The sequence below is a fragment of the Falco cherrug genome, chromosome 2, assembly GCF_023634085.1.
Source record: "Falco cherrug isolate bFalChe1 chromosome 2, bFalChe1.pri, whole genome shotgun sequence".
NCBI classification, from domain to species: Eukaryota; Metazoa; Chordata; class Aves; order Falconiformes; family Falconidae; genus Falco; species Falco cherrug.
Genome location: NC_073698.1, coordinates 16985812 through 17562527, shown reverse-complemented (window position 1 = coordinate 17562527; position 576716 = coordinate 16985812). Strand labels below are relative to the sequence as shown.

Here is a 576716-nt window from a genome sequence, read left to right as displayed (position 1 = left end):
TGTACTCAGGCAGCTCAGTTAGTTACATCATGCTGAGGTTATAACTGATTTCCCAGACAAAAACATTCACACTGAAGGAAAAACTAGCTAACCAGACTGAGATCAGAGATCTTTTCTTTTTTAAATCAGTGTGCAAGATGACTTTTAACACAGTACACTCACAAATGATAAAATAAAGCTTTGCATATGGTCCAGAGAAATACTATAAGAAATTTGAATAATGTACTTAATATGGTAATTATTTGAGTCCTTGCATGAGCAAGTAAAACAGAACTGTGATTTGATTTAATATGACTCTGAAAATGTCTCTTCAAGTCCATGGAAATAAACATAATATTACATAATTTGGATTTTTTCCTCCCATCTCAGTTATTTCTGCTAATAGTAGTCCCTTGCTCTGGCTGTTATTTCTTGTATAACATGCTTTATTGTAATTACTTTCAGAAAATCAATATAATCCTACAGTGCATAGATCCAGATAGACTGCTTGTCCTACGGTGGTGGTGAAAGGACAAATACTGCTTTTATTTCAGTTGTCTGTCTGGAGCTGTCAGAGTTTATTACGCTGCACATGAAACCAGTTATATTCAGAAATGCTTGCAGCAGTATGGGAAGCCAAGTGCAGTGCTCTTCAGCCAAAAAGAACTTTAATTATGTTATTGGCAATCTCCAATTCCCTGTCACAAAGTCCTGTGACTGGCAGCATGTGGCTGCTCAGCTCTGAGTTTCATAAACCTCAGATGGTCCCTCCACAGTGACAGCAGCCCGGCGGTGTGTCACATAAGAAGTAGACCTGTTGTCACACACCGGAGTCATTACAGGGCAGGTCATACAGGTTGTTACTAATACCATTTACTTGTTCCAATACACCTATAAATACTTCTTCTTCCCAGCTTTAGGACTGACTCTTACATATTTCTTTCTTCATTTTATTTTTCTTTCATTTCAGTTATTTGCCTTGGGAGTTGCTAAGCTGGATAATGAGTTATGACAAAGTGCTTAGCTTTATTTCTCACTTCTCTTTCTTGGGTGCCAGATGCATTTACAGTTTCTGACCCGTCCAGTTCTTTCAGGCTTGAAGACACCAAAGTGTTAGAGAGGTTGATTTGGTTTTTACATTTACATTACTAAGCACTCTATCATCAGAATACCAAAAAGACATCTTGTGCTAGATATACCAGACTCTAATAGATTCTTCCTCCAGACTCAGAACTTCTCCAGCTCTCTCACTAACACACAGAAACATTAAAAAATGCTCAATGCATTGGGAAAATGCTCTGAAATTTCACACTGCTTCTTCTCCAACAATAACATCACCATCTGAGGTGAGAGAGCCCAGTTTGGCATCAGAGCCACATATTTCTCTCATATTCACGCATTTATAGATTGCAGGCTGATCCCCCCTTCCATACTTTGAGTTGCCTCCTGCATTATAAACTTGTGCTCATCTGGCAGTATTTGTAAAAGGATGTTTCATAAAAACTTCATATATGGCACCTGGCTATTAGGAAGAACAAAAGACTTCTCATTAAGAACTTTTGACTATGTGTTCAAAACTGCAGGTGTCATGTTTTGGATTATGTGGGCACGTTAATCATTACAGGTTATGTTACACTTTGGTTTTGTAAGTATATTATCAAACTAAGCTGTATTTTGCTCTTATTCTATATTATTTCAACAGCATTATTTCCAAATGAGATATTCTTACAAGTGGTACATATGCAGTAAGTTGTCTATGGAAGAGTTTTAGGTCTCCATTTATAAAACCTTTAGTACACTGAAGCTGTAGGCAGTACAAATACTAAATATCTCCATTTTAAAGGACTTAAGAAAGACAGGCATGGCTGAAGTCTTTGAGAAGCCTACACAGTAAATTTTGGCTAGGCGACGCAAACATGCAAATGTGTCAAATTTAAATTTGTGTGTGTGTTGTATTGCATGTAAGGCTTACTTTGTTGCTGATTATGTCTACATACAAAGCAGTACACGGCTGAGTAATCATTCATTCATTCCAAGAATCATGCATGAAATTGGGCTTAAGCTAGAATCAAGAACCCAGCGCAAACTGAAAAGAGCAGAAATCCATCTGAAATAGCATTCTAGAAAAAAAATGGAAGGTGGAAGAAGGAGATAGAGTATAAGCTAGGCTAGATAGGATATCCTATGAGCAAAAGAAAAAGAGAGATGCTGCTGTTATGTGTAGAAAACTGTTCAGAAATCTATTACCAGGAGGTGCTGAGCTTCTGCTTAAATCAAGAAAGAATAATATTGCAGCCCATTGTTCAAATCTACTGCTGAAATCCCATCAACAGCAGGAACAATAATCTTGAATTCCAAGATAAGTGGGGGTTTAAAATTAGCTTGAGCATTGGAGACTGTAGTCTATAAGGAGAAAAGAACTATTTCCTGATGTCTGTGCTGGTGTTCAAGGGAGTAAGACATTTTGTCTGCCAGTAAAGAGCAGATTATTGGTAGAAAAAAGGAAGGATTAGTCTTTGCTTTAGGGTCAGGTTTATTTTATATTGGAATCAAGCAATATTCTTCTCTATCTCAGAAAAAGTTAGGAATCTCTCAGATACTCTGGAAAATCAAGACCTAATACATTTTAATCATATATAGCAGTTCAGTACCTCCAGGAAGTGTAATATAGATTAACTGTGAAACTGGGCTGAGTATTTGCTGCATGCTCCAGGTCAAAAGCAGCTTGTGTCAGTAGCATAACTGATCCGTGACACTAGAAGCGTGTGGTAGATCAGTATTGTCTTAATTACAGTTTCTTGAGGCAAATATATAGTAGTCAGAGAAGGACGTCATATTTAGCTTTAGCACAATTTATAAAAGCTTAACTAGTTCATTAATAAATTCATTGTCTGCAAATTGTTAAAAAAAACCCAAACACTTGGGGGTTTCCCATACTACTAATCTAACTAGGACATTCCTGGTAGATGCTGTGTAATGAGCTTTGGTCAGACCCATGAGTCACCATGCTGAAGTGTTAATATGGCAGAGGCCGGAGGGACCACGGCACTGGAGTTCACCATCGCTGTAGAGCATCCAGCAGCCACAACCAGGTGGAGGGCGCAGGGGTAAGTTCTGCTGGGCTGCAAAGCGCCGTCTCCCCTTCTCTTGGCTGCTGGGGTATATCTTGGTGGTAACCACTGTTCATCATCATACATCATGTTGAAGTAGTGAATGGGTTGCAATGGTTTCACAATGTGATTCTGAAACAGAAAACAATTCTTTTTGCACCACCTGAAGCATTTTCCTGACCACAAGTAACATCTCAATGTGGGGCAGACGGTGCTGCTCTGGCAAAGGTAGTGCCTGGAACAAGCCAGCTGCTGAAACAGCACCACCATGGCACAGGTGAGCGAGCCCATAAGGCTCCTGCCCAGGGCCTCTGAACAAGAGTGGCTGCAGAAATGTGGCAGATGTAGTGACCACAGGAAGGTGTCAGCACTGCCACCCAGGCCAAGGGCTAGCATGAGGGCAGACAGTTCAAAGCACTATGAGCAGCTACCTTCAGCCAAGCCTATGGGGTATTCACAATGTGAACGGTGTCATGTCGCCTTTTCTAAAACAGGTGACATCAAGGCTCTTCTGGCTTTGTAGCACCTGGCAACACTGTCTTATCAATACCCCCACCCCTGAGGACACCGCAATGTCCTTGCAGAACAAAGCCTGCAAGAGAACATTCTTGCTGAATCTTAGAAAATGATGAACTAGTTGCTAACGGGGACCTCCATTAAGGCCACACATGGTGTTCACCTGCTGATGGGTGGCTTCACTGAACATTGACGTACATTTACATGGCACAGGCAGGCTGCTCTGTGCAGCATGGGGAAGGAGGAGGTGGTCTGTAGTATGAGAAGGTAAAAGAGTGATCAGTGTCAAAAAAGATAAATCCCTTGTGGAATGTCAAAGCCAATGATGTAGGTATAACTTCATCCCAGAGAAGTGGTCGGCAGCAGGCTGTGGCAGTCCCCGCTCCTGTTCTCCTTGCCCTGTGGCTGCAGTGGGCTGTGGCTAGTGCTTGTTCCTCCATTAGGGGAGCTACAGCTGGATTTCTTTTTTATTCTTTATCTGGTTTAAGGGGGTCTTTACAAATTTTTTTTGAGGTGTGGAGCAGCCCCAAAAGAGAGAACTTATAATGCTTAAACCAGGAGAGTAGTAATATTAATTCACTTTAAATTTCATACTTCCATTAAGAGAGTTTTGATTGCCAAAGCTGCTGTGATTTCCTATGCATTTCTAAACACAATATAAAGGGTTCTGAGATTGGTTAGTGTTTCATCTCACTTTCCTTTTTAATGCCTTTTTTTGGGCATTATAGGGAAGATCATTATCCCAGAAGTAAGTCAGGATAGGCATGTGCTTGCATAAGACATGGATTTTTCTTTCAACCCCTGTTCTGCTGCTGTACTGGGCCTGGCTGAGCCCCACAGCAGCGCTCGTACTACTGTGCTTGTATCGGTAGCTGGGAAGGTGGTGGTAACACCCCGGTGTTTTGGCTCCTGCCGAGCAGTGCTCGCACGGCATCACGGCTGCCTCTCCAACATTGCCCCCCACCCCTCACCAGCAGGCTGGGGGTGAGCAACGTCTTGGGAGGGGACAGAGCCAGGACAGCTGACCCAAAGGGACCAAAGGGATATTCCACACCACATGGCATCTGCTCAGCAGTAAAAGGCAAGAGACAGAAGGAGGAGGACGGGGCATTTGCTGTTACAACCTTTCTCTTCTGGAGCAACCAGCAGGCGTACTGAAGCCCCGCTTCCCGGGAAGTGGCTGAACGTCGCCTGCTGATGGGAAGCAGAGAATAACATCTCTTGCTTTCCTTTGCTTTTGAGCATGGCCTTTGATTTTGCTTCATTAAACTGTCTTTATTTTGGCGCACGAGTTTTTTCCATCTTATTTTCTCCCTCTCCCTGTCCTGATGTGGAGGGGAGTGACAGAGCAGCTTGGTGGGCACCTGACACCCAGCCAAGGTCGCACACACAGAGACACACACATACACCCCCACACACACAGTTCTTCAGGCCTGAAGAATTCAAGATCAAGTTAGCAACTGGGAGAGGTAACGGGACAAACAAGGCCCTAGCACAGCCAGAGAGTGGGATGTGGCATTACCATGGGGAATTTCTCTTGCTGTAATTGTGGTAAAAGGACGAGGGGTGGAATGTGTGGAAATTGCCCACTTCCATTCGGTGTTTTGGTTATGTTAGTTTGATTTTTGTGTGGGAAATTCTTTTTTGTTGATGTGAGTGAAGTTTTTGAAGATTGTGTGATGAATGCAAATTTCAAAGATGATTTTTAAGTATGTAATTTACCGAGGTGAGAGGTCGAATGTATCAGGTTTGCCTGGCAAGGTGTTGGTAGCGGGGTGGGCACGGGGCGGCTTTGGTGAGAAGCTGCTGGAAGCTCCCCCATGCCCGATGGGGCCGGTGCCAGCCGGCTCCAGGACAGACCCACCGCTGGCCGAGGCCGAGCCCCCAGCGACGGCGGGAGCCCCCCGGCTCGTGTGCTGAAGAAGGGGGAGAAGCTGCAGCGCAAGAGCCGCCGCGGCGAGAGGGGAGCGGGACCGTGCGAGCGCAGCAGCCCCGCAGCCCCGGGCGGTGCAGGGGGGCCGGGGGGCTCCGGGCGCCGCAGCAGCGGCTCCCCCAGCCCGCGGGGCAGCCCCGGCGGGGCAGGCTGTGCCCCCAGCCCACGGAGCCCGCGGGGAGCAGCTCCCCCCCGCAGCCCGGGCAGGGGGTGCCCGCAGGGGGCCGGGACCCGCGGGGGCCGCGCCGGGGCCGGCTCCGGGCAGGGCCCGTGGCCCCGCGGGGAGGAGCCCGGGCCGGGGCCGGGCTGCGGGCAGGGCCGGCGGGGGGGGGAGGGAAAATGGGGAGCGAAGCCGAGCCCGGGAGGGAGGGAGGGGTGCGGGGAAGGCGTTTTTAAGGTTTGCGTTTATTTCTCATTACCCTAGTCTGACCTGACTGGCAACGAACTGAATTCATTTTCCCCCAAGCGGAGCCTGTTTTGCCGCTGACACCAACTGCTGAGCCATCTCTCCCCCCTTATCCCAACCCAGGGGCCCTCTGTTTTATTCTCCCTTCCCCAGCCCAGCTGGGCAGGGCAGCGATGGAGTGACTTTGGTGGGCACCGGGCATCCAGCCCGCATCAACCCACCACAGCTGCACACACGTGTGTCGCCAGGGAGGGCACTGTCCCCACGAACCTTTGGGCAGACCAGGCAAAGCTGCTCATACATGCCTGCCCAGAAGCCCAGCAGACACCTGAGCCCCACAGGCCCTGGAGATCTGTTTTGGCTTTGGAAGGACCTCAAGGGCATTGCAACACGTACCAAGAGGGCAGGTGAGCAATGCAGGAGGAGCAGCGGCAACACAATGGCTCATCGGCTCCCAGGCGTCACCTTGCTCTGCTGCTACTCCCGGGTACAAAAGCAGTCATATCAAATAACATATAAAATAACATGGTCATATAAAATAACACTGAGATGAAGCCAAACCTTTTTTTTCCTGAAAGCAACTTTTCACTGCACTGTTCCTTCTCTCTAATAAATGGCTAATGCTACAGCATTTATTTGATTAAAGAGGATTCCGGGAGCTTCTGCTCAGAGGTCACTGCAGAATACAATGGTGGATTTCATTACTGTTCACACATGAAAAGTGTGAGATATTCTTTACAACCTGCTTTGTTAATGAGTGCAGGCAGCTCAGCTCACTGCACATCTCACTGCCCACTGAGAACTTCTCTGCCTTGATCATCGTGGTACCCATGCTCATTTTCTTCCCATATGTAAATAATTAATGCCATGAAAATGCATTCCTTCTTTAATCTGTGTGCCACAATTTTCAATGTCACTCCGTGTGGTTAGGAACTTAATTCCTTAATTAGGCTCTGACGTAGTCAATTTTGAAAAATGTGGGATCTCACACAGAAATGAATGCGTGAGTGAAATGACTCACTGATTGCACTTTAGGTGTGCTTGTGAATTCCTCCTCCCTCCCATCACACCTCAGTAGATGTGTGGTGTAAATGGAGAAACAGACCTAGAAGCAAATGGTCTTAGAAGGAGAAATGTGGTGGAGAAATACAGTAAGAAGTAAACATTTGTGTAAAGGCTAGGAAAATAAAATAGTTGTGAAAAAAGAGGACAGAAGGATCCAATTAACCAAGGTTAAAGTATACAGAACTATTCAGAACTATTTTAATAGCATCTGCTGCAGAGGTTAGGAAAGTAAACAGGTGACAATGAGAAGTACAGGCAGTAAGTGAGGAAAAGCCTACTCCTCATCGAGACTATTCCATAGTCACATCACACTGAGGAAAAGTAATGGGGAGGATGACATAAAGACAGGGGAGGCTGCCCTTCTAGTGCAAGGAAACTGGTGTTTTAATCTTTTGAACGGATTCATTATATTTTAATACAGCTTCATTTGCCATTTCACACAGAAAAATGCTGTTTGTAATGTAACTCTTTTTTTTCTTTTTTTTCTTTTTTTTCTTTTTTTTCTTTTTTTCCTTTTCTGAGGATGGTCCTGATTGGGTTGGGCTGAATTTTCTTCAGATTTCTCTGCAGCAACTTCCACCAAATATATATATTATTATTTTTATTATTTCTGTGTTGAATTCTTGATTATTTCCTGAAAAATCAGACCAAGAGAATCCTTGAGGGTTTTTGTGGTTTCTTTTATGTGGCTCATGACTGCAGATTTTTTTGGTTGACACAACTGATGATCATTTCTGCTACAAAGAAAGTTTGCCATAGAAAATTCATTTTCGTCGTGGTGAAAACATAAAGATTCATTTCTTGGCATACTCAAAGACTGAAAAAAGAAGTCAGGATGCAGGGGAAGTACTTGGGTGGAGTGAAAAAATAAGATCCAGATGTGGCTTTGGCCAGTGAAAAATATAAGTGTAATATACCATAAGCCCCACAGATAATATGGCAATGAGAAGCAAAGCACCTCAGTATGTGAAAACAAGTGCAACAGAATTCCCATCACAACTGGCTACTTTCACAGTGATATTGCAAGTTAGTGGGTGCCGAAGAGGTAATTAATTTGTTCAAAGGTTTTGCATGTGATCTGGAGACTTTGATGCAGCACTTCATGAAATCTTGTCCAAAGAGCTGAATTGCATAATGGCAAAATACCTTAAGCAAAATAAGGTCCAGAATACAGACTCACTTGCTAAGATACAGTGAGAGGTTTCAGAAGTTTTGGTGCCTTGGGAGCAGACCCATTTTTTCCCCTCTGGCTTTGCCAGTAGACAAGCAGGGAAGTTATCTACTATGGGAACCCTATCTGGGCTGTTTGCAGTCCCTTACTCGGCCTGTTTACTGCCTGCTCATTGCCAGGAGGCAGAGAAACAGCCCTGGCTGGCTGGGTGGCTACAGCAACAGGTGATGTGAACACAGCCCAAAGACAGCACATGCTTTGACATCCTCATCAATTCTTCCACCAGGAGATTCCGTATCACTTAGTCTCATCGTCATAACTCTGTACAAAAATCCTTATCTAATAATTTTTCATTGAGACCATATTTCTCTTTCTTAGCAGAAAACACCTTACAGAAAGAAAAACAGGCTTGGTTTAAAGCCATTGACATGGAGTTCTGCAGATTCAATTTCATTTTTCTAGAAAACACCTGCATAAACATGGTAATCCAAAGCCTGTAGTCCAGCCAGATAATTTCTGCATTAGCTTAACTGCGAGATGACACTGGATATTTGGGGGGGAAAATAAAATAAAAAATATGCAGCCAATCTGTGATCTTGACACAGGGAACAGCACTCCGATCTGTCAGGTGTGAACTGGAATGTTTAATTGTCCTTTCCCTCAGGACCAGAGTAAACCCAGGCACAGCCTGAAGCCCTGGTAGAGAAATGATGTTTCAGGCTTTTTATTGCAAAAAACTAAAGTAATAAATAATGCAGTATTAAAACCCTGTACCAGGCTGTTACATTAGCAGGTTTAGTAACTTTCCCCAGATATTACCTTCTTGTAATTCATAAAATGACCGTGACTACATCAGCAGTGTGGGTGACTACTGTGTTGGTGAGATATAGCTATTGCAATGCACATTTGCCATCACCATGGGCTCACAGATAATAAACATAATTACCTCCATGGTACCAGCCACTGCTTTTCCTCGCATAAATTATTTTACAATAGCGTGACCTATCCTTATATGGTGTGCTGGGCTGCTATTGTATGCCGTGATCCTATTTCAGCATGGTATTACCTGCACTGTATCAAACCATGGAACTGTTGAACACAGCGCCCAGAAGATTTCAGTCATTTATTGAATTCCAGAGAAGGAAAATTCATCTCTTACCAGAACTTTGAGAGAATCCTTGGGGTTTGCTCTTGGTAAAGTTGTGTAATTTTTTTTCCCTATACCACACTGCCTAGGCATGCTTATAGAATCTGATTTACGCTTCTAGATTTACACGTATATCTGATTTACACTTCCACCTCCTCTCCTGGGATAGTCTAGACAGCTTTACAAGATTGATAGACAGGAGAGTATCTCAAAGGCTGCACTTTTCTGTCCAGAACTGCTTAGATGTTTAACACCCTTTGGCAATACCCCTGGATCTGGGGGAGTAAACTTGGTTCTTTGAGATGGCACAAGTCCTTGGAGAAACAGCACTGCATCAAACATACTCAGCTGGAAAATGAAGAGCATGATCTTGCACACGATGCATACTATCAGCAAGCTGTTAGGCAAATGCCAGTTTAGCTGATCTCCAGGGTCAGGGCTGCTTTTTGGAGCGTTCTTTCTTCCCTGCTTCCTAATATTACTCTCCTGCTTCAGACCCCTCCTTCCCTAGAAGCAATGGCAATATAGTTTTCCAGAGATGAGATGGACAGCTGCACTCTATATTCAGTCTGGGGCAAAGCCTGTTTCTAGCAACATAATCCTTATTTCTGATAAAGGGAAGGTAACAGCATGTCTGACTCTTTATATCTAGTAAATCTGGAGAGACTGCAGGGCTGCCTTGTTCATTCTCTGTGAGTGATTGATCCACCTGCTTTTGATCTCCAGTCTGAAAACCATCTATTTCCCATCAGCATTCCTGGGCGTACACCTGGTCTTACTTGCCAGTAGCATGAGACACGGCGAAACTTTCTCTTCCATGCCTGTATGCTGCCTGCCTGCCCAAAGAGCTGCTACCAGGCATCTTGGCAGGATCCTGTCGGGAAGGTTTGTACGTAACCTGTGCTGAGCCTGACTGGGCACCAACTCTGTACGATACACAGACTTGGCTAGCGAAAACAGACATCACACTTACCCTTTAAGGACTTCTAAGAGCCCTTTGCTTCAAACTGCCTGTTATTCATCACAGGACACGCTAACAACTTGTGCTTCTCTAGTGATTTAAATTCTTTGTAGTCTTCCTCTTATCTCTCATGGGGTTTTATACACATGATTTTTGCTTTGTGAGTCTTTTAACATTATTATTAAGAGTACAGGGCTTCTCAGCAGGTTGCAAAAAGCAAATCTCCACTGGCATAAACATCCCAGACCCCTTCAGTTCAGCCTGTGAAATGGCTGTCTGTGTGTTTCTTTGAGGGGGCTGTCTTTATTGTTTAAATTGATAAGCAAAATCCTAGTTCTTCAGAAATTATGCAGGTGTGAAATTATGCATGAGCTATAGAACAAAAGAAACAAGGCAAATAAAAGTGGAGGGGGAAGACATAGGGTTTACTATGCAGGGAAATAAATGGCGTTTTACATTGTTGTGAAAACGGAGATTTTTTTTTGGTTTTCCTTTGCATCAGCATAAGCAAATGCATACTCTCTGACCAGCAGCAATGAGCTCATGGTGGGGTTATACTTCTTCTGCATTTCATCATGATGAGAAAAATAAAAAATAAACCTGAAGAGAACCTGAGACATCAAAGCATTCTGAGGGAGACCCAACACCACTGTAATACTGAAATGTGAAATTTGTGCCATAACTACAGTAATTTAGTAGAATGTGTCTGACAAAAGACTCAGATATTGATCTCAGTCCTGTCTTTGAAGTTCTGGTTACCAAATATATCTACTATGGCAAGAGTTACAGGGTTTAACTTTTAAGTATGATATAAAAATGAAACTGGAGCTTGCCCTGTAGTTATAACTGTAATAACAGGGGTTTGCCCACATGTGCTTCCAATCTCTTGTTCCCTGGGGGGGTCGGGGAACTCCCCAGATGGTCTCTGCATAGATGAGACATGGGACTGGTTTGGTTCAATGGACTGATGTGTGACAAATTGCTCAGCTGAGCTCCTACTGGCTTCACTATGAAGTAGTGAAATTTGACCAATTTCCACAGCTGCTCTCGAGGGGAGGGGTTTGAACAGCCTTGCAGATTCCCCCTGGGTAACTCCTGCTGCACATAGACCAACTGAAGGGCATGGCTGCTTTCCCTCAGAATTCTGAGTAACATCCCAGGTGGTGACTCTGGCCATGCCAGAGATGCCCTGAGGCTGTTCCTGCAGCAGAACTGGCCAAACATAATAGGACACCTGTATGGTCAGTAGAAACTGTTTCTGCAGATGCAGGAATGGTCACATGAGAAAGTCCTTTGTACATACTTAAGATAGGGAAAGCTTTTACATAGCTGAAGAAAATCAGTAGCAATGGATCTTGCTTGTGTTGGTGTGGTCACATAGGACCATAGCCTAGCTGGATATAAACCGCCCCCCATGACTACAGTTTGGAGTGTCTCACCTGATCCAGCTGAAGGTGATGCTGCAATGATCCTTGCAGACATCACCAACCAGACAGCAGCTGATCATCCTGCCTGAGAGATTCAATTTCCCTTGTTAGTATTATCCTATGGAGAGATCTCAATAAATCAATTTATCTAAAAAAACATTCTCGGTCAGTGTCTGCACCGCTATGGCAAAAGCCTTCTCTTCACATGTAGAACACTAATAAAGTCTTCATGGTGGAGCCCTAAAAATGACTGGTATCTTTCAGAGATGCAATAATCATCTTAAAATAATTAATTTTAAAAGCCTTAGTAAACAGTAGCGGGCACTTTCCTTCCTCACAGGTTGTTAAGCAATCCTGTAGTTTTACAGCACAGACATAGTTCCCTAGTAAGTCTAACTATTAATGATACTTGCTCTATAATTTCTTCTCACATTAAACCACAGTATCTTCTCATACGGTTTGGGTGATATTCATACGGTACCATTTTTTCAGCTCTCAGGAAACTGCTACTACTTTAATGTTTATCACCTCTCCAGCTGAACAAAGGCTAGAGGCCTGACCATAATGGATGAGATGAGTTTGTATAAAATAGTACATTAGATATCAGTAGTTGTGCCACAGATATACATTGTTTTAGATAGCTTCTGTATTAGTAGCAATAAACATTGGCACACTGCACTGATGTCTAAGAATCTCACCAGCTGGAACTATGCTAAGGGAAGAGGTATTTAATTTAAAATTACACAATCATGTAAGTTTTAATTTGGAAGAAGAAGGACATAAAAAAGAAAGAACTGACATGCAATCAACTATGAAAAATTTCCTGTATGATACATTTGCACAGATCTAATGTACAGCCAGTCTTAACAGATGTGAGGAAGCTTTACAGGCTTTTCTGGGGAAAATGGGCTCACAAAAGCCCGTAATGCTGTGCTGCTGCTGCCTCCACCGAGCACGAGAACTGGAGGCACATCCCTGTGTTAGTCCAGGTTATTCACAGCTGCTGTAGAGAGTCTGTGAGGAATTTCAGTGAACTCTGATGTCTTCAGGGAAGAAGACATTAAAAGCTTTTTTCAGTTTTTCTCTGAAGTGATGACGTTGCTTTCATCTTGCTGCTGTTTCTCCCATGGCTTCTTGTAGCTTGGTGAGGAATAGAAGGTCAGTTACCAACTCAGCGTTATATTTATAGGGTCACCATTGCATTTCAGCTGCCTCAGAGGCCTTCTCAATCAAAAAGCTGGTTCCTGTAATATCATGTTAAGACAAAATATTATTATTTATCCAAACACCACGCACTACTTCTCCCCAGCTCCCTTCCTGACTCAGTCTGATGAGCTCAAACACTGTGGGTGATCAATGTCCTGTAAGCATGATTTTTAATTACATAGGTCATATCTAGAGCCTGAGGAGGATTGTTCCAGAAATGTAGAGCCTTCCTAGGGTGACTGGGCACCAAATACATGATTATTTTCAAATAGCTCATGGCAAATCTGTGAGCAAGTCTAAATCACTGGTGCTGATCTTTGGCATCGTAATAACCTAAAAGCTTTTAGCAGTGGGCACTGGTTTTGCTTCTTCAGCTGTATTTTGCTGACTTGTAGTGATTTTTCTGGAGATGAGAGAAAATGTGCATGTCTGGCATTTGGGACCCTGGGGGTTTGGCTTGCCCTCCTTATGCACACACACAGGCTTCCTGGCCATCACCCCCTGCCAGGCCTGCCCTGCCCTGTTGCCCTGGTACTGCACTCCACTCGGGGCCAAATCCTGCGCTTGATGCACTGCTCAGGCAAAGCCTGTGTGTGTGGCGGGTGCAGTAGCAGTGGGGTGCATGGAAGGGATGCCATGAGCACCCCGTGGTGCCCTCCACCTACCTACCCCCTTCCGCTGTTTGGGTGACATGCCAAACCCAACCACTCTATTTCCCTCAGTGCTGCAGCTTGACTCATCTATGCCGTCATTCCGTGCTCTGCGTAATGTGTTTAGTAAAAATAAATTCCATATACAAGTAGCAGATACAGCCCTTTCAGCCTATGCAACCCACAGCTGATGGTATAGATGCAGCTTGGTGCTACAGTCTGATGTGGGAAGGCATTCTGTGTGTTCCTCCTCATCTGAGCGAAATGTGCACAGGAACACAGATTTGGAAAAGCCACCCACAAAGGACGCGCTTATGGGCAGTCACTGACCAGATTAACCAGCAAAGCCAGAGCTGGAAGTGCACCACAGGTTTCTGACAGCTGAAACAACAGAAAAGGAAATATGAGTTTCCCTGGTTTGTGGCTTGGCAGTCATCCTTGCTGCCTTAAAATCTGTGTGGATATTAGAATATCGTGGCAATAAGGATGTTTGCTATCTAACATTGCTCCTCAGCTTGGCAGAGATACCCTGTGTTGTTACACAGATAAAAAAAAAAAGAAACCTCAGGGGCCAGCAGAGCAAGACCATGCCAGAATTAGATGGAAATGCAGAAGGAATATATGGGGTTTAGCTACAGTAATGGCTAACCGGGCCACAGCAAGGTGCCTCTTTTGGCTCAGGAACCTCTGCGCTGTCCTGTCTGATGTTGGCCACCCTTACAAGTTTTAGTTTGCACATGTGGAGTAAAAAGCCAACCCAGTGTTGCTTGGGAGTTGCAACTATGAGACAAATCCAAGTTTCTGTGTCAAATACACAACGGATATGAACCCAGATCTCTGCCACACCTTGGCCACCAGACTCTCTTGCTAGACTGCCTTTAGCCTCTGGATTTCTCTGCAAGTGGAGATTAAATTCCCTGCTCTTAATTCAGGGTCTTTCATGTTATATTAAGTGAATGTAGGTGGAGAGCTGTCCATTTGCTAATCAGCATGAACTGATTTGAGATGTGATAATGGCAATCTTGGATAGAGAGACCATGAGATAATAGAGCTGGGGAGAGGCCCCTAATAGCTAGAGGAAGTCAAAAGATCTCCTGTCTTCAAAAAAGGCCATTCAGGGAACTACAGACTGCACTGCCTTGTTTAGATCCCTGGGAAAATTATGGAGCAAGCCCTGTCAGAGCATATTTCTGTAAGCATAGAAGAGAAGGTGACTGAAAGTCACCTTCAGCACAGGTATCCAAAGCTAAATCAAGCATCGCCAACCTAATGGTTTTCCATAATAATATGACTGGATTTTTGGACAATGGGAGAGCAGTCACTTACTTTGACTTTTGCAAGTCACTTACTTTGACTTTAGGAAGACTTTTAAAACTGTTTTTTTGCAATATACTTGTATCCCAGTTTCGATGTTATGGTCTGGATGGGTGGACAAGCAGATGGGTAAATGGCTGGCTGGATGGTCAGGCTTAGATGAAGATAGTAGTTAATGGAACATCTCTGCCTGGGGACTGCTAACAAGTGGAGTGTAATAGGGCTTGTCTGATTTAACATCTTTATCAATAACCTGGAGGATTACAGAGTGAACTTTCATCAAGTTTTCTGATGTCACCAGACTGGGGGAGTACCAGTCAATTTGCATGAGGACAGGGCTTCTATCTAGAGGGATATGGACAGGCTGGAGGAATGGGCCAATGGGAACTTCATGAGATTCATTAAGGCCAAATGTCAGCCATTGCTCCAGAGAAGGAATAGTCCTCTGCAGTAACACAGGTTGGGACCTACAGCTTGGAGAGCAACTCTGCAGGAAAGGCTCTGGGGGTCCCAGTGGGCAGCAAATGGGACATGAGCTAGTAGCAAGACACAGAATCACAGAGTGGCTGTGGTTGGAAGGTACCTCTGGAGGTCACCTGGCCCAAACCCCTTGCAGAAGCAGAGCCACCTAGACCCAGTTGCCCACAACCATGTCCAGATGGCTTTTGACTATCTCCAAGGTGGGTGACCTTGATATATATTGATAAGATCCTCATGAACCTTCCCTTCTCTAGGCTAAACAGTCCCGGCTCTGTCAACCTTTCCTCATATGTCAGATGCTCTGGTCCCTTAATCGTCTTAGGGGCCCCTTCATTGGACTCTCTCCGGTATGTCCATGTCTCTCTTGTACTGAGAAGCCCAGTACTGGACACAGTACCCACAGTACTCCAGGTGTGTCCTCACCAGTGCTGAATAAAAGGGGAAGGATCACCTCCTTCCTGGCAATATTTTGTCTAATGCAGCTGAGGATAACATTTGCTTTATTTGGCTCAAGGGCCCATTTCTGGCTCATGTTCAACCTGGTGTCCACCAGAACCTGCAGTGCCTTTTCTGCAAAGCTGCTTTCCAGGTAGGTAGCCCCCAGTGTATACAGATGTCATGGCATTGCTCCTCTCCAAGTACAGGACTTCACACTTCTCCTTGTTGAACTTCACAAGGTTCCTGTCAGCCTATTTCTCCAGCCTGTTTAGGTCCCTCAGTGTATCAGCCAGAAGGTATGTGTGCCAGCTTTGTGTCACCAGAAAACTTGCAGAGGGTACATGCTGCCCCACTATCCAGATCATTACTGAAGGTGTTAAACAATACTGGACCCAGTGTTGACCCCTGGGGTAGACTGCTAGTTACTGGCCTCCAGCTCTCTGTGCCCAGGTGTTCATACAGTTTTCAGTCCACCTCACTGTCTGTTTATGCAGCCCATCAACTGCTTCTCTGTGAGGATCTTATGGGAGACTGTCAAAGGCCTTACTGAAGTCCAGGTAGACAATAGCCCCTGCTCTCCCCTTGTCTGCCAAGCCAGTTGTTCCATCATAAATGTTTATCCAGTTGGTCAAGGATGAATTCCCCTTGATGAAGCCATGCTGAGTTCTAGCAGCAAAGACAGCCAACAACAGCCTGGGCTGTGTGAACAGGGGCAGAACAGAGACTGAGGTGGGTGGTTATCCCCCTCTACTCAGTAGCTGTTGGGTGACATCTGGATTACTGAATCCAGTGTTGGGTCCCCCAGTACAAGACAGACTGAAAAACTGGAGGGACTTCAAGGGAGGCCATGAAGATGGTGGGGACTGGAGCACCTGGCCTGTAAGGAAAGTCTGGGGGAGCTGGGCTTTTTTATTCTGTAGCAGAGGTGGCTCCCTGTCTGTATGACGAGGTCATTGAGGAATTGGAACTGGACTCTTCACAGTGGTGCAGGGTGGAAGGCTGACAAAAAACAGGCATAAAGTGAAACAGGAGAGGGTCAGACTGGGTCTACGAAAACATTTCCTCCCCATGAGAACAGTCAGTCAGTGGCATGGACTGCCCAGACAGGCTGTGCAGTCTTCATCCTCAGAGGTTTTTAGGTTCCAGCTGGATGAAGCCCTGAGCAGCCTGGTCTGACCTCAGAGCTGACGCACTGTGAGCGGGAGATTGGACCAGAGACCCCTGAGGTTCCTCTCCGCCTGGATCATCCTATGATCCTGTGGTCCTCTAAGAACTGTGACTAGCCTCTGCATGGCTCTTGTCTGTCTCCAATGAACCCTTTTCTCAATCCTTCACTTACCAACTTTTTCTTCTTATATCTCCTTTACCGTAATCCAGTCTTGCACTGAGTTACATCTGCTTGACAGAGTTTTTGCTAAATTGGAGAGTGGTCAGGGGTGGGCTGAAATTTGCGTTTTATCAGTACAGAGAAGGACTCTGCTTTTTTCACTGTGAGGATATACATAGAAGTTTGTAGAGCTTGCTGTTGGTACCAATGCATTTACCTGTAGGAGGGGAATGACTCATCTCTGGATTTTGAAAATGGAAGTGATGACTGGATTGTTTTTTGGAGATAGGCTTTTACACCATCTGCAATGCTGTCATGTTTCTGTGAACAGACCCAAAATGCAATCGGAACAACACTGTAAAATGACTTATGTGAGAAATTCCATTGGTCATACTGTGGAAATCTTACTAATAGCAGTGAGAAATGCAGTTTATATGAAAAATAAAGAAGCCTGGTACTGAGAACCTTCTACTAAAGTTCCTAAAAGTTAGAGACTGGGTTTAGCCCTGAAAACTGAGACTTTATCTTCTTTCTGACGGTCTTCCTGCCATTGATTCATGTAACCATTAAAATTTCATTCAACCTTGCAGAATCCTTGACCTCAATTGCACCTCTATCAATGTATTTGTTCCACAGTCTAATTATCTGCTGTAGGGAATGGATTTTATCAGTTTTCATTCTGTCAGCTTTCAGTTCTGTTAGCATATCTCCTTTTTCTTTTTGCAAAAGAGAGGAAGTGGGACCTCCCATCTACCTTTTCTATCACATTCCTTTATTTAGCATAGTTATTTCTCACCTCCTCTTATTAAACTTCTTTCTAAAGGAAATTATTCCACTCTTTTCAATCTCCCTTTAAATGTTTTTCTGTGTTCTTAATAATTATGCCCTTCTCTCAAGCTCTCTATAATTCTGTGCAATTTTTCTCAAAAAATGGTGGCTGGTATTGTAGAGCTAGCAACATAATTGCATTACTTTTGCAGTATTCTTCCTTAGTCTACTTTTTTATGCAGTCTGACATATCATTTGCTTTTTTCCACCACTGTAATGCATTAAGTAAAGGCTCCAGTGACCCATCTGTAATGATATGCAGCTTCTTTTCCTTGGGTGATGAAGCCAACAGACTTCTAATTCGACTGTTGAAGGAAAGAACAGCAGTTTTGTGGGGGGTTTTTTTGTACTTAACAACTTTACATTTCACTTGTCCATATACTGTCTGTTCTGCATTCTTAAGTCCTGTCTCCTATTTTCATATTTTGAAAAGCCTGAATAACTTTATCAGATTTCAGATTTTGTGGACAGGTTCTGTAGGTAGAATTCTGCCAGTTCTTTTGTATCATTCTTGTTCTGTGATAAAGCTTTTATTTTATGCATAGTGAGACTTCAGTTTTGGTTTTCTTGTGCTGGGAATGTTATATTCCTCCTAAAGCAAGCAGACCTACCAACTTCCTTCAGTTCCTATTTTCCACAGATTCACCCACAAATAATACAACTCACAGATGGAGAGAGGAAGAAAGGAAAGGAGCTAAAGGGATTTCCAGCTCAGTCCCCAGCATTTTCAGGTTATCATGTAGAAGACATTAATTCAGGAGTTGCCTATAAAAGCGTCTGTTTTCCATTTCTTCTCCCATCCCTCCACACAGAAAACCACTAAAGACCGAATATAAGTCTTTAAAGCTTTATAAAGTTTGGAATTCTACCTGAAGTGTAAACCAAAATTCTGAAAAACATTCAGATAATGAACAGCACTATTCAAAGGCATTGCTAGCACACTGGGACATTAATAATTTCAAAGTACAACTTACAAAGTGATTTTTTTTATTTTTTATTTTTAAATTAATAGCTGGGGGTCACTAGAAAAAGAAACAAGAACTCACCTGCTAGTTGTGGAGGGTTCCTGCTCCATATGCCTAATAATATGGGAGCAGATTTACTGAGAAACTTCCTATTCTTCCTTCTCCCATGCTCATGGATCAAAATACCCATAGGACCAGAAATATATGACACTGTGGCAGTGTATTGTTTTGATAATGGAACCACCTCATTGCTGAAAGCAGGACAATGGCATTCATGCAGCCTTCCTCTCAGACTGGGAAGCAAGACCTGATAATAAACCATCACACTACCATGGCTATACCATTTCTCATATCTAAGTTTGCATGTATAGGGATAATGCCTAAAAGTTATTGTGCAGCACTATGCATCACTGCACATCACCACAAAACCTGAGTCCAGAAACTCCAGCCTGGGGGAGTCTGGGCTCCCTTTGAACCCATACAGTGTGTCCCAGTCCTACTGCAATAAGCACTGCAGTGTCTCTTCTGGCAGGCACAGTGTAGCTAGCTTTCAGAAAAAGACATATATTAATCATTCCTATGGTCCTCTGTACATAAGGAAGCTTGAAGTAGATGGGGACCCATAATATTGTCGTGAAAATGTAGGCAATGTCAGGTGCAAGTTAGGTCTGAGGATCTTGCACTTGGTGTGGAAAATTTCTCAAGCATCATGTTCAACTGTTTATACTTTCTAACTTGTTCATCCGTGGTACAGCTTAAGACCATCAATATGGCATTAAAAGAAGGAGGGAAAGAAAAAAGATCAAGTATTTTTAAGACAATTAATAGTTACAGTTGTGTGGATTTTGTATGTAGGACTGTGTAGTATTTTAAGATCATAAAACTCCAGTTGTATATTTAAAAAAAAATAATGATGGAATGGTTTTGAAATTACTCCTTGGGGTCTAATGGTGGAGCAGATATCCACCTGCATCCCATGGAGGACTTTCATGCTGGAACAGGTGAATGTGCTGGAAGAAGGCTCTCCAAGGGAAGCCTGTGCTGGAGCAGGCTCCTGGCAGAACCTGTGAACCTGTGGAGAAAGAAGCCCATGCCAGAGTAGGTTTGCTGGCAGAACTTGGGACTTATTATTAATTGACAATAAATTAAATTACTTTCCCCAGATGGAGTCTGTTTTGCCTAAGACAAGAATCAGTAAGGGATCTCCCTGTCTTTATTTCAGCGCACAAGCTTTTTTCATCGATTTTCTCTTCCTGTCCTGTTGGCTCTGTGTGTGTGTGTGTGTGTGTGTGTGTGTGTGCGCGCGTGTGCATGTGTGCGTGTCTGTGTGTGTGATAGAGCAGCTGGGTGGGGGTCTGGCAGTCAACCAAGGTCAAGCCCACCACAGAGCCCCTCTCTGTGACCTCAACAAACTCGACATCAAACCTCATATACTTACCAATAGAGAATATTTTTCACAATATACGTGGTCTCCACTTCACTCAGTGATTACATTCAAATGCAGAATCACCATGTATAACCTCTTCCATAAATAAAGGCATAATCTTCCATATATTGTATTTTGCATCGGACTGCCCAATGCGTGGTGTTACGCATCACAGGCCTTTGTGTAGAGACATTATAAAAAGTTCCTGGTCATGGATATACTGCAGGAGGTAAGAGGGCTTTATCTCTTGATATGAATAGTGTGTCATGTGCAGCTATGCAACCATTTCTATTTTAAAGTTGTGTCTGTTCCAAAAGTTGCCAACCCACAAAAATGGCAGAAGCAGAGGGACTAGATATCTGTGACTATCGGTCAGTCTGAAAGAAACCTAACTTTCAAGGCTCCTGGATGTGACTCTTTTAATGTAAAAATGACAGAAAGAATTTTCTTTAGCTGTTCAGGCAGATGAATTTCTGCTGGAATTGGCTGCTACTAGACTCACCTGATGACACTCAGTTTAGGATTTTTAACATCTTCCAGAAGTACCTATATATTTTTTTCTGTTCTTTTTTTTTCCCCTCGTGATCAGACCCTTTAGAAGCTTCAGACACTGAAGAGGTCAGGAAACTGGGAATGCTGATTGAGGAAGATCGGAAAGTGCCTCTGCTTAGCCCTCATTTATGTAGATTAGCTGACAGAGCTGAAAGCATACTTTCTATAACAAATACTAAAACCTGAGCATGGAGACTTGACCCTCTTATAAGGAGCAGAAGCTCCATCTCTGCTGCCCTAAAGTGGTATGAACCAGCTATTTGGGATGTAAATATTTCAGAGTCCTGACTTCCTGCATTGCCCTTTTTGTTCATACTCATGTCTTCAAAGCCCCTTGAAAGCGACAAAGCAGCCTGGCAGAATTCATTTTCCACCAAAAGAACCTGACATTAGATTACACCAGCTACAAAGAAGAGTGGCAAAGCAGGGGAAATCAAGTCACAGGGATGCATCTGAGAAAGAGGCAATGTGTGGTGTGAACTGTAGGCAGCTAGCAGAACAAAAAGGGCATCCTGATTGATAACAAAACCTGTAAGGCACGCAGAACCTGCGATTGCTGCTGAAGCAGCTATGTGATACTGGTACTGAAATAAGGTGATTAAAAAAAAAAAGCAATAAAAACAGCCGAGGCTGATGGCAGTAAACAGTGAACGGGAAAATCACTTTCCATGCTATAACCTGCTGAGGAAAAACTGAAAGCAAGGCCAGGAAAAGAAGGGAAGAGTTTAGATTAATTTCCTAGAACATATTTCTAAGTGCAATGTTAACAGTGAAGAAGACATAGGAACTGCCCTGCAATCGCTGTTTGTATTGAAAAAAATACTGTAGATTTTATTGGGTTGTCACTGAAAAATGACTTTTTTTTTTCTTTTTCATGCATTGCATAAATTAGATTCCAGCTTCTGAACCATGAAAAGCAAAAATCTGTTTAATATTGTATATGCTTTGAGAAGAACAATCCTCCTGCCATATTGTGTAGCAAGCGGGAAACTAGTCAGATGTATAATTACAACAGGGATGAAATCTTGAGATAACTAGGTTTTCCACATGTGACTGAATTTACCTCTTTGTTCACTCTATGTATACTTACCCTCTGGAGGAACTGTAATACAATAGAATAGTTCATTTTCCACTTAACACCACACATTTCATAGAGATCAGTTATAGAGACATCCCTCATCATCTCTTTCGTCACCCTCAGGAATGATTTATCTTTCTATATCAGAGCCCCAAAGTCACTCTGACTGTGCTGGAAAGTATTTGGGGATATTTAAAGTAGAGATGACTTTAGCTAACGCAGAATGTAGAAGCTCTACACAATTTTCCTATTTGGAGGAGAAATCTGGCTTTAGATGTGTACATACTAGGTTTCCAGCATGCCTACACTTATGACCATCTGTTGGGTGGCATTGTGCCCATTCTCAGACACATAATACAAGTTTCAAGGAGGAACAGGCACCAGCCAAAGTGGAGCTGACAACAATAGCCCTTGCATCAGAAGACAGCCCTTACAACAAGCTATGTCAGTTAGCACCAGACACCTCTGCAAGATGGTACCTCTGTGATCAATGAAGATTCTTTTCCATGGGTCAGAAGTAGGGGGTGACAGAGGTTGCTGGGGGCACTAGCGGGCACCTCCCTCCAGTGCCTTCTGGTGATGCCTCCTGAGCTAGTTTGTCTGTGGTGCCCCCTATGCCCGATTTTCTCTTGGCTGTCTTGTAAACAGCAGCGAAATCTGTGGAAACCTGTTTTGCTGAAAATAAGAAAGTTGAGGCCCACTTTGTTGTAACTTCTGAGTTCCTCCCAAGACTACCAAACAAGCAACTTATGGAAATGCTTGCAGCCTGGATAAGGTACTGTACATATGGAAAAGCAACCTGATTCCCTAAAACTTGGAAAGAAGAACTAATGAGTCATGCTTTAGGACTCTCTGGAGTTGGCTATCAGTGACAGAGCTGCCTCCTACGTACGTCACACACAGGAGACATGAGCTGCATACTTGGGGAGCTGCCTGACTGAAGGGTTTACTGGGAGGGAAGTGCCAGCTGACTGGACCCTGAGGTTCAGCAAAATTCTGCCAGTTACAGAATAAAATATATGGATTGTTTTGAAAATGGCAAATTCCATGTTGTGGGAAGGACATTGGAAGACAGAGGTCCAGCTGCATTAGCGGAGAAATCAGCTTTCCTTTAATAATTAAGCATTATTGATTTGTTTATTTAATTTTTGCTCTGAAAGGGTTACTTTGCCTTAAGCTGGGTGTTGGCATTGACCTTACCTAGACTGGAAAAGCTGTGGGGAAATAACTATTAAAATGTTTATGCTAAGAAGAGAAAACTTTTCCATGGCTGCATTTTTTATGACAAGGAGGCTATAGACTCAGTGAAAAAATGGAAATGACAACACTAAAAGGTGTCTTTCTGAAGATAAAGTGTGCCAATAGTTCAGTAACATGAAGCTCAGACACCTTCACCATTTGGGTTTAGATGTTGTCTTCTGAGTGCTTATCCCAGTGGTTTGAAACTTAAGGATCTGCTGAGTTGGGAGGACATTTCTGCTTTGACTCCCAGGATTTTCTAGTTCTATTTAGTATGAAAATTGTGTGAAATGTTTCCTGAATTATATGAGTTCTTCCATTCCTGAGAGGAACACGGAAGACAAACGTACAAAGCAAGACATGGTAAAATATCCTTTGAATTGAGTTTCCATGATAACATTTATGCTTTCAATGTAATTGTGCTTGATGGGCATTTTTTCTGAAGTATCTCTTCTGAATTTCAAAATAGGGTATCTTCAGATCCAGAAGTATCGGTGAGGAGATCCAAATATTTCTGCAATTCTCTTTGATTCTGACATGCTGCATGAACCCAGTAAAGAAACTACTTTCAGGGAGTAATTTCTTGACTATCATGTGGCAAACCATAGACTCCAACAGCCTGAATTTATTTCTGAGGAGAGGGACTTGTGCCGTCATACTGACTTTCAAACCTTTGGTATGCAAGCTAGACCTTGATCTCACTGTCCTTTTATTAAAAAAACAAAACAAAACCTAAATAAATAATGTGTTGCTTCACTCCAGAGTTGTTGCAAGGCTGAGTTTAAAAGGCTTATTCAAAGTATAAAGTATCATAGTTTTCTTTTACTGTCAGTGAAATATTGCTTCCAAGATGAGTGGCTGCCTTATCTCCTTCCCTCCCTCCCTCTCTCTTCTCTAGCTCAAAAAATGCTGGAAACAATCTTCTCAAACTTCCTAAGGTATCTGAACAAGAAATAAAACCGTATTCTGGGTAGTGAAAACAACTTGAAAAAAATTCAACTTGATAAAAGTTGGGAGGCCCTTCCCCTCAAATAACAATTCCTCTTTTAGTATTCAGTTTGGCATGTTTACAATTATGTCATAGCTGTGCTGTGCCATGTTCACTGCCATGTGGTATCCCATCATCTGACTTTGTTCACATACTTGGTGAGGTATCTCTCAGTGAGACTCAGAAGTCTGATGACCAGCATGTCTTGATGAAGCTGGGCCTGACTCAGATAACACCCAGCTTGTGATGGGCCAGGGAAAAGACTGACACTTAGACCCTCATGTTTTCGGACCAGTCATAAATACTTAGACCCCACCACACTTTTTTTTTTTTTTTTTTGACAAATTAATATTCTTGATTGCTCACACCTGAATAACATGCAGTGCTTATGGGAGCACTAACCCTTTACAGGGAGAAAGGAGGAAAAAAAAAACCCAAATACGAGCTGTTAGAACTAACAGTGCACTTACGAATTTATAATTGAAATTACGAAAGGCATCAGAAAAGGAATTTTCAATTATTTACTAATTGTTTCAGGTCGAAAAATGATTATAACAATTTATTGAAGTTTGCTTTAAAGCAGAGATTGCTTTAAAAAAGTAGCTTTTCTGAAGTGTTCTGTAGCTGGACTGGCATTGTGTGTGGCTTTTGTGTCTGGTTTGCATGTATGCTTTTGCTGAGCTCTAATCAAACTATGCTGTCAATCAAACCTCCGGCTAATCAGAAAAACTGTGCCAGTTACTGGCATCCTGTGGTATGGACAGCTCCATATCAGGTCCTGCTTAGGAGACACATGCAAAAATGGGTCAAGCTGAAGAATTAAAAAAAAAACCCTCAAGATCCACACAGAAGGAAGATTTTGCCCCACCAAGGCTGATAATAGCCTTAGATCTAGAAAAGTCTTTCTTTTTCACAGTTCATTTTCCCTTTCCCCTTCTTTTGCCAGAAGTCCTTACCATTAGTTGTGACCATAATGAATCGGAGCTGTCTTTTTGATTTGATTTTGAAATTCTCATATATATATATATATATATATATATATATAAATAATGAATTCCTCAATGTTCTCATTCACTTCTAGATTTAAGTGTAGGATTCAGATAAAGGTCCAGACATCAACAGGTATGTGACACAATGCCAGTCCAGCTGGGGCCCATTTTGGAAAATCCGTTAAAGCAACTTGGAATATTCCAGTTCTGCCACATAGGAGGGCCGCTCTCTCTCTAATTATAATGCAAAAACTCCTATCAACACTTTTAACTTCTAAGCTCCCATTATAATCAAGGGAGAGTTAATCAAGTCAGCCAACAAAGTGTAGAGAGCTATTTACCTGACCAAATGTAGTTGTTTGCTTTTAGGGGAGACAAATAGCTCCCCAAATTCCATATCTGTATTGGCCAGATCTCCGCTGGCTACCATCAAAGGTTAAATTTCTGGCTTTTGTGGATACCTAAATTTAGTTGTCTAAATCTTCAGATAAATTGTCTGAATTTGGTAACTGGCAATGTTTTTGACATTTATTTATGCAATAGGCATGCTGACAGAAAATAATCTAAAAATCACTTGTCGCTGCAGTATACACCATTTTTTCTAAGCCTAAATAAAGGGGCTTTTTGGTAACATTGGAGAGTCCCAGGCAGAGAATGGAAGCTGTTGTGTAGTGTTTGTAGGCATTACAGAAGAGTCCTAGGTTCAGATAGTTATCACCTACATAAACCAGTGCTGTAAGCAGATTCATCTATATGCAAAACTGAACAGCCAAGAAAAAAAAAGGGGGGGGGGGAGGGGAACAAAAATGTGTCTTTCATACTTGTAAAATTTTATTGATCCTTTGTACTTGTATTTTCTGAACAGTCTGCTGCCTGGTGACTCTTTAAAGGTAGCAAGATGTACATTTGTGGAAATGTCCCACTTTGTGCCTGTTCTTCCCCCAGAGTTCTTCTTCCATAAGTGAATAAACTGTGTCCTTACTTGCCCATTTCTTATTTTCGTCGTTTCTGCCTTCCAATTGTAGGGCATTTGGTCATTTCTTTTTCTGTTTTCTGTTTTCCTTTTTAACCTGATTCTTATTGGTCTGTTCCTTGGCCTCTTTTTTCCCCACCTACCCACAGCGCTCACTTTGCTTCTCCCAAAAGCAGAAGCATGTCCATTTGGATGCCAGTAGCTATTTCCTAAAGGTGAACTTTGCTTACAGATTTAACTTTCCCTCTCAGAACTGTGATGCATCTAAATTATCATCATTTTTTTTTTTAGAAAACTAGAAATTTCCACTGTGTTTTTAAAAACAATGCACGATCTGCAGAAAACCAGTACAGGCTTTTTCTAGGCTGCCATCTTGTATTTTCAGCTCGCTGTTGTAGCAGTTCTTTTTCATTGGATTGCAGTGTAATTGTTCCTCACTGGTTTGGTGAAATGTAAAAGTATAATCATCCTGCTGACATTTCCTTTTTGACTGTTTATTAAACAATAATGTGAAATGCTGGTAATATGATGCAACATGTCTATTACAGTTAGGGACCCTTAAATACATGACAACAAAAAGAATAAGAACATGAGCAACCTTGTAAAACTCTGAAGAACACTGTAATGTGTATTATTGCTCAAATGCCTGAAAAAGCACATTGTATTACACATCTGCAGAAACAACATTGTCAAATATGCTATTGGACTTACACTGAAATGCTGGAACATTTTCCTAGGTATTACCTGAGTACGTGATCAGATTTATGTATTTATTTTCGAAAGAGCTCTGTAAACCTCATCAGACATGACTGGATTGCTAAGTCCCTAGGAAATTACGACTCCCTGAGTTCATTTTTTTTGCTTAGTTGCACATGACTAGTGGGAAGAATGGCTGCAGCCCTGTGTCTTTCTCTTAGCAGGAGGAGTAAAGGTTGAGGAGGATGGTATTACACTGCCCCTCAGGTTAGACAAGTCTAGCTCCTCTTTAGCCAGCTTGAATGCAGTGTCTCCAAAGTCAAAGTAAACTGTAAATCTGAATGAAATGGACATTCAAAATTAAAAGAAACAAAAAATGAATATAGTTCAGGTAGCAAAATTGTCTTATTTGACATAAATGTACAGAATACTTTTCTGAAAGCAGAGATATACTCCCTGTTTTAAAGGGAAAATCTGTTTTTCTGAACTTTTGTTCATACAAGCAACCTTCTTCATTTAAGTATTCCCATTGGAATCAGTACAGCTTTTATCCTTTTATCAAAAGTGAGCAGGACTGATTTTAGGTTTGACAGCTGCAAGCAGAGCTGGCAGTCAAGAAAAGAGAAGGTGGAAACTTTATTGTAGTCTCAGTCTGGCAGTCGTCTCCAGAGTGTGATGAACTTAATATTTACACACACACCTGAGACAAGTGTTATGCTTCTCTGTATCTTTCTGGTCAAGATGTTATTGTATCCTTAGCTAACACATCCTTGGTTGAGACAGGCTTTAGATATCTTATGAAGCTTTTGATAGCCAAACTATTTGCAAGTCTGTAGGGCACATGTAGTCTGCTTGCTCTAAGTGTAGGAGGCTGAAGGGAGCTTGTTTCATTCTGCAAGATGTCATTTGTGAGTTAATTTTTTAGACCTCAAGCTAGAGGGAGGCCATAAAGCTCCTTGGACATGGTACTGTGATATCAGTTGAGATAAGAGTAAGAACTTGATATAAAGGAGCTATCAAGATTGTCCTCTCCAAAATGTATATGAACTGAAAGCAGCACCCTAACCTGCTACCTTGCTCCCTTTTTATGGCAATTTAAATACGTGCACATCAGTCATACTTTAAGGTAGAGGTTGCTCATCTGTATAGCATTTCTTTTCCTCTCCTATCCACATAGTAGCTCTGTCTGACTCTATGGCAGCAAACACGTTTGAATGCTGGAATAACACATAAGTACTTCCCATGCATCAACACTAGAAGAATGGACATGGACTGGGACAGATGATGCACTAACTTATGGGTCAGGCTTAGAGAGCAGAGTAACATGGGTGATGGTGTCGTGGAAACCCACTACAGACTGCCTGAACATGAAGAAGTAGATGGGGCCTCATGTTTACAGGGCTTGGTCTCATGGGGGGCTTTAAACACCCCATTATCTGTGAAGGAGAACACAGAAGGGCACAAGCAATCCAGGAAGTTGCTGGACAGCACTGATGACAACTTCCTGAAACAGGTGTTCACGGAGCCGACGAGAGGAGATGGGCCTCATGCTTCCAAATATGGCAGGATGGTCAGGAATGTGAAGGCTGGAGTCAGCCTTGGCTGCAGTGACCATGAGTGGCGGAGTTCAGGATTCTGAGAGGAAGAAACAAAGCAAATAGCAGGATCACAGCCCTGGGCTTCAGAAGAGAAGAGTTTGGCCTGTTTGGGGATCTGTTTGGAAGTATCCCATGGGATACGACCCTGAGGAGAAGACAGCCCTGAACAGCTGGTTGATTTTCAAAGAATGCTTTTGTCAGGGTCAAATTTAGTCCATCCCAATGTGTACAAAGTCAAGCAAAGATAGCAGTGGGTCTGCACGCATGAACAGGGATCTCTTGACAAAACCCAAACACAAAAAAGAAAGCATACAAGTTGTGGAAGCAGGAAGAGGTGACTCAGAAGATGCCTCGGGGGGGGTGGTGGTGGTAGGGTGGTGACTTTATCAAAGAGTGCACAGACAAGGTTAGGAAAGACCAAGCCCACCTGGAGTTGAAACTATAACTGGCATGAAGGTCAACAAGAAAAATTTCTCCCAGTACCTCAGAAGCAAAAGGAAGATGAGGGAAAATGTGAGCCTGCTGCTGAATGGGGCAGAAGACCTGATGCCAAAGGATGTGAAAAATGCCAAACCACTCAATGTATTGTTTGGTTGGGTCATTACTGGTAAGATTTGTCTTTAGGAATCCCAGACCCCTGAAACCAACGGGGAAGTCTGAAGCAAGAGATCAGGTTAGGGAAGATTTAAACAAAACTGGACATATGCAAGACACTGAGACCTGATGGAATACAACCAAAAGTTCTGTGGGAGCTGGCTGATGTCATTGTGATGCTGTTCTGTGTTGTCTTTGAAAGACTGGGGACATCAGGGAGGTTTTTGGGGATGGGCAGAAAGCAAATGCCACTGCTACCTTCAAGAGAGGCAAGAAGGACAATCCAGGGAAATACAGACTGGTCAGCCTCACCCCAGTCCTGGCATAATCCTGGAAACTCTTTCCAAACATATGAAAGACATGAAGGTGATTGGGACTAGTCAGCATGGAGGTACAGGAGAAATCAGGCTTTAGCAACATGACCACCTCCTATGGTGAAATGACTAGTTTGGGGGATGAGCAGAAAGAAGTGGATGCTGTTTGTCTTGACACTAGCAAGGCTTTTGACTGTTTGCAATAACATCCTCACAGACAAACTGATTGTCATATGTATGGGATAAACAGATTCTGACCTTTAATGAATGGAGTTTGGTTTATGTGCTTCTTACTAGATGTGTTTCCAGTTATTGGTTCTCAGGCTGGGAAAAGATGTAGCACATCTGACGAAAAGCAAAGGGATTACACGAGAGTTCCATGTGTCAGCACTTGCCAAGAAAGGGTTCTGATCCCAAACCAGATTGCTTTCCTTGCATTAAATTTGCAGATGTGAGGGTCTAGAGTAGTCTGGATTTGCCAGCTCTTTTGAAAATGGATTCATTTGAGAAAATGCTTAGTTACAGATTTCAGAGCCTAAATGTAGGCACCCATCTTTTTAGTCTTGGCCATGGATTAGACTTCTACTTATGCTTAATTCTCCTTTCTCTCTTACAGCATTTTAAAGCATATGGATGAAGTTATTCTACGTCTTGCTAAATGTATCATCCAAGAAACTCTGACACTTAAATGTTAATCAGATGGTAGTCTTCTATTTGGCAAGTAGGACTATGACATTGTGAAACTCTTGGTTTCTTAGATGCTGCTAAGTATATGCAAAGTATCGTGATTTGATGGGAATTTCAATTTGCCATAACCATGCATTGTGTGAGAAAATATAAACAGATGGGTCACCTTGTGATAACTAGGATTAAAATAACAAATGGAGGAGTTATTCTACTTTTATAGCACGATAACTGAGAGCAGAAACTGACTATTAGGGCATTTGTTGTCAGGCTGAAGCCTGGCCAATTGCATTTCAGTTCCTGACTGTCTGAGGTACTATATGGATCAATATGTGGAGTTACTGAAAGTCACTTCTCATAGATTATGTCTTAGATCCATTCACACCTGCTCCCTCTGCAGTATCCCCAGGTTCCCTGTGGTCCCATGATACCATCTAATTTATCACATGCCACATATCTTTCTTGCTTCCCTTACCCCCATATCTTTCCCTTGCTACTGTGTTCCCTGTCTGTTTGGGGTTTTCAAGGCAAGAAACAATCATGTCCTGTAGCTAGGTTGGAATTTCAGGTGTGCTGACTGGCCATTTGGTACTCATGGCAGGTTGGTCAGTTGTCTATTACCTCTCAAAACGCTACGAACAATTAATTCTGCTCTCCTTTTCCTCATTATCAAACATCTGTTGATTTTCACAGAACTTGTTGCTGCTGGGTTCTCATGTGATGACTCTCCCAGTTTAATTGTAATTTAAATTAGCAAACATGTTTAGAGGTTACAAGTGGAACGGGATAAGATATTATATTCTCACAGCACAAGATGGTTTCCATGAGTGGAGAGGATAAGTAAAGAACAGCAAAGCAAAGAACAAAACAGAGGAGCTGCTTACTTTGAATCCTAGCTACTGGAAATTGTTCTTTTCAACTGACGGGCCTAGAGAAAAAGTAGTATTTTGTTTGGCTCTTTATTCTTTTCCATTTTTGACCTTGTGTGGTGCTATGAAAGAAAAATGACCATTGGTAGGATTTATGTCATCTAAATTAGATGTTTAAACTCATCTGTCTATGCCACTCCATAACCAGTGGAAAGAAGGATATTTGAAAGAAGGTTAATTTTATTCTGTTTTAGGTCAAATGAACCTTACATGGATGTTTGACTGTCACAGAATAAAATTAGCTAACAAGAGTCCCATCAAGTAAAACTGTAGACAATTCATCCTGATTTTTTCATTTAAACATAAGAAAAAGCTTTTTTACTCTAAGGATGATGAAACAGTAGAACAGGTTTTCCAGGGAGGTTGTGGAGTTTCCATTCTTGGACACATTCAAAATGCAACTGGACATAGCCCTGAGCAACCTGCTCTAAGTGACCCTGCTTTGAGCAGGGTGACTGGACTAGATCATCTCCAGAGGGGCTTTTCCATTTCAGCCATTCTGGGATCCTATGATTCTGATTTCTTTTGCTGCAAAATGTGTGTCTAAGAAAAGGGGTGATACTGACTGATGTACCTGCACCTTGCAGTGCTTCCTTCAAACCCATTATCTATTCTGCTGGGCTCAGTGCTCATGCAGTGAAAAATCTATACAATTTTTATGCATGAACTAACATACAAAGTTGATTGTCTTGAAAAGATGATGTTTACTGATGATTTCCTAAGTGTTCTGACAACTAACAAGAATGTGTAGTGGAGCACACAACAACCTTGCAGTAGATTTTTAAATAACTTCTTAAAGCTGAAGTGCTCAATGTTTTCTTTGCCTCACCTTCCCCAAGGCCTCCTGTGAAGGAGTTCAGGGAGGGGGATAATGACCAGCAGCAGATGGAGATTGAGTCAGGGACTCAATAGGCTATATCCAAGGGTGCTGAGAGAGCTAGTAAAGTCCTTGCAAAACTGCTCTTTATCATCTCTGAGAGATCATGGCTATGGCAGAAGGTTCCCCAGTGACCAAAGGAAGGCAGACATTGCACTCATATTCAGAATAGGCCAACAGATCAACCTCAGGAACTACAGGCTGGTCTGCCTTACTTCAGGCCATGGGGAAATTATAGAGTCCTCCTGGAGCATACTGCTGGGCATGCAGAGGTAACTGGGAAAAGTCAGCATGGATTTAAAAAGGATATATCATGCCTAACCAGTCTGATTGCTTTCTACAATAAAATGACTGTGATCAGTAGATTGCTATGAAAACACAGGACCACAGCCTACTCTGCCAGTGGTAATAAAAATGAGGTTCTGATTATCTGTTTGGACAAATGTCAGCTCAAATAAGGATGAGGCTGCTGAAGAGCTTGTTATCTATTAGAAGACACTTTTTGGGGCACATCCATATTTCATTATGGAATCTATATCTTCACATAACTATGACCTGAGGCAATCTGGTAAAGATATACCATGTTTGGGGTTTTTTTCTTTTTCTTTTTGGAAAATAGGAACTGTTTGAGTTCTTTTGTGCTTGATTTTAAGTATGATGATATTGCTTGAATATCAGCATTTTTATTGCAAGTAATAGAAAGCACTGAACCCTGAGGTGACTATCAGTCAATGCTAGGAACAACAGATGAGGTGCAAATTGCCATAATCTTGTCATGGTTTAACCTGGCAGGCAGCTTAACACCACACCACCGCTCACTCGCTCCCTGCCCCCAGTGGGATGGAGAAGAGAATTGGGAAGAAAAAGTAAAATTCATGGGTTGAGTTAAAGACAGTTTAATAGGACAGAAAAGGAGGGAGTAATAATACTAAACAGTGATAAAAGAATTAGAATGTACAAAGCAAGTGAAGCACAATACAATTGCTCACCAGCTACTGGCCAATGCCCAGCCAGTCCCCGAGCAGTGACCCTGGCCCACTTTCCTCCCAGTTCATGTACTGGGTGTGATGTCATACAGTATCCCGTTGGCCAGCTTGGGTCAGCTGTCCTGGCTGTGTCTCCTGCTAGCTTCTTGTGCCCCCCAGGCTGCTCACTGGTGGGGTGATGTGAGAGGCTCAAAAGTCCTTGACTTAGTGTAAACACCACTTAGCAACAGCTAAAACATCAGTGTGTTAGCAACATTGTTCTCATCCTAAATCTGAAACACAGCACTGCACCAGCCAGTAGGAAGAAAACTAACTCTATCCCAGCTGAAACCAGAAGAAATCTAAACCCAGCAGATCTTCTTTTCCTATCTGCTCCTGATGTTCCCACAAAGACTGGGCTCTCACCCTTCTAGGTCAGTCTTGGAAACAGAGACAAAACTTCTCTACTAACCCTCTCTCCTCTTCCTCCTCATATAGGTAAGCACACCTAACCACCTAAATCCAGATAAATTATCTACATTTTCCATTCTCTATTCAAGTGTTGTGGTTGAGATGTACATATGCATTAAACACTTACAAGATCTATTCCTTCAGGGAAACAGACAGAATGGGATAACATTATTCTTTTTTTTTCATAAGCAGATTGGATTGACTTGCATGTAATGTAGCTTGAAGCCTTTCTCTAAGTCTCAAATGAGAGTACTGAATTAAGCCTCTGATCTTTGCTCATCACATTAAGTCCGTGTGTTCATCAAAACTGGGCTGACTAATTTGTCCTTAATTCAATTTTATTTCCCTCCTAGATCTTTCTACAAGATCCATTACTCCATTCTCATTTTAATATTATTTCTAGTTGAACTGGATATAAAAGAAATTATTCTGAAATTAAAACCTCTCCAGCAAAATTCTTTCCCAGTGTAACTCTTTCATTGGCAATGGATTCATTTGCTAAGAGTTTTAAAACTTTCCCATTTATTCATGTATTCATTTTATATCTACCTATATAGGTACATAGATATCCATGTATCTAAAATGCCATGAAAATAATAACAAAAAACAGATCAATGGAAAAAAAAAAGAACCAAGGATTTAACAGCTGAAGTAGAGAACAATGCAATTACCTGAAATGCCAAATTAATAAAAACTGAGAGACCCACCATAAAGTCCCGTCATGATTGCCTCATCTGTAGCCCCGTAGCCTAGTGCTACACTAGGTTACTGCCATTACTAGTAACAGGCCACAGGATTTGCACTGAGCTGGCAAGGGTTTGCCTAAATTTTGCTTGACCTGCCTAGACCTTTGTTTTCGTTTAATCACAACAGATTTTTTTTTAATGATCAACTAGTCGTGTCTAACTTGTTTTACTGTTGCTTATCTGTATATGGTGCAACTATAATTTTTATATAGATAGTAGTAGCAAGTAGGAATTCTGTGTAGAATGAAATATTTATGATTGTGACTTAATAATGTGGTGTGGAGAAATTCCAGTCCGTCAGATATCAAAGAGCAGGAAAAATGGGTTTGCAGGATGCAGTGCAGAGGACTGCAAGCATGAGATTTATTGTAAGAGATGGGCTACAGATGGTCTACGGGCTTTACACTAGAGTGTCCACGCTCTGGTGCAATGGGGTCTCTCACCAATGGTTATTTAAAGAAATGCAGGTGTGGAACCGGAAAAAACTGAGCAGGGGTAACAAAGAACAAATACCAAACATATGTAAAATGCACCATATGCAGTAAATTCACTTGTAACATGGCAGTGTAAGCCAACGAAGTGAAAGAATGTGTACAGGTGAGCTAACAGTCATACAAAAATGGCTGCAAGTGGATCCTAGAGCAAAGAAAGAGAAACCATCACCACTCCTCCTCATGAAGGACTCCAGATGCTGACAACTTGCTGAATCTTCTCCACCTCCACCAGACTGAAGCCTATGAGTCAGAGGGGCAGTGGTAGCATGACCATAGCACCAGGAGAAGGTGTGCCATATACACACATGGAAGTATGTGGGTAACAGCTGCAACTGTATTATTACTGTTACTGACATTTGTTTTTTGTATAATAATATTCCCTTTTTTAAAAAATTTCTAAAAGTTATACTTTTTGTCGGAACTTGTAGCCTATCTCTTCACTAGTTTATATTAAGACAGAGCAGCTCATCTAAACTCTCATCTGCAAAAATAGGAGACTAGATTCAGTGATCCCCAAAGTCTAATCTAGTTCGTTGTTCTGCTTTGTTTAATTTAATATACTGTTATGAAAGAAGCTTCTAGATGATGATTCATATCACTCAAAACCTTTTGTGTAGCAAGTGAGCTTTAGTCAAACTCATTTGACAAAATCTCAGTATGGTGGTGCCGTAGGCTCTGAGGCAAACCACAGGAAACACAAAAGGTGGCCTCCCTCAACCTTAATATCTGCATTTAAGCTGCAACAGTTTAATTATTGCTTTAACACTGTTTTTAACCATTTCCACTCCAGGAAATGTGTATAACTTTAAATAAGCTAGTTTGAATTAGGAACTCCAGTGCTACCACTGCACTGCCTTTGGGAACATGATCCAGATGGACCTTAGTCCACCTCTTAGCATGCTCCCAAACACAGACCCATGAATCTTTGGTACCTGCACCACCAATCACTCCCTTACCACATATATAAAGATCAAACTGTCTACAAATACCAAGGTAGCCCTGTGGCATGCACCTTTAGGGGCATGTGAGAAAGCACCCTAGGTTGTCTTGTTTGGCTGACAGCCATGTGATAATGCAGTGGAGGTGGGTGGCGTATTTAGCGGACAGACTAAACACAGTTTTCCCCAGCAAGCTCCAGGAGAGTACTTGCTTCTGTCCACACCAATGGGTAGTGCAGACCCAAGGTCTCTCTTCTCATGTTTCTGAGAGAATATCTGGATGCCTGGGAAAATTTCTGTCCCCAGTGCAGCTGAATAGCATCTCTGGACTTCACTGTGGGCTGTACTGACAGTGTCTGTGGGCCCAAGTCACCGATTTTTCCTATAGCTGGACATGAACTGTTCAGGCCATGACATCTGGTGTGGGTTGTCAGGAATAGCCTTCACCTTCAGCAAAGCTTCTTTGCTTTGATTTCAGGAAAGAGGATTAGAAGTCTTGGGGGACACTTCTGTATACACCTGCCCATTCCTATTTCTTTGTTGCTTATGTCAGTTTCACAGCAAAAACGACCTTGGGAAAAATGTTTGCATCTTTGCTTGGATGAAGTCAACTTTATACTTTTAAGCTGCAGAAATTAAAATCATTTTGTGTGAGAGTGGGATAGAAGGAGGAATGAAAGCCAGTATGTTTCTGATGAATGAAGATAAATCAGAACTAAACCCCTGTGAAATAATTCAGAAGCTGCATCTAGCTTTTCTTTAGGTCTGCAGACATAATCTGTGCCATTGAAACATGAGACTTGGCAATGTGAAGAAGCATGATTTTCTAGAGGGAACGAACTACTGTAGAACATATGTACTCTTTGTTGCAGCTGATTTATGCAAATCTTCCCACCTGATGTCCAACACTTACCTATTTATTCATCTGTCTGACATTATCACCTGCCAGCACCCTAGATGGCAGGACTGTCAGTGTGGCTTTTTCCTCTGGTGTGCACTACAGTAGCTCTTGTTTGTCTAGTACAGTAGTCCTTGTTTAACATTCCTGGCTACCACTAAACACAGAAATAATCATGTATTATTTATAATAGGAATTAGGAATCTTGAATAGTAGTAGCACTGAATTTTGGCCAGCCACTGAACTAAACACTTTGTGCCCTGACAAGTCACGGTGTGGTGGTACAGATATTCAAGTGGGAAAAAAAAAGGCACAGAAGCTGTGAACATATTAGACCGGTATATAAACAATAAAGGCTAAGGCTGTTTTTTTTTTCACTGCTGTTGAATGCTGGTTTAGATAGGGTTATGTTTTTCATAGGACAAATTCATCACATGAATCATTCTTGCCTCCTGGATCATGCTGTAATAAGTGTGCCAGGCAGGTCTGCTGTAAGAAATGAGTTACTGTTTCCTTATGCTGCTCAGTATGACCAGGGCTGAGGAATCAGTGTGTGATACCTAGGAGATGGTACGTGAGATCTAGGAAGTGGGTACCGCATGACCTATGTTTCTGTGAGGGTGCAGCCCTAGGGTTCTGCTCAGAGGCATGCCTCTCTGCCTGTCGCATGCCAGGGAAAATTTCCTCCTATCATTTATGGATGCTGATATTATTTCACACATTCATTGGGTAGCAAGGTCAGACTTCCAGAAGAAGTCTTTGTTTAACAGCTTGCAAGCTCTTGGCTTTGCATGCTCTTTTACTCCCATCTTAAATCCGACTTTTCCAATCCTTGGCCTGCCTGGTGACTTGCTAAAAACATGCTTTCTTCTGCCTGGTGCAGGTGCTTCCAAAAAGATCCAGTTCTTCAGCTAGAATAAGCATGTAGCTTATTAAAAGAGCTTGAGATTACTCTTAAATTCTCCTTTTCCTTTTCCTTGCACTTCTCCTGGAAAGAAACTGAAGGGACTCTGGAAGTTAACCCATCATCTCCAGTTACCAAAATTCAGACAGAAATTTCAAGAGATGGAACTCTAAAGCAGTGAACATTTACTGTATTTTGAAACAGAAATCTCCTTGCTGGCCAGGAGAGAAGAAAACATAAAAAAGAAGAACAGAAGAAAAAGACTTCCTGTTCACAATTATTTTGGGGTGAGCTGGAGCTAAAATCAAGGGTCAAACAATAGGTGTCTAATCCCAGGGTAGAGCCCCATGATTCACACCGCAAATTAGACTTTCAACTCACCCAGAAACAATTACCATTTATATGCTGGTCGTAGGTAGTTTTTTTCTTCTCTCTCTTCAGTTCTTCCCTTGACACTGCAAAGTCCCTCATATAGACATCTGGCAGCTAAACTGTATTATAAAGCTACACTGAACCAATATGATAGGTGGCAGATGGTTTCCTTAGCAACTTCAAAGCAAATTTTAGAGCAATTTCTCCCCACTCTGGTACATTTCAGTATAACATGTAGCACCTGCTGCTGGAAAACTTTATTTGTAGCCACTGGAACTGACTAGGCATGGTTAGAAGAGAAAATAGAGGTGACCCAAACTGACTTCAGCCAACAAGCTCTTGCATGGAGATGCCCCAGACAGAACGTCAAGCTCCTCTATCTCCAGTTCTCTGATGTTCTCTGGTGAAGCAGGGACAACAAACCTCTCAGTTGTGCCTGCAGTAGATGTTTCTGACCAGCATTTTGTATTTGGTCATCTACTTTCTGAAAGTCAAAAGGAATTTAAAGGCAGTATTAATTACATTAAAGTACATTAAAGTACACTTACCTAATAGCATTTCAGTAAAGATGTGAAGTCAAGTGAGATAATAAAACCTTTACCTGCAACATTTACAAGTAAAATGACTCATTTGGACTTCAAGGAGCTTTTAATGAAGCTTGGGATTCCAAAATTGCCCATACAGCCTGGATATAAAACCATAGAATCATAGTATCACAGAATTGTGGAATCATTTAGATTGGAAAAAATCTCTAAGGTCATCAAGTCCAGCCATTAACTCAGGATGGCCGAGTCCATCACTAAACCATGTCCCTAAGCACCGCATCTGTGCACAACTTGAGACTGTTTCCTCTTGTCCTGTCATCTATTATCTGGGAGAAGAGACTGACCCACATTTGCCTACAACCTCCTTTTCAGGGAGTTGTAGAAAGCAATAAGGTCCTGTCCGTCCCCCCCCCAAGTCTCCTCTACTCCAGACAAAGCAACCCCAGTTCCCTCAGCTGCTCCTCACAAGAGCTGTTCTCTAGACCCTTCACCAGCTTCGTTGCCCTAAAATGTGCTGTCTTCTTTGTTTGTTTGTAGGAAAAATATGGAAGCATAGCCACTACATGAGTTTCATATTAATGTGCTTGCAGGCATATTAACAAACCCGCCTTCTCAGACATGAATACAATAGCAGAAAATGGCGCTTGTCATGATGCTTGATAAGGTCAAAAAATGCTGTATACATAAAAGGCATGAGTTATGTTTGTCAATATAAATGAGATCAACATGAAAATTGTCCTATTGAAATTCCCTGCACAGTGTTGCATTTAGCATTAATAAAATGAGTTCTGAAGCCAGGAAATCCTTAGAAAAGACACTTGTAAAGCACTAACAATTTGCCTTCTCAAAAGTGTGCAGCTAAATGTGATCATGGACATCCATTTTAGTTTAAAATTTCAATTAACAATAATTAATTATGTATAATGTAATTTATGTAACAAATATAATAATATTCAAACAAGATTTATTCCTTCCATTTTTACTTGATTAAGAAGTGTAAACCTGTGTAGTGTCAAGCTCTCCTATTTACAGTAAAGAAAGAAATAGTCTGTATGATCTAAAATAGCAATAGATAAAGTTCTGCCCTGTGCATAAAGTAACCTTGTCATGAGCTCTCACTACTGAAAAAATATTTATAACTTCTGTAAAATACTAATTCAGATTTTTTTTGTGGTCTTCCTCAGGATTTTACTGTGTCTGTTAATCAGAATTTGACAGAATTGCATTGGAGAAAACATCCAGTGCTGCCAGGGCTGGGGTACTGAGCTGAGCTAAACACATGCTGTGAGGTCCTAAAGATAGGATTATATGTTTTCCTTTCAAAGCACAAACAAACATCACTGGAAACCCTGGGTGCCATATGCTGACAGCTGGGTATCTGAGTGATATATCCAAACACGCACACATGTGACTCTGAAACTTTAATTAATCTGCTCCAGAGAATGCTCTCACTTGGAAAATTCAGAGAACAAAAGGCAAAGCTGTAGTGCAGGTTTGAACTTGATGATTCAGTCTAATGTGACATCCAGAGCTCCCTCTGCTTTTTTTGCCCTCAATTTTTTATTATTCTACACAGCGAGAAAGATATGTGCAAATAGCTCTCACAGTCTTGGTTAGCCTGATGCTACTGAGGAAGTGGGATAAAAATGCAGAGGGAACCTACCTATACCAGCTAGTCCTTTTTTGATATATTTGGGAGAAAAATTAATTTTATTATTCTCTTTTGTATAGGAAAATGCTATATCAGAATGCAGACAGAAGCCAGCATGTATTTTTTCAAGAACATATAGGATGTTATTATTGAATACAGAGGGGTCAGCCGCAGAGGCTCAGGAGGGAATATTTAATAAGGAGTTTACTGGGTAGTTAAAAGTTTGTCCTTGAAACAGAATATGAAGAAAAGCTGGATGGGAAAAAGGTCCAACTTGATATTGACCAACTATTTCTTTATTGATAATCAAATGATTGCACAGGGGACATATAATTCTCTGGCTACGTATTGTGGTCTTTATTGAAGGATTTATATGCTGGTCTTCTCTGGGATAACGGACCCCTAACCTTACTTTTCTTGATTCCTTTTCTTCAGTCCTGCCATTTTGCTTCTCTAACATGCAATTTCTATCAAAACACATCTGACACTCACTCGGACTGATTTACAGCAATATAATTTACACCACTTCTGAATGTTGACCTTACAGTCAACAATATAACAACCATTATTTTTGTTGCCATCAAAGACTGAAACAAGAATGTCCAGAGAAGAGTACGAAACGAACCTCTGCAGAGGAAACGATAATTCACTGGGCTGGGTCTGCAGCAGGTCAGTCATCTCTGTGGAAGAGTCACACCTCCCACAGTGACACTGAGATTTCATCGGGCTAGGAAATTGCGTTGTGCTATGGAAATCCTCAAGGACTTTATTATTTATTTAAGGGGGAGTTCCATGTTCTCACTGACATCCCAGCAGCACCAGTAACATTAGCAGTATCTGAATCCCTTCAGTAGGCTGACGTGGAGCTGCTGCTGGCATTTAACAACTTGCCATATACCTACATGTGAAACGTGGTTAATCGCTACCGAAAGCACATTCACACTTGGGTACCCCATCAAGCTAACTGTAGTGAAATGTTAATATGCTGGTGTCAGTGGGAAATGTTTTCATGTCCTTAGAGACTGTGTCTTTTTAGACAGTGTGTCTAAAGGCTGTGTGTGTCCTACAGTGCTGGTGCCTCCAATCATGCAAACGGGGACATATCTAAGCCTCATAGTGACATGAATGCTGGATGTCCTCAAAGCACACAGTCACAGCTGGAAGCTGAAAAATACTCCAGGTCCTCTCAGATTCAAGTTAGCCATTGGAGAGGCATGCCTGAAGGCACCAGCACTGTAGGACACAGGAGCTGCCTTCAGGAGCAAGCTTGTCCCCTTGGTTTTAAACTTTTCTTCCCCTCCCTGTCAACAGGAGTGGTCCTTCAAGCTTTTTAAGGTTCTGGAAGTTGTCAAAAGATGAGCTGAGTCTGAGAAGTAGTGCAGCATAATGGGAACCATTTGGAGAAGAAAAGAGATGTAAGGACCAAAAATCTTCACTGTCAGTGTCTTTCCGAGGCTGTTTATCCTGGATGAACCAGCTGTGGTCTGGCCCTGTGAGTTCAGGGCCCTGCAGTGGCCAGAACACTGAGGTGGGCTCCTCTTCCAGTTTAGCTTCAGCTGGAAGAAGCCATTCGTGTGCTGTGAGATCACTTCACAGTACAAACCAAAGTGAGAGCAAAAGATTATTTGCTTCCAGACCACACTCTTGATCCAAACTGCAGTGCTGCTGTAGACGTATTCAAAGTTAGATGGTATTTTGGAGCCTCTCTCTTGAAGTCTCCTACTTGGGGTAACCTAAAGGAGATTGATTTTCAACAGGTGTATTAACATCCTGACATGATCAGACCACTTTAAGGCATTTCTGGTGAGATGGTTAAATGTGGATTGTATCATCAGTCACTTATGACAGCCATGGCAGCAAGCTAAGAGAAGTACAGATATAGGTGAGAAACAGCCATTCGTCTTTTGCTCTTCTTTTCCAGGGAAGTGTCACTCACCAGCAAGAGTCTGTGCAACATTCTAGACAGAGTAGTATTATTCAAGACAGCAAAGAGTGTCTTTTCAATTTTATAAGCCAATGCAAACTTGAGACATAAAGGAGTCTTGAGAATTAACTCAAAAGCTACAATAAGTCAGATGAAAGAAAGCTGAATATTAATAATATGCCTGGGGATGAAGTAAACACCAGAAAAAAAGCTGGAACTGCCTGTAGTAAGGAAGAAATAATAAAATGGTCAGTCCCTGAAGGGAAGTATTTCCTAGATAAAATAAAGTATTGCACATTTCAGCTGGTTGGTAGGCTGCCTCTGATCTGGGGACCATCAGAAGTCCTTAAGAGGAACATCCCTTTTATTCTTATGATTACTGAGGTGCCATAACTACTGCCACTTCTGGGGATATCTCTGTTGTGCTTTTGAATGCCTGGGTCAGAAGAGGTGGTGATTTGGTGATGAAAAAGTAAAGGAATCAGGTACAGGCAGAAGAAACACAGAAAAAAGAAATTCCTTTATTCTGCTTTATTGATCTTTTTGCTGTTGTGGTGGGTTTATTCTGGCTGGGTGTCAGGTGCCCACCAAGCTGCTCTGTCACTCCCTTCCACGTCAGGACAGGAAGAGGGAGAAAATAAGATGGAAAAAACTCGTCCGCCAAGATAAAGACAGTTTAATGAAGCAAAATCAAAGGCCATGCTCAAAAGCAAAGGAAAGCAAGAGATGTTATTCTCTGCTTCCCATCAGCAGGTGACGTTCAGCCACTTCCCGGGAAGCGGGGCTTCAGTACGCCTGCTGGTTGCTCCAGAAGAGAAAGGTTGTAACAGCAAATGCCCCGTCCTCCTCCTTCTGTCTCTTGCCTTTTACTGCTGAGCAGATGCCATGTGGTGTGGAATATCCCTTTGGTCCCTTTGGGTCAGCTGTCTTGGCTCTGTCCCCTCCCAAGACGTTGCTCACCCCCAGCCTGCTGGTGAGGGGTGGGGGGCAATGTTGGAGAGGCAGCCGTGATGCCGTGCGAGCACTGCTCGGCAGGAGCCAAAACACCGGGGTGTTACCACCACCTTCCCAGCTACCGACACGGAGGACAGCGCTGTGAGGGCTGCTGTGGGGCTCAGCCAGGCCCAGTACAGCTGTATACAGGTACAGCAAGATTGATACAAGTCTAGCTTTTCCGAGATTAACATTTATTTGTTTGCTTGTTTGTTTCCAGTCCTTTCATCCACACTCTGGTTTTGCCTGTTGTTCATGTAAAATTACCATTTCAGATGGACTCTTACTCCCTATGGTGTTTTTTTTTACACGTAAGAGTTTAATAAATTCTGTTGACCTGATGCAATCCTCGCTGTGTACTGCATTTTCATATGAGGCTTCCTGATACTGCTTCTGTTGAAGCTGAGCCATCCCAGCTGTGGGAAAAATCAAATCGAACGTATTTAATCCATTGCAGTCGTCTGACGTAGGCAATGCTATTTCTTGAACATCCATAGTCACAGGCCTGAAATACACTCTGATTCTTCTGCTAGCTTTAGCTACTGACCACGTAATGGAAGCAACAGACAAACCTGATAAGGTTTTCAATAAACTACCTCTTACGTATGGGGAATACAATGCATGTCAGCAAGCACAGAGTTACAGAAAATAAGTTTTATTGAGCAAACTGTTTACCTATTTTTTTGGTGCAGTTTTAGGTGTAGTCAGTAAAAACTGAACAAATCTGGTAAACTTAGTGAGTTTGAATTGACATAATGCAAGTTTTTAAAAAAACCCTTAGTATCAAGAACCAGGTATTAAATGTTCAGAAATGGTAATGAGAAGGTTCCAAAAGATGGATGTTTACAAAAAACGATTGTTTTTTAATTTAACAGAGTTTTTTTCTAGTGAAGGCGTGCAAGGCTAAAGATAAAGTCTCATGACAGTCAGCACTTTTACCAGCCATTAGGAAGTAAATATGTATGAAGCATAAAACCTCAGAGGGCAAAAAGTGCTAAGGGCCCAGGTCAGCATGGATTTACAAAAGGAAAATCATGCCTGACCAACCTCATAGTCTTCTGTGATGGGATGACTGGCTTATTGAAAGGGGGAGCAGTAGATGTTGTTTGTCTTTACTTTAGCAAGGCTTTTGACACTCATGCAACATCTTCATAGACAAACTAATGAAGTACACACTAGATCAGTGAACAGTGAGGTGGACTGAAAAACTGGCTGAACTGCCATGTTCACAGGGTTGTGATCAGCAGCACTAAATCCAGCAGGAGGCCAGTCAGTAGATGCTTAGAGGTCAACACTGTGGACACTGCTATACAATGTCTTTATTAATAACCTGTATCTAGTCCTTGGATGCTAAACAATACATTTATATCAATATTGTCACCATATACTCTATAGGATGCTTCCACAGAGAAAGTAAAATGTCTGCGTCTTTCTCTTTAAGAATGCAAGAATACAAAATCAGATCCCACACATAGACCTTTTTTTCATATCTAAAAAAAGGCTCATTTTGATAGCCAGTCTTAAATTACATTAAAGATAAGGATGGAAAACTCTTAGATCTTTTTGGGATGGAGATAAGTCAGAATGACTTCTAGAAGAGAAGCTAGTCCAAGTGACTACTCTGCCAATTTATTTTGCCAGAAGTCTGGAGCAGACCACCAAAATTTGTTAAAGCTCATACTTTATTTGAACACAGAAAAGAGAAAGATCAAATGCCCTGAAAGACTCTTAAGGAAATTGAATAGTCATGGTGTAATAGAGTGCAGCCACAGATTGAACTCTGTCTACAGAGATAGACAAAAATAGAAATAGGTGCCAAACTGCCAAGATTGGTGACTAACAGCATGACAACAGGCAAAATTAAACCTTGGCAATGTACACACAGTTGGACTGTGTAAACTGAAAAGTTCATGCACGTTACAAGGTTCTGGATGAACTGATTAGTTGTAGCTATATGTGTATAGTTATATACATATACATGCATAGACAGACTTCTGTGTTTTAGCTTCCTGTCCATTACAGTACTCCGTAGTTTTCCTGATGCTGTTGCGCTACCCAGTCTAGTTCTGAATGATGTTACTGTCTTGTTTCTGTTTCTCATTCCTATAAAGTTCTTCAGCCTTCTAGAAGGAAGAAGTTTCAGACCCACCTATAATTACTCCTACTCTGAATGCCAAGGCATGAGGAGAATATGACAGATATCCAAAGATGAATGTACATATTTGTCTACCTTTTCTACAGGTTTATTAAATAAGAAATAGTGTGTACTTTTCTTTCACATGTCTACACTTCTATTAACTGTAAATATGAAACCTTTTATGAACTTGGCTTTGTCTTTCATAGGATTTTTTTAGTCAATTAACATGAAAACAAAATGCACTGGATATTATCTGTCTTCCTTGATACAACTCTTATGAACACACTGGAGCTACATGAGGAATATTTTTTTCCTCTTCTATCTTCTTTGAAATACATGTAAACACTCTATTCTATTCTATAAATGTCAGCACAAAACTAACTCTCTGTGGTATTTGCAAGTGTGGCAACAACCACAACATGTACTGGGCAGGGAAACCTCATATTTGTCCAATACTTCAAGTAGTCATTGAATTCAATGTTGCTGTGTGGCAAGAAAAGGAACATCTTGGGGTAAATGAGGGTGGTGGGTAGGAATTGAGAGATGAAGCCTCAGTGTCTACATACTAGGAGAAGCCTAGAGTCAAAGGCCACCTTCTTATCTGCCTGAGGGCATGTATGGACGTAGAGTCACTATGCACTAGAGAAAGAGTTGAGACTAAAAGACTCTGTTACATGATGAAGCAACCAACTGAAGTTTCTAACAGACTGTGCTTCCCCTGGACATCCATATCCATGTTTTAAAGGTGCTTAGATGCAGTTTTTAAGGAACAGGAATGATTGTTGTGTCTGTGCAGAACTCAGTTTCACCTGTTTACTGTGGAAGACACTAAAAAAGAACTTGTTTAATTTGAACTTTGGCAACCTGCGCATGGCACAGTCTGGCTGCAAAAAACAGAGGAGAGGAAAAGCCTCGATGTCAGACTCCTCAGAGTGTGACAGTTTGCCCTCTTTACTTGCCCAAGAAGCATCTTGCTTTAGAATCCAGAACTGGGTATCCTGTGGATCTCTGAATCCCCATGAAAAACGCCACGTGTGGTGAATGATCTTTCCATGGCTCTTCACTTTGTTGGTTAGAATGGGCTCTGCAGTGAGGGGACAGCCTGGTCCATGTGTGCCACAACACACTGTGAAATCAAAAGGATGTTTGGGCAACATACTACAACAAACTTCAGGTGTTATTTTCATAAAGAGACTCCCCAAAATGTAACGGACCTAGCCATCATCTGATGTGGTATGAGGTACCACGACGTGGGGATATGCTAGCATGTGTAGCATGTTTCCTACAGCAGTCAGCCTTAATGTCCCAGCAGAGCTCACTACCCTGCTGAGGCTGGGTTTGCACTCCAGAACTTTCTGCTCTGGAATCTGATTTTTCCCCTTTCTCTCCCAGGATGGTTTTCTCTGACAGAGGATCTGGTCATTCCTTTACATTTAATTTGCTTATTCACATACATTTCCTTTAATTTCTTGCTTTTTCGTCTTCCAGAGTTCCTGTCTTCAGGTAATTTTGATCTAATTAAACTCAGTCATGCCCATAGTAAAAGAGTTATTTTTTCAGGCTGATCCTTTCTGATTCCACTTCAGGTCTTACAGGGATTGTACCCACTCACACACCATTAAACAAAAGGCACCATGTTTTCAAATAAGTTAGCTCTAGCAAACAAAAAACCCTCCATACACTAACTTAAAACATGTTAACGTTAATGAAAGTACAGTAATTGGAAATTTCTGGGGTATATGCTGTACTACACTTTTTTATTCACCTTAGTGACATCTCATCAGCTCAAAATGCACGAACAGCAAGAAGATAAAAAAAAAGAGTCAGGTGTTTGCTAGAACTATTTGGGGTTTATTTGTGGTAGTAGTTTTTGGTACTAAGAACAGGAAGTATAAATTGGTAGCAGTTGCAAAGCTAACTGCACTAAGCAATGTAATTGAATGATGTAATAGTAATAACACTGAATGATGCCAGAGCTATTTGCTGTTGTAGAACAGACACAAATTTAAAGGCAAGATATAAAAAGCATTCTAAGTACTGAACATGCATAGAGGAGTAAATAACCAAACATAATACAGCAGGTGTCTGAAAACTTAATACGCATAAAACAGAGCAAGTAAAATAGAATGTGAGAAGTATTCAAGGATTGATTAATCCTCATGTTGCGATTTTCCAGAGGAGGTGAGTGAAGGGAGCAGAGAGAGAATGCTCTGTGCTTGGGTACAGCTGAGGGATCCCCTTTTTCACAGTAATAGAGGAAAGCCATAACCGGGTGGTGCTACACCAATGAAGCTACAGTCTCTGCACAAAGAATTTAGGTTCGTTAAAAAAAGATGAAATGAAACAACTGTTATGTAATTATGTCTGACAAACCAAAAATGTTACCTTTTATCTTCCATCTACTGTTAAGGCTTTGCTATTTTTCTTCCCAAATATTTGCCATTAAGTGCATTTTTGTGGCCATCTTTAACTCTCCTGATAAGGAGAATATCCATATCCACATCCATATTCATCCCTTATATAAGTATTTGACACATACAATTCCTTTGGCTTAGTTAGAATTACCCTTTCGAAATCTGGGAGGGTCACAGGGATTAGATTCATTTAATGGAAGAGATGGAGCCTTACATTTTAGATACTGCTAATAGAATAATTCATCAAAAATCCCAAACCAACTCAAGCTGTTGGGTTTTTTTTGTGTGTGTGATGACACATTATTCACAAAATTCAACTTATGGAAGACTTTTTTTATATTTTGTAAAATGCTTCATTGTGACTACTTACTACCTGCTGATTGTGATTTGCCCTTTGAATTGCATAAAATTTCTGCTTACAGTTGGTGACTGGCATTTTTTAAAGATTAGACTAATGCATGAAAATTAGTGAATAACTTCCACTCTTCTCAGTGTAAATAATTGACCATGCTAAGTTCATGAAATGTTTAATAATCATGTAAGCATGATTATAAATGAATTGGTGGTCACCTGACCACTTAGAAAAAATAATGGTTATCGCACCAAACTATGCACAGAACTCAGTATGCTCTATTAAGAGAATATTAGAACAATGGTGTTTACATGGCCTGATTATCTCCAAAACCAGAAAATAGAAATCTGCATCTCCAAACTTGTGTTTTCCATGTCCGTGTTTCTTTCATAAATGTCCAGTCAAATGGGTGCCCTTTAAATTTCAGTGTCACATTTTGACAAGAAAATGCAACTGTTTTTTGCAAGCAAATGGTGTAAATGTTCTATAGTTTTGCCCAGTGTTAGAAATGCTTTGTCAAAATACTTCTTCAATCAAATCTAAAGCTTTATTTTAAGCTAACACTGAAATATTTAGGCAAAGTAGGCTGCTGTTCTAAGCAACACAATTTCTGGTTTGCAGAGCTGTGCAAAGAATGAGTATTACTCATTATCCCTGATTTATTCATTGCAGTCAGTTATTAACCAGTTCTACTGGATTTCCTAGCAGGATACCATTCTATTTTAAAGGCATATATGTGTTATAGCAACACTTAATTTATTGGTCTTTTACAATGTAAAAGCCCTATTCGTTGTTAGTTAACAAAGCTGTTACCATGCTATGCTGTCATTTTATTTGCTTTCATGAAATGCCTTGTGAGTGGCATCTTCAATGCAATGATATCATTAACCTTATTAATGGATCAGGCCAACCTATAACTTGGAGTAGTGTTCTCAAATTTTAAGAGATGTCTTTCTTATTTCTTCTGTGAACAAAGATGACTACAGAACCAGTGCTGTTTGTGATTTTGCATATAAAATTGCTCTGCTGAAAATTCCATGAATAGCTGGCATTCGGAGGTATAAAACACTTTTTCTGGTGTTTTGAGGAATTAAACCTATATCTGAGCTTTAACAAAATTTCTTGATTTCCTACCACGTTTCTCTTAATAAGCTACAGGTAAAAGCAACTTGTAGCGAATAACTTAAGAAAATATGGTTCTCACTTAATCTCATGTAAAATATCTTTGGGATTTCCAAGGGCCAGAAAAACAGATTAAAAATTCTTTTACAGATCATATGAGATAGTGCTTATTAAAGCATGGATTAATTACTTCTCTGTTGATAAATTACTTCTGACACATGTAATTAAAGCAGAAGATTCAATCATTAACTTCAATCAGTGTGAAAGTACACTCAAAAAGAGCAAATTTTAATGCACAAAGGGTAATAGCTTAATGGTACACTGCAATTTTTATATTTTAAATTACCTTTTACTGGAAAATATTTCTTTAAAAGAAGTCTTTGTAGCTAACTGTTTTTTTATCCTTCTAAATCCATAAATCACTAGAACAACATGAAAGGAAAATAAAAGCTTGCAAGATAGATTAAGAATATGCTTTGGAGGGAGAACTGTTTGACATTATAATCATGGTATGGTACATACATGTAGCACACATCTATTATGTCCATAGATGCAAACAGGCTGTGTCTGACATTGCTAGTTATTGTACAAATGTGAAGAAAAAAGCAGTCACTGACTCAAAGCAAGGTTTGTGACATCAGTAACTGCATCCCTGTGTGACTGCATCACACTGCAAGGAGAAAAAAGCTATACTTATCTCAGAGAGAGGCTGGTTCCCCTTAGCCTGGTTAAATGCCTCACTAATGTAAAAATGCAGTGATTTTCAGTGAAACGATTGCCTTGGAGTATCTCACACACTGATTAATGCAGTGAAGTGGCTTCTACTTTGAAGTGCCTGGTAGGAACCAATTCTTATGTCCCTTCCAACCCAAATTGCAATAGTGGTACTGCATTTCTCTAAGTTATTAGTTATCATCTAGATACTGTGCCATTGACTATTACCAGACTTACTATTATTCAACACAGTAGTCCAGAAGATTTTCAATCTGCCCAAGAGCCTGTTTGTCCAGTGCACACTTATTTAGCTTCTAGATTATATTCAAAGGATACTGTATTTTATTATATGAAGTTCTAAAGGATGGAAAGTCCACAGCATTCCTGGGAAACCTGTGACACTGTTTGTCTACCTCCATTGCAAAGATATTTTTTCCCCCTTGTACCTAACTGGAATTTCTCTTGTCACAACCTGTTTCTGTTACCTCCCCTACTTCACACTGAGTAGTCTTCTCTGTACCTTCCCATCAGGCAGCTGAAGACAGTAATAAGATCTCTCCAGAGCCTTAAGGCTGGTCAAATCCACTTCTTTCAGCCTCTCCTCATATATCATGTTCTTCAGTGCCTTGATCAACTTGATGGCTTCTGCTGGACTCTTTTCAGTACGTCTGTGTCTTTCTTGTGCACATTACCCCAGACGTGGTCTCACAGTCACCAAACGGAGAGGAATAATCACTCAGTCGTAACCCTAACCCATTGCTGCCCTACTGTAGGCTGTGCCACTCCTTCTCAAAAAGTACTGACGCATATAGGGTCTGAGAACAGGTTTTGGCTGTGAAGACTTACACAAAACGTGTGAGATATCTCAGCCATCTCCATATCATCCTTTATTAAGTCATTTTTGTAGTCTATCCTTTTTTTTTTCAATTCTTATATTTTTTTTTAAATTTAATTTTATTTTTGTTTCACAAAGAAGTTCTTCTGCCAATTTTTCTGGCTTGCTTCTGCTCTTTCAGTAAGGTAGTATTTATTTATTTGTTTTAAATTAGCCAGGTCCTCCAGGCACCATTTCTCTGATGACAGCTTCCCAAGGGATTCTATCTAGGAAAGACTTAAAAAAAGCAAGGTCTGTTTTAAGGAAGTCAGAGCCCTACCTCTGCTGCTTACCTTCACAGCTTCCCTCCACACCCTGAACTCAGTCACATGGTCACTGCAGCCCAAATTGCTGTCTGGGACCACACTGCTCAACAGTTACCGCTTGCTTATGGGCAGTGGTCAGGCAGAGCGGTCATTACTCTTGACTGTCCCCATCTGCATAATGAAAAGCACGACAACATCCTGGGTTGCTTGCACAACGCTGCATTGCCCTCACTGTAGATGTCTGTATTGCTGAAATCCACCCTAAGGTCCAGAGTCTGCACCTGGGAAACTTCTCTGAGTACTTTGTGGAAAAGCTTCATCCACTTCATCCTCTACATCAGGCACTCTCTCACAGACCCCCAGCAGATTGTCCCCAGTATTCCTTTGCCTTCTGTTCTGGACCCTCAGGCTCTCAGCAGGGAAAGGAGGACACAAATTTGTCTCCTTTGTTGATGTCTTAGAGAAAGGGAGATAAATCTGAAGGACCAGTGGTCAGACCTGGTGGATGTTTATTCTGTGAGAGTTTTGATGTTTTTGAGAAGTGATTTCCTATTAAATTAGAAATAGTATGTATAAAGCAGGCTTAAAAGAAAGGTGAGGGCAGATTTTTTTAGTAGGGCCTGTTGCTATAGGAGAAGGGGTAATAGTTTAAAGCTAAAAGGGAGTGGATTCAGGCTAGATATAAGGAAGACCTTTTCTACAATGAAACACTGGAACAGGTTGCCTAGAGAGGTGGTAGATGCCCCATCCCTGGAAGTGTTCAAGGCCAGGCTGTACAGGGCTCTGAACAACCTGGTCTAGTTGAAGATGTCCCTACTCATTGCAACGGGGGTTGGACTAGATGGACTAAGTTACCTTTAAAGGTCTATTCTAATCCAAACCATTCTATGATTCTATGATTCTGTGCTAAAGTGCGGAAACATTCTGACTGTAATGGTGTTTTGAAGTTTAAGCCTGATTATTCCTAAAAGTGTCTAGAGTAGGATAACACTTTAGGAAAGCAAAAGCTGGAGCCTGAGCACTAAGGGCAGGAGAATCCATCTGGCAAGCCAGTGGGAAAGCTGTTTAAAGTTCTCCTGTGGGCTGAGAGCAGAAGAAATTGAATTAATTGCCAGTGCTACCACCATTCTTGCTGAGTAACTGGAACATCAGGGTGGGGAACAGCTGGCAGGGAGGCCAGGTCAGCCAGGAACCTCCAGTGCAAGTGTCTGGTGGAAGGAGGTCAGACCAGAGGGTCCTTGAGTGGCTTCCTTGAGTCCTTGATGCTCCTTAAGGGTTAACAATCCCAGTGGGTGAATTACATGCTACTGCAGGAGGAAAAAAGCAATTGCTCAAGTTGTAATATCCGTTGTCCATACAATAAGTGCAGTTTATGATAGATGTCTAACTTTTAAAAGCCAAAATGAGGTGAAATGAATGCCACCTCTAAAGGTGAAGTACTTGCCAAAGATCATAAAGAAAACAGGAAATAAAAAGCAGCACATTAATTTAACATAGCCTATAATATAGAGGGTGATTGGGATACAGAGCTAAGTACAGCTCTGGCTTTATTTATGGAAATGAAGTTGCAACCACTTACAGTAGAATTGATTATAGCTCCCACTGTCTAAATTAAACAACCCCCAGGTCTCACATACCTAATGTATCCAAAGTTCAGATTCACTCAGCCTTCCCTGACATTTGAAATAGCAATTTGAGGCTTCAGCTCTTTCTGTCCTTCTTCAGTCACAATTGCTAAATTCTAATTACATTTTTTACTGAAGCAGCAGGCCAGTGACTCTATTAAGCCTGAAGGATTTTTCCTTTTTTTCTTTTTTCAAGGAGAGAGTAAAGAGATCTCAAAAAAGCTTAAAACTTCTGATTAAAGATATCAGAAAGAGTGTCCTGCTTTAATCTGCATCAGCCTGTTACTGGTACCATAATCACCAGACATTTTATTCAGTTAGACTTTTTCTATGTACCTGTTGCCGCTCAAACTGTTTGGAAGAGGTGCATATAGTTATAATTATTTTCTTGAGAGAAAGTAAAAATACTCTTAATATTCTTATAAATAGTGTTTCTTAGGGCAAATAGCAAGCACCTCATGGGATGTGTGAGAAAATTGTACCATACAAATTCCATTTTGTTTTGAGACTTCCTAGCTAAGTGATTGACACAAAATAGTTTCCTCATTACATTTTTTGGCATTTTGGTAGAATGCTGTGGAGTAAGACACATGGATAGAGGAACCAACAATTAGAAGAAATTACTTTCAAAAAACTACCTTCATGCTTAATAGTTCATTACTTCACCACCTATTCGTGAAGAATAATGGAATGATGGTGTTGGGTCAAACAAAAGGTCCTCTCAGCCTTGCTCTTTATCTCAAACAATGGAGAGTCATAGGATGACAGGAACACAGGATATCTCAGGCTGTGACAGACCTCAGAAGGCCTCTGGTCCAACCTCCTGCTCACACAAGGGTCAGCTCTGAGGTCAGACCAGGCTGCTCAGGGCTTCTTCCAGTCAGGTCTTGAAAACTCCAAGGATGAAGAGTGCAAAAGAGTATGTCTCTGCCTGACTGTTTTCTTGGGGGAAAAGTTTCTCCTTATGCTGAGGGTGAACCTCTCCGGCTTCAGCTAATGCTCATTGTCCCTGGTCCTCCCACCCTGCACAGCTGTGATAAGCCCAGCTACACATCCTTGATGACCTCCACATAGGCACTGGTGGCTGCTGTTAGGTGTCCCCCCGCAATCTCTTTCTGCTCCAAGCTATGCAAGTCCAGCTACCCCAGCCTCTCCTCAGAGGAAAACTGCTCCAGCCTCCACCATCTTGGTGTCTTAATAGGAAAATAAAAAGGAGAAAGACCTGAAGAAAAAAATACCTTTTTTTTTTTTTTTTTTTTTTTGTCAGCTTGCCTATCCAATTTCTCACCCATCCAGTTACCCACTCAGCCTAACTGTGATATCCAGACATGGATACTAAGTACATTGTGGGAGACAGTATCGAAAAATCTTCTAAAGTCAAGGTGAATGGCATCCTCTGCTCTCTCCTGGTTCACAAATCCCGCTGTGTTATTGTAGAAGACAATCAGGTTGGTCAGGCTTGGTTTATCCTGGCAAACCCATGCTGACTGTTCCCAGTTCCTCTCCTCTTTGTTCTCAGAAATGTGCTCCAAGCAGACAGTGATTTGTGCTCATGGAAAAATGCTGAGCTGGGGAATACAAGAAGTCATACCTAAGCTTGTATGGACTGCTAGTTTCAGGTTAGAGGCTTCCCGAATATTTGTATATTTCTGTATATTTGTATTAATTAACTCTAAAGTATGTTTTCTCCCAATAATGTCTCTAGTAACTTTTTCCAACCTAATTGAACAAGTAGCATCTCCAACAACTTATGGCAGTGTCACTTTAATTTCATGCTCTGTGAAGACACAGATGCCTCATCTTTGGGGTTGACAGACTTCTGATCATCGGTCTTCTTTTTATATTCAATGGAGAGAAGTAGTTTCCTAAGTAGGAAGAACAGGCAGGGGTCTTTTTTGAGCAGACTTATTTTAAACTGCTTGTTTGGAAAATAAATAAAAATCTCATTTTTGACATGGAGAAAACTTGTATAGAATGAAAAAGCAGTTCCTTCCCCTGCCCAATGACTCTTGTCTGGACTTACCAACATACTGAGGAATCATAATAATTTTTATTTCCATTTAGCTTTTTTTCAGAGTAGAAACTTTTCATTATAATTATTTCACGTGTACATGCAGTTTGCCCAGGGAGAGGTCAGGGTGCTGGAAGTGCAGGCTGAATGTTTGACTAAGCACAATAACCAGTTACTGAGTGGGTTCCATGAGATCCCCAGACCACACTGGTAGATAATGTCTCTTCTCATGGTAACTCAGATGCATCTGCTTTGTTGTAGGATTTCTTTACGAGGACTTTACAAACACTAAGGGCAATGTGCTGTGTTCAGCTCCTGCTATTCAAGATGAGATCCATAATTTGGTCATAGCCATTTAAGACACAGTTACTAGTATAATCTGGACTAGGGCTAATATTGAATTTCACTTGAGACAACAGCAGCTTTAGTCACATACCCTCAAACAGTGCTTCAGAGTGTACACCATAGCCAATTTCTGTGTGTAGATTACAATAACTGCTTGAATAGCCATTAATTTATACACAGCTGTCAACTTCATTTTTGCCACTGTAGGAAGGTCTGACATACCGAAAACTGAGTCATTTTTAATACCATAAGGGCTGGATGAGCACTTTAATGTGTTCACTTTTTATACCTAGCTTTGATTTCATCTAGGCCCAGTGCTTTGGAATTTCCATGGGTTTTAACAGCATTGCTGCTTCACTGTTGACCCTGGTCACTTCCATAAACATTTCTGGGAATGATCAAGCTCCTGTAGCTGTTCAGTAACCATGGCTGAGACTTTATCTGTGATTAAACATACCCTCTTTTGAATTAGAGCCCCAAAAAGCTGTCTGTGAAGGCAGGAGGCGTCTAATATTTGTACTTCATGGAAAAAGATGATGTATTGCTGTCAAAAAAAAAAGTATTTATTTATAAATATATATTTATCTATATTTATTAAATATTAATCAATGAAATTAATTAATTGATATATTAAATATATATTTATATAGGCATTTAATGACAACATCTATTTGGGCAGGTGTGTGTCTATATGTCTGCAATATGGCTGGATTTCATACATGTAAGTGGATAGTTGAAGCAGTACTGCATTCTTTTAAAAGAATAATCCTTCTTCATATAGGAGGGTATGTGCATATGAATAAGTATCTTTAAAATATTTAAATAGAAAATATCCAGCTGCTTTTCTTTAGAAAAATCGGCAGCTAATCTTGAAACATCTGATCTGAAATATCTGGACGGGGTGTACTTGCAAACGCAAGGTTTTTATTTCCAGTTATAGAGAGTAGCCAGTAGTAACAGGATTTAAGGAAAATACTGCAGTTTGAGTAGACATTACAGATACATTTTTAAGGTAGCAACTAGAAACTACAATTACTGTGTAATAGAAGAGAAAAGATAGGATACTTGAGGGAAACTGCCTGAATGTAAACCAGCTTACCTCTCTGAGAAAATCATTCAACTGAGAAGAAAAAATTAATGACCCTGGTGGCTGATATACCAAATAAGTGACACCTGAAAGAGGTCATTGCCTGTAACTCAGTACCCTTCAAAATACTTTTGTACCTAAGTGCTCCTTTTTCTTGTGAATTTTAAAGTATCATTAACCTACAGGAGACTGGAAAAATGTTTGTGATAGCTTGTTATGTTTAAATAGAACTTGGAAAAAATTACAATATCACAATACAGTTAATGTAGTAACTTTAAAATATTAACTGCAGAGTAGTAGAAGAACATTGCATTATAATTCACTTCGGGCAGTAAGTTGAATGAAGTTTCTACCCTGCTTTGAGTGAAGGGAATAATAAAATTGCAGTTGACTTCCTTGGGGACAGGATTGGGTCCTGTCAGGCTAAGGATGATAAATCAAAATAATACATCAGCAGCAGATGGTTGCAACAGATGATCAAATAAGCATTACATATTTTTTTTATGAAATTTTTTTTTTTAAACGTGCAACTTGTCAAGAAATTAAATCTGACTCAGATGAATTCCAAAACGTGTTATATTTTCATTACAGTATGTAGAGGGCAATTTTACTTGCCAAATTAATCTCTATAGCAATAAAATCATACAACAGTAACAGAATATATATACTTATTTAAATTCAGGGAAAAAAAATGTTTCTGTGTGTAAGAAGAATGCAACAGAAATCAGGAAAGAAAGGTCAAAGAGACAGTAGGAAGAGTTATTAAAAAAAAGTAGCCACTCTCCCCATAGGACTCTTTATTCACACTACAAAGGCATTTAGGTACCTATTCCCTGTGAAACTGGGGGAGTTCGGCTTCTAAAAATTATGAAGCACCTACATACCTCTGTGGATATATCTTCCAAACACAGCTGAGTAGGGTGTTACATATAAAACATAGCACTGAAATGTAATTGATGTTTTGACTGATCTTGTCAACACACATTACAGACTGTAACAATTGCATGCATCCCTATGGCTACTACACATGCGGCTGGGATTTCCCAGCTAGATAGAAGTGTGAAGCACTCTGAGTGCACCGGCAGGGAGCTCGGTCTCTCCTGGAGGCATACAACAACTGCTCATTCAGCAGAAAAATAATCCGTGCATCTACCAGACAGCCAACAGCTCCAGCCAGGTGTTCCCCAGTGATTCTGGATGGGCTGCAGGTACTCACCCACCCTGGGGAAGGTGTTGACGGTCTTCACTTCTTTCTGAACAAGCCTAATACTGTTTTATTACTACCTAATAGTGTTTTATTACTACCTAATAGTGTTTTATTACTAGACCCTTGTAGTAGTGTGCCATAATGACTACTTAGGCTTGCATAGGAGCGCTGTGATTAGACTATTTGAATAAAGCAACGAGGCACTGCCTGCCCCCTGCCTTAGGCATGGCTTCTACCCACACACGAGTGCTGTACAGCCAGCTAGGGTGGCTTCACCGAGTGCATCTCAGTGACTTTCAAAGCAAATATACACTGTGGACATCCCTGCTGCCCGCCTCAGATTTTTGAAATATTAGTGTCCCCCGGCCTGTTCTAGGGGAAAATGAGTTTGCTCAGACCAAACCGTGCAAGGACAGTGCTAAAGATTTACATGGTCATATAACACGCTTGAGCCCAAGGCCAGACTCTCTTTAGTCTGTTTATACAGACAGCCAAAAATGCTATAAATCTGTTCAAATATATCAGTAAAGGAAGGAACTGCAGTCATGGACACAAGTTAATCTAGGAAATTACATTAGGTGGGAAAGATCTTCTTTTCCAAAGTGTTAAATTAATTTAACACCAGGACTCCAAGAACAAAATGGCTTACCAGCTTTATAATGTCTTCCCTAGATAAAGCAAACCAGATATCAAAAGTTTATTATTGGAGCAGATTTATGCACATAAATTCGGTGTCTGAAGACTGTCTATTCAGTGTAATCATGGCTGAAAGAAGACATTAACCAAATTTAGTGCAAGAATGAGCTGTGCCTTTTAAAAGGCAGTATAATAAATTACTGGGACAATGCATCAGCCACTATGCATTGTTTTTCATTACTAGAAGACTTGAAAGCAATACAGGACAACTTTCTAAAAACAAGGACTCAGCCAAAGACTCCAAGCTGAATACATGGGTTACTGGATAAAATTCTGAGTCACATAAAAGATCCGAGAATTCAATGATGGCCACCTCAACAAGGAGGGGCAGGTCCACCTGGGTGCATACTTCAGGATCTGTTTCTCTCTAGAATGTCCCAGGTGAACAGACAACCGGTGATGAAATGTCTGCCCATGGGTGGGTGCTTCATTTCAGGTTCTTGATGTACAGCATCTATTCTTCTATGATTTTTGGATATTTTGGTTTTCAGAACTACTCCAGCTGAGCTATATAATGTCTGAAATCCTGGAAAATGTACTGGAACTTCTGCAAAATGTACTGGAGACAACAGCAGTAATGTGGTCTGAGGATTAAAGACGCCATAGATTTCCCTGCCTCCGAGTGCTAAGCAGTTGTCATGTCTTAGTTTGGTAGCAGCTGGATTGCAACAGTTGCTAATCTAGGGATTGCTGTTCAACCAGATGTTTGCAATGTCCTTTGGGACCATCAGGGTGAAAAATGAAGTATAATCATCAGCTATTATAAATAGCAATGGACTCAGAGTCTCACAGAGTCTGCACAGTATGTGCAGCATTCACAGAAATTTGGCTTTGCATTTGCTATGAGAAAAGCAGAACAAGTCTGACAGTAGTCCAGCTCCCTCACAGCTCTTGTAACAGCCCAGGTGCCCCGGAAGGTATGGGAATCTTTCCAGTTGCTTCACAGACAGTTGGATAGAATTCAGATAGAGCAGAAGAGGACTCTATCATTTTTTTCTGCTTAGTGTCATCCCAGGAAAGGTATGTGCCAGGAGGGGATAAATCAGCTGAATAGTTTTCCATACCAATTTCAAGTAAACAGAGTTTACATGGTTACAGAGAAACTATGAGTTTACAACTTACGGCATTCCAGGAAAGAATGGTAGGTTAAAAAAGCAAATTAAAGGAAATATTCCTGTAGCACATATGGAGACTGATTTAGTTTAAAAGGCCTGTGCACTTTGGATGGAAAAACAAAAGTTTAAACTCCATCATCAGCATTAGCCAGTCACAACACGAACACTTTAATGTTGACGGGTGCTCCTGTGGGAGCTGTTATGACTCCTATGTTCCCTTGATAAATTCTGTTCTCTGAGATGTTCCCAGGGCTTGTGTACATTCTGCTTGTGGCTGCACTGATAGCAAAGTCACATTCCACAACTTTAAAAACTCAGGAAATACATTGAGTTGTTTCATGAGATTTGTCTGGGTTTGCATTGGAGAGCCAAGGAAGAGGACATGACACAACCTTTAACATAAAGCCTTCTGCTTGTGAGAACATCTTTTCATTTGTATGTTCAAAAAATACACAGCTCCTTCCAGGAAGCACTTCGTGTACAACCAATACCACCATCATGACCAGCTTTCTTTGGCTATACATGGGAAAGTGATATCTGGATGACAGTATGCTGTAACTGTCGCTACTGTGTTTTAAAATAGATACTAGGTGCATAAAACTCACCTCAGTGAAATACAGATACCTTATTCTAATAGGACAGTCTACAAACACAGCCCCTAGCCTGCTTAGATGCCTAAGATATCACTGTTGCCTGTTTTCTCTAAAATTCTTGCACGCAGAGTCCTGTTCCCCTGCTTGCTCAGAGACTTTGCTCTATTAGATTGATCTGAAAAAGTTGGTCCTTATTTTTCCCCTTCACCAGTCTGGAATTCACAAACTAAGCAACCCTCACCCATGTTTTCTGAGGGTCCTGATCTTTTACACTTAAATCATACCTAACACACAAATCGATGAACAGCACTGACCTTATTCACCCATCAGTTGAAGAATTACAGTGCCTGAAGAGCCAGTAGGGAGTTCATGGCTTCACTGATGAAGCAATAATGCCATGCCACTGGGAGGGAGCAGTGCTGGGATTATATCTATTTGCAGTGCTATGGCACTAGATACCCGGAAGTATCTGAGTATCTAGGCACAGCACCCTACCCCACCGCAGCTCAGTTATACCAGTGTTGTAATTTTGTGTCCACACACTTGACTCTAGTTCCTCCTTTCTGTTTCCTTGGCTCTGTGTGTCCATGACTGAGCATGTGTGGAGGGCCCCTTTCTGACCTGCTTTACCCTCCTCAGGACTCTCCTGCTCCCATCGCCCTCCCCCATGTACCCAACAGTTCTGATCTCCCTTCCCTCACTTTACTGCAGGCTGTTATCCATAACCCCCGACAAGCTGAAAGCCCTCCTCACCAGTTGGGCCAGATCGTTAGCAAGGGTGCTTTTGCCTCTTTCAGGTGGATCACACCTCTCCTCAGCAGTTTGTGGTTTTCAAAGAAGGTCTTGTGGTCATGAAACGCAAAGTGGTTCCTGTGACACCAGCCAGTTCATATCTAGCTGGATGTTCTGGATCCTGCCCATTTTTTCCCTTCACCAGCAGGATCAAAGGGATACAACCTGGGCCCCTGAGTCTTTCACCCGCACCCTTGGTGCAGCAGCCTCTTGTCAGTCTCAATACGTTCAGGGTCTCCCTTGGAAGTGCCACTGATGTCCACATGAATGCCCACCAAGGGGTGGCTGGATGAATTGTCAGTCTCTTCACAACATCCCAGATGTGGACACCCAAACAAGAAACAAGCGTCCTATGATAGCATATCTGGATGGTAGGTGATTGTTTCTGTCCTCCATAAAGGGGAATCTCCAACCTCTCTCACCTATCGTTTCTTCTTAGTGCAGATGCTTGGTTCAAGTTTGATCAAATCTGAAGCCTCTTACAGTGGAGCTTGTTTCCCCTGTCACCTCCCAGGGCACTGAACCTCTCCTGCCAGTCTGCAGATGGAGTAGGAGCCTTTCTCTGTTGCCAAGTCTCATGTCTCCAGCCTCCTCCATCTCTGCCATCCACCGCTCAAACCAGTACAGCCTCGGGCTGTCCCTCCTTTGATGCAATGCAGGTTCAGCCTCTCACCTCTGAAGGATCTCTGTGCAGATCCCATTAATCCTCCCAGATGTGGCTAAGCCTGCTCACCTCCTCTGGCAACTCCTTCAGCTGGCAAGTCAGCTCGTCAGCCAGCACATGCTTCTGGTAGGTAGGACACCATTAGTCCCAGCCCCAGAAGCACCAGACACTCCCTGTATCCTGAATCTTGGGTGGCCGTATCCTCCCCTGGACTTCCCACTCAGGTGATGCCCCTGGTGCTCGAGGGATAGCTTATCCACTTTGTGATGTGGACCATGTCCTTTGGCATGTCCACTGTTGTTCAGCAGCCACTTGCTCTCATAAGCAGTTTTTGGGACACTTCTGCATCCTGTTCTGTACAAGCTGTTGCATCTATTAGCTAGGCAACCATGTTCCTGAAGAGGTGTGTCCTCACAAAGTTCAACAAAGGGAAATGCACCTGGGGAGGAATAATCCCAAGCACCAGAGCAGGCTGGCGCACTTACTTATCTGATGCTATCAAAGGAATATTTGCTGTTAAAAACAAACAAGCAAACTAAAAAAAAATTATAAATATCTAAAGAAATAAAACGCAGTCGCAAGGCTGTTCATCACAGTAGATAGGATGGTCTGAAAAAAAGCCCCAAATGTCACATCAACAATCCTGATGATATGAAGCCCCCAAAAGACATTCTCATGATAGTTACTGTGCCACAGATAACAGAGTCAGAAACTTGAATTACATCCAGAAATGAATGGGAGGAGGTGGGAGAGTGTCTAAATCAAAGATTAAGATAAGGGTTAGTTTTCTCCCATGAGCTCATTAAATTGGATCTTTTGGCTGCAGTTGTATGACAGCAATTTGACAACTGGGAAAGGAACAGTTTTAGTATATTTACCCTCAGTATCGCCTTTAGCCTGTTAGATTCCTGGAAAAAGTAATATCAGGTCCTAGTTTTCTAACATATTTGATCCCCTAGTTTAACCTCTCTTAAATATTTTCCATTTATTTCATTATCATGATTAATGAGCACTTCCCCACCCCCACCCCACCCCACCCCCACCCCGGTGGTTTCAGATAGCTGTAAACACTGCTGAATGAGCTTGTCCCCTGGGAACGCTCTGCAAGGCTTCTCTGAAACAGTCTACCAACTCTGATACAAAGGCTTTGTTTATAACCTGCCCTGCAAGACTCAGTTCCCAAACGGCTTTTACTCCCTGTCAGCTTCAAATGGACACCTAGCAGTTAAAGCATAACTCCAAGGAGTCACAATTAATTCTGAGTGTCCCTGTATTATTCTTACCAAAACTGTATTTCATCCTAATAAGGTCTAGAAAAAAATACAAAATTTACACATATTGCAGGAATAAAAAGGATAATGGCAAATACAGTTACAAATCACTGTGGAATTTGGCCCTTGGTACCTATTACTGACCTTTCACACGTGATAGAAGTTGTCACTATGTTCCCATCACCAAGTAGTTGTTAGCCGAACAAATATGATAGCAGTTTTGTTTGGTGCTGCTTATTGACTAATGCTGAGTATTCCAGCTCTTTTCTCTCTGTATCTATCAATTAATTTCTTCATTAATTTGCCTATAGATTCTTGTATTTCCTTTCTTGTCACCTTTTGAAGAAACCGGTCACTCTCTTTGACCTTAAACCCTCTAGGACCTCATCCGCGCTTCTCTTGTTCTCTGCCAACAGATCACCTCCAATTACAGCACTGACTGCAGTTTTTCAAAGGTCACAGTAAGAAGTCACATTCAGGTGTAAGCAAAACTGGCTGGCCAGCTAACCAAACAGGGGATAATACCTTCCCAAACATACTTTACAAATGTCATGAGGCAACCTATTAAATTAATCATATTTAAAAATCTATGATGCTTATATTTCTTTGTGGAACATATTTTGTACGGTGTCAGGCACAGACAGTCCTTGATCCCCCATTAGATCCTGCCTGCCTACCACAATGAAAGGACCATGTCTTTTATGATGATGATGATTCAATCTCATAGTAATGGAAAAAGAGCACAGTTCTTGCTGAGAAGTACTTGGAATCTGGTCCATCCCTTCTTAATAGTTTTATTTTAGATTAAGATAGTAATGTTAGGTGTGACACAAGCCTGATTTCACCTCTCCTTTTATTCTAGTTGTATATACCTGATGACTTCAAAGACTAGCAGCAAATGTTTATGAGAATCCATCTTCAGGAAGACAGTGACAAATTAGCAACACCATTTTATTTGACTTCACAGGCAGGAATGTCTCAGGTGCTAGAATTAGCATCAAATCTAGACAGCTCTAGACTCCATAGGCTCCTCCAAACAGAGGCAAAATCCCAAATTAGTGTAGCTTGGAGACAGCTGGCAACAAACACTGAGCTGCTGTGTTATCTTGTACACACAACTTTACCAGAAGTAAAATTAATTTAGAGCACCAGCAGAATGTAGTAAGTATGCTGACCTTGGCGTAAGAAGAGCATTTCAAGGTCTGTTCACAGCTAGCAATAGCAGAACCACAAATCAGTCATGCTGGGATTCAGCTCATTTAACTCAGTGCCTGCAATGGAGATGCTGGCATGGCACGCGTGACAACACTATAAGCTTTTTGTACAGCTGAGAGAGAAGAACTTGCGTTTCTAGGACACAGGTTAACTCCTGCTTCTTTTCAGATATCTACTTAAAGAAGAGATAAATTAAGCTCTGTCTTTCCCTGACCATGCTTACCGGTTCTCTGGCAGGTGACACTGGCAACTGGGCAACATATATTGGCAGCTAGGAGCTTTCTTCTAGAAGAGAGCTAGATATCTCCTCTGAAGGAGGCAACTCCAGTAAGAGCTTGGGTCCAACTGTCATTTGAAATTATTTTTGCAAAATAGTGGAGGTTTGGCAGGCGAGGCCCTAAACCACATATAAGAACTCAGGAAGCTAAAAGTGATTTCTGCTGTTTAGGTGAAAGATGAAACATACAACTTTTATTATCAGATTATCTTCAAAGGACAAAACTGCAATGCATTCCCTTTGTAACTGAAGAAGTCCTAGTTTCCTTCAGTGTAATCATGGTAAAACTTTCAGGACTGTTCTGATGACAGTTTCAGGGCAACAAGAGCTAAGAAGGGTGTTCAAATGTAACAAAATCATAGATGTCACCTTATCTTTGAGCCACATTCACTGAAATCATAGATTAATTTTTCCATTGACCATCAAAAGCTATCAAATCTGCAAGAAAAAATATCCACACTATATTCAGTGTAAATATCTGCAGATACTGGGAGACAGGTAAAGTTTCTAATGTCCTTTTCAAAAACTGTATTTTTATTTATCTACAGAAGTGCTTGAAGCCTTTAGAGGAAAGAAAACCTTGTATTTATCTCCTTACATATTTAATAAAATAGTCCACTACCTTATAGTCATAGCTCATGTTTTCTTTTCTTACCCCCTTCCATCTCCTACCAGTCATTACTCCCTCTCCTTTCCATAAATGTAAAAAAGACTTTTCTGGTAGGGTAGCAGTAGTTAAGCCGTACTGTTGATAGCAGGTCAGTGCCCAAACCCATGTTCTAACACTATTCACTTTATTGGTGCAGCTACAACACTACTGTCATGGTTTCTGGAGAGAAACAAGCAACTCAAGAGAACAATTAATCATATGCAGATTAATTTGCTCAGCTATCCTCCTGTAGTTACCTATTTTTTTCCTTAGAGCAGCGTTTTTTGACTAAGGTGGCTAACTTACAGGTGTTGAAGTTGAAGCAGATGAAAAGCAGGCTCACTCTCCAGCTGTCCAGCTTGAACACAACTGTTGGTACTAGACAAGCAAATGCAGCGGGAGTTATACCATAGATAATAAACTGCAAATAGTCTTACATTAGGGATCTAATTTATAAAAGGCAATCTGGAAAATAATTTTCAGTGAACTTTGATTCTCCCAGTTATCACAAGATATGTTAGTTTTCTTTCTAAGCATGCTGCAGAATGTCACTTGAAATTAAGACCAGTGAGTAGTACGGTTGTGGTCAGCACTCAAGACATTCTTTACTGGACACTGTCTGTTTAATTTCTGCATGGTCTTTTGTTCATTCATTCTCCAGGCTGGAAGACATTGCAATGAGCTGGAGCTTCTGTCTGGAATAATAAGTGAATACATATTGTGTTACAAACTTCCAACAGGGCTTCTCTTATATATGCTATCCCTGCACACCAACTAGGAGAGATGCTAAGATCAGGAAATTATCTTCATGGCTAAATTATTTCACTGCCTATCTCATACACCAAGCCAAGATAAAACCAGTAAGAGCAGCAGACTCCAAAAATTTCCACATAACTTTCATAAGGCTAACAGTGATCAAATTGAGGAGCAAAGTATGTCTTGCTTTAAAAATTTTCATTGCTCCAGACTGAGAGTAAAATTTTAGAGAAACGTAGGGATGTCTGTCAAACCCACAAAGCATACAAGGGGTAGCTGCTTTCAACCTGTGCTAGCAAACACATAGTGCTAGTAAGTCCATAGTAAATAATGACAAGTAACAGAATAGCAATCAATATACAAATGAAAAGAATAGAGAATGTGATGGGGATTTTTTTTTACAATGGGTTGAATGCCAGAACAATATGGAAAAATCCAAGAACAAATACCACTTTCACTGACTATGACACGTGGGCAAATGTGATTCTAAAGCATGCCTGATACAAATGTCATTTGTTGCCATTGTGTTGAGAGAAGTTACTTCCTTACAAAGCCTTTCATGGGTTGTTTGATGTATAGATGGGTACATAAATATTCATTTAATAAATTGGCTAATTATGACAATAACTGGTGACCCTAACAAAGCTACCCATCTCTTTAGTCTGCCTTTCAGGCAAGCAGCTCTAGAGTGCAGCAGCAGGAGTGTAGTTACACATAAAGGAAACAGACTGGAGTAACTAGGCAGAGGCATGGCTAAAGAGCTTTTAAAATTAATTGGATGAGTAGGAGAGAGGAAATGTCATAAAGATCATCTCAGAGAGAGTGTATAGCAGAGTGGGCTGCAGGAACGAACAGCTCTTGCAAGTTCAGATAAGAGTTGGAAAGATGTTTCTCCCTCACCAGTTGACTGGAGGTTAACTCTGAGAGTGACGGTGTTACTTTCAAAACACCATCAAAACATATTATCTCATTTTCCTCTGTCTTCCTGCCTATATGAAGCTATGTGCTCTTCATCTTTCAGAAATGAACAAAATCCATGATTCTTGTTCAATAACCTAACTCAAGCTCTTCATGGGCACAAGAACCAGCAGACCCCCTCACCAGCCAAGAAACAGTCAGTCACTATGGGTATAATTAGTTTTGCTTTGCCCTGTTAAGTCCAGTGAACTTCCAAAAAAGTTAAAGTCTGGTTCAGAAGGAAATAAGCCCAGACTCTGGCTCCTCAGCTTTCTGAGAGCGCCTTGTCAAGAAGCAGAACCTCCTCTTCCTAGTCTTCCAGTAGGATCATGTCCCACTTAGGGGAATCTCCCTGTGGAGATTCCTGTCATTTACTGTAAATTATGGAGGGAATCATGGACTCATTCCTTGGAGATTCTGAAACCTGACAGAGCACGGGCCTGAGCAACCTGCAGCAGGTGACCGTGCTTGAGCAGAGGGTTGGGCTAGATGGTCTCCAGAGGTCCCTTCCTACCTCTGCTGCTCTAATGCTGTGAATCTCAAAAAAGCTTCTTGGGCCAGATGGCTGTGTTTTAGGTGACAGAAGTTAGATGAGTCCAAGCCTTTGAGGTTATGCTAGATCCTGACAAAGAATATGCCATATAGAGGGAAGTCCTGAATTAAGTTATTAACACTGAGCTGGTCACTCACCACCAGGAGTTGAGCTGTGCTTCATTCTGTTGAGGTCTCAGAAGGAAAACAGGAGAACAGTTGCAAATAGTTGCTTTCTTTCTAATGTCTTCTTTTTTCCCCAACTTCTAGGACTGCTGAAAGGAAGAACTGGGATCCCGCTGCCTGTCGGGGAAGAGAGCTGATCTGGCACGTGTAATGATAACCAGAAACACCTGGGCACATCTGGGTTGAAGGCAGTGTTGTAGGCAGCCATGGTCAATGGCACCAAAACATAGTTATTTCCCCAATTTGTCAGAGCTGTCTTTAATGATGGTGACATAGTGCCTGTTTTAGAAAGAAGGGTATGAAATATTCATTGGTTTTGGCTAAAAAAAAACCCAAAAGTAATTTCTATGGTTCAACAATTTTTTTCAGAGGCTTTAAAGTGGCAAGATTCTGCCCTGAATGTCAATGACAGTGTGCAGCGAGGCATGGAGGGCTGTAGTGCACAGCCTGCACTCAGGTGGTCACACAGCACCATCCTGCAATGCAATGCCATGAAAATGCAGGTCACTGAGGCAGTGAGCAGGGGCTACCGAGGGGCAGCACTGCTGCTCCACATGCTGCTAATATGGAAACACAAACCACTGAATTCCTTCTTGCCAGGAAATGCTCAACAGAAGTCTATAGGGTTGCACAACAGAACTCACTATGACCTCCTACAGAAAAGAAAGGCAATGGGACTGGGAAGGGAAAAAAAACAATATAAGAACTGGGGTAATGATTCAACATCTTACTGATATTACTGTTTCATGAAGAAATGAGGGAGCTTGTGGAACAATGCTGCTGAAGTTTGGGCTTGTCAACAGCAACGCAATTCAGTAAATAATTTTTATGAGACCAAACTGTGAGAGCAATTACTGTTGCAGTTTCTACTATTATTAAATCTCATGAGATTTTTAGCTGCAATTTGACTTGGAAGCAGAATCAGAGGTGGAAACTCCTTTGCTTTCATTCAAAATTACATGCCATTTTGATTTTGCACTAAGTCTTAGGAAATTCTGTGGTGCAATGCTTGCTGTGTTCCTGTTTTTAAATGGTTACAGTTGGCAGTACTTCTCAGAACTTTAATACCTGATATAAAAGAAAGAAACTAATGTGGAAAGAATTTTATTTGTTTATTTTAAGCTTAATTTTATCTTTTTAATCTTTCACTGCAGGCCCCATGAACGACTTTTATGGCTTTTTTTTTAGGGCATTAGATGTGTTAGAACTGATGTTTGTACCAGAAGATCCATACATTCATGCTTGACTTTGAGCATTTGGACAGTAACCACAAAAGAACACTCCCATATTAAGTCCATGATCAGCACCTCATATGAAAAGATAGTATCTGAATATCTGAACGCAGAGTCAAATGTGACAGCATGGCAGATGCCATACTTCCAGTTGTACTGCTTGATAATGTGCAAATCTAGCCCCATACTATATGTATTACATGGTAATGGATGATTTTAAATACTAGGAGAAAAATGTCACTGTGTCACTTTGAGGGTAATTGCTAGGAAGCAAGACTGACTTCCTCGAAATGTGGAGTCAGAGCTGTTTGATGAAAGGATGAAGAATTTGGTTTTATCTCCAGTAGAGAGAAGCTGGATGTTTGCTCTTCATTTTCTGTGTGCCCTTTTTTCTCCAAAGGAATAACAACAACAAAAACCTCTCTTCTGTCTGCAGAATTTGAAAGGATAAGAAGACTCTTCGGTAGCTTACATATACCTATGAGTTTCTCATTTCTCCTAGCACTACCCTCTGGGGTAAAACAAAGCTGTTTTCAGAAAAGTAGCTATTTCTCATTTCTGTTTCAAAGGCAGCATTTCTACTAAATCCTGGAACAGAACCTGTACAAAGATGAAATATAGAATTATTTTCAAAGGTGGTGTAAATTTTGATACAGCATTCATAGCTTCAGTACAGCAAAGCTGGCACAGAAGTGTTCAGAGACTGAATGAAAATCTTGGGGAAAAGCTGAAGCTCAATGATGCAATCTCCCAGTTTGATAAACCCAAAGAGTAAAAATATAATACAACATTTGATTCACCTTCTGGCTACACTCATTTTAAACTTGCATCTGTACCTTGAAAGGCTAAGGTTTGTTTTTTACCAGAGAAGAGAAGAGGAAGCTGAAACTGTCATGCACCATGAGGATACTTGCAGCTGCTGTTTGCTTGAAAATGCAACCAGTTCTGCAATCGAAATAAACCCAAAAAACTTCACAGGTCATTTTATAGTTGGCTTTCAGGAAAGAACTCAAGGCCAAAGGTTTTGTCATCTTTTTGGACAAAGTTTATAAGGCCTGACATAAATACAATTCATGTATTCAGAAAGTCCTTGAGTGTTGCCAGCTTTGACAAACCGTGCCGTTATTGTTGTCCTGTCAGAGCTTATCTATAAAGAGTCCAGGAGCTCCAAAATTCACTAGTTTTTCTATCCCATCAAGAAACTTTGGTTACTTCTTCCATGTTTATGCATGCTTGAGATGCTGAATCAAGGCTACCCAGGAGGCAGGCACAATTCCAGCTCCCACCTCTGCCTGCCACGGGCTTCCAGGCATAAGGGCAGCGAAGAGGCAGTAACCAACACTTGCCACAGGAGAGGAGGAGGTGTTGCAGATGCAATGATCCACTTCATTCATAAGTGGAATGTATAGAGAGAAGTAGCAATAGATTTACTGGTATAAACCAGAGATTGAACAAAGTTTGATAGTACATGTGACTGGTTTAACAGGATTTGATGTTAAGGTACACTTGATTGTTTACCGTGTGGAGGACAGGGTTAAACAAAACTGTCAGGGAGACACTCCTGTTGAGTCATGAGGTTCAGAAAGGACCCCCTTGTGTTCTAAACTCCTTCTCAGAGAGGAGTCTAGGTGCAGCTAGATCCAGAATTAGTCTTAGACTTGGTCAATGGTTTATATCTAAAGGATTATATATGAACAATCAATTCTTTATACCACTTAGCTAAGATTTCAAGGTTTAGCACGCTATTATTCATTTACTCAGAATCTGTTTTGGCAAGGAATCTCTCAGCCTCCAGGAGCAACCTTGAGAGGTGTCCCTGCTCAAGGGGAGACCCTGACGTGCAGCCCGCTGCTGTGCAGGAGAGCTCAGTGGGCTCTGGGCTGTCCACTGTTTATGGAGTGAGATGATTGACTCGTAGTCATATTTGCACACTGACTACAGAAGTTAGTTTCTTTCACACTTAGCTTGAGTCAGACCTTGACCAGCAAGTAGACAAATTGTTCAAAGTAACCCTTGGCTATCATGTCATTAACTGTCTCTCCTGGATTCACTTTGAGTGGGATACATCCATCACCACTGCCACAGATGGTTATCACTTGAGCATTGTTGTGGAAACAAAGGCCAGGATGGGGGATAGTATGGGGTGTGTGTGTGTGTGTGTGTGTGTGCAGAGCACACCACCACAGGAGGGAGCAAAATTAGCCAAGCACCTTAGGGCAACTCTTCTATGTATTTTCTTCTCTTATCCTAAGATCATTAAGTCAGTCTGCTCCCAACTGCAGAGAAAGAGAACAGAAAATATGCTGCAGCTGTTGCCCTAGAACGGATTTTGTTTTCCATTAATGAAGTCTTCCGTGGGCTGAACGTGACCATTATAACGTAGCTGAAAGCTAGCAATATGGTGTATAGTATGGTGTGGTATAGTATGGTGTGGATGGGAAAAACATTGAAAGCACAGCAAACAAATACAACAGCAAAATAGATCACACACATAGACATATATGAAATTTATGGGGACCAGTCTGATGAGTAAGGAGCTCACAGACTTGAGCTCTTCCCATGCTTTGTTGGACAGAAAGACAACTTCAGTTCTCACCCACACTAGCCTGAAGAGCTGGAGTGTTGCAGAGACGAGACTGTGTACCATGTTCTGTAAAAAGGACTAGCAAAGGACGTGCTTCCCTCTTTCCCAAAGCATCTTGGAAGGAAGTCTGTTTCCTGGAACACTACCATGGGCATCAATTATCCCAGTTCAAAAATTTATTATGAAAATATGACTGAGGTTTAAGGGAATACTCTAGGTTTTGCTCATTGAAAGAAGACTTTGTAAGCCAGGGATGGCTTCAAATATGGCAATGTTTAATGACCAGCTAGGGTGAGCAATATAGGAACCCCTATGTCCATTTATTCCTGCCAGTGCCCCCAAGTTTCTACAGAGTTGTTCTTGTTTAGCCTTGTGGAGACTAGATGACATGACAGTCTGGGGGTGAAGCTGTAGTAGTTACTTTATTATCATATTTCATCTGCTGATTTAGACAAAGCAAGATTTTTGGCAGGAAAGACTTTCATTTAAAATCTTCATTAAAAGCTTATAGAAACATGCAATGGGAAAAAAGTTGATATTATCTAAACTTTTTATTAAATAGTGTAAACAGAATAGATGTACTCTATGGTGTTTATACCAGAGCACAAGCGTATGTAAAAAGGGGCATTATTAACAATAGGAAATCCTACTAAAGCCCTCAAGGAAGTGGAACTCTGTTTCTCCCCTGAGTGGACCATGGACACAGTGCCATCCCCACTTGTACTACTGAAACTCAACATATCTTAAAGGCAGGTTGTGCAGAGTACCGAAACATAAGGGGTTTGAGGGCTCTCAACACCTTACCCATGAAGGGTACCCATCGCTGCTGGGTCTTTGGAAGCAATTTCAGCCAAGTCTTCCATGGCAAAGAGCTGATGTAGCTTTGCTACACAAGACAACAGTATCTGGGGAAAAGTGAGACAGGGCTGTGTGAAGAACTTCCCCTTCTCATGCTGCTGGTGTGGCACCTTGCAAGAGTTATGAGAAAACCATTCACATTTGGGGCTCATCTTTGTGTCTTAGGAAAAAGACCGTTCTCTTCTGGATTTTGCTGCTCCTTATTAACACACTGGTTGGTAGTGTCAGTAAGTCATGATTCATCAGAGACTGAGCTATTTACAGTGATGGAAACTGAATTATCCAAATCATGAGAGTGGACTTACCCCACCACAAGGGAGAAGGAGATAACCACATCCTTGATTTTCTAACTCTGGATACTGTGGTTCTTCCTTCGACATAGTATGCTTAACAAAGCACAAACAGGTGGCTGCAGAGAGTATTTTCATATGGGCAGAGCAATGGTAGAGTAACTCTATGGCAGATAAATAGAAAGACAGCAAGAGACTTCAGCTGTTTTATACTTACAGAATGTTTTCTGATAAAAGAAAGGATGACAAATTATAACACATCCTTAAACTTAACTTTTTCACAGGGTTTGTTTTGTTTGTTGTTTTTTTTTTTCCCACACAGTTTGTATGCACAATGCAACTAGATCCTGAATTTTTTAAGCTTCCTGCTCCAGCTGTCCTGAATGAAGCTCATTATCATTAAGCAAAGAGAATAAAAAAGATGGAAAGATGGAGGTAGAAATCGCAATGTCCTTTATATATAAAAAATATAAAAATATATATACATGTCTTCATACATCACTAAATTGTGTGATGTTTCAATATACAGTGAAACAATAGGCTGACATTCCTGTTCAGTCATTATCATGGAGTTTTGAGAAGTATTTAAAGAAATCCAAAGCAATCAGTGCACCTGTCTATCTCCCCCATGCAACACAGAATAATAGGGAATAAATAGGGATAAGACTACTTATACTGTGCTGGTGAGAGACAGCAAACATTTCTTTGTCCTGTGTGGAAAATCAAGGAAACATTCCTTTGACTTGGAGTTGAGTTCCTGAGAAAATTTCCAGAAAGAAAAAGGTATCTTCAAAGGGTTGCACGAGGCAAGATCCTTTAATGGGGGCATGGTTGCCCTTCTGGAGACCAGCATTTCTGCTGTGAGTTATTAGACAAGTTATTTACAGACTTTGCCTGCCAGCATCTGAAATTGTTACTTGCCACTACAGATTCATTTGATGTAAAAACTGTAAATAGTATCTATAGATACACTTAGCAGAGCATCAGCAGTATGACCACTTCTGGTTTTGGGTCTTCTACTGCCAAGGGAGGAAATATCTTCCACCTGAAAATGGTAAGACACAGTGACAACAATACCGCTGAGTCTGTGACAGATTTCTCTTGAAGTCTCTTCCTGGGGACTTGTACTTCTCTGCTCATCCCCAGAACCTGTGAACTGCTTTTAGAGTGCAGCAGCTGCCTGCTCTCTTGAGTCTCTAAAAAGACTCCATTGAACAACCACTCTGCTACAGCCATGAAAAGAGTTTATTCTGATGACTAAAAAAAAAAGTGTTTGGAAGTTGTCGCTAGCAGAAAAGCTTTGAGTGAGTATGTAGTGTAGAGAAAACATTTCTCAGTAGAGAGAAAACTTATTCTTGAAAAGGAAGGGTTTATTGCAAGGTGGGCTCTAGGGACATTTCCTCTTTTTTTTCCTCAAAACTTGCTCACTCTAGTCCTTCTGCAGAAGCTTCATTCTATGAATGAAACCCCCACATCTCCCTTTTCCCACCCTCCTTCCCCTTTATCTGGGACTCAATTTGCTGAAGTGCAGTAGGGGGTGCAGAATACTGGTTGCAGTATCTTCTCCCAGCTGATGTGGAAAGATAACAGCAGAAGAGTCTGTAATTTGCACATAACATGGCTGGAAAAGCGTTAGAAAGAGTTGGATTCACCCAGCTCTACTGTGTTGGACCCTGCATTAAGCATCAGGTTGACAAAAAGGACAAGAGCGTGCGTGGTCCAGGTTAGCAGGACAACAACTAGGCAGTTGGGAGTGCAAGCAGAGCCCTGTGTCTGAATCTGTGAGCAAAGCTGGGCTGGGGACAGCAGCTGACTGTGGCTTCAGCCTTGTTAGACCCCTGCTATGGGGGCACAGTCTGATGGGGGACATCTGCCTTGGATTTGCTCTTCTGGACTCTCGCTGTTGTGGAGTTAGCCAGCTGCATCCGATATCCTGTCTGAGGAGGGTCAGAGTAACCACATAAAAATATTTTCATTTGTTTCATCTAATAGGCAACTTAATGGTGTTTTGTCATGAGTCTGGGGCAATGTGTGTGGGTCTAGGCAGATATAATCCATGTTTTGTTCTGCCTGTGAGACAAACCTTAGAAATTTGAGGAATTAATTCCCTTTTGAGCTGAAGCATAATTGGATAACAGAGCCTGTGTTTAAGATAATCACTGCAGACCTGCTGCCCTTGGAATTTCTGCACAATCCCTTACACAGCCTTCCTTCTTGGCAGCTTCTGAGAGCTCAGTCTTCGATTCCTGATCCTTCCCATCCTCTGCACAGGGAGGCCAACAGTGCTCAGCCTTGGCAGTGGATGTTTGTAGTGGAGTCCTTCAAAGCCGAAGAAACGCTTTATATTTGTCTCATAGTTTGGAAGGTTAACAGATGGGCTGAAAGATCTGATCCACAGTTTTAAAAAATAATGGTCGTTAAATCTTGGAATGTGGAGTTTGGTATAACCGCCATGGACAATGGGCATTGATTAGTGTAGCGGATGCTGGCAAGTTCACATGTGACTGGGGAAGCAGAGGAGGAGTGAGATCAGGCAAAATACACTGGAACCAGAAGATGGGGTCCTTACTGAGCCAAGGTAGCCAAGGGGAGAGCTTTGAGAAGATGCATGGTGCCAAAGGAGCTCCACCACTGCTGTCTCCAGCTGCCTCCATGGGTGTGTGCTGATCCCTTGAGCTGCTCTCTGCCCACCAGGAGAAAGGGAGGATGGGGGGAATGGTGGCATTTAAAACAGTTCAAATCTCAAACTAACTCTTTACCTCTCTGTCCTGACCTCTTTTGTCTGTGTTAGAGTGAGAACTCATCCCTAAATAAAATAAAGGAGAAAGAACACTTACCAGCCCACAATTGATTGATCACCTGGGATCAATCAAAACTACATTCCACATGAAATTGCATCTAGTGTTTACATTTAGTGGTTAGTGCAAGCAACAGGTTAAATACAGAAAAAAAAAAATCAGAAAAACACACTGCAAAACAAAACACATTTACCAAAATGCAAGAACAGAAACTGGGCAGTAAACCAGTAGAGCAGTAAACATTTTTTAGATCATGAGGAGACACCAACGTTCCTCATTTCTTATAAAGTTCCTTTTATCACCAAACTTTTTTCTTTTTTAAAAAATATATTAAAGACTCCACATCTCCATGGACTAGCCCCTGACCTCACAGTCTCATTGGCTGGATTTTAGGAACAAACACACCAAACAGATTTGCCATACTGGTTGGAGTGGAAGTGGCTTGCATGATAGTGTAATATTACATGACTTAGTGTAAAAACTTAATGAGCATTAGCAGGGATGTTCACATTTTCCTGACCTGTAAGATCAAGCAGCCTGGAATAGCAATTTTTGTTCAGGGATGCTACTTCAATGCCTGTAACACTTTACATCACCTTCTTGCTACATTTTCCAGTGCACAGAGTTTTGCAGCTCTACAGTTACTGGAATTGAAATTTTGAAGGAAGCTTCTGCCTGGTGTTGAAGTTTGCCTGAAATCACCAGAAACATGTTTTTTGAGAAGGAGATGCGGGGGGAAATGCTCTGTCAGCCTTTGCTACAACAACTCAGGCAAGCTTTGCTTTGAAACTGCCTCTCAACTCTGTGCTTTGAAGCAGGGGTGCGTTATTCAGCTGAGTGTGTTGCCAGTGTCTACCCATATTTAGCCACACTTTTCAGCTTTCAAAACCTTCAATATGCATCTGCTCCATTGATGCTACCTAGAGTTGGTTGCTAAAATCTTCAGAAATTTTGTATAAATGGATATATTGCAGCAGAGAGCTTAGCAATATCTATAGAGGAGGTGGTGTTAGGGAAGAAAACTGGTCACAGTTTTGTGGTGTTGGGGAGACTTAAATTGAAATTGCCTAAGCAAAGAAATGGGCACCTGGGAATTGAAGGAAGAAGTGAGATAGATGAACAAGAAGAGAAAAACTGGTAACTGTATTTTGGTTTAGAAACTTAAGAGCTGACAAGGGGATATTAAAGGTGGATGCACAAAGGCACAAGAAAACCATGCTGCTGGAAGGAGGAACTGGTTGGACAGAGGGTCTGTGACAATTTGAGTAATGGGACTGAAAGCCAGAAATGCTGGGGGAGGGTGAGTTCCAAGGGGAGACTGACAAGGATGAAGCTAAATGACAGGACAAATACTTGGGGCTGGATTAAAGACTGAGGAAATTTGTTCTTAGTTGCTGACAGCTGCTTCCTTGTCTTTTGGGAGAGCTTTAGGAAAAGTTTATGACTGCTGGGTCTCTACAGATTGACATGTCCAGTGCCCAGTTTAGCTTTTGCTTGTGTGTGACAATGCTCCTATGTCCTGCAGCATCTCAGCAAACACATATGAGGAAGCACGTGCAGCCTTTTGGCTGAATGTATGGTTACCCAGAGAGAATCTGGCTAATGTGGGGTTTCTACAGAGGCAGCATTAGGCCGTTTAATGCAGTTATCCTTTCAGCCTGGGAGGAAGGGAAACTGCTAGAAAGGTGAGTTACTAACAGCTCCCTCAACAGCACAACAAAGCAGTGATATTCAGGGCTTCTGGCAGTCTTTCTAACCCTGCAACAGACCAAGTATTTCCAAGAAGTTTCCAAATTACTGCATATGCTGCTAAATGTTTCAGGGAAATAGCTGAGTTACAGAAAAGACATAGTCTGAGGGCTTGGGGTGGGGAGCGAGGATAGGAGGTGTCTTTCATCTATTTGTAACCAAAGAGAACACAGATCAACCACAATATGCTTTGCCTTTCTGTATAACTTAGGTAAGTCCTAGAGCTGCATCTTTCACTCACAGGCATCTTTTTCTCTTCATAATGTACAAAGCATTCTTGTCCCTGCATCGTGCCCTTGGAAAGCAGAATTTCTCTCCTCTATAGTAAAACGCTAAATCCACTAGAGGGGGCATCTATCCTACCCTATTTTTGCCACACTGAAATTCCCTCGGGTTTCCTTTGGCTTTTGAGACTCCTTCCCCCACCCCACGAGTACCCCACTCCACAGCTGGGTAAGGTCCTAATAGAGCCCTTTCACTGAAATATTACTCTAACCTTATGCTTCTGTGGGAACAAATTTTTACAAAATCCAATACCTATATGTTGTTTATCAAATTTATTTTTGACCTCTGTGGGAAAAGCCATTTTTCATCCAGACACTTCCCTTCCCCTTCAACAACTCTAATATTGCAGAGCAATGATCTGATCTTCCTACAGTGTTCTTGTTAACATGCATTGACCGTATTGGTCTTTCAATAACTGAAGTTATAAAAAAAACCCTAAATTATAACTTAGCAAATTAAAGAATTGAGTTACAGAATAGAGAAATAGATTAGCACGTACCACAGCAATGAGTGTATCTTAAGGACTGAAAGACACTCATACAGAAGCGATCCAATAAACCTTGAGGTGATGGCACCCAGACACGAGACTGGCAGTATCTGTCCTACTGTCACAGGCCACAGCAAGCTTTTTTCTCTCTCCAAGTGCTGTGCGGCATATTAAGAGTAGAAGCTTTGTATGTGGCTTCCCACATCAGTGCAAGAGGCTGCTGCATCTCAGTGTGAAGGAAATGTGACGAATGACTGTGTAGAGCTTGCAACATGCTTTTGTTTAGAAAGCAATGTGTTAACATAAAGTAGTATTACTTTTTCCTATCTCATCATAAAATATGCACAAAATGAAAGAGGTTGAAAAAAACCCCAAACCCCAACAATGCTCAGCTCTCCCCACATCCCTCATGTTAATTTAGAAACTGAGGAAGAAATACAGCTTGCTTACAGAGCTCTAGTGGTACCCATGGTCTGAGGTTTACTACATCCACTGTGGCCAGAGAAAGATTGATCTATGCAGTATAGATCTGATGATTATTTGTCAAATCTGATTTCCATAATGGAGGTACCAGGGCTAACATTTTCCTGGCAGATAATAATCTGATAGATCATATTTTCCGGTTAGTCTGGCTCATTTTTCCTCTTCTCAGTTCTGCTGCTCTGTTGTGTCTCAGGTGAGACTTCACCATAATTCAAGAAAACTTTGTTCCAGCTTTTCACCTGAAAATATTATGGAAATTTATCTTTAGTACAACATTTTTCCCTATAAACCCAACTTTGGAAGAAAATTAATTAACAGGTCAGTTTCTTTTTGTGTCCAAAGGCCAGCAGATTCTGGGCAGCAGATGTCCTAGTCAAGGTGCTTCCACCAAGAATACCAGATGTCCAGAGTTTCTAGGGAAAACACTTCAGTATACATCAGCAAGTTTTATCTGAGAAAGTAAATGAGAGGTTACACCTTTTGTGGTTTGCATCCAACCCATCTGGGGCTTTCAAGTGCTAGATTTATTTGAATAACAGTGTAAGCTGCCATACATTGAGTGCTTTTTAAAGCACGGCTCCCCTGGCAGCAAAGCCCATCCTGCTAGTGGTCTCTGGTGAAGCAGAGGGAGTGCTGGGCAGCTTTAGGTGAAGGTTCCAGGTATCTGAGCAACTGTATCTCTGTTAGTGATTTCTGTGATGAGAAAAGCCAAAATGATTCAGAAATAGCCAAAGAGCTCCTGTGGGCAGCTGAACTTCAACCCTCATTACAGAAGAAACGATGAGAGGAAAAGTTTAGCTTGTGCTAATGTACCAGCAACAAACTCCACGTTGCACCTGAAAACTTTCTTCTTTCCTGTACTGCTCACAGGTGAGAAGACACTGTCCACAATGGTGTGAGGAGCCAACAGGAGTAGTAACTGTTCCCTTACTACTGACCATCAGGTCTCATTATGATCCCAGTAGCATTATCCCTCCCTGACACAGATGAGAGCCTTTCAGAGGTAGACACCCAGGCTTCTCCTCTGTCCATTCCTAAAACACACTAGGAAAATATCTAGAATGGAGACATTTTTTTAGCCTTTTACATCATATTGCTTACTCAAATTCAGTAGGTGCCTGCACTGAGACCATGCTGAAAGTAGAACAGCCAAAGGGAAGCTAAAAGCCTGGCTTTTAAAACACATTGCTATATGCTGAATTTTTTTAAGAAATAAGAAAGTACCTGCCAGACATTGCTATATGCTGAATTTTTTTAAGAAATATGAAAGTACCTGCCAGACATTCTGTAGCACACAATGCTTTAAAACAAAATGTATTCAAAATTAGCTTTCAAAAGCAGCCAAAGAGGCCCAGAATGTAATAGAATGGCATGCAAAATGTGCTTAAAAGCAAATTACATGTGATAAATTGAATATACAAAATGAAATGAGATTCCATGATAAAATGGCAGCAATCATATTACAAGCAAAGAGGGCATGCCAAATTGGAGGTGATAAATGCTGAACTGAGTGTACAACACTGAAACACTGACATCACTCAGCAGGTGACAAGAATGGTATAAGTTAAGGAGAAGGACAGAGAGGAAACAAATAGACTGTTATTGATATGAAGGCACAAGTTTAACATAAAGGCCTATCAGGTGTACCATGTTTATAAAACATAATGATACTCTTGAAAAAAGTTCTGGTCTGAAAGCTGTTTATCTACCTCACACTTCCAAAAGAGTTTTGCCTTTAAATGTTTTGAGACGCAAAGTTTCCGAGAATACATGCAAATGAAGCCTGAACCTGATAAACCGAGACTACGATTTACCACAAGAATTGGATCTAGCTGCATGCACTGAAGAACATTGATCAGCATGGTGGCAAGATATCACCTTATTCACTTGATTCTGATCTGAGGGCTTTTTGTAGATGTTTTTCTAACTTTACCAAGCATATATGGGAGTTCACCTGAGAAAGAGGAATTGTATTAACAGCTACAGAAAATGCAGAAGCAAAAAATCCTCTTGTGACTGCTTTGAGAAATGGCAATCTTGTAGTCATGAAAGCAGCATTTTTATTTCTACAAAAACGAGATGAAGAAAGTTTGACACCTACTGCTAGTATGGCAAGCAGTGCAGCCTGTGACATACTTGCATGCATTCTCTTCACGTTCACAAAATGGATATTTTCTTGTTCACAAAAAATTTCCAAATTTCTCCCCCTCCGAACGGCGCTACAGGCTGCAGTGCACAGAGACCCATGGGCATGGCCTTTGCAGACAGATCTGTGATGACTTTCCCTGCGGTCCATGAAGGCCAGCTCCAGCTGAGTCTGACTGGGCTGCAGCTAGGAAATCCCCAAACCTCTGGGGTTTAAGATTTTGCTCCTCAACGAGGAGCAAAAAAGATACAGAACTGGAAGATAAAACTTGTCAAAATCAACTCTTTAGAAAATTATTTTCAACTGTCAAACACATTCATTGAAATTTTTTATTTTTTTAAAGTGCTTTGAAACTGACAGAATAAGGGGACGTGATGTGACTGTAGGGCAGGTCGTCCTTGCAGTAAAAAGATGGTTTATCACAGGGGTCACAGGTGCTGTGACAATCAGTGGAGCCTACCCCATTGTTTTTTTTTCAAATCTCAGACCGTAATGTTTTGAATCCTCTGCTGAGAAGGTTGTTAGCATGGTAATCTAGGACTTAATCAACTTTACTTCTACTTAGATATCAATCTTCTCAGTGCCTGTCTCCTTTTTATAACAACTGTCACTGCAGCTTTCGGTGACAACACAGATCAATCTGCAAATACAAGCAGCAGCAGTTACTAACCCAGCTGCCCGTGTTTGCAAAGCCGCAAGAGGGCCAGCAGAATGAGCGCATCGCCATGCACGAGGCCAGGCTGATCTGCAGCGGACAGGAGAGGTGTAATCAGTGTTACCTTCTCATTGTAATGCCTAATAAAAATAGATAAAGCATTTGGAGTACCGTTGAAGCAAAACACTAGTTAAAATGAACCTGATAATAAAAGGCTCAGTGGGTTTTCTTTAATCAAGTGCCAGCCTCAAGCAATCAAAAAGAATTTCCCAAAAGCTTGCTTAATAAAGGAATAAAAAGAAACATTTACTTTGCATGGCTCATTCTCCCCATCTTCTGTGGTTAACTGTATTTGAGACCCACAGTGATAAAAAGAAACATTTACCTCACATGGCTTGTTCCCCCATCTTCTGCGGTTAACTGTGTTTGTGTTTGGGACCCACAGTGATGCTTTCCAGTCCCTACAGAGTACAAGTGCCCAATGCAGCCTTCCCTTTGTCGGCACAAGATGCTTACACACTATAACTGCTTGGGCTGCAAGGGTGGGCACCACCTCAGTTTCTCAGATGTCCAGGAGAAGCTTAAGAGACCTCCTAGTTAAGCATGAAGAGGGAGATAAAGAAAACCTTGTCTCTCTCAGTTCTGTCAAGAATGTTACCTATGGAGGGCGGTGGACACTAATTGCAAATGCAAGGCGATGTATAGTTTGGCATATATAATGTGAATGATGTGCATTTGAAGGACATATGGTTATGAGAGACCTAGGGTATAAAAATGGACAAAAACTGTTTAAGCACTGTCTTTATTTTCAAGATCCATTTAGCTGTCTCTCGGGTCACAAAATTTGGACAATGTAAACGATTGCACAATGTAAACAAGGTCTTTTTCTAGTTATTTTGCCATGCTCAACCATTCTGTGTTTGAAATCACATCCTTTCCGTGCTGCCCTTTTCCCGGTGCCACGTGACCAGGAGTGGTTAGTGGGTCCTGCCTGTAAATGGGAGGTGGAACAGACCATCAACCCAGCCATGGTGAATTATCAGTTTGGTTTGCTTTTCCCCCTCAGATGCAACATTTTATACTCATATAGCCTCCTTCTTAAAAAAAAAAAAAAAAAAAATCCTTTTCTCTTTTTCTTTCTCTGTATCTTACTTTGCCAATTGTCAGTCATAAATTGATGCAATCCATCTAGGTTTTCCTTGAAGATTATTAGAACAGATTGAAGAGATGGAGGGAGGAAGAAAGGAAGGTACACATGTTTATACATTCCAGTCTTGTGGCAAAGTAAAATATTTATCAGTTTGCTAATCAAGGTGGAAAACTGAATGTGTTCTGCAGAGCAAAGCAATCCTTTGAGAAGCTACTTAATGAGATGAAGGTTAGCTGATGACACAGTCTCTGGTTTAAAGTCCCAAACCACCTGCATGGAGGAAGAGATACAAAGCAGTTAAACATGTTTTCCCTTTTTTCCTCTGATTTTGGGTTTTTTTGGGTTTTGGTGGGGTTTTTTTTGTTTGTTTGTTTGTTTTTTTAAAGAACTGCAGAGGGGAGAAGGTAAGAATAAGGTCCAAATATAGTAGAAAAGTAAGATTCACACTTACAATAAAGAAAGGAACTGTTTTCATTTAATACACTGTAGAAAACATTGTACACAATTTAGAATGGTAAGCTTCAAATCAGTTTGCTGTAGATGTTTAGTAATCTAATAAATTATATTTAATAGCCTTACAGTATGAAACCATATAACTACATAATATCCAGTATTATTCAGCTAGATCAAATTTAAGTAGTAGGGCTAAATACAGTCAACATTTTCTCCAATGGAATTAATTGAATAAATGTGAGTATGACAAATATGGATACAACTCACTGCCCTAAACTGCCTTCTAGACTCAATCAAGGACAGAAACGGCCTGTGCATATGTGCTACTGACTTGAATACTTATAGTTCAGAGCAAAATTTAGAAGCTTTAAATTTTCTTAGGCTAAAAGGATACAGGAGCCTAGGCTGCACAAGCTTCATAGGCATATTTTCTTTCCTTAGTGAATGATTGGATTTTGAAGCCAGAAAGTATTCAAGATTGAAGTAATGAAATCCACTATCTTTATAAAGTACGTAAATGACAATCTTCCACGTAACACTCTTAGATTTCACTTTTATTTAAACAAGCCCCTTCCAGAGGAATTTTGACATCCACTTCTAGAGTTCATAGATGCCATAGGCCAAGAAGGACTCTTTCCCAACATCTCACAGTGTCTGCCTGTTGAGGTTTGCACAGACCACCAGTATCTACCTCATACTGGAAGATCATTAAGTGGCCCTTAAAAGTTGTGTGAAATTATCATGCACAATGTATGTAGAAAGTATTTTATGCTTTTAAACTTGTGCCTGCAACCTTTGTGATTGGGAGATGGCGACTGGACTTCCCAGTTATTTATTGTGTTGTGCCCTTTGAAAATGAATGGAGCTGATGGTCCCTTGTGTATCTTGCATTGAATAATCCTACTATCTTTTGTAGTAAATACTTTAAACTCACAAAGTGAATGCTGATTTTCATTGTGATTACAGAATATGTACTGCTAGTGTATGACCTCGACCAATCTGTGTTTCCCACTGTCCTGGTTATCTTCAGTCCCCGTGTTCATAAAGTATGTACTTTCTTTGTTAAGAAGGAGCAGGCATCTTAGCTCAGTATGTTTAACACTCCCTAACAAAGCTAACAGAACAGGAAATCTGAAACATGCAAATACCTTCTCCCCTTTTTTCTGATTAGGATGTATCAGAAGGGGTGGATGCTGCACACAGAGCAAGAGATTCTATTTTAACAAACTCCTTTTTGTTTTTTAGTTCATTCTAAGTTGTTTGTTTATTAGAAATAATTCCTATGAATTATCCACATTCAGAGCCAGTAACTGCTACTTCATTATCATTCTATCAGTGCTGAACAAAGAATGACTTGATGGAAAACAGAATCCTTCATACAATTTATCAGCCTGAATAGCAATCCCAGATAATTAGAATCATAGACTGCCACAGCATGCAGATGGTTCTCTGAAGACAGCTATCTAGAATCAGTCCAATCAATAGACTTTTATCTTGGCAAGGGTGTTATTCAAAGCCATACAGAAAGGCCACCATGCTTCCATTCCTTACGAGCTTCTCTTTCCTTCAATGACTGTTGAGAGGTCTTTTTACTTTAACCTTATCATTTTTCCTGTACACAGCATAAATGGTGTTCAGGCAAGTAGGCTCAGATTCTATTATATCATATGTCAAATGAACAGAGACAAAGAAGACAAAACCCACAGACTAATTGACAGGACTCAAAATTCCCATTGATTTTGACACAATGAGGAGGCTAAGTTCATAATTAAAAAAAAAAAAAACCCAACCCACAGGAAAAGCAGAATTAAGGTTTCCATGGCAACCTTAACTTTGACTTTTTCCATTACTTAAAAGATGGTCTTTCATTCTTTTGCTCAGGCAATTCTTGTCTGACATTTGATTTTTCCTCCCACTTTAGTGTACAGCTACAGTCCTCTACTTGCAGTTTAATCATTTTAATGAGTCAAATAAAGCTGGCTTTACAAAATCAGGCTGAAGGAAAGGTCAATGTTTTCACTTTCCACAGAGCAATGAAAGTAACCTTTTTAATATGTTGACCGTGTCATTAATATTTATTATTATTAATAATTAAAATAATAATAATGAAATCTAGATTATTTCCTCTATTCTGTGAAGGGGCTGAAATGTCGCCAAGACTGTTGCATAGCCTCCAGAAATCCAAACCAAGACCAAAACCACCGTTTCATCCAACTTTGCACAAAGCCTTTCTGGCAGCTTGTCCTGCACTGAGACAATTGGTGATGCTACTCCATTTCCAGAAGGCTCTTAATAGCAGTGATGGTCTGTATATCACATCTTGTCAGACCAGAGAGATAGGGAAGGTCTATCAGTAGGTGTTGTTTGCCGTGAAGTAAGGACTTCTCTGAGAACAGAAGCAGCTGCTTGGTGGTGGTGAGGAGGGAGATGTGAACAAAACAGCGAAAGGGGACTCCTCTCATCCCCTTGTGACAGCCCTTGCATCTCTTCATCACTGCTAAGTTCAGACCTTTCCTCTCTGTACCTCCTCCTGACCAAAGTTATTGCAGCCTTCTGTCTGGCTGCAAGGGACAAGCTTGCCAAATTTAATTGCTCAGCATAAAGGAAAAGTTATGTTCCCTGTGAGCCACATCCAGTCCTGTTGCAATACAGCTGACTTCAGACAAGCTTCTTTCTAGGACTGCAGCTAAAACAAGAAAGATGCAATAAAAAACAGAAAAAGTAATAAAATTTTGTGTCTTATTGCAACATTAGGGGAAAATCCTCTGAGCTTTGTACAAATGTCCCACTGTGTATATGAAACAGGCAGTGCTCTCTAGCCCTGTTCTTGAGAATGTTGGTTGTTGGTTGTTTTGGGGTTTTTTTACTCTAATAAAGATTTAGATCAAACATGCATATATATTGGCATAATTTGGGGTTGCCATGACAATGCTACTAAACCAGAAATACATGTAGTGTGAAAGCAGTGCCATTAGAACCAGCACTGAGATTCAAAAGGAAATACTTGAGACAGTTTTAAGTCAACACAGTGCAAGTGTATTATTTGTATGCATTTGTGAGGATCTTATTTTTATGAGGGAACCTTAAGCAGAAAGGGCATTACTGAGGGCTCACTGAAGACTGTCGGAGATTCACCGTTGCTTTTAGTGATTGTTTTTAAAGATGTATACATTCATTTTGCTTTGTATCTATGCCTGGCAAAACACATAAAACAAATTTATTCCTTCCAGCATTTGCACTTCCAAGATTTTCTTAGTTTCAGGATTTGGTCAATGAATATCTGGGTGGGTGTGGGTGAAGGGGGGCTTTCTCATAGCTAGTCTGTAAGTTCCCATCTTGCAAACAGTTGGTGTACCTTCACCTATACACCAGTGTGCCTGTAAAGGAAGATACATGGGGAAGAAGAGAGGGACAAAGACTAAATGATTTACTGACTCCTCCATGCTGCCTTTGAAAGGACAATGAGACACAGATGCAGGGTGGGTGTGGGGAAATTGTGGCAGACCATGCACAAAATGTCACTGGGCAGGAGAGAAGGAGGTATAGCTAATATGCACAAAGGCAGCAGGTCTTATGTAAGAGAATTTATTTTCAAATAATGCCATGATTTGGCAGGTAGGGGAGACTGCCTCATAATGCTTGAATATTTTGAATGAACAGTAATAAAAGCTGACCTTGATAATACAGCTTCATGATAGAGGATTGTTTTGTTTGTTACAGCAAGTCAGTCTCTAGCACCTATTTCTGCTGAGATGTCTGTCTGAGCAGCAATGGTGCTTCAAAAGTCGGAGTCTTAAAACCCTTCCACTCTTTTAAAAGGAAATATTTCCTTCTGACAAAAGCATGCCATTTGATAGCTTTAACAAAGCTAAGGAACAACTCTTTGTCCTAGCCTTTAATTTTGACTACTTTTTTTTGGAAAAAATAATTATATTTCTTTTTCTGTTTCTGTCAGTAAAAAGAAAATTCAGAGTATTTGTATTCCTTGGTTACAGACTTACATCTGGGATTATGAGTGAATTTCACTTAAATATTACCCTAACTCTAGATTTTCTGGATTCAGAATGCCAATTTCTATAATAGATATGTTATTTAAATGGCAGTTTTCAGTCAAAGGTTACTGCTATGTCCTCAAATAAGACTCAATGCCTTTGTCCTTCATTATGTCATTCTGTGTCCTTTTTTATGTTCTACCTGTGGGTGTACAGATACAGGAGATGTTACAGATCACACAATGCCAGTCAGGTCTGGTCCAACCAAGTAAAGCTGCTCTTCTTTCTCTACAGGTCCATATGAAGTAGTAAATGGTTCTGGAATCCACTTTCTTCATAGCTGGGTTCAGACTCCCACTCTGTGGAGCAGCAGAATACAACAAGCGAGGTGGAGGGGCTGTGATCTGCCTTTGTGTCATGACTGACTGCCAAACCAAGGAGGGTTGGGGACCGATTCCAAGGCTCTGTCTCCCTCTGTGGCAGGTTTATCTTGAGTGAGTGAGACACAGAAGAGTCAGAAAGTAAGTCAACAAGCCATGGGGACAGTGGGGGCTTCATAGCTCACACCCTGGTTATGTGACCTCAGGAAGCAAATTCTTCATTTTCATAGACAAAAGAAAAGCCTGAAAATCACAAGACCAATTATTAGATCCTGTAAGGAAAACAAAGAGGACCCTAAATTTGCTATTTATTAATATGATGCAGTTTCTGTAGCAATTGCACTATTTTTAATGTTTGACTAATTTTTGAGAGGTGTGGAGTAGTTGGTTAACACAAACTTCTGCAGAAGGTTTCAAACAGGATAAAACAGAACTGATGAGAAGAGGAGAGGAAAGGAAAGGAAAGGATAGACGAGGAGAAGGATAGGTGAGGAGAGGTGAGGGGAGGCAAGGAGAGGATAGGCGAGGAGAGGCGAGGAGAGGCGAGGAGAGGTGAGGCGAGGCGAGGAGAGGTGAGGCGAGGCGAGGCGAGGCGAGGCGAGGCGAGGCGAGGAGAGGAGAGGAGAGGAGAGGAGAGGAGAGGAGAGGAGAGGAGAGGAGAGGAGAGGCGAGGAGAGGCGAGGAGAGGCGAGGCGAGGCGAGGCGAGGCGAGGCGAGGCGAGGAGAGGAGAGGAGAGGAGAGGAGAGGAGAAGAGAGGAGAGGAGAGGAGAGGAGAGGAGAGGAGAGGAGAGGAGAGGAGAGGAGAGGAGAGGAGAGGCGAGGCGAGGAGAGGCGAGGCGAGGCGAGGCGAGGAGAGGAGAGGAGAGGCGAGGAGAGGCGAGGCGAGGCGAGGCGAGGCGAGGCGAGGAGAGGCGAGGAGAGGCGAGGCGAGGCGAGGAGAGGAGAGGAGAGGAGAGGAGAGGAGAGGAGAGGAGAGGAGAGGAGAGGAGAGGAGAGGAGAGGAGAGGAGAGGAGAGGAGAGGAGAGGAGAGGCGAGGAGAGGCGAGGAGAGGCGAGGCGAGGCGAGGAGAGGAGAGGAGAGGCGAGGCGAGGTGAGGAGAGGAGAGGAGAGGCGAAGAGAAGAGAAGAGAAGAGAAGAGAAGAGAACAGAAGAGAAGAGAAGAGAAGAGAAGAGAACAGAAGAGAAGAGAAGAGAAGAGAAGAGAAGAGAAGAGAAGAGAAGAGAAGAGAAGAGAAGAGAAGAGAAGAGAAGAGAAGAGAAGAGAAGAGAAGAGAAGAGAAGAGAGAAGATTTCAGTCAAAAGAGACCTGCAACAATCATCTAGTTCAACTGCCTGATCAGTTTGGGGGTGATGAAAAGTTAAAGCATTAAGGCATTAAGGGCATTGTCTGAATGCCTCTTAAACACAGAGAGACATTCACCAACCACTTCTCTAGGAAGCCTGCTCCAGTGTTTGACCACCCTCTTGGTAAAGAAATGCTTCCTAATGTCCAGTCTGAACCTCCCCTGGTGCAGCTTTGAACCATTCCCATGTGTCCTGTCACTGGACGCGGGGGAGAAGAGCTCAGCGCCTCCCTCTCTCCTTCCCCTCCTCAGGAAGCTGTACAGAGCAATGAGGTCGCCCCCTCAGCCCCCTTTTCTCCAAACTAGACAAGCCCAAAGTCCTTAGCTGCTCCTCACAGAACATTCCTTCCAGCCCTCTCACCAGCTTTGTTACCCTCCTCCGGATGCATTAAAGCACCCCTAACATCATTCTTAAGTTGTGGGGCCCAGCACTGCACACAGTACTTAAGGTGAGGCCACATGAACGCTGAATCCAGTGGGATAGTCACCACGTTTGACCAGCTGGCCATACTGTGTTTGATGCACCCCGGGGTGCCCTCTTGGCTGCCAGAGCACACTGGCAACCAGCACCCCCAGATTCCTTTCTGCAGGGCTGCTCTCCAGCCACTACTCTCCCAGTTTGTACTTATGCCTGGTGTTACTCCATCCTAGGTGCAGGATGCAGCATTTTGACTTTTTAAATTCCAATGCTAACACAGGAGGTACTAAACACCAAGGTTTCTCCAAACATTTTCTATCACACTGAGCACTCAAAGCCCTTAAGCAGTCACAGGAAAGTAGAGATAGCCTTTGCCTTTGAATTCAGGTCACATTTTTACATATATGTATATGTGTGTGTGCACATGATTTTTATTTACATGTATTTTAATGTCTATCTTACATCATACACATATTTATAATGCATAATAAATAAAATCATAAAATGTCAAATGTCAGCAGCTGCCTTAAAAGGCATAGATGAAGCTAAATAAGAAACACTGTGTTGACAGAAAGGAGAGGGCAAAATAACATATTCTGTTATTATGAGTGCATTATCATGTACAGGTGATTCTAATACATCAAATAGCAGAGTTAGCGTAGCAGGTTGGTGTGTCCAGATCAATCACTCAATAAAAGAGGTTTCCTGACAATAATAGGATTTTTTTTTAATTTAGGAATTTATTTTAATGGATATGATGTGTCTAAATGGTGGCACAGCATTTTGAAAATTGAGGGCTTATTATAACTGGTGCACTTTGCAGACTGATGATTTTGCCAAACACAGTGTCTTTTTCAAGTGGCAAAAGAAACTTGGGGTGGGGTGAAACATTAACAGGCAGACGGACACAGAGCCTGTTACCACAGTACACTTCTGAGTAAAGAGTGAAAAAGAAGGAAATTAAAAAGCTTTCAGACACATCGCTATGAAATGTAGGAAACCAAGATATAAAATTGCTTTTTCTTACACAGTACATTGCCATTTAGGGGTGACAAGAGATGCGAGAAGTGCTTGGGACTTCCATGTTTCTCAAATTATTTGGGGAGAAAAATGGAGTTATAGAAAAGAAATTACACTTCAGTGGAAGTTCAGCAAACAAACTGACTACTAAGGCCCTAGAATTAGACTCCTAAAACAGGACAACAAATCGCTCTTCTTATAAATAGCAATTAGAATATAACTGCCCTGCTTTCATAGATCAGTTCCAATCACAGAGGACCTCACTACTACACAATTTATATAATTTATTCAAAAGTGAAACTACTGGAACTGTTACAGAAATTTTCACAGCCTATTCTTACTGCATTTGTCTCTACAATAAGATGTAACTAAGAAAAAGAAACCAATCCAGAAACAAAAAACCTTACAGAATTGAGAGTACATACCAGTAGCTTCAGGTAAAAGGCAGACATCAAGAAAAAAGGAATTTTACCAAAAAATAATTGATTTTTAATGACAAATTTAACATATTAAAGTGTACGTTTTCATAATTGAGCAACTGAAGGAATTTAAGTACATAATCTAAAGACATAACAAGAAGAACAAATTGTAAAGAACTGTAGTATCTGTCTTTAAAAAGTAGTTCAGTGTAATTTAGTATCACAAGCACTAAAGTCTGAAACAAAATTTAATTATGTAGCTATTTCAAACATCACTGAGATCTGAATTAAGGGTAAATTAGAGAAAGCTTAATAGTTGCAAGCACTGCTTCCACCACACTGCTTGACAGCCTTTTGGATGCTGCTTCCAGTACCACACCTTTTGCTGTGCTCTTGCTCTTCTCTTAAAAAATTAGTGCAACTGGGCCTGTTATACTGTAAATGAAATGGAATGGTTTATCTGTGCTCCTCAACTCGAGACCAGAAGTGGTTGTTCTAAACACCTTACCTAGTTTCTTTTATATGTAATCCACGTATGTATATTTTCCCCAGAAGCAAATTAAAGAATTGTGTGTTCTTTTCAAGATATCTAATCTAATTTTAAAGACTCCAGTGCAACGGAAAACATATCTCTTCACTATGTAATCTCTCCAATAGGAAATTAACTTTATTGTTAGAAAATTACATCTGATTTCAAGGTTGAATGTGTATGATTTCAACTTTAAGATGCTGGTTCTTGTTTTTCCTTTGCATGTAAGGGAAAAGAGAAAAAGCTGAAACAACTGTCAGTTACATTTTCCTTAATACTGGTAGTTCTACTACAATAAAATAATTTCTTGCCCTTCCCATCATTAACTGGCACAATATATGGAAATTTTAACACTGCAGCTGTATCTTTAGAATCTGAAGTACTCGCTCACTTTGTGATCTATCCCATCCTTTTTGGATAGGGGACTCCAGAACCAAGGGCAGCACTGCAGGAGTGATTTTCCCTGTGTAATGAATAGGCCTGCACAGCTATTAGCATGAGATGGACCTGTTCCCTTTCTTGACCTGAGTGGAAAATGACTCCCTGCAGTTTGGAGCCATTTCTGCTGTCTTCACTTTTTGACATTTGATCTGCATTACAGAGAGCAACTGAAGAAGCTTAGTTATCAAGCAGGAAAAAGAAAGAGGGACTGAGCCCTATCTCAAAATACCTTAATGGGCAAAAGGGGACAAAGGGTTGTGAGGGTTTTGGTCTAGTCCATATAACTTTGATGAGATTAAATAGCTAGGCGCTGTAGCTAATGCACTTAGAGTGGAAATGATATATACATCTTTAACAGGGAGGATTACCAACCACTGCGACCACTACCTAGAGGTCCAGTGGATTCTCTAGTGGATATCAATTACTTGAAGTAATTTAGAAAAGGAATGACTCAATCTTTCTCATGAATTACCTACCTGAATTAACAGGTAAAATGTTAGGTGCTGCTTTATAGAAAGGCCCCGAAATCACAGTACTCCTTTCTGACCTCCAAAACCACAAATCAGCGGGAAAAGATGACTGATAAACTCTACACACCAGCAGGTAAGCATCAATTTACTGATGAATTAGCAATTAATAACATGGAGCTTATCTGCTGCTTAGATGGTGAGAAATCACAAAGTAAAAATGAACTAACAATATACATGCAACTATTACTCATGAAGTCGCTCTATATGCACAAAAACTGCTGTCTGTAACAAGCAGACAGCCTAAATTCAGATTTAAAAATTCTGTATTGGAAAGATGTGAGGCTGAGAGATTTCTGTTATCATTAAGGGATCACAGATCACAGTCTAGCAGTTGCTGTTCATCATGAGAGACCAAATGAAAATGAACTTCACAAATCAAGTGAGAAAGGTTCATGGGACCAAGGGAAAATATCAAGTGGCTTTATCCGCATGACCTGTCCTGTGTGGCTCCCCACTGAATCCATCGCATGCAGTGACTGACAACTTCAGAACCTGCAGCTACTGAGGCATGAAGGCTTGCACAGCTTTTGAGCATGAAGAGAAGTTCTGCTGAAGCATCCCGCTTAATGGCACCGAGCATCTCCCACAAGGGGTGAAGTCACTCCCCAAAGCCTCTTTGGCTATAGCTGGTGGGTTTTAGCTCTGGATTTCACTACAGCTTGGAGACCACAAAGCTGCACAATGTCCTGGCTGTAAACCTGGAGGAATGAGTTAGGGAAAAATGGGTTTTATTCAGTATCTTTCCTCTCACTAAGTGAAGAAGTAAGTGTAAACCTGCTTTGTGGAAGTTCACACTAATAGTGTAAAGTAGTCACATTAACATCACAAGCAAAAGAAGGTGCAAATTTAATGAGATGTAGTGGGTTAGAATTTCTTGCCCTTAGAGTAAGGAGAAATGTTTGGAATTTATCTCAACATTTTTTTTAAGAGTCTAAAACCAGAATCTTAAAAAAAGAAAAAAAGTATTTTAAAAACTATCTCATGATTTTAGTGTTTATTTTTACTTTTTCTTTCTGGGGACTGAGATTTTCAGCTGCTTAGGGTTGGGATTTTTTCCATCAAAATTGATGAAAACACAAGTAGGCTTCACCTCTTTCTGAAAAATCACCAGGTGCTTGATGAAACCTCTAGGCATGAAATATGGCAGCTCAGTATGTGGCTAGAACTGATTTATTTTTCCTTTTAAAATAGCATAAACTTGATTTCAGTATGAATAAAAGCCAGTTAAAGTTGCATTTCAATTGAGCAAAGCAAAGAGCAAGTGAGAATGAAATGATTCTTATCCCACTAATGAGGGCATCTGGAAGACAAACCAGAAACAGAAGTACACTTTGTACACAGAGTTAAGTCTAGCAAACCTACTGCGAACTTGAGGAGGAAGCAGCAGAAATCTGAAAGCTACGTATGAAGCGTGCAGATGGCAAGTATGGCAATGCCCTGCAGAGTTTCCTCTGTGGCTGTGGGTTTGGAATTCTCAAGTACTGAAGGTGAGGGTATTTCTGAATTGCTCTCCCACACATCTTTCAGCTTTCCTGAGTCCAGGAAGATAAGAGATGAGTCCTGCTTGCCCAGGTACTATGTACACAGGCCACCATCTCCAATGAGATGGTCCCAGTAGTTTTCTGCTCCTCATGTTGTCTGTTATCCTCCAGCATGGAGGACATCACTAACAACAGTGAAAATACGGCTCAGTTTCTTGGTGGTGGGCCACTGCAACTCTCTAGCTGAGGTTGCTAAGTGAGGGGGAAATTCCCACGTGACACACAGATATCTCCTGAGGGTTCATTGGAGGTGGCATGTAAGTGTCCTCGCAAGCCACTCTGGGAAAGAAAGTGGGCAAGGACACCCTTGCAGAAGGCCAAACAGCAATTCCTGCACTGTAAGTGTGCTGAAGATCAACACTGGGTTGGCCACATCAAACAGGAGCATGTGCTGCAGACAAGAACTATGACTGAGTAGGATCAGCTCTCACATGCTGCTGCAAGGGTGTCCAAGTTCTTGTCCTATCTGTCAGTTCTTTTTCATGCTTTTTGATGTCTTATTCTTTCTTTATGTTATAGATTAGGACCTTCCTTTTTGATTATTTTCCTCCCCTCCTGTCTTCTTTATACACCCCAAGTGCTATGCAGGAGCAATCCCTTAGTCCAATGAAGTCTTTGCCACATCAGCCTTTCCTTCTCAGTTCCTGTGGTTTTGAATGTTACACTACCTGTTTCCTCTTCTATTGCATTGGTTTTTTTCAGTTTTAAAACACTTTCAAGCATAGAACCAGAATCATAAAATGGTTTGTGTTCGAAGGCACCTTAAAGACCATCTGGTCCCAACCCCCCTGCCACGGGCAGACACACCTCCCACTAGACCAGGTTGCTCACAGCCCCATCCAGCCTGGCCTTGAGCACTGCCAGGGATGGGGCAGCCACAGCTGCTCTGGGAAACTTCTTCCAGCGTCTCATTACCCTCACACTAAAAGTTTTCTTCCCAGTATCTAACCTAAATCTACTCTCTTTCACTTTAAAACCCTTACCCCTCATCCTATTACCACACTCCCTGATAAAGGGTCCCTCCCCATCTGTCCCATAGGCCTGTTTAGGTACTGGCAGGCTGCTACAAGGTCGCCCCAGGGGCTTCTCTTCTCCAGGCCATACTAACAGTCTACTAAAGTGCATACAAGTCACATTATTAGAGAGACAGTTTTCTTCTTAGTTCCTGGGCTGACAGCTATCACACCAAGTTATTTGGGAGCCCACATACCATAGAATATCCACCAAAGCATGAACGGCTTTGAAATTTTCCTCATTCAGACCTATATACAGTGATGTATAGGTATACATATACATACTGGCATATGCAGTAGTGATACAGAGGAAACTGAATTTACTTTGAGTTTTTATTATTTTTAGTAATGGAACACTGGAAAATGTAAAGAACAGGAATTTTGGTCAGGAATTTAAAATACGAGAATCTAAATTGAAATCCATAACTCCTAATTTAGACCAAATGAGCATTTTCATCTTTCCTCACACTCTGGAGAAGTTTTTTTGTAAACACTAAGAAAAATGTCTCATTATCCTCCTCCAAGTCTCTCCTTAAAACCTTTCTTTCCCTAATGCCAGAATCAGATCTTAAAATGGTAAAACTGTTGCAGCAATGATTTTACTGCCACTCATGTTGACTGATGTTGTGTCACTGATTCCTTGTACTCTCCATCTGCCTCTTTCAGTGTGTCTCTTGCCTTGGATGGTAAAGTCTTGGAAAACAGAACTTTATTTTTATTCTTTGAATAACAGTCTGTGTCTCCTATCATGCCCATTCTAGGAAGAAGAAGAAGAAAAGAAGAAGAAAATGTAAAGACATTAAGACATTCATATTAGGTCAAACCAAAGATCCATCTAAGCAAGTGTTATGTTCCAACAACAGCTAGCAGCAGAGGAATAGAGCAGAACATAAAAGCAGAGCTCATGTTGGCATCCAGATTTGAGTAATCTGAAGCTTTGGGACTTCCTAAGCCAGAGGTCTTATTTCTGTTTGTAATAACCCTGGATTATGACATTTCCCAAACTAAACTTGCAGTGTTCACATTATCCTGTGAAAATGAGTCCTTAATTAGGCCTTCTGTGAGAAAGTACTTCTTTTGTTCATGTTATACCCCCTGTTGAACAATTTCCTTCATCGCCTGCTTGGAAAAAACTTTTTGAAACCTTTTTGAAAGACAATATCAGTGGTAATATCGTCAAAGCAAAGTGCTGAGTCTACAGTGTAAGCTACTGGCCCAGACCACTATACTAACTGGAACTTCGTAATTTTGCTGGAAATCTATGGAAGTACATGGCCCAATGAGGTAAGATGTAGTATGAGTTCCTCAAAAAATGCTAAGAAAACTTTTTTTTTCTCTTTTTTAACATGGCAATGATTTATTTTTTTTAAAAAAGGAGGGTTTAATTCTTGTGATTAAGAAAAATTAACTACTAAGAATTTGGGAGCTTTGCAGGGATTAAAACTCAAAGATGAAACAACGAAAGACAAAAGATGAAATACAGTTTGCAGTTTAGGAGTGGGGTTTTTTGAGATACCTAAATGACCTGGGATTCACATAAAAGACAAATGTTGTGGTGATTGCACATCTTAAAACAAGAGAGATTTTAAGACTGTCTTACGGTGACATTGCTGAACAGTATATTTAAGTTTACATTCACCAATGACTGTCACAAACCAATAACTTTCATCAACCATGATAATCAGGCAAATGTCAAAGTTCCTTTCAAAGCTGCTTTATGGTATAACCGATGAAGTTTTCAGTGCAGATTACAGGATCTTAAGAGTGTCACCGCTCACTAGTCACTGTTAATGGCTATTTCAGCAGCTACAGGAGAGAGCCTTTTGTTATCAGAGTACACCTCCACGCTGTTATCTAAACCCATGAAAAATCTGTAAAGGAAACCTATTTTAGTATTTCCAAAATATGCCCAAAAGAACTTCAGTTTCTCTTAGTCAAAACCATCATTTCAAAACATAAAAATAAAAGATCAGTTTGTATTGATCTTTCTCACACACATGTGTTAAGAAAGTTAATAATTTCCTTGGAAAAGTTGCTTGTCTTTCATGGCTTGTGAGCTGTTAGGTGAAGCTCATGAGGGTGTTCTTGACTTCTGTTCTTAAGGAAAAGGTATCCATCATTCATTTTTCTGAGCTCACCTCACAGGAACTGGAACAGGGGATGTGAGGTAGTGTTTGAGGAGCCATAACTCAATATTTCCACTGTTGTGCAGCTTATCTCACAGCAGCAAAAGTCAGGCAGTGCCTGTGCCACTCACCTCAGCCCCATCACCCTCATGCATGTATGGGCACTGGTAGCCTCTCACATGTGGGCATATACCCAGCCTAGCATGCCTGGGAAGACAGAGAATTAAAAAAAGTCTTAGATAATATCATTATTTGCTGAACTTTGGAGCTCTCAAAGAATTCTAGTTGCTCAGAAGTTTGGGGAAAAGACCTTCAAGGCCAAGATAAAATATGTCTGGAGGTTTAAATGGTGTTAAAATGTTCCATATCTGAGTATGTGTTGGAATGACTTCATCAGAAGTATTGGCCAGTGTTTTAAGCATGTAACATCTGCCTTGCCCTGCACTCCTGTTTCTGTTACTGAGAGCAGGCACTTTAGCAGAGACACATTATGCTCTCAAATATTGTCCTAAGAAGTGTCTGGGGCCTTGTGTTCCTTTGCTTGATGAACACTTTTCCTGGTAGTGAGAATACCTAAAGCCATATTCTTCCAAAAAAAACCCCAGAACTAAAGCCAAAACCATTGGCCTGCCCTTAGGAATACTAGAACAATTTGGAGGCAGCAAAACTTAAGATTTGCTTAAATCTTGAGTAGCAGAAATTTATAACTGTAACATGTGATTTTATGTGACTCTTCTGCCCAGAACAGTAGATGCCTCAGATAAATCAACATTATCACAGAATAATAGACTCATAGAATAGTTTGGGTTGGAAGGGACCTTTAAAGGTCATCTAGTGCAACCCCCCCTTGCAATGAGGGTACCCAAAAGCACAGCAACACTTTCTCTATGAATTTGGGGGTCTAACAGCAATTGCTCTACCAAAAGTTGCGCCATGAGAACTGAAACTATAGTCAGCTTCTGTCCCAATTAATGTTTAATAATCTACACAGTATGAAACAGTTACAGCTAAAGTGCAAGTGAGAAAGCACAGCTGAGGGGATGTTTATTTGCTCTTGGTAGACATATATGATTTAGTTCTACCAATGCTCAGAGACAGCACACGCTGAGAAAACTCTGAACCAAAGGTTTTCTACCTGTCCTGCATCTTACCTCCTCAGAACCAATAACAATGTCCAAAGAGAAAGAACCGGGTGGGGGGAATTCGAAAAATAAGAATTAAAGTTTGATGCATTGCATTGGGCAAAATATCTGTGTAGAAGAAACAAAAGACTGTAGAAGAGTAAAGACAAATTTGCAGAAGGCTGTTGAGGAATCAAAGGCTAAATACATACGCTGGGTTTAAAAATTGTGGGAAACATGGTTTGATGAAGTTGCTTAGGAAAGTATGTTGAAATGTACCCAGATGCAATAGAAAGAACATGTGGAATTAAAATGCAAACTAACTTTCAGGAAAACAACACTAGACTGCAGGATGATTTCCAAAAATCCCCCTGGGAGTCTAAGTTTTATGTCAAAGTTGAACAAATAATAATATTTTTGTTGTTATCTGAATCAAAGTGGAACAAATCTAATTTCAGCTCTGTTGAAACAACAACAGGAATTCTGTTTTCTCACTACATTTTCTCTTTATTTTGAGAAAAGTTTACCTTTTCCCATCAATTAAGTTTAGGTGAACATCTGAATGAAATATAACTTACTTGGAAAACGTCAAGATGAAAAAATACATAAAAATATTAAAATTTAAAAAGAAGTCTTAAAATTACAAATTTTAGAGTGAAGCAACTGAAAAATATGTAAAATCCCTTTTGGTGCACACTGTGGTGGTGTGCTCCTCCCACCTCCTTTTCTGCTTAAGCACTAGCCACCAGTGGTGGTTGTGATGGCTGCATCTGGCTTAAGCTGGACTTTGGGGAGACAGATAACACTATAGCTAAGGGCCATAAATATTGCTCAACAGTTGAGGGCTAGTTGAGCATGCACCAACTGTAATATGGCTGGCATGCAAATTTGAATACGAGTCAATCATCTCACTCCATAAATAGTGGACAGCCCAGAGCCCACTGAGCTCTCCTGCACAGCAGCGGGCTGCACGTCAGGGTCTCCCCTTGAGCAGGGACACCTCTCAAGGTTGCTCCTGGAGGCTGAGAGATTCCTTGCCAAAATAGATTCTGAGTAAATGAATAATAGCGTGCTAAACCTTGAAAACTTAGCTAAGTGGTATAAAGAATTGATTGTTCATATATAATCCTTTAGATATAAACCATTGACCAAGTCTAAGACTAATTCTGGATCAAGCCATGACTCCTCTCTGAGAAGGAGTTTAGAACTCAGGTGGGTCCTTTCTGAACCTCATGACTCAACAAGAGGGTGTCCTGGACAACTTTGTCTGACTTCATCCTCTATGCAGTAAATAATCAAGTGCACCTTGCCATCAAATCTTGTTAAACCACTGTCGCATTTATTATCAAAATTTGTCAAATCACTATTTTATATTAATAAACATATTGCTACTTCTCTCTTATGAGTGAAATGCAGCACCCCATTTCGTGACACATGCAAATGAGATTTTGTATTTATACTTTTTATTTACCCAGTTACTGAAGACTACTTGAACCCTTAACTTTAATCAGATTGTCTTTAGACATCTAGGCAAAGCACTAGAAAATGCTCTACCAGAGGCAATCCTCAGAGACAAGAAAATTGAAAGATGGCTCTTTTCCACCTCAGTTCGTGAGGTGAATAGTGAGAGAATAGTGCCTTCTCTTTTGTAAGCTGCAAATACAGTATTTCAGCACTGGGGTTGGCAGAACGCCCCTGACCTGATCCTCACCCACTGCCGTGTCCCTTTGCTCACGTCTGTACTTCAGTGCTGTCCTAGAGTCCTCTCAGTATTTAGCCCCAGTCTCTGCCCAGAGGTGCTGCGTGGTGATTTCTGCCCTCAGAACAGGCACAATCATTCCAGCCAGAAGCTCTCATTTAGTACTTCTTTCCTCTGCTTTCTTCAAAGGTATCACATCATGTTCACTTATATTAACCAATTCTATGACCAAAATGTCATACCTGAATGTCTCATTTCAGATACCTGAATCCATGTCTTAGGAGATGTGACCTTGATTTACTGGCACATCTGTCTGAGCTGGTTACTCCATACAATGGGTGGTTTTGGTGCCCACACCCTGCCTGAGTATCAGTGCTGGTCACACATGCCTAGAAGTGGCTCCTGATGGACATCATGCAGCTCATTTCATCTTTTGAGACAAGCAACACTTGGTGCTATTGCTTCTTTCAGATGTCTTCATTTGCTGTTATTATTGTGTTGTGAAGTTATTTTGACTGGAAAAATTATTAGTGAAGAGTTGTTTATGCACAAAAGTTCTTTCGGAGTGGACTAGCCTGCTTAGCTACCCTGTTACGCTAGTTTTATGGTGATATGAGACAATTTTGTTTGGGGTTTTTTTCAGCAAAGATGGAACAAACTAAGCCTGTGCAAGGCAGTGGTGATATGTAAATTGCTTGGCATGAAAGCAGATGCAGAGCACTCATGGGTGGCCAGAGCAGCTGGACCCCCTGGCCAACTTCAACACAACTTTTCTGAAGAACCGAGGGCAGACCCACATCACAGTGGCTGATGAGTCCTCCCTACCAGGGAACCAGAGGTGGGAGGGGAAAACAGGCACTTCTGTGTGGTCCTACTGCAGCACAGAAAGGGTGTAATTATTATCAGTGAACACCAGACGTGCTGGGGAAAGCACACTTTTCTTACAGTTTATGGAAGAGCTGTCTTACAAGAGAGCTTGAGAAAGCCCAGCGTCATTCAGGCAAGTAAGAACCCTAAAGCACCTTTTATCATCATGTAAGAGAAGTCCAAGAGCTGTCTCAAAGATAAAGAGGAAGACTATTTGGCTGTAATTCTGGATTTCAGACAATCTAGCCAAAATATGAGTCACAGAAATCCAATATGCCAGTCAAAGATATTCCCAATACATTTATGAGTAAATATATCACTCAGGAATTAAAAGATTCTCTTCTCCTTGTTGTTGGGTTTGGGTAGGTTCAGCCTTGGACAAATAGCCATTTTTATAAATATTAACTAGTCATCTAGCCAGTAAAATAAACTTTGCTGGGCGCTGTCTCAGGCTGGTGTGCAATCATTCATATCGGATAATTTTAAGACACCTCTTGGCACTAGGGCCCACCTGCCCTACAACCTAGGACAGATACAGAAATATCACTGGTCAGAGACTTCTCCCTACTGACTTTAGGATGGAGCCACCCCATCCTGGGAGAAGAGGGGAGAAGGGTAAGCATGGGGATGTAACTCATGTTCTGAGGATGGGAGACAGCCTTTTCTGTCTGGTAATCTAAACAGCTCCTGAGCCCATGACATCCACATGATCAAAATGTTATAGTTCATCTTAGTCTAAGTGCCTTCTGTTGAATGTAAATCACTACCAGGTACATCAATTACTTTAAGAATAAGTCGCTACATAAAAATGATTTGTTATTTTTGGTGAGGCTGTGAAGCCAAATGAAAGGTTATAATTTCTTAGAGTCAAAGAAATAAGAAGGCTCATGCTCTGCATGAAAGTACCTGGTGAAAATGTATGAATATCTACATTCCTAGAAAAATCGTTTGGCAAAATTATGAAATTCTTAACACAAGCTCCTTTTATTTGTTCATGGCCTTGAAATTTTATAGGCAGAGTTATAAATACATAATAATTTTCCTGAGTACTGAGATTTTCCATTTGGGAATATGACTGAAATGCAAGATGTTCACAGTCACAATTACTATTGTATATTCATAAGAAGGGCCTAGAGTAGTGACAGCATTTGCATACAAAAATCCAAGACATCTGTGTTTTCCTTAAGTACATAATTGATTGGGTGTCTCTATTCTGCATTCAAATGTATTTTAATCTTGGCTGACCATTTCTACCACAAATTATTCCCTATGCAATTTGTTATTTCTGACCAAATTTTGAAAACAAAACTATTGACTTTGTCCTGTGTGTTAATAACAGATATAATACAGTTTAGATGTGATCAAACATTTAAACTAACATTAGAAGGGAAACAAGCAAAAATTCTGGCCCAAAATCTGCATAGTATGTCACAAAAGTGAGATACACATAAGACCATGGGGAGCATAATGGGCTAAGAAGACAATAGATTAAAGGTATTATTCATATTTTTAGGGTAGGAATTGTCTTTTTTAACTGATATTCCATGGTCTTTTACAACAGACTTGGTTCTTTTCTTTCCAGTCAATTAGGGATGGGACACACAATGTATTAGCTCCCTAGTTGGGATTTCTCAATGATAGCTGACACTAGTATGCTCTGAAGCCTAGAGGACCAATGGCATTGTAAAAAGACATAGAATCATAAAATGGTTTGGGTTGGAAGGGACCTTCAAGATCATCTAGTTCCAATCCCCCTGCCACGGGCAGGGACACCTTCCACCAGACCAGGTTGCTCACAGCCCCATCCAGCCTGGCCTTGAGCACTGCCAGGGATGGGGCAGCCACAGCTGCTCTGGGCAGCCTGTGCCAGTGCCTCACCGCCCTCACAGTAAAGAATTTCTTCCTAATTTCCCATCTAAATCTAACCTCTTTCGGCTTAAAGCCATCCCCCCTTGTTGTACCACTACATGCCCTTGTAAAAAGTCCTTCTCCACCTTTCTTGTAGGCCCCTTTAGGTACTGGGAAGCTGCTACAAGGTCTCCCCGGAGCCTTCTCTTCTCCAGGCTGAACCACCCCAACTCTTTCAGCCTGTCTTCATAGGAGAGGTGCTCTAACCCTCTCATCATCTTTGTGGCCCTTCTCTGGATTCACTCCAACAGGTCCATGTCCTTCTTATGTCTGGGGCCCCAGACCTGAATGCAGTATTCCAGGTGTGGTCTCATGAGAACTGATCAGAGGGGGAGAAGCACTTCCCTTGGACCTGCTGGTCACGCATCTTTTGATGCAGCCCAAAATTCGACTTGCTTTCTCAGCTGCAAGTGCACATTGTTGGGCCTTGCTGAGCTTCTTTTTCACCAGCATCCCCAAGTCTTCTCCTCAGGGCTGCTCTCAGTCCATCCTCTGCCCAGCCTGTATTGACACTGGAGGTTGCCCTGACCAATACTGGGGTTTTTCCCAACCTTTTCATGTAACATTGAAAGAGTAAGAATGTCTCAGGCTATCTCCTGTCAGTGAGTCGCTTGGTGTCCTACAACCTGCTGTCTGCCTGGACCTTCCTTAACCTTGACCCCGAACGGCTGAATTCCTGGTATGAGTGCCACAGTGTTACAAAAGACCATAGGGTGTCATGTAAATGCCAGTACCAATCCCTTCTTGTCTCTAAAAGCCGTCTAACATCCTCAGTCCTCTAGCTTCCCACAGCATGAGACTGTTCAGCCATAACCTAACACAATATATTCAAAAACCTAGGGGATCGTTCCCCATTGCAGAGGAAAATATAAAGTATAAAACCCCTCTTTCTATCAACAGGGGGCAATTAATATTCAGTAAGCTACTACCTGTCAAGACTGCTACACTCTTCAGCCCTGCCATGCCCAGCAAAGCTTGCAAACAGAACAGTAAATTTCTCCTGTAGATGGGAAGAGGGACTGGATTTATTTCTTTACTAGGTTTTCCAGGGCCTTTTATGGCAGGGCTACATTCTCTTGATTCTGGAAATTTACTATAGGCTGAGGTTAGGGTTACCAATCCAGATTCTGGGATATTTGCTGTCCCCCAGTAATGTTAGATGTTATTTTTGTAAAGTTTTGCCTTTATTCCTTTGCAAGCTGTGTGTCATTCCTCAAAGACTGAGAAGGGGTTAAAGCCAAAGAAATGGATAATTAATGTAAGTGAAAATCCAGCAATTGTTCAGATAAGACTGTTGGAGGCTAAAGCAACAACATTGAAAGGACTTTATTATTAGCTTGCTTATTTTATTCATATCAAAGAATTCTTAGAATTAAAAAGACATGATTTTTCACGATCTGATGCAAACTTCCTGTGTCAACAATACACATACTTTATATTTTATGTCTCAGAGCTGTAAAGCTAATTTGAACACTTCAGGCTACAGATTGGTGCTTTGTTATGTTTGTAAACATTTTGCTTATATTCAGTAAAACGCATTAATTTCTAAATCTGCAGATTTATCAAGGGCAAGAGCCATCCAGCAGTATCTAATAGATATATACCCTACTGGATAATCTTCTTTACTTGGCATCTTCTTGCTAAAAACATAATGAAGTGATTTATCATGAAGTTCCATTTCTTCGGGTGAAGAGAAATATTTTTATGTAAGTCTGTCACTGAAACTGATGAAATAGTCTATTGGAATGAACACAATTTTGCAAACATAGATGAAACACTGAATTAGAGGCAATTACCATACAGCTAATCTGAATAGACAGCACTTCTACACAACAAATTCAGAGCAAATAACTTTTGTTCAGTTTGTGACTAATGTATTCTTTTCACTGTCAATCTAGCATGCTAAGGCAAACTTTTGAAAAATTAGTATTACCGCACATTGTTTGAATAATCCAAATTCATTCCGCAAAAAATAAGCCAAAGTTAGGTTGACAAAGAAGTGCCAACATGTCTTAGGTGATTTTAAGGCTGTGTTTACACATGGCCCCATCCATACCGTCTCTAGACCTAGCTATCTGGTGGTACTCAGGGCAGACGCCCAGGTACCTGGTGAGAGTCAGCTTGGGGCAAGACACACAGTTACTCGGTTTGCTCATGGGCAGGACCACACTAAGCATTAACTCAAGTTTGAAAATAAGTTAGTTGCAAGGTAACACTTTCCCATGTGAACTGATGAACTCAGAGCTCTGCTAATTTATTGCCCCCCAAACAACATGCCATTTCACACCTGTAGGCATACTCCAGATGCCAAAATGCAGAATTCCCTAGGAAAATGCCCTACTTTTTTATAGCAATCTCCAAAAGGAAAATTGCCAGGGTATTGTATGTGTTTCTAATTATAAGCTTGTCATTTATAAATAAGTGTTTTCAACACAAAAAATTAACTCCTTTCACCTTCATTTCCAGCTGTAGGAAGTCACTGTAGTTCAGCAGACAGGCCACTGTATAGGATTTGAAGAAATTTATTCCATCTTCTACAAACCTGGTGGGTGATTAAGGAAAGGCATTCTTCCTGCATGCACCTCAGTTTATTCTTCCACAAATGGAAATAAAGACACTCTTCTTTTCCTTATAGAATCTTTTAAAATCTTCAAATAAAATGTTCTAGAAGAGAGCCTGTTACGCCTGAACAGATTGTTCTGCATTATTTTCTATCAATATTGCACATGTTTGCAAGAGAGAACTGGAAGGAAGCTCCTAAATCAGTGAGTCCAGTTCCCTACTTGGCTTGTGTCATCATTGTATCATCTTTTCCAGAAGACAATTGAGCTCCATTTGAAACTAGTACAATGTTTTCTATTTAATGTCTCATTAACCACATGTAATAAAGATAAGGAAACTTTTTTATTTTTATCATTTTGAACCTAAATGCTTTCTTGCTTTTTATATATCTGTTTGTGGGTTTGATTTGGGGTTTGTTTGTTTGTGATTTTTTGGGGTGTGTCCCATCCCCCCATCCCCCCCCTACTGTGCTTTGGTTTAAATATCTCTTTATTAAATGTGTTTATCCCTTAGCATGTTTAATGAATGAGCCTCTCACAGTTCCTCTTGATGAAGCTTTCCTACCCCAGAGGACAGATACCCTGTGGGGTGTCACGTCTTCCTTTGGCACTGCCAAGGGGTGACCACAGGGGTGCACAGAACACAAGAGGGGGCCTCATAAAAGCCACAAAAAGCATTAATACTTCTCACAAAAGCTGTTAATACTTCTTTACCTCCACTGAGCTTCAGTATGCCATGCAGACAAAACAAACTAGTAACCTCTGCTGGAAATAACCTCTCCCAGCTTATCTTGGGAACTCTTTTACTTTTTTCATGCCTACTTCTCTGTGGTAACTCAGAAGATACATGTGCTCACATAACACTCTTCTTCTGCCTCATTCACGTCCAGCTGATGAATTCCTTACTACTCCAGAAAGTCTTCTCATGAGTCCTTATGCACATGATCTTTCATTTTATAGACCATGAAATTAAATCCTGTTTCCATCGCTGCAGTCCACAGCATCATGCTGTTCTTCCTAACCTGCCTGTTTATTGACAAAGTCTTCAAGCTATCAGGAAGTTTTACCGTCACGTACTTGCTTTTGAGTTAAGATCATGAACAAAAATATTAATAAATAAATCTTAGGAGCAATTTTTTATTATTTTCATTGTTACTTTTCTCTGGTGACTTACCCTCTGGAGAATATCGCTTTCATTCTCTCTTTTAGCAATTCCCTACCTGCCTTATCTTAGTTACACTTACACATCATTCATGTTACAATTAGCTCTCTTGTTCTTCAGCTTCACTATGATTTTCTCAATATAAAATGCCTACTATATCTAATTTAAGAAATAATTCTATTTTTCAAAGAAAAGTCAGAATTGCCTGACAAAACTTTGACAAAAACATGTTACATTTTAGTTTTGTCTTTTGTAAGTTTTTCCTTCAAAATTTGTTTCAAAGCTGTAGGTCTAATCCATTCTTCAAACTTAAAACCTGACTGGGTCTTCCAAATTTTAAGTGTCCAATGAATTAGTTCTAAAAATGCCTAAATTCACTACATGCAAGAGAGAAAAGCAGGCATTTTAGAAGTTCTTCAGAGGAAGAGCTGTCTGCATTACTATGGTGATAAAACACAGGCCCTCTGAAAGTCTTCAAATACCATTTTAAATGGTAATAAAAGCTTTTATGTAATTTTATATTATTAACTTCTTTTTCTTGTTTTCATCATTCTAAAATCTGTATTGGTGTTATTTTTTCCATCATTTTCCCCTATGTGAAAGTGAAATACTCAGTGATCCTTATGTGTCCATTCTAACTCAAGATATTCCATGTTTCTATGAAATTTGTCTCAACTAATCTTCATTGACCAAACTGACCATCTTCATTACATGTGTCTAGTATAAGGCAGTGGTCCCAAATTCTGTTAGAGTGAAAAGAGAGACCAAAGCTTCTCAGAAGTAATCTGTCCTAAAGCATTGTTCAAGATAGGTGAGATGAATTGAATCTGGCTATAACATATTTCTGTCCATCTACTACACAGGAAACTGGACAATTATCTTGAAATGAGGTGCTTAAAGTTTTAAGTGGCTGAAGTTTTAAATGGTTTAAATGGTTGGAAATAGGCAAGATTAATTACACCCTGAAAGCTCTTTTCCTCTTTTTATATAAGCTAGCATTTTATCAAATCAACTTATTTTTCTGTTTTTATTTATTACCACAGCTGTCTCTTAAGTCCTTTTGTATTAGATCTCTGTCCTTCCTATTGTTATATCATTATTTATTACTATACAAGTAGATGTTATTTACCACTACTGTTAGATTACCGTTGATAATAATAAAATAGGAGTAACCCTAATATTAACACATATATTAACCTATCCATGTTCATATTGGCTCTTTCCTTGATCTCTACTTTGACTAACTCATTTTTTTTTTGAATAAAGCTGTATTATTTGTGTACAAGTAGGTTTGAGTGGTTTAGTACACTGCAGCTGTACTCCAGGGCTGTATCTACACTTTCTGTTAGAATTACAAAAAAGGTTTTGCAATCAGCAAGGTAAAGGTATTTGTAAAGTACAAATATTCTAAAACATTGTAAAAGGTATTGTACATATTAAAAAATCATGATTGAGGCTCAGAAAAATCAACCAGTTTCTATTTAAATTGAAAAGATTAATAAATACATGTTTTGGAATCTATTTGCCTTGGGTTTTTTAAGTCTTTGGCAACTGCAATCCAATGACTTTTTCTCCACAGCCTTATGGAAAGCGTGAAATATTCATAAAGGCCAAAAACAGAGAGAAAGAGAGAGAGAAAGGCAGTGGAGATGCTGCAAATACCATGGCTATCAAAGATAAAGCTTTACATCTCTTGTCTCATATCAAAACACTGAGTGATAGCAACAGTGTTTGAGCATATTGTTACTACTTAATTTCCCCTAGCTTTTTTTGTGTCATAATGTTCCAAATATTCCTCTACACATTCTGTGAGTTCTAAAATCCCCTCTAATCTTATTACAGAATCACAGAATCACAGAATGGTCAGGGTTGGAAGGGACCTCTGAAGATCATCCAGTTCAACCCCTAGAACAGGTTGCACAGCATTGCATCCAGGTGGGCTTTGAATGTCTCCAGAAGAGGAGATTGCACAGCCTCTCTGGACAGGCTGTTCCAGGGCTCCATCACCCTCAAGGTAAAGCAGTTCTTCCTCATATTCAGAAGGAACTTCTTGCATTGCAGTTTGTGCCCGTTTCCCCTTGTCCTGCCACCGGGCAACACTGAAAAGAGCCTGGCTCCATCCTCTTGACACTTGCCCTGAAGATGCACCCCAAGATCCTACTGGCCTTCTTGGCCACACGGGCACACTGCTGGCTCATGGGCAACTTGCTGTCCACCAGAACTCCCAGGTCCTTCTCCACAGAGCTGCCCCTCACCTGTCCTGGTGCCTTGGGTTGTCCCTCCCCCAGGTGCAGGTCCCTACACTTGCCTTTGTTGAACTTCATGAGATTCCTCTCCACCCAGCTCTCTAGACTCTGCAGGTCTCTCATTTTGATGGGTTTATGGCATACTACATTTCAGAGCACCTTAGTCCAGCTGCTAGATTTTTCTCTACAAATAGTCCTGTTTTCAGTTATATTCTGAAGTACAGGGTTTGTGTTGTTCTTGAGGTCTACTTGTCTGCTAGTGAGTTTTACACACTGATGCCCCCTCTGAAAACCTCATTGAGGTTCAGGGCTTCATGCAATTTTCATACATGCCTCAATCTGTTAAACCTTTTCAGACTGCTGGAAGCATGAATATATCCAGGCTGGGTAATGAAGGAAGCCTTACTAAATACCCTTTAAATGTCTGCCTTAATAAGTGATTGCTAAGAAAAGAAATCTTCAAGAATAAGAAAAATTCGTTTGAAAAATGAGATATAATCATGGGTTCTCTATGAATGTAAGAAAAATATAGTCTGACAGCTAGGATCATCTGTTCAGACACACAGGGATGGATCAGCCTGACAGTCTCCCTACATTTTGAAGAGGTCTCTCATTAGAAATGTTAGTTATTGTTCTTATCTATTGGTGCTACACAGCACTAGGAGCCTTCTGCTGAGACATCAGTACCATTGGTGCTGGTAAGAGGTACATGGTAAACATGTGCATGTAGCCAGAGTGCTGCTAGCCTCAACACATTTCCAGCCTCAATTTTCAGAGGAGAGAAAATAATTCGTTTATCCTGGTGTGGGCTGAGAGTGGAGGCACCCAAAGGTGAAACAACTTGCTCTGTGTTTTGGCAAGGGTATCTGCAGTGGAGCTCAGCTTGGAGCCACTGCTTAGGAGGTGCTGATATGCCAGGAGGACAGTCCCTCTTTCAAACTGTATCATGAGCCCGAAGTTTAACATTTTTTTTCTCTCTTCAGATTTTTCAGTCTTGCACAGGAATGCATGTGGGTTAGCCGTTGGAGAGTTAAATCTGAGTATCAGAGGAAAGACAAATGCTGTAAGCAAAGTATGATGCTTCACGGAGGAGTAATGCTAAGGCAGCTGCAAGGCTTCTGACAGCCAAGCCAGTTTCAGTATTCTTTCATAATGTTGTAGTTGTGGTGTGCTGTAGTTATGTTGTTGGATTCCCAAAGACTCTTCAATAAGAGATAAATTCCGTGACTTTTCTTTATTTTTTTAACTGAATATTAGAGGTATGTGATGTGTGCAGCACCTGTGCCTGGAACAGGCATCTAACAGTTTCAGCTGATGGAAAAACCTGTCTTTCTTACTGGCATTTCAATTATATTTGTCTCATCTTTTAGCCTGTTGTTACAGACTTCTGGAGAAAAGGAATGCTTCCCAAAGAAAGACAAATGATTTGGTAGGTTACCAAATTAGTTAATTTCAGATGCTTTTGTTCAAGTGACAGCTCAAATGGACAGCAGGCTAAATGACTCAGAAGCGTGAGAAAAATTTGAGTACAATTTGTTATCTTGACACCCATTATATAATCTTTGGTTTGTGCTGTACTTCAGAAAATGCCTCATTAAATACATTTCCAAAGATTTCTTTTTTTTTCTTTTTTTTTTTTACTTAAATATATTTTTCAGTAATTCCTTTTTCAACTTGTGAAGATTCATTTTTTTAACAGACATCTGAGGACAGTGCGCAGGATTTTTATGTATATCTTCATCATATGCTGCATACATAGCAGAGGCACCTGTTCCATAACTGCTGTTTTAATAGTTTTTGCCAACTTTTGGCCCCTACCTTTTTTTATATTCAGGCTCTCCTGGCAGGTTCGTATGCATTGGATTCTCTCACATCTTTGTGTTTTGATTCAGGTTATCCCAAGTTTGGTGACTGGCATAATTTTTAGTTTCCCTTTTCTCTCTCTGTCAACATCAGATTTTGGGAACCTCTTGGGGCTGGCAAGGCTGAGCAGCAGCATGCTATTTCCCCATGCCTCTTCAGGCTGCAGAGGGTGCAGGCAGAAAAAAAACCCCATCAGCGCTGCCTATGAATGACAGGCCCAGATGTCAGACTCTGAATTACTTTTATCTGTGCTGTTTGAACTGAATCAGATTGGGCTTCAACTTTATCCACAATTAAACAAGAGGCGGTGCTTAATAAGAGCGCAAGAAGAGAGCACAGTGATGGCCTAGCATAAAAAGATATAGAGCAAGACATTACAAATCTTGACAATAGGCACAGAGATCAAAAAGTTAAATACCCTAATGGTCTATACCTTTGACAAGATCAACGCCTCCTCTATGCTTTGTCTAAATGTTTCCTTTTCAGTGTAATTTATTTCACCATTGTTAAAAAGTTCATGTGAAAGAAAAGTAGAGCATATGCAACAATACAATTGGTACTTGGCCATTAGTCAGGTAAGCCTGGTTTTGCTTATCTTACATAAGAATGGCTACAGTGGGTCAAACCATCCACTTTCCAGTAGTGGGCAAAAATATTTTTCTGATGATTCTCCAAGTCTATTACTATTTGCAGCTCAGGCATTTTCTGAGCTGGGAGTAGTTTCTGTGAAATTAGCAACTCTTGGTGTGATTTTCTTCTGTGAACTTTTCCAGTCTCTCCTTGTAGCCATGTAAACTTCTGCCATCCATAACTCATGCTGAAGAGTTCTGCCTCTGAACTGCAACACCACCTGCAAGGAAAGTCTCTTGATTTTTTTGAGCCTAATTTCTGGCAGCCTCATTTGATGTACCTACTGCCATAATAAGGTGTCCTAGGAAGCAACGGTGCGGAAAACTCTAGTAATGGAATGCAGCACTTTGTAGGAAGCTATAAGTGTTTCATAAAAAGTCAGGTACCAAGTGAGAGCAAGTGAGCTCCATCTCTTCACAAAAACTGTCTGAAGAACATGAAAGTGCCACTGTGCTAGTGAGGTGAACGAGGTTTCTCTTCTGTGATCACAGCTGACATAGTTAAATGTAACATCTCTTCTTCCCTTTCTGCCAAATTCAGTACGCTTCTGGTATCATAGTTTGGGAAACCAGATACTGCAAGGATTTTTACATTTATTAATGCATTTAATACATTATTTTACATTTATTAATGTACATTTATTAAAATAAAGATTTTAATACCTGTAATAACGCTGCAGCTATGACATAACCAGAAAAGATGGATTCTAATTATTTAATAGTAAAGTTCACAGTGTTGCCTCTACAAGGAGTATTACATGTGGAGTTACCTAGGGAAAAGAACAGGAAAAGGGGTTGAGAACAGTGGATCTGTAGTTGTCTCACTGCTGCTCCATGCTCCATAGGTAACCCCTCCCTTTGTAAGCCCCTCTGCAGCCTCCCTCCATCGAGGGACTCATCCAGATGGATCACCAGGCTGAACCACCTGGTCATCAGTGTGATAAAGTTTTGGGTCAACAGGAGATGGCAAAGCAGCACCGCTAAGGACTGAGCTCAGGAGTTGAAGGGGCCAACCCTTCCCCTCATGCCCCATCAGCAAAGGCTCTGGCGTACCTTGCTGGGCAGTGACTGTGCCCAAGCTCCTTAACTCTCAGCTATCTTCTGTGTCTGTTAGCCAATAAATAATCGCTTCATACTTTTAGGTGTGCATATCCTTCTTGCATTATCCTTACGAAGAGCTAAAGATGCCCAACGTGACTCGGAAGAAAGGTAGTGATACCCATTATGTGTCAGGTAGTTTCATCTCAAGCTTCTCTTGTTTTACTAAAACTTGAGGAATTTTCATCACTTAGGTTACTTGCAAATGTTATAAAAAACCCCTGCAGTCTGATCCAATGAGAGAAGTCAGAATGTGAGGTAAAGGTGTAGGTTACGCAGCTTTTCCCCTTGACCACCAAGTATCTGAATATTTAGTCTATTTGCATTCTGCTTGTCCTTATATTTCTTACAATGTATCTTCCACAAGTAAATATAAGCTTTCTCAGGGTAAACATGGATGTTGCTGCTGGGTTTAGATCTAAGCCAACACAGTGTTTTTCCTCCCATGCAAAAGATTTCTCTGCAAAGATAAGCTGCTTCTTTGACTTTCGAAATCCACAAGACAACCTCCAAGGCAACCATTTTATCTGCAGCTCAAAGAGTCACAATAGAACTGACAAATAATATATGGACTTATCCTGTATTAGACCTTTGGTTTTAGTCTGTTAATCTCAAATATTATTTATAATGAATTCTTACCTTATATTCTTCTGTATGCACAATTCAAAAATGCAAAAAAAAAATAATTGAAAAACTAAGATAGGGGAAACTTTGTCATACTCTTGCTTTTCTTTAGAACAGAGCTTTTTTATAGAACTACAGGTAACTACACTTTCAAGGTAATTTAGCCCTGGTAGGCTGGGTAGCAGGGCAGTCTTTTCAGGGTTATATCCCCTCTTCGGCATCGCAGAACTGCAATGGTGTGAACACACCATGATGAGGTTCAGCACGTGCAGTCTGCAAAAAGCTCTGGTCAGGGCATCTTGCAATTCATATGATAGTAATTGTTGTTCCAACAAACAGTATGAAAGGTTTAACGTTTAAATATAGCCTTGATGGACAAAAAAAACAGAAGCTCTAGGTATCAGGCTTTGACAAGATGTTTATACCAGCAAAATGTAGCAGCAAATCTCAAACTCATTTCTCCAAACACCTCCTTAAAAGAGCATCTGCCCAAACTCTTGAGTCTCTTCTTGTTCATTAATTTTGTGCAATGTCTTTTTACAAACTCAGTTTTTAGCATTCGTTTCAATGCACTGCAATGTATGAAGCACTGATGAAAACTCCAGTAGTCATGCTTGCTTACTGTGTTGGTAAGAAACTGGTTTCTCTTTCCTCCCTTGTTTTTAAAATTTGCACTACCTGTTGCGGGGAGATGACCAACATGAATGAAAACCTAATGGTGAGCAAACAAAAGTAAGGATTTCAGGTTTAATGTACTGCGTCATCAGAAGATTGAGAGCAGGAATACAGATCCCTTTGGTGATTCTTAGGCAAATCATGAGTCTAGTCCTGCAGCCTTACATGATTTGTTATGCATAGTTGCAGATAACTGGATTTTTTCTAAAGGCTAAGAACAATACTACTGTGTTAACAACACATTAAAGTAGCTCATTCCTTATTGGGTACTATTAAATTGCAGTGGTGTTTCAGTTCCCTTATTACTGTAGTACCACATTTTCTGGAAGAGTTCTTTAAAGGTGGTGATAAAAGAGAAGGAAAGGAAAGTTAAAAGGTAAACCAAAATTTTCTCTAGTAATTCAGTCAGGTTTGTTACCAGATAGTGGTATTGGAGGGTGAAGCGCTTCCTAGTAGTGGCCACTTATGAACTGCATGGCACTTAAAAATAAATGCTGAGAAATTCAAAGGTGACTAAGGATTTTGGACAGTCAAATTTCTAAAAAATTACTGGGATTTACATGGAGGGTGTTTCAAAAACCTCCACCATAGAGTTTATTTTCCACATGGCTCCTCAGATGGTTTGTGATCAGAAACAGAAGGAAATTGTAAAGAGAAGATCTGAGGGAGGCATTACTAATAATGTCTTGTGAAGATGCTGGAAAACAGTAATTGAAGTTCTAACCACTAAAAGGACAGATTGCTTAGTGTGACACCCTGTAGAAGAGAGACCTGCTCTGAATTCTCTCCTGTGAAGCACAGCTTCGCGACAGACCATTGCGTCGGTGGTAGAGACTGCACCAGCAGCCACCCTCTGGGAAACAGTATCTTATTTATAGCTGAATTTATCTATTTCAGTTTCCAGTCAACAGATCTTGTCCTGCTTCATTCACTGGATTCAAGAGTTCTTGTCACAAGCCAAGAAAAAATGGAAACAATTACCTTCTCTTCCCAAAGCTTTCTGAAGCCACTCAGCAAAGTGCTGCTCCTCTGACTTTGACCCCTCTGGGATGGATCCTGCTGCCCTTCTCCCCGTCCCAGTCATTTATCATTCCTCCTGTCCATTACCATGGTCTCCACAGTAGGTCTGGTGTAGGTGCTGGTCCTCTTCTTTCGCAAAGCTAGCTACCTAGACACCTAAGGCAAAAAAACGCAATTTAGGACAACAGCTTCAAACACAGAGTTTATACAAATATAAATACGAAAAGTATACATTTTTGTTCAGTTAATCCTCAGTTTCAAGGCTATTTCCCCTACCCTAATGCAGGCTGGTTCCTCACTGCCATCATGAGGGCTTTGGTAGGAAATTTTCATCAGCCCATCCAAACCAGCCAAGGCAAACAGGGGACAGCAGTTCATTCAGGTGTTTTTTCTGACTAGCTCTTTGCATTACCTCTAAGTTAGTTTATTTCATGCAGAAAACTTCTTTAACTCCTCCATGGAGAAAAGATCCAATCTGTCCATAGAGACACATGTAACCCTTATTTGGCATATAGAACAGCTTCAGAGTTACATTTAATATTTATCTACTTGATATTATGGAACCAGTTATTCCCTGGGGTTTGGGATGCATGCCCATTACCAATGTTTTTACCCATGTGTTTCCATTCCCATTCTCTTTGTTTCTTCTCACTGGTATGAAATGAATCAGAAAAGGATACTCTTTGCCTCAGAGAAGAGTATTTCATGCAGTGTAACAGAAAAGTAAGAACTACCATTGTCCCAAAAGGAAGGCATGGATGAATCCAAATGTATAGTGGGAATGAGGCGGAGCAAAAGAAACTGGCCTGGACAGTAATGCAGACATGCTTAACAGGATGCTCTGGGCAAACACCAGATTCAAAATGTGTGTTTGTACCTCTCTAGGAAAGTCCAAAATCATTGCCATGTAAAGGGATTAAATCACACCCAGATCTCGAAGCCAATACTGCTTTGTAGCACCAGCTAGCTCTCCAGGAAAGTGAGGAACTCACTAATTTTACCCCGATGTCTGAGTTACCCACAAAGCCAATGCATGTGTTTGCTTAAAAGCATCCAGAACCAGGGTGACAAAATCCCCCCTTATATAAATTACCTAGCCAGGACAGAGAATTTAGACACATTAACTTCATAGCGCTGTACTTATTTCAGAACTTTGTCACACTACCTTCGTCACAAAAACTTGATGCTAAATGCCCTGGGCTCCTCTTCTGCTGCACCATGGTGACGGTACAGAGCACAGAAGGCAGAATGACTGCACCTGTAAGTGAGCCTACCCAGCTAGGAAGGAGCAAGACTGAAGGATTTTGCTCCCAAGTCTGAGACTTTCTCTTTGCTAGTAATGCACAAACATTTCCCAGAAAACAAGATCTCAGATCTTAGACTGTTTTTATCTTGGATGAGTACCTTCATTTGGAGATGACATTTGCCACTGACTTTGCTCTGGAGGGCTTCCTTAGCTCTGTACCAGCAGTGAGAAGCTGGCTTTCCCACAGGGGCAGCAGAGGCAGACAGCTGTTTAGTTAATTGGTCTAAATTGCCTTCTGAAGATTTCCAGAGATGTCTGCAGTGATTATACGGGACATCGAGCCTTTCTCCAGGCTCTCACATTTAGATACTGCAATTCTTAATTCCATGCTTCTGATTTAGTCTGGATCTGACTCTTTCTGGAACACCACTGAAAAACTTATTATCAAAAGCAAAGCCAATTCAGAAAGTAATGGCTGAATCTTCTTGGGAAAAATACCAAAATACCAACAAACAAAACAAAACCCCAAACCCAAAACAAACACAAAAATGTTGTATTTCTTTGTTGATCTAAGTACCAGGGATAAACTCAGCCTGATGTCTCCTGGAGACATCCTCCATTGTGGGGTCCCACAAATGACATCGTGGTCCTGTCTGAGAAACTCACCCTGTGCTTTCTTAGTTGTCCCGTCCTGTCCTGGAGGGATGTGTGGAGACAGCCTCAGAGATGACTCAGTTCCATCTTGCAATCAGTAATAAAGTACTAAGGGACAGAACAATGCATTTATGAAAGTTTCATTATGAAAGTTCAAGTTACCTTGTTCTGTTGCCATTGCCTTCACTGGTCCAGAAGGAGAATTTCTGCATTTTGTTCTCTTTGTCTAGGATAGTCCTAATTCAGAGCAACATCCAGCTGTGTTTGAGTACTCCACTGAACAGGTTTGAATGCAAAAGCATTACTAAGCGGAGTCTTCTATTGGGACCTTTTTGGCATTAAGTTAAATTGAAAATATGCACAATGGAGCTCTAATTTTCATCAAAAATAGAAAAGTGTATTTTCCTTTTTCACTTTTCTTCTTCAAAGTGCTTTCAAAATATTAATTAGTTAATCCCACAGTGATTCTAGCATTAAAACTTTTACTAAAATAATGATAAAAACTTTCTGTAAATGTTAATGTGCCACTGAACATTGAAAATGTAGAGACTGTACTGGAAAAGGGATGTATTCTGTCAAAAAAAAAGCTCTGTCTGAAGCATAAAGGGTAAAGAATGAAAGATTGTCATAACAATATTATTCAAAGATACTTAAAGGTCAGACATAAATTTAAAAAACTTTCTCATTCTGAGGAGAAAAGTGTTCCCCCTTTGAAGTGTTGTTACCAAGCCCTTTTTAGGAGTTTCTATGATGTAGCCCTTCCATTTTATCTCATTGTGTTGAATATCATCAAACCCTAAACATGAGTGTTCATTGTATTGACTCAGTGTTAGTGAAATCCTTCTGTAGCAGGAAAAAAACAAACAAACCAAAATAACCACTTCCTCATTTTCAGATCAAGTTTAGTGTAATCAAAACACTAATATGCTCAGAGTGAACTACTACAAGTTATTTTAATCTTTATTCTTCAAAGGGGGTACAGCCTAGAGAAGCACTGAGAATCTAGCTGAAGGCAGTACAGGTACACAGCAGGACCCTTTTTGTTTTCACAAAACTGGTCTGTCAGTGACTCCAGGAGTACAATACCAATGGGCATTTGCCAGTTGCTGGGTATTTAGGGTCAGAAAGGGATTTAGCACATCCTAGGTGGTGATGAACATATGTCACCAGCTTTTGTTCTCACCTGGAGGTATTGGTGCTCAGCAGAACCTCATTCCGTACCACAGATGCCTTCTCCTTAGCAGATGAAACCCAGACATGATGATTAATGAAAAATATTAAATGAGTAACAGAAGAAACTACCAAATCAACAGCAAATCATAAAAACTATGTATGTGAAAACAAGGACTCTTCTCCAAACAAGCTGAGTACCCTGGGGAAGCAGGAGATGCTTCAGAATCATAGAATCATTTAGGTTGGAAAGGACTTTTAAGATCATCAAATCCAATTGTTAACCCAAGACTGCCAAGTCCACCACTAAACCACATCCCTAAGCATCACATCTACAGGTCTATTAAATTCCTCCAGGGATGGTGACTCAACCACTTCCCTGGGCAGCCTGTTCCAATGCTTGACAACACTTTTGGTGAAGAAACTTTTCCTAATATCCAGTCTAAGTTTGTTAAGGACTTAGTTTATGGAAAGTACTTAACACCTGGTGCCTTGGGCCTGCATCAGTCCCTGCAAAGATTTCAGAGCATTAAGTAGTAGTAAAAAAAAATTGAATGGAAGGCAGATCATTACAACAAGCAGTTAGTGAGCTTGCTCTGACATCCTCTGGTGTAAATCAGGAGTAATCCAACTAGGCTCCTGATTTCATCCTGTACTATTCCCAGTGGAATTATAAACAGAGTGATACTATAAACAGTGTAAAACCACACTGAGGCCCTGAACCAGACTGTCTCTGTACAACGGGTGCCAAGGTGACTCCTTGATGCTTGATTTTTCCTTCCTTCTTACATAGCCACTACCTGAACATACTCAAGTAAAAGCCAGTCAAAAAATTCTGCCATGCGCATCTGCAGAAACAGAAGCTGAGTGCTAGATTGAACTCCTTCAAGGAAGGATCAAATACCTGAAAAATCCCAGTGTGTGCTTGGGTGTCCCTTCCACCTCTCTCCAGTGCTTTCCCAGCAGCGATATGTGTCTGCACCTAATTTCTTTTGCAGGATTGTACATGTCCTGGGGCAACACCCTTCCCTCGTGACAAGGATTAATTGGGCTCTCCAGCTGAATGAAACTGTGAAACCAATGACTTGGCCTTGGTGTAAAGCAACTAGCATTGGTGAGCTGCTACTTTTACTTGCCATAAACCTTTCACACTAAAGAGAAGAAATCTTTAAAAAAGAGGATGGCTGAGATCACTGAGGTTTACAGCTCTTCACAGAGAATTTTGTAGTGAGGGCCCTCCCTGTCTGAGGAATACTTCCCAGCTACTGCCTTCCCTCCCTGACAAGCTGGCTGCCTAAGACCTTGCAGTTCTCTGCAGGACTAAATCCTGCCTGAAAGGCTGCCATTTCAATATTCACTTTTTGTTCAGCATACTTAACGACCATTATGATTATTTACAACTTACATGCTAAATTCTCAAAGACCTTGTGCTGCCTTGAGACCATCAGCTTTAGTGAAAGTAGGAACAGGTGATAAGGTCAAAGATTCAGTTCTCTACTGAAGCTTTTAAGCTCTGCAAAGAGATTTGCAGACTGACTTTACCTTTCCCATCCAGTAAAGGGCATTTACACCAAGTTCAGGCACATTCTTTCAGTCTTCAAAGATGATGCTGTCTTTGGGGCTATTGAGTGTTGAGGAGTAGAGGCAGTGATTGCTGAGGATTGTTTTGCCCTAGTGGGTCCACGCTCCTGCTGTAGCTCAGGAGTCTGGGCACAACTGAGAGACGTTAACTCTTACAAATTACCCAAGTTGTTCCAGAAAGAGAACTGCCCCCGCAGTCCCAGATACAGGAAGGAGAGACCATTTTCCCTGACTAACGCCAGACTCAGTCCCATCACCTGGACAAACTGGATCCTCAACTGACAAATTCACCCTGTGGAAGGCTCTGAGTGTTTTTCAACTGACTTAAGAGAACTGAATGAAAGCTGGTGTATGGTCTCAATCCCTTAAGGGTGACTATATTGCTTTCCTAAAATGATAAGCTAGGCAGCCTTCAGTATCAAGGTAATTTAGGAGAAAAAAATTACTTTCCCTGCCACAAGTTAAGAAGCATATCCAGGGTACGGGGTACATTTCTTACATAGGTCAGAAATTATCTCTTTCTGTTGTTGACCTAACTTACTGAGGAAAATTTTACAGCTGGCAAACAATGGAAAATATTTTATCAGGGATAAAAGAGATCTTCTTTTAATAATCTTATTGAAATTCTGCTATGGCAAATTCCTGAAGACATGAGGACAATGCAGCAAAGCTCACTCCAGAAGACAGACTGACAGACCAACACATGAGTTAGGTCAGAGGGCAGAGCAAATGGTGCAGTGCTCTCCCTCACAGAGCTGTATGAATTATTTGTTGTGATTCCTTTTGCTGAATTTAGATGTTTTTTCTCTTTGCTGAATGGTTCTGAACAGATGGTATCTTTAACTTTTTTTCAGGTTTGTTTATTTCTATTTATTCAATGAATGTACTGGATTCACTGGAGCTGTGAAATATTGCTACAAGATTGAAATACATGCCGTGTGATCAGTCATCCAGATCATGTGGGTTTGTTATTTCGCCTTAAAAAACAGAAACTCACGCAATGAAAACTCATGTTACAGGAAAAAAATAAAAAGAATATATATTTTTTTAAATCCTGTATTTTCATTATCTTTGGAGAACTGGAAGTTAATGCTAATACAAAAAAAAAGATATGAGTCCTAGGGGAGAAGGGTCATTCTACAGATGAGCTCCTTTACAGTAATTTTTCTTGTGGGAAAGAGGCAGGGGCACAACTGTGCCAGCCAGAGGTGAGGAAAAGGGTCTAGCTGTGGTGTACAGGCCAGGAGAAGGGTGCTGAGGCTCATCAAGCCCTTGGACTATAGCCACCACTGCTCCTCCAAGTGGGCACGAACAATATGGCCAGGAAGAGCTGAAGTGTGTCTGGAGTGACTAGATGGCTCTGGGGGCAACGGTCAAGACCATGGGGTTCCAGGTGGTTTTCTCCTTGGTCCTGCCCATAAGGGGGAAGGGCTTGGGGAGAAAGTGATAGATCCTGCAGGTCCACAGGCAGTTGCACAGCTGACATTGTTAATAGGGATTGTTTTGTTAACAGGGCTTTTAAAATCACAGGACACTCTTTGAAGATGTAGAGTAAGCGGGGAGGGATGGGACCCACCTGACCTGCTGGCCTTCTATAATAAAATTACTTGGTTTCTGGGTGAAAGGAGAGTAGTGTCTCCCACAATATCCTTGTAGCCTTGTGAGGAGATTATGGTATGGAAGGGTGGGCAAGTAGATGGGTAAAAACCTGTTTTGACAGTTGGAGAGCAGTGGTTAATGGGTTACATTGGATCTGGAGGCCAAAAATAAGGGGAATAACAGAGAGATCTGTTCTAGTAACTGCCCTGTTTAATACCCCTATCAATGACCTAAAGGAGGAGACAAACTGCTCCCCTCAGCAAGTCTGCAAGTAGCATGGAACCTGGGGTGCAGCTGGGATCCAGTACCATGCTGCAGGGTATGCTCTCCCTACACAAGCTCTGCTGATGAACTATTACTTTGCCCATTCTGCTGTGTTGCATGTTTGCATCTGTGTAGTTATAGACAGACAATGTTTCTAGAAGACTTCTCTTGTTTCCTCCATTTTACATTTTCAGGAACAAAAGGACATTAAGATGATTTAAGTTTTTAAAACTTTATTTCTGTTAGCTAACTTTCCTCCTTCTCCTCCTCCTCTTAGTAGCTTTGAGTATTGCTCGTGTGGAAGATGAAAACGACAACTCTTGCCATATCTGGAAACTGAAGAGAGAAATGATGAACTGTCATTTCCAAAAAGCTTTTGCTTTTTTCTTCATGCCCTGAAGGAAGAACTGCCTCCTCCTGAAACCAGCAGAACTGCTTTTGCTAGAAGGTTTCCTATATAGCCCTTTGACCCCCCCTAGGACTCAACTGGGCTTCTTTTGCAATGAGGTCATTTTTTGTTCTTTGGGGTTGGGGGCAGGGGGTTGAGGGGTGTTGTTTTGGGGCTTTTTTCCTTGCTTAATCCGTCATCTCTTTTTTGCTTTCTTTCCTTCTCATTGCTTGTTTTGATGATTTATGCATGCTGAGATGTAAGATGCTTCTGGGAATGCCTGTTGCTATTCAGATGCCTGGAGGAAAAACCTTTTGTAGAGAGTTGCTGAAGTTACTGCTAAAATAATTTTAATATTATGTTCTTCTTCCTTCCAACTTTAATCATCTCTGATCCACTTGGAGGCATTATCCTGATCAAGAAGGCTTGTCTACTGCTTGGGCTATGTTTCATTGAATATGCACTCTAATTTTTTTTCTTTTAAGAGTTTCAGGGACTCAAGATATGTGGGAAGAGCAATTGCTCATGAAAATTGAGGCAAAAAAAGTTTTTGAGAACCTCAGCCTTCTCCATGTCAACTATTACCGGATCTCCTGCCTTATTTATCAGGAGGGGTACATTTCTGTCTTCCTTTTCTGACTAATGTACCTGAAGAAGCCCTCATTATTCTTCATTTCCCTTGCCAAATATGGCTCCAGCTGTGCCTTTTTTTTCCTGATCATGCCTTTCTTTTTTGCAGCCCTTGCAAAGAAAGCCACCATGACAGCCTTTGCCTGTTTCTCAAAGCAAGGACCCATTGCCTTTCTGTTTGCACAAACACTCCAGGCAGTTACAGAGAGATAGGGAGGAAGGAGAAGAGGGAGCTCTGCTGTGAAAAGATGGCCAGGGAGCTGGGCTGTAAATCAGATACTTCAGGGAGCTTGCATCAACCACACAGCTTGTGGAACTCATCAGGGGCCCCCTTGACAAAGATGTTAAATTGTTGGGTGGCTCAAAGTCAGAAGAGCCATGCAAAAGTTCTTGGAGGCCCACACGATGCTACAAGAAGATACAGCACAGAGCAGCCTCATTTTCTGCCACACATGTATGTCCTGATGCAGAGAGAAGTGTGATGCAGAGCTGGAGGTAGTGCCATGTTTGCTTTAGAAATTCCCTCAGCCATTGCCAAAATGCTTACAGTGTTCCACACATGGAGGAAGGAGAGCTCTTTGTGTTATTGCTTGGGGAAGATGCCCTTAAATCTCATTATACTCAGCCTCTGCAGTGCAGAATACCATGTTATTAGCTGGTTCCCAGAGAGGATGCTCCTGGGAAAATGACAAACATTGAATTAGAAGTCCAAATGGCAGCAGCTGTGGACAGTATAGTGGGACAATATGGTCAGACAGTACGAAGGACAGCCAGCCCTTCACAGCCTTGCAGGGGCCTGCAAGCCTCTGCAACAAGGTTCTAAGCAGCATTATCTGACAGTGTGCAGCTGGCAGAATAGCTTGCACTGTGCTGCTCATAGGACCCAGGAGGAAAGCAAGGGGACTATTTAAGCAAAACAAAGCAATCACCCCATGGCCATGTTGGACAAGTGTATGCATTGCAGCTGACTGTGGCAGGTCAGAGCAGTCTCTGAAGCTGTGCTAGAAAATTAGAGCAGACATCCAAATTTACCTCATTTACCGAATTTACATGAGGTCATGTTTACAACTCGGCACTCTGTGCTGAGCTCTTTGTTAATGGGTAATCTGCCTTTGATGACTACTTGGATTTAACTCCTTGTTAAAACCGCAGTTTTAGCATTCAGACTTCCAAAAAAGTAATTCAGGGCTGTGGACCTTAATATGTCCTTCCATATTAATCTTGCAATGTTTGGTTTTCTTAAGATTGCATGGATGTGGGACCATGTTTATCCCATGTGCTTTTCTGTGGCTTGGTCTGTAACCACTCTTAGGTGGGTACAAGTGCCATGGGGTTCCCTTTGCCTGTTGGTGCCAAGGGACTGTGTGTGTATACTTCAGCCTCTTACCAGATGGCTTGGCGCAGAGCCAGTCGGGGACTTTGTGGTTTTCTCTGATTGTGTCAGCTATCTGTGTTAGGGACACCAGAAACAAGGGAAGTGTTTATTCCCATGCAATAAAAGGCAGTGCACTTTAACACGTTCCGGAGGAGGGAATCAGGCACAAATTCATTCAATTATCTGACCAAACTTCTGAAACTACCCAGAGACTGACTTGATAGTGTGGGGTTTTTTTCCCCATCATGAGATTTTTGTGAGCATGGATTACCTTATTGGTGTGCTCAATGGAGTCAAAACATAACAGTCACAGTCATGAGATCTGACCATTTTGTGTGACATGCTGCTATTGCTGCTGTTATGCTACTGCAGGAGTGAGAATTGATTTTTTAATTTAAAGGTTGTCTCTTGGTGCTACAAGTCATCACAGGCTCTCCCTGAAGCATGATTTGTAAGCAACTATCTCTTCTGTGCAAGAAAAATTCTTAGAGCCTAGAGGGTGTTTTGTTCTCTGAAAGGAAACATACTGATTCTTCCTGCAAAATTTCTTCATACCACTTCTGATCTAGAGTTTATCTTAAATAAGAAATCATTCCCTATCATGGAAAAGCCTGATCAAATTTAATTCTAAGAGCAGAAAATCAACAGTAGTTATAACTGCAGTGTCTAGGCCAAAGCAATAATTGTTTTAATGATAAACAAACTCAAGTGGTTGAATTAAGCAGCTGTATCTATCTAATTCTCTTTGATCTTCAAATTGGTTCTGTTGCTGCTTTTCTATTACAGTACACAAATACATTAGTGGACTCTTTAATCTGGCAGTTAAAAGCATAATAAGGTAAAATGTCTTGAAGTTGAAGTAAATAAACTTCAAACTGGAGTGCAGTGAACATTTTTAATAGTGAATGTTGTACCTTTTGATCAGATTATCACTCATAAACTATATAAAATTATTAAACTATAGAGAGAAAATGATCCAATTTAATTTTTAAAATGTAGACCAGGAAACGCCAACAGGCAACTGTACAGAGTCAAATGGGAAGGGAATGGAAGGGAAGGGATGGGACTTTTTTGGCTTTTGTAATGACTAGAAGGAGTTACCAACATGGAGTCCTTAGGGGTGGACATACAATTAAGTCCTGATGTCATTAGGATCCATCCAAGGCAGAAGGTATGTTAGTAACCCACGGGTGACGGTCATACAGGTAATGATGGAGGCACAATTGTCCATTGCTGAGGCTTCTTCAGAAGTTTTGCAAGAATGAACAGTTACAAATAAGAAATTGCAAAATTCTGCCTTCTAGGGAGCCCATTCAGCAAACACATTCCCCTTGTAAAGTCCATCAGCAGCTCCCTGTGTGCTTATTCATGCTGAGAGCTGCCATTGCTCCTAACAGTAGTCTGCTTTCTGTCTCCTTTATTCCCAGCTCTTTATCCATTTCTGCAAGACACAGTGGCCACACCTGTGAAAACTGATTGCAAGCGGATTGCAAAACAGCCAGTTTATAATCTGTTCAGCTGGTCCTGCTGAAGGGTCTTCATATTGGATTGTAGGGCTACTGAATCTTTTTCTTGCTCCTGATGAGGAACATACTTCTCACAACCTGACTCCAGGCTATCTGCACTGTCTCTTACACCACAGGGATTATTTCAAAGACTGCAAAACTACAAGCATATTGGAAAGATTTGTACGCAATGGCAGATGAACAATAGCCTGGATCTTCCCTAACCGTTAATGAGTTGCATCCCTGTGATGAATACATATGCTAAACACCAGCAACTGTTAAGACAGAAATATTTTCATGTGGTAAACAGAGTTTAACACCACACACCAATCAGCTCTCTATGGCAAATGACATGAGATGAACAGAGTTCTGTACCTGAGTTGCAGATTGCAGAAGTATGTGAGCCTGTGTGACCCAGGATATGCCAGCTAGTCAATACAAAAGTCCAATACAAGCATTAATTTTAGTATGTGTTGCTGAAATGTCAGATTTGAGCTAGCTTCACACCCAAGATGACTGGATGCAGCTCACATTTTGGAATGATATTTAAGTACTTGCACTGACCACAAGTAGAAAGTTGCTGACAGTCATTTTGTTGGACTCATTAGAAGATACTGTTTTCTGCATTACTCAAACATCCTTGTCATGTCAGAATTCAAAGTAGGCCATGTTAGCAGACTAAGGCATCTGTTGTCTGTATTGATGATCTATGAGTAAAAAGGCAGTGGCTAATCAAAGTGCAGGGGGTTAATGGGAATGGCAGGACAGATGCTGGTGAATTGCCATCTTTTTACAGCTCTTTGGTGTGTATCACCAAAAATATCTTGTTCTGAATAGACAGCTCTGCAGCATTGTTGTTGTAAAATCCTGCGCACTTCAACAAAAGGATTCAGTGAGACAAATCAGATCTGTGGGTGTCTCTATGGGTGCTGCAACGTTGAGATATAAAGCTTTTGCTAAACAATCCAAGTAATCAACAAAAATTGATTTGAAAAATCAACAAAAAAAATATTTGTTTATAGTTGCTATTTCTTCACTGAAACCCAGCTGGACTGGTTATAAAATTTATCTACACCTCTGTCACATCTGCTGGAGGATGACTTGCTCCAATATTCAAAGCCTACCAACAGAGGGGTAATCAGAAAATAATTTGACCCACTGCATATGCTTGACAAATAGTAAGCACAGACTGGCAAGGATCTTTGAAAGTTTCCAGGTCTCCAAAAGTTTGCAAGTGCTGTTAAACTGGGTCTTCAAATGGGTTATCTGAACTGGGTCATGCCATCATGTCCAACTGGGGAATAAGCCAGGCCAACAAGAGTAGTGATATATGTTCCTTAGCTGCTCCCAGAAGCAGCTGAGAACCAGAAGACCAGCCACCTCAGAAGTGTGTGTGGCTATGGTGGATCCTCTTGCATTCCTCCTCAGAAACCTGCACACTTGATTCCCTCTCTGAAATGCCCGTACACCAACACACCCAGCATGGGGAATAAACAGGAAGAATTAGAGATCTGTGTGCAGTCACAGGGCTGTGATCTCTTGGCAGTTAGAGAGACATGGTGGGACAGCTCACATGACTGCAATGCTGTCATGGATGCCTGTGTTCTTTTTAGGAAAGACAGGCCAGCAAGGTGAGGTGGTGGAATTGCTCTTTCTGTGAGGGAGCTCTTTATGTGTATCGAGCTCTGCCTAAGGGTGGATGCAGAATGAGTCCAGAGCTTATGGCTAAAGATTAAGGGACGGGTCAACATGGGTGACTGGTGATGCAAGTTGAGGTGGACTGAAAAAACACTATGTCTGCATGGCTAGGTTTGGACAAAATGACAAAATGGCCTTTATTGTTTATACAAATCATTTATGTATCTTAGACAGCACATGTGTCAGACCCTGGTAGGTTTTTGTGTTCTTCTTCTTGCTTGTTGTTTGCTGTTGCTGTAGGTGCCCATATGCTGCGGTTCTAAGTTCCGGTTCTCCACGACCTGTTTACATAACTGACAATTTGTGGCGGTCTTAAAGGTACATGATTAAGTTTTTGAAGTCAACTAACTTGTCTGCAGACCCGCTGCAGACCCCAACAGGTGACACTGTTGCAGGTGTTTACTACAGCCCTCCTGATCAGGAAGAGAAAGTCAATGAGGCCTTCTACAGATAACTGGAGGTAGCCTGACAATCACAGGCCCCAGTTTTCATGGGGGACTTCAACCACCCTAATATCTGCTGGAACAACAGCATGGAAAGCTCACGCAGTCCAGGAGGTCCCTGCAGAGCACTGATGATAACTTTTTAGTGCAGGTGGTGGAGGGGCCAATGAGGTGAAGTGCACTGCTGGACCTTGTACTCACAAACAAAGAAGGACGAGTTGGGGATATGAAGGTTGGGGGCAGCCTTGTCTGCAGTGACCATGAGATGGTGGAATTCAGGATCCTGTGTGGAGGAAGCAGGGCGGTAAGCAGGATTGCAACCCTGGACTTCAGGAGAGCTAACTTTGGCCTCTTCAAGGACCTACTTGGAGGAATCCCATGGGTCAGGGTTCTAGAAGACATGGGGGGTCCAAGAGAGCTGGTTAATATCCAGGCACTGCTTCCTTCAAGCTCAAAAGTGGTGCATCCCTATGAGTAAGAAATCCAGCAAAAGGGGCAGGAGGCCTGCTGGATGAGCAAGGAGATTCTGGCAAAATTCAAAAAGAAAGAAATTTACAGGGTGTGGAAAAAGGGACAAGCCACTTGGAAGTAATATAGGGATATTTTCAGAATATGCAGGGATGCAACAAGGAAGGCTCCGGTCCATTTGGAATTAAGTCTGGTGAGGGATGACAAGGACAATATGAAGAGCTTCTTCGAGTATATCAGCAGGAAAAGGATGATTAGGGAAAATGTGGACCCATTGCTGAATGAGGTGGCCTTCCTGGTGATGAAGGACACAGAGAAGGCAGAGTTACTGAATGCCTTCTTTACTTCAGTCTTTACTGCCAAGGCCAGCCCTCAGGTTTCCCAGATCCTGGAGGCAAGACAGAGAGTCTGGAGGAAGGAAAATTTCCCTTGGTTGAGGAGGATCAGGTTAGAGATCACTTAAGCAAAGCTGACACCCACAGATCCGTGGTCTGCAATGGGATGCACCCCCAAGGGCTGAGGGAGCTGGCAGATCTTGTTACCAATCCACTCTCCATCATCTTTGAAAGGTCATGGAGGACATGAGAGGTGACTGGAGAAAAGCCAATGTCACTCCAGTCTTCAAGGAGGGCAAGTAAGAGGAGCCAGGAAACTACGGGCTGGTCAGCCTCACCTCCATCTCTGGAAAGGTGAGGGAACAGCTCATCCTGGAGGTCATCTCAAAGTATGTGGAGGAAAAGAAGATCATCAGGAACAGTCAATATGGATTCACCAAGGGGAAATCATGCCTGACCAATCTGATAGCATTCTGTGATGGAATGACTGCCTGGGTACACAAGAGGACGGCAGTGGATGTTGTCTACCTTGACCTCAGCAAGGATTTTGACACTGCCTCCCATAACATCCTTATACATAAGCCCAGGACATGTGGTTTAGATGAGTAGACAGTGAGATGGATATCTTCAGGGCAAGCATCAAGAGGATGGGGCCAGGCTCTTTTCAGTGGTGCCCAGTGATAGGACAAGGGGCAATGGGCACAAACTGCAACGCAAGAAGTTCCACCTGAATATGAGGAAAAAGTATTTACTTTGAGAGTGACAGAGCCCTGGTACAGGCTGCCCAGGGAGGTTGTGCAGTTTCCTCCTCTGGAAACATTCAAAACCTGCCTGGATGTAATTCTGTGCAACCTGTTCTAGGTGACCCTGCTTTAGCAGGGGGGTTGGACTAGATGATCTCTAGAGGTCCCTTCCAACTCAAACCATTCTTGATTCTGTGAAAGGTGAGCAGTGTCACAGCCCTGACTGCACTGGGACACTCTGCAACTCCTTCCCCACTCCTGTGGGTTTGGACGCCTCTGTTCAAAGCCTGCCTTGATACAGTGAGGCTGTGTAACCTCCAGTTAGACTTGCAGAAGAAGAGCTGTAAGGCTTCAAGGCCTCACCTCTTTACTCAGGACCTGTATTAAGGAATTCGCTCCTTGTCTGAGCTTTTTTACAGGGATGCCTGCACCCAGTGTTGTACCACACTTCTCCTTACCTCAGCTTGATGACTTGACTCGCTGGCTTGGCTATTGTCCTGCCTTACCACTACGAATTTGTCACTGGGCTGTGGCTGACCCTGATTATGGACATGGGACTTGCTCTGGTCTTCTTATTTGGGTGCCATGGGACTCTGCACCTTACCAGTGAGGTGACTTCACTGCTGCCCTAGCTGTCACCCTCAGCTTCCAACTCATGTCCCATGGAGCAGCCCAGTTCTGCTGCTTTCTGACAAGCAGACTATCCAAACAATTTCAAAGTCTGCAGACAATTTTTGATTTCAAGTACATAAAGCATGCAGAAATTAGCATTTCTATTGTTCTTGCATTTTCTGTTCTAAAACTGGAAAATGAGCATTGCTGCATATGGTGCAGGTAACCTTTTTTACTTCCAGAACTGTATCAGTTTGATTTGCATTGAATCCAGTTCCATCTGAATTGGATCTGATAGGCAGACACACATTTTCCTCATGCCTGTCCTATATACCAAAACTGCTGAGGTTTGAAATCGATATTGAATTACTGTGCAGTTGTGACAATATGGCTAGCAGCTCATTTCCTAGCTTTTTTATGTGTTGGCTGCACATGAAGTCTTTTTTAAGCTAACCCCTCTCTGTTGGAATTTAAGTTTACTATTTTGGGACCTGTCAATTTAAGACATACCCAAATTATAACTGTCCAAACTTTTTCTGGCACTTAAATGACGTCATGACACCTAAGGCTGCTGGTGTGTGGGAATGTATTCCTCAAGGGAATGGCAATTCCAAGCAGTTTTGACAAATGCGAACTAATAATTGAAATCCAGCTGTTGAAGAATATAATTCTTCACAGAGTCACAGAATCATAGAATTGTTTAGTTTGGAAAAGACCTTTGAGATCTTTGAGTCCAATTGTTGACCCAGCACTGCCCAGTCCTCCACTAAATCCTGTCCCTAAGCACCACATCTACAGGACTTTTAAATGCCTCCAGGGATGGTGACTCAACCACCTCCCTGGGCAGCCTGTCTCAATGCTTGACAGTCCATTCAGTGAAATATTTTTTTTCCTAATATCCAATCTAAACCTCCCCTGGTGCAACTTGAGGCCATTTTCTCTTGTCCTATTGCTTGTTATCTGGGAGAAAAGACTGACCCGCCCCTTGCCACAACCTCTTTTCAGGTAATTGTAGAAAGCGATAAGGTCTCCCCTGGGCCTCTTCTCCACGCTGAACACCCCCAGTTCCCTCAGCCGGTCCTCATCAGACTTGTGCCCCAGCCCCTTCCCCAGCCCCGCTGCCCTTCCCTGGACACGCTCCAGCCCCTCGACGTCCCTCCTGCAGCGAGGGGCCCGACACCGAACCCAGGGTTCGAGGTGCGGCCTCACCAGTGCCCGGTACAGGGGGCGGTCACTGCCCTGGCCCTGCTGGCCACACTGTTTCTGACACCAGCCAGGACGCTGCTGGCCCCTTGGCCACCTGGGCACACTGGGGGCTCATGCCCAGCCGGCTGTCAGCCAGCACCCCCAGGCCCTTTCCCACCGGGCAGTTCCCAGCCCCCTGCCCCAGCCTGTAGCGCTGCCTGGGGCTGGTGTGACCCACGGGCAGGACCAGTCACATCTCCTTGTTGAACCTCATACAACTGGCTTTGGCACATCGATCCAGCCTGTCCAGACCCCTTTGCAGTCCTGCCCTGAGGCAGATCAACACTCCCGCTCTCCCCCCCAGCTTGGTGCTGTCTGCAAACTTACTGAGTGTGCACTAGATCGTCTCATCCAGATCATCGATAAAGATATTAAACAGAAGTGGCCCCGGTACTAAGCCCTGGGGAACACCACGTGTGACTGGCCATCAGCTACATGTAACTTCATTCACCACAACTTCTTGGGCTCAGCCATCCAGCCAGTTTTTTACCCAGCGTAGAGTACACCCACCCAAGTCATGAACAGCCAGTTTCTGCAGGAGAATGCTGGAGAAAACTTACTTACCATTTCCAAAACTTACTGTTTACCGTGTTAGATATTTCAAGAGTTTCTTGTGGTACTTTTCTGAACTGGAGCTGGTACGAATGTCTACTGCCACTTTGTGGATGTGTTTAATCTGTCTTGGATAGAACAGGTTAGTAGACCTCTTGATTTAAAAATCATAAACAAGCCAAATCATTTTCTGTTATTACTGATTTTACATGCACATAGTAAGTGGGTAACTATAATGCAAATATCAGTTGCAAATATTTTTGGATCACAGGTAGGAAATAGCTATTGCCCCAAGTGTATTTTTTCTGAGTAATGTGATTTCAGAAGTACAGGTTAAATATTTAATGAGTAAAAATGAATAATAAATATCTTTGTCAAACCACAGAATGGATGTCTTTATATAAAGGTTTGAAAGAAACCTGAACTGCTAGAACAAAAAGATGGTAGGCTGCTTTTCCAAGCCAACAGCAAAATGATATTTGAAAGCAGAAAAAAAAATATATATATTTGACTGACAGAATATGATAAACAAGGTCACCAAAACTGCTTGCAGCATATAAGCATGCCAGTTAGAGACTCACAGGGATCACAGCAAAGCCCAACACTACTGAATGCTTTTAATCCATAATCTCAAAGTAGGTATTAATATCTACTAGAGACAGCATGCAGATGAGGAATAGTGAAGCTTGATGTGGGCAATGAAATCATACAGATCAAGGAAAAGATGAGGTAAGAACAACAATGGTGATTAAGAAAGCAGCTGGAAAGGTGGTGGCTTTTCTGTCACTTGATGTCCTCAGCTGAAGATTTCATTAATCTTCAAATTAAGGCTTTGATATCTTTTGGGAATATATGCTATAGCCAAACAAGTCATGCTTTACGCAAACATAAGTTAGCTTGCTGAAGATGAAGGTAAGTGGATAAAATTAAAGAAAACACCCTGAGATTTATAAGAGGTTGGATCTCTTCTGCATTTTAACTTTACTGAAAACTGTCAGAATGACTTGAAAATTCTGAATTTAATGTGCTAGTGATACTTCCAAGTTTTTCATTTTTTTCTGATACAAATAGCTTAAAATATCAAGGCACCTTATAACCCAGATTTTCAAGTGACATTTGGCTACTTCAGCCCTTCATACAATAACAGGAAAATCTAGATAGAGGGGATAAGACAGACTTCTGAGTTCCAGAATCTGGGTGCACACCATAGTTCCACCACTATGTGTGATTCATAATCTGCTATTCCCCCTGCCCCCCAACCCAGGTCCTTATTTCCCCAGAAAAGAAACCTTTGGGTTTCTGAGTAATGTGAGAGGCAGCATGCTTCACAGGTTCCCAGTCTGTGAAGGGGACCAGAGTATTGCATGTACCACAACCCTCACTGGTGCGTAAATCTAAAAAGTGATTACAGTTGACAAAGTACTTCGAAAATTCATTTCACTGTGTACTGAATCTCATGCTTATTCTTTTACTGAGTAATAATGACACAACAAGCTCTTCCAGTGATATCACTACTTTCTCTGACAGTTCATCTTGTCATAAAACAATTTTTTGTATTCTATACTGTAACATAGGTCTGGAGAACACAGTGAATCCAGCTCAAGTCTGTGTTGGCAATTGCCTTGCCCTTTGCCACTTTGAAGGACTGAAAGGGTTAAGGTCCCAAACCCAAGGAAGATGTTGTGAGCACCTTAGATATTTAGTTCAACAAAAGGTTCACTGTAAGATAAGGGATGGGTGTAAGACCGTGGGACCGGGATAATGTCATGGTAGACAACTCAATCTTGAGGAGACAGATAAGAAAGTGACATGAGAACGACAACAATAGCCTCGAAGGATATGGTCTACTGATCCCAGAACTGACTTCGCAAGGAAGTAATGGTCAATCAACAGGTACAGTGAAGAAGACTACAAGCCTTCATCTGAAGACCCAATGACCACCCAAAGATCATCAGGGAAGATGACTGTACATACAGACCAGAAATTTGCGTATGTTAATGAGTTCCAGAAAAATATCATGTATATGTAAATGAGTTCTTGGAAATCTTGTGAATATGTATAACTTTATGGTGTATACAGTCTCTAAAAGTTTGCCAGATTGTGGGAGCACTTATGGAGGAGATATCCCTGGTGCTACCCCAGTGCTGCAGTAATGAATACCTTACTTAATAGCAGTCTGCTGTTACTGAGTTTTATTCTATTGGACTCCTTACCCAGCCACACCTAGCTTCCCACTTCAGCAAGGTTAGAAAGCAAGGGGGTTTGGATGCTGCCAGTCTTTGGCTCAGGACGTTTGTTGACTAACTTGCAAGATCACAATTTGAACTGAGCAGTAGTAGAGATCAATGGATCAGTGATGGAAGCAGTGAACAACATTGCCTTCAATTTTACATTGCATGTAGTATTTAAATGAAGAAATGATTTATCCTTTTAAAAATAGAGTTGTGAGCTCTTTCTCTTGCCTTTGTTTCTTTTAAATTGGAAAGTGCAAGGCTGGAGTAGAAATGGAGCAATTCTTGAATACGGGAAACCTGTTTTCCATATGATTGAAGGGCTGAAGATAACAGCATGGTTTGGACACTTGGACAGATGAACTTGCCAATTCATGTATTCTGATTCGACTGAACCATGAATAAATTACATATCAGGCTTAAAACCTGATGATTGGCATATAGTGATAATCAAAAGAGTACTAGGAAGATTTGTTGTGTATGTTTTTGATATCAAATGATTAATAAAATTGAATGTATTTTTAGTAGTTTAACTTTAAAACAATTAGAATAAATGAGCTGTTAATGGTTAATTCAGGTTACAAGCATCTTTGTATGTTCTGCTGGGCACTTTGTTAAGCACTGGCATATCCTTTTGCTTAGACAAGAAACTTCAAAAAGGAAGAACCCCCACAAGATGGATGAGCTGACTGGAAGCTCATAAGAAATGAGCTCAACAAAACTAGGGGAAAGGTAATTAGGGCAGAAGGAGACTGCAGCCACCAACCAATGACTCATTGACCACCAACTCAAGAAATTCAAAAAGAAGTGGAGACTAAACATGCAGACTAATTAACACAAGAAGGGAGTTACAATTGCTTAATAAATAGAAAACTGAGTACTAAGAAATTACAGAGTTATGTAACTTGTAACCAGTCAAGGGTGATGTCTTTACTTGCTGGAATATATAAATAGTGTGAAGTTTTGACAGCTGGGGACGTAAGCATTTGTGTGTTGCCACCTAGCTCCCTACGTTATGCAAACTAGAATAGAGGAAATACAGGAATAGAAATACCTCAACTCATGTGTGAATTGGCACTTCGACCAGGTAAGGAACCTGCCTTACATACAGACTTGTAAATGCTATGCCACTGTGGTCCAGACACCTCTGCCCAAGGGCAATGATTTGTGCTCAATAGTTCTTTCACCAGTGGCTTTCCAGTTTGGAAGCACACCGTGATTTTCCTATATTCATGTTAAGCTTTATTTCAGGCTCACTTTAAACCATCACTTTTCCTGGCTTATCTCTTCCGTACCAATCCATACTGTAAAACACACAGTGGCACAAAACACGCTACCAGGAGGATTCCCATTTGAGGCAAAGCTGCACCTAGCGACAGCCTCTGTGTAACTTGGAGCAGGGTAGAGACTGGGACACTCATCAGAGAAGGATTACAACTTTAACCCTATGTTCTCCAAGGATAATTGCTTCAGATTGCCATTTCGGATAATCTTCATAATCCACTGACTTAATTTAAATGCTTCAGACATGATTGTACCTGGTTATATGATGAAAATAAGTATGGTTTTGCTGGGATTTTGATACAAACCCAAGAAAACCAGACACTCAAACCACATTTTATTTGGAAAATGGATGGTGATCTGTCAAACTTTGAAAAAGTCCTTTCTAAATATGCCCTACTGGTGTTGTCAGATTTGATTTTTTCCTGTAAGGAAAACAGATTGCTTGCTTCCTTACGGGAAATTACTGTACCAATGTACTCAGAACATCATTTAATGCTGGTATAACCTAGTCAGCTGCACTGTATTATCTAAATCTTAATTTCTGCATACATTCATTAAGTGACTGGACTGCTGTAGTTTTGGAGTATCCGCCCACCTTACGTTTACTTACTGTATTACAGAGGCTGCCCCTTTAATTTTCATATGTGTTTCTCTGGAGTTGGTAGTGTGCTGATTAATTTATAGTTAATATTCTAAAAGTGCAGTTTGCATTGCTCAGCAGAATGGTCTTGCACTGCTCCCATGAGCAGCTGACATTTTCAGTGAAAAATATCCTTCTGCACATGCAAGCACTGTTTCCCAGAGTACTCAGCACTGACAGTACTGATGTGTAAAGATGTTTTACTAAAAGAGGGTTTCTATTTGATACACTGGAGTTAAAGCAGAAATGTACAGAAGAAAATTTGAAGCCCATTGTGCTGGAAATGGACTCTAGATGATTACAATGGTTCCTCCTTAAAATTAAGGGCAAATTTGTGAAAATCCCAGTTAAATACTACTTTTAAATGATCAATGATTGTGTTTCATATCTGATTTATTTACACATACAACTCGTGAGACAATAAATTGGAAGCCAGAAAGTACTATTAAAAGAATTATTTTCAAAAGTGGTAAAACAAAGTGTCATTGCTGAAATGTTCTATTTGCAACTTACAAAACAAAAAGGTTTTTTTCAAAGCAAAACAAAAATTTGTTTCAGAGCTGAGTTATGTCAAAATCAACTAAACGCTTCATCCTCACTGAAGTGGCACTTTCCAACAGAGACTGTTTAACAAAAAAATCCTTGACAGCCTCTGACCTTGAGGCAGAGCTGGAAGCAACCTGCACAGCAATGCTGGCCCCACCTGGGCAGCAGCAGCCAGATGCTTGTGGCTGGGGTACATCAGGGAGGCAATTACCTTCACTCCTTGCTGCAACATGTTTGCAGAGGCTCTGCTGAGCTTAGTATCAGCTGTACCTTTAATGAAACACTCTTTCCTTTATTTTTGTGGTCTGCTTTCCTAACTGGCTGCTCCCAGAGTCCCTTAACGTATAATTGTGTTCAGGGAACAGAGGCAACCAGCTCTTTCTGAGGCTATTTTCCATGATAAACAAAATAACAGCATGTAGAAACTGCTAATAAACGGCACGTCCCTCAGGAGGGAAAGTATTACCTCAGTATTATCCCATTCTCTGCTTATTCAAAGAATCTCAAGGTCAAACAAACCAAGGCCTCCCTCGAGGTGATTTTAATGCCAGCCTGTCTGTGCACACCAAACTGCTGGCCCAAAGGTTATACATTACAGGCTTTGACTGTCAATGTTCTTATATTGCTGGTTTTCCTGTCTATTTACCGTTTTCCTGCACTGCATCACTTTCACATCTGGCTTTTAAAAAGTCTTTTCTCCTCCTGTTACCCAAAATTTTCAAAATAGTAGCTACTGTCTGTAGGTGAAGAAGCAGGCTATATTTAAATACTTATATAGACCATGCATAAAAAATGCTGGGTTGAAGGAACTGTCCCAGGAGGCTAAAGCACTTGAGCACTCAAGAATTAGGAAAAGCGGCCTCTAAACTGGAGAGACATGGATTCCATGGATAGACTACTTGGTGGATAAGAAATTCGCTGGATCATCACACTCAGACAATTGCTGTCAACAGCTCGTTATTCAAGTAGAGACCGGTGATGAGTGACGTTCCTCAGGGGTCAGTATTGGGATCAGTGTTGATTAATGTCTTTACTGGGGACACGGACAGTGGGATTGAGTGCAGTCTCAGCAAGTTTGCTGACGACACCAAGCTGTGTGGTGCAGTGGACACATTGGATGGAAGGGATGCCATTCCAGATGGACCTTGACAGGCTTGAGAGATGGGTCCAACTGAAATTGACTGAACTACTGAAGTTCAACAAGGTCAAGTGCAAGGTCTTCTGTAGAAGAATGAAGCTGGGTTAATTATCATTGATAATATACAGCTGTGGGCTGGCTTCAGGGGCGGCGGGTTGGCCGATGTAGATAGGGTGCAGCTGTGGCTGGTTCTGTTAAGGGGTTGAGAGCCAATAAAGGGAGAGCAGCCCAGGAAGAGAGAGGAAGAAGCAAGAGGAGAAACAACACATGCCCTGGATGAGGTGAGGACAAGGCAGCAGAGGGACTTGTATGAAAAGTATGCTGGTATGACATGGTAAAAGACCTTGTTGCAGCTTGATAGTTTGGAGAGTGCTGTAACAGTCTTCCACGTTTTTGAACTGTGATGGAGGCCATATTGGTCTGCAGTGGGGGGGGTGTGAAAATCATGTCTTTGGCCTGAATTCTTATCTTCACTCTACTCTAGGCAAGGTGTTCATCCTCAGATCCATCTCCAGTTGCACAATTCCATAAGGGAGCCCTATGGCAAGGCTGCAAAAATTCTGCACTTTCTTATTTCAGTAACATCAGAATTCTGGCACCAACCTTGAGGTGCTTAGAGGAATCCTCCTTTTACTTCTTTTCTTCTCCCAGCAACCTCCCTTTAAGGGCCCAGCAGGTAGCCAGAGGGTGCAGGCACACCTCCCTCCTCCACCCTTAGCAGCCTGGTGGTTCTTACATGAAGGGAGAATGCAAGTGAAAGAAAATCCCAGTCCCTTCAGTCCAAACTCTTCTCTCCCTTCCTGTGAACAGAGATGGCTTTAAAACCTCTGAATATGTCTTTCCTAATGCAAATACATTCACAAGCCCTTTTGAATGTAATAGACGAAGAATTAAATGTGAAGTTTGGAATGGAATGGCCAGCCTGAAGTGGCTTTTGTCAGAGTATTGCAGAGCAGCCTGGATGACAGATTTATTTCAAGACCATGTTTCAGTTGAAGTTTTGTTTCCCCAATTCCTCATTAAAAGCATGCTGGTTTGATTTCTTAGAAACTTTTTTCTTGCTTACCAGTTTCTGTAGCAGTGTATGATCTTTTTTGGTGAAGAAAATTGCAGCATGGAGCATTTGGCTGTGGTAGATTATCAGAAATGTTCAGTCAGAGTTTAAAACAAGAAAAAGAAGAATAAATTACAAGTCCCATGAGATACAGTAACTTCACTCACTTCAGATTTCAGTTTTATATAAGGTTGGCAGAAGGATAAGTTAAAACTGCACAGATCATAGAATCATAGAATGGTTTGGGTTGGAAGGGATCTTCAAGATCATCTAGTTCCAACCCCTTGCCATGGGCAGGGACACCTCCCACCAGACCAGGTTGCTCACAGCCCCATCCAGCCTGGCCTTGAGCACTGCCAGGGATGGGGCAGCCACAGCTGCTCCGGGAAACTTGTTCCAGTGACCTCATAGTGAAGAATTTCTTCCTAATAGCTAATGCAAATCTATTTCTTAAATCGATTTCTTAAAACAAATTTTGAGATGTTTAAGTTAGATCTGCTAAAGCAGATTACTCGGAATTCAAGGCTTTATCCCTTCTTCTAATTTTGCATTAAAATGAGCTATTTCTATAATTATATTTTGTAATGACACTTCAAATACTGCTTGATTAATGCTCACAGCAGCCTTGAGAGTAAATGGAGGATAAATTGAAACAATAGGATATAAAGAACAATAGATTTAAAAACCTTTAATACATAAAGTAACTATTTGCTCACATTCTAACCCTCAAAAAATACTAATTGAGTAAAGTGATGGGACCACGCTTCACATGCTATCCAATAAAGCGGACTGAAAAGCTGATTCTGTGGATGCTGATCTCCTCAGGACTCAAGCAGACAATTAGGCACTTCACAAAGGATCATGCAGCTGGGTGACTGGGGCTAGTGTGACCTTAGCACAAACCGGAGATGTTCCAAAAAGGAGATGCTCCATGAATGGTCCCCACATCTGCAACTGGTTTTAAAACTTTGAGCTGCACACTGTTGCTGGAAGGAATTGCTTATCTGTAGGTAGTTGTTGGAAGTTTGCATTGTCACTTTAACCAAATGGATTTGGCTAGTTGTGAGGGGGATGTGTATATAAATCCCATACGGGGATTTATATATAGCTGAACTGTAGGCAATTCACAAAAAAGCCATGATAACACACATAGATTATGGTCTGTGACCTTCACTATATCTGTGGATATTTACCATTATTCTAAGGTATGGAATCACTTCCTCAGTGCCTTAGGAGAAAATAAGGTTTAGATTATTTCCTAATGGCAGCAGTGTCAGAAAAGATCCTCTAGCTGGATGTGTCAGACACGGTGTGTTTGATAAAAGGCCGTATTTTTCAGTAGCATATGAGAAGAAAACAACTTATGCTAATCCTTGGTCCAGGCTTAGAGATTTTGGGATTTGCTGCAGATGCTACCCATTAGAAATTATATATTTTGCTGTTAAAAAGGAGAATCAAAATGAAAGGATACAAAGGCTTTAGTTTGCTCCCTCTGTGACAAAACCTCAAGAGTCAATGATGATTTTATTCTCTAATTTTTCCAGAATCGCTTTTTCTCATTGCTGGATATCAAGAGGGATACTCTGAAATGGTAGTCTTCCAAAAAGAGAGAGTTAAGAAACCTCACCTCCAGTAACGACGCTTGCCTGTGCATTAACAGCATCCTGCCGTCCCAGCCACTGCCCACTCGCAGCTGATCAGAGAAAGCAGGCTCGCTTGAGGCAAATGGCCTCCCCCTGCTCTGTCTGGTGCTCACAGCCTCGGTGGCAGCTGGCGTCAAGACAGTCATGTGTAACCAGAAAGAGCAAAGTTTGTCTGAAGCACTGAGCTTCCTTTCATGTGTCCCTAGCGGAGCTTGTCCCCCCAGACCCCCACCACTGGTGGAGACAAGCAGATGATGTCAAACTAGGGACAGCCTTAAGAAAGGGCTGCCATCCAGAGGGACTGGGTCATGCTGGAGGAATGAGTCACAAGATTCCACAAGAAGAAATGCTTAGTCCTGCCCCTAGGAAGGAAAGACCTCCTGCAGCAACCCAGGCTGGAGACTGACTACCAGGGAGCTTCTCTGTGGCAAAGGACCTGGGGCTGCCACTGGGCAGAGAGCAGGACATGGGACAGCAGCGAGTTCTGGTTGCAAAGATGGCCAACAGCCACCTGGCTGTATGGACAGGGGCACAGCTGAACATGATGAGGATGAGGGATGTGAAGGGAAACAAGAAGGACTTCTAAAGCTGCATCATCAGTGAAAGGAAGGTGAGAGGAAGTGTGGGCCACATGCTGAGAATATGGAAAAGCCTGAGGTACTCAATGACTTCTTTGCCTCAGACTTTACTGGTACCATTTGCCATCAGGAATCCCAAACCCCTGAGAGCCATGGGAAAGTCTGGAGCAAGGACAGCTTACCCTCAGCAGAGGAGAATCCAATTAGGGAACACTCAAACAAACTAGACATACACAAGTTCATGGCACCTGATGGGGTGCACTCACATGGGTTGAGGGAGCTGGTCAATGCCATTCAAGGCCACTCTCAATTATCTCAGAGGGGCTGTAGTGACTGGGAAAGGTTTATGAGGACTAGAGGAAAGCAAATGTCATTCTTACCTTCAAGAAGGGCAAGAAGGAGGACTTAGGAGACTACAGAGTGGTCAACCTCACCTTAATCTCTGGGAAGGTGATGGAGCAAATCCTTCTGAAAACCACTTCCAGACACATGAAGGACAAGATGGTGACAGGGAGTAGTCAGCATGGATTTATGAAAGGGAAAGCCTGCCTGACCAACCTGATAGCCTTCTGCAATGAAAAGGCAGGCTTAGTGGATGGGGAGAGCAGTGGATGTTGCTTATCTGAATTTCAGCATGGCTTTCAACACCCTCTCACATAAAATCCTTATAGAGAAACAGATGAAGTTGTACTCAATAAATGGACCATGAGGTGGATTGTTGAAACTGGCTGACAGATTTGTGGTCAGCAGCACAAAGTCCATCTGGAGGCTAGTCACCAGTGGTGTGCCACAGGGGTCCATACAGGGGCAAACAGTTTAATATCTTCATTAATGACCCAGGTGATGAGACACTGCCCTTATTAAGTTCACAGATGATAAAAAACCAGGAAGAGCTGGCTGACACACCAGACAGGTGTGCTGCTATTCAAAGGGAATATGTTGCTATTCAGACAGGTTGAAGAAATTTGCCAACAAGAACCTCATGGAGTTCGGCAAAGGGAAATGTTAAAAAGAAAACAGAGTTATCTTTTTCTACATTTCTACATAGTCTTTTTCTACATTTCCACTTCTGGCAAGCCCTCATGCTTCCACATTTGTGGCTAGATTAGATGGCTGAACAATATAGATCCAGGATTGCTTCTGCAGGTCTCCTGCACTTCATAGACATCTGATTTAATCACAAAACCCCCTCATGTTTCACATTCATTCATGACCAGGCAGTAATGCCTATATACTGGAATATTTTTTTCAAACTGACAAAAAGGGTGTTTACCTGTTATATCATCCTATAGGTGATTAACTGATAGCAAAAAAATATATGCCACTATTTACCTCAGATAAACTGAATTTGTCTCCTTAACACCAAAGAATATGTCATTCTATGCCATGCTACTAGTTAGTAACAAATGCTACTAAGAGAATGATGTGTTTGCTTAACAGCAGAGTCCTGCTGGCCTCCTTTTGAGGTTCATTTTCTTCTATTTTTCACAAATCCATTCATGTTGCACAAAAAGAAAAGTGTGCGATCAAGTTCGGTTTGCTGCCAAGTGATAAGCTGGAATTCACAGAACTGCTGCAAGAGCAGCTCTTCAACATCCCAAAGAACACACACATCCAACCTCCCATGAAAGCAGAAGGGAGTTTTCCCATCATAACCTGAGAACGACTGTGTGCATTCACATTGTGTTAACAGTACAGGGCATTGGGACAGCCAAAGCCCAAGGGCAGCAAAGCCCTGTGATTTGACTGCCAGTGTTGTCAGCAGTACCATAAAGGATGCTGGAGCGCAACACCTAGCCTGTGCAGAGGGCACAGCTCACACTGCTTCCTGGTCATCTTTCCTCTGTGAGCATCCTGAGAGAGCAGGCAAAGGAGCAGCCAAAACAAAACACGAAAAGGTGAGAGAAGTCACTGTTAGAGGCAGTGAATGTCAGAAATAAACCCTCTCCCCATTCTTACCTCTCTGTAACAGTATTGGGGTACTCTGGAGAGGGGAAGGGGTAAAATGAGATCTGTCTCGGGATTAATTGACAGAGAAAGTGACGGGGAACTTAATGAAGTGATAAAAAATAATTCATAATCTGGGTCTGTGAGCATGGTGTTGCCATCAAAATAATCTGCTTGTGGTGCTGGTTGAAACAACAAAAAGAAGCTTATCAGTGATGCTTGACTGCAACACCATCCTGCCTAAATAGGCAGCTTCATGGGGAAAATTCCAGTCCTTGTCCCTGCTTTCCTATACAATGATACAGAGCTTATTCAGTTTCTTATACTTAGCATTTCACTTCTGCAACTCCTTTCCCAAGCAGTGATTGGGGCTTCTCTCAGCAGCCAAGGGATGAGATGCTCGGTACCACGGATTAGGAGCATGGGCACCAGTGCTGCATGTAGAGCCGCCAACACACAAAGGGTTCACCTTTCCTTATTTTTCCCCTTGGAAACTTCATAGTAAGCCCATGCATTTGTTGTGCTAGTGCTCCTACCAGTCACTGCTAATGCTTCAGAAAAAAACATCATTTCCATCCTTCTGCCCTTCTCCACTTTCTGTCCTTGGTTTGTTGCTTGGATTGTGAGGTGGTCTTTTTCTCCTACATGTGCATGGCATTTAATTGCTTGATACTGATTAGCAGCTTTTTCATGAAATGTTGCAAGAACTTTGTAACCTGGCTGCTGCACTTGGATCACTTGTTCATTTTCATCTTGTCACTGAGCTCAAGCAACAGCAAGACTACATCCTCTGGCTCGTCTCTTAGGCACCATCTCCCTGCTGACAACTGTTCTCCAGATGGCAAAATTCAGACTCAAGTGCACAGCTTTTCATACTGGGGATTTCATATTGTGGATATGTCATTGCATTTCTTTTCTGCGGTTTCAAAATGGTACACAGAGCTAACTAGCAGCCTGCCTGATTTCAGATCTGGCAGAAAGTGCTGCAGAAATTCTGTGCCGATTCAAGTGGCAAAGCCATTCATTTGTCATACTGCAAATTGGAGAACTAGTTTATAACTTGGCAAATTCCATTGGTTTACATCTTAGATACTATTTTCCATAGGATTTCACACCTGATTTTAATATTTTTTTAACCTCCCTTATTGTAACATCTCATACCTTTTGAAGTGACCTTTGCTTGCTCAGTAGAGGGAGAGCAATTCTTTCTGAGCAACATGTAAATCTCTGACTGTCTTGATCCTTCTTTTTGGCTTCTATTTCTGGCATTCTCAAATGTTAATTATTTTTTCAGAGCTTTTTAGAAGTTGTCAATAATGTTCAAGAAATGGAAAATTCAGACTGCCTACAATAGCTGTTATGTTTTTGATGGTGCAGGCTGTAGCTAACAGCTTCCAAGTAACCATTGAGATACAATTTTTTCACAAGCGCTACCTTAACAGCTTCCATTAACCTCTATAATTTCATCCACAGATGCCGAATTGGAGTGGTTTACTAAAAAAATTCCTCCAGTTTTATCAGAAATAAATAATCAACCCTTATCTACTATGTACATTCATAGATTTTTTTATTCCAATAGTTTTAGCTTTATAAGGATTGAATGGTGAAAAGCAATGAACTTCCGAGATCTCTTTGTAGCTTGGGTCTGGGAAATCGAAGTAATTACACATGATGGTTTAAAAGTGAATGGAAAGCAGCTAAGTATGATTTTTATGAAACAGTATCTCCATAGCAACACTTGGTAATTGGGTTTAATAGTGACTTAAAACAGTTTTAGCTATTTAGGCATGTAGTTTTCCAGGCAATGTTAGCAATTATTAGGCTTCCTATTCCCCTTCTGGGACAAATCACGTTACTGTTCTGCTTCCCTCTGATTTTTAAACTGATTTCTGAAATACTCTCAGGTTATAAAAATAAAGAAGAAAAATACTAGAAAATTTCTCTGCAGAAGATGGAAGACTCCTTGGTTGCAGACACCTTAAAACAGCAGAGCAGGAGGTATTCCAGCCTCCTGCATGGTGTCTGCACTGGGGATAAACTGGGAAATAAATGCCTGCTCCATATACCAGCACTAGTGCTGCATCCATGTTTAGCTGGATGTGAGTTGGCATTCTCATTGAAGCCAGTGCACTTTTTCCAAAGCAATTGTCATTGACATCGACAGAATTACTCACATTCTTGAAGTAATTCTCTCCACAGTACAGCACTGTGGAAAGCAAAAGAGACAGGTCACCTCTTAAAATACCAATGACAATATAGTAATCTTACATCCATTGTTCAAACCGTTTCTGGGTTTTTTTGATAATGGGTAATACGTGACAGTTTCTAATGCACTGCAAGCCACTTAAGAACTTCTACTTAAAATTAATTTTGAAATAAACATTTTCTCAATTCATTGCTCTTAAGGCTTTTACACGTTCAAAATGCTGTGCAAGCTTTTAATCATTAATTGCTCAGAAGAGAAGACACCACCTTGTTTAGGTAAGTGACCTTTTTTTTTTTTTTTTTTCCCAGGAGGCTGGATGAACACTGCTGAAGCAAACAATGTCAACGTTCAACTTTTGTTCAGAGTAAACCCAAAAAGCAGCCAAGTGTCTCCAAGAAATGAGAGGAGCCTTTGCCCAAAACACACGTTACATGTTGATGTGGTTGGAGACTGAGCTGCATGCAAATAGCATGGTAAACTGGGATAATTACAGTGGCTCCAAGACGGATCAACAGCTGAGTGCGAAGGGAAAGCGTGTGATCTTGGGGGAGTGGGTGGGGAGGTGGGGAATGGGAAATACTCAGAGGAAACTCCCAGATATTTCTTGCCCCCTGTAGAAAGAAGGACTCGGTGCATCTCTTTGGAAAGCTAATGGAGTTGTATGAAAGAAAACCTTGCATACTCATTCAGCTCCGAATACCAATAACTCAGGCCAAATAATTAACCTTCTGCCACTGTATTTATGGGGAAAGCAGACAGCAAGTTACAGCCACTGTTATCATGCTGGACACCAAAGATTATAGCATTTTAAACCAAACCCAGCACTTACGCCCTGCCTCCCAGTGCTGAGTACCAACAGACTCCATTTCATGATGTCTCCTGCCCCAAAGACTTCCATGTGCATTCAGCCCTGCTGAACATAAGGGCATGTCACTCACAGTGCAAACACATGGCTAAAGCCTTCCTCCTCTCTGGGATTTGTACCCCAGCACCAAGAAAAGCCAGATCCACTGCCAGAAAAGTACCTTCTAGTTCTGCTGTACAACTAGCATCAGTGAAAGCACAGGCTTAACCCTTCGGGTGTCATTGCAGCTGGAAAGCAGAGGCACAGCAGTGGCCAGCTGCTCCTGGGCTCAGCGGGGAACACGGCCTCGCCTCCCCGCGAGGGGCATCCCCCGCTCTGGAGTTCAGGACCAGTTTGTGCCACCTGCGTGGAGAGCACAGCACCCACCCCAGCCCACATCAGCTGCACGGCTTCAACGCAAGCCCTGGTCTCCACAAGTATTCCTTTTGTAACACACAAAGACATAAGCGATGCGGTGAGAGGCAGGGGTATCTCACCGTTGCTTTGTCCTGAAATAAACTCTGGGCTTTAAAAATAGGCCTATTTTGCCATAGGGGAGCCCGCACAAGATAAACTGAAGAAGGATGAAGATTACCAGCTGAAGAGACACGCGTGCTCCCAGGGAGCTGGGGAAGGGTGCTGTGCCCTAGAGAAGTGGGAGCCACTTCTGAGATCTGGTCCTTCTGCGGTATGAGATGATCTCAGCCTGCCCTTACCCCGTGTGACCCGTCCTCTACTCCACCACCTCCCCCTTGCTCTGTACCAGTGCTGGCACTGGAGCAGTGATGGGTAGGCCAGTTAAGGGAACCGGGCTAGATGAAAACTGAATCCTCAAAAGTCCACAGACTTCTTCTCTAGAGGACACCTGCTCAACAGATGCTTTCTGTTTAACTTCATCTTATGTTGTCAAGCAATACCTTTTAGGGGTAGCATCTCATTGTACTTCTGTTCTTTTGAGTTATTACAATTATAACCTTCTGCTTACTGGATTGTGTTACTGAAAGAAGGACAGTAGCAGAAGTGTCTGAATGATGAATATGCCAAAGAAGGCCTTTCTTTTAAAGCAAAGAGAAACAAACTGGATGAACATATATTAATACATCTTTATTTATTTTTTCACAATATATCAAAGTATTGGGCCCGTTCTAGATACCTAATACAGACAACATTTACTAAAAACTTCAGCATTTTTTAAAAAACATTTTTCATCAAAAAAAGTTCTTATCTGTTTCTTGCACTGATCAAAGTTTTATTTTAGAAAGTCGTATTTTATCAGAAAGTTTATGAAAGCTTTTTCCCTGACCAGCTATGTGAAACAAAATGACAAACATACATATAAACAGTAATGTTCTCATTTGCATTTAGATAAACATTATAAACACAGCTTAAGTAGTAGCGGTCCTCAGGATTCTTAAATGGCTTCTAGTAGTAAAAGTGATGCTTGACTTAGCTTATTGTCTATGCATCATTAGATTTGCAATAGACAACCTGTACTTCTACATTCAAATCAAGGCCAGCCTTGAAAATGACAGGCAGGGTGCGGGTTTTTAATAGGAACATTATTTCAAGAATATTGGGCCAAACTATAAGCTGGCTTCCATCTGCAAAGTTCTTTTCACTTCAGTAGAATTAAACTGATTTGGCCTGCTAATGGCCTACCCCATAGCATTTATTTACTTGGGGGAAAAAAAACCCAAAAATCAATCAGGTTTACAGCAAGGGGGAACAGCCCTAAAGCACAAAGCAGCATGTCTGCACCACAGAACTGTGAATTTTAAATGGTATCTGACAGCAAGGAGACAATGAAAATATAAAACATTTAAACTGATGCCCTGACAGCTTTTTAGCAGTTATTATGTAACTAAAAATATCAAGATTTTTTTAAAGAGTGAATTAAGTAGCATCAGCAATTAGTCAGCTTATAGCCACAGCACAGAAATCTATAACCGCAAAGTCAGTGGTTTAACAAGCTCAAGGTAACAGCTCCACTCAGGAGCGTCGCTCTGTGGGTTAATGGAAATAGGCTCGAAGATTTTGACACAATTATGCTTGTACAAAAGATCTGCCTTGAATGTAAATTCAAATCATAGATTTAAGTACAGCACGCAATAGACCTACACAGAACTCCCAACACTGTGTGGATACGACTCTTGCTCTTCCTAGGCTTACCTCCAGAGCATATGCAAATCAGAATCCAGGATAGATCCCAGTTCTCCCAGTGCCAGCCTCTGAGCCTAATGGACCTTAGTGGCAGAGAGAGGTCTGCCCATCCAGCTGTCTTTGCTGATCCAGGGTAGATCAGTCATCATTTACATCCATAGAATTTGCAAGCTCTCTGGCAATAGCACCACAAATGTGTTCTCTCGCAAGAATTTAAACAATAACTACATTATATAAATAATTTAAGGGTAAATTTATATTGGCATTTAGGATAATTTTAAAGGCTGTCCAGCCCAGGGTGAGCTATATGAACAGTTCTTCCTATTCCTTTTTTCATATCCTGTAGGTTGTTTCAAATTAAAGAGTAAAATATGTGATAATGAAGTACTGAAAGTTAGATAATTGGTCTGCTCAGACTTAAAGGACACAATTTTTATAACAAAAAGATCATGGATAAAAAATAAATTTAAAAGTAATCAGAAGCCTAGTATATAGAATAAGATAAATTGGGAAGAGAAGAGAAATTGGGAAAGGCTTTTCTCCAGAAAACATTCTTAAATGCTATTTGAACTTCTCTTAGCTTTTTTATGATTATATATGACATGAGGGAAAGGATAAGCCTGTGTGAGTCCAAAGCAAAAATTAGAGCAGAAACCTAGGCTCAGTTTGAAAATTGGTTCTCCTTTTTGCAGCTGAGACAAGTCACAGAGAGGGTGAAAAAAGACGCTTATGAATGAGCTCTGGTTTCTGATTCTTTGCTGGAACTTTCCTGTGCCTGGAATCAAAGAGCAGAAAGACTCATTTGCTCCTGTATAACACTGCAGCTCACACGCTTAGGTCTGACTCTTTCCTGGCCCACCTGTCAATCAGACGCTGTTGTGCAAAAGGCTACAGGACACCTTTAGGCACCAATTACAAAAGACTCTCCTGCTTATTTCACATCGCTCTGCCTGCTCTGTCAAATTCTCTCCTTTACTGCATTCACCTAGCAGTAAGAAAGTAACAACTAACCTGGCTGCTGATCCTTTAAATGTAGGACAGTCAGGCATTTGCAGAAATGGTCCAGCATCAATTGCCAACACAAGCTTTTGATCCCATGCGCCTATCAAGGTTTCCAGATGCTCCTGCCTGGCTGGCTTAGCTCGGTGGTCACCCAAACCCCAGCTGTGTTTAGGCATAGGTAGGTGAGCCAGCTATCATTGCTAACAGACAAGCAGGGGTAGACATGGCTTTTATGTGATTCCATCTGAATGACCTTCCCCATTCCAGTGAGAGCTGGGGGGGCCATGCTGCTGCATATCCAGCTCAGCGTTCTCCCAGTCACTGCCCATGTCCCACCCCTGAAACAGAAGGGAGAACGTGTGAAGGTAGGGAAGTGTCTTTATATTAGACATATAGCAGAATAAAGGGAGGAAAGCAGAGGGTAATCGTACTCCCTTCATCTCATCTTCCCCAGATGGCAATGATGTATTTTCTAGCAGAACCAGTGCATTCTAATTATTTTGTTTTCATCCTATTTGTGGTAAAATTCAATTTTGCCTCCATCACTGGACAGGCCTTGAGCTATTGCATGGAGTCTGCGGTCTGTTTCTCACTAGTTACTGCTGCATAAACATGGCCTCTGCATAACACACTGGCCAGCTTTTACTCGAGCTCAGTAAAGGCAGAGCTTATTACATCTTCTTCCCTAGTCAAACATAACATTAAGAATTAAAAAAAAAAAAAAACCCATGAAATTAACACAATACAGAATTGCAAAACCATCGTGCTGTTAACAAAAACAGTTAATGAGATTCAGGGGGTGCCCAGCGTGCCCTGGGATGTTCTGTCTTGCCTCTGCTGCTCCTATTTGTCAAATGGTTGCAGGCATAAGAGATCTAGGGTCTCTGCCTGTTGGGCTTTGTCACCTACGACACTGGAATTGCAGCTGATACATTGCCCTGTCATCCATCCTGCAGGGATGAGAAGATACTACTGCTTCTTTCAGAGTTTATGTCCATTTGGGCCCAAAACGTCTGCTATTAAGAATATTATTTGAAGTATATAACCCTCACTGCTCAATGTAAAGGTAATCCAGGCACCTGCTTCTGGGCTGTAGATTCCCTTCACAGGCTCATCCATCCAGCTTTTGGACATGGCAGCTCTGAGGAGTGTAGCTCCTGAGATCTTTTTGAAGCTGCCCCAAGATGTTTGAGACCCATTTAAATGGCTGGCAATAAACCAACTCATAGGTACTCTTCTAGATTGCTTCACGCCCCTTCCCACAATCATAACATTTTTCATTACTGAAGACTTCCATGCAGATCTTGCACATTCAGCGGAAGAGAGCAGCAAACTGGTTATATGTCAAAAGACTGTGGCTTTTGACATTAGAAATAATCTTTTAAATTCTGCTTTGATTACAGTTTTGTTCACTGTCCAATGCAAGTCAGTTGCCAAAAGGTTGATACCCACATACACAGTCCTCTATCACAGATGACATAATGAGTGATTTGAATTCAACAATTCTGTTGGATAAAGATGGAAGAGAAGAAAAGGCTTAGTTCATATTTATTAGAAAAAATACTCTCATGGGGAAATAACAGAAAACTTATTCTTTACTGCAGAAAATAATAAAATCATAAGCATTTTACTTTTTACACATAATTAAGCTATTCACTGTTTTTGTTCCTGTGGTTTACAACATAAATCATTGATAAGCAATTACAATATAAAATAATCTTTTGAAAGCACTAAGCTAACATAAAACTCTTCATTTGTCACATCAAATGAGCATTTTTCCAAGTACTACAGCTTAGTATTGTGCCCTCTAGCTATCTACTACATTTTGGTACCTCTGAGAATAATTTCTATCCTGAAAAACTTCAAAATACCGTAAGAATAAAAATTACACTTTATGCACCCCTTCGTGAAACTCTCTCATCAAAAGCTCCAGTTGTAATCAGGCTGTTCACACATGCCTTAGAAACAGCTCTCTGACTTACCACACTGTTAAGAGTACCTCTTTTTTTAAGTCTTTTGGTGGGGTTATCTGGTGTTTGCCGTCTTTTGGATAGTATAAACCGTCTTAATGAGGAGGCATAACTGTCTTGTGTGATTTCACCATTTTCATCAAACAGGTAATTTGAACATTTTTGTTTTAATTGATTCAGTGCAAGACCAGCTTCAATGTTATCTGCTGACAGATGTTACAATTATGAAGTTTATGAAACCCAGGAACTTCCTTATTTGCTCACAGCTAATTCTAAGAACTGGACACAGGGGGACCTGTCTAGAAGGTCCAAAGAAGAGGCAGAGCCATGATGCACCACAGAGGGCTCACGGTGACTGCGTAGTTGACTCCTTGGCTCTACCTAGGCTGCTAGAGGTAAAGAAAGCAGTAGGCTAGCATCTAAATCCATGCAGGCACAGCCCATAGCTAAAAGCAGTTCTGCTGGCAGTAAGTACGGGTGGATGCACTCTGGAACCTTCACAGCAGATAATGCTGATTTCAGCTTGAACATTAAGCTACTAAAGCTCCCAAATCCATCAATGTCTTTCCAAAACCTACAGACCCAACTGGAGTAACATTTTGTCAGTATTTTTCGTCTCTGTAAAATCTTGAATCGAGGGCTTTGAGGCACTAAGCAAGGCAAACCACAACAGGACAACAGAAATGTATCACACCGTTTTACAAGTGAGAAAGCAAATATTAATGACTTACTGAAGGTCTCATGTAAAGGGGGAAACAATCCCAGTGAGACCCAGTGACTCAAAACCAAACACCTTTCTTGTCTCATTATGATTTCAGGTCCTGCCTCACAAAGGTATGGTAAAGATCTTTAATGGAACAAAGCAGCAACGTAGCCCTACGGTGACTATGCTGTTCAAAAACAGTGGACATCATCTCTGCAAGAACCTGGATGAGTGTAGTCCTGCCTGAAAATAGTGTCACAGGTAGCTTAAGCCAGTCTAACTGGATGTGCCTTCCCCACTTCTGTAGCTAGCACATGGCATTGCAAGATCTAAGGACTATATAGCAGAAAAGGAGGGAGCAATCTCGAAAGTAAAATGTGGACTTATTGTATCAGGAAAAATAGAAGGGGCTTTAGATTGGAGAAGAGGAAAGTGTATCAGGAGAAAAAAAAAGGTACTGAGAAAGACAAAAGGGAAATTATAAAATTGGGGGGAAAAAATATCCAGAGAGTCACATTGCTGGTGTTCAATTATTCTTGTGCAAAATTGGAGTCCATTGCACAGTGCGGCTTTGCAGACAAGGAAAGGACAATCTCCACTGCAAGAGGGATGCAGACTCAGTTTCCCATAGAGGGAAATCAAACTGGAAGGGGTAAAAGAACGTGAACGGATGAGGAGAGTGCAGGAAGAGTGTGCTATGATTATATGGTATCTGTGAACTGGCTTGGGATGTAGTCAGCATCACAAAAGAGCCCTTGGCCTGCAGAAGACAAAAATATTCTGGCCAAGCAGTTGTAAGTTAAGCAGGAAAGAATGGTAAGCAGAGGCCATATACCCAAAGCACAACTGAATTATCTTTTAATTCATACATACACTCACGTTTAATTAAATTATGATATTGCCAAGCCTTTGGCATACTGCCTGCTGAATAAACATTACTGGCATAGATACTCCATAATTCTATTACAGATTTATTAATTCAAATGGAGGAGCAGGCAGGCATGAAAATAGCTAGAAATTTCAACTGAAAACCACCTATAGGTTAGACAGAGAAACACAACATGCCAACATGGAAGAGTCTGACAGCGACGTCTCTGCTCACAGGAGCCATCCAAGGTCTATGCCCATCTCCTTAGTCTATTAGCAGTCAAACAGCCAAGTCTGTCTTGTATCAGCACAATGACTCGTGATCATCCCCTATGTACAAGAACTACATCCTCTGAGTTCGAAGGAGCTGTTGTTGGATTATTAGGTTTGTCATTGGTGGGATTCAATTATTCCTGTATTATTTGTGTGAGACTAATGCAAAGAGGCTCCAGCTGAGACCAGGCCTCCATTTTATGAGGTACTGGGAGACAGTTTCTTTCTCAAAAGGGGCTTGCGGTTTCAGCTGACAATATGCAGACCGAGGGGAAACAGAGGCATTGAGAAGTCATTTTATTATGGTTGCACGAAATACAGCCAACAGACAGAGATTAATTCTAAATGACACGGTTCTATTAGTGGGTATCCAGTTAAAACATAATCACATGCCCCTTCTTGATTAAAGTAGAAGCAAGGCCATTTTAGACCTATAACAAAGAAACAAGCAAACAAAAAGTAATATATAAAATTACAAGAAAATGTATGATAGAGATCATGTTAGCTTTGGAAGCTGGAGGAATGGAAAAAAATATTTTACCACCAGAACTGGAACACTCCTTAGTTCTTACCTCCCAGCTGTGCTGTTGTCCTCTCCCATTTCTAATTGAAAATGCATGTTTTGATTTCCATTACGGTAAAAAAATAAAAAGTGGAGTTCTATTTTAGAATCTATAGAACAATGGCTTTCACCACAAAAATCATACTATAAACTGCTCTACATAGAACTGGGTTTTCGCTGCTCTTGTGCTTACCTCAAGAAGTAAAGCTGCTTCTTCAAAAGCCTTGTTTGATGCCAGCTCAGGTGCTAGACTGGTTTGCCATCTTTGGCCTGCCTCACTCCTCTTACGAATTTTCCCTGCCTGATCAGAGCTCTCAGAAACCCTCCTGAAGCCCAGGAGGGAAGAAGCCCTGTGTACTGTAATGGACAAACATCTGACACAGTGTCCTGTGGTTGAAATTAGATTCCTTAGAGTGGAGAATCATATTGATCAGGTCTACAAAAGCTAACAGCTGTCCACCCTCGGCTCCTCAGGATGGAAGAGTTCACAGGAGTTTAGATTCAGATTTTTGTTAAAACTTGTGCTCTTGATCATTCTTTTACCAATAGTGTTCTCTTATAGACAACAAGAGTGAATTTGTTTAAGTTGTACAGGACCTGCACTGCAAAGTAGTGGCGAAGATGAGGCAGCATTTCTGATATTGTGCCTTATACTAAGACCATGAAATCACCTCTTCAAAGGAGGACGCGGTAGTTATTTGGCTGTGATACGCCCACCAGATTTTCTAATTAACAGGTGTTTTCTTACCTGCCAACCCACAGTATCGTCTTTTTCAGAAGTATTTGTTTTCTGAAACAGTTGCATCTAGACTCTTCTTTTGAAGACCTGTTAGAAACTCAAATATATTTCAAGCATGTACTGTAAAGACACTACAGATTTTCCTCTGTCACACTGCATGTTGAACTAGAAAAGCCCTTAAGACCTATGGGCTAAAGCAAAATAAATACAATGCAGTCTTGTTTCTCAGGTTTCTGTTGTTAACCTCCCTCAAAGATAAAGTACCAATCATTAAATGACACAGGAAAAAATAGATACTTAACTATATTAACTCCTTTTCATATTTCTTTAATTCATGTATTTCCTATAAAAGCTTCTAAGAGGTAAAAAAAAAAAATTATAATTATGTCATAATCAGTTCCTCCTCCTATTTGTTCAAGGCACTATTTTTATTTCCCCACTGCCATGTCTTAAATTGTCTCTTGCATCAGCTAAATGTATTTGTACCATTTGTATTAGTTGCTCTTGAAGCTTTCTTCTTACACTTTCTGGCTGCTAAATTAATAAAGATGGGGTTGGCTTCTAGTTCTTTTAAAGCTGATTATGTGTATATCATACATATATATGTATAATGTATATGTGTGTGTGCTACATATGTGTAGCAACTTGTTGATGTTATCAGTCAGTGATGAACAGTTAGAACGAATGAGTTAAAACACACTGTGTGGCTGAAACATATATTTCCATTAACACTCTAAATTTTGATGCAACTGCATTTTTATTTACCTTTTAAAAGCCTATTTATACAAACTCAACAACTCAATCAACGCTGCATTCAAACTGCTGTCACACCAAAAAAACAACCGAAAAACATAATCATTCTATCACATAGTTCAGAAGTCCCCAAATTGACTTTTATAAATAAATCAGGTATATTTTAAAATTCCTGGCACATACAAGGTTTCTTCACTATCTCAGCAGCCCTTTACTCTGGGACAAATTATTGTCTTCATCTGACATTACTTTCTTCCCTCTTTTGACTGAAGACTCATCTCAGAAGATAAACTTATTTTCTGATTATTTAAAGGTATTTACATGACCAATATTACATAGGCCTATGTCCAGCATATCTGCCTTTACCCAAGCCGGCTGAAACCAACGTGCTGACACTGTAAAGAGCAGTTTGCTATTCTCTCTTTTTATCCTGAACGGTGACTGAAAGGTAACAATGATTTCTGCCAAGTAGGAGCTGTCTGACTGCCCCAGTTTAAATGCTAATAAATACCCTACTGCACTTTAGGGAAAACATTCTGCATTAACAAGGCCAATCATCTAAAGATCCTAACAAGCAATTAGGCAGAAACAATGATATCAGAAAGATCAGTCTTTTTGTAATGTGCTGTTTTCACCCACATGAGAATTTTAATTACGGTATAAGCAAGTACACAACTGAAGTACAACCTTTACCCACACACAGTTTTACTGTTCCAAATTAATCCAATACATTTTCCCAATGTTGGACAGGTAGCTAATTAATTGTAGATCACGTAACTGTCACAAGACTAACAAAACGCTTTTACGTAGGTAGGAGGATATTACTCTATTCAGTAGACAGTGTTTGAACTTAATACAGGCAGGAAAATTCCATTTCTCTTACAAAGAGACCACTGACCTCATTGAATAAACAGTTGGCTGTACCTTTCACAAAAGCTCTCAGCCAGGATAAGGAGCACATTGTACCATCAGCTGATACATGGGCTGAATCCACTCACCTGATGGCAGCAGAAAAACTAGGCTGCTGAAGCTGAGAAAATACAGGATACCACTTTCAAAGGAAAATATTTTCAAGGCAGTCTTTTCAGATTTTTGCCTGTGTGCTATTTCAAATGCAAACTCAATGTAATTTTAATAGGCAGTCATCCAAATATATCAAACAACACTCTGATGAAAAAAAAACAAATGCGTTTTTGTAATTAATATAGGTACTTATACAAACTGCAGAAGAAAACACAAGCCTATCCTTAACTGAAAGATAAGATACTGTAATACAGTGTGTGTATATATATCTGTAAGTCTACATGTTTAAATAGAAGATATATTCATTAAACTATTATATAATTAATGCATTACATATACAGCATACAATATGTATCATACAATGATACACAAAATCTGTAATCATGTTTCTAAAGATCATTTCTATTTTTGTTAGTCTTTTTGCACTTGCCTTCTGCACTGGTTATTAGGATTGCCATCTGTGGTGCTTTAAAGCCAAAACCAGCAGTACATTGATATTATGGCAAAAATTGTGAACACTGGTGAGAACTGGCCTTAGTAAATTGATGGGCCAGAAGCATTAGCTTCAACACGGTAAAAAAAAAATCAGAACTAATTATCAGTCATGCAATTGAGAGTTCAATATTCAGTGACATCAAGTAGTGACATCATTCAACTGAGTTAATGCAAGAAATAATGAGGCAGCTTGAGAGCCATTGCAACAGGAGCACATAACTCTCCTCCTCTGATCAAAACAGGGTCACACCGAACAACTGAGTAACCACTGGCTGCTCAGGCAGCAGCAGGCAGGTGAAGCGCCGCGCTGTCAAGCTCTTACTTCTGCTGATGTATTTTTATAAAAACATGTCAGGCACACCATCCGTCTTCAGCATTTGCCACCCCTCAGAACTGCTGTCTCCATGGAAAGGGCTACAAACATGGCCTGTCTGTGCAGCAAACAGCTTCCCTAGGCACAGAGGATCCTGGACACACAGGGCATGACCAAGCGGAATGGATGAGTGGCTCACCTGTACGTGAGCTCAGGGGCAGCCCAGGCACCCGCTTTCTGCCTCTAGGCAGAGATTCCCATGGATAAAATGGATGTGACTGGCTACTCGAGTGAACTTCAGCCTACCCCAAGATTAAAGGAATCTTGGGGTCAGTACTGGCTCCAGTCCTGTTCAACTTGCTCATCAGTGACCTGGATGAAGGGACAGAGTGTGCCCCCAGCAAGGTTGCTGATGATGCAGAACTGGGAGGAGTGGCTGATGCACCAGAAGGCTGCGCTGCCATTCAGAGAGACCTGGACAGGCTGGAGAGCTGGGCAGGGAGGGACCTCATGGAGTTCAACAAAGGCAAGTGTAGGGTCCTGCACCTCGGGGGGAACAACCCCATGTACCAGTACAGGCTGGGGCTGACCTGCTGGAGGGCAGCTCTGTGGAGAGGACCATGGGAGCAAGATGCCCATGAGCCAGCAGTGTGCCCTGGTGGCCAAGGTGGCCAATGGGACCCTGGGGTGCATCAGGAGAAGCATGGCCAGCAGGTGGAGGGAGGTGATCCTCCCCTCTGCTCTGCCCTGGTGAGGCCCCATCTGGAGTGCTGTGCCCAGTGCTGGGCTCCCCAGTTCAAGAGAGACACGGAACTACTGGAGAGGGCCCAGCTGAGGGCTGCAAAGCTGATGAGGGGACTGGAGCATCTCCCTTATGGGGAAAGGCTGAGAGAGCTGGGCCTGGTTAGCCTGGGGAAGAGAAGACCGAGAGGGATCTTATCAGTGTCTACAAATATCTTAAGGGCGGGTGTCAGAGGATGGGACCAGGCTCTTCTCAGTGGTGCCCAGTGACAGGACAAGGGGCAACGGGCACAAACTGCAGCACAGGCAGTTCCACCTGAATATGAGAAAGTTCTTTACCTTAAGGGTGACAGAGCCCTGGCACAGGCTGCCCAGAGAGGCTGTGGAGTCTTCTCTGGAGATATTCAAAACCTGCCTGGACGCAGCTCTCTGCAAGCTGCTGGAGAACTTTCTTTAGCAGGGGGCTGGACTAGATGACCTCCAGAGGTCACTTCCAACCCTGACCATTCTTGATTCTTGGATTCTGTGTAATTTGTTTTTAAAAAAAACTCTCAAATTTTTCAGTTCAAACACCAATCCAAGGTTGGAATACTAAAATACCGTGACAAGAGAAACTCGCTAGATAAATGGAAAATATTAACAGCAACTTTGAAAGTGTGTAATGGATACTACTATTTAAACCTGAGGGGGAGAAATGGAAACTGAAATAAAAGGATTGAAATAATTTCAGGTGCTCTGAGACCTTAGAGCAAAGCAGAACTAAGAACTTCTCTTCGTGAGCTAAAAGCTAGCATTAAGACACTTTCAACTAGTCTTTTACATTTATTTCCCCTTATTATTTCCAGTACAACATTAAGATCGTAACACAATTCCTTTACTCATCTTTTCCGTTAATTTACTAGGGAAATAATGTACCACTTTTTGGTAATAATATCAAAACATTTCTTGTCAGCTCAGGGACAACCACCTGCCAGCAGGAATCTTCAGCAAGCTGGGACTAGCCCACTAAAAGCTGTTGCAGCAAAAGGTACCTCAGGCAGGTGCTAGAGGTCTGGCTGAACCAAAGGCACAGCACAAGGCACACCAACACATGCAGAAACAGGATGGAACAGATGCGTCAGCTTACACAGGTGCTTTGCAAAAAAGGCAAGTTTGCCAACAGCACCCAAGTCCTCAAAACCTAACATAGTCAAAATCTCAGTGCCTCTGTGAAATACCTGACTATACTTAAGTGCCTGAATAACTCAATGGGGTAATAACAAAATCCAAAGTGAGACATTTATATATAGTGAGACATTTATATATCTACAACATAGCTATCAAAACCAAAAAATGTGAACATGGAAAAAAACCCCAACCTCTTTAGAACTTTGCCATTCATAAGAACATCAGCATTTACCAAAGCTCCATCAGTCCTTCCAAGTTCTGATATTACATGCAGGTCTGACATTGCATCTTGCTTGTGCTGGGAACCCTGGGGTTAGCTTCCTGCCTTAAACCTACTCAGGATGTTCACTAGGCACCCCTAAAAACCTAGGACATTATCTGACCAGCAGTCTGGCAAACCTTTTAAATACACTTAACACAGCATTTCTAAGGTTGGAACTTAAAAAAAAAAAAATTATCAAAAATGCTTGCCTTCGGTAGGACTTATACCTAGATGGTGCACTTGACTGGAACACATCTGCAAACAAATTACTTTAAACTATTCAGAGTATTACAATTTTGATTAAAAGGCAGAAACTCCAGAATCCTCCTCAGCATAAGGAGAACATATCCCTTTTTCAGAAACAAATTTGATCAGCAGGTTATAGACTGACACAGGCAGGGCCAGTAATATTCCTAGCAGCCAAGAAACAAGAAATGAAAGTGAAATCAGCACTTGATTAAGACCTTTCCAACAGAATAAAAAGTCTGGGGTTTTGTACTTAGTTGCTATGGCTGCTCATGGGTTTGGCAATATCCACTGGATAAAACCTTTAATCATTAGAAACTCCCACCTAATTCAGTTTGAAGAATTAGACTTCATTAGTTATATGCAGAGCGAGATGGACTTGACATCTAGATCCACCATGCCCCAAATCATTCCTTCTCTTATTGGGCTGATCACCACTAAAAACATAGAAAGGCAGCTTCAAAATGTATTAAATTACTCAGTTAGTAGTGATGCAAAACTATTTCCTAACAGATTATGCACATCATTGCAGATATACATTTCTATTTGCGGTATGAAGAATACATCTTTGCAAGGCAGCTACGAGGCAGCTTCTCTAATGCTTTGCTATGACAGTGCCTCTTCACTGCTTTTAAAGCAGAAATAAAGGTGTCTAGGCACCTCTAGATATTGGAGGATCAAAGATGCATTCCAACTGAAATACCCACTTTCTTTCTGTTACATCACTTATAAATCCAAAAAAAAATGTCAAGGGTTTTAAAGAAAACCCTTGTGCAAGCAAAAACATTTCTTCTGTGTCAATAAGCTCCTACTACAACATGAAGAACATTTATGTTCCGCAACATAGTTACAAAAAAAATCCTTCAAAAATTTCTTTACATAGGTAAGTAACACTATGCAACACTGCAGTCTTGTATTTGGAAATATGTATCTTCCTACAGCATTAAACCTCACACTATTGCAATTTAGACCAAATGATGACACGTGTACTCTAACACAGAATACACTAACATTATGTAATAGTTATGTCAAGAAACTACCTTGCGTGTTATTAAGTTAAAACTGCAAGAAGAAACCAGGGAGTGTCTTTCACAACTAATCTTATATGAATGCCGGAGACTGGACAGCTGGTCCTTTGTTTCATGATTCATCTAAAGGATGTCACTAAGAGTATACAGGCTTGTGTTCCCATAAATTGTTTCAAAGATAAAGGAATGTTAGGCAAGTGTTTCAACAATCCCACCTATGTCTGGAACTAAGTAACCATGACATAAAAAAATAACTGAGAAAGAACCATAAATAGACAACACAGAATCAGAACACAAATACAAAATAACCTGATTTTTATTTCGATAAAGAAATTAAACTCAATCTTAGTAGAAATAGAGTCATACACAATATCTGGCCATAAAAACCTGTATGTACAGCGCAAGAAAATAACATATTGCAAAAAGTTACTTTTTCCAAAAACTTTTAAAATGTTGGCTCACTTGAGAGGAATTCATAATTTATTTTCATGCTTACGTTTTCTATACAGTGTAGAGCTATCCAAAATACCCGTATTCTGGAGAAACATGAAGTGCAAATTAGCAGGTACAGCCACCTGCAAAATTAGGCAGTGGTTAAGAGAGAAGTCTGAATCACTGTTTTAGACTTGGTTGTATCAATTCTGCCCAAGAACCACTTACCTTCTTTGTAGAATGTAGTACTATAATCTTGTAAAGCTCCAACAAAGAGACAGTCCATGCTCACTTGAATAGCTATTTTTTCCTTCCATTCTTGATTTTCTTTGGAGCTTGTGGCTTTATTGCAATGTCTTCGGTAAAAACTATTGTTTAAAAGTGAGCTGTTGCTTGGATGTTTCCAAGAACATACAAATTACAGCTACGATTTCTTCTCTAAGATCAGTACATTTTATTAACATCAGTGCATTTAATCCCATAATATAGACAATAAACATCTTGCATAGGTTTACAGACTTTGTGAAAGGCTAAGAATAAATTCATATGATCCACTTTCTAAAGGCACAGATTTTCACATCAAATGGCACCAGTCTCTGGTCACACAGCTGCAAACTGTCTTGAACACAGTTCCTAATCCACTCGAACAATTTTAGTTTCATGCAAAATAAAAAAAGGTTTAAGCATATGTCCAAACTAAAACATGTTTATTCATTTTTTACAATCTTTTCACTGAAGACCAAAACTTTTAAAAACTTTTTTTCTATTTTTAGGTCAGAGATTGTTAATAGCTACTCCTCAGAAACATTGGGTTGATTCGTAGTCTAGGGCAGCAGATCTGATCTAAGACCTGAATCTGTACTTTGAGAAACAGGGAGGATGGTCAAACCTGTTCCATAGGGAAAAAGACTGGGAAAGGGTCATGTGGGGCAGAGCTTGTGTTTTTGCAGCTTCTTACCCTCTAGGATCCAGGTACATGGTATGGCCATGTCTAGGGCATTATATAGAAACAAAACAGATAAAGGAATGGAGTTCTGGAAAAGATACCTGAAGGCTAGAGGGCTTCTAGACACAACTGGGAAATTTCTTGCAGATAGAAAAGTGACAGGAGACCAGCAAAGGTCAGTTCATCTGCACTGGCCTGGGCCAACAACTTCAACTACTAAGGGAAGCTGGAGCTGTGCCAGACCAGTATTTCTGAAAACGGTAGAGACCCTATAGAGACTAAGACTGTATTTTGAGGAAACGCAAGGAAGCCAGTGTTATGGCCATGTGTGGCTACAGGACTCAGTTTTTTATATAAAGGGAAGTGTGATGGTGAAATAAAAAAATCTTAGTACATTAATTTATCTGAACAAGCTAGGAACATTTATTTCAGCACGTGCCTCTGATGACTTTATGAACGTGAATGATCCTTCTTAAAGAGTCAGAGGATCCTGCTGGCCCTTTAGCAGCATGCTTTTAGCTGATAATTTCATAACTATACAGCTGCTCTTTCCCACAGCAGTAAAAGCAAGTGTAAAATTTCTGTCCATTTGCAATGACACTAAACAACCTGACTCAAGTGGCTCTTCACAAGGTATTACCATCACCTAACCTTATTGCTACTCAAGGTTAAAAAAAAAAAAAAAAAAAAAAAAAAGAGATTAATCCTACTCTTCAAATAGCTTAGTGTACATCAAAGCCATGGAAAAATTATAATGTGAGGAACTGCAATCTTCTAGATATTTGTCTGCCCATTAAAAACCAGAATTTTATTTCATGGAAAGCTAAAAACAAGCTGGTTTTGGTTTTGTAATCTTTCCAATTACATATAGTCCAGAAATTTACCATATTCCTGGCAAGCAAATCAAGTGTAATTTTCTAATTTAACAAAATTGGTTTGTCCTCTACTTATATGCAAGCACAATATTAAAAATAATTTAATACTTTTAAAACTCTTCCCAATGAGATAAAAATTCTGGTTTGGGGCACTGTCACCATGCAGAAATAACTCATCTCTAGTATGAAATGAATTCCTTTACCCTGCAAAATCTAGATCCGAAAATTCTCTATTCATCTCACCCCATATTTGCAGTTCATTTCATTGTTTCAGCAAAAAAGTTGGCAATTTAAACTGGCTAGTACAGCTGCAATTGATGGGGTCCTCAGTGACTGGTGAGGACTGGCATGTACTGGATCAGTTAACAGCCAGCCAGCCATGGAACTCAGCACTCTCCAGCCCCCTGTACTCCGAATAGGCCTCCTTATTCTGCAGACTTCCAAAAACTGTGGCAGAACAAGTCCTTTATTTCAGCTTGGCGACAGTTCTATTTATCTCAGTTCTTAGGCAACCTTCATGTGCTTGCCCATCTGGGATTATAGTCCACTTCAGCTAGAACAGAGTAAGACTGAGTCAACTGAATCAATTAAAAATATCCTATCCCAGTAAGTGACGCTGTTACATATCCACTGAATAGCCTTTTCTGGCCGCCATGGAGTGGCAATGACTTATCGCAAGTTGTAATTCACTTTTTAAAACCAGTCTGGAATACTTGCCTTACAATTTGTATATAAATTATTCTATATTTCTGTTAACTTCAGATTTGAAGCTACTGAACATTTAATTTAACGCCTGTGGAATCTGGAGAAAAGTCACTACTTCACTGATTTGCAGTTTTGGAGAAAAAAGAAAAACACAGATCTCCTCCAGAAATTTAAATTCACTGTAAGACAGTAAAATATTCTGTCTTCAGATGTTATGAGACTATTTGGAAAAAAGTTCATAGTTTTGGGGGTTTTTTTCCCCTGCCTCCACCCTAACTTAGTGTTTAGGACAGTACAGATGTAAATGCAAGTCTAGAAAAATTGAACTGCTGTTTGGCTCATATCTACTGCTGAGGAAACAAATACAAAAAGAATTGTTATAAATCAAACTGTAAGTTACATACAGGAAGCTTTAATTCACAATGATTCTAAGGGAAAGGACACGACACACAAGTTAATTCCCTGCCTTAAACTGGTTTTGTGCAGATGTAGTTCCAAGCCTACTAAGACTCAGACCTCTTCAGCCTGCTATTATGCAAAGTGTTGTACAAACACTTGCACCATACAGTAACAGCAAAAGAATTTGTACCAATTATTCTGGCTTTATTCATCCGAGAATAAATTATTTTTTGTAAGAGAAAAGGCAGCGTCATCATTTAAGCTTCAGCATAAACGAAGTATGGAAACATTTTTATACATTAAACATTTGTTGACTAGTCAACAACATTATTGTAGCTCTGCTCCCTGTTCCTAGCATGGGTAATTACCGAAGTGTAAAAAAACACAGGCATGAGAAGCAAAAAAAACATGTGGCCAGCTTAGACTTCTCAGTCAGAATTTCTTCAGCAAACAAACACGCATCTTTGTTAAGATATTGATAAAGAATGCCAATTTTAAAAAGGTGAAAACAGTAATGGTAACATTGTATTAAATATATTCTATCATTATAGAGTAACAGTATAAAAATTTTGACAGTTTTCTTTTTCTTATAAGCATTCATAACTTGAATGTGAATTCTGTTTCACTGGAGTCTCTTGCTTAGAACAAAAATTATCCCAATATGCAGAATCCTCAGGTGTGACTGGAATGCCAGATGCAACTAAATCTTCAAAAGTCAATAATGTAAACTGTGGTTCGTTAGGCTCCATGCAACATACCTAAGGAAAAAATACGTATTCGTATTACAGGAATCAATAAATCTCAATTTTTCTCCCTGCGATATTCCTTGTCCAGTTTAAACTACACATTGCTTACAGAAGAAAAAAGAAAATATTCCAGTTGAGACCAATGTCACTGTCCCTAGTTTATGCTATACAGTGACTAATAGAAGCATGTAACAGGTCACATGGAAAAAGCAGTTTTTCATTGAAGCTTAGTTCACAAAACTGAAAGAACAGGGGACACAGAATGCTGCAAATACCACAGAATGAATGTTTAAGTCCAGAAAAAAGCAAGAAAAATCCCACCAACAAATAAAATGTAGTTAATTCTCCAGCAGACATGACTACTTGAGATGATAGCGTAAGGATTTATTCCACTAGAGGTGTGCCTATTCATATTCTTTTTAATACCAGCAACCACGGGGTTGTGCATGCTTCTCTCAAACTCATGCTATTTAAGGACAGAAGTGGTCACAATCAATCCACAATTCCCCATGTTAAATCCAGATTAAGTGCAGACTAAGATATTACAGATGAGAGTGTCACGGTCTCTGTGTTCCACCACTTCAAGAAAAATCACATGGCAAAGGAAAAAGGTTAAATTTTTTGAGCACATTACTGTGCAGCCTGTTGTATGCTGTCTGAAAGTGTAATTCTTTCCAGACACCAGAGCAAACAGTACAGCTGCATGAATCAAACATGAATACAGCTGATCCTTCTAAATTCAGCATTTGCTCAAGCAACATATTCTCAACGTTTAATATTTCATAGAATTCAACAGGACTACTCTGCAATAGGGTTATTCTGTACATCACACAAACTGACACATTTTTGATGCAGACTAAGGTACTGTTAACTTCTTGCGGAGCGAACACTGGTATCTGGCAATTACAGGATGGCTGAAACTGGAAAAAGAGCTCTGCAGGTCATGTGGTCTAACTTCCCTGCTCAAGCAAGGCCACCTAGAGTTAGTTGCCCAGGCCCGCGTTCAGATGGCTTTTGAATATCACCGAGAATGGAGACTCCACAATCTCCTTGGGCAATCTCAGTCACCTTTGCAGTGAAAAAAAAAAAAAAAAAAAGTTTTCTGATGTTCAGAGGGAACAACCTGTGTGTCAGCTTGTGCCCGCTGTCTCTGGTCCTGCAACTGGGCACCAATGAAAAGAGCCTGGCTCTGTCAAATTTGCACCCTCCCTTCAGGTATTTATATACTTTACTAAGATCCCCTAAAGCCTTCTCTTTTCCAGGCTGAACAATCCCAGCTCTCTCAGCTTTTCCTCATAGGAGAGATGTTCCAGTCTCTTAACTTCATTTGTGGTACTTCGCTGGACTCTCCAGTATGTCCGTGTTTCTCTTGTACTGACCAGCCCAGAACTGAACACAGCACCCTAGATGTGGCATCACCAGTGCTGAGCAGAAGGGAAGGATCATCTCCCTTGACCTGTTGCCAATATTTTGTCTAATGCAGCCCAGGATACCATACCCTTCTATGCTGCAAGAGCCCATTGCTGGTTCACATTCAGTCTGGTGTCCACCAGGATCCCCAATGCCTTTTCTGCAAAGCTGCTTTCCAGCTGGCTGGCCGCCAGCATGTCCTGGTGCCTGGGGTTGCTCCTCTGCAGGTGCAGGACTTTGCACTTACTGTTGAACTCCATGAGGTTCCTGTCAGTCCATTTCTCCAGCCTGTTGAGGTCTCTTTGGATGGCATCACAACCCCCTGGCATATCAGCCACTCCTCCCAGTTTGTGTCACCAGCAAACCTGCTGAGGGTATACTGCCCCATCATCCAGATCATTTATGAAGATGCTAAACAGGACAGGATCTAGTTTTGAACCCTGGGGTACATTGCTAATTACTGGCCTCCACTGACACTTCATGCCGCTCATCACCACCCTCTGTGCCCAACCATTTCGCCAGTTTTCAGTTCACCTCACTGTCTGCTTATCCAGCCCATACATCAACATTTTCTCTAGGAGGATCTTATGAGAGCACACATCAGAGATAAAAGATACTGAAGCCTAGGTAGAGAATAGCCACTGCTCTCCCCTCATCTACCAGGCCAGTCATTTCACTGTAGAAGTTTACCAATTTGGTCAAGCATGACTTTCTCTTGGTGAAGCTATGCTCACTGCTCCTAACGATTTCTTTGTCCTTGATGTGCCTGGAAACGGTTTCCAGAGTTAGCTGCTCTGCCACCTTTCTGGAGATTGAGGTGAGACTGACAGGCCTGTAATTCCCTGGGTCCTCCTTCTTGAAGATGAAGTGACACTTCCTTTTCTCCAGCCTTTGGGCACCTCTCCCAGTTGCCATGATGAACCTAAGATTATTGAGAGAGGCCGTGCAATGACAGCTGACAGCAGCATCCCGTAACAGCTCATGGAATTATGTACGTCCTGTTTGCTTACATATTCCCTGACTTGATCCTCTTCCAAGGGTACATCTTCCTTGCTCCTTCCCCTCTCATCCCTGGAACCTGAGATTCCTGAAGGCTGGTCTTGCTAAGAAAGACTGAGGGAAAAGGCTGAGGTACCAGATGCCGCCTTCACATGTTCTATGCACTTGAGGCCTCCATCTTATAGAGCAAAAGGCCTGCATCTTCCCTAGTCTTCACTTTAGCCTCTATGCACTTACGGAAGCCCTTCTTGGTTCCTTGGACATCCATGGCTTTAGCTTTCCTAATTTTGACCCTGGAAGCTCAGACAACGTTTCTGTATTCCTCCCAGGTTACTAGTTCTCATTTCCATTCTCTTTATGCTTCCTTTTCATGTTTCAATTTGGCTAGAAGCCCTGTCTTTATACACACAGGCCTCCTGGCCTTTTTGCCTGACTTCATACACACTGGAATGGAACTCTCTTGAGCTTGGATGAGGTGATCCTCAAATATCAAGCAGCTTTCTTGGGCCCCACTTCCCTGCAAGGCCTTATCCCTTAGGACTCTTCCAAGCAGATCTTTGAGGTCAAAGTCTGCTGTCCTCAAGTCCAGGGTTCTAAGCCCTCCTCCCTGCCCCCAGGACCCTGAACTCCATCATTTCACATTCACCGTAGCAAAGGCCGCCTTTGACCTTCACAACCCCAACAAGCCCCTTCTTGCTGGTGAGGAGGAGGTCCAGCAAAACACCTCTCCTAGGTGCTTCCTCTGTCACTTAAAGGAGGAAGCTGTTGTCAGTGGACTCCAGGAACCTCCTGGGTTGCTTATGTCCTGCTGTGTCTCTCCACAGATTTTGGGGTGGTAAGTGCCCCATGAGGAGCAGGGCCTACAAACAGGATGCTGCTCCTATCTGTCTGTAGAAGGCCTCACATCCACTTGTACTTCCTGGTCAGGTAGCCTAGAGCAGACACCCACCATAATCACCCTGACTTGCCCTCTCCTTAACCCTAATCCATAAACTCATCTGGTTCCTCATCTATCCCCAGGCAGAGCTCCATGCACTCCAGCTGCTCTCTCATGTGAAAAGCAAATCCCCCTCCCTCATCTTCCCTGCCTGTCCTTCCTAAAGAGCCCCTTGATCACAACACTCCAGCCATGGGAGCCATCCCACCATGTCTCCATGATCCTAACAAGTTCATAGCCCTGCAACTGCACACAGATCTCTAACTCATCGTGTTTATTCCTCATACTGCATGCACTAATCTACAGGCTCTTTAGAGAGGCATCCCAGCATACTGAGTTCCTGGAGAAGGTTTGGGGGATGTGTCCGTAACTGTGCCTTGTAGGTGTTCACTTATATGCAAATGGAGGTGACACAGTCTAAGGCTTCCTGTCACATCTATGAAGGTTGGTCAGTGAACAGGTAAAACAGCAAAAATGTCTATTCTCTGCTTCCATGTTTGAGCTGTAAACGACTGTTAGGAATAAATGCAGAGACAACTAAACGGTTTGTGTTTGTTGTAACAGCATAGAAAGTCTCAAAGTTGTCCAACGCAGACTGAAAGCAAAAGTTAATTGAGCAGCCTGTCACTTTATATCCTCACACAAGTGACATGGTGTTGAGACATGCCTGTTCATCTGGCATTTTGGAGATGAGGTAAAGCTGCAGGAACTGTGCCTAGAGCCCTGCAAGTGACAGCGCAGATGTACACCAAATATGAACCAAGCCTCGGAACTAAGTAGACTGTTAACAGATCTAGTTTGAACTTCAGCACATGCTTGTCTGAAGGGAAATGCGTTCTGATTGAATTATCAGAAGTCCTGTGAAATTTAGCAAGTGATACATGAAAAGGTATTTTATATCCTACATATGAATTATGAAGAACTATAAACTCAGCCATCCTTCATTGAGACTTACATCAGATAACTGTCTAGACCTAGGTTAAAAGTGGAGAAAAATATTCAAGCATATAGGAGTCACTAGCAGACATTTTGTTAAGATTCTTGACACTAGAGAATTTAAGTTATAGTATGTTAAAGTAACAATTGGTCTTTCCTATGAATTGTAGGTATTTGCCGTCAAGTTGGGAAGAAAGCTCACTGGAAGTACATGTTTTGCAAACAGGACATAATGAATTACTACTCTGATAGCAGAGAAGGAACAGAAACAAGCACTGACATCCTGAAACAAGTGCATTATGTCTACACACAATTTCTTTTTTTTAAGCTAAGATGAAGAATGCCTTTTCCTCTCAACACAGCCAGTAATACATATAATCCTTTCACACAGTTCTGCTAGAAAGAGAGAAAGCCACTTTCATTTCCTCCATATTCCTGTTAGGAGTCTTGAAAAGACACAATGCAACAATACAGAAATTTCCACTTCGTATTGGGGAGTCACAGAATACTCACTTGTCCTATTTAAAATGACCTTTTTTCAGTGAATTGAGATAATGAAATTCAGGTCATCACAATTTAGTCAGTGGACAAGTATGCCTTTGAGACCTTCTTGATACAACGACTTTTCATCGGAACTCTTGATATCATGTCTATTCTTTCTATGATAATTTTAAGATGTGTGACAGTGATGGTGAAGGTCAATACTTAAAAATTGTGGATTTTTGTAGACTACTTAGTTGTCTTTAGAAATAATGAACACCTTTTCACCTCAGATTGACATTTATCAGTATTCCTGTAGGAAGGATGACATGCAGCCCCACTGGGAACTTAAGCATGTCCTGTCAAACAGAATGCATGTATTTTCTTAGAGAATATTTGAGCACTGATATACCACAGTAAATCCTCAAAGGAAGTTTAGACTTTTTTTAACCAATGCTAGTTAAAAGGTCTGCCACTCTATGTTATCCATAAACACAGACTCAGACTTTATGACCATGATAGGTGAAAGTAGTCATGCACATATCCTTTAATCCATTCATATATAATTTTTTTTTCTAGTTCCTGGCAGAATCTTTGTATCTAAATAACAGAAAACCACTAACCCATTTTATTGTGAGCAACTACAACACCACAGAAAAAAATGGGAATCTGTCACGTTTTGCTGACTGTCTGGCTATTTTGGCTACAACTTGCCTGTCTGCCTCAAATTTGACTTTTGTTGCTATTTTCATGACCAAGGTCTTTATTAAATTACACAGAAAATCCTGAAAAGCTTTTAAGTGGCTTTGTCATTTCTCTCAATAGAGAGACCACATAGAATGAAGACTAACACTGCTGTTCTTCCCATCTGTTGGTTGTTGTTGCTCGTCTCGAGGGTCATCTTGTCCTAATAGTGTTTGAGGGATGGATCTGCTCTGAGATACATGCACTGACAGTCCCCTATTAAAATCAACTTGGTGAGGTGCCGTACTAGTTTAGCAGTCCAGATTGGTTCACTGCCTCCACTTCCCTCGGTGAAAACTATCTTTCCCACGTGAATACTAGCAGGCTGTGACAAAAATCACTTACTCTTCCCTTGAATGCACACACTGAATGCTGTAACACATACATTCCAGATTTGACATTATTTGTTGCTGTCTTCTGAAACCATTTATCCTTCCCAGACTTTTCCTGAAAGAGCTACAACAGAACTAGAACTAGAGGTAACAGTTCAGTAAGAACCTGGTTAATAATGTGCCTAAGACAAGCTTCCTCCTTGGCCCTATATCTGAGGGAACACACTTTTAGCTACAGCATCAGGCTTAAGTTTAAATTCAAGTAATTAGTTACCAAGAACTGAAAATGTTTAATAATTTCTTACATCAGAATGCTTCTGTCCAAATCCCTCCTGTTTCCCGAGAGCCACTGCAATATGATGATAGTCATCTAACCGTGTTTCCTAGTAAAGATGAAAAAATGGCAACATAAATGTATTTTCTTTACTCTGTTTCCAGGCTATGTAAATGTTTAGAATACGGTTCAGAACAATAGCAGAACATCATTTAAAATACTTTAATGACATTCAAAAAGCAATAGTCCTTTCTAGCGGTTCTGTTGGAAAGCTCAAAGATGTAGATACATTAAAAAGTTAGCAGGGCTGAACTAGTTACTATAGGTTACCATCATCTTACCCATCTGTAGATACTTACATTCAAGTTTCTGACCTTAGCATTTCTTTACCAGACACTTCTAAGTCATAAGCCATATAAACCAACTTAACTATCTGTTTTCCGATAAGATAAACTATAAACTTCCAGGAGGTATTCTGAAAAACTATGTAACTTACACCAAATAACCTTAATCACTCTTGGCTTCAGACAGCATGTAAGATCCCAACTTTAAATATCTGACACAGCAGCCTGAGTACTGCTTTGTGTAAACAGGAACCAATTTTCCTATAAAAATGTTGTAAGGCATAAAATTGTATTACTAAATATATTTAATAGCTTTGTTCAAAAGTGTTTTTCTCTAGAAAGGCTAAGAATTCATCCCAAACAATTCACTTCAGAAAAAAAAACACTTTAATATCCTTTTTCTGAATGTTTATTCTATAGTCAAGTCATAATCCTGTTGGCTTTAAGATAAAAATATGCGCGTGTGGGGTGGTGGGTGGGTGTTTTCCTTGCTTCTTTATCCAAACGTTTTCACATAATTTATGCACAAACTTTCTAAAAAGGAAATCAAGAATAACAAGAATATGACCGACAAAAATGAACAATTTAGATATCATCATTAATCTGAAACTCAGCTAGTAGTCTGGAGATTCTTCTGGGAGGTATGATTGAGCCTCCATTTTCCACTTTCTTAGGACATACTCTAACTGCACTATATTATCATATAAAGAAAGCATCATAATGCCCTCCTGTTTCCTCTCAAAGGTTGTTGGTTGCCTAGTTCTAGGGTGGGAGTGTTTTCTGTTTGTCTAAATGAAAAAAATTACTACATCCAGTTTTTAACCATTTCATTCCCCCCCTTCATTCATTTTTTGCATGTACAAGAGGTTAAAGACTGATCAGAATAGAGGACACAGTACAGCACATTAGGCAGTGTCTATATCTGTAGTCAGAAGTCTGCAAACAACTGTGTTAAAGCTTTACGCTAAATGCACAGAAATTGTTTTTTGTCAAGCAAACTTATGTATTACTTCTTGTTTGTGCAACTAAAAACATATTATAAATCCTTTTACATATTGTTAATAAAATAATTTCTTGTCAGCTCAAAGCTGCATTTAACAAGCAGTGACTCTAGGTAACATGGACCATTCCCCTACAGACACCCTGCCCAATGGACAGTGAATTCAGAAGGTTCCACCTCATTTACTTCACATATCCTATGTGGTCACAAAAGAGTTTTCAGCATCTTACAATAAAATGTAACAAATTATACCTTTCATCTTATCTTTGCTGCTCCAGAGAAATGTAAATCCAAACCAAATACAGAAGGGAAGGATGTTCTTCCTGGCCCCTACTAGCGGCCAACAAAAATCTTAAGCTATGGAGTTAATGAAACATACTGAAGCCATAAAAACCAGCACATCAGCTTGTTTCTCTCTTCACCTGGAGGTATTGCTTACAAAATAAATCCAGCTTCTTAAATGGAAATAGATGACTAAACAAAAAGAGAAGGAGGACAATCGTACAGAATTGCTCTGAGGTGAAGAGTTTGTTAAGATTCCTCTCTATAAACCAGAAAACATATAGATCAAAATTTGTTTTTCTCTGCACAGAACCACACTGTTACTAGAGCTGTTCAAGCTACAGGCACATTGAGACTTAAAATTACCTCATTTCAAAGGCTCAGCAGAATGATGTGCCTGGGATTCAAATCATTCTGGATTCACTCAACAACAGACAGCTTACGAAGAAACTGTACCTTCCCAGTGAGCAGAAAGGATTGCTGTGTGAATCCAGTTGGAATTGCTAGTCTTAGAAGTTTTCATTCCTATTTATTCCTGAAAATACCACTGGATTAACTTCTCTTACTGAGAACACTCCCTTGAATTTGCATACCAATAATTAGCAAATATGTTTCAAATTGACCCATGTAATCACAGTTTGAAATTCATATTCTGGAAGTCATTTATTTACATATAGACAAACCAAGCAAATATTTGCTGTGAATAAATGCAAACAATTACTGGTGTGGCACCATTGATGCCAGGTGATTCTTAATCCCTGAATGAGGTTTAGGATAAATGAGGTGCTTCCTTTACAAACTGGCTGTATCCAAATTTGAGAGAGGGACCAAAACAAGTAATGTCTTTTGTCTCATTTAAGATTCCTCTTTAATATAGAACCCAGTAAATGCTATTCAGCCATCCTTGCTGATTAACTGTAGAAAACTGGGACCAATAAGGAAAGAGCCATGAATACACTTAACATTTTGCAAATCAGTAATTAGGATTTTTTTTTTCCACATATCAGATCTGCTACAGACAAATTATTATAAACTTATGTATATCTCTTTAAATTATAAGACTCGTCATAGTTGTAATCAACTTCTTTCATTTTTATTAAAATGAACTAGTACTTCATTGTTGTCATTAACCTGGCAGGCAGCTAAACACCTCGTTGCTGGCAGGGCAGTACGAGAAGCTGAAGAGTCCTTGACTTAGTGTAAACACTGCTTAGCAACAACTAAAACATAAATGTGTTATTAACATTATTCTCATCCAAATCACAGCACCATACCAGCTACTAGGAATAAAATTAACTCTACCCCAGCTGAAACCAGGACAATTCTGTAAGTTTATTTTCTTCAAAGGAAGTAAATGGAGCATACAGAATTACCGATAATGATGATTGTCATCACCATCATCAGAATAACGACGCCATTCTAAATTAATACCCTGACACAAATACTGTATCACTCTTCACTGGGCTAGTAAAGTTTTATTTATTAGTAAAGAAAGTCACCTTTTTAAAATGAGGAAAGCATGCACTGCCTATGTGAATGAAGGATATTTAACACAGCAGACATGTTGTAAAATTAAAGTTATGTTTTTAAATTAAGTTTTACTGTATTTTTTCTCCTATTTGTTCCGAAATAGTTGGGAAGCAATCCAAGTAGCAATCTCTAGAGTACTATATGAAAACATCAAGATCAAACAAGAAGCTATTTCTGAGCTACTGCCTTCTATCCATTCTCAAAAATACACAAGGAGTGGAGGGGGAAGACAATTCAAACAAATCTAAACACTTGGTGAAGGGACGACAGGCAACTACAAAATAAAGTAGTTCATTTGGTATTTACAATAAAATAACAGATATATTTTTTTAATGTTCACAGAGAATTCTATCTCCAATATGAAGGGGCTTTGCTCTTGTTTTGAACAGTTACAGGGTGTCTGAACAGTGTCAGCTTTGATTTGCTCTGATTCACTAGTGCTTCTCTTGACCTTTGAGTCATGACAGTTATAAGGTGGTAAATCTTCTAGTCTTCATGCTTTTAATTTGTATTTTTCGTATTACATGGTACTTTCTGAAGGAGATTTCAGAATATTTTGTGTAATTTAAATGGGTAAAACCCCCTTTATCTCTCTCTTCTGTTTTTAGTAAGTTAAATTCTGTTTAAAACTGAAATTAGACAATCTAAAATATGTGGTAACTGAATTTTAATCAGCCTTCCTTTCTTTGATCATCTCCTATCATAGAGGTAGATCTGAAAAGTAAAAGTGAGGTAGTTCTGTTTTTTATTTGCTAGAAAAAGTTAATTCAAGCAAACTCAGCACAACAAGGAATGAAAGAAAAATACTAGTACTATATAGTCTTATAGGTGATTCTTAATGACTTCTCTTGGGTGATTCTTCCAGATTTTTCAAAATTAGTGTTTTCAGTTAACAAGTTGTTTCAAGAATGTGGCTTAAGGGCAAATAATGAAACAAAACTCAGACTTTTGTAAGTAAGAAAATGGGCACAAAATTAAAAGAAACTTGGAAAAAGACTAAAAAGTAAAGTGATGCTTAATTTTAGGCTAGGGACTGGTAACTGAGAAACTAATTTTTTTCCAATTTCATTTTAATAAACATTGCTATTTGAATGAAATTATATCCCAAGCAAGCTTGTATTTAAATGAAACTTGGTTGCAAATCCTTTCTTTAAAATACTATGATCTGCCTCATTACAAGGCTGTGCTCTTGGGAAGAAGTAGGGCAAGCATAGAAGAGGAGTTGTTCCTCAGACAAAAATTAAATTAAGCTTTCAGCAGTAATTACTAAGTAATAAGGAAAAATAAAATAATTACAAAGCATTTGAGCAATACAGGGAGCGACCTACATCATCTTCAGGCTATTTTAATCAATCAACCACTGGCATGTCATCAAAGACCAAACTTAGGAGTTCCAGAAGTCAATCGAAAGCGGTAGACGCCTCCTTGAGAATGGTACACTGGTAGCATTAATACAGAAACCATTCTGTTACAAGATGCGTCACAGTCTTTCCTGAGATTTTCTTCTGCCAGTCTGTAATTCCAATTAGCGAGTTCCATGACATACTCAGTTCCCAGAGAATATGGCAATATCGATAAGATGGCTGATTTAGTATTGATAGATTTTTAAAACAACACAAACTCAAACGTGGCTAGAAATGGTGAAAGGAATGAACTGTGAAGAGGTCAACTTATGCTACAAGTTAAATGTTACTGGTACACTCATTCTTTTTTTACTACATGCACACCATACATGTAGTTTGTATAATACACAAAAGAAGCATACGGCAGAAATTTATCATTTAGACTGTAACAGTTGTTTCCCAACAACGTATTTTCAAAATGTAAACATGTATTGGAAACTGAATACTCCTATTGAAAACTACACTTGATATTTTGTGAAATCGTGAAGTATGTATTCTTTGAACTGCTAGTCAGATATATACCAGCTGCACAAACTTATGGCAGACAAATAGGGTGTAAATTGTTCACAGACAATGTTAGAGTCAATGTCTTTTGCATATCTTCCTTTGTTTTAAGTGGTTGAATGAAAGTGCCTTTGGGGTGTAGAAAAATGGTATTGTGATTTAATTTATTTTTATTGTTTTTAAAGCTTGGCTTCTCAGGGTGATTAAATAATTTGAGATCATTGTATCAAATCATAGAATCATTTAGGTTGGAGAAGAATCATAAAATCATTGAGTCCAACTGTTAACCTATCATTACCAATCACTAAACCATGTTCCTATCAGTTCTTTATATACCCTTTAAACTACATTAGATGCTGTTGATCATTTCCTACCACAACTAATAGGCTAGTTATTTCAGAGACAAGTCTCAGACACTTTCAAGAAGGAAAACCAAACAATACCCCAAAACCTAATAGCCGGATAGAAAACTGAGCCCCAACTAATGTTCCAGTTAAGCAAAGGCAAGTTTTTTTGCATCTCTTGATTCCCACAGATAGCAGCCAGTCAGAACACTGTTAACTCCAGCCCCACAAAAGCACATTTCTCCCAGCTTGCATGGACAAGAAGTAAGAAACCCGAAAGGAGCTGAAGGCACCTCCTCCATTTCAAACATTTAATGCAGGGGTCCTCAAACTTTTTAAACAGGGGGTCAGCGCGCGGATGAAGTGGCAGGCAGTCATCTGTGGCTGCTTGGTTCCCCCCCCCAACCCCCAGTGGGGGAGGGGGGGGGGGTTGTATAAATACCGGGGGCCGGATTGAGGACCCTGGGGGGCCATATCCAGCCCGCGGGCCGTAGTTTGAGGACCCCTGATTTAATGTAAACACTAACTGATGGGGTTATTTAATCACTAGTCCCATTCTAGACCAACTGATGAAGAACTTTAAAATTCTTAGACACTGTTCAGAAGTTAGGTCTGAATATGCTTCAGTGAACTTCCTGCACGCCCTAGGATGACTTTCATAAAATGCAAGAAATATACTCAAGGAACATAAAAAACAAAAAGCCATTGTAATGCATATATCTCTGGGGTGTTTTTGCAATCATCAAAAATACTTAAAAATGCTGTGGATTTATATCCTAAGTTTGATTGATATATATATATATATGTGTGATATATATGTTTGAGATATATATATATACATACATATTATATGTTTGATCAATGTGGTTATAGAGAATAAAGATGTGAAGCTGCAATTAAAAAAAATAAAATGTGCAATGCAACCATAGGTATGTGAGACTGTTTATCATTACCAAAAAATTAAATTTGAGTATTTCTGACCTCAAACGTCCACTCTTCTTCTTTATCACCATCCAGAAGCATTTTTGTCTCTTTATACACCTTTCCTATTTCCAGTTGCAATGGGGACACATTAAATTCAATTCTTTGCAAGTTAAAGCCAACTCCAACTCCAATAGCCTTTAAGAAGCTTTCCTTTAAGGCCTAAAACATAGAATAAATTAATTTTATTCATACTGGGTGTTTTCAAACTGTTCTATAAACATTACTTCTGAGCAGATACAGTAGACCAAATAAATTTAAGACTTAGACTACTATAAATGTGAGAGTAAACTGATGCAGTTACCAAGAAAGAAAGTTATCAGTGTTGTTAATACCTAGCCTAACTTGCTGTATTATAATGAACATGCAACCAGAATTACCAGGTGGCATATACAGATATGAACCCTTTACTTTGTTCTGGACACGTGTTTAAAACTACTCATAAATCCTTCCAGAAATGTCAACTGTACTATGGTTTTCAAGGTTATTCTGACATTAAAATAATCACTAAAATATAAAACCCATCAAAATCTTACCTCCAAACACACACATGTAACTATAAAAAATATACAATTTTACCACAATGGAAAAAATAATAAAATATATCAAAAGAGAACATTCAGGTTATAGCACTGCAGCCTTTAAATAGGAAAAAGTATTACCCAGTGCCGATGAAACATATCCAACTGCATCCATTCATTACTCATAGACTTGATTACACCCCACTCTGTTTCAGTAAACTGTCGCTTCATGATGCGAAAGAAATTTGGAATTGAGCTACTACCTATAAATTAGAAAGAAATATTACAGAACAAAGTAGCAATAATAAGTAAATTAATTACCTCATGTTACTGCTCTGGAAAAAACTCATAGGAAAAAAAATTATGAAGTAACTGTGCTCTACAATCTGAATGTATGTAGCCTTAAAGCAGTGACACTGATAATTGTTCAGGAGATAGTATTAAACTATTCCTACAGCAGAATTACTGCATTAAAAATGTAAAATGAAAATCATAAACATATTATATATTTTCAGCATTCTCTAAAAAGCAAAGTATTTAACCAGTGCTAATTTTGTATTAAAAACTTTAGATTCAGCTACAGAAGTAGCATATACAGTTTTTGCCATCTGACAGCGTGATCTAGTAACATTGTACAAACCAGCATGCTTTGTCAGAATTCATCAAGCTATTCTGCCTTCTGCCCTTGGATGCTGGGACACAAAAGAAATACTTTTTTAAGCACATGTTGAATTACAATCTCCCAAATTTACTGCATGCATATTAAGTCTTCTGAATGTATTCTGCAAGAAAAATGGGGGTAGGGAGATGCCCATAACGACAGTAAGAAAGATATCAATGAAAACAAAAACAAAACCCCTACAAACCTGCAGATCCTTAGATTAAATTTAAGCCTCCTCTAAAAACAAGCGTATCTGTGTAGCACTGCAGCAGCTCTTCAGGGACTGTATCACTTTTCCCCCCCATTCCAAATTTACTTTGCAGAAAAAACTACAGACTGTGTAGTTATATTGATTAATGGCATTTCTATAAAACACTGGAAGCTATGGAACTCATTACATGCTTGGCTAATCATCCACAGCCTGTATCATTAATCAGCATACCACGCAATCTGTCCAATAGGGCTTACAGCTGGCTAAACAGACAATGGCAGAAAGCAATCTATTTTCTTTAGTAGGGATAATAAAAATCTGGATAGAGACAATGCCATGTATTGAGACAATTTTTTTCATAGGTTATGCAATGTTTTTATTAAAAAGAAAATATTAGTCTTATTTAATTCAAAACATAGTCTCCCCTCCCAATACCACACTAGTTTTAAGAACCTATCACTAAATAAGTGCTTAACAAAGATGCAGATTCTAATCTGAGCTCTGCCACTGATTCTGTGAGTAACTACTGGCAAGGAACTAAATTTCTCTACACTAATGTTCCCTATCTGAAACAAGGGATAAATATATAAAGTGGTTGTCTTCTACAGATATTTAAGCACTATATAAAAACAGGTATTGGCAGCAATAATTGATCTAAACAAATTAACGTCACACTAAAGCACCATTCAGGTTTTCTGACAACTTCCAAATCATATTGAAAAGTGTAATCTGACGTACACATCACACAAGACAAGGCAGTGACATTTCAGAGCAGCCCTCAATTTCATTTATAAACTGAAGAGAAGAAAACATCTTAAAACAGAGATTTTTTTGGCAGTTGCAGTAGTCAGCTAATGGAGTGATCCACACTCCGAAGACAGAACTAACTTTCCTCTCTAGAGAAAATGATGATACTGAAAAAGAAAAGCAACCACAATGTCAAGTATGTTTTGATGGACTACCAAGGTAAATGAAATGTTTAGGAAATACAACTTCCCTGAAAAAATGAAAATTAACAAAAAATTATGTTCAACTTGAAGAAAGGTTATTGTCTTTCGTCTGAGTTTATATGGTCTACTTTATGATCAAGTAACTGTGTTGACACCTGCTCAAACAATCCACTTATTTTTTTCCTTTCTCTTCTTCTGTCAGGTATTTAGGACAATAGCAGTAAGGCACCAGCCTCTTCAGGTGACTCAAACTACAAAACATTCAAGAATTTCCTAGCATACCTTTCCTCCTCCATTACTTTCAGGAAGTTCTCTTCCTTTCAATAATCCAGCGCTGTTGACACTACCAAAGAAGACTATCCAAGATAATCCACACTACCTTCAGCACCTAGAGGCATATAATGCCTCCTGCATTGCCAGTCCTTCTGCCATCCAAATCTTATCACGCATGGTAAATACACTTGATACTTGAACTGTTTAGTACTCCAGGTGCATATCAAAACCATATGCTACTGCCTTTTCACTCCATACTTACCCCTTGTTGAAGAAACCTAGAACAACTGTTCAGCTACCCTCATTGATGCTTATGTTCAAATTTACACAGTACTTTTCCCTCCACTCCAGCTGTCCGTCACATCCCTCCTCTGAAAAGTTCAGGTACTGCTTTCTCCTTCAGTACCCTCCGCTCCCGTTTCCTTCTTAATACAGCACAGTTGCTTTGCTCTGAGGAATGGATCAGATTAGAGGAGCCAGGACTATTCATCTCCACAGATTACTAGCAGTACCACAGTCTGCCTAGTCCATTTCCCCATATTTGTTTCAGTGTCAGAGAAAGATAGATTCACAGAATCATGGAAAAATTTAGGTTGGAAAGGACCTCTAGGGACCACCTGGTCCAACCTTCTGTTGAAAACAGAGCCTTATGTTAGGTTATCCAAGGTTCTGTCAAGCACAGTCTTTCAACCCTTCTCCAGGCAATTTATTCCAGCGTTTTACTGTTCTCATGTTGAAGAATTGGTCCATTGAGACAGAATTCCCCTGAAGCAACCTGAGCCTGTTGCCTTTTCCCCTGTTCCTGTGCACCCTCATAAAGACAACTACCTACACATCTTCTCTACAGCTACACTTGAAAAACAGATTCTCTGATGGAACAAAATGCTATTATCGTAATGCACACATATAATACTGACTGTCTTTATGTTGTCAGCAATAAATGATAAGGCCAGACACTCACTGAAACTTACGTAATTGTACTGCTGTTTCTTATTTAACTTACAGCAATAAAGAAAAAAGATTCCTTTAAGATATCATAGAATCGTTTAGGTTAAAAAAGACCTTTAAGATCAGCAAGTCCAACCGCCAACTGAGCACTGCCAAGTCCACCACCAAACCATATCCCAGTAGTTCATAGGAAAGGCACAGTTTATTTGCTGTAGTCCATTCCACAGAACACTATCTCTTCAAGACATAAAACTAGTTTATTTTCCATGGTTCAGAAACCAAAGTCCAGATGTATGGCCAGCAACAGCTGCTGATAACAGAAATGAACCAGTGATACACACAGGAAACAGAAAAGCTTCCTAAACACATGGCGGTCCTAGATTTTGGGGAGGTCAGCATTGTTTGTTTGGGTTGGCTTGCCTGAAATAATGCACGATCTCCCAGCATAATGAAAATTGATCATCCTGATAAGGCAAGATTTCTTTTTACCACCTCCACAGACTCTTCATTCCTACTAATTAAGCATCTGGAACATGGGCTGCCAAATAAATGCTAAACTATAAGATGCCCAAACAGATTTCAGGAGACTTATCTACTGACTTAAAAAGCTCTTCTGATAAAGCTCCCTCCCTACAGCAGCAGAGGTTTGTCACAAATTCTGCAGAGGTTCATTTTATAATGGGGAATATTATTTTATTAAAACCAAATGATCATGGAACACTTTACAAACATGAATTAAATTACTAAGCACGCCTGCACTAAAGATAAACTTCATTACTCCTTTACCCCACATTTTACAGAGAAAACTACAGCACAGAGCAGTTCAGTGATTTGCTAAAAGTTACAAACTAAAGACGGCTAAGAATGGCAATGGCTATGGTAGGGTTCCTAGTGTGATTTTTTTGGTGGATTTGAGTTTTTTTAGTTTAGTTTTGGGGGTGCGCTTTTTTTTATTTATTTATTTATTGTTAAGTCCACAGTGCAGTTGCACCCAGCAAGAAGCTACACATGACTCTGGCTCTGCTGGGACAGGTTGCTGCTGTGACTGCCCACCAATAAGCGGGCAGAACAAGACAAAAGATAGCATCTGCTAAAAAAGCACATCTTACCTTCAGGAAGCAAGATACATCTTCACTTCTGAGACCTTCACAATGTCAGGGCAGTTTTTTCTTGCAGTCTAAATCAAGACTGAAGCTTGTTTTGCCTTTCAGAGTCAGAGCATGGCAACTCTTCAGCTTTTTCTCCCTGAAGAGGTTATATTCTAACTCAGCCATGACATCCCTAAAAACACATTCTTTTTGTAATATTTTGGTCTCTCAGGAATTGTTTCATTAGTTCATAGAAAAGTCACAACTGATTTCCTTTAGTCTATTTCACAGACCATTACCTCTTCAAAATATAAATACATTTCTCTCTGTGTGTCTATGGGGAAGCAATAACAAGGACAAGCATAAAGACTTGAAGACACAAATCTGTCACAGCAAGTGGTGCTATTTTCAGTTTTCTGACCTCATATTCTGCAACCTGTTTGCCTACAACCCCTACCAGGGTGTGCAAAAGCCTTCATTAAACTGAGCTTCTTTCCTTTGTGAAAGTGACGAACAGGGACACGGAAAGGCAGGGACAGAGCTTGTATAGCATCTTGATCCAATTTAAGACATTTCTAGCAGAAATCCCTGTAAATCAGCAAGCAGTGCTCCATCAAATGTGACCAAATCAAACTCCGTCAAATATGCCTATGCAGGTTGCAGAGAATTGCACATTTGATTTGTCTGAGCTTCTAAACATCCATACACTAACAAGCTCCAGAGCAGACACAGCTGGGTTCACACAGTACTGAGTCCTTGCTCATATTATCCAGTACTCCTTTCCCAGTGTTCAGGGTTATTACAAAAAAAACGAACAACTTAAACACTGAGCCAAAAAAAATCAGCTGGAGATACAACTACGTAGATAAAATTATGTGAAAAAATTCAATTTAAATGCTCAAAACTGCATTTCAAATACTCACAGAATTACAGCATAGCATCACAGAACATCTTGAGTTGGAAGGGACACATAAGGATCATCCAGTTCAACTCTGCTCCTCCCAGGACTACCTAACACTAAACTAAACATCAGTGCACTCCCTGTCATCCTCAGGCTCAGGTGCTTTGGGCTATACCTGCCGGTTCCTTTCTGTAAGTCATATTTACAGCTTCCGAAGAATTGCAATTTAGATTCTGATTCCAATTAATCCAATATACATACAGAAAACTGGTCCATCTCAGTGGCAATGTGAGATTTCTGCAACACACGATATGTACGCTTCAGAAAAAGTATTTATGTATGTAAATCACAAATCAGTGACCATCAAAATTGCACAATATTTATCGGATTGGGCAAGCATCTGACCAGGTCTGCATTCATCCTTGAAATGGAATTAACACAATTCCATGATTTTAGGAATACATAGGATAGGTAAGATATGTTTTCATAACAGATTTCAAAAGTAAGTGTGGCTGGAAGCAGAGAAGCTTGGAAGGTTGGAAGCGTGTTCCACAGATGGTTTATGATTAATGGGAAAAAGATACATATGCCCATCAACTGCTAAAACTCTTTGAACGAACAGTCACTTACCATTATCTGGTTTTCTTTAAAAGAAGAAAAATTGTGATGGAAGCAGACCTATTAAAACACTGGACAAAAGGTTTCAAAAAATAAAATATGAGAAAAATGCTGAAATGCTGATTTAGATTCTATAGGGAACTGAGCATATCAGCAGACAGAAAAGCTGAGCCAATGGTATGAAAGTTATTAACACGACAAGGGGGTGGGAGGGTAGGGATGAGATTTATGAATTAAATACGAAACCAAACTTACCTTGGTCAAGGGGATTAATGAAAATAAACTCCACTACAACTGAAAGTTATCTTGCTTTGAAATTTATAATATTGAGTACTGTAAGTATTCTATCAAGATTCTAATAGTATCTCTTTTCACAATTATCCTCTAATAATACCTTAAAGATAAGATTTTTATTTAGTATGGAAGCCTAATCATAAAAGTATTATTAAAGACAGTTTTTCTTTCCAGAAGAGCATGTATCTGTTCAGTCATCAACCAAATAATTTCACTATAAATCTTAGGAAAATCTAAGCTACAGATTTTGAATATGGTAATTCCTGGCAATGTAAACTTTCAACTCTTTCCAGTGCTTTGACAGGTACTTCTTACCTGCCTATGCCACTTGAATTCCTAACTTACAGTTAATATACTATTCAAAATTTACATAGTTTCTTTTAAAGAGAAACTGTGAGACAAACTTTAACTCTTTTTAATAATGAGAATTATGTTGCCCTTTCCTCTCTCATTTGAATATACATTTTCACCTGTATGTTTTTATAGTTCCCTCCTTTTCTCACCTTTACAGAAACTGTTGTGTATTCTTTCTTTTTGCACTTGCTCATAAAAGCTAAAATTCTGAAGGCATTTCTGTTGTCTACAGTAAACTCCACATTTGAAAAATTTTTGTTACAAAGCGTGACATCCTCTAAATATTGAAAGCAGTTTTTGTTTTTACATTGTATCATCTTGCTGAAAAGTAAGAGTCAACTAGAAAACTCTAATAAATTTACCTAAAACATACTACAGCTTCTTTTCATAATATACAATTAACTGACAACAGTTTGTCACAGTATCTGATTGTCTAACAAATACAAACCTGGATGTCCATTTGCATTAGAAAAAATTAACTGGATGGTTTAGCCATTCAAAGGCCCAACTTTAGAAGTCTTCTTTCCCTAGAATATATATAGAGCTCTACCTCCTTCCCATAACACTCACTAACTTGCTCCTTAAGGAACAGTAACCAACAGAAAGCAGGCATGCAGCAAATATCTGATCAGTTTCTCAAGATAAGCTAAAGGTTTTATCCTTGAGACCAAAATATATTTTCATCGATTTTTTTAAAATCTACAGACATAGAAACCTCACACCCCTATCACATCATAATACAGATTTGAAACCAGAATAGTTCACAGAAAAAATTAAATGTGAAATTAACACAGCTGTGAAGGCAATTGATTTCTTACCTATATACAGCTATTACTCCCAGCTAATGAACTTGACACATCAAATCTGACTAATCTTTCAAAATTGTCTTCTATGCATTTATTTAAAAAAAAACAGTAACTCATCCCAAAGTTAAGTTTCTTCATTAAATTAAAAATACACAATAACCTGAAAATTTCAGGAGGGGTAAGGAGAAAAAAAAATAGTGAGTGATACTGGAAAAGAATCCAATATTAAACCTACAAAGTAATCATGCTATATACAGATAAGTGTGCATGTGCGTGTGTGTATATGTGTGTGCATTCTGGATTTTTTGCACAAACTATTTACATTGAAATATATAATGCCATCTTTTCCACTACAACAACTAGGTATCTTAAAAAAAATAAGACTTGGACAAAAAACCTCCTTTGCATTCTTCCCCGCAAAACTTCGGACCAGATATACAAGATTGATTTTAAAAAGATGTAGGAGCGAAGAATAAAAAACCCACTTATTAAATTCCCTAGTCCTAATGGAGAAAATGCTTCAGAAATAGCAGAGAAATACAGTGTATTTTTCTCCATTTTTCTACCTGATTAAAAAAAAGCCAAACAAGCTGCATTTGTAGGAAGATAAAAGACAATCAGAATTAAGAACAATGTAAATAATGATGCCGTTAACAGTGAAGACTACTATCCATAGGGCTAATACAGAAATCTTCATACTGGCATTTTGTTTACATGGTTACAAACATCAGGTCAATCATAGATCAGCTTTGTACAACGTACATTTAACAAGTGTAGTTAACTGTCCCATTGTACCTGAAATTACTATAACCATGATATGCCTTCTCAAAAGTAGTCAGAAGAGGAGATGACTGACCTTCTCCACTTTAGTTTGTACCAGAGTTTTACAGTCTTCAAATTGTTTTGGTCAGATACAAACTAAATAGCTTATATTATGGTCTATATCCAAAATTATGGAAATTGAAAGCTAAAATCTACTACTGCCAGCTCACTGATCAACTTAATCCCCTGGAAAAAAAAAACCAAAAAACAAACAACAAAACAAAACAAATCAGCAAAAAAACCCAACCCCCAGAACGCTAATCCCAGAGTCCTGACCAAAGAAACAGGTCAGTGATCAAGAACTAATATATAATCAATAGATATCAATTTATTTTCAGATGGCAAACAGGCAAAGTGACAATATGAAATGTACTACCTAGCAAAATGAGCAACTGAAGTATGAACAGATCAATCTACTTAATAATGTGAAACACAGGCAAGCTATAAATCCTGCAAACTAACAAACCATGTAGGAATATGTTTTGAGTCCTGGACACTTGGTGTGACAATCCTTTTGGTGTAGGACACAAGCCATATTTGATCATGTTTTACCCACTAAAGGAAACCAAAGTAAACTGATAGAGAAAAAACATTTCTTCTGCAACAGATGCCCTAATTGTTTATTGTTTATTAACACCTAATTGTTTATTAATATCAACTAACCCTTGTATAGGTGTTTGGAAACTGACAATGACTAACTTTGAAGAACCAGACAGAAAATTAACAAAGCATGTTTTTTTAAATCTGTAAGCTCACACAGCTTTAGTGCGAATTAGAGATTAGATCTGCATTCTGTGACCTCTGCTTCCTGTCAGCATCCCGCGATTCTCCCAATAATATATATGTTAAACATCCATTCTCATCATGTAACTATTGATGATAGGTTTTATCTTGGCATATCTCAGAGAAGCAGCATTAACTTTAAAATGTCCAAAAATTTGAGGTTGCCTCCTTTAAATTACTTAACGTTTCCTATACTGTAAAAATGGAAAAGTCATAAAGAGACTGACATAATTGGATAATGTTTGATATTTTCTCTGCAGTTAAGATCATTAAGTCTTTGAAATATTAGAGAAGCTGCTGAAGTTTCAATAGCATTATTGTGATTTGGTCTAACAGCAGCAATAAATACTTAAGCAAACTGCTGATAGCAAATGTTAAACAAAAGAAAGTAAAGAATCACAATGGATTAGATAGCTCTACCTTCAAAACTGCAAATTTTGTTTTGCTGAAGAAACAGCAATTTTGACACAGGTATGGCTTGGATTAAAAGAAAGAAAAAAAAAACCAAAAGTCACAAACTTAATTGAATACATCTGATCTATTTACAGACAGGTAGTGTATGGTCTACCACAGATACATGCTTTTTGTCATTTGTTCTGAAAATATATAAAAAATGCCAGATGCCCTCAAATTTTGTTCAGACTTCAGCACACTTTTACATGTTCTTCCTATGCCAAACATTCAACTGTAATATATACTAGCCATTGAAAAGCTTACTGACAATCACGCCTGGGTGCAACCACATGGTTTTAGTTTGCTTCTGAGTAGAGAAAATGAAAGTATTTAAAATACATAGGGTCTTAGTGATTACCATGAATCAGGAACCCCAAACTCTTTTAAGGAAATGTACTTACTTAAAACTAAATAGTAACAGCAAAAAATATAATGAATAAATTAAGAAACTCTTTCTTAGCTTGTGTATGTCAATGGTAATACCTCCTACTTAAGCTCTTTCCAAGAGGTTGTGTGACCACAGCTAGAGGAGCTCTAGGTTGCCACAGTATTTCAGCAGAAAGGTCAATTAGCCCATGAAAATGCAGCATTGTAATCAGCTTTCCATTAGAGAACATATCAAACTTAAAGCAATCATTCCATTTTGTCAGAACAGCAGGAAATCTACTTCCTTTCAACACTCATGAGATTACGATGCATCATACTAAAAATAAACAAACACCCCCAAATTCTAAATAAACATAAAACCAGACTTTATTTTATAAAGCCATTATGATTGTGAGTTGTGAGGACACAACTATAGACGTAAAAAAAGGCCAAACATGCTCAGATTTCTTTAAGGGTAACAGACATTTAGGAACTTTAATATGTTTTACTGGAGCTAATCTTCTTATATTACTCTTTAAAAAGACAACAAAAGTCTCAAGATGTTGCTAGTGCAATAGCACCCACATAAGATATAGTTATATTTAAAAAAGCATATATATGTAGATACATACATATACATGCTGGTATGCATGCATATATATATGTGAGTGTATGTATATATGGTGCTACTGTGAGATGCATAGACAAAATTCCAGCACAAGGGGGATGACACCCAGTTCTATCTTTGCATTGAATCAGACATACTGCAAACAACATTATCCACATGGTATCACTAATAGTTGCTACTGAACCATAAAAGTATTAATAGTAGCAAGAAAGGGTATATACTTCAGTGAAAATGTGACTAGAGGGAGAGTATTCCCATCTCTAAGAAACTAGAACTTCTGGAGAACCTGGGAGTGCATTAGGATCTGCTTGGTACTTGATAAATAAATGTACTATTAGATGAAGGGGAGGTGGGGGCACAGATGGAAGCCAATTCTCAGTGTCTAAGTCATCTTCATCTTCCACATTGAATTTGACTACATGATTCACATTTTGTAACACCTCCTTGATTTGATAAATGCAATTCCCCCTCCCCACCCCCAGAAGCTCTGCAACCTTAGCACAAACTGAATCTTTCTCTGACAGACCCTAACGAGAGATGTCTTTTCTAAATTCCACATTTGCTGTGGAACTGGTCCTGAATACTGAGACACACACACTCTGCGACTACGTCCTTCCACATCATGATAGCCTACCGCAGTAATGAGGCCACTGACTGTTAACAGTTCCTTGTGATGACATAAGTCAGAACACTGCACAGAAGCCTGTCTCAGAACATGAATCTCATAGCCAGATGCAGTAAAAATGTCCCTTATTTTCACACTTAAAACATGCCCACTTTCATGTATACACTGTCCTTCCCTCTTTTTCCTCCTTCAAAATGAAGTCCAAAAAACCCCGCGAGATGACAGAAGTAGTACTAGTGTTTGAAATCTGGGACTCAATCTCTCCTATGTAATAGTGAAAGTAACCATGTAAGAACATGCTTTAAAAAAGAAAACAAAACACCATTGCAACACCATTTTTTTGGCTTGCCAGCACCTGAAAAGTCTGTTTGGCCCACTTGACATGTTTTGTTTGGTCTTCCCACAGAGAAGAGACAGCATCAATTAGTCATGCAGCATGTTGTCCCTTTGCATCCTTGCCCCCATCAACACACAAATCAACATCTGCATAGCTCCAGACCAGCCTCTGCAGGAGCTGTCTTTTATCCAGCCAGCAGGCTACACAAGAAGGGATGCAAGAGGAAGATGAATGTATTGCAATGTGGCAAAACCAGAGAATGGCCCACAACTGAAAAGCCGATGAACTTCAACAGTCCATTCATCTCTATCAGTTTTATCTATTCTTGTAGATACTATCTTCAAGTGCTTGCTATGTTTTTATTAAATTGTTTTTTGCTAGGAAAAAGACCTACATATTTAATATAAACCAAACAACTCTGAACAGGCAGAAAAACTATACAAGGCAAGTAACAATTTTTTAATGCACTACAAGACTGGATTTTCCATCAAAATGCAACACAGCACATAGCACAGCCATGAATACCTAGAATTTACAGCACCAACCCGATATAAGGCAAGAAAACAGTTATTCATAGAAGTAGCAAAAATCTCCTGGTGCTAAACTTTCCTGAAAACCTGACCAGACAACAGCAACCTGTCACCTGTAGTGAGAAAACACAAAAATACTTGCCTCATTAAAAATTAGAATTTCTATTAGAAATATGTCAGGGAAATCCAGCTGAGGCTATTTTTTTACAGTTACTGAGGGGAGATGCTAAGTATTTAAGATAAGTTTCTACCATTTCATAAGTCAGTCTTAAAGTCTGCAAATCCAAATCTAAAGCATTGTCTCCCAACCTTGAAACTAATAAGAGCTCGAGACTGTAATTCTTGCACAGACAACTTCCAAATAAGCTTGACAGCAGAAAATACAGACAGCTTCTATTTTCCAGCTCTTGCAACAAAGATATGTATCTCTAGAATTGAAGGTATTTGAAATGGGCAGTGGTCGCAAGAAACCTTCAAAAAGCAAATTCTTCGTATCTACAAAGTAATTTCTTAACATCATTCTGCTAGACTTCCTTAATTTGGAAAACCAAAGCTAACTGTCATTAGTGCAGGCTAAGTACTTTCAGTTCTGTTAAAAAAATAAAAAATTCAATTCTCTTTAGCTTCTAATTTTGAATGTATAACTTAATTTCCCCAAAGACTAATTTAGGAATAAATTGTGATTGTTTTAAATTCAGCGTGCAGAAGGATATTTCAGTGGGGAAAAACAAACAAACAAACAAAAGCAGAAAAGCATTCTTACAGTTTGTCTTTGTTCTACATCTTATTTTTACTAAGAGCTCCTGGTTTAAGTATTTTGCTTCCTTAACTGTTAATTTATCCCTCATTTTAAACATACATATTGTCCACAAGTTCATTTTTACTGTTTTATATTTTGCTAATGGTTTCTATTTTAATCCAAACGGGTTTATGTTTTCCTATTAAAAAACAATCGTAACTGATTAAGATTCTTTCTTTCCAAAAAGCCTATTACCCCTCCAAGAGGAGATTCAATCACAATATCAAATTTTCCTTTTACAGTTTATTAAGCATTGGTGCTCAATCAATTACCAGAACGCACAAGTGTTTTTACAAACATGATGTAATTCCAGGTTAAAACAATGTTAGATGTGTAACTAAATACAGCACAATAATTAAACTACTATATAACACATATTCTTTAAGGGTATGTTTAAGATGGCTGTTTCCATTTTCTTCCCATTTTCAAATAGAACAAGAACAAGGAAATTCCTCCCTGCTTACTCAGTGTAAGGGCATATGACCACTATGATTCGTTAGTTCAACAAGGATATTAGCTGTTTTAACACTACTTTACATCTAAAAATGATGCAGTGTCATATTTATAAACTCTGACTTCCTTAATAAATTAGAAGTAACATTTAATTTAAATCCTTCATTAATTTCTTCATCCCAAACATTGCACCTACATATCTATAGCTGTACCATTAGCTAGTAATTTGGCAATTACCTCTTGTAGTAAAAGATTAGATGCTGATTGCTGCTATGAGATTTACTGAAATACAGCAATAAAAACAAAAGCAGTTAAAACTTTGGTTAGGGCACTGCAAGGACAGGAGCACTCCCAGGAACAATCTGGTTTGGTACTTCTTTCTAGATCAAGAAATTCTTACTGCAAAAGGTGAAAAGCAGCATTAAAAAAGCATTACAAGTTCAAAATCTTGAGCATGGCTGCTAGATAAAAGACATGCCAAATATCTTAACTATGCTGTAGGTGTGCCTAACTCTCAATTTAGTTTGAGACTAGCAAAAGAAACGGCACAAAGTTTATAACTGGCTGAAGAGAAAGAGCTTTCCTCCACTAGCTAGACTTATGTTTAGCACGTAGCTTCTTTGAGTGGAACTTTGAAACCCTGGTTCATGTGTGACATATCTCTGATTTGAAGGTCTTTATCACCTCTTGTATTATCTCACCTGAATGATGGAATAATGAGAATAAAAAGAGAAAAATTAGTTAAGTTCTGTTTGTATTTCTTTGCCGCAAAGAAACACATTTTCAAACAACCAGGTATTTGCACATAACTGCCTACCTTCTTTAAAAAGCATTTCAGGAAGTATTTTTAGATCAAATTAATTTTCCATAAAATTCACATGCAGAAAATTTACCCTTTTGTGTCTTTTAATAAGCAAACCTACCATAAACCTGAAAGATTAATGAGAAAAGCAAATTTATTGCATGTCAAATATTTAATTCTGGAATTACGCTGAGATTGGAGCGGTCCGGATCAAAATAACTATAATGCAATAGGTAAGAAAGATTGCAAGCTGATTATGAAAGACCAGGAACAAACTGTTAATTTATTTACCTTTGTAATTCCATCGAAGCTAAAAAATTGCACTACTGAAAATTCACTTGCACAGCAGGAAAGCTCTTGAATCTAAGATCTAAACCTTTTTCAAATGCTTGAAGTAATCTTTATTAAGCAATACTTATTTCCTAGGTCTCTGAAAATGTTCTGCTTTACAGAGTTTAAGTGACTGGTAAATCCAGCATCCCACACACCACTTAAACCACATTGACACTTGTTGCAAAATTTCTTGTGCATAAGTTCAAAATCAAACACATCATCACAAGCTGAGTTTTTCTGCAGGAGTTAGTAGTACTTGCCAATGTCCACAGTTACTTCCATAAAAAAAAATTACAGTACAGTGTGCATTTTCCCAAATTATTCAAGAGTTCATCTTAAACTGATTTAAAAGGAAGAAAAAACCACAAACCATTGATCTCTGTAATTCTTCCAAAATAAGTAAATTAAAAGCCTGGTTTAAATGTGCAATACCCTGCTGGAAAACCCTTTTTGGTCTGTGGGGTTTTTTTTTGTTTTATTTTATTGTGGCAGCAACACACAATACCTAAAGAAGAAATCTTCCTTTTCTACCTTCACTACATTATTTTATTCAATATCTGAATACAGGAAAAAAGGTGATAAACTGTTGCATACCTGGGGAACTTTTGTAGAACTGTCTCTACTTGCATTGCTAAGACTAGCTTCTTGTGTGGCCTGCCTTCACCTTTGAAGAAGACTATGTCTTGCAGTAGTTTTTTCAGGTTTTAATAATGCAGCAAAAGTAATATGGAAAGAGGCAGCTTCTTATGGCTCATGAGTAAAATGAAAATAGCACTGATGTGACATGAAATGGCTATTGTACCAGGTCTTGCTGTTACATTCTAGCACCCAATTTAATAGCATATTTCCCAAAACTTTCAGCTGCATGATACTCTCTTGTGTATTTGCTCTGCATATTTTGTTCAGTAGCTGGACAATAAAGGGAATATAAGAACTAGAATACTGGAGACCTCAATCAAGATTCTGTTGGATAACATCACAAGATGAAGCACTTTGTATTTAAACAAGCATTTAAAATAAATAAATATATAAAACCAAAACAAATCTACTGTAATGTATTTTGTACATAGGGAACTATTTGTCCTTGCAGTTATTCCAGAAAAAGAGATTTATAGCGGATTGACTCTCAGAAATACAATGTACTTAGCAACTGCAGAGCAAGAGCACCGCTCAGTGGTACTACCAGGTAAAACAATATCGGTGGTAAACTCAAAAGCTATGTATTGATAGCACAGCATTAAAGAGAGCTCCAGGAAATTCTACCAAGACAAAAAACTTTCTTAGAAAAATTTTAGGTGAAAAGACGCTAGCTTTAGTTCATACTACAGAAACTATATCTTAAAATTCTATCTTTAATATTGCTTATTTGTTGGCTCACTTTCCCACGTGCAATTGGTAAATTTTCATTACTATCATGTTTCTTTTCCAAAAATACAAATTATAATTCCAAAAAGGAAGACATATGGCCATAAACAAAACCTCTGTAAAATTTTGAACCTAGTATTTTTTTATTTAATTCACAAATATTTATGTAAAGTTACATAATGCAGAAAACAACTGCACAACCAGGTGTTGACATACTTTTATGATAGTTATTTCTTATGCATAATGACAGGTTCCCTTCTCTCCTTATCAAAAGATAAAAACATGCATGCAAGCTGTTGACAGCTAAATTACTTCAGGACAGAGACTACGTTAGCTGCGGAACTTGAGATATTAGAAAAGAAAGCTGGAAATTTTGCAATGATGCATTTTGTACTCCTCTATATACACTGTAAAGCTTGCCACCATAAACTCGGATTGTGGAGACGGTGACTTGCCCTAATACCCCTCTTCACTTTTAATAGATACCTAGATCTCTGATGGAAGAGGGAGAGGTGGATGAAGTAGCCATGGTTCAAGACAGATAAAGGACCTATGTTCAGGAATCCCAGCAGGCTGCATCTGTCACTAGCTTGTTTCAGATTGGGCATCTGGATACATAGTTTTTCAGTATCACTGTTACAAAAGCACCAATTTAATTCCATCATTTAGCCCTCGGAATCACGAACACCTCCAGAACAGCCATCATTTTTCTCTCTACAGGTAAAACCATTGAAGCCTGCTTGTATCAGAGCTCAAAGCGTTACTTACTCTCACCAGCTCATATTCACAGATAAAATCCACACTGCTGCTGAGTGCAGTTCCCCAGGGGGATGTGGCAGCATTTCCTTTATCATAAGAGGTCATGACTGCTACTGTCCACAGTTCTATGACATGTTGGCAGGAGCCTCTAGTGCCACCAAAGAAGTTAAGAACTGAATGTTGTCTCTAAACAGTCATTTTAATTAACTAAAAACCCAGTCCGATTTCATCGCTTTTCCTACATTTCTCCTGAGATTCAACTCTTTCCCCAACACCAAATTCTCCTTTGAACTTCAGCTTCATATTGTTGTTTGGAAACCCTAGGAGAGGCAATCAAAAAGCTGCATGACAGAAGCAGAATAGGAACCAAAACATCATTAATAGGATGAACTCAAGACATTTTTTCCCCTAAATTTAGTCAACTTTAGCAGGCATAACTAAGAACAAGTGGCAACATATACTGATGACCTAACTTTGATTCTACAGCTCTTATGACAGCAGTGACTAGAGACCCTGAATGAAGAATACATTCAGACACAAGGTAAAAGAACCTTCATTTCTTCTGACACTGCCTGTAGAATGAGCAATAAATCAACGGACATTGAGTTATCCACCATTTAAGCAATTGCACATGAAGGAAATAAGAAAGGAATAGTGAATAAGTAAGTAAAAAATACAAGAGAAAGGAAGCAGTAGAGGTGAGGTTTTGGGATTTTTTTAAAATAAAGTCAGCTAATATTGAAGTTGAAAGATTTTTTTCTATTAACTGGAAAAGAACCAAGAATGCATTCCCTTACAAAGTTCAATGTATTGTATTCCAAAATAGAGAAGTAATATAAATACACATTTCTAAACCTAAATGTAAACATAAGTCTCCACAATTGTCTCCTGCTTTCAGAAAGAGAGCTTAACACATTGCATAAGCCTTGTCAGCTGGATATCAGCAATGCGTCTTTAAAATGCCAGCTATATTTCCAGCTGCATAAAATGCCAGCAGAGCGGAAGACATCATTACCTCCATATATAACATGTATAAATTACTTCCCATTTTTAATTTCCCGAGAAAAGCTTAAAATAAAAACATTTGAATCTTTTGATTTTCACTATCTACCTGCTCAACCAGGTAAAGCTTTTAAAAATGAATAGTTAGCAGTAAGGCCTGTGGCAAGCCCAGCCAAAGTATTCCAAGGGTAATGGGCCTGGGTGTTACATTTTTTTCATAGCAGCCTGTACAGCACTGTGGTTTAGATCTATGCCTGAAACAGCATTGATAGCACACCAGTATCAGAAGTGTTTGCACAGCATCAAGGTCTTCTCTGTCCCTCTGTCACCCCCAGGCAAATAGGCTGAGGGTGTGCAAGACATTGGGAGGAGACACAGCTGGGACACCACTTTGTTTTGTTTTGCCTGGTAGAGCTATGATAAAAGCACCAGCCTCGAGCTTTATCTGGTATTTGGGCCCTGCATTACTGCAATCTCTTCAGGAGTGCACCTGTTCCAGCACAGCCTTACCCACAGGCCAGCTTCTGCCACAAAATCTACAACTGCTCTGGTGTGGGTACACCCCTCCATGGTGTGGCCTCACATGCTGACCACCATTTGTAGAGGGAGAGTCTAGAGCAGATGGATGGGAGTCACAAGGAAGACCTTCACTTTCGATTGCAGTAATACTTTTCTGCATCTTAGCTAAACGTGCCAATCCAAAAATGTACGCTTATAATAATCATTAAAAAGGTGTAAAGCAATCGGAGAGGAAGTTATCTAGTCAAGGTTTATTTGAATCTTTACCTTACACAAATTATTTTGCAGCATAAAATACTGGGCAAATTGAAGACTGCCAAGAGATTTGTAAGAACATAGCTATCTGGTTAAACATTCTCAAAAAACTAAAATCCCCATAAATTGCAAATCGTGGTATGTTTCTCCTTTAACCCAGTCACACATCAATGAATATTTGTAAATTAAATTATCTCCATAAAACCGTATTTAAATATGCACTTTGCTATAATTCTATTTTATAATTTCAGTTCTGATAGTTCACTAATATAGTCAGGTTAGTGCAACAATTCATACAAATAAATAGGCCAACAACTGCCAGTTCGCTGCAGTACTGGGCCTGGTGTTGACACATATAATGTCCATGCTTATGGGACAAGGGAGCAACAGTCATAGTCTATACATGGGGATGGAACCCACTGTCCCTACTTTGAAAGTTGTCCCTACTACCACCTAACAGACAGCAAACCTGTTAGTTAAGGTATTTGCAGATACCAATATCATAGCAGGATTCGTGACCTTGTTTTTCCAGGGTTCTGCTTTTCTGAACTGGAAATATATCCTTCACTGGCGTAACAGAAAAGCCAAAATAAACAATAAGGACTGCATTTAACTATAAAAAAGCAAATACACAATACATTCATACACCCTCTTCTAATTACACTAAATTTCTAGGACACAGATTGGTTCTTTGGGAAACATTAAAACATTCAGCACTTAAACACTATAGAATCTGCTTTGGTCACCATAATGCATTACCTGGTAAATTAGTCTTCATAATATCAATGCCAACTTGAAGCTCAGGCTCAGCTGCAAGAACTGCATAATCTCCTTGATGAGAGACATTGAAGTTGTAATTTGAATAGATACTGAATTCGTTATTTGCCAGGAAAGGTTTTCCTTTTGAAGTCCTTTGCAAGTGTATTTCATTCCAAGGTATGCACAACTTTTCCGCAATTAATTTCCGTATCAGCAGGCGACCAGCCTATGAAATAAAATGGAAGTGATTCGTACAGAGCTATTAGGCTGTGTGCAAAATATCTGTGGTTGCTAGAAAACCACTTGTCTAAAAAAAAAGTCACTTCATTATTGCTGACACAAAATAAGACTGTATTTTAGCCAAATTATTTATATTTCTCCCTTTTATAAAAGCCTGTGTCAAGTAAATGTAATTAAGAGTTCACCAGACACAAGTATAGAATACATTTGTCATCACTATCAGCACAGAGACAACACAAGACCCAACAAAAAGCAGTCCCACACTGGAAAAATCACATAAAATAGGTCCTTCTTTTCCTTACTTACTTAGGATACTTTACTGCACAGATGAGTACTTTTTATACCACACTGAACAGTAAAGCTGTCTGAACAGCGTTCCTTTCAGAACACTCATTCAGCTATTTCAGTGCTAAATGAAATACTAAACAGTTAAAAACGATGAGGAACTCCTTATAGCCTAATTAGCAGAAGTCGGTATTATCACAATTATATGCTATTTAAAACCTAAATTATGTAAAACAGCTTTATTTGCTTACATGTTAGCTACTGTGTTCGCGTACAGTCTCCTACAGTACATTGATTTTGCCTCTTATAAAAATGGTTGAGTTTTGTAACTTAACATCGTCAGACCTGTGAATTCTTTCAGAATAACCACTAATAGCTGACTGCAAACATCCCTTCCTCCTCCTAAGCGAAGCAGAGCTGGCAATTAACACTTTGTAGTGCGTTTACTTCCCTGAAATGCCCTTGCAGGGCATGCTTCCCTACAAGAAATCAGAAATTTGAGCCATACTGAATCTGCGGAGACAACCACGTCCCCACGGGAAAAGGCCGGTGCCGGTACCACGAGCGGAGCCAGAGGCGGCTCCTCAGCCCAGCGACCCCCGCCCGTGCCCCGAGGGCCCGCCGGCAGCCTCCCCCACGGCGGGGCAGGGACACCCACGGCGGGGCCCGCACTCGCCCGCAGCGGCGGAGGAGAGAGGCGGCTGCGGGCAGCTCGGTCCCACGGAGTGCCGCCCGCGGACTAACGCCGCCAGCCCTGAGGGAGGGGCCCCGCCCCCCGCCGGGCCCGCCCCCCCGCCAGCATGTACCAAAGCGGCTTTGGCATCGCGGGCAAAGACAAACTGGCCGATGCGGTCCTTCTCCTCGGGCTGCACCAGCTGCGCCGCCAGCAGCCACTCCTGGCGGCAGGGGCGCCAGGCGCCGCAGGGGAAGGCCCAGCGCACGCTCCCCATAGCGACGCGACGCGACGCGACCGCGCACCCCAGCGCCGTCCAACGGCAGCGAGGCCCTCGCCCCGCCCCCTCCGCCGCGACAGAGCGGCACACCCCGCGCATGCGCCTTTCGGTGGGAGGGAGGGACCTGCGGTCGAGGCGAGGTAGCCAATCCGATATCAGGGTGCCCTGTGAGTGACAGGGGAATGCGCCAGGTTCCGACGTATCGGGGGAAAGGCGGTGCCTGCGGCTAAGCTATACCCGTGGTGTCGTCACAGAGCCTAGAGAGGAACCCGCTCGGGAGGATGGGTGGGCTTTCATCTGGATTGACGGCCGGGGGAACCATTCCGAGTGCAAGAAGGGGGAGAATGACACCGGAAGAGACCAATCTGCTGGCGACGCTGCTGCGGAGGGTGGGCCAGACTGGTCGGTGAGCTGCTGGTGTTGGCTGCAGGTGGGTGCGCGCTGTTCGGAGGGAGCGCTAACGGGGGGAACTAGCTCTTCGCCGGCTGCGGAGAAGCGGCGGCGCTGGAGACTGCCACATCCCGTAGCCGGGCCCCGCGGTCGCGCTGTGAGAGGAGGGGAAGCCCGTTGCACCATCCTGCCTGTCCCGTCAGAATTAGTCCCTTAGAATGAACGGCGGCGCCGCAGGGCGCATGCGCGGGCGGCCCGGGCATGCTCAGCAGCGGCGGGAGGCCGCCACCTTCCTTCCGGCGGGCAGGGCGGGGGCGACGCTGCCGGGCTGCAGGGGCGGGCCGGGGCTGGGTGTACGCTGACGCGGTCGGGGGTGGCACTTAACCGCGGCCATGACAAAAACAACGTGTTTTCCTTGTAGCTTCTGGCTGCCCCCGGCATTGTGCGAGACAAGGCCGCGTTTGTGCCCTCGGGGATAGTGTCCGTTGGCGGGTCTCCGTGGTACCGGTATCGGTTAACAGCAGATCGTTCCCCCCGGTGCCTCTGTGCCCATCGTTATCTTTAGCGCATCCGTGGTCCTGAGGAACCGTCCCGGGTAGACCTGGCACACGCCGGGCGCTGCGGCGGCGGCGGCGGCCTGTGCACTCCCTGGCCGTGCTGCCCGGTGCTGCCTGGCACTGCGGGGACGGTTGTGCACACACGGCTGCCAAGTGCGGCATCGCCCCGGCAGGAGTCTGGCTTCTAGAGAGTATGGCCCAACAAAAGCCTTTTATATTCTGTGCCTTTGTTCTGCTAAGAACTGTAGTGGTTAACAGAACTGGGTTCCCCTGTGCCCTCGATTACAGGCCAAGGTAATCGTATTCTTTACCCTTTGGTTTTGAGGTTGTGCCATGGCCAAAAATTTAGGGTCTGGTTGAAAATCTACAACCCTCCTTTCTGTTGCTTGCCTTTAGAAATACTTATGCTTTAACAGTTATTGACCATGTACACATGATGCAAAAATACTGAAATTCACATTATTTCAGGGATTTCATAGAATCTCTCATTGTTTTGGTTTTTTTTTTTTTTGGTGATTTAGCATTCCCAGCCCCCTATTAATGTGAAAAAGTGCTGATTCTACACAGGCCATCAGAACTGTGCTGTCTTTCTGCCTAGAGTAAGTCTCAGCTACAACTGGGTATAGGTAGGTCTAGGTCTTTGCAAAATATTTTAAACATGGAAGTAATGTTTTGGGGGAAAATGTTTCAGCAAGGAATCAATAGTATAATTCACTTATTTTTAAATATGATTCCCATTTCTCTTTATGACTTGGTCAAGCGAAGGATGTCCTATGTACTCCCTTATTTATTATCCAAAGACAAAGTTAACTGACAGGAGAATACAGCAGTCAACCCCCCCTGCCCCCAGGAAAATGCTGCTCAGCAATATCGAATTGTAGCTGGGGCTTATGTTTCAAGCATTGTATTCCGCACACTTTGAAGAGGAATCTGTGGCCATATCTATATTTAGTTACTGATACATGATAATACTAATGGATGTGAATCTTACCTAGTTGCAAAAAAACCTTCAGGTTTGATTAATAGGCTTGACTTGGTCATGCTTTCTACTTAGAGAGACTTAGATGTAGCATTTTTTTTACTAGCGGATTTATTGACTATTTTTTTTATAAAAAATATAAAAAATATAAAAATAAGCATCTGTGCAGACTGACATTCAAGATACACTGTATAATGTGTGATATGAATAAATTCAGTAGAAAACCACATTTTTATTACAAGTAAAATATGGAATGATAATAATCTATACTGAATTATTCTATAAGTATACTCAATATTGCATGTATGCTTTGAAAAAAAACACGTATTTTGATCACATACAGAAATGATGGGCTTCGGAACCCAGTAAAAGCAGTTCTTTCTTCTTCCAGAATTTGCAGTTATTATTTTTGCCAGATTTAGAAATACAGCATGGCATTTTCATTCCCAATTTTTTTCTGAAAATGAAAATTACAGTTCTTGAACTTTTTTGCTAAAAAAATAATTTCCAAAGGAACTCGATGATTTAGAGAAATTTAGCTTTAGGATAAATTCCAGTCAGTTTAAGTTCTTCTAAGTCATTTTTTTTTTTTTATCTTAATAGATTCATATGTTTGTCAGAGGATTTGCAATTAAAGATAACTGCTTGCAGAGAGGGAATCTTCCACTTTTGGAATGCCTCCAGGAATTGGTGCAAGTTCACTGCTTCCTGCTAGTACCATGCTGGGTTTTTTTCTGTGCCCTTTTTTTTCTTTTTCAATCACTTCTAAAGAACCGAAAGCTTCAAAGCCTTTGTGTCACCTTTCCTTCTCAGAATACTGTCTCAACATACATTATTGATAAATGCCACTTTTGTGGATTAAATGTCTTAGAATGTCACATGCATCTTTTTTAATGGTCTAAAAATGATTAACTGAATATTAATTTTCTTTGAAGTTCAGTTATTTGTGAAAAGCCGTGAGACTCAGTTGCATTGCTATTTCCAGACAGGAACCTGGAGTTCTGTTACTGTCTGTTTTGAGTATTAGACACTCAATGACAATCAAAACAATAATACAATATAAAAGTACAGAACTTTGAACTTAGTACTTTTGATTTAATTACATTTCAGTCCACTCTTGTCTTTTTAGTCCACAATTAGAAATGTCACCAAATCCTTTAGATACCTGTTCCACTCATATTCATCTTGCTGAATATTAAATTAGGTGTTCAGTGGGGAATGGTGTCTTTAAAAATTGTTAACAAATTACTAATTTCTCCACATTTGAATAGATAAGGAGTGAAAACAGAAGATCATCTAGAGATGGGTATATAGTAGACTTAATAATATAATACTTACTTTTAATAATAGATTTTAAAATGCTCTCCTTCACCTTTTCAAAACTTACATTAACTATACAGTTGAATTTTGTAGGGGAAAAAATCTAAAACTTTTCTAGAGAAATATATACAATTTCTTTATCTTTGTTGGTCTTAATTCTTTCTAGGTGCATAAAGTATGCTGTAAAATATCAGCATTTTAAGATTTCTCTTTTTAAAATCCTGCTGTCTAGTAAGACATATTCTCCATGTTGGGAGAAGGCTAAGTGTCCAAGGTAATGTTCTCTTGAAGAACAATTTATTTCTCATATCTCCTAAGAAATACTAAAAAATAATGGTTTGTTTGTTTGTTTGTTTGTTTTAATTGGTGAGAGAGTGCTGTAGCACAGCTATATGCTGCTTTGAGATAAAGTAGATAAATTGTTTTAAAATTGTTTGTAAATAGTGAAGTACCAAGTACAGGTTTAGACTTTTTGCCAGCTGTGTTGATAGAGGAGGGAACATCTGCACACAGAATGTTAGTTGTACTGTCTGAATGGGTTGTAATGTAAGGGTGATGTCTGTTGTGCTGGGAACAGTCTCAGGCTTCAGTCCCATTACAAAGGTTTGGTCATGTTTATTGGCAGGCAAGCCCTAACATGCCTTTCCTGACAAAGTGGTAACTTACGTACACAAAATACTTCGGTATGTGCAATACTTTCACAAAACTACATCCCCTAGGCTATTACAAAGTCACCTACATTTGTATCTATCTATATTTTTATCTTAATATTATGAAGTGATCAACATACTTTGGTGTAAGCTTTCTCCAGCGGCATTTTGTACCCTATGTCCTCATCTGTGTATTTGTGCTCCATTCTTAATACACAATCCCTTACACTCCTTTGTTTTATAGGTTCTCCTCTGTTAGTCACTTAGAATTAATTGCACATCTTATACCATTCTGAACTTAATTAGCACATTTAAACTTCTGTAACCATTTTATCTGTCAGTCACGACATCTATGACTATTTTGTCTGTTGGTTTAGTGAAATCTTTTCAGCAAGTGTGTTTATGAATATATGCACTTTATAGGAGTATGTTTTGATGGATGCTTTGGTGAGAACTACAGTAGACCCTGCGCAAACAAAAGTTCATCTCTGCTCAAAGCTCACTCAGCAGTTCTGTTTGCTCTGCTGTTTCAAATCTGGCGGAATGGATAGGAACACCTTTTCTAGGAGGCATATTGCAGTAATTATGATTTTAGTGTATGCCTGTTGAGATATTCTGAAAATGGTTGTCCTGGATGGTTTTGGACTCCTATATAAGTTTAACAGTATGCTGCATTTACGGTCTTATAGTGTAGTATCTAGGATTCAACAAATATCCAGGTTATGAAATTTGTACTGAAAGGGGGAGTTGGGCTTTCTGAAGGATAAGGGTAAGTATAAACAAATAAATTACACATTTCAGCTTCTTCCACATACAGAATAATTATGTCTAAGCAGGACTAAGAAAATCTTTATAAATATGTTAAGCCTTAAAACTATCTTTGTAAAGGGAAAATTAGCATTGGTGAAGTAAAAGAATTCCTCTAGAAATTCAGTGAGCGTTTTTGGCAGCTGTTTGCCTGGTATACAAGTATTAAGGTCAGTTAAACATTTTCTTGCAGCTTTTTACCAGTAGATTACAAACTACTAATAGGAATGTGCGTCTATCCCATATTTTGACTATGGGTTTATCAGCCTTCTCAGTGTGGTTACCTGGCATCTGGATCAACAAGCTCATTATGTTCCGGGCTGCTCTACCACTTAGCGTCTTGGGGAAAAGCCAGTGTTAAAGTAGAGGGGTCTTGTGAACAGCAGAACTAATGACGTCTGGGTCCTTATTAGTGGGCTTTGTGACAGACCGTAAGAATGCTTTTACCCTCAGAGCTCCCAGGTGGTCACTTAGTTCATACACTGTAATCACCCAAATTAGCTTATCATCCCCATCCTCCTCCTGTTCAACTGCTAGCTGCTTTGCGGCTGTCCGTAGGCTGACCATTTCTTGGCACTTAACTATCAGATGTGCAGAATGCCTTGCCCCTCAACTGGAGATCTGTACAGATAGGTTTTAGAGGTACGTGTATCTCCCCAGACATGTATTATGTCGGGTTGACCTTAATAACTTTGAAGTGTGTATCCAATTTCACTGTAATGGCCAACCGGGCACTTGTTTGGTGTGACTTTCAAGCAGAAAAACAGGGCAAATGTATTAACTTTAAGGGGGTTTTGTTTAGAGGTTTGCGGGGTTTTTGTGTAAGATGTGTAAACGTTCAGTACGCAAGCAGTGAAGTTGAGTCAAATGGTAGGGTAGCTTGAATTCGGTCACACCAGAGAACACACTTGATGTCACTGCAGGCAATAACCAGTAACGGTACAGCAGTACTCGGGGTCTGATCCATGATGTTACAGGAGACACTGGAAAGCTAATTGTGTGACAAGTGCCCAGTGGGTCAGATGATGGAAAAGGGCTTGAGTATATAGCCTTTGCCTGCCATGAGGTGCTGTATGGCACATAGCTGTATGTTAAGAAACAAAAGTAGGAGATCCCAACTCTAATGAACCATCTACTAGAGTTTGGTTCTTGGTAGTCCACATGAAGACAGACTTTGTAACTGGAATCCTATGGAAGTAAGTGGAACAAATATAAGGAGGCTTGTGGCCCAGCTTTCCTGAAGTCCAGACCTACACAACATATGTCTGCATCCTCCGTTTTTTACCCTTTTGTCAGTAACTTGATCAAATATTTATAACTATTGATTAATTCATATGGCTTTGTAGAAGAATGCATGAAATAATTATAATTGCTTGTTGGCCTTGTTTAACATACCAAGTTTTAGCTGATGGTTAAGATATTTTTGAGGGCTAAAATTATTAACAGATCCAGTAAACTGGTAAATAAGTACCAAAATTATCAAATAAACCAGGAATTGGCTACAAGGGAGATGAGAATTGAATTTTTTTTAACATTTGTTTTTTTAATGGAGGGGAGGGTGAATTAGGCTGAGCTATAGCACAGTATTCATTAGTATTGTCCTTAATGAGGGACAAAAACATTAGAGGTACGCTGCTGAAATTTGCTTTTAATAAAAAATGAGACACTGCTGTTACAGATTAAGATTAGGATGCACTGGGTGACCTACAAATTGGACTAGTGAGACACTGATGAGATCTTAATCGTAATGCTGTACAACAAATCTGATATCAGTGAAAGAAATACGAGATCAGACTGGAGTGGATGAAGAGAAAACTGCAAGAAATAATAAGGAAAACAAAAATTCGGTATTCTAAATGGACCTTCAAAAGTTTGACAGTTCATTCTAACAAAAGTTGAGAGGATATCAACATTCTTTAGAATTACAAGAATAAATATACAAAGGAAAATTAAACGACAGTTTTGACAAAAGAACGAATATATGTAAGCATTAGTAAATTGACTGTGTATTTAAAACAAGGTTTGCAGTCTTGGCACCAGTGTACTTGGGTAGTCTTTCTGTGGAAATAGTGATGTAAAAGAAAACTTTTTGAAACATGGATTGCTTTTATGAAAGTGATTATATGATGTCTTTGCCTAAAATAGTAAAGGTGGACTTGATGACATTAGATATTTCTGTGTTCATTATACAAAGATGAATATTCTTGAAATGGGTAATTTTACCTACAGAAAGCAAGTTGTAGGTTGGAGCTTGCTATAGAAGTGACATCTAAAAGTGGAAAGACATCTACTATCTATTATCAATTCCAGAATTTTGTGAAAAGGTTTACATTTCCTTTAGAAGTAGTGTTACTTTACATGATGCCAAATAAACCTTGAAATTCGTGAAAAGCCTACTTTTTTTAAAGTTTCATTCAAATGTGGGAAACCAGTTTTATTGAAATAACTGCTTTAGAAGATTCAGTCTTGAGGAACAGGCTCTTAAGTTCCCAAGAAAAAGGTATTCTAGAGAATTTTGACATACAAAAAAGCTTTATAATTTTTGGAAGTTGGGGTTTATGAGGCCATACTTTTATCAGAATAAATGGTGGTCTTGTTCTTCTGTATTTTCCTAGTTCCTCAGGCTTAGAATGGAAAGAGTGAATACGTGAGATTGTCTGGCCATGGGAAGGAGAAGATGCCTGCTCCAAGGGTGCCAGTGCTGGCAGCAAGATCAATGGATCTCTTCTATTCCAGGAGACATGGAGGTCTATTTGTGGTTGGAGCTACCTGACTAGATAAAGTATAGATCAGTCTGCTATGAAAGTAACTCCTATGAAGAAGACTGCCTGATGGCTTAGTTTGCTCTGAATGTATCACGTTATCAGATAAGCCTTTTCATGAAAGTAAAACCCAAAAGCAATATTCTTCTGGTTTCCGGGTTTGGCTTGGAATTTTTTATCCCCTTCTTTGTCAATTCAGGTGGGCCATTATCTGTTGCTAATTTTAAATGGAATTCTTGAAGCAAAGTCCTGCAATAGAGAAACCTTGGAATGTTTCCTAAAGCTTTAAAATAGCCAGGCTTGATTCAAATTTGCAGTGAGGGCAGTTTATGTATCTGTAGCAGTATAAAAAGCTCTTTAAATAGGTGTAAATAAAATATACACAGGTTTACAGTTTCATTTTGTTGGCAAAGTGGAATAAAATACTTTTATTGTAAAAAATAGTGAAGACCTATTTATGATACAAACAATGCACTTCAGTATAGAGATTTTCACGAGAAAAACTGGGCTGCTGCAAGGGAGCTTGCACTGTCTGAAGTTTAAGTCAGTTCTGAAGCCAGTTAGTTTATGCCATTGTAAATGAAGTTCACAGTATGTAGCATAAAGCTGTTAGCAAACATACAGCTTCCTGGCAAGACTAGAGGTACAAGATAAAATCAGTATCAATAGACTAAACATGCCAAGTTGCACTGTCACCAGGCTAAATGGCCCTATTTGGTCTCTAAATGGCCCTATTTGGTCTCTAAATGGCCCTATTTGGTAAGCCCTAGCAGTCCTCGGATTAGGCCAGGCTGTCGGTGTTTGTCTGTATTCTGTTATTTTAGTCCGGAGCGCTTAATGGGAATCCACTGAGAAGGTAGTCTAGTTGCCTGTATCTCCCTTTCACTGTAAGCTGTAGAAAGTGCTTTGAGTTTGGGGGTTTGTAGTATACAGATGAGCCTTCTGGAATCTAAAAATGAGTGACGAAGTTTTCCTTATCCATCATCACTTTACATGAAATTATGAGAGTTTGGGGTTTTTTGAGGGTAAGCCTAGGACTAGTCTTTCTTTAAATGACCTTTAATAATTTTAACACACTCCCTGGTGTGCTTCCTGTGGACTTTATTGAAAATTCCTACAGGTGGGTACTATTTGTAGAGTTGTTATTTGATATATGTCAGCTATTTTACTTTTCAAAGTATGCTGTGTGTGTGTATTTTGCAAAGTAGAAGTATTATCAAATTAAATTCAGCATAAAAGTCACTTACAACACAAATTTATAACTGTGCATAGGATTTACAAACCAAAATCAATGCCGGGATTTTTTTTGTTTGTTTTACGGTGTATTGATTTTTTATTTATTTATTTATTTTAATACTAAGGCAGCAGAATCAATTACTTATTTTTCCATTTCAGTTTCAGGAATAGATTGAAGAAACCATGGCCAATCAACGGGATTACATTAGCAGACCTATTTGCAATGGAATTTCTGTTCCTGAAAATAAAATCAATTCCTTAGTGGCTGAAGGTCATGGACAACAAATTCTAAAAGTACTACAGAAGTTCAGAGAACAAAATATATTTTTTGACTTTAAAATTCTTGTGAAAGATGAAATAATTCCTTGTCATCGTTGTGTACTGGCAGCGTGCAGTGATTTTTTCAGGTAAACCTATTTTTGACATGAGTTTGCAGAAAATGAATTGTAAGTTCTCCGGGAGGGAGGGAAGGAGTTTATTACAAAAATTAAAAAATAAATCATCACAATTGAACATATGCCTGCAGAGTTTTAAGCAAAGCATTCAAACATCATAATAAGGTAGCAAAAAAAAAAAGAATCAAAACATAACTAGAGTGTTACATGCCTAACTATACCCCAAATACATCTGTATTTCCAAAGTGACGTGGTGACTATGAATTTGAGATTCAGACAGCAGTCTATACTCTGCAATACAAATGTCAAACAGTAAGTGCATGGTTCTGCTGTTAGGTAGAAGTGACACAAGTTGTGTACCTTGTAAGACTTGCCTGTTGCCCATATCGATACTTGAAGGTCTGCAATGGTATTGTTTGACTTTGTATGCAATGGTCTATGTACTTTAACACATTTCTATTGTGAAACAAAACAGGCTGATTACAAATATATCTTGCATTGAGCAATTGTGGATAAATTGTACATGGTTTTGGAACACAGCTGGATTTTGTTTAATATGAGCAGTCAGTATAGTAGAGTCTTCAGAGGTATTTAAACAGTTATATTTTTTCTAAACTACATATTTCAGCCCTTCAGAATGAAATGGATCTATGAGCTTCTTTCTGGTGCTTAAAACTATGTATTCTTAAGGGCCAGACCGATCATTCACATAGAGGATATTAATTTATGAAGAACCTTGCTAACCTTTTTTAGTTCCATGCAGAAAGTCTGTTTCTAAACACACTTTTCACTAAAACACAAAGCTAAGATGCTCTAACAATAAAAGAAAGGGCTCCTGGAAAGGAGTTAATGACCTTGATTCAGTTGCCCATACATAGGTGACAAGTGTTATTTTCAAATGGCCTGGAGCACGCCATGGTCTGTGGGCGTCTGCCATATATAATGGAGAATATAGGCTATACATGCTCTTAGGACTACTGAAAAAAGAAGAAATGCAGAGGAAATAAGTTATTTCTCCACTGTAGGCGCAGATTTGTTTTTTCTCTGACACGCACACACAACTACTTGCATTTCAAGTGTTCACTGCGTGACAGGACAGAGATGCTCTGGTAGAAAGGAATATTGGGATGAAATAGCTTCCAGTGGTTATTTTTAGAACTGAAGTTAAGCACATGGTAACATATGTGTCCTTTTCACTACCTACAGGCTCTTCAGGTTAAAAATTTGCCAGGAGAGACCTCTCCCTGTGTGTACCAGTTGACAACAGCAGCCATCAAATTCCTAAGTTGTCCTGGAATGCAAGGTCCATTTACTAACTTCAGGAAATAAAAAGTACCCAGATCCACTAGATAAATTTTAAAATGAAACACCTTTTGTCTTCCTTGGCGTATGGACTTCTCTTAGTTTGGGTTTCATTGTGTAAACCAAAGATTCAGCAACATTTAGCTTCCTACTTTTTAGCTTTCAAAATCAAAGCCTTTGCCTAGATTGTTCTCCCTCTACTAGAATTGTTCAGTTGCTATTTTACTCTGTAATTAGAGATTTGTATTGTATCTGTTGGGTTAAGGAGCAAAGGATTCTAAGAATCGTAATTTATTTTGCAAAAAGGTATTTGGAACATGATTGTCTTATTGTAATTTTATGGTTTTGTTCAGGGGTCAGACAAGTTCCTGATTTACCTGACATTCACTTCCCAAAGAGTATGTTATACACAGTGATTTTTTTTTTCTCCTTTGGCTTCATAAAAGTATGGGATTTTAAAAATCACATACTATACAGATACTAATTGTATAACTGAAGTATGATATAATACTCTTGAACTATATATGATATATTAATGATCCAGATTATATACTTATTATTTCATGATTTATGTAAATCTTTCTCCACTATCATCTTTTGTCAAATTCAGAAGCTGTTGCTATGACAGCTGGATGCTTAGGCTTTGGTAGGGTAGGGCAAGGGGTGTTGCAGCACTGTTCTGTTGCCAGCATTTACCACCTTGTAAAATTTTTATCTTGCCATGTAAGATTGAGTGAAATAGTTTAAATGTTATTACGTATTTAATGAAGTAGTAAAAGTAATACGTCTTTAATAAGTAAAAATAATACTACTTTAATAAAGTACTGAGTTGTAATAAAATTTGCACAAATGTGCTGATCAGTAGTTTGTTTCACAATTTCAACCATCATCTTTGTATTCAGTCACAATCTACTTTCTGCGTGAGTTTCATTCTGTCATGCAATCCTGTGTCAAAACCTCATTTTTTCTGACATCTGCCTGTACCCATACATCTGTCGGTCAACTCAAAAGCAAGAATTAAGTTTCCTCATGTTTTTTTCTCCTCTTTCACCCCTCACGTACTTTTATTACTGAGGAATGCACCCATTGTCCATCCTTCATTTGCTCAGCCTGCAGTTTGGAAGGCCTTATTTCACTTAATTTTCTGTATTCATGCATAGTGCTTTTTTACTATATATTTTGTAAATCAACCTTTCTTTCTCAAGCTGTTGAAACTGATGCTGGCCTGAAAAAAAATCATTTTCTCTCACATTGAGAGCTGCAGACTTCATTGCTCTCAGTGAAAAGCCATACAAAACACAGGTGCTGCTATATTTTATGAGTCATCACTGAATATATCCTTACCACCACTCCCTTTTTTCTTCAACCATATCAAGCAAATGCACACTTTCTTATGAGAATCTCCACATTTTAGACCTATACAGCCTGCCCACCTTATTACATGCCTCTGATTGTCTCCTCCTTCTCAGATCAGTATTCTCTGCTGTTTGCTAGATCTTTAATTTGTGTGTGTATCTTCTGTATTTTATTCACAGAGCCATGTTTGAAGTTAATATGAAAGAACGAGATGATGGCAATGTTACTATTAGTAATCTATCACCCAAGGCAGTGAAAGCTTTTCTTGATTACGCTTACACAGGAAAAACAGAGATAACAAATGAAAATGTGGAAATGCTTTTCCAACTGTCGTCATTTCTTCAAGTTTCACTCCTTTCCAAAGCTTGCAGTGACTTTCTAGTAAAAAGTATTGATCTTGTGAATTGCTTACAGTTGCTTTCTTTATCAGAAAGTTACGGTTCCGTCCGCTTATTTGATCACGCACTAGATTTTGTACAGCACCACTTCTCCTTGCTGCTCAGATCAAGTGATTTTTTGGAAATGAATTTTGAGATACTACAAAAATGTCTTGAGGCTGATGAACTAAATGTCCCTGAGGAAGAATCAGTGTTGAAAGCTGTCCTTCAATGGACCAAACACAACTTAGAAACACGACAGAAATATCTGCCTAATTTGATTAAAAAAGTGAGACTACACCAGTTACCTGAAAAGACTTTGCAGGACTTTTTACATTCTGAAGAACACTTACTTAAGAGTGCCGATTGCTCGGTAATAATCAATGATGCAGTCAAAAGCGTGCAAAACTTTAGTGGACTATTTCCAGACGCACGTCCTTCAACAACAGAAAAATATATATTTGTTCATAAAACTGATGAAGATGGAGAAAACAGGCATACATTCTGCTACAACATCAAAACAGATAAATGGAAAGAACTACCACATACACACATGATTGATCTTCCAGGGTCAAGTTTATCTAGCTATGGAGAAAAAATATTCATAACTGGAGGATGCAAAGGGAATTGTTATAGGACTGTCAGGCTTCATATTGCTGAACCATTTCATGATGCCACTGACCAAACCTGGTGCTACTGTCCAGTCAGTAATGAATTCTCCATAGTGTCAGCTATGAAAAAACCAAGGACAATGCACACATCTGTTGTAACCTTAAATCAGCTGTTTGTAATAGGTGGGAAGACCAGAGGAGCTCAAGAAACCCGAAGTCTTTTGGATGTAGAATCCTATAATCCTCTTTCCAAAGACTGGAAGTCTGTAAGCCAATTACCAAGAGGTATCTACTATCCAGAAGCAAGTGCTTGTCAGAGTATAATTTATGTTCTTGGCTCAGAAGTAGAGATTACTGATGCCTTTAATCCATCTCTTGACTGTTTCTTCAAGTATAATGCTATGACTGATCAGTGGTCTGAGCTTGTAGCAGAGTTTGGGCAGTTTTTCCATGCAACTCTAATCAAAGCCGTTCCAGTGAACTGTACATTGTACATTTGTGACCTCTCCACCTACAAGGTCTACAGTTTTTGCCCAGAAACCTGTGTTTGGAAAGGGGAAGGATCTTTTGAATGTGCTGGCTTTAATGCAGGGGCAGTTGGGACAGAAGACAAAATTTATATATTAGGTGGTGATTATGCTCCAGAAGAAATCACAGATGAAGTTCAAGTCTACCATAGTAGCAGGTCCGAGTGGGAAGAAGTTTCACCAATGCCAAGAGCCTTAACTGAGTTTTACTGTCAGGTCATTCAGTTTAATAAATATAGGGACCCCTGGTCACCTGTACTGACAATTTGCTCTGGAGAATTTTGAAACTCCTGAGTCAAAAGAATCTATTTAAATGCACAAGTTTTAGAACAGATTTTTAAGTATTAATTTAGAGATGGAAGAATATGTACTGTTTTGTTTAAATCTTCAGTTTAAATTGTATGCTATAGAACTGCTTTTGGAAGAGTCCATTAAATTGTCATTCATGCTAGTCATTATATAGAAAGTATTACTTAATTTTATATGCAAGTCTTCTCTGTAATTATCTGAATAATTTACAAAATGATAGTACTTTTCAAAACAGCGTAGTCATGAGGAATTCATTGTGTAATATGTGCCATTATTTCTGTAATATTCACAGTTGTCCCGATAGACAAACCGCTGAGTGAGAAAACTGACTGTGATACTGTTTTCCCTATGTAACTGAAGTTTAAAAGGAATCTACATTAGTGTTGTTTTATTTAGGGGGTTTATATTCATAAACCTGTAATAGGAATTCATTGTCAGCTTTACCTTATTAGAACGACCTTAGCAAGGCAAAAGCCAAAGTGACCTTCACAGCATTAAAACCAGGTACCTAACTTGAAGAGTCTGATAATTCCTATCATCTTATCTTCAGCTCTTCAGTTTTACCAGTTTTTCTCCATCCTTGTGCCTTAGTAGTAGCTGTACTTTCTGTTTTCATCCCATTGACTGTGGCAAGATAAACATTGATAACATATTGCAGGCTGGGCAAGATTTCTACAAGATGGATGATTCATGTGGTATCTTTGCTTCAGTCATGCTGTTAACTCATGAAAAAACACTTCAGGATGTTTTTTTAACAGAAGTCTTCCATCTCTGAAGTTTCCAGTGCTACCTACAGCAAGCTGTAAAATAAATTTTAGTTGTTGCTTCGGTTAACTATGGGTAAAGGTCGTATCTTGTCATACATCAAATACAAAGTTACAAAAATAAATTCCCATATTTAAAACCAAAGTAAATAGTATTTCTGAGGTGAAAGAATTCCTTTAGCTTCTATAGTCGTTTAAATGAATTAAAACACTTGTACTTAGTGGCAATTCTAAGTGTTAAAATATTACATGGTAAATGCTACACAATATATTGCTTGATAAAGTTTCAGTAGTCAGCTATTATAACGCTAAAATTGTTACGGACTTTTAGTATTAATATTAGTCTAGCCATACATTGTGAGGTAAATTTGATCTCATGCATACCAAGTGGGACCTGTGTCTGACAGAAGGACACTGAAATTAGCTAGGTTTCATAAATTCATTTGTAATCTTCCACAGCCTGAGAATTTTCTCTATTTGAGTAAGATATTGGAAGCCTTTATGTTGCATATAAGTATCATTAAGTAGTAAGGTTGTCTTATGCCAGACAGAATGGTTCTAAACATCTAAGCACATCTTTTCCAAGGTTTAAATGTGAACAAAATTCAGCAAGGTGTCTAAAACATTTTTATTATGGCTTGAGATGACTGTGGTAAGTTCATTATCACATCACTACTGCATGTACTTTTTGCAAAACTCAAGCTCAGTATTAACACTTCAAGGTTAATATTGCCTAGCAACATACTTCTGTTTTAAACAATACACAATGCAAAGTTCCAAGTCTGTGATTGACTCTCTAATTTGTTATCAGATACCTTTACAAATTCAGATAACATTTATCATAAATATTTTCATAAGGGTGAAAATGAAAATTATGCACAAGTGGAGAACAATAGAGTGGAACCCTCCCACTCAATAGTTTATTTGTATTAAGATGCATGTCAGTTCTGTAGAGGTAAACAGCTTGTTGTTACAGTATTTCAGGCAACTTCCACATTTATGTTGCTCTTTTCATAGTGAGTCTCCAAATCATGACTGCACGTAGCTAGGTAACCTTTACAATCACCATGCTGAAATGCAAGCATATTTATATTGGAACACAACTACTTTTTCTTAGTGCAAAGCAAATGTATTGAACAGTTTAGGAGAGATGGAGAATACTATTCCTGCTCACTGAAACAGCAGGAGAAAAATAGACATATAGGAGAACAGTAGTTTTAGCATTAATAAAGCTACTCAAGGGAGCATAGAGACTTCATTAATAATTAATTATTGCAACTTGTCACTTCATCAGAATAGAAAGCCCAATTCTCCTTTGTTTGTGTTTTTGTGTCGTTCTTGTACCTGAGTAATATGAGTATGCAATTTATGCAATGAGAAAAGTAACATATTAATGCCCATAGTACCTGGGTATAAATAGCTATGCAAATTGGAAGAGACTAGAAAATTGCGAGGTTTTTTTAACTGCCACTCTCATGACCAGATTGCTGGGTCACATAAACAGCAAGTCAGTCAGTATTTCAGGTGATGCACTTCCCTTACAGCATATTTTTTTGGGCAGTCTTCCATCCAGCTACTTGCTATATGTATAAGCCTCTGGCATATGACATCAGATAGAGCAATGGTGTATGTGGTAAATTACTCAGTATATATAGCGAAAACTGAATGAAGCTTAATTTGGAAAACAGACACTGCTTTAATATTCTATGCTACATTTGCACAGGAATGAACATCAGTTCCCACTTTTGACAAATCATTCAAGGATTTCAGAGGGAGTTGAACTCTCTCACTCGGTGATCAGGAAATAATGTAGTAGTGTCAGTTACTTTATACCATTGCTTACAGAAAAGTTACTGTGAAATAGTACTAATTTGCTTCAGTTATGTAGGTAAGCCTGTATTACAACTCTCATGTAGGAAAAAAGGTCATTTGCCACAATGCCACATACAGAGTTAAATAGCAGAATTGAGTGCAGAAGCTGTGTTAGAAAGCCATGCTTAAAACAAGGCTTTATGATAGAATTAAGGGCCTATGTTACAAATCCTGTGATTAATTGCTAATGATGTAAGAAATCTCAGTGAAGTCAACTACACTGCTCAGAAGAATATGGATTACTTGCATGAGTAACTGCTGTAGGTCTGGATCAAATAGATTTCTCAGCCTACTTTACGCAGCTGTTATGCAATTTAAAAAAAGTCACAGAACTAGCGCAAAGCGAGTTTTTCTACATCTTTTTGAATTTTTCAAATTTCACAGTACTTTATGAAAAAGTACCTTCCTCTAAAAATAGTCGATGACTAGAGTAATGATTACCTGTGTTCTGACTGAAATATAGTAAGAAGTTTAAAACATACAAATTGCATGTAAAGTTATAATCTACTATTTGCACTTAAATGATGTAACCAAAATATTTCTCATAGTATCTATTCTATGTCACAGGACACATTATAAGCATGACCAGTATAATATACATGAAGATAAAATATATTGTATGTGGGATTTTAATATCCAGTAATGTTTATATTGGATAATCTTAATTTTTAAAGAATGCTATCAAAACATTATGGAACTTTGGTAATGTTATCATACTGGTTTAGTTGCTATAATAAATATCAATTATTCAGGTGTTTATATTGATTATGTTTGCACAGACCTGATGATTATTATTTATGTACTAATGAATTTATTTTCTATATTCTAAATACATTTGTAGTAAGTCAGTTTACTGCTGTTAAAAATTCATTATATTCATAAAATGGAGTAGATTTACTGATTCAGATTTATCTGGTATTACTCCACGAGGAAAGCTGTATACCTCCTCTGATCAGTAGTAGGTAGTAGGTAAGGTACAGGCTGTAGAATGTCTTGTCTGCGGTTTGTAATGCGAGTCTAATTTTAGATGTTTCTGTAGTGACCAACAGGAGGCAGCATAAGATCTATTTTAATTAAAACAGACTGAAACCAGGGATATATTTGTCAATATCTATAGCTGAACATTATGGTCAATTTACCTTTTTTCCCTTCTAACATCCAGTAAAGCATAGAGATCAGTAAAATTTTGCTGCTGCCTGGGCTCTGCTGATATTACATGTTTGCCAGGATGTTCATTCTTTTGTGAAATAAAAGCACTGAGCAACTGAATCCTTCTCAGGTCTGATTTTTTTCAGTGAGTTTCAAAATACAGAGAATCTACAATGTTTCTAATGAAGTTAACTACTATTTTTTTTCCTTTCTTTTTTCAGCTGGAGAACATTTTTGATGTTAGATTATAACCAAGAATGCAGTTAGCATGCATAAAACCTGCAGTGAGGTGTTTTTTTTTTAATTATCCTTGGATCTTGTATTTGTGTATCTCTTGTATATCAATTTGCTGCTCCCACACTAAATTGGATTTAGTCTGCTTAAAAGTTTTAAGTTTACCATTGTAAAGTACTCATTTAAATTGATGCCTTTTTTTATATTGGATCCATCTATCTCAGATTGGTATGTATGGGGTTTTTAACAGTTGAAGTATTGCAGTGGTTTGGTATTCATTTTGACTGAAACGGTCTTCCATACTACTTAGAAGTGGCTTTAAATAAAAGCACATATAAGCTACTTAGTCTGAAATTCATGTGCAAAGGGTGCAGAAATGGCATCAGTACAAAGAGAGGGAGCCCTGTGTTCTCTTATATTCTTCCAGAACTTAAAATTGTGATCTCCAAACCTCTCCATAGATAAAACAGTTACAGCAATAAAAAATAACCTTCCAGCACCCCAAGGTCTTTGCCCCACACCTAGCAAAAGGCATTTGTAGACATGTACAAGGCATCCAACAGTGTTCACTATGTTAAAAGCTTATATTGAACAATTAAGGGATTCATAGACCAAATTTGAGAGCTGCAGTGTAACCATATGCAGAAACAGAAGAAAATTGCATATGTATGTTCCACAGATCCAGGGAATTCACCATGGACTTGCACAGTTTGTATATAAAGTTGACCATATGGTAGGGCTTTTCTCACTGTCATCAACAGCAAGGAAGCAAAGACTGGATTTAATGAATAAAACACACATGAATTACACATAACTATTAAACATAAATTACGCATAAATTCAAGACAGTTCACATGAGCAAAGGAGGGCCAAGAATTTTTGTTGGAGGAAGCTGGTATATACCAAGGTTTTTCACCTGGGATAATAGCCTCAGTAATAGCGGAGTAACAGAAGGGGAAGAAAGTAGAGCTATTTAGAATTATGTGCACAGCTACCCTAGGAAATCATATGCTTCCTAGTTCAAATTATTCTAATGGACACTAATCATATTTAGTGGTTTTGTACTTCACAATAAAAGAAGGATACTCAATGAGGTATAATTAGCACTAATTATTTTTGCAGACTGGCAGAGATTCAAACTGTTGGTGACCTTCACTGTTGATCATTTTTTCACCTACTTGCACCTGAATTTAGTTTGAATTAGCTTGTAAGACATTTAGGGCACACTTGCATCTTATTTCCAAGCACTGTCAAAATACTGGTAATAATGTAAATTGAAGCCTAGTTGATACATAGGCCCTAGTAAGAAATATCCCTGTATAATATATTGCCAGCAATGTGGCATAGTCTTGGTCCCCTGCTCCTTACTATTTTCCTTTTAATTTTTTTATGATATTCTGTATATAAAGGGCAAATATGTCAGTAAAACTATTGTTACCTGTAAGCAAGCTGGTAAGTTTGTAACCATTCAACATTTAGTTTCTATTTGTTTTCAGGAAGTTCTCTGCCAGACTTGTTGACTGAAATTGGAAAATAACATTTTAAAGGAGATTTGTATGTTCATTGTCACAATTACGATCACTAGAAGCTGTATTAACAAAATAACCTGTCTGTCCAGTGAATACAGCGGTACAAATACTGAATATAGCCCAGAACCTGGGTTTGAAAGGATTGAGCAAGGAATTGTTAAAAAATACGAAAATAAAACATGTACACATCAGGTTAGGCGTAACAAAGGTAGCAAACTTCGGAAGGAATGATCTACCTGCAGGTAGCACCGTAAGCCCACACAAAGGTTACGGTACCAGGGGAATAGGCTGCAATACAAAGAGCAAGTGACAAGAGGCGTGACGTGCGGCCGAGCCAAGAGAGCCCACGCACAGGGAGCCCCACGTGTGTGCCTTGCGTGTGCGGCCCCTCACTAACGGCACGGTGACCCACGTAGGCAGCACGGTCCAAAAGATTGCCTGTTGTTGGGTTTCTTACCACGGCATCTCTACAAATGTTTTTTCGCTAATTTAATTACAAAACCCCGATACCCCTAAGCCACGCCGTTTAAGAAGAAACACAAATCGCTGTGCGTTAGCTCAGCCGCCGCAGGCCCACCGCCCGCGCTAGCTCCGGCGGCCGCCGCGGAAAAGCCCCCGGCGCACACCCGCGCCCCTCAGGCTGGGCGCCCGGCCGCTAGAAAGCCGAGCACCCCCCTCCCGCACACACCACCGCAGCCAAGCGCCAGCTCGGTGCCCCAACGGCCGAGCCGGGCCACCCCCTCAGGACTGGTAGGCGGGGCGGCAGCGCCAGGAGCACTTCATCTGGCTCCCCCGAGACACAGCGGGATCCCCGCCGCCGGAAGCTCATTGAGGGGAGAGGCGGGACTTTACATCCTCTAGCCAATCACCGGAAAGCGTCGGAAAGACAAGCAGCGACTATAGCCAATGCTCTCTGTGGGCTGTGCGCGGCGGCGGCCCTGCCGTGAGAGGAGCTGCCCCGCTCCAAGCGTATGTGGGGGATTCCGGCCCGCCTGGCGCATCAGGGCGGCCAGAGGGCGGGGCGGGGGAGAAGTGGCGGACGTGGACCGCCAATAGGCGTGAGGGAAGAGCTGACAGGCACGTGGCTCGCCCAATGGGAGGGCGGTGGCTGTTAAAAGGGCTGGCAACCCGGAGGGGCGAGTTGGGCGCAGGTGAGTAGTTCGCGCGGCTCCCCGGGGACCCGGGCAGGGCGGGGAGCGGGCCCGACCGGCCGCAGGGCGGGAGCAGCTGCAGCTGCTCCCCCCGTGGGGCCGCAGCCAGTGTGGGATGCGGGCAGCTGCTGGCCTCTTTGTAGGGGGAGAGCGGTGGGGCTCCGCCGCCGTCAGCCCCCGAGGGTGTTGAGGTGGTTGTCCGCCGTCGTCCTGCGGGGAGGCGCCCCGCCCCCCCATCCCCCCTCCCCGCCTCCCGGGAGGGGCGCAGGGCCCCGCCGGCAAGTAGCCCGCGGCCGACGGTAGCGGGCCCACCTGCTCCCCGGGGCTCGGCGCGGCGGGGGCCCCGGTACGTGGCCGCCCTCCCGGAGCAGGCCCGGCGGCGCTCGGTGCCGTGCTGGCCAAGGCAGCCGGCCGTGCTGTCCTTTGTTTGCTTCCTCGCCCTCCCCAAAGGGCTCCGTGCGCCTCCTGGCGGGGCCGGCCCGGCCCTGGGGGTGGGCCTGGCGGCACCCCCGCAGGACGCGGCTCCCTGCGCGGAGGTGAGGGTGCCACCTGCTCGTGGCCGTCGCTGTTTCAGGGTAAGGGGAGCATTCGACTGATGAATCTGTGGATTCAACAGCCGGGATCCCCAGCTGCGGTCCATCCTCGGTGCCTCCTCTTTGCATCGCTCGATGAGCCCTTCAGGTGTTGCCGGCCCCCCGTAGCGCTCCCCTGCCCCGGGCCGCGGCTCCGTGCGGGGCGGGGCCGCCCGCGGCAGCACCCGCCGCCTCCCGCGCTGGAGCCGCTCGTAGTACAAAAGCGTAAGTTGTTCCGAGGCGAGCTAGTCAGCCGTCATGAACAGGTACAAAGCTTTCCAGAAAGCCCTAGGCTTCAGTATCATGTGAAGATGCTCAGACTCTCAAATTCTGTTTAAAAAAAAAAAAAATGCATATAGCATGGCCTCCTGTTTTAAAGCTGTTCCGTTTTGTATTTTTCCCCCAATTGTAAGCTCTGGAAGTTAAAAAAAAAAACCGCCCCCAAAAAAGGCAAAGCATCAAGACTTCATACTTAAAAAAAAAATCGTGATTTTTCTAGAGGACAATTCAAATTTGATGCTTGCAACAATCCTTCATCCTGGGGAATTATTCAGAGGTGTTTGTTTTCTGGGGGTTTTTTGCTTGCTTGCCTATTTTGTGGGTGTTTTTTTTTTTTTTGGTTTGTGGGTTTTTGTTGGCCCAGCACGTGGTGTGAGCAAAGGAGATGTATGCATAGAGGCAGAATGTGAATGCCTCTGTCATTAAGTACATCAAAGTTGTTCAACGTATGTGTGCTCTGTATGTTTATGGAGTGTTCAGTTAAGGTTTGTGATACTTGTTTCGTTTCAACCCTGACCAATAGTTTGTGTTTCTTTAGCCCAGTGTTGAGGACCTTCTTGACTATAGGTTGCTTCTGGCCTGACAGGGTTGCATCAAACTATGTTTGGCAGCTCTGTGTTGCCTTTTGGAGAAGACCTTTGAAGTCTTTTTGTTACCATATGATCAGAATTGTTGCTTTTTTTCTCTAGCCAGCACTTTGCATTTCTACCCAAACTGTAAAAATACGCATTTTGCATTTACAGCTAGCACCACGCCATATGATGGGTGCGTGGCTGGTCACATAATGGGCTGTTTATGTCCTCTGTTATTTCCCAGGAACTTCTCTGTCACTTGACCAGACTGTAGCTATTTCCTGTCAGGTAACTGATGTCTCTGGTCATGTACCAGAAGTATTTTTGGTCATATAGTTGATGAAGGAATTTTTTTTCTTGCAGATGCCTTCTCTTACCTTCCTAGTGATGTAAGTGGCTCGATCTAACAAAATGGTTTTTTTTCCTTATCTCTACTCTTGCTTCCACATACTTTTTCTGAGTGAACTGAGTCCCATCTTCCCGGTTGGTGCACTCAGCAAGTAACACTTGCTGTGGAATGCTCTGCTGAAGACACTAAAATGTGTAGCGAGCTATGGTTCTGATTTCAGAAAAACTGTAGTGTTTGTCTACTGGGGTTTTTTTTCCAAATGTTGTATGCATTTCATGTTTTAGACTTCATATCAAAGCAAAACTTAAACATGCTCTATGTCATGTTTTTGTAAATTGTGCTTCTCAAAATGGTGATAGAGTTGGGGTTTTTTTTCCATCTAGAATGTGTACAAATCCTAGCTTATTACCAGTGTTGTCCCTTTTATACTTTGTGCATGGAATTGTTCATTTTTCTGCATTAAAGAGTAATAACCTGGCAACTATGTAGAAATGTCAGAAAAGAGGATATCCCAAACCTCAGCTTTAGTTGGATAATTATGCTTTTTAGTTAATACATCAGAAAGGTACCCAGTCTCACAGTGGAGTTTGATCAAACTTTAGGGGAGTCAATATACCGTTAAGACAATGCATTAACAGCCATTTGCATTAATAAGAAATGAATGGTCTTTAATGAGGCAATATGCTTTCAAAAATGAAAGAGTGAGAAAAGGTAAATGTCCTTACTAACTGGAAGTTAGTAATGAGTTTTAAAATGGGTGGTAGGCTTTGCTGCTGTTTTGCTGGGAAATTCAGGGGCTTGTATCAGACATCATCTGGTATAAAAATAGAAGTCTAAAGGAAAATTTTACGTGGTAAAGGAATTGGATGCCAGCAGTTCCCAAGTTAGTATTATAATTCTTAAAGGTTATTGTTTGCCTTATTGCATAAAATCCAAAAGTAAGATGAGGCACTTAACAAAGAATGGCTGAGGAGATCAGACAGGAGATGCACAAGACCTGCGCAAGGAGCAGTGAGACTGATCCACATGGTGACCTGACATCTGTGTGTTTTAACTCTTAATCTTCTCTGGAGCTAAGGTGAAAGCTTGGCTGTCGGTGTTGTCAGCATTCATGCAGAATTAGAAAGTCCCGTTGATGAAAAATTGATTTGAAAACCCAATATTTTTTTTTCTTGTGATTATGCCCACTTTACCCTGCTGTGCTAGTGCTGAGGAGTGTAGGTAAGGCCAGGGTAAATAGAGATACCATGTAAGTCTCTGAAATCCTCTCGTTCCCTGTTACTGGGGAATGACCAGAACCTTATTCATCCCAGCTGGGGCCAAGTAAAAGACTTAGCCAGTGTATGACTTGAGATGAAAATGGCAGCTGTTCAGCAGAAGTCTGATATTTAGATACCTTTAAGAGACAATTAAGTAGTACTTTGAAGTGTTTGACATCCAGCTGTCAAATACTTCAGAAAGTTTGACCCATTTTTCCATCGTTAGCAAAGTACTTTATATTCACTGAAGTACATGCTTAAAATCAAATGTGAAATTCTACTGATTTCATTAAAAAGAAGTATAACCCTGTAAACGAAGGTTCTGTGTCTTGGTGGTGACAAGTCAGAAATACCATAGTTCTTGTGAAACTTGTATATTAGAATTCCATGTAATTCTTTCTACCTGGAAGACCAACTCAAAATGGTTGCCTCCAAATCTTTCACACACACTCCCCATTCTGAAAACAGGGAAGTGCAAATGTGTGTGTTTCTAAAGCCAGCATGAAGGTAGGAGTAATTGGTCATTCCCCAGTAACCAGGAATCACAGCATCATCTATATATTTATCAGTCTTGAATAACTGCCTTATTAACGGTGAAGCTTCTGAAGGTGCTCTTAATTTGTTTGGTGTGCAGGTAATTTTTCTGAAATTTACCTGCTTGGTAACTTAAAAAGTTAAGAAAAACCCCAAAACTTATGCAAGATAAACTTTGATACATAGGTCAAGAAATTCAATCTCTGTAATAATATAAAAGCACTAATGTAATTTGCATTGGAAAAGCACAGCAAGTACCAAATAAATTTATTTACTGCCAGAGGAGTAAATATGATGCTGCTCCCTTGAAAGCCCAAGTACCTTTTTGTGGTAAACTTATAATAATGATGGTTGAGGGAGCTGCTAAAAGATAGATAAAGGGTCTCTAGAAAAATTTTATGTAAGTCTAGCAGACACAGTGCTGTGTTCTGGTACAAATCTCACTTTTGAAACTGCAGCTTTTTTTTTTTAAGTACTCGTCATCAAGTTAAGGGTCTACATTAGAATAGTACGTTATATTATTTCTTTTAACTAATTCCCTTTTCTCAAAAAATTAATATTTTATTTTCAGAAGGGCAGGAAGTTTCATGCACCAGTTTTAGTCTGAGGGGTCAGAAGTGCCAGGTAACTGCATGGTTGTGGTCCATGCTGGTACACAACACTTTATGTAGTTGGTTTCTTCTTGGGACTCCATTTTGCATATATGCTAGCTACTAAACATTGGAAGTGAATTGAATCACAGTGAGGGCAGTATGTTAATGAGGAAAAGCAGTAAACCAGTTTCCTAAATGCAGCATTTAAAACGATGTTTGATGCCAGCATGCTTATGTGTTGAGTGTGAAAGAATGTTGCTTGATGTGGAAGGCTTTTCAAGTGAACCACTTACTTACAGTCAATAGCGCATAGGAGATGCATATGATAGTTTAGACACCATTCTTCATTATCTCTCAAATGGAGAGTTTTTCTGTAATGTGTTCATGCTTATGTTTTAACCAAGTTTAGGAGAATAACACAGCAAAAAAGTACTCAGTAACTTAACAGTTCTGTATAGCTGGGGTGTGTGTGGAAGGGTGAGGGGTGGGGGTGGTATTTAAGGATTAAGTCCATTAGTCAGTAGCAATCGAATGTATCATCTGCAAGGCATTTGCTTCAGGTGGACAAAAAGTCTATACTAGATTAATAGTGAACAAACACAACAGCTTGAAACTGCAAGTACTGTATAGTGAATTATTGGCCTACTTGGTTTAAAGCTTTTTAAACCTACCTAAAGTGGCAGGTAACATCATGCAAAAGAAAGTTCAAAATAAATCCTAAGTTGGACCATTACCAAGCAGTCTGTGACCAAGAACCATTTTTTTCAGTCTCTGCTTTGAGTTTTAAGGTTCTTTTTGGTAATGGTGTCTAATAGATTCATCACTGCATTAAGTCTCCTGTTTCTCCCACTCAAAATTTCCACTTTGTGTACAGAGTTGTGCACAATCTGTCAGGTGTATTATGGGGTTTAGCTTTCTCTTCAGCATCAGGCACAGGACCAGCTATTGCCGAGGGTAGGGGACTGGATGAACCTTCAACCTCACCTAACATGAGGTGTTTTGCAGTGTGAGGATAAAGAGGGCTTTACCATGGGCATGTAGTGACTTACTCCTAAATCTATTTTTTGTTAAAACACGTCTAACACATGACACTTGTTTGAACTAGTGGTTGTTTTCAGACATGCAGCAGGATTGCTCCAGTTCTTTTTGTGATTGTCAGATCTTACAAAGCTTCAACTTTTCATATTAATCTACTTTTTTTTTTTCTTTTAATGGATGGAAACAGTGTCTCATTTAAAATGTCTCAGGAATTTCAGCCGCCTCAACATTTTATGGTTTTTGAAATAATGATATAACAATTTTAGCTTCTTTTGGAAATACTTTAACATTTAAACTGAGATGTGTATGTAAAACTTCAGCCTTAAGCAAATTCTGACTGGCAAAACTCTTTAAGAGTGGTTATTTATTATAATTAAATAATAATTTTTTATAATGGAGATATCAACTAAACCTTAGTGGTTTGTGACATTTTTGTGGATATATTAATGGATTTATAGCTCATATCAGATTAGAGAAGGTATTTATAGCTACTTTATATTGAGAGTTTAACAAAATGGTTTTCTTCTATTGAATGAACGATCAGTTCAAAATATGCATTCCTTACATGATGACTTAGGAGTTGAGTTCATTAAATGAAAATATACAGTGTATACCTTGGAGATTTATGTTGTTTGCTCTTTTTCTCTTAGGAAGCCTGACAAATAGGAAAATACTACAAAGTGAAGAGAAAATTCACTTCACAAGAACTGAGCTCTGCTTTCATTGGTTTTTAAATTTTGTTTGTATTAATAACTGATTAGTGTCAGACCATCTCTGTAGTCTACTGTAGTGAAATTGTTAGGTTAAAGCTGGAAAAAATGAAACAATTAAAAAGAAAAAGGAAAAGCAATTTTAGCGTTCAGGAAACTCAAACTCTCCTTAAGGAAATCAGAAAAAGGAGAGAAGTACTCTTTTCAAAACAACTTAATACAACAATTAATGAGATGAAACGGAAAGCTTGGGAGGAAATAGCAGAGTGTGTAAATGCTGTAGGTGAAGGAGAGCAAAGAACAGGGACAGAAGTGAAAAGGCGATACCTTGACTGGAGAGCACTCATGAAGAGAAAACGTCTGAATTCAAACATCAAAGTAGTGGGTGCTGGGTTTCACCTTCCTTCATCCAATTTAGATGACTCTCTCAATGAAGACATGGATGAGAAAATGGGATTTGCAATTGAATCTAGTTTTGAATGGCAAAATATCACTGACTTCAGAGAAGCCGGTGGATCTTTAACAGAAATCAAAGTAGAAGAGGAAGAGGAGGATCCGCAGAATTTTGAAGTGAGTGACTAACATACATTAGCTATATGCAATATGAGTGTTGTTTCATTTCAGCATAAGGCTTTTTGCTGTGTTCCTTCACAGCATGTTGCTGTTTTTTCTGAATGTGTGAATTAAAGAAACTGTAGAAACAAATATGTTTCAGAGAGATGGTATTCAAATCTAGCAACTTGCAATTGTGTGTAAGGTCTTGGCTGTTGATTATGAAATTGATATCCCTCAACTTTGAATATGTATTTGCACATATATTTTCCATTTGTGTGTGCCACAGATAATTATTTCAGTCAGTAGAATTAAAATATGCTGTTGAAGGAAGCTGGTTATTTTAGTTCTTAGGCTGTCTGGATGGTTGAATGGGGAAGAGAAATGTACCTCTTTAACAAATGAAAGTATATGTTACCTGCAGGTTCAGAAATAAATGGAATACATAAAGAGATAAGAATACTGCTTGCATTTCTTAAAATGAACCCATAGGAATGAAAATATTATTTGAGTAAGTCAGTCAACCATTCCTGTCTGTCAGAATTTTAGTGTGAATTTGACAAGCCGTTTTGGATCCTGTAGGCAGGTTGTTACTCTTGGTACTACGATGACTGTCCTGGGGTAGGCAGCCAGCTGGAGTGAAGTCAAATGTTTGGATAATTTTGTAGTACCTGTACAGATACATAGTTGGCATTTCAGAAAGGGGTGCTCAAAGAGTTTTGGTTTGTTGGGGGTTTTTTGTTTGTCTTTTTTCTTTTGGGGGTGGAGGGGCAACTCCTGTCTTAGCTCAATTGAGGTGTGTGCTGGGAAGAAATGAGCATAAGCTGTTAAATGGTAGTGAGACTACTGTCTGACAACTGCTGAAGAACAGTGTCTGCTCTGATGCTGGAGGACTGGGAGTGGCTCTCATTGTTCTAAGATTTTTCTGAACCCGTATCTTCCTCAGTTTGCCTTTCTTTTGCAGCATACTTAGTGGGAGGCAGTTATCCCTTGTGTACTATGAATTTGTAGCACATAAGGGCTATAACTCTGTGAGTTGTTAGTCTGCCAAAAGCAAGGGTCCTAACCACCTAGTCATCTGTGTCACAAATAGCTTTACAGCAGATGTGATTATACAAACATTGGTTAAACAAGTCCTGTTTACTGACCCACAATACAGTTTGAAGGGTTAGTGCATGTGAAAAATATTAAGGGCTTTTTAGAAATTGAATCCTCAAGTTAGTGAAGGCTGGGTTTGCTTGCATACCCCATAGCCTATGGATCCAGCTGCTCTTATAAGTAATTGGTTGCAACAAATTCCTAGTGGCTTACATAAATGTTACTCAGCTATATGAAAAGTAAGACAAACATACTTTTTTAGATCCAGTTTTCTATCAGTGGTTTTGAATGGTCTATAATATCTACTGTGCAGTATTTTCTGTATGTTCTTGCGTGTCCACTGACAAGCTGTTTTTCTGTTTTTCAGTACCAGGTATTAACTTCAGATAAGTGTATTTCTGTACCTGTTTAATGGTAGAAAACAGTCTTTTGATCTAACATGGTTATTTCACAGCATGTGAGGTAAACAGTTCTGAGTAGCTTTTAAGATTAAAAAACCAATATGTTCTTTTCAGTCAAACTGTGTGTAACAAATCTTTTTCTGGCGTAAAGACTGGAATGTAATTCTTGTCTATTGCATTCCTCTTTGCAGTTTCCCATTGAGGAAGAAGAAGAAATTTTGTCATCAGTTTTGCCAGATTCAAAAAAGGAAAATGACCTACCAGACTTCCCCCACATTGAAGAGTTTGGAAATCTAAGCTCTGCTCAAGCTAGGCTAGCCTATGAAGATTCTCACTTGCTTATAAATCTGGAGAAGCAGAAGGTGGAGCTGGAGAAGCAGCGACTAGATATTGAAGCCGAAAGGTTGCAAGTGGAGAAGGAGCGCCTGCAAATTGAAAAAGAACGGTTGCGGCATGTTGATTTGGAGCGCGAGAGACTTCAGATTGAGAAGGAGCGACTTCAGATTGAATGGGAGAAACTCAGGCTAGAGACTCTGCATGCTGAAAAACCTGCCCTGGAAAATGACCTCACCCAAACAGAAAAACCCATCATGCAGCCTCTGGATCTAGAAACTGAAAAATTAAAACTTGAAAAAGAACGTTTGCAGTTAGAGAAGGAGAGGCTGCAGTTCTTGAAGTTTGAGTCGGAGAAGCTGCAGATTGAGAAGGAACGCTTGCAAGTGGAGAAGGAACGCCTTCGAATTCAGAGAGAGGGTCACTTGCAGTGAACATCCTGACAGAAATGTCAACAGTAGTGTTTCGATGTTTGTAAAATAGAGGTAGTTCTTAATACTGAAACTGTCCTAGAGGCTTAACATTCTTCTGTTCTGAGTTGAATGTTGATGTTAAACTGAGAAAGAAAAAAAGAATGGTGCTCAGTATGTCAGTGTGCCTACATAAATGAGCTTATGTGTGAAATTGCTTTTCAGTGTATCAGAACTAAGTGTTATATCCTCTTGTCTTCAGTATTGTGTTGTATTAGTTTGGTGTCCTCTCAGACACACTGAGAAGAATCAAGGCTGAACCTTTTACTTTTTTCACTGTACTAACAGTAAGGAAATATCAGAATAAATCGACATATGTTGGAGGACATGGTGCTGATTATAACCCACACAATAAATAAATATAACTTAGAACACAATAATGAATCAATCGCATCATGACACTGTGTTAAACTTCCCCTTTCTGCTTTTTGCCACCCCCACAATTTGAAAAAAAAGAGTTCTAGAATTATCTAAAAGTTAAAGTACAAGTTAAATTCATTGCAGTTCTGTTTACTGTTGTTCCATGGCTTGAACTGAGTTGCAGTGCAGAAAATAGTATTCATCCTTTCATGTGTTCATACACTTCAACCCTACCTACTATAAGCTGGGCTGTTGGTTGCACCAGGTCATTAATATGGAATATAGCACCTGTCTTAGTATAGCATAGGGACTTAGTGGTTGATCAGGCCTGCTATCTGGATGGTCTGTGATGATCCCCTGAAGTAAATTGCTAGACCTGGTTTGTTCCTTGAAAGACAGTAGTTGGTGAGCACGGACTAAGGAGCCCTGAGCTTGAACGTAACACTCTTGATGTTAGTTCTGCTTGTCTAGTACTGAGGTTATGTCCGTGAGGCAGCCAGAAGAGGATTTCATGGCTGACCTCATACAGCATGTTTTAATTGGAGAAACAGAAATGGTCAGTGCTAAAGGCTCTCAGTATTTTGTATTCATTTAAAATAATTATTAAAAAAAAAAACCCAACACGCAGGGAGGCTTTCTATTATTTCTTAAATGTTTAAATCCCAACTGAGCCAGATTTTATGTTTTTCATCTTTCTGCCAGTTAACTTCTCTTGTGTTGACTCCATTTGGAACAAGACTGAGAATACTAAATCTGATTATATGTTGAGTGACTTATGTGGATCCTTGTGCAAGTAAATATATTTATACCATGACAGGATTACTTTTATTCTGCAAAGATGTTATTTTTTTATTACTGAAACAAGTGTGCTTCTACAGTGGAAATAAATTTGACTACTACAATCCAAAATTGTTCTTGAGACTCTGTTCACAGAGAAACAGGGCTACATATGCAGAGAAACCTGGATACTTGGCACTGCAGGACCCCAGAGCTGCCGCTACCTGTGTTCACTGGGTAGTGAATCAGAGAGATGAGGCACATCAGAGTAGGACTTCAGCCAACCAGCCCTTACTTGAAAAAGGGAGAAGGAAGGAGACACAAGCCAGCTGGATAGAAATGCCATTCATTTCTCAGTATGTGAGATTCACTTTCCTGAATGTGCTGGTTCGACTCTGGCTGGAGGTCAGGTGCCCACCAAAGCCGCTCCATCGCTCCCTCCTCAGCTGGGCTGGGAAGAGAACTACGAGGAGAGGCTCCTGGGTGGAGGTACGGGCAGGGAGAGATGGCTCTGCAGTGACCGTCACGGGCAGAACTGGCTCGGCTCGGGGAAATTAATTTATTACCAATCAAATCAGAGTAGGATAATAGGAAATAAAACCAAATCTTAAAACACCTTCTCCCCACCCCTTCCTCCTTACCGGGCGCAACTTCACTCCCGGTTCTCTGTTACTCCGGGGGACAGGGAACGGGGGCTGCGGTCGGTGTCGCCCCCGCCGTCCCGGCCGCTCCTGCCCCTCGGGGGAGGGTCCTCACCCCCTGCCCGGCCCCGGCGCGGGGTCCCCCCCACGGGAGGCGGGTCCCCCCCACGGGAGGCGGCTCCCCACGGGCTGCTCCAGCGGGAGCCCTTCCCAGGGGCTGCAGTTCCTCACCCCCGGCCCCAGCGCGGGCCCCGCCGCGGGGCGCAGCCCCTCAGGCCCGGCCGGCCCCGGCGCGGCCCCCGCGGGGTCCCCGGCCCTGCCCGCAGCCTGGCCCCGGCCCGGGCTCCTCCCCGCGGGGCCACGGGCCCTGCCCGGAGCCGGCCCCGGCCCGGGCTCCTCCCCGCGGGGCCACGGGCCCTGCCCGCAGCCCGGCCCCGGCCCGGGCTCCTCCCCGCGGGGCCACGGGCCCTGCCCGGAGCCGGCCCCGGCGCGGCCCCCGCGGGTCCCGGCCCCCTGCGGGCACCCCCTGCACGGGCTGCGGGGGGAGCTGCTCCCCCGCGGGCTCCGTGGGCTGAGGGGCACAGCCTGCCCCGCCGGGGGCTGCCCTGCCCTGCCCTTCCCCGCGGGCTGGCGGGGAGCCTCTGCTGCGGCGCCCGGAGCCCCCCCGGCCTCCTCCGGCCCGGCCCGGCCCGGCCCTGCCCCGGGGGCTGCGGGGCTGCTGCTCGCCCCTCCCGGCCCCCCTCGCTCCCGCCGCTGTTCCCCCCCGCGGGGGTTTTTCCCCTTCTCAGCCCCTTCTCCCCGCGGCGCTGCCCCCGCGGCTGCGGGGCTCGGCCTCGGCCAGCGGCGGGCCCGGCCTGGAGCCGGGGGGCAGCGGCTCTGCCGGCCGGGGGGAGCTGCCCGCAGCGGCGCGCAGCCCCCGCTGCCAACACCTGGCCACGCAGACCCGGTACACTGAAATAAAGGGGCACATTTTCAGCTCCCTGATACGTTTCAAACACATTTATATTAAAACCAGCTTTCTGTTGTTCGTAGAAATTACTTCTTTTTCCCCTGTCAAACATAAGAGAGGCAGAACTCGGGAAGTTTGTCGGGATTGCCTAGTGTGTAAAGCATTTACCCAGACAGCGGAATAACCTGGGTTTCATGATCACTGTATCCTGGGTGACCAGCTTCCTAGATAACTACCCTGACAGCCAAACAGGGTGAGTATGAGCAAGGGGCAGCACAGCAGCTGTGGCAGCCAGGGAGCCTTCCTGGGGGTGTCTGGAAGGACCCCTTGGCCGGGAAGGAGCAGCTGTGGAGCCTGGCTCCTGTTCCGGCAGGAGTTACGCTGCTGCTTCATACCCGCACTTCTGCCTTTGTATTTTACTCCCATGGAATGACTTAACCATGAGGATAATAGTCTGTATTTTACATGGGACATCTTGGGAATTTTGCCCCGAGAGCATTAAAGGTTTGGGGGAAAAATAAATAGATAAATCTGAACCATTTCTGACTTGTGAGTTGGTTTAGAAATTTGAACGCTTCTCCAAATGTGAACAGAGACGTATGTAAACAATTATTTCTTCTAACAACTGTTCAGCCTCCTAGGGAAATGATGCATCCTTTGTTTATACAAAACCTTTTGGAAAATACTGAATGATGAAATTAAGTTTCGTCATAAATCTTTGAAAATACAGTTTCAACATAAAATTTAGAGAAAATTACAGAGTTTAATACATCAGTTTTATAGCTTGCTTTTTTCATACCAAAATTGCAGTCATTTTGCAGTAATTTGAATTTAAATGTCATATCTTTAATATACTATCTGCATTCTCTTAAACTTTAATTGCTTGATTTACCAACCTGCGACCCTGACAGCAAAGACCTAAAGGCAAGATTTTGACCATGTCAATGTCACCGAAATCAGGACACAGGTGTAAATCAGTTCTTTCATTAGCAAGGGAGAGATTTTGGACTCCTGCTTAAAAGAAGGGTCTGTGATTGTAATGAGTGACGTTTCCAGACTGGGAAGAGTTTTAAGACAAGTGGGAAACCACATACATATGGAGGAAGAGGCAAGTATTTAGAGAAAGGAGAGGGGTGAAGATCACACATTTAGTAAGGGAGGAGGCGAGTGAAGCTGATGATAGGTAAAAGGGAGTACTGGAAATATCCCCAGTGGTCATCGCAAACTGCTTTATCAAGGTTGTGCCTGATGCCCTGATGTCTGATCTCATGGCTCTGTGGACCCCCATGGGAATGTATGGACAGGGAAGGTGAGGGGCGGAGCGCAGCCTGAGGTGAGCAGGCAGCTTCACAGCTGCTGTGAAAGGCAGCGGGCTCAGGCGCCCTGTGCATGCCGTGTGGTTCCCTGTGCTGCAGCAGGAACATGCACCATGACCTTCAGAAATGCCATTATGTCCACTACTCCTTGAAGGGTTTTCTACCCAGTAATTCTAGCCAGAAGGCCAAATATCAAAGGTAAATTAAAGGCTACTTCAGAGAGTTTCTCACTGTCTGTTATTAGTGATAGGTGCCACCAATTTGTGCCTAGCTAAGACATTAATGAAGAAAAGCAGAGTGCATCCAGGTGTTTTTGCAATGACGTTTGGAGGCAGACTGGCTAATGCTTAACTGTTCTAACAACAGCCAGGGAAGGTCATAGGGTAGGTAAATGTAAATGTGGTCCCCAAGAGCAGCCCAGGACAAACAGCAGCCACGCTCGAGAAAGCACGGTAGGATCCAGAGGCAACTTTATTTTGTTGATTAAGGGGGCCTGTGTTATTTCTAGGCCATTTAGAGCAACTCTCACTGTGCATAAAGAGATGCTGCAAGCAATGTATACACAAGGCATGAAACATTTATTTATTAAGACGAAGAGGTGGTTAGGATTTAATAAAGTCATAGACTAAGCATTAATATCCTCATCACCTCAAGGTATCTTTTCTAGCCAGGCAGGCATCAGCCAGGAGAGGAAGGGTTTATCATCTCTGGTTTTATCAGCTTTTTGGTGATGTTGAGTTGCCATCTTCTTTTTTTTTTTTTTTTTTTTTTTTTTTGTTTTGGTATTTCTTAATCTTTCCCTGTCAGTATATTCCCCCCCCCTCTTAAATCATTGAAGTGTCACTGACACCTATCGCAACAATCCCACCTCCATCTGTAGTTTTACCTTATTTTGCTTGACTCTTTTCTACAAACTTTCTAAGCTTTTTCTCACAATCATCATCATTTTCCCATCAGTATGAGCCAAAGTTAGGCAGCCAGGCTGTGTTGGACCCTGGATTAGAGATGTATCGGGGAGGCTACATGTTTACCTGCAGAGTTGATTTGACCCACCCTATCAATCTCCCTGATAACGGTCCAGGAGGTCTCACATAGTGGTGATACTAGTCAGAAAAACCTGGCATGGGTGAAGCAATTCTCCAGCACTGTTGTGCTTTATACCCAGCTATAAGTAGGTACCAAGCAGCTGCTGGCTCACTCTCCCCCTGCCCCTGCGGTGGCATGGGGAAGAGAATTGAAAAAAAGGAAAAATGTGTGTTGATATAAGAACAGTTTAATAATTGAAATCAAGTAGTAGTAGTAACACCACCCCCACCCCCCGCAACAATAACAATAATTGTAATGAAGGGGAGAGGGAGAGGAAGAAATAAAACCTCAGGGGAAAAATACCACCCCAAGCGATGCACAGTACAAGTGCTCACCACCCACTGACTAATACCCAGCGAGTCCCCAAGCAGCAATCAGCCCCTCCCGGCCAACTCCCCCCAGTTTATATACTGAGCATGACGTTCTGTGGTATGGAATATCCCTTTGGCTAGTTCAGGTCAGCTGCCCTGACTGTGCTCCCTCCCAGCTTCTTGTGCACCTGCTCCATGGCAGAGCACGGGGAACTGAAAGTCCTGGATTCACTGAGCGCTGCCTAGCAGCAACCAAAGCATCAGTGTCTTACCAACACTATTTTTTCATGCTAAATCCAAACCACAGCACTGTACCAGCTACTAAGAAGAAAATTAACTCTATCCCAGCCAAAACCAGGACAAGAACCACCTGTGGAGTTAGGAGCTCTGTGACTGGTTGATGGGTCCTGGATGTTGCTTCTCCAAGGCAACCACAAGACCAGGCAAAAAGAGGCAAAGCCAGTATCACTGTCCTTGAGCTGTTTCATGTGTTAGAAAAAAATCCTTAGTCACTGGCAGCTCTATGAAATATCTTGAAAGGGCTCAAGAGGGAGAGAAAACTCTGTCTTGGGTTCCTGTGAACTTTCCCAAACAGAGCATGGGGCTTTCAGTTACACCAGGCAATTTGCCAGTTGCCTGGTAGTAAAGTTTGCCCCAAACACTGCTGGTATGCCTGGTATTTGCATAATCCAGGACTGAGTTGTGTGTGTAAGCATAATCTTGAAATGGGCAATAATGTTAGGTGCTTTTTCAAAATGTAGCTGAATTATGTTCATATTTTGTTTCCCTTCCCCAGAAGGGAAGTTTCTAAAATCCCCCTTGCAAGTGGGAACAGAAGCTGATCATTCCTATTTCTTTGCCTTTTCATAGAACTTTTGATGCAGTTGCCACAAAAGAGCACCAGCAACATAACTGCCTCTCCGGCTCACACGCCCCCAGAAGCTCCTCTCATAAAAGCATGGAGTGTTCCAGAGAGATGGAGCTCGATCCAGGGCTGATATTTTACAAACACAAAAATACCCTCAAAAATCCTACTCCATGTCAATCAGGAGTCTTGAAAGAAGTGATAGGTGGGAGAAAAGGGGGGAGGAAAGACTGATTTTTCTCTATTGTTGATGAAATCAAATTTAAGCCAGAGGGTGTCAGAAAATGCCACCAAATGTAATGGTGTTCACTTTTTTCTTTTTCTCTTTTCGTCTTTTTTTTTTCCCCTCTTTCTCTTTGTAATTATTTTTCTCCTTTCCTTTTTCCCTTTTCCTTCTTTTTAGACTTGAATGTAATTACCTTGCATTCTGATGAATGGCAAAAGCTAGACTTAACATAGAAGATTGGTTAGGGCCCTGTGCAGGCTCCCATCTCACAGGCTGTCATACCTCCCTTGCTGAGTTAGGACACTGGCCCCCCATCTTCTTCTAAGAATTAGTAACCCCAAGCATGTACCCTGTTCATTCCATGGTCAAAGTGTTTTGAAACACGATCCAGATCAGCTCAAGCTCCCAGCGTTCCATTCAGGAGTAGAAGTGCTAAGCCAGGCAATTTGCCCCGTACCTCATTGCTCACATGTGTGGTCAGAGTCCAACTCAGCCTCACACGGGGGACCAATTGTTGCAGCACAAACAAACTAGTAGGCTGCAATAAGGCTTTTACCATTAGGTCAGATTCTACTGTCCACGCTGTTTCTCCTTCCCACAGAAGCCAGACCACATTGCTGCTCCTCCACCCAACCCCTCCCCCACCATCCTCAGGGCTATTTAACTACTTAGCAGGAACGGGCTACAGCTGCACATCATCCATGTCAATCAACCCACTGCCTTCGAGGCAAGGCCCCAGCTGCATATCATATCAATGCTAATCAACCCTCTGCCTTCATTCCTCTGCACTCAGAGGTCAGGGAAAGACTTTTTCCTTGCTCTACTCTCCTCCAGGCTGTCACCCTGCCTCCTTGCATGTTCCTGGTCTCTGCATCACCTTGTGTCTTGCACTTCTCTGCCTTCACCTAGCTCAGAAATTTTCAGGGAGCTTGTCACTTTGATGTTCATACATTCACATAGTGCTTATTTGCTTTCTATTCAATTTTGATATCTATCCATTCACACGCCTCTGACTTGGCTGTCTATTAAAATGGAGCATAAGAAGGCAAAAGGCCCTTGTCACTATCTGATCCCCACCGACTTTCCAGACAGAGCTGGTGGTGATATGTTCTCCCTTTTTTTCCTTCTGTGGAGAAGTAAAGATAAAGCCCTCTCTTTTCTCACCCAATTTAAGCAAGAAGAATGAAAGATATTAAAACATCACTCGCAAGGAATGGGCGAAAGAACTGGGGTTACCTAGTCAAGAAAAAGAGGGACTGAGGGGAGACATAACAGCTTTCAAATACCTGAAAACCTGCAGGAAATGCTGTGCTCTTTGTGCCTGCTGCCTATGAGACATGGAAGAATAAACCTAAATTGCAGCTGTGGCTGCCTGGACTAGTCATGAAGAAAAAGGCTGGTTAGGACATGAAGGACTGGTCTAGATGACTGAGGGAGCTGTATGGTCTCCATCGTTCAGCAATTTTAAAAATACATTTGGCAAACATGAAGAGTGATACAGGTACTGTCCTCAGCTGGTATTTTCCATGATGACATGGACAGAAGCAACAAAAGTATTCACTTCTTTTCCTGGTTATCTTTCTTATTTCTCTGCGCCATCGGGTTGCAGGCTGGCTTCCCTTGAATTTTTGTCTTGTGAAGAGATGCCAGCTGCACAGTGCAGACATGAGATGCTGCCTTTGCTTTTCTAACCTGCATTTATTTCCTAGGCTTAGCCAGCTCCAGCACGTTAGTCAAGTGCATCCCCATGGATGGGGAGGGCTGTTCCCAGGAGGCCATGTAGGACGCAGTGTGGCTGTTCAGCTCAGGGCTTGGGCATTTTGCACTGGGAGCCCTGTTTCTGCTCAGCATCATAGAATTACAGAACTATTTATGCTGGAAAAGACATTTAAGATCAAGTCCAACTGTTAACCTAGCACTATCAAGTCCAGTACTAAACCACGTCCCTAAGCACCACATCTATGCATTTTTTAAACACTTCCAGGGATGGTGATTCCACCATGTCCCTGGGCAGTCTGTTTCAATGCTTGATGACCCTTTCAGCGAAGGAATTTGTCTTAATATCCAATCTAAACCTCCCCTGGCACAACCTGAGGCCATTTCCTTTTGCCCTATCATTGGTTACTTTGGAGAAGAGACTTCACACCCACCTGCCCACACCCCCCTTTCAGGCAGCTGTAGCGAGCGATAAGGTCTCCCCTGAGCCGCCTCCTCTCCAGGCTAAACACCCCCAGCTCCCTCAGCTGCTCCTCACAGGACTTGTGCCCCAGCCCCTTCCCCAGCCCCGCTGCCCTTCCCTGGACACGCTCCAGCCCCTCGACGTCCCTCCTGCAGCGAGGGGCCCAACACTGAACCCAGGGTTCGAGGTGCGGCCTCACCAGTGCCCAGTACAGGGGGCGGTCACTGCCCTGGCCCTGCTGGCCACACTGTTTCTGACACCAGCCAGGACGCTGCTGGCCCCCTGGCCACCTGGGCACACGGGGGGCTCATGCCCAGCCGGCTGTCAGCCAGCACCCCCAGGCCCTTTCCCACCAGGCAGTTCCCAGCCCCCTGCCCCAGCCTGTAGCGCTGCCTGGGGCTGGTGTGACCCACGGGCAGGACCCAGCACATGTGTGGCACAAGGTGTCCTGCCAGGGTGGCAGTTCAGCTGTGTCCCAGTCAGCTTCTTGCCTCTGACAACATACAGTAGCTCTTTCACAGCTCAGCGTTTCTCTACCAGATTTGTACCATCTCCTGTGCTTCTGCACCCCATGAACTTCCAGACTGGAAAACCTACATCTCAGGTCATGAGCAGTCACACAGCCCAAAACAGGCAAAAAGATGATCAGTCCCAGGATGAGCTGTCAGTAACACAGCATGCTGTCAGTTTTTGCCTACAGTGTTCAAATAGCATCTCATGGTACAAGCTGTGGCACTAAATGTTGGGCTCTTTATGGCAATATTCCTGCCCAGAGGCTAAAGCCAATGGACTAGCAGACCCTCCGGTGGCATGACTACACCAAGGGAGGTGCTACTGCCACGGCTGCCCCAGCTGTGACTGCTCACCTGCAGAGCTCTTGCTGGCAGTAGTTGACAGAAGGGGCTTGGTGGGCACCGTACTTTGACAAGGACTGGAGCTGCTTGCTTTAAATGTGTATTTGTCTTCAGGAATCTCTCATTTGGCATTAGGGTGTCAGTTTGGGAAGAACAAGAACCAGTGGCCTTTGAGCAGTCCAAAGGGCTAACAGGCAAGTAGTTACATATGAGGCAAATAAACCTGAATTGGAGAGCTAGCAGTGAGAGCAGCAGTAGCTATGGCTGCTGACAAACTTGGGTTTCACCGGGACTCTAAATCCCTGCATCACTCGGGCATCATTGAAGTTTCTGGCTAACAGTAAGGTAAAATATAAGTGCCATATTTCTCCATATGTTAGCAGATTTGTTTTGCATCAGTGACTCAGAGTGTTCGTTGCTGCTATTATGACTACAGAAAGATGTTAACCCTTTTTTTTTTTAAAAATAAGTGCCTGACTTTTTTTGTTTCCACGTAATCAACTTATTTGAAGGTGCATGTTCCAGGCAAATAAGAGGAGGAGGGCAGGGAAGAATGCTTTCAGTACTGACCTAGGGCAAATTAAAGTACTTCATCATTTCCTCTCATTCTTTTTTCGGCTAATTTATGCCAAAACAATCATTTTTTCAAACCACTAGTTCTGACACCAGTGCTTTTGGCTCATTGTCACTGGGCGATCTTGCAGCGATGCTGTGATCTAGCCATTTGTCACCCATACAGCATGAAATGGGAGCTGGGGAGGGAGTGCTGGGGGATGTGACTGCAGCAGCTCTCGCCCTGGACTCATCGTTTTTCCCTCCTGGTCTCTTAAAGCAAAATCTCCTGGTGCTAGTCACAGTTACTATGGCAATGAATGCAACAGTTCTCAGCAATCAGAAAACATACTCAAAAAAAAAGAGGTCCACTGACACAAGACCCAAAGAAGCACTTTTCATGCACTGCCCATAATCCCTTTAAACTTTAGAGGACACTTCCATGCTCTTCTTTTACAGTTTATTAAGAATACCATTGTTATTTTCTGTTACAGTTTTACTGTTTTTAATTTCCCTACTTCACACTATCAGTAGTTTCATTCTATACATTAGCAGACCGTGGAATACCTTGCTGTCTTACTTCCATATTTTCTAATTGCAACACTCCATCATTAGTCAACTGGTTCATAATGTGGAAAGCAAAGTTGCTATTTCATTTCATGCTATATAATACAATGCTTCTGGTTCAGTAATTACATTGTGCCAGACTTGTGATCAATCCTGAGATAGCTCACTCTTGATGGATAGCCCCATCACAGAGTGTATAAGAGTTAAAGGAAGAAGCAAATTTTTAATTTTGCTCCTCTGTCAATTTAGCTATTTGAACACTGCTTTTCAGACCAATTTTTATCTCACTGAGATAGGAAGAGATTACAGAAATGAGAACTTAAAAGAGAGAACTGAAGTTTGAAAAATGTTTTCTAAAGTTTTGGTTTGCAATACAGGAAAGATATAAATTAGATGTTCTTCAACGGAAAGCTATTGTGTATTACTCTGTTAATGGAGTGCAAATCTTTTAGTCACCTGTTTAATGTACTGGAGAAAACCATTACCTGCTTCTCATAACTATTGCAAGGATCATATGAAATAAGCTGATGATCTTGCTACTACTGCTCGGTACTAGGCCTGTGAAACATTATTTCCAAATGTTTCCTGCTAGTCATAGGAGTGTTCGTGAGTCAAAGAGCTGAAGTGGTAGCCAACTTTCAAACAGTCACAGGATATAGGAAGTGCCTTTTCCTAGTAGGGGAAGAATTGCATGTCTTTATAGAATTGCATGGTATGAGTGCAAAACCTATAGGTGAAATATTCCTATTTCTGTAATAAAATTCTTTTGTCTTCATTGCTTTTTGACTTTTGCACAGGGCTACACCTCAGACTTTTCCATCTTACTTCCTATCTGCCATTCTTCTAGTGTATCATCCTTCCTTCAAGGACTATGAGTGAGATCCCACTGGTCAGAAGTAACAGTTAAAAATGCTTCAGAATCCCTGAGCTCAGGTACCCTGATGGGGATTTGGTCATCTCACCAAAGCAAGGTGAGGTGGCTGTGGCTGCAAAATATGTGAAGGTTATTTTGTATCCAAAACACTGGAAAAGGTCTGAGGTTCAGCATTCATAGAGCTGGGTAGAAGTTCAAGGGAGAGAGAACAAGAGGAGGACTAGGCTAGTAAGACTGGACTGCCACTCTGCTGTGACAAAGGATATTAAAAAAGCTGAAAGCACTTAACTATGATACTTAAATGTAGAGAGAGATGGAAATGGGGAAACTGGGCAGCAGATGAGAGCACCCTGGGTGGACAGAGGCTGGCTGCCTGGCCCTAGCACCTCTTCCTCCTCTTCCTCAAGAAGAAACAATACAGAATTGCTTTGGGTTTTCCATCAAAGCAGCTCCTCCCAGCATCCCCTACAGAGTGGGTGAGCAAAACCATCGTGCAAGGCCAGCTGTAACAATAAAGGAACAATGAAAGAAAAGCAACAGATCAGGAACTGGAGAACAGAGGTGGAATCAATGAATGAATCCCAGGGGCACAGGTGAAGGTTGAGAACGACAGTGGCTACAGTTTATAGCATCTTACCTGAGGGTTTTGGCAATCCAGGACCAATATACTTTTCTATTGGTTCAGGTATTCAGTTGACTTCTAAATGGACATATCACTACTATTGTATACATGTTATTATCACAGAGGTCTTTTAGTTGAAAGACTTCAGTTGTTTACAAGCACAGCAAAGTGCTCCACTCAAGAGGATTCAAGAGAAATGCTGTGGAGACAGATCAATTGATCATTTACTCCATTTTTGGTATGTATCTTTTTGTGCTATTGCAGCAAAACAGCAATTAAGAAAGTAAAAACACAGAAGAAAAAGTGGGAAAATTGAATATACAAAGGTGAAGAGCTGTTTATTTTCCCAGGCGTGGTTTCAGATATGCCAAACAAGAACAACATTTTAGCCCACTGGCACCTTGAGCGCTTACAGAGCTGAAGGCCATTTGGTGAACCCTACATGTGGAATATGCTGCAGGATTTCTGGAAAGGACCTGAGAGCCCAGGAGATGAAGGCAGGATCATGGCTGGCAGCAGCACGAGATCTGGGGAGGATGAAGGTCCTTAACCCTGGGACTCCAGGTCTCACTGTGTCTGAGTCCAAGCAGCCAGAGGAGGGGGAGGGAGAGGATCAGCCTCCCCCTGAGCTGTGACTGTCCACTCCCAAGTGCCCAAATCTTTAAAGAATTGCACAAAAGACAGAAGGGAAAAACCCCAGAGATAAGAGGTATTATACTTCCATGTTTGTTTTAGCAGAGAAAAAAAAAAATAATCTCAGAGCTGAGGGCAGGAGGCAAAACAGGACCAATTTAATGAAAGCATTACAAAAAATGTCTCTGTCTTTGTTGTTTGATTTTATGGGTGTTTCTGCTGCTTTTCAAGACCTGCACAGGGAGTGGGCAGGAGTACAGTTGCTTTTAGACATGTGCAGATCTCTCTGCAGATATCTCCCAGAGCACTGGCTCACTCTCCACTCTGGGGCTGGTGGCTGGTGCGCTAACGACTTTCTAAATCACTCAGAGCAGAATACAGCTAAAAGAACTAGCACTGTATTACAAATTGGGGCTGGAGAGATCTTTTAGCTCAGAAATATAAAGGAGAAACTGTGGGCTAATCCAGAGTGGTATCCGGGAAAGCTCTTACTCTTAAAAAGCAAGCTAAGGGTTATCACCAACCTCTGAGCTGTCTCAGACTGAATAAACAGTGTTTCTGTAGAGTCAAATATGTGTTGTCACATACTTCTCTAAGAACTGATTTGTCTTTGACCTTATATAATTAAGAAGTAGATAACCTAAATTTTTAGCCATAGATCATCTTGATAAAAAAATATTTTCTGGATTCTTTCAGAGGCAGAAGTGAATACAAATATTTGCCATACTTCATTTTTATCACAAAAGGACCCTTCCTGTAAATGAAAGTGCACATGCCAGCTCCTTCTCCTTCCTGGAGCCCACCAACTGCTCTTCCTTCAAATTGTTTTCTCATCTGCAGTATTTATAATATTTGCAATGTTTGTGCAAGAAGGAGACAAGGCTGTTTATTTAGGAGGCTGTACTCAGAAAGTTGTCAGTTTAGCTGGTCTGTTTGCTAGAAAACAAAATCCAGTCTATTAGAAGATGCCAGCTTTTATTCAGGATGAGCAAATCCATTCAGAAAATAAGTCCTTCGTGCCCTCTTCACACTGTCCCTTTTGATATATGGGCATTGTTAAGTCTGAGTAGTTCATATGCTTATTCTTTTTGTGGAAAAGAGTTATTTCCTGCAGAACAAAAGTCTTTGAGGGAAAGACAGCAATGGAGCTCTGTGAGCTTCAGTTCACAGCTTTGCATCTAAGAGATCAGAAAGAGGTTAGGGGGAAACACAAAAACAGTGCAAGTGGAACAGATTTTGGAAAGCCTCCTCCTGAATCCCCTCTGCCACTGCCAAAGGGAAGGGAGCAACCTCCAGACAGGCTTGATCTGCCATCGTCCCTTGGGGTCAGCGGGACCCCGTGTGATGGCAAGGGCACTGGTCTTTTCAAGCAGCACTGTGCTAACGTCCTCACCATTGCCTGCACCAGGGGAAGCTCAGAGTACTCAGCAGTGTCTCTACTGCTTTTCAGTTGATAGAGACATGAACATGAAACTGTGCGTGTGTGCACACATGCATGTGTGCACATGTGTGTGTATAACCCAAAGGAGGTTTAGGAGACTATAGGTTCTGATGGAGATGGACCCCATGGACCCCAGGATAAAAGCTGCCCCTGAGCCTGCAGGTGATGTGGATGAACACTTCTCCAGTGTGCTGATGTGCTCTTACCCAGGTGCCTACTACAAATCTGACATACATGATGTTTTTGGTTGGGTGATATTCATCAGTGGGAGGGAAGGAGGTGGTTGTTTCCCTCACTTACTCTTGTCCAGTGTGGTACAAGCAGTCTGGCTCCTGTGGCAGGGGGGTTCCTGTTTGCTGCACAAGCTCCCCGCCACTGCTGTGCTTCTGTAGCTGGAGCTAGAGAAGCAGAAAAGGATGGAGAGTAAAAGCAGTTAGAGAATTTGGAGATACTCTGAAGAAGAGACCAAATTAACACCACTAGCAAATCCTAAGGATATTTAAAGCATGTATCCGTATCTAGTGACCAGGAGGACATCATGGGTCACTGATTCAACATCTCCTAAGGAAAAAAGTGAACAGAAAAAAAACCCCAACCCTCTGAGGCTGAGAAAAGGAAGGAAGAAGCAAGATCCATTGCTAAGAAGTGTTTGTACTGGTTATTCAAACTAATTGGATGAGACTGAACTAAATAGATTTTAGGCTGTATTGTTTCTCCGAACGTAACGGTGAACTTTTGTGGTGAGACTCTCAGAAAATTGCAGGTGCATCTAAGGAAAAGGAAATCATACAGCTGGGAGGGCGAGACGGAGCTGCTCAGGTTAGTTGCACATCACATTTCTCTGACATATTATTTCTTGTCAAAGGCCTGGGATACAGGACTGTCTGGGGATGAGCATCTGAGATAAGTGAGCAGGTCCAGAACTTTAACAGATACAGTTTATGTGGCACAACTTCTAACATCATTTTTAGAGTTAATTCTAATTTGATAGTTAAAAATTGATACCAGAAAGCAAATTTCAGTACAACAGATACAAATGGGGAGCTTTGATACTATATTTTCAGTGAACTAATGCCTTCCCATGAAGCTTGTTTTCTGACAGTCTTTGGTTTTTTTGTAATGTAAATTCCACACTGATCTTTTTAGTCCTGCTTTTTCATTGGAAATATTTGTTCTAGTCTTATCCCTGCTTCTTTGTCATTGTTATAAAAAGTTAAATCAACCTGGAGTTCAAACTGAGGTTTTAAATTATTTTTTACATCAGTGTAGTGAGACAAGGAGTAAAACGGAAGCATCCTCTTCAAATTTCCCAAATTTCATGTAAAATGGCTGCCTGGATAATTTCTGCCCAATACACAGGGTTTTTTTATACTGGAAAGGAAGGGAAATAATAGCGACTGAGCACAAGGAGGAGAAATGGTAGGAACATTCTTTAAACACGTATTAAAGGAAAGCATAACAAGGGATTTGTGAGAACTCAACCCAGATGCCTCCAAAGTCTGGATTTTTAGATTTAGCATTGTTGGCTTGTTCCTTACTGAAATCTGACCTCCAGTGGCACTACCGTGAACCTCTGCAACCCTGTGAGATACTGTTTCATAGGCGATGGGAATCTTCAGGAGTAAACAGGTTTGCAAGAGCTGAGCATATTTATGTGAGCAGCAGAAATAATAGCTCAAATAAATTCTCAGCACGCTCCCCTTGCAGTGGCCTCCTATACATCTGCACCCAAGTTTGACAACATCTCCAAGCTGACTCCACAGGGTTACAAATGGACAGACAACCCCATCACAAAAATACTGGGCAGTTCATCTCCAGAAGCGCAACAGAGGATGCAAAGACTGAAATTCAGAGAATGATAACGGAGATGTGATTTTCTCTGTAAATAAGGCTAATGCCAAGGCTCACTGGTGTGACATTGGGGGATGAGGGGGGGTGGGGGTGCGGGGTGTGGTAGCCAGTGCTGCTATTGCCTGTGCAATATTTTTCCCAGGGTTACACAAGAAATTTCAGTTTCAAAGGGAGTCTGTCTGGTAAATTTTAGCAGCTGTCATGTATTCTGAAAAAAAATTTGCCACCAACCCCTAGGTACCATGCTACTGATGCATACAAAGTACGGCAGCCAAAAAAACCTTTTGGGCTTGGTTTGGGTTTTTTTGTGTGTGTGTGTGTATGTATGTGTGGGTATATAGGAAATCATCCAAAAGAAATCAAATTAAGAAATGCATCACCAATTATCAAATATACATAAATTAATCTTTTCTTCCTGAAATACCAATTCAGAGGACATATTCACCTACTCATCACATTTCCCACTGAAATTAACAGAGTGAGGTTGTAGGCCCACAAGGAGTAGGCAGGGAAAAAGCCACCACATGTTCACTGCAGCATGTGATAATAGCTCACTGCCAAGCGTGGTTGAGCTCTCATCCCACCTTGTTCTCCCTCCAGCAGTCTGTGGCTGCCCTGGTTTTGGGCAGCAGTGTTTCTCCAGGATTAGCTCTGGGGATAAAATCTGCCCCAGGGGTCCCGGGTGGAAACTTGGCTTCATCCTTCTCTTCCCTGAGTGTCCATCCAAGGCTGATGGCCATGGAAGGGACTGGGAGTTGCCCTCACTGACTGCTTGCTACGGAAAGGGTAGCGGCAGGTGGGAGCATCCCTTTGCTTGGGTTACAGCTGGGACAGCAAACCTGCCATGTCCCCGAAGAGAGAAACAGGCACATCTACAGCAGAATAAAGGCAAGGCAGAGGAGTTTTCTGTCTTAACCTGCACACTTCTGAATGGATCTTGCAGGGCTGTGGTGAGGTTTCCCTCCTTCTTGCTAAAGTGGTCCTAGTTTGATGAAGCTCTCAGGAGTATGAAATATGACTGACTAAAGCAAGGACACATGTATCAAGAGTAACTCCAGGCTGCAAAAAACTGCAATGTATAATGAGATATTTAAATAATAAATTAATTTAATTTATCTGAGAGAACAGGTCATGATGGCACAGGTTGATTAATGTCCAGAAATACCTACATGGGAGATTTCCAAGAGTACAGTGCTATAGCAGATAAAGGCAAAACGATACAATCAAATTTCTGAATGCAGAAAATAGCTGCACTTAACCTTGAAAAAAGACAATTTTTACCCCTGAGGGCTTGCAACAAAACACCTAGGGTTCTAGATGTTGTTTCACTCAACATCTTTAAATCAGTTCTGAGTGGCATTTGAAAGCCCAGCATAAGCATGGGAATCACTGTGGTCCATGGCATATGTGCCCTTCAATGAGATGCTTGTAATTTACCCTTCTTGACTGTAGATCTGTGAGGCTCTGAAAAGAGCAAGGGATTACCCAAACTGTCTGCGCTAATAAATGGTTACAGTCTTGAGTTCCTCAGCAAGATAAACACCCCAGGTGGTAGGTGGGTATTGTGAGATGCGAATCAGCCTGCACCACACAAAGATAAGCTTGTGAAACCAAACGACCAGCCCACACCCCAGTGTGGGTGTACACATTACCATCACTGTTTTCGCTATCATCTTTATATGATATAAATTATATCCTATGCTGATAGATGCTCCTTTTAATCCTGCCATTGTTTTGTCTTTTTCCAAAATAAACACCAGAAACCAGCAACCCCTTGGGCTTTATGATTTAGTGGTGGACTTGGCAGTGTTAGGTTTGTGGCTGGACTTGATGATTTTAAAGGTCTTTTCCAACTTAAATGATTCTATGACTCTGTCATTCATTTGCAACTGTTTGCATTTATTCAGCTATAAATGTTCACTCCCACCAGAAAGGGTAATCATCCCAGCACTGCCTCAATCGGTATCTCCTTTTGTCTGCTGGGACTTTGCTATAGCTGCTTTCCCCATTCTTTTGGCTCTGTCTTCTTTTAAAAACCTTTTTTAGAGATGAAAATATCCCTCTTCCTATACATAGGGAACCGTGTGCCTACAGGCAGTAGAAGCTCAGGCAACTACATGTGGATCTTGCAAAATGGGGAGTCTCCTGGTGAAAGGGATTTAGGAAATACGTGGTCATGAAGGAGCAGAGGGGAACAAGGAGGCTATGGGGAAGCAGAGCATTATCAGCAGAAAGGGTTTAATATATGGCCTCATCTTTTTTAAGAGACATGAATGATCCTTGGTAAGGATGTCAGTTCCCCATTGGGATAGATGAGTCAGGATCTGTGGGTGTGCAGGTGACTAGAATTTCATTTATGATCAGCACCTGAAATCACACCCTTCACATCATCTCCCAGCACACACTGCTGCAACATGTGCCAAGCATGAGCCTCCTGGCTCAGCAACCTGTTCCTTCTGTCCTAGGAAACTTGTTGCTTCCCTCATCTTTCTGACCCTGCTGCCACATTGGCTGCAAAGGGTTTGACCATCAGAAAGTTGCACTCATCGAATGTGCTTTTAGAGAGGTCCTAAAGTCTCATATCAGACATTCATGCTTCCTTTTTCTCTTTAGTTCACTACGTAGGAGCCGCTTGGCCGCCAGACAACTGTTTCTATCTCTCTCTAGGTTGTCCAGTCTAGGAACAATACCATTTCGTGTTGCAGAGCCAGTGTCAGGAAGGAAATAGTCCTCCACTGCATAACATTTTCAGAATAATGTTTAACTTGCAGGAAGCTCAAGGCCATTGCAAGTTTCTGTACCAGCCCCGACTCAAAGCTGGGGCATTCAAATTCAGTGTTAGAGCAGGTTGGACAGAACCGTGTCCAGCAACTTTTAAATATCTCTGAGAATGGAAGCTCCACAGCCCCTCTGAGCAGCCTGTCTCCATGTTTGACCAACCTCTCTGTGAAAATTTTGTTTACAAATGTCCAACCTGAATTTCTGCTGTTGCAACTTTTGTCCACTGTGCCTTGTCCTTTCCCTGCCTGTATGTCCTCTTCAAGCCTTTGCGTGCAACCCTTGACTTGATGTTTGGATTTCTGCTTGTACCACTACTAACAGCTCAGTACAAAAGATCTGGCCTTTCCATGTCTCATTCCAAGGACTTCCTCCAAGTACTGTCCACTTTTGTGAATACTGCTGTAGTTCTTTCTTTGTTTCTGTTTCATTTGCGCATCTTTCTGTTTGACATTAATGGTAGGTGGAACTGTGGAGTTTGGCATTTTTTCATTATTTTTATTGTGGGCTGACACCAGTTGTCACATTGACTGAAATGTTGCTCAGTGGCATTTATTCATGTGCTGATGCCCTGTAAAAAAATTTCAATACCACAGTTGGAAAATGTACCAAACTTTTTCTTTCTGCTTCTTTCTTCTGACAAAGAACATAAGAAAGGATGTTCTAGAAAGGGACATCTTTTGTCTTAGCCTTATTTTACTGAATAATTTTTTTTCAAAGTTAATTTTAGCATTTATCCAAGAGGGCTGATTCAAAAACAGAAGAGGAAGTTTTCTGATGGATGACTTCATACCTCACCAGAAAAGAAAAGCATGTTCTCCTGCCTAGAAATTACTTCTGCTTTCCACCTACTGGGAAACCCTTTAAATACATCACCTTTACTGAACTGTGGTGTTTATCCCATATTACAAACTTAATGTATGAGTATAAATCTTATTTTCCTAATGGATATTAGAATAAATGGGCCTGAGGAAGTACTGTTGAAATATTTGTCTTCTTTCAGCTGTAGATTTAGTCAGAGGGAAGTTAGGATATTTGGCATTTTATACGGAGAAATTTTATATATACAAATCTTCATCTGTCTTTTTTCTTCAAAGCCAAGCTCATAAATGAAACAACTGTTCCCAAACCACCACTGCAATGTCACTCGCTTCCATGAAGTCATCACATCAGTTCTGTCACTGTAACAACCTAACATTGTCTGTTGCTAATGTTACAAAAACGTTGCATTGTCGTCATTTTGAAAATAACTCTGAAGTGATGACTTTAAATGCAGCCTTTTGGCAATACATTTTGCAGGAAATCACCATTTTAACAGGAGAACTTTTGAAAATGAATCAGCTGTATTAAATATTAATGGCACTGCATCGTGTAATTAGTCAAAAGGAAATAATACTTCTCGCTATTAGAACATGCTCTTTCCCTCCTTTTTCCCTTATTCTTTTCTATACAGTATGAACTGCTGAAAAGTTTTCTATGAAGCTAACATACTGGATAAATAGTATAGAAAAAATTGAATGCCATTTAAGATGGACAAGTGTGAAACTGTATACATAAGTAGGAGTAATCTACTACAGAAATGCAGAATGAAGTGAGTGGCTCGGCAGCTTTAGTGGAAAAAATCAGGAAGAAAATGCACCGACATCCTCATCCTCCTGCAAATACAATAAATGTCAGATTTAGGATTATTGTCTGCAATGCACATGAAGGAATCCTTGTGCTTTAATTGTGACCACTCATCAGGCCTGAGTTGGAGGCAACTTTAAATACGGGACTTTACGATGGATGCAGTTCAGTTGGGAGGAGCCCTGGCAACAACAGCATAACCAGTCTGATATTTAGAAGTTAGTCTGAGTTAGCTGTCTTTAGCTGTCTTGGAGGACTGGAGATACTATAGTGCCTCAAAAGAGTGGGCTGGGTGGTGACAAGTTCCTAACCTTCATCAGGGGTTTATCAAGGTGCCTCAGCAAAAAGAACAGTGGAAGAAACCCCAGTGGGTGGGAGAAAGCCCTGGGGTTTTGTGTAGGTGAGCAAAGGTGGAAAAACTCAGGGTAGGGAAGGAAATTCACGACCAAGAGCTGAGCTGAAATTTGATGGAGGCAGTTCTTGTAGGAAAATGACAGAGACCAGAGCAGCTGTGAGACTTGAAATAAGGAGAGCTGAGAGGGTGTGCGGGACAGCAGGAGAGCTGCGAGGAGGAAAGGCAGCCAGAGTGACCAGTAGAGCAGGTCCACAACTTGCTCATTCCAATTTTCATTTTCATCAGTCCCTTCCCTCCTCACTAGCTATAGCCTACAGATACATGGCAAGGCAGGACTCTAGTCTAGAATCTCACAGACAGGGAAAAGGGATGAGGTGGCCCAGCAGGGAGGGAGGAGGAGAAAGAATGGGGCCAGAAGCAGGAGCCAGAGCAAAGCACCAGAAAAAAGGGCTTTCTGCTCTGGTTTACTGATCCACAAGTGGCCAGATGAACACCGCACCAAGTGACTTGTGTGTCGCTTGTGAATTGTGACCATTACTGACACTTGTAAGAAGATGAGACAGTATGACTCTGGTTTGAGTGGGCTTCGCTTTCACTATGCTGATGGAAAAAACCCTTTGTTGCCTTTTGGGAATGTCAAATCTCCAGAGTCCTGCTTTCCAGTTGACCACAAATTGCTTGGGCTGTACTACCACACACAGTCCCAAAGAGCACCAGGGAATGACACGATGATAATAAGCTCATTTCCTTTTTGGGCCAGTACTCCTGTGATTTATCTGTAGAAACACGCCACAGAATATGCCAAAAGTAGAAGGAAAGGTTAATGGTTGTCAGTTTTTTTCCCCAGGTTAATTTCATGTCACAGTGACTCCTGGTTTTCAGTTCCTAACAGGGAATGTGATAATCAGGTGGTCAGGTCTGAAGGGATGGGAAAGTAGATGAGCATCACAACACTCTCCAAACTAGCCAGCTGCAACAAGGTCTTTTACCATCTCGTACCAACATACTCTTCATGCCAGTCCCTCTGCTGCCTTCTCCTAGCCTCAACTCCTCCAGGGCTCGAGCTTGCTCACTCACTTGTTCTCTGCTTCTTCCTCCTCTCTCTTCCTCAGCTGCTCTCCCTTCATTGGCTCTCAACCTCTTAACAGAACCAGCCACAGCTGCACCTTATCTACATCGGCCAACCCACCGCCCCTGAAGCCAGCCCATAGTTGTATATTATCAAAGTTAATTAACCCAGCTTCATTCTTCTACAAATGAGCATGACAGACCAAATCCCATCAGCTCTACATGCTAATGGCTCAGACATCTTACAGCTTTCTTTCAAGCTTTGCATATCCCCCCGGACCAAATAAAAGGGGAGGAGAAGGAAGCAGCAGCATTTCCACATCAGCTGCTATCTTTTCAGCACCGAGAAAGAAACCTGTCTGAAAGTAGTGACCTTGACTGCACCCTTTCTTCTGAGCCTGATTCTGTTTGATGTGGAGTAAGAGGAGACAGGCTAGATAGTGCCCTGTTTAAGAAAGAAAACTCCCCTTCTGTTCAGGAACTCTGCAGGAATTTCAGACTCAATTGCATCATGCTTGCTACTTCAAAGCCTTCAGCAACTGATCACACACTTGGAAAATATCAAACTTAACTTAATCTGACATGGTTATTTGTGTAACTCAACCTGTCTGACAGCCTCCTTCCTAAGGGTTGCTACAGTTCCCTTGTACTCTGGAACGTCTCTAGAGAAACATCAGGCATTCCTTCTTAACATTAGTCAGTGATAATTGCTTGTTTTCAAAGGGATTTTTGTACATTTTTGTTGGGAGTGGTATAATTCAGGGTTTTGTACAGTGACTTTGTTTTATGGCTTTGTATTAGAGTTAAAGTATTCCCTATATTAAGAAGTGAACTCTTATATCTAGTCTCCATATAAATGATCTAATTGTCATGTATTTTCAGTTTGTTTTTTACCCTCTTGCATCTGGCCCATGGAATTGTTCCAGTGATGTGGATCAAAACTAGCCTGCCGCTAGCTGGGGTTTCTTCTGTAGACATTCCACTTAATGTATGAGCCATAGGAGATACAGGTTAAAGTTCCTGCTGTAATGAAAATGTACCTGGGTAAATGCAGAGAGAGTTGCTTTGTACATTTAGAGGCCCTCAAGATGGCTGTACTGACCAGCTGTCAGCCCTCTGATCCAAAGCATCATGCCTGAGGCGTGGCAGAGAGGACACATTTATCATCAGGCCCCAACAGGGAGATGTGTTCCCACCTACTCTCACCTCTCCTTTGAGAATTCAGATTTCAAGGCATCCAGCTGCTACTGTAACAAGGGTTCTCACCAGCTCACTAGTGTCTGATATGAATTAAATGGTATTTTTAATTAAACATCTATCCACCTGTCGCAGCACTCTCCAGACTATCAAGCTGCAACAAGGCCTTTCACCACCTCATACCAGCATACTCTTCATACAGTCCCTCTGCTGCCTTCTCCTCATCCCACCTCATCCAGGGTGTGTATTCTGTCTCTCTTGCTTCTTCCTGGGCTGCTCTCCCTTCATTAGCTCTCAGCCCCTTAACAGAACCAGCCACAGCTGCACCCTATCTACATTGGCCAACCCACCACCCCTGAAGCCAGCCCACAGCTGTATATTATTGATGATAATTAAGCTAGCTTCTTTCTACTACACCCACCAACATAATTTTTTGGAGTTGAGGGAAAGCAGTCATCTCTAGGGGCTGGTGGTATCTAAGTAGCAACTATGAGAACAGCAGGGAGTCCAAAGTAGTGTATTTACACATAGAGTGGCAAATAAACAATCTCCAGGCATCAGATACTGTGAACATTAAGATCATAAACATACAGTTTGGAGGTGGTGGTAGCAACTCTGTGCTTGTCTCCCTATCTCATTGATATTGTGATCAGAGCTAGTCTCGCTCTATTTTACAGTGTGGCAGCTGGACTTGGGTCACCATGAGTAGGAGTCATGTGGCCAAGTGTAGGCATCTGTAGTGTAAATGTCAACATTTGTATTAGTCACCCTTTGTTGTGTTCGCCAACAAAACTCAGAAAAGATTGGTAGGGCATGACTATCTCACCCACCAGCTGTCATCTAAAATCAGTCAGATATACTACATCCTACAAGTTCCTAGATAGTTACATTGGAGATGTTTAAAGTCAGTGTCTGACTTTACACCCCAAATACCAGCAGGTGTTCTCAGAATGCCATTGAATTTTCTATAGGTTTTCCAGCAGTTATTTCTTAATCTTTGTGATGGAACTTTTAACAGATGAATTTTTTAACGAACATTGATTCTGTCATTTAGCCAAAAAAGCAATTTTTTTTCTTGTATTTGTTCTAGAATCAAGTCTCAGAAAAATTCTAGCAATTGATGGTATTGCAGGTAACCAGAATATAACAGTGTTCCTTTTAAAATACAGGCAAAATGTTAATTTTTGCAGTCTTGCGGTCTGCTCACCAGAGCTTGGAAAGTCTCCACATACCTTGCTTGGCATGGTGGAGGAAGGGCAGGCACCACCTCTGTTACATTGCTACGGACTTGCTGACTACTGTCATGTGCAAAAAGACTCTTTTAATGGAGGTACTGGTTTTAAACCGCTACAGTCTTGTGTCTTCCAACTTCTCTGAAACTTCAACACAATTAGACAAAAACAGATTTAAAAAATCTCATCAGATCTTCCCATCTGCATTAGTGGTTGTATTCTTACATCAATTTTGCATTAATTTCAACAATTAGTATCAGGTGTAAAGCTTGGTAGAACCAGGGCCTTACTACTGGAATCCTTACATGAATAGCTAAAATATACAATAACTTGAAAAGTCATACAATTTTTTTCAAAGTCTTGAGAAAAATATATAATTCATCTTAAAGCGCTTTAAAGTCCACTTCAACCATTTAGCCTTGCTGAAGATCTTTAGACCTATTAGATATATTGCTTTAAAAAGACATTCAGGGTATGGCCTTTATAACTCTTTAATGTTAGGTGCTAATGGAAGAAGATGGATTGGTGCGCTAGGAGTGTGAATTCTCATTTTAGCCATAAGGAAAGGCTGACAGCAGTGCACACTCCTCTGAAGTGTGATGACAGCATGCCTTAGTCTCATCTAACAGATCCATCCAGATTCTGAGCTCAGTTACAAATAATAATACACATTTGCATTTAAGTAGGCAGGTTGGAATATGTGTTGCTACATTTGAATTGACTATCGATGCAGAGCAAAAAAAAATGTTAGGAAAATTTTGAATTTGGGAAAATATAGAGGGTGGTCAGAAGTTGGAAGAGGTTGCTCAGAGAAGTTACACAATCTCAACACCAAGGATAATAAAATTTTTATAGTACTAACCCTGAGAAGCCCTTGAAGTTAGATCTAACTTCAAGGCTATATTTCATTTAAATGGAAGTTTGAAGCAGATGACCTCCAGAGGTCCCTTCCAATCTAAATTATTCTATGATTCTTATTTACTAGTTTCAGCTTGCCTGACTTTACATTTGATGCAATTGTTATGAAATCAATAAGTTATTTGGAATCTGTGACACTCCTCTCATTTAGAAAAGGAAGTGACTCTAAATTTCTATTTATAATTCATCTGGTGACTTCTTACCTTTAGACTTCCCAGCTGAAGTTTAACTGGCTTTTGCATACAAATTACACGCTTTGTTGTAACAGTGTTAATTAATCCATGTCTACAACAAAACTCTGCAGCTCCTTGCAGGCTGCCCTTTTCTTGCTTTTGGAGTTAGTGTAGTAGGTACATTCTCCCAGTCGAGAGCTTTAGGAGTTCCCTTCTGATGTAATTACCTAGTCGTGGATGGTCTGCTTACACTTTGAGAAGGCAGAAAAACAATGGAGTTTCTGTATCAAATGAAAGAATACTTGCTCTTCATTCTGACATTCTACCCAGTACAGAATTACTAAGGAACAGAGGTGAACAGATGCTCCTCTCTTCCTTCACCATACAATGATTACAACCAGTTGTATAAAGTTGTACTCCTTTCCCAGGGCTCTGTTTTCAATTGCACTGAGGCAAATTCAATGCAGAACATGTACATTCAGCTCCCAGAATAGTGTAGGTGAAATTCAGCAGTAACAAGAGTTGTGTAAGACTAATTTTGCATGTGAGGTCCTCAGACAACCCAGCAAGTCTGTACTGATTTTGAATTTAATAGGTGTTTAATAGAATACACCACTGCGTGTGGGAGGTCTGAATGTGTAGAACAAAAATCAACTAATATAACAGTGAATTTCAAAGCAACCTGGTTCTACAGTATGATTCACACCAGCTCAGAGGACACTTATTTGCAGATAAGTCTAATATTGTTGTAAGTATTAATGTTAATAAATTACATCAAAGCTGAAATTATTTTAGAGGCAGATATATATCGTTCAGTTCATCATTAAGATAGATAAATGTAGATTTCTATAGGAAAATTATGTGTCTAAGTTCTTTTCATATTCCATGGAGATCTAGTCAACGGAGGCTTGAAAACAGCTGAACAGATTGTAGGACACAATTCAGTTAGTCTCCACAGGTACATGGTACCATTTGAGGTGCCTTAGGCCATTTGAGACATCAGCACAGGGATGTTAGATCTGACCCAGGATCTACAGGATATGCATGCTTTTCTGGACTTGTAGAAGACCATGTGGGGTAATCAAAGGCATCCCAAGTGACCCCAGACTAGATTAATGCAGAAGATATGAGTCTTCAGTTGATCAGAATCACTTTTTTGATCACCCTCAATTTATTTGCCTACATCCTGTGCTCTTTCTGATTCTCTGTGGTGGTCGAGATACCTTTGGGATTGGCAGATATGGCTCACAATTGATGGGACACTTTCTGGACCATTAGCTGCAGGCCAGGCAGCATGGCTTGAGGCATCTCATGTGAAGGAAAATGGTCAGGTTCTGTTGCCTGTATTCTTTTTGAGGGCAAAATCTTGGAAAGATGTGGATGATATTTGAGTAAATGCTTCAATACTAACAGATCCTTTTAATTAATAGCCTCCTTTGCTTATTTTTTCTCCCTTTGAGCCAGTTATCACCATCAAGCTGCTAGATGGATGTGGCCAAAGAAGGAGCAAGGCAGGAGGATGGAAGAGAGTTGCAACCACTGTGCTGGGTGGGTGGGACACAGCCCAGCAGTTGCCAGGAGCTGCTCTGCTGCTTCTCAGAGCCTTGGACCCTCATACCCATGGGAATGGAGACTACGGCATTCCTGAACCTGACCTGAGTAAGGGAGTTCCTCGTTTTGGACATATTTCCTACACATGGGAGAAGGGTGACTTCTGGCACTGATCTTCAAAAGGTTGGGGGAAAGATGCAGAGAGGAGTGAGAAATTAGTGTTTCAGGAGAAGGGGGAAAAGCAAAAGAAAAGATGTCTGAAAGGCAGCTAAGATAGATACGTGAAGATGGTCATAGCAGTCATGCAACGGTTACCCCCTTAAGAGTAAGACAACAGAGCAAGCTACTGTGGAGACAGCAGATTGATACCCTGAGATTGCTTTGCCAGCCACCTGAATTCTAGTCTCTGCTGTAGCATTTTCCCATCTTTTTTTTTTTGTTTTTTTTAAATGTAATTTATATCTGTGGTATTTTATGACAGGCATCAGCAAAGTCACAGTCTCCTTTTCACCTCATCTGACCAAGTTTTCTTTGAGCAAAGCATTCCCTTGCCAAGGACAAGGCTTGGAAAGGGCAATAGGATGTGGTGATGCCCTGCTGTGGCTGTTAGCTGTGTGCCCTTGGTGGCCCATGCCACTCCATGGCCATACTGCCCAGTGGTACACTGCTCATGCTGCTCGATTGTGAATCCTCTCAGTGGGGATCCTAGGTAGTTACTGACACCAGACAAGACATCTCAAAGGACTTAGGGGTCTCGTTGCCAAGTGGAAACATAACTTGGGTGATTAAGAATGAGCTCCATGGAGTGACATTCCTAACTGCAGTGATGGGCTGTTTACTGAAGGTGAAAAGTAAATGTAATGCATTAAAGAGACAGGGAGCATGTAAGAGGAGTAACACTGGAAGACAGTAAAATATCCCAGAACAGCACCGGCACTGCTCACAGTCCTGAATGAAGAAAGGATGAAGACAAGCGCCTGGCAAAACAAACATACAAATTGGAACAAAATAGACAGCATCCTTCACACTCAGTCTCCCAATCTGTTTAGCCTCTAATATGTTACTTTACAAAATATCAAGACATTTTTTTTTTCCAAAAGAACCCAACAATTCATAAGTTGCTTTTTAAATTCAGCTGTAAAAAGAAGTCTGAGAGGGAGCTCTCAGCTTTACTCAGACAGGAGAAAACTCAGACAACTCACCATTCTCACCACAGAAACACAAACAGTTCACAGTAACTAGTGAATGAGCTAAACATGCCAGTAAAACAGCGATATAAAGTAAGTTTAGGCACAGTGATTCATGGTAGTGTTATGTCTCTTTTTCTCTGTGACCCCTGCATACTTTGTTGTCATTGTGCCTTAAGGGTTAGCATCACCTTATTTTCACCTCTGCCTGCGCTGTCAAGCTCTGTATGAGAACTGGTTACCCTCAGCCTGGATTACAGTCAGTGGAAAGATATAGGCTCTTGCGGCTGTGATTCAGCAGTTTGGTGTTTTAATGTCTAATTTAAGATGAAGTCATTCCCTCCAGTAGCTATAAAAGGTGTCCAGAGTATCTGAAGTAAGAAATTAGTATCTATATTGTTGATACCTCGACTGATGCTAACACCTGCTTTGCTACTTCATAGATTTCTGTATCACATAGGATGAGTATCAACTCAGTAGTGCGTTTTGTTGCCCTTTGCTGCAGTTGTTGAGGGCTGGTCATTGTTGGCTTTTGTCATTGTTGGTCCTTGTTTGGCTTTTATTCAAATGGTGTGCCAACTGAGGTTGCTGGGTACCAAGCATGCTGGAGCTATCGCATCAATCTGGAAGACTGTCATTTGTGCTTTCCTGCTCCCTGGTATCTCCTCCCTTGACGTAACCAGAGAACAAACCCTATCACTAACTGGTTCCCTAAACCTGCCAGAAAGGATTTTAGTGACTAGTACTAAAATACCTAGTGAATAGTCATGACAATACTTTGACAGTTTTGAGTCCCTCCTCTCTAAGGACTTAAAAGCACTTCACAATTGTGCATGGACTCAGACTCTCCAACAAGGTTGTGTGTCCTGTGGTACAAAATGAACCACCTGGTTCTATTTTCCAGATGACAATCCTAATGATCAGAAAACAACTCAAGCTCTGTCAATATTATAAGAACGTTTGTTGTTTTATTCTTTTTGGTGGGTACAAAAACCACAGTTTCTTACACAGAACAAGATTATAAATAATATCTGTAACATGAGTGACCCGTAGTCTCTTTTGATTCTACACTGCAGACTGATGATGTACTCTAAACATTTTATCATTTTGTTTCTTGTATTAGACAGATGCAAATCTGTGGAACACGGAATGATGGAACAGAATGAAGGTAACAGCAAACAAGAGGATGACCAACAACTTTTATAAAAAAAAAAGTCTCTGAATTTTATTACAGTGATGGCATTTTATATCAATTATTGCAATGAATTGTTCCCTAAGATGGTTAGAAAAAAGAATTGTGTTGTCCTCTACCGAATTTACATCAGTTAAAAAGCAAGCATGTTTCAATATTCCTCTTTTTTTCAAAGAAAATGTAAATAATTTCTTTATTTTTTCACAGGATTTACATATTTATTATTTTCTTATCACAGTTTAGTGATTCATTTCTACAGCTGAACAGCTGAATATTCTTCCATTTATATATTGATGTTCTGGAGACACAGGTTAGCATGTTCATTGACTTCTATAGCTATTTTTCTCTCTTTGCCAAGACAAAGACCAAAATGTTGTCCTTTCTGAGCATGTTCTTCACAGTTTAATGCGCTAAATTGGCAAGTCTTATTAGTCCACTCAAGTGAAATTTGTTGCTGTTAATACACCCTTCCCAGCCCCCTCCCCCCAACAAAACTAAATTATGAATTTTCCTGATATAAAATCTGAGTTTGGGTTTCCGAGCTGAGCTCATGCACACATTGTTGCTGATGATGTCTGGCGCATTTGGACGTACTTCCCTTTCTCAGCCAAATTATTAGTTCATCAATGACACTCCCATGTCGTTACAGTCTGTGCTGTGTTCCCATCAGTCACCAACACAGTTTGATTAAGGCACTCAATTATTTTTTTGGTTTTTATGGTAGGTCCGATGCAATTACAGCCAATCCTGAACTTTGTCTAATTGCAGTTCCAGTATGCACGGCCTTTGGGCAGTCAGGAGTCAACACGCGTCCGTTTTCTCCCACACTCCCTGTGATGGATAATCTGGCTTTGTTTCTTATGGCTTCAGAAAAGGTAAGCTAGGTTTGGAAAAAAAAAAAAGGAGAAAAGAGGAAAGTGTTACAATGTTTCTGTCCTTCAATAAGCCAGGACACAGAAAACACCAAAATATTAAATTTTAGACATCTGCATTTTTTCATGTTAACATTAAATATAGTAATAGTAATCATCATAAATATAATACATAGCATTTAAGTCTACTAGGGGAAAAAAACCTAGCAATTCTGAGGGTAATTTTCATTACAATAAATCATTATTGATTTAAATATAAAATCCAAATTTGATCAAGATATTATCAGAAGAGGCAATGCCTTCCTCTAAACTGCTTCATTTATATAGCGAAATGAGAATCAAGACCTTTCATGAACCTGAAAGCATTAGCGTATGTGAATAAAGTCATGCACAGGTGTTTATAAGATTAGACCTTCAACTGGGAATGTCGAGATAAAATATAACTACTGGAAATTGTTTATAAATTGCAATAGCTGTACCAGCTATCTTTGTGATAATTCCATGGATCACATCTAAAGAAATTACATCTTTTCACAATGCACATAGTATCAATAAATCTAAGAACTGTCATCAAATCTCTTTTCATATATAAATTTTCCTACAATTAGAAAAGATGGGAACTTTCAAAGGAAATGGGAGTTTATTAAGAGAAGATACAATTTTCTAAAGTTTTCTATATGAGGTCTAAATTTTCCACAAGAAGGTTTAAATTTTTGTTACTTCATATTCTTTATTTTCAGTTAACTCAAGCAAAAAATTTGGATTTGTTAAAAAACCACCATGAGTTATGCCATCAAACTTCAGTCATCCAGAAATCAGTCACCTAATCTAAAAGAGCTCTCTCGTGTCATGATAGAAAAAGCCAAGATGACTAGTTTAGAGTAAACGATTTCCAGAAGACTAAAATTAGGGGAGCTGTCTAAGGTCAACCAATGCAGCAAGGACACCAGGAACAACAGGCACCCAAACTATGCTGTGTTGAAACAGATCTCAAAGATACCGTCTTACAGTATTAATTAGTGGGGAAATCTGACTTCTAGTCAGCAAAAGCTATATTCTATGCAACTAACTCATGTAATTAGTGTGCAGGGATGCAATCTGAAATACCAATTGGAAAAAGAGACAGGAGGGTGGATTCACATAGGAGCAAAGGGATGACAAACATCATAAAATCATTTTATTTGCATTATTACTGATTTCTGCATTTAGAACTTTGTCCCTCTGAGCCCGGTTGCTCCTTCTGAGGTAGCAGTGAAATCCGGAGCTGGTGTTTGATATGCTGAAGTTAATTTTATATATGAGTGTGTGTGTTACAGGGATGAGGGAGATTCCTTAAAACTCCCAAACGTTTCCACTGCTTCTGGGGGCATTTCTATGAAAACACACCAGTCTAACATTGCATCATTATCAGCAGCTCCTTCAAAAAAGAGTCCTCAAAAGTGAAGTTGCTATTGTGGCACAGCCAGAGCTTGGATATAAAAGCAACTTTCCAAACCAGCTACCCTAAAAATCTCAGCCCTGACAAGCAGCCGAATTCAGGGAAAGGGCTTGGCTTACAGAGGGCATTATGTGCCTTAGGCTGAAAATCCTTGGCTTTGGTAATCATCAATTACAATGTCCAAAGTCACCCTCTGAAGAGTTTCCCTGCTACCAGGGTACTTTTTGACAGGGACTGTTCCCAAACATATCTTGACCTAATTCAACAGCTAGATATAAAAAGGGAGGCAGAGGTAATGCGGGAGTGAGGACCTGGGCCCATACAGTACCAAAAACCTCAACTACTCCCCAGCAGCAAATAAAAATCTATACATTTGCAAAGCACAGACACAATGCAATGTGGTGTAGCTCCACATAGTGCATGTCCAGAGTCCCATCGCAAATGGCTGTCAAGGACTGGTAACTGCCTGCAGAAATGCACAGAACATGTTTTGGTCAATGGCAAGAAAAAACAAAGGTGTTTTTGTTTTGGGGAGGGATGAGAGTGCAAACCAGATTAGAATGCAAACTTGCATGGAAAATGGACAACTTACTCCAGATGTGCTAAATTTCCCAGAAAGTCATCATTATGTACCAGCATCTCTCCATCACTTTGATCAGCTATCTGCTCATGGCCACTCAGGTTTTGCCACTGGGAAATCTGAGAGAGGCTCAGATTTATATGGGATATAAAAGTTATGCATTACTGTGTCTTTGTAGCTCAGTCTATATAGCTTTCTGGCCATTGACAACACACTCAGGACAGAAAGACAGTAAAAAGGGATAAAAAAAAAAATCACATGAGAATAACAAACAATTTCTCAGCAGCCTTCCAGAAAATAACAGAAAAAGCTGCGATAAAACAAATCCTCTCTTCTCACGGCAGAGATTAACAACAGCTCAGCAACACACCACAGAAACAACCCAGACAGTGAGCAGCGCCAGGAGGAGCAGGTCAAACTTGTACTTGGGAAGGTGCCATAAGGCCAGGTAACTAGGTACGCTTCTGTGTTACATTTTAAACTACACTATAGGTAACATGCCAGGCTAATACTCTGTGCAGTTAAGAATTTCAGATTTATGGCCTGGCTGCTGAAACAGTTTCAGGAGTGGCTGGGATGAGAGGGAAAAGTCTTGGTATTTACAGTGAATATTACCCAAATTGTGAAAATCTCTGTGTAGTAGTTGTATGTAGTTAATAGTGATAATGTATTTTCAAATTTGTTGTTAGTTTTGATTAAATTAGTTGTGGAATTAATCACATGAAAGCACCAACTGCCCCATTCCTGTTGGGAAATAGGAATTTAGGAAACCGATATCCTTAGTCTATAAAAGGCAAATATCCTAGCCTGTCTGGGTTCTTTTGTTGTTCAGACTCCTCTAGGACCTGGGTCACATGGAAGTGTCTTTGGCACAAATATTTGAGGTGAACCTCTAATGAATTTTTCTACCATCTTGAATATGAAACTGAAGTCAAAATCAGTGCATTGTGCATTTACTGAGCCATCCTGTAGCACGTCACCCTTTTTTGTAATTAATTTTATCATTGTTTTAATTGTTTTTTCTAGTTTTGTAATTAATGTTGTTAATCATAAACAACAGCATGGGATGGGAGAGCAAGAGAAGGCACCTGAACTGGAAGCTGGTTCATGAGCTTCATGGCGCACTGAGAAGGCCATGGGGAGGTGGTGGTGGTGGCTGGCTGTGGGTTTGGGGTGAGGAACTCAGTAGGGCTTTTCCCTAGAGCAGCTGGAGAGAAGACAGTTAAGGTCTGCCCTGTTCTCAGGGCATCAGCTCAACTAATGTGCCAAGGGCTTACAGCCGATACACAAAAATGGAAAACTGCTGCCCAGGGAAAGAGGAAGGATGCTTCCCTCCTTAAAGCAAACCCTTCCCTGCCTTCAGTGGATGCAATAGCCTGTCATCCCTTCTGAATGTCTTTATCCCAGACAGACAGACTAGTCCTTTATCATACAGACTAGTTCTTTATCAAATAGACTAGACCACACATGCAGCCTAGTCCTACATTTTCATTTTCTGCTGCCTTGCAGGCAGGTGAATTTCCCTGAGGCACCTCACCTTTGATTGGATTAAACTAAAATAAAAAACATGGTAATGAGTATTAATTGTCAAAAAGGTTCTTTAAGCTATTTTATATTAGTTTAAAAAATATACTATTTAAACTATTTGATGTTAGCTTAAAAAGTCAGCATGTTGGTTACTCATGCAGGTTAGAACCGCCAAGCATCTTTCCATATTAGCAAGTTTTAGTGTCAACACGATCCCTTTACTCCTTGGATAAATAAACATATCAAAAGTTTTGAAATGCCTAAGACAGGCATATTGCTGCAGAAATACGTGTAACCAGCCTTGTGGGCTCTGTACTGCTGCCAGCTAACAGGCATGAACAGGTGGCATAGTCACCCTGTACAGAGCATGGCACACAGGTAACCCCTTGCTGCCTGTGTGGCCGGGGATGGCCATGTATCACCAGGAGAGGATGACTGGACCTTTGCCATCTTCCACATACAAGCATAAGCATTTTTATAAGAAGTTCACATGCTGAAATTTCTCAGGTAAATATTACGGTAAATAAATAGAATTAGAATTTCAGAAGTCTATAAATATTTGCTTGAAATCCTAGTTACTTCTATGTTTTCCTGAATTTTAAAATGTCTGCACCCTAAAATGTTTTTAAGAGATTATCAGAAGTTTTGACTGACCCAAACATCAATTTTCAATAAAATAAAATGCAATGTGTGCATTTTTTATACCTTTTTTCCTGTAAGAACTCATGCCTGTGTTGCAACAAGTCCCACAAAAATCAAAACTTTAGGGAAACATACTTATGATCTTTCCTTAAAAAACAAAACTCAGCCCTAATTTTTATTCTAAGAAAAGAGGAAGTCTAAAACAAATTCTGCAAGTATAAATCATAGTGTTTGTTGCACTGGAATCACAGAGCTGGGTAGGAGCTCAGGAGATTGTCAAGTCATGCCATGTTTAGCGTACTAAGCCAGTGTGGGTCAGGTCAGTATTTCAATGAATGCTTTGGGTTTTTGTTTGCTTTCTTTAAGACTGTGTCTTGGATGCACTGCATGCTGTACACTTATTAAGGAAAGTTTTCTGGAAATCTTACTTTTATACCAGACTGGGGACACCCTCAGTTGTGGGCACATGACTAAAGAATTTGAAGGAAAAAGATCTCTTCATTTGCATTTTGCACATTTACTTGCACAGGATTATTTCCTTTTAAGACCCTTATTACTGACAGTAGGAAGTGAACTTGGGAGAGCAGTATTAGCATCTGGAAGTCCTGATTCCCAGTTCACAGTAATGAACACTAGCTTGTACCCTTGGAGTCCCCCTGACACCTACTATGCCTCACATTTTCACTAGGGGACAAAGTGCATAACTAAGACTTTTTTTTTTTTTTTTTTTTTTTTGACATGGGAAAATTAGGCAGCTCTGTTACAAATAAAATATATCCAGGGTCATGACTTCTTGTACAACAGGGAACAAAAGAAAACTACACAGTGACAGTATGTTTGGGATAGTTTCCCAGCCAGTGTATGCCAAGCCCCCTCCCTCGCCCCCCGAGAACCCACCTATTCCTTGCAGCGCTCCAGCTATCATGCTCAAACACCATTCTCTGCTCACTCTGTGTTTGCTCTGTACTGTATGGTTCGGTATTGTACCGGCTGTGCCATTAGACTGTAAGCTCCTCGGGACAGGGACCTGTTATGTGTTTGGTACACTTCACCTATTGTACAGCGCCGTGTGCTCCAGCGCTATATAAATAATAAATAAAAAATAATAATTGTATCTCCAGTTGTTTCTTCCAAAACTTTTTCTAGGTGGTGACATAAAAATTATGTTCTTCAGCTCCTTTCCCTAAATTTTTTTTCTTACTTCCACTGTAGGGATGGCTCAGTTATTTCAGGAAAATGTAGCTCAAGCTCTTTGTTAATAGAGGAGACACGTGGCTTGCTATTTGCAAGGGCAAGGGAGCTCTAGGTAGCACAAAAGGGCAGGGTCCTAGCTGCACCTTCACTTACAAAGCAGCCAGTATAGCTTGGGAACTACGTAAAAGTTATATTTGGAAGCTCAGCTTGCTGCCACGTGCCGTTTCCACAGGTCAGATTGTTGATTTGTCTAATGATTAGTTGGCAAGGTACTCACTGCATGGATGAGAAGAAGTACATTAGTAAACTGTCCCTACATGCCTGCTCAGGGGAACTATGCAGGATACAGCTTGGCGACATCAGTGGTTCAGTCTCTGAAATCACTGTGCGAACATTCAAAATACACTAGTCCTGAGCTAGGTAAGGGGGCATGTTTCTGCAAGCTGAGGATGATAATCAAGGTCTGTTCACTGGTTAGTGACTTTTTGTGGTTATTATAGCGGGCAAAGGTTGACCTGAAGCAGGATATTGTGAAAAAAATGCCACACAGCATAAAACACGTATCAAAGGCAGGGTGAAGGAATGGAGTGGGGAGGAGGGAGAGAAGGTAAAACAACATTTAGACTTCTTGTAACAGTGCCTTGTCTTCCGTTACGTTAACTATGGTTCAGTGACGTTGCCTATCCTAAATCTGGATTATAACGAAGTTAGGGCCAACACTGAATGATAAAGGCTTGCAGCAATTTGTCACTAGTAGGGTGCAAACCTTTAGGAAAATAGAATGGCCAATCAAGTAATTAAACACTGGCCCTCTGAATATGTGTTTTATGATTTCAAACAGTTGTCATCTCCCAAATGATTCGACAACATTGAGTAGTTAAAAATGTATTTTTATGTTAAAAATTCCTTGCAATGCAGATGTCTATTAGCAACATAGAATAGTATACTGTACATCTGCAGCCAAAAAAACTGAACCACTTTGCAGTGAAGTTTTCCAAAATATAAAGCTCTGTTCAGAAGCAAGCACCACTAGACAGACATGTCACAACACTGCGTTACAAGATGCATCACCCACTCACTGTAGTAGGCCCTAAGTCCTACCCCTAAATTTTAATACTTTCGGTTCCATATACGTTGTAACCTTCTCTATAAGTTGCTAAATTCTGGGTATTCTGCGAGGAAGTTGGGTTAAAAGTCTGTGCACTCTTTGCCACCTTCATTCGTTTCGCCTCTGCCCTGGACTTGTAACAGAACTCTATCAAAGCCACCAGCATTGCCAAGCCCAAGCCTCCAACCAGAATGTAGAAGACTCCAGCAACGTTGCTGAGACTCAAGGCACTCGTCTTGTCCTGGGGAAACAGAAGCGACACAGTTAACCCTGGAAAAGAGACCCCCAGGAGCACAAGCTACACATTCAAACATTGAAAATAGAAATAAATAACGATGTTTAGCTGAAATTAAATGACAGTTGTTTACATACTTCTCACAACATTTGACCTATCTGGATCTATAAAGTAATTTTTAAGTACCTAGTTTACCTGGTTGGCATATAAAATATTAGAAGTACATTGCCAACATATCAGGTTGTCACTGCTTGCTTACTGCAAAGCATTACTTCCACTAAGTGGAGAATTAAACAATGACATGTCTAGCTCTCTTTAGGGGACATTTGAGCACTGATCTGAAACTGCATTTACGTAAAGGTCTTTAAAAACTTTGGAATCCAGAAACCCATTTATATCAGACAAGACTCTGCTTGATCTTTCTTACAGAAACAGTAATTGTACTTGTGGTAGGCGTTGCTGTTAATTTAAAAGATCCAGACTGAGTTTCTGATACTTAAATGACAGGTGAACATAACATGTGAGGCTTAAGTTATTTCTTTGAAGAAACACTTCCCTTGAAAGTGCACGCTACACCATACACATAGTGATATATTTGCCTCTTACCTATTACTGTATTTTGTTTCTATTTTATTATAGATACAGTTCTTGAACATGCCCATGGACTACTAAGGCTCAGTAACAGTATATTTTAAAATAGCAATTTATGATATCTTACACATTATTTGTAATTTAGACAACAGTGAGACCTTTCTTTACAAACTATTAAAAATACATAATTTTATAAATGATGACCTTCTTGGACATATTGTAGTAAATAACTATTCTATGTTTCTCTGTACTTCACTGCTTAGTTATGAATCATAATTTTTTATTTGAAATCAATGTGCATTTTTAGCACAGTTTTCAAGGAACTCTCTCAGAATTGACTTCCATATACTATACCGTACGCCTTAAGATACTTATAAAGCTTTATTCTTATGCAGGCTATATAATCTTTACCTATGGTAAAGAGCATACTTAACTTTTGATTGTAATCTCTATGAAATTTTAACTTACAAAGAATGCAAAATAATTGGATGTTTAATTTAAAGAGGCACTATTTATTGTGTAATCAGTACATTAGCACAGTGTCAATTCCCACAGACATATAGAGGTTTCTGGGGCTTACAGTTGAGCTCTGCTTTGCTTGTCTCTTTATTGCTGGCTAAGAGGACTCTGAATATCTTGGAGGGGACTGTGTTCCTCTAGTGGCAATTGCTAACAGGGTGCTTGCAAACAAGGAGGAGGCAGGGCTGAGAAAGACCTGACCTAACGTACATGGTGGGTTGAGGCTTTCTCAGCTGTCATTTATAGGAAATTTGCCATCCCCTTAACTGGTTTTCACTCCTTACTCCAAAGCACTTGCCAGAAAAAGCAAAATGTGTTGGCAGTTTGCTTCCTGGGCTAATTTTACCCGCTGTCCATCAGGCTAACTCTCAGGGCACGCAGGCAGTCACTGCCCATCACGCTTTCCTTTCAGCTGTGCACAGCACGGGCTGGCACTGAGACAGGCACTGTGAAGAAATTTAAGACTTCCCAAATACAGGGCTGGCACTGACCGTGGCGCTTCCCAGCCATCAGAAAACACCTGCTCCTGTGTTTGTCCACAAACAGAGAGAAATAGAGAAGGCTCCACTCCCTGGAGCCGTCAGGATTGCTGTTTGGGAATGGACTAGGGTAAACACTGGAAGCTGTAGAAAGCTATTAATTATCAAAGCCTCTCACTTCAAAGCTCAAGTTAAATCTTCCTTGGCTTCTCAAGGAGCCAGGGACCTTCCCAAAGGCAGCCAGGCACAGCCACCCTGGGCAGCGACGAGGCAAACCTTCCCGCTAGTGTTTCAGAAAACTGCGGAGCGAGCCAGCTCCAAAAGGAGAAGGCGTGAAGGGGCATTTCCTAAGCAGTGAGTGGGAAAGTCCACCCACCCCCAGGCAGGAAGGAAACGACTAACCCAAGCTGTCTCCCTCAAACCCCCAAAATTGCCTTGTGACTCCTCAACGGATGCCCTAAGTATGTAGGACGACGTTTGGTGATTTACATCACTGAAGACTTTAAAAAGCAATAGTGCTTCTTTAAATTAAAGTGTGACTTCCATCAATATGGGGCAAAGCTGATTTGTTCTTTGTCTACAGCTGCTTATTTTATTTCTAAGTCATTTTGTTTATTACTTCCTTTACTGCTTTGTGAACACGATAGTAGGTCCCGAACTGCAGCGACTGACCTTACTTCCAGAGTCCTTGGGTCCACATTCACCTTTATCGTACCACCATTTGTTTTTCAGCTTGTCTAAGACGCCTGCCTCACTGAGTTTCAAAACGGCAAGGTTTACAGGAGTTCTTCACGTGGAAAATAACATAAATAACATTATATATGTTATTTTATGTTATTCAAGTAAAACTACATAGAATCGCATTGCAAAGTGACAGAGCAGAGGCCACAGTGGGTGCTATGTCATGTACTGTTGGCCCAGGTTTAGAGACAGACATATGACCGGGACCTGCTCCATCGCTTTAGGTAACAGGCACATACTGCTGGGGAAGATTTGTAAATAAATAGTATGCAATTACTGTGAACCCAAAACTATTGGCTTAGGCATATTAAACAACATACCCTTCAGAGACATATATAATACAGCTGGATATATGACTTAAGAAACATATTCATTTGTGTTCCTTGCTTTCAATTTAGTTTTAATTTGTATGCATAGAAACCAATGACTTGGCTATAGCTATTTCATTTACTGCCCTCAAAATTATTCTGGCAAGAAAAAGGAGATGCTTTGTGCAGTTTGTTGCCCATAACCACTTGGCACAGACTTGTAATCAGGAGGTCTGCATGTAGAGAACTTCGGGGGAGAACTGCAATGCCCTTATCCTCAGCTAAGAAGAATGTGACAGTCAATCTTTCATTTTCATTTCCTGTTTAACATTATTTTCAAATTCAGAGTTTTTCCTTAAATCTCCCTTATTCACATAAGTCTTTCATGGGTCCTAGGCTGATGATAAATTACTACTTGGAATATCTTCTCCTGCTAGTGACATTTGCTGTGGGTATCATAACAGAGTTTTAATATTGAGAGGAAGCCTTATCTGATGCCTCGAAGTCATGAACTACTATGGGTTTACACTGAGGTTACTTAAACACAGTGAATATCCTCAGAGTATTATGGTAATGCCCCAGTTCATGCCGCTGTACCAATCTGTTTTCTAAAAAACCTATGAAATGATTAACAGACTTATGTACTTTCCACTTTGAATCACTGACTGTCCAATTCTTAATGTGGAAAGGCATATGGATATCTATTTATGTGCAGGTGTGCATGAAAATACAATATATATCAGAGAAGGAGGTAGATAAACAGAAATGACATGTGATTGACAGCCTTCTGGTGATGTTATATGACATAGGACCTTATCCTGTGTATGCCAACAGATTCCTATGGGAAAATTAATCTCTCTTAATACACCATAATCCAAGCATTGCTAAAATGTTAACTCATGAATTCAAGGCTTAATAGAAAAATAACCAGTGCCAGCTTTAATCAGGATAGTGTAACTGAACCTGCTAAAGTAGTTAATATGAAAGAGAAACGGGGCTTGTTACACTCTGTAACCAGTTTAGCTGGAAACCCCCAAATGCTTATGTATTAATATATTTGTGCATGTTTGCATGTATATATTTAATACACAAATGAACCTTGTATGCTGCTCTTAGCTTTAGGGATCCTGCCTTTTCACACATTCTGATTACTCTTTGTAGATATACATCAAGGAGGGGTGATTTGCCTCACCTCAGGTTTTTTAACTGTAAGTTACGCTCCAAGCTTTGGCTGCCTGTCTAGGTGTCCCTGCAGTTAAGGGAAATAAGACAGGTACCTCGAAAGATGGGTTAGACACCATTTCCAACAAAGGATGAAGCATGCTGTCGAGATGCCCATCTCTTTTCATTTACTACTGAGGAAGCCTTGCTGCCTTGGAGAAATGAAAATTTTTGACAGCTACAGTTGGGTGACAGGATTCTCAGGTACTCTCCAGTGATCCCTTTAAGTAAAGGAAATGCTTCATCCACTTTCCAAATCCCACACCTTTAGTTCATACAGAATACTCTGCTTCTAGAACAGAAAATGCCTATTTCTTGACCTTTTGCAGTATTCAAACTTACATTTTTGTCTTCAGGCTTCCTGTCAGGAAGGTTGATAGTGGAATACAAGAGTCCCACAGCTATGAAATGAGTGGGTAGCAGTTTGGGATGCTGGCAAGTTGCCTGTCAGCATGATCCTCTGTTTGCTTCCAGTAGAAGTGTGAAATAATTAATATTATTTGGATTGCCATATCATGTCACGCATTGGCACTGAGCTCCTAAATCCCAGCAGTGTTAACAGTCCTGGTTAGGACAAAGATTAGGAACATCCAGGTACTGTTTTCACATGGAAAATCAGAAGCCTGTGGAGTTGTTGCAGATTAAAGTGATAATTAGGACTCCATATGAACTAATGAGACCAGCAGCAAGCTGGGACAAGTCAGAAAATAGATGTCTCCCAGTCCTTTGCTTGCTTTTTCGGCACTAACGGTTTAGGTATATAAAGCCTGTCACAGGCAGGGATTTTTTCTTCTTTGCAGCTGTAGTTCCTTTAATGTCTTCCTTCCTGCATTGTCTTTGCAAGGCAGCTCTCAGGTTTTCCTTTGGGAAAAGCAATCAATTTCATGCTTAAAATTGCCATGCTAACCTCAATATGTAACTGAACGCAATGACAATGGCCAGCAGAGATGAGGCAATTCCCACTCTTGATGAAATATAGCCAGTGATGTGTCCGAGGCCAGGTTGTTGTTCTCCTCTCCACTTTTTTTGCTGAAACACTTTCTGCATTAAGGTGCTACATAAGCTTGGGGAAATCTGTCCTCTGCCCCTCACTTTCTTACCTGCCCTAGTGAGGCCGTGAATGAGACATGGCGTGACCTTGACATCTCCCCTCAGACACTCCTAGCTGTGATGAGGGAGAAGCACTCCAAGCTAAATTTAAAATTAAATTTTAAAATATTTTAAATCTATTTAAATTTCCATTTTAAAATATTTCACACTTTCAGAACAGGATTTTTGTCCCAATTTAAATCAGCCAGATGCGATGGGAAATGTACATGGTCCAATATGAGAAGCGCAGACTGAGGCGCTGCAGAGTGGAAAATTTTTGCTTACGCTTTTCAGAATAGCAACATATGTACTCAATTGCAATCACAGTAAGTGACTGCAGGTGTAGTGAATTTTCATGTATTTTAGGCTTTGTTTTGTTTGCTTTTTCATTTCAGTAGGAGATTTTCAACAGCTCTCATGTGGGACAAATGCCCAGATCACCTTTGCTTTCAGGGCAAGTCGCTTATCTAGGCATCTTTCCTTTCTTTGAAAATATCCTCTGCAAATAAGCGTAATTTTGACCATGTCAGTCACAAACTTGGATACTACAACTTGTTACTACACAGATAACACAATCAGTTGGTGAATAGTCCCACTGATATTAAAGGGGGCAGAAACTAACAATCAGTATGGTCTGCTGTACATGAGCTAGAGCAATGTACTTAAGTCATATACAGAGGATAAACCCACCATTTAGAATTACATTTCACATCAAATTCAGTCTTGTATACTTAATATTACAATGGGAAATGGCTATAGATTTGGGATTTTTTTTCCAGTTGTTTAGTGATTCCCAGATTACTAATGTTAGGCTAAACCTTCAACTAGAGTAAACTGGCAGTTTGTGAAAATCAGTGTAGCTTTTCCAATGTACAGCTGCTGAGAATCTCTGTTGTTACATATAACAGGATCCATCTGCCTCGAAATCATATAAGCATAATATATGTGAAAAATAGTAACTAAAATTACCCCTTATGTATGGAGAAGCATTTGTCCCATGTAGCCACAATGCAAAACTGTTGTGTGACAGCACAGGAGACTCTGCTCTTCACCCACGTTCTTCAATCAGTGGTGGTGCAGCCTGACCTAGGTGCAGGGATGCTGGTTTTCTACCTTTTCATCATGTTCTCAGCCCTTCTACCTCCTCTCTTGGCTTCTTATTCATTTCCTCCTATCCTCTTATCGATCACTTGCTGTTGGAAGAGCTGGTTTATAAGAGCCTCAGGCTGGGTCTTGTGCTAGCAACATCAGTGAAACCACCATGCTTTAAACCAGCATTAATGAAGTTCTGAGTTAGTTGTGTTCGGGAACATGAATGGGCAATTATAGCATTTAAATTACAATACTGAGTGATTCTGAAATGAATATAGAATTTTGGTAGTCAGGGATTTTAAAAATGCAATCACAAGTATGCATTAGGAGCATTTTCATTACCCACTCATGGCTGAGCCATTAAGCTTAAGGTCAGTCTCATCTGCTGAATGAAAACGAAGGGCCACCATGTTCTCCCAAGGGCTGCCAGCAGAGGCTGGAGGAGAGCTCCACCAGCATGGCTTCACATGTTTTAAAAAATAACGGAGCCAAGTGGCAGAAACTGTGTTTAAATACCTTCCCATGCATCACATAAAATGATGATGGCATACAGTTAACATCTGAGGTAATACTTCGAAAAGCAATCAAACAACTTGGGAACCTCAGTTTTATCCTCAGGGATGACTTAATTACCAAGGTCACTTAAACCACAGGTGGTTCAGATAGGGCAGCTCTCTGAACTGTCTTTCTGAATTTTGGAAGATTGTTCCTTAGAGGGAACAATAAATGGGGAGGCTAGAGATGGCCTTGTAAGAGCACAAAATGGAGGTAGGAGAAATCTTGTCTTACAGAGCAACACAAACTTTTGGAGAAATGGTGAGCTCTCATGAAAACCCCAGTTTCTACAGTCCTCTGTACTACCATGAAGGTTTACTCTGGGTCTAGAACAGGGGTCCTCAAACTTTTTAAACTGGGGGCTGGCACGCGGATGAAGCGTCAGGCAGTCATCTGCGGCTGCTTTGTTCCCCCCCCAGCTCCCAGCGGGGGGGAGCGGGGGGGTTCTGTAAATACCGGGGGCTGGATTGAGGACCCTGGGGGGCCGTATCTGGCCCATGGGGCATAGTTTGAGGACCCCTGGTCTAGACTCTCATATTCTGACTAGTGAATCTCAAGTAGTAACAGCACAGTTATCAGTCAAGGCTCAGATGCTGTATTTCTTACAGGAGAAGAGGATGTTCTTATTCTCATTCATGACAGTAGGTAGCCCTGTAATTTGGACTGGAGCTGCTAACAAAGCTCAAGGTTTGTTCTTTTTAAATTTATACACTGAAAAGAAGTATTAGCTAGAGGTGCTTAAGAGCTAGTTCAGGACTTGTTGGTAGCTGTCAGGTTTACAACAGTGCATGGTGTCCTAGTTATTCCACTAATGATCATTTGCTAGCATATAAAGTTAAAATATTTAGAGCTCAATTAATTCAGTAGAAAGGGCTTTATTGACTTCAATAGATCAGATTCTCCAAGACTGTTCCTGAACAAGGAAATGGATTTCGTAGATGATAAATGGCTAACTAACACTTTGGGGAATCAGAATAGCTAGAGTTTAAAAAACAAGACCAGATGCTGCTGCAATGCAGAATTTGAGAAACATGGTAATGCCCGCTCGTTTCCATGATACGCCTGGTTCTACTGAACATGGGCAGTGCAGGCACATGATAGACCTGGGGCTTCCCAGGAGCACTTGTAATGCCTACTCACTCAGCTGTGCCTGGGAAAAAGTGTGGCAAGAAACAGGCCTGAGGTCAGATGAATGCTCCTCCCAGGCTGTGTATAGTCCTAGGATGACAGGTTGACCTCCATCATGTTCTCCATCCTTTTTTAATGCTGCCTTGCCCACCATATTTTCTACTGCATCTTGAACTGTCTGTGTTACCTCTTGTTCATTTCCATTGGCAATGTGTTCCTTCCTCCCTCCTGCACTCACAGATCCTCCCTGTTTCTCCATGGACCACACTCCTTGCCTTTCTTTTCTACTTTTTCCCCTCACTCCTTCTTCTGTCACTTGCCATCACACCAAACTTCCTCCTTCAGCACTTCCAGACATTTCCCTGGTGAAGCCCTGCCTGTCCTTCTACCATGAGCTGCTCTCCTTTTCCTGCTTCTTGACTCAAAGCACCCGTGGCTGGTAATCAGCGAAAGTTAGTTAAAAGCATCCTTAGTTTGCTACCTAGCTTTTATCTCACCTTTCAAGCACAACAGGTTTGTGAGGAGTGTATTCTAAGAAAATGGAAGTATTTTAATGATGTGACTCTCTGCCTGTGACATTTTAAAAATATTGCATAAACACCCCTTCCCCAATAATGCAAAAGTTAGGGCTTGGGTGGAGCATATAATAGTAGCAATGTAGGAGATTTATGGTTCATTTGTCAACTTTCTTACAAGAAGTTGGTTTCTGCTCCACTTGCAGGCAAGTGCTGTCAGGCCTAATATGCCTAAGCACTTTGGAAGAGAAAACACAGACCATTTTTGAAACTGTGACTGCTGGCAAGCAGAGCGGTGTGGGGAAAATAGGTAGAGCAGCAGGATCGAAGGCAAAGTGAAGAGGATTAGGAGACCGGTTCTAGGTGAGTGCAGAACAGCCCAAGGGATGGTCCCTGAGGCCAGGACACAGCATGAAAGAGCAGGAGGACTAAAGGAGGAGAGAAAATAGTAAGAAAAAATATATGTAGGCAACTGTAAAGAAATCTACATAAACTGTGATGACAAATCAGTCAAATGTAGTTACCTATATCTGACTAGCTCTGTGCCTGCACAGCATTCTCTTATATATTGTTCATACACAAGCACATAAATAAATATTATTTATTGCATACTGCCTGGCATGGTAGGAGTATTTTTAATATCTTCCTCCTCCCCCACTTCACCATCTTTCACATCTTTGCTTCTTTTCAGCACAAGGCAGCTTCCCAAAAGGAAGCTGTGAGGAGGGAAGGAAGTAGTGGCATTGGCCATATGGAAGATACGGAAATGCAGGAAGGATGAGAAGCTGTCATCACCTCAGCCTGAAATTCAGCCTAAAATTCCTGTCTGATAATTTCTGCCTAGGGAAACACCATGGTTTTCAGTTTGCTGGTAAGACATCAGGAAATGTCAGTATGAAGATATTCTAGCTGAAATTTGTCCTTCTACTTTGGATACTCATGTGAAAACTAACTTGTACTGGAATTTGTGTCAATAGTGGATCCCTGAGCTGGACCATGTATTAGATTACTGCTAGGAGGTGGTCACACTGATTTTCACCCTTTTCCTTTACTATCACTCAAAAGTATTTTGGGTAGTACCATATAGTAGGAAAAAAGTCTGAGCTGGTATTTGTTACTGAAGGTTTCAGACTGCTCATTCACAAGAGCAAGCCTGGGAAAGGCTCATTACGATTTCAGAAGATGCAGGTTTCTGAAAACTGGTGATAGATCTCACAGCAGAGACATAACGAGTTCCCCTTAGGGCACCTAAACAAATGCAAATATTTTTGCTTTGACAGTAATTGCATACACCTAGATTTCAAATGCAGGTACCAGCAGTGCTGTGCTACTGGTGAAGCTGTTTCGTTGCAGGTAAAACCCCAGCAGATGCACCAATTACTTTACATACTGTTTACCCGCTTTTGGTGACATTGAGGCTAACCTTGGAGTCACCTCCCCCGCTGCCACATTCTCCTTTGTCGTACCACCATTTGTTTTTCAATTTGTCCAAGAGGCCTTGTTCATTCAGTTTTAAAACTGCGAGGTTAACAGCATTTCTTGAAACGATAAAACATATTTTGTAAGAAACTGCACAGCTGTTAAGATGTTAGAAGGAATGAGGACTTAAGCTGTTTATAAGCTTGATCCACACACTAAATAAACCTCTCATTTCCATATTTCAAAGCCCTTGGCAGCACAAATAATTGTGGTTACTTTCAAATGTGGAAAATGTGTTTCCAGCCTAGAAATGATTTTCAGAATGGCTTGGATTTTATCAAGAAAATTCTATCAACCAACCAAAACTATTTTTGCAAAATGGTGATAAAACTCTGCCCAGAATTATAAACAATTTACACAGATTTATTTGAAGCTATAGTTAGAATATATTCAACGTGGGCCCAGGCTGATTTTTCAAGCAGATGGGAAGATGTATTCCTATATACTAAAGAGGCAAAAATCAGATGGCCTACGCTAGATGCTGCCAGTCACTCTGTCACATTCAGTTTTGACATACAGCGTTTCAAAGTGATCCCGGGACAAACGAGGGGCTAAGGCTCCAGAGACAGGCAGCGTAAGGCAGAGCTGAGGAGGAGCACTAGCAGCCTGCACACTGACGGCGATGTCGTCTACAGCCAGTCAATAGAAAACAACACACAAAGAGATGCAGGGAGCCCTGTCTGCCTGAAGCTTCGTCACCTGCTGTAGGCACATCTATACCTTTGGGATGGAGGCTCTGGAGTCTTGCTCCCTTTGCACAGTGAAGGATTGGCTGAAAGGCAAGACCAGGGGTCTAGCTTAGTGCTGTGACTCCAGGGACTGCCCTGCTATCCTGGGAGAGCACCCTGTCTCCTAGCCCAAAGGGCGCTGGCAGTATGGGGGAGGAAGGTGATGGTGGAGGGCATAATTTCTGGAGAAACCTGGGGAAAGTGCAGCCAAGCAGAAGCTCAAGCACTGGGAAGACCAAACTCGGCCTGTTTGCTGGGTGCTGAGATGCAAGCAGGTAGTTGGAACATCCTGAGGACTTTTCCCTGCAGGGTTTATACATGTTATGCTACCACTGGATGAAAGACCAGTCCTGCATTGCTAGCAGCACAGTGGTGTAGGCACAACAGACTGAAAGGGGTTCCATGAACCTGCTGTCCTCCATCTCATGTTTAAGTGCTCTCTTTTTCAGATAGGAGAAACACCTGAGAGAGACTTTGGATCTGTGCAGGCAAAGGGGGGTTGCCAACATGAAGACTAAAGCACAGAATCACTGCTTCTGTATGAACTCAGGGCTGCTGGCAGTGCACTGAAACTCAGGAAGAAAGGGACACAGCTGGTCCTAGGATGGGGTTGCCTTTGTGCGTATTCAGAGGTTTTCCTTTAGGTGTGCAGACAGCATTAAGACTGGATGGCAGAGGGTAGACAGTATGGATTACCATACAAACACAAATGTAAGGCACTACAGTCACTATATGACATCTTCAAATCTGCTGATAACTAATCTGCCAAGGCATTTATGCAGCCCCCATCACCTCCTGAGGAACTGTTGCACTTGTTTAAGTGTAAGGCTCCTAAGAGCCTCAACAGTCATATATCCTAATGACAGTCATGGTATACAACTATATCAGTATTTATTCATAATTCATAAATGAACTTTTCTTTTCCTCTTTTCATTTTCAGACATCCCTAGTGCATCCACATCTATCAGACATGCACACTCTTTCTGGTGGGTGTCTGCACAGGCTTGCTTGTGGATCTGCAAAGGCAGGTGAAGCAGGGGCATCATATCCATGAAACACCATTCCTCTCCAAAGGGAGAGAAGTATCTGTGAGGTGCCTGCAGTTAAACTACTGCTCTTCAGGGACAATATGTGGTTGAGAAAGATGGAGTTTCTCTCTCTGACTTTGTTTAATGGTGTCAAGATCTGTCTGTCAGGGCTGAGTGGGATTTGGCAAGAGCTATGTCTGGCAATGGCATCTTCCCCATATCAATCATCAGAGGAGGCAACACCTTCAAACCACTTGGAGAAGGGCTGGGGAAGAGAGTTCCTCTAGTGGCAGGGCTCTACGGCACCAGAAGCCACTGGGGTTTGTGATTCACCCTCTCTAGGATGGCTGCTTTCTGGTCCCTGGGGGTCCCTTTTGGTCTTAGAATGGAATTTTTTCTCTTACTCATTAGGAGAGAGATCTTCCTGGCAGACAGATACAGGCAACAGTACTTCACAGCTCATGCAGCATTCCTTACTACCCTGGCCTGTTTCTGGGACAAATGTCAGCTTCAGGACACACCTCCACTGTCTTCAGGTAACAGCTTTTCATATAGGTCCCACTGGAACTGAGACAGGTCTTTGCTGGCTGGTCATGAAGTTTGGAAACTGCTTGTGTGTAGATCTGACTTTACCTAGCTTCACTGTAGTTACAAGATCTTCCATACAGATAAAGTAATTGCTTGCCTGTCCCTGAAAGTGAAAATGAGAACTGCAGGCTGTAGTGGGAGTGATAACAGACTGCTCTTTGTGGATAAAGCTTTAAGGGGAATTTAGCAGCCAGGCTGACAAATGTGATTTTGTGTAAGTGCTCTAATTATGGTTCGCACTCCAGAGGGAGAGGAGCAATTGCAAAATTGGAATGAAATTGTTCGTTTGTCCATTTTGTTCTTGGAAGCGATTGCTTTTGAACCAGTCATATTTACTACAGATTTTTCCTACTCAGCTTTTAGTTACAAAGCCTATACTTTTAGCCTGTTTGCCCCACTCAAAATGGTAACTGTGTGGCCAGCCTCGCTGCTTCACAGACAAATTTCCAGCGCACTAAATGTGCGTTTTACCTTTGTAAGGACATTAGGAATGAGCCACAGATGAAAGATGATCATGGAAGCACTATGTCTTTGACATTTGGCAAGCATTGCTTATTCTGAAAACGGCTTAGACATATAGCTTGAGCCTGCTGTCTAGGAAGTCAATGTCAAAACTCCTTCCTTCAACAGGAACAAAACCAAGGTCTAATTTAATGCTGCTATGTCTAATTGCCAATAGCAATAACATAAACAGCTGCTTTGACAGTGCTACAGATGTGGGCAAGAGCAATCACTTCCATGAAAAATGAAATATATCTCAAAGAATACCACTAACTCAATTCAACAAGCCACTTAAGCTCAGTTTTATTTTAAACTGAGAAATCAGAATGGGAAGCCCTATCAATCAGTCTGTCTGTAAAAGCATCTTCATACTATTTCCTCTATGCTGTATTCTCTCAAGTATGAACACTAAAGCTCACTGAATTAGACAAAATCCTTATGCCAAAACCCTTAGAAAGTTTTTTTTTCAAAATTTTATCTTATCTTGGGTGAAGGTGCCAGCTGATAACTTACAACATTTTTTCAAGTGTTCCAAGTTGTAGAAGATGTCTACTTAGACCTTTTATCTGGATATTCTAAGATGAATAAAAACCAACTACATTGAAATTTTTAATAACTAATTTAAGTTTTCATGTTTAATTTCCATGTTGAAGGGAAAGAGCTTTCTCACTTACCAAATGTTCAAATCTATCTTTCAAATCATTAAAGATTATCAAGGAAAACTTTCCTACAGTCATTTAGAGAAGCTGCAGCTGGTTGATAGTAGTCCTAGGTTAATAAATAAATAAGTGAAACCCATTCATGAGAGGGTTATTTAGCTGGGTTATTAGCCATATCCATAGACAGTTTCACAGCACAATAGAGACATGGAAATAAAAAGGATGACGAAGTAAATGTGGATTTAAGCTGCAATCATTGCTCTGAAATTAAACCGTATTGTTTATAAATGTAACACATTATTGTCCTCATCATGTCTAGTAGGCCATGTAAAACCAGGTTAGTTTCACACTGCTTTCTCTGTTGCTTTGTAATCCAGGTCCACCTCAACGTGGAAATAAATGATTTCCTTCTGGTCAGCAAAACACAGAGAACCTTTGCTCAGCACTGCTGTATCTCCCACAGAAATGTAACATCCAGATCTGTGACAGGTGCAGTGGTGACTACATTGAAAATTATATATATATCTGTGACATTAGAGCCAGGTCAGATGATTCATACTCATCCTAGACAGTGCTTCATTCTGCCACAGAGGAAGACATTTTGAAACTTGAGTATCCATGGCAGAAACTGTTCTTTCCTCATTAAAGCATAGGACTGTATTCTAAATGCCACACTTGGTCAAAACTCCCAATGAAGTACAATGTGTTCCTCAATAAAGGAATTGAAATCTTTGCAAGGGTAAGGGTTTAATAGTATAAAGCAGGCAAGCGCTTTAATGTTTGACTCTTAATCCTTGCTGTCACTGTACAATCCTGCCTCTTCCATCACTCAGAAGAAAACTGAGTCCTTGTATGGTATCATACGAGTCAAGCCAGTTCAGCCAAAACTTCAGCCTTTGGCGTTACAGTGGTAACTCACTTCACAATTACTTGAGTGCATGGACAGTGATTTCAGTGTATGTATCACAGCTTTTTTAAAGCTGCCTATAGAATTACAGAATGAAAAACTTGAGAATTAATCATTCTTACTCATTTAAAACCACTTTCCAACTCCCCATAAATAAATAGTAATAAGCAGTTTAAAATGCTACAGTGTCACTTTTTTGAGAAAGCTTACTTGTTCCAACTGCAGATATGCCTTTCAGAGTTAGCAAAAGATAAAACTGCATAAACAGATGACAGTGCAACTACTCAGTCCCTTGAAAAATATTATCTACGATTCCAGGCCAGGATACATCATCTGCAACCCAAAAGAATCACAGTAGGGTGCTTGCCCAAAGCCCAGGGAAGCTGGCAGAGAGGTCTGCTTTGACTTCCAGTGAGTTTGGGTCACAGCAATGGCTAGCAGACAACCCATCCATTGGACTTCAGTCCGTATGAAGCAGTGAGGCAGGCACTCAACATACGACCTGAACGCTATGGCATAGAGCACCGTGGTACCTAGCAATTACGTGCTCAACCACAGGAGGGGCATTTCTAAGGCTAATAGAGACACACAAAGGTCCCCACACCATGAGGGAATGAGACACAGGCCCAGGCTAGGGGACCACAGCAGCCAATGTCACAAGCACTTCTGGAAATTTGAGACAGCCATAGGGGAACAGCATGGGAGGAGGCACCAGATTCTGCCTGATGCCAACACTTCAAGCACCTATTTCAGCACAGCAACTTAGCTTCTCCAAGAAACCAGAAACTAAAACATGAAATGCATCAAGCCTGTTTTCAACAGCCTAATACCCAGAGCTTGAATACATGTAACAGGTAGAAAAGGCTGTCCCCAGCCAGATTAGACTTGAATAAGTATCCACAGTCTCAGCCACAGCTGCTTTTTGTTTAGTTGTTTTAGCTCCCCAAATCTCTGGATGCACAGTGGTTCATGGGATGGGTGGAAAGCACCACTCATCAGCACCGCTCAGCACCATCTGCAAACACAATTCAGAGGACTCAGCCTTGGCCTGAGCACACGTAGTGGAGGAGACCTCCTCCATGAATTCAGGTCTCAGATACCTGTTTTTGAATACTAAATAGCGTAAAAACGCAGACAGGTCCCTCAGTATTCATTACAACAAAGGCAGGATCTCTGCTGGGAGCATTTAATAACCATCTTTTAGGCAACTGGTAGAGTTTTCCCATGAAAACTTAAATGCCTTAGCTGTTTAAACAGCTTTGACATTTTCCTGAATCCCTTTCCTGAACTTAAGTCTCATAAATTCTATGTAACTGGCACATTAGATAGCAAAATACTTCCCTGAATCCCGGGCAGATTCTTGGTGAAATTCTGCCCTTATCTTTACAGACGGCGGCACTGTTGCTTCACTGCTCAGCGCTGAGGATGTTGTTCACTGGAGATAATGAACAAGCAGGATGTGCAAAAATAACATGACTCACTAATGAGACTCTATGTCCACAGAGACAGCTTTGTTTAAACTGCAGCCGTATTGCACAGCCTATCGTCCTAGAGCTGCTTGTGCCACCACCGCAGTTACTGAGGCAGAAGCAGAGACCCTCTAAAAGGCTTTTCACAAATCCTTCCCACAAGGACTTAAAAGCTTTTTCAGAAATACTTCCCACAAGGATTTGAAAGCCTCAGAAATTGCTCAGTCACTTAGAAGTCATATCACGTGGAGGGATGCCACCTCTGCATAACCTTAGGTTCTCTGAATGTATAGTAAACTTCAAATAAAGAGTACCTGAATGTTAAATGATCAAAGCACCATTGGTGGGCCATATGCAATGCGTGGATCAACTGGCAAAACACAGGGATTTGCTTTTTATTCCAGTAAATTCCATGACAACACTGTCATATATACTGCTATACAAATAGTGCCTGGAAAGAAGTGGCGATCAGTAAACTACTGCACAACGGGAAGTGAAGCCACGGATGCGGTGGTGCATCTGCAGGAGGAGCTCACTGAAGGCACAAGCTTTCCCAAGACCACAGTGTCACAGCCTGCAACACATTGGCAATTGATGACGCATCCCAAGCAACTCAAAGCTCATTTTCCTCCTTGCACTTTGGACATTTGTCCCTGCAGCTTCCTGCTGATGCAGCCATCTCCCAGAGAAGCCCCTCAGCGCTCCTGGCACAGGCTGGAGGGGGTCCTCTCAGGACGAAGCAGAGAGAGAGAAAGAGCGCCTGGTGTAGCTGAGTTCAGTGACCTTATTTCAGTGATGTGAATTGCAGTTATTCTCTCATGATCAGCCCAGGTGGCTTGGGAAAAGGAGGCCACAGCTGCCTGAGAGCCTCCCCTCGCCACACAACCTAGTGCATCCTGGATGCAGCTGAGGATCTGTCTCAGACGTAGTGACACACAAGCGGGTGTGTTTTTACAGCTTGTTCATATCATCTGTTCAAATGATTTTAAATGGGAAAAAATAGAATGCAACCTCTACCAAGCAAAAAATTAAACCTTGCCCGTCTTCTGAGCTGTTTATTTTAACCATGTTTTTTGAAAAGTGCTGATGGCAGATTGTAACATGACAGAAATGCAGCATAGTTTAAGGGTGTTTGACAATTCATCAAGAGAAATTAAGTGTAAAGCTGCATGGCAGTGGCTGAATATGTTTAATAAATTAGGAATGAAACAAGCACTCCACTAACGAGGAAGATGTAGCCAAAGCTTACATCATTCTATACTCAGAAGGCTTCAGAAGATCAATAATGCAAATATTAAAAAAGAGAGTTAATGCAAGAGCATTTTTACAAGAAAAACAACCTAAATTTTAATGACAAAGGGCCAACTTTGAAATCATGGTTTTTTTAAGCATATTAAAAAAATTATAGGAATCATTTTTGTACTAGGATTTATAAAGTTTTGCATGCTGTCATGCTATTTCTATGGAAAAATTGTATCCAAATACTGAAGCACAGTATGAAGACATTTTTGCGTGTAGCTGATAGTTCAAACAAAATATCCTTGGCACTGATAGTTTGCCCAGCATTTATGTTAAATAAAGAACTATTAATATTCAAGCTGTGAATCTTCACAATGCAAGCTCTTCTGCAGTGGGCCTCTCAGGCTTTCCTGCTGAACTCTTTCCTTGATGTATACCTGCTTATCAGAGAAAGGATGTGACCGGCCATCTCAATTGAGTGCCTGGGCCCAGCTGAGGATCCGCTAGGACAGTGGATGCCTCTTGAATTCCATCTCGCAAAATCCATGTACCCTGAGGAACTGACTGGCCTGTAAAAAGACAAAAGTCTTGCAAAAAAGCTATGGGCAGGTTCTCTGCTGCATTAGAAGCTAATGACATTTATAAATGTTATTTAAAAAACCCCTGTCCAACTGCATTTAAAACATCTCTTCCAGAAGAATATCTCAAAATATTCTACAAACACTAAGAATAAAGTATCTTTAAAGGAGCATATACATATTTTTATTCTTTGTTTAGAGATGGGAAATATAAAGTAACGCTCAAATACTTCTCAATTGTGGCTAATTAGAATAAGTATAATGCTCTTAATTTAGCCATCCAAATAAGATGGTTAATTTCCAGGAGCACTGTGTATTTACAGGTTCTATGTATATCCTAAGTACGCAGCTTAGTTACTTGAACTGAGCTTTGTAAACAAATATAAGCCAAACTGACACCTTGAGGATCAGTAGGAGTTCCAATTAATGGGAGACCCACTGCTGCTAAAAATTGCCGTAGCTACTTCAAATTCAAAGAAGTTCTGACAATTTACATCAGCTAGAGGTCTGATGACTGTAGTTTAAAATACTCATAGCTTCTTTGCAGCAAGATATTCCAATTACAGTATGCAAACGCTTCTTGGAACAAGCAATTAAATATATATTTTGTTTGTGTAAAAACAACAGCAGTTGACCTGGGAAAGCAACTCAGCTTGTCTGCTTTACACAAGGCTTTGCTGTAAACAAAAAACAAATAAAATTGTCCCTAGAGTAACTGTTCATATTGGTTCAGTGTATATAGTCTTTAGTAGCAGCAGAAACACTAGTTTCTCCCAACTCTGAGCTATTTTAATTTTTACTAATGATGACCTAATCCTGTTCTCATTGACCAGTACCACTTTTCAAAGCAAAATTTTTCTTGCTGGCTGCAGCATAAGCAGGATTATGTGAATAGGCTGCTGCAGTCCAACACCTGCAACTCAAAATACATGTTTTAAAGGCTTGAGTGGGATTTTTCATAAGTGTCTGAGCACCAGTGTAACACTGTCTCCACACTGTAGGAATTGCTCTGAGGCTAAGCTTAGCCCACTGCCAACTGCCCTGAAACTCTCTTTCACCTCAGAAATGTTAGGAATCCTGAGCCCTTTACAGTGTTTACATTTATTGCCAAAAGCATTTATGATAGTATTTTAAAAAAGGAAATGTGTAAAATGAGCATTTTTAAATACACGCCCTTGAAATATTAATGCTTTTAGATGGATTAACATTCACCTCTGGCATGGCTTGCAGAAAACGTTTTGCCTTTTTACACCTTAGGCGAAGCAGGTCTTGACTGACAGTTTTGCCGCAGCAGGGTGTTTAGATGCTCTTTCACCTGCCTCTCCAGTAAATCCTAAATTTAGGGGTCCCTAACTGAGAGAAAATGGCAGCACTGGCACAGACAGGTTTCATGGCAGAGCACAGGACGTGCCTCGGTGCCAGGAAGAGGTTCCATCAGTGTTGGGTTAGTACTACTGAGAGACAGGGAGTAACAGCTTGTGGCCGTGGCCACAGCAGTGAAGCTCAATCCCATCTCATACTGTCCCTCTCCTCTCCTGCCTAGGCTGTATTAGTGGGTCTCTTTAAATGACATTATATTATGTTATCCAAGCACATGTTGTTGAGGCTCCTTATGTCACTCCATCCGCAAAAAAAAGCCAAACACTGCAGTTTTCTGTCTGCACAAATTATCTATTTGTTTTTTAAATGGATGACTTGATTTTAACAGGATTGAAAACATAATTCATCATTACGAATGTTGGCCAGTGGATCTAAATTTTCTTTTACATAATATCTTAGCTATATTTGTAAGGCATTTTAAGTTTATGCTTCCGAATGTCACAGAGTGACTATTTTCACCTAGAATGATGCTAGGAAAAATATATCTCTGTTGGATGCAATTCAGTGTTTACTGAATAGAAATAGGGTATGGATCCTTATAACTTTGAAAGTTGTTACTTCTTTATATCCATCTCATTCTGTTTGATATCACTGATGGATTACTAGACAGCCTATTGAGATTTCAGACTCTGGCCATGCTCTACCCAGAGGAAGATTTTACTACATCAAAATTTTCCAGCACAAAGCAGGTGGCAGCTGTTTCAGCAGCTTCTAATTTTTCACTCCATTCAACATGTCCCAGTAGTGGCAGAAATACTGTACCTTCAGCTGAGCATTTCACAGCTTTCATCCACAGGAAGACCCAGCCCTAGGCTGAATCACCTCTTCCCAGAAGAAATGTTACTGTGACCTCCAAAACCAGTCAGGACTCTGCTGACTCTTGCTACAAATCATTGGAAGTAAAATACCCTGTTGGACTGACTGCAAAAATTAGGTTTTCTGGTTCCTAATCAGCCCCATGTCTCAGTGTGCAATATAAACGTATGTTCTACTCAGTGGGTAGCAGCGCAGCTAATATAATAAATCCAAGATCTTTCTTAACACAATATTGAACTTATCTGGCGTTTTTGGAAACTAGTTCAAGTTTGGAAATATCTGAAGAAATTTCACTATCGCTTCTCCAGTTTTTCATTCATGCCAGGCTGAATCTCACCCTTTTTAAACATACATTGATAAGATGGGTAAGAGGAACTAAATTTGACATGGTCTTCTCCTGTCATTCTACTCCTTATGATATGTTGCTATATTTGACTCCTTGCAAGCAGCAAGACCTTATAACAGCTATTGATTAGTTTAAGATGTCACTTTTAAGATTAAGAAATGATAAAAAAAATCAGAGTCACAATGCAGTGACTTCTACAAGTAAACGTGATCAAATGAACATTTCTGCATGCCTTTTCCACAAACTACCTCACTGTCAGCTTAAGATGCTCCATAAAAGGTGACAGAAGTCCTCTTTCCTAGCTAATATATCTGAGATGCCCTCAGAGGAGTCATACAAAATGAGGTGCATTTAACCAGTGTCAGGTTGACAGAGACATAGATCTGTGGCAAGAGCCACAGTGAGAGAATAAACGTCCTGGCATCTTATCAGCAGCTGCAATGGGAAAAAAAAATGAACTCACTGCTATTGCTGTTCTCAGAAATCCACACCATAGCCCGATTCAGATGAATTAATAAAAAGAAGCATGGCCAGCAGGTAGAAAAAGGTGATTCTTCTTCTCTACTCCATTCTGGTGAGACCCTACCTGGAGTACTGCATCCAGCTCTGGAGTCCTCAGCATAGGAAAGACCTGGACCTGTTGGAGTGGGTCCAGAGGAGAGCCACAAAAATGATCATGGGGCTGGAGCAGCTCTCCTGTGAGAAAGGCTGAGAGAGTTGGGGCTGTTCAGCCCGGAGAAGAGAAAGCTCCAGGGAGACCTCATTGCGGCCTTTCAGTACTTAGCTTATAAGAAAGATGGGGACAAACTTTTTAGTAGGGCCTGTTGTGATAGGACAAGGGGTGCTGGTTTTAAACTAAAGAAGGGTAGACTGAGACTAGATATAAGGGGAAAAAATATGATGATGGTGAAACACTGGAATGCGTTGCCTGGAGAGGTGGTAGATGCTCCATTCCTGGAAACATTCAAGGTCAGGTTGGATGGGGCTCTGAGAAACCTGATCTAGTTGAAGATGTCCCTGCTCATGGCAGGGGGTTGGAGTAGATAACCTTTAAAGTTCCCTTCCAACACAAACTATTCTATGATTCTGAGATTCTATGATTCTATAAATATCTATGTCTTTATTATAGAAATAAACCCACTATTTGCGGTGCTGTTTCCACACCAGTATTTTGACCGTCTGGTTAGACTTTTCAGCCACCAAGTCCCAGTTTCACCTTAATGGGAATGAAGCATAAAATGATTGCAAAGCCAAATACCACCAGCATACTGTACAGCACTGAAAGTGCTGTAATACAGGCAGTCTGCTCACCCACTAGTTATTCTCTAGTAAGGAAACAACTCCACATACGAAAGCTAAAAGCCCAAACTGCAGATTGCTTAGGAGGGAATTCATTCACTGACATCAATGTCTACAAAGTTATTCAGGTAACATGGCCACTATGTCAAAAGGCATTGGCAACACTGAGAATTCAGGATGGATGCTTGATTTTTACTGTTGCCAGAAACAGATCACTAATTCATCAGATCTGCACAGCTGATACACTGTTATCAGATCTGAACTTTGACTGAGACAGGCATGAGAGACTTCTGTAACTCTACATACTTCTTTGTGACTCCATACTGATGTTTTTCATAAAGAAGGATTAAAAGGAAGGCAATAAATGGAAAGACTCCTGCTAAGAGATGGTTTCTTAAGCTTTAGTCTAATTATAATGCAAGCACTTTGAAGTTCATTATTTTAATTAGAAGCAGACAGAAAAAAACAGGGGGTCCATTCCCCAGGTGGGAGCTCTTGCTGCAACTGCAATGCAAACAATAAATAATACTGCATAACTTGAGCCTTAGTGAAATGCTGGCTTGTGTTTTGCCTAATGGCAGATCAATACCATACAAATGAAGCAATTACAGTTGTGTCATATAAAGCCTTATTTGGTCAGCAGCCAAAATGGGGATTAGCTGGAAGAGTTCCTAGGACTTTCTGTCTGAATATTATTGCAGAAGTTAATGAGGAAGATCTGATAGGCTGAGACAAACATAAACGGTGCCAGCAACCAGACGAGATGGTCGGTCCAATAGCCAGTGTGCTGATAATTAAAATGCCCTGAAGCCAGCTGAACATCAGTCCAAGATCAGGTGAAATTATCAGACAAGGGCAATCCAATCTGTCTGGCAAACAGCTATATAATGGTGCCACCATCGGTACAGACATGTACACAGCAGCAAATGCAAATGCACCAGCACTCATACCAGTCAGACCAAGCACAGTCACTTCAACACAGTAATACTCATGCCTGTAATGTTTCAAATGCAAGCAGCCAGGTACTGAAACAAGGTATGGAAATTACTAACAGATCTCTGCAGTGGATATATGGGATATATCGAACTAATGTAATTGCTGCTGTCCTGAACACATGTCCACATACCACTTTTAATACAAAAAGCTGGAGGGAGTAGGGTCCACTAACGATGGAGATTTCTATTGTTGCTTTCTAAACAGAACACTGAACAACCTGTGGTCACAGTCCATAGGCTGTTTAAGCAATCATTAGCTGAAGTTACATTTTCTCTATTGTTTTGTCTCCTGAACAGTTTCTTTGATCAAAGACACTGAGAAATCTACTGTGGGGGTTGTTTGTAGGCATACACCTCCATGGTTTTGAAATAATCATGCAAACATCTGAAGTAGGAATGGACTTTAAATATTCACAGCATAATAAACACTATGCTATTAATCTTCACTATCCCTCTGAGGCTGACAGGCAATTGTCATTACCCTCAATTTGCAGGCGTGAAACTGAAGTGAGAAGGTGAACTGACCTCCTTGGAGACTCCCAGGAAATCGGGGCAGGATCATAATTAAGCTCATCAGTATGACTTGACTTCAGTCAACCACACTTCATTGCTGGTCAGAGATCTTTGGGCCTTTGCAGGCAGGTGTTCATAGACAATTTATCCTTCTGGCCTCCCAAGGAAAATCACTTCCTAGAGATAGATTAAGCTTAAACTTCTGTGCACATTCCCTCAACTCAGTCTTTAACCATGAGATACTCCTAATTCTTCCTCATACCCTGCCAAAAGTGAGAGACAACCTGAAAGATTTGACTCCCATAACAAAAACCTCTTCCACCTTTTGACCCCACTCTTAGGGGTTCCACAAAGGTCCATGCTGTCAGTCACTTAGCAGCTATCTAAGGCTGCCTTTGCTCTGGCAAAGCAGAGAATGAAGCAGTGCAACTTACTTCATTGAGTTCAGATACTCTCACTCTCTTTCACTTTTCAAGTATGAGAATGGGATTTAGATGAGAACAATCTGATTGACTTTTGATTCACAGAAATGGTAATTAAAGCCATTTTGTGGTTAGGAGTAGCTTTTGTACAAATTGGGAAGAAGACCTTCTACTATGCAGAAAACTTAAACTTCCCTATCCATAAGCTCCTACAACTTTCCAAGTACTCTGTAGTTCCAGGAGATCGAATTGAAGATGTCCTTTTCAAATTCTTAATCATCGAAAAAGGATCATAGCACACTGCAGCCTGGAACGCGCTTCAGGAGGTGTCTAGTCCAACCTCTTGCTCACACAAGGGTCAACTCTGCTGTGTGCAAGCTCAGGTGCCTACATCCATACCAAGGAATCCAAATGTCTCACTCTAAATGTAAAAGGTTCTCTTAAGACACAGTTGCAAATTTTGGCTGCTCTAAATGGAACCATATAAGCAATAGATTAGAATGAGCCTAATGTGCAATTTATGTGCAGAGAAAGCCTATCCTGGAGGTAACAGATGGGCTGCCTGATGTTGGGGCTGCTTTCACCTGCAGGCCTCATTCATACCTGCTACTAGTAACGGAAGATGCAAGGGATGTGGACCTTCCTGCGCACAGATGATATTCCAGCCCACGTGGCCAGGAGTGGGAGGAGGGAGGGAAAAAAAAAAGCTCTGTCTTCTCTGGGTGCTGGAGGCACTTTTTATGTGTTCTTTTAGAGTAGAAAGAAATAACTGAACTCTAACAATAAATTAGGTTTCTATCAGGTCAAGCTTGGACCATTTTCATCCAGTTGATTTTTGGCTTTAAAAAAGTGCAGGGAAAATTGTAGTCAAACTTGAGTACAGAAAACTGCCAATCCTGCCAAAAGCTGTTAAAAGAGAGTCTCAACAACAGAGCATGCAGCATTGTTCAGCATCATGTGATATGCTAAAATATATGGTTAAACAGGAACAAAATCCTTATTCAGCTTTGATTTAAGCTCTTACTCAGTAACTTAATTGGAATGGGAAGCAGAGGAAGGCAGGCAGAAAACAGAAGTAAGGCTTCTAGCTATAAAAATACAAAAAGACTTGAGCAAAGGATATCTAGAGATAGATATGAAAAAGAGCAGTAGTTTTCACTCTACTTCCTGCCACACACAAAGCAGACTAGTTAAGACTGATAGACCACAAGTCACCATTTTATAATACAATCTTTTGAACTTCCATTGTTCAGTAGAGATTTTATCTGGAAACTGGGCACCTTGGAAACATCTTACTGACGTTGGGAAATAGCTGCATTTTAGAGATGTCGTGCCAAAACACAAAGTAGCTTAAATTATATATTAAAACTCCTGAATCTCATTTTGTGCTTTTTTTGATTGGCAACATATTTTCATCTTTTGTTCTGGGATGTTAACTCCCTCTGTGAAGGCAACTCCACTGCACAGTCTGTCAGTCTAAGATACTGTTCTCAGCTCAAAGAAACCACGAGAAAGAAAATAAACTTTTTTTTGCTATCTTTACTTTGGGATTTCACACAAGAGCCAAGGCTGTATAAAGACTAAATGACCATTTTGTGTCTCTTGGGAGACCCTGTAGTATTTACTGTCAATTGGAAGTGAGCAGTTTCACAACTACCGCACAGATAAATTGCAAGCTGTTTTTCAGGTGCTATTTGTTCCCCAAATGTCAGTTCCACAGAGAGGTATTGTTATGAGCTGCTGTGATGCCTTTCAGTGGCCCGCTCCCTTGCTTTAGTCTACCTACAATTTACCTGGACAATTATTATCTTAGTGGGATAGGGCTTTTACATGGCAGGAACTGTACCATCAACTTCAAAGGGTAGCTGGTTTATGCCCTTAATGAATACATACGCTGGAGCCTGTCAGTTTGCTGGGAACTGACACCTAAACAGCCAGAGAGTTGTAATGAAAAGAAGAGAGAGAAATAATAACGAGTTGCATTGTTAAAATACAATGGGCTGCATCTTGCCCTCTGCTGAGCCGTTTTATGAGGGATTGGGGAAATGGCAGGGAAAAGGGCAAAAGAAATTATTTCTGAAGTGCCAAGAAGTAGAGTTTGTTCCTCAGAGGATCTATTGATTTAGGAAACAATGATAACCCTTTTGTATCCCACCGGTACACTCTGGGGATTAATGCTTATCAAACCTTGGCAAAGGTCCAGAAAGTCAGTAAGACTTGTGCACCGCTACAGTATCAGTATTTTTGAGACATTCTGGTCTTCATTGATAGTTTTAGGGAAGTTCATTGATTACACTGGAATATATTCCCCTTTTTACCTAACAGAACTGAACAGTCTGCCCAATTTCATTTGGACGGATTTGATATTGTGAAGATCCTATTCTGTCTGCATTCAAATATTTCTGAAACGGGCAAACAAAAAACCCCTGTGATTGTTTTTTTGATGCCTTGATTTCTTTCTGATTGTAAAAAAGGAGCCTATTATGAAACATGTACTGGTGCTGACTACCACGGCCTGGCCCAGGCAATGCTTCTATATGACAGCAGAGAAATAGCACCTTCAGTCATCAGTAGATATCAGAAGGACAAAGTTCTTGTATAAGTATCTTGTAAAAAAGGAAAACAAATTATAAAAAGCACCTCATCATGCTGTTAAGACAATGCTAAGACTGACAAGACAGAATGGTAGTTTCACCTTTTATACTGATTATACTGCTAATTTAAAAATACCTATTGCCATTACAATGTTTAGATAAAAAGCTACCCTTCTAGGCAATGGTTTTACCGCTGTTTCCATGCTCTGTCTTTTCACTCCTGCTCAGAAGCACCTCATTTCACAAATGCTTTCAGTAAAATCCTGGGACCTTCCCTGGAGTAAGAAGCAGGATGATATTAGCAGAGAGGTACCAGAATGTGACTGTGTGACCAAAATGGGAGCTAGGATTCTGGGGAGTGCTTTGCCTTTCATCACTCGCTTCTAATGTCATCCGTAGTGTAGGAAAACAGAAATGACAACAGAACACACTCCTGTGACTTCTGCTCTCTCCTCCAGACCACAGAGAGCTTTGTTCAATTATGAACCCCACCTTGAAGTCTGAGGGTGAATACTTCCTGCAAGTGGCAATGAAGAAAGAGGCTCCGTGGGCCAAGGTAGATCAGAGATGTTTTTTGAAGTACTTGAAAGATATACTGACAGGTTTTTTCTTGCCAGGACAGAGAAAATTCAGTGAGTGCAGCACTGTGGACCCTAAAGAGTTGTTTTCTTTTAAAGATACAAGTATCAGAAACTCTCAATAATAGTGCTCTTCACTGCAATTTGGTGACTTGAGTCAGATTATTACAAGTTCCTGCCTCTATATGTAAAAATTACAAGAAAGGGCAAAACTCTTTGAAGTAGAAGATTTTGCTTAAATACATTTGCTTGTACATCCTGCAATGGAGATCTTCAGCCACCATCAAATTTTCCTCTTTTTTTATTGCACTCCTTTTGTATGGGGCAGACCATTATCTTGATTAAAAATTATAAAACAGGTGTCACGGGGGAACAGAGCAAGCTGGGATTCTGATCTCTGTTCTCAAGGCTTTATTTTTACTTTAAAAACAAATATTCTGGTTTTAGACAGAAATAATCCAGGTAACCGAAACCAAGTATGCCTCCCAGGCTCAGCTGAAAGAACAACTTGCTAATGTCCACTGCCAGGCTCTCTCTTCACTGCTCTTCTTTTGAGCCCTGACATTTACATCCCTTGCTAAGCAGTGGCCCGCTCTCTGCCTTTTTACCTAGTAAATGTTATTTTTAGTTGACAGAAAACCCAACAAGCTCTGAAGGATCTGACCTGCTTGAGAAATATCTAGGCTGTAAACTCTGACACTGAATGGGTAATGGGGTGGTAATTCAAGCCTTCTTACGCCTACAGTGAAGCAAAGAATATTATGCAAAGTCATACAGTATGATCTACACCATCAGTCAAACAGGATAATGTTTACAATATGCATAAAATGTTATAGATCACATTCCAGTTTTCAAATCATTTTGCATCACAGAAAGAAATGACCTTGTAAAATCTTGGTAAGCAAAACCCCTGACTAAAATCCTCTCATAAATATCAACAGATCACCCCATAACTATGCAGGGATTTTGTTTTCCTCCACTGTCCCTTGCTTTAAAAGAACAGAGGTCAAACTCAGTAATTTTACATCACTCATTTTTATCCTCAAACCACCATTATTCACCACTTGTCTCTAGATCTTCTCTGCATCAAACATAAATAACACCAGTTTCCAGCTCCTACAGTGCTTTGCTGAAATGATTGCCTCTGTGGCTACCACACTAATTATAGGCAAGAGCAGCCATTCTGCAGAAGACAAATGTGAAAAAAACCCAAACCTGTTCGCTCTGCATCTCTCCTCGCTGTGAAGGTCACTTGCCTTCAGAATGATCTGAGGTCGTCTTTGGATGCCAGTGTTGCCAGCTGGAGGACAGCTAGCCAGCAGGCTACCCGTTCTTCTCTCTGAATTGCCAGAACAATGCTCCAAAGCGTGCAGGGCACAGGCCTCCCCATGGCCACCTAACTGTAGGTTTCCTTTGCCTGTCTCTGTACCCTTTCAGAAACAGGAACACAGCACTGAGTAAACAATGCAGCCCAGACGCATTGAAACACCACAAGCTAGAAAAGCTACATCACTGATATCAGTTAAAAAATGAAAAAATCTATGAAGTCCTTTGAAAACTTTTGAACCTTTGAACTATAGGGTACACTCAAGAGTGGTCCAGGGAAAGGCTTACTTTATGATAAAACACAACTTGCACAAGACAGCTTCACTCATGGGAAAATCTATTTTACAGAACAAATTGTATTTCCACAATACAAAACCTTTGAAAAACACTAGTGGAAAAAGTCCTCTGTAGTAAATAAATTTTGATTCTTAAGTAAATTGGGTGGTCAGCTCAAACATTTTTTCCCAATTTTCCTGTTACTCAGAGGGAACCTGTGAATATCATACTCATTTTTTGTATACACAAATCCAATTTTATAGAAATCACAAGGAACCAGAGAATGCAAGAAGTTTTACTGGAAACATTTTTATCTATCCTTATAGGTAACTACTGTGTAATAACTCTGATTCTTTTCCCAGAGCTTGGTGTGAATTATCAGTTCACTGATCTACAAAACCAGAGTAAAAAGAGAACTGAGGTATATATCAGAATAATACATTAAGTTCACAATAAACAGCTTTGACAGTGAATGATGACGTGGGAATTCCTTCCAGAATAAGCTCCTTATACTCTGGTCTCCAAAAACATCAAAGACAGAAGTTGATAAAAAGATTAATGGTCCCATTGGAAGAAATTATACTCTCAGATTTGCCTTTATTTTCCCATTTTCCCAAGCTTGTTTCAGTTCAGTGAAAAACATGACAAAAAAAAAAAAAAAAAAAAAAAAAGGAATACGGAATATATCCTGTCCTATGTAAGGTCTGCCAAAAATCTGTACAAATGAGCATGCATTACCAAAACAAGTTTTCCTTCAACACTACGTTTCCAAGGGACCATACTGGAATACTGGATATATCCTTGAAAAGCAAAAGTAACATTGTCAGCTGTAGTACCACATAGAAACAAATCAATGAAAGAATGGCAATTTTAGAGATTTACCTCAGGAAGACAAGGACTAAATGAAGTCACTGAAATCAAGATGGTAGTTTATAAAGCCCATGCACACAAAGAGTCCCTTCATAACAGATCTTTACCTTATTCACATAAACTCATGTTTCATCAAGAAAAAGTCCCCTCCACCACAGATCCCTCACTTCCAGTGTAAATCTTTCAGGTATTGCACAATTATTTAAAAAAGGGGAATCCATACAGTGTTGATAGGGCACCACTGGGACACCTTTTGCACCCCGAGCACTCTCCCGGGCACTCTTCCCTTGCAAGGGATGGAAACTAAAATCCATAGCTTCACTCACACTGTACTTCGCACTTCACACAAGTTGCTAGAATGATCAGAATATTACATCACCTACTTCACTGATGCACTTCCCACATCTCCTACCTCATGTTAATACAAACGCAGTAAAGAATGGATAAAGAACTGGCACCTTAGTCAGTGTAAAGAGTCAGTTCATGCCAACAGCTATCACACTGCAAAGAACCAGCAGATATCACCTTTTTGCTTTCTTCTCCAGGACATAAAGAATTCCTCTTAAAGTCAAACTGGAGTTATTTCTTTACTACATAAAAAGAATAGAGACTTGAATAATGAAATATGGAATCCCAGGTTCATGTCTATAAACTTTAACTGTAGTTGCACTAACGGGAACATGATATAGCTCTGGATTTCATCAGGTTGGTGAACAACCATCACCAATCTCTAACAGACATCAACAAATCTATTCACAACAGTTTTTTAGTATTTGGCTAGATCTAATCCTACCACTGTCATCTGGCTGGACTCAAAGTGTCTCACCAGACACTCACGACGTGAGCAGGTTTCACTCATCCATATTGCATACTGTTGGCAGCCAAATGTCCTTAGTTAAAAGTCACAGAAACAATGATAACTCCCTAATTTTTAGCCAAACCTGTCGTTCACCTTTGCATCAAACATCTTCAGGGTACAAAAAGTAGAAAAAGTTTTTAGTGTACCTTTAAGACAACATTGCCCCTACTTCCTTTTTCAGAAACTCTTACACTGGAGAACGCTTTCATGTGCATCAGTATTCAAACTTGTTTATGATGCCTACATATCTAAAACAGAAAAGCAGAGGCATGCAAGGCACAGGATTTGTGTAGTACAAGATCTCCGGTGTTGCTCTCTAGAAACACAGATTACTGCAAGGGGCAAGGCAGACAAGCCAGTGGTAACCCACAATGGCCAGAAGTCTGCCCATGAGAACGTCTTCTAACACCACCACATTGACAAAGGCAGGCCTTGCTAAGCAGGCAATGAGCACCTTTGAAAACACCACCTTTGAAGAAACAAACTCATTAATTCACTCTGATTACTGCACAGTAATTTTGGAAGGATACCTACCGTAGCAGTAGTAGGAAACAGTAAGGACAGCTGGATAGTGCCATGAGAGAAACTCAATCTATGTTGTGATGAGAGCCTTTTCTCTCAGTCCCACATTCCTTCTCAAATACATCATTTTTTTTACAATATTATACAGAAATGAATATCACTGAAAAGGAAGGAAGGAGACACACATGATGTGTAATGTGGTACTGCCCGGTGGGCATAAAAGAAACACACATCAGGCATTTCCCGTTCTCCTCCATCCAGTGACATGCATGAATCCTAATACTGCACCAGCACTGAAAAGAAATCATTCCAATTAGCCAATAGGTACTGGTTGAACACTGCAGGAGTGTAACATGGAACCCAATAAGGAAGAGTTTGAAATTAAAATCCACTACCCTGCTCATGTGTAGGGTCATGAGCAACAGAGAGACCAGCCCCTGGATCGCTCTGACAGGTGGATTTCATCTGCATGAGCAAAGTGATGGGCATGTGCTCTGTAATGAACATGAGCCCGGTGATGTGATGGCATGGAACCATCGCTAGTCCTATGCTACAGGTAGAAGTCTGATTTAGAATACCCCACTTTCTGTCAGTGCTAGATATGTGAAAATAAATGACCTGGTTCCCCATAAACTCACATCAGTTTTATGCAGCTGTTACCAGATTTTTAGTGGAAAAACTCCTGATTTATAATCATTGTAAGTAGCAAAAGGATTAAGACTTAAATATCTCTAGTGAAATAGGTATTCAAAGAGTTTAGTGAGTATTTTTATATGAATAATTTATTTGAAAAAAATTGTATTTTTCCCTAGTTCTCAACAGCCCAAGAAAAGAGTGTGAATGTTTAACATTTATATGCTATTTGCAATTATTTGTGAACGACTTCAAGTAATTTGTGGTCTACACATAACTCAAATAGGAAATTATGATTATTAAATAAAATATAGAATTTACAACTCCCATAGCAAATTATGTCTTTTGACTAATTTATGTAATGAGCTTAGCTAGTCTGCCTTTCATGGATTTCAAACTGCATGTTCAATATTTGCAATTATCTGTGCAGGCAGCAGTTGCATAACTCATCTGATCAGTAACACAAACACTAACGTGGGATGCAGCCAAAATAGCAAACCCAGCATATTCTACAATTTCAAGCAGTTCAGAAAATATCAAAGCATGCAGTTAAAATTTACAACTGAGTCTTTTCTGCTCACAAGCACAAGGGTAGGAAGCTTTTCTCCTCTTCAATAAGTGCTACTGTGTATAGACATACATGGAAGAGGTGGTATGAATGTGAGGAATTGCTTGTTCTTTATTTTTGTCCAGAACATTAAGTGTGTTGCTTAATGTTTTTAATAAATAAGCAGCACTGATGTGTTGCCTGAGGTTTGTCACTGGGACTGGAGAGGGAATGGGGTGCAGCAGGAGAACAAGCAGCTTAGCACGTGTGAAAGAAAGGCTCGGGAAAGGTATGGACATGGACAGCCAGTCGAGACAGCTTGAAAGAAGATTTGGTCCAATTTTCAGGTTGGGTAGGATTTCCTCTGCTCCCCTTTTTGAAACCCATTTGAAGGTAGGATGTGAAAAAATAAATGCTTTTGACCACATCACCCTAATGATAGTTGCTGACCCCAGTTAGACCAACCTGTGGCTCACTAAAACATGGGGACTTGGTCTTTATCTGGGGTGGAAACAGGATTTCACACTTGATCCTTACAATCATGGTTGTGCTCTTCCTCTCTGTTCTTATTCAGCTGTCTTAGTAGGCCCTCTCTCTTCTAACTGCTTTATGTCTTGTCCCCATTACCCCTAGATATTTTTATCTAGCCAAGTGAACAAACCTGAAATAAGCCCAGATTTGACATAACCAACTTCCACTGGCTAGCAGTGCTCATTATACAAGGTTGTCTCTTGTTCATGTTGGGTACTCTGCAGAAAAAAGCGAGAGGGACTAAAGAGCACTATAAAGCACGCTTACAGCAAACAGCCCACTGCTAGGTTATATATGACAGCAGCTAAAGCGATTCCTAGAAAGTCTGCCCTAGCTTTGGCACTGTGAAGCATGACTGTGTCAGAAATGTGCATTTCCTTACTATGGGAAAGCAGCTCCACTAAACTGCAGTGCTGCCTACCACTTCCAGGTCATCTGAAACACTGAGGAGAGAGCAACCTATCAGAAATATAAAATAAAAAGTAAGTGCTTTGATAATATACCCAGATAATAGACCAGCCTCTCCTATTATCTGCTGCCTTCTACCTTTAACAATCCCATGAGTTCTGGACATGTTTTTCTTTATAATTAATAGTTTTATTGTTGTCATTTTCCCTTTCTCACCTCCTTATGTTCTCTTACGACTTTATTCAGCAGTGAAGGTGGCAGCTTTTAAGTCTGAGAGGTACTGAATGTTAAGGACCAAAAATTCATATTCAGTCACTGAAATAACTGGCCTGATTTTCCCCTGCACATACAAATGTTCTTTGGCTGCAGATGGAGATTATTCTGATGATACTCCTATTCCCATCTGTGTAATACAGTTAAGGCTATTGAGGTTTGTGATATTATGTGCAGGTGAGTTAAGAGTGAGTCTAGTTATTTGCATAGTGGTAATGATGTCTCCTCTGTGGTCAGGGATGTAGAAAGGTACCTCCTTAGTTATTTCCTGCACAGAACTATGGTTCCATCTGCACCTGCAATGCTTCCCTTCAACTGACTTTGTCTCCTTTCTGAATCTATTTCATCAGACCCTGCTGCAATCACCCACCCACGTGTGCCCTATCGCTGTAAGACTCCACCAGCCACACTCCCTCAATCTGCCAGTTGCTCTTTTGCTTTGAAGAAAATTGGCAAGTCTACCAGAGGAAAAAGGCAAGGTTTGTCTGCCTTAAACATTAAAGACAACGCAATGGTAAACACTGCCAATTTTAACACAGAGCTAGTAACTTCACTTCTGTTTCCCTGACAATTTGAATAAAAATCAAATTATGTTCTGCCTGTGAATCAAAAACTCTACTACTTGACTGAATGTGTCTGATACCATAATAAAGAAAATACTGGTGAGTTTGAAGGCAGTACTGAAATGCACAATGATAGAAACACTTTTTTTTTCTAAATAAGAAGGTGCTTTCACAAAAAGTGCTTTAAAGAAGCTGCTTCAGTGAAGGACTAATTGCCTCCAAGTGATGACATTTGAAAAAAGATGTTACAAGCAGATTCTTATTCAGAAAGTAGCAGCCAAGGTCAATAAACAAAACATAAAATGTAGATATATTATTGATGCAGATACTGATGCAGATAATGTAGGCACAATACTGCTATAAAGGGTTGAATTTGGTGAAAAAAGCTGATGACATAGAATAGCTGATGTTAATTCTATTGAGGCTGACTTCAAGTAGCTAGTGTTCAACCAGTTTGGTTTTTATATGGCCTTGAAAGATATGCCAAGTATAGCTGCTAAATCCATATTGCAATTAGAAATGGTTACCTTTGTTGATCAAAAAAAGTATGAAATGGAAGAAAAGAAAAATAACATACCATGTCCACACACAAAACAAAAAGAGCTATATCAGGGACATCAGGGAAGGTGGAATACTATAACAACACATTTTATATTGTTATACTATTCCACCCACCTTAATGGAGAACCCTTCGGTGTGGCTACGCCATAGCCTTTCGAATCCAGATTTCCTCCCACTTTCATGGTGTCACATGGCTTTCGTTGCTCAATGTATTCATTCATGGTGGACTCCAGCAGGAAGGCAAACTTGCCCTTGGATTTGCGGACACGAGCTACTCCCTCTGCAGTAGTCCTAGTGAACACTGATGGCTCAGCTGACTTCATGTAGGTCCACATCTTTTCATACACTGCTATTTTTGATCTCTGGAGAAAATTAAAAATAAGTTAGAACAAAAGAACATTGCAGCATTTCAGAATGGCACTGTTCCATATAAAATCAATCATACTTAATTTTTCAGACAACTGGGTTTGGGAAAATTATACTTTTATAAGGAATTTCTTTTAATTCCACTATTATTTTAAAAGAAACAAGAAATAACACTATCAATATTATAAAATCAGATATTATGTTTAGATCCAGTTAGCTGCTAGCAGTCAGAACAACTGCAAAACTGAATTTACTGTTACACAAAGGCAGTTCATACAGTCAAAGTGTTGTAAAGTGTGGTTTAGGGAATTACATATGAAATAGATACCCACAATAAACCTGTATGGGAAATAAACAATAAAATAATCTCTCCATAAATACTGAGCTGAATCTTGAAGCATGTCTCTAACATCCACTTCTTACGCCATCAAAACCACAACAGCTTAAGTAAGAATTCTGCTTTCATAATTCAGAGTCCAGAATTCATTCAATTAATGTTCAGAAAGGCTTCAAAACATTTCAAGACATGATGCACAATAAAAGGTGGAAACAGCAAATTGGACCAACTATGCTATTAAAGGAAACAAAATACCCTAAGCATTTGTCATAAAGAAGTATTAGGGACATTTTTAGAACTGCAGTATCAGTGAATTCATTTTAAAGACCCTGAATCCTACCAGTAACTGCATAAGAAATCTACTTGCTCAAAGAATGTGTAAGAATTTGTGGCTTAGAGTGCATTAGTTGGAAAATTTCGTGTCTGGGAATTCATGGTATAACCATGAATAAACACTTAAGCAAAAATAAAACTTAACAAAAAATAAAAACAAATAAACAATTTCATTGAAAGGAAGGAAGGAAATGCTGTCAGGCTGAGAAGCTTCCCGTATTCATTAGATTCACTCAACAACTCCTTTGCTTCCTCCAGCAACAGGGATGCATACATGCAAACCAGCAGTGCGTCAGCTGAACACTAGAGTGTTTTTATTTAATAACAGATGGCACTTGTCTTCTCTTATGAATACTAAAAAAAGGGCTTTGTAACCCAATGCTCAAGTCAGCATTTATTTGAGTCAACAGGAGTTTCTAGCTAAGCAAGATCTGGCCTATGAACCCATTCCTACACTGTACTGAGCACTCCAGGAAAATATTCATTATTATAAAGCCCCAAAACAAAGTGCCTTAGAATATTTAAACAAATATCAAATCCTATAATCTAGGTATTATTTAAATTGACAATGGCTTTAAAAAGCCTGCAACCGAGCCTTTGTATAGTAAGAGCAATTTCCCTGAAGCACTTCTTTTTACCAATTACTGAATGATTGTATTATTACTCAGAAAATAATTTGTTAGGGAGGTAGGTCTAACTTGAAAGTAAGTGGCACTAAAAACCAGAAATGTTCAATAAAAATACCATATAGCAGAACATCACAAATTATCCTTGCTTTCTGAGCTTGTCTATATGCATAATTTTATCTTTCTGTCAAATATAATGAAATTTAAATTAACAACAGCTGTGTATGTCCATAATCACATCCTGCCTTGTCACCCTCTCTTTGCACTGTAGTCACGGCTACTTTTCATTTACATAATAGTGGCTGAAAGCAGAGTGTAAGCTAAGCCACCCATGTATTCCTTTTGCTTTACGCTGATGTAATTTCATGGATTTAAATTTACAGAAGGAAAAGAAAAGGAAGTCAGCAGTAATGAATCAGGCATTATTTCAAGAATATTTGCTTGCCTTTGTATGCCTTCACTTCCAATCATTTTTTGCACCTTAACATCCATATGATCAGCTTCTTTATAAACATATAATAGATCACTTTCCTTCAAAACTAAAACCACACAATAGCTCTATTAGTAAGAGGAAACAATGTCCCAGATCAATTGAAAAAGGTTGCTTTAAATCTATTTTTTTAGGATCTAGTTTCCTTTGCCTATCAAGAGACAACAAAATGTGGAAAGTCTTAACAGGGCATCTGCTCTGTAAGAACATTTTCTTCTCCCAAACTTTCATCTGTTAACATTCAATTTCTACATGTCAACTCAGGTGAAAATCGAAGAGCACACCAATAGACAATCCTTATTATCATATGAGGAAACATTGCAGCTTTCCTCTGCAGTCAGGCAAACAGGAAGAATTTTCAATTAGGATTTTTCTGAGTAGGACTGCTAAAACTAAGTTCTTTCCCTCTTGAGCAAGTTGCTCGGAAAATGCAACTGCCACTGCATCCAAAACAGAAAATAAGAGTAAATACCTAATGGTATCGTTGCCTTTTTCTTTATGTTGGCTTTCAAATGACTTTTCCCTTTTCTGTTTTCAATCCAAAACCAAAGCAAACTGAATAGCTGTTCACAGTTTCTGACATTTTGGTCAGAAATAATGAAATTATGAGAAAACGCTCTGAATGTTCATTTTCAGCCAGATAGTAATCACTGACAGAAAAGTTACACATGACTCTAATCCCAGAAGTGATGATGCTTGCTTCCAACCACACAAAATGCTAGACTTGGCAAATAAGTCTTCTCATACTATTGTTTCAGGCTAGGTCTTAATTTATCTAGTATGCAAACAGTGCTTGCACAAATACTGTCTGTCAATTATATTTCAATTTTGTCCCTGTTTTGTGAAAAATGTTTTTAGAAATAGCACATACATCATTAACAATCACTATACTGTTGCAGAGATTAGAAATCACTCAATAATATGCCCTCAACTGCACTGTTTTTTAAAAAGTGACCAACAGCTTAAATCTTGATAAAGCTTCAAATTCTGCATATGCAACCATATTTAATATTTGTAGTTACTTGTAATATTTCCATTTGTATTTTGAAATAAAGGGAAAAAATATAAAGGGAAATTTCATTTTCCTTCTTTTTTCTCTTAACCCTTTAAAATTAAAGTGAAAGAATGGCTGTCACTATAGATGGACAAAGGATCTTCTCTTTAAGGAGAGATCTTGCCTGAAATATTGATTCAAACAAAAAAGTATCTGTATTTACAGGATGGTTTGAAAGAAACATGACATTTTTGTGACCAAGGCTGTTTTTATGTCAAAAGACCTGACCTCATTACTTCAAACCAATGGCTTGTACAAGTGTTCTGAAACTCTTAAAACAACCCCATTCCTTCATTCCTTACTATTTGCTTGGGTATTAATTTTTGCATCATCACCTAAAAAAATTGCAAGCACTGGATACTCTTGAAAATGTAACAAATTAATAAACCCAAAGTTAAATAAATCTGCCTGGTCCTCAGCATCATGTTTTTAACTATTATCACAGATTCATTCCAGTTGAAAGAACTATTCATACACATATATTGTGGTTGCCAGCTCAGCTTGTGATGGACTGAAACTGGAGTTCCCAGACTTAAACACCTAACTTTACACAAATTGAGCTAAAGAATAATCTGTGGGTTAAGCACAGATGAGTATAAATACTCAGTACTGAGGAATTATACTCTTTTCAAGAAATATGAAATCTGGCCATCTCAGAATCAAAACATTTCAATTCTCAGACAAGCCTCCTATACCTTAATGGCATCATTTTTATAGACATCTGGTGTGAAATCAGGGCTTCTAGGGACCAAAAGCTGAGTTTCTACTACTTGGGGTAAAAAATAAAGCTCCTAGAGAGCATCTTAGTGTCATATTTAGGTATACATCAACACCCTGGCTATAGAAGACAGGTGTAGTTAGAAATGTGTCACTGAACTGTATCCATTAAAAAATAAGGTACCAAGCACCCTAGCTATTTCAGTGGGATCACTCTAGAGGAAGATATTTTAAAGGGTGATTTATGTCAACAGAACGCACTTGCCCATACAGGATGCACGCAAAACAGGGGTGCTTTTCTCTCTCCAGTGTCTACAGAAGAAATCTAGAAACTGAACTTAGACTAAACTCCTTGGACAGCTTCATTATTTGAAGGCTCCACCACTGTGTGTTGCTTAAGTGTCATTTATATCTTACAAGGCATCATCTTTTTACAACTCATAGAAAATATTTGAAAGTTATTTTACAGGGATATCTCTTCCAATAAAAAGTTGGGTTTTTTTTCTACTACAGACCTTTTGGAGGTCATCAGCTGTCATTGAATTGATACTGTCTGTAGTTTGCAAATCCCATCCATAGTTCTGTTAATGATTCACCGAGTTTGGTTTGGCCAAACTGAAAACAGTCAAGGTGTGTGGGAGTACCTAACACAGAACAGTCCCTTTTCAATTAGACAGTAAGAAGAAATTATCACTCCATCTTCTTTTCTTCTGAAAATGCCTTAAACTGTACCTTTTGGATAAATAATGCTCCTAAACTGTGCAATTTCCAAGGAAGCATCACTGGCTCATAGCATTTATTCAGAACCATGTTCAAACTCTAAACTCACACACATTCAGTCAGCTAGGCTTAACTTTCATCTGCTAGAGACATGAAATGAAGCAGGAGGGACTGTTTATTATGTACTCCTTGTGATGTCCAGGGTCCCTGTTATCCAGCTGGCAAATGACGAGGATTACATACCAACCACACTAACAGAAAAGCAAATGAAAATGAAGTAATCAATATGGACAGCACAGACATATGAATGGCTATTTAGGCTATTTTCTAATGCTCCAACTACATCCCCCTGAGATATATTTCCTCTTTGTTATTCATCTGAAAGTCAGCAAATTAAAAAATGCATTTCCTGCCCACCACCCAAAACCCTAAAGCAAAATGCACACAGCCAAATCCATAAGCAGAAACAAAACCTGCAAGACTCCATTTTATCATCATAGGATTTCAATGCTGCACATCATTTCAGTACTGTAGCTTCAGATGAATCAATAGTGCAATGCTGCTTTAATTATCACTGGCTTCAGTATCCCTGGGGGCATCTCTTTTGCCCAATGTGACAGAATCAATAAGCTTTCCACAAATGAAAATAACTGAAAACTCCAACAAATGGTGTTGTAGGGGTAAAAATGTAACTAAAGTATTGCAGGAGTTACAAATTATATTACATATAATTGCAAAATAGCATTATTTCATACTTCCAAGCATCTTAAAAGAGCAGTTGGTAGGGAGACCTGCTGTAACGGACATGCCAACTTACTCTGAAGAACTCTTTGGTTGACCCTGAGTCCAGTGTCCCATAAGCAATTTCAGTTTGTTTGGCAAGGTCTTCTGCACTTTCTATGGGCGAGACCATTCGCTCAACAGTCAAGAAAGCAGCGAGGTTAGCAGTGTAGGATGAAATAATGATGAGCGTGAAGAACCACCAGACACCTCCAACAATGCGACCTGAGAGGGATCTAAACATGAATAAGATAATGCACATTTTCCTGTCTCTTAAGCCATGAAGACAGAGAGAAAAAGAAGGAACTATTATTGCTGAACATGTATCATTAAGTAACAGTCAATGGGAGGAAAATAATTTGCATTTTAAATACTAGTAAGTGCTTTTTCTTTCGAATCTTAATGCCTACAGCACAGACTCCACTGCATTAATACGTATCATGCACACACAGAAGTTGGAATTCTCTTGAACAGTAATCCCAGTGTTCTTATTATTTCAGGAAATGCCTAACACAGCAAAAATTTTGTCAAAAATCCTGGATAGGTAATCTCTTTTTGGAGACAAAAGTAAAGCATGGTAGCTGCAAATCAGTAGCTTTCTCTGTTTCCTTTTTTTTTTTTTTTTAAAAAAAAAAGACAGACACAAAAGGCTTTGCATGTGGAGTATGTGGGCTCTAGGACTAAAATGTTCCTGTCACCCAAGCTCATCAAACATTGTACAAGCTACTGCAATCATTTGAACTTTCATATTTTTCTTACTTAAGAAGCAAGCATTTTGTGGTAACAGATGTTTATGTTAAGTAAAAAATTATATTTTCTATTTTAATACCTGTAATTTGATGAGAAGGCTGTTGAAGAGTAATGTACATCCAGTCTTAATCAGCATCAGTTTTATTGCTAACTTCAATAATAGCAGAGTTAGGCCAATGCTGAACACTCTCAAAATCTCACTGTAAATGGCTAAAATGAAGTATTCAAGTTTGAAAGATTGGGTCATACTGTTTAATTAAGAAGTAGTCACTGCACACTAAAGTTCCATAGCATCTTAAAAGGTGGAAAAATGCAGGACTGGGATCATACATTACATCTGAGGCACCCACTCCCACTCTGTTAAGGCATGGCTTAGCAATACAACGTGGCTTCTCAGAAACAGATGGTCAAATATTCTCCCTCTCATAGTGATATTCTGGAAGCAGTGCTGTAGAACTTGATAGGGAACAGAAATGGGACATTCATTCATGCAAGGCAAATATCCAGCACAATAGTGTGCATTTCATAATTTTAATACAATGGAACTAATTTAGCAACAACACAGCTCCTCTGAAGTCAACTCAGTGGAATTGTCCCTGTGTGTACCTGCTGCTTCTGAGAGTTGTTTGTGGTTTATGCACATTGACATACAAAAAATAATAGCAGATTCTCTGTTCCCTTATGATAGCTGTTAAAAAGGGAAAAAAATGAAAAGGCTTCCTAAAGAGCGAGCTTCAAAACACTGGCAGGAAAATAAACGAAGGAAGATTTTATGCTTCAGTGTTGAAGATAAAGTGCAAATGTAAAAAGATTTGACACAAACCTTGGGGAAATATCACATCCTTGTTGCATAAAGGCACCCAGGGAAAACCAGAGGCTGTTGAATATGCCAAATTCATTGGGAGGCTGGTCACTGGGTCCTTCTTTCCCATCCTCTGGTTCTTCTGTGTGCCACTCATATGGGCTAAACCTGCTAACTAGGAACAGGACCACACTGACACCAATGTAGGCAAAGACTATGCACATCCAGATCTCATACGCCAAAGGGTCCAAGAAGGAAAACACTCCTGGTTTAGATTTCTGGGGCTTTTTGATCATAATGGATATCCCCAAACTCATAAAAGGCTTAGAAAAATCAATGACCTCTTCTCGTACCAAAGTGATGGTCAGAGGCGCAACAGCAATCTCTGCTTTCTATAAAGAAAAAAAGAAATATAGGTGTATAGATTAATCTGAGTTGGCTTACACACTCAGCTAAGCAGCTAATTCCAAAGGTATGTCATTAACATCAGGACACTGTGGCTTAACTGTTCTTTATAACGTCTTTCAGTTTCTTTCTATTACAGTCTATATTTATTCAATATGCTTTTAGTAAAACATGTATATTGCAGTTTTTTATTTTACAGAATTATAGAAAAAGTTAATTTTCCTGCTAAGGGGAAGACTTAAATCTTACAGAGGTGGGCAGCAGTGTAGGTAGATCATTTTAGGTATTAATTTAGGTTTAAAGTAAAGGAATTCAAGGAAGAATGAAAAATGAGAATGACCCTATTGTCACTGAATGTGTAGTGATTTTTTTATAAGATCCCAGAAACAGTCATTTGTTATCATATTTTCATAAGACACAATCACTCTTCAAGGGAAACCAGCTCACGGGCTCAAGGAAGTTCCAAAGAGCATGAAGCAGCAAAGGTGATTAACTACTGCCGTGATGCCACAAAACGTCACACAGTTGTCTTGGGGCAAAGACAGTTCAATAGGAATGAATCAGGTTTTGAACAGTGCAAAAAGGCAAGTATACAGAAAATAGCTGTTCAAAATCATGCAGTAAAAGGACAAAAAGTGTGCTGAATCCATTCCCATTAGAGACAGGAATAATTTTTAGTATGTTTCTCTAATATAATAGTTTTTTAGAATGAAAATACCAGTCTTGAATGAATTGTTATTGATGATGATGGTGATTACAGCTGCTAACAATGATGTCTGCATGAACTGTGAGTTACTGTAGCTGTGCTAATGGGTCATTTTGGTCATCAGGGACTCAAGATTACATTAAGGTTTGCTCCTTGCCTTGCCTTGTATGCTAAAGCTGTCATTACAGCAGTACTTAAGATGGGAATTGTAAGAGGAACTGGGACAAAAGATACACTAGTGGGAGGGGAACAGATGCAGAACCTGCTGCAACCTTTCTACCAGTCATTACGGTGGTGCTGTCCCTAGGTGGATTCACAGAGAAGACCCTGGGCTTTGTGACCAGCGTGGACTTCTAAACAGCTTATGGGCTAAGGAGGGTATTTTGAGCATATTTTGAGAATACTTGGTTTTGGTAACAAATAAGGTAGACTCACAACCTGCCTTCTGCAGTGGCATTACTCTGCTTCAGGCCTCAATATATGAGATAATCTGCCTGTATTTACTCCACCACAGGCCCAGTCAACTTCACAGGCACAATGAAGAGTTTTTCATAAATCTCTATTAATAAATAGAACTGCTGTAGTTTTATCTTCTAAATTCTTAATCAGCCCAAATTCATCTTAGCATCATCAGACACAGTGTATAGCTCACAGTTTAGGAAAGCATTTAAGCATGTTTGCATTTTAGGGTGCTCTTAAGGACACTCATACTCAGTAAAATACACAAGGATATTTAAATCCCATCAGTTTCAATAAGATTAAAACATGCTGAAAATCAAGGATGTGCTTAAATAGTTTAATCCAAGTGTTACATAAATAGCTTGTGTGATAAAGAAAAAAAAAAGTAGGCTTTTTCGTCATCTCACAACTTTGAAACAGATAAATGCATTTAAAATAATTTGGTTTGTTATTTTATACACTAAGTTATATCTATTTTATGGAATTTAATTTAAAACTAATTTAATGTAGTTAAAATTTAAACCTATTTTGGTAGCTGTACGATTTTGAATAATTCAAAAGAAATGACTCATTCCAGTGCAATGGCCCAAAAATGCAAATTTGTATTAAAACTGCTACATATTAATCATCAGATTATATCTGTCATACTGAAATAGTTGCGATGCAAACATTTATCATCATAATTTTATGTAAAGATATTACAGTTTAAGCAACACAAAATCATAATTTTGCAAGCGTTATCAGACTATCTCTGGTGCTAATGTCTTGGGTAAACATTATGATAATATTGCAAATTCTCTGAATTTTAATGTAAATTTTGTAATATAAGGCATTTGAAAAAATTTGGCTTCTTGAAGTCTTGTCATTATGTAAGTCTGACTGAAGTGGATCTTTTATGAGGAAAAATAACATCTAAAATATATTTATAAATACCCTGAAAACTGTATAGTAAATTTGGTTTCTGTAGTCTAAGGATTGTAGAATGGTTTGGGCTCCTGGCATTGCTGCATATTTCTGTATTCTGTCTCACTCATAAACTCTTTTTTTTTCTAGAAGAATGGTTTCCTTCCTTAGAGAAAATGTCTTTTATATTTCTAAAGTTCTGCTACTGTGAATGCCTACTGTGGAGTTCTTGAAATGAATTAACTAAAAGATTCAGGGAAACTGTTATCTTTTACTGCGAATCTTCTCTGTATTTGTCACATAGTGGTATCTTCATTGACACAGTGTAAATGATGGACCTGGTCATTGATCTTCAAATGTGTTGGCTAACGGTTCTTTTTTTGTGTCTGCAGACTGCCACTGAGATTAAAACAAGGATCTTTGAGGGCTGTTAGTTTCTATGATGTGAGGTGGAAAAGTGCAAATGCCATTTTAATGTGAATTGTGGAGATTTTAAAGACCTAATTAGCACACTGCATACTCTATGTGAAACACTGGATAAAATTAATCTTACCAAATTTGAATGCTCAAAGAGTACATGCAGAACTCGAACTACACCAGAACTATCTGCCTACGCTACTTTCAGGAGTTGAAGCTTCCTGATACAGGAATTTATCCCATTTCATTACAACAGTGATCTAATGTCAGATGATTCATAATATAGATGAACCCGTTTCATGCCAATGGATGTAAAGGGACAGTACACAGCTAGGTCACAATTAGATGCCAAATGGAAAAAGTGCAGCCTCCCCAATCTGATCATATTATTTATGGTTTTTGTAAGATTACCGTGTGCCACATTAAAGCCTACACAAACCCTTCATTGTTGAAAGCTAAATAATGACAATAGCTGTGCATGATAACCATGAGTGCTAGTGCTTTGCCCAGTTAATGTACACCATATAATTAAGGATTTAAGTGATTAACAATATAACAATGGTGCAAACAATTAATGATTTTGTTGCCAGTGAAATCTGTTTTGACAAAGACTAATCATACTTCACACTTGAATCAACTGCATCTGTACCAGCATTTCAATCAAGGCTGCACCACTAAGTACAGATGGATTCTGGATTCATCCAGTATCATACAATGGGGCAAGATTAAGTCTGATGGTAAGAGACTTTTACTTTTCCAGTATTATTATAACCTTGTGGATAAAATCTATGCTTGGTACAAGCTGTATGAAGAAAAAACATGCAGGAAGTGATTTCAGCCTCAGAAGCTTATAGCTTCTCAGATTTTAAACAGAAATGAGTTGTGACCTTTGGTATTAAGCAGTGAAAGCATAGCATTCTGTGTCAGGAGAATGAATATTTAACTGGAGCTGACTGTTATTGCCTTTGGAAACACCTGTTACATGTGCTCGATGGTATTTCATCCCCAGCCAGCATTTCTCCTGTGAGTTAGATATCAAGGCCTACAGAGCCCCAGAGGGCCCACTGCAGGCACTGGATACATCAGGGGCAAATGACCAAGACTCCCTGGTAGTTTTTAACCGAGCTCTAAAAACAAAACAGGAAAATAAACAACCCCTCACTATGACCTTCTGTGCAGTCACAGAAAAACTGTAACCACAGCACTTTACACACTGTTTCCCCTGGGACGTGATGGAATAATCAAGTAGTGAGTTTAGGTAAAAAACTAGCTGCTCCGTGCAGTATCGGAAGTATGCAGGTATCAGAAGGACCAATGGTGCATACGGGTCTGGAGAGGACGTGGGATAAAATTGGCATGTCTCCAGTCTCAGTAACATAGAGAGGGCTAAGGCGAGAGGTGAGGTGAGGTGGGGAGAGGTGAGGTGAGGTGAGGTGAGGTGAGGAGAGGAGAGGAGAGGAGATGAGAGGAGAGGAGAGGCGAGGCGAGGCGAGGAGAGGAGAGGCGAGGCGAGGCGAGGCGAGGCGAGGCGAGGCGAGGAGAGGCGAGGAGAGGAGAGAAGAGGAGAGGAGAGGAGAGGAGAGGCGAGGAGAGGAGAGGAGAGGAGAGGAGAGGAGAGGAGAGGCGAGGAGAGGAGAGGCGAGGCGAGGAGAGGAGAGGAGAGGAGAGGCGAGGCGAGGAGAGGAGAGGCGAGGAGAGGAGAGGAGAGGAGAGGAGAGGAGAGGAGAGGAGAGGAGAGGAGAGGAGAGGAGAGGAGAGGAGAGGAGAGGAGAGGAGAGGAGAGGAGAGGAGAGGAGAGGAGAGGCGAGACGAGGAGAGGAGAGGAGAGGAGAGGCGAGGCGAGGAGAGGAGAGGAGAGGCGAGGAGAGGAGAGGAGAGGCGAGGAGAGGAGAGGCGAGGAGAGGAGAGGCGAGGAGAGGAGAGGAGAGGAGAGGCGAGGTGAGGCGAGGAGAGGAGAGGAGAGAGGAGAGGAGAGGAGAGGAGAGGAGAGGAGAGGAGAGGAGAGGAGAGGAGAGGAGAGGAGAGGAGAGGAGAGGAGAGGAGAGGAGAGGAGAGGAGAGCAGAGGCGAGACGAGGAGAGGCGAGGCGAGGCGAGGAGAGGAGAGGAGAGGAGAGGAGAGGAGAGGAGAGGAGAGGAGAGGAGAGGAGAGGAGAGGAGAGGAGAGGAGAGGAGAGGCGAGGCGAGGAGAGGCAAGGAGAGGAGAGGCGAGGCGAGGAGAGGCGAGGCGAGGAGAGGCGAGGTGAGGAGAGGCGAGGTGAGGCGAGGAGAGGAGAGGGAGAGAATCCTTTTGTGTGTCACAGAAAAGGTCCAGTCTCACTGGCCAGCACAAAACTGTCTGTTAATCCTTTAATGTGGTTGGGAATTAGAAGCTGTAAAATGTTTCCCAAACAGATCATCTCGTTAACTTGCTAATTCAATTGCAAATTCTGTCCCAGACCTGGCTGCGTATAAAAAGCTTTGCTTGAAGCATAGCCAGCTACTCAGAGTACTTGTGTTTATGATTTGGGGATCTATCAGAGGAGATGAACATCCTCTTACAGCAGAGATTTGCAGGAAAGTCTCTGGTTGACTGATTTTTCTGTTTTCTCTGTTTGGAATAGGCCAGGGAACCTGATGGTCTGTAAATCATTTGGCAAGGATTCACAGAAGTTGTAGGGAGGATGCTTTTCCTAGATTCCCTATGGAAATATTAAGCTGCAAACTTTCATAAGTTAACAGAAAGAACAATTTCTTTTAAAGCTACACCTTTAAAAGTGCATTAAACATGTTTGGAACAGCTCTCGGTCTTAAGGCCAGCTGGCACAGGGCAGTCTGTGTCACTACTATGAAAGTCATTTAACCTCTAAACCAGCATGGGTACATTCAAGCTGCCTGTAGGGAATGGTCTATCCTAGTGTCCAGCTGGGCTCAGAAATCGTTCTGGATGGTAATCATGGGCCAAAAATATACCAGGGACCATTGCTGCAATTTAGCTGATTAGTCAGACAAGCTCCAGAGCTCCTGGACACTCGCTGGTGCCAAGGATATACTGGGATATATCAAGGTGCCTTCGGACGGTACAGCAAATATACTGGGCAACAGCGGACATCTGTTAGATCTTTCAATAAAAAAGCAGCTCTGAGAGCTTTGCTGCAGCTGATTCCCAGAGCTCAACCCCAGAGTCACAGTCAAACTACAGCCTTCCTAAACACATAGTTGTGCAGGCATTTTTAAACTTGGCCATCAAACTTTAAAGAGCTTTCACGTAATTTTTTCCATTACAAAAAACAAAGTGTTGACTACGTATTCTGGGATGTCCTCTTCATGTAGGTAATTTGCAACAGGTTCCTTATGCCTGTGAATTTTGTGGCTTCCAGCTATGCTAACAGCTGCAGGTCACATTCCAGTACTGGCATGAACCTCTCTCTGTGTGAGCTTCCTAAGAGCACATTGTATTTCAGTCTAGTACGAGGGCAGTTTGGGTTTGATGAGGTAAATTTTTCAAGATAAAAGGAAAAAAAACCCAAACCCAAAACCCAAACAGAAAACTAAAGTATGATTTCAAGTTTTCCCTGTAATTTTCAACCAGAATGACAGGCCTCTGAAATTATGCATCTGGGCAAGGGAATTTTCTCACAATTTGTAAAATTCCTTGGATGATTTAAAAAATCTACTGGTGTAAAACAGAGCATAGATGTTGACAATCATGTGTTTGCTATTGCAATTAAAAGCCAGACAAGGAGTTGCTTCCATTTTGATAAAGTAAGTCGGAAAACCCCTTGACTTTTAATATCCTGAGATTTCAGCTGCTTCCAAGCCACTCAAGTGGATCCACATGCTTGGTGATCATTCAGCTTTTCCACTTTTTAAAGACACAAGTGAGGCTGGTTCTTCCAAGTACTTCCAAGAACATAAATTTTGTGAAGCTGGTATTACCTTCCCATTCCCAGGTGGAAAAGAAATCAACAAAATTCTGGGGCACGATTTCCCACATTCCTGCAGCAGACAGTCTATTGAACGTTGAGTAGTCCCCTGAACTGATACTAGTGGAGAAGTCTTCAATAAAATTTGTCAGCTATACTTAGCTGGCAGAATGGAACAGAAATGGATCTGCTAGAAAAGCCACTAGGCTTTTGTCACATGTGGCTCTATCCATCATTGGAATTGCAAAAACTACAGCTCTGGATGGACCAACTGGTATGTGATAGTTTTATATAGAGAGGCTGAGGCATGTTATGAGTTCATTGGTGGAAAAATCCTCACCTGAACAGTTTTAGGATTTTATTTTTTTTTATTCCATCACTGCAGTGAAGTTTCTTTAAGAATTCTGATCTGTTCTCAGTGCAGATACTAGCAACTGCTGACATCAGCAAGCATAGCTCTGAGTTTTGCTACTTTCGGTAACACCAGATACTGCAAATATTTCTTCAGGTTTGCTGGAACTATTTTAATTACATATTACAACTTTATGTGTCAACAGAATTGTTAACTGTTAGGCTATTCTGAAGAATCCTCCAAATCGCTATATAAGATAATGCTATTAGTTACTGAATTTACCAGGTTTGCTCTTAAATTTTATTATTGATGTTCATCTTAAAAGGCTGAATTCTGAGTGACCTATTTGTGTACTTGTCTGCAGTGGTTTGTTATATATGTTTGATAATGATGGTGGATTCTCCCATTTCTCAAACCAGCCCAAGAATCCGATCTTTTTAAAAAGATCAGTCCACCATTCCATGACAATGAGTAAATGAGTGATATTCTTCCCTGCTAAGTTTTACAATACATCAGGATTAGATGGTCTCTAACATTAGTTCTAACATCAATGAATTTTTAAGGGATGGGCAAACTATGGATGTTCTAATGTGACAAGGTACTAGTCGAATACATAGTAGAATTTGCATGAAACTATTTAATTTTCTCTCGAAAACAAATGAAAGCACAGAGATCTGAAACAGAATTCTGTTTCTTTTCTGTGACCTCAAGGTTAAATAAAATGCACATATACTTTATATTTTATGACTAATTCTACGATAAATTAAATCCTGCTTCAAAAATTGGTATGCTTACCCCATAAACAAGTTCTCCCACCATCCCATTCCAGATTTTTGTCTCTGGATCCCTTGCTCCATATTTTCCATCAGGAACAATGGCAATTTTGTACTTGATACCAATATGTTTTGCAATTTCTGACGCCAGATCTACACAGTATCCTTCAAACTTGTCATTCCCTTCAAACGTATCATGGTTTTTCTTGAACATAACATATGGGGCTTCCTATAATGAAAGAAGTAGAACTGTAAAGGAGAAGTATACCTAATACACTCTGAAAAGTAACATGTCATCTACTGACTGAACAACACACATTTCATCAAAAGTTCATGGATAGTATTAGCACATTTAAATTAAAATGTATAGAGAGAAACCCTTCTGGAAAGGGACACTATTTACACTGCAAGTTGGCTTATACATTTCACAAGATCTATCGACCTTACAAATTATGAACACAAAAGCTATTAAAGAATGCATACAAATTTTACTTTGTTTAAAATGAAAGACCTTAGTGCAGTATATGCTAAATTTAAAGTGTGAAGAGAGGTCGAACCTCTACAATGCAAATGACTGTGGGATAACACAAAGTATAATTTATGCTTTTGACATCAGGAAGTAAGCATATCCTCTAACAGTGTGGTTACTGTTTATGTAATTTCAGATGCGCAGCTTGAATAATTTCCTTTCTTGAGGTTTAGAATGCATAGTTATTAAGAGGCTATATATATTGTAGTAAGAATATTGAAATACATTTCTGAGGAAACATGTATCTTCCCCTTCAAATAAACAGTACAGATTCTGCAAGATCCTTTAGGATGAATCTAAGCAATATGCATGACCAAAAATGGTATTAAGCTGACACTCACTTTACATGTTGCATGAAAAAGAAGTTCCAAAACATTTTGCGATGGTGAGTGCCATTGAAAACATGTAAAACCTGTCGCAAAAAGTGGATCTTACAATCCCTTTGTAGACCTTACTATTACAACAGTGAATATAATGTGATTGTGAAATCAAGGTCACATTAGGAAAACAAGGTCACATTTTTCTTTCTTGCTCTGTGTGGATTCAGACTTTAGAAATCATTATAAAAAACTATACTTCCTGGTAGTTTTTTTAAATTACTGCATAAAATTCATATTCATAGCCAGTTCCAGATAAAATATCTGTCACAATTGTCACCCTTTGTTTGAAATTACATCACAAAATGCTGGCAACTTAAGTTTTCTCTGTGCTGGCCCTGGCAATCGTGTTTTTGACACTAACCTTGGTAGCACTCTGTCCTATTCACATCTTTCCCACATACATAATTAGTACAAAAATAAAAATAAAGGGAAATATGTAGCTTGAGAATGTCTGCTTCATTGAAACTACATCAACATCAGCTGTAAGCAACAGCAATTTTGTAACTTCTACTGGTCATTTAATAATGGAGGATACGTGGCATCCCAGGAGCAATAGGGTGACTGAATAAACCAATTCCAAAATTTTTCCATGTGTCAGGTAAATTTTTCTTTTTGGATACCAAAATGTATCCTGTTAGCAGTGTGTGGATCCACCCAAGAGAGGAACTTGATAGGCAAGCCTTTAATTTACTATTATAATGTGAAAAGGCAAAGAAATAGAAAAGAGAGTGATTATATGTGGGAGGCACTATTCTCTTTACGTATATAAGTTTACTCCCTGTGGTAACTCTGGCCAGGACCCACCTCTGTATATGGATGGCAGAACAGAGCTTCGTACAATGTGAGTGGAGAAAGTTGTGTAGCTTGTTTGCTTCAGTGTGAGAGAAAGGTCCCATGTTAAATTCACACAGTTTTGGAATGGGGAAGCGCTAGTGTTTCCTTAAAGATAGTCAGGTTCCTAAATATTGCAGGAGTGTTTCAGTCTCAGATGTATTCCCAGAACACCTTTCCTCCCACCAGCTCCTTCTTACGCTATTCTTTGCCATGGGCATGCCTCTTTGGGCCACAATCCCTTCGCAGGAATTCAGTGTTGGAGGCCATTGATGCATTATGGCCATTACTTCAGCTACACAGAAAAGCTTCCGCAACGATCACTTTCTAAGCCAAACTCTGTCTGACTGATTCCTTGTCCTATGTAAAAGTATAAATGTGCAGAGAAGTTGGAGGATGACAGCAGGTTATTGCATTTCTTGAGCACTTAGTTATGACCACTGCATGGCTAAGGATCACCAAGGACTTCTGAAACTGGGACAATCACAAGACAAGTTGTCACCATCCTGATGCGTGTGGCTGGGGCACTGAGAACACCACTGAGCTACAGCATTAACTGCACACTGTAATCACTGCAGTGATGCAATGCAGTAACTTTGCCCGTCGAGTTTGTATCTTTAAAGGAAAGCTGGCTGAGTATTACCAGCAGCCTTCACCATTTCTTGTATTCCTATCCCCAGTTAAATGAGCTTAATCACAAACGCCTGTTTTCCAGAGGGAGGGAGGGAGAAGAGCAGGGAGAAGGGGTCCTGCCCTCTCTTTGCAGTAATCTTGATTTTAGAAAGAATTTTGGGCACATGAATCAAATGTTTATTCCTTGTTTAAGCTTTTTGATCCTGTGAGAGCAAAACCCAAAATCTGGATCTCACTACCTATGTTATTGCACAAAAATGGTTAAAATAGACAAAGGAGAAAAATACTACATCTCCTGATTGTGATTTAGTGAACTGCTAGCTAGAAATAGAACTGAGTCTTGTCCAGTATCCTGCATTTGTAGGCTTGCCTTAACAGCTCCAGCTACATTTGGTCGCTGCACATCAAAAGCAATTTTGTTTTTCAAAGACCAGAGTTAGTGACTGCCAGGTCTTATGATTCAGCCTTTCTTATAAAAACCCAAGCCACAGGCATACAATTAAATTCACACCAGGAAATAATAATTCTGCAGAGGGACACAAAGCAGAGAGGCACAGAAGAGGCCAGGTCAGCCTGCTCCTTCTCCCAAAACCCAGACACAGCGCTTCTGCCTGCACCTCATCACTAACAGGGCTGCTACAAAAAAGCATTTAAACTGTGTCTGCACAGCAAAGCAAATGACAGATGCCTCATTTTTCCTGTTGAAGGCTAAATAAACTTCAGCCCCTCTCACCAGGAGTTCTGTAAGAGAATGCTGAGAAGGGAAGTAGTGGGGTCCAACACCATCCTTGGTAGGCGCTAGCAGCAGCCATCCCATCCAGTGGAGGGACCACCAAGTGAGGATGCAGAAGACCTGGGTTCTGGCAGGGATCTAACTGTTGGGTGACGTGGGGGAACTGCATTAGTTCCCTCCCCATCCACTTATCTTTCTACAGACCAATCTTACTGATTTAGAAGGAACACCTCTTCTAATGCAATTCTCTTATAAAGTAAGGTAGTACCTCTTGCTGTGACTGCTTTAAAAGGAGCAATTGAGTGAGATCTGCCAGTGTGAAACAATACAATTGAAAATAATGGGAACACCTACTACCTTTTGCTTACTATGTTGTCCTTTCCCTCCTCCCTATTTTACAGAGAATAAATAACAGTTTAATTGCTGTGCCTCCTTTACCTGCCAAATAATGAGAGATGTATTTTCAAGGTAGAGTTTGATGAGAGGTTGGGGGTGGGACTGAATGTGGCTTTCTGATAAAGACTGTTTGCAGAAAAAATCAAACAGTAGCACTAGTTTAAATTCTGTCCATTTCAGGTGTTGGGGGTGTTTCAAACTAATGAGGTGTGCAGATGTTATTATAATAACATCAGGACATTGAAAGGCAAGTTTTACTGGTTTGCTAACAAGCAACTTAACAGATGAACTTGCAAGATCACACTGCAAAGTCATGAAATATCTGAACTGATCAATAGCATGTACTCAGCCATACCTTGATACTCTTTTCTATCTGTGGCACTGACAAAGATTATTTTTTCCTGTATAACTTATTACAATAGCATTTTCTAAATTAGTAGTAATGTTAGTGTAAACATGCTAGTCTAAAGATACAAGAGATGCAAGACATCTATGGAGAGGTAGCATCTTCTATTAAATCAGCTGAAATAGCTGAAAACAGTAGGCATACTTTTTCAGTTTCCAGTTATGGCATCTTGTCTAATAAAAATATTACTTCTCCACTCCACCTTTGCATTTACTACATTTTTAAACTATAAACTCTTAACCTACTATATGTAAAACACAGGTTTGACTTACTGCTGAATGAGGTTTAACACCACAATATTTGCAAGATTTCAGCTGCTTAATAGTATTCTATGAGGTAGTGAATCAAGGAAAAGGCCACATTAAAATGATCAATGACTAGCACGGAACAGATATTTGAAATGGTGCAAGCTTTACTTATATAATTCACAGTCTTATAACAATATGCAACATTTGTAAATACAAGTTGATGTCTGCAACAATTACCTTTATAGATGTAAACAAATCATTCCACCACATTGCCACAAATTCATGTATACAGTAAAATGCTCACAACTGATGATTCATACTATAAGGGAAGCTGGAGAAAGTAACTAACCCAAATACCAAACAGATCTATGTTTGGCTTTCCTACTCTACAGTTCATTTCAAAATCTTTAAACATTGTAAAAATAATCTGTAAAAGTGACAAATATTTGTGCAAGGAAATGTCTCATTTTTAGAATAGAAGTGTCACACATTATCACACTTTATTCTGAAATAAACTTCTGTTGATGTCAATGAAAGTTTTTTTTGGCTTTTTGTGGTTTTGGTTTTTTTTTCTGAATAAAGTGTTCAGGATTCGGTTTGAAGTTTTTATTATTGTCATGCAACAAACTTCAATTTTTCCTCCTGTCTACTAAAGAATTTGATTAATAAAATTTCTAATGAAAAAATATTTTTCTGTTATGAGAAAGAAGGTTATAGTTAGAATTTTTGAGGTAAGACTCTGTCAAGAGTATATCAGGCAAAACAATGAGGGTGGCTCTCAGTCACCTAATGAAGGTTATCTGTCATCTGAGATGCCCTAAGGTAACCGGTTTGACCTCCAAGTGCCATTCTGCAGGTCCTTTGTGCTGCCTCTTTATGGATAGGTCTGATACCCTCAGTGTTAGGCATCCACCTATGAGCCATGAATCAATTTCTAAACCTTTGTGGACTTCCACGAAAAATTACATACTTGGGGCACTACTTATCCCATATGCCTGAAACAATATACACCAGCTGAAACAGCCAGATGGAGTGGTCATATATGGCATGAGACAGGCAAGTGTCATCCTGCCAGTGTAAGAAATGGGGGGTTGGCAGTATATTCTAGAGCATGTTAAATGTCACTGAGTGCTTACAACTGGGCAACTGAATCAATAGCTTTTGTAAAGTCATCTACATTTAGGTGACTCAGTCGTGAACTGGATCCTGCCCTTGAAGCTTGATCTGCCAACACCAAGACTATCTGATTTAAAATACTGAGCTGAAAGCCACATGTACATTGAGCTTTGGTTCTAAAGGATTTTTGTGATTTTTATGTTTTGCAGTCTCAGAGTAGGTACAGAGCTGGGTGTATCATGAAATGGATTAGAAAGTTTGGAGTAGTCTTCCCAGCCTACTCCCCACGCTCTACCTCAGCAACTTGTCACTGTATCTCTCCAACTTGCTAAATTAGAGATGATCATTATTCTTGGCTGGCTAAGTCACTTGCTTTACCTCAGTGTTAGAGGAAAGCTGCACATGGCATCGCTTATCCAGTCATAGAACAAGCCTGCTGTGGACGTTCTACCCCCCCGCCTTGAGGAAATATTTCTGCATACAGGTAGAAAATCTGTCCTTTCCAGAGGGCCAGGTGTGCAGGAGGCTGTGCCTGTGATCATGAGGTACAGGACAAAGGTCTCTCCCAGGAACTATAAAAAGCAGGCCTTCATGGAAGCTGGTGGAGAGCACCAGCTGCCCCCATGGCCACCTCTCTCTGGGCTGCTCCTTCACTACATGACTCATCGGAGACAGGTGGAGTGCCTACGCACTAAACCAAAACCATAAAATAAATTCTATGTGCTCTCACTACGTTACAAATCAACATAACATTTTGCCAAGTAGGAAATGCTGTACTAATTTCTTTGAGTGCAGAGATAATTTGTTATAAAGCATCTTCTATGCAATAGCCATACAGCCACATTACAGCAAGGTAAGCACAGACACATAAAAATCGAAGAAACAGCAGGCGAATCAACTTGCACTATTTCGCTTCAGGCAAAAATTAAAGCGAGCCATGCTGAAAACTTGTAGACTTTTCTTACGCCGCCACAACATCTGTCTTTGAAGACTGAAAAGCCTGACAGCACTGGTTGCAGAAGCTTTTCAGTTTAATGTTGGAAAATATGCATGCAACCAAAATTATATGTGTCATCTACAATGGTTCAACTTCCCTTCAATGTGAAGAGAGCAACGAGGAGGTGAAAAAGTCTCTGTCTGGCATTTGCAACATGACTATAATACAGAGAAGAGCAAAATAACAGGATTCTGAAAGTTAGTCTAGTTAAATGTATCTTTGTGTGTGTGATCATATGCTTATGGATGCTAAATACACTGCCCTGGCAGGCCAACATTAAGAATCATGGTTCTAATCTGCCTTCAGCATCATATGTGCAGCTCCCAGTGGAGTCAATGTGAGATGGGCATGATAAGGCAGAATTCACCATATATTCTTATTCAAACCAAATTCTGATATATTTCTCTTGCACTGTGATTTTGAAACACTGAAAGGGGACACTTTTGGTCATGAAGCAGTGCTGCTTTCAAATAATTGCATTTATCCCAAAATGACATGCTGCATAAACATAGGGCATGCTTTGGAATATTAATTCAGCTTTTTGGTTTTGAAAATGATCCCACCAGTCCTTTCAGTACAGGGACTGGAAAAGTTCTTTTGAAGATAACATTTATTATGCACATCAAAATGCTTCAATGCAAACAGGACAGGCAAGATAACACATTTTAAAAGTTTTCTAGTTTTCCTTTTTTTTCCTTTCTGGCAAACAGGAACCTTTTATATTACTTTTCATTATTATTTTTTACTCTTTTCTCCTAAGCTTGGAGCTATTTATGGAAATTACAGTATTCATGTATGGTAGCTTCAGTCAAAGATATCAGGATTGGTATGAGAGGAAAATTTCGACTGAAAGCTTGTTATTCACATCGTTCTCTTCTCAGCTTGGCAAAGTTGAAGGTTAACGTCATCTGTTCTAGACATTTCAGATTAGTCACAGAACTTTTCTTGGTGGTTCAGTGCCTGGTCATCCAGTCAGAGGAACAGTAATCCATATGGAAAAATTAGCTCAATGCTACTAGACTGGTGGTTAATACTTGAGCCTTAGTTAGGAATGTTCGCAGCATCTTGGGACTCTTTTCTTCCTTGATCAATTTCTTAAAATAGGATTCTTCATCAGAGGCTGAAAAGAGGAGGACTGTACTGAAGTATATTTTTTTTTCCATCACCAAGTCTTTTTTTTTTTTTTTTTAGGAACAAGATACATATATTTTAAATGTCCCATGCAAAAAAAATAAATAAATAAAGAAAAGGTACACAATTTGGTTAGGAGTTACATTCTGAATTCCTGTATAGTAGTTTGGTTGGTTTGCTTCCTGAAATGATAATCTTCAACAGGAGATTTGTTAAGACATACTTAATGTATAAATGCTGATACACATTGATGGAAATCTGATAACTAACTGCATTTTTCAGTAAGAAAATGCCTTGACACTTTCCTTTGGATTATTTTCAACTCTGTATCAAATTAGAAAAAATATTGCTTAACAACACATACAGAATATTCCTTTCCATTTGAAACACAGTTTATTCTAAAGGGTTAAAATGTCTTGTCTAAATGAAGCAGGTGAAAAGGGCAGTGAACTGAGATGTAAAATCTTAAAAGCGGTCAGGTAAAGGTCACCCTTTGCCAGTTGGCTTTGACAAACATCAGCTTAAAAGGGCATGTCTAACATCTAAGGGAAAATTGCTAAATATTTTGTTTAAAATACTGGTTTGTAAGAAAAAATTGTTTTGAAAAGCTATGTATTAAAAATGTAAATGAACGAAGCAACTGCATTCTCCTCTGCAACCACTCTTGAAAAACAACGACACTGGAAAATCAACCCCCAAATCTATTTAGATTGTATTAAAATGGAAATTTTATTGAAATGCTGAATAAACATATTAAGAAATATGTTGAAATGCATCTACTAAATTCATGCTTTCATTCAGAATTTTAAGTGTATAATCAAGTTCTGATTGGCTGACTTAACTACAAAACTTGGAATTTTAGCTCTTGATAATGTCAATTTTGAATTTATAATGTGTCAACAAAAAGGGACACTGGTATTACAGACATCTCATTCTATACCCTCTCTTCAATTCTGTTATTTAGAGGTTTCAGGTTTTTCTTTTCTTCCAGTTTCTTGTGAGTCAAGATTTATCAATTAGAGGTTGAACGAATTCACTTGTATTTCTGAGACTTACTTTAGTAAAAAATGAAAAAGACTGAATAACAGAAAAAAATTACCGCAACTCAATTTTAAAATACCGATTCCAAGTGAATCATTATAATAAATGCATACCAAAAAAACTCTGTACAGTCAAGATAATTAAGATATATGGCTCTCACCCGCCCACTAACTTAGGAACTGGCACTCTAAATTAGACCATAACTAGAAAAGAAATTGTGTCACACACCAGTATAAGCATTAAAAAAAGAAACACCTTACCAAAATTGTAGTGACAACTACTGTTCTATTCTCAATGGCTGAAGTGTCATTTCCAAGTGTAGGTTCATGCTGAATCAAAACTAATTTATCCATGTCATTCCAGTAACCAACCTGCAAAACAAAACACATATAATTTACAGTAGAAAAGTCTGCATTCTGTGTAATTACAAATGCAAATGATTATAAGAACAGAGTGATCCAAAGTAATTTTGTACCAAAGGAAGTGCTGTTGCACTCACAGACAGGTGCATGGTGGCGTGCATCTAACACTTTGGGTATACCATCTTGCACCACTGCTGCACAGTCAGACCTGGTATTGCTGCAACTCAGCCATTCCTGAATGACATGAGCTACTTACTTCAACCAGAGGGACAAGCTAAATCCATTTTCAACAGTTTGAAGCCTTCCTGGGGCATAAATGAGATATAAGAATTTTCGCTCTCCATAAGAAATTTTTCATTCGTTAAGACCTTCTGGTCTTAGATGGAGGAGTGAAAGACATCTGGATGACAGCTTTGCAAATCAATGGCTGATCTCAATTCCCTGCTCCATCATGGGCCTCCCAGGGGATGCCAACCCAGGGGCTTACACCAGGCCTGTTCCACTTAACTGATGGTGATGACCTTTAGTACCTACATCAGAAGCCCTGTTATTAAAGGTTTCTTCAGACTCACCAGACAGACAGGCACCACCCGACAGTGACTCAGCCCATGCAGTATAAGCACCCTTCCTAGAAAAGTGCTTGCTTAAAACATGGTGAGGGTGACTTCACTCCAAAAGCCCACAGGCTCCAAAAGTGCCCACAGGGAGGTGGAACAAATCAGGTTTTCCTCTCCCTGGTTGTGTTTAGGCTGCCACAGAGCTTCCCAGAGCAGAATTAAGGTGAAACAGCTGCCTTTGTTCATGCTGGCAATGAACTACTCTAGAGCCAGGTTTGAATCACTCGTGTCACTTCTTACACTCCCATGAAGAAACCCCCCCACACCCTCCCTTTCCCCCTTCTTGCCATTCGCTTTTCTGCAACTAGATCACGGGTGTCTGTGGACCCTCTGACAAGGCCACTGAGGAGTGGCTCAGTGCCTGTTCCTCTGACCCAGCACTGACAGCACCCAGCTCCACCTCAAACAGACAACGTGAACACAAATGTGTCATTAGAACAGTGCCCTAATTCCACCTAAAGGGGCTCTCCAGGTTGCTGAGAACCTAATGAATTAAGAGACTGACATTTTTCTCAGTAAAGGTGCAGACAGCGGCAGTGATGTTAAAAGGTTTCTATCAAAGAGATGCAATTCAAGCTGGCACAGCTCACTGTTTGGGAGCAGCTAGAGGCCAGCCAGCAGGAACTGTCCCTTCCCTCCTTCCTTGATTAATTAGGAGTTCATGAGACCAAGAGCTGGGACAGAGCAATGCCTTGTCTGTCTTACCAGAAGAGGAAAGGAAACTGAGGTGGGAAGTGGGATCCAGACAGAGCTCCAGTGTAACTGTCAGTGCCAAACTGGCTAAATGATAGATCAGCTATACAGCCAATTTTATTTCTAACATTGTGGTAGAACCCAGACCAAAATTCACCATCACATAGGATTCTGTCTCCACAACATGGAGAAACATCATGTTCAGATCAGTGCAGTGATGCGGTATGAGAGTCTAGAAGTGCAGGGGAGTGCTTTTGATTCCTGGTCTCATACATGTTAAAGAATCCTGTATATTCTTAAAACAACTAACATTACTCTTGATTTTTACGTTTACTGTTTCATAAATTTCCTTTTTGAAAAAAAAGTATTTATGGAGAGGCAGGTCATTTTAGCAGTCCTCAGAGCACTGTGCAGACACAACTCACCATAGGGAATTACAAATACATGAAGTAATTCAATATGAGTGAGTGAGTAAGATTGAGTATGAATGAGTATATTTTTTTCTATTAGCAAAGCAAACATGCATAAAGTCTTCCCGTGCACAGCTTCTGGCATATTTAGTTGAAATGTTCCTTTTCTCTCTGCAATTGCTATTACAGCACAGGAGCCTTGATTTAGGTGTCTGCGGCTAACAGGATTCTGCAGCGTTGCTGATATATTGGAGACACAGATTTTCTTCCTAGTAGGATGCACTGCTAACAAATATTCTTTTTCATCCAGACAACTACAGAGTCACAGATACAATTGACAACTCAAAATGTCAAGTTCTTGTTAAAAACTGTGACCAGCTAAAGGCAGAATATGTACACCAAAACCTAGCAGTTTGGGAATCATTATAATAGTGAATGCTTGTTTTTCAATGTGCAATTCCTCACTGCTGGAAAGTTCAGAAGGAAAGCAGAAAATGAATGATGTACTGTGTTATAAAACTAAGTGCCATACGAAAATGCAGACATAGATAAGGGAGGTTTTTGAGGAACGGAAGGCATTTTCTAAAGGAATTTTATCTTGTGTGCATGGGTGTGACTGTGTGTGTGTGCATCTCAAACCTGCACTGAAGTAACTCTGGAGCTGGATTACTGAATAAATATATATCATGACACTTGTTTAAATATATAGATTCACAGTTACTGTAAGAGTACTAAATAACCATATGGTTTCCTACAAATACCTCAAATCCCCAAGGAAAAATATCTGCCTCAAAGTAAATCTGTCACAACAGTTTGGCATTTGAATGAATAGTGTCATTTCTGAAGGGCTGTGCACCTTGTAGCAACCACTGAAGTACTTCTGCTGAAGCCCACAAGTCACTAAGGGCAACAGGATACTCAATATTTTTGTTAATCAATTTTCATGTTAGTTGCCCAAGTTGGAATTTAGGTGCCAAATCTGTCTTGTGCATGTACATACATGCTTTGTTTACTTCCCCTCCCCCCCTCCCTTTTTTTTTTTTAAATCTTGGTGACATGACGAATGGTGAATGACAGAATCACAGAATGCTTGGGGTGGGAAGAGACCTCTGAAGGTCATTTGGTCCAATCCTGCTGCTCAACCTAGAGCCAGTTGCCAAGGACCATGTTCTGATAGCTTTGTAATATCTCCAAGGATGTAAACTCCACAACTGCTCTTGGCAACCTGTGCCAGTGCTTGGTCACCCTTGCAGTAAAAAAGTGTTTCCTGATGTTCAAAGGGAACTTCCTTTGTTTTAGTTTGTGCCCATTGCCTCTGGTCCTGTCCCTGGGCACCACCGAACAAAGCCTGGCTCAGTCTTCCTTGCACCCTCCCTTCAGGGATTTGCACATCCTTCTTGAGTCTTCTCTTCTCCAGTCCCAGCTCTCTCAGCCTTTCCTCATAGAAAAGGTGCTCCAGTCCCTTTATCATATTTGTGGCCCTTTGCTTCACTCTCTCCAGTATGTCCATGACTCTCTTGTACTGAGGAGCACAGAACTGGACAGCTCTCCAGGTCTGGTCTCACCAGTGCTGAGTAGAGGGGAAGGATCACCTCCCTCTACTTGCTGCCAATACTTTGTCTAATGCAGCCCAGGATACCATCAGCTTTATTTGCTTCAAGGGCACATTGCTGGCTCATGTTCTATTTGGTGTCTACCAAGATCTACCAAGACCTCCAGTGCCTTTTCTGCAAAGCTGTTCCGCATCTGGGTGGCCCTCAGCATATATTGGCACCTGGGGTTATTCCTTCCCAGGTGCAGGACTTTGCATTTCTTGTTGAACTTCATGACTTTTCTGTTAGCCCATTTCTCCAGCCTGCTGAGGTCCCTCTGGATGGCAGCACGACCCCCTGGCATCACAACCCCCTGGCATATCAGCCATTCCTCCCAGTTTTGTGTCACCAGCAAACCTGCTGAGGGTACGTTCTGCTCCATCATCCAGACCATTAATGAAGATGTTAAATGGGATTGGATCCAGTATTGGCCCCTGGGGTACACCACTAGTTAGTGGCCTTCAACCAGACTTTGTACCACTGATTGCCACCACCTGGGCCTGGCCCCTCAGTCAGGTTTCAATCCACCTCATTGTCTGCTTATTCAGCCCATACACCAATAGCTTCTCTGGGAGGATCTTAAACGATAGAGTGTTGAAGGCCTTAGTGAAGCCCAGGTAGACAATACCCACTGCTCTCGCCTCACCTACCAGATCGGTCATTTCATTGTAAAAGTTTATCACACTGATAAAGCATGACTTCCCCTTGGTGAAGACAGCCATGCTGACTACTCATGATAATTTTGTCTTTAATGTGCCTGGAAATGGTTTCCAAGAATAGCTGCTCCATCACTTTCCCAGGGACTGAGGTGTAGTTCCCTGGGTTCTTCTTCTTGCCCTTCTTGAAGAGAGGAGTGACATTTACTTTTCTCTAGTCTTCAGGCACTTCTCCCAGTTGCCATGATTAATTAAAGATTATTGAGAGTGTCCTTGCAATGACATCTGCCAGCTCCCTCAACACATGTGGGTGCAGCCCATAAGGGCCCATGGACTTATGTATGTCCAGTTTGCTTAAGTATTCCCTGATCTGACTGTCTTCCACCAACGGTACCTCTGCCTTGTTCCAGCCTTTCTCCCTTGTCTCTGGAACCTGGGATTCCTGAAGGCCAGCCTTGCTAGTAAAGAATGAGGCAAAGGCGGCATTTAGTACCTCAGATTTTCCCATGTTCTGTGGACTCGGGTCCCCTGTCTCATTGAGCAAAGGGCCTACATTTTCCCTAGTCATCCTTTTGTCACTTGTGTACATATATAGAAGCCTTTCTTGTTGTCTTTAATGTCCCTGGTCAGATTCAACTCCATTTGGGCTTTAGCTGTCCTACCTTTGTCCCTGGATGATCAATGTTTCTGTATTCCTCCCATCCTTGCTTCCGCCCTCTGTATGCTTCCTTTTTTGTGTCACAGTTTGGCTAGAAGCTCTTTGTTTATCCACACAGGCCTCCTGGCATTTTTGCTGAGTTCTTATGCATTGGGAGGGAACTCTGCTGAGCTTGGAGGAGGTGATCCTTGAATATTAAGCAGCTTTCTCGGGCCTCACTTCTCTCCAAGGCCTTAGCTCTTATATTCCAACAGGACCTTGAAGAGGCCAAAGTCTGCTCTCCTCAGGTGTGAGCTTGCCTTTCACCCTCTTCCCTGCTCTTCAGCTCCCGAATGCTACCATCTCATGCTCACTGCAGCCAAGGCTGCCTTTGACCTTCACATCCCCCACCAGCCCCTCCCTGCTGGTGAGCAGGAGGTCCAGCAGACCACTTGTCCTCACTGGCTCCTCTATCCCTTGGAAGAGGAAGCTGTTGTCAATGGACTCCAGGAACCTCCTGGATTGCTTATGTCCTGCTGTGTCATCCCACCAGCAGATATGGGGATGGCTGAGGTCCTCCATGGTGACCAGGGCCTGTGAATATGAGGCTGCTCCTATCTGTCTGTAGAAGGCCTCATCCACTCGTTCTTCCTGGTCAGGTGGCCTAGAGCACCTAGACACCCACTATAACACCACCTTGACCTGTCCTCTCTTTAATCCTAGCCCATAAACTCAGCTGGGTTCTCATCCATCCCCAGCCAGAGCTCCATGCACTCCAGCTGCTCTCTCACATAAAAGGGCAACTCCCCTTCCTCATCTCCCCTGCCTGTCCTTCCTAAAGAGCCTGTACTCCTCCATGGCAACACTCCAGTCACAGAAGCCACCCCGTTACATCTCTGTGATCTTCCTCCTCACATCCTTTCCCCTCACCAGCAGGTTTTGTTGTTGTTCTACAGACAAAAATCAAGAAAGAAATACTGCATAAATGAAACTAATATGACCATTGGCCACTGCTTCCCATTTTATTAAACTATATGGAAGTCTGCCTCTGACTAGCTGTGCCATTTTATAATGCTCTGTTCACTTCCTTAAGGCTGTGGGCAACAAACCCCACTTTTCTGAAGGTTAGAGGCATGCGTTACTCTGACTGGAAAGGCTAGTCTTGAAAAGATATTGCTGGGTGACTCATAAGTCATGTTATGTAGGACATGAGAGAAAGACATTAAAAGTGAAGGCCTCTTAGTTCAATTAAGTATAGCCATTTCTCACGTATTATATAGGATTTGTCAGGCTGGAGCACAGAATTGGTCCAATGATCACATAAAAAATACTATGTAATACATGAGAAATAAATTCTTGTGAGTAGCCAGATTTGTCAAAGCTGTTATGGCTTGTTATATCAAAGACAGGTAATAGCTTAAAAGTGGCAGAGAGGCATGCCTGAAAAGGTAAGAAAAACACCTTGGGACTCTACCACAGCTCAGAGAGAGCTCCCCCATTTGCAGCCACCCTCCCCTTAAATTACAGGCAAGAAGGGAGGGTGGGGACATCCCTGCAGTGGTGCCAGCCAGACACCTCTTCAAAACAGGTGACAAATGTTGAAACAGGAACAGGCCACTTTCAACAGCCAAGCAAATTCCCTAATGAGTTACTGAAGTTGTGACCTAATTGACCACATCTTTTCCACCTTGCCTTCCCTCCTGCACAACTGGGAATCAAGGATGGAAAGGTCGTATTTCACCACTTGCCTTTGATGCACCCCAGCCACCCGTATATCCTCCTGGCTGCCAACAGTGCTGCGTGGAGCCAGAAAGGGGGCAGGGGTGGCAGCAAGGTCAGACACATTGTCTGGCAGGGGACACTGGGTTTCCCAAGAGAGAAGGAAGACAGACTCATCTTTCCCAATTTGTTCTTCAGCCATCTGTTATACTTTCAAAGGCAACTGTACCAATATGCCTCATACACAGGCACAAGCTTTTCTTTGGTCTACAGCTCTGTACTGTGATATACTGGCAATTAATCCCGGTGTGTAATTCTGCTCTGGGTCTCTAGTTTAACACTCTGCCTCCTCATCACTGTGGCATGTAACTGTCTTCAGGGACACACAGTTCACCCAGGGTACTATTTACTGGGCTTGTCACCTGTGGCCTGACAGCAGAGGACTATGTAATTCAATTCCAATTGCCTTGCCCCTACTCAAGTGGCCATGATTCTCTTATTCACCATCAGCTTCTCACTTTCCCTTGTTCGCAAAAAAAAAAGGCCACAGTGCTTCCAAAGGAAATAAAATCCTTGAGTCTTGAGTATGTTTTCTGCTTGTTTTATACTATGAATTTCAGCACAGATGAGAAAGGGCTAACAAATACCCAGACTTACCTCTTCAAAGTGATTGGGCTTAGTGATAAGCTACATGCAGTGAGACAGAGGATCTGCTTAGACATATATTAATGTGCATTTGCCTAAGTTGCTTACAAGCAACCAATCAAGCACACAGGATTAGATACTGCAATTAATTTCAGAAAACAGAAGTATTCAGGGCATTATTTGTTTCTTCTCTCTCCTCTTGTCTTTCCTTTCCCCCTTAGAAGCCCTATGTTAGTTACAGTCTATGATTCATGTTTACACAGAACATACAAATGAGCCAGCTTAAAAATATCAGTAAATTGCATGACAGAAATCTTTGGATAAGGTATAAGAAATATCTACTTTTCAGAGTTCTGACTATTTTCCACCACACAGCAGCCTGGCAACATTCCATCCAGCTGATTTTCATTAGTATATTTGACTGATTGACATCCCACCTCTCCAAGATGCACACTTGTTTTTGTGTTCCTCCATTTGTGTATATATATAGTACATACTATTTTGAAGTATCTACAGGAAAATTAAGTTTAAATCTGCTTTTACCACAAATACTATCCATGTATTGAATACACTATATTTTTTTAAACCACCCAGAGTCTAGTTTAATTTGTTTGCATAATCATTTCATCATACATAACTCATGTATATAAAATCAGGTTAGTAAATATTATTAGCACATACCTTTCGAGGGCCTGTGTTTTTCAGCTCAAAGACATCCATGGTGTAGTTGACTCTGCGACCATAGTGGTCAAACTGAACATTTCCTGTCAATCCTTGTATTCGAATCTACAAATGAAAGAAAAAATATCATGGAAGATCCAGCCTTTTAGTCTTTATTCCAAATGTCACAGCAGTGCAATTTATCCTGGCTATGTCCTATGATTATCATAACAACACTACTATAGAATAGTCAGGCATTTTAAAGCAAAAAAGTTGGCTACTTTTCCTTTGTATTCTTTTTTCTTGTCAAACCATGCTTAAAATAGGCTTAGATATGCCAGTATCTAAGTGCTACAAAAGACACTCAATGGACCTTCTCTTCTTCCATGCTTTGCAGCTCAACACTTTTGAGCTGCAGGTCCATAAGAGAAGTACATTTTCAACCGTTCTCAACACTCCTGCAGAACATTTTGCATCATGTGAAATAAACTCATAGGATGTTTGGCCTTTGCTCATATATCTTTTTACTTCACACTCTGGTGGATTAAATGTACAAATCTAGTATATACTGCTCATCAAGGTAAACTTGACAACTACCTTGGCCTCAGCAAAACAATTTACTATTACAGAACATGGGTGACATGCACAGGGCCTGAAAAGAGTGTTTTCAAAGCCTTAGAGTGGAGAAGGGCAGCCCAGAGATTGGCTGTTGCAGTTTTCTACCACCTGTGTATCAGCTGAAACCAGAATTATTTTTTCTTTCAGCACTTTACTGCCTCACTGAAGGATACCCAGACTGTGGTCCTCATCTCAAAGAAGCCATGGCCATATTGCTGCTGGCTGTGATCATATCAGGATCCAGCCATGCAAACCTCTTTGGCCAGATTCAACTCAGGCTGTCTGCCTGAACACAGAAGCCTGACTTCATGCTTCTCTCGGTTGTTACAGATCTGCGCATCTGCAAGGAGTATGTGAAGCATAAAAAATGCTTTATTTCTCTCCCTATGAGTCAGGATGTGGATTTAAATCACTTACTCTTTCCCTCTGTCCATTTCTATCTCTGCTGATTTTTCTCCAGGACTGAAACCTTGGTTTCCAGGCACAGAGCTGCCAGCTCTGTCAGCAGTCACTTCTCCTCAGCAGTTTCTCCTGAGTGGAGCCTGCTCATTTGCAATGATTTAAATTCTACTGCAGGATTTTTATTTTCTTACTGTCCCATTCAAAGGAAAGGCTAAATCATCTTGACAGAGATCTGGAACTTTCTAGGCATCCATATTCATCAGGAATTCAAAATCCTGACATCAGAGAGCAGTAGCTCTGGGTTATTTCTTTAAAAAAACCACCACACACACACAAAAAAACCCCCATCTATGTGATTTCCCTGGGAGAAATCTGCTTTAATTCATGATGACAGAAACATATTTGAAAGGTTATATTATGTAGGTATACCCTTTCCCTTAAATGACAATTTCTGTACAGCCAGGTTATATGTGAAAGTAACAGATGAGATCATCAGTTCAGTGGAGGAAGTTCCAACTACCTTAATAGAACTAACAGTAGTTTCAAATAGTAGTATTTCCCCTCTGCCTTCATTCCAAGTTATAAACCAGAACAACCCCAGCTGTTCCAAATGAAAACTGAAAAATAAATTTTCCCTTTCCTGTTACTACCCTTGAGTATCTTCCAAATCATATAGCGTACAACTAGTATCTGATATTCACAAAGATCACTAGAATAAAGCCTACCCTTACCTGTTTTAATGTCCTCTCCATATCAATTCCTTGACCCCATGGGGCTGCAGGGTTAGCAAGACAATCACCAGCATTTCCTCTCCTTGAAATATCAATTTTCTGTCTTCTAAGATTACGGAAAGTTTCAGCCATCACAAGTACTCCATCATATGTTAATGCAGATGTATACTAAACAGATGGACAAAACCACCACTTTAGAGTTGGCATGTCTTCACAAAAATCAGCTGTCTCGGATATTTCTAGTTTGATTCATTATGCAGCAGTTTCCACAACTTCATTTAGAAAAAATCTTTCCTCAAAATCAAAAGGAATTTTGTCTAAGGGATGAATGCGGGACAGGGAAGAGTACATTTCAGTAGCTCCAGCTTTAAAACCATAGTTCTTAAGGGTAGAGAAATCTGCCTCTGAAGAATTCTTAAAAGAAACAAATTAAACAGGAGATATTCCAGTCTTAATTTTTTTTCAAGTTGCCTTATACATTAGGGAATAACCACACCCACCCAACTTACTCAAAAGTAAAAGAAAGTATCTCACTGAGAAAATATAACTGAAAGAATGCACAGCTAATGAGCAGACATCGAGGCTATTTGGTTTCTTAAGAATGATCAAGGGTATGTTCTTGCTATTGAAAAAACTATCTTGGCTCTGCATAACATAGGGCACTGAATGGTCTACATTTCTACACAACTTTAGGTTGAGAACATGTCAGATGAAATGTGTAGAGCAAGTCTTCAACAGATGTTAGTCCAGAGCCACGTCAATAAGCCAGCATTTTCTCAGTATGATCTTCTGATGAGCATATGCCCAGGACTGCTATTGATATGCTCTGTAATTTCTGAAATTTAAAATCACTTATTCAAGTCTAATTTCCTTCCTTTTCTTCATCTTGCATATTGTAAGCTCTTTGGGACATTGTTTATAATCTAAAATTTTGGTTATCCATAGGTGAATTACATGCGACTCAGATTAATCATGCTGACTTCTCAGAAGGAGGCAGCACAATCCTGTTCATGTGGCAAGGAATCCTATAGGCTAAATTGTTCCTGTCACCAGTACTTGGGAATGTCTGTACTCCATAAACCACAACATCCTCGGTGCTTTCTTTTTTTCCTACAGAACATAGATTTTTTGAATATTCACCAGATTATGTAGCTATGCTTTGTACTACCCATGTTGATACCCCCTCTAGAGTTTGCTAACCTACTAACCTCCCAGCCAAAGGAGGGCTCGTTGCTTATCTTTGCACAGTGCCCTCTGTGAGAAGCAGAAAGAAAGAAGCAGAAAGGAGCCCAGTTTTAACTAGGTCTGATATACATTAGTACATATAATAACAGAACTATTTTGATGAAGTGGTATTTATAGCTATGCTGTGATTTGCCTGCCAAGAAAATTATAGGTGAGATTAGTATTTTGTTACCCATCTGTGAGGGATTAGGATAGAGGAACACTGGGATGTAATTTCACTGTAAGATCATGCCTGAAAGTGATTACTACACCAGGTTGTGAGATGGATAGAATTTCCAGAGGAAACTCCAAATACCAATTTAAAGGTAGTAAATTTACAGTTGTGGTTATATCTCATATACAGTAGATTTCAGCTGTTGGGAAAGCTGGGAAATCTCTGTACTCCAAGTGAATCTAGATAATTAGACTAATTCATGTAAAATTGGTTGAAATTAAGTTGTCAGTTAAGTGTTTGACCTTTAACTCCTGTCAGTAGAGGGGTGAAGCTGGAGAATAAGTGACAAAGGACATTAAAGTACATCGGCAAAACGTGTTGCAATTTGTGTTTCTATCATACATTCGTAAGGATAGGCATAATTAGTTGCCAGTAACAGTAAGATCAACTGCCTTCTCCTTTAACTAAACATTAAGGTCTTCATTCATGTATTCAACAACGTCAATCAGAAATTAGAACGCTTGAGTGATATTTTTGGTAGCACTTCAGATCAGCCAGTACCTTTGGTGGGGTCTCAGATCCTGGGTATTCTCTCTGGTCCAGCTTCTTCCAGCGCTGCATCAGCTTTGTTACCATCGGGGTACTGAAATCTACTAGCTGAAATCCAGTCACATTGGCTCCTCCATGCATAAATCTCTCCAGAGAAATATCCTTGAATCCCTATAAAATCAATTTAAAATTTTGTTTGCCCTTGTACACCACTGTGGGTCCAATCTGTTCTAGGTCAGTGAGGCAGCATAAAGAATGCACACCAGCAGGTTTCCATTATAAGCCAAAACTTAAAACGATAGAATAATGTTGAACCTTTGTTGATAGTTTCCATGTATGTAGTAAGGAATGAAATAAAACCAAGAAATAAATTTCCTATATTATTGCTAGGGTGGTCTTGACAGCTAAGCAACACATTGCTGGGAATGGCAGACAGTTTTTGAAGAAATGCCTTTGGCGAATCAACTGAAAAGTGCCTGCAGAATATTAAAGCCTTAATCCAATTTCCATCAAAGTTGGCAGATTCCAATGAGCACTGTACTAGTGCTTTAACCAATATAACCATATTTCTTTGCATGTTTGCACAATGACCAGTGCTATTCTGTAAATTCATTTATTCCAGGATTCATTGTTTAGGTTGCAGGTGTCTGAGATAATGAAATAACATAATAGACATTAGAAGGCAGAGACAGCACATGAGGATCTCACTGTTGGTCCAAGGAAAACATCAGAATCACACTTCTGTGAAATAGGATGGTGGTAGCTCTCAGATCTGATACATATTGAAAGCCTAGAGTGACCCTCAACACTGAAGGAAAAAATAAAGTATACATATTTCCCGACTTACTGGTTTCTCAGGCTAATCTGTTCAGTACATATAAAGACAGATTCTTTAGTAACATTTGCCTTTAGAAATATAACTGAACCTCAAGAAATTGCATAATGCAAACTGCTAAAGTAAGCTAAGAAACAAGCATAAACCTTTCTGCTCCTTTCCTAGCTGCTATGTTTAATGCCAGCTCAGAGGTATCTTATTTTTATTTTAAGTTCCTCTGACTGATATTTACCCATGCAAACAGAAGTGCACTTAACTTAAAAAGGAAAGATTTAGGGAAAAAATATAGTGGGGTACTGACCCAGTACCCCAGGAAAAAAATCTGTTAAAAGAAGATATTTGATTCACGTCCTAAAGCACACTGACAGTAAATATAAAAGATGACCATGTTATTGAACAGCCAGTAAATAGCAACGTGTGACCCTGCTGAAGCAGATGAGTAGATGTGCCTGTCTCCACTGTATATTCCACTAGCAGTTTACTGCAACATCCAGCTCCTTGTTTACAGCAACTATTTTGCATGGGAAAAGTTACTTGGGGAACTATAAATTTGTAATGCTGAAAATCTAATTTGGAAGACCTAAGAGAACAGACATGTCTCATTTAAAATACCCGAGGCTGTAAAAATAATCTGATGTGATTTTAAGTTAAGGTACAAGTACATCAAAGCACAATAAAATCTTTCGCGCCAACTAAAATTCCTCGAGGGAGAGTAAAAAGGAAACAATTTAAAGCATACTTTCACTTTGTTTTTCCAGGAAGGTATTTTGGCTTAAAGAACAGGTGATTTTAATAATAAAATATTACATTTATTCTTTCTTTGCCCTCTTCTGAACATTATCTGTGTGAATGTGCAGTTTAGACTCAAAGTGAAAATACTGAACAAGTAATTTGACTGGAAATAGCTGATCTTACAGCAAAATGAACGTTCCCTGGAGAATGTAGAAAGTTACCTCAAGAAATGTTATGTTACTAATATTAAAAAGATGAGTCAAAATCATAGCATAGTTCTGTAAATTCTAATTCAGCCACAAGATACACTTAGCAGTCCTTTATGCTACATTGATTTTGATAAAATTTAAGATGGTAACATTGTGCCCTTCTTGTCTAGATGGCTTTAACAACAAAACCAGGTTCTTTTACGCACCATAAAGAATGTATTATGAGCAACCACATATTAGCAACAAATGGCAAATGCTGTGTGAAGTGGTATAACTTCAAAGTAAAACTGACTGTTTCACTTACCGAGCAGGGGCATAATTCTAGAAAAGTATCTTACCAGGTTGGCAACAATATAATGGTATCCTTTAACATGCTTTCCCACGCTCACAATCTGTGGGAGACAAATAAGAAAGGAAAAGAAAAAACTATGTCATATAGTTTTCTCTAGAAAGGTGTTTTCATAGCCAGAAAGATATAAATTCTGAAACACATAACATCAGTAATATAATGTTGCACGTCTTTCTCCATATAGCTACCAATAAGGTAGCTATAACTTTCCAGGTGCTTAATCATGGGAAAAAGTTAAAACCAAAGTGAGTAAAGCAATGAACTGGTAATCTGAGTGTCTTCCATATGATTGAAAATGTTACTGTAGTATACTATTTTATCAGATAGAGCAACTATGAGATACAAATTCGGGAGGAGGTCACACATTAGCTAGAAAGCCTACCTGCTGATGTACCTTTTCATTTTAAATAACTGTGGAATTTAGAATCAAACTGGGTTTTCATTTCTTGGGATCAAACCTGTTTGCCCTTGAGGTGCTCAAGTACTATGAGAGTTATTCACCTCTTAGGTAATACACTAAAGACTTTGGGAACGGGCATGAGTGAGGAGAACAGAGCAAGAATGGACAGCAAAACTGCCCTTGAGTGTTTAACCAAAATATAATGTCAAGTGATGCAAAAAAGGAACAAACATGATGTGCAGCCACTACAATCCTGATATGGCAAGATCAACAACACGTTTTAGACAAAACCTATGTCAGCCTATGAATTTTATCAACATCATTGCCATTTCTATGATGGAATGCCTCTTATTTGATGTGCTGAAAACCAAAAACGAAGAGAGAATATTTTGCCATAGTAGAAAGTGGTGTTAATAGTTTCATTGCAATTAAAGCTGTTTTTACTAAATAAACTAACAATAATACCTGTAACGTGCAGCTTGCATTTAATACCAGTAAAGAGTCCTTTTACCTCTTATTTTTGATTGTTTACCACTCATTTAGACAAAGCCTGCTTGCAACCCAAATGTGTGGGTTTTTTTTTTTCTCCTTGTACTCATCTCCACAAAGCATTTTAGTTCCTTCCAAATGAATAAATAAGACACAGCCAAAACTTTTCCATGCGGTGCAGGTTACTCAATAGGTAATAGGAAGCTGATGGATCTATCTCCTTTCCTGCTTTGGCATCTTAGCTCTAGGCCCTGTCCTGAAGAATTGGCAACTTCTTGCCTTTTATGGATTGCACCTCATGTTCGAAAGACAGAACAAAACACTCTGTAAGCTTTGCAGCCCCTTTTCCCAGTGCAGTAAAAAATACTAATATCACATTTTGGAGATGGGAGACAAGTTGCTGAAGGAATAAATAATTTGGCCAAAGACACCCAAGAACCCAGGATCTAAATCTGGATTAAGACTTGGGAATGCTTGTTTCCTGGCTATATTGTTCCACTGATTCAATTTGCTTCTACAGCAGAGCGGACGGGAAAACTGAAGGGATGTGGCATAAGCCTCTTGTGAAGACTGTTTTAATTTCATTATTTTAAAGTAATAAACAAGCAATTTGTCTGTTATCCTTTTGTTCTTCTTGTCTCACAATTTCTATTTCATATTTATAGTCTGTAGCTAAAAAGACTGTATTTAAAAAGCAAAACATAAGCTAAAAAACCCACCAAAAGACACCACCACCATGACCAGATTGTCACCCTTCATAGAAATTAATTGCTTACTTTGGACTTAATCAAACTTCCATTAAGTTCAGTGATTAAATACCATTGCTACCATTTTACTGAGGGGTGGCACCAGCTCAACACGTGTGTGAGAAGGGTGCTGTCAAGCCATTTTTTTTCACTGAATAAAAAGGTTTAGATCCCTGCTGGTTCAATGGCTTCACAGGGATGTGATCCCTGACACCAATAATGCTTTCACGTCTGTACTCCTTCAGCACACATGGTAATGAAAATGCATTTGCCTCTCCATTATAGGGAAACTGATGTAGACTAAACCCTCACATTTTAAAATTACTATAGTATCACAGTTTGAATGTAAGTGGACTGACATGATTTAAGATATGTACCAGATCCTCAGCTTGGGCAAACCACTGCAGCTCCCTTTGAGCTCTTGGAAGTTGATGTGGCTTTGGCAATTAACACTCTTAGTGATCTGTTCCCTCGTTTGGTTTTGTAACAGAAATTGTGAAGATCATTGCAACGTATCAGTCAAATAAAACATGAACAACCTGTAACAGTTGAGGTACGTCAGACACATGTCTATAGCTGTCACAGTCAAAATGAATCGATACTGCAAATGATTAACCAGATACGCTTCTGTGCTTGTTCCTAGCAAATGCATGTAGATATCATTGCAGAATTCCTGGATTTGATGTGAACAATACAGAATACTTTCTTGGGGTATTTTCTTCAGTGTATTGTCTCAAAGCTTGCCTCTGAGGGTGAGTGATAAAGGTACACATTTAAGTATTACCTAGTTGTCTTAACTCCTTTATAGTCAGTGGAAAGAGCAGACACTCTGAGGAAATGATTCATCTTATCCTAAAGCACACATGCAGAATTAATTAGATAACTTATGCCCTGAAAGTGCATGTTTTTCTGCACTGACTAGAAAAAGAGTTGATGGTAATTAGCTCTGATGTAGACACCTACATTATATATCCCTAACGTTAACCAAGACAAATTTCACCCTAAGAATGTTGATTATAGAACAGAGAAGAGAAATTATGCTATATGGCTTTTATTTGCAACCAAGATTGGATACAAATCTGATTCTGAATCTGGAAATATTTATGGTTATTGATCACACACAGTTTGCAAACCAGGAATTGCTTATGATTTAGGAAAAAAATTTGCCTGTTTAGTGAAACAGCTTTCTGTGAGCATCTCATACCATTGAATATCTAAAATAGTGACCTTTCTCAAATACTCAAAGCAGCAGATTATGATCTAAAAAACAGGATATGAATTCTTGCCACCTGAAGAATTACCTTCCTCTATACTGTACTTCTGCACTGAGATAAATTGAGGCAATGAACTTCAGTCCTTCAAAACAAGAAAAAGAATTTCTGACAGCTACTCAGTCTGGAATGCAAACCCTCATACTTTTCTTCTCTATTATTAACTAGTTAGCAGTGACTAGAGCTTTAACAGAGATGAGAACTCAATCATTCCATACAGGTAACAGTAGATACTGCCCAGAACCATAAACTAAACAGATCAGTGCTGGTGAGTGAGGAAAGAGTATTTTTCTTCTATGGCAGAGCAGGGCAGGGTGTGTGTGTGTGTAAAAGAACCAGCAAATCTATTCCAAAAGGAATAAAACAGGACTGAGATTTTGATAAATGAGAGTGTTCCAGAAAGCCTTTGCTACAAAAGTTCATTAAGTCTGGGGGCACCTTAAAACCCCAGGTACTTCCTTGTGCACTCCTAAATTCAAACGGAAGGGCCAAGCTCATCACAGTCCAGAGAGAAGGCTTTGCCTAATATCTACATTAGCAAGTAGCTTAGTTAATAGGATGGGTTCTGTACAGCAGAAATGTCGGTGCTAGGGAGATGGCATCCACAGTATGCATGTTTCAGGGTTTTACTCTGGACTGTCTCTAACCTGGTCACGAGACTGAACTCACACTACATTTCAGGCGTGCCTGTGGGCACATCTTCTTGTTTGGTGTCATCCAAAAGAAAATCAATGCATGTATTTTGAGTCTGCCCTTGATGTCAAATGCAGGAATCATGAGATTCACTTCAAAGAGATGTTCCTGACACCAACTAAGATGCTTTTGTGCCTGTGGGCCCCACTCTCTTAGACAGGCCCTGGGCATCCATGGGGCAGGTGGCAGATCCAGGTGTAGCACAAGGCTGAGCAGTGAGAATTGTCTTCATATCAAAAGGAAGGCCCTGAAGAGAGGCCTGTGCTGCCACAGGCACCTGCGGTGTCTCTGCCCAAGGAGCAGGACATCTGATTTGGCTCTCACCGTGGCCAGCTGCAAAGCCTGAGACAGTGCTAGGCATCAAAGATGGCTTTGCCAGTCACATAAGCGGCAATACACCCATGGACCTGCTGATATGGTAGGTCAGGGTCATAGTAGGTCAGGGAGGAACTTCTGCATGTGTAACTGTCCTTTTCATTGCTTCGGGATGCTTTGATTCAAAACTACCCTAGTGCCGGCAACCTGAGCAAGTGGGATGAGATCCATTCCTGCCCCCTCATGTAGTACTTCTTCACTTAACATCTTCTAATGACTTATTTTTGCTCTGTACTCCTACTCTGACCTGTACTTAAACACAACACAGAGATACTGCACCTGGCTTTTGTTGCAGTGAGAGTTTAAGATGACCTCAGCTTGCTCAGGGAGATTTTGGGCAGAAAGTGTTGGGAAGGGTGAACTGATTTGTGACTTCTTTGGGGAAGGCTGAGAGCAGGGGAAAGCAGGATGCTGCACTGGCTTTTGTGTATTGTTTTGCCTCTTTTAGTTCCAAGGTGGCTAGCACCTGTAACTGGAGCTCTTTTATACTCTTACTTGTAAAACTGAAGAAATTAAATAATCAACACTGTTCTGAAGAATGAGTAAGAAAATACAGTCTGCTTCCCAATTACCAGTAACAGGAAATAATAGAGCCATTCCGTGTATTATCCAGTAGTCACGCCATCAGTGAGTACTTCATTTCAGTAAATGCAACAGGATAGAATCAAAGAAAGTGAAATATTAAGGCCAGCTGGCTATCAAGGTTGTTTCAGAATGTAATGCAACTTCTTTTTTTTTCTTCTAAATATTGTTGTGTATGTGAGTGTCTGTAGAAAAGTGAACTTTGAAAAAAAAAAATCAGCCTTAGGCCTACATTTATGTATAAGAAACTAAAAAGAACAGTACATTGTGAGAATTTTTACTTGCTGATCTATCATACTGCAATTAAGAAAGTGCTTTATTCTGATTTCAGTGATTGCAGTGGCAATCAAAAGCAACCAGAATTATACCACCTACTTCAAAGTGTGGTAAGAGCAGGGCCAGTGATGTCTGAATCCAACTTAGGCTTTAGACACAACTCTGAACTTTCTGACTTTATCATACAGTACTGTTCTTTCCATTTAGCTGAACAATAGCCTGGCCTAGGAAATTCAGAAACCATTCCACTATTGAAAAGAAGAGCTACCAGGATCTGCTTTGATTCTTTTCTTTTTTTACCCCTGGAAGTGGCAAGTTCACTGACTTTGATAAAACCATTTCCAGACTTACACCAGCATCTGAACAGAGAATCAGGCCCCAAGTCACCCTCTGACCTTGGGTCACCAAGGGACCCAAGTCACTACTAAGAAATGGATATTTCATATAACTCATTCTAAAGAATGTTTAACTTCTGTAGCATGAAATGTCCCTCGTTATGATTTCCAGAAGATGGAGGTCAGTACAGCTGGAGTGAAAAGGACTTATTTTCAGTTAAATCTCTTCAAAGGGTGATAGCTGTGCATTACCAATGGGATTTTAACAAAGGTTTTCCTCCTTGCTATTGTGTCACAATCTGCTGCCTTAAGAAAAAGAATACCTGCAATAAAATGAAGTCTGTCTAACACAATATAAAAAGTGTGGAGACTTGTTAAAGATGGAAGATTGAGACCTGACCTGAAGTATTGTGGCAGAAGTGGCGATGATATAAACCACAACTGAAATGGGATTTTATACAATATCTGAAGCAAGGATAAATCTTTTACAAAGCCATAAAAAAGCAATTGAGAAACAAGCTTAATTTTAACAGCTAGTGCTCACAAAAGGGCACAGTTGTTGGGGAAAGGGCTGGCTGTGAACAGCCTACAGCCAGCAGAGAGGATGTTAAAGGCGGCAACGAACAAAGCAGAAGTGGCTTCTTACAAATCGGCACTTATTTCTCTGTTGTGAAGGCAGGCACTGAGCTGGCACAGCAGTGCACACACCTGCCTCTTGCACAGCCAAGCAGAGGGGAAGGATGCTTCCCACACAGCCCCTGTGCCCACAACCAGCTGGCAGGGCAGAGCCCTGTGCAGCACAGGCAGCTGCCGGGGAAGAAAACCTGGAGAGGTGACTCAAAGGCCGTTAACCTGTGCCCTGAGCATGGCTGGTTGCTTTCTTCTGGTGCTAAAGTTGCTTGCATTCAAAGCTTACTCTTGTGAAAGGCTTACTCAGTGCTAAATGGGATATGCAGACTTGGAGGGAAAAAGGAGGTGAGGAATGGGAGGAAGGGTGTAAGACGAAAGTCACTTTACAAATCCTCCAAACCATTTGTATTCATCCTTTGTTTTCTATCATCTACTTGTTCTTTCAGTAACTGAAATAACCTATTTCTCAGGTCCAAACCTCATCAGTTTTGTGGTGCAGTGACAAAATGTGTTTTTATCACTGTGTAATGTGGGATGGTTATTGTGTGCAAAATCCCAGCTGCTTCACAGAAAATGAGCCTAGGCAGAGAGATGCTCCTGGATCTGCAGGGTGAGGAAAACGCTGGTGGCAGTGCCAGCAGCTGGGTCCCTCAAGGAGAAGGGCTATCGGTTTGCATAGACATAACCATGTTACTTAGAAGCAACTCTGTAGACCTCTAGGGAAAAAAAACCCCAGCAACAAAACATGGAAAGGAATGATGAGGAAAAAGCACTCTGAATCTCTCACCCCGCCTTGGACTAAGAAGAGATAACAGAGAGCTGCTACTGTGTCCCTGAAGTAGTCTAGATCCAGCAATGCTGCTACCAGGCCAAGTTACTGTGTGCTGTGCACATACCAAAGTGTGAGAAGAACGAAACCTGCATTTTGTTCATGCAAATCAAAAAGATACAGAGGAAAACCAGACAGTCCATGACATTTCTGACTCAAGGGAGAACTTGAGTATCTGACTCAAGGGATAACTTGGTATCTGCATTATGCAACTAAACCACATGTAAATGCAATGTGATCTCTTGATAAATACTTACCTGTGTTGTGCTAGTGATTCTTTGTGCCAATATGCTGCTGTGTTCATGAAAAACAGGGAAAGCAGAAGAAACTGGGGAGGAATGATTGAACTACTCCCCTGTTTAATTTGTGTGTCTGGTTAATTTCTGCCTTCCTGCAAGTATTGTGTTGTAATGTATTAAAAGTATTATGTTTTAATCTCTTCTTCTTCTTCTTCTTCTTCTTCTTGTTATTATTATCTTAATTATGCCAGAGATGTAAATGCCATTTGAAAAAATGGCAGTTGCTAGCTTCAATTAGTAGACACACAGGAAACTTAAGATAGGGAAAAAAAAATCTAAACCCAGCAAAATTTACAACTTGATCAATTTAGAGAAATTCAGCAGTCAAACATTACTGTTTCAGGCTTAGCATTCCTGTGGCAAAATATTGAGAGCAGACCAAGAAGGACTGGAATACGTCAGCTTCTGTGCTTTCCTCCATTCACACATTTATTTACTTTCATTTTGATGGTAATAATAATAATTATCAATCTTGCTATGACAGCCTGCTCCATTTTACCCATCAGAGATTTGGTTTTCAGTGCTAACACATACACGGTACTTTTCAGTTACACATCTCAAGGCTCTTTAAGGCTGGGAAAGCTGAGGATCAGCGATGTCAAACAACACCTTGAAGAACTGAATTAGTTAGACAACAATGAACAGTGCCCAAGACACTGTGCAGCTACTTCCCTATCATGCTTGTTAATAAGTATTGTTAGCTATTATTAATTAGAGTTTATTGGCTTGTAATTTTTACAAGGTAAGATTAATGATACCAATACTTTGGTATATGACTTTACATCCATGATTGATTTTTAATACTACAAAGTACAATGTACATTTTTTTATTATTACGTATCAGTTCAGCTGTGTACATCGAAGCATTAAATATGTGGCAGATGCTGCATAGCAATTTTCACCTCTGTGTTTAAAGGCAAATACAGTCCTGGATGAGCAGCGAGGCTTGATCTCGCTGATAGAACATTGACAAACCTGAGGAAAGTGCCTGTCTACTGGAAAACATCCCGCTTAATTCTTATGGGCAGAGGACGGCAGGGAGCAGGAAAAAAAGACTAGAATTAGGCTGTCTGGTAGACCAGGAGCCAGAGCGATGATCTCTGACAGCAAAACTGATTCACTATGCCAAATTGAGAAGAAAATGCTGCTCACAGTGGATACCTTGGAAGACTTCTAACACAGAGAGCTGAGGGCTGGACTGTCGGATGGAGATGGGTGGGGGATGATGGAGCTGCTACAGATGGAAGAAGGAAGGAAACCCATTGCCATTCTTGCAAAAAGAAGACACATTTTTTTGCTGAATAGAGTCCTGTATATGTCCACGTGCATGTGTTTATGTACATATCCATGTGTACAAATACAGCAACAAACACTGTAAATGTTACTGCATATGAAAAAGCCTGAGAAAACAGAAATTAGGAGTAGCAATATGCTCTTTCAGAAAGACGTAAGCATCAAGGTCCTAGGCAAATGCAATTACAGTTAACTTGTTTTTTTCAGTTTGCTTTGCTGAGCTTTGTGTGAAGGTCATTAAGGAGACACAGTTAACTTAAATTCCTAGTAAAAATCTGCCCAAGAGGACTATCAGAAATTAGGAAGAAGTAGCAGAGCATTTAGTAGCAGAGAATGAGGAATCAAAATACTGGAGGAGCATGTTGCCTGGCTTAGTGAGGGATTTTTTTAGATCTGGTCATTTAGACTAGCACAGAGGTTGATCTGATCACCCTGGTACTCCTTCTAGCTGTTTCTAATGCAAGCATATTATGGGTTTGCAAGATTCAGTACAAGATGATACACAATTCACCCACTCATAAGGTATTTTTATCTCAAGAGCTGCTTATAGGTGCGCAAACAAGAGTAAATGAGAAACAAATGGAGCTCATCTGTGTAGATCTGTGCCTTATTTTGTGGCCTGACTCTCAGCCTGACTCAACAAACGCAGCAGGACAGGCTGGGTACATGCTGGATAGGAACAAGCTTCACAGGAAAACTCCTGGGGGTCCTGGTAGACAAGTTTACCGTGACCCAGCCATGCACCCTCATGACAAAGAAAGGCAACAGCCTCTTGGTCTGCATTGCCAGCAGGTCAAGGCAGGTCACCCTTCTCCTCTGCTCAGCTCTGGTGAGGCACATCTGCAGTGCTGTGCTCAGTGTTGGGCTACCCAGTACAAGAGAGACACAGGCATACTGGAGTGGGTCCAGAGAAGGGCCACGAAGGTGACTGAGCACTTGAAGCATCTGTCATGAGGAGAAGCTGACAGAGCTGGAACTGTTCAGCCTGGAGAAGAGAAGGCTCAGGCAGATCTTCGTCCAGATGGGGTGTTGTGGGGAAGGTACCTGACTTTCCCTGGAGGTGCACAAGAATGCACAAGAAAGGACACAGGTTGCAACACAAGAAATTTGAGCTAGATACGAGGAATTTTGTTTTTTACCATGAGGTAGTCAAGTACTGAAACAGGGCATAATGGGGTTGTGGGATGTCCATCCTTGGAAGTGGTCAGAATTTGACTGGACAAGTAACCTGATCTAAGCTTGCCCCCTTGAACAGCGTGAGTGTCCATGACCTTCACAGGTCACTTCCAACCCCAATTATTCTCTTATTCTGTTTGTAGACTAGAGCTGTTCATGTCAGTACTTCACAGTCGGAATTTCAAAACTGGGTCCAAAATCCGCCTAAAAACAAATCTCAAAGCTCTAGGACTACAGTCTTCCTTCTGGTACCTTATTTGCTCTGTATTGTTTAGTATGTGCTGACAATGAGAATTCTGACAGGAAAAGAAATGGAGGACCACAACTGTTAACTTCCAACTTCAGCATTTCATGCTTTTGAAAAATTCCTTATGTAATTTTAAATATCCTTTTCATATAGATTAACTGAAAAAAGAAAAAACAATGAAAGGCCAAAAGAAAAGGGCTAAAGTATTTACAGTTAAAGCTATCCATCACGATCTAAATGATTCTTATATTACACTTTTCAGCTTAATTGTAGAATCTGTTTGGAGCATTGACTTCATTGTATGTCTAAACGCATTTCTGAGCACTGAACAAACTGTAAGTAATAGCTGTGAGATCTGCTATGGCCGAGCAAATGACAGTCTGCTTCTCTAGTAGTAAGTGCGAGTGTCTGAAGAAGTAGAAAGAACAAATAAAGTGGTTGAACAAATCACATGTATTTTCACTGGAATTTTCAAAATGATTTTCTGTGATATTCTTCAAATCTGACCACAATTTCCTCACTTTCTTACAGTTCACTCTTGCTTACAAGTTAGAAAACAAAGAAATAACAAAAGAAACCTATGACGTATTTACTGAAAATAAATTATTCCAAATAATGAAATGTAAGCAAAACTTAGAATGATATAGTTTCCTTAAATCTGTGTGTTTTGCTATATATTTTTAGTCCTGTCTCCTCAGGTAGGCATATTTGTGCTACTGAGCTCTCTGTGGGTCCGTCTATCAGTTTTCCAGTAAAATATTTTTTAACACATTTGGCAATTTCAGTTATATTTGAAAGGAAGAAAATGCCTCTAAGACGTTGTCTAGGACATCAAAGTTATCTAGGACATTAACTCTGTACAGTCCATATTAATACTGGCTGCCGGGTGGAGAAGAGAATCCTGTATTTTTTTTTGCCTCCAAAGGGGTAAGAAGGACCCAGACACTACACCTCCTGTCTGACAGCTGCTAGTCAGCACACGGGTTCTTTCAACTTGTACATGTTTCTTCATTAGCCAAGGAAGTGCCATTTCTTGCTTGATCAGTACATTTTTGGAAATAAGATTTTTATGGTGCTGGTGGTAGCAGCAGACTAAGAGAAAAACAAAGCCCTCAAAAACCAAGGAGGTAACAGTCCTCATTTCTTAACTGTTTTAGTAATCCTAAACGCTGCTTCATTCTGCTATGCGCAGCTTCTGGATTGCTTCAGATTGTAATGATGCAAATCAAGCAATGAGAAAAAATATTTTGATTTAATAATTATTAATATTTAATAGTAATGAGAATAAAGTAATATGAGAAGAAAAATAAAATAAAAAACTCAATAATTTTGTTAAACTGGGAAGCCTGACTTGGGGTTTCATAAGTTCAGCTGAAATATGTATCTGGTATTAGCTTTGTTTGGGCTTTCTCAGTAACAAATAAAACCACATTTCTTTTGTAGGCATATTTATTTTGAAATGTGAGTTCTGAATTTCAAATAGAAATTCAGTAAATATATAATAAAATTAAAGTAATGATTTTCTACACCCTTTATCCTTAGGCTGACTTGACTTCTGATTTTTGGTGAATAAGCCAGAAATGTGAGGATTTTATTTGCATGGAGAAATGCAAAACTGTTTTAGAAAGCAGGAAGAAAAATGAAATTAAAAGATGGAATAAGAAAAGATGGAAAACTCCGAGTGAAAAGTGAGAGAAGCACATGGGCCTGATTCTTGCTGTGCCATATACAATAAATGACTACTTTGGCCTGGACTGTTCAGATGCTGTATTTCTTGCTGCCAGTATTAGCTGATTAGTTGCTAGGAAATGGAAATCACAATGTTACGACGTGTCTCAAGTATTCATTTCATATTAAGCAGAAAGTTCTTTTTAATACAAAGTCAGGGGACCACTTTAGAAACACAACTTGGAAAGAAGAGACATGCAAGCAGAGAATTTCCTGTGCCTCTGACCAACTTTCATCCTTTGATTCAATCAGAGTTATTTTTGTGCTTTTAAAAGACCACCTGCTGAAAGTGTCACGAAAAAAGGGATGTTGATAAACAAGGACGTAATGGTCCTTGACAGAAGAATATGAATGACTAGAAATGTGTTCTCCTATATAAGCCATATCTGTTACACAAAACTGTGGAGATGTCATTTAATCTGTCTGTATCTTTGTTTTAACTCCCTTTTTCTATCTTGTCCCAGTAAGCTGGAAAGATAATGGTAAAAACAATCTTTAATTTCATGCATGTAGGAAAATGGGGCTTTGCCTCTGTTTCTAGTCACCTATGCAATAAAAATAAGGGATTATCATAGTTTATTTTTGAAATTAACAACACGTGGCATTATTTTTATTATGGCTGTGTATGAACAGATGAAACAAAGAGCCAGGTAAATAAACTGGGGAGACATTTAATCAGATTTTGTGAGATCGCTTATAAGTTTCTAAAAAAACATTCTGTTAAGCATAAAGAGACCTCTATAACTGTTAAGAGTAGACGGCCTTTCTCAAAAATGGCAACACACTTTCTGGAAGTTCTGGGGAAAGCTTACATGAAATAGATCTTCATAAAATCACAGAATCATAGAATGGCTTGAACTGGGGGGGACCTTTAAAATCATCTAGTTCCATCCCTCCTGCCATGAGCAGGGATACCTTCCATCTTCATTTTACTGCTTTTCCTGCTCCTGCACAGCACTAAAACACACTGTTTGTCAGTTATTTCTGGGGTAAGAAGCTGCCAAGGCTGCCCTGAGAGGCCACAGCAAGGGAGCAGTCCATGCCCAGAGCCACACCACCCCCAGCTATATACCAGGTTTACACTGGTAAATTAAAATGGGTCAGGACCTGCTTGCCTTCCCCGAAGGCAAATCATGTGTGCCACTTAAAGTGGACAAATAAAGAAACCACTTACGGCAAAAGTCTTGATGTTTGCAGTCTGTCTTTCAGAGCCTGAGACTGCAGGATGATAAGGTCTGCCAGAAGAGTGTAAAGGAGGAGTTTCACTCACAGGCACCAAAAAGGTTTTCCTGGTTATAGCTGTTGTAAGATATCAAGGACGTATAGTGCTCTTCCACCATCAGAAGAACAAAGTCTAGAAAGAGCTAAAATTTTCTTGGTATGCTTGAGACAGAGCAGTTTCTCGAGAGTAGGTGGAGATCTACAGACTCAGGCTGAAAATGCTGTCTGTCTTCCTGATGAGCTGAAGCAACAACTCTGTGACCCTGCAGAAATGGATGTCTGTTATGGTGTTGTGTTCAAACAGGACTTTGAGCTGAGCCATGCCAATTGGCAGTAATACTGAAGCCAAGCGAAACATTTCCAGTCACTTCCAAATAGCTCCAGTTGCTACTGGTGACTGTATGGTCTTGTGTGTGAGAGCATGACCAAAGAAGAGCACAGCTTTATTAAGAAAACCATCAGAGTCTTGTAAGTCTTGGCATAGCCTTGAGAGGTAAGATCCACAACCTTTTCTGAAGCTAAGACAGTAGGGGGCAATCCAAGTAAATTGGATATAAACGTTGTGTGTGCGCTGAATGCATCTCTTGAATTTAATGGTAGCCATACTCTCCCTTTCTAGAAGGAAATCTGAAAATGAAATGCCATCTCTCTATAACTTATCCTTACACGGAGCACAGGTTTGGCCCTTGCCCAAAACGCCAACCTCACCACAGCAACACAAAAACCTGAAAGGAAGACCATATGATGAAAATGCACATCCTCAGGTGTGCACAGGGGAAGCACGGATATCAGATACATCACTGGGTTCCAGGACAGAAATTTTCCCTGAAGACAAGCCTCAGGTACGGAGTGTGGAGGCAGCTTCTACACACAAGGCACATGGGGAGTTAAAAATAAATGACCCCCCCCCAGCGAACTAAGAAAAATACAGGAGACCAAAAGAAACAGAAAATGGTAAGATTAAAGTTGCACAAGAAGTGTGGCAACAGCAAGGTGCTGATTTTCTTAGCTAGGCAGCTGGGAGAGGACAGTGAAGGGAAGACATCAGGTCAGATAAGTGGGCACTAGTATGGACAGGGGAGCAGTGCATGTGATCACTTTCTGAACACAGCCGGTGAAAAAGTCTCCAGTCCTAGTGAAAAAGTCTCCAGTCCTCACTGCTTGAGGTCCACAGTCATGAGAACTGTAAAGGTGTATATACATGGGCAGTCATCTGAGAGGAAACCCACAAGCCCACAAGCCAGTGTCTCTCCCTTCATTACCATAGATTTAAGGGCAAAGCACTTTGAGTTACGGTCTCATTACTGAGATTTAATTACTTTTCCTAAATGTTCTGCAGAACATTTACTGGGACATTGCAAAGTATTACAGTATAGTCACAACTTAGGCTCTCAATTACAGGAGAACTAGGCAGGGAAGAAGTTAATTAGAGTCACTGAAGCTTAATCAATTCCTCAGTGTATGCAGGGAAGAGCACACCAACTTTTAGTCCATTTGTGAAGCCACCTTACCTGTTTGCTACAGGTTATTAAAGCCTTCATGCAAAGGAAAGTCAAGGGATGATATTTTAAAATGGCTGTTATTTTGCATTTTCTACAATGGGCTAGACTCTTTTTGCTTCAATCCCATATTTGGCAGACTAAATGTTTTTATGTTTGACTGTTCCTGACTGCCCATCCTTAAGCAGCACTTGATCTCTGAAGGCAAAGTGATTTCGTTTTGGAGCCCCAAACCAGCATCCGATGCCTACTTGCAGGTCAGCCTGCCTAGGCAGACTAGGACTTCCACAACGCAGACTAAAGCTGCAGCTCTTCTGCATTTTTTGTTGCCTGGCTATAATGCCATTCCTGTTTGTACAGTGACCTTCCTTGGGAAGGATGGAGAGGATTTCCAAGCATGTTGGGAAAGCAGAGAATTCACATGATCTGGGAAAATTACAGAAAAATTCTGAAATAAATGAATTCCAATTTAAGTAGGTCAAGTGTAAATATATATATAAATAATCTATATGGGCAGTCACTACAGGAAAAAACCCAGAAGCCAGTTTCTCTCACTTCATTAGCATAGATCTAAGGGCAAAGGCTTTACACTTCAGTGTAAATAAACACCAGTGCAACTACAGAAGAGCTCATTTCCTGGGTGAAATTCATCCCACCCAAAACTGGACAGTAGCCAGATGAATCACTTCCTAAAGTGCTTGTATGACTAGGACACAGGTATGTTGCAAGTTAGTTGTTAATTCCTACCCTCCACTCTCCCTGTGCAGTTAATGGGAAGAGGACTCAATAAGCTCTCAGCCTTGCCCTGTAGTGGTGTTAGCCAAACTCACCGTGTCTGATTCAGCCTGTTGAGGCCAGGCACTTCATTTTTATGATTTACCCTGCCTGCACTGAGTATATGTTTTAGGCATGCAGAATCCAGACCTGCACGAAGCAGAGGAGGTCAAAACCTAATCACATTAAAATCAATATCCAATTCAGTTCTGCCTGATCTGAACAAAGAACACAGGTTATGTTCCTGAAAAGGAACTGAGTATGCAGGTGCCAGTCTGGAAGGAAAATGAGTAGCAGCTCCTGGAAGCAAATAAAATGTACACGTGAGATCAGTGACATCCAAACGTGTACTGGATAACTTTTTTTTGCTTCGAAACTGAGCGGATACTCAGTTGATACACCTATGCAAGATGGTGGGTGTACATCAAGACTTATGGTAATATAACATACTTTTTCTAAGTCACATTTGTACACCATGTAAAAGAAACCAGGTGCATAAACACAGAGCTGTAAGAGAGAAATTATTTTTCTGAGTGTATTTTAAAAGACTCTCAAATGGGTGTTCTGTTTTACTACAACATAGGCTGAACTTGGGGGAGGATTTCATTATAAGTTACAGAAAGCATGTGTTAAAACATAGTGGCATTTAGAATAAAAAAAATGGCCAAACGAATATCTATAGCAACATGGCATCATCCTTTCTTCTCTTGGCAACAATCATAGAAAAAGTCCTTGTTAAATCAGCCATACTATTAATTCTCAGTTTCCCTTTCGATCTTCTGCCATTGAAAGCAAAATTGATGTAGATATTTCTATGAGTACTATTTTTTGCATATCTGTATCGCAAACGACATTTCCTTTTTTCTGTGACTTCAGTGGCAGATGCATCACGAACGTTTTTGCAACAAAATCTTCAAAATTACCTATTGTGCTAGCAATGTGAAGCAGCATGGGGCGGAGGATCTCCCACCAGCAGATGGCATTCATCCCCTGCAATTCCCGCAGCAGCACCAGCAGGTACTGAACGGTGCACTTGCACCACATCAGCAAGATATGGGGGATCATGTGAGAAGCAGATACTTCACGCTAAATTATTTCCCCGTCATTTGACAAAATGCTCCTTTCAAAGCATTATTTTTTTCCCCCCACCATTTAAGGAAGAGCTCATACATAAGCACTATATAGAAATAGATTTGCCACATCAGAGCAGCAGAATTTCATATTCACTTTACACAGTGGTGTAGGTACTACCTAGTGCAAGCCAGTTTGTCTGGCCCAGTATTTCCTTTATGTAATAGCAACTTTCCATGAAGAAGTGACAGAAGAACCTGACCTTCCTTCTGAGTTCAATAGCACTTTTATTCTACTGTTCATGTTCACAAATACTCTGCTAAAGTAGTAAAACTATCAGTTTAAATGTGTAATAATAATATTAAAGTATTTTATGGTTAGAAATAAATGGCCTATCCTATTTGGTGAAGAGAAAGTAACAGTGGATTCAAATAAGCTTTTTTTTCCTCAAACAAAACTGAGTTTTACCCCCATGAAGGTATGGATTGAGGCATTTGGCAGCTCAGCAACACCATGTTCTTCCTGATGGAAGATGTGGAGACCAGTGATGACTGGTGTTCCTCAGGGGTCAGTACTGGGACAAGCACTATTTAACACCTTTGTTGGCAACACGGACAATGGGATCAAGTGTACCCTCAGCAAGCTTACCGATGACACCAAGCTGAGTGGTGTGGTCAAAAAGCAGGAGGGAAGGTATGATATCCAGAAGGGCCTTGATAGTCTTGACAGGTGGGCCCAAGCAAACTTCATTAAGTTTAGCAAGGTCAAATGCAAAGCCCTGCACATGGGTTGGGGCAATCCCAAGCACAAATACAGGCTGCACAGAGAATGGATTTAGAGCAGCCCTGAGGAGAAAGATTTGGGATTGTTGGTTGATGAGAAGCTCAACATGACCAGGCAGCGTGCACCTGCAGCCCACAAAACTAACCATATCCTGTGCTGCATCAAAGGAATTGTGACCAAGGGAGGTGATTCTCCCCCCCTACTCCACACTTGCGAGACCCCATTTGAATACTATGTTCAGCTCTGGGGCCCCCAGCATAAGAAGGACATGGACCTGTTGGAGTGAATCCAGAGAAGGGCCACAAAGATGATGAGAGGGTTAGAGCACCTCTCCTATGAAGACAGGCTGAAAGAGTTGGGGTGGTTCAGCCTGGAGAAGAGAAGGCTCCGGGGAGACCTTGTAGCAGCTTCCCAGTACCTAAAGGGGCCTACAGGAAAGCTGGAGAGGGACTTTTTACAAGGGCATGTAGTGATAGGACAAGGGGGAATGGCTTTAAACTGAAAGAGGGTGGGTTTAGGTGAGATATGAGGAAGAAATTCTTTACCGTGAGGGTGGTGAGGCACTGGCACAGGCTGCCCAGAGCAGCTGTGGCTGCCCCATCCCTGGCAGTGCTCAAGGCCAGGCTGGATGGGGCTGTGAGCAACCTGGTCTGGTGGGAGGTGTCCCTGCCCGTGGCAGGGGGGTTGGAACTAGATGGTCTTTAAGATGTTTTACAACCCAAACCATTCTATGATTCTATGCTTCATTCTGTGCATCAGACAGAAGTGCTGGGATGCGAGGCCAAACGTGCAGCTGCCCTGAGTGCTGACACCGTTCACCCACAGACCTGCCGAGTGGGAAAGGGCAGCCTCACTGCACTGATGCACTGGCTATTAAGACAACAATTATATAGGAAAAGAAAATGGAGTATGCAAGTGGACACACAAATATAGGCCAATGAAGGAAAACAAAACGAAAGAGCAAGCAATCTAATTTCCAATGAAAAAAACAAATGAAATGCAACGCACACTGGTATCTCATCTGCATTTTCAGTACTGTGCTTACAATGACATTAAAAGCAGGTATTACCTGTTCTAAGAGATTCTGAAGCCTCTCTATTTCACAGTCTATTACAAATTTCTTTTCTTGCCTTCGGTCCAGATCTTCTAAAAGCCGTCTGTAACTGGCATCATTAAAATTCTCCACACAGATGGCACTGACTTGCCAGCTATTTTGTCCTGCTTTTTCCATAATAGCTTGAAGTATTGAATAACCTAAAAGAAAAGGATACAATACACTTGTAACACAATCATTACATTTTTTGAATAGGAATTATCCTTAATCAATATTATATTTCTTAATATTTGCTCCTGCAGGGAAGGGAATAAGAGACTTTTTGTATCACTACCTATGCTGCTAGCCATGATCAGCGTATGAACGGTATGCAATTAACAAAATTACAATTGCTGTGATCGGAATGTTTGGAATGATTCTCAGAATTATGGATATTCTTCATATGATTTATACACACAAAGTCTTCCAGTCAGGCATTCAGCTTCTCATATTGGTTCTGTAAAGGTTTCTATATCCAGGCATTTCACAACACAGCACACTTCACCAGAAGTATTTGTAATGCTACTAAAGCAGTATGTTAGGCATGCAAAAGCTTTGCTTTTTTTGTTTTTGGCAGGTTTGGGTGGGTTTCTTTGACAGCATTTCATACAAGAAGCTTTTAATGCTTTTTAGTAAGAATTCATTTTTTCATTTATTTATGCATATATATATGCGTGTCAGTATAGATGTGTGAATAGAAATTATCTCGATCCGTTTCAGAGATTCTGTATAGCTTTAATCAATGCATACAAAGTGATTAGAGGTCAACGAATGAAGGGCACCACAGAAGCATTAATTACTACTACTGGCAGGATTATTGCTCTTTATCATTATCAGTATTTGATGCCCCCTCGGTCATCTGTGAGCCCATTCACAGAAGGGAAAGGCAGCATCCTCTCAGAAGGCTCCACCTGAACCTGTAGGGCAGGTTTCTTGCCTGCAGCCTCAGTGTGCCCTGGCCCACCAGCCATTCGCCTTTTTCCCTTTCCTAATTTTCTCTCACTGGGGATGTGCAGTACAGAGGCAGGAGTGAAGCTTGTGACATATCTTAGGACAGCTTGCAAGTCTAGTCTTGACTTGCCCCACCAATTCTTTAAGTAGGAGGCATGTATTATTCCATCTTTTACCTAGAGTAAATGGGGAATTTGTTTGAAGCAATGAAGACTGCACACTTCAGATCCAGAGTTAACATTTAAGAAAGACAAAAAGGACAGATATGTTTGTCAGTAATATATTGATGCAAATGATACAATTCAGAGAAGGTCGCCCTATTACAACATAAAATATTGTGGCTTTTTACTTGTTATCTGGCTGAATTTTCCCCACTAGCTTTGAACGAAAGATTTCATCTCTTGAAAACTGTCCTCAGTGATGCAGCTTCACAGTGGTGGCTCCTTTCTGCCTTCAACAAGAGGGTGCCACGTCTGAGTGCAGTGACCCCCTGCTGTCATTTTAATGCACTTGAAGATGCCACTGTGTGACAGATTCCATGTAGGAAGCACTATCAGATACTCCCGCAGATTGCAAGAGGAATCTTTGTAAGTCACATTTCAGAAAGAGTACTTTTGAGTGTGCTGTTGCTAACTAATGCATTATCAGAAGAGCTACAAAACCACCAAAACCTGAGTTTGCCTCCAGTAAAATAAAAGTAGACAATATTTTTATCAGAATATGAAGATTTTAGGGCCCATAAGAAACTAATTCTGTCATAAATCTAGGAGTAGCTATTTTTCTTCTGGCTCCTACAACATCTGCAGCCCTAGAAATACTAACCTAAAATCTGTATTTTCTTACAATCATGACACTATGGACCCGCGGTCTGAAATAAACATTTATTATTTGTTTTCTCCAATTCAGATGACACGTTTGAGAAAAGAATACAATTATAATCAATACATAACATGCATAACATATTTTATTGTATAGATGAGACATTTTATGAAACAGTATTTTATCTTAGGAAATTAATTCAAATACTTGATGTATTGAGTATTGAAACATTTCTGTACTCAGCATGTATTTTTAACCTGATGACTGTTATTTTTTTCAAAGAACCATACAGCTTTCCTGTTAATTGCTGCATAATTATTCTGCTTTTCCTGTTGCTATATTCAATCTCCTTTTTTGCCTGTAATTATCTCTGCGAATCATGACAAGACTCTTTCCCAAACATTGTATTTCTTGCTTCATTTCCTATTCATTTCCATATATAGACATACATTAAAACTACTCCAGTGTTACAGGGGTTCCTACTTCATTTATACTGTAACTTTGACTTGATCTTTGCTACTAAGGCAGTCAACATTTACTTAATTCAGCTTCCTGACACAAATTAACATTCTCTTTGATTCAGAATGAATGGTGTTTGAAACAGCAATTGACATCCCCTCATTCCTTCCTTACTTCACTTGAACAACTTTACTAAGATGTATTTTGAACACACTGGGAATTTATCCCAGCATAAAGCATGACAAATATCAGACAAACACATAGAAAAGCTTTTCTTCTACCTTGGATCAACTTTGACTTGACACATTTCATTAGCAACTGCCTTCATTTAAGCATTTGAAGTTCCTGTAGCTTCTTGTCAGTAGTTAGCACTCAGATGTGGGTTTTCATGTTAGCATGTCTTTCACATACAGCACAATACAGCTAAATAGGTAGTAACTGGATATGGTGCAACATCTCCATCAAAAGAACTCAGAATCTCTGTGCAAGTAATCAGGAGCATAGTCATCTATTCAGTGTGCAGGAACAATTTCTAATATAACAGACTGACAAGGGTGGAGTTTATGCAGAATGAATAAGGGCATTCACAGGCTCAGTTGGCATAAAAATTAGACATGCTGAGAAGAATGCTTATTTGTCCAAAATAATTGGCTACAGCTGACAGTAAAAAAACAGTTGTATGTAGTGCTGTGAACATTTTATAAGGCAAAAAACCCGGAAACTAACCTGGGGTAACTCTCAGAAACTGAGTGCAGCATCTCTATTTAGACAAAATTCTTGAACCTCAGAAAGGTGTTTGCCCAAGTAAAGCCAGCAGACATGAATCTTACAGCTGCCTCCTAAAAGGTATTTATTTTCTGGTTATCTGCTGTTTATCCTCAGTTATGCTACAGGCAGATGAATGATTCATTTTCTGGAATACATTCTATCCCATGTGTTGGGGAATACTATTTGTTGCATAAAAGCAAACTAAAAAACCCATGCTAACTCTTATCAGCTGAGCTACACAATGTTTTTCAAAACAACATTATTAAAAAGAATGTTTAGGACTATGCCACTAAATAAAAAGGCACGTTCTCACAAATCCATATAGTAACACTTCCTCACCAACTAATTCAACCTTGAAATGCAGATAACTCATTTATCAGAAAATACAAATTATTGTGTCCAAACACAACCAGTTGAAGCCTGCAAGTCTGCATCAACAAGCTCCTGGTCCTTCCCAGAGTGTTTGGGGTTTTTTTTGGTGTTTGTGGGGTTTTTTTGTTTGTTTATTTGTTTTGTTTTGTTATAATAGCAAATCTATGAACAAGATAAAACAGCAATACAACTGCTTGAAAACACAGAAGTCCTTCCCAAATGCAAAGATGCTATATGCAAGAATGGTGTCTTTTTCCTTTTTATGGGACTATGATTCTGGAGATTTTTCCTCAAATGACCTGGGATGAGAAGTCTGTCAACTGCTTTTTCTAGGTCATTACTCAAATGCAGATACTACTGACAACTGCTTAAGGACTGGTAATACCAATTCCACCTCAATATACTGGAACCAAACCAGAAACAGAAAGTCTGCAAAGATTTAATTTTTTTGATTCCTTCTCTCATTGCTTTTCTGTTTCCTGGTCAGGTGGAATTGTGATGATCTAAGATGTTGCTAATTTATTTCAAAAAAGATACCACACAATCATCATGTTGGGGAAAAAAACCCAAACAAACAACAAACATGACAATGAAAGAGTTACTCTATTGGTTTCCTGTAAAATCAGAGCTGGAGATGCCTACTGCAAAAAAATCTATGTATTGGGGTTGATATTACAGCTAAATACTTTACACAGAAAATATCAGAATTTTTTTAACCTTCCTTCCCTCATTCCACACTCCACAGGCATTCTTCCATGACAAAATGCATGAACTACACAAAACCAATGTCAGATGTGCACCTAGTCTTACATCTGTTTAGAGAGAGGTCAGTATTTCAGAGAGACCTGGGTATCTTCTGGAGGCTGATGCGTGAACGTGGACAATTCTCATATTTAAGAACGTGTGGCAAGTGCAGGACCTTGGGAGCCCTGAATTTCCTCCTAGTCACTGCAACATTGCTGTCAATAGAGCCTATACACAACCACCTTCCACCCAAGTAGTTGAAATAATGAGTAATCTTTTTGATTTTAAAAGTTCAGTGGCCTTTCAGGTTTTTTTTTTTTGTCTTCTGCTCTACCAGCTAGGCTTTCCCCTATCCAATTTTAAATCAGCAGCCAATGACTTAATTTCATTTATTTCCATTTAAATGAAAAGTAAAATCTAAATCTCTTCAGTGTTTTCAGAATAAGCTAAAGAGATAGAGGAGCATTTTCTTGACTTATTTTTCTGCTGGAATGCACAAGGTTGGCTTGTTTCCTTCTCTTTCTTTCCTCCCTCCCCCCCCCCCCCCCGCCTTTTTCTTCTTGCTTTGCCTGCTTGCTTTCACCAGAAATATTTCAGTGATAAATTACAGTGTAATAATTAAATTTCAATAACCTTCAGCTTCCAGCAGACTTTTCATTTTGCAAATCCATTTCTCCTGCCCCTGTAAGTGCAGGCAATCATTCCTGATGGTCTTACCACAGGACAGATAGCGAAGTGGCTGCTTGCTCCAAACAGTAGCACCCCCATTAATAATTCTCATTTTGGAACTATTGTGCAGGAAGTAACTTATTATTAATTTTCTGCGATGAAGAGGATACAGTATTTACATATTATTATTGTATTTTAATCTGGCTAGCAGACTGACAATACTGAATGACACAAGTTAACATGTTAATATACTTGGAAATGGCATATGCAATATATTTGTTATGGCCCCCAGGAGTAGAAAACATCTCTGACAAACATGGGTCTTTTCCAAAGATGGGCATCATACACTGCACATTACTGAAATGCAAATTAATTTTCTTCTTTTGCTGGCCCAATTAACTTTCAAATAGGAATTGATCCCATTCCCAAGATTAGCTACGATCCCAACAGCTGCAGACACTGAAATGCTGGAGCTGTTTTATGAAAGCTATTTCCATCTATTGGAATTCGTATTAGGATCAGTAGAAGAAATAAATTTGTTATAAATCCAACACATAGCAGAAGTGAAGAATAAATGATCGAATCATCTGGTATGGATAAGCCAATATATTTGACATTCAGGATTGAATTCATGTCACTTAACTCTAGCTGTCTATAAAGTGTTTGTCTAAGTTAATCATCCAAGCTTTCAAAGGAGAGACTTATACCCCATAAAAAAAAGCATTTTTTTTGTCTTACGTATCTGTCTCAGAGGTGCTTTTCCCTTTCTCCAGTGAATACTGAAGGAGTCTAGACATGAGGCTTAGTGAAAATACCTACCATTTATTTACCAAAATTGGTGAGATGAATACAGATACTACAGTGATGAAAACCATATAAGAAATTTACAGTAGGAGTGAGGCATGATTGTACATTCAATCAGTAACTACAAAGACACAAACTCAGGTATATTTTAGTTTTCCTCATGATGGTTAATACCTTTTTATTAACATATGGTTTTGTTTCAAATTTTTGGTCAGTATACAGCTTCTAGAACTCAAATACAACCAGTTAGATTTACAAGCTCTTTCATATAACTTTTAACATATGATAACTCATTCGCATGCCCGATTTTCTCTGCATTTGGAGTGGGACATTCAACAGAAAGTACATACAAACCGGTCAATTTAGATAACAGAGTGAAAGCTAGAACTACAGGTGTGTTCTCAGTCCTTCTTGGGCCTAATTCACAGAAATGACACACAGATTGGAAAATAAGACAGGGAACTCAAGAAATAATCCCATCTATTCCTCTCTATCCCTCCATTCCTCAAGACAGATAAATTGTATTTAAATCATTCTAGACAGATATCTTTTTTTGTCCTTAAAAATCTCTAAAGAGGATTCTGTAACTTCCTAGGTAATATATTCATTGCTTAATTATCCTTATCATTAGAGATGCTTCCTAAAGCTAACCCAAGTCTCCCCTGGCGTAATTTAAAGCAACTCATTCTTGTCCTATCTCTAGTAGACCTGGAGAACAGTTTGTTCCCTTCATCTTTAAAGCAATTCTTTATGTAACTGAAGACTGCTATTTCATTTCTTTTCTATCTGCACTTCTCTTGCTGAAACATGATTCTTTCAGGTCTTCCTTGTGGAACGCCCTTTAGTCCAGATTCTGAGAATGTTCCTTGCTTTCCTCTGGATATGTTGTAGTTGATCCAAGTATTTCCCGAAGTAAGTTAGTGAAAAAGTGATGTATTTAAAAAAATGTATTACAAAGTATGCATAGTCATTTAAATGTATTGTCTGCAAGTTTAACAAATGTATTCTGTATTTCCTCATCCAAGTCATTAGTAAAGAGACTGAGAAAGACTGCAACCAGAACGGATCACTACTTAATACCTTCTTATTTGACAGGGAACCTCATGAGTTCAAGTGTGTGACCAGTGTCTGACATACGTTCTAGAAATCTCATCAAGACAAAATTTCTTTAGTTCATTGTGGTGGGTTGACCTTGGCTGGATGCCAGGTGCCCACCAAGCTGCTCTATCACTCTCCCTCATCAACTGGAGGTGGGGCTGGAGAAAAAAGTGACCAAAGGTTTGCGGGTCAAGATAAGGCCAGGGAGAGATCACTCAGCAATTAATGTCATGGGCAAAACAGACACAGCTTGGGGAAATTAATTTAATTTACTACCAATCAAATCAGAATAGGATAATGAGAAACAAAACTAAATTGTAAAACGCCTTCCCCGCACCCCTCCCTCCCTCCCGGGCTCGGCTTCGCTCCCCATTTTCCCTCCCCCCCCGCCGGCCCTGCCCGCAGCCCGGCCCCGGCCCGGGCTCCTCCCCGCGGGGCCACGGGCCCTGCCCGGAGCCGGCCCCAGCGCGGCCCCCGCGGGTCCCGGCCCCCTGCGGGCACCCCCTGCCCGGGCTGCGGGGGGGAGCTGCTCCCCCGCGGGCTCCGTGGGCTGGGGGCACAGCCTGCCCCGCCGGGGCTGCCCCGCGGGCTGGGGGAGCCGCTGCTGCGGCGCCCGGAGCCCCCCGGCCCCCCCTGCACCGCCCGGGGCTGCGGGGCTGCTGCGCTCGCACGGTCCCGCTCCCCTCTCGCCGCGGCGGCTCTTGCGCTGCAGCTTCTCCCCCTTCTTCAGCACACGAGCCGGGGGGCTCCCGCCGTCGCTGGGGGCTCGGCCTCGGCCAGCGGTGGGTCTGTCCTGGAGCCGGCTGGCACCGGCCCCATCGGGCATGGGGGAGCTTCCAGCAGCTTCTCACCAAAGCCGCCCCGTGCCCACCCCGCTACCAACACCTTGCCAGGCAAACGCAATCCACTCGGCAAAATTTCATGCAAACTGTGTAAAGAAATTGTATTATAAGGAGAGAGCTACTATTTCCCCGATGTCTATGAAACCCATTACTTTGTAACAGAAGGAAATTCGCTTTGTCTCAGATGATTTGTTCCCGAAAAATCCATGTTTGGGTTTATTTAGCTTTCCAAATTCTATGTACTTTCAAATATATCTGTTACGATGTAGGCTGTGAACTAAGTCACTGAAACTATCAATTACCAGGATAATTTTATTACAAACAGTTCTGAAACAAACCTGACGAAATAATGGATCCAGTTTAGCAATCTCCTCTGTCACTGTTTTGCTTCAAAGATTTAGAATCTTTGATGATAAAGGAAGTTACCTTTATAATCTGAGTTTGTGTTTCTAGCCTCCCTGAGACCTGTGACCTTGAATATTTTCTCGGTGTTGCGTGACACCTCCAAAACAAGCTGTAGCAGTGGTTTATGGTCAGGCTTTCAGTCTTTCTCTCCCTTGATCTTGTAGAGACTGGTACCCATGCAACTTCATCTGTTCTATTTAAGAATCCTTCTTTCATGAGAAGGTCATAAAGCTACAAGAAAATGTGGTCAATATATTGCAACCGTGACCCTTTTTTATTTTTTATTTTTTTTTAAAAAAGTCTTAAGCGGAGCAACATTGTCTTAAGTTATACGCTTTCAAGTAAGCATATGGGAGAAGGTTTGGCTTACTCCACAATGGGAATTCATGATCAAAGATTCAGGCTACGTCAGGTCTCATTGTATGCTACACCCACTGTGCAGCAAGTTTTTTCCCCTTCTTTGCATTTTAGAGTCTGCAGCCTTCATACAAAATAGACTGTAAAGGTATCTCATCAAATTGCCAAGTGATAAAGATGAGTAGAAACTGGAGAGGGACTGAAGAAAAGCCCTGTTTTTGAAGGCAGTCTGATACTCTTCCTTCTGCTTTCACAGCTCTCAGATACCATTACCCCTCGTACTTCACTAAATGCCTTCAGACTAACGTCAATGTCCAATAACCTTTCTTATCACGAGCAGGCATGGAGGTTAATACATCCAAGCATACTTACAGATATATGCCAAAAGTACATTTATGCACCTTGTTAGCATTTTATATTTCCTTTGCTTTTATTTGTTTATTATTTAGCTGTACCAAAGCGTGCAGCTAGAAGTGGCTCTGGTGAGAAATCTTTGGATCCTCTGAAATTTACAAGCAGGAAGGAAGTCACATTCTTAGCAAATTTTAGCAGATTCTTACTATAGAACTTTGAATGCTAAATCAGAAACTGTACGTAATTATGGTGTTATCAGAACCTCACAAACTATTACCTTAAAAACACAGCAATTAAGCCACTGAGTGGAAAAAAAACACCAACGAAGCAGGTGTTAGGCTTACTCTCCATCAAACCAGCATTTTAAACTAACTATAGAGGCTGCATAGTCTCTCTGAATAACCAGTTATCTGATATGTCATCCTGGGCATATCGTTAGGGCTAATGTCTATCAGTATTTTTTTAAAAAGGAGAGATAGCAGGGAAAAATGAACTTATTTTTGAAGAAAATGCAGTATGTTCAAACATTTTACTTATTACCTTATTTCTTCTTTTTGCTATTTATTTGACAAATATCCAGCTTAGTTGTAAATATTCCTTGCTTTTATATATTATAGCTTAAACTCTTCTTCTTTAGTGCAATGCCTTAAAGACAAAATTCTTCATTTCACTAAAACCTATAGTCTGTAACATTGATACTAATAAATTATCTTTCTTATACTGTATCTTCATTGATGCAAAGCTATTTTCCAGAAATTGCTAGCTTCCCAAAAACTTAACACTGTAGGCTCAATTTAATATTTTTTTTTCCCCTGTGATTTTACACAATTGTATGTAGACCTTTATGAAAATTACATCCAAAAGAACCATGTCAAAGAACATTAAGACTGCAAGCTAAAGCACTTAAGAGCTGCTATATCTTAAAATTAGCAGTAACCTATATGTACTCTAATTAATGTATTACGGTGCTATGTTTAATTATATTGCCACGTACTACTTTTTCCCCCACAAGGTATCTGCCTCAGTCTGTGCATGAGATACCTGTGCTCTAGGACAGAACTGACTGTGGGTACTAAATGAGGATCTTGATGTTAGAACTTTTGTCTCCTTTCTATAGGGATCTGTTAGAAGACTAGTTTTTACTACAAAGTATCTGACAAACTGCCTAGTGACATTAATGCAGTGTAACTTCTAATACATATGTGCGAGAAAAATGCAAGAGCATCTTCAGACTGAAACGAGAGACATTCACACAAAGAAGCCTTCATTTTAAGAGTTGCAAACAATTCTATCTCTATGCACATATAGCCATGTCCATATTTCTTGGTGGCTACACAGCAGGTAATTTATAGGACCTTACTCCTTCTCTAAGTTCTACTTGTAGATCCCAGGCACATTATTTCTGATTTTAAATTTCAGTTGTGTTAAGATCTTTTTAAAATCTATATTCTCAGGTATTTAACTTTTTCAGAAAAATGTAACATCTTGGGAATACAAGCTTTAAAATTTGGATACTATGATTATAATATGGTTACCTTTTGATTGAAACAAGTGTAAAATGAGTATTACTATTTCTTCGAAACTGACACTAAAAATTTATTAAAAGTTGATTGCCACCCCCAGTAAGCAACTATTAAATTGGAGATAAGCCTAAAGATCTATGCTTTTCTTCCAGTTCCTAAAATGCCTGGGGAGGTTTAGATTGGATACTAGGGGAAAAAAAAAAGTCACTGAAACACTGAAAGAGTTGTCAAGCATTGGAACAGGCTGCTCAGGGAGGTGGTTGAGTCACCATGCCTTGAGGTATTTAAAAGACATGGAGAAGGGGTGCATAGGGACAACTTTAGCAGTGGATTTAGCAGTGTTAGGTTTGGACTCGATGATCTTAAAGGTCTTTTTCAACCTAAATGATTCAGTCATTCTATGATTCTATGACAGACACTAAATAATCTTGCACCTCCCAGACACTTCATCTGAGGGACTGCAACTATCAAGTAAATACTGAAAACAGCTCATAATCTGAGTTTCTTAAAAAGAACAAAATCCTACAAGAAAATAAAAAAGAGAAATCATTTTAGTAAGTTCTTCTAAATGCTCCAAGACATAATGAGCATATGTATACATGTGCATAAAAGTAAAAACATATATATGTATGTATATATGTAAATATTTTATGTGAATCTGTGCAAAACAGCATGCAAAGAAGTGTCAGAATTTTTAAACGAGGCAAATCACAGAACCACAGAATGTTTTGGGTTGGAAGGGATCTTAAAGATCATCTAGTCCAATGCCCCTGCCATGGGCAGGGACACCTTCCACTAGACCGGGTCGTTTAAAGCCCCATCCAACCTGACCTTGAATGTTTTCAGGGATGGGGCATCTACAACCTCTTTGGGCAACCTGTCCAGTGTCTCACCACCCTCATCATAAAAAATGAATAAACAGGGATTGTTTCAGCTCCTTTTAGCCTCTTCTCCCTCTTCTTACTCTCCTCCGAATAGAACGCTTAACCTTGAGGGGTAAAAGGCACTTAATAACTTTGTCTCATTTGAGTGTCTTCACAAAGATTGCTGTCCCAGTCAGAGATACACAGAACTGACCTTTTCCAGTGATGCTGTAAGTAAACCAGCTAATGCAACATCTAGATACTTGCATAGAGAGAAACAGGGAAGAGGAAGACTACAATGACATGATCTTCATGAAGGACACTGGACTACTCCTACATGACTAAATCTCTTCCTGGTGTTCACATTAAAAAATTAAAGCTAAAATATTAGACAGAGTTCAAAGAAGCAATTGCAGCCAATATATAAAACATGTCTTAAAGTAAGAGACACACAGGAGGAATCTCAACTGAAAATTTGATGGCTAAGTCTGAGCTAGTTAGTCTGGTATCCTTCTGCAGGTAGTGGAGGGAAACAGACACCTTCTGATGGCAATTCATAAAACCTCTCATCATCTGACTCACGTATTTTCAGGGGAGAAGAAACTCCTCCATGTTTATAATGAAAAATCCCAATATTATTGTATCTCAGGTTTAAAGCCATGAATGCTATTAACATAGTATTGTGCATATGTAAAAAAGCAGGACTAAAACCAGCCTGCAATATTAGCAAAGTATCTGCTGCTCACATGCCTTTTAATTTAAGTTCTTCCATTTTGTATCTACATTTTACATATGAAGATACAACTTTTCCTTTAAGTAGAATTAAAAGTTAGGTTACTTTTATGCTTGTCTTGTGGAGGATGGGCAGCTACACATAGGTTTCCTTTGATTTTTCTGGTGAAGGGATTTGCATACAATTACAGAGACAATTTCAGTTCCTAGCAGGAACAAACACAGGATGAAGTAAGTACTCACCATATGATTAGACTAATTTATTACATCCCACTGAGGCAAGCTATATTCCAAGAAGTAATCACAAACTGATGTTCAGAGCTCTGGTAGAATAAATATATTTAATAATTCAAATTAAATTTCAGCTGCAGGAACTGACATTTAGTGGGAAACATGGAAATGGGCAAGGTATAATGAAAAGATAACAGGTAAAAGAATACAGACATTAAAAGCTGTGATTGACCTGTCTGAAAACAAGCCAGGATAGAAAACTGTGATAAAATCCTGGCAAATTTATTGTATTAAATATATGTTGATTTATGTTGATTTGGACCTTGGTTAGTTTTAACTGACCTTGGCATTAATGTCTGAAAATGAACATGGTGACCAGTCAATAACTGCTCCATAAAAGTTAAAAGCCTCCGACGTTTCATTATACAATGGCACTTGCGTTGACCATTTTGAAAGCAAATGGTCTTAAGAATGTTGTTAATTTTAGAGCTGGGTATTTTTCTCGCCCTGAGCAGCTGTTTATTCACAGAAAAGTGCACTCTGGTGACATCCCAAGCCTTAATGAATACAAGTGAGTTTCTCCGCATAGGACTCTCCAGAAGAAAGAATTAGAAAGGTTTCAAAAAAGTGGGAACAGCATCTAATAAAAATGGACATTTCTTAAATATTTCTGTTTAGGGCATCTTCATGAATAGAAACAAAAGGCACAATTTTGTATCTGCATATCTGTTACCCAGGAGAGCAGTGGTAGCGATATAGCATCTCCCTCCACAAGAAAGCACAGGACTCTGCATGTATCACCGGCTGCCCCCGAGTCCACTGTGTCACGATCATTAGGACTGAGAGTGTCCTGGGTGGTTTAGTCTTCATCTCTCCATCTGGAGTAGCTCCACAGCATAAAAACAACGCTAAAATATACACCAAGGCAGAGAAAGACAGAGAAAATTACTGTGCAGCATGGTACAAAGAATATGTGTCAGAGAGGTGGGAAACTTTTATTGCAATCTTTGCTTCAGTGGCTAAGTAGTTTATAAAAGAATATCCAAAAAAGCCGCAGAGGATGTGGAAATTGGCTGCAAAAACTTCAGGAAGTGAAGAACAGATACAACAGAGAGACACTCTGTATCTGAGAGAATGAGAAGTGAGAATCCAGTAACTGCTCAATAGATATAAAGTACTTTATAAGTCCTAGAACATATGTTTATTTTAGACATTTAGGCGTTTAGGCATTTTAGACTGTAACAAGTTGAAAATAAAACAGTAAATAGGGTCCAATATCAGTTATACTCATGTAAAACAAAGAGAATCCCAATTTCACTGATTTTTTTGAGGTTCCCACCACTGTACTTGGAAATTAAAATCTATTCCTGAAAAAGCTATAGGAGATGATAATCCATCTCAGTGTACAATATTATTTAATCTATCTTGACTTCTCTTAAAAACTGCTGCCTGGAACAACTCTATGCTTACTGCTCAAAAACTACTGTGAAAAAAACCTGCTGCCCACTAGTACTTTTTTATGGTTTTGCTTCTGCTTCCACTGCCTTTTTCAATGTGACTGACAAGATGGTATTTCATAATAGAGCACCTTAAACACTATAAATTACCTCAATTGTCTTATTTTCCTCAAGAGACACAGGTAGGTTTGAATTTTCCAGTCTGCTTAATGCAGTAATGTCCAGCCTTTTCTACCTGAGGGCTGAAACATTATTCCAAAAAGGTCAGTGGGCCACAATTAATACTTCAGGGCACTTTCTCTGGAAACGGAGTGGAAGGGAAGAGACACCACACCCAGCTCTTTGCTGGGGATCCTTAAGTGTCTCCAGGAGACCAGGTTACAGCTGTACTATTGCATACAGTTCCCTAAGCGCAGTGTGTTTTGCTTGTCTTACTGAAGTTATGCCCACTGGCACCCCGAAGGAACGCTCACACAGCAGCTCTGGCCTGACTCCAGGCTGGGATGTACGTGGTACGATCTCCCAAGGTATGAAAGGCAGGGTGACATCATTCGTCTTGCTGAAGTTACTTGCTAAATCAGGTTCCAAATCATTGAGCCAGATCTCAGGCTAATTATTTACAAATAAACAAACATCACCATTACAGAAACGGGACACTTGCCTATGCGCCTTATGAGATGGTTTCATGAGAGACAATTTGCACAGATAAAAGCAGCAGCAGGAGTTTCCCTGCTGAGCTGTTAACACTGAAGATCATACAAAGACAACAATCTCAATATTTACACACCACAGAACATTTACACCAAACAACCGTATAAGAAGTTGTATGTAGACCCTGCTGCAGTTGGAAGGAGGGTTTGAATTTGCAAAGCGCTCATGTCTGGTGTTTCCCCCCACCAAGACCCCTGTCCCGGGTCCAGGCTGCTCCCGTGGGCTGGAGCTACTCTGAAGTACCATGTTGTAGGTGTCTCCCGAGGTTGTTCATGACAAACACAAAGAAGAGATTTTTCCTTAATATAACAAAGCAGATATAAAACATCTATTCATGGAAGAATATAAGATATCAGTTTTGCTTACATTTAGCATTCTATTGATGATGGCATCTTGACTTGTCTATCACTGAATGAACACTTAAAAAACCCGTAATGGCTTAATTTAGAAATGTATTTGTGCAAGAAAAAGAGTTGTAGTAACTTGATAGATTTTTCTTCCAGGTTTTATCTCTGTCTGAAAATGTTAATATTCACTATGTAGCTTTCATCTCCACGGTAGTTTAAATGAACAAGCCCTTTTTCTGCAAAAGAGTCTGGTATTAATTCATTTTCATGATTAAAAAGGTTATTCTGATCCTGAGACAACTATCATGAGATATGAGATGGGCTTGTACCATCCACCCAATGACAGAGAATGTGGATAAAATTTTAGGCACCCTGTTACGAATAATTGTTTGTATTTACATAAATAATGTTGTGATCAAAGGCATCATTATCCTAGGTACTGCACAAAGTATGTATGCAGAAAAAGTCTCAAAAAAGACTTTGGAAACCAAATAGACTTGGAGGTAGGGCAAGTGGTTTATTCCTACTTTTATTTTTAATTACGTCCACAAGATATTTCAAAAGCATTTTCTGCACTTATCAGTATGCATATAAAACAACTTGCTTTCACATGAATATTCAGTATTTAATTTAAAAATATGATGATCAAAATATACAATGTAATACAAATTAGACATATATTTGAATGTGCATTTATTTTTTATTTTTATTAATACTAATATTTCTTTCAAAATATATTTACGAGTACATGGTTTAGCTAATTTACTCGGCATTCTCCTTTCAGTCATTCTTTTGCAAATGTTGCAGATAAGTCACTGCACTGTCCATATTCTAAGCGGCATTTTCACAGAAAAAGAACTTGAGAAATACTGCAAATACTTCTTTTTTTTTGGATTACTTTCAACAGATAGGAAAATCCTGTTGCATAACTCATAAAATATTTGTATTTACTTCAGTTGGAACTATTCATAGGAGAAGAAATTGGTCCAGTATTTGAAATCTGATGTCATTAAAATTTGAGAGCATTTAATTCCAAAACCCATTTAACACATTCGCTGGATTTTAAGTGTGCAACTAATTCTGTCCCAGGTGAAAATGTGATCGACATGAAGTTAAAGTAAAAGCTAACAGCGAGTAAGATAGCAACACGAGATCCTGGTATGGACACAAAAACTTTACAGCTGGAAGGCAGGCAGGCAGGCAGGGGCCCCTGCTTTGTGGGACTAGTACTGTACACTACAACTGCAGTCCTGTCACAAAGCATATTATATGTTATAGATGAATTTGAGTAATAAACATCACAAATCACAGTCTGGACTGGAACCAATGTTTTGTCCTTATGTTAAATCTTACCTTGATATACTTTCCAGAAATAGATTTTTCCACTTTTTAGACTGAATGTTCACTTCTCTGTGCAACTTTCTCTTGAGTATCATTCATACATATATTCAGTTTCACAACATCAGGATGGTCACAACATGTGACACAGTTTTGGTACATCAAAATTACAGTTTAAAAAGCTACTACTGCATACGTTTTATGATCATTTCAAAAAGATATGAAGCGACAGATTTTGATTTTTAAATGACATGCCTTATTTACAAACTGAACACTTAAAACCTGACTAAACATGTCTACCATAAATTAAACATAGGTTTTTCTCTTCAGAATTCATGACACTTTTAACAGTTCATTGTCACCATGCCAGTATGTCGACATTATCTGTATCCTGGCAGAGGAGAACTACGTGGGTGAAATGTATGACATATTCAATGGACTGCAATAGCAAAAGCCCTTTTCTACTCTGGAACGATCTCTGTCACTTAATATCCAAGATAGTCAATAACTGGGTAGGAAAGAAACTTTAACAAAACCTACCCTGCTGACAAACACTACAAAACATTTACCAGGGAGATGTTAGAATTTATTAAAGATAACTTGCAGCAAACTGACATTTCAACATTCAGTTTGAATAGCAACTTTCTTTGTTGGTACAGTAACTGGCTCCAGGCATGCTCCAGGCTTGCATGTCTACTGAAACCCAGAACGAATTGAACTTGTGGTCTCATGCCACTCAAAACTAGTAACAGAAAAGTTCTTTATGCTGCAAGACAGTAATACTCAAATCTGAAAGCTACACTGTTCTTTAAATAACTCTTCATATCTTATTGCACATTCTTACCTAATAGCCACACTTCTTCATTACACTGTGTATTTGGCACTTCAAAGGTTTTCTGTTCTGCAGATTTATTACAATTAAAGTTTTACAAAGTCAGCTACAGGTATCCTGCCCTGATGCATTTAAGATGTGTAATTAAAATGTGGTAAAATGCCTAATGTTCCTACGTTAAGAAAGCCTGTACCAATGCTTGTGTCATCCTTGGGAACTTCCATCTACATCCTGGAAAGGCTTCTGAGTATCTGCTTTTCTACAGTAACCCTAATGATAGCAGACATGGCCAAATGCTAGTTCCCATAAATGTCACAGGTCAAGTTCCACAACAATGTAACTTGCAGTACAAGCTACACATATGGGACAAACTTACAAAGTATGACTTGTAAAGAATGAACTTACAAGGTACTGTTAGTCACTTGAAAACCAAATATGCTTAAAAATTAAATTTTATAATAGATTGGCACTTTGTGGGTTTGCAAAATGTCTGGATTTGCCAACAAAGTGGAAAAGAAACTTTAGCAGGAAACAAGGCATTCGTAAGAGCAGGTGACAAAGTGGGCACAACTTACAACTAAGCATAATGGTATTTTCTTCTCCTGATAATTGTTCCTTTTGTCTTTTCAGGATTTGCAAGCTATCTTCATGGTATACTCTCCCTGAGGACGAAATCCATAGAGCATTAGAGTACATCGTTGTATTTACAGGGATTTATAGGCACCTTAGTGAAATTTCAGGAATCCAGATCCATAGACTTATCGTTACATCTGATTATCTGTTTTATGGTGCTATTTTTTTTATTTAAATGCTTCTTTTCAACAAAAACGAAGACTTCAGCCACAAACATAACGTATTCACATCAAAAGGTAAAAATTATGTGGGAAGTGCCCAACAGATTGGCAAATAATCATACATTCTATTACTGTACAATAGGGTTAAAGAAACAATTATATTCAACAATTTCTTTCTTATTTTTCAGAAAACAGTGCCAAGCTACTCCAAGTGTCAAGCCACTCCAACATTGATATGAAGGATTAGCTAAAGACTGAAGTAATCAAGTCCAAAGATACTGATGACAATAATAGAAAAACTGTGAGTGCTCCTCGTTATGTGGCACAGGTACATTACCTTGAGTTAAAGCCTCCTCCAATTCTATAGATGATCTCGAGGTCACTTGAAACCCTAACATTGATTCTGTGATTCTGTGATTATTGTGACTCTTGCCTGCACTCAAATATGCTGAATTATGAAAAGGGAGATAATAAACCTTTTTATGCTATTTAGTCCCACCTCATCTCTAACAATTCAATAGAGAATTTCATCTGGTGCTTTTCCTTGCAATCTGACAGAGGGCTTGTTTCTGGCATCCGTAAGCAGCTGGGCTCAAACCTGTCATCCAGTCCTTCCTGGATGCCTGCTGCATCCTCTCTGTAATTTCCCTGCAAGCAGGCCTTGGTACCTCACTAACCATCCCACTAGGGTATGTGGATCCTGTGCACACTATGGATGAAAAAATGTGAAACTAAAAGCAGATATATATATTTTTTTTTTGTATGCATAGTCCTAATGAACCCCAAAGTACTTACAGTAATCTACTGGGGGAATTCAGTCAATTATATGGCAATCCAGGTAAAATACACAGTCAGTAAGGTAGAAAATGCTTTTCAAAGTGGCTTTTGCTGATTAACAATTTATTTTTTTTATTCAAGAGGCTGGTGCATTTTGGTAGTCAAAACCCCAGTTTCTTTTAATCCAACAAGTAAAACATAACACCCCAAAGGAACCGCAAGAAAAGAAAAGGTCTTCCTGAAAATATTGTTAGGTATCAGGGATGGAATGAAATCCAAAGGGAAATCAATTCATTTCCTAAAAGCCCTGTCAAAGACTGGTCTATCTAACAAAGGAGCAGGGTTACTTGACCCCAGCAAGCAGAAGAACTCCCCTACATCTAGTGAGATACAGTAAGAAACAGACGGGCAAATTGTATGAAAGGGTCAGGCAACTCATTTTCAGAAACTGACTTTTTCTTGACAAGTACAGAAAATCCTGACAGTTGTTTTTTATCTTCTCAGCATCCTGATCTTTTACCTTAGTGGTCTTTCTGGAGAGACAATATTACTGACCCTCAGTTTACAAAATTAAATCCTAGACATCCATGGAGAATTTGAACAGGATCACTTTGTATTTATCTTGGACTGTTTGTGAACTATTCAGATAATGTTGATTTTTCCTTAATGGCATTGACATTTGCAAAAGTAAGACAATACAAAGGCTAGGACTTGGGGAAAAAGGTTTGGTAACTGTAAAACAGCGAAAGATCCTATTTTGTACTATCATAACTACGAAGTGTATTGATTGGTTATTGATAATGGTAGATTTAGATTAGACGTAGGAAGAAATCCTTTACTATAAGGGTCACAAGACAATGGGACAGGTTGCCCAGAGCAGCTGTGGCTGCCCCATCCCTGGCAGTGCTCAAGGCCAGGCTGGATGGGGCTGTGAGCAACCTGGTCTAGTGGGAGGTGTCCCTGCCCATGGCAGGGGGGTTGGAATTAGATGGTCTTTAAGGTCCCTTCCAACCCAAACCGTTCTATGATGCTATGATTCTATGATTTATACTTTATAGTCTTTTCAAAGCATTCTATAGTATTTATCATTACTACAGGTTTGAAGTCAAAAAAGTGGGTTTGATTCCCCCCAAATGTCCATTATTAATTTACAAATTATCAAACATCTCTGTCCCCTATCTATATACTGCTGGATATGATATCTTCCCCAGAAATGTATATATGCCATTTTAAAAAGCTGATACAAACCCACAATACTAGGAAGGACACGGTATTAAAGCAACACACATTTCCTTTATCAAACACTAAAAGTAAAATTCATTCCCTGATGAAACAACTGCACAAAATCTAACCATAAGAAAAGAATCATCAATTTACCTTTAAAAGTACTTCACATAGTCTTTTCTCCGTAAAGTTCACTCAGTGTCTATACCACAACCTTCCACTTTTGCTTAATAATCTGATATCCAATATAAATTTGCTAACTTTTTTTTTTTTGGCCATTTATATGCTGCTTTGCTTTTGAGTGAACACTGTCCTTTAGCTTAAAAAGTTCCACTTCCTACATTACTTTTACTCTCCTAAGAGCCTCTTTCCTCCCATGACACAGGCTGTGCGTAGTGATGATCATCCTAGGAGATCTTCTCAGAATCCCTCTTTCTTGAAGAGAAGTCACAAGAATTACCATGGTTAGAAGTCTTGTGCACCTCTATGCAGCTTTAAGTTTTTCATATAATTCATGCTCCAAATAAAAAAAGCTTTATTTACCATGATTAGCATTATTTACATGAGCACCAACAAACTTCTTACTGAAGCTTAAACTATTTATTTGTTTTAAGTTTGTGAAGAACCACAAAACCGTTAAAAAGTGTTAGGAAATTCAATATCTATTTAACAAACTGAGCATGAAATCTCATGAGATACTTGTATCCTACAGCACCTTGAATTAAGAGTGGTAGCCAAGTAAATTCAGTTCTCCAGAGATATGATTATCTCATGAGGACTATGTTCCCCTGAGACTTGTTTCAGTGCTGTTTGAAAAGTCCCCAAAATGTAAAAAATCCGATACTTAAGGAGAAATATGAAATAGGAGCTCAGAAAGCAGAACAGCAGTTTCCAATGAATCAATGAATATCATAAGTTACGCACAGTCATCTGCCACTCTTTAAAATATGTAGTAATAATGACAAGTGGATAAAAAAATCCATTTAGACAGCATTTTTAGTGGGTGTAGGGAAAGGTGTGATTCGTGCATGAGAAATACTTCAACATGCCTGTCAGGTTTTCACTATTGCTTTTTAAGAAACCATTACTGAATCCTACTGTAAACACTGAAGGTTAAGATATCCCATTTTTTTCCCCTCTTATTATTGCATACAGACTTGAATATTTCTGCCCCTTGTCCACACCACAGAACTCTTGTTTAGGGAGTGAAACTGGTAATATTTCATATAGGCTCAAAGAAACCTACTATTTCCAAATAGTTTATTCATCCATTCGTGTTTTGAGAAAAAAAAACCCAAAAGGCATGGAAAGGAGAGTAAAATGTAAAAACAATTATTTAGAAGAGACTTAAAAAGAAAATTGTGCACATTTTATAATTAAGAGTTAATTAAAAGACAGGAAAATATTTTAATGCACTTAATACAACTACGCTGGTCTTTCTAAACACAGTTCTCTGGGGAAGAGGAGGAACAAAACCAGTAATGCTTATAATATATAATCTTACTACCAGTACTTTATGTGTCCATTTCTCTGTCTCCAAAATTCTAAATGCTCAAAAAGGTAAAAATCACATGGACTTCTCTAAGGCCTCTGATACAGCCCCCCACAACATTCTTATCTCTAAACTGGAGAGAAATGGATTCGACGGACGAACTGTTAGATGGATAATGAATTAGCTGGATGGCTGCATCCAAAGATTTACAGTCAACGGCTCAATGTCCAAATGGAAATCAGTAATGAGTGGTTTCTCTCAAGGGTCCATATTGGGACAAATAATATTTATTATCTTCATTAATGACACAGGCAGTGGGATTGAGCGCGCCCTCAGCAAGTCTGCAGATAACACCAAGCTGAGTGGTGCAGTTGATTTGCTAGATGGATAAAGATGCCATCCAGAGGTACCTTGACGGGTTTGAGAAGTAAGCTCATGTAAACCTCATGAATCTCAACAAGGCCAAGTGCAAGGTCCTGCACCTGGGTCAGGGTAAAAAAAGGAGGTCAGGAGGAAAAAATGGACATAAGCTGGCAATGCACATTTGCAGCCCAGAAAGCCAGCTGTATCCTGAGCTGTATTAAAAGAAGCATGGCCAGCAGGTCAAGGGAGGTGATTCTACCCCTCTACTCTCTGCTCTCCCGTCACTCCACCTGGAGTACGTATCCAGCTCTGGGGTTCCCAGTACCAGAAAGACATGGACTTGTTAGAATGGGTCCAGAGGATGGCCAGGAAAATGGGCAGAGGGCTGGAGCAGAGTCAGAGGCTGAGAGTTGAGGCTGTTAAGCCTAGAAGAAGAGAAGACTCCAGGGAGATGCTATTGCAGCCCTTCAATATACAGGGAGGCCTTATAAGAAAGACAAGATACTTTTTATGAGGGCTGGTAGTGGCAGGACAAAGGACAGTGGTTTTAAACTGAAAGAGGGTAGATTTAGATTGTATACAAAGAAGAAATTCTTTATGATGAGGGTGGTAAGACACTGAAACAGGCTGCCCAGAGAAGCTGTGCATGCTCCATCCCTGGAAGTGTTCAAGGCCAGGTTGGATGGGGCATTGAGCAACCTGGTGATAAAAGTGAAAGATGTCCCTCCCCATGGCAGAGGGTTTGAACTAGATGATCTTTAAAAGTCCCTTCAAATCAAAATCATGCTATGATTCTATGAAAATGTGTTTAAATTATAGGTAACAGGACCCACTAGGGAATAAATAATATTTATTTCTCAAAAGGACCTCCCAGAATGTAAAGACCATAACCACAAAATACCAGAAAATCCTATGGAAAAGAATGGGAATTATGTGTTTTAAGTGCTTTTGCAGACCTGGTCTTTCATGCTGACCAAAACTACCCATACATTTTTCCTAGGTGGAAACTGGTTTTGTGGAATGACACTTTGTGGGAATTACACAGGAAATGTCTTCAACCTCCATCTCGTAGGGCATCCCAGAGTCTTGCCTGTGTATTCCATGCCTCCATTCATCAACATTCAGAAGTACCGATAAAGTTAAAGCTAGATATTTGCTTATGAACAGACTCCACATGGGACCTTGGCCTTCAGCTCATCTCTGTAACTGTTAATAAGAATTTTTGCAGATTTTTTGTCACAGTCACAGAATCATAGAATAATTTTAGCTGGGAGGGACTTCCGGAGGCCATGTGATTTCATTTCCTGCTCAGAGCAGGGCCAATTACAGCACGTTGCTCAAGGCATGACCATTTGAACTCTGAACATCTGAATTCTGATGGAGATTCTAGACACTCTCTAGGCAACCTAATTTAGTGCTTCATCACGTTAACTGTGAAGAATAGTTCCTAATATCAAACCATAAACTCCATCACTGCAACTTTTGAACACTGCCTCCTCTCCTTTTGCTGAAAACCCTAAGGAAGGGGTCTGGCTGCTTCTACATCCCCCCTATCAGGCAGTTGAAGACTGCAATAAGATCACTTTGGAGCCTTTTCTTCTTAAAGGCTGAACAAACCCAGTGCATTCTTGATTCTTGTTCAACTCATCAGGACCTCAGCTCCAATTCTGCAAAGCTGTTTTCTATCCTATCATTGTCCAAGTCTTACTGTTGAGGTTATTCTGTCCCAGGTGCAATGCCTGCGCTCGTGTTTGTTGAAATTTATTTCTGCCCAGCATATCAGTCATTCCCCCTAGTTTGGTATCATCTACAAACCTGCTGGGGCATGCAGTTTCTCAGAGTGTTCAAGTAATTAATAGAGTTGATAGAGATTATTAATTCCTTCATTGACCCCTGAGGCACAGAACCAGTACTTGGCTGAAAACTGGGTTTTGTACAGCTGATCTCAACCCTTTCTGCATGATGATGCAGCCAGTATTACACCCACATTATCACTTACACACCCAAACTGTATCTGAGCTATTGATAGCATAGGAGATAATGCCAAAAGCCTTGCTAAAGCCAAACTGAACAACATCTACTGTTGTTTCCCTTGTCCACGGAGGCAGTGTTTTCATCATAGAAAGCCATCAAATTGGTCAGTCTTACTCTGGTCTCTGGTTTCAGCAGACACAGAGTTAATTTTCTTCCTAGTAGCTGGTACTATACTGTGTCTTAGATTTAGTATGAGAATAGTGTTGATGACAGTGATGTTTTTAGTTGTTGCTGAGTAGTGACTACCGTAAGTCAAGGACTTTTCAGTTTCCCATGCTCTACCAGTGAGCAGGTACACAAGAAATTGGGAGAGAGCACAGCCAGGACAGGTGTCCTGAACTAGCCAAAGGGATATTTCATACTACAGAACATCATGCTCAATATGTAAACAGGGGGGAGTTTAGCCAGGAGGGGCTGGTCACTACTCAGGGACTGGCTGGGCATCAGTCAGTGGGTGGTGAGGAATTGTATTGTGCATCACTTTGTTTTCTTGGGTTTTATTTCTCTATTTTTTTTTCATTATCTACATTATTATTATTATCATCATCATCCTCATCAATATTTCTATTATTAAATTGTTCTTATCTCAACTCACGGGTTTTACCTTCTGATACTCCTCCCCATCTCATCAAGGAGGGAGGGGGAGTGAGCAAGCAGCTGCACAGTACTTGGTTGCCAGCTGGGGTTAAACCACGATACCCAGTAAATCCATGCTGGCTATTCCCAGTCACCTCCTTGTCTTTCATATGCATAGAAATGGATTTGTTCCATAATCCTTTTGTAGACTGAGCTGAAGCTGACCAGCCTGTACTTCCTAAAATCCTTTCTTCCCCTGCTTGAAGATGGACATAAAGTTTTCCTTTTCCCAGCCATCATGAATCTCCTCTTGAACAACAAGAACTTCCAAAGACCACAGAAAAGAGCTTTAAATGATGTTGCCTGGTTCCCTCAGCACGCTTGGATAGAACCTATCTGGTCCCATGGGTCTGTATAAATCCAATTGGCTTAAAGGTCTCTGACACAGGCCTTCTTCACTCTAATTCTGCCACTAAGTTCAGTGATTTGGAAGGCCTGAAGACAGATCTTGCCAGTAAAAAGCAGGATAAAATGGCACTGAGACTTTTGTATCCTTGGCCACTACTTCCATTTCCCAGTGGACTCTCAGGGTTTTACTCCTCCTTTTGCTGCCAATACACATTTAGAAGCCCTTCACACCCCTTGGTGGCTTTCATTCCACTCGATAGCTGCATGCTTGAGCCATGTTTCTGTAATTCTCCTGGTAGCCTGTCCCTGCTTCCATCTTCAGTGGCCCCCCTTTTTACATTTGAGCTCAGTCAGGAGTTTCCCATTTATCCATCCTGACGTTCTGCCATGCTTACTTGACTTGCTGCACATCAAAATGGGCCATATTGGTGCTTTGAGGAAACTGTCCTGGAAGGTCAGCTGGCTTCCTGGACCCCTTCCTCTCCTGTTGGATCACGTCAAGAGGATCCCTAAACAAGCTGCTCTCCTTAAGACCAGGGCTGTGACTCTGCTATTTGTCTTGCTTACTTCTCTGTCTTTAACTTCAGAATCACACAGCTGCTGCTGACAAGGCTGACATCGCCCTGCACGTCTCCAGCCTTGCTCTTCCTTGCTTGGAACTGCAGGTCCAACAGGTCTACCCTAATTATCACCATCGCTTGTTTCAAGAAATCACCTGGATGCTCTCCAGAAATCTCCATTGCTTGCACTCTGCCCGGTCGCATTTTGGCCAGATAGCAGGGCAGCTGAAGTCCCCTAAAATTACCAGAGCCTGCAGTTTCAAGGCTTCCTGCAGCAGTCTGAAGGTTTCCTCTGCTTCCACTTCTTGACTAGCCAGCACGTAGCATACCTGCACACCACCCCTGCTCATCTGTCCTCTGCTCCTGGCCTCAGTGCTCTGGGCCAGCTTGTCCTGAAGGCAACTTCTTGCACACTGCAGCCACCTCTTTGCACAAAGCACAGCTCCTGCTCCTCATCTTCTTAGTCCATCCTTCCTGAAGAGCCCCTGTCAATCTCCTCCATGCCCTGAAAGCACCCCTGTCCTGAGTCATCCCACTCCTTTCTGTAATCCCACACAAGGTCCCAGCTTGATGGCTGTACAGGGACACCTAAATCTGCTTGTTTGTTCCCCATGCTACCTGCATTCAGGCATGGACACTTGGGATGGGACTACAGTCTCACACTGTTTCCATCATGTGACAGCATGAAAGCTTCTCCCATCACTCTGTTCCCCAGGTGCTTCCCTGTGGCCTACTATTTCCCACTGGATCAGGTCCTCTGATGTTATCCTAAATAAACAGATACCCAGAAAATTTTGATTTTTAGGTCTAAATGCAACAGTTCAGACTGGGAATCAAATTAGGTTTTATCGGAACACAAATGTTCCTGAAATGATTACCATCGCTCCTTATTATCTTTCTCCTCCTTCCTTGACTTAAAATAAGCTGAGATGATTTAGTTTACATTTTAGAAGTCAATTCTTAGACTAAAGGGAGGCCTCATAACTAAATTTTAGACTTCTAATAGTCTGATGAAAGAAATGCTGGCCAATTATTAACTCTTGTAGTATAAACAACAAATAATACTGGTATTATGAAGCATCATAGCTAGGGAAACCCTATTTGTGTTAGTTGCCATCCACTGTTTGATTTAGATCCTTATAAAAAGTATATTATCTTGCAACACTTCTTTGAGTATCCTACATAATCCCTGTATATGGGCTAAAGCAGAAAATCTGAATACTTGTCTGATTTGACTGGATTTTTTTGCCATATAAAAAGACTAATAATAGGGTAACACTCAAAATGTCAAAAATTACATTATTTATATTCCATTTTCTCTCTTTATTTCCCCATTAATTTCTCTCTTTTCATTTCTAGGCATTAAAAGTGGTATAAAATGATCAGAAGTCAATGCAGTATGTCTCTAGTCTTACATTAGCTCACATAGTGGGCCTGATAAATTGGCTATGATATCAGGACTTTTATATAGCTCTCATTATCTTTTTCTGCAACAAAGAAGGTTTAGAAAAGCGACATCCGTCCTCCTTGCATATTATACTCTAAATTTAATATAAACCAGTTATATTAACACTTACCTATATAATTAGTGGAACAAATATCTTCATAGAACAATTTATTACAGACCCTTCATAAATTAAGCCCATGTTATGCCTTTTTACTTTCAAGGAATTGCTGAATTCTAAAAACAACCCACATACTTCCTATAAAAATAAAGTGGCAATGTGGCTACAGTGAAAAAAAAAAAAAAAGTAATAGTGCTTCTCTTTGGAGTACAGCCTTTATTTTATAAGCTTATAAATATGCATATACAGGCATATACTCTAACACATGCATGACTTATCATTCTTCCTTCCCAATCAGAGCTGGAATTTGTACCAAGCCTAGTTCCATTTGCCTTTACAATTACTACTGAACTCTCCTTTCTCTCTAAGCTCTCTGAATCCATTGCTTATAACCCCTATAAGCATATTTTTCTGCCAAATCCCTCATATCATCTTGTCGTCTTTCCCACCTACCTGTCTGTATCAGCTGAAGTTTCTATTCAAACCTTTAAAACTGTTATTGTGTCTCTACTTTCCTAGATATATTGCCATATTTATTGATACATATAACCTATACATTTGCTATTCCAGTCAATCTCTTTGACACACTGAAACTCGTCCTCTGCCTTTGTACTGTTTCCTCATGATGAGCTCAGGACCAACATGATTTCCCTCTTGAACAGGCTATTTACTTCCCATAGCAATGTAATAACATAAACACCACTTTGTAAGGCAGGCTCTTAACCTAAACACATCAGAACTATCTAGTAACATCGCATCAAACATACTCATATACAATCCTATCTTTGCAGTTTAAAATCCTTAATTTTAGCATATTGTATCCATCCTGCAGTGTAAACTCACCATAGCTTCCATCCTTTTTCCCAGCTATTTCAATGTAATTTTATTCATTTCTGACAGATGTAATTTTTCCTCACTCATATCCAACCGTAATGTTATTCAATGAATGTCTCTTACCCCACTGTTCTGGTGATAATGTGTCTTTTTTTGTATTCCTTTACCCGGCTCTTCTTTCCTCACTGCATCAAATTTAAATATTTCCCCCCACTTTCAAGGCCCTTTCTGACCTACCTTCATTATATTATCATTTATTTCAGAGCTGCTGATGACCAGTGATGCTAATCTCGTGCCCACTTACTAGACTCTCCAGCATTCAACTCTGCTTTCTCCTTCATGGTTTTGCAGGCTGAGCAGAGGCTCCCTGTGAGCATTTGCTTAGTCACCTCATTATCCTCCCTCAAATACTGCTTTTCCATAACAACTGCAAGAGGGCTTGACAATGATTAGACTGCTACGATGTTAAGAATACTTTTCATGGCTCCCTGTATGACTGAATTTCTCCATCTTTTGCTCTCTTTTTTGCTGTCATGCTTAATATGTAGATGCAATCACTTTACATAATGATAGTCTCTTTCTTTTGTACTTCTATGTATAAGTAATTTTCTCTTACTACAGTTCTCAAGTGCTATGATGATACCAATAAATAATACTAAAATGAACACACTCCTTCCGTTTTGGTGGTACAGTCTGCTCTTGGGTAGTTCTGCTGTTAATTCTGTTCTAAAATTGTCATGCTATTAAGCCATTAAGGTTGTTGAGGAAGACCCATTTTTGGAATGTTTCTTGAGCAGTCAGGGAACCCACATGCAATATGCCAAAAATGGTAATTCGGCTCTGCAAACAGCAGTTCAAGAAGCCCAAAAAGCAAGCCTCCTGATCAAAGCATAACACGATGTTTTGGCATAGCCCACATTGTCTTGACTCATTTTGAATTACGTTTAATGAATCACTTGTCAGCTAACTATGAGAACCAAGAATGCTGTATCTGAAAAACTGGAAGCTTAAACCCAAAGGTTTTGAATAATACTAGCTGAAACGATCACCTGAATACTTGTTAGTAGCTCTTCCATCATGTTGGAGGCAAAAAATAGTTATGACTATGTCACACTCCCACATTAATTCCTTTCAGCAATTCTACCATTTGTAAGTTAATCCCATTTTGGGGATAGAATGCTTTTCTACAGAGTAGAAAAATCAGAGCACTGTGCAATGGTCCTCAGCCATTTTGTATTTGGGCCTTGTTGCTACCTTGTCAAAATTTCGACAAGACTCCCTTGTACATCTCTGCAGTCATATGAAGCTAAAAGAGATCAAGTTCTATGCAAGACTACAGTGAGAATTAGAAGGAAAGGTTGGAAAAGAAAGGAAAGGACAAATAAATCCATTTTTACTCATTTGCTAATGCACAGCACTAGTGAAAGGGTTTGCCATGTAACAATGGCATTTTAGTATTACCAGTAGTTGTACTCTTTGTAAGTGTTTGCAGAAAACCAAATACCAACTGCAAGGAAAACCAAAGCAGGATGCCCAGCATTATTCTCTCTCTATTTTTGCATGTCCTTTATGAAATATATTTCCAAAGAGGAGGTAGAGGGTTATTGAACAACTTGCCTTTTCCATGCTTTGAAAATTATACTTGACAGATATTGAAGTGGAATCATCAGCAGTTGGTGTTTTTGACCTTCTACATCACTTTATTAACTTGGGTGTTTTTTTCTTTTAATAAAAATGTGAACTCTTATAGCATAATAAATATTTTAAAAAGCAAAAAAGAGGTGTCAGTTTATGAGATAAACTGGCTGCTGGCTGCTCCACAGATGTGGATGACGACATACTGATTTTATTCTCTCCACAGACAAAAACCCCTTGGTCATGTGCTTTCACAAATCACAAAAAAGAGGAAATGAGAAAAGAAAAGAAGTGTGTTTTCTATCAATTATAACTTCTTTTATAACCTTTAGGTTCCCTTTCCATAGCATTTACGTAGCTTCTAGTATTAGTTTATCTCAGCATCTCAAAAATTTACTTTATTGTGCTAGTTTTTGCAACAAAAATGAGGTATTATTCTCATTTTACAGACAAAAAACCTTGGCCAGCCCTTATTTAATTCATGTAATATAAATCTTCTGAGTATGTAGCTAGGTACCAAGGCCTGGTCCAGGATAGCCACCTAGAGATGATGTATTTCAGAGATCCAAAGACAGGCAGAATGTAACATCATTATGTTTTTCAGAACAGTAGAAAATTACTAATAGAGTTAATGAGTACAAAATTACAAATAAACTCTGATGTGTCTTTATTGAGCCCTACAGGACAAATTATGTTACTGTGATTCTGTGAAGACTATGAAGGCTTCCAATGACTGCTCACAAATACATCCCTGTCTATAGGACAGTAAGAATTTGACCACTGCTAAAAAAACACTGAACCAAAGCTCTGTAAAAACCACACTAACAACATAAATATTTCTTATGTTCATACGTTTTTGTTTCTTTTTTTCCAAACCCATGCAAAACTTCTTGCTTTGTGGTACTTTTTTCATTTTTTTCAGTAAGATCTTCATTAATTTTGTTATTTTTAATAATTTAATAATATGTATCCCATTCCGATGCTGCAGCACCATTGTTTGCATTTCCACAGTATGTGGGAATAGACCAGACTGACCTACTTCAGTATGCACTTTAGTTAGCCTGTTTCCAAAAGGAGTCAGGATGATACTACTACTTCTCAGTCTCCCTCATTTTTAGTTTTTAACTTTGCCCTGGTAGACTGACTCTAAATCAGATGTAGAACAGATATACCCATTTTAAAATTCTAGCCTGGCTGTTGTGGACAACGTATTACTGAACAAATGTAGTTGTTTTCCCTCTAGTGCTTTCATCTTGAGTTCACAGAACAACAGCTGCATATAAGCAGTGACAAGGACAGACTTTAGTGGCTACAAGTGCTTCTGCTTCTCATTATACTATGTCATCATAATGTGCATTTTTGCAAAGTCACAATACAAATACATCCAAATCAGATGTTGACTCAGTTACAGTAAAAGGCCTGAAAGAAGCATCAGTTCAGGGATAGACTTCTGACACAATTATTTAGTATCTTTCAGGAATGTATGCTGTTATCTACGTGATTATCTTTCCTCCTTTCCTTCCTTTGCTCTGATTCTCCCTTCTCTCCAACCTCCACCCCCCAGATAAGGACCCACAACACCTTTCAATATAGAACACAATGGAAGATTTTACAGTGTGAACATATAAACCCTGGAAAATCTGAATTAACAGCTCTTGTAGTAAAGATAAATCATGTGTAAAGCGGCTATAAGATAAAAATTAAGTATAGTAAAGCATTACTGAGAAATACTAAATACTGCATATATCCAGCAAAAAAGAATTACTACCTGTATGAGAAAAATCAGGTTGGGTTTTGGGTTTTTTTTTTATGATATCTGTACATTGATAATGATCTGATGTTGGATGTTTTGCATTAATATAGTTATGGTTTGGAGAAGTATACTAAGACCAAAACTGTTCATCCTGCATAATAATTCCATCAGGAGCAAAGACAAGAAAAAGTATTTCTGTTGGAGTTTAGAAAAACATTAAATTCAATTATGAAGCCTTATGTTGTATAGGAGATGCTCAACTTTTCAAAGAAAAGAAGTAAAAAGCTGTCTCTGCTGGAGGAAAGATAAAATGATACAAGCAAACTATCAGGAACAATTATGCTGATTCATGTTGTAAACATTGTTAAAATGTATGTCCAGCAGAAAATTTAGAAGTATGACATTTAATGCATCATATTTAGCTCTGTCATTGTCTTATCTATGGGGTAGAGAGCTTTGCACACTCCCAGGAGAGAAGAAGATTCAGTTAAAAATGTTTCAAAAATACCCCTCATTTATAACTTGAAAACCAACTTTCAGTTGAAGAAAGTATTTCAGAATTTTGTTTTCAGCATTTCAGTAGACCCTGCATACACAAAGTGCACTGCAGTTGTATAAAAACAGCCATTGTGCCACCTTATCTAAGCACAGTTACATGAATAGAACCTTTGAAATTTATTTAGATCACATAGTCAGCATGAACTCTGAAGAAGGAAAATGTGTAATTGCATAGCTCGGGGCAGATTTGGGTGTGCACTGTGACCTAGAAAGTCACATTTCAGTCCCCTGATTCCTCCTTGCAATGGCAGCAGCCAGATCCAGGCATGCACCAGGTGTACTTACATGCCCTCCTGACAGCCCAGCTGCTGTGAGCAGAGTGCTGGGGGTCAGAGCCACAATGGCCTCTTATCTCTGCTTCTTTTAGCCTTCCTCCATTAGCTCACCTAGATGCAGCAGGCTAGGGAAATAGTCCTCATCTTCAGAGGCACTGAAGCAAAAAATTCAGCCCTTGGCATTGTGTGTTTGCATATCTAAGAAGAAGGGTGATATTTCCATGCAATTAGATTAACCCTACTCCTTGTGTGACCAATTCCTCATGTGCTACCCACTGAAGTCAGGAACAAGTTCAATCCTGACATTCATTGGTTTTCAAGAACTGTTTCTGCATCAAGTGTCCCAGAAAAGGATGGGCTGAGGTGGAGGGGAGATGGTAATCTACAGAATACATAACGGAGCAATGTCACAGCTTGTTTTTTACCCTGCTAAGAGGGCATATAACCAGCAGCCTAACCTACAATACACTTTTTCTGTCTCTACAGTTAGTTTTACCTTAAGGCAGAGGAAAGAAATCTTCTTATTATAATATTATATTACTGACACCATAACTAAGATTGAAAAAGGCTATTACTGGTGTAAATGACTCCAAATAAGGTTCCTTACTCTCTTCAAATTGCTATTCAAAATGCAGTATTAGATGGATATTAACTCTTTGTGGAATAATTGCTTCGCCTACCTGAGGCTAAATATATTGGGCCGGAGCCTTTCCTGGTTCACAGAGTTCAATTTAAATTAAGAAAACTACATCCTTCACAGCCCTCACACAAGACAGAAGGCAGCAACAGAAGGAAAGTCTAAGGGGGATCTTATTACCCTCTTCAACTACATGATGGGAGGGTATAAAGGAGATGGAGCCAGACTCTTTGGGTGGTGCACAGTATAAGGAGAAGAGGCCCAACAGATGCAAGTTCCAAACCCAGAATTTCCAATTCTCACAATGAAGGTGGTCAAAAGAAAAGATTTCCCAGAGAAGATGTGGGATCCCCATCCCTGGAGGTACTAAAAATCCGATTAGACAAGGGTCTGAGCAACCTTCTACAAGGCTGAAAATGGTTCATATATTCAGGTGGAGGTTTGGTCAGATGACATCCATAAGTCCTTTCCAACACAAATTATTCTGTGGTTCTATGATTTTAGCAGGGATATTGGACTGTTTTGCTGTTGACTCAGATGCGTGTTTCAGCCTTGTGCTGCTCTCAGTTGAAACCTACACCTCAGCCTTACCCCTGGGATCATGCTAGCTAAGCTCCAGACTACAATGTCGCTGTAGCATTTGGGTAAGCTATCTTCACAAAAGCCATTTAAGCACGGACAGACCTTTACTTATCATTGTTCAGATGGTATCCTGTATATGCAGACTAAAATTTGGCTTTAGCAGAAGTTTTCTATCAAACAGAAATCTGTTGGAGAAAACTTCTGCACTTATTTATTTGATATAAATCTATGTTCTTTGCCTGGTAAGCCATGCATTTCTTCAGTATGCATGACTGACAAGAGATGCTTAAGTAGAAGTACCCTCAGCTACATGCAAAAATCAGAAGATCTATGCCCCATGCATGGCAGAACGCCCAGGCTGATGAACACAGTCAACCCATCTGGCCTTATAACCCCCCTGCTTTCATTGAGATAGACTGACAAGAATGGTAGGAGGTGCTGCATTTCTGTACCGTTTATCTGCTATCAGTCAGAAACACGGTGCTTTACAATGCTAATTCAAAGAAAAGGGAAGAGGGAACTAGAGAGAGAAAGAATGTCACGTCAGACATTCTGTCCGTCTGTCCCTCTTCATCTGTGGTCTCATTTTTAAACCTACATCAAGACTAATGAAGTAAAGAAACTCATATAACTAAAGACAGAATATGTAAAGGTAATCCAAGATGAACAAACAATCTAAGACTTAGCATGGCTGTTGACCAGAACGACAGGAGCTATGGTATTTTCTCAATGAAGAAGGCAGAAGTTTCTCTTGTATACTAAGTGGAGGCTTCAAAGGAGTTGACCTCTATTAGCAACTACACGCAGCTTTTTGTTCATTCTTTTTTTGCTTGTTTGTTTATTGTGGGGTTTTGGGTTGGGTTTTTTTGGGGTTTTGGGTTTTTTTTTTTTTAGTTTAGCAGACAGATTTATGCTTTATGCTCCCAGTTTCTCATTTTAAAACTAGAACTGGGGCAGACCCTTTTAAGTTATGAATCAGCCAAAAGGAGAATTACACTTCTTTTAACCTAGATTCAGGTTCTGTGATTCATAGACTCATAGAATCATAGAATGGTTTGGGCTGGAAGGGGCTTTTAAAGACCATCTAGTCCCAACCCCCCTCCATGGGCAGGGACACCTCCCACTAGACCAGGTTGCTCACAGCCCCATCCAGCCTGGCCTTGAGCACTGCCAGGGATGGGGCAGCCACAGCTGCTCTGGGCAGCCTGTGCCAGTGCCTCACCGCCCTCACGGTAAAGAATTTCTTCCTCATATCTAATCTAAACCCACTCTCTTTCAGTTTAAAGCCATCCCCCCTTGTACTATCACTACATGCTTCTGTTAACTGTCATTCATACCCTTGATTAACTCTCACAATGTAATTTGTACATGAGCATGTTCTCAAATGAATGTCTGTTCCTAGCCAAGGATGTAGAAAGTTACTACGACATATCCTAGCATCAGCTTTCTAGTTAATATTCTTCCACTCATTAACAATAAATAGCAATTTTTTGAAGGCTCTTGATGTGAACTACTGCTTTGTCTATTCTGATTATTTATAATGGCATTATTCATTACTAGATTGTTGCTATGAATCACTGCATTGTGATATTTAAAGTCTGCACATACTTATATATTACGTGAAAATAATTATCTGGAGGGCAGACCTTGGGCTGTTTAGGAGCCTGGTTGACAGGGTCCCATGGGAGGCAGTCGTGAAAGGCAAAGGGGTCCAGGAAGGCTGCGTATTCTTCAAGAAGGAAATCATAAAGGACCAGAAGCAGGCCACCCCCATGTGCTGAAAGACAAGCCGGCAGGGAAGATGACCAACCTGGCTGAACAGAGAGCTTTGGCTGGAACTCCGGAAGAAAGGGAGAGTTGATGACCTTGGGAAGGAGGGGCAGGCAGCTCAGGAGGACTGCAAGGATGTTGTGAGGTTATGCAGGGAGAAAATGAGAAGGGTCATACCCCAGCTAGAACTTATTGCTGTAAAAGACAATAAAAAATGTTTCTATACATACATTAGCAACAAAAGGAGGGCTAAGGAGGATCTCCACACTTCACTGGATGCTGGGTAAAAACAGTGACAAGAGGAGGAAAAGGCTGAGGTATTTGGTGCCGCCTTTGCCTCAGTCTTTAATAGTAAGACCAGTTGTTCTCTGGGTACACAGGCCCCTGAGCTGAAAGACAGGGATAGAGAGCAGAATGAAGCCCCCAGAATCCATGGAGAAATGGACAGTGACCTCCTGCACCACTTAAGACACATACAAGTCTGTGTGGTCAAGTGGGATACACACTCAGGATACTGAGGGAGGTGGCAGAGGTGCTCACTGAGCCACTTTCCATCATTTATCAGCAATTCTGGCTAGCTGAGGAGGTCCCAGCTGAATGGAAGTTATAAAATATGATGGCTGTCTAAAAAAAGGGCAGGAAAGATCTGGGGAACTAGAGGCCTGTCAGCCTGACCTTGGCACCAGGGAAAGTTATGGCGCAGATCATCCCGAGTGCCATCATGCAGCATGAACAGGACAGTGAAAAGATGACCTGCCTAGTGGATGAGGGAAAGGCTGTGGATGTTGTCTACCTGGACTTCAGTAAAGTTTCTGACAAATTTTCCCACAGCGTTCTCCCGGAGAAACTGGCTCCTTGTAGCTTGGATGGGTGTACTCTACGCTGGGTTAAAATCTGGCTGGATCGCTGAGCCTGAAGAGTGGTAGTGAACGGAGTTAAATCCACTCGGTGGCCAGTCACAAGTGGTGTTCCCCAGGGTTCAGCACTGGGGCCAGTTCTGTTTAATATCGCTAATAATGATCTGGATGAGGTGGCTGAGTGCACCTTTAGTAAGTTTGCAGATGACACAAAGTTGGGGGGCAGGGGGGAGAGCATTGACCTGCTTGAGGGTAGGAAGGCTCTACAGAGGGATCTGGACAGGTTGGATGCATGGGCTGAGGCCAGTAGTATGAAGTTCTACAAGGCTCGATGTTTGGTCCTGCACTTGTGTCACACCAGCCCCACACAGTGCTACAGGCCTGGGGAAGGGTGGCTGGAAATCTGCCTGGTGGGAAAGGATCTGGGGGTGCTGGTTGATGGCCGGCTGCATGTGAGCCAGCTGTGTGCCCAGGTGGCCAAGAAGGCCAGTAGCATCCTGGCCTGTACCAGTAACAGTGTGGCCAGCAGGACAACGGCAGTGATCATTCTCCTGCACTAGGCACTGGTGAGGCTGTGCCTTGAATACTGGGTTCAGTTTTGGGCCACTCACTACAAGAAAGACATTGAGGTGCCGGATGTGTTCAAAGAACAGCAATGAAACTGGTGAAGGGTCTAGAGAGCAAATCTTATGAGGAGTGGCTGAGGGAACTGGGGTTGTTTACTCTGGAGAGAAGGAGGCTCAAGGGTAACTGTATCACCCTCCACAGCTACATGAAAGGAGGTTGTAGTTAGGTGGTTGTCAAGTCTTCTCCCAGGTAACAAGCAATAGGACAAGAGGAAATGACCTCAAGTTGCACCAGGGGAGATTGAGATTGGATATTAGGAAAAAAAATGTCTCTGACAGGGTTATCAGGCATTGGAACAGGCTGCCCAGGGAAGTGGCTGAGTCACCATCCCTGGTGGTATTTAAAAGACATATGTATGTGGCACTTAGGGATGTGGTTTAGTGGTGGACTTGGTAGTGCTGGGCTAATGCTTGGACTTGATGACCTTAAAGGTCTTTTCCAACCAAAATGACTCCATGATTCTATCATTCTATGAACTTTGTGTGTGTTTGTTTCCAATGTTATTGTAAAAACTCATTATCTCCTAACAAGACCACATATCAGCATGTCCTATATCATAGCCTGGATTTTCTCTTGAAACCACGTTTTCCTGACGTACTGGCTGTCATCATCTCTCTGGCGAAGGCAGCATCTACCAACTCATTTGCCACTTTATTTCATCACTTCTCCATCATCTCTGTAGTTCTTCTGTTGGTAGTTGTCTGACAGTCTCCTGCTCTGTGCAAGGTAGCCCGCTTGTTCCCAACACAATGGGAGGAAACTCAGAGGGTGACCCAGCTTGAGTGCCTTTTTGCTGAGAATGGTGCAACACCTTTTTCAGCAAGCAATGAAGCTCAGCCATTTAACAAATACCCATATCCCAAAATAGGTATAGATAACTTGATGTATCAAATTTATACACTAATAAATGCCATTTTTCCATTACTATGAAAAGACCAAAGGCATTTTATTGACCTAACACTGTATGCCCATTGACTTGCCTGGAGTTGTTTTGGCCTAAGCTTACTTCAGCTTGTTTCAGTAAACATTTAGCAGTCAGCTGACTGTTGCCTAAATACATGTTAACGTAAGTTCAGCTGTGTGCATGGAGCTATATGGTCCAGCATCTGTTCCTAGCCAACAGATAGTGATAACGTATTTCTTCTGCATAGGGTGAACAGTCTATGAGCTAGAAGAGGTGTCATGTAGCGAAGTACAGTTAGAGGTGAAGAGCAGAGGCCTGAATCTGTAATCAGAAATCACAGTGGTCAGTGGATGGTCACTCAGTCAGGTGAAAGGTTTTTCAAAGAGCACAGAAAAACTGGATAAGGTGGAATTGGGAACCAGTGAAGAAAGACTAAGGAGACTGCATTAGAAGACATAAAAAGGCCCTCAAGAGAACCATGGAGGAAGAAACCCTCACCAACATGATACTTGTCCTAGTAAACCCCTCACATCTCTGATGGTCCAGCCCCCCTTTCCCCTACCTTATACAGAAGGAGGATGAGGGTTAGCATGGCTATAATAAGACTACTAGTAGCTTGTATTTTGATTAGACCGTTAACAGTTAAATTATATTAAAGTCTTGTCTCCACATATCAGCAATATTCACTGTTTTGCCCTTACAAGATTTTTAGTGTAACTACTCCATGGAAATTATGTATCAAAATCCAAGATGGCACTGTCTCTTCCAGCCATATTTTCAGGAAAAACCCCAGACTTGTCTTGGCAGAGTTGTCAAAAGAAAAAACTTAGATGAGTAATTCCAGAAGGAAATTTGTGAACTTTGAACAGATGTCTTCCTACAATCTAATTATGTTTAGTTAAGTATTCAGGGGGCGAAAAACATTGTTCTCATTTGTATTTCCTAGCATCTGGCTTTGATGATTCCTGTTTCAGGATGCCTGTTCATCTCTGATTTCCACATGTATTGATTACATAGGTACCTTAGGCTGTGGCTTGGACACACAGTGGTGCAATGCCAGGTCTCTCTGTGAAACAGCCTGAAGTGCAAGATCTACAGCAAAGCCTTCCCTGTCCTCTATGAGAGAAGGCCATGTTAGAAATTTCTGGAGTTTGAAAGTGGAACAAAGCCATGACATAAAAAAATCCTAACAAAAATGGTATTAAAATTTCAGAGTAAGTCATATCAGTATCTCAAGATAAAAAGGAGGGAAAAAAAACCCCTTCACTTTTCTTAGTAAATAATACTTGTAAAGCGTATCATCTGTGCTTGAATATACCAAGACTATCAGAAGACCAAGACTGCTGCAGAAGCAATTTGCTCTGTGAAGTTAACAGTGCTCACGACAAATGTGAAAGCTTTGCATGCTGATTACATCGAATTAAATCAAGAAGGTAATCACTGAACTTCATTAAATTTGCTAAGATTTTGAGGTTTAAACACTGCTACCTAAAGTAATCAGATTTTGCCTGCTTTATTCATTATAGTTTACTAAGGCCTCCACTGAAGTCCAAAAAATATATTTCCTGTCTCATCCTTGGGTTTGGACTTCTAAATGCTTTTTGCCAATCAAGATTATTGAATATAATTGGCTAGTTGGTGATATGCTGTATTATTAGACTTTGAAAAATATTTATTAAGTGAATAAATTAATTGGTCACCATCAGGCAAAGAATTGCGGGCTCTGAGCTTGCAGCCTGTGTCAGATCACTTAGTCAACTTTCCTCATATTCAGGTAGTTACTGTGGAATAATGAATCTGCTATAAATACACATACTAGTTCATCCTGAAGCAATTTATTTCTCTAACCACGTTTGTAGGAAACATTTTGTTTCCTGAGGTTGTTATTTCTTTTTGATAGACTTCTTGTTCACTTGTTATGATATATTTATTGTATACAACATTATTCCTAACACTATCAGCAACTTATTATTATGAATAACCTACTGGCAATAGACAAGTCAGAAAAACAGTATTCTTTTTTTCCAGGAGAACTCCTTTTTACCCTCCCAATGGTCCTAAAATACTTTGGAAATAATCAATATGGTTTGAAGACTACATACTTTATAGCTTCTTACATTATCAAAAAAACAAACAAAACACCACCCGCATCAGGACATGGTTAGATTGCCTGATTATTGTAAAGCATAACAGTTTTCAATGCCCAGTCTGAAAAATACGACAGGATTCTTCTTTGCATTAAGTCTACACTAAGCTCTACATAAATTAAGCTCCCTAGGTAACAAATGTGTAGTCAAATTCACATCAGAAATGGAAGAATACAAAACATGAGTACCTTTTCAAAACTGTGGCTCAAACCTTTACATTCCACCAGATGTGCACTGGAAATATGTGCAAACACAGTAGGTAAAGGTTTAATACATTTTTTGAGGACTTCTGAAATGAAAATTATTTACTTCTCACCTTAGTAGAAGATGAGAAAATGTCCAGTCTACCAGGGGTGACTATACCACGTGGCAATACTTCTGGAACGCCTTAAAAATTTTTGGTTCAAATACCTTTAAGTGTCTGTCTTCCAAATCAGACAATCTCTCTCAAAGCAGTTTGGTAATTAGCTAATTGTCAGTTTATCACAAATATTAGTGTTTTAGATAACTGCTAAGAATATAGCACAAATACTCTTTCCTAAGCAATACAGATATGTAAGACCTGATAAAGACATCAGAGATCTATGAAAAATCTTGTTTTAAAACTTCACTGAAAGTGATTTTAGATTTTCAGGTTCACTTCTGTCTTTATACTTATCTATGTCTTGTTACATTTGAAGTATGGCATTTTTGCACTACCAGAAAGCAGAGGAATTTGTCTGCCTGTTTTGTTTTTTTCATTAGACACTTTTAACTATTTGCTACTCTATTCACACAACTTCTATTCTGTAGTTTAGAAAATAAGATTCTATTTCTTTATGGGTTTGGTGGGTGGTGACCATCCTAAGACTGACCATGGAAGAAACCTCAATGTTCTCTCTGATATGGGTACTAATACTTTTTTTTCTACATATTTGAGTATTTTTTTCACTCTATGGTAAAAGAGCTTGCAGTAACTTAGACTGTCACAGCACCAGATATACAAGTCTCTTTCACTGTTACTGCTTAGACAACATAATAACAAAAGATACAGAAATGCCAAAATCTTTCTTTCTACCGTTCCACATATATATTTATTGCTCTCAAACCCAGTAATTGTAGTTGTTCAAAAAGCAGTTTAATATTTAGCTTTAAGCATTTGAGTTTTCCAATTTTCCACACAAACATTAGCCAGCTGTACTCGCTCAATGGCATCACCTGAAGGTGAGTTTTACAAGTTAAAGCAGGAAACACAGAAGCTGCTCCCTGTGAGGAAACTTTGTGATTCAGCTTGAGAATCAGAATGAAATGTTGCTTCCCCCCAAAAAAATAGATTTTCACTTTATGTTGTCATTAATTTTGAACACAATTTATTAGCTTTATGTTCGTTTTTCATTCACAGATCAGATAATGGTCAGGGTTGGAAAGGACTCCTGGAGATCATCTAACACATCCCCTGCTAAAGGAAGTTCTCCTTGATCAGGTTGCACAAAGTTGTGTCTAGGCAAGTTTTGAATGTCTCCAGAGGAGGAGACTCCACAACCTCTCTGGACAGCCTGTTCCAGTGCTCTGTCACCCTCAGGGTAAAGAACTTTCTCCTCATATTCACAAGGAACTTCTTGTGTTGCAATTTGTGCCTGTTGTCCCTTGTCCTGTCACTGGGCACCACTGAAAAGAGCCTGGCCCCATCCTCTTCACACCCACCCTTAAGATACTTGTAGACATTGGTAAGATCTCCTCTCAGTCTTCTCTCCTCCAGGCTAAACAGGCCCAGCTCTCTCAGCCTTTCCTTGCTGCTCCCATTGCTTGATTTCTTACTCATAGGGATGCACCTATCTTGAGCTTGGAGGAACTGATGCTTGGACCCCACCATCTTCTAGAACCCTAACCCATGGGATTCCTCCAAGTAGGTCCTTGAAGAGGCCAAAGTTAGTGCTCCTGAAGTCCAGGGTTGCAATCTTACTTATTGCCCTGCTTCCTCCATGCAGGATCCTGAACTTCATCATCTCATGGTCACTGCAGACAAGGCTGCCCCCAACCTTCATATCCCCAACCTGTCCTTCTTTGTGAGTACAAAGTCCAGCAGCACACCTTGCCTTGTTGTCTCCTTCGGGAGTTAAAGACTGATTACTTCTCTGTGCTTGTTTTACCGAAATACCTTCTTTTTTATTGGTTATCTTAAAGTTCTAAGGCCTCCTGTCACCTGGGATAAATTACCACAGCCTTACCACACTGAATACAATCGGACAAATTATCCCACAGAAATTTCGGCCAGAGAATTTTGAGAGACAAGCTTTGTCTCATTTTGTTGGAGAGTCATTTCCATTGTTTTTACTTCACAGCATATAATACTTGACACTGAACAAAACAAAGTCCAGTCTATGATCCTACCTCTTACCATATGCAACACCAGCTGCTTCATAAACAGGCCAAAAAGCAGTTGCTATGAATTACAGTCTCTGTCAGTTTTATCATAGTTGCTAATGTTCAGATACTGGCTTAAAATATGACATGAGTTGTCTAACAGTTGTTCTTTGGCTTTACTAGTATAACTCAAGATATTGTAACTCTCAGAAATTTCTAACTGATAATTGAAGTACACTGTATTTTTGCCTTCAGCAGTAGGCTCTAAGTGTCATTTTCCTGGTATAAGTTCAAAACTATATACAAAATTTTTCATGAGTTTTGAAATGGTCACCTTTCCATGGCCATTTCAATCTGTAATATTTATAGATCTACTGTATCTTTGTTCATATGCACTCACATGGAGATAGAGAATACCTGGCCTCTTGTAACAATAGCTTTATTTATTCTTTTTCTTAGATAACTTGTGTTATTTCCTCTGAATCATTTCAAAGGCACTGAATAAAATCTAAAGCCATCTATCCCTGGGGATTTGCTTGGTAGCTTCCTTTCCCTCTAGCAAAACCTTGACAGTCCCATAGCTAAAACGTTTTACATTTGCCAACATCTGGCTTCATCCTGCTAGGCATTTTCTGAGCCTAGGACTCTGCACCTTGAAACCTTCTTTGGAAACTTTAAAATAGTGTTCTAAGTAATTGTCTTTATGAATTTCTGATTCTTAATTTCTCCATCTTGTTAGCAGCTATTTTTTGATCTTTTTATCAAACAAAAATAATGGTTTGACATTCTTCTTTTGCTCTCCTTTCACTAAATTGCAGTTCTGTTGGCTATTAAATTCTATCTTTGAGTGAAACTTCTGTCCTCTGCATTTTAATCAGTTTGAATTAAGTGTCAGTTTGTAGTCTGTATTATCTGATCCTTTAGAAGAGAAATACAGTGGCATTTTTTTTGCTAAGGATCAAAAGTAAGAGTTAGATAATTTGCAGAGGACAAGGAACAGCAAGGAAAAGATAAATTAAATGGATTATTAAATGTTACTAGCACCAGATAGTAACTTGCAATGTTCACTGTTAATCAAATATAACCATTGTATTAACCTATATGAATGTAACGCTGAGGGGAGTTAACAGCAGTTGGAAAGAAACAGCAGAAATTAAAATCTAGATTGATCTGTTTAACCCATAGTCATCCATCATTTATTAGCTAAAAAAATTAAATATGTTACTAGTCATTGAAAGATGAAATAGTTCAAACTGACATACAATAAAGTATCTTAATCTGAATCAGTCTAAATTTTATCAAAGATTACTAGCCGCAAATAAAGAGTATTTCAGGAAGCCTCTGGTATACATTTCTCCCATTAGTTTTCTATCAGGTAGTCTGTCAGCAGTTACAGAGACGTATATTTTCCTTTATAAAAAGGGAAACTACTGTGTTCCAATCATTAAACTGAAAAGATCGTTGTAAAACATCTTCATATCCAGTACAACTTCTTTGTACTTTTCCAGTTGTTTGTGTAAGAGCAGTGGCAAACAGTGGCTCTACCTGCATTCAGCATTCAAAAAAAAAAAAAAAAATCAGCTGCTTATAGGGAACTACTATTTTTTGTTCATTCAAGCTGTGTCATAGTCCACAAAGAAATAATCCATCATTGCTATATATTTGCTACACAGTTGTGACTACGAATTCCTCATTTTGTTCTCATCCTACCCCAGGCAGCTCCACTGACTTTGCTGGACATACTCCTGATTTTCATCTGTACCAGTGAAAGCAGAAATCAGGCTGAAGGAACAGCCACTTCCGTGTGCGCTCTATGAAGTGTATCTATGAATCACAAAGTGTTTCAAAAGCTTTGTTCCCCCTATTTTATTAACTCGAAAACAATTCAGCTAGGATTTACTTTTCAGCCCCAAATGGTCCTTTTAATTCAGAAGGGCAAGGCATATGCATACATTAGTCATGCATTAAAAAGCTTTCACATTTTTAGTGCTGATATTAACTCATTGCATACTGTGTTTTACATTGATTGATATGAGCTGCTCTAAATTTCCTGTCACACATACCAGAGGCAGACCAAACCTAATCCTATGACAGTAAGATTATGCCACGTAAAATATAAACAGGGATAAGTACATTCACTATAAATATTTATGTGTTCATACTTGGAGTTTTCTATTTTTATAAATCCATTAGGTCTCACCAGAAATCTTTAATACATTATTTTCATTTCAAATACCCTATTTGAAAATTCAAGTGTATGTATGACTCAAAGTAAAGCCAAGCTAAATTAATATACTTTAATATACAGTATAATAATCCATGTGGAGAAAGGTAATAAGAATATATCCACTTCTGTTTAGATGAGTCTAAGATTTTAGTGTTTTAAGAGATAACATTGACCAACACCATATGAAGGTCAATACCCACTTCTCGAATGTACTGTAAACCTCAATGGGCTGAAGAATGAGGACTATACAAGGCCTTGTATTTTCATGATCATTTATGACAACTAAATGCAAAACTTGTGTGAAGTGCTTTAATTCAGACCTATAACATTTTACCTTCCATTTGCACCATTCTAATAGATACAATTACTGTTCAAGTCTATGGAGACTAAAACATACAGGAAGTATCATATGGAAAAGAGGTATGTTCTCAGCCTGACTTAGCCAACTCAATCTAAGCTGAGGTGAAATTCTATGGAGCATTTCTGTTTGCAGATACAGGGCAAAATAAAGTCTAAGGCACATGGATGCGTGCGCACACAGATGTACACACATATTTTTTTAATGATAAGTGAAGGAGTCTCTGGGCTGTATCCGAAGTCTGTGAAACCAACCTTTCCTCAATGGGGATTCCCCAGCTTGAGGTCAGCAAAAGCTGCAAGCTCCTGGCACAGCAGTCATGTCAGACGGGAGCCTTGGGAGCCAGCCTTCAGAGGATAAATGCATAGATGCCTTTTTTGCTGCTTTTGATGACAGCTGGGAATCTAGTCCTCTTAGAGTTATCCACAATCATTTTTAAAAACTAAAGGACAGAGAAAGCTTATTGCTATGGCCAGTACATATTTATTACTATAGATTTTAAATATATATATATATATCTTCTCTGTCAAAGACTCCCCATAAGCTTTCATATAAAGAACACAGGAAATGACAATGCTGAATTGAAATCCTTACTTTAGTACCTAGACAGTAAACTGTTCCGCTTTGCAATACACACTGTACCAATATTGCTCATAACCAGCAAGACCTCAATATGCCCAAGATAGTAATGTCCTCTCCTTTTGCTTAGGTTGTAGGATGCTGGAGAAAAAAGTGTTTGCTCAGGGCCCAGAAATACTATCGCTGACACTTCATGGAGAAAACATCTTGCCAGGTTTTGTCAAAGGTGACTCTCTGAGTCCCTCTTGCTGGGAATACAGCAAGAAAATTCACTAGTTATGCCAGGTTGGCATATGCATTTGCTTCTTCTGCCCAGGTTATGGAAATTGTGACAGCTATGCAAAGGAGGTACCAGGATTCTGGCAAACGTATCTCCCATTTACAGTAACATTATTATCTAAAAGATAAGAAGAAATCCAGGAAAACAAGGGAGCAAGGGATAATCCCAGTGAATCAAACTATTAGCAGTTGTGGATTTCATAGGATCTTTTGCAGGGTTTTGTTTTTTGTGGTTGGTTTGGGTTATGTTTTGGTAGGACCCTGTTAACCAAGGTTTGGCTAAGCCCAAACCCCTTTAAAATAATTGTTTGGAACTAAAAAAAACCCCCACAACACCCCCCACCCCCCACCCAATACAAAAAAGGATTTAAAGATAAAAATATGTATTTGGATTTTTGTTTTGTCCCTTAGTTTCTGAACTACTGTTGTGTTTGGGTTCACAAACTCTTTTCCACAACCAAGAGGGACAGAAATTTCCTTTTTGGACAGAAAGGAGTGCTGAGAGCTTCACAAAACCACCTAACTATTCAAGCAAAATACTCAAGAAAAAAAGATAAATAAACCACTCAGTACTGTTTCCTTGAAATAGTCATGTGGCATGGGGGTGAGATGAAGCAGTATGAATTCAAGAAAAAATGGTTTTGACTACAGCAAGCTAAAATGAGAACTGACTATTTCAGAGCTCAGAATAGCCTGTGAAGAGGCTCATGTAACTAGTTATGGCAAAAGAAAAGATTAAAGGGTTTTTTTCTTGTTTACAGCAAATTGTAATGTAACAGATTTAGTGGTTAGGCATGATGATATTCCAAAATGTAAGTTCCATATGGCTCAGACTATATTTTCCATTGTTTTTAGCACCGGAATTTGAAAGAAGCAAGGAAAATAACCTGGAAAAAAACTTGACAGCATTAAACAGCTTTAAGGCTTCAGGTCCAATTAAAAGGCTTCAGGTCCTATTCTTATTGGACAGTCTGATCTTAGGGAGGCATGTGTAAATCCATCTAATAGGATTTTTTGTTAAGTAGGTCAAATTTTATAACTCCAGCCTCTGCCAGAGATTGGATTTTTCTTTACAAGCCAGATAACTTTTAGGCCTTCAGAAACTGCCTCTTTACTACAAACAGAGCAGAGAACTGAAAGGAATTTAGTGGCTTGTATCAGGTAGCTCTTTCAGATATTAATTTGTTGAATTAATGTATTAACAGTGCAATAGATGGAAGATGGTCCTTGAAAAAAATAAGAAGATTCTTTCAATGGGTGCATCAAACCAGGTGATCTTTTTTGGTCAGGACAAAGAAGGCAGGTACTTATCTAAAAAGATGTCTTCTTTCTTTCACACTTTCCACTGGGGCTTTAAGCAGCACTTGAGGTCAGTTCATTGCCACCAACCACTCTGTTATCATCACAGCCACTGTGAAACAACCCCTTATTAATAAAAGCAGTGGTTATATGATGTGGTAAAAAGGAATGTGATGTGGTATATATGTGCAACTCACACGCTCAGGGCAGGACAAGGCCCATGCATGGCTACTGAAAAGTGGATGGCAAAGAATTAGAGCATGTTTACGTTTCTGTAACAAGGTTTGCCTTTTACCACACTAACAGTACGAGCTCAGAATCTCCACACGTGTATTCAGGGATGCCCTTGTAGGCAGTTACTGTTGTCCTTCTTCCAAAGGGTAGACAGAAGATGCAGGCTGCAGAAATAGAAACAAAGAACTGCAGAACTGCTGCCTCAAAGACTTCACACCCAGGGGAAAACTAAATGCACTGCAGAGAGCTGGAGATAAGCAAGGATGCCATCTGAATATGGAATTAAGTTTATGATTGACATGTGTGGTAGAAGAGAAACAGGACAGAAGGGAGGGGAGAAGCTCAGGGCATATCAGGCTATGCTTGCGGCTGTGCAGATGTTCCCCAGAGCACTGGGGAAGGAAAGCATGACACCCAGCCAAAGTAAGCTGCCAGTAGCTGCAACACGAGTGAAAGGTGCTAGGAGAAGAAACAGGTGCCACAGCTGACTGGAGCAAGATCTGCTCCTTTGCCCCTGATCTGCACACCATCATGCAGCTTGCAGAGGTCTCTAGAGACTAAAGGCCAACTTTTCCTATTGAAGCAGAAGTGAAACACTTTTTTTGAAACCCAAAAGGCACGCTTGTCAGCAGTTCTTGAAGGTATGGTACTGACGGAGCATGGTCATCCCAAAGCATCTTCCACTATTCACTTCTGACAGTTCATATTGATGCTTTAAGACCTTTGATTCCACTTGCCAATGGAGCAAAAAGGATGAAACAAAATGAAAGAATGAGAATCAAATAAGTTAAGCCCACATCACAGTGGGAAGCTGCTGCTGAAGTTCTACTAGGCATGTATATTGCAGACATTATCAGCTATGATTCAGGTTTAGTAGTTTCTCCCTATCGGCTTAACCTCTACTAAACCCTTCAATTGTTTTAACTCTTACGTTTTCCAGTCCAAAACCCAAAAGCTCCACTCTAAACGTGGATGTACTCAGAGGAGGCAATGACAGCTATGTCCCCACATGCCACCCAGCACATGCAGAGATAGGGCTTAGTTCAGCCTGGGGCTCCCCCTCACGGGGTTGCGGGGCCCTGGGGCTGGGCTGCCTCGCACACGACACTGCAGACGGGCTGCGAGGACACGAACCATGCTGCCCTTTCCCGGCTGCCTTCACGGGCACGAGGGGAAGGCTGTGGCCACTCGCCAGCTTTGGCTAGAGTCCACCCACTTTGCACCAGCTGAGCAGCACGACATGGACTGTAAAATCTGGCCTAAAGGTTTTTAAATGTTTAGAGCCACAAAGGCAAAAGGGTAGCTTGAATAAATGGTGCAGCCCACCCTGACCCACTTCTTAGCTCTGGGGGTATAAGAAATCCTTTTTATTATCCTGGACAGGAGCTGAAAAATTACATAATACTGGAGGAATAGGACACAGGGGCATTTGGGTTACTTTAGAGATGATTCAGATCTTGTTATTAATTCTCTCTACTTGGCAGAATGTTTAAAAACTGGCAAGGGAGCATTAGCATTGCTGGCAGAGCATCACTACAGCTGCACAGGTGGAGAGAAATCAGCAAGTAGCTCTTTCCAGCCTGTTGAGGAAGGATAAGGAGCAGGAGAGAGTACTGGCCCCACATTCCAGTGACAAAACCACGTAACAGAACTGAAAAGCAGATCGGTTAAAAAAACCCCAAGCATTCTGTCCTACCAGGTTGGCACAAGGTAACTGAAGCATGTCATATGTTGATACTTGGCCTCTCTACATAGCAGATGTCTTTTTCACAGGTCAGGCAGAGAGGGTGAACAATTGATTCAATGGCTAGAAAAATGCTGAGAGAAACAGAAAAAAAACACCTGGATATGGTCCAAAGTGTAGTGTGTTTTCGTAAGAGTATGTGCAAGAAAGAAAGATAATCCTCTCCACAGTTCTTTTAGCAGGTGTTTATCCTTTTTGGCATTGACAGCAATATTTTGTAGCTACACAGCAGACATGCAGAATAAAATTCCCTTCCACACTTGCAAAAAATAATTACCCCTTATGTGACTTACAGCTGCTCCAGTCATTCATCAGTGCTGTTGTCCTCTTTCTCCAAACCAACACTATGAAAGTATTGCTTCTTCTGGAATTTACTGAGAAAACTGCATAATCTCCAAGTTGACTCTCTAAGAGAGTGACCAGGGTGCTACAGTGGCTTCCTTTAAAAGCACTCATTGCTAAGGAAGATGCTTTCCTATGAACACAAACAGAAAAGCCTCAGAAGAAATACTATGTGGTGTTTTGATGCTAGGTAACAGGCACCATTTAATAAAGCCTGAAAAAGTCAAGCATCAGTGGGCAAGTAAAATTAAAACACTCCCTTTGCTCCCCAACAAATTTTACTCCTGCAAAAGATTTTGTTTCCCTTTGGATACGCACAAAGAAGTGCGAGGATATCTGCAAGGACAAGGTCACAGCCACTGTAAGCTCATTGCAGCTGAGGTGAACTTCTCCCTGAAATTACTGAAATAGCTCAGGTAACTCAGTATCCACCTTTGAGCTAAGCACCTCCCTGTGTAACAGTTTGATTGTAGCTCTACAAAAATATCAACCACTGAAAAAAAGGGTAAGTACCTGAGTTTTTACTCTGGACAAAGCTGAAATTAGATGTGCCCTAGTAATAAGAGTCTCGCAAGGACACATGGATTCATAAATCCTGAATGAGAACAGAGTATGGGATCTGTCCTGTGGAACAGAAAAACTGTACAATGTTGGACGTTCAAACACAGTGGCCTGATTTCCTGGCAGTGCAGGATGCAGTCAGTAGGCTATGCTGAGGTACTCTTATCTGAGGATCCGAACCCACATTTCCTTATACAGGAAAATGTTCCTTAGTCCTCTGCTGAATCCACTTACATTAACTGCACTTTCTATTATCCTGGTTTTCACACTTGCTAGCATTATTTTATCTTCAAAAGAATTTAAAACACTAATTAAAATGTTGTACCTTTTTTTTTTAGCCTGCTTGGATTTAATGCAAACTGTGTACTTAATAAAACTACCTCACTTTCAGCTAAAATACATTACAAAATTGCAGAGTCTGTATGATACATTGCATTTCACACATTGTGGGTAGATTAGGCCGGTAATCAGAAAAATGAAATCGACACTTCCTACCAGCAATATTTTCCAGTGATCTCTAACCTCATTAGGCATTCTCAGTACATCCAGAAGAGTAGTGTAAATAAAATACACTGTTTTCTGATGAGCTTTGATGAGCAGATGTTTGGGGTTTTTGTTGATTCATGTCTGGGATGTTTTTAAAACTTTTCTGCTTGTGTTCCATTTCCTGTTGAGGGAATTCAGAATGACCCAGATGAAAAGGGATGATTGTGACTGTGTCTGCCTGGATGCCACCCAGGCCAGCAGCTGTGCGGTGACCACCACAACGCGCCTGACTTGCGGGAGGAGAAATTATGTAATTTGGCGTTTAGGCTACTTGTGAATTCAGCTCTTGCTGCAGACAAAATACTGCACCTCTATGCATATCCTATTATCACTCTTGTCTGGTAGCCTGGAAGTGCATTTCAGGATACAAAATAACACACTTGGTGAGCCTCTTTTTTTGCTGTTTGGTGATAGATGCACATGAAGTCCATACACATTTTTAGCAGCAATAAAGCAATTAAATAAAACCTGGAATTCTTTCTCTTTCTAAACTGATTTAGCATAAAAATAAACCAATATCTGGGGTTTATTTTTTCTTTTTTATGTCTTTCCTTTAATTCAAACTGAAGTTTTGGTATGTTAAAATGTATTAATAATTATTTGTTCACCCGGGAACAAAACGGCACTTTTTCCTCCATGGCAGCCACAGACGAATTTTAAGTCATATTAAATGTTTTTTAATTTTTTCAAGCTAAAAAACTTAATCAGTAACAATTGTGAATGGCAGAGATAAAAACAGAAAGCAATAGGATGCTTTCAGGCTCTCAAATAATGTGCAAGGGCTGAAAATGAATCAGGCTTACAGGAATGACTGACAGAATAGGAAAGTGTTGGGAAAAGGAGCAGAAGGTGGTGTAGAAAAAAAGCCAATGCTAAGTGATCAAAGAGGAAAAGAAATGCAGAATCAAGCAAATAAATCTGGGCAAATATGTTAAAGTAGAAATGCAGAAGTAGATCCTGAGGTGACTCATGAGATAATGCAGTTGAAGATAATGAAACCTCCCTAGAGCAGTGGAAATGTGAGCAACAAAATAGATAAGCTACATTTTGAGAGGTCCTATCAGTTTCTGAAGTGACAGATGATAAAGTTGCTGCACACAGCCCATGATGCAGACATGGGAGTAGGGACCCATAATTGGATATTCTGACACAGAGGAGTAAGAAAATTCCTCTTCTCACAAAGGGAAAAGAACAGTTTTAAAATGACAAGGGTGCATCAAGTAGGGTGTTTTTGGGATATTTCACAGAATAATACAAGTCCTGTACAGAAACGCACACTGTGAACATTACCCCTGTCTTCCCACAGAACCTGGACAGGAATTTTCATTCTGCCTCAAGATCAAGAACATGTAGTTGTATTAGGAAATAACTGGCAGAACGCTTTGATTATATAAGGAGAAATTGGATGCGAAATCAATCTAGCACAGGGCACAACTTAAAAGGTATATACAATGACATACTGATCTTAAAATATTTTTTTTAAAGAAACACTTCAGAGGAAGCATATTCTGTTCCCAGTAAAACACTTATTTGATAGAATTGGCTGGCCATTTTCCCCTAAAATTCTACTTCTTTGAAAAATAAACATCAAAATCCTTTTCATGGAAAAAGGCTAGTTTAGATTATTTTTTCACTTTGAATAGCTTTGAAACAAAATATTGAAGATGTTGAGACACACTAGCTGAACAATGTAAAAGTCTGGTTTTAAAATAATGCTCAATGAGAATGAAAATACAAATTAAATAGAGAAAAGAAAATACAATCTAAAATTACTGCTAGACTATTTTTCAGTGGTATTATCTGAACTTCTAAGACAAGAAGATTTTTGATATTTAAAATGATTTCAACTGGATTTCTTCATCTAGACAAAGCTAGGAGATTATTATTAGGCATATATACACAGACATATATATACACACATACACAAAATTGTTAAAAGCTATCCACACCATCAACAGAAACAAAAGGAGATCCCACCCAAACATACTTGACACATCCTTTTTTGGATCAGTCACTTTTGTTCAAGGGTCAGGTTCATGACCTGCTTTATACTACTACATGTAAACTCTGTTTACAATGCAAGTTTGGCAAAGCAGCCTTACTTCACTAGCAGTAGTTCAAGTTTCTTAAGAATATTTTGAATAATTTAGACCTACTTGAAACTACCCTCATCCCATTAAATAAAAGACAGTACTTTGCTTTTTACAGGAAGGATATATTTAAAAACAGAAATATCGATTTAAGTACAGAGATATCTTAATGCCTTGCTTTTACTAAATTTACTAACAAGGTAAATTGCTTCCTTTCCAATTGACTTCATACATACAAATCAAGCCATTTCATAACAAGGATCTGCAAACAGGTTTCTCTGTTATGTGGAACTTCTGTGAAGATCTCACTTAAAAAATGTTGCTTATTATTTTTATGTCTTCATGACTTAATACTATCAATATTTGGTAATGTGTACTTACACTTGACGTTTGTTAACAGTTTTCTTACTCTGAACTCTCTATCAAGGAAAATTAGCTCCAATAGCTTTTATGAAATAAGTGTCTATATGGGACCTTCCATAGTAACAACTTCCAGAGTAACAACTGTCCCATGCCGACTGGGCTCTCCATTAGGAGAGCAAAAATCTAGGACACAAGTCTTTACTCCCAGGACAATTTTTTTCTTTTTTCCCAGTGGTAAATTAACATAAATGCATATTTGTCTCAGGCATCTAGACTAGCAACCACAGTTTTGCATTCACAACTCCTCTCTTCAGTGACATCTTTCATCACTTACTATATCCAGATTTTCAAAACTATATTAAATGTTCTGTTTGCCATCTGCAGTCTAACTGGAACAAAATATAAGTCCCTTGCCCACAGGCAAACTTCCTGCAGCATCCAGGTATGCATTAATATTAAAACCCACCAAGGTAGTAGTAAAAAAGGCATTTTGAGTCCTTAGGACTGAAGGACCGTTTGGTAACTCTCTTTCCAGTTGCAAAATGCTAAATATCTCAAATATTCACAGCAATTCTGCTAACAGAAGCAGCTGTTAATGCTATTATCTGTAAATACTAGTGCAGGAAATTCCTTGTACAGAGGCAGAAATAGCACCTGTAGTACTGTGATAAGTAGTCAATCATTTTAAAAGGTTCTCTACACTTCCACCTCTCCTTTTGGAATTGACCAAAGACAAATTATTTGTATAAATATGTATGCAAATAGGATTCAGCTGTAATTAATGAGGGAAATGCCTAAAATATACTCCATTTACAGGCAAAATGCATCTCAAAATAGTGACAATCTGAATACGCGTTCTTCACAGAAGCAGAAAATGTAGTCCTAAAATTATAGATTGCATACATGATAAAATGACAGTTCAATCAGCTGAATTAAGAATGTGAAACTCCAGAAATACCCCTGAATACAAACATAAATTTACTTCGTAACATACTCGAATGCTGAATTACCTTTACTTCCTGCTGCAGCTCCAGAGAGGTACTACCGTAAGGGACAAATGTCTCACAAAATATGCCAAAGAGTGATCATAAAGAATTAAATTAGTCTAACACAGTTTGATTATTTTTTAAATAAAAGCTTAAACAATAGAATAGTAGGTTTTGATATTTGTAAGTCTATATTCTGTTTATTTATTTTGATTTTTTAAAAGCCTGCTTTATACTGCATTAAAACTTGGAACATTCATCCACACATAGATAATGCTTTCAAAAGACAAGCTAATTTTTCTAACTAAAAATGCATTTAGAAACAAATTGGCACAAGTATTTGTTTTACATTCAGTATTAAATTGGCACTACGACTGGTCTCTGGCAGCATCGACTATACTCCCCTTTGTTTGCTACCACTCTGTGCTCCAGCACTGAAGCCAACACCTGTGGCCATATAAAAGGCTATGTACAGCAGCTGCAGGACTCAGATGTCCATACTGAAAGAAATTTCTAAAGCATAAGCATTTGGATGTGTGGCTGGCTTCCTCGTCTGAGTCTTTTCAAGGCCGCCTTCGCAGGTCCACACTGCTGGATGTTGTATCTATCAACTGTCTGCAGTGTTATTACTGACCAATGCGTAGTGGTAACATAGGAGGACGACAGCCTTCTATTTAGAAAAGATGCTCTTGGTTATGCTGATGTAAGGCTGCCATAGTCCCTTCACTATAGACAGTTTTTTGCAGGTTTTGTCAATGGTCATACCACTGATATAGATACATGTAAGGAAGGGCAGAGTCTATCCTAAAGATTAATATGAAAGCTAAATATCAGTAAACCACGACAGAAATTTCTGCTTAATGCTTCGTCTTCTGGAAGTATTTTATTTAATTCATGGAAAAGATACATGTAAGTCCCATTAGTATGTATAAAACGACCTGCTTTTATTTTGGATCAGATAATCACAAAATCAATTTTTACAACATACAGTTCCTACACTATAGAACCCACCCTTTACTATGGCTTCTCTGTACAGGGCAAGTGACTAAAATTGCTACTCAGAGCAGTATGTACTAACATAGGTACAGTACGCGCTAGAGCTGCTACTTGTAATTCATAAGAGCAACTGAAGTTAACAGTGGTGTGCAGACAATCTTGAGTAAAAATGCCAATACAGGATTTTTTTATTTTTTATTTTTTTCAGAAACAGTGCAATACTATAAAATCATTTCATTTCTTAAATGCAGTATAACTTCCTTCTTTGGAAAAGCTCTTAAATAAATGGAAACAGATATTCAGAATTACAGACCGCACTGTCCTTCTCTCAACTAAATACAGAATGCATGTAACAGCTAAAAATGACATTTCCATTTTAAAAAATCTGTTACATCTGCAAGTAACAACAAATTAACAGTTTGTGCCAGGTTCTGTAAATGCAATTGCTCTGATGTTATTAGAACAAGCCACTGGAAGTAGCAATGTTATTTACATTAGGATGTTAGAATATAAAAGCATATAGAAGCTACAGGCATACTCTTGAATTACACATGTGCAAACCTGAGATAACTGCTACTGAGAAAAGAACTTAGCTGTACGGATTCCGTAACACTGTCACAAACAAATCATTAGAAAGGGCAAAGCTGATTCACTGGCATGGCAACTTGGAAAGCAATATTTAAAATTACCCTCAATCTCTTGTCTTTTCCATGGCATCCACGAAACCCAAATAAAGGAAAGAAAATTCTTCAGATTAGGAATATAATGAGCAGTAGTTTATTTAATGTTTTCTGATTTATATATTTCTATGGCATTTGCATATTAGCCTGTGCTGCATCTTCTGAGTGTTTAGCTAGATGAACAAAACACCCAGAAAGGTTCAGATGCAGCTTAGTTTGATCTACATCTTACATGGAACAGCAAAGTCAGAGGACTCATCTATACACTTGATGATCAGCTTTTGATTTCCATACCCGTATTTTCTGTTAATTTCAACCTTGATCTAATGTTCAATCATTTCAATCAACAAGAGCGGTAGTCTTATTTAATGAAGCAGTCTGAAAGCTTTTGAAGATTTTCATGTGTAGTGAATTACACAATGACCCTGCTGGTTTATCATTATTACTTCTGTTTGGTAGCAAGACAAAGGAAAGATGGAAAGTTACAGTTTCACTACTGACGGTAAGTTAGGATCCAGCTGCACCTCAGTCTCACATGTGTATTTACTACCTATACTTCCAAGCTGTTTTGCTTGAGGAGATGAGCACAAGCTGGCATGTTGCTGGTATAATTATTAATGAGCTAACAGTGGCAAAACAAAATTTGCTGCAAATCAAGTATCAATGGATAAAGCACATTGGTCTATTCCATTAAAAACATGGAATTTACTGTTACGGAGTGTAAACAGCAGCAGATCACATGAAGGAGGCTAACAAACTTACCGCAGTTTTCTACACTCACTGATATTTCATAAAACAACATTTCCTCTGTGTTTTGTGTATCAGTTCAGAATGGCCTACACAAAATTACAACATGACTTTGGTACACAACAAACACAGTGGTACTTGGATCCCAAAATGTATGGCATGATTCACTGCCTAGGTAATGTTTGCTGAAGACAAACAGCTTTGTTATTGAATCTAGTGAAGGTATTTTTTCTCTTCACCTACAGCATAAGAACCATCCTATTCCTGGGATGTATTCTGGCAACTGAAATTCCGAACTAGTTTGACCACTGAACTTGCTGGAACTACTCTGACATGGTAAAAACACTGATGATTTTGATCTCAGCAGTTGTAAAGACACAAAATAAGGAAAAGTTAAAGCCTACAGGCCAGATGTTAGAGTAGTCTAATAAACACTATGAGATCAGGTATTGAACGATGTTTGTATTCTGGAATACATATCAATATATCTGCAAGGTCATGACAGCACTGATCTTTGTTTCACAAAAAACTGGTACGCAACTGCATGATGCAGGTAAGAACCTTTCATTTTCAGTGAACACATCCTAAACTTCTGTTTCTGTTTTATTCTTGGACATTTTGCCAAAGGTCAGTAGGATGAAAAATGCTTACTGTAGGAATCCTTCCAAATTCTTCCTGGTGATCATAATGAAAAAAGGGGCCAAGACCAAGTGGATCACTGCAGTTGAACAAAGTCAGATTCCCAACATAACCACCTCTACGATCCAGCACATAACTGTTGTTTCTCAGGCTTACCTGAAGCAATGGTAATACTTGTGATATTCCAGCAGTTTCAGGTAAGAGCAATGTAGGTCTGGGCTTAACAGGACTGTGCAGAAAACACTTAGTAATTAAACAGCACTGGTGGCAAACCCTTTTTTTTGTGTCGTACTGTGTTGTAACTTCATCTTTAACTTGCTGTTTATTAGCAACACTTGGTCTTTCTAACTTATTTCATGACTAAGAGACTTGACTCAATGTTTTTATGCAGATAAACATGCAGGCTATATTTCTATATTACTACAGGCTTTAGTATGTCTACCTCTTTCAATTAAGCTAAATATCGAAATAACTTTCCAACTTGCTGTTATATTATTACTCTCTTCATTATTAAGGCATTGACAAATTTGTTCAGAACTGCAGTAAAAATATCAAATAAAGCTTGATGTATGGCCAGCTACTGCAGTTCCTAAATGCCCAGCTAACGATAACTTAACTTATTGAATACTGTATTATAATTATAGTCCTTCAACCTGATTTTACTGTGTTTTTATCTAAGTCACTTAGAATTTTTTTAATCTGATTTTTGAATAATAGAACATACTAAATGTTTTACAAAGGCTATATATATAATTGAATAGCAATAATATATTATTGAAAGTTTCTCCATAGTAGACAATTATCTTTTCAGTGTTCCAAGTACTGTTAAGAAGCCATTCCCAGTTTCCTAGAGAGGTCATGAAAATTACATAAATACAAATCATGAGGGGACATAGAAGACCATCTAAGGTGGGATGTAGCAAAGCAAATCACCACTGCAGATATTTTCTAACTTTGTCCTTAAAACTTCTAGTGGATAAGAATCCCCACAATCTTCTCATATTATTCTAACTTTCTTGAAATATAATTTTCCTAATAAAACCTTAGATCTGCTTTCCTGTAAAATAATTCAAATTCTTGACTTGCTCTCAGTGGGTACAAAGAAGAATTGTTCTTTGCTCTTTAAAAGTCTTAGAATACAAAATGCAATTCCTGAAGATTTTTCTCACAGTTCATGATTATTTTTTTTTATATATATTTTCCTCTCCTCTGGACCTTTGAAACTTACATATGTGATACCTGTATGTGGTGCTCAGTGCCATTCCAGCAACAAATGCCTGATCCTTGTGCCACGCTCATATCGAAGGCCTTTGATATAGCTGTGAACATAGAACCCAGTGCTTTCAAAGGACAAGGAGAAAGTGGTAGAACACAGTGCTGCCACCATCCTGTCCTCTGTGTACTTCATCCACTCGATCCCATTCCACTTGCCCAGTTTACTACATTTTTTTTTGTCTTTTCTGTTGCAGTAGAAATACAAACACGTGACACAGCAACATAGCCAGGTGGGAGAGCACAATATTCAGCTTTTGTTTCTCACCTGCAACATTCTTTTTCAAAAATTCCAAAATAACACCTACTTCATTGGAGACAGCATGACGTTCTGGACTTAAGGCTCACAACCCCTGAAACATTTCCCATGATATGACTGCTAAGCCAGTTACCACGCACTTTGTGTTTAGACCTCTGATTTTTCCCTTCCAAGTTTATCCTTTGTACCATCTTTATCATATTTCATTTTCTTAATCTATCTACCTTGGACTTCTGGAGAATTGACTTTGGCCTGTTTTGGTGACTGGTTGACAAGAGTCCCTTGGGAGGCAGTCCTGAAGGGCCAAGGGGCCCAGGAAGGCTGGGTATTCTTCAAGAAGGAAGTCTGAAAGGCACCGGAGCTGGCCATCACTGTGTGCTGAAAGATGAGCTGGCGGGGAAGAAGACTGGCCTGGCTGAACAGAGAGCTTTGGCTGGAACTCAGGGGAAAAAAGGAGAATTTGCCACCTCTGGAGGAAGGGGAAGGCAACTCAGTACTACAGGGATGTCATAGGTTTATTCACAGAGAAAATTTGAAAGCTGAAAGCCCAGAACTCATGCTGGCCACTGCCATAAAAGATAACAAGAAATGTTTCTACAAATAGATTAGGAACAAAAGGAGGGGCCCAAGGATTATCGCCGGCCTTTATTGGATGCGGTGGAACAGGGGGAGGATGAGGAGAAGGCAGAGGTGCTCAGTGCCTTCTTTGCCTCAGTCTTTAATAGCAAGACCAGTTACCCTCAGGGTACTCAGCCCCCTGAGCTGGAAGACAGGGATGAGGAGGAGCAGAATGAAGTCCCCAGAGTCCAGGAGGAAACAATTGGTGACCTGCCGCTCCACTTAGACACACACAAGTCTGGGGGAGCCGGAAGGCATCCACCCAAGGGTACTGAGGCAGCTGGCAGAGGAGCTTGCCAAGACACTCGCCACCATTTATCAACAGCCCTGGCTAACTGAGGAGGCCCCAGGAGACTGTTGTCGTAGCCAATGTCACACCCACCTACAAGAAGGGCTGGAGTAAGGATCCGGGGAACTAGAGGCCTGTCAGCCTGACCTCAGTGCTGGGGAGCGTTATGGAGCAGATCTTCCTGAGTGCCATCACGTGCAGGGAAGCTGGGGGATCAGTCCCAGACAGCATGGGTTTATGAAAGGCAGGCACTGCTTGATGAACTTGATCTCCTTCTATGACAAGATGACCCACCTAGTGGATGAGGGAAAGGCTGTGGATGTTGTCTCCCTGCACCTTAGCACAGCCTCTGACACTGTCTCCCACAGAGTTCTCCTGGAGAAGCTGGCTGCTCATGGCTTGGATGGGTGTGCTCTGCGCTGGGTAAAAAACTGGCTGGCTGGCCGATCCCAAAGGGGGGTGGTGAAGGGAGTTACATCCTCTTGGTTGCCTGTCACAAGTGGTGTTCCCCAGGGCTCAGCACTGGGGGCAGTTCTGTTTAATATCTTTATGGATGATTTGGATGAGGGGATCAAGTGTAACCTCAGGAAGTTTGCAGACAGCACCAAGTTGGGCAGGAGTGTTGATCTGCTTGAAAGCAGGAAGGCTCTGCAGAGGCACCTGGACAGGTTGGGCGCATGGGCCGAGGCTGATGGCATGAGGTTCAACAAGGCTCAGTGCCTGGTCCTGCACTTGTGTCACACCAGCCCCCCACAGCACTACAGGCCTGGGGAAGGGTGGCTGGAAATCTGCCTGGTGGGAAAGGCCCTGGGGGTGCTGGTTGATGGCCGGATGCATGTGAGCCAGCCGTGTGCCCAGGTGGCCAAAGTGGCCAATAGCATCCTGGTTTGTATCAAAACAGTGCGGCCAGCAGGACTAAGGGGAGTGATTGTCCCCCTGTACTGGGCACTGGTGAGGCTGCACCTCAAATCCTGTGTTTCAGTTTTGGGCCCCTCACTACAAGAAGGACACTGAGGTTCTGGAGCATTTTCAGAGAAGGGCAATAAAGCTGGTGAAGGGTCTAGAGTACAAGTCTGATGAGGAGCAGCTGAGGGAACTGGGGTTGTTTTGCCTGCAGAGGAAGAGGTTCAAGGGAGACCTTACTGGTCTCTATAACTACCTGAAAGGATGTTGTAGGCAGGTGGGGTCAGTCTCTTCTCCCAGGCAACCAGCCACAGGATGAGAGGAAATGGCCTCAAGTTGTGCCAGGGTATTTTTAGATCAGGTATTAGGAAACATTTCTTCACTGAAAAGGTGGTCAGCAGTTGGAACAGGCTGCCCAGGGAGATGGTTGAATCACCATCCCTGGAAGTGTTTAAATACCATATAGATCCGGTGCTTAGGGACGTGGTTTAGTGGTGGACTTGGCAGTCAGTCCTGGGTTAATGGTTGGACTTGATGATCTTAAAAGGTCTTTTCCAACCTAAATAAATGTATGATTCTATGAATCTATGATTATATTTAGCAAGGTCACCTTCAACTCCAAACCCATCTTTTATCACTCTTACCTTAGCCAGGTTGGCTACCCAGAAGGGCAGTTCTCTGTGCTATCATGGAAATTCACACTGCTGGTTCACTAGACCAGAGCAAAGACAAATCCCTTGCACCTCACCTGAGATTTGCTCTTATGCTTAAAAAATTCATTAATAACAACTTTGGGGCTATGGTTTCTAATTTTCAAGATACCATGCTATAGTTGAATGTCTGTTTTCTATTTTTTTCTGGGAGAATGTCAGGCATGAGGCTCTATCACTGGAGTCTAATGATGGATACAACAAACTTACTGCTTACTGCTGGGCCAGCTACTCTATCAGAGAAAATTAGATTAGCCTGAAAACTGACTGTAAATAACCAACTCTATAATCTATCTCAAAATAAGAGGAAGAGATACAAATTTCCTGTAACTTTTTTGCTTTCTCCAGACATCTGGGACTCACCAATCCTCCACAAGTCCTCAAAGACAAAAGCTTGGAGATTGCAACTCTATGTACTGTAAGACTAATTCAAACAGGCCATCAGGACTTGTATAACCCTTCTGGCAGGTTTAGATTGTTGTAAAACAGAATGGTTTCAACTTTAAAGGGGTTGCTATAAAACCCCTATCCAGACGTGAAAAAATTAAATTTACCTTGTGCACAGCAAGCTGATTTTGTTCACCTGCAACCATGACTGAGTTGGTTTAATGAGAAATACGTAATTACAAGGAGCAAAGGGAAAAAAAGCATCAACAAGGTACGTTAACAGGCTCACATATGATGCCTAATTTCTAGAGAACTATAACTAGTTTACAGACCTTGCCTCCGGTGAGCCAACTGCTAGGCCAGCTGGTAGCTCTACCCCTCCTGCTACCACTCTTTAGTCACAGTCAGGAACTGAAAACTCTTGCTGGGAAGCACGGTTGAATTTAAATGGCTGCTGAACTTCTGTGAAAACAGTTTCCAGCTGGCTGCCCACCATCCTCCCTGGTGTCCCACACTGCTCCACAGCCCCTCTCCCACTCTCCACCCTGGGACCCCTTAGCTCTGGGTAATCCCCGCAGTTTTACTAGCAACTTCGGCCATTCCAGCTCTCAGCAAGACTGTAAACAAAGTGGAAAACTAACACTAACCTCTTGTATGTGCGATTCTTGCACCTCTCAATTCTACATTGTGTATTAGGAAAAAGTTCTTCACCAAAAGTGTTGTCCAGGGAAGTGGCTGAGTCACTGTCCCTGGAGGTATTTAAAAGACATGTAAACACGGTGCTTAGGGACATGTTTTAGGGGTGGACTGGCAGTGTTAGGTTAATGGTTGGACTTGATGATCTTAAGGGTCTTTTCCAACCTAAATGATTCAATGATTCTATTCTTAAACAGCTTCTCACACAAAATTCTCCAGCCTTCTTCTGTGGTTTCATGGTTCAAATTCTGCTTTCTGGTGCTAGAAAATATTGTCACCAACTAGCAAAACCACACTGTCGGCATACTTGCGCTAGGTCAAAAATCCTGTGGGTTTGCAGATGCAGGGCTTCACTTGATTGTACGCCTCTTTTTAAAAGACGTATCTCTCAAACACAATAAAACAGCACATATAAACTAAATGTTCTTCTGGTCTACTCATTTGATTCTGTCACTTAGGTCCCTTTAGAGGTGACATCAAATATTAACTGAGCAGTTCACCCCTGCTGGACCTCCCTTTCCCCCGGATATCTCAAGGAGGCCTGGTTTTTATTTCAGCCCTTTCCCACTATATTTTGCATAACTGAGGTAAGCCTGGTTTTTCCCTGTTCTGTCTGTGTTCCTGGCACTTTGCTGTTAATATTAGTAGTATTAAGCAGTGGGTCATAATTAAACCTTTTTTATGGAAGGAGGGTAAGATGAAGAAGAATGTATTGAAACAAAGGACCCTTGAGGCTTTAGCCTTCTGTGTTGCTCTTTACTTGCTCACTTTCCCTGTCAAATAATAAGCTGATTTTTTCTTCATTCTTCTCTTAGGTCTAACATCTTTTGCAAAACATGGTTCTCCTTTCCTGTAATGTTCTCTTCTAGACTGAATTCATTTTTTAACTTTGCCATTTTCCCTAGTATCTCCATCCTGCCACAGGACAGTGATTTTCCAGACTGCAAGTTTGGCAGAACATCAGAAATGGAGATTTAACATAAGAGCTGAAGCCACCACCTCATCAGAATTTGTGAGCTCCAAGACTACTACATGGTGTAAATCCAAGTGCAGTACATGGGAATGACTTGGAGAGATGTGACAGAAGTGCATTCCTGACTTGAACTGAAATGTTAACATAGATGCCCCCAGTAACAGAGACAGGGGTTCTGCAGGGAGCTGAGGGGCTGTCAAAGAGATGAATGGAGTGACAGAGCAAAGAAACCTACCTTAATAACAGGATTTAATTGTTGACAACCTAAGAGCAAGCAGCAACTGAGCTGCATGCAACAGAACCAAGAAGCAAGCAGGATGGAAAGGCCGAGAAAGCAGGTCTGAAAATGTATTTGCCCACCACAGCATGTCACCACTGCTGCTGAAGGTTTGCACAAGTCTATCCTGTCATGACACCTTCTGCTAAGGACTTACGCCCTCCACAATACTGATAGCTGTTAAATGCTGCCTTCTTCACAAACAACTACTGTGTCTGGCTGGAATTTATGATTATTACTTACCTTCCCCCATAACAACTTATTTATAGCTTCCCAGTTAAGCTGCAAAGATCAAAACACAGGCCCAGTACCAAAACCAAAAGGCTAAGGGGGGTTCCCTTCCTTCAGTTTGGTTGGATGGGGCCGCTCAGAGAGGCAGGGAAACATCTGGCATGTAAAGGAAGGATCTCTGACAAAAATCTGGACATGCCTAAGTTCTGGCCTCACTGACAGAAACCCTGTGACTCAGGATCGATATTTTTTTTTCTTTTTCCAGTTACACTGTAAGAGATGATATTATTTTTTCTTATCATATCTCAGCTCCACATTAAAACTTTGTATCATGTAATGGTAGTGAAAATTATTCAGCAATGGTGTTATCTTTAGAGTCATCTTAGTATCTAAAGATATATTGAATCTTATTTTCTCCTGCATTAAACTGAGTCACATAACCTATTTGGAATTTTAGAGACTATCCAGTGTAGCACCCCCTGCATCCAAGCTGGCAAATGTCATCTATTCATCAAAGACAAACTTAGGAGTTCAGAGTTGATGAGTTCAGTGCCATAAGAATCGTTTATTAACCACTCTGTTACAGATGACTTTCTGAAACTGCCCTTGGTGTGATACTGCATGCTTAAAAATGATGTCTCAATCTAATTAAGCATGTGAATTTAGATGAGAAAGGTGACTGCACATTGTGCACTTCTCTTAACCATTTGTTGAACTTGTAGGATCACATCTGTAATTATGTGCTTGTTTTGTTGGTATCCCTAACTGTGTCTTGAGTAGGAACACTTAAATTTGCTATTTTTTTCTCTTTCCAGTTATCTAATACATTCTATAATGCTTCCCAGAACTTCCTTTGTAGGTACTGTAAACATTAAATAAATCTTTATTTAAAAAACAACCCAACAATTACAGAACAATATAAACCCTTTCATTTTGTTCCATTACTCATTTTGATTTAAATTCAGGTATTTAGGCAGTATATCAAGCTAAAAACTCACTAAAATTTAGTGCTTGTGTGTATGAGAAAATTGACTTCTATAGTCATAATCAAATAAACAGATTTATTTAGGTCAGTATAATTCCCTGTTTCTACTGCAGAGTAATTATACTGGAATAAAGCCACTTTAATTCCAGAATAGACTGTCCACACGGGGAACTACATTGAAAAAGCTGTAGTAAAATAATTATTTGACTACAGCTATGATGCTTGCTTCCCTCCTGAAAACAAGCCATCAACATAAAAATCTTGCCTTTTTCACAGAAGCTCAGCCATGTTGGCTCAGTCCTATTCCATAAACAAAGGCAAAGGGCTTTGCCAGCAGAATGAACACACAACATTAACAGGAGATTTTACTTCTCAATTCAGCACCGAGTGGTGATGCATTTGCAGTTTTTACCACTTAAAAGGTTCTGAGATGCTCTGGGATGTGGAATGGAGAACGTGGATAGGAAGTATAGCCTTTTGTGTAACAAGCTACGAATTTTGTAAAAGTGTAGTCCATCAGAGGTAACTCCAGATGAAAGGAGTAGAAGATGGGCTACTGCAGCACTCCCTCCCTCTGCTGCCCCATGGATACCTCTCACCTAGCAGGTACTGCCTCTTACCTCCACTTCTCTGCCGCAGCCTAAGGGCTTCACACTGAGTGAGCCTCTGTGCCTTGACCTTCCACAGCATGGGAGCCCCAAGGGGCTCAGTCGCATCTCAGCTTACATCACCGCAGGTGCAGAGAAGTGGCTGGTTCGCTCTATTTCTTTGTACTGCTGTCACTTATGAAGTGAGTTGAAGAGTGAACAGAGCTGTAAATTTCTGCTTATTGAACTGTGTCTTTGTTTCACTAACACTAGTTAGAATGTTTTAGTATTCTAGACTTCAAGCACTGGCTTCGGCTGGTCGATTACATACTATGTGCATCCAGTATCCAGTTTTTGCAGACAAAGGAATTCTTCCTTCAGCCACACAGCTACTCAGCCAGAGGTACTTCACCTCAAAGACCCCTTAAAATTTGACTCCCCAAGCTCTCAGTATGATATAAAAATGCACAGTTCTTGCAAAAGTAATTTGAACTAAAAAGGTAAGAAAGCTGGGTCACAACTCACCTCGATCTGTGTCATACAGGAAGACGAAGCGGTTCCATTCATAATGATCCAGCAAGCTCAGGAGGGCTCCCCGCAGAGATGGCCGCAGCTGCAGCACAAACTGACTCTCACCCTCTGTGGGGAAACTTGGTGTGATGAGGGAGATGTGCAAGGCGCTGCAGAATGAGGTCAAGGTATGTACTGATCTCTTATCATATAGTCCAAAAATGGCAAATACTCCTCTAGAATACTGGGAGCAAACTGGAAGAAAACAAAACAAAAAAACAAAACAAAACCAGAATTCAGCTAGTGACACAATCTGTAAACACGTACTTACACATTCCAACATCCCCAAATTTTTAATTTGAAGATTTCCATTCCTGCCTGTATAGTTAACTTCAATTTTCACATGTGTTTCATTCTGGAAACCAGTAGATCAATAGCTCAATAGCATCTTGTCACTTCTGGATGTTATTCATTAAAAATTACATTATTTATAGTGGGTTTACTCTAAAATAAAACGTAAAAAAAATAACATGTAATTTTGCACACCAGTAAGAAGTCAACATATGCTGTTTCAACCATAGCTTTGCATACTGGCAGGGATTTGTCACTTCCATTACCTTAAACAGAAAAGCATTCACATTTTAAAATGTGAAAATTATCACAAAAATGTTACTGACCTCCTAAGTGAAATCTGGACATTTTGAATTGTAACAGTGTAGAACCTTCACTGCCTTTTAAGCAGGAGCCCTTGTGCTACATTAAAACTCTACCACAGACATTGAGTAAAAACCTACTTTATGAATAATCTTGACTTTAAAAGAGCAGTTGAAGCAAAATGCAGTACATCAATGTGAGCAGACTTTTGCCCAAACCCTTTTATTTCTACTCTGTGTCAACCTCAAAACCAGAAAACAAATGACCCAAATATATATCCTGAGTTTTGATTTGCTCTTGGACTCATTTAAAACATAGAGAAGGACTTCTGTTGATTTCAGCCAACTGGATAAGGGCTTTACTGATCTATGCACATAAAAGCAGGCATAAGAGTATTTTTTTGAGAAAATACTCTCTTTCTAGCAACTCATAAAGGGCCCAACGAGTAACAACCCACTCTTTTTTAAGCACAAAACTAATTATTAGAAACTGTGTGATCATTAGTAGTGTACCTATCCCAGATTCACAGAAAACAGAGAAAGGAACAGTCAGCTAGGGGATCATTGTATCCATTTCTCCCAAGTACGTATTTCTCATGCTTTCCTGTTCCAGACCCTCCTGCCCTGCAACCCATTCTTACATCAGCCTAACCATAGAAAAAGCTAAGTCACACCCTTTTAACTAGATGATGGCCTCCTCTCTTCCAGCCTGGATGTCACAGTCATCCCATGAGAGCAGCACAGTCAGGGTACAGCATACACACACTTAACAAATGACCTGATCAAATCAGTTCAGCTTTAATTCTTTCATATTACATTTACTGCATAAAAAGCAAAAAATAAAAATTGTGCATTTTCTCCTTAGACTTGGGTGACTTATCCAGTTCTGATGCCATAACTGGAGTTGTGGCTCGAGGGCAGTTCTGTCATTTTATGTGCTGTCCCGCTGTTATAGCCCCCAACCTAAGGATTTTCATAGCCAGATTATACATAAATAAAGCTTTTTAAAAAGCTTTCTTCCTTCCCCTAACTTCCCCTTCAGTATGTTGATACACAGCTCTTACAAACATTTTCAGTATTTTCTTTCCTGGACCACACAACATACATTCTCCTAGACCCATCAAATAACTGGCTTGCCGTTCTGCTAATCATCCTAAAAAATGTTGTTCTGTGCCTTCCCAGTTGTACCTCATCTTTCTGGAACACAGTTGAACAACATGTTTAGAATTTCAGTTGATGTCTCTCTGCTTCTTTTTACTTCCCCATCTCTACTGTAATATACTTCTGATGAGATATTCTAAGATCATGCTGCGTTTTTCTAAATCTGCACTTCACTGATGGCTGATGATCATCTCGTGTAGTGGAATGAAGCTGGGTTAATTATCATTGATAATATACAGCTGTGGGCTGGCTTCAGGGGCGGTGGGTTGGCCGATGTAGGTAAGGTGCAGCTGTGGCTGGTTCTGTTAAGGGGCTGAGAGCCAATGAAGGGAGAGCAGCCCAGGAAGAAGCAAGAGGAGAGACAACACATGCCCTGGATGAGGTGAGAAGGCAGCAGCAGAGGGGCTGGCATGAAGAGTGTGCTGGTATGACATGGTGAAAGACCTTGTTGCAGCTTGATAGTTTAGAGAGTGCTGTGACAATCTTGCAATCAAAATTCTGCCCCTTTCCCTTTCTGGGCCATTTCCAAGTTATGACTATCTGCTTATAGCATAGTATTTTTATGAGTCAACTTTATTTGTTTTCTATTATGTCACATCTATTACTCGACTCCTGAAAATTATTTACCTCCACAGTTAACATTCCTAGCTTACTTTGAACTTCTGTTGATGTCTGGATCCTCATCAGCAGCAAATTCCATCAGTGTACTCTAACTTTTTATTTCTAAGTCTTCTGTAAAATCAGTCTCTTAATGTCTTCCTTCTGTAGGTATGCCTCTCCAGCCTGGTACCTCCTCTTCTACCAGTATTTGTTGCCATCCCCTTAGTTTCATCCCTGCCTTTTTAACTCTCCTTTTTTGTCTCTGTGTTCATAAATCACTTCTCTTAGGAGCATGTCTGTTTTACTTCATTCTCTTGGCAATGGGAAGATACAGATTAATCCCATACTTTCTACCTTGTATCTTCTGGTTGCATTTTATGCCATTTTCTGTCTACAGCTATATTCTAAAGCTTTTTTCCCCATCAAAATCTGTTCTACAACTTTAAAATCTGTTGAAGTTAAGCCGATAGGTCCACAGTGGCCAGATTCTATGTTCCCCTTTAAAAATGGGTATTATATTTCCTACTTGCTGATCATATGTATCACAACTCATTTAACAGCTCTACTAAGAAGCACTTTTTATTGCATCTGCCCTGCAGTAAACCAACTCTTTAAGAACCACAGAAGAAAGAGGTGATTTCCCTATTTCCATTAGCCATCATGCCTCTTCTAAGGTCAACATCCTCTTTGAGTGAAAATCAATGTGAAGCCTGAGTTTTAGGTCTCTAACCAGATTTTCCTGTTTTTCTGTCCCATCATCAATATATAACATCTCTAATTATTTTCCTATTTCCTGTCTTTGCATTTAAAGATGTAAATGACCTTCTACTGTTTTTTAATGTCCTTTGCAAGTTTCAGTTTCTAATGGCAGCTCTGCTAGGTAAGGCTCTCACTTATGCAGCAAGTGTGCTACATACCTCCCGATTTCTTCAACACAACTGAATCTTTATTACTAATAACCCTTTTTAAGCACTCCTTTATTATATCTTTCTTGTATAATCATTCAGTTCTGGAGTCACATCCTGCATGTCACTTTCCTCCGCAAAGGGATTTCTCACTGTTTTACAAGTGTTTCTGTGAGGAAATTGCAGCCCTCCTGTTTTCAAGCACAGTCCAGTTAACTTTGCCAACTGAAATACTTGAATGTAAACCCTGTGTACGTAAGTGGTAGTTCTTTAATGTGTTTTCTGTTTAGAAAAAACCCTTGTTAAAGCCCTCCGCTGCCTTACATCTTTGCATTTTTAAATGGGCAATGGGTACTTTTTGTAATACATGGTCCATACAGTAGGATTCTACATGATGAAAAATTCAAGAAATCAATGTCAAGCTGTGAAATTGTACACTTAGTGGAATTAAAGCTCAAATTCATTCTCAGGATGGAGACAAAAAAGAAAAGAGTAAAAAAGACAAACTTGAAATTTCATTAAATAACATATGACTCTAAAACGCTTTTAACTAAAAATAACACAATAGTAATTCTTTACTTTTTCAAAGCAAACTATCCTTGCCACAGCCTACATCCAGATGCAATAAAACATTATCTGACTATCATGAAAGACCTGAAATAATCAATCCAAGAAAATCTGTGCTACTGTACTCAAGATCAAGACTGGGAAGTTACTGAATAATGTCCTTCTTTGCTCCTTGATAAGAAAAGGTTATGAGAATTTTTTTTTACTCAGTACGATACCCACAGATATGAGAAATGCCTTGACACTATGGAGATTAGGCTTAAACATAGGCAGAGATGCTGCAACGCTCCTGAATCAATTTTACAGTAATCGTCAGCAACCACAAAAATCAGCAAAGCCATGAGGATTTGCACTCTGACTCACTACTGTTCTCAGAAAATGCCTCTAGGCAAACATGACTACCTGGATTTCCCAATTCTTTATCCATTTCTCTTACACTTCTAAAGGCATTTTACTTATTATAAATGGACTAAATTATGCTTGGTAAAACACAGTCTCATATTAGCATTCTAAGAAAATTCTGCTCAGAATTTTTCCTCCAATAAATATAAAGCAGTGACAAATACACTTTCATGAACATACTTGGAAATGTATTGAATAATAATTTGTCTTTAAACCAGGTATCTCTTCATAGCTGACAACTTAATGCCAGTATTACACATGATTTTCTCCTGCATATTTTGCAATGCCATTGGCCTCACCACTGATAAAATGAATGTGGAGGTCAGACTCCAGAGAAGATGTTGCAATGCACCATAAATAGTCAAGATAACGTTATTGCAGTAGCTGTAATACAAATTAGATATGTTCTATTCTAGCAGATTATGTGATAGTACTATCACTTTGAAAGAATAGGTGACTCATGGGACCTTCAGTTAAAAAAAGAAATCATAATGCCAAAATGGCAAAAATTGTACACTGCAGGATTTACCAAGACACACAGTCAAGCCACATGTGATCTTCTTTCTCTGTTCCCAAAGTCCCTGTCACTGTTCTAAAGACAAGTCCCATACTTTAAATACAGATCTTTTGTTGAAAAATAAACCAGCAAAAAGTCCCAATTTCTTGTTCACTGATTTCCAGAAATTATATCCATATATTTTAAATCCTCTAAAACCACAGGGGAAGTGAAGAGTCCAAATACAGCCATAACCATGAAAATGACACAGAAGACATCAAGTTAAAGTTTGTGATAAATTTGTATGTACAAATACACATATACATACCTGCACACATATTTACATGGTATTGGTCTTGTTTTATTATTTGGTCACATCCAAAAGTTTTATAATCTCAAGAGACAAATAAAACAGTACTCTAAAAATCTATTTACACAATGAAGTCTGATTAGTAGAGCACAGCTGGTTAGCCAACAGCATTAGTTTTGCTCAGCAGCCTATATGGCACCTATACCATATATGTAGGAATCTGGAAAACCTAGTCTAAAACAGAAATAGCATGTTAGATCTTGCTTCAGGGACATGACTCACAGACCCTGAGTCTTCCAGGACACAAGCTCTGGAACAAGCATTTAAAAATGTTTTTCTCTAGGTTTTAGGCTCCTACATGGGAACCCCCGGCACAGCTGTCTGTTACAGGTATACTGACAAGTTCACTGATCTGCCATAAACTCACGAACCATGGAAGCACCAAAATTGAAAGACTCAGAGCTGTTTGCATTATGGAAGTTTTCCAGACAAGAGGACAGTCTTTCCTTGCCTGTCTCTTCATTTCCTCCTATATTTGGAGATCCAAATGGGGAGTGGGGGTTGTGGTCAGTCCATAAACAGCTGTTCCTTCCTCCTCCCGCTGTTCCCCTAATCAGCACGGGGTCCCAATACAGGATACAATCCTTCACAACCTGCTCCAACATGGGTCCTTCCCATGGGCTGCAGATCTGCAAGAACTGCTACACCGTAGATACTCTCCATGGAGTACAGTCCATCAGGAAAAGACTGCTCTAGTGTGGGGTGCCCCACGGTGTAGAGGAATGAAGCTGGGTTAATTATCATTGATAATATACAGCTGTGGGCTGGCTTCAGGGGCGGTGGGTTGGCTGGTGTAGATAGGGTGCAGCTGTGGCTGGTTAAGTGGTTGAGTCAATGAAGACAGAGCAGCTGAAGAAAAGAAGGTGAGAGAGGAAGAAGTAGAGAGAAGAGCGAGAACACACACCCTGGATGAGGCGAGATGAGGACAAGGCAGCAGAGGGACTGGCATGAGATGGCAAAAGACCTTGTTGCAGCTTGATAGTTTGGAGAGTGCTGTAATACCACGGTCCACAGTTCCTGCCAGAAAACCTGCTCCTGTATGGGCTCCTTTCTTTGGGTCACAGCTCCTGCCAGAAGCCTGCTCTGCTGTGGGCTCTCTACAGGCTGCAGCTTCCTTAAGGGCATATCTACCTACTGCGGCATGGGGTCCTCTATGGGCTGCAGAGTGGTTACCTGCTCCACCCATGGTCCTCCATGGGCTGCAGGGGGACAAACTGTGTCACTGTGGTCTTCTCTATGGGCTGTAGGGCAATCTCTGCTCCAGCACCTGCAGCACCTTCTCCCCCTCCTTCTTCACCAGCCCTGGCGTCTGCAGGGTTTATTTTCTCACATTTCCTCACTCTTCTCTCTACTGCTTCTATGAAGTGTTTTTTACCCTTTCTTAAATATGTTATCAAGAGGCATCACAGTGTTGCTGATGGGCTCAGCTTTGGCCAGAGGTGGGTCCATTTCAGAGCTGGCTGAAAACTGGCTTTGACATGTGGGTGGCCTCTGGTGTCTTCTCACAGAGGTCACCCCTGTAGCCTCCCCCCAACCAAAAACTGTCCTCAGAAAGCCAATACATGCAGTAAACTCCAGACAGCAATACATTTTAAAACCATAGGAGATACATTTCCTTGCCACTACGGTAGTATAAGGCTTTAATTTGAGGTGTGCCTGCAATGCTATCAGTGATCCATGTCCTCATGGATCACAGTCATATACTCTCTTATTTTGTTCAGCTGCTGTGCACCTGCATTTGCCAGCACCGATGTAAAAATGCTGGGTGAATTTTCTCAACCTAAAGAACTTCTTCCAAGAGGAACAGCCTAGCCATATGGAGATACAAGCTCTACAAGTGAAAAGCAGCACAGAAGGGAGAATCATTTAATCTAAATAAGGACCTGCCTCCCAAGGTCAAATGATTTATCAACTTATATGTGTGAAAGCTCCAACAAGATAAAGAACAGCTTTAATACGAGAGTTTCCTGTTAAAATGTCAAAACACATTTCTGCTAATTTTGCACAGAACATCCCAACACTTTCTTTCACCTCTGTGTTCCCTGATCCACCTCCTCCTGATCATTCCACTGACCTCCATCTCCTGGAAGAGGATGCAAGGCTAGTCGGGGCTACAGAATTACAAGGTAAGTGATCTAAATTAATTCCCATGTACTTTTCGACTATCTTGCATCCAAATCCAGTACAGATTTGATACAAATATGCTCTTCCTCTGGGTTGTATTGGAGACTGCTGATTTTATACTAAATTATGCTGTTGCATTAACAAAAATCCCCAGCACTGAGACCAACTTAATGAGGTACTTTCATGAATTAAATCACTGATATAAGGTGACAGATAGGATTACAAAAGAGAAAACAGTGTTACATAAAGTGAGTATATGAAAAACATTACAGATGTACCTGGACCGGTTTACTACTATCTTAAAAACTGTCTCAAATACAAAAGGATATTTCTACATACTCCTATCCAAAACAGGGGAAAGGGAAACAATGAGTTTCTTATAAGTTATATGGTTACATTTTTTGTGTCTAATGAAATAAGCATCCATTCACAACCCTATTAATTTTCCACTGATAACACTGCACCCTCTAAATCATCACTTTTGCCTTTTGATCACAAACTTCTTCAAGCAACAGAATTATCTTTTCCTGCATTCAGGAGGCACACATCACACTTCAGGTAGCACCATACCTAAAGCATTATATCCAGAAATAATATCACATCATTACTTCAACTAAAGTCAGTTCATTGCTCTACAATTTAATCCAGTATTAACGATGGAGGTGAACAAAAGAGACTAAATTAAGATCTTTCCAGTTAAAAAAAAAAAAAAATGAATCACAAACATTACCCTCTCAAATATTTATTCCTCTCAAACATCTATCCTCCTATACTGCAACTGCATAATGAGAAGTCTGGTATGTTGTGACTGAATCTCTGAAACTACATTCATACTTTGGAGCAAATCACATTCCCATGTCTCAATTCTCAACACCTCAACTGTCTGGTCTATTTTGGAATATAAGCACTTGTCAGGAAGGCCAGTCTCCTACTAGATGTCTATAAAGAGTTTAGCACAATGGCCCAACTGTCTCAGCTGTGGCTTCTGACTGCTATCCCAATGTGTATAAAAGTTACACCTAATAGACCTTATCTCGCAATTCTATAGGAAATTCTGGAACCCTAAAAACACATAATGATTTGTCCTAAAGGTCGGTGTGTTTAGTTGCATGCATAAAATTAAGCAAATACTAAAGAGTGTGCAGGAATTTTTATGTTGAGATCAACAGATGGATCCATCAAACTTGAGGCACACAAAATTCACACATGTCTTTTACATGTAACCCACAGCAATGAGTGTACAACTTCTTGTACTCAGTGACTTACCAGTCCATTTAAAAACACTCCCCTAGAAACAATGAAAACCTTGGTTGCATGTGCTAGATGAAATAGTAATTTGGGAAATGCAGTTTTGTTTGTGCAACTGCAGATGTGAGAACATATTGCAAAGAAAGATAGAGATTTCTTACTTTTCAAAATAATTAATTTTACAGAAGCAGTTTTTGTGAATTGCCTCTAATAGACTGTTTCTGCTAAGTCAATTCCTTAAACAACAGCAGGGAGTAATAGTGCATCTTTTGCCTATTGAATGGAAAATGGAATTACAATCATAGAATCATGGAATTGTTTGGGTTGTAAAGCACCTTAAAGACCATCTAGTCCCAAGCCCCCTCCATGGGCAGGGACACCTCCCACTAGACCAGGCTGCCCAAAGCCCCATCCAGCCTGGCCTTGAGCACTGCCAGGGATGGGGCAGCCAGAACTTCTCTGGGCAGCCTGTGCCAGCGCCTCACCCACCCTCACAGTAAAGAATTTCTTCCTCATATCTCACCTAAACCCACCCTCTTTCAGTTTAAAGCCATTCCCCCTTGTCCTATCACTACATGCCCTTGTAAAAATTCTTCAATTCTACAAGCTTTCTTGTAGGCCCCCTTTAGGTACTGGAAAGCTGCTACAAGGTCTCCCCAGCGCTCCAGGCTGAACCACCCCAACTCTCTCAGCCTGGCTTCATAGGAGAGGTGCTGCAGCCTCTGATCATCTTCATGGTCCTCCTCTGGACTCACTCCCAACAGGTCCATGTCCTTCTTACGCTGGGGGCCCCAGAGCTGAACATAGTACTCAAATGGGTCTCACAAGACCTTGCTCTTGGCCTTGTTGAACTTCATGAGGTCCACATGGATCTGTCAAGGTCCCTCTGGATGGCATCCCTTCCCTTCAGCATGTCAACCACACCACTCACCTTGCTGTCATGGGCAAACTTTCTGAGGTAAACTCATGCCCACTGTCCATGTCACCAATAAACACATTAAACGAAATTAGTTAATTGCATTAGCTTGATTAACATCCACAGTAACTTTCTTCTTTTAAAAATCAGTTCAAACATTGTAACACAGTATTTTGTGTGCAACATCTTATACCAGTTCACTAAGTTACAGAACATTAACTTTAGAAGATTACCCAGAGAGATGCCCAAAATAACAGAAAAAAAGAGGGCCACAGACACCAGACAAGACAGACTTGTAGATCCAGCTGCTGAATCTCTTCTCGATGTGGAGCATGCTTTGCTCTTCAAAAATCAATACATTGACTAAAGTTTCATCAAAGCCCATTCAAAAAAAAATTTTTGAAAGGAGCATGTCTACCTTTGTATGTATAGGTGCATGCAGCGACAGTGGAGGGGACTGTCTCACCTGTTTCTTTCTTTAATTTCACCTGAAAATTAGGTGGTTGTGTGGTGGTTGTTATTTGGGTTTTTTTTTCCTGTCTCTAAAAGAGAAAAAGGTATATTCAGAAGACAAACCATCCCAGCTTAAGATGGGTAATAATCCACTAGAGGTACCTCATCTCTTTTAGCTGTAAAAGGAGACTAGCTATCCATGAAAGACTTGGCAACTACATTTAGGCAGCTACATTTTAAAACAATTTTTAAAGTCTCACTTTAGAAAAAGTATCTGTGGTGTTTTCTCCTCTGTCCATCCCCAGATTTAATGTGACTTGGAGCTTCCTTTCTCTGAGGCCCTTCTCACACAACACGCACAGATTCTTCTCAGCCAGGGGTTGCAGTATTTCTCAGATACAGACCATGTCTCTCTTTTTTCCTGAAAAGTGCTGACAATTCTCATTTCCTGATGGAGAACAAAAAGTAACCTGGCCTTTCGTAAATTTCTATGAAGAAGACTGCTTTAATCTTCAAGTACTCTCCATGTGAAAACTTCAGCACCACTGAAGTAATTTACTTTCATTAATATATAATTCCAAATAATTTAAATCCAAGGGAACATTTTTACACAACAAGAAAACATTTTCCACTAGGTTTATTTATAAAATTTCTCTTTCTGCTGTGCCTTGGCTAATCTCTTTGATAGAACTCCCCTCATGAATTTCACATTTGCTGAATGCTAACAAATCTTTTCTCATTTTTAAAAGTACTTTACAGCTCTCTCTGCAATAAATTATCCAGTCTTTGTGCCTTTGTCCTCCAGCCCTGTACACTCCATGGATCTGGTATTTATAGCTGTCTGGCAATACACATACACGTGCATTTCCTTACTCTGCCAAAACTTCCTCTTTGAACGCTCTCCCATAGAGAATCCACATGCAGCATTTACCTTTCATAGTCATATGAATGATAATCCACATTGGCACAGAAGTTCTTTTTTGGCTGTTTTAAAAAACTGATAAAAATACCAGTACCACGTGAGATTCCCAGGCTTTTCAAAACCATAGAAGTTTTTTAAAAAGTTAAACATGAAGGTTTTTGGTAGAAAGTTCTCATGAAGCTGGCAGGTTTTCTCAAGGACAAAAAGTCTACAGTTATCTTTCCCCTCCTCCCCACCCACCCCCCCCGGACAGAAGCTTAAAGAGGTATAGCAGATTGCATCAGATTGCATGGAAATTAGACTGGACCACAGTAAAAATCTGTTTTATGGAATCAATGGTAAAATTCCCAATTGCTTAATTGAGGTTAACATTTCAACTCAGATACTCATGACATGGTTAGAGATCTTCTTGCAAAATCGTATCACCTCTTCAGTTTGCCAGCTCAGGGAAAATTCATCCTCATTAGATGATATCTAGAGAAATCATGGTTTATAACTTATCTAGATTGCTTGTGTGATTAAACATTTTTTGCTTCTGTGGTTAAACATTTTTCGCTGTTCTTGGATTGGTCCGTTTCCTTATGAGACATTATTTCTTTCAGTTCAAATCTGAACTTCATCCAAACATTCCTTTGTAGAGAAAACAAATTTCTTTGCAGCTTGTTTTTCCCCCCAAAATGTAAGAGTTTAGAAAACCTGCCCCTGTACCCCATTTTAATAAAACAGAACAAAAAGAAGTCTGAATTTTGTTTTAAGAAGTAATCCTTTGATGGCCCATTTTTCTACAACATTAGCTTTCTTTTTTCTTTTTATCTTGAAAAGGGAGAAAATAGGCATGGTTAAACAGACATTTTTCTTTCCAGAAAAAAAGAACTGGAAAAAAACCAGTACAATTTTAATGGGACGGTATCTTATAAAATGTGCAGTTAATTACATAAAAATAGCTTTTTATACATAGCTACATAATCACAGATTTTTCTTATGCAAAAGAAGAACTATTTGTAGTTTTTGGAAAAAATAGCAAGAATTTTTTTTTCTTCATTTTGGAAAAATACATGTCAATTTTGCAGTGCTCCTGCCAGCAAAACTATCATTGACAGGAATTAACTGAATTTCATAGAAGATATGAGAGGTGGAGCCATACATTATGGCTCCTGACCTATACTGTTTCGATGAATGCATTATCATCTTTTTACCCCACACTTCTGAACCAATGGTGCCTCTTTACGTCAGACCTTGTGTTCTAATTTAACTGAGCTGAAACAAAAGATGAACTCTTCTTTAATTGAGGAAGCTCAAGTAAAGCATTTTTGAAAGTACTGAAGAAGTTTGGTACTAAGGTTCCATGTGATTTTGAAAGGAGACTAAGCATCTAACTGCTCCCCCTGACTTCGGAAATGTCTCCCCAGATCTCTGAAGCATCTGGGAAAAGGAAGGAAAGGAAGGCAGAAAATCATGAAAGATGTGATTAACTTGGTCTTGCATTAAGATGAAGGTCCTTAGGTGCTTGTCATTCAAAACTGAACAGAGATGTGGTTTTTTGGTCTGGTTTATAGTTTTATATTTAGAAGTAAAGCCTGTCCTGAGGGGAATGATGTTATTTGATCCATCGCTGGAACTCTTATTTTTCTTTCATTGGCAATTCTGTCTCCCAATTTCTTATTTTTCCACCTTAATCTTCTAGTGAACACAGGCTGTCCACTAAAGTGCAATGCTCTCTGTACAGTCCAGGCTTCTGAATGTTGACAGGGGCAAGGCTGGGATTTTTGCTAATTTCTTCCCTCAGTAGCAGATTTCACACCTTCAAGAGTCCCCTCACTAGCAACTGAAATAACTGCTTAATTTGACTCATGTTATTGAACAAGATATCATCTCAAATAATTCTTCCTGCTTTGCTGTTTACGATTTAGAATGAATGAAGCCATGGATTCCTTCTGGCCTCAGCAAGATCAACATTCACCACACAATGCTGATTAAATAACATTAAATAAAGCATTGCTTCCTTGGCCACTCTTAGATCTAAGTATCTTTTCAGGAGCTAGAAAACATGGTTTCTAATTTTTGAAAACTATGTTAATGTTAAGAGGATATATGTGATGAAAATCAGTTATATGTGATGAAAATCTTATCTGTTTTTCCCAATTTCCCATGGGATAATAAAAGCTATTATTTAACTACACACACCCTAACTTGAAAAAGAACTTTTCAGTCATTTTTTTGCTCACAATTGGGACTTCTCTGAGAAGAGTTTCTGAGTACTTTTGATAAAATCTGTTGTTTGTCCCTTCCTTTACTTCCTTCCCTTTGATGGTACAAAGCAGAATTTGAAACTGGTATTACTGTCAGATAAATGGAACATGGTATAAATCATGAGATTATATACAACTTGGTCTGAGAGTAAAAACTCCCCACAAGACCTAGAAACAAAATTCTTCTGCTGTCTGTTGCAGACTGTGACTGTATATTGGCAGAACAGCAGCTGCTGACGAAACTGCACAAGGCTCTGCTGAAGCTATTCCCCAATCAAGCCGTACCTTCTGAGCTATCATTTCAGGAATCAAGATATATGACATGCCCATTGTTCTATCAGTCTCCTCACATATGACAGCCCTGACTTTGTTTGTAGTGGATAAGAGATTTGATGCTTCCATGATTTTTCTTCTACGTTAGTGCAAGTGTGTTATGATGAGTAAATAAATTTAAAAACTATCATGTGAAATTTACTTTGTCATGTACATCCTAAATGTATTTCTTGGTTGTTTGGGTTGCTTCTTCTTACGCATCACCATGGGTAATGATGGCTTGCCCAGAACATTTAGGTGCTTCTGACAGCCTACAATTCCCCCCATAAACTGTGTAATTTTACTGGTTTTCCTAGCCTTAATCTAATGAACTGGCAAACAGTACCTGGAGAGATACACACCGTATAAGTGAAAGGTAAGGAGCTGGTAAATTTTTGCTCTGACTTCTATTTTAATTTCCACTAACTGTAGCCATGTCATTTGGATTTTTTGAGTTTTCCAATCTGGAAACCAAAGATTCTAACATATAAGTTCTTCATATAGTTGGAATAATGAATAAAAGCTTTTCAAAGAACCACTAAGATGAATGTAGATACCCTTATTATCTATGACTGGCCTGTTCAACAAGAATTCTCTATTTCTTTCATCATTCTGTACTTTATACTTCAGCCCTCCTTTCAAACATCCTAGGCATTATTACTCCTAACTTCACAAAAACAAAACCATACCAAGAGATTTTCTCTCCTGATCTTCCTGGAAATTTGGGTCTTGGCCTGTTTGGGTATCTATATATATATCCAGGAATTATGGTTACTTTAAGGCATGTCATGCTGACATCTCAAACAGATTGTGTTTTCATTACTTGTATTTGTTCCTTTATGTTGCCTTGTTGTTTTGATCATTTCAGTGCACTTAAGTTTTTTCAGCATCTTGTAGCTTGCCTGTTTTCCCCAGATAATGCAGTGACCGTAGCTAAGGGATTTTTCAGATGTAGATCCTGCTTACTATGGACATATCAAAATGACATCAGGGAATTACTGTCTGTGGAGGGCCAGAAGTCCAAAGCTTAAGAAACCCTGAGCTATCTCTTTTCTCTCTACCCCTGCCCCCCCCTTTTTTTCCCCCCTGTGAACCTTGCAGTTTCTTCTCGATCCATTTGAAGACAGAGCTGCTTCTTAGCCTCCCATGATTATGCCAGTGGGAACTGACCACTATACAATTGGGTAGTTTTAAAATCAAATGTTTGGCATGGATTACTGGAAATGCATCCTCCACTGTCTTCCCTTTTTTGTCACCAAGCTGTTTCTTCTATCTCTGAAAGTCTGATCCTTCTGCTTTTTTTATGTATAAAAGGCATTTCTAAATAGCTATAGGTCTCACATAATAATTAAAATAATGAGAAGAAGTAATTACCTTTCAGAAAATAAAATACAAATGAACCATTTGAACAGGTTATATAAGGTGAAAGCCATTCACCCTCTAAATGGAAGACTAGCCTCATCAGATCTGAGTGCAAGATGGATTCTGGCCATGCCCCTGTGTTTAATGACATCAGGCTCTAACTGCTTCATAGAAAGGCAGGTCAGTGTCAAATGACATGAAAGGAGTTTGCTTTCTAAATAATTCTTTTCAGCTAAAACAAGACTTGGAAAAAAAAAAAGGTTAATACATGACTAAGTAGTCATAAGAATATGTATGCATCTTTTCTATTTCTGTGGACCACAAATTCTTTTACTCTTACGCAAACTGTACAGCTATTTATTTAAAACACATACAAATCTCTACTGTAAAATGGCATAGATGGTAGCTTAGACATCTTTAAAAGAAATAAGCAGATAAACCAAATAAAAGAACTTAACTTTGTAACTGTGGCTAACTTATTTATCTTACATACTTGTCCATGTTTATTTTAACAAGGAGAGTTTATTTAATTTCAACTCTGGGGCAGGAGATACTTACGGAAATGAATGTGCTATTGCCTGAGAGTCTAACAGTTGATAAGAGGAGAACATTTATGTCGTCTCATAAAGTGCAGTTAACACTCAGAAAACATTGCTTCATACGAAATAATTACATTGTAAGTTGTTATGAATGAACATCTCTTCTATAACTCTGTATTTGTAGAACATCTAACAAAATGCTGTCTATCCAAAACTGGAGCTCCTAACAGGTGTCAGACTAAAAGAAGCCTGTAGAATGGAGGTAAAGGTTTTGAATGCTTGGCATGACCTATCTTCCTTTGACGCAAGTAGCCTTTCTGAAATACAACACAACCTTCCAATAGGCAGAAATTGCTTAGCATCTCTCACATTCTCCTCTGAGAGCAGAATTGCTAACTTGCATTAACATCAATTGATGTCACTAAATTGCATTATTACATCGTTGACTACAGCAATGCCAGAATCTTTCTTGCTATCACAGTGCTTTCATGGTATTTCCCAATACACAAAAAGATGGCAGTACAACCTACTGGCTTAAAATCACAAATGCAAAGAAATCAAACTGCATCTCAAAAACTATCTGCCCATTGTTCTCCTTAGGTGCACTGCGACACAGGTATTTGGGTTCGTATCCTGCTCTTGGCACAACAATCAAAAATGCTGTTTCCCTCTCTCTTCCTATGACATTGTCAGATTGTAAGCTTATAATTGAGAAGAATAACCTGTAAAGCACAGTAAAAAGATGGCAAAATATATTCAGAACCTCTTCAGTGAGAGAGCATTGCTGGTCAAAGCCTAAAACAGCTGTTAATATTCAGTTTCATGCGCTGCTTCACATCTTTCTATGTGCGCAATATGTTTTCTTCATTTCTCACAAAAATTACCTTCTGAAGGTAGAGATCATGATTTCCATTCTTGGAAGTTGCCCAACAAAAAGAAAGCAGTAACAGAAATGTTTTGCTTTTATCTTTGTTTCTTCCTGTGTTTTCAGCTAATCCTGTTTTCTCTATGCCAGGTTTTCAGGCACCATCTTAAGTATTTCCACAGCTTCACTATTATTCTATAGTGTATATATATACACACTATATATATTTATATTTTTATATTTATATAGATGTACTATTATATAAATTATCACAACAATTTAGAACAGGAGCAAAAGCCCTATCATTTTGCTCTCCCATATCTTTGGCAGGAATGGGGCTTCATCCATAAGGCATTTTGAAATGGACTATCTATAATTGGGATTTCTATAGAGCTGGGGAATGGACTGGCGATGGTTTTAGAAAAGAAGACAGATAAGAAGGGAGCTGAGACTGGTTGGCTGGCACACTGTTATCTCTGTGAATGGACCAAAGGCGGGTGTACTGTGTGGTCTGGGGGAAAAGGAGGCAGATTGTCAAACAGCATTTGCCATTACAAAATACTTTTCCTTATCATGGTTATCACAGGAGATTTAAAATAGCTGTCACCTTATGTAAACTTATTTTGCTATTCAAATAGCAGCCTTCTCAAATGAAACCCTTGTTTTTCTATTTATTTTTGGACTTTAGGGCTGACCAAAGCAGAGTCCTTCACTTGGCTGAACTGTTCAATCAACAAAGTGAACAATATACTCCATTTTCTTTCATATAGTGATCTTAGTCTGCAAAGACGACCACTGTAAACTATTAAAAATTTAACAGCTTGATGTAAATAATGCAAAAACATATCTTTGTTGATGTACTTAAAATAATTTGCTATAAAGATTGCTTTACAAGTAACAAAATATATCACCCCAGGCATTACATATAGCTAGTAGCTTCTATGCTGGAATTTGCAGGAATAAGCAAAATTAGTTCAGCACGGTTCACAACTGTGATCACTGGAGTAAAGCTCAGGGTCTAAGGGCCGCTAGCTCTGATACTATACTAAAAAGGCAGCTGTACTTTACTACTGGTCCACTGGGCCTGATGCTAATATTTTTTAAATGGCCTGTTATACAGCGGTAGCCTCAAGCTACCTCTTATTTCAAATCCTATTAACATTCATGTATCTTTAAACTACTTTATTGTCTTAATTAGCATATATTCATTCATAATACCCAGATAGTCTGTTGCTATATACAAAAAAGAAAAATGACAAAAAATCATTAACAGTGGCTGAAGAGTTGGTGGATGAAATGCAACTGTGGTAACGTGCACCCAAATCAAATCAATCACAGGAAACAGCAAAGTACAGGAACACTTTTGTATGTGTTGCTCTCCTCTTCAGTGCTCTGCAGGATCAAACTGACCGTCTTAGGACAACGGATTGGTATTGCTTATAGGCGTATTGGAGAAAGACAGACTGCTGCATGTAGGGTATTTAAGAAAACTATGGTCAATCTTTTCTTTTTAGTTATAAAATAATATAAAGTAATATCAAAAACAGTTTTTCAGCAAGACCTACTCAAAATAGTTTTCACAAAGCAAGTTTTTCCTTTCTCTCTGAGACTATCTTGCTTACTCTCTGTTCTGTTCAGGGAAAATTTAATTAACAGAAATGGAAATTTTTCCTGAATAAAGGGTTGCAACACATTTTATATATATATATATGTGTATCTATATCTATCTATCTATCTATCTATATACACTAACACATTTATTAAAAGTACCTGTGCCATTAAAACCTATTAATTTCTGGTAGCCCAAAGCCACCACACCATGTATTTTTTAAAAAAGTCACATCATATTTATCTTGAAAATGTTTTGTGATCTTTTCATTTCTAACATACAGAAAACTCATTACTAATTAGGTACCACAACGATTTTATTATAGAAATATGCATTTACTGGCCAAAATCAACTCCTATAAATAATCATTCTTCAACTTTAGAAAATGCTGATCATGCTGATCATGCCTTTTTAACCAACCAAAGGTTTAAACGAAAAGTTGACATCATACACCTAAAATCAATTCAGTCAGGAACACTATACAAAATAAAGCTTTTTTCTCTCCCACACAGCTATGCAGAATCAAACAAGACTACCATTAGCCTGATGAATTTGCTTGGTTTATGGGTACACAAATGAATATAGATGCTACTAAAACTACAGAATCAAATATTTTTCACAGCTTGAAGTGGAAGAGTTGCAGTGAATAAGAAGTAATACAAAGAAGCACACAAAACTTTTTAAAACCTGACTTTCTCTACAGTTTCTTTCTTACACTAATTTTGTGGCATTTCTACTATAGTTATGCTTCTATACCTACACAGCTCAGATAAGAAAGAGATGTACCACCTACTCCTTTTCCAGAGATCAAATACAAGCTAGGTAGGGTCACTTCCTTTCAGGTTTTACTAGGTTTAATGTGTGTCTCACTGAAATCACACTGAGGAGCTACAAAAAAAAAATCCCAGCCCTATTAATGTACTTCTTGTATTTTCTTGATTTTCAACGTCCAGATCATCTACTTCACATTCATGCTTTGCTGTACAATACTATCTAGAGATAGTTTAAACAGACTAGCTGCTTACTTTGCTTGTCTGCTTTCCTCTAGACTGAAGAGGGATGGCCTGTCAGCTGGTGGCCTGTGAGAACAGGGAGAACTGCACTGGAGGCTTAAAGGAAATCTCCTCCAGCACCACACTCCTTGTCACAATGCTCTGATCTCAGTGCTGACAAACTCAACAGAACCTCACAGGATTTCCTTATTATCCTTCCTTTTTATCCCTGAGTTTAATTAAGATCAAAATTCAGAATAAGGAAACACAGATTTCGGGTGACCTGGTTGGAGGATAGGAACCAGATCACAGGATGAATCAGGCTGTGATGGACCTCAGAATGTCTCTGGTCCAAACTGCTTCTCACAGTGGGGTCAGCTCTGAGGCTAGACCAGGCTGCACAGGGCTTCACCTTGTCAAAGGTGAAAACCTCCAAGCACAGAGACTGCACAATAAATCTGGACGCCCTGTGCCACTACCTGATGATCCTTGTGGGGGTGATTTTTTTTTTTTTTTAATATCCAATCTGAACCCCTCTTGTTTACTTTCATTGTCTTTCATCTTCCCACCCTGCCCCACGTCAGTGAGCTGAGCTCGACCTCTTAGATGACCTCCCTATAGGCACTGGGGGCTACCATTAGGTGCCTCTGAAGCTGTCTACTCCAGGCTGAACAAGCTGAGCTCCCCCAGCTTCTCACAGGGCCAGTGCCTGAGGTGGGCAATAACTTCCCATGATCTACTGGCTCTGCTCCTGTTCATACAGCTCAGGATACTGACGACAAATAATCAAATATTGGTTAATAAGCCCTCCTCTAGTTACTACCTACAAGACGTCACAATTTTCACTGCCCACTGCAAACAGTAATTAACTACTATAAAAAAGTAAGCATAGCTACTAGGAAAAAAAAAACCCACCCAAATCTTAAAAACCTAGGCTATCAATGGTAATGTCAGTGAACACAATCTACATACACTTCTGAAAATATGGGCTTAAAAGTACATCACATTTGCACTTGATGATGATAGTCTTCTGTATTGTGCCAATTTGGACCAGGAGTAAGGCAACTGTAGAAACAAAAGGAAAGCCACACATGCTTAGGCATGGATAAGCCTATGACATAATGTTATTAACAGAATGAGGAACATGTTTTATTCCCACTTACTAAAACCAAAACTCATGACTGATCATTTATTATGGATTTGGTGCACTATGAGGTGTCACAAAAACACAACTACGATTGATTAAATAACTACATTGCCCTAAAGGCTGAAGGAAAATATCCCACTCTTGTGTGGAGTCACCTTGCTTCAAAGTCAGTGGGAATTGCTTGTGCACACACAAGGGCAAAATCTAGCCTCAAGTCATCCCTCAGTCAGCATCAGAAATAAACCAGCATATACCAATGACTATTTTAAACAACACAATTTGATTATATGAAACTGTACATAGCCTAAGGTGTAAGTCTAGACATGTCAGAATAGGGCTAACGGCTTGCTCTAGAGGCTACAGTTCATCCTGCTATACTATTGTCTATTTACTGTCACACCTTCATATTACCTCAAGAAAGTGAATAGTGAAACAGAGCTGTAACGGATCACTTGTGGAAATCAGTTCCTGCACAGGCATAGCAGATCCCTTAGTTAACAAAATTAGGAGGCTATTAAAAGGTAGGGCTTACTTCGATAAGTAATCTATGTACTAATAGGAAGATCATGAAAAAATAGATGCTTTGAAATTTTGCATTTAAGGAATGTCACACAGATATATGTCAGATGTAAAAGAAGTTTAGATTCACCAACAGAAGAAATGGAGTGGTGAGCATTTTTAAACTCTGAAATTAATACAAAATCACAGAATCATTTAGGTTGGAAAAGACCTTTAAGATCACTGAGTCCAACCATTAACCCAGCATTGCCAAGTTCACCACTAAACCATGTCCCTAAGCACCACGACTACATGACTTTTAAATACCTCCAGGGATGGTGACTCAACCCCTTCCCTGGGCAGCCAGTTCCAATGCTTGACAACTCTTTCAGTGAAGAAATGTTTCCTAATATTCAATCTAAACGACCCATGGCACAACTTGAGGCCATTTCCTCTCATCCTGTGGCTGGTTGCCTGGGAGAAGAGACTGACACACACCTCGCTACAACCTCCGTTCAGGTAGTTGTAGAGACCAATAATGTCCCGTCCCCCCCCCCCCCCAGCCTCCTCCTCTCCAAGCTAAAAAAAACCAGTTCCCTCAGCTGCTCCTCATAAGACATCTGCTCTACACCCTTCACCAGCTCCACTGCCCTTCTCTGGACACGCTCCAGCACCTCAATGTCTTTCTTGTAGTGAGGGGCCCAAAACTGAAACACAGGATTTGAGGTGCAGCCTCACCAGTGCCCAGTACAGGGGGACAATCACTCCCCTTAGTCCTGCTGGCCGCACTGTTTTGATACAAACCAGGATGCTATTGGCCACTTTGGCCACCTGGGCACACGGCTGGCTCACATGCATCCGGCCATCAACCAGCACCCCCAGGGCCTTTCCCACCAGGCAGATTTCCAGCCACCCTTCCCCAGGCCTGTAGTGCTGTGGGGGGCTGGTGTGACACAAGTGCAGGACCAGGCACTGAGCCTTGTTGAACCTCATGCCATCAGCCTCGGCCCATGCGCCCAACCTGTCCAGGTGCCTCTGCAGAGCCTTCCTGCTTTCAAGCAGATCAACACTCCTGCCCAACTTGGTGCTGTCTGCAAACTTCCTGAGGTTACACTTGATCCCCTCATCCATATCATCCATAAAGATATTAAACAGAACTGCCCCCAGTGCTGAGCCCTGGGGAACACCACTTGTGACTGGCAACCAAGTGGATGTAACTCCCTTCACCACCCCCCTTTGGGATCGGCCAGCCAGCCAGTTTTTTACCCAGCGTAGAGCACACCCATCCAAGCCATGAGCAGCCAGCTTCTCCAGGAGAACTCTGTGGGAGACGGTGTCAGAGGCTGTGCTAAGGTGCAGGTAGAGAACATCCACAGCCTTTCCCTCATCCACTAGGTGGTTCATCTTACCATAGAAGGAGATCAGATTTGTCATTGATCAACTTCACTGCTGTCTACCTGAGAAATCAATAATGGATAATAACCTGGGGGCTGTACCAGGGTAGGAAGCTTTCTCTTCATATCTTTAATCTGGGCCACAGGGAGGCAACAGACTTCCCTAAGGAGCGGGTCCGATCTGCACATCGCGCCTTCTGTTCTGGTCAGAAGGAAGCCTCCTATGACAATGACCCGTCTTTTTGCCTCCATAGAAGCAGTTCTGATGCGAGGCTAACAACCTCTGCGACACCTCCGAGCCAGATGAACCATCGCCCTCGATATCGTTCAGTTCCGCTTGCACGGCCTCACACCTATCATGCACGGGCACCTGGGCAGGTGGGGTGCTCAAGAGGAGACGCGCCTGCTGTGCCAGGCAGGAACTTGTCACCATTGCCCCCGATCCCTCAAGTCACTGTGCTCAGCCAGGCAGAGGGAGGATAGAGAATCCGCCGTCCCACGTGTCCTGTTTGCCTGTTGGGCCTGTCTCAGGGAAGGCACAGTGCGATTGCAGCGGTCTGCCTCTCTCTTGCACTCCCCGATACTGCTCAGCCTACCCACCCCTCCCAGAGCCCTGTCACGCAGCGGACGAGCCCCCCTACCCGGGTGCACCTCCCACAGGTGTGCTCACCGCCGCCGCCCAGGACTGGCATGAGAGCAGGGCACGGCCGGCAGCCCGGCACCGGGGTGGCAGCACGTTCCCACCAGAGCTCTGCCTGGGCAGCTGCCTCAGGCCTGGTGGGTGCAGAGCTTGGAGGCCACGGCTTTCTGCTGGGTGGGGACCACTGCCCCCTGGTCGAGCTGGCAGAGCTTCAGTGCCCTTTCTGCACGACTTTCCATGCAAACTGCCACGCAACACCCCTGCCGATGCCCCATGCCCTGTTCGCCCGCCCTGCTGGCAGCGCTCCTGGTTGCTAGCGCTCCCTCAGAGCTTCTCTTATAGGTGTGGGGGCTTGGCTGCCATTGCTCCTGGCCCCGCACAGGTCCCACTGTCCACAGGACAGTGGACGCAGCAGCCACTGTCATGCAAGCTGCAAGCTTCTGGCAGCTCTCTTGGCTCCCCCAGAGGTTGCTCCAGTTTGGGAACCCCCCACTGTGGAATGCACTGGAGCGGTCTGCTGCTGATCCTGCTGGCACTGGAGCTGCTTGACTCACTGACTTGGGATATTTTCATGAAGGATTAAGACTCCTTCAGCACAGAGAGCTTCACCATGAGGTGTGTGATGGACAGGAATGTTTTCCTTAGAAATAAAGAAATGAACTGACTGTTACTGAGAAAAACACCAGCACTGTAGACCCCTCCTGATGCATAAGTTTTGTCTGACACTGAGTGTTTAGCACTGAGAACAGTGTTTTGATTTACACTCATCTGGTTGGTGAAGCAAGGTTATCATTGCCTTTGATTATAGAAGTTCCTCTGTGAAAAACTAGTAAAGCACAAGTTGTTTCCTGCAATAGCCCTGCAGCAACTAAATAGCGAATAATTTGTACACAACATGTTAAGTTTGCTATTGGTGTAATTCCCATCTTCTGCAAAATGCTGAGCAATCAGGAAATCAAGCAGGTAGTGAGATGCCTTAAGCGGTCTCTGATACTGAGGGTCCTCTCTTATCCAGAATGCTGCCAATTTTAATCCTTGTGCTTTTGCATGTACTACGTCACACAGACTGTGACAACATAACTTTCCTCTTTTCCTGAAACTACAGTCTTTAAATTACATTTACCACATTATGTACTTTTTTAGACATATAATAGGGACAAAACAAAATCATACAGCACACCAATGATGAGGTAAAAGGGTAGCTACACATGTATTTCTATACACACTCAAATTACTACCTGCTATAATTATTTTTTTCTGTCTATTTAACATGAGAAAAAAGTTATTAGAAACTGTGACATTTGCCTGGGTTGGATTTTGTAAAAAACACAAAGTTTTTTTGATTGCACAGATGGTTTACTTACTGACCTTATTTTCCATAATTTTGGTCTGTTCATCTCACGAGCTTCCACAAGTCAAAAAGCAAGAACTACTAAATAATGTCAAAACAGTAAAAATATCAAATGAGAACTAATGGTTTTGATCTCAATAAAAAAGGCACAAGGGCAATGTCACAGTGTACAGTGTGATCAAAACAGCAATCTCTTTTTCTGAAATCTCCTTAAATAGGAATATTATCAGGAAATCATAATTTCCATAAAATTAGAAGTCTCTGCCAACCACTTCAACTACCAGAAAACTTCCATCTTTTCATCAGCAAAATCAAAACAATTTTTTTACATTTCAAATAAAATCAAAGTATTTCATTTTTTTAAAGTGACTCAGGAAATTTTGTTTCTGAGCTGTCCATACTTAGTCATTTCCATCTTCAGTCAATTTTTCATTCTCACTTGGGACAGAGCTCTCTGGGCAGACCGTGTTTCTCGTGATGGAACAAAACGTTTCCCCTGGCCTCTTGACCTGGGCTGTTACAAGAGTCACAGGCAGGGTAGAGAGGAAGAGGAACAGTGCAATCAGTCTTTTTAATTTTCCACCTCAGGTTATTCAAAAGACATTTAAGCATATGCCATCTAATACAACTATGTGATCTTCATCATATCTACAATGATTAGTGTATTCACAGAATGCTGCAGAGACATAAAAAACCCCTCTATAAACAAAGCAGAAGCAGGATTTTTGAACATGTGGCTTGGCCATAACTTACACCTAGTGTTACTCAGAAAACTAACATGAATTGAGCAGTCTATCTTTCGGAGCTATGCAATGGAAAATACACCTGGCATTCAGTGATCATAAATACTACATATACCTTCACCACAGAGTTGAAATAAGCGCTTTAAAATACACAGTAGTTTTAAAAGTATGGTAATATGAAGTCATTATGTCTTAAAAAGACAACAGTTGACTAGGATTTCATGAAGTACCAGTTGTACTGCAATTAAGCTTCAGTGACTCCAGTTTTTAATACTTTGTTAGAACCCTACAGTGATCTTATTTTTAAACATTGGAAGATAAAATTTCATTAAACTGATATCAGGTTTCCACAGTTCACTGTATGTTTGGCTTACAAACTGTCCAGAGACAGACTCAACACAGATACAGTAGCATCATTTCTTTTAAGTTTTGCTCAGATCAGGAAAGTCTAACCATCTAACTAGCTCCCCCAAAACATTCAGGTTCAGAGTCTAAACATTCCCATTCTCAATGTCTGTTGTCCTATTGACAGAATACTCCAATAATTAAGTGATCTGTGGCTGTGAAAGAGGAAAAGGTTGAAATCATCAGAATATCAGATAAGTCATGTAGTAAGGAGAAACATCTATAATTTTCAATCAAGAGTACACTGCCAGAGTCTGGGAAAGACATTTTATGCAGTTAAACCATTTATAACGGTGGTTAAAGTATAAGGAGAGGAAATGTTAATATATTATATACAGTAATATACAAAACATAATATATATAATAAATGTTATACATACATATTGGGCAAAAACTGTAAGATACAAATATTCATCTAAAAGAACTGCAAATATGAAGTAGATAGTATAGCTATGCCAGACAACCAAATGTCTCAAGCTGAAGAAAGCAACCTTGTCCATGGAAAACCAAAAAAGAAGCCAAGAAGAAAAGCAAGTTTACTCCCAAGGGCGATGGACAAGTATAGCAAGAAGAGAGCTGGAACTGGTAATGCTGTCCAAAAGAGTAAAAGAGGCTCCAGCATGGTTTGAGCAAGGACTTGGGCATCAACCAGGTTCATCAGCAGATGACAAAAGGAAGAAGTGAATTGGCCTAGTGATACACTCTAGCCCTTTTATACTTAACAGCTATGGGGAAGCTCTAACACTCTACCAAAAGGCAGACTAATTCTGATAAATACAGAGCAGTAAACCTTATTTAAGAATTGATCATGGGGGTAAAAAAAAAAAAAAGGACGGAACAACCAAGAGGAAAAGGGAAACTTACATAAGAAGCAGAAGCAGCTTAGGAACTAAGAGAGAGTGACCTTTCATACACACATCCACACAGGAAAAAGCTTTAGTCCCAAACTGCTGCAAAACAGAAGGGAGAAAATGTACCTGGGCATGGGAAGAAAAATACTCCTTTGGATGTTTGCACTGAACTGTGTCTCTTTGTAGGGGTGTCGGCGCCCCGGCCCTGGCCGTGGGGCTGCAGGGGCTGCTGTGAGGCACGGCCCCGCCCTGCAGCCAAGATGGCGGCTGTGCCGCTCAGGGCTGGGCCAATGGACTCGGGAGGGAGGGAGTGCAGTTGAGTCTGGGAGAAGGCGCTTAATTCATTTTCCCCAAGTCAAGTCTGTTTTGTCCATGCCAGTAATTGTTAAGGGATCTCCCTTTCCTTATCCTGACCTAAAGCCTTTAAATTCTGTTTTCTCCTACTGTCCTGTTGAGGGGGAGTGAGAGAGTGGCTGGCGGGTAATAGGCCCTTAGCCAAGGCCAACCCCCAACACTTTTGACAAGTGTTTTTTATGCATTTCTAAGAAAAAACGATACAAATAGATGAAGGGGAGAAGGAAAGAGAGGGGAGCAAGAATACTCAAAAAAACCATTCATTTTAAATTTGGTTCCTCAAAGCGTATGCAATCAGAAAAAAACATTATAAAAGATGGCAAAGTAATAGTTAAGTCTGCAAATACTTAAATAATAGAAGGACTGAAAAGATACTTAGGCATGCACAAATTGATCAGTCAAGTGGGACAGAATGCAAATATGGCATGACTTAAGATGAATATGAAGAACAGACCCCACTACTGCAACACATAGATGAACTGCCCCATAAGCAGAGCAGAGCTCTGCTGCCTCAGGCACACTGAACTGAAAAGAATACACCGGGAAAATTCTGCAAGGTGGGGGAAAAGCTACACGGACATGAATACACACTAGAAGATCCAATCCATGCACTGTAAAAACCTCTTGACTTGTAAGGGCAGTTAAACTGAGTTACTTCAGTAGATGTAGAATTCATGAAGACAAAAAGAGTTTTAGTGTTTGAGAGAAAAAAGGCACACCTTTAAGCCACTTGTACAAGAAACACAATTCTGGCAGGAAATCCAGCTAATCCCCAATATACACAATTTTCTGCATTAGAAAAGCTTATAGTAAGAGTGATTAATGCTCTGCCACTCTCAAGAAGGCCAAATACTGTCTATAGCTGAATACTGCGTTCTTCCACCAGGAGAAATTTGCATCAGTCCATCTAAGAGATGAGCTACTGTTAATCCAGATAATGTCACATATATTTAGAAGTAAGTAAGAGCCCTTCCTATGAACCAACCTAACATGATTCCCTGGACAGACAGATTTTTAGGTCAGAAGAAATCATGCTAGGATCTTGTCTGAGCACCCCCCATGATGGAGGCTATGGTATTTTATTTGTCCTATCTAAACTGATTTATTCAAAGTTTTATGAACTTTAAAAAGATTTTTTAAATAACATTTTTGGCTTTTTTCATTTGTTTGTTTTTTAATTATAACAAAAGGTCAGCCTAATCAAATCTGAGAAAGGTAAGCAGATATATTTGCAACAAAAAGGTTGTACTTTCAGAGAAAGAATGGGCTATAAAACCGTGAAGGTGTTTCTTGTTTATAAAACTGCATTTAAAATATCACATGCTAGAGTCATAGCTTCTGGTACCAGACACTTTTATTGATCCAAGGCACAGTCTGCAACACTTGGCCCATAGGCTTTGGGGAACCTGTGCATAAATGACCCAGTGTAGAATCCTGCAAATCCTGACTGTGACTGTAAACCCTTTACCTGTGAGTAATTACACAACTGCAACAGCTTCCATTTACTGTTGCTCTTTGGTGTGAATGTGGTACTTTATATAAGTAACTGCTTGACCTACAGTAAGTTTTCTAGATGGTCCAATCTCAGTTAACACCCTTGCACAGACCAGAACATCAGGTTCATCTGCCTTGAAGTTGTGGGACTTTTTTTTAATCTTACAGACGAAGTCCTAAACATAAACCGTATTTAAATTAATCTGTAGTAAACTTCAGTTTTTGTTTCCTTATTTTATTTTGCCACCAGTTCCATACAGGCATAGTTACTTTGTTCAAAACCTCTCTTGGGCGTCACTACAAAGATGGCTCATGTCAATAAGGCAACAGAACATACCATATCCTACTGACTGAGGTAAATCCTCTGATTAACCTGGCTTCTTTTCTTGCTAGAGTGAAGCAATGTTTTTATGAGCAGCTCCTGCAGGGTAGTTATTGAAAATGGAAGGTGCTTTGCACTTTGCATGCATAGTCCTTTATACATAATTTATAAAGTTCAAATAAGTTATTTATTGGGTCTCTCTGTCCATTTTTCGTATGCCACCCTGTTTCAGTATTGAAGGTCTGATTTTCAGCTGTTGTAAATTCAAACCAATTGACATATGTTAATTTACCATCAGCTGGGAAAATGGAAAACAGTGAGAACAGTTGTTCTCTTTTTTTGGCTCAGTCAAATGCAGTTGTCTGCCCATATTCACTCATTCCCTCTCTTCTGCAACACACAAGCCTCACATGATTTTTTTGTTAAATTTCTTCTCTTGAAGCTGCCTTTTTTTTTCTCATTTCTTTTCCAAATTTGCTTGTTCAAACACTGTTAGGTAATAGTCTTGTATAGATGACTCTAAGCAAAGCTACTTCTCCAGCGATGGCTTGTCTGCATTTACTCAATTCCATAAATCAACCTAACTCATAACTTCACAGTTCCTGCTCAAATCCACCATGGCAAAACATAGTTCTTCTGTTTTGTCCCCATCACTGATGCTCCTCTATGCAGTTCTGACGCAGCACATCATAATTTTGACCCTTTTTCCTCACCCACCTCACTCACACAGCTGGGTGTCTGATACTTAGTACTTTTTTTCTCACATTGTATCTGAGGTGTTTTCTTTTCTTTGTCCTCCTATTGTGCCTTCACCAGCTTGATTCACAGAGATGACTGTACCCTGGGCCGACAGCAATCAGAAATCACACTCATTCCTTTTTGGTCCATATAAGAGTCACTTCTGACAGGGTCTCCCTTGCTTCTTCTCATCACAGCCTCACCTCTTTCACCAGCCTTATTTCTGAGATCTCCAGCTGCAGCACATTGGAAGTAAATAGTCACGAAGGCATTATTCATGCCTCATTTGTTACATTTCATTCATTACCCACAGATATGCCCTTGCTTCCCTCCATACTTCAACTCCAATGGGATCACCTGCTCTGAAATGTTTGGAAAAGCCCCCACTCCCTGCCAGGTCTCTCCTGGAAGCACTCTTCTTCCCTAGGCAGCTCTCAGATACGCATGGTACGGGGCACAAGTATAAAGTCCACATTCATCTAGCCAGAACTGCTGGAGGAAAAAGGATAGAAGCAGCCCAACATCCTGGCACTACATGCAATGTATACAGAGCTTCATGAGCGTGAAAGTGGAAGACAGCACATCCCTACACAGGGCTAGGAGGCAGAGGAAGGCAGAAGCAAGTGCAAAGCTCTCAAGCAGTTCATACCCAAAGGGTAACACAGGAGTGTTTCCCACTCCAGACCAACGAGGGCTGGGTGTGAGCATGGCCCTGGGGTGCCTGGCTGGCCTCGGCAGCATCCACGAGCTCCCACAGCTGTGGGGTTTATTTATCCAGTGATGGCTGCAATGGGCAGCCTCACCACAGTTCTGCAGACAACCCTGGTAGGGGGCTGCATGCAGGCTACTCAAGGGCCACAGGTTGCTCACTCCTGACTTTGATGGATCAGTGCAGACACCAACAGCTTAAATACCACAAATGTGTTAAATTTAGACTCAGACAGGAGCAAACCTGTAAATAATTGGACATTTGCTTAGCATCCGTCTGACTCTCTGCATATTACATCTGTTCTTGCTGCTTTATGCATTTTTTAAGATGCAGGCTGTGCTGTCCTCTGCATTTCTAAAGGGCTCAGTAAATTTTGGATAATACTGGAATACTAATAGTAACAATAATTATTGCCCTACTCTTGTCTAAAATACTTACTGCATTAATAATTTTCCACAGTATCAACATTTGGTAATAATGAAATTAATAACTTCTGTATGTCATTAGCAATTAAAATTTATTTGTACACTATAATTTGAGTATCTGAGAAACAACATAGTACTAATTAGTGTATGCAGAACCTCTGAATAATGAGTAAAGGATATTCATTTGTCTTTTCTTAATAAAGCCATATTTCTCTGAAACCACACAAACAGTCCAATAAGAAATTAAAATTCCACAGAAAAAGTAATTTTCAGTGCTATTAATTTTTTTCTACAGCACAGCCAAACTCAAAAACTAAGACATTACCCTCTGCCTTATGAATACTAAATGAGTATTCTCCATCTAAAGGTTAGCCCAGAAAAATCAGTCTGTGTGCCTCTGTTTTTATGAGAATTGAAGAATTTTTTATGTGTATTGTTGTTTTTAAGTGTAGCCCGAAATTGTATTACATGTTAGCAAACTTTAATTTACCACATTGTTTTTCCATAAAAAAACATAACGCTACAAGTAATGTGCAAAACAGAATTGCAAATCCTCAAACTGTTAAAACCAATATTCAAAAATACCCCTCCTCCACTTCATCTTGTTCAGGAAATCCACAAATGCATTCCATGTCTTCAAAGACACTACCTATACATAACCATTCTGGGAGTCTTACACATTTTTAAAAGGGCCCCTTTCACAAAAGTGGTAGCAGTCACAAAGCTTGAGTATAGCCATTGAGTTTAATTAACTCTGATCAGGGTTCAAATGCCACAAATAGATGATTATGAAGCTGAAATGGATTTCCTAACAACTGGAGTCTGTAGGTTGCATTACACAACACCTAAAGCAAAGCCTGGCTAGGGTACAAAACAGCCCAGATCCAAGCTGTAAGTACCAGCTCTGATTTTATGGTGGATATATTTCAGGGTCTCAACCAAAAGCAGCAAACGTGAACCTGTTTAAACTAGGGTTTTCTTATCATATACTTTGTCCTCAGAGCTGAACACAGGAAGGTTCCTCATGCCTTTTACCCAATATGGGCAAACCACTGTAAGCCAGCTAAGTGTTCCTGCTCTCAAACATGACCAGAATTCATGACTAACATGGTAAAACTAGCTTGGTGACAGATACTAGCATGTTACCAGATGTGTTGGTATCTGATGAAATACGTGTCTGGGGAGAGGATGATGACAGAGTTTGGCTAACACATGCAAGAAAAGGAAACAGCAGTTTCCATATTGTAATTCAGTACGCTCCAAAAACAAACAACCCAGCAGTAAGAATTGACACATCGCCAGCCAATACATATTGCAATGCTCTTTCTACTACTACAGCACTAGCTGTAGTGCTATGGAGAGTATCTATAGTGTGGTATGACAATACCAAACTTTTTCAAAGCAAAGAAAGTTGTGAATTCATGGCAGTCACATGCCTAGAGTTACACTTGGAGAACGCATGTGAAGAAAGATAACTAAAAATATTTTTTGTTTACTGGGGACAGACTACAAATTGAGGGTGATGATTAATTCATTGATTCATGAGAACAACGATCTCTGGGGAGCATCATCAGTCCAGACTGACTTCCCAGGAATGCTGAATTTTATATCCTGATCCCTGCGTCATTAAAAATAGAGGAAAAAATACAAATCAAAAGTACAGTTGATTAGGTCTTTTTGTGGCAGAGTATATTTGAAAGTTCAAAACTCTACTTATTACAGTAAATAAAATGTATTCCTATGTTAGCTATACAATAATATATATGGAGAGCACCAGGACAAAAAACTAAAATCCTCCAGACTGGTTTCACTTCCTGCCATTACCTCATTCTAAACAAAATACAAATACATCCTTCCAACCTAACATATTTTAGAAGACAGGAGGAAAGCACAGTAACTATTTTGGACAGAGACTGCTATTAGCATCTCCAATACAAAATTTATTCCAAATTTGGTGCTATGCCTCTGCAAACCTCAGATCAGAATCAAGCCTTTAGGCATTAACTGAGATAAAGGAACTATGATACATCAAATCTAATTATGCTATAAATATCCAAATAAGATCTAGATCTCTAAGGTAGTTCTAAAAAGCCTCAGCGACGGAGAGGCAAATATGATTAAGTTTAAACTGCAAACAGTTTGTGAAATATGGGAAACAGCATTGCATGTGAAAATATCTGTAGGGAAATATTTTCCTTTAACTAATAAGGCAAGAAATTTTGTGACATAGTAAATAATTTTTCCAGTAGCTTAAGGCATCTTATACAAAAAGCATGAGACGCTAAATAAAGTACTATAAATTCCTGTTTTAAAGCCAACATCAATAATACTTGTTTTATAATTACCAAGTTGCAAAAAATAGTGGAAAACAAACTTCTTATATGTTTGCATCTGTTATAAAATAAGCAGTTAACTTGGTTAATGCTTCAATTTTATTTGGGCCAATTAAAAATGTAGCTTCCTCCTCCTCCCCCTTCACAATTCTCATACTGAGGGAAAGCAAGAATAAAAATGGCAGCAGATTATTCAAATACAATCCTTTGCCCAGGAAGGTTCTAAATAAGAAGAAATATTATGCCATCCCATTTATAACCTATAGAGGCACTGACGGATGGTTAACGGCACACAGCTACAACTTTTATTTTAAGATCAGACTGAAACTGAGCTTGTAAACGCATACCAAACAACTGTCTCACTCTGCCCTCTAGTCCTCCTTTATGAGTTCACGTCATACAACCCTACAGATGCTGTTACGGCCTTCTGAAACAAATGAGAGAAATTCCGAAACACTGCCTAGTGCTGCTTCCAGGAACAAATGCAGATGCCTGTAAGACACACAGAGCTATACACCTTAAACATGTTTCCCTTAGCATTATCTTAGAATCATAGAATCATTCAGGTTGGAAAAGACCTTTAAGATCACTGAGTCCAACTGTTAACCCAATACTGTCAAGTCCACCACTGAACCACGTCCCTAAGCACCGGATCTATATGGTATTCAAACACTTCCAGGGATGGTGATTCAACCATCTCCCTAGGCAGTCTGTTCCAATGCTCGACCGCACTTTCAGTGAAAAAATGTTTACTAATATCCAATCTAAACCTCCCCTGGCACAACTTGAGGCCATTTCCTCTTGTCCTCTTGCTTGTAATTCAGGAGAAGAGACTGACGCGCACCTCGCTACAACCTCCGTTCACATAGTTGCAGAGAGTGGTAAGGTCTCCCCTTAGCTGCCTCCTCTGCAGACTAGAAAGTTTCCCCAGCTGCTTCTCATAAGACCCGTTTTCTAGCCCGTTCACCAGCTTTGCAGCTCTTCTCTGGACACGCTCCAGCACCTCAATGTCTTTCTTGTAGTGAGGGGCCCAAAACTGAAACACAGGATTTGAGGTGCAGCCTCACCAGTGCCCAGTACAGGGGGACAATCACTCCCCTTAGTCCTGCTGGCCACACTGTTTTGATACAAACCAGGATGCTATTGGCCACTTTGGCCACCTGGGCACACGGCTGGCTCACATGCAGCCGGCCATCAACCAGCACCCCCAGGGCCTTTCCCACCAGGCAGATTTCCAGCCACCCTTCCCCAGGCCTGTAGTGCTGTGGGGGGCTGGTGTGACACAAGTGCAGGACCAGGCACTGAGCCTTGTTGAACCTCATGCCATCAGCCTCGGCCCATGCGCCCAACCTGTCCAGGTGCCTCTGCAGAGCCTTCCTGCTTTCAAGCAGATCAACACTCCTGCCCAACTTGGTGCTGTCTGCAAACTTCCTGAGGTTACACTTGATCCCCTCATCCAAATCATCCATAAAGATATTAAACAGAACTGCCCCCAGTGCTGAGCCCTGGGGAACACCACTTGTGACTGGCAACCAAGTGGATGTAACTCCCATCATCCACCCCCCCTTTGGGATCGGCCAGCCAGCCAGTTTTTTACCCAGCGCAGAGCACACCCATCCAAGCCATGAGCAGCCAGCTTCTCCAGGAGAACTCTGTGGGAGACAGTGTCAGAGGCTGTGCTAAGGTGCAGGGAGACAACATCCACAGCCTTTCCCTCATCCACTAGGTGGGTCATCTTGTCATAGAAGGAGATCAAGTTCATCAAGCAGTGCCTGCCTTTCATAAACCCATGCTGGCTGGGACTGATCCCCCAGCTTCCCTGCACGTGATGGCACTCAGGAAGATCTGCTCCATAACGTTCCCCAGCACTGAGGTCAGGCTGACAGGCCTCTAGTTCCCCGGATCCTTACTCCAGCCCTTCTTGTAGGTGGGTGTGACATTGGCTACGACAACAGTCTCCTGGGGCCTCCTCAGTTAGCCAGGGCTGTTGATAAATGGTGGCGAGTGTCTTGGCAAGCTCCTCTGCCAGCTGCCTCAGTACCCTTGGGTGGATGCCTTCCGGCTCCCCCAGACTTGTGTGTGTCTAAGTGGAGCGGCAGGTCACCAATTGTTTCCTCCTGGACTCTGGGGACTTCATTCTGCTCCTCCTCATCCCTGTCTTCCAGCTCAGGGGGCTGAGTACCCTGAGGGTAACTGGTCTTGCTATTAAAGACTGAGGCAAAGAAGGCACTGAGCACCTCTGCCTTCTCCTCATCCTCCCCCTGTTCCACCGCATCCAATAAAGGCCGGCGATAATCCTTGAGCCCCTCCTTTTGTTCCTAATCTATTTGTAGAAACATTTCTTGTTATCTTTTATGGCAGTGGCCAGCATGAGTTCTGGGCTTTCAGCTTTCAAATATTCTCTGTGAATAAACCTATGACATCCCTGTAGTACTGAGTTGCCTTCCCCTTCCTCCAGAGGTGGCAAATTCTCCTTTTTTCCCCTGAGTTCCAGCCAAAGCTCTCTGTTCAGCCAGGCCAGTCTTCTTCCCCGCCAGCTCATCTTTCAGCACACAGTGATGGCCAGCTCCGGTGCCTTTCAGACTTCCTTCTTGAAGAATACCCAGCCTTCCTGGGCCCCTTGGCCCTTCAGGACTGCCTCCCAAGGGACTCTTGTCAACCAGTCACCAAAACAGGCCAAAGTCTGCCCTCTGGAAGTCCAAGGTAGCTGTTTTGATGAACCCCCTTTTTACTTCTCCAAGAATCATAAGCTATCGTTTTGTGGTCTGTATTCCCAAGATGGCCTCCAAACATCACATCACCCACCAGTTCCCTGTTCACAAACAGGGCCAGTGGGGCACTTTCTCTAGTTGGCTGACTTGCCAACTGTACCAGGAAGTTATCTTCCACACTTCAGGAACCTAGACTGTCTCCTCTCTGCTGTACGGTATTTCCAGCAGATATCTGACAAGTTGAAGTCCCCCTAGTAATCTTGGTATTTCTCCCAGCTGCTTGTAGAATGTTTCATATGCCTCTTCATTCTGGTTGGGTGATCTATAGCAGGCTCCCACCACAACATCTGCCTTGCTGGCCTTCCCGATTCATACCTATAAACACTCAATCCTATCACTACCATCATGAAGCTCTAGGCAGTCAAAACACTCCCTAACATACAGGACTACCCCATTGCCTCTCCTCGCCTGCCTATCCCTCCTGAAGACTTTGTAGCCATCCATTGCAGCACTCCAGTCAGGTGAGTTACCCCACCATGTTTCCACGATGTTGATTATGTAATAGTCTTCCTGCTTTTCCCTAAAGCACTTTCATTAACTTTACCTCTTTGAGTTATGTATACCAGCACCAGTTCAAAGGGTATTTGGCCATCTCCACACTCATATGTGCTATGGGAAACCTTTCAGGACAACCTCAGGAACATCTCCTGCCATGAAATCCCACACATTGCACTCACCAAACCTCCATCTTTCCCATGGAAATACTATGCATGCTGAGGGCCTCCGTTCTACATTCAAATCCAAAGAGAGCAGCTATGTTGCATCCTCCCACACAGCTGCTTCTTTCATTAAGTTGGCTCAGTCCATATCAAGTGATAAATATCACATCACTTACATATATGCATGACTATGGCTAAAACCTACTTAATCTTGACTGTACACTAAGTTCTGTACATAACTTTTCTCCTCAGTGATCACTGACTAGAACTTGATTCAGGTTTGCTGGCTGTGTTACAGATAGGAATTACGCCTAGCCATGCAGACTGTCTTGGATACAGCTTGTCCAAGATGAAAAGCCTAGTCTAGAATAGTCCCAAGTTTTCAGGTCCAAAGTACAAAACTGTGATCACAGACTCACATAACTCTAAGACGCAGCTTTTAGGTCTGGAGATTTGAGTAGAGAAACATACAAAGAAATGAAACATCAGTTTTGACAGATACAGATTTAACTGCTGGGACAGTTCTGCAGCAACCAGCTTGCCACATTCCCACAGTTTGAACTGAGGCCAGTGACAGATGCATTTGCAGGTCTCCTTCCAGGGCTGAAGGAATGTAATTCATAGTTTAAGAAGAGTGAAGTCATAAAAAGGGCTAAAGACAGAAACATCACCTAAAGGAAGGATTATTCTGAGCTGCAAGAGGAGATTTTTCTGAGTTGCGGAGGGATAAGGCAGTGCAATGCACAGTGACAGATGTAACCCCAGATCGCAGTGGACACTGCCACAAGTCATCTTGTTGGCTACACCCGTTCTCAGGTCATTTCACATGCCTGAACAGCAACGTTAAGTGAGCACAAAGGAAATCTGGGGCCTGTTGGAAGAGTCCCCTGTTATATTAATACCCAGATACCAACCGAATGTTCTTCACTGAGCTCTTGAGCATGGCTCTCAAACAGAAGAGATCTTGGGAAATGGTCCATTTTCTTCACACTCCTTTAAGGCCTTGCAAAAGAAACCAGAGGCCCTGGAAACACTACATGATTCCTTTACTCTTCAGTTTCCTCACATAGCACCTCAGAAAATGCAAGGATTGAGGAAAGCTCACCAACCCCTCCAGAAATGCACCTTTTTCTCCCCATTCCACGCATCTTATAATCAGAAAGCCTCACAAAACCTTACGGGACAATAAAAATGTCTGGTATGATTTAGGTCAGTAATATGACATCTTTAAATAGCATCACAGATGTAAACAGACAGAGAAATTACAGCCCTGATCTGAAGACTTAATCTAAATTAGACCCATTGAATAGTGAAACACTGGATTTGCAGGAGTAAGTGCTGAACAGAGTGATAGAAGGCTAATTGCATAGCTTTATTTTTCAAGGACAGTTTTACGGAGAAAACTCTCATGTTTACAAGACTGTCTCTACTGCTGGACCTGGGAGGATTACAGGATCTTAAGAGTCTGCCTGGTAAAAGCTAAGAACTGAGATACACATTCTCAAAGCATTAACAGACAGTTACATTCCATACTATTAACTACACTGGAATTAATATGAATTTCAAAGGGTTCATTTTTCAAATTTACATTTAATTTAGGGACTGAAATTCACCACTTGCTAAAAAACTACATCCTACAATCTAAGGTCACAGACACATATTTACTCTGCAAGCAGCTGGAAGAGCTGCAAATGTTATTACCTCAGGACATTTTTTACACCCTCCATGTTAGAGATCACCATGACAACAGCAAAGCGAACTAAATGGAGCCCACAAGTGCTTCCTAAACTCAATGCCCCAATGCAAAATCTTTTTTTAAAATCTTAAATCAACAGTGAAGGCATTTCAGTCTAACATGGTTGACTCCACTTTCAAACAAGGAAAAGGTCAGGGGAATACAGATGGCAGCAGCCACCCAAGCACTGAGCTGTACAACAGCACTCTTGGGCTGTAACATGGCGTTAGGTTACCAGCATTAAGAACATCAGTAGCTAGCTCCAGAAAAGGCCAGCTGCTACTGCTGGGGAATTAGCACCAATCTGAGGCCAAAACTTCCCAATGCCATGTTCTAGCGGAGACTCCTGACCCATGCGAGGACTTGCTTTGCAATTCCTAGTACTTGAAGGATATCAAATGTAAGTTAAGATACAAGAAGTTTACAGACAATTCTTTATGAAAAGACAGTAAACTATCATATTTTTCTAGTTTAATTAACTTCTAATTACATACATATGTGTAAATTTTAATGGAGTAGCTGGTTTAGGGTTCAGCTTTTGTTGCACTTCTGAGTTGAAAAACAGATCTCTAGACTCTGAAGTCATGAACATAAACTCCAGATTTATGTTTCTTCATTTTGTGTAGTTATCTTTGTAATTTACCTGCAGATATCATGAGTACTTACAGAAGTATTTTCTCTATATAGAATAGTAAGCAAGACATATCTGAGGTTCATAAAGGTTTTTAAAGATTTCCTCCGGCCTCCTGTCATCTGGTTTTACGCATACACTTAATTGTTCTGATATTTTGTCTCATGTTATCAGTCTTAAGAATAAATCCATAAAGCTTTTTGTTGTAAGCTGTTATTCAGATCATGGATATGTTAAAGTTCAGGAAGTTGAAAACTTTGTGATTTCTTTCATCAGAAATACCAGGTGCATCTTGCTTGTTTCCATGTTATGAATGAAAAGAGGCATTTAATGATCCAGGAAATTTCTCCATAAATATCTGCAAGCACAGAGGTTTTTCATTTGCATTTTTTTCATTGCATTTGCAATTTCAAAATGCTTCCATATCTACAAGTACAATCAATATTTACTTTATGGAATTCTGTTCATAGTACTTGTTTCTTGCATTCTACATGGAGAAGTAAGCATTTAGTAGGTAGGTAAACATTTTATTCAAAAACAATGTGTAATGGGTTATGAGAATAAATCCCAGAAATATTGGAATTTCTGCCTCCTGAAAATATAGCATTCAATGTTATTTATCATTTCAAAACCAAGAAGTTGGCTGCAATATGGTCATGCAAAATTGAATGTAGTTAGTTTCTTCCACGAAGTAACAACTGTGAATAGTACCTGAAAAAAACCCCTTGCCTGACAACTAAGAACAAGCTTCTGGTTCTTAAAGCACCCTGAGTAATGTCTAACACTCAGAAAGGTTTTAGGCAACTAGAAAGAAATAAAATATTAAGCAACACAGCTATAAGGCCATCATTTTCTAGAAATAATTAATCAAGCACCAGATATTAGAAATTAATTGACAGCAGAATATCAGAAACCCTACTGAACATTTTCAGCTTTTCAGACACCATTGCTCTTTTTTATTAACTGTATGAAATAGTATTTACTTTCTATATATCAGCCCTCTTATTCCACTCTACTTTTTCCTATTACCTATCATATCACCAGTACCTAAAGAAATAAACATCACCATCTGAAAGACGATTTTAAATGTTGATTTTAAATTCTCAGCAGGAACACCATCTCACACTTTGATGTTTCTTTGTAAGCTGTATGTTAGGATCTATTATTCAACATATTTATAAACATTAAGCAGACATTTGAGTCATTTGGATGATTGGAAGGGTAACATAATTATTTGTGGGCTGAAGTGATATTTCACTTAATTAAAGTTGGCCCTCAAATGTGGATACAAAATGTGCTCATCCCAATACCATACAACAGACTTGCATTTCTATTATCTGACAACAGCATATTACATAAATCTGATGTTACACAATCATACTGTTATTCAACACATATTGGCAGTGAGCTATTTGGATAGCTGTTATTCAAATTAGGATACCTATCAAACCTTACTTGTCTCAAGTAATCAAAATATAAAAGTGATCAAGCGCAGATGCTCTACTGCTTTTTGATAGCAAAAAAAATCTAGCTGAACCGTCTCCATGTTAGTGAGCTCTACTGAATTTACTCAGTTTTGTCAGCTTTGAGATGTAAAGTAAACCTTAATATTTTTAGTTTCTCTGTCAGCTGTGGGAGGATACCCTGAGGAGCTACCTTTTAAAGGGTCTCCCAAACACTAGCATCTCCTGTTATTTAGACACCCATTATCTCCAGTTCCTTCCATTACACCAGTCTCTGAGGATTAGCAGGAAAAGGGTAATACTTTCAATCAGCTGACAGATGAGGAGGGAGTCGCACTGCTGAATTTTCAGTTTTACTCCCAAGCCTCTATCTAGGCTGAGTCAGCAGTTGCTTTATTTTAAAGACTCTCTTTATTCACCTGCACTGTTGCATATTGGTAAGACCTATAAATTCCAGTTACCTCTTAGAGGGCTGCTTTAGAGATTAAAAGTATATACTTACTTTGATACCACAGTGTAACTCCCAAAAGGATTAACCAGAGTTAAGCGCGTGCATACTAAGCAAGCGATACTCTACACCTCTGTCCTTACAGAATGCGAGAGAGGAAATGGACCCTGCATGCTCCACCAGGGAAATGTAAAGGTCATGCAGGTGAACTTCTGGCTAGACCAGCCTTCGCTCCCTCAAGCAAGTATGTAGCACACCTACTATTCCGTTTGAGTTAGGAGTCCAAATCAGAGGAAGAAACTGTGCCGTTAATTAGATACTAAAATCCCCTCATGAGAAAGGGCTTCACTGCACATTTACTCCAAACTGGTAATACAATTTCAGGTTTCCTGGTGTACAAAAAATGACTTTTTTTTTTCCTTTTCCACTGCAATTGCTTCTGATTTCATTGCTGTATTGTATGCATTCATAAATCAGCACAGGGCATTGAACCATTCTGCTGTTTACTTAGTGCTCTTGACTTCACACTGGGTAACATAAAGTAGAACTAAGACGGTGACTGGTGCTGTGTAAGTGTGGTGATCCATCTGGTGACAACTGGGAAAAAAAAGTAACATCAGATCAATTCATATGCTCACTAATGCCACATAGGATATAATGCAACTCAATGGTATTTCTGTCTGTTGAGAATTATTGCTCCCTGATTCTGTATCATGTCAGCTTATGAGTGCAGGATGTAATTTTTTCTATTAGATGACACACACATTACAGTAACACAAGAAATAAGCAAAAAAAGCTGTCTACAAGAGAAAATACCTTCAAGGAAGGCTATAGAATTCAGCTCATGAAGTGGGGTCCGTGTTTCGGATTTAGAGTTTATAATTAATGCAGTCCAAAATGGACAATGGATTTTTTTAGCATCCCAGCAATACCAGTTACTCTGGTAAGAGTCACTCTGGTAAGGGAAGTGACTCTTCTATGTCAGAAACTTGTGTAGGAAGGATTATCAAAAAGCTTTTGCTTTAGCAGCTGCACAAAGAATAAGTAATGAACAACTGAACTTACATTTTTAGTAACCTGTATACATGACAGAAGGGATATTGTAACTGTTCAAGCAAATAATATGCACTTATGTTTCAAATGAGCATAGTTTTCATGGCAAGCATCTTCTAAATTAACAATGGATAAAACAGTAACAGTGCCACAACAAATGTAAACAGTAGATTCTTTTATTCTCTGAGGGCACTTTCCTAAGTACGTTGTGAACTACATGAGTATGGGTGACACTCTCGCCACTGCCTTCACAGAAATGTCTTCTCCACACATAAAAGTGACAAGATGCCAAACCTGCAAGGCTGAGGATTTGCCAGAAATTTTTTATGCCACCAGTGTTGTGTAATACTACTCATAAAGGTGAAGATCTAGTGATGAAGATGAAGAGGACAGGAGAGGTCAGAGGAGGACATGAAGACATAGTGGAGATATGAAATGAAGGACCTATGCAAACAACTCAAAATTTTCAAACGGCCAAGCAAGGGAACACAGAACGCAGGACTATCCTTGTGGAGAATGACCTAAGGAAGCACATAATCCAGATGACAAGGCAGGAGGTTGAAATGACTTCAGGGTACTGGCATGGGAAAAATTATGGTGAACAGAAAACACTCGAAGAGTGTTCTTTCCTATTCCCTACTAAATTCCACGTCTTCAACGTCTTTTTCCATTCTGCTGTAAACTAGCTGATTTACATTGCAATATGCTGTTAGCAAAGACTTGCTAAGGAATATGCAAAATTCTCTGCATGTTTACACCATTCAGTATCTCACTATCTAGAGTGAGTTTTATCTATCTGCCTTGTATCCTATCTGCAATTATGGTTAGAGATTAAATAAAATCAGGAACACACAAGTAAGCATATAATTTCACAAATAAGTTTGTGTTGGACAATGGATTTGAGGCACAGGTGGGATATACAGCCAGACCTTAGCAGTAGGAAAACACCTCGAGGTCCAACAACCCTGACAGCCACTGCAGCTGGCACAAACGGCAGCCACAGCATAAGAAACCACCTAAGGAGCTTCTGGAGCAATGCTGCCACACAGTCAGCATCAACACATGTAATCCATAAAGCTCCTTTGTAAATGAGGTGTTTCTAGCTGTTTTTCACAAGTTCCAACGAAGAGAACTTGCCAAAACCTTCTTTTCAGGAGGCTTATCACAAAGACTAAGGTAAAACAACTACTGTGAATTGAAGCCCTCTGCCAATATGGGCATACAGCACCTTTCTCAGTCCCTGCAGGCACACAGGAGGTGCATTAGGTGGCTAGATTAGATCTGCAGACATATACTTGACCTTAAAACATTATTTATATAATTTTATTCTGTTCACTTTTATCTTTCAATTACTGCGATACTTTATGTCCTCAAAAGGAGAATTACCTAAGTAAGAAGTCAGAAAGAACAAATGCTTCCATTTTGTTATGACTCTGTAGTTTATTACTGCATTTGTGCAAAAATGTCAATTTTCTAGAGGTTTTCTGACAATGAAACAAATTCAGTACAGACTTACATGGCAGAAGTGAGTATTACTACACTACATCTGTACTAGTGTTTTAATGTATTTCCTTACGGATTTTATGAACCTCAAAGCATAAAATCACAGGAATGTTTCCTGTAATTTAACAGAGTACATTACCATTTAATTAATATTTAATAAGTGCATGAAAGAAAGCTGTGTGGAGAGGCAGAAAGCAACACAGAGAAAATGAGAAGAAGGGTGCAGCTTTGCGAACAGTACTGAAAGCAATTTTTATCGAAGAATACTTATCTCTGTCTTGCTTTTCCTTCTCCACAGGTGCAAAAGGGCAATTCCCAGTGCATCCTTCAGAAGAATGGAGAGACTCCAAGTTTTAATTCTTGTAAGCATCAAGTCCTGAACACTACTACATCAGAGATACCAAAAAGCCGCTCTGGAGTTCAGTTCCTAGAAACCAGGGTTTTGCTCTTAAATAGGAAGAAAATGTTGCGTATGTTGCAGATATTTGTGTAGCGTTTAAATATTCATGCTCCTGGCAAAACTGAGCTGTTTAACTTCTATTTGTGGATATATACAGGTCTCTCCTCCACAATTTCATTAATCCTGCTCTGCCTTCCTACTTTACTCTTAGAAACATGAGAAATCACTAGAATTATCAATACACAGTAAATAAACAACCTTTACAAGAAATTACTGGATGCAAACTACTGAAAAACAGACTTACATATGAGTATATAAAGGCCAACATGTCCAAATGTGAATTCATAGTCAGGCCTGGTTATGACAGCTGCCCTCAGGCCTCTACACCAGTTAATTTCAGTGGGAATGGTAAAAGATTCTCGTATCTCCCAAGCTATTCATTTAAATACTTGGTATTAGATACCTGCAGTTGAAAATTTAGGCTACAATATCTATTTTCTTCCTTTCTCACATCAGTATGACTGTTGCATCCATAAATATTGTAAAATTTCATACCACTATCACTTTACCAATACCTGCTCATATAAGCACTGCTGATTTATTCTTTCTTTTTTGGACTCATAATCCCTCCATCAATCAGTTCATATCTTAGATTACAGCTCTCCTTGGCAGGAACTGGCTTCCTTATGCTGCGATAGTGCCTAGCATAGTGTGTCTTAGATGCTACTACCTTCAAATTACAAACACAGACAATAATAATATACAGTACACATGGTGACCACAATCTGTGACTTGTTGAAATGAAATGCTTCCATCAGACTGACTTTTTGGTAGCGAACAACTGAACTAGAAAATCAGAGTGTGACACATTCATGATATGACACCTCGCAGTTTAAATCTTCTTTGATGACTCACATAAGCAGCTCTCAGCTATCTACTTTTTTGTATGCTTCAAATTCTAATGTCAGTATTTTGTATACTCAATATTCAGTATTTTTATACTAAACCAACACTTAATACTAACATTATACTTCTGTTTGAGAAGTTGAATGCATGATATATGTTATACGTTCAAAACAGAATTTATGAATGAATAATATTCAAGGGTTTACACACTGACTTGTGTATAAAAACTAGCTACCAAGCCCACTTAAAATAGATAGCAAATGGGCACATAAAAAAAAATTGTTGAGCTGCTCTAAGTCCTCCAAGTAAGTCATAAATCTATGTGATGGCTTCAGTACCTTAGTGTCCAAAGCGAAAAATACGCAAGGCAGCCAGATTATGCAGAAGGAAAACCTCATTAGATATGTTACTGTTTTTTTAGGATAATGATTTACACAGTGTATTCATGCTACCAAAATCCAAAGCACATACAAACCAAGAGCTACCAGGTGTAGTCTCAGCCATACTCACAAACATATTACAAACAAATCGGAAATCTCAGTGTAAAAGGACAGGCCTTTTATCTCAATACCACACAGGTTTGATTTCTAAGGATTAATCACTTAGCTCCCAAGAATCTATTGGGATCTAACAAAGAAAATCAAAGCATCAGTCCCCCCTCCCACATAAAAACCTCCACAACAGAGTCTTGCCTCCTGCATGCAACTGTTGATGGCATGTAACTACTGTTGTAATAAAGAAAACTAATCATCCTAGAAATCATTGTCTAACAATTTGAACCACATGAGCTTACTCAGATACCTCTACCAGCACCAGCTCAGGCTTTCCCTGCAAACCAGTAAGAACCTGAGCTTCCATTGTACAGTCTCCAAAGCTGACTCTCCCCTGCCTCCCACTTTGCACAGGCACTCACATTTGGCCAACTCCCCCAGCCAAAAAAACAGTATTAGAAAGAGTTGTACACCACTGATGCAGCTCTGACAGTGCTTTATACCCAGCTTGTACAAAGCAATGCAGAAGCTTGTCCTTCATGCTTATGTATGGCAATGAAAAGCAGTACAGCTTGATGAGGATCTGAGGTGACATGCCAAGACGGCACAAGGATATTTTAGGCCTTCAACTGGGAAAGTACATTTCTGATTCGCACCGCAGCCAGACAGCCCACCCCAGCAAGGCTCAGAGCTGGTGCCTGCAACTACCTTGTAAGTGGCTCCTATCAGGAGACCAGGGAGCATGTCAGGTATTAAAAGAATTTCATAATGCTCCTAACTGTTAAGTGAGCCACTGCTGACAAAGAACTGTGTAGCCAAAATATTGAGTTATTGCTCATGAGCATTTCATCAGAGACCATTTCATTTGGCTTTTAATTGGATTAAATCAAATCAATAGTGGACACAAAGGTCATCTGGTTTGTATCATTCCTCCAAAACTACAGCTTAGTGTTACTTTTATAATATATTATTCTGAGGAGATAATATTCCATTTTTATTATTATCACTACAGTTTCTGTGACTAAATAATGATGATTTCCTAACACCAAGTAATACAACATCACATCTATTCAAAATACAGAAGAGAACAAAAGGCACTGAAAAGCCTAGATGTACTGTTAAATAGTGTGCCCTGGTACATGACATCGTCTCTCTACAAAGCCTATATAATACGAATTTCAAAAGGCAAAGTAACTTTAATAGTATCTTGGTTTTACCCAATTCATAAAGACATTTTCTCTGATAACGCATTTGTTTTTCCAGAATGAACATGGATTTCTTTTTTTACTTCAAATGTGATTTACCTTCCCTTGCTGCAAGAAAATATTCATCCTTGTAAGACTGATACTGAGCAAGTTGTCAGTTAAAGAGTCTAGTTATGCTATCTTAATGTGCTTCTCCTACTAGGAAATATACACCATAAAGCAGGTTAGAAATGGCAGATATTTTTGCAAAAATTTTTGGAAGCAAGTTTTGCTTTGTTCATTGGAGCAAAATCTATTTCCTTTCCCCTCTTCCTTTAAAATAGTATCTTAAAATGGAGTACAATACGAATTTCAATTTTTCAGCTCCAAAGGATGAAAATACAAGCATAAAAATTTCTAAATCCAAAGGAAAAATAATCAATTTCAGTTGAAGATTTTAATTTTGCTCATTTTTCAGAACAATCTACAGAAATCCTTTGGAAAAAATACACATCTTGTTCCAAAAGTCTCTTGGCAAAAAGAAAGTACCTGGAAAAGTATCTCCCTTTTCTAGAAAACCCTTGCGCAAAAAAACTTACTTGGATTGGAACATATAAAGTACACATACATTACGCCACTTTAAAAGCTATCTTAAAACTAATAATATAAAATATAAATTTGTTCATTTTGAAACACACACACACTTCTTACTCGTAATTCAGCAGCAACACTGGAACCCTTCACTGTAACGGTGAATTCACAGACCACGTTCTGACTTCCATCTGGTTTAAACAGTACTTGTATTAATTAAAATAATCTTCAAGCAAGACAGAGCACATATTTTTTCATTCAAGAATATACTATGAATGTTAAATAAAAGGACTGAAAATTAAGCTCTCTCTTAGCTATATGTATATAATAAAGTTTCCATCTATTACCCCAAGTGAAAAAACCCCACTGTTTAGACACTTGAAAACCTCAAGGCTGTTGAAAGTTTATTCTAGCTTCAAAAGGAAGTCATCTCCAGTTAAGGCAAATGCTAGGACATTTGAAATCATAAACCAATTTATATTAATTATAATATTAATGTAAATTAATCTGTTAATTACTTTAAGTATTGCCTGAATAAAAAAAATGACTGGCATTTCAGCATTATTACTTGGCTATAACAATATTTTATAAGTCTGATTCTGGCAGTGCAACCTTAAGTACAGGGTTGTCACCCTAACAGTATAATGAATTTAGGTCTTGACAGTGATTTATTTTGATTACCCTTTGTCAAGCCTACCATGACTTTTACTGAACTGAGGAAACAAGCTGTCAAGCACTTCCACCTTGGAACTAAATAAAAAAGTTTTGTTATACTTTAAGTTAGTGAGATTTTGCCCTTGTTTCAGTATATTGATAGTAACATGTGATTTTATTTTTTTCTCTTAAATAATGTCACTTATTACTTTATTCACTTCAGCTAATTTTATGATTTTAAAATCCATCATCAATTTAGTTAGTTACGATTTTTAAATCCATAATCAGTTTTAATTTTGAGGTATGACTTTTCTTCGACAGTGAATTCCTGGCATTACGCAGTGGCACTATCACACTTACTGCCACCTACACAGGTTAACATTGCCATACATCATTTTTACCTCATATTGTAAATCTAACCCAGCATCTTGAAGTAAAAGATTCCTTTCAGAAGTCCACAAAGTCTGAGCCCTTGCAATAATACCACTACATGGAAGAAACACTTGTATCAAGTTCTTGATTCTTAAATACTATACTGACCTCCCTGAAGCTGCCTAGGTTTAGCTGTCTCCAACAGGGTCCTTCATCTACATTTAACACTGTAAGAAGCAAGATGCTTCCACCTGAGGTAGCGGCACTGAGCACCCATAACCTGAATTTCCATGTCGAGCATCCTGTCCCAAGCTGCTCTCACTATTCCTGGTACTGGAGAGCTATTGTTAGTCACGGTCCTCTTGTAAAACTGACACGATTGGACAGTCTGAATTATTGCCCAGAGCTACTTATGCTGCCCTCATTTAAGAACTGTATGTAAGCTTTTCTAATTTCTATGGCAAGCACAAGTACTAATAGCGTTTGGCAGTATATTTCTTTGATAGCTGTTTGCAGCTACAGTAGTCATCACTGTAGAGAAATTACATGTACCATGGCCCGGTATGTGACTTTTTAAAAAAAGACTGCATATTTACCGTGCAGTAAATATTGACTTCCTATTAATGATCACTTCACGTAAATGGTACTGTCTGCCTGTAAGCTTTCTCACTGATTATTCTATCTCTTCTTTAATTTGTGGTACAAGGAAGACTGAGTAACATTAAATTCGTGCTTGCATTCCAGGGAAATCTGGTGGAGTCCCACTGTCTTTTTTTATTTAAATATATATTGTCAGTCAACCTGATATAGCACAAGCTTGTTAATGTTATAGTCTATAGACACTGTGATATATACATTTTAAAGGTTTAAATTATGATTTTTACTCAATAGAGCACAAAGAGATGCAATCTTTAACAGTATATGACAATTGCCTTCTAGTAAGGACTCATGAGTTACAGGATAATTCCCCTAATTTCTAGCAGTGCTTAGCCCTAACTAGTAGCCCACAGCAGCTACACTCACTCCATCTGCAAGGTCACAGAATCAGAGAATGGTCAGGGTTGGAAGGGACCTCTGGAGATCATCTAGTCCAACCTCCTGGAAAAGCAAGTTCTCCTAGATCAGGTTGCACAGAGTCATGTCCTGGCAGGTTTTGAATGTCTCCAGAGAAGGAGACTCTGCAGCCTCTCTGGGCAGCCTGTGCCAGGGTTCTGTCACCCTCAAAGTAAAGCAGCTCTTCCTCATATTCAGGTGGAACTGCCTGTGCTGCAGTCTGTGCCCGTTGCCCCTTTCCTGTCACTGGGCACCACTGAAAGGAGCCTGGCCCCATTCTCTTGACACCCTACCTTAAGATACCTGTATACATTGATAAGATTCCCTCTCAATCTTCTCTTCTCCAGGCTCGTATTTTTTCCAGTGGCATGAAGTTGGGCCATGCTGGCAGGGACACAGGCAGACATGGGGCTCCACCGTAACTGTCTCTTCAGCAAGCACGGGGATCAGAACATGGCAGAAGCATTTGCGAGGTGTGATGTTTGCAGCTCAGCACTGCTCTTCTTCTGTTCATTTTTTTCCTGTGAGTTTTACTCAACTGGAATTTCTTCCCCTACATCTGCAACTACCTCATCTAATCAATATGATTAAGTATGCACCTCATGGCTTAATTTGGAGTGTACTGGTGGGCACTGGTCCCAGGACATGAGAACCTATTATTTGATTTTTCAGGCACAATAAATCCTCAGTGTACAACCACTGTGACTCTAACAAAACATAAGGTAAAGCTTTAATGCATTCTACAAAAATAATGATGCATAATGGTAAATTGCATGAAACTCAGCATGTGGGATTGTAGAGCACTCTGACAGTTGAACCTGCTTGTGGACAGTCAGCAAACATAGATATCAGTTCATAAGGGTCTAAAAAAACTTTGTTGATGTTTATCAGTCAGTAAAATGAAAATATATTAAGAGTTTTAGTCAGTATTTTACTTGTTTTTTTTTAAAGCAATACTTACTAATTAATCACTTGTTCAGATTATTGTCAAGATATTTATATAGTTAGATCATATCACAATCACACAACAAAAACTATACAAATTGCCTTTTACGCTAGAACACAAGGAATTGTTTAGAAAACAAAATATATTTGCATTCTTTTCCTACAGTGAAAACAGAGGTTTTACATACATATTTCATAACCTTGAGTTACTTTAAGCTCATGAATAGTTCAATTAAAGACAGCAGGACCGCCAACTCACTCAGCTGCTGCAACTGGGAGTGGCCACTTGGGCAGGGTCACAGTGACAGTACACTACATTTCCCACCGGGAAAGCCTTCAGTTTATTCCACGAGTTTTCCTTTTTTCCAAATTTTCCAGAGAGAAACTTCCCCTGTTCTTAATAGCTATGTTATGGGGTCCAAGCAGAGGTTTTCAAAGGGCTTTCAAAGCAGCAGAAAACCTGTGTATCCAGGGGACATCTCCTGAAGTATGCCAAATGTATGTGTGTTAAACATCAAGAGGAAAAGTGTGTGTGTATGAAACAGGTGGTGGGATTGCCCCACTCTGGTCCCGTTTCACTGTGAAGGGGATGTTTCTTGGATGACACTCAGGATTAAAGGTCCAGAAAGTACAGGGTGAGTGTGGTTTTATCCTGTGATGCCACAGGCAGACCCTGGGTGTTGCATTTCTCAAAGCCACACCAGGAGTGCCAACCACTGGTGATAACGTAACACTTCCTAGCATGAAAATTTCCCATCACAAACAGTCAAGGGCTTTCACTGCCCACAGGCTCCTTAGTCCTGGCTCCTTTACGAGATGGGGAGATTGGCGATAATCCTTTAATCGCTATCCCCACTTCTGGTGTGGAGAATACCTTCATGTGGGGTCAGGCTGTGTATTTGAAAGGAGGACACCATCCAGACCAACGGGGCTACTTTGTTCTTTCTTCTCTCTTTGCAGTCTGAATCAGACCATGGATTATTTCCTCCAGTGACCAGAACTGGTGAGGGCAGAGTGACATACAGTCCCACAGCTCTCCATGCCAGTCCTAGCATGCCTACCTGGCAGCCAGTAAAGGGTTTAATGCTAGCAAAAATTTACACCTGGCTGTTTGGTCAGCCCCACAACACATTCCCATAATTGTGTCGACCTTGGTTAGCATAAACAAAAGGAGCACACAGCCTTTATCAACTTTAAGGGTCCGTATTTTCCCAAGGTATTTACAGTGACTTCACTAGAAGCCTCAAACTTGCCTAAGAACTGACAACTGGGGAACTTGAGTGTAACATACACACACATGCATGCCTGCATCTGTAGACATACAGATATACATCCGCATGCTGCTGTACCTTACACTGAAGTTTTTTCCTAGAGGAACCTGTAAACTAGATAGAGACAAAAGACTCGTGTTCTAAAATATCTAGTGTAAAAACAGGAAAAGAAACAAAAGTATGTCTCTTGCATTTCCCTGCTCTAAAATTCACATATTCACTTTGCAAAAATCTTGCAACAGAGAAGAACTAAGATGACAATACTTTCACAAATAAAGGTGCACCACTCAGGCACTAATTCAGCCGATCTCAAATACATGGAAAGGGATGTTACCCAGAAGAGTCATTGCCAAAGTGGTGGAAAAGGTATCCAGTTTGTCTGGACTAGATGGCTTTTCCACATACTGTCTATTCTCTTCATTGCAGTGGTTTAATTCATAAATTCCTCTCAAAATCTGAGGAAAACACAGAAATATCTGGAAGTTCCCTCTTAAACCATAAATCAAACCCCATAAAAATGCAGGCAACCACCTGAGGTAAGCCCTTACATAAACTGGAAGAGACCTCAACACACCCAGAATCCTTCCCCCCGCTCTAGCACTAGTCTCACTGGAATACAATAGCAAATGCTTATGCGAATTCTCATTGAAACCAAACTAAAAAACCTGAACAGAACCGCCACAAAAAGAATTACTTACCTCCTCCATTATCTTCACAACTTTACAGACTTCAGAATACAGGTTAGGGGCTAAATTTTATTCTTAATGAAAGCAATGACATTTTGGTAGTACTTTTGATGGGAGGACTAGAATCACATGTGCTGTACTTCCAAATATGAATAAGCCTTGAGCTTCCTCGCATACATGTGTAACCTCAACATAACCACTTCTGAGGCAATCTGATAGCCCAAGCTGACACTGTTTTTCAATGGAACGAAAAAAACCACTTTGGACTGTAATGGACTTGGAAGGCTGCATGTCTTCCAAACACTTTTTCTTGGCTTTCTCTGCATCACATGCAGACCACAGACCGGATGTTTCCTCACATTAGCTGGTCAACTGAAACCAATTGAGTTCATGCTCTGTTCATAACTAGGTGTTCCTCATCCTAAACATATATTATTCGATTACAAGGAAAAAGCCTTTCATTTTATGAATTCATTTTTAATATTATTTGTTTGAAGAGACTTAAGGAAACACTGTAACTTCTGTGGAAAACCATGAAACTCTAAACCAATAAAACAGTAACATGGAAAGCCTTATGCTGGTGACGAAATGATTTACAAAGCCAGCATTTACAGAAAGCAATTTGTGTTTGCTCTTAGAAAGAATCTTTGGGAAGTAAAACAACAAACATTAGGGATTTATGCCAGATAGGTTTGCTGAACTGCCCCAAAGCTTCCAGTTGTTCCGGGGCAGATAAAGGTTTAGAATAAAGATGACAATTCAAAAGTGCACTAAGCACCATCCTTTAAACTATCATTCTCATCTATCTTTAATTTAAAAGTTGAGAGGGACAAACTTTTTTCCCCAGTAGCATGGCTTATGAAATATTTTGCAATCTCCTCAGATTTCTTTGTAGCTTTGTCTTTGAATATCTTTGCTCCATGGGCCAAAGGCTCCTTAAGCAAAAACAGCACCAGCTACTCCCCCTGCCACACACCACGTCCAAGAAGTGGCTCATCACACCTCTCCTTTCTCACCTGTTCTAGTGACAATCTAGTGAAAACCTGTGCACACACAGCTGGAAGTCTGCAGGAGTGGAAAATTCATCTCACCAGCCACCACAGATTGTGGCTGGAAAATACTGTGTCTGCGTTGGCTGGTGAGTATCTGCCTTTGCCCCAATGCATGGCAGTGTTGCGGGTGTTGGCAATGCAGACCTAAACGTCCATGTCAGTAGTGCCAAAATGGAGCAATATGCCATTATGATTTGAATTCATGGACCTGTGACAATTCCCCATGACTACCATCTTACTGGAACGACCACCTATGGATGGCAGTATTTCTGAGCTGAAACTTTATCCCCATAATACCTTTTTTTCCTCTTTATATGGAACTAACTGCAATTTCAAAACACAACAAGGGTTAATTTGCAGTCTGAAGAATGCAGAAATGGATTTCATCATAGAAGCAATGTTGCCCATTATCACCAAATCATAAAAAAGGAAGAAAAATACAAGGTCTGGTAGCATAAGCTAGAGAACATAGAAAACAGTTAATTTGTTTGACTTAATTCTGAGGTAGCAGTAGATGAAAAAACCTAAAACAAAAATGTATTCGCATTTCAAGGTAAAATCTTCATTACCTTTAACTGAACACGACTGTTCATTTTTTACGCATTCATCTGTTCATCCATACTGTAATTTAAACGGAAATATTTTTACAGGTCATATAGTCTGCTTTTTTGACTGTAAAGCCAGCATCAATAATTTCTTGAAGCTTTTTACATTTTTCTTGAAAACGCATTAATTCCTTAAAAAAAAAAAGGAAAACAGTAGCTACACAGATGCAGCACAAAAGTCCCTTTTTTTTACCATCCCCTAAAGTAGCTAGAACATTATAAAAGCAGCACCTTAAATTGCATTATTTTGTTCTAATTCTGGTATGTACTATCAACTAATAATGCACATCCCTGTTCATTAGTGCTCTGCAGTACGATCACATTGGAAAGACCTCTTCATTACTCATGCACTGCTTGTCAGCACACAGACTGGAGCAAGATTACTAATACATCTGTCAAAATTTACTGAGAATATTGATGTAAAACCAGTCTCATCCACTGTCTGCACAACCAGAAACCTGTCCGACTGAGAAAAAAAAATCTTGTTTTTCTTTTGAAACATCCTAGGTGGTAATGAGGAAAGGATGCAAGTGGTCTATCATGCCATAGTTTTAGTCTCCAATAGTCATCCAACACCTTTATTTCACACATTACCATATGTAATTCTGAAAACTAAAATTCCACCAAGGGGACATGTGCTAGCTTTGTAGTGGAGAAAAGAAGGGGGAAAAAAGGAGAAAAACCTGCACATCCAAGCAGATATTCTTATACGACTTATATCACTTTTAAAGCAAGACAGATCCCTGCTTTTGTACCAATTTACATTAGCAGAAGTTCTCTCCCTGTCTTACCGCTTGGTATGGCATAAAAAAGCTTTTTTTTTTTTTTAAAAAAAAAGGCTCTTGCAAAATAAATGACATTAATTAGGTTGATATTTAACATTAAATATGAACATCTGTGGTCATTCTTGTTGTTTTCTGCTGCTTCAGAATAAACCACAAAAGGCCCCCAGTATCCAAGCAATTTTTTCATCTATCATGCATATCTTCCTAATTAGGAGGATGGTGATAAAATACAGAGTAGAATAAAACATAGGTAAAATCTAAATTATCTAATTACACTGTCTGCCATCAGAATTATTTCTTGTTTTTATTAAGTGGTGTACAAGGCTGAGATTAAAGCAAGCAAATGGATTTCTACCTTCTCAAGGAAAGTAGAGCCCTAATAACGTTGGTAGAGAACTGTAACGTTACAGGGTTGGACTGCTACAGCTAAGCACTGTCCCTGCTTGCTGCTCTGTCTTGCTTCAATGAAATAACATAAAGTACTGTCCCCACTTATTTAACAATTTGCATTTTTTGATTGTTCATACAAACATTGGAATATCCTTTAAAATAATTCTGGGCTGGGCTTACCACAAAAGTACAGTTTCCAAAAGGAAGTCTTCAAATACATCCTATGTTTAAAAATTTTAGTGCAGTGGTTTCAAGAAAAGAAGTCACAGATAGTACAGACAATTTTACTCTGTCATTTTTATTTTCTTTTTAATTAAATCCCACCTCTGCAAAGCACTATGACAAATCTAGAGTGTCTTCATGAGCTAGTTGTTCATTTGGATTTTCATTGACTGAGCAGTCACAAAAATGCTAAGAAGACAGAGAGTACTGTAGCAACTTCACAGCTGAGTAAAGAGTATTTTTTCAAAATAAATTTTTAAAGTTAATGGTATATTTTGGTGAATTTAGTATGACCCAGTCTTGTGCTACTGCTTAGATTATTCCATGCCATATACTGATGGCATACATATTTTGACTATTTGCAAACCTGGAGTACAATGATGAGTACTACAATATAAATGTTGTCACCTGAGACTTCTGAAATAAAATTAAACCTTATGCAACTTTTCTGAAGATGCAGGAGGAAAATTGTCTGAATAACTTATTTGCAGTTTGCTTGCAATTCTGAAAATAAAATCAACATCTGCTGGTTTTTTTTTTAAAAAATAAAACACTTAGAAACATAGGTGAAGGTAAAAAAACGTCTGGGTTTCAGTAATTTTGGAATTTCAGAGTTTTACATTGAATTTAAAGTAGATTTCAAAACAAAAATATCAAATACTATAACTGGTACTTAACTATATGTTGGTTCAATATAACGATTCCTAAAAAGATGAGGAGAGAGGCAGGGAGAGAACGAGCTGCCAAACATACTTGCAAAATCTAAATGCATTCATGAAATTTCTCACTATCAACAGAGCTGTATGTTTGGCTGAATTATCTTTTGGAGGAAACATTTTCTCTAGTTTAATCAGTCAGCTTGATGCAGCTTTCTGCATAAATTCTGGGAAAGCAACTGCCGGTAGCTGATGATTTGACTCCTTCCCATTTACTTCATAATTCAAAGAAGGAAAGACACTGTAGGTCATGAATATGATGTCCCCCCGCCCCCCTCCCACCCCAGAACGCTGTGATTTCAGGAGGATATGAGTTCAGAAAGGGATTAGGCGAAGCCAGCAAGACAGATAAACTGATGGAGTAAGTTACCACGGCACAGATATACACACTGGCTCTAGAGATCTCTACACTGCCAGAAATTGCCCAGGTCACAGAGCAGTGGTCACCCTGTACAGGTCTTTTTTTCTATAAATAGTCCCCAGTAGCAATTATTAGAGGCAGGATGTTGCTTAGATGGAATTTGGTTCAGATTGCACAACTGTTCTCACGTTGCAGTGCTCTAGAATTGCTTTTCTTATTTTCCTATTTGACTCACGGCAGTAAATCCTTTCCTTCTGCTTTTTGCTCTCTTTTGTTATCCTGACTGAAAGAGACTACATTAACAACAGGTTTTTCACCACCTCCTGCATTTGCCAGCTCTTTCCCTTTAACCATTTTTCATCTCCCCATTTCGCTTTCCCCTCCTCAAAATATTTTTCTTTTTTAAAAACTAGAGAGCAAGACAAATGGCTTCCTGATTGAGAAGCCTGCTTTTGTTTTGGTTTTGACATATTTTTCTCTAGATGAAACTAAAATTTTTACTTGATTACATGTCCTGCTTCACAAATCTCCAACTCTGGAAGTGGACAATACTTTTCAAAATGAAACCCAAACTACTGAAAATGAAAACCTACTAAAAGAAAAGAGACAAGAACCAATGTAAATTCAGATGGATGCCAATGAACTCAGTCTAATTACATCCATGTAAAAGCCACTTTTGTTCAAAAACAATTTTAGTCTAAGAAAGAGGTGTCTACATCAAAGGTCAGCCGTTTTATGTCTTGCTTTTTTTGTTGTTGTTGTTAGGACTTTAAAAAACAAAACAAACAAAAAACCCCCAAAAAATCCCCCAACAAACTACTGCCTCAACCCTGCAATGCAGGCAGAATTTTAACGTTCCAGGACTGTGAGTACAGCTTCAATGGCAAATAATTTGAATTAAGTTTTGGGGGTTGCGAGACAGCAGACACTCCTAAGAATTTTGCGTTACTGGAAAGTAATAAAATAGAGAGGAAATTGGGCTGGCACAATTCCGGAACTACAGAAATGCTGCTGACAGACCTATGCTCTTATCAGTCTTTGACAGGTGTGTTTAGGTTTACTTGGGTTATTGCTCTCAGACCTCTTAACCTCTCCTGAGCCCAGATCTTGCCTCTTGCAGTCAAGATCATATAGGAATGCCTGGGGCAAGTGAGTAAACAGAGACCTCCAGAAAGTATCTAATTTCTCACATCCCTAATCATCCTGGCACCCCCAAAAATCTCATCACAGAATAAAATAAAAATTTTGTGTTATCTCCTAAGCTTGATGAACCAGAGCATGCACCGGGACGGCAACAGGATTCGAGTATAATTTCCCCTATTAGTTGTTTCAGCTGCAGGCTGCTTCTTTTTCAGGGCTCCCAGACAACCACAGTAGGTAACTGTGGACATGGAAACATTTGCATTAAGGGCAATTTTACTGCAAAAAGTAACAACAGATAGAACCCTGGGTTTTATTATTTTTTGACCTCCAAACTTCCTGACCTCAAAAAATACATTTTTAGCTGCCAGCTGTGCAAGTATCTTTTCCTGCATCATCATTATTATCAAAAAGCTCAGAATATGAAAAATAACTCTTTGTCGTATCCATGCACCATTGGATGACAATCTTGAGTTGTACCTTGGCATTGCCTGTTGCCTTCAGTGGGGTCGTTAGAGTAACATATGGGAAAGTGGCAAATAACTCCACAGATGCTGCACTAACATTCAGAAATTAAATTCTCTTTTTCTCTACAAAGTTTTGAATATATAGGATAAGGTTTTGGCCAAGATTCAAAGCAGGGAAGTTTCTAAAAGAATTGAAAATAGCTTCTGGTATGCAGCCTCTAGTTACTACTAGTTTTGAGGCTGACTTCCTCATTTTAATATTTAATGCACATTTTTCATTTCTTGCATGGTACCCCGGAGTACAACACAGTTGATTTGGCCACTAGGGAGAAAAGTACCCTGCCCAAAAGAAACTGAGGAGAACTACAGACAGGTATTTATCTCATTGCCATTTTGGGACGGTCAGAGCGCACCCAGTGTATCAATTCTTTTCACTAGTTCCTCAAATAGACAGAATATTGTCACTGTACCATCCTGCCACATGGTATTCTCACAACAGTCTGCCGATGTTAGCAGACAATGCAAAGCCACGGCCTCACTTCATGACAGCAGTCTGTAGGACTCCAGATTATCAGGCCAAGCTGACAGTGAAAATAAGACCCCATGGCACCACAAAATTAGAACTGTACCCAAGATCTATAGTGGATGCAGTGGAATACCCTGTCCTACCCTGCTTGCTGTGGCATCTCATGTCTGTACTTTATTCCCTATTGAGGGTAATGGGCTGTTAGCTAAGTGGAACAGTGCTATTAATGGGTCCTGTTACAATATAATGCTTCGTTAACACAGCTCTCAAAGAAATCAACAACTTCAAAACTCCCATAATCAATCCAATTTAATCTGATATATGCACTGTCAAATTGCATTTCAAAAGGCTTTTATAATACCAAAATTCAGTTATCTAGTAACAGCATTAGCAATGTTAATTTTCTAATCAGAACGCAAAATCATTAATTATCCATGCCTTCCTTAAGTAAAAGAAGCTGCAGTTCCTAATCAGTAACCCTACAGATCCTTTGATGTTTCTGAGTGAAAAGGGTACATTCTCCTCTGGAAATACCTGTGAGGCTTTCATTAGTGCTAGCATGTGCATTGAACGCTTAATTGCTTCACTGGGTCTGTCCTTTGCCTGTCCTGTCTTTGCATCTCGTGCCATCACCTACACCTGCCCAAGCCTGATGCTCAGCAGTGTGAGCAGCACTCTCTGGTGGTCCCCACTTCCAGGAAACCACAGTCGGGTGTCAGTCTCTCTAGTTCAAAGATGTCGGTTTGCAATCATGTCTAGAGTGTTCCTATGTTAGCACAGTATTACACACAGTCTACAACTGCAATGGGATTGGAAATATCCCCCAAAATAAGAATGGCAATTTTGCCTCAGACAAAGGGTCCACCTATCTCCCATAGTGGCCAGAAGTGAGTATTTCCCCTGAATATTCTCCCAGCGCTCAAATATTTACAGCTTCTGGGGTGTTTCTGAGTGGTTTGGCTTCATGGGTCTCTTTCCCCAGTGCACAGCTAATCTGTACTTGAATCCATGCAAAGTTTCTGCATCCCCAGTATCCTTCAGAAGAGAGTCTCATATGCAAAATCCCATCATGCAAAAACCACATCTGTTTGTTTGTTTGATTTGAATCTGTTGCATACAAACATTGTTGGGGAAATGCAGTAAAAATATATGAAATACATTAATTTACATGATTATTTCTAAAATTCTGAAAGTTCATCTCACTCTCTGGAAACAATTGTTTCCATACTTCAGTTGTTATTAAAAAGTCAGCAGCATATAAATTTTCCTTAAACAACAGTCCAACAACAAACAGATAAATTATTTTGAGATTAATGTGTGAGAAGCTTACACTACATATTACAAAAATCATTAAAGCAAAAATTCGAAACAGAATACTAAAACAATAGCTCAGCGACTGTTCTTGCCCTTTACAATCAAGGAATTACTTTTGCTGGGAAAAAGTGTACTCTGTGCTCCAGGAATATACTGTCTGAAACTTGATGATAAATAAGCAATTGTACATCACACACTAAAATTAAATGACAGCTTTAACGGTACTAGGGAAAATGAAACACATAGCTAAGACTATAAACTTGATCATGACAACATTGTAAGACAAAACCAAGAAAATATGCATAAATTTGTTTATTTTTATACTACTAATAGATTTTCATGTAATAGTTTATCTGCTCTTTAAAAAAATCCCTATATTTCAGATAGAGCACTTCCAGCGAATAAAGACAACCATAAAACACAACCACCATTAAGTCTCTTACACCTTTATCTATATATATAAATGGCTCTCAAATTGTGCTCTGGATATCAAGAAACTAGTCAGGGAATTCAGTTCCTTCCAATCCTGCTGGTAACTGGTTCCTTGGCCTCAAACAAACATCTCACTTTTCCTTCCCCATGTGCGAAATATTTGTGCTTTAGCCTGAAAAACACTGAAATACTTTGAACACCTTGTTCATCTAAGCATTTAGAAGTATGCTTAACTTTATGCATGCACATAACTGCGATGACTTTCACTTGAATATGTTTTTGTGAAAAAGGATGAAAAACATTTCCTCTGAGATGGGTCTTGAAGAACAGTACTATCTGTATCCTGTTTTGAAAGCAGATGTATCATACAGCAATGAATACTTCCACTTGTAACTTTCAATGACAGAGGAGATAAATTATTTCTGAAAGTGCCCCCTTAAACTCTCAGAAATGGGGAACACGAACATGCCTTGAAATAATTATTGACACTGAACAGTTTATACCATTGATTTCCTTTCCTTCAACTTTTTGTGTATTTCCAGTTTTTAAGGTAACAGATCGATGGTGGTGAGAACAGTTAGAGAAATGTAGATTTCTCCCTTTGGTACATAGATGATGAAGTTGTCAGAAACTGGACCTATGTACCTAGAAGATGCTATTGAACATACAGAATATACAGCTGGGCACTGGATCATTCTGAAACAACCAGCTGTCCCAGAAACTATAAAAGAAGGGGGGTTGGGCTGGTTCTATTAGTTTTATAAACTAAAGTTGAAACAGAAGTTGATGGTTAAAGTCACTTCATGGAATTACTGGTTCTGTAATTGGGTGAATCCACATATGTGCTCCAGCAGAAACCCTTCTGATACTTTTTTCCAGACAAAATAAACTGCCTTTGACATATGGTGACTCAGGAGAAAAATTGAGCCCTATTTGTTAGAAAAGTGAGCAACAGCATCTCCTATTAGCTTTCCAGCCACTGGAGCAGTGGGTGTCCTCAGCACACCACTGGAAATCAGACCCCGAATGCCTGATGGTAAAAATGGGTAGCAAACAGCCCAGACTGCTTCTGTCCTCTGTGGCAGGAATGACGGGAAGCTCTCCTCACAGCCACTAGCTGATGAACTTTGCCTGGTTGGTGTTAAGAATTAGAGACCTTCCCTTTCACCTGCATGGACCACCTGTGATGGAGGACACCTGCCTTGCTCTGGACCTGTGCTCTGCTCATCTCTGCTGACCCATTACAGCACACTAGAAAGCAAATGCAACTCAAATTATCTTTTGTGTTTCCACACAAATTATGAAACATTCAGAAACTTAGTTAATGGATAATACTAACACCTCTGAAATTCCCATGTGAAAGACACTGAGGAAGCCAAAAGCTTCTTTTTTCTTCTTCTTTTTCTTCCATTTGGGGAAAAATATCAGCTGTGTAGAAAAGACTAAGGAATACTTCTGAACATCATTTTATAAGCTGGTGCTTTCACAGTAGGCAATGGGTTATCCGGATTCCACTGGGACTGAGGTATCTCATAACCTCTACTTCTTTGAACTGTTTTAAAATTACAAGAACCTTTTTCATTCAAAAATGCCCTCTTCCCACCCATTAATTATGTTCCCAACTACAGTGCATGACATAAGAGTGAGTAAAATAAGTCTTGGGCCTGGGGGCTTTTTAAGTTCCTCCATGGAGGTTCATGCTCCCCCAGGCCCTCCCAATGCCCAGGTGCAGGGGCTGGAGGGGGCCAAGGAGCCTCCTGGCCAAGCTCTGGTCCAGACAGTTGAAGAACCATCACGCTTAGAAGCACCATAACATATATCCGCCACTATAGCCTACACACATCTAGTACATCATATTAAATGCCATTTTCATGGTAAGTGTTCAAAGTCACCTCCACAAGAAAAAAAGGATGTTGCAAACAAACTCAGAATTTCCATTTTCCATTTCTCACTACATCTTTCATTTAAACTGATATTTTAAACTATGGACATATATATTGCACAGGTGCTATTTATTCACCTTTAGGTTAAAAGCATTCCCAGTTATAATAATTATCTCTAATGATACAAAATTAGGTACTCATTATTTTCTTATAGCTGATTACTCCTCTAAAGCCAGCTTGATGGTTAGGCAATAGTGTGCTCCACTATCTAGACTCAAGTTACAGCTATGTATGTGATACATTGCATATACATTAATTTTCTCACATGCTACTTTTAATTTAGCCTGGGAAAGACTTATTGAAGTAGATGATTATATGTTTACAAGAGAAAGACTTGTGAAAAGTTCATTACCTAAACATGGTTTTATGTCATTAAATCAATGACATACCATCTATCTTACCACCCAAACTGATAAGCCATTCCTGGAATAGTTGTCATGAAGTCAATTAAACATTTATTCAAATACAAATGGAAGGGGAATGGTTAAGTAGTATTTTATTCAATACAGCCAAAGTTTAAATGGGTGCTGTTAAACAATCACAGGAATATTTGCCACAGAACATAACAAAGCATTACGGCTGCTCCTCTAGGTTTTGTGTTCAGCAGTTCACATTGTACTTAAAGCTCAGTTTCAGATTTCTGAACATTGGTGATGGATGTACATTTGTCTATTTCCAGTCTCTCTTCCCGGAACAACTTTGAGTTCAAGCAATATAGCTGCAGCAAGACAAAATGGAGGAAAGAAAAATTCCACATTCTACTCCAGCATCTAGTATAAACACAGCATCTTCCATTTATCTTTCTTGCACTGCAAAGCCAGAGCTGTCTGTCTACCTCCTATTAACCTGCATTAATGAATCATAATATACTTGATAATTAAAATTTGGTGTTTATAATCCTGGCTATGCAATGGCATGATTTGTGATGCAAGCCTATCGCTCTGTGTTAAAAGCAAGGTATGCAGCTCTCCAGGTCTTCTGGCAGCATTTCAAGAAGTCTTGCTAGAAACAGTTAGCAGACATGCTCTCATGACATGCTCACAGTATATTAACCCTAAAGAGCAAGGAAAAAAACCCCACATAATTTCAAGGCATACAAACAAGCACTAGCTATTTTGCTTATTAAAAGGTCTGAAAGTTTCCCTTTGAAATCACCTATTTTTGGAGTCACTTATATTCTCCTTAGTGGTTACAATTGAGCTTTTAAGGACAGTACTTGCTGCAGTAAGCCTGAGGCTGGTATCAGTGTTTACAGTCTCCTACCCCTACAGAAGAACAACCGATGCGCTCTCCAGCCCCACTGCCCAGCCCCCTCCTCTGCAAGGACAGAGGTGGGCAGGCACCAGGCAACTTTTTGTCCAGACCCCAGCCCCAGGCAGCCAGCCACAGAGGTGGGCGCTGCTCTGCGTGGGCAGCAATGGCACAGGCTACAACTTAATGCAGGTTTGCTCCAATATTCCCAAACACCTGCAGCCCCCCATGGCTTTAGTACAATCCTACCAGCTTAACCACATTATCCTAAAACCAGCCCTGCCTGTTACCTGGGTGCACGCAAGTCCCCTCCTGAGGCTGATCTGGGCTGGGATGGCGGTGGCAGGGACACCAGTACCCCACAGAGAGGGGTACCACAAGCCCTGTACAGAAGCACTGCCACATCTTGGGATGCCAGTGAGGCAGCAGCTCCTCCACAGGTCACTGATGACCCACAAAAAAGCATTAATCCAACACAACACCCATCCCGGTGTGCCTCACTGAAATGGATAGTACAGCTTTGTTCGTGTTCACCCACTTTGGAGTTTGAATATTATTTTTTTAAAAGATTTGTAAGATTTATACAGGAGATGCTTGGTTTTGAATGTGAGATAAACCAAACCACAACAAAAAACCCAACAAAAAAGCAAAGCCATCATCCCAAGCATATCTGAAAGCCATTAATCTTGCTCACACCTGACTGCATCACTAAACCTCTTCTTACAAAGACATGAACATTAAAGAAGACAGTAATTTAAGACATTTTCTGATCCCACTATAGGAGGGCTCTCCTTCAGGTCACAGTTTGTCTATTTGACTAAAGATTGCCTTAGTAACAAATTAAAACAATAGCCACTGAATACAGCAGCCTTTCCGCTCACAAGAAAGCTCCTTGGTGTCATAGGTTTAGACTAAAGTTAGTTTCTTAGTCCTTAAAATGAAAATTAAGTAATTTTCACATTGTTTCAGTGAAAACATGACCTCAGCCTGAAGAAAGGCTTCCTCTAAGGACAAGTGCAGCAGAAACCTGGTTTTCATTTTTCACTCCTTCCCAGGAAATACTGTATCTCCTTGCCCACTTGTGTTCCATGTCCTTCTTTCAATTGCTGAGTACCAGAAGATACCATACTTGCAACAGATATTCACAGGAACATGGAAAACACAGACGGCAGGTATGACACCCCCCACCCAAAAAAGGAAATTATATAAAACATCCCTGATATCCATTCTGATTAAACAGTGCTGTTGACAGGTTCCCTTCATAAAGTTTGGTCAATGTGATGGCCCGAGAGGGAAGGGAGAAGGCAGGGTAACACCACATCGGCTGGCTCACCGAGACCTGACTCCACTTGTCTCCAGCTGCTCGTTCTCATTTTTCCAGGATGTCCCCATTACTGCCTAGCCCCAAGAGATCTGCTGTAACCTCTCGAGATCCAGAGCACACTGTAGGTAATACCATGGACAGCAACAGAGCAGCCAGAGGGGCAGAACAAACGGCTGAAGATCACTGTCACCCTGTGAGGATGTGCACTCGGACAGGGATGACTGGCCAAACTCCTCTGCAGCGCATGTGCACATCCTTAAATAGCGGAAAACAATAATTAAGTGTAAAGAGATAAGCAGAGCACCTAAAATACAGTTAAATATTCTAATTACTGCTCTGGGCCAAATTTCACTTTGGTTTTTGCAAATTCTGAAAATTGTCTGAAGTCTCTGAAATGTCTGTAGCTTCCACACCCTGTAAGGAAGAGCAGAGCACAGAGCCAAAGCTTTGCCCCAGGAATTTCCAGCTGCTCACCTTTTTTGTTCTCACACTCAAGTGCTCTAAATAAGAAACAGGATAAATATTATCACAGAGTTATTATTTCTGTCATAAATTTTAAGAACTACCTATATGAATAACTGTAAGTCAAAGTTCTTCAGGGACTGCCATAAATCCAAAAGCTGTCCAAGTGTTAGATTTAGTGTTTCAATCATTGAATTAGCTGAAAGAAGCATAAAAATGCATGTACAGAAGGACAGTTCACTGTTAGCTATACACATTTGAACAGATTTCTAGGCAACACTTTCAACCAGAAAGGAACAACAACTTGGTCCAAGTTATTTAACTCCCATCCATGCTTCCAATGGAGTTTCAGGATTAGCCCTGCCAGGCTGTGTGATGCCTCAAGTCTCTTAAAAGTCTCTTCCCAGAAAGCATCTCCTAAATGTTTACAGTTGGCAACAGAAAGCCAAAATAGAGTGTTTTAAAGGTATTTTAAGTGTTTTTTATGACTTTGTCTACATACACATGGAAGAAAACAAATACGGCGTTTTTACATTTGTCTGCCTCTGCAGCTCACCATCCCAAAATGCTGTAGCATTGCCTCAGCAACCTGTCCCTATCATCACAAACCTCCTCTTTTGGTGACAAAACACTGTCAACCAAGTATATAATTTGAGATGCAAGTAACAACCCTAAGAAAACAAACAGCTGGAGGAAACAAAATTAATCTGTTGCGCAAATTCTCTTGCAGATACGTGAGAGAAAGCCAGAGCACAGATATTAAGTCATAAATATGCACAGGATGCCCCAGAGGAGAAGGCAAGTCCCACCCTTGATTTGCCCCCTTTATAGTTTTGTTCATGTGGCAGAAGGAAGCGAGGATCAATGAGTGCCCTTCCCAGACAGGTGCTGTCCCGGGGTGGGGTGTAGGTGCAGGAGAAAATGGCCCCAGGAAGGCTGAGGTTGCCAGTCATTGTCCCTTCTGCTCTCCTCAGGTCCTTGTCACAGCCAAATGGAGATGGAAGTACCAGTGTACTTCTGGAGTGGCAGAAATGTAAAATACTCCTCTGCTGTGATCCTTTGGGACCACCGTCAGGTGTTACAACTTCCAGGGTATTAGATCAAAACACGTATCAGGGACAAAAACATCTTCTGTTTGGTCAAGATGACCACAGAGTAAGTGAGAAGTATTACAGCATAACCTCTGACATTTGCCTTCTCATACAATGAGGAATTGCTGGCTGCCTATAAAGGCATTTTACCCAGTGTGATACGGGGAACGGCCACATTCAGGCTGCCCTCCATGGAGGCCTACTGTGGATTACTGGCTGTACAGGTAACCAGAATTGTGGCACATCCTGGATTATAATTAGTCTGAGACATTATTTGCCCTCAAAGTCAACCATCAGGACAACCCCATTAACTGAGGTGACAAACACAGCTTTTTCAGTCACCCATGCCACAGATGCAGGGAGATAAGTCTGCTGTGCTTCTGTCTTCTGAAAGGTTTTGAATGCTTCCATCTCTGTTTGGACCTACTAAGAGAGGTTAGAAAAAGGGGCTGGCTCCCTCTAAAATCTGGAGTTGTTTTGTGTTTTGTATTCTTAATGTGGAAAGTTTCAGGCTGGGAAAAAAAAAAAAAAGAAAAAAGCATCTAGGATTTTAAATCACTTTGCTATTTTTGTCTTGGTGAAAAAACTATGCCACCAGTTTATTATGGTCACACACATCCTTAAGGAACTTATCATCATCACAGCACTAGCAACAGGTATAATGTTTTGAAAGATTGACATTGAAATTCATAATTTTAATTAAGTGTGGAGCACTTTTTTTGGGCCAGGAAAAGACCCTGAAGGATTTTATTTCAGTAGACAGAAACTGCTAACTTACTGTACCAATAATCCAACAGTCTGCAGACAATACTTTCACAGACAGGACCAGATAAGAAGGTAGCACATTATCTTAATGCACATCTTAAGAAACCAACAGGCTTAGAGCTACACCTGTGTGCTACATTTTTGGCTGCACATCTTCAGCTCTCACTAATGCTCCTAAAATCTACATGACATGCAGTCAAGAAAGGAAAACGCCTCATGTAAGCATGCTCCCTCTGAACTGGAAAGACTGCTCTTTAATGTTCTCCCGTCTTTCATAGCCATGCACAGGATAAAAACCTTCTTCATGCTGCTGATTCCCCTCATTCACATTCTCTTTCATGACTTTATTTGTGCAGTCAGTTGCTCACAGATGTGAATAGGAAGGTGGCAGTACAGCCCTGCTTGACCATGCCAAAGATTAGAGAGCAGGAAGGTGAGGCCATGGAGAGCAGTTTCTCAAGGTGATAGTGCTGGCAGGGGATATCCACACCTTTTGAAATGGGTAATGTCATGCTGGATCTCATTTTAATCTCACAAACACTATATAAGTGCAAGTAACTGCAATAATTATTATCCTATTATTGTAACTGCTCAAAGGATTTTCTGCTAGTCTCGCATTTAGCATAGCGTATGAAAGACTGACAAAGAAGATGTGATTAAGGTGTGAAGCCCTAGTGCCTGCCAGCTGCACTGAAGTGCAAAAGATTCCCATCATAAACACCAACTAAAAGAATGATTGGCTTTACAGGGCTTTCATCAGGAAATAAAAATACAGGAGTCCTTCAACATCTGTCAGAGACCCAAAGAAGAATGGAGAAAAGCAATCCAATTCATCTGTATAAACTGTCTTTTGTGGTACAACACAACCCCTTCCTTCCACTCACTCCCTTAAAATATTAAAGTATTGACCATGATGGAGTCTAAGGCAAGCTGAGGGGAGTAAGACAGAGATGGAAACAGGCACAGTTTTTCTGAGATTGTGTAAGGATGTAATTTCTTTTCTGTTCGTAACAAAGAAACAAGTATTTTATGCTCTGTCCCTTTCCTTCCTTTCCCTGCAGTAGTTAAGCTGATGATTATTTGTAATCAATACGTTATAGGAGGTAACAGCACATGATGAACACAGCAGCCACACCAGCCTGTCCCTAGGTGTGGGCAGGAAGGGGACAGACAACTCAGCCCCTGGGATGCCATCTGCTGCCTCCAGCGCATCAGCGCTTCCCCAGTGGTCCAGACCTCAGGAATCACCCTGTCCACTGCTTCCACTGGTGATGCATCTTGCAGACTGCTCCTATTTTTTCATGAAAAGCTGCGGCACATAACAGTGAAAAGCAGGGAGGGAGGGGAAGATAGCTGATAGAAAAGAACAGAATTTTCCCTCTGTCTCCCTGAACAGTATTTTTTAGTCTTATGCTCTTCCACATCTATTAACTCCTACTGTACTCCACTGGACATGTGGACTAGTCATTACTTCCCCCTCCATACTAAGTTTTCAGCTTAGCACAACCACATGTCCACCTTAAAGTTTTTCAAAGTCATGTCAGCTCACAGCAGGCGTAATCCCTAGTTCACAAGCATCAGCCACTTCCCTGCTCTGTTTTCAGCAGCAGATAATTCCCCATGCAGCAAGCAGTGCTGCACATCAGCCCTTCCTTGCTCTCAGAAACCTCCTTCCTCAACACTGAATAAAGCCGTTTCACAAATACACAGCTCCTGCTGTATCTTGAACCCCTTCTCCCACCCATCTGAGGGTGAAAGGAGGGCAAACAGCAACTTCAGGCACAAGGTCTCGAACTTGTTCCAACTCCTTACTCCAGGCAATCTGTCATATTTGAGCGCAAGGGTCCCTGAAGAACGGGGGCAGACTCACCTCCTACCCGGGCTCCAAATCATCACACACACCACCTGGCTGAACCTTGCCAGTGATATGCTGCATACACGCATTTACATTAACTGTGCCTGTTCTTTTTCCGAGTTAGCTATCTGAAAACACATTGTCATTTTCCAGCTGATATTAACAGATGTAAAATAAATCATTTAAGCAAACCATTTAACGGATGGAGTGGTAGTAAACAGAACGCTGCAAGTACAGCTATAATATACCATAATTAATTGCTGAGGTCTTGTGTTGCTACTTCTCCCTGTTTTAATCACTTATGGTATAAGGAAATAAAGGGCTTGTCCTTTTCTTCCTCTTTCCACATAGGCTTGCTATTCAGAATACTGCAACAGATCATCAAAGACAGCTATGGGAACACTTCTTGTACTCCTTTATTCAGGCTTTTGCTTTCTGCAAATATTCTTGTGCATTAAATCTCATTCATCATCATGTTTGTGTTCAGGCTGCCATCTCCTCCAACACACAATGGAGATGAAACCAGGGATTTGCAAAGCTAAATTCGTAACTCATGGTATCTTAAGCTAACAGCCCAAACCCTCCAGGTGAAAGCAGTAATAGATTCACATCCTCTGTGTCTCATAAAAAGTGAAATATGTGTAACATACATGACCATTAAGTTGTATTTGTAAGTAGACAATTCTGTGAATACAAGTAACGGGGATTACCACACATTTGTTAGCAAAAACATACCTAATGGTCTTTGAACATGTTTACTAAGCTTATATTGCTATTGCTTCAAACCACACTCCCCACTGTGGGGTAAGGGGATGTTCTTTCTTCGGAAAGGGAAAAAACCCACCATTTGTGTCCACTGGAAGCATTTTTCAAGGAACCTGAAAAAGGCCCCAGTAAGTCCTTACATGTCTTGCCATGGCACAAGCCTTGCTACTAAGGGTGTCCCACACTGTCCCTCTGAGCAGGCAAGACACGGTACCAGCCACCCAGAACAAACCTCAGGGGGGCTCTGGGAGCTGCACAACTGTGACAACTGGATGCAAATCATGCTGATTATGGTATCTCTCTAAATTAAAGATTAACAACAAACCCAGTAAGCATTTTTTTTTCTGCTTGCTTCTTGCTTACTCTGTACGACTCCTACATTCAACACAGATAAAGACAGTGATACATCCAAATGATGTGTTGCTACACGCCAGTTTACCTGTGATTCTTTCACAGGTAATTCAGCACTGGATTTATTTGGAAAAAAAATTATAGGTTCACTAAAGAAATTAATTGAGGCTGGCTGACTAGCATTTTGTTCGTCAGACCGGGTGATCAAAATGGTTCCATCCAGCCTAAGAACACTATACTCTGCGAACAATGTTACACGCTACCCACTTTCCCGTTTATTTTGGTGACCTTTACTTTTTCTTCTTTGAAGCACTGATACTTACAGCCATGAGACAACATTTCATCCCCCAGACTGCTTTCCTATCTTTCCTGTATCATCTGTAAAGACTTATAACCTGGATCACTTCCATATGGCATTACTCCTGACCTGCCAGCCACGCACTTTCACAGGGCACATGCAACCCTGCAACAGATGCAGATGTATGTCCTCTTATCCCCTTTTCCTTGGACATTTGCTTGTGCCTCCAGACAGAAATTGCAATTCTTATCAATATTATAATGGATCACTTACGGTATTACCCCATTGCTTTTACCACCTGAGAGAAGCACTGAATAAGGATACTGATATATGAAAAAAAAAAAAAAAAAGAAAAAATCTGAGAAAGAAAAAACCCCGACCAGCTCTCAACTGGAGGCCACACAAACAGCTAGACAGAGAGAAAGTGTTACCAGGGTGTGCAAACAGCCTCAAGAGCCAGCTTCTTACCTGGCTTGTGCCTTCTACTTGGAGAAGTGAGAAACACTCCCGAGTCAGCCAAGAGCATATGACTATTGATTTTCAAAGGAAATTATCCTCCCAGATGCAGTGGTTTTGAAAAGTCCATTCTTAAACACTCTTCTCACTTTAAATGGATGGAAACGACGAAGGCTGGAGGCTGTTATTAGCAAGCCCCATCAGGACAGAACCACACAGAAAACCTGAAGGAAATCACGAATACGAGGTCCTACACGACTCTGCTGAGACTGTGGGTCTATAAAGTCCTGTTCATTTTTCCTCCATCAACTTAGATGAGGAAACAAAGGATTAAGTGTACTGATGTGCATGTGCTTTTTAAAAAATATTATAGCTTTTTACTCCTGCATTTTACATGAATGTATATGGGCTTGATAAAGTGTTTTTCACTTATACTCAATAATGTTTTCCAGACCTAAAGACAACACCATCCAGACCCATAGCTCACATTAATATTCCTGATGTACAGTAGCAATATTTCACGCTACTAGTTAAAGTAGAGCTGGAAGCTTTCGCAAAGAAAAACGCTGTTTTGTACTCTTCTTGCTCTACAAGAATTTCCTCTCTTGCCTCTGTCTCTACCTTGAATATATATTACAGAAATCATTTTACCCACTGAGAAAACAGATCTGAACCTGACACTGAAACAAAAAAAGCCACATGGTATCAGTAAAATCTTTAACAAAAATAAATGAAGTGTAACACATAACTGTGAAAGAAATTAGCAAAACCAGAATATTTTGTACAATAATTCCCAATTATTTTGGATAATGATTTCTAATAGTAACATATGCACCGCCTTTTGCACTACAATGTGAAAATGTAAATTCCATATCCATTTAGAAATGGATCTGAAAATTGAGGGAAACAAAGCATAAAAGTCTTAATTCTTTTCAGCAATTAACTCTCAGTACCTGTGAAGTTTCCTAAAACACCCGTTTGATGGATATTCATTGCACATACCTGAATTGTATGACAAGGTGATGTGCAAATAAAAATGAAGTTCAAATTTTATGGGTTTAAGAGAGTACTCTGCAAATACATCATAAAAGCAACTGGAAGAGCGTGCATGCAGAAATGGCACCAAATCTATCCCACAGAGGGTCAAACTGTTATGAATAGTTAGAAGCTGGTATGTTTTAAAATCAGCCTCCAAAATGTGTTTAAAGCCTTTCCCCACAAAGAATCTAATAAATAAGCTGCTGAAAACTTTAACTGCTTTTTGTTTCTCTTGTGCTTTATTTGTATTTACGGAAAAAAAAACCTGCAGCCACACTCATGTTGTCCATGACTTTACAATATAGAAAGCTACTGCACAAGACTGCATTTTTCAGGAGCAATGGCTGCATATAAATACAACACCAAAACAGCTTGTGGAACATAAGAAAACAGTATCCCAAATGACATTCTTTTAAAATAGCCAATTATGTACCAGGGGTCCAATTTCTAGACTTTACACTTTTTTTTAAATAACAGGAGTTAAGCAACTTAATACTTTTAAAAATTTGAGCTACAAGATGAAGGAATGAGAACCTGTTCGCCTCGCAAAAGAAGCTGTTTCCTACTGATCCTTCATTGTAACAGGTCCAAGTCTGCAATCCTTGCTCAGGTACAGCTCCTATTTAAATCACCGACAGGTCTGGGGGAAAAACTGCAGACCAAGTGCCAATATTTGCACTGGAATTTGTTAATGTTAGCATAGCTGGACAAAACCCCCCAGAACAGCAGGTTGTTAATAAGTATCCAGGTATTCCCCCCATGAGTCCAAAATAAAGCTCATGTATGATCAGCTTCCGAGGAACCTGAAGAAGAGGAAGGATGGGATGGGTCTTTACAGTGCATTGCCAAGACAAAGGTGATGGGTATGTGACACTCTGGTTCCATTTTCTTACCAGAAACCCAAGAAACAGTTGAAATTACTTGAACAAGTCAAGCAGATGCTTCATCAAGACTATGGGGAAAAGAACAGGGAAGAAACAATGTCCTCACAAGGAAGTAACACTACTGAGACAAGACAGTTGACACATTATCACACAGAGACAGATTTTCCGAAGTGCTCAGCAGTAAACTGTTCCCACCAGGAAAGCAGGTGCTGCTGAGTACTCTGGAAAATACTAGAACATCTCTCAGTGCCAAAATGTAAGACAGCCTATTTGAACATGGGTGTCTGAAAACAGACATGGCTGATACCGAATTTTTAATAGTACCCAACCATAACTGCATTGAAAAACAACTGAATCCATATCAGCACTGTTAAAAGCCAGTGAGATCCTTAAAATAAAAATAAAAAACAAAACAAAATAAAAAAAAAAAAAGTTATGTAAGAACCCAAACTAGATAGAGGAAGATAATAAAACTAAGAAAATGGCTAAAAGTAAAACAGCACCAAAACTTCCAAGAAAGATGCTGTGATCAGGTACTTCTGAGCAAGCTTATTTTCCCAAATTCAGAAGAACAATTCTTGATGTACACAGGAATAATTTATCTAGTTTGACTTGGTGTTCCAACACGTAACTTCAGTATAGATACACCCACCTAAGTTGCAAAAGCAGTCTTGGTGCTGTACTAGGTCAAAAGCTTGGCCTCAAGCCAACTACCTAGACAAATGGAATTCTAGAGAGAAGTCCAATTTTTCCATTTAATTACACTGATTCTTCACTTCTGCACTAGCACAAATTTCACCTCCTTTTACTCAGTTGTATATTAAGGAATAAGAACTATGAGGAAAAATTATTTGGTCCAACACATTTAAATCCAAAGAACTTCACCTGCTCACAATCTGAATTTACACAACTCACAGTAGGATCTAAACCCGTTAAGAAATCAAAACAGACGTCTTCCTCTCTCATGAACAAGCAAGTCTCAAAACAATCAAGACTTAAAAATGAAATGCATGAGCTATTTTGACTAACATGCAAACTTAGATTACAATGATAAAGCTGAAGTTAATCAATTTAATTTACTTGTTACAGTGCTTTGTCCTACACAAGTACTGCACTGCATTGGCTCCTGCAGGAGGAATGAAGGAGCACAGTCCTTGTTATTAATATTCTCAAATGAAGATTCAATTATTTCTGTAGCCTATAATAAAGCTCTTGAGTTTACAGTTTCAGCCAGTCCAGTAATGTGCTAGGACAAAAATCCTGGTTTATGCCAGGGAAATGCATGTTCTGAATTTTCACTGAAGAATTCTGACTATATTTCAGCAAAGGCCCATCATTTATTTTCCCAACAATAACCTTGAAAATTAAAACCAGACTCTGATGGATTGGAGCTATTGATGATTTTCTCTCTGCTGTACAGCTATTTACAAGTATCACATTTAGAGCCATGAAACTCTTCGAATACAGATCTGTTTATATCTTAAGAATATACAGAATCCTTCTTACAGCAAATGACACCCAAGTACACACATAATCTTTGACTCAATCGGCAAGTGCTAATAATAGAAATTTTAAGGACTTGTTTTCAATAATTGGAGTCTAGCTTGAGATAAACTCCATGTATTAAAGCAAAACACTCACCTCAAATGGTTGTGGGGTTTGTGGGTTTTTTTTAATCAATCCTATTTTAGAAGGGTACAATTTAATCCAGTTCCATTTTTTTTAGCAAACTGGCACACTATTTGCTTTTGCAGCTCAAACCTGACCGTATGGTACGCCTTTATGGTAACTCTCAATATACTCCAAACTGCATCCTTGGGAATACTGTACTGCTCTTGACAGGAAAATACCATTCAGCTGTATGAAACCTCACTTTCTAAATAAAGAACACCATGGTTTCAAATGGCACTGATTATTAAACTAAGGTTGCACTCCTATTGCTAAATTGAGTTGTAATTATGAAGCAGAATTAATAACCAAATTTAATGAAAATCCCATTACGATGCAGCTTAACAAATCAAAGCTGAAACTGCTGTAAGTAAAATGACAGATAGTCACAATATAAAGGCAATACTACATTTAAGTCTATTTCCTCAGCTTTCTCAGAAGAAAAGTTAACTCCAAAATGCCATTGCCTCTCCCCCTACTACCAAGCACAAACCTAGAGACAGACCCACAGAGAGAGCAAAGTGACGAGGGAGGTTCCTGTCTGGCCTCAGGGCTGCATTTGACCTTGGTGGATCTCACCCAGGAACTGCATTCATACTGGTGAGGCAGAATCAGGCCCTCCAATGTCAGGTCATCAATCCTGCATTAGTCCAGAGGGTACGAAAGTCAAAGAGACTACTCTTGGGAAAAGAGGGAAGTTATTCCAAGATAAAAGATTTTTAATTCCAGTGGGTTTTTCTTCTTCTGATCCATGTAGTATATCATAAAGAAAGTTGTATTTTTGGGGGGTTGCATCTACTGGGATTAAAATATTGAATTGTGCCACAGATGAAACAAGAGAAATGTCTGATCTACCCCAAATTATTAGGAATTGCCCCAATACTTATTAGGAATATATTCATCCCAGAATACACATGAAGTCAAGCAGACTCAAAGGGAAAAGCTTTACTTTTACTATGAAACACTGATGAAAGACTTGAACCAATTTCTTTTTTCCCCTCCATTTAGCCTACTCCTGTACAAGAACTGCAATACTGGTAATACATTAAGGATTTTTGAAACTTCAACAGAAGAATTCTTAACCACAAGATAAGAGCTGGAAGGCAGATGGTTCTTTGCAAAATTATAGAGCTACCTCTCAAAAGTATGCAAGCAGGTTTAATGTTGACTGCATTGCTGAGATACAGTAATGTAATATAGATGGTGCGCGGAGAGAAGAAAATTATTTTGAATTCAGGTAAAGAATAAATACATATAATCCTCTCCAAAAATCAGTGCATTGCTCCAACATCTGAATTCAAGCTGAAGGTAGATTTCTAATCACAGGAATTTCCTGCTTATAAGGTGCAAACCAATGTATGCTAATAGTCAAACGTTTCAGCTCTGGTGTATTGTGTTCTGATGAGTAAGAATCTTGTACTATTCATGTTTTGCAATAATTTCAGCTCTCTGTCAGTAAGAGAGATTCTCTGAATAATGTATGTAGTGCAAAAGAAATGAACAGAGTTTAAATAAAACATGCAAATGGGAAGGGGAAAGAAAGCGGACTACCTCCAAACTGATATAGATCAGATCAATTTTGCTAACCTGAAACAGAGTCTATCTGCTTAAGCAACCTGCTTCAGATGCATTCATAATCAGAATAAAAATACCAATGTTCTGGGCCTGTTAAAAAAAAAAAAAAAAAAAAAAAGGGCATATATAACCATTAGAAGATAGACACTAAATTGAATACACAAAATTATACTAGTTCCAAAAGTACTCCTCAGTGAATATTTGGATACATGTTTTTATTGAGTGAAAAGAAAAGAATATGCAAGTCTTTCCAGCGTTGCAGTGCGTTACCTGCTAATATGCATAATCCTTTGAAATAGTCCATTTACTGTCCCTAACACATGCGGTGGGCCAGGCCCTGAATCTTCACAAGTAACCTCTGCAGCAGAGGGAAACAGAAATAGAGGCAACTGGTCATGTCTCAGAGCTTTACGCTTGAACTCACATGAATATTCATTGCAGTCCAGCAGCTCCAAGGCTTTTGTACTGTATATTTGGGGACGTGTGCGCCGAGTGATTTCTACACAAATAGCAAGATCCAAAGCCGCTGTTTCACAGCAGTTCAGCAAAGAGTTATCATTTCATATTGCCGTGAAATCACTTAATTCAGAGCTGATGGTGGGGGTTCTTTAATTAGGTTAGAAAATCTCACACATCTGCGCTTCAGAAGCCTCTGTCAAGCCAGCAAATTCAATCACATGGAAGCCGGTGTCCTCCAGCTATCAGACAATTGATTTTTGCAGGATTCTGCTCATATTTAGCTTAAGGGACATGTGATATGTTCATTCAGTTGACAGTCAGTTTGCCTACATTTCATTATGAGAAGATTTGTTGTTTAAAAAATATTCTTCAGTATTAAAATGTTTAAAAAAAGAAGCAGCAGTCAGAAAATCGGCTCAAGACTGCAAAACGTGAAGCAAACACAAACTTAAACTAATACAAAAATACATGTTGGTTTAAGTGGGAAGTACAGACCTAAATAAGGCCTGTAGGATTAGGCCTATTTAATACAGGCACATACAGAATTATATGAACATACAGTTTTACTTTCCCCCTCTTTCTTTGCCTCACCTCATACTGTAAAGATTCATCATCAGAGTCATTAAACTCTTTGGAACTGAACCCGGGTTTAGTTAAAAACAAACAAACAAACAAACAAAAAACACCAAGAAACACACACAAACGATCAGGTTATGAATCACTATCTCTATAAATGGCAGCAAACATAAGGTAACAGGTCTTCCTCAGTTAGAACAATGCAAGGTAAACATAACCTAAGGTGGCTGCAATGAGAGAGGAGAATCTGCTGCAAATAGTCTAAAATGAGGAAAGTTTTGAGCAAACCCTTTTTACATCTATGGTGTTAGCCTGACATAAAGAAGTGGTTCAATTTTAGACAATTTTAAATTTATGCAAATCAGAATTAATTCACTAATGCTGGAACGGAAATACTGTGCAATACCCTTAATCCAAAAAGTAACAATAGCCTCGGAAATTATTTGGCAGAACTGGATGCGTAGGCAGAATCTAAAATAATTGACTTCACCTAAAATTACTGATTTCAATATACAACAATTTTAGTCCCCTCCTCTTTCACTAAAAATGAAAGTTTAAAAAAGCTACTGTGTCATTTGTCTTCATGGAATATATAATCAGTGCCTGCAAAAGTTAACGTGCATTGTAGTATTTTCTGAATGAACTGCACCTGCATAGATCTGATTCCTTCCAGTTTCAAAGCACCTTTTGAAATGTTTTCTCCTTATGGAATTTGGTAATGATTTTCATGCTAACACAACTAATACATTACTTAATATAGAATTCACACTTAATGAGACATCAATCTTTCCTGTATAAATGAATGGAGCCATTTTGGCAGCTCAGAAGCTTTTCCTGTTAAATAAGGTGGCAAGGTCATCTGAAACTTGAAGTACCAAAGACTTGTAGAATAAATTATACATGGGAGCTGCACAGTACATTGGATGTTTACATATTAAAAGTGCCACAGAGATGGTTGTGAGAAAGTGGAGAGAAACATGGTACGTATTTTAAAGGCACAATGAACACTGAGACCTTCAGTATGTTTCTATTTTAAACTTGCTCAGCGATGTGGCTCAGGGTGTCTACTTCCACAGGCAATTCACTCTTGAATGAAAAGGAGGGATTTGAAAACTTAAAAGCCACAGAGGAGAGGCCTATAGAGTCCTGAAACATGACCACCAAAGTAGTAATACTACCACAGTCTTCAGCTTTGCCACACTAGCTCCCACTGTCTTACATAATAACATGAATTCCTTTTCATAAGACAGACATACATGAAGATAAATAGAAATAATGCTTTGCTACTCTCAGAGATTAAGCAATATCCAACATGTGTTCTAACCACTGCTAAAGACCTGAGGTGATTTAAACATAGGAAGTTCGGCTAATTATACTTTGGTTTGTGTGTTGGTTTTTTTTAAAAAAGTAAATGTTATCTCATTTGGTAAGGGCATTTATTTTTCTGCTTTCCTCTCATGGTGTGTGTTTGCAGGTGTGTGTGTGTATAAAATATATAGTGGGAAGAGAATATTTGTTCCAGTTGAGGTGGTCTGTGAAATCAAGTAGATCAGATACTAACTTGATTTGGCACCAATATATGGATGCATAGAGACATATCCACAGGATGTATGCATTACGAGATGATAAGAGACATTTACAACCTAGAATATAAGAGCAGGGCTGCCTCAAGTGACATCACCAGATCAACTGCAGCGTCAACCAACTCAGATATATTATCCTGCACACCACTGCTTCCCTGTCTCCTTTCCAGCCATTAGAAAAGCATTTGTAAGCACAAATATTATCGTACATTTTCAAATACATGCAAGACACGCCACACGCAAAAGCAAACAAGAGTAACTGTGGGGTTTATGAACTGAGCGAGACATTCATAATTTTTCTTTACAACAACAAAATTCATCTCCATAGAAACCAGGAAGCAAGAAACTACAGTAATAACACTAAAGTAAATGTCACATCAGGTTAGTCAGCAGAAGGCAGGAGAAGGGATTTTGCTCCAGTTAGAAACTATCAAGGATTGCTGCCCCTTTTGCATTTCTGCAAACAGTGTCTATACTGAAGACAGACTTACTGATGTGTTTGCAATGCAAGGTAATGATGTGGTTTCCAGTTATTTCCAGTGCAATTTACGTGTAAGGTGGTCAGATCAATGGCATGTTTACTTACAGGCATTTGTTACAGCGAAGCTGTTAGCTGTTTCAATGTTGTCTACATGAGGAACCAAATTAAAAGGTGCTTCGGATGCATTGGGGCTGGTGTTATGAAGAAAAATTGCTAATCGAAAAGCAGTATATTCCTGATCTGTGTTCCTGATGAAGAGACCACCTACAAAAAAGCAGGAAAAAAAAGCAAAAAAAACAAAGGAAGCAGGGTGAATTATTTGCAAGCTACTTACTATCTTGTAACAGCAACTGTCTCCCAACGCTCACAGTATGGCAAGTCCTGAGACTTTAATGGATAAGGAACTATTCATATTCATAATCACAACCGCTGCCTTTAAATCACTGTCCTCAATCGATTTTAACCTCCCCCTGATGCATTCATGCTTCTTTTCCGACTTCTCAGTTTCCAGCCTTCATACATAAAGACCCAGATTTGTCATGATTACAGTGACCTTTTAAAGTGTTTAGCCTCCATCTCCCTGATACCGAACACACTGGTAAATCAGCTACTCAACAGCCTCTTACGTTAAGTGGCGGGCTGATTAAAGGGAACGATGCTTTCTGGATTAAAAAAAAAAAAAAAAAAAAAAAGAAAATACCAAGTCAGTGTAGGATAATCTGCACTGAACGGGAATATAATGAACTTTGCTCCTCTGCAGCCATGTGCAGGCAGGGAGCAGCTCAGCTTTATTAGCAGCATCTTTACAAGTCCACGAGAAATGATGCAGTGATGGAGCTGAGCTGGAAAGCATTCAGATAGCTGCGTCCCATCCGAAACACGTCCGAAGGGAGGGAAGCACGAGGCTACGGGAAAGGGGTGAGGATGGGGCACTGGACTACAGGGACAGACCTACAAAATCCTAAACTTTCCAACTACGAGAAGGAAAAAAGCAGTGTTGCCTTTTACCCCCACCCCTGCCAGTTACCGCAACCTCGAGTGCACATAACTCGCCATCCCTCTGGGAGCCAGAGAGAAGCTGGGGGTGTCGGAGGGGGCTGAGGCAGCCAAGGGGCATCAGACCCGAGCCTCTTCCTCCCCTACCGACCCTGCACTCCCTGGAGCTGGAACGAGTTCTGCAAAAGACAAGCACCCTCCCTGCCGCACGCGAATGCACGCACACACACATATACACACACACACACACCCCGGCACACATACACAAATACACGCGGATTTTTCGTGAAGGCAGGGAGATGGGATGGTGTCGGTGGAGAAATCTGCAAACGCCTTCAGAAGCCTCCTTTCAAACTCACTTTGAACCCCTGGACACACGCACACAGCCCAATGCAGCGCTTACCTATTTGCACACTGCTAGGAAAAGCTCCCATTGCTAGTCCCCAAAAGCCAGAAAACAACAAGACAAGCTGTCTGCAAATTATCCTCATCTTCTCTTTTGCCTCTCTGTCTCGCCTTCTCCCGCTCGCTCGCTAGATGCTGCTCAGAGAGGCATTGAGGACGAGGTGGCTACAAACAAAAAGCAAGAATTAAAAAAAAAAAAAAAAAAAAAAAAAAAAGGAAGGAGGAGAAAAAGAGAGATTTCCTCCTTTCTTTTTCTTTTTTCTTTTCTTTTTTTTTTTTCTTTTCTTTTTTTGTTTGGTTTTAGTATCTGTTTGCTATTCTCTCCCGCTCGCTCTCTGCCTCTCTCGCGGTCGCCGCTGCCGTTTCAGCAAGCCATCCCGCCGCGCCGGATTTTTCCCGCAGTCTCCATCGCCGGGGAGCGGTTTCTGTCCGGCTGCAAATGTTGCACATGCAGAAGATGGTGGTGAGTTTGGCGGCGGGGGGGAGCGTCTAGTGGCGGCGCGGCGCGGCGCGGGCGGACATGCGCCGTGCGCCCCCCCGCCACCTGCACCGCCGCGGGCGGGGGGCCGGCGCGCGCGTCCGGCTCCGCGCCGCCCCGCGGACCCGCCCGCGGACCCGCCGCGCACTGCAGCGCCGGCGGTCGCGGCCAGGGTGAAAGGGCCGGTGGTTTTGCTTGCGTTTTGGTTTGGGGTGGGTGTTTTGGGTTTTTTTGTTGGTTTTTTTTTTCTGCCGCTCGCACATCGGCGGGCGCGCAGCGGCGCGGAAGTTTGTGCGGCGGGCTTAGGGCGAGAGGGGCCAGGCGAGGTCAGTGCCCCGGGCTCTGCGCGGGAGGCGCGGCCGCTGCAGCCCGTCGCTCGCGCTATTAAGTACCAATTATTATTAATGAAGGTGGCAGGGCGTATGTGCGTGTGCTGAGCTGCTGCGGAGCTGGGGGACGCGGCTGGGCGGGCCTGGCACCCCCCGCCCCCGGGGGGCGCTCCGACTGACGGGCAGGGCGGGGGGCTCCGCGCCCCGCGCGCTCCGCTCCGCTCGGCTCGGCACGGGAGGAGCGGGACCCCCTCCGCGCTGCCGGGGTTTGCGGCAGAGGATGGAGCAGAGGGACGCGAGCAGGGAAGCCAGCGCTGAGCGCTGGTGGGCACTCATGCCAAAAGGAGAGAGAGCGAGTGAAAACTTCGCTGCCCCTATGCCGATGCCTTTTCTCTTTGGTTTTTTTTTTTCTTTTTTCCCTTTTTTTTTTTAGGTGGAAAAAAAATGGATTATTTTTGTGCCTAGACCCTTTTTGGTACCTTCGGATTTCTATTTCCAAGCCTTGGAAGATCCCCAGCGCAGCTGCCAGAAGTCTGGGGATATTGCAGTTAATAATTAAAAAATATATATAATAAATGGTAGGTAATGAAATCATCCAACAGTAGCTGTATGTCAGAGAAGGGAGCTTCTAGTTTTTCGTGTGGCTTTGCAGAGAGAATTCTGTCAGTCACAGGGAATGATTTGAGCTCCAATAACTTAATTTTAAAATGTTAATTGGTAACATGAAAGAATATTGAATTTTAAGGTGAACTTTTTGGCTCTGTGTTCAAACACACACATTTGCTCCAAGGCCACAGTTTTGCCTGCTTTCACTCGGGTTTACTTTCTTAGTTTATTACTGCATCCCGTGTCCCCATCCTCTCCTGTTTTGGGGTGAAAGACACCCCCTTTACTTGCTGCAGAGGGTGACAGTGATTTCTGAAACATGATTGTGAGCTTCTTGGCATCAACCACATACCTGGAAGAGCAAGCAAAGCACACTGAAAGCAGATAGATAGATATAAAAATAAAAATTAATCTGCATGGGCATGTGCAATGGTGTGTATAACTGTGTGTGTTTGGGAGACTCTGGAGTTCCTGTAAATAAATTACTCCTTGAGAGATTTCTTGGCAGATCAATGGCAAATGGACTTCACCTGCATTTCAGAATACTCATTCCTTTATTTTTCAGTAAGTCTTCTGCTTCCCTTTACTTTCCCTCCACGTATTCCCATCATTCCTCTGAATCTGCAGGCTTGTGCTTCCCATTATTTACCCATGCCTTTTTGTGACCTCTGCTTTTGCTTTTGTTTGTCTTTCTTTTCTTCTTCCTTGCCTTGCCTCCTTATCTCCCTAAATTCTCCCCACAATTTGGTTCCTCCTTTCTTCCATCCTTTACCATTTAAGTTTTTTACTTCGTAAATCCAAGTAAAAAGTAATGACAATGGAAGAATATTTCCATTCCACAATGGCTGGCTGGTTCTTCACCACTAGGAGTAAGTGAACTTGGAAACGGGTAAAATGTTTAGTTAATTTGATGACACATACTCATGTGAATTCATGCCAAATATATGTATAAGATTAGGATTTTAGACATATGTCCATTATAGTGGCACAGCAAGTTACTGCCTACTGACTGAGCTGAGGAATAAGCTTTGGTCTTTTTCAAATATAATGGTAGCATGTTAATTTAAATTTAATTTGAGAGTCCACAAGAAACCATGTCATGCAGTGGTCTAATCTGATCTGACCAAGAGTCTCACCCAGCAGTTCCTACATCAAGTCTGTAATTTCTTCGGAGTTTGAACATGCATTTCAGTGAAACATCCAATCTTGATTTAAAGACTTCAAGAGACAGGAAATCCATCACTTTCCTGGGTGAGTTTCTCCAGTTCTTACCTCTCTAATTTGTTAAAACCTGCATTTGTCTTACCTTGGTTTCTGAGGTTGACTATCAGATGTACCCAGTATTCCCTGTAATGGTATCACTCGGTGCTTTTCCCAGAAATAATCCCATCCTCTACTTGATACTCCCCTGCTCAGACATCTCAGGATCATTTCTGCAGCTATGGAAAGCGGAGGCAAGAAGTGGGAAGAGGCCGCAATATCAATTGTTTAAAAGGCACAAGAGTAAAAGAAAAGAGTTGCAGTGTCAAAGGGGAAAAAATCCCACTTTGCTAAGTTTTGAGAAGTGAATGGCAGATGATGGGGTAATTAATAGCAAATTATATCTTACAGAAAAACCAGAACAGGAAAAGTAATATTAAATTTGGAAGGGAAGAAAGGTAAGAAAAGATTTTAGTTTCAGTGCTGTTCTGGTGGGTTAACCTCGTCTGACTGCTGGGTGCCCACCGAGCTGTTCTCTCACTCCCAACAGGACAATGGGAGAAAATAAGATGAAAAAGCTCATGGGTCATGATAAAGATGGGGAGATCCCTCACCAATTACTATCCCAGGAAAACCAGGCTCAACTTAGGGAAAATTTATTTGATTTATTGATAATTAAGGATAGAGTAGGATGGTGAGAAACAAAAACAAAACTATCAACAACACACACACACACACACCCCTCTTACCAGGCTAAACTTCACACCTTCTTTCACGACTCTTCTCCCTCCTCCCCTCCTGCAGTGCAGGAGGATGAGGAATGGGAGTTCTGGTCGTCTCTGCTGCTCCTTTCTCCTTATGCTTTTCCCCTGCTCCAGCGTGGGTCCTTACCATGGGGTACTTTCAGGAACAGACTACTCCAGCGTAGGCTTTCCATGGGCTGCAGTTCCTGACAAAACCTGCTCCTGCGTGGGCTCGTCTCCGCAGGACACAGCTCCTGCCAGAAACCTGCTCCAGCACGGGCACTCCACACAGGCTGCAGCTTCCTTCAGGCATCTCCACCTGCTGCAGTGTGCAGTTGTTCACAGGCTGTGATGTTAGTATCTGCTCCACCATGGTCTTCTGCATGGGCTGCAGGGGAAACTCTGCTGCAGTACTTGGAGCACCCTTCCCCTCCTTCTCCACTGACCTGGGTGTCTGCAGAGCTGTTTGTTTCCTGTTTTTCTCAATCCTCTCTCGCGCAGCTTATGTGAGCGTTATTTACCCTTTCTTAAAGGGGTTATCACGGAGGCACCACCAGCATCACTTGATGGGCTCACCTTTGGGCAGCAATGGGTCTGTTTTGGAGCCAGATGAAATGCTCTGTCCCAGACAGTGGCAGCTACTGGTGTCCTCACAGACAGACGCCACCCTTGCAGTGCCCCCCCTGTCCTTGCCACATAAACCCCATACAGCTGTACACTGCCAAGCAAGAGGAGACTGGCGGGAGAGGTTTTGTGTTTTCCTGGTGGCTGCTGGAGAGGTGCTGCATGAATGCACTTCTGAACTGGGGTCCCTGCCCTCCCCTCAGCCCAGTTCCTCTCAGGCAGACTGTGACGGTTGTGGTAGGTGATGATGTGAAGGAGGGACAGATCTCCAAGTTCCGCAAAGAATTATTGTAGAAATTAAGAAAATTCTGAAAAATATTTTATGGAATGTATAAGGTGTATGGTGGGGATAGACTAGAGGGGGTCTGCAGAGAGACTGCTGGTTGTTGGTGCCGAATGCCTGCTTTGCCTTAGGGCATGTAACAGCTGCTGTTGGTCTTGCCTGGAGGCCACTGCTACAGAAGACTTTAGAGCAGCAGCTAAGAGGCTGACTATCTGCTGCAGCACCTGAATGAATCCTACTGCAGAAGATGCATTAATATAATGTTTTTTCCCTCTGGCAAGGATCGGAAACCTTTGGCTATTTTCTTGATCAGATAGTCTTGTGCTTGGACTAAATGCATTTATGAAAAGAGCCTGCAGGAACAGGAGGAATATGAGAAGATCTGTGCTAGAGAAGAAATGAAGACTGTGTGTTAGCGAGGAGGAAAGAAACTGCAGGGAAGATACCAGGGGCATTCACCTTACAGGAATCCCAGAGGAAAAGCCGGAGATGAAGGAGACAGACACTGTGCACTGTGGACATAGTTTGTGATGCATTTGTAGCGATAAATATCCACATGCTGAAGTAGCAACTTCGATTCATATTTATATGTTCTTGCATCCAAGATGCAAATCCCAGCTACAAAACCTATTAAAAAGGCATGTCATTATGTGTCTGGAGACATGTAACACTGCAAGGGAGAAGAGGACTTGACTGAGAAAGGGGGAAAGTGAAGCTGTGCTTGCTAATTACCAAGGATAGCTGAAGACAATTGAGTACAGAGTTTGCAGGTGCACCAGGGCAGTGACAGCATGAGACAACACCCTGACCCTGGCTTGTGTGCCAGTGCTACTAAATGAGCTCCTTCAGAGTAGTCCAATGTCTGCGCCACAAAGGCTCCCCATGGCACAACCATCTGGGCACAAAGTTGCATCCCAAAACTGGATTCAGCATTTAGTCTTGCTTCAGGTGCAGTTCTCATTGCAGCTTTCACTGTGTGGTCACTGAAAGTGCTTCAGCAATAAATACATGATGGAAAAAAACAATTGACTCAACACCCTGTCCTTTCTTAGTCCTTTCTTGCCTTATGAAAGGCTGTAGCTCACATATCTGTCAGATAGATCCATTAGACTGTAAACTCTGGGACAAGGCTATGTCTTTTGTGAAGTGCTTAGCACTTCTGGGCAATAAAAAGTAAATAAAATACAAACCATTTATGTAGAATCTTTTACACTCCACCCTTTGGCATGGTTTCACATCACCTTTTGAAGTGATACCAGCAGTACTGGCCAGATTAGCAGTGCACCAGAGCAAGATACAGTGTCCTTTCAATAGCAGAACTCATTTTCAGGAAATCGCTTTATAGTGTTTTCTCGCATTTTCATTCTTACTGACTTATTTTTCATTCATCTAAATTTTGGGGTAGACAGAACAGGCAATTATTTATTTTTAATAGTACTTCTCATTAAGAGTATTACATTGATACTGAAACAACTGTAAGACAATGCACGTGTCTTTGAATTTGTTCATCCACTGGTCCCACTCCTTTCCACCATGCTGTATGCTAAGATCATTCTTTACAAACTTAACAACCTTAAGAAATTAAAGTGATATGGTAAGAGACCTTGACCATGAAAGGAGAGGTTGTTGTGGTCATCCTGCAGAGAGCAGAAAATCCTGATTATACTTTAAATCATGCTGATACCAGTTAGGATTATTTCAGTTTGAGAAAAATGTCATAACACTGATACAATTAAGAACTGCCATATTAAGTTAGACTTAATATCCATTTAGAACAGTATCCTATGTCTAACATTAACTGATAGAGGTTTATTAGGGAAGAGTATGACAAGCTGAGCAGTCCATTATTTAAACTTGAAGGGACTTTGGAGATGTTCTTCCTTGCTGAGTGTTCTCAACCGCTGACAGCCAGGGCCTTAAGGTTTATAAACTGAAGATTTCATAGAGATCTTTGTTTTGAAGAGTTGCCTACAGTTGTTATTTCCATATATTTACTTCCAGTGTCCACAGCATCCTATGCAAATAAGCTTTATAATCCCATTCTAAGAAAGTAGTTTATTTGTTTTATTTTAAACCTTATTTTATATTGACCATTCCCTGGCACTCCTCTAAGAAAAAAAGAGGTCAAAATTGCTTACCATGCCATATCACCCATAGTTTTGTGTACATTCATAATAACACCCTTCAGTAACCTTTTCAGTCACCTCCATCTACTCGGTGCTTCTGTATTCTATAGTCTATACTATGTATCAGTCCTCCTTGCCGCTATTCTCTCTGCTGCTTCTTAGGGCTTTCTGAAAGATAGGACACACTTTTTCAGGTGTAAAACTGGTTTCTCTTTTACTCATTTCCTTTCCTAATCATTCCTGAAATGACATTTCCTTCTGAGCATGCAGACAGTGTTTTCAGGAAACTATCCACAAAGACTTCAAGATCTCTTTCCTGAATGATAACATCTAATTGAGAGCTATTTAGAGCTATACACACATTGTGTATATATAGTTAAGGTTATTTTTCCCATGTGCACCGCTTTGCATTTTTTTGATATGGAATTTCATCTGCCATTTTATTGCTCAAACAATTAGTATTGTCAGATTCTTCTGCAGTATTTCCCAGACAGCTTAGGTCTCTGAGAATTGATACAAGAGCAAAATTGGAATCTATGCCCTTTAAATTCGATCTCATCTTCGTTACATTTTTAATGGTGTAATAGGTTTCTTCTGACCCAGATTTATAACCTGGGCTGCATCATGGGATGTACCTGTGAAAGTATAAGTTTGAAGCAATGTTTCTTTCCTAAGCACAGCTTATTGCAGTAGTAAATGCCAGACAATTCTGAAGGATGGGGCAATTTCCTCATCAGTTAGAGGTGTGTGTGTGGGGAAAATGCACCAACTTAAATGCACTGCACCTGAGCCCATCTGGTCCTGTTTATACAGAGAAAAAATACCAACTTTTGCTAATGCTGGCTTCTGCCCATCAGTTATAACCATTCCTGAATTTGAAGTGAATTTGAAGCTTGTCTTCTAGGTACTGTGAGAGTTAGACCAACTGTCAGTATGTTTACATGAAATAGTGTTTAAAATAAGTGTACTTCATTCCCATTTTTATACTTACTCATTCGAGTACTTTTCTAAAGTAGCAAAGGAAGGGTTCCCCTGGGTATATTTGAGATGTCTGGCTGGTAATCACCCACACTGCTGAGTCTGGCCAGCTGGTCATTCCTTGAAAGGGAGGGTACAGGTTAAGAAGGGCTAATCACCCAGAAGTCCCTCTACTATGGACTGGAGGCATGCGTATGTGCTTTCTGAATCCCGCACTACTTAAAAAATTGCCTTTTTAAACTGGGAGGAGGATGTTGATTCTACATCTTATAAGCAAACAATAACCACAGTAACACTACCACCTCCCCCCGCAGTTGAAAACTTTGTGGTGAAACTGAATTCAGTGTGGAATAAGATGGGAAGAAACCAGAAGAAAATCATTAGGACACAGAAACTCAACTTAGATAATGAAAGATATTTAGAATGTGAATTATTAAGAATAAAAATTGTTTTCCCCTATACGAAAAAGGCGGTTTCTTTGGGTTCTGGTGAGGGGAAAAACTAAAACACGTCAAAACATCACAATATTTCCATGAAAAAAGTTAAGCTTTCCCACACAACCCTTTCATTTTTTTGCCAACAGTTGATGGAAAATATTCTTCATTTTCTTACCAGTTCTCATTAGACTGTTTTGTCACAACCTGTGTGACATAATATAAGCACCAGAGCGGGGGAGATGTCAGAACAGTATAGAGAATGGCATCTGTTCACTACCCAGAGCATCCTGCTGTATTGACCTAATTGTCATTTCCTGTAAAAAAAACCCCAAAGTTCACTTTTGTTTGAAGCCGGTAGTTTTTAACTTTTTTTCTTGTTCACCTTCCTAGCACTGGCACCCATGTGGAAGGGTGAGCTGGTTTCTCTGTGGCTTGTGTATGCCACTGTCAGAGAATCACCACATCAGCTCCAGCTGCAGAAGCGTCAGTATCGGTGATGCTGGATGAGCAAAAAGGGCAAGTCTGAGTTCCAGATGTAAAGGGAGAAAACTGATGGTGAAAATGCTGAGAAGAAGCCTCTGCCCTGCCTTTTAAACTCATGAAGTGAAGCATATTTGATAAAAAAATCTTTCAAGCATAATAACTAGGAAACCTTCAATTCCGTTTCTACAAAATCATACTTATAGAATGTAACTGCAGTTTGATACACTGAATTGCTCGTAACAATTAGTTTTAATGAGTTTTATTGCCAATAACAATGATACTTTTCACCTATGGCTTGTGATCTCATCTTACCTTTGCCAGTTCCTAACAGATTCCTGTCTGCATGTCTGAAAGGTAAATATGCTGCCATCCTACCACCTATACTTTAACGTCAAAGCATTAGTTGCTTACGTGAAACTGCTTCTCAGCTATGGGGAAAAAAAGATCAATCCATCCAATGCTTTTCTTAACTCTCTCTCCCTCTCTCCTGCCCCCCTCTCCCCTGCCCCCCTTCCCCATTTTCTACTTAATTTTACATTAGTTAGAGCTTATACAATATTGCCTGTATTAGAAGATGCATTTTCAGCCCAAGGTTTTGGCCTTTCTATATTCAAACTTGTATTATTCTCTCTACAGTAGGGTTAAAATTTATCTCGAATAAATCTGTATGTTTTCCTCAGCTCTAGCTCGCTTCCAGCCCCCGTCCCCCACACCACAAAAGATGCAAACTGGATAATTGGTGCCATTGAGCTAGCCATGTACTATGTGTTTGCAGAACTAGAATCTGTTTTCCTAGAAAATCAGAACAGTCTTTGATGCCATTAAGTGCTGTAAGCATACCTGGTATTTAATCAGAAGTGTATGTTCCTACAAGTATTCTGATAGTCAAGACATGCCTGTTTTTATCCAGTTATTTCTGCTTTAAAAAATGCATAATGAAGATGTGCTAGCCTAACAAACATCAAGGTGGGTATATCTGTTACATTTCTAGGTGAAACGATAAGAAGCAAATCAGTGCTGTAATGATCTCATCTAGCACTAAAATCCCTTAAAAGCAATTAATTATAAAGCTGTTGGTTTATTTAATATTTAATACACAGTGATTCATACTCTGTGTAGCTAGGGATTATTCATAGAAAGTTTGTTTGTGGAGCATCTTTTAAAACAGGTCAGATTTTTTCCTAATCATTCATGTAGATATATTTATAAAAAATATCCAAAACACATATTATGGCAACTTTCTCCATTTTTTTGCTATGCTGAATACCAGTGTAATCTGTAAGTAAGCATAAGGGAAGCAAGGGTACCTTTTGGGAAGGAAATGCTAGTTTGCAAAAGGGTGAAATATCTAACCTTATGTCACATAGAGCACTGTATTAGAAAATCCATAAATGGTCCTTGCTAAAGTACATCATGTGGTCATTAAATTAGAAATGCAGGGATGGAATAGATTTCCAAAGGTTACATAGTCCAATCTCCTGGTGCTGGGGAAGGATCAAATACACTAGAGCTTCCCACAGAGATTTTTTGTCTGGTACTTCTTTGAGAATTTCTGCTAAAACACTTTCTGAGGCTGTCCTGTTCAAGCTTTTTTTTTTCTTTCACTTTTTTCCTTAATATATGACCTATATAGTTTTTACTGCAAGTTAAACTGCATTCTTTTTGTCTTTCTTTCTTGTGAACAACTGGTAACAATTGATCATTCTCGTTCCTATTAACAATATTCCATATCATTTAAGATTTATTAAGTCTTTATCTGCCTAGACTAAAAGAAACCCTTTTTCTACAGTCTTCCCTCATTGATAATGTGTTCTGAGCCTTCTTTTTCTTGCTGGTTTTTGCTGCATTCTTTCCAGAGTGACTACACCTGTTGTGGAGTATGGCACTGAACACTGCTAACACTGCTTCAGCTGCATTCTTCTTGGAAACAAGTAGAAGAAAATGATACCCACCTGTATCTTAGCTGCAAAATTCATGACACCACAAGATTTTCCCACCCTTCCTTTGCAGTAATACTGCACTGTTGATTCACTGGTTATTTCTAATACACTTAAATTTGCAGGTCCTTTTTCTTCATTTGGCATTTTAAGTATTCATTTCTCCTTACCAGTTACTGTGCTCTGAACTTTTTTTTTTTTTTTTTAATTTCTCGTTTATGTCTTTATTATGACAGTTTTGAATTCTGAAGTTGTTCTCCAGACTTCTATAACCCTAACACATCCTGGTTTCATCTACAGATTTTATCCATTTACGTTGTAATGCATATTTTTAATGAAAATATTGAACACAGTTGGCCTGGAATCTCTGAGGGAACCAGCCTGAAAGAAAATCCCCATATGGAACTGATAACTTCTTTGAGAAGAGCTTTTCAAGCAGTCACACAATGTCTTTGTGTTGGGTTTTTTTCTTCATCTAGATGACATTTCCCTCATTTTCCTGTGAGAATTTAATATGCAAAAATATTAAAAGTCTTACTGTACTCAAGATACAACAAATTTATTCTTCCTCTTACTCAGCAGCGTGGTTAAACCTCAGCCATCAAGTAAGCCCCACACAGCTGCTCGCTGACTCCCCTCCAGTGGGATGGGGAGAGAATCAGAAAGGTTAAAGTGAGAAAACTTGTATGTTGAGATAAAGACAGTTTAAAAGGTAAAGCAAAAGCTGCACACACCAGCAAAGCAAAATGAGGAATTCACCACTTCCCATGGGCAGGCAGGTGTTCAGCCATGTCCAGGAAAGCAGGGCCTCATCATGCATAACAGTTGCTGTTATTGTTTTCTAAGACTATCCCCTTCTAATATGACATCTCACATGTAATCACTGATGCTTCAAACACAGTGTTATTTACTTCGTTATGTGCTTGGGGGTAAATTTAACCGGGTCATGGACACTTTATAAAACATTTAGAAATATTAGATATTGTGTCTTAATTACTAAAATTCAGATGCTGTCCTTCAAATAGTTTAGAAGGTTTAAAAGCAGCTTGAAAGAATCACCATCATAACACTGTATTTCAAATGATGTTAGTGGTGTTTGAAATAACAAAAGCCTGTTTCACACAGCTAGGCAGGACACCTTTAAAGCTAGTTCATTGCAGTTCTTTGGAAATATCTAGGTTTTTGTTCCTTGCAATGTTTTCCTTATCTTGTAAGGTAAGGAGCTAAAGAAATAGTTCAATAAAGTAGTATTTCAGGAAGAATCTTGAGAGGCAGGAAGAAGGCAGCATAATGCCCCAGGTGGAAAGTTTATTACTTTAGAGGTATTTTGAACATACAGGTTGCATATGCACCTGACACACTCAGCCTGTGTAAACTTTGCTGAGAGTTTTTACATTCCGATCAGGTAAACTTCCAGCCAAATACACTCATGAATACAGAAGTAATTACTGAGCTCTAAGGACACGTTGCAATGACATTATCATTTGTCAGCAGGATACCAGTGACTGCTGTCATGGAAAATTTACATTAGCATCTTTGTTAAATAGTCTGTTTACTAGTTTCTTAATGACCTGCAGCAAACAATGATTCGAACTACTTTATGAAGTTCAGCGTGGCAGGCTGTGGTTGTGCTGAATGTATTTTCATACGTTAATGATATTAAGATAGAATCAACAGCAGCTGTCATGTCATATGCAACCAAATCATCTGTGAGTAGATCTAGGTAGCAGTCATTTCTGTGATGCTGGTATAGGTTAAAGATACCAAGTATCTTTTTGAAATGCAAGTAGCTGGATACCTGTGCCAGCATGAAGCGCAGGGAGGGCTATTAAAATACATCTTATGGGTTAGGAAAAGCAGGACTTTAGCAGGACTAAGTCATTCACTGTAGCATCCAGTCCATACCAGAAGCTTCTGGGATAGCAGTGTAGGCAAATTGAGACATATATGGTTTTCTGTGTAATTACATCTTAAAAGATGGTCAAGAAACACTGAAAAGTGCTAAGAAGTTTAAAAACTAACTATTCTCTTGGATTTCACTGGCAATTTCCTGCTAGTCAACAGCTGAGAATTTAGAACTTTCTTTTTAGCTGTCAGAAATGATGCTTTGATCTGTAATCAAATATTTCTGGAAAGAAGCCAACTAATTGAAAAAATATACACAACATGCATGGTAATACATACATGATAAGATATACACCGATAATGAATGACAAGTACTACAGGTATTAAATATTTGTGAGAATTATTTACCTGAGATGTCTACCAGGTTTCACAGATGAAAAATTAGACTTAAGTCTGTTACTGGGTACATCAGATAAAAAGAAAATGTTTCTTGAAAGGTCAGTGTGAATATATGAATGTATATTTCTTTATCAAACAAATTAGCAACTTTATCAAATATAATAAAAAAACACTCATCTAGTTAACTTGAAAGTAAACAAATTTCATAAAGACAGATTTCTTAAAATGTCACTTTCATAAAATAATGGCGGATGGGGGTCATAGTCTGTCCATAACAGCTCTTCTCTGCTGCTCCTTCCTCCTCCCACTTTCCCCCTGCTCCAGCGCGGGCTCTCCACAGCAGCAACTTTCTTTAGGAAATACCCACCTGCCGTGGAATGGGGTCCTCCACGGCTGCAGTGTGGGTATGTCCTCCATCATGGTCTCTTCCGTGGGCTGCAGGGGAATCTCTGCTCCAGTGCCGGAGTTCCTCCTCCTCACCTTCCTCACTGACCACGGTGTTCACGGAGCTCCTTATCTCACTTCTTTTCCTCACCCCTCACACTGCCATGAGGCTTGTGGTCCTTTTTTTTTTATGTACCACTTCCCAGAGGCTCCACCGTCTTGGCTGAGGCCCTCAGCTGTGCCCTGTGGTGGGGCCGGTGAAGCCGCCTGGAACTGGCTGGAACCGGCTGGACCAGCCTCTCCTCACAGCGACCCCTGCAGCCCGCCAGCACCGGGGCACCGACAGCGGGTATGGGCAGCGTGACCAAGGCACGGTCGGTGACAGAAACCGTGGCGGCAGGTACCATCTCAGAAATAGGTGTCGGTAATTCTTCTATGCGTGTCCATCTATGCCTGTGTGCTTGTCTGTCACAGCTTACTAGTTCCCAGCTCATCACTCAACAGCATGCAGAGAATGTTAAAAAGAAAACCTGGAAGAAAACTTCTGACGTGCACTTTGGCACACGTTTGAAGATCAACAGGAAGCCGTTTAGTAGTTTTATGAAGCAATATAGGAATGATGCTATTAACGTAAGAATCTGTCATTCTATGTTACTTACTGGAAAGGTTTTTTGGGATTTTTGCTAACAGTTCTTCACTCCTTTCATTTTTAAGTTAAGGGTTTGTGTGTGTCTGCATGTAGGTTGTGCTGAACTCTACAGCCAGTAAAATGCCTGAATCCCTCTTCATAGCTTCATCATCACACCCAGTGGGCTTCTACTCTTTTTTCGATTATTTTGCCAACTTTATTAGATTATACAGAACAAATTGTTTTTGAATGAAACTGATCCGAAAGCATAATGTCTTTGCATTTATTATGAACAATTACTGCGATTCCGTGTGCACAAGATGAAGCGTCTCCTCCACCTGCACCCGTTACAGGCTGCCTGGCAGTGCTGAGGGTACCAGGAGCGCTGAGCAGTGCCGATTTCCACATTCAATGTTTTTTTGACATTTTTGGAATTTTGGCTACAATATAACCCCAGAAGGAGAAACAGCAGCCCTAGAGAAATGGTGCTTGATAGTTCATATAAATGCATGTTATATATATTCAAGGGCACTTAATGTGGCAGACTATTTAAAATTCAGTGTTTGCTAACGTTATTGGCTAATTCATCGTTGCAGTATATTCATCGGATCTCTCCATTTCCATAAAGGTTCTTGTAGGTGACAATGGGTCAAAGTTTGCCACTAAATATTTACCCACTTGTGTCATGACTACTTACTAAGCCAGAATAATGTGGAAAATGTTCAAAGTAGTTGTGTAATGACAGTTTATGATAAATAATGTATGTCTAAAAAGGAACAAATTTTAAATCACAAATGTGGCTCCAGTTCCTTGATTTTCACATTTTTAAGTGCTTGATTTTACTATTTTAGCTGCATATATGCTAAGGCTTTTCTTCTTGTGTAGCACAGCACTTAGAAGGAAGTAAAAAAGCTGCTCCATCAGGGTAACTACTGAAAAACTGATAAAAAGATTTCTCCAGCCTCACTATTGCTTACTTCAGAATTATATTAGAAAGTGTATTTGTCTTTTCTTAAATTTTCCTCATAATGGTAAGTGCCTTTTAAACACATTTATATATACACCTATATGTAAAAATGGATCTTTCACTGTTACCCAAAACCAGTGACATGATTAAAATTAGAGAGAGAGAGAGGGAGAGAGAGAAGAACAAAATATTTCTTGAGCTCTAAAGGAGCCAGGAAGCTTCTGAACTTAAATTATAAGCAGGTTTATCTTTAATAATTGACTGACATAAGAAATGTATGTTTCTTTTTTTGGCATGAACAAGCAGGTTTCTGCAGAAAGTTGCTGGAAAACTCACAGCATCTCGCAGGAGCAAACTTAATGTAAGTTGCCACACAAAAAAATTTTGAAGCTCTTTACTGACGATGAAATTTACTTTGCTAATGGGAACTTATGCAAAGGCTCAGAAACCCTCTTTTTATAGCGGGGTGAGTCTTGGTTAAACTGAAGAATGAGGTTTTTCAGGATGAAGTCTGAGTGTTGCTTACTGGAAAAAAATGAAGGGATTTGCTATAGAGCAGAGGAGGGAATAAACAGAATACCTGAAAATTTATGATACCTAGTTTATACAGATTAAAAAAATATATTCAAACCAAGTACAGAATATTTTTATAAAGACACTTGATTAAATACAACTAAGATTTAGAAATAGGGAAATATTAAGTATATTTAGCTTTTTTTTGTTTAGTAAAATATTTATCATTTGTATTTCAAGACCCGCCATTGGCGGTAGCTGAAGGTGTCATTGACATGGGAATTGAGAGCTGGGGATCTTGACCTAAGGGAAGAAATATGTCCTTGATTTTAAAAAGCTTAAAACAAGGTCAGATTAAGCACTAGATATTGTATAAAATGGGACGATTCATTTTAGCAGGCAGGCTGATACATAATTGTAATCCTTTCTCTTCCTAATCTTTTATTTCATCCATATTTCATCTGGTCTACCCCTGTGAGGAAGTAATTCTAATTACATGGTTTATTTCCATGCTTTTGGTTCTTAATGTGACTTGTCCACCCCATACCTGGATACCTGCATACCTGGCTTGAGTGTCCAGTTTAAAATATGGGATTTCAAAGTTGGAGAGAATCTAACTCTTCCAGAAATCCTTCAACAAGCAACTTTCTTCATAATTATTCCCCCTCTAACTAATAGCTAACATATACCTTTGGAAAGCTGATCTAATGGTTTATTGATAAAAGTAATGTTAAGTTGGGAAAAAAAATAAATCAGAAAATTGCAAAATAAAGCCAACCTAATATGTTTTCTCGGCTGAGGTAAACAAACATGTAAATACCTGGTGGATTAACTTCTTTCTAATAGTTGTCTGGAAATAGCATACTGTTGTGATGTTACAACATCTAGATGTACATACCTGTGGTTTTTTCTTGCTTTGCCAGTTTGTTTCTGCTTGGAAATCAGCAAAACCATGAACCAGCTATTCTACTCATCATAAGTTAGATAATCCTGGTTTTGTTGTATCCCAAATAGAGAAAAATAAGAGAAAAAGAATGCTGGCTTTGTTGTTTTTCCTGCTTGGTACATCTTGTTCTGGAAGAGATCAGTGTCACATCAGGAAAGCTAACCTCACAGTTTGAGAGCACTTGATCCATGCAAGTGAAAATACTGACATATATTGAGGCTACAACAAGGGAACAAATACATTGAGCTAATTCTGAAGCTAAAGATAGGGTCAAATTGCAAAATAAAAAGTCCTTCAATGTGCCAAACTTACCAGGAAAACAATAGAAAGTGGTCTGGAATGGTATCAGTTTCCATCTTTAGCTGCTTTGCTTGAAACTGAAATTACTTTATTTCTCCCTTGGTAGCTCTAGAAATGTTTTGTAATGACAAAGAGGGAGGAAATGTTAACGTATAGCCATCTTCATATGTGCATAACTACTGGAAACTATAGCAAATTGAAAAGCAGACTGCTATTCAGATACAATTTCAAGGAAATTGGTGGTGCCTTTTTCTCTTAAACAGTTTTCATAGTTATTCTTTGGCTACAGAGCTGGTTGAACATTTTAGCAAAATATGTTTCTCAAGAGTTTAGACCTGTTTCCTCAGGCAGAGGAAGAAAGAAATCTAGTAGAAATTCAGTGGTCTGAATTCCAAGATATTTGAAGTTGCTTTTTTTACTAATATTAAAGAGTTCTAAGTATCCTTCAGGTACTGTACACATGAAGGAAAAAAAGTTTACTGCTTTGGATGGTCCACTGAAAAAGTTCCTGATAGGTAGCAAAACCCGGCCAAATAGAGAAGTGGGAGCTGGCTGCGGAGGATGACAGGTAATAGTAAAAACAGTGATAACTGAGATAGATTTTGACATGCTTGAATATTTTTCAACTGGTCAAGGGTTGCAGCAGCTGCTTTAAGATTTCCTTCCTTACACAAGATGAATCCCGAAGTGTCATCACATCAAAGCACTGTAACAATTACTGTTAACAAGAGTTTACTGTTAACAAGAGTTCAAGAAATGGTAATAGGTGAACTTAAAAAAGTTTGATTATTTGTGTATTATGTTCTCAAATGTAGGACCAAGTTCAACCATACAATTTAAATATATCTTACACATAGTGCATGTCCCAAATACTTACAAAATAAGGTCTTGAACCTCTGAAATCATTCACATATATAACTTCACATGCAAATAATTCTGCTATCTCTGAAGAACCACTGAAAGTTAATACAATGAAGAATAGTTTGTCATGTTTCAAGAATGAGATGCTAAGATGACATGTGAAGTACAAAGCTGAAGTATGGGGAAGGACCATTGTGACCAAGTTCAATAACTTACAGCAGTAAATGGTTTAAATCGTACATCTGTGCATCCAAAGAGCAATCTGTGAAAATCAATGGAAACAGTTGCTCGACTGATTGACTGAATGATATTATATACTTTGACCTTTACTCAAAGTCTCAGTGACTATTTACACACATTCATCATGTGGTTCATGGTTCATGCTTTTTGAGCACAGCTGTAGAACTAGACTGTAAAAGAAGACAGCATTTGTATTTATTGTGTATTATTTAAAGGCCTCTTTTCACAGAGCCCAGCACTGTCTCTCATCTAACTTATGCCTTATGGACTGGGCTCTCATCTTGGTTCAGGATCATAACTTACATTTGTAGCAATGGACTACCAGCTTCCTGCTCAAAAGCTGTTGTTTTCAAGAAGTTAATGAGTTTGAAATGAAAATAAATCCTCCACTGAACAGTTGGGGCCATGCCACTAGTTTTTCAGAAGCTTCAGCATTCAAATTCTTTGACAGCAGGGAAGATCCTTAAAAAGACAACAGACTTTTTGAGAGAGAGACATATTTGCAAAATCACTGTTTTCTTTTTCTTGTACTACTATGTAAAATATCCAGGGGTAATTTGAGATGTTTCAGCTATAAATGTCTGTTTTACATATCGAAGTCTTGTTAAAATTACTGTTAAGCTCATCAAGTATACAGACAAAAGATGCCGTACAGAGGAGATACAGATACAAAATTTAACATTCAGATTTATGATTCATGCAGATATTCCCAGGAAAATATGGATATCTTACAATAATTTATAAATGTAGGTTTGTCATGTGTGGTAGATTTAGTGTTGATGGCATTGTTTGTCTGAAATGGTGTTATGGTTGATAACACAACAAAATTGAAATCGGAGTGGGAGGCAGCTAATATTTGGGTCTCCAACTGAAATGAAAGTGTCATGTAATCTGGCATGTCCTTTTCATTGCTCTTCTTTTTATTCCTGCACTTCTGGACTTTTCTTCTAGCCCAAGAGCAAACTAATCTACTCAAATAAATAGTTTCAAAGTCAAAGGATTTTAGGCAGCAACCATGATACTTAGCAGGGTTACTAAAATTTCAGAAATGTTGTCAGTCAGTTAGGTTTTTTTTTCAATCATTAACAAATATTTTGTTGTTGGGTCAGAAAAAGACTGTGAGGCACAGAGCTACTGTTATTTGGAAAATCTCTAAGGAAGGGAGGTGTATGAAATTAAGTAATGGAAAGTCACCTTTACTGTGAGAAAGAAGATAATCTGGTTTCTGGAGTGGTACTGGAAAATGACTGCTGAATGTACTTTTTAAAAAGTTAATTGTTGCCCTTATGTTAGTCTGTCTTTTGGCCTAAAAATAATGCTGTCTGATTGTTTATTTATATGAGATAAGACTCAGAGGTGTCATTCATTCAAGAACACAATGAAAACATGCAGTAATTCTAGGTAAAAGGTTAGGCTAGTAGGCTTTTTTTTTTTTTTTTTTTAAACAACACATATCAGTTACAGACGTTTGTCTGTATAGTATCTGTTTCCTTAACACAGGAGAAGCTTTCCCCGCCCCCCCCCCCCCCCTTATGAACTGAATGTTGAAGCAACTATATGAAGTTAATATCAAATATCAAATGCTACTATAAATCAGTTGTTAGGATACAAAGTTAATGTATTGATTTTTTCCATCTAGTACATACTCTTTTTATAAACAAGCTTGATCATATGCCTATTGATATATTGCAGATCTAAATTTTATTAGAAAATACAGGAAGAAAGTAATAAAAGCTATGAACAGGCAATCACTATCAGCAAATTCCATTAGCAAACAGATAAAATTTCAAGCAAGCTTATTGTTTTTTAAAGAGGTTTTGATTATTCCAGGAGGCCAGAATTGACTGATGTAAGATGGTCCCCAATCATTTGAAAAAAGAAAGAAAAACTGAACTAGACAGTGTTATTGTAACATCTGCATCACAGAGTGGTGGAGAATGGAAGGTTTCCCATACTTACTGATTTTATATATAACCTGATTCACAAGCAAAACAACCAGCATAAGACATGATAAGCTACAAGTAACCCAGGCAGATCGTGGTAGCAATTATCAGTCTTCTTCAGGAGCTGGATCATGCATTCATCCTCAGCAACACTGTTTGAAGACATCACATTGCAATGCTGCCTTCAAATGCCAGTAGAATACCAAGACTCCTTTTTTTTTTTTTTTTTTTTTTAGGAAAACGAGTTTATTGAGTACTAGTGTAGGAAAATAAGTCAACTGGATATTGAAAACGGACAAGACCAGTGAGGCAAGCAGGAAAGGGGTTGAATGCTGACATAAGTTCCTAGTACAGACTAGGTGGGTGAGAATTACGAATCAGAGACATTTCACTGTCCCACCTGTGCTACCACCACAGCTAGCAGTAGTTAATGAGATAATTGAATATATTCTGGAAATTCAAAGCAGGATAGAAGCATTATTGTTGAATTTTCCTTAAGGCTTAGGCACCTGCTCCTGCTCTATGCTTTCTGCATATTGCTACCAACAGCTTACATTATAGAAACACCATTGTTTTGATGAATTGCTTATTGTCCTAATGAGTGTGCATACAACCTCTGTTTTCTGAGAGTACTAGAAAATGAGCAGTTTTTTAAATCCAACACATTTTTATGTTAAAAGCTTTTGTAAATCAATTTAGCTATGTCAGAGAGTTTCACTGGGAAATGAGAAAACAACTCTTTTACAGTGAGCTAAGCTTGCAAAGGGCAGCATACTATTATTTTACAGCCCAGTACTTCCCATTTTCTATTTTTGAGGTCTGTACTTTGGTTTGAATAACAAGTATTTTTGCACATGATTCTTAGGTGCAGAAAAGTACACCTTACATACAGATGTAGGTGTTCTGAGGGCACAAGTAGTCCTTGATAGCCTTGACCAGCCTCACCTGGGACCTCCCAACACCTCCTGACTGAGGGCTCCGTTTAACCCTTGTCCAGGACTACCAGTCCTGCCTGAGCCCTGTCTGCCTCTGCTCTTGTTTCTGGATTGTTGCCTGAGTTTCCTGGCTTGACCTCAGTGCTGTCTTGCTATGACCTGATGATCGCTGGGCTGTTGACAGGACCCTCTGCTGTCACCACCCTGCCCTGCTTGCCTGCCTCCAGAACAGCGGCGCTGCACCCGGTAGGTGTAGGCACTGCCCAGCAGGGACTGTGGCCCTGGTTCAACATACCCAGGGTGTATCCCTACTTTCACTGCACCCTTGCAACAAGTTGTCTTCATCCCATTGAATAAATGTATGGTGTTGCTAAAATACCAGCAAATCTTAGCTTTTTGGGGGGTAGCTGTGTTGGTGTACTGAAAGGCTATGCAGAGCTTTCTGGTGACTGGGAGGATGTAGCTCCAATTGGCCTGCTTCAAATAGACACTGCTACTGTGCGGGCCCCTTATGCTAGGCATTAGCAATGTGTGGCTTATGACAAGCAGTCAAGAAATTTTCACTCTGTGTGGTATTTTGTAAAACCTGTTTAAGAAAGCTTCCTGCATAAGGTTTTCTGCAAGCACATGGATTTTTGCATGTTTTCAAATCCTGCTGCTTGTAGTAGCACAGAAAATGTATTGCTAACCAGGTATTTGTGGTTATCCTAGCCTCCCTTAAATGGACACCTGGTAATCTGCAATGGTCGTATTGCTAAATCACAGAGAGATCTGGGGGCAGGAGAAAGGACCTGAAGCTTTAGAAGCCCTGTTGAACTCACTACATAATTTCTTTTTGGAAGAAAAGAGTGGAGTACTTGGGGTGCTTAAAGCCTGTGTTGATGATTACAAAATCCTGCCCCTTCCTGCACGGTGTGGGCAATGGGCAGGATTCCCTTTTGCAAACTGATGGGGTTTGAGTTTATATTTTTCACAGCATGGAAGAATGTCCTAATACATGCTGGGTACTTTGGTGTGGGAGATTCTGATGCCTCCTGATGGCAGTGCTCCGTTGTATAAATAATTTATTTAGTAGGTCAAAGACAGGAATCCAGTTGAGTTGTTTCCTAGTATTACAATTCAGACAATAATCTGGAAGATCAAGGGCTGGGTTTGGGCCCGTTAGCAAAAAGAACCCCTAGAAGTAATTATAAAAACACTGTCCTTTGTGCTTCACGCTTCCATCCTGTTCTCCTTTTCCTTTATGTTCATCTAGAGAAGGGAGGACCTAAGGGAGAAGGTGAACTTGATAGGTCATTTTCATTTTCATGTCCTGAGGAGACAGCTTGTTACTTTCTATAATCCTCGTGGATGGCCAGCTACACTCCAGTATATTCCCTTTACAATGCATAATTTATTAGTTACAAACAATAGTATCAAGCCAGGCTGTGAAAGACCTCTCCAGTTAGTTTTGTCTTTGGTACTGCAGACACACTGTCCTATTTCAAAGCAGCCTGGGACTGGACTAGGTGTTTTGCCTGTTTTTATTCTATTTCAAACTTTAAATCTCTTTTCGTATGGTCTAAATTCAGGAATATCTTCCCTTTTTCTATATGTCAGTCAATGAAAATTCAGGTTATAGCCTTCCTGATGTATTAGCTAGCATTTTTACCAATTTGATTCTCATTTTGTTTTCCTTCCATGCTTCTGCTTATATCTGTGTTACTGGTTAGGAGTTTGCAGATGTTGACAGAATCATCATATCACTGGGTGGCCAAGGTTGGAAGGGACCTCTAGAGGTCATCTGGTCTAACCTCCCAGCCCAGGCAGGGCCACCTAGAACCCAGGACAGGATTATCTCCAAGGATGGTGACTCCACAACCTATCTGAGCATCCTGTTCCAGTCTGACGTCATTGCCCATTTTAGAGGCAAATTAAAACTGCATAAACATTCATGTTTCTTGCTGTAAAACACTAGTAAAATAAGACATGGCGAGGTACTCGTTCTCTTAGTGGCTCAGATTTGTCCCGTTATTCATTGTGAGATAGTTGTCCAGTTCATTTTTAGGCTGTATCAGGCTGTTCTGACCTTAGCACATGTACATTAAACTATCATTGCAGGTACTCTAAGACAATTACATTTGTTCCTACTGCCCGAATACTTTTCATATTCAGACAGTGCTGCATGGATGGACAGACTATTACATTTGTTATTTATATTTTCTCTTTTCTATATTGATACTTTCAGCAGACTTTTTTTTTTTTTTTTTTTTTTTACATATTATACCTAAACAAATTCATTTTTCTTCTAGATTGGACAAGTTGCTGGACCAGCATTCTGCGGAATGTTAAACAGGCAATTTTCTTTCAAGCGGGTACTGTTACAAATACTTACTCTTAAAAACTTTTGCCTGTGTGAACTAGACAGTTTCATTGTAACATCTGCAGTAGATAAGGTTACTTCTGAGTGTGCAGTACTTCCTAATTTTCAGGCTTTTAAAAGAGGGCTGGGTTGTTGCTATGTTGGTACACATACCTGTCAAGATCTCCTTAACATCCTTCTCATTTCTCTTTGTGTAATTAATCAGATAGATACCCAGAAATTTTCCAATATCTCTGGAAATCTTTAGTCAAAATGCAGGATATTGACATTTCTGAGGTAAAGAGACAGCTGAAATCTTTAAGAGAACCTGCTTTGGAAGTGCAAGAACAGCCCCCACTTCTTTTTTTTTCTCTGTGTGTGGCTTCCTTGTGTATTAGAAGCTACTGTGGAATTCTAAGTTATGTGGCAGTGTTTGTTGAAGTCTGAAATTACTCAGTTCTTAGTTCTTAGGAAGGCTATTAACTGCGCTGTTTCCTGAGTAGCATGTAAGAGCAGGTGAATTCCCTTCAGCTGGGGTGAGCAACTAATCAAACTGATGACCCAGTAACAGCTGTGTCATAACTTGTACTATAATGTTTCACTGAAGACATGTATTAAAAGCATATTTTGAAAAATACCCATTAAAGAGAAAACCAAAACATATAATGGTACTGTTTCTCACAGTATCTGGACATGAGATTACATTATGGAGATAATAGCATTGAAAACAACCTATTCTGCTGACTTCGTTTCAACCTCAGCAATTCTGTGATTTTGTGTATAAATGCTTCCTAATTTTAAGAGATCATGCATTTTTTTTTTTAAATAAAATAAAATATTTGAACAAGTTGTCTTCTCTCACAAAGTTATATAACCTCCAACAGAAGCAAAAGACTGACATATTCCGGTCAAGTTATGTTTATGTAGTTACAAAAACGCACGCTTTGTCAGTGTACCGCAATGGCTTAAAAATGACATATTCTATGGACATGCCCTATTTATATGTTTCTGAAATGTTAGAAAGTAGACGGGGAGCAACACCCTGGCCAAAGTCTCAAAATGTCTTTCAAAGCAGTATCAAGAAGACTGAGAAATTCTGCTGAAAGGAGAGTCAGCCAGTCCAGTGATAGACTTGCTGTTGATCTGAGGAATGTAATCACACCTGAACGTGTTTCCTGCATGTTCAGGGCATTGCAGTTATAACAGTGCATTTGAAATTAACCCCACTATTGGCCTTCTTTGTTGCAAGGGTGTGTTGCTAGCTCCTGGTCAACTTTGTGTCCACCAGGAATGGCAGGTCCTTTTCTTCAAAGCTGCTTTCCAAACAGTTGGCTTCTAGCATGTCCTGGTGCTTGGGATTATTCCTACAGCAAGTGCGGGACTTTGCATTTCTTATTGTTGAACTTTATGAGGTTTCTGTCACCTTATTTCTCCAGTCTGTCCCGGTCCCTCTGGGTGGTAGCACAACCCTCTGGCCTATCAGCCAGTCCTCACAGCTTTGTGTCACCAGAAAACTTGCTGCCTCACCATCCAGATCATTAAAGAGGATGTTAAACCCCAATATTGACCCCTGGGGTACACTGCTAGTTACTGGCCTCCAGTGAGACTTTGTACCACTGATCAGCACCCTCAAGGCTCGGCCATTTGGTCAGTTTTCAATCCACCTCACTGCTCATCCAGCCCATGATTCATATGATAATTTTTTTGTGAGGATGTTATGGGAGACAGTGTCAAAAGCCTTACTGAAGTCAAGGTAAACAACATCCATAGCTGTACCCTCACCCATCAAGTTTAAGTTTACCCTAAGTGACTTTTTTTATTAAGTAGAGGCTCGCCATTACTCTTGTAGTTCACTGAGCTGGGATGTAAGATTAGGATTGGAAGACCATGTGATTCATGCTGATGAAATGCATGTCTGTCTTTTGGAAGGACTGCTGAATAAGTTTTCTACAACATAAGGTCTCTGGCTTGCATTGATAACCAGCCATATGTAGTACCTAGCAACAGAAATACACCCCATGAGTATGTCTAACCTATCTGGAGGCCTGCCTGTATTTTAAACTTTCATAGAATCCTGCAGACATGAATTCCACAGTTACATTTAATTTTATTTCATTTCATGTTTGATCTACACTTGCTGCCTGATAATTTCCTAGCATGTTCTTTAGTTATCTTGTTATGACATATAAAGAATAATCTTTCTCTTCCTTTTCTATGTCAATAGTGATTTTAAAGATCCTTTCCTGTAAATATTCCTTTGCCAGCTGAAGTCTGTGTAGTTTCCTGTCGTGTAAAATATTTTATAGTTCTGTTCATCTTCTAGTATACTATTTTTGCAATGGTTTGACCAGACCTTTGTGAAATATTCCAATGTGGAAACTGCGTGTGTTCAAAAGGTGACATAATGATTTCTTGTAGGTTATTCTCAATTCTTTCTGGAATGAACCCCAACATCCAGTTACTACCTGAACTGTTGGTTGAATATTTCCTGGACTTTTTCAGAGGATTATCCACAATAGTTCTCATATTTTTTTCTTAGTGATAATGGTTGACATGGAGTCCTCAGCATCCATCACTAACGATATTTTTTCCTGCTTGCTTTACTTCTCACTTTGCTATTGAATTTCAGCTGCAATTTTATCATTTGGTCACTGGGTTCTGCTAAACAGAAGGTAACAACAACAACAAAAAAATATTTATTATAGCTGGAAAAGAACAGCCGACAGATGTCTTTTCAAAAGATTCTTACCTTGCAGTGACACTTTTATTCTTAAGCCATTGTCAGTAACTGTCACTAGGTCAGCAGCTGTCATAGGACAGAGCAAGTTTTGGAAAAGAAATGTTTTGAGGTGTCCTTTCTGGGAATAATTACACTGGTACAAAAATATCCACAGACCTCCACAAGGTCCCATGACTTGAAAAGAAGAGACCAAGAGTTTTTCACAGCAGTTTTCACAGGCAGATCCTTAAATTCCCATGTGATCTTGCCTCTTTGCACAGATCTATGGGTTCTGACTTATCTGTGCTGTAAGGGGCCAGTACAAAGTCTGACTGTTTGCTTTAAATAGCAAGGAAACAGGGCTTATATTTTAATCTGACCGCTGCATTTGTTTACAGATAGATTAACTAATTGAAACAATGAGGAAAGAATAAAGGAGAAGGTTTAATTCATGCTTTTGTTCTGCCAGATTTTCTTCCCTTTTTTATTACTTCCCCCCCCCCCAAAAAAATCCACAACAACCCAACAACCAACCAACTGTAAAAATGTTTTCACAAAGGATTAGACTTGATAGATTACCTTCTGTACTGAAAGCTGTTTCCATTTGAATTTTTTTCCGGCCATTTTAAACATCCAACATGAGATACAACTGAATGAGCTCCCCAGTTTAAAAAAGTAGGTCTGTAGCAAGAAGTTACAAACAGTTGACATTTTCAGAGTGTCCAGTGAGGAATATTAAAATATCTAAATTACTTGTTTAAAACATTTAAAAAAATAATTAGGTCCAATGGAATGGTCCATAATAAAATAGACACAGTTTTTGAGAAGCAGCTACATTAGGCAGGACAAGAAGGTAATTTCTTTTTTGCCCATAATTTAGTGTCTGGAAGATACTTCCAAGAAGCCTAGGAAAGTGGACTTTGGGGATAGAAAATATTATTGAATACAATAATTGGTGCTTTTTTTGGAGATTTCTCTGGCTTTTTTTACTTGTTATGGCTGGGATAGAGTTGATTTTCTTCATAGTAGCTGGTATGGGATTAAGTTTGGGATTTGTGATAAAAACAGCGTTGATAACAGAGGGATGTTTTAGTTACTGCTGAGCAGCGCTTGCACAGAGCCAAGGCCTTTGCTGCCTCTCATCCCACCCCACCAGCAAGTGGCCTGGGGTGGGGCATAAGAAGCTGGGAGGGGACCCAGCTGGGATAGCGGACCCCAACTGACCCAAGGGATGTTCCATACCATACGGTGTCATGCTCAGCAATAAAATCTGGGGGAAGAAGGAGTAAGGGCTGGGGGTGGGGGGAAGGGGATGTTCAGAATTACATTTTCTTTTGTATTCCCAAGTAGCATTTATGCACGATGGAGCCCTGCTTTCCTGGACGTGGCTGAACACCTGCCTGCCCATGGGAAGCAGTGAATAAATTCCTTATTTTGCTTTGCTGGTGTGTGTGGCTTTTGCTTTACCTATTAAACTACCTTTATCTCAGCCCATGATTTTTCTCACTTTTACCCTTCCTGTTCTTTCCCTTATCCCACTGGAGGGGAATGACCGAGCAGCTGTGTGGGGTTTAGCTGCCTGCTGGGGTTAAACCGTGACAGATCTTTTCTCTGGGTGAGTCAGAAACCAAGGTTATTTATACGATATGATCAGGGTAACCTTCCAGTTGTTTTAAAGACAGTTTCTCCTATTTATTCTCTTCTGTAAATGCAAATAGTTGAAAAACAAGCTCATCTGTTCTTCAAGGAAAAATGGAGGATTAATTTTACAGCACTCTGAACAAGTTGCTTGCATGGTAAGAGGGAGATCTTTGCTCATATTTGGTCTTCCTGCCCAGAACAAAGGTCTCTTGCTAGTTACTTAGGACCTTATGCATGAGGTTAGAAAGATGCTTCATCCACTTTTGTCTATATTTAGTATGCTATCCACAGGATGGCTTAAAATGCTTTTTTTTTTATTTTAAAAAAAAGTCTTTCTTCAAGAATATGTCTTCCAATCAGATCAGCAAAGTGCCCACACTTCATTCTGCTTGAAGCATTTCTGTAACTAGTGTGCTGCTTTCCCTGATTACACTCATCTTTGCATACTGAAAAGCTTGGAAAAAAAAGATAAGGAAATATAATACACCATTCTGGTGGACTGGGGGGGACTTTCCATATCCTGCTCTTAATTTTTTCTCCCCTTTTAATCTCACACTGATGCTCTGTAGCACACTTGATTTTTATTTTGAGTTACAAGATTACATTATAAATTGCATCTCTGAATTTTCTGACATATCTGTAAATAGCCAATTGCACTGTTTCCTTTTCTCTGAAGACATTTATGGTACTTATCAGTGAAGTGCTGAGGTAGAAATTTTGAACAAATTCTACTGTTCTTACAGCGATGAAAGATTTTTTCTTTCTTAGCTACTAAATTTCCTTTGGTAACCATTTTATTATTTTTAAAGTTTTATAACTTTTTCTCAGCCATCAATGCAGCAGTCATCTAACCAATGTTTCAGTTATGCCTTTATATAATATCCAGAACTCCTTAACTTCTGCAATCTTAGGTTGCTGTTACTTTGGGAGTGAAAGATGGAAACTTGGTGCATAAGTAATATAATAATATGGTAATAGTTAATAATTTTTCCAGTTTTAGCGAGCATATTAGGCTAGACTTTGCAACTCTTATACAAACCATGCAGTAGTCTCTGGATTACTGTATTCAATAAAAGAAGTACATCTTGGAGACGAAACATAGTTTGCCTTCACAAAAAAAGTAAATGGCATGCAGACATATGGAATAAAGTACTACTCTGCTGGAGCAAGGATGGAAGTGATTTAAGAATATGGCTTATACTTTTGTAGAAGCATTGTGTTGTGTGAAATAAAGGTTTTAATAACACTTCTGTAGCTGACCTTTCAGTAAAATATTTGTTGAATTAGGCCAGAACTTTACTGAAACAATGACTTGCATGAATAGCTGTTTGCAAGAGAGATGCAAATTAATCCCCTTCCTGGGGAAATGTGTAAAAAATAATTAAGAAATTGGCAGGGTTTTATTCTGTTTTTTTTTTTTCTCCTGAGCTAAACTTATGGAGATTCCTCAGAAACTTCCAGGAAATTAACACTTGGCCTATGTCTTGTAAAGAAAGACCGTCCCGTTTGGGAAAGTCTATATGTCTGAATAATATGATATGGCCTTTTGAGGTGTCATGGTATATACTTCAAATTATTTCTGCCTATCCCTCACTGTCTGCAAAGCCTTGCCATTATCAAGACCTCCAAGGAAGGTAATAAATCATTTCAAAAGATAACCGATTTTCTCTAAGAGAAAAGGCAATGTATGTACAGGTGATTACTGGTCCCTAATCCTACATTCAGCCATATTGCTCCAGTGTACCTGATGTCTGTTCATATCTGCAGCACCATGAGATGTTGCAGTAGTCAAGAAGTTGTTGCACCGTATATATTTGTGTTGTGCAGTGCAAGTCTTTCCCTGTGAACAGATCTATACCCGTAGCTGTCAGACCTACTAAACATGCTGCTTTAGCTTTCCTGTTTATTCTGAGTCATCCTGCAGCTATTAACAGAACAAAATCTAAGTGATGACCTTTTCTTCAAGATTAAGGAGCACAACTAACATGTTTAGCATAGTTAATGAGATTATTTTCTTCAGTTTAAATTTATCTTCCACAGCTTTTGCTTTATATTGGGAACAATTTTTGACCTTAGACTATTTTCATTCAGCCATAGCAAGAAGAAGAAAAAAACCTAACAAGTGGAAGCTGCTGAATATATTTTCTTCTGACCTTGTATTTAACATTTTGGTAGATGTTCTGGAATACAGAGTTGAGGGTCTTGTCTGGCTCAATTCTTTTAATTCCAGCAACAGAGCAAGTATGGAAGATATGTGTCACTCGAATGTTTTCAATTATATTATTGTAATATTGATTTTTTTTCTAGCTGAAAATGTGTGTATCCATTTTTACCCTGTAAAATCAGCATAAAAGTATTGACACTCTTCTGGAGAACCATTATAAGAGTTTCTTTGATCAAGCCAAGTGTTGAAGTGTCCCAATATAGAAAGTGTTTGGATACCATGGTGATTGTCTCTATAAAAATCTATACCCTGTCAAATTTCAGGGATTAAGAGCAAACACTGTGCAATATATTTTATGAAAATTCATTAGTAGAAAAATAAACTACAGCACATGAGTACTGTGATTTTCTTCATGTGTTTGAACTCACACTATCATGTCAGTTCTTTTGAATGTCACTGGAATTTGAAGGTAGAGATCAAAAGCTGAACAGAAACTCCAGCAAGCCTGTACTAATTTCTGAAAGGTTTGTGAAGTAGTGTTGGGGATTTTTTTCTGTGTGTCTGATCTGTCCTTTCATCAGGGTTCATTGCTGTGAAACTCAATGAACATCTTGAACCAATATGAAGTGTGACAGATGCAAGAAAGCCCTGGGATTTAACTTAAGCTCCCTGCTATTTGGGTGCCATCCTGATCAGGGCCATCTAAAAATTAGGTATCAGTTCTTCTATCTCCACCATGCCACCCAGAAGCTTGTTCCAGAAGCAGAGTACTGTCATATCAGAATACTTCCTCCAATTTTGAACCTGAATTTATTTCTGTCTGGTTTACATTTTGTTCTTGTGTTAGTCTATCTTGCAATTTATGTAGTTCTTCTACCTCCCCGCTGATTCTCTTTTCTTCTGACACCATCCTACCTCATCTTCCTACACCATGCCTTCGTTATGTAAAAAAATCAGTCATAATTCCTCTCCGCACATGAGCCTTCATTTTGGTAAAACGAGCAAGTCATGCTCTTTCAGTACTGCCTATAAAGTCAACCTTTCTCATTTCCCTGTTCATGCTATGGAACTTGCTCTGCTGCTTTTGCTTTTTTAACTCTTCTTTCTTGAGTAAGGATAGCTAGAACTTTGTGAACATCCAGACAAAAATCCCATGAGTACACTGTACAATGGCATTAATATTTCCTGAACCTCTGCAAATACTTTTTCTGATACACTCTACTGCTGTACGTTTTTTTTTTAATGTTAGATCTTTTGAGTGAGAGAGATTGTAACATCTGTCTTTTACCTCCATTTGTGTTATAACTAGTTCAATAGGTGCTAGGCACTTAGGCCTTATTGGAAAGTTTCATAATAATTTTTATTAGTAGTATTGATGAAATGCATCTCATTCTTTGGGAATATTGGATGTATGTTTTATTAATCCTTGGTTACCTCATTTTTCCATGCATTTTCAGTTCATTTCCTTCTCATTCATACTGAGTTTGCGTGTGTTCATTTTAGCACTTGTACTTCTGTGCTGTGACTACCCTTTAGGAATGCAAAACAGTTTACAAATCTTACTGTTGCATATTCAGATCTTGGCGCAATATAATTGTAAGGTTCAGGCTGCACATAATAAAGTGTACAGATTTTTTACTGAAAATAAATAAACAGTAGTCAGCATTAAAGTAAATTCTAAATGGAATCATAGAATCATTTAGATTGGAAAAGACCTTTAATCATCAAGTTCAACTGTTAACCCCGTACTGCCGAGTCCACCACTAGACCATGTCCGTAAGTGCCACATCTACATGTCTTTTAAAAGCCTCCAGGGATGGCAACTCAAACGCTTCCCTGGGCAGTGACAACCCTTTTGGTGAAGAAATTTTTCCTAATGTCCAATCTAAACCTCCCCTGGTGCAACATGAGTCCATTTACTCTTGTTCTATTGCTTGTTACTTGGGAGAAGACACTGACCTCCACCTGCCTACAGCCTCCAGTCAGGCAGCTGTAGAGAGCAATAAGGTCTCCCCTCAGCCTCCTTTTCTTAAGGTTGAACAACCCCAGTTCCCTCAGCCGCTCCTCAGAAGGCTTATTCTCTAGACCCTTCAGAAGTCTTGTTGCCCTTCTCTGGACACGCTCCAGCACCTCAGTGTCTGTCTTGTAGTGAGGGGCATAAAACTGAACCCAGTATTCAAGGTGTGGCATCACCAGTGCCGAGTACAGGGGGACAATCACACCCCTAGTCCTGCTGGCCATGCTGTTTCTGGTACCAGCCAGAATGCTATCGCCTTAATAAAAGTAGTATTTATAAAGAACTCCAATGAAGGTGCTATTTAGATGACAACATATTTATTAGATGCAATGTAATTTCATTTACTCCATGATTCAAAATGAAAAATGTGTATGGGTATATGTATTGTTACGAACTATAGAGACTCAGCATCGTACAAAGAGTAAAGAAGCAAGAGAGAGGTAAACAGGTTGAAATCTTACTAGACTTTCTGATAAAGTAAAACAGACTTTCACTGTACAGAAAATGTGGTCTTAGGACTTAGAATTCAAGATGTTGCAAGAATGAGACATATAACAATATACATTTAATTTTATACAGTCATAGCAGTATCATTTAGTGGTATTTTATTTCTTAGTTTGCTTGATGTGTTTTATGTACAAAGATTACATTTTCCTAACTTAAAAAGAAGTAAGTCTGAAAATATGATGCTAAATTTAGCATCTGAATCACCGTTGTGATCAGTTTATCACTACAGCCCCACACTACCCTAACCCTAGCAGACCAGGGACATCATTTTAAGGGGGACCGGGTGCAAGAAAGATCAAGACTGCATCATCCATCTGGTATTAATTCTGTTCTTGTTATTGCAAGGCTGTAGAACTGATCGTTGCAGGCTGCTCAGTGTTCCTCAAAGAAGATCCCTGCATGTGCTTTTCAATGCCTTCTGTTAATGAAACATTTATGAAGTAACCCTGAACTCTGGGGAAAGTAATTTACAATTATCAACAAATGGCTAGTGAGGCAGACTGGTGCAAATATTGGTGATTTACATTTTCCACATATAAGTTTCTTCTTGGAAAAAATGTGAATCTTTATTGATATTGTTAAAACACTAATTTTTTTTTTTTAAATAAAGCTTATGACCACAGATAAATAATTAAAGTAGCAAAAACTTTCAATGAGAGTGCTGATTCATTTATTAGTTATGTGTTGCTTTTTTGTCTTAGAGGTAGATTAAAAGGAGCCTCAGGGGAACTAACTTTTTGTTTGATTTTGTATTATGCATAGCACAGAGGAATCTCTAAAGATTTGTGTAAATAGCCTAGACTGTTGCCTGGACTAGGGATAAGTTGGCACAAAAAGAATATTTTCTATTTATATTTTGCTCTTTGTCAACCAGAATAGTGTTGCTTTTAAAAACGTATGTCTTTGAAGAATACTTTGTATGTCTTTAAAGATTTGCTGGAGGTGAAAGATTATTAATGAATTAATGAATAACTAAAAAAGAAGATCCACATTCAACAAAGAGGTATATAAACCAGTACTTTGGCATACATGTGATAGTTGCATTCATTGCTGCAATGATCTAGGGTCATCATTCTGAAGTTTTATTCAGCTGTCCACCTACGAAATTTAGAGCTGTAATTAAATAACATTCCAGTGCATGTCAGACTGACCTTGAAAGAGAAATATATGCAAACAAATAATGCCAAATATTAGTTGAACAAGAACTATCAAAGCACAAACCAAATAATCTTATTCCGGATTACATCACTTGAATATATCCTGTGACGTAGAGAAATAGTGGCCTTGGCTACTATATGTCCAGAGTAAGAGTCTGATTGGAAAAATATTTGGTCAGATTTTTTTGGGTTGTCAGAACGTGAAGAGGTTTTCTGCAGATCATTCCAAGTCAGGGATTTTCTGCTTGAGTCTGCCCAGGTTTGTGCCAGGCTCCTGAACCTGATAGCAGAACCCACCTCAGAGTAAGCAACACTGGCGGCACACTGCTCTGGATCTGAAGTATTATTGCATTGCACTTAACACATGTATTCTTGAATTTGTACCTAGCAAGAACAAAATCAAAAAACCAACAACACCCCCCAACACCCACCGTCTCAGTAAGCACTGAAGTGGAATACTTTCCCTCTTCTGATCTTTGCAAATTCTCTGGTAAAACAATACATTTTCCTATAGGGACAGTGAAGGCAAAGCTTCCTAGCACTCTGATAAAGATGTGAATTGAGTTGGCTGTCAGGTCAATTGGATTTGAGATGAAATATCAACATGATCAACCCATCATATGTGAAGCAAGCTTCAATTTCTTCTCAAACACAATACCATCAGGACACACACGGCCTTTCATGAGCTCATGGGCTTTACTTTTTCTAGGTCTAACTATAATATTGCATGTTTAGTTAGGTGTTATATATGCATTCGGTTTTTACATGCTCTGTTAGAAGAGGAACAAAAAGATTCTGTGGCAGGAGATTTTATTCCATTTTCTGGCACTACAGCAAATTTCTCTGCAAGCTGCTGCTTCGTCATTGTGGCTCAGTTCATGTATAGAAAATAGGTGTAACATTTTCCAGTGTTGCTAAATTACTCTAATAAGTCTTTGATTCATGATGATAGAAAAATCATGAGTATCTAAACAAGTTGTTTTACAAGTAAAATGTTTTTAAGACTTCTGAATGCTAGTATTCTGCATAATTACAGCATGTGAACGAACCTGAGTGGCTTCAAAAACTGACCACCATAATATGCATTCCTGAAGTCAATTACATACTAGTATCTCTGAATATGTGTTAAATAGGGCAACAATTCAGAAAATTACAATTACACGACCTGCTGACAAGAAAGCCTCTTAATATATGTGCTGACAGACACTACTATACATCAGTTAGTGTAAATACTAAAAATAAATAATAAATAAAGGATTTTGACTAAAATATTAAAAAATTGGCAAATAATTCTGAAAGGAGGAGAAATACTTAACTTTTCAAGTCAAGTAATACATGAAAAAGTAATGCTAATAGCGGAAGAGAGCCTTTTTTTCACAGTGTACATTAACTGAATCTAACAGAATTCAGCTCAGCCAGCCAAGAAAAGAACAGGAAAGAAACACAGTTTAGGTAACATAGCTGGCCAAAATGTTTGGATGTAGCACAGACAAGCCTTTTACAAGGTGAGCTTTGTAAAAAGTCCTGTACAGTATGAACATACTGGAAACAAGAGACAATGAGAAAGTTGAATATGTAATGTCTGTGAATAGTTTTCTAAACTCTGATAATTCGAAAAGGTATGAAGTTTTCAGTTTGCTAATGCAATTAATGCAATGTGTTGAGGGAAAATTTAACTAACAAAGAGGATTACAATCGATTCATAACATCTGCATTGCATTTCAGCACTTCTGTATGTAAGGTTTAATGGCCAGAGAGATGCTAAACTTTGTAGCCAAAGACAGCCTTGAAAACACAGCTATCTTCAGTCCTTCATGACAGTGACACTGGAAATTTGTTGCTATTGTAATGACAGAACATTTCTGGCTGAAAAAATCCAAAAGATTTTTTCTGTAATATTTGTCAACAGTTTTTCTATATTAAATGTCTTTATTATATTCTGTCCTAAATAGAGCTTGCATATATGTGAAGCTTCATACAGGCAAGAACTCTGTAAAGGACCTTTTTTATCTTTAACATGATATTACTTGGCTTTTTGAATTAAAAAAAAATAATGAAAGGAGTAACCATTTAACGGCTATATCACCAAAATATGAAAGAAATATCAAAAAACCAAGTCCACAGTACTGGCATATGAAGTAACAATTATTCTGCACAGTAGGTGATTAACTCTGAGCAGTCAACTCACTAAATAATCACAGGACAGGATGGCTGTTAGTAAAGGAATCAGGTACTGGCTCCTTCTTTCATGGGGATTAATAGAGTCAAGTGTAGGTTGTCAGTCACCATAAAACATATGATTCAAAAGTTTTCCAAATGGACAGGAATGAGATGAAAGCATAAGACTTTATAAAACTAAGAAATTAAAACATTTCATATTTTAAGGAAAATGTTACGGATGTAATGTTAAAGTCAAGGATCAATGTTCGTTTAACAGTGATCAATCATCTTAGTTTTATTTCATGACCACTTCAATATCAGTCAGGAATTCACTACACAGGATCTCAGGTTTTGCCATATGATCATCAAAGACAAGGATAATGAAACTAAAGGAAAAAAGAGCATATAAAAACCCAGATGGGCTAAGGCACAGCTGAAAAGGAATGGAGCAAAAAAAATCTACTCTTTTAGTGAAAAATGTAAGTACATTACATGAAAAACCATCATCATTGTCTGTAATTAGACATATATTTAGCTAGGCTACCAGACACTTCCCATTATCTTTTGTCATTTGTGTTGAAACTTTAATCATTTGTGCTGGAATTTTCTACACCATGACAGTAGCTTTAGGCCATATAAATTTGTATCTTCTTTAAATATCATGTAACACCACTAGGTAGTTTCTTTAAATAAAACCAAGTGGGAGAAAAGAAATGGTATTTTTTATTATGTTTAAAAAACCTACGACTACTATTTTTAAGAACTGCTGGAGCTTTTGAGCTAAGACACAAAATCTGTTACATTACATGGAGCCTTATTTGGTTTATGTTTATTGCTGGTAGTTTACTAGCATAAGAAAGATTTAAGCCTAAAAAAGCTGAAGTTCTCTCAGAAGTTCCTTTGGATATGGATGGGAATAGAGGTTTCTCTAACTATTGCAGGAGCTCCCTAAAGACTAGTTTATGCTTAGTAAGAATGTCTTCTTCTACCATGAATTGTATACTTGGAGAGATTTCTGCAGAAGTGAGAAATCCTTGGAGCCATGGAGAGGGAAGCATGAACAAGAACATCACCCTGTTTCATATGACATTCATGACTATGTCATGAAATGCTAATGAAAACATAGAAGCTCTCTCAGTCTTTAGTAGAGGTGTTTTATCATCAGGTGGGGATAAAGATTCCATTTAGTGTGTCTAAAAAACATGTGTCTGAAAAAGCGAGAGGACAGGACTAGAGAGGAGGAAGTCTTCAGTGGCTTATCTGGATAAAGTTTTATTTCTATGTCTGAAATTGTTTTTTATTCAAAACAGAGGTTGTATTGGAGGTTTCAGATTTAAATGAGCTGATGTACAAGTCTTTTCATGTACTTTTCATAATGTATGACACCTTAAAAGATTTTAAGGTTTTGTATTGATCATAATGAAGAGGAAACTGAAACTGAAATAGTATTGTTTCCTTTCTGAAGAGGGACTAGGTGAAACTCGGAAAGGATTCTGAGTAGTAGAGGTATTAATCTGATAGAAAACTCATCCAAGTTGCCTTTACAATGAATTAAAGCAGGAGCTCCATCTGTATGTGGCTTGGGAGGAAGAATAAAGGGTGAATTCTAGCACTGATGCAGTCAGTGAGGTGAGGATGCAACGTGAATATGTGGTCAAAAGCTTTCTGGCTGAACAGTACCCTAAGAATTAAATTTTGCATAAGATGTCCTTGAATATATTGGAATTACATGTTTCAATTCTACTTGTAATCTCTTTATCTCCAAATTCATAATCATTCCTGTCTGAAACTTTGTCTAAAACCTTCATAAATACAACAGGACTTTATTGTGCTGAATAGACTAACATCATAGGGCAAAACTGATGAGGATGAAACCAGAGATCTGAAGAGAAAGTGCTGCAAGGAAACAGCAGATGAATATATATAAAGAAATACTGTCATTCTGAAGATAACACTGCTTCAAAGATGTACTTGTAGAGCTCAGAATGAGCAATAGCCTGCAGAGCTGAGTTTGGAGGCTTGTGTCACTAGCAGATAGAGTTCAGGAAGGAAAAGACTACACATTGTGTGATCTTTTTTAAAGCTGCTTAGAGATATCTTGGTCTGAATTCCATGGGTGCAGTACACTTGTTTTTCTATTAAATTAAGTGAATTGGTCAAGTAGCTGAAAAAGAGGATCCCCGAGATCTGCTTTCAAAAGCAAAGCATTCAAAATGTGTGAAAAAACAGTCATTTTAGCATAGGTTTTCAGCAGTTTTGATCTCTAGTTATGAAATGCATCTGATTCAACGATCTAAGCTCACAGGCATTCTGTGAAGCTAAATTTATTAATGCCTTTGAAATACATGGTGAAGAGAACACAAAAAAAATAAGTTTTTGTAATACATATTTCTGAGAAGTACTTGGTTACACATTGGATTGGACGATTAAAGCAGCTATTGAGAAGATACTAATGAAGAAGGAACTGTGAAAAAAACAAATGCAAAAAATCCATCCAGACTGTAGCAAATGTAAGCACATATTTATATTGTATATATAGTTATAGTTACATTCTTCATTTGGTAGAAAAGTGCATATAAATACACACATGCTTTTTTTTTTTTTGAAAGATACTATTTGTGAAATCCTATGCTTCTATGGTAGTAAATGCCAGAGCTGCAGATATTCATGAAAATTGAATGAGAAAGAATCTGCTCCCCAAAATACAGTGTGGAAAAAACAGAAAAAAAAAAGTTAAATTCAGCCATAATATAAATCATATACAGACACTTCCTGTAAGATTTCTCACAATATTAGGCAACAGATCTAGAAAGAAACACATCCTTATTGATATGCTGGCAATGGCTGCAGGCTAGAAGTTGGACGGTGCTCAAGGGCATTCCTGTAGCCTCCTCACCAGCTGAAGATGATTTTGCCAGCGTGCTTAGGCTAGCAGTTAAAGGGCTCTAGCTCCATCAGTACAGAGCTGCACTGACTGAATATGCTTCTAACTCTTTCTGTTTTTCCTGTCATTGTCTGTGGGGTTTTGTTGTTATTGTTTTTCTCATGTGGAAAATTTGTTTTTCTGTATCTTATTCCTGGATCCATTTTACAAAAAGAAGAAGAAACCAGACAAATTGATGAGATGAATTTATGAAAAGGAGGGCTGGCTCAAGAAACCTGATTAACTTGTTGGAGTAAAGATAATAGGAGATGATAAGAACTGGGGAAGAGATAGATTCTATTTCATCATTTCATAAGTGTGCTGTGTGAAAGGAGTGTATGTAGGGTTACTAAATACATTACCAATAGTGAAATTTTTCATAAAAATTTAACTTAGCTACTAAGGTTACAGCAGTAAGTGAATAAAGGCTGAGAAGGAGGAGAGGTAGATTGTACAGTTCTGAGGCACAATGCTTTTTTATTGTAAATTGTTATTATAATATTTTTTCTTAAGCTTTCAGTCACTCATTATTTGCCAAAGATCTGTTATTTAGCAGGACAACCCACCTTGGATTTCAGAAGCAGCTTTCATTTGTCTCGTGACTTTCTGTTCTGATTTAGTGACATTTCAGTAGTCTATCCAAATTAATGGAGATTGTGAGGACAAGCCCATACCATACATACATCACTGCCATATAGCAAAGAATAGACAAAGTGAAATATGACAGGATATAGGTAAAGGGTGTGAACTTTCCCCAAGAGCACAAGGATTGACCAAACGATGCATTTCTCTCTCCTCTAGAAGGGATTCACAAAACCCTGCCTAGGATAGGATAGATCTAGCGGGTATATTACTGCTTTGCTGTAATTTCCCCAGGCTCAGAACTTTACACAGACAGCTAACAATTTCTCCAAAAGTGAATACAGAAATTGAGGTTGGATAGAAAGAGCTATAGTGGAAAGCAGGACTTCTCTTACCAGTCCTTCAAATGGTAGCATTATGTCTGTAGTATGCCTGGTATTTCCTCATTCTCTAGTGTTGCCTAATGTAAAACTTAATACTCCTTTAATGAAAGTCATGTGAGCATTTGTGATATATTTGAGCATGTGGCAAAATGAAAGAGAAGAAGGATGTTGTACACAGTGCTGGTCACTGTATTGCAGGAAATAAGAATCAGAAGTGACAAAGAAAATGTCAGGTAGAATAATAAAGAGTTTATGGGATATACTGCTATGGGAAGCTATTAAAACGTAGCATTATAAAGAAAAAAGAAAAGAAACAATAAAGAAAAGATATGTTGTAGACATAATTCTAAGGGGGTTATAGGAAGTAGGTACCTGAAGGGCTCTGAAAGGTGAAAACTTTGGGAATAAGAAAGCATGAATTATGGTAAAAGAGGACCAGATATTTCATTCAAGGTGATTATTATGTAAAAGAGTTAAAAACTGAGTTCATTTGAGTTGTTCTGGATTTACAATACTTCAGGTTTAGATCTGGATCCAGCTCAGAGAGCTGTACTGGATTTACTTGGCAAGGTTTTGGTTATGGAGTACTGCAGGGGTAGTCTCTGTGAGAAGACACCAGAAGCTGCCCCTATGTCAGACACAGTCAGTTTCAGCCATGTCCAACAGATCCGCTGATGGCCAAAGCTGAGCCCATCAGTGGATTCCTCTGATAAAATATTGAAGAAAGGGCAAAAAATGCTGTGCAGCAGCTGTCAGAGAGGAGTGAGAAAAATGGGAAAGAAACAGCCCTGCAGACATGAAGGTCTGTGTAGAGGAACGGGGAGGAGGTGCTTCAGATGCTAGAGCAGAGGTTCCCCTGCAGCCCATGGAGAAGACCATGGTGGAGCAGGTGTTAGCCCTGAAGCTCATGGAGGACCATGTCAGAGCAGATATCAAAACTGCAGCCCATGAAGGATCCCACTCTGGAGCAAATGGAGATGCCTGAAAGGAAGCTGCAGCTTGTGGAGAGCCCATGCTGGAACAGGGTCCTGGCAGGAGCTGTGGCCCATGGAGAAGAGCTGTTTTCTTGGCAGGAACTGTAGCCTGTGGGAGACCCATGCTGGAGCAATCTATTCCTGAAAGACTGTACTGTGTGGAAAGGACCCATGCTGGCACAGTTCATGAAGGACTGTATCTCATGGAAGATACCCTATGCTGGATCAGAGGAACAGTGTGAGGAAGAAGTATTGGCAGAGACAAAGTGTTATCAGCTGACCACAAACCCCATTCCCCACGCCCCTGCACTGCTGGGGTGGGGAGGAGGTAGAAGTGTCAGAAATGAAGGAGTAAAGTTGAGCCTGGGAAGAAGACGGGGTAGGGCAATGTGCTTTTTATTTTAGATTGGGATGGGGTTTTTTTGTTTCTCACTATCATACTCTATTTTTAATTGGCAATAGGTTAAATTAATCTTCCCCAAGTTAAGTCTGTTTTGCCTGTGGTGGTAACTGGTGAGTGATCTCCCTGTCCATATCTCAGCCCATGAGCTTTCTTCATCTTATTTCCCCCCATCCTGTTGAGGAGGGAAAGAAAGAGAGTGGCTTGGTGGGCACCTGGCAGCCAGGCAAGGTTAACCCACCACAAGAGCTTTGAACCTTTCCTCTGAAAGAAGACGAGGATGATTTCAGCTAATATAACTTTGGAAAAACATGGTATGTGTTACCGCAACAAAATATTTTCACTTGAAATGTCAAAAATGCTGACACATCTGCTGTGTAATTATATCTGTTTAGATCTATAGTGGATATGGAAAACTTTAGAAAGTGAACGTATACTGATATTCTGTCTCTTGAAAGCAGGCAAGTTCCAAATGAATACCTATAGTGTGATTAAGTAAATGATTGAAAATAACCATGGCTTAAGGAAGAGGTAGGTTAGGAGAAAGAAATATTGCCTTTGCAAACTATTCCACAACAGCTGGAATTTCTTTTTCTTTTATTTGCCAGAGACCAGTGAGTGCACATTTGCCTGAGAATGAAAAATCCTTGGTGCAAATTTAGAACCAAGTCTGAGAAATGTTTACAATAACCAGAATAATTTGGCTGTCACATTCATGAAAGGATACCAGGGTATGTGAATGCATCATTACAAAGACTACTTCAGCATTTTATTCTGACATATTGGATTTTCAAGGTTTGCAGAAATAGGAGTAGAGCAAAGCACTGCCAAAAGTTTCCTGTAACCTCTAGAGGGATGGACTGGTGTTATTAGCATATTAGGGAAAACATCTCAAAATCAAGTGGTCTCTCTGGTATGGATGAAATGTTATGAAATAAGGCTCAAAAAATATCTCTAAGATCACCACCACCAATAATAATGCATTGTTAGCAATAATGAAGAATTTTTAACAGTGAATGCTTTCACGCTTCTTTTCTGATAGAAGCTTTTAGATGGAATACTTTGTAGCTTTCTGATCAAGGGAACGGTACGTATAGGTGCACACCCAGTCTATTTGCTAAATTGTAGATACAACGTTAAAAATGACTCCAAGAGGGAGAGAAAATGTATTTTAATGCACTGTGGGAGATATATTTAGTCCTAAAATCTGATATGAATTTACTAGCTTTTGAGTGTTGATCACAGGAAATGACATTTGAGAGTGCAGAGCAGTCCGTCAGGTATAAAGATCAGAGACGTCTGAGGGGGAGAATTCTCCATTGATGGCAAATTCTGTCATCATTAGCTCTCTCACACTTCTTCTAAATACTCTCTACAGGAGGAAAAACTAGTCTTTGAAAATATTATTTCCTACCATGCTTTCCGTTTAATTCCTCTGAGTGAGGTTAGTGAAGTATACCGTAAAAAAAAATACAATATGATTCTATCCTAAGGTTTTCTGTTGTTGTTGTTGTTGTTGGGGGGGGGGGGGGGGGGGAGGGGGTTAGTTTGTTTTTTGGTTTGGTTTTTTTGTGTGTTTTTTTTTTTTTTTCATTTAAAGAATGTGGAAAGCCTGTAGAAAAGTACTAATGGATGTTGAAATATGCATTTCCTTTTGCATGTGCAGGGGAACAGAAAATATATCTATCCTGTCCTCTGAACTGTGTATTACAAGGAGTGTCTGTTTATATATATATAACCATATTTTTTGATGATAGAAGACTTTAAAAATGGTTGCATATGCTCTTATAAAACTGTAGGTCCCATTTTCTTTTGGAAGCAACTTCTTTCTTGCTAGGTTATTTCCAGCCGTTTCAATTTCCTCTACCTCCAGTTTGGAAAGAAAGGTGCCAACAGAGAGTGATGAATCCATTGGTAGTAACAGTCCCAGATCTGGAGGCTCTGCTGCTCAGTACAAGTATTGGACAAGTGAGTTCGCAGTCTTCTGTTCCATTTGAGCAACTCAATATGAATAAAAGACAGTACCTTGCTGAAGAAAGGAAACACCAACTTTACATAGAAAGGCTTTTCCAGCACCCATCCTGAAGCTGAGGTGCACAATTCTGAGCAGGTGGAGGAAGTAAGACACAGTAGAATGAAGATGATAAAGGGTGAGATTTTGCTGCAAGTAGTTCTTTTTATAGAGATTAGTATTTTCCTTATACTTTCCCCTTGCAACATGTTTCTCTTCATGATGGGGTAAGTGATAAATTTTAAGCTTTTAGATTTTGATGGAACACAGAGGAACAACTTTCAAGGAGGGCTGGGAGACATAACAATTGTTTTATGTTCTAGAAAATTTTATTGTAGTGTCCCAAAGATGGAGGAAGCATTAGCCATAGAGTAAAACCTGGAAGCTTTCCTGGATGTCCAGAATGGCTGACTATGCATAGTTGTGCTAGTCCCAGTGGGCAATAGAATGTAGGTCTGCAAACCTGGGTTCATTAGAGCAGAGTGGTGAATGCTCAGCAGGTGTGAGTGCATCTTCTGTGTAGTAGCAGTTGTGTAATACTGTATGAGAGACATGGAAAGAAGCAGATAAACACTATGTCCAGCTATTCATGTCCCTAAAAGCATTGATTTATTATTCTATGACAGTAAACAGATTGGAAATTTGTGCCAGTTGGTGATGAAACTAACAATCACTGGATTTTGAATAGCTTTTTCATATCCAGGTTAGCATGGTCCCATTTATATGTTTATTCAATATCCAAAATAGAATAGAAAGCCAAGCAGAGTGAGGGTTTGAGAAGCAGAATTCAGCAGAAAATAGGCACCTGAGAAACCATAAATAATATGCACAGTATAAAAATTTGAAGATCATAGATTTCTTTTCAGTACTGGGACTTTGACAGGATAGTAAATATTCCTCCAAGACAAAAATATTCTGCATCAAATTTTGTAGGACACCTCTTGCATGATCTTAAGATTTTCTGCCTATTTGGGGTTTCGTATTGGTGCTGTAAAGGGGGTTTATATCCAATACATTTAGCAGGTATATTTTTTCTTTCTTTTGATAAACGGAAACCTGCAAATTTTCCTGTTACTAGATGTGTTACTATTAGGCTGAGCTAACAATGAAATCTTTGTGCCTTGACTCACCTTGACAGTTCTCTATGAATTTAAGTCCCCATAAAGATTTTGAATTTACTATGTTTCTAGGTTGCTTGTTTTTTTTTTAAAGTTATTTGGGAATATGAGTCAATAAGATACAAACTCTAGATAACATGAAAATGCAGTGAAAGTTTAGCATATAATTTTAAAACTCTTGTTGTCCTTTGAAGCCTATATCAATACTACCTGTTAGGCAGTCAGTAACATCAGAGTACTTTATTTTTAAAGCGTTAAAGTGTTAAAGTAACCATTGGTTGGTTGTGTTGTGGTTTAACCCCGGCCGGCAACCAAGCACCACACAGCCACTTGTTCACTCTCCCCCCAACCCAGAGGGATGGGGAGGAGGATTGGAAAGGAATGGAAAACTCAAGGGTTGAGATAAGAAAAAATTAATAGGTAAAGCAAAAGCTGCACACACCAGCAAAGCCAAGGAAAGAATTAATTCACCACCTCCCATGGGCAGGCAGGTGTTCAGCCATCCCCAGGAGAGCAGGGCTCCATCATGAGTAACGGTTACTCGGGAAGACAAACACCATAATGCCAGATGTCCCCTCTTCCTTCTTCTTCCCCCAGTTTATATACTCAGCATGATGTCATATGGTATGGAATACCTACCTGTTTGGCTAGTTTGGGTCAGCTGTCCTGGCTGTGTCCCCTCCCAATGTCCTGTGCCCCTCCAGCCCTCTGGCTGGCAGGGCCCAAGGAACTGAAAAGTCCTTGATTTAGTATAAAAATCACCCAGCAACAACTGAAAACATCAGTGTGCTATCAACATTGTTCTCACATCACAGCCAAAACACAGCACTGTACTAACTACTAAGAAGAAAATTAACTCTGCTGAAACCAGGACAGGTTGGGTTTGGGGTTTTTTTGCTTGTTTGTTTTTGTTTTTGTTTTTGTTTTTGTTTTTTTTGTTTTTGGGTTTTTTTTTGTTTCGGTTTGTTTTTGTTTTTGTTTTTTTTTCCCTCAAGTATTTGGCTCTTCAAACTACAGCTGACTTTTGGAGTTGAATTGACTTTTGAATTGACTCAGTTCCCCTTAAATGGTCGACTATTGCTCGGACATTTCCTCTTGCTCTAATCCTCGCCCAGGTCTGCACATATGCAGCACTGCTGGCCCAAGGCAAATCGGTTTTGTAACCCGTTCCCGTGAGCTCAGTGGCAAACCCGCCCCGGACTAGGCTGTGTCGCTGGCCGTGGTGCTGAAATGTCAGCGTTCAGCTCGACTACTCTGCGTTTTAAAATTTGTATTGCTATAGCAGACAAGGTTTGGGGAGTATTTGGGGGAGCTTTACATCTGCATTACTTCACTTCCTTCCTTCGGTATCTTCTTGTATTTCTGACTGTTTATATTTGTTTCTCCATGGGCCTCACTCAAACATTTAATCGTCTTCACTAAAACATTTTGAGGTGAAAGGAACGTTATGTGAATGTTCACCTGAAGCAGGAAGACATGAAATACATTTTTCTGGTAATAAAAGTAGTGGTAATCTGATACTACTACTTTATGCTCTGCTACAAGGTTTTTGCTTCAGTAATAATCATAAAGGACACTTAGATTTAGACAGCAGAGTTCGCAGGCAAGAATTACCTTCCAAGCTCTTAAACCAACACTTCTCAAAAATCTGTAAAGACAAGCTGTTCAGCATTCAGTGGTGAGAAGAAATTTTATTTATAACAATTAGGACCTAGATGTTTTTGATTATGGTGCTTTCTTTGATAGTGCTATGATTACCTTGAGGTACTTCCTGTGTGTACAGAGTAACCATGACCAAGACTGATAAAATGAAGACAGTAAAGATTTCTTTTTTATAAGAATGAGGTGAAAAAGAATTTCTGGCTAGCGGAGCATGCTAGATATAGAAGGAAAGTGTATGTCATCAGAAAAAGGATTCAGAAGCTGTTCTTTAGGGAATTGTCCCTGTATTTAGTCCAGATAATGACAGCTGTCACATTTTAGACTACTCAACGTGAGGGATCACAGGCATAATACTTACTCCATACCTTAGACATTTTTTTATTTTTTAATTTTATGTCCCTCAGACCATAATACATAAAGGCAGAACACTGTTTTTTTCATGCAGCTAACTTTCACTGTAAAAATGACTGGGTTGCTGGATCCCAATAAGAAAGATACATATACTTCAAGACAGGTAACTATTTCCTAAAAGCCTAGGAAATGTAACAGCAAGTTTCAAAATCTCACATTCCTTTCTCATGCTGGGAACCTGATAACATTTGGATGGACCTCTGGTCAGGGCATGGCATGCTCCACAGATCCCACCTTTGATGAGGTTCATCATGCTCATAGTGTACCCATGTTTATGGGTAAGGATCAGGGCGAAGGCTGATATCCTGGTGAGATTCTATTATAGACCAGCCAAACAAGATGAAGAGGCAGATGAAACATGCTGCAAGCAGCTGGGAGAAGTTTCATGATCGCTAGGCCTTCTTCTCATAGGGGACTTCAGATTACCAGATGTCTGCTTGAAGTCCAGTACAGCAGAGAGGTAACAGTCTAGGAGGTTCCTGGAATATGTAGAAGATAACTTCCTGACACAGCTGATCAGTGAGCCAACCAGGGAGATGCCCTAATGGTCCTGCGGTTTACAAACAGAGAAGGACCGGTGGGTGATTTGGTTTTTGGAGGACATCTTGGGCATAGTGATCATGAGGTGATAGAGTTTATGATTCTTGGAGAAGTAAGGAGGGGAGTCAGCAGAACCTTGGATTTCCAGAGGGCAGACTTTGGCCTGTTTAGGTGACTGGTTGACAGCGTCCCTTGGGAGGCAGTCCTGAAGGGCCAAGAGGCCCAGGAAGGCTGGACATTATTTCAAGAAGGAAGTCTGAAAATAACAGGAGCAGGCCATCCCCATGTGCCAAAAGATGAGCTGGTGGGGAAGAAGTCCGGCCTGGCTGAACAGTTTTGGCTGGAACTCGGGGGAAGAAAGGAGAATTTACTACCTATGGAGGAAGGGGCAGGCAACTCAGGAGGGGACTATGAGAATGTCATGAAGTTATGCAGGGAGATAATTGGAAAGTTGAAAGCCCAGCTAGAACTCAGGCTGGCCACTGCCATGAAAGACAGCAAAAAATGTTTTTACAAATAGATTAGAAACAAAAGGAGGGCCAAGGATAATCTGCATATTTTATTGGATATGGTAGGAAATACTGCTCCAAGGATGAGCAAAAGGCTGAAGTATGTAACACTTTCTTTGCCTCAGTCTTTAACAGTAAGACCAGTTACCCTTAGGGTGCTCAGTCCCTTGAGCTGGAAGACAGTGACAAGGAGGAGGAGAATTAAGTCCTCATAGTTCAGGAGGAAATGGTTAGTGACCTGCTATTCCATGTATAAGTCTATGGGGCTGGATGGGATCCACCCAAGGTCACTGAGGGAGCTGGTGGAAGAGCTCTCCAAGCTACTCTCCATCATTTATCAACAGTCCTGACTAACTGGGGAGGTGCCGGAAGCCTGGAGGTTAGCCAATGTGATGCCCATCTACAAGAAGGTCTAGAATGAGAATCTGGGAAACTACAGGCCTCTCAGCCTGACCTTGGTGCCGCAGAAGGTTATGGAGCAGATTATCTTAAGTGCCACCATGCAGCCTGTGCAGGACAGCTGGGGGATCAGGCCCAGCTAGTATGAGTTTATGAAAGGCAGGTCCTGCTTGGTGAACATGATCTCCTTCTATGACAAGATGACCCACCTAGTGGACGAGGGAAAAGTTGTGGATGTCGTCCACCTGGACCTTAGTAAAGCCTTTGACACTGTCTCCCAGAGCATTCTCCTGGAGCAACTGGCTGCTGCAAGCACATGGCTTGGACGGGTGCACTGTTTTCTGGGTAAAAAGCTGGCACTGTAAGAATGGTAGTAAATGGAGTTACATCCGGCTGGTGTCCAGTCACAAGTGGTGTTCCCCAGGATTCAGTATTGGGGCCAGTTCTGTTTAATATCTTTATTGATGATCTGGGCAAGGTGATCAGGTGCACCCTCAGTAAGTTTACAGATGACACCAAATTGAGGGTGGTGTTGGGGGTGTTGATCTGCTTGACAGTAGAAAGGCTCTACAGAGGGATCTACATGGATTGGATTGATGAACTGAGGACAATTGTATGAGGTTCAACAAGGCTCAGTGCCTGGTCCTGCACTTGGGTCACCACAATCCCATGCAATGTTACAGGCCTGGGGAAGAGTGGCTGGAAATCTGCCTGGAAGAAAAGGCTCTGGGGGTGCTGGTTGATGTCCAGCTGAACATGAGCCAGCAGTGTGCCCGGGTGGCCCAGGTGGCCAATAGCATCCTGGCTTGTATCAGACACAGTGTGGCCAGCAGGACAAAGGGGAGTGATTGTCTTCCTGTGCTTGGCATTAGTAAGGCTGCACCTCAAACACTGTGTTCGGTTTTGGGTCCCTTACTACAAGAAGAACATTGAGGTGAGCATGTCCAGAGAAGGGCAACAGAGCTGATGAAGGGTCTAGAGAACAAGTCTTATGAGGAGCAGCTAAGGGAACTGGGTTTTTTACCCTGGAGAAAAGGAGGCTCAGGGGTGATCTTATCGCTTTGTACAACTACCTGAAAGGAGGCTGTAGGCAGGTGGGGATCAGTCTCTTGTCCCAAGTAACAGCGATAGGACAAGAAGAAATTGCCCCAGGTTGTGCCAGGGGAGGTTTAGATTGGATATTAGGAAAAGTTTCTCCACTGAAAGGATGTTGAAGGATTGGAACAGGCTTCCCAGGGAGGGGGTGAAATAACCATCCCTGGAAGTGTTAAAAAAATGTGTAGATGTGGTGCTTAGAGGCAGGGTTTAGTGGTGGACTTGGTGGTCCTGGGTTAATGGTTGGACTTGATGACCTTAAAGGTCTTTCCCAACCTGAATAATTCTAGGATTCTGTGTTTAAGTCCGCTAGTAGAATCTTGATCACAGTACAGCTTCATCAGTCACTGGGAGCAATCAAACCCAGAATGCTGAATTAGCTTTAGAGACTTCCTTGGACAGTGTGGTGTAATATTTGTATCTCATTAATAAAGCTACCCTTCTAGAAGAGGTCCACTTAGTATTTCAGTATTATATATCCAAGACAATATGATATTCATACTTTTGATTAAGTACACATTTACTATATGCACATTGAATAATTTTGCATTGGCTGTGTATTCATTAATTACACTATTGATTGGCTATGCCTTGCTTAAGTAGCTGTTATGTGGTATCCATGATACAGAGGCATACACCTGGATTAGTCTTTAAGTGGATCAGTAACTCCTCACACAGTAGTCTTCCAGGCTGACCAGTGCAGCCTCAGATTCCATATGCAGTCACACGCAGAAGTTGCAGTGTTCAAATCTTATGGGTAAATCGAGCCCAGCCAAATGAAACCTCATTGTACCAACATAGTCTAATTCATAATAGAAAGGTCATTGAAAGGTACGTGCGTCTTCTCAGACCCCAGGTAAAATATCATGTTATAATACCATGTTGCTAAACTTCTTTCTAGAAGAAATTGTCAAATGAGCCTGGTAATGGAAAACTTTATCTCAGAGAAGCTAAGCAACTGCAAAGTTATCAAAACAGTCCTAGGCAAATCCTGCAATTGTCCTCCCAACAATTTCTTGTTTAGTTAGTTCATCACAAGAGTGGTTGTATGCCGTGTAGAACATCACATAGGTAAAGATACTGATCTCAGTGCTCCAGGCTAAATAAACAAAAGCATAGAGCAGAATGTCACCAGCAGAATAGATAGAATTCAGCTCTTTCAACATGGAATCAAGTCTCAGGACACTGCAGATGAAAGAATACTCAAAAAATAAAGAGGACATATTCCACAGCAGAACTGTCAGAAAATGCTTTTCCTTTTAAAAATAAATAATGAAAATAATAAAAAAGTCAGATTGCAGAAATATCTGTGAGCACAGCAGAGGGACAAAACCAAGATCTCTTATGAATAATGACAATTGCAACACAGGCTAGAAATGCTAGAAGAATTTGGAGGGTATATTTACCTTCAGAATTTGGAAGGTTTATTTGCTTTTAGTGCCAGAAATCCAAATAGATCCTGCAATTCCTTTACCTTCTTAGTTGAAAACCTTCATCATGGTACTATTGGCCACTTTGTGGTGATGCTCTCAGGCTCTAAGCTGCACAAATGTTCACTGCAACAGAGGTTTATTCGGTTACTGCACATTTGCTGTTTGGACCAATCCTGCTGTTAACATTGTCCCCGAAGAGGGAGATTTAAATAACTGTGAAATTTGCATAAATTATTTTTAAAGCAGAAACAGAACAAGTGCTGCCTTCAAGTAGCTGATATTGTCCCTCTGAAAGTGAAGATTCAGTCTTTCAGCCAGCAGGAAAAACAATATTTCAAGGCACCGTGAAAGCCACTACAGACAACAATATATCTATATATGTTCTATGATTGGACCTCATGTAGGAGCAAAAAGCAGTGCACAAAATTAGTCATAAAAATGTTTTCTTTATGATGTCTCACAAATGGATTTTTGACTGCATAGAAAGCAACGCTGAGTAAGAGAAACACTTCATTATGTGGAAATTTTATTTTTCTATATTTTCATGAATGAGGGTGTTATTTTACTTGTCTATACCCAGATCTCTCTAAATCTTATTATTAGCCAACTTGTTTATAAGGCAAAAATTGTAGAAACAGAGACAAATAAAAAGTATGCCAATCAAAGGGAAAAAAACCCAGAAAAAATCCATATAAATTGTCTTAGTTCTGTTTTTGCTAATGCCAGAGATAATTTTACCACTCATTTCAAAGGAATTAGGATTAAAAACAATTTAAGAGTCCTTGAAAATCCCAGGTTATGGACTCCATAATTGATTCCTACCTGGATCAATAAATACATGGGGTTTGGGTGAATATACAGCAGAGCAGGAAACAAGCAAACAAAAAGGCCTAATATCCATTGAAGTCTGTAACATTCCTCAGAGATGGAATTTAGGACTGAAAAAAATTTTATCTACATAAAGCATTCATTACATCTTATTAGAGTACATAAATATCTTCTGCTTACTGCAGTTTAAATCTTTGGGAAAATGCAGTGAACCCAGAAATGCAAGGGAAATGTTTTTACACTCATATCAGGCTTCCTTTCTCTTTAGCAGTATATTTTTGCTGGATATTGTATTTTGCTTTATTTCCCCCCCCCCTTTTTTTTTATTCTCTATATTGGAATGAAATAAATCTGCTCTGTGCTGTATGCATTTGCATACAGAGCCCTATGAACTGTTCCAGCAGTCAATCTTTGATGCTGTATTTGCATACTATTGCCATCCATTATTCCAACTGTTTGATCCTGGTGCATCCATTTTAGGTTTAGCAAACTCAAATTTTATTCACCGTTCATAATAATACAATTCAGTTCAATTAATTTGTAACACTGAGGGCTCAGTGTATTCTGTATGCACTTAAAATACTTTTGTATATTATGTCTGATGAATTCTTACAGTTTATTTAATGCAGCAAGACATGTTAGTTTCCAGACTATTGTCATTATGATAAGGCAAGTCATACACAGAAGTGATTGGGATGGATCCTTGATCAACTTAATAGTAGACCAAGAGCTCATGTCTAACATGCCACATGATGTAATGTGATGGCTGTGTTTCAGAAACAAGTTATTGATAACCGATTCCTTGTAGAATAAAACAGAAACCAGGGAGGTACAGGCACAGAGGAGCTGTCAGGGACATTGGAAACCAAATACTATTTTCAGCCTGTTAAATCCTATGTAGAGTGTGTCCAATAAAGTTATTCAAAACAGAATTTTTCACACCTTTACACATCAAGAACAACCCATCTGCCCTCCCTGAAAGGTTAAATTTCATTTTCCATAGGAGCACTGCAAGCTGCAGTTAACGTAAGGGCTTTCCCCAGAAAAGTGAAATGACTGTAACAGCTGTTAAAGCCAGTTTCCTACTTTGGGAAAATAAGTGCTGTGGCATCTAATAGGGTCAGAGAAATTTTCAGTAACACTTGTTCCATGAAGATAACAGTAGGACAGCACTTTCTAGTCTAATTGCATTTATCACACACACACACACACACACACACATATGTGTGTGTATATATATATATATATATATATATATATATATATACATATATAAAAATCCAGCAGGTATTTATAGATCTTGCACAACAGTATTCCACCCTCCCTCTTGATGTTTTATTGTTAACCAATGCACTCTTCTCTGCAACAAAATTTCATAGGAAAAAATTTAATTCTAGGTTTTCAGTTATGGACTAAAGAAAGGAAATCAACTTCCTCACCTGCTGTGGCTGGCTGAAGACGGAGAGAAAAGCAGTGTTGATTCAAAACAAAATCACCTAGTGAGGATCCATTCACAGCTATTCTTCTGTCCTGCTTGCTTTGTTTAAGACAGTAAAAACATCTGTCTGAAGCAAATTTTCTTACCAAGGGGTACCTTTGTAAGTATGTTTTTTGTTTGGAACACACTTGCCATTCAGTGAACAAATAGGTACTGTGAGCTCCCGTGGGTCTTTGCTTCCATCATGGCTTCCAGAGTATCTGGGGTGTATGTCAACTCCACATATTAGGAAATCCTCACTAGTGCATGTCAGATGTACCAATTAAACCTTTTTAAATGCCAGAAGTCTCTGCTTGCTGACATGAAACTAGAACTGTCGTATATGAAGAGGCTGATTTTCCATAATTTCTTATCCATTTTCAAGTAACTGCATTACCTCACATTTCCGTGTGAGGAAAGAGCTCACAGATGCTGATTTATAAACACTGTGACATTCAAAATGAAAGGTAAGAATACTACTATTGATCCAGATGCCCAAATGACAATGTTTTCTGATTTCCATGAGGCCCAGTGCAATTATTTTCAGCATCAATGGCCCCATTAGCACCAGAGAGAAAGTGCAACTGGGCATTTTGATTGTTTTCAACTCTCTGGCTTAACCATAACTGTAACAACATGAGATGACCTTTCACATGATTCTCCAAAGCATTCTTCATGTTTCTTAGAAGTGACATACTGATACTTGAAATAGAGAACTTTATTATATGTACATTTTTCAAAAGTCAGCTTTGACCCTGGAAGCACAGAATTATGGAAATGTGTGTCTTCATGGAAATAATGCATATTAACATCACAATTTTACCTCAGAAGATTTTGTTCCTTCTTCTTTTAATCATGAATAAAGCTTTGGTTATTGTCTGTAAAGATGGGATTTCACCTTGTATCCAAATTGTAAACAATGACAACAAAAGATTTTCTAAAATTTTTCAACAGTATCTTTTTAGTGAAATTTCCAGATGTATATATCCTTTTCCCACACCTTCCAGAGTGAATGAGGATAGACTTCCATTACCTCACACTGTAGCTTAATGTTCTTTCTGAATGTGGACATAGCCCCCATTTTCCTGTGCAGTTCTACTGATACACTTACAAACTTTCTCATTTTTTATTTAACTGCTAAATCCAGTTTTCTAGTGTCATGCCTTTAGATCCTTCATATGTAGATATCATAGTAGTACCCAAACACCTCAGATCTTCAAAGTGAAGATCTTAGTTTCACAGTGCTACAGCATTAAACTGAAGGACTATACTTGTTTTAGCAGAAAGGGGAATAAAAACTTACAAAATCTAAGTAAGTTGCCCAAGATAATAGCAAAACCACCTGTTGCTGAGCAAAAGCAAGAACTCTGTTCTCACTAATGTGTGTTTGTCATCGCGAATGCAGGACTGTCACTGAAGCTGCAGGTGAACCTCTGCTGAAGCTTGTTGGTCCTAGAGGCTGTCTAAATGTGCTCACTTACAAGATTAACTTTACCATCAGAGCTCTGTTAAACTGTAATAAAAACATTTTCAGGCAGTTCCACATCTTTTTTGTAACTGTGTCTACATTATCCCAAGCTGATTGTTTAACACTCCATTCAAGACATTGAGCTTTTCAGCAATGAGAAACCATCTCCAGTGATGACTCAGACATGAGTTCCCAGCCAGTAAGACACTAAGAAAAGAAAGGAGGACCCAAGCTGGGTCTAGGTGCACTGCTGGTCCCCTTACTTCAGACTGTATCAGGCTGATGCTGTTCTGAGAAGACAAAAGCAGAAACCCAAAAGATGGGCCTCTGCCACCTCCCCTTGTGGTATTGCCACTGGCTTGGTGCAGTGTTTGGATGTGAGTGATACTGTGAGGGGTCCAAGATGGAAAGGTGAGACAGTGAAAGGAAAAAATACGCAGGAGAAACAAGAAAAGAAGAATGATTGATTGACACTCTCCACCACTTCTTTTCATTTCTTCTTTTTTAAGTGAAATGGTAGCAGGCACAACAATCTTTCTGAAAATATCTTGCTTTCAGTTATCATGGTGCACATTCAGCACACAATATCTGTGATTATCTAGAAATCTATCTGTGAATACTGATAAAGGATGAAGCATTTCTGCTGGGGAAAAAAAAAAGAAAAAAAGAGGTGTTCATAACATATTAATGACTGCTTTACATCTTGAACTGACCTATCTAGGACTCAAAAAATTGTAAGTGACATCCAATAGTTTGTACAGCAAAGACACTAAATACAGCAATTTTCTTTTCATCTCTTTTCGTCACTTTTCATCTCTTTCTTTTGTGGTATTCCATATGTCTATGGAGTAGCTCTTCCTACGCCCATATACACACCCTGAAGTTGTTTTTACCATGTCTTACCTACAGATACACTCAAAATATACATCAGCTTTAAGACTGGTAGAATAACAGAATAGGAGAAAAAGAAAGGCACCATTCAACCTATTGGCTGAGAAAGATGATGCCACCTTTTGCAAAAGAGCCTTTTCTGGTCTGTTTGGGTATGCTGGATTTAAAGGGCTAAAAGCCTCTGAATGCAAGCTGGGGAAATGGGAAAGTGTAACTCCATGCCAGAAGGAGGTAAGAGATACTGTGAAATGTTAAAAAAAAAATTAAATTTTAGCTAGGAGTAGGTCACTCTTCTTTCATAAACAAATGGCTATTATTAATTTTCTGTGGCTTACACTTCCTTCCCTCTTTGCGTAGTATTTCTCTCTCTAGGTTACTGTTGTAAAATAGTAAATTCTTAAGGTTTGCTTTTCTATTAGGTCACACAGTGCCAGACAGCTTTATGGCATGTCCTAATAATTCAACATCTCACTGGAAAAAAAAAAAAAAAAAAAAAAAAAAGGTCACAGCAGCTATTTATATATGTGACCCTCAAGGCTAACATAGGAAAACTTGAGCCTTTATTTTTATTTTTATTAATTTCTAGGATATGGGTTTGCTGATCTGTGAGTGGTGTAAATTTTTAAACAGTGGCACTCTCAGCAGTTATGCAGACTTGGGTAAATACAGTTTGTCTCAGAGGACTGCAATATTTGAACAGTATTCTCCATTTGAAAAGCTCAAAAGAATTTTCTACTAATTTGTTGTGCTAGGGAGTGTTCAGTACCTGCTCACAGCTTTCATAAGAAATGAAGAAGAAAGCCTAGCTAGCATCAACCATCTATCACACTGTGGGTGATCCTTGGAAGTGGAGTTATCTCTAAAATGAAAAAATCATATCTATGCAGTATACCCCTTTGGCTTCTCCTCCTCCCCCCAGCCCCCAATCTGTGAAGGAGAGGAAAGAGTTAAGAAGTATAAGAAGCTGCACAAGACTGAGTGAATTGAAATCGACTATCTGAATACTATTACAGGATGCAAACCCACAAGCATTTTTAGTCCTTCAGTGCTTTAGAGATTCAAAGTCCTGTTGAATGCATTCCTGAGCTGATCCCTCTTCTACTTTAGGTAGGGAGTGGGGTACAACTTGGTCTGAACAACTTATATGTGAAAATCACCTTAAAAATACTATATGGGTTACACTTCTTAGTGAGTGTATGAAGTGTATGATACTAGCATTATCCACATCTTAGAGGCAGTATGAGTTTAATTTATGGGCAATACCTCTGATGTAAACTCTGAGTGCTCCATTTATCCCTAGCACTCTGAGTCAGCAGCAAGAAGTGGAAAATTCATGTAGACAGACAAGTTTCTTTTGGCTGCAAATCTGTTCTGTTGCAGTTGTTCCTCATCTTTTTATAGCAGAATATACATGCTAAAAGCTGGAATGGTGTTCTACAAAAGAAAAAAGAAATAAAGAGGAAAAGATTGAAGGTAGAAGTAGGGCTGTAATGTGGTGAGGACAGTAAAGGGTTACAGTAAGTCTAGTAAGTCTCAATACTAAGTGAATGGCTAGTCACAATTTTTAATTGCAATGGTGATGCTTGCCTACATGCTGTGGGAAATGAGGTAAGGCAATGGAACTGGAAATCACTGGAACTGAAGTTGGCACTGAATTCAACAGGATAAATGAAATTGTCTTGGTGATAGATAATTCTGAAAAAACCCGACACTTTAAGTCATGGATCTGGTGGTAAGGGTTTGGGAGATCAGTGCAACCAAAAAGATAAAGGTAGAGGTAGAGTTGGAGGGATCAGGAAAAAATATTGTAGTGGCAGTAAGTCAATAGCTATTAGATTTGGACTAGTTTGGACTACTGAAAGATTTGAAGGAAAAAATGAGAGAAACATGAATTAGGATAATAAAGAGCAGGTTTACAAAAAGTAGATTTGGCTAGACTAATATGACATCTTTCTTTCATACGATAATTGGGTTTTAGAACAGAGGGATCTTAGAAGATCTAATCGGTCTGAATCATTACATAATTCACCTTTTAATAAAGCACATAGTGATTCCACATGGAGATTTGCTAGGAAAAACTGAGGTAAATATAAAAAGCTTAAAGTTAGTGCAGCTAACAGGAAGAAAAGAAATGGATAATGCTGAACTGAGAAGTCTTAAGCTAAGTGTTAGGAGTGAGAGCATTAGAGAGTAATTTTCAAGATGCAGGTCATTTGATGTTGTGATTAATAAACACTGAAAAAGTAGAAATACTCTAACGAAATGTGTTGATTATTTGAAAATGGCAGGTGCTGTTAGTAGGGAGTAGTAAAAGGGTGTTATTCAGAGAGAATTAGTTGGCATTAGGATTGATATAATGTATATACAATAGCATATAAAATTATAAAGTACAAAAGACTTTAATTATTAGGGACTAATAAATGAAATCAAACAAACCTCTTGTAATAATCTTAGATCTTATCAATGGGGTGCCAATGGGAAGGAAGTGTATCTGAGTGCATTCATCAATCACAGGATAATTTGTGTGCTACCATTGTAATGTGACAGTGAAAAAAGCTAGTAAAAGACTGGGATGCGCCAGGGGAGACATTTCCAGTGGAGGAAGGGAGAATATTAATGCACTGTAGCAGTCTTGGATGAGACCTCATCTGGAATATTGTGTTCAATTCCTCATTCACAGTCAGAAGAGATGAATTTGAAAAAGTGCAAGAGACGGGCTCTTATGATTCTCAGGGGAAAGAAGAGTCTATTTCATGAAAGAACGCTGAAAGAGCTTAGAATTTTAGCAGAACAAAAGCAGAGAAGGGGTAAGATTGCTGTCTTTAAATACATCAGGATGGTAAAGCCAGAGACAGGAAGGAACTGTTTAAGCTAAAGAATAGTATTGGCTCAGAAACAAGTGGGAACAAACTGTCCTGGAATAAATTTAGGCTGGAAAGGAAATGAGGGTAAAATACTCTGGTTTTCAGGAAAACTGTTTTAGGAAGTTGATTATATTATATTATCTTACAGCATATTATATGGTTTGGTTACCTACTATAAGGATGTTATAGGAATACTGTTTCAGTTCACTGTTTGTCTGTTATTTTCTGTGAATGTGTAAATGTCTGCATGTGTAAATATTTAATTTGCAGTAAAACTGTAGCTCACTTGGGATTATTTAAACACACATGCAAAAGGCAGACCAACTCTACGTATTTACACAACAGTTAGAATCCAGGATTTTGATAAGTAAATATACCTACCTCGCTGAAATGAGGTAAATTGTGCTTTAGGAAAAATAGGTCTCTGCATCATACCTATAAAATTTAGATAAATTTGCAGGTGGAGCTGTTCACATTCTGTTCCAATGCTCAAACAAGTTTTCTTGGCTTAACCAAAGCACATAAAAAGAGGTTAAAACTGACAAAAAGTGAAGCTAGAAATACACCTCTGTAGTTCCATAATTTGGTTTTTGTTCTGTGAAGGAAAGAAAAAACATGTCTGTCTCTGACCTGCTGGGTTGTTGTGATTTGGGTTTTTTTTTCCTTTTCTTTTCCTCTGTAGAAGAAACTTGTAATGAGAAAATGGATTTGAGTGGGATGGTGGTAGAGGAATCTGTTATTCCAATCTAGAAATGATACAGCCTATATAGAAGATAGCATGGGAGAATACATGGTCAGTTTTTGGAAGAAATGTCTGAAAGAATTGTGTGATAGTATTGAGTGCTATCAAAAGAATATACAGAATATGGCATTGAAATAGGAAGAGTGTGAGTTATAGGGACCTTAACAAAGGGGAAAGCTTAGCAGATAGGACAGAAAACTAGCTGATGGAGGAAAAACATGTGCAGAGCCTTCAGAGGCCCAGAAGCTGGTTTTGTATATGCTGTTTGGAAAGGACTGAGGTGGGGGGGAAGTGATGAGGGAAGTTTTTCATGTTTCCAGTGAAAAAGCAGTGAAGTTCACAGGAATATGTGTTTAGAGATGGTCAGTTCTTGGTGTTCTGTAATGTCACAGGGGTTGCATTTTTGAGAGAATGTTCCAGAAAGGTTGGGTAAGTTTACCATCCCCTTTAAGGTAAAATTTTCTGTGATGCTGTAGCTCCTTATACACTGTACTGTTACTTGTACATGTGTGTTACACAGAAAAAGCATCCTCAGGAGGGTTCAGCATCAAACAGTTGCACAGTCTACCACCTGGTGAGCTGACCTGCTTTTTCTGAGTGCTGTTGCTCAGAGACATAGCAGAAATGCAGATGAGTGTTTGTGTTCTTCCTCTGCCCTTGAATTACCTTCTGGTCTCCTGCAGTTCATTCATGTTTCCTTTCCTCACTGTTTTGCTGGAATCAAATATTACATTAATTTGTCCTTTCAGAATGATCGTACCTCAGTTTACAGTATGTTTTTAACAAGAACAGTTTACTTTGCCACTAGTTTTCAGTATCATTAGCTTTTATCACTTATAGTATAATACTTAAGTCCTTGTTTCTTTAGAAGGCAGCTGAAATATACCATTTTTTGAGATAGTGTCATTTTTCTGGGTATTTTCTTCCAATATTGTTTATGTTTGCTCAGGCTGTCAAAATTACTATCAGTAACAGATGGAAAAGCTACAATTATGGTCCTTATGAAAAAAGTGTTAAGACAGACCATGGTGTTTTATTCTTTCCAAGTGAAATTCAGGCCTAGTCACCATTTGCTGAAAAACTTCTTGCATGGGTATGACTAGATACACTTTCTGTATACGTTCTTTGACAATGAGACATGAACATCTCAAAGAGTTCCCCAGGCAAGCCTTAGTTTTACCTTTTCTATTCATTGGATCTGAAAATGAAGTTCAGTGACAAGAAAGGAAGTGGCCAGCCCCCTCAGTACATACTCACCCAGGATTCTCACCGTGTGCCAGCCTGTTCCTGATTCATGCTATCATCACCATTTTGTCCCAGTGATTTTATTGAGGGTCCAAAACAGAATTCTGTCAGTATGACCCAAATCTTATTTTGCAAGTTTGATTAAGAATTGCATGCTAAAAAAAAATGTTTTGTGTTTAGCTGTATGATTTTGTCATTTGTTTTTAATGTATCTTAACAGGGTACAAGTTCAACACCATTGGTCTTGCATTCCTTTCTTCCTAAGAAAACTCATGAGTGCAAAATGCAAGTAATCCTCAAACTACAACTTGAATTTGAGCCAGTGTGGTAGTTTTCTTATATGAGTCTGCCAGCAGTTTATATTAACAGTAGGAAAGCTGTGACCTTCAATGAGATGGCAATTGAGAAATTTCTAAGAAGTGCCCTTTCAGTACTGAATTGACTAAATATTTTACTGCTGCTGAACTACAAAGCTGATCTACTGTTGGGAGATGTACTGTAGGGACCAAGTGCAGAGTGGCAGGTACCACTTGTCAAATGATTTTCAAACTGAAATAAGGTAGATTATTTTTAGAATTGCAGTTCTCTCTCTGCTTTCTTTTCCTCATGAGCAAAGAAATCATTCAGGCGTGGGTTGCAGAGAGATTATGAATGTTCTCCAATGCTGGTTTAATTTGAATTTCTGAATGGAGAGGTAAGGACCTGTGTTATACAGGAAATCTGTCTAGGTGATCTCTCTGTGGCAACTAATGTGCATGGAGGTAAGAAACTCTCCCCATGTCTCATTGCCTCCTCACATTCTTCAGAGCAAGAAGTCCAATTCTTTCTCATCCAGTATTCTCTCATCCAAGATTTTTCTTAACATTATTTTGGTTTTAAGTACAAAGATGTGAGCAGAGCAAGAGAAATTGTCATGGCAGTAGTTGAATGCAGTATGAAAATAACTCAAGAGGTTGTACTGAAGCAATGTATTTATAGATCAGATATTTGTCTCTTTTCATAAGAGCTTGTATTTATTCTCTGCAATGTCCTGACCATTATACGGAAAAAAATACAGTAATTTTGATTCTGGATAAGTTCTTAAGTAATTTATTCACTGAAATTTTCCTTGATTTTCTGTTATTTTCTTAATCAATTCTTACAAAGAGTAGTTAATATGCATTTGTACAATACGTTAGGGGCCCATTACCTTGACAAAATTAATCAGTTTTAAATTAACCTGAATGTAGAATTCCACACGGGAAAATTAATATATTGTTAATGTCACTGAAAGTTGCAAAGCACTTGGAAAAATAAAAAAAAAATCACATGAAACATCATGTTGGTTCTAGAGGTTTTATTTTCCTTTGTGTTTTATGAGCCAGAGCTCCCATTGCTGTATTTGTTTTAAGGCCTGTTTCTGGGCTTTGTCACAAAGCTGCCCAAAGAAGTTATGGGTCAATGCTTACCAAAAGACCCTTTTTGGCACTGGTTTGTTAGAAAACCTGCTTTGTGTAGAGAAATGGGAAGCTGTTTTCTCCTTTGAACAGCAAACCTGACCATTTTTTTGGTTCTGTGAGTAGAGTAAATCACATAAACTGCTACATGTTCAATTTTTACCACAGTGCTTTCATCAAACTAACTACTGCCCAAGGTAGGAATAATTTCAGCTGCTTCTAGATTTCTACATATTAGATACTCAGAATGCATCTAACCTAGGTGACTTCGCTCCTTTATAGCGCTGAAGAGAAACAGGTACTTAAAGGACAGTCCATGTGACCTAATGTGATTGTTTACTTTTGAATGAGGTAAATCAGAATATACATTTCATCACTCATACAGTTTCCTGAAAAGACTTCATCTCCTTTAGGTAATTGTACATGACTATCTGTTTCCTCTGCAAATGACTTTTCAGAATAGTTAATAAGAGGTGGGGGAGAGGAAAGGACTGAATGTTTACTTGCAAAGAATCAGGTACATTTTGTCAGGAATCTGAGACTTCAAAACCATACTGTGATACCTTGCTTCTACTTTTACTAGCTAAGACTACTGAAATGATGCTTAGCCAGAAGAATATTTGGACACCAGTGGAATTCATTTGGAGGGAGCAATGGGGGCCACACATAGGAGCACACAAAGGAGAAGGTTTCCTCTGTATTGGTGGTACAATTACAGACACAGACACCAGTCACCCACCCACCACCAGCTACAAAGCACTTCTCAGTGCCCAGTGCTCACAAGAAGCAGGCCAAAAGCCACATGATTTATTAGAAACTATGATGTGACATTGGAAGAGAACAAGGCAAAGGGTACCATCACTATTCTTCCTATATCAGGTAATTTAGTATGTAAAGATTCCCAGATGATTTTAGAGATGGGGCCATGCCTCATGTTAAAAAGAAAGGTTAGAAAAAAGGTACCTACTGTGTCCTTACCCCCAGTATCCCTACTTATGTGACCCAGAAGAACTTTCCTTCTTGACTCCAAATCTGATGATTAGTTTCATCTCCAGCATGCAAGGAAAAACAAGGCCTGCCAAAGCAGCAGGCCAGGGGTGCTTCAGTAAAACTGGTGATTTAAACATTACAAACAGTGGAAGGTGTATGAAATAAGCCAGAGAGCAAAACCATTACATCTACAGTGTATCTTACATTAATTTTTACCTTGAAATGATTCACTTTTCTTTAGAAATGGTGCTCTTGAACTTGACTTTGCAGAGTCTCTAGTCCAAAGATCATCAGAACATACTGAATTTCTGTCTCTGAATCTTTCATTTTGCTTTTATTCTGTGGATTAGCATGGCACTGGCTGAATTCAGGAAATCACAAGGAGCAGTCACTGAGTGACTTTGTCGCTACTGTCTCAAGTATAGTATACTTGGTCTGTTAACAGTTCTCCTGCATGACTCCCTGGCATCTAGAAATGTTTCCCTGGGATAGTGCTGGTGACCCCATGTTGTTTCTTCAGTACTGGGGGCAGGCTGCATGTACCCCAGAAACTGCTTACCCACCAAGTACTATTTAGGGTAGGGAAAAGCATGTTGTAGTCCTCACAACTTAGTGGGGAACATTTCTCTGTTCTTGATAGTCATGAGCCTCTATCTTCTGTATAAGAAGCAGGTGAACTTGCCAAGGACATAAAAAATACCATTGATGCTGAGATGAAACTTATCATAAATAAATAAAATTACTTTTTTTTTTTGTTTCTAGTTTTTTCACTATCTTATACATTTTGTTATTTTAACTGCGGTCATATCTCTCATGATTTTCAAACAGTTAATTTAGGGATTAAGAAAATTACTGTCTCATCTGATTTATGCTATCATTGTATTCCATCCATGGTTCCTGGGTGTTTCATACATACCGTCAGCACAGGAATTATGAATGTGGTGTGTCAGCATCCTTTGAAAAGGCACCCAGGGGAGGGTGGCAAACAGACGTAAAAGTTCTCAGGTAACAGAAAGGAAAGGTTTCTCCCCTCCCCATCCATCCCTGCTCCATCTATGTACTCACTCCCTGAGAGTATCTGGGTAGTCTTGCTCATGTTTTCCTCAGTGAGAAACTGTGACTCGTCAATCCAGCAGAAATATCTCTCTTTGTTTACTTTTTGTCCTGGTTTAGGGGATGGAATTTGCTCACTGAGGGGCAGGATGAGCACCAGAGCTGGCTCAGAAGACTGGTCTTTCAGAGGCAGCAAGCTATTAGACTAGCTCAATCTGTCTTATCTGAGTGCACCCTGCTTCAGACCAAGCATCACATGGTAAAACACACTTCTGCACTGTGAAAAAGCTAAGTTAAACCTTTTCTATGGTATTTCTTTACTTCAATCCATCTTTTCTCCTGTGATGCTGGCAAAGAGCTCTGTGTGATCTATGGCTGAGCCTCTGACTTTCTTTTTCACAGTCCAATTGTGATGCTGCAGAGCAAGAAATAACTCTTACAGATTTTCAACTCTGCCAATACTTACAGTGTGGATTGGTTATTCTGCTGCTTTTAGCTCTTTGTTCCTGTTATATTTTGGCCAAAATTTTGAAATGCAGCATAAATTTTGGGATCCCATATTGGCATAAGGCTGGTACTCAAAGAGGTAGAATGCCCACTTTTTGAAGGTATTAATAGATACACATATCTTCTCTAGTGAGACTGGGGTTGAGGAAGAACATCAGAGAAGAATAAGAAGTGTGAGGGAAACATGACTGCATTTAATTTGTGTGCAGGTGAGCTTGAAGTCACAGAAAGCCACAGGAGGCCACCTGATCTTGAGATTATCAAAGTGATTTACCAAAAACCAAATCACAAAAGTGAAAGCATTTTTCTAAAGTATTCTCTTGCTCAATAAAATCTACAGCAGTAATTTAAGTGCTGAAAGAAACATGTAAAAGAGTAAGAGATATTTTGTGCTTGGAAAGGGACTTGCTGCAACCAGCTGTGGTAAGAGACAGCAGACTTGGAAACATTATACATACATAAAACAATTACAGAGTGACTATGAGAGAGAGGGTCACAAAGTCTAGGGAAGTATTCAAATCTGACAATTTAATATACAGTCTGGAAACCCTATCAAATGAAAATTAGAAATGATGATTACCCTATGAAACTAGTTTGCAGGCTGCCAAAGATAGCGACTGTTAAATGACTGGGTCTAATCTGATGGACATATTTACTCAGAATAATATTACTGAGATTTACCAGTTTGAGAACTGTGTCAACTCAGAAAAACTCTCACAGAGCTGTGAGATGGCCAAAAAAGCAATTCAGAGAATGAAAATTCGGCTAAATGAACAATCATGGTCAATACACAATATTGTGGCAGTGCAGAAGTGTATAATTATATGGGTAGACTTTCCCAGAATAGGTGATTTATTTTTGCAAGTAAATTTGAACATATTGTTGGTATTTAACCTTACTGAGAAGAATAACAGAATACTTATAGCTGGTATTTCAATTATAATTACCAAAAAGAAGACTTCTACACCTTAAAGTAGAAGAAATAATTTTTTATTTTTTTTTAAAAAAAAAGTTAGCAACAACAGCTAGCTTGAGTTTCAGAGCCCTCTTGGATTCAAGCAACTTAACATGTTCTTTTCCTCTTTCTTTTATCGCTGTCTTTCCACACTATCCATGAGGTAACTCAAAACAAGCATTTAAAAAGTAAAACAATTGGATTGCATTTTGAAGCTATGCAATATACATAATTTTTAAATGGTAATAAAATGTATCTTTTTGCTTTGGAAAATATTTTAAAAAATAAAGCAAGTATAATTGATAATGGTCTGCTTTGCTGGAAGGATTCTGAAAAACAGAAAATGGAAGCTTTGCTCTTCCTTTGTTTCATTTCAAGAAGAACCTTAATGAAGACCTTTTCCTACCTAATAGCAAATATAATTCTAGGGTCAGAAGGTGTGTAACACTAACTGATGTTACAGAGTCCTCGACCAGCAACTTCAAAGGCCAAGGTTGTAGGAAACGGGTCAAAGCAATCACACCCTCAAAACTGTTCTAACAGAGTCATACAAGTTTATTTCTTTAATTTTTGGAAAGTCAAGTTATTCTAACCTTAGAGAGTATGGAAGATGCTGAATTCACAGCTTTGATTTTCATATATATGTAAGTTATTTATATTTAGGTTTAAAATTTTAAGCCTAAAATGTCCTTCTCTCATGTGAATAACACCGTATCTTACTCAAATGATTGGCTCTCACCTCAACAGCCTTCCCAGTTTCTTGCATCTGAGGAAGATGTCCTATGCAGCATATATCTGCCTACAGAATAAAGACTGAATTACTGTAGTCCTCAGGTTTATAACCCATAACTGTGTCAGGAGTATGAAAGCTCCAAAAATAACTCTAGGAAGCAGAAAAGTAGGATTATTCATACTAGTTGTTTTCAAACTGGTCACAGACTACATTTGGTGTTCAAGACACCAGGAGGTCATAGACCAGCAATAAGTGCAAGGTGAGGTGGCTTCCTGCCCCGGGCATCCCTGGAGAAGGTTGGGAACAGATAGGTGTTACAGCTTATTGCACCTCTGCTGACTGACCAGCTAATAACTCAGCTAATACTTTCCATGTCTTCAGAGACTTTGACTCCAGTTGCTCACTTGAACCTCCATGCTAAAGATCCTGTTTCTATTCACTTCAGAGATGCACTTTTTCCCTGCACTTTGAAGCTTCCCCCAAATTTTGAAGCATTTGAAACTTCCCCAGCCTTAGGGGCTAGAGATCCACCAGCAGCACTGGCACAATTTTACATTCTTACCTAAGACCCTAGCCCCTCTGCCCCTCTCTAGCATGCTCACTGACAGTGAGCAGCCTGGAAAGAGAAAAATTTAGAAGTCTAAAATAGGTCAGATTAACCTGTCCTTAAAATGTGTCTATTTTTTTACCGTTTTCCTGTTTTCGTTCTTTATTCATCTTGGAGTGACTCGCTCAAACATCTGCATTGTGGGTATGTAAAAATAGGAGAGATAAATCTCATGTCTTCTTTGAAAATGATTCTTGGATTGTAGATTACTTCAGTACAAGATAATGACAGACAAGTAGTCAGTTGGTTCACATGGTTGGGTTTGATTCAGGACACCCTAGCAGTCAGCACCAAGTAAGGCAAAAGTACTTTTAATACCTTTGACATTTTTCGGAACCGATTTTCCTTTTCTTAAAGGGAATAATAGAGTCCCTATAATGCCTAAATTTCACTTAGACCTTCAAATAGAATTCATTAAATTAAAAAAATAAATATCAATGGAACATTTTATGTTTAAAATGCAGTGAGAATAAGAATCTTAGTTTCAGCAATAAATTTGATTCATAAATATATGTAAGATCCTATTTAGCATATATGGTTTGGATACAAACATCAAAAGTATCTTTTTTTGCAGATATTTTTTGCAGCATTTATATTTTCTAAATCTTAATCACATGATGTTATACACTCATAAATCTTTAAAGGGCTTTGGATTTGTGTAAAATAAACCTTGTCTTGTAAGGACTAGGACTGAGTTAGTGGTTGATCATATAGGACATCTATGGTGCATCCACTAAAAAATGTCATTATATTAGAAATTTCTTTAAGCAATGCTTTCCTAGTGTAAGGAAAAAGATAGGAGTTGCCTGGGAAGAGAAACTATAGGATCAGTCTTAGTAACTGAATAATAACTTCAATTGAATAATTGAATAATATAAATAAGCAAATCAGTACATGACAAAAGACAAATTAGAATCAAAGAACTTCTATGAATTTCTTTAGAATTAATCATTTCCATATCTTTAGTAGCTGAAGCAACTGAGTTTTGAAGCTATGAATAGTTTCTTTTTTCCTCCTTCAATATGTTTTTACAGGTGTTTTGTCCACTTCTCTTTGCCAATTGATTTTTTTTTAAATATGAATTTTCAGTATTTTTATGGTTTTTTCACTCTTCCTGGTTTTCGGAGTTTATATTTGATAATTTCAGCATGGAGTTGTTTTGAAACTGAAGTCAGTGATAGAATTTTCTGCTGTTTTAACAAGACGAATGCACAGATCACACTGTGTAAGTTTGAAACCTAATATTTCCATTATTTATAGAATTGGTGTACCTGTTTCTTCAGTGGAGCACATATGACAGAAAATCTGCGAAGATATTTCTAGGACCCAATTCTGCAAACATTTACACATTACGTATTTTTTTCCATTTTTTTATATATATAAAAAAGAAGCCAAAACATTTATAAGAAACAAACAAGAGACCAGTCTTGAACCTGCTTACTGAAACCAGCATTCTCAGGCTTAAAGCAAATCTTTCATGTAAAGTGCTCAGCAACCCCTTTTGATACTGAATGCATGTGTAACACTGCTCCTGCATCACTTCTAACAGGCTGTATTTATCTGTGTTTCCAAAACAGCTAATCTTCATGACTCCCAATAGCTTTTTCTACTTTTCCACATCTGAACTGCATGAAAAATGGTAAAGCATCATCATTGGTCATGAGTGGGAAGAAGCCTCCATTTTAAAGACCTCAAGCTACATACAACAAACAAACGACCACTGATTATTCTATATGTATATGCCTGCCTTGGAAGATCCAGCTTTTATCTGGTCGCACAAGCTGCACAACTGAAATACACACCGGCCAGCCAAAGTACTTTCTTGCAATATTATAAATACCCAGCCTATCATGTTATGATGATGTCTAAAGTTACCTTAAACTCAGCTTCTTCTTACCCTCCTTCCTTCCTATTTCAAGCTGCAGGCAGCCTTCCTTATTTACACACTCTACTCACCAGCCAAGCATAATTTTTTTTTTTTTAAATTGCTATATTCCTTTTTAAGAAAGGCTTTGCTACCACTCTCATATGAATGTGTATAAGAATGAAGCTGGGTTAATTATCATTGATAATATACAGCTGTGGGCTGGCTTCAGGGGCGGCGGGTTGGCCGATGTAGATAAGGTGCAGCTGTGGCTGGTTCTGTTAAGGGGTTGAGAGCCAATGAAGGGAGAGCAGCTGACGAAGAAACAGAGAGAGTATGCTTGTGCCCTGGGTGAGGAGAGACTAGAAAAAGGCAGCAGAGGGATTGGTGTGAAGAGTATGCTGGTATGAGATGGTAAAAGATCTTGTTGCAGCTTGATAATTTGGAGAGTCCTGAGAAAATTGGTGCCTTGTGTGAGGCTCAAACTCATGACCTTCAGATTATGAGACTGAGTGTAATGATAGTTTTGAGAGTGCTGTGATATGAATGTATCTGTATAGAGTGAGAAGATGATCAGTGGATGTGAGGGGACTCCATGATACCTGGTTCTCAGCCTTCTGTTTTGATTCTGTATTTTCCCACCTGGAGCAGGATCAATATCATCACATATTTCAACAACAGTGCATCGAGGTCAGCAGAAAAGCAGTGTTATGGACAATTAAATAACTGCAAAGTGAAATTTTCCTAGAAACATTTTCCATTGAGCTGGGATTGAAACAGTCAATATAATAGGAATTGTTCTGATCAATTAGTTTAGAAGTTCAAGGTTGTATTAAGGCAGTATGAAATGCACACTAGCTTCCTTATTGCCTCCCTCCAGCATGTATAGCTGACTGATAAAAACTTGGACATGTTTGTCTTAAAACAGATGATGATGGAGATAATTTATGTGTTCCAAAGAGTAAAAACCATGGTAGGTATTGCCTATAAAACCAAACTCCAACTGGGAAAGCTCTGTCTGCTGTCTTTGTCAAGCACTGTGGATCCAAAGGTAGTTAGACCCTTGAATTAGAGGGGGAAAAAAAAATATCTTCTGGGGGGGCTGAAGCGCTTACCTGAGTAGAAAGGATGAGAATTATTTGGTGCTATGAAGTGATTTGTTTGTTTATTCTCTGGATTTATTATGTGAAAAGAACTTCTGTAGGTTCTCTGAAGAGACTGCAGGGGAAAGGGGGAGGGGGGATCTGAGTAATAACTATTTTGAACAGAGCTGAACTGAGGTGGTACAGGAAGATGATGGCAGGGATGACTGATTTACTGAAAGGACTGAAGTCCAGCACTTTGTATTTTCTCAATCAGCTCTGGCAGAATGAGAGGTAAATGAGGGAAGTGGTGAGCTACAGAGAGAAGTGATTTAATGAGATAGCAGGTAACAAGAGGTAAGAAAGGGAGAATTTATTTTCCAGCACAGAAATATATTTTTCTGGAATAGATTTGTGGGTATAGAGAAAAACATCTACTCACCCACAAAGGACAGTGCTATGGGTAAATCTTCATACTACCTCTTCTGAGTAATTCTATGTATCTAATAGGATTCATTTGAAAAAAAATTGCTTTGATGTCAGACTTCATTGCTTTGGTCGAAGGAACTAACAAAATGCCACAAAAAAACCCACTCTGCTATGGCTTCACATACTGAAGATTGTATGTGGATGCTACCTTTGAATCAGTATAAATACATCCTGTAGGTCAGTGGGTGATATTGGCTTCAATGGTGGACTATGTGGATTGTGAGTCAAATAATCTAAAACTAGTTGCAGAAATGGAAAGCTTTGGAAAGTGCTAACTACATACAAGTATTTCTTCTCTTTAGGGTTGCTTTTCATTTCTCTGACAGTATAAGCTGTGGTGGTGTAGGGACCCTTTATTGACTTCATTATTTGTGTCCATTGGCATTGTAGTTTCCACTGAATACCGGAACAAGTTTGCACAGGGTCAAAACTAAGGCTTTTAGAAGATCTGTTTTGCATTCCTTCTGTGATGAAATATGCATAGATACACTGTCATTAAACTTCAAATGAACTGCTGTTTAAAACATCAAACACAGAAACCAAGATGAAGTTTATACCACTTTGTAATTTACGTTGACATTTAACCTAATTTACAATGACTGCTGCTTAGTACAGGTGGATACTAAACTGCAGCTGTTCTTTAAACATTATTCCGTGTACCCTCCAGAGCTGGTTCTAATTTGTTTGACTTCCTTTCAAAGCACTAGCTCCTGTGCTAAAAAAATAAAATAAGCATTTGCTACTGTTAATCAGGCAGTTGGCTAAGAATTTACATGAAATTATTCAGGTTTGATTTTCATTTACTATGAAATGTTGTTGCAGTAGAATATATTGTTGTTATCTTTAATTGGCAGGTACAGTTTGCAGAATTATGTATTTCACATATTTCTTGTAGTTTTGTGACAAAAAATTATGATATTTGTCTCTTTAATTACATTTTTCCTGCTTTTTCACTTACAGACAAAGTCTTTGAGGGTATATTGGGACTTTTTCTGTCAAAGATATCTTGGCTGTTCCCTAGGATAAATCTTTATTGTCATTCTTTCTTTCATTTTTCTTCCAGGTCCCTCCTATTATCAGAATTCCATAGAAAGGCACAATAAGATTTTGATGCAAAACTCAGTGAGCTTGTGGAAGAACTCCCTTTGATTTCCGTTGACTTTGGATCACTCTAGGAGAAAGGTAGGCCTTAGAAAGATATCCATTATTTCGTTTAGATTGTAAAAATAAATTCATATCAAAATGCTTCTTTTTTACTTTTAGAATACTCTCTTGTTTTGAAACTTTTAATTTCTTTCCAACCATCTATTCCATGAATACCAGCAAATAACATGGCTTAACATAAGGAATTAATATTTGATACAGTACACTCTATAAACTTTAATCATCCAACAAGATTACTTAAACTGCACTGAAAATATTTATGTGAGAAACTATATGCTGAACGTATGGTAAAGGTTTAACTCTGGTATTACATTAACCTGAAGAATTCCTATTGATAAATATTTTAATGCACAGAAAATGGGGAAGAAGTGATGTCCTATCCAAGTAGATGCTTGCAAGAAAGGTGCTTCAGTAGCATAGTCCTTAAAGTATCCATAAGTAGAATTAACTAAATATGGGGTAGCCACTGAAAATAAGTAAGAAGAGGAAAACAAATGATTCAGAAGAAATATTGTTTAGATAAAGACTGTTTTGTGCACCAGTATTTTTTCAAAGGCTGACTATTAAAGGAAATTATTTTAAATGACTGACAGATGAAGAATTCATGTATTTGATTCTGAGACTGAATAGAAGCACAGTAAGGTTGTTATCTTCTCTTAGATCAGTGGAAAAAGGGTTAATGATATGTGCTTGATATTTAAAAACAAACAAACAAAGAAAAAAACAAAAACAAAAACAAAACCCAAGGGAAAAAACAAGATCCTGAGTTTATTTAAAGACCACTACAGGTAGAAGTTGGCTTGTTGGGGTAGCTTATTTCAGAGTCTGTGTTTCTAATAATTGTTGTAAGGATAGAATTAATGATACATAGACAAGAGAGATATAGAAATAAAGCTAAATGGATGGTTCTGCAGCTCTGCTGAATAAAATGCTGTTACCAATCATATTAGTCAGTCCTTCAGGATGGTAGTGCCCAATGGCATTATAATCTATTGACATTTTTGTTCAAAAATGAATTTGTACTGAGGAACAAACCAGGTACTTCAGTCATCTTGTACTAGGAATAGAAGCAATTGACAGTACAAACAATTAACATTACATCCTACCATAAACTGAGAAATAAGTTGACAAGAGATGAGGTTATGCAAAGCAGGCTCATGTATCGCACAATCATAGAACAGCTGAAGGAAGAAGGCACCTCTGGACATCATCTAATCTAGTCCTTGCTAAAAGCAGGGTCATCTAGAGCAGGTTTCTCAGGGCCATGTCCAGTTATGTTTTGAGTGTCGCCTAGGACAGAGGTGCCACAAGACACTGGGGCAGCCTGACCTGAGTATTGAGCCACCTTCACAGTAAAAAAGTTTTTTCTTCCATTTAAATGAAATTTTCTATACAGCAGTCTGTGACTGTAATTTTGTTTTGGGGTCCTCACAATGAGAGGGAAAAAAATATTGCTTGCAAAAGAAGAAACCCCCCTTTTTGAGAACAGGGTCTCTGGAGCAAGGGTCTGAGCAAGCACTGAAGTACCGTGCCTGGTCTGCCCTTGTTTTACTATGGGATGTAAAATCTAAAAAGAGATTTCAACTCTCCAGTGTTACCTGAGAGCATAACCAACTCTTGTGAATTAGAAAGCTTTTTCTTAAAGAAGAGGGCAAAGATGCCTAAACGAGTCAGTTCAAGGGTGAAGTAACTTGAAGCACAAATGTGTATGGCAGTTTTTAACAGGAGTAACTTGAGCTGCAGTGAGAAATGAAATATGGAATTCATAATGATGCAGCATAATACCACGAATTAAACTGTCTTCAGAGGGCTGATTTTCAGTCTGTGGCTTGCTTTCTTGAGCAATGAATTTGGTTTCTGAGACTCGAGTAGCTCGCCTCATCCAAAATATGGTGTAAAAACCCACTTCATTGGCTTAATCCTGCAAATAATAGTAGAAGTTGATATAACAGTATGAGTGAACTCATCACTTCATGGATAAATAGCTGAGAAAAGTATCATTTGAACACTACTTACCATCTGAACAGATAATAAAGAGCAAAGAGTCTGGAAAGGAAATTAAAAATTTGAGTGGATAGAGCATTTAAAATCAACACAAGTTCTACTCATTTATTTATTTGGAAGTTTTATACTGTTTGTTATTGCTCTAGCTATGTAGGAAGAAATTTGGGATGTATAGACTGTTTTGAAACTGTTAAGGGGATTTTAGGGGAAGAGCCAGGGGCATTACATAAATCAACAAGCACATCATAAAGGGCAAATAGGTAAACAATTTCCACCAAATGCTTCTTTCCAGATAGAAATGATTTTTTTCCCCACTTCTATACAAGTGCAATTGAAATATTCTTGGATTTATATTCAAAGATTAATAAGTTTCTGTCTATAAAGAAAAAGCCTGAGTTGGCTTTTGGTACTTGGTTTTCAATGAACTTGAATTTTTACGGTGTAAACATCATTGATAAAGTGTTTTGTCTTCCAGTCTCCTTTAAAATTAACCATAATAATGTAATTATTTTCTACCCAACTCTACTTACAGATGTAATGGACGATACTAGAGAAGAAACTGAAAGCAGGATAAAGTTGCATAGTCATAATGATAACAGGCTGAGGTTGTGGTGACTGCTGTGTTATAAATTCTGTCTGCTGTAGGGAGAGGGATTTGGCATAGTAGTCTGGATCTAAGTTGTGCAAGCTTATTTAAAAAGGCATAGAAGTATGTGGGATGAAAAAAGTGTCTTAAAGGGAATATTTAAGCATAATCACCATGGACAGACTGGTGTATATTTTTTAAAAAAATAATCAAGTGTGTTTAAGAGGAGCTGGATAACAGTCTAGAGAAAGAATACTAAATAGAATGATATGGAAAATGGTCTACTTCTGGAGGTAACTAAATGCTGTAAATGCAGGTTAGATTTTAGATGACAGGCTAATAAATCTCTGGAACACCATATAGTGAGATATTTTCACACTGTTAAACAATAGATCAACAGCTAGAAGTGCTTTTAGAGAGTTAAATAACAAAAGTGAGTGCATGCTGCAGTTCATGCACACATTTCAAAGGATTGTGAGTTACCTGAAATCTGTCAAACTAAAACTGCTAAGGATGTTTGGTAGAATACTAGTCATTCATCTGCATGGCCCTTCATGTAACCAGCAGGGATAACAGTAGCCATGGAGGTGGGTCAACCTGCATTAGGCACAGGTTAGTAACCTTAGTCCACCTTTCATGCCAGACTTTGGAAGTTCATTGCTACAGTACAGCTTCATTACACCTACTGTTTCTGTCCTGTATAATCTAATACTATGTATAGTATTTCAGCATGCTGCTATCTCACCATTTATTAAATTGTAGACATTACCTAACAGGTGAAGAAAAATAGTTCAACAAGCAGGTAATTAACCAATAAACTAGGCAGTGTGATAAATAGTTGTGGAAATAATTTAAGGTGTAAGGAATGTGGCAGTGGACGTACAGTAAAAAAGGTCATGTCAAAAGGAGCAGTCAGGCCCAGAGGCAAAGACAGGTAACAGCAGAAAACTAACAGGACAGGTCACTGGATAATAATTTCTCCTAGGAGAGGAACCCTCATGGAAATAGTGTCTGTGAATGTACCAGCATTTGCTATCATGTTCAGAATCATAGGCTAATTGGTATGACTTAGCTCTGCATCATCCTTAGCTTTTGGGGTTTCTTCTTTTTTCCTAGAAAGGGATTTTTGAAGCCTCAGGTTAATTGGCAGAATTGTTTTAGTAAAAGTTGACACAAGATCTTAAGAATTCACTTCTAAACCTACAGTTGTGGACCTGTACAGTCATTTCTGCAAAGATGATTGCACAGTTGATCTGGGAAATATTGCACAGGATCCCTACCCAGGCAAAACTTTTAATTGTGCCAATGGCATGTTATGGCAGCCTAAGAGTAACAACTTGCTTCACAGCACAAGAAGCAATCAGCTTTGTTGTTTTCAAAATGCTTTTACTCTAGAAAGAGAGCTAGGATGAAGCAGAGGTCATTGTATACATTAAAAATGGCAGCCTAAATGTAAGAACAGCTTTCATGCTGAAGCTCCTAAGTCTTGTTGGTACTTTAGAATTTGAAAGTATGGTAAAAACATTCATATATTCAGTTTAAATTTCACTTGGATATGAATATGAGAAAGAGAAAATGTTCCTTTTAATTTTTATGCTATATGCATTTGCATTAGGGGTGTGAGGGAAGCGCTTACTTTCAGTTTCTCCAATTTGTTCTTCTGCTACATGCAGACTACATGTGTAGGCTGGTGCAGCTACTTGCTTATAATTGGTAATGAATATTATTTTTAAAAGGGAAGTATAATTTGTGAATGAATTGTTTTCTTTTATTGACTGATACAGTGTACACTATAAATAACATGCCACAGTGTTCAGATTGGGGTTATCAAATCCTGTGATATCACTTAGACACAAATAAATCTTGTGAGAAAATTGTGGCCTATTCATCCTGCCTTTCAATATTTAGCTCTTTTTGTGGCACAACTAGTTCCTTTTTCTCTTTTATTTTTTGGTTGTCTTTTCTTGCTTGAATTTTCAAAGATAGGGCATGAAAAGAATGTTTTAAAAGTTAAATGGAATTAAAAAATAATTGGTTGCTTTCTTATTGGAAAATGTTTGAAAGCAAGAAAATAAAATTTAAAAAGAGTGGAAGTAGAGAGAAAAAGAGAAACACCTCACTTCTTTCTGTTGCAAGGATATGTAAACCTTTTGGAAGCATAAGGTATAAAATATTCTCCACTTTTTATCTTCTCATTATTAAACAAAAAAAGGTAAGGATGAACAAAGTAAAAATTACAAATGGTATTCCTAGTTATATTTCTCTTTAAAGGATGAAAAAACCCCAAGCAACAAAACCCCAAACCTCAAACATCTCTAACTCTGTTAATTTTATGAAGAAGAAAAAACAAAAAACCCCAAAAACAAAACAAAACAAAAAACCCACACAACTCACAGAAGGCTAATATTTGGATAAAGTCTCCTCTCCAGATAACTAGGAATAACAATACATATTCTGGAGAAAAATAGTTGAGAGTCATGGTTTTCGAAAAATGAGTATTTTTCCCCCCTTTATTTAGAACATTTCAGGTTTTATTTTGGTGAATTTTAAAATAATAGTTAGCATTTCTGGAAAAACAACCCTAGATCTGGGAAAAAACCCCAGATATTACTTGTGAAGTTTACTTCTGCCAACAAAGCCTTCCTATTTGTTTTGTTCTTATGGTGGGAAAGAAGTGCCACTGCACACATTCACCCATTCTCACAGAGGTAGTTCTCACTGAGTTTTCTTTGCATTACTTTATCATCCTTGGGTTTAATGGAACTTAAATATTTGATAAGTGCTTTTGAGACTACTTGTTTTGGTATTTTGATGAACTCAGATGTAAATAAATGGTATTGACATCAGCAGATTAAGAAGGATTAATAAACCTCGTGTTTACACATGTAATAAAGAAAAGGAAGGTTTCTGGGACTAAAGATAAAATAATTATAAATTATATCTGGAAGGAAAAGCTGAAGTTTATTACAAGAGTAACAACATGCTTATGTATTTTATCACAGTGGTCTTTGTATGAATGTACTGAAAATTTGGTGAGCTTGTAATGCTGAAATTTAACTTAGGACAATATGGATAAATCCAACCATATACACTACAGGTGCATTTTAATGACAGATAGGTGAGTTACTGTCTCCTTGTTCTGGCTCTGATCCTTGCAATGTCGCCAAAGTACGTTTTGCACTACCAGAGAAGCTGTAGATAGGATTGCCAGCATGAAGAGAAGATGACAGGGAAAAGGACATTGTTGTTCATATGCTGAAATATGGGTCTGGATTTCTGTGTCTAGCTATTATGCTTGACTTTTTTTGGCCTGTGTTAGCAAAACAGCTAACTAGGTTGGATCTAGGATAATCTGCCACTTACTGGAATGAAAGTTTTGATAAATGATTTTTTTTTTAACTCCTTTTTGAAAAGTGGTTTCAGAAGTTCTAAGAATTGAAATACCTTTTCTGATGACAATTTTCATTTTTTTCATTTTAGCAAATATGGAAATCAAATGTTTCTACTTTCCTTTGCTCTCACAGCTATTTGCCAAATTTTATCCACATTTATAATCTGTGTTGTACCCTAGAAAGTATATTTTCTGGTAAGTTTTTTTTCTGGGTATTTACAAAGTTACACTACGTATCTCTTGAATGCATGCACAAACTCACAAAACTTGGAGTATTTGCAATAGCTAAACAATTCATGGGAGTAAAAAGCCACTGAAGAATTTAAAAAAACTGCATGCCTCAATCCATTTTAGACTGTCAGGAGTGAGTTTCAAAGGTAATGAGTGGATTTAACATCCTTTGACTTCAAAAACAGGCAGCAGATTGTTTGTCCTGGGAACATCAGGTTTAGTACAAGCTCGTTTAAATTGGAATTGGGGAGATCCGTTATAGTCAACCAGATTTGCAATAGTTTGGTCTTAATTTCTAGCAGAGCAGCAAATGTTGTTAACAATGTAGTACATCATGATGAATAAATGGAAGGTGAAGTAAAGCCAGGAAAAGCTCAATCTATATTGAATGCAGACTTCAAGTTCACCTTAAGGTCATACAGAGATAAGATGAAAAAATACATAGTACAGACACATAACGCTGCCTTTACCCTTTCTGTTAATATTCTGATGGTTTGGGGATAAAGCCTGGCAGATATATAAGGATGAACGATTTTTCGATTTTGATTTCAAGAAAGTGCCCTTGTGGGAGTCTGCACAAGAGTAAATTAATGGATGAAGATGCTTGAAGATGTTAAAACATTCTATGTATGCTTTTTCTAGTTACAATTTAAAGGGTCAGTTATGACTTTCTTCAGTCAAAACCTCAGTACATGTATACAGTTTGCATTTTAATTGCATTGGGAGAATTTGTAGTTTACTGCAAAGGCATTTATCATCTAATCAGAATATTTCAAGATTAATTCAAAAGTATTTAGAGTTTTGGACTTGCTTTTTCTCAAATGAACCAGTTATTGATGGTACTATGTCTAGGTTTTGAAACTGTGAGACATCTGATGTTAACATACGTGGATATGATGTACTGAAACACTATGGTAATGTTTCAAAGAATGTATGCATCTTCTAGAGCTGGGAAGATACTTTTATATCCAAATACTTTACATAGAGACGTAAGGCATCCCTTTAAATAACATGTATTGCCTTACAGCTCCTTTTCCATTAAAATGCAAATAACCTCCCCTTCCCAGCAACCCCCCACACCCTGCTTCGGAAATATTAGTCTATTCTTATACATGCTCGTAATTCTGGTTGTGAAAATACTGTTTCCAGACATATCCTGGGTTGTGTCCCTCTCACCCAGCTTCATATGCCTGCAGTTTATATGTGTACATACCAGCTACTAACCCAGTGCTCTCTTCAAGGTCAACAGAGAGCAATATCCAATGATTCATCTGACCTATTTTAATCATCTATTTTTGGATGAGATGACTCATGCTTTGAAAGTGCCAATTTTACTCCACTCACTGTGAAAAAGTCTTGACAACTAGATAACATGAAAATATCTGTAATGCTGATGTCTATATTTGTGATCTCATGAATGCCATTCTATGTGTCTATCTTCAGAGCAATTTGATTTTCCGTTGCTTTATTTATGAAAATTCTAGTCATCCAATCAGTGAGTCAAAACAGAATTGTATAGCACTGATGAATATGCATATACCACAAGTATTAACTATTAACTAGCATATTTTAATCAATCTCTATGAAAGAAATTCATGCAGTAGGCTGGATTCTGCAAGTCATGTTGTTTTAGAATGAAAGAGCTTCAGAAACAATTATCACTTGGTTAACAGAAACTTCATGTAGGATAAAGGATTTTGGTAAGGGATATGATTGGTACTAATATATCTAAAAAGACACCCCTCTTCATATGAGTGGATACAGTTATGTTATTGTAAAAGTGTGGGAAAAAATGTATGCATACAACTTCCACTGTTCCAATAAGACTGAGCGGGTTTGCACCTTCTTAATCACACCTTAGCAGTGAAATCCATATTTTGTATGAAGCCCATTCTGAACACAGCTCATATTTGGTGTGTGTTAGAAACCAAAGTTGTTTGGCAATTTTTAAAAAAATGAAATTATTAAACATTTTGATAACTGCTTCCACACAGTAAAATGTGGAACACTGCAGATGAATTGGCCTTCTTCAGTATCTTCCTTCCTGCATTTAATGAATGTGACCTTCAGTATAATGCTATCACTTGTCTGGTAATCTCCAAAACGATAAACGAATTTTCAAAAAGAACATGGGAAACTAGTGCAAAGATTTCTAACCCTAATGCCTTACTCTAAGCATCAAAATCTTATGTCAACGCTTCAGCTATTATTTAAACAAAACTTCCCTGCTGTTGCTGTATTTTGGCTTTAATCAGATCAATTTGTTCTTAATTATTAATGCCCCTCCCCCTTCGATGAGTATAGGTAACTGTTGCTCCTTGAATACCAAAACTCAGTAACAGTGAATTGATTTCAGTAGGCATAAGAGACAAGATATTTAAGGGTGGCAAAGCTACATCTTTAAGTGCTTTGTAATGATGAGTTAAAGAATTATATAACTTAAAAGCACTGCTGCTTAGGAAGAAATAAAAATGTCTAAAAACTTATTTAATATCTAATTCTTGATGTTTTCCCCTATTTTAATTGCATCCTAATTTTCTAATTAATTTTAAAAGGAATACTCATAAGGATACCTATTTATTTGTGAATTTTCAGTTGTATAACTTTTCCTTGAGTGAACACCATAGAATCTTTGAAAAAATCCCAAGCAGTTATAAATAACAGCATGTCAGAATGAAAATAAAATGTGATTTATAGTCATACAAAGATGTGCTTTATTTTTTAGAGAATATGTTCTCTGAAACATTAACAAAGATAGGTGTCTGTAAAAAAAGTCACTGACATTTTATTTGTCAACTTAAAAGTTTTCAACTTGAGGAACATGTTTCATATTTGTTCTCTGTAATTTTTTAGGATGCACTAGGAATGTCAGAGGTTTGATATCAAAAGTCGTCAACTATTGTAGCAGAATTGGGGCTAAGTTAGAAAGTTGTGCAAAGTTAGAAGCAGTAGATTAGAGCTGCTGCCTTTCAAGAAGAAAAATAGTTAAGAGTGTTCATTCAAGTAGTGCACACTGAAAAATATATAGACACATAAATACTTGACTATGCTTATTTCAGATACTGTTAACTTTATTGATGATCATGTGATTATTTAGTAAAGAGGAATTTCAATCATATCTCCAAGCAGAAAATGTAAACTATAAAGTTATGTTTGAAAATACGGATGGAAAAATTGTGATTCTTGATAGTGGTTAAGGCTACATATAATGCCTTAATCTACTTTGACATGTTTTGATATATTCGGTTGCCTCTTTAATTTTTCAAACCTTGTAATAATATTAATTTTTAAAAAAGCTTTTATTTTTCCCTTACTAATTTACCTTTTATTTAAGTCCAAAATTCATCTGGTCATAGGATGATATCTATACCTGGACTAGTCATCTATCTGAGGAGTAATAGGTAATTACCCTATGTTATCCCTTAATATTTACAACTAGAAATCTAATACCTCTTTAATGTCAGAAACATGTTTCTGCCTTTACATTTTGTGACAAAAAACTTCACATTTTCCTGAACAGCTTTGCTCATATATGGATGTATTCATTGTGTGCTTATGAAAACTTTACCCTACTGATCCTAAGCATTTATTTCTATTTTGAAAGAATTTCTTTCACTTAATTTTTTTAAAGAATTTTTGCTTGAAAAAGCAGGAAAATCTCCATATTTTTAAGAGTTATGCTTAAAAAATTTATAACTGTTCTGGAAATAAAATATATTTTCCCTAGAAATAATAATCCCTGAGAAGTATCCTAAAGAACCCTAGTCAAATGGCATTTAAAGAAGGCCTACATGCAGATGAGTGTATTGACGTAAACTGAAACTTCAGGACTTAAGAATGCAATACTGTACAAAATTATAATTCTAGTTTAACAATACTATTTGAGACTATTGTCTAAAAGAGGATATCTTTTAATTTGATAAAGGCTACTCAGCTTGTAGTCTCTATCAATTCTTTAAAAAGCACTGACTTTTTTCCTGTTATATATTTCTTCTCATGCAGCCATTATAGTTTCCACACTCTTATCAGCTTCAGGATTTTAAAAACATATATTTAAAAGAGTTTGGGTTTTAGAGGTGCTGAGAGCAGCCATTGTTAACTGGATTGTTGATGCTCAGACACGCTGAAAATCTATGCCTTACACTTTAATAACAGACTGGAATAAAATGTAGAAACATCAGCAGAATAGCTAGACATCGGTAAATGTAGCTCCTTGCCCTTTGAACAGATTTTCATTCACCCATACAGATTCCTGGAAACTCAGTTGTTTTTTACAGAGATGAAGCAGCCAATTACAGAACTGATTCCTTGAGAAATGTTCATCACAAATTCTATAGTACAATAGAATGCAACATCAATGGTGTCTGAAAAATATAAATTAGTTCAGACCAACTAGAGTTAACTATTTGACTAAATAATTATAAAATATCATACCATTCTTTTCCCATAATTTTGTAGCTACATTATATCAAGTTGAGATGCTGATGACTGTATTTTTGATCAGTTATATTTCAATTAATTAGAAAGGTCAAAGTTTAACAAAAAACTGCACCAATATTTTAGAGCAAGAGTATAGCTGATTGATTTTCCATATTTTTTGTTTACAGCTATCAAAAAATGCAAGGGAATTTTTATTCTCTAACACTGTCTATCACTATTTCAGTCCAATAAACATACTGTATCATATAGACAATAATTATTCTGGCCTCTTGATAAACGTTGTTTTTCTTTTCTATTAAAAAAGTAAAAAAAAAATAATTACTAACTTCTGTCTTCTCACAGAGAGATCTTTATATGCTTCTCTAAAGAAAACATTTATTACATAATTATCTTGATAATTTACTGCATTGATTTTCTATTAATAAAGTAACACAATCAGCAAAATGCTATGCAGCAAACTGGTAGACTAGAATTATTACTACATTAACTGAATATAAGAAATTATTAAGCAATTAAGTCACTCTTAGACTTATTTGTTAGAGGAGATTCCATTAGTATGTATAGCACAGGAAAAAAAAGAAATCTTATTGTTCAACCTTGCTACAAAATTCAATGGACTTTGTCTTAAAAACTGAGGAACTCAGTAACCCCAAATGTAGTCTGATGCCTTTAACAGAGTCACTGTTTTGTACATTTTGGCAACTACCGTAAAACATCTGAAGGAACAACATGTATGTTGCTAGAATTTGCATTTTTATCTAATTTAAATAGCTTGTCTCTTTAGGGTTCAGCTCTGCTTCTGTGGCTTCTTCATAGCATTTTATTGGATGAAGAGCAAACAAATATGACCAAGCATGTTAAAGCCATTATTCCTCATTTCTGTTGCTTAAAGGCAGCAAGTCCTTGCTAACAGACTTTTGGAAAGAAGTGATTCCTCTAACTTCATACTCATACAACTGGTAGTTTGACCCCAACTCCATGCCCTAGAGTTCCATGTCAAGGCAACAGAGCACGTAGAGCACTCACGTTTTTTTTTTTTCTTCCTCATGAACAATAGCCAATGCCTGTTAGGACTTCAGCCTGAATTTTGGATAGATACTATACTAGGTTTGCACAATGATGCTCATCTGTCAGCTTGACAATTAAGTGCTCATAAAACCAGTGATCCCATCCCTGAAAGCAGTAAAATGTCCCTTGGATATCAACCCTGCTCAACATTGTTGATCATTCTGGATTGCTGACCTGTCTACTGACTCTGCAAGAGGACACAGAGCAGTCTGATGACCTCTGCCTTCCTCTGTGTATGATCCTTTGTTTCTCTCTTGATCTTTTTCCAGCTGATTAAAAATATGGACCCATGAGTGGTATGTTTTGTGAATAGGGTACATTGTGTCTAGGTTAAGTGTGAACAGTTGCTTTACATTGGCAAGTGTAGGTGCCTTTTTTTTTTAAAGTCGGTTTGAGTAGTCTACAATACTTTTATGTTTTTTTCACAACTACAGATGACAGCCAGTGAAGGCAGCAAGAAATAATATCTGAGAGGACATACTTAGGCCCTGTGTAAAGGAAATGAAACATTGGATATGTATTTTTTTTGTAATGAAAATGCCATTGAATAAAGAGCGTGCTGTATTAAAAACAGTGGAATCCTTCCTCAGGACTCTTTTTGTCTGTAAAGTACATATCAGTCAAGAAAGGAAAATCAACCAAAGAAAAAGAAAACAGTAAAAATAAATTTTAAGTGTTATTTTAAGTGTTATTACACATCTTTTCAAGACAATATAAAATATAAAAGTTCACATCCACAACTAATCTTGCTTTTGCGAGCTGCATGGTCCCTTTTTTCTCCGTCTATTTTTGCATAGCTCAAATTAGTCTAAAAGCTTTCTGGACCACAGATTTTATCTTGTTTTTATATTTTATGAATTTACTTTAAAATAAATATCTGGATTTGTGAATACTGGAAACTACTTGACTAGTTTGAAGAAAATGTGATTTTATTTCCTTGAAGTCTGAAAGTTGAATTCTCTGATCATGCGATCACACTCTTAGAGGTGACCTGAAGTAATAGGAAGGTACTTGAGCATCTGCTAAAAATCATTGTGAGTTAAATTAGGAAAAAGACATACAAATCTGCAAGGCAGCAGAATAAGCAAAATTGCAAATGTAGAATTTCAGAAATGAGGAAAATTGAGAGAAGAGGTTGTTGCACAGCAGAACATGCTGACACCAGTAAAGAAAAGCACCTGAGAGGTGCACCACGGAGGCCAGCCTAAGCAACTAGGTAAAAAGGAATCAACATGCAGACAGAATCCACCCAGCAGAGCTTCTCATAAATATGATTTTGGTTTTGTTCCCATCCCTTGTACTTGTGCAGGGTGATGGCTTCCTTCTACGCTGAGCTTAGGAGAGGAACTGGATGCTGCTGTGCTAACCATTTGTCTTAA

The 576716-nt window shown here is 40.0% G+C and overlaps 4 protein-coding genes across 16 annotated transcripts; 2 read left to right on the top strand and 2 right to left on the bottom strand.

The window, feature by feature from the left end:
• Positions 1-158235: 158235 nt before the first annotated feature.
• On the bottom strand, positions 158236-195291 carry AASDHPPT (aminoadipate-semialdehyde dehydrogenase-phosphopantetheinyl transferase). Of its 3 annotated transcripts, XM_055702455.1 has the most exons (6): positions 195087-195291; positions 193756-193981; positions 175203-175324; positions 174541-174702; positions 168184-168261; positions 158236-162052 (listed from the first exon to the last, which is right to left on the bottom strand). In XM_055702455.1, the coding sequence occupies exons 1-6, from the start codon at positions 195228-195230 to the stop codon at positions 161882-161884; spliced, it is 903 nt and encodes a 300-aa protein (XP_055558430.1). In that variant the 5' UTR covers positions 195231-195291; the 3' UTR covers positions 158236-161881. The 3 variants fall into 3 exon arrangements, with proteins under 3 accessions (XP_055558430.1, XP_055558431.1, XP_055558432.1); XM_055702456.1 differs by lacking the exon at positions 168184-168261; XM_055702457.1 differs by lacking the exon at positions 174541-174702.
• Positions 195292-195402: 111 nt separating this feature from the next.
• On the top strand, positions 195403-212716 carry KBTBD3 (kelch repeat and BTB domain containing 3). Of its 7 annotated transcripts, XM_055701715.1 has the most exons (5): positions 195404-195663; positions 196045-196474; positions 202552-202897; positions 204094-204341; positions 207167-212716. In XM_055701715.1, the coding sequence occupies exons 4-5, from the start codon at positions 204118-204120 to the stop codon at positions 208785-208787; spliced, it is 1845 nt and encodes a 614-aa protein (XP_055557690.1). In that variant the 5' UTR covers positions 195404-195663; positions 196045-196474; positions 202552-202897; positions 204094-204117; the 3' UTR covers positions 208788-212716. The 7 variants fall into 7 exon arrangements, with proteins under 7 accessions (XP_027671717.1, XP_055557690.1, XP_027671714.1 ...); XM_027815913.2 differs by lacking the exon at positions 196045-196474; XM_055701716.1 differs by lacking the exons at positions 195404-195663; positions 196045-196474 and adding an exon at positions 197329-198753.
• A 2606-nt stretch (positions 212717-215322) lies between these two features.
• Positions 215323-225539, top strand: MSANTD4 (Myb/SANT DNA binding domain containing 4 with coiled-coils). 3 transcript variants are annotated; one of them, XM_055701718.1, is made up of 3 exons: positions 215323-215510; positions 221357-221986; positions 223659-225539. In XM_055701718.1, exons 2-3 carry the CDS (start codon positions 221525-221527, stop codon positions 224232-224234), a joined length of 1038 nt encoding a protein of 345 aa, XP_055557693.1. In that variant the 5' UTR covers positions 215323-215510; positions 221357-221524; the 3' UTR covers positions 224235-225539. The 3 variants fall into 3 exon arrangements, with proteins under 3 accessions (XP_055557693.1, XP_027671720.1, XP_005446689.1); XM_027815919.2 differs by lacking the exon at positions 215323-215510 and adding an exon at positions 216157-216307; XM_005446632.4 differs by lacking the exon at positions 215323-215510 and having other exon boundaries at positions 220024-221986.
• A 27866-nt stretch (positions 225540-253405) lies between these two features.
• GRIA4 (glutamate ionotropic receptor AMPA type subunit 4) lies at positions 253406-494076 on the bottom strand. 3 transcript variants are annotated; one of them, XM_055703130.1, is made up of 16 exons: positions 493890-494076; positions 492596-492754; positions 414706-414945; positions 349909-350093; positions 332112-332165; positions 330010-330168; positions 328050-328217; positions 326320-326424; positions 318568-318678; positions 309889-310095; positions 301970-302340; positions 300434-300632; positions 295088-295335; positions 270909-271023; positions 261119-261253; positions 253406-254531 (listed from the first exon to the last, which is right to left on the bottom strand). In XM_055703130.1, the coding sequence occupies exons 1-16, from the start codon at positions 493975-493977 to the stop codon at positions 254367-254369; spliced, it is 2709 nt and encodes a 902-aa protein (XP_055559105.1). In that variant the 5' UTR covers positions 493978-494076; the 3' UTR covers positions 253406-254366. The 3 variants fall into 3 exon arrangements, with proteins under 3 accessions (XP_055559105.1, XP_055559106.1, XP_055559107.1); XM_055703131.1 differs by lacking the exon at positions 270909-271023 and adding an exon at positions 263509-263623; XM_055703132.1 differs by lacking the exons at positions 253406-254531; positions 261119-261253; positions 270909-271023; ... (2 more) ...; positions 301970-302340; positions 309889-310095 and adding an exon at positions 314167-317255.
• Between the last annotated feature and the right edge of the window lie 82640 nt (positions 494077-576716).

Bases quoted from the DNA above. Each gene is read 5' to 3' on its own strand.
- GRIA4 (XM_055703130.1), bottom strand. From the start codon at position 493,977: ATGAGGATAATTTGCAGACAGCTTGTCTTGTTGTTTTCTGGCTTTTGG. The intron at 350,094-414,705 runs GTGAGTTGTGAC...CTTTTCTTTTAG, and splicing joins CCTGTATGACACAGATCGAG to GTTATTCAATACTTCAAGCT. The intron at 326,425-328,049 runs GTAAGGGTAGGC...TTTCATTTGTAG, and splicing joins TGGAGAGGACATTAAAACAG to ATTCGAATACAAGGATTGAC.
- KBTBD3 (XM_005446634.4), top strand. From the start codon at position 204,118: ATGGCCAATCAACGGGATTACATTAGCAGACCTATTTGCAATGGAATT. The intron at 204,342-207,166 runs GTAAACCTATTT...TTTTATTCACAG, and splicing joins GCGTGCAGTGATTTTTTCAG to AGCCATGTTTGAAGTTAATA.
- MSANTD4 (XM_055701718.1), top strand. From the start codon at position 221,525: ATGAAACAATTAAAAAGAAAAAGGAAAAGCAATTTTAGCGTTCAGGAA. The intron at 221,987-223,658 runs GTGAGTGACTAA...TCCTCTTTGCAG, and splicing joins AGGATCCGCAGAATTTTGAA to TTTCCCATTGAGGAAGAAGA.
- AASDHPPT (XM_055702455.1), bottom strand. From the start codon at position 195,230: ATGGGGAGCGTGCGCTGGGCCTTCCCCTGCGGCGCCTGGCGCCCCTGC. The intron at 175,325-193,755 runs GTAATGCATTAT...TCTAATTTATAG, and splicing joins TATGAAGACTAATTTACCAG to GTAGTAGCTCAATTCCAAAT. The intron at 162,053-168,183 runs GTAAGAAATTAT...TTTTTTCCTTAG, and splicing joins TTGGACAGAAGCATTCTGAT to GTATGTTGCATGGAGCCTAA.